This window comes from Lissotriton helveticus, chromosome 5_1, assembly GCF_964261635.1.
Source record: "Lissotriton helveticus chromosome 5_1, aLisHel1.1, whole genome shotgun sequence".
NCBI lineage: Eukaryota > Metazoa > Chordata > Amphibia > Caudata > Salamandridae > Lissotriton > Lissotriton helveticus.
In genome coordinates, this window is record NC_136065.1 from 2,035,941,636 (window position 1) to 2,036,518,351 (window position 576,716).

A 576,716-nucleotide genomic window follows, 5' to 3' on the forward strand; every position below is an offset into this window, starting at 1 on the left:
CGGGCAGCAATTGCCAAGGCTGCCAAGTGTCACACATCAGGCGTGACGCTAACGCATTTCAGTGTGGTGTTCCCGCAACACCGCACTGAAATGCATTGTCACGCATTTTGCCACTCACTGACCAGGCTGCCAACGCTAGCCTGCCTGGTGCTAGCGCGCACGCAGGCGCCTCTGCACCTTTGTGCAATGCCCCCGGGCCGCGGCAGACTTCAATTGCAGCTGCCAGCAACCTCAGTAACAATAAGATTGAAATTACCGCCCACTGCGCAGAGCCGCAGCTGACTGCTCAATACGAGAGACCAGGCGAGGCCTACCCTCATTGCGTTACAGGCTGTTGTAGCGCTGGGGGAGGAGGGGAAGGGGGCGGAGGGGGTGGAGTGTTGTGACCTCACGTCCTGAACAAGAAGGAAGTGAGGTCCCGGTGAGAAGCGCTGCCGCCGGGCCGGGGACTCGAGGAGTATTGTGCTCATCAGTAGGTCCCTCTCAGTGAGTCTGAAAGTCAAAGTGCGCGCTGCTGCCTGCTCAGGATGCAATACTTTATCAATATATATTACCCACGCCAGCGGGACGGCACTCGACCCATGACCTCATTTATTTATTTATTTATTTACGCAACTTTTATAGCGCGACAAATACCCGAAGGTGTCTCGGCGCTGTGGAGCAACTGAAATTCATCATCCTGCCGTCTTCTCACTGGTTAAACAGCCATGTTTTCAGAAGCCTGCGAAAACTCATCAGATTCGGAGCGGCTTTAATGGCCAGTGGCAAGAGGTTCCAAAGTTTTGGAGTGGCCACAAGAAAACGCCTGTCTCCCCAGGTGACCGATCTTGTGCGTGGCACCGGCAGGAGACTGGTATTGGCCGATCTTAATTGCCTTCTGGGGGCATACGGCTGAAAGGCTTCTATCAGGAACCTGGGTCCGATGCCATATATGGCCTTATAGGCGATACAGAGGGCCTTGAATTTAACGCAGCTCTCAACTCTCAGCCAGTGAAGCTGACGAATGCCAAAGGTGGTAGATTTGCGGCGAGGGATGTTGAGAAGAGTCCTAGCAGCCGCGTTCTGAATAGATTGCCGCTTCGTTATGACACGCTTCTGAGTATGGAGAAAGAGAGCGTTCCCATAATCTATTTTTGAGAAGACTAAGGTAGAAACCAGGGTCTTCCCAGCTGACGGAGGGAGATAAGGTAGCAGCTTCTTAATTCTTTTCAAAATGAAAAATGAAGATGACACGACCTTATTAATGTGGAGATCAAAAACCAGCTTGTTGTCAAAAATCACTCCCAGATTTCTGGCTTTTTCCACTGGGACAGGTGGATGGCCAAGCTTTTCTGTCCACCAACCGAGAGACCATTCAGGGGAAAGTCTTCCGAAGGTCATAATCTCGGTCTTGTCCGAGTTGAGCCTAAGGCAGTTCAAGGCCATCCAAGTACTGACCTCAAGCATAGCTTTCTGGAAGTTGGCTGCTACAGTAAGGCCATCCTTGTGGATGCCCAGCACCAGCTGGGTATCATCTGCATACGATGTTAACTGTATCCCAAAGGCCTTTATTATCCTCGCTAAGTCCGCTACATAGATGTTGAAAAGCATAGGACTTAGCGAGGAGCCTTGTGGGACTCCACAAGGGAGTGCAGAGATGGGAGAATAGAAATCTCCCAGCCTTACTGTCTGGGTACGGTTTGCCAGGAAAGATGAGATAAGATCCTTGGCCCGACCATTGATCCCCAGAGCTGTGACACGGTCGACAAGAGTGACATGGTCGACCGTGTCAAAGGCTGCTGACAAATCCAAAAGGATAAGAGCAGCCGCCCCTCCCTGATCCATGATCGCCCTGATCTCATCAGAGGCCTTTATCAAGGCAGTCTCTGTTCCATGCCCTTTCCTGAACCCAAACTGTGTTTCGTCGAGAAGTTGGTGAGTCTCGACGAACTCTGAGAGCTGCCTGTTCATCAGATATTCGCATACTTTGGCAGGAAAGGGCAGGCACGCAATCGGTCTATAACTTGCGACGGCTGTAGGATCTAAGGAAGGTTTTTTTAAGAGGGGTTTTATCACAGCCTTCTTCCATATACTAGGAAATTGGCCTGTCAGGAATGCATTATTGCAAATTTCCGTCAGAGGGAGGGAAATCACTTCTGTGAGTTTTAGCATCACAGACGGAGGGCAAGGGTCCAGGGGAGAGCCTGATTTAATAGTAGAGATGATTTTGATCACGTCCTCATGTAAGACAGGTGAAAAACATGGAAAAAAATCAGGATTGGGGTGAGACAGTACTTCTTTCCTACTGCCACCTCTGTGTTCAGTTGCAATATCATCTTCAAATGAAGCGTAAATATCTGCAACCTTTGTGGTAAAAAAGATGGCTAGTTCATTGCAGAAAGTCTGTGAAGGCTCCACTCCAAGCCCGGTGGAAGGGGTGGACAAGGTGGTAACAACGGAGAAAAGTTCTCTGGCAGAATTAGCAGCGGTCTTAATTTGTGCTGAGTAAAAAAACGTTTTTCGGGCCAGGATCGCCTTTTTGTAAATCATAAGGGCATCTTTGTAAGTTTGTCTAGCTATAGGACAATAGGCTTTCCTCCAGCGCCTTTCTAGATTCCTGCAGTGTTGGCGATGTAAACGAAGATCTTCATTATACCAGGGGGCCGAAGGAGATACTCTATTAGGTTTCGTGAATTTCTCTGGGGCCACTAGATCAGCGGCACTTCGGATCCAGTCCTGAAAATCCGAAGCCGATAGTGCCGAGATATTACCTCCCTGAGGACAAGAGGAGGCCAAGGAGTGTAACATCTGAGGGAGATCTGCAGTTTTCCAGGCCCGGGTACCCATCCTGGTTCGAGGCCTGGGAAGGGGAGGGGCAACAGATCGTGTATCTAATTGAAAGATAATAGCCCTATGGTCTGACCATGTAATTGGAATGATGTCTGACACAGTAATGTCAGGGTCATTAGTGAATAGCCGGTCAAGGGAATGTCCGGCTTGATGTGTACTACCCTTGACTAATTGATGCAGTCCTAAGTTGGCAAAGTCAGCCGTAAGTTGGGCGGTATCAGAGTTGTCCTGATCTTCCAAATTAAAATTAAAATCTCCCAATATAGTGTATTTATCTGAACAGATGACATTGTCACTCAGGTCAGAAAGGGTGGAGAGAAAAGAATTACGGGGGCCAGGGGGTCGATAAAGTATTATACCCTTTAGTGCCCGCTTGGGGTTGATACTAATAGCAAAAACCGCTGATTCACAATTAACCGAGTTTATAGGATCGAGTGTGGTGCGATGTTTATCCTTATAGATAATTGCAAGGCCCCCACCTCGTCCTGAAGGCCTATCATGTCTGGCGACACTATATCCAGCCGGAGTAGCATCGCAGAAATCCGGGCCTGACCCGGCATCTGCCCAGGTCTCAGTAACAAATAATAGATCCAGGTCATGGGTGACAATAAACTCATTAATGTGAAAGCTATGACATGGGAGCGAGCGCGCATTGATAAGCGCAGCTCGACAACCATGTGGAGAAGTAATCTCTCTGACATGTGGTGTGCCATAGTTTAAATCAGAGTGGGCTGGTAGACAAGGTTGGGGAAGTTGATAGCTACAGCCTGGGCACATAAAAGGGCGAGTGGCCGTCCCAACAGTCAGGACGGCGGTAGTACAGGCCTGACCAGTCTTACCGGGATTCAGCTCTTGTAAGTACCGGGAAGAGTACAGCAGTCGGGGACCAGGGGTTATGGCCCTGGGCCGTGTCCGGCCGCTGACGGGCGCAGACGGGCTTGGCTTTGGCGCGGCTTCGGCGCGTGCCCGCTGCGCCAGCCCGCTGCGCCGTCTGGACATGGTTCTCAATATATAGGGCGTGAGGAGGATGGGAGGCCGGCGCGACTAGAGCGCAGCCCCAGCCCACACCCAAGATGGCGCCCGCCACCGCCTTCCGCGAAGAACAAAAGCGGCAAGGCGAGGCAAGGAGAGGAAAATAGCAACGTGAAGAGGTGTCAGTGTGCCTAGCCTCAATTCCCTTTTAAACACTGTAATTAAAAGCCCCCAAGAAAAATTGGCACATGAAAGTTTAAAACGGGTTAAAACGCTATTTCCAGCTTAATATTACAACACAATTAATGAATGAACATAAGTTGGCTCGCAGCCCTAGTACTCCCGACTAGGGAGAGCTCTGAAGGCAGCGAGCGGCGGAAATTGCACGACTAAATAGTCAGGGAGGGCGGGAGGCCGGCGCGACTAGAGCGCAGCCCCAGCCCACACCCAAGATGGCGCCCGCCGCCGCCTTCCGCGAAGAACAAAAGCGGCAAGGCGAGGCAAGGAGAGGAAAATAGCAACGTGAAGAGGTGTCAGTGTGCCTAGCCTCAATTCCCTTTTAAACACTGTAATTAAAAGCCCCCAAGAAAAATTGGCACATGAAAGTTTAAAACGGGTTAAAACGCTATTTCCAGCTTAATATTACAACACAATTAATGAATGAACATAAGTTGGCTCGCAGCCCTAGTACTCCCGACTAGGGAGAGCTCTGAAGGCAGCGAGCGGCGGAAATTGCACGACTAAATAGTCAGGGAGGGCGGGAGGCCGGCGCGACTAGAGCGCAGCCCCAGACCACACCCAAGATGGCGCCCGCCGCCGCCTTCCGCGAAGAACAAAAACGGCAAGGCGAGGCAAGGAGAGGAAAATAGCAACGTGAAGAGGTGTCAGTGTGCCTAGCCTCAATTCCCTTTTAAACACTGTAATTAAAAGCCCCCAAGAAAAATTGGCACATGAAAGTTTAAAACGGGTTAAAACGCTATTTCCAGCTTAATATTACAACACAATTAATGAATGAACATAAGTTGGCTCGCAGCCCTAGTACTCCCGACTAGGGAGAGCTCTGAAGGCCTTCTGATTCACTGGCGAACCTGTGCAGCACTATAGGAGCAGAGCTACAGTGCTGGCATCTGACTTCACGGCACCGGGCTCAGCTGAGCTGCCACAAGAAGTAGTAATTAGTCATCATGATTAAGTAAACACCTGATTCAACAGTAACGGTATGTTTTATAGTATTACTAAACACTTCTGTGCCATTTGTGATGTGATTTTAGACTACTCTTACAGCCTGCACATGACACACACTGGTGCAAGTACGGACCCCGGACAGGGAGGCCGCTCAGCTATTTATGAATTATTACCGCTCACTGTATCTTTTCGCGATAATACTGCCAGACTGTGAACTACTTTAGTCAGCCTCTCCCTCCTCCTGAGGCTTGCCCTGACCCCCTGTCCCCCGATGCCTCATTGTGTCGTATGTTAATGGCCAAGATAGAATACCCACGTAACTTATTCTCTGCCTCAGGTTAATAATAAATGACGGGTGCACCCTTCTGTAATCAGCTAATTGATTTTTTATTAAACTGCTGTTTTTTAAATAAATTAGTCTGTGGCCGGGTTGTGACCCCTGGGCTACGTGTGTACCCTTCAATTTTTGGTGCATTACAGCTGTTTTAAGGTTTTCTTAGAGTTTCTCGATGCTCAAATGGGTGTGATTTTTGATATGTAAAAAGTGTCACTCATCGTTGTTGAAATGTCACTCATAATTACGCTGAAGTTATAAAAATGTCACACATAGCAATCTGTAACCTTGGCAGCTATGAATTGCTGGAACTTGGCTTTTTAATCAGTGATTTATTTCTATTACCTTCATCAGCTCTACCCAGGTCTCTATAGCGCCAAGATGCCTCTGGGAATTTGCGCACTTTATAAGTTACATCATTCATTCATTCATTCATTCATTCCTTCATTCAATAGCTGAAATTCAGAGAGAAATGAAAATACCGTCCGGGTTAGGGTGGCCACCTGACTTTTCTACCAGCACCTCCGATATGTTGATGCCCTTTCCGGCGCAAAAGTAAGCATGGGATTTTTAGCCCTTTTCTGCACATATTTCAAACAGCAAATATAAACAGAAAGCACTTTGAAATGTGTCTAAGAGCTTCGTTAATAATCCCTGAGTAATAATTAAAGGGAAAAAAAGCAGAGAAGTCATGTTCCTCTTAAATAAATGTGATACTGTTTAAATTCATATTTATCATGTGCAGGCCTTTTACATAATCTTAAACCTTCAACAGGAAGCAGGTATTTTTCATTTGGAAAGATGGCTACCCTAGACGGGAGACAACATGAATCACATGTTTAGTTTACATGTTTAAACCACACCCTTAAGAGACATTCCCCCCCTACTTTTTACATCCTGCTTGACCCTCTGAATCTGCTACAGTATTGCCGTAGTTTAACATTTTCTATTTAGTAAAATACCGCCCCGCTCGAATAGGCCACGCCCACTCATTAAAATAGCGCCGCAGATTATAAGGAACGTGAATGTATATAGCCTGTTAAAACCACTCGAAACCGGTTTAAAAGAGGAAAACCGTAATGTTTTGATTTGACCGTGGCACGTGCAGTCAATGGGCTCGTATTTTGGCCCCCGATTGCCCGCCCTTTTTTGCTCTTCCCACCCACTAGTTCCGCCGCTTCGAATCACTAGGTGTTACCTGTTACCCGTTCAAAGATGGCTGCCAAATAACCCTGACGTCAGGAACTTCCATCCAATGAACATTGCTCTGGAGTAGCAAATCATATTCCTTTGCGTTAACACTGAGCCGTCAGCCAATCAGCTTATAGCTGAGTCTGCTCTCGGAATCGAAAGAGAGACCCTAGGAGCCTGGACCTCTCGCTCTTTCGCTCCCCCCCTCATCGCCGGGGGAGATCAGAGGTTTCTCGGTTAAAGGTGAGTACCCCGTCAGAGACGGGCTATAACCCTCCCCACGCACGGGAGAATATTTTAGTGAACTTTTTTATGCACTTGTTTAGACATATACCGGCCATCTTTCCAGCAGTTGGGATTGATTTGTCCAGGCATGTATGTACATTGACCGTGTACAGACTTGCAGGCCATTTGGGTTAAAAGGACTAGAGTCACCATGTCGTCTGTTGTAGTCCTGGCTGCTGCTTCCGGGATATACAAGGTTCTTTTAGTTGTTGTGCGCGCTGGTCTATAGTGCTTTGCAGGCCCTGCAAAGGACTTTCAAAAGTGTAGGGGCTGTGGATTTGCTTATATCAGTTATAGTGTAACGCTGATGTACCACTCCTAATGATTTGTCCCTGGATATGTTTAAGATGTAGTCAATATTCTAGAATGAAAAGAGCGAGGAGGCTGGAGCAGGTTGCGTGTGCAAGGTTGTTGGAAATTAATACTTATAAAACATTCAGTTTTTAACGATTATTAAAAACATAGGAGTTTAGGTTTTTGTTTTTGTTTCTTGTGCTCCCTTGGTTCTTGCTTACCCTTAAGCTCACTTGCAAGGTATCAATTAAAGATTTGATTGGGGTCACATAAACAGGAGTGAATGGTTATATTAGCATATTCTCTATACTGACTGACACTGCAGTGGTAGCTTGTCAAAGGCTTAAACCACTACCAGGGGTGTGGAATTTATTAAAATATCTACTTGTCCATGGGGCAGGTTGCTTCATAAATCTACTTGTCCTGTTGGTGCCATGTAGTGCGGCGACAAATTATGGCCGCAAGCTCATTATATAAGAGCTCTTATATAGCCTCTCTGATTATGCCAGGGCTCCTACCATGGTAGTTTTTGAATACTAGCAATCCCTTTATGTTGCCACGTTTCTGCAGATCTACATACTGGGACTGAAGGTAGTGGTAAGCAATAGTTTCAGGGTTGGAATGCCCTTTTAAGTCTGTGCAAACCAATAACCTTCATGTTTAAGCGTTTTCAACAACTCTTCTTTAATCTTGTCCCATACTGAGAAATGTAGGAAATGTACTCCTGATAATGGCAGACACAAACCTTCTTCCAGAGTTAGGAAAAAAGTGGTTGGAGGGAAAATGATCTTGCAAACACTCAGGTTTTCGCATGAGCAAATCAACACATGCACATATTGCTCATGCTAAAATGCAGTTCACAAATATTTTCTAGGGCTACAATTTCTTGTCCTACTTCTGTAAATTCTTGTGAATTCACGAAACCATATAGCTAAACTTAATGCAAGTATATATACCAAGGGTGCACTTTTGAGACTTTCTTTAATAATTGGGCGCCTAATTTTGTCTGGCCTTAACCATGACGTTTTGGGTTTATTAAAATTCTCTCTCTCTCTGTATTGGCTGGCTTCACTGTGAGTGACAGCATTCTGCTCTTTCACAAGGAGCATATCGGCACACAACATAGTTTTGTTCAGTGCCAGTAACTAATTTGGCAGCGTGTGCTTTTTGAGACCAAAAACAATTTTTTCTTTTGGCAAGGTTTGTTGTAATGGTGAGGGCCCGGCAGCTCTCACATCAATAAGGTTTTACAAAAACAATGCCAAAACAAGTCACGTATATCTAAAACTAAAACACTGACCAGCAATTTCAGGCCTATTGGCTTTGCCAAAGCTTGTATTTTTATGTTTTCCATAATCTTATTGATACTGGTTACTCTGATTTTCCAATATGAATATCTTTGGGAATTACTAGCATGCATCAACACATTTTACTAAATGATGCTGCAAAGAAATGGTATCTGAAATTTTACAGTAGTTTAGCAAAATGTTGTTTTTCCCTACTTTCATTTAGGAGCATTTTATATTGAAAGCTAAGAATCATTAATCTTGCTTTCAAGCTTCTGCAAATATTTGCATCTAATCATAGAGCATTCTGGGAGCATTATGCATAACCTCATATTGCTAAACTTTAAAACCGTGTGTATACATTTTTATACTGGAACCACTGTCAGTAGTGCAGTCAGAATTTACATTTATTTAGAGCGTTCACCCTAATAATAAAGGCTTTAAATGAATACAAATTTGAACAGCATTAATATATGCATACAAATATTAACTTAACTGCAGGCAGTGCCCTTCCCTGAACTTTAATGTGGTACTGCAAACTGGCAGCCAACGGGTTTGTGCTGCAGGGGGTTGGACCTACTTGTCCCAAGGAAAAAATACACATTAAAACTTGCTGCCCTTGAGCCCAAACAATATGTCCTGGGCGTCGGGCTATAGGAATTCCACATCCCTGCACTACATAGGAAAGATTATACAAGTTTGTTTTAAAATGTAGTTGAGCAACACAGCACACATGCCAACAGAGCCCATTTGTGAGGTACCCTCCTGTTGGTTTTATTTTAGCTGTCTCCCGCATAGTATTGCTATTATTTTAGTCAATAGGGAAAATATGATATCCCGATTTTTGTTTGTTTGTTTGTTTTTAATCTCCCATTTTCACCTTTTAAAATGTTGGCATGTATGACGCAGTTATATTGTATTGCAATTTCTATAGCGTGTCCGAGGCCCACGGTGCTATTATAGCAGAAACAATATAAGAAGGATTTTACATTCTAATTAAAAGTAAAATACACCTTCATGACAAGAATATAAATATTATTTTTATTTTCGTAGTGCCTTGAAACCATTGATAACATAGCACACTGTTTAAACAGAATCTTGAGTGAAAAATAGTTATATTTTGACATCCAGTTCTATCAACAGGCCTCAAAAAATCATAAAAAGTGTACTGCGCCTGCAGGTCTAGTAACTTGAATAATCTAGCTGACCTAACTGTAATGTACCTAACCTGTAAACTGGTCTCACATTTTATGGTCCTAAGTCAATATTTTATTTCACAGAGCCACCTTTTTTTTATTATCACATTTGAGAGCACTTTCAAATATGTGAGTTCAGCATTTCTGCTGTACACAAAAAAACAACACTTTTGTTTGTTTAAATAAACTAGAGGTTTGCTCCGTGTATGATAAGAATCTACCCGCATATATTGCGCACATGTTCTCTGACTTGGCTCTAAGTTCAGTCATAGCATTGCCTTTAAGGCAGGGTCAGGAGTGTTCCCCAGTTCATGTTTAAAAACTCACTTTTAATAACTGTATTACTAAAGCATGATGTGGTAGCGCACAGTCATTTACAGGCTGTAACACCCCATGGATATGGCCAAAAAACGTTACCATTAACATACGGTATTCCTGATAAAACTATTTAGAGTATAAACAATAATCTGTAAAAATTCTGTTTCAGCAAACATATTTATCATTTGCACATCAACAAGTAAAGTGTTTGTTTTCATTGTATTACAATATTCTTTCATCTCACCGAATGGAAAAAAAATAGAGTATCATAACTACTGAAATATATTTTAAAATGTTTGTACAGTTCACTTATTAGCTATTTAAATGTTTTGTGTTCTGAAAAAACTGGCATCGTATAGCCTTTCAGTCCACACTCTTTGTACAGCACATCAGACAGTACACTTAACAAAATCCTGAAACTCTGCAGTCGGAGAAAGAAAAGTAATTGTAACAAGATGGAAACTGACTTCTGGCCTCTGTCTCTGTACAAAGAGCAAATGTGACAAAATAAAAACCAGATTTTAAGGCTTCTTTTATTTTTGAAGTTTTTAAAAATTTAGTTTTTGAAACAACATAGTGGTTACAGTGACAGTATATACAGCTGTGCTTTCAGTGAGTGTAATGTTGCATTACAGTGGAGTAGATATCGTTCCCCACACACCACTGGATGTAAAGGCTACTTTATTGCTCCTTCACATTCTGAGTGAACAGAAGACCTATTCTTTGTCAGCTTGCCAGTACAGGCAAGTATGCCCTAACTATAGCTCACCCTGATAAAATCTGACTCGCCATAGTGAGTGGTCGAGTAGATTTCTCGAGGCCTCATCAATGATTTTAAGTAATGTCCTAGACCTCCAAGTGTATCCACTCTTTTCATTCTAAGAGTTTGTTTCCTTTAACATGGTGTATTGTGGGTGCTGTTTGCTTTAGGCTCTGTTGTAGTATGGAGGCATATGACATTTTCTATCCTCAGAGGCTGCTTTTAGGGGTGATTTGGTGTACTTCCAGGCCCTTTGACTGCTTTGATCACTGGCTTTGCACCTCTGCACGATATATATTCCTACCTCTCGTACCACAATGCTCCAATCATAGTTAGCAGTAGACTCACACACTTTTATTCTTCCATACATCAGAACCGGTCGAGAGCACCTGTTTATTGCACACATGATGTACACAACGTTATAGTCATCATGACAAACACACTCCACCAATAGCACTGTCGCAGAGCAGCAAGCTTCTCATCCGTTAATAAGCTTCAGCATCTCGTAAGGAGTGCGAAGAGTTATAGAAATACAACAGTACAATATACTTGAACCATACAGCATTACTGGGCTAGAATAATAGCAACACAGAGCTAGACAAATCTCAGTTAATATAACTTATTCCTTTTTTTAGGTCTCTCTTGAGACAGCGCATGCGGTCTCTTCAAGACATTTAGTAAGTGTCTTTTAAAAGTGCCACCAGAGGCTTTTGCTGGCTTACAGCTTGCATTCACCAGCGTGTGCACGTGCACAGCTGCCATCTATGTTTTCTCCCCCTCCCTCTTCGTCAGTTTCATTTGAGTCTTCTATGGCTGTGAATGCTCCTCAGCTCGCACTCCCCCCTAGTCTTAGCATTTACATCTGTGTCCCGCTGGTGCACAGTTGGTATAACAAATGATAAGGCCTTGGGATGGCTTCAGGGTGCTCCCTGCTTGAGTGCTGAAGTTACTGACTCTGCCCTCAGCCCTACCATCTACTGGCTTCTCTCACGCACTGTGCTGTCACAGTTGTGCTGTTTAAAAATACAGGCACAATCGTTAAAATAAAATGCGTGTGTTTTTCTCGAAAACCTGTTCTCGCTCTATTTTTCTGTATCCCTGTCTATGCTTCCATATCTATCTACACCGCTTTCTGTCTTACTATGTCTACATTTTTTGTTTCTATACACTACTATCTATTACGCCTATTTCGGTTTTCTTTTTCGTACGTTTTTTCCTCTCCATGTCTTTTTATTTATGTGCAAGAGGTAATGCAATATTTTTTAAACATGAAAAACAATGTGTTTATCAAGAATTGTAGGCATTCCCAAACGTTTGCGCACTTCTTTCATTTCTAGACCCTGTTTAAATTATTAATGTTTAACGTGCTCCTCCTCAGGAAGTTTGCACATCAACATTTGGTTCCTCGGCTGCACAGTGGGTATAACAACAGATAAGTCCGTGGGATAGCTCCAAGACGCGCTCTGCTCACATTAACACTGCCAATGACGTGCGTTCAATAGAAAGGCCCTACTCCCCACCTCCACAATGCTACATTATGCCTGCTTTAATGTTAGCATATAGATTAAAGATTGGGTCTAAAAAGGAAGCAGGTATGGGAGAGAATTTCGTGACACTTTTTACAATCAAAACGGTTACCGCGCAAATGGAATGTTAATTTTCGTACATTTGTTTATGTTTAAGGCAATTGCCAGCCTGTAGTTTAAACAGCCCCCATATGTGCAAGTTGATAAAGCCACATTTACATCCCTTTCTATGATAACGATATTTAGAAGGAAGCAGCTTTTCTCTTGACTCTGCCACTCCAGACTCCCATTCAAATCCATTTACAAACTATTGGAACGCTTCACACCACTCCAGATTTCTTGGCGGCTTTAGTTGGTCGTCTTTTAGAAGCAAGGTGTTAATGCATTTCAAACACATGTGGGGGGCATGCTATACAAGCTGCCAACACACAAAAAAAACTGAGCTTCACTGGTAACCTATGTGGACATACCTAGGAAGGTGCAGTTTACTAATGTCCACAGTTACTAAAAAGTTAACATAACTTATGCTATAGAGTGGTGCTGCAGAGTGTTGGTTTAGATTGGTTCTGTAAAGGGGTACTGTAGAGTGGTGCTGCAGAGTGGTGGTTTAAATTGGTGCTGTAAAGGGGTACTGTAGAGTGGTGCTACAGAGTGGTACTGTACAGTGGTGCTGCAGAATGGTGGTTTAGATTGGTGCTGTAAAGTGGTGCTGCAGAGTGGTGGTTAATATTGGTGCTGTAAAGGGGTACTGTAGAGGGGTGCTGTACAGTGGTGCTACAGAGTGGTGGTTTAGATTAGTGCTGTAAAGGAGTACTGTAAATGTAAATGTCGGAATTTGTAAAGCGCACAGCTACCTGCACCGGAGGTGTCCCGGCGCTGTCCGTATACGCTTAGGAACCCTTCCTGGCTTTCCTGGGAAATGTCCACTCCTGGGCACCCCCCAGGTGCAGCCAGGCATCCCAGTGCTTTTGGGGGCGTGGTGGAGACTAAGCAAGCTATTGCCCAGAGTTGCAGCGTGGGACCCATGATCAGAACAGGCACTGAGGCGAGAATATCCAGTCAGGGGAATTAATGAGCCGGAGACCCGCCGAGGCGGGAATCGAACCCTGGTCCCTGGCCAGAGCTCTGCATCAAGGTCTGCCTGCTCTAACCATTGAGACACACTTCTCTACTGTAGAGTGGTGGTTTAGATTGGTGCTGCAGAGTGGTGTTTTAGATTGGTGCTGCAGAGTGGTGCTGTACAGTAGTGCTGCAGAGTGGTGTTTTAGATTGGTGCTGCAGAGTGGTGGTTTATATTGGTGCTGCAGAGTGGTGCTGTAAACGGGTACTGCAGAGTGGTCCTGCAGAGTGGTGCTGTACAGTGGTGCTGCAGAGTGGTGCTGTACAGTGGTGCTGCAGAGTGGTGCTGTACAGTGATGCCGCAGAGTGGTGGTTTAGATTGGTGCTGTAAAGGGGTACTGCAGAGTGCTGCTGCACAGTGGTACTGTACAGTGATGCTGCAGATTGGTGCTGCAGAGTGGTGGTTTATATTGGTGCTGCAGAGTGGTGGTGCAGATTGGTGCTGTAACGGGGTACTGCACAGTGGTGCTGCAGAGTGGAGGTTTAGGTTGGTGCTGCAGGGTGGTGGTTTAGATTGGTGCTGCAGAGTGGTGGTTTATATTAGTGCTGTAAAGGGGTACTGTAGAGTGGTGCTCCAGAGTGGTGCTGCAGAGTGGTGGTTTAAATTGGAGCTGTAAAAGGGTACTGTAGAGTGGTGCTGTACAGTGGTGCTGCGGAGTGGTGGTTTAGGTTGGTGCTGTAAAGGGGTACTGTAGAGTGGTGCTGCAGAGTGGTGGTTTAGATTGGTGCTCCAAAGGGGTACTGTAGAGTGGAGCTGTAGAGTGGTGCTGCAGAGTGGTTGTTTAGATTGGTGCTGTAAAAGGGTACTGTACAGTGGTGCGGTACAGTGGTGCTGCAGAGTGGTGGTTTAGATTGGTGCTCCAAAGGGGTACTGTACAGTGGTGCTGCAGAGTGGTGGTTTATATTGGTGCTGCAGAGTGGTGCTGCAGAGTGGTTTAGATTGGTGCTGCAGAGTGGTTTAGATTGGTGCTGCAGAGTGGTGGTATATATTGGTGCTTAAAGTGGTGATGCAGAGTGGTTGTTTAGACTGGTGCTGCAGAGTTTTGCTGTACAGTGGTGCTGCAGAGTGGTGCTGTACAGTGATGCCGCAGAGTGGTGTTGCAGAGTGGTGGTTTAGATCAGTGCTGCAGAGAAGTGCTGCAAGGTGGTGGTTTAGATTGGTACTGTAGAGTGGTGCTGTACAGTGGTGGTTAATATTGGTGCTGTAAAGGGGTACTGTAGAGTGGTGCTGTACAGTGGTGCTACATAGTGGTGGTTTAGATTAGTGCTGTAAAGGGGTACTGTAGAGTGGTGGTTTATATTGGTGCTGCAGAGTGGTGGTTTATATTAGTGATGTAAAGGGGTACTGTAGAGTGGTGCTCCAGAGTGGAGCTGCAGAGTGGTGGTTTAGATTGGTGCTGCAGAGTGGTGGTTTAGATTGGTGCTGCAGAGTGGTGCTTTACAGTGGTGCTGCAGAGTTTTGCTTTACAGTGGTGCTGCAGAGTTTTGCTTTACAGTGGTGCTGCAGAGTTTTGCTGTACAGTGGTGCTGCAGAGTGGTGCTGCACAGTGATGCCGCAGAGTGGTGGTTTAGATTGGTGCTGTAAAAGGGTACTGCAGAGTGCTGCTGCACAGTGGTACTGTACAGTGGTGCTGCAGAGTGGTGGTTTAGATTGGTGCTGCAGGGTGGTGGTTTAGATTGGTACTGTAGAGTGGTGCTGCATAGTGGTGGTTTAAATTGGAGCTGTAAAAGGGTACTGCAGAGTGGTGCTGTAAAGTGGTGCTGCAGAGCGGTGGTTTAGATTGGTGCTGTAAAGGGGCACTGTAGAGTGGTGGTTATATTGGTGCTGTAAAGGGGTACTGCAGAGTGGTGTTTTAGATTGGTGCTGCAGAGTGGTGCTGTACAGTAGTGCTGCAGAGTGGTGTTTTAGATTGGTGCTGCAGAGTGCTGGTTTATATTGGTGCTGCAGAGTGGTGGTTTATATTGGTGCTGCAGAGTGGTGCTTTACAGTGGTGCTGCAGAGTGGTGCTTTACAGTGGTGCTGCAGAGTTTTGCTTTACAGTGGTGCTGCAGAGTTTTGCTGTACAGTGGTGCTGCAGAGTGGTGCTGCACAGTGATGCCGCAGAGTGGTGGTTTAGATTGGTGCTGTAAAGGGGTACTGCAGAGTGCTGCTGCACAGTGGTACTGTACAGTGGTGCTGCAGAGTGGTGGTTTAGATTGGTGCTGCAGGGTGGTGGTTTAGATTGGTACTGTAGAGTGGTGCTGCATAGTGGTGGTTTAAATTGGAGCTGTAAAAGGGTACTGCAGAGTGGTGCTGTAAAGTGGTGCTGCAGAGCGGTGGTTTAGATTGGTGCTGTAAAGGGGCACTGTAGAGTGGTGGTTATATTGGTGCTGTAAAGGGGTACTGCAGAGTGGTGTTTTAGATTGGTGCTGCAGAGTGGTGCTGTACAGTAGTGCTGCAGAGTGGTGTTTTAGATTGGTGCTGCAGAGTGCTGGTTTATATTGGTGCTGCAGAGTGGTGGTTTATATTGGTGCTGCAGAGTGGTGCTTTACAGTGGTGCTGCAGAGTGGTGCTTTACAGTGGTGCTGCAGAGTTTTGCTTTACAGTGGTGCTGCAGAGTTTTGCTGTACAGTGGTGCTGCAGAGTGGTGCTGCACAGTGATGCCGCAGAGTGGTGGTTTAGATTGGTGCTGTAAAGGGGTACTGCAGAGTGCTGCTGCACAGTGGTACTGTACAGTGGTGCTGCAGAGTGGTGGTTTAGATTGGTGCTGCAGGGTGGTGGTTTAGATTGGTACTGTAGAGTGGTGCTGCATAGTGGTGGTTTAAATTGGAGCTGTAAAAGGGTACTGCAGAGTGGTGCTGTAAAGTGGTGCTGCAGAGCGGTGGTTTAGATTGGTGCTGTAAAGGGGCACTGTAGAGTGGTGGTTATATTGGTGCTGTAAAGGGTTACTGTAAAGTGGTGCTTCAGAGTGGTGGTTTAGATTAGTGCTGTAAAGGGGACTGTAGAGTGGTGCTGCAGAATGGTGGTTTAGAGTGGTGCTCCAAAGGGGTACTGTAGAATGGTGCTGCAGAGTAGTGGTTTAGATTGGTGCTGTAAAAGGGTACTGTAGAGTGGTGCTGTACAGTGGTGCTGCAGAGTGGTGGTTTAGAGTGGTGCTGTACCGTGGTGCTGCAGAGTGGTGGTTTAGATTGGTGCTGCAGAGTGGTGGTTTAGATTGGTGCTGCAGAGTGGTGGTTTAGATTGGTGCTGTAAAGGGGTACTGCAGAGTGCTGCTGCACAGTGGTACTGTACAGTGGTGCTGCAGAGTGGTGGTTTAGATTGGTGCTGCAGGGTGGTGGTTTAGATTGGTACTGTAGAGTGGTGCTGCATAGTGGTGGTTTAAATTGGAGCTGTAAAAGGGTACTGCAGAGTGGTGCTGTAAAGTGGTGCTGCAGAGCGGTGGTTTAGATTGGTGCTGTAAAGGGGCACTGTAGAGTGGTGGTTATATTGGTGCTGTAAAGGGTTACTGTAAAGTGGTGCTTCAGAGTGGTGGTTTAGATTAGTGCTGTAAAGGGGACTGTAGAGTGGTGCTGCAGAATGGTGGTTTAGAGTGGTGCTCCAAAGGGGTACTGTAGAATGGTGCTGCAGAGTAGTGGTTTAGATTGGTGCTGTAAAAGGGTACTGTAGAGTGGTGCTGTACAGTGGTGCTGCAGAGTGGTGGTTTAGAGTGGTGCTGTACCGTGGTGCTGCAGAGTGGTGGTTTAGATTGGTGCTGCAGAGTGGTGGTTTAGATTGGTGCTGCAGAGTGGTGGTTTAGATTGGTGCTGTAAAGGGGTACTGCAGAGTGGTGCTGCAGAGGGTTGCTGCCGAGGGGTGCTGCAGGGTGGTGGCTTAGATGGGTACTGTAGAGTGGTGCTGTACAGTGGTGCTACAGAGTGGTGGTTTAAATTGGTGCTGTAAAAGGGTACTGTAGAGTGGTGGTTTAGATTGGTGCTGTACAGTGGTGCTGCAGAGTGGTTTAGATTGGAGCTGCAGAGTGGTGGTTTATATTGGTGCTTAAAGTGGTGCTGCAGAGTGATTGTTTAGACTGGTGCTGCAGAGTTTTGCTGTACAGTGGTGCTGCAGAGTGGTGCTGTATAGTAGTGCTGCAGAGTGGTGGTTTAGATTGGTGCTGCAGAGGGGTGCTGCAAGACGGTGGTTTAGATTGGTACTGTATAGTGGTGGTGCTGCAGAGTGGTGGTTTAGATTGGTGCTGTAAAGGGGTACTGCATAGGGGTGCTGCAGAGTGGTGCTGTACAGTGGTGCTGCAGAGTGGTGGTTTATATTAGTGCTGTAAAGGGGTACTGCAGAGTGGTGCTGCAGAGTGGTGCTGCAGAGTAGTGATTTAGATTGGTGCTGTAAAGGGGTACTGTAGATTGGTGCTGCAGAGTGGTGGTTTAGATTGGTGCTCCAAAGGGGTGCTGCAGAGTGGTTTAGATTGGTGCTGCAGAGTGGTTTAGATTGGTGCTGCAGAGTGGTTTAGATTGGTGCTGCAGAGTGGTGGTATATATTGGTGCTTAAAGTGGTGATGCAGAGTGGTTGTTTAGACTGGTGCTGCAGAGTTTTGCTGTACAGTGGTGCTGCAGAGTGGTGCTGTACAGTGATGCCGCAGAGTGGTGTTGCAGAGTGGTGGTTTAGATCAGTGCTGCAGAGAAGTGCTGCAAGGTGGTGGTTTAGATTGGTACTGTAGAGTGGTGCTGTACAGTGGTGGTTAATATTGGTGCTGTAAAGGGGTACTGTAGAGTGGTGCTGTACAGTGGTGCTAGAGTGGTGGTTTAGATTAGTGCTCTAAAGGGGTACTGTAGAGTGGTGGTTTATATTGGTGCTGCAGAGTGGTGCTGCAGAGTGGTGGTTTAGATTGCTGCTGCAGAGTGGTGGTTTAGATTGGTGCTGCAGAGTGGGTCTGTACAGTGGTGCTGCAGAGTGGTTTAGATTGGTGCTGCAGAGTGGTGCTTTATATTGGTGCTTAAAGTGGTGCTGCAGAGTGGTGGTTTAGACTGGTGCTGCAGAGTGGTGCTGTACAGTGATGCCGCAGAGTGGTGCTGAAGAGTGGTGGTTTAGATCAGTGCTGCAAGGTGGTGGTTTAGATTGGTACTGTAGATTGGTGCTGTACAGTGGTGGTTAATATTGGTGCTGCAAAGGGGTACTGCAGAGTGGTGTTTTAGATTGGTGCTGCAGAGTGGTGCTGTACAGTAGTGCTGCAGAGTGGTGTTTTAGATTGGTGCTGCAGAGTGGTGTTTTAGATTGGTGCTGCAGAGTGGTGTTTTAGATTGGTGCTGCAGAGTGGTGCTTTACAGTGGTGCTGCAGAGTTTTGCTTTACAGTGGTGCTGAAGAGTTTTGCTTTACAGTGGTGCTGCAGAGTTTTGCTTTACAGTGGTGCTGCAGAGTTTTGCTGTACAGTGGTGCCGCAGAGTGGTGCTGCACAGTGATGCCGCAGAGTGGTGCTGCACAGTGATGCCGCAGAGTGGTGGTTTAGATTGGTGCTGTAAAGGGGTACTGCAGAGTGCTGCTGCACAGTACAGTGGTACTGTACAGTGGTGCTGCACAGTGGTGCTGCAGAGTGGTGGTTTAGATTGGTGCTGCAGGGTGGTCGTTTAGATTGGTACTGTAGAGTGGTGCTGCATAGTGGTGGTTTAAATTGGAGTTGTAAAAGGGTACTGTAGAGTGGTGCTTCAGAGTGGGGGTTTAGAGTGGTGCTCCAAAGGGGTGCTGTACAGTGGTGCTGCAGAGTGGTGGTTTAGAGTGGGCTGTACCGTGGTGCTGCAGAGTGGTGGTTTAGATTGGTGCTGCAGAGTGGTGGTTTAGATTGGTGCTGTAAAAGGGGTACTGTAGAGTGGTGCTGCAGAGTGGTGTTTTAAATTGGTGCTGTAAAAGGGTACTGTAGAGTGGTGGTTTAGATTGGTGCTGTAAAGGGGTACTGCAGAGTGGTGCTGCAGAGGGTTGCTGCCGAGGGGTGCTGCAGGGTGGTGGCTTAGATTGGTACTGTAAAAGGGGTACTGTAGAGTGGTGCTGCAGAGTGGTGGTTTAAATTGGTGCTGTAAAAGGGTACTGTAGAGTGGTGGTTTAGATTGGTGCTGTAAAGGGGTGCTGCAGAGTGGTGCTGCAGAGTGGTGCTGCAGAGTGGTGCTGCAGAGTGGTGGTTTAGATTGGTGCTGTAGAGTGGTGGTTTAGATTGGTGCTGTACAGTGGTGCTGCAGAGTGGTTTAGATTGGAGCTGCAGAGTGGTGGTTTATATTGGTGCTCAAAGTGGTGCTGCAGAGTGGTTGTTTAGACTGGTGCTGCAGAGGGGTGCTGCAAGACGGTGGTTTAGATTGGTACTGTAGAGTGGTGGTGCTGCAGAGTGGTGCTGCAGAGTGGTGCTGTAAAGGGGTACTGTAGAGTGGTGCTGTAGAGCTCTTCAACATAGCATAAAAATATTACAAAAGCCAATCGCTGTGGCCAAAAACTTATAAAGGTCCCAAAGGCAAGACCTATTGATTATGCCAATGCTTGTTTTTTTGGTCCTCATTCTGCCAACTCTCTTGCTATGGTGGCCCTTATCCCTTAAGTAACCAAGGGAGGGGAGATAAGAGCACTTCCACACAAGGATTTAGCTGTTTCCACTCCATCTACTTCGCCTTATCGATAGGGGACCCGCAAACGTGGAGAGGCCAAGATCAACAGCGTGTTTTGCTTAATCATGAGACCAGCTCACCTTTTCACTCCAATCAACCAATATTGTCCAGATCTTGACTCCTTGGGTCACCCGCCATATCTGACTGGCTCGTATATATAATACTTTTAATAAACTCAGCAAAGAATAGAGAACTTCCTGCTTTCCAAAGCCTACAAAACTCCCGCCTCGCCAACAAAACCACATAGAAGCAAATGAGTTTATCTGCACAGTCTCATCTTGATTTATCCCCAAAAATACAAGGCACAGGCTTACCTTGATCTGTTTACCAGTCACCTCTCCAAGAAAATCACATACAGAGGTCCAGTAAGAGGCAGTCTTCCGGCACTGCAAAAACAAATGTAGATAATATTCTGATGAGAGCATACACCTTGGGCAGTTGTAGATATTGCCTGTGATCTTTGATAACTTCGCCGGAGACCATTAGACCCTATGGGTGCTAAAAAGGTGATTACGTTTGAGTGAAGCTGGTTTTACAACTGTTCGTAAAATGGAAAAGGAATCAAACCAGATTTGCTTCACGTCTCTCTAGCCACAAGCTCATCTGTCCATAGGTTTGAGTTTTCATTGGCGATCTTCTCATCCGCCTCCAAGAAGACCCAAAACCAATATGAGACTAATTTTACCCATCGATCAGTTCTCATTATCTGGTCAAGCTCCGAATCATCTTCCTCGCCTACCCAGTCCTGTGTTGTACACCAAGAACTTAGTTGATAATACTTATATCTCATCAGCTTTCCCCTGGTGCAGTTGCTTAACAGTTCCTTAGGCTTGAACCAGTTTTAAGGACTGCCCAAAAGTATAGCCCCACCCCTTATTTTAAAGGCTGACTAAGTTGATCTCTCAAACATTCCGGGGTACCCGGGGATTCCCAAATTGAAGCCCGTGTTGAATAAATGGGACTCCCAGCCTTTTCCGCAGGTACACCCACGTTCTTAAGGCGAGCCTCAAAATCTTCAACCTCACTTTTTGGAAGAATTTCGATCTCCGTACTTAAAAAGGAAGTAATGCTGGCCTTGAGAAACATTAGCCAACATTGCTTCAAAAATCAAACCCAAAGATGATCCATCTACCTTATTTGCAAGCATACAAAAATTATTGAAGTGGAAAGCATAACAATACACCAGTAGATCGGGTAAAGCCAAACCTCCTGCCTCTAGCATACTCCTCAACTTTTTCCAGGCTATCCTCGGACCCTTTGAAGACCAAATAAAACTCCCAATTTTCCCCAGGAGCTTGGCTATATCCTCTTTCTGAAAAGTCAATGGGACTGAGTTGAAAAGAAAAGTGATTTTGGGGAGGGTAATCATTTTTATAAGATTCACCGACCATAGATGTTTAGAGGTAGGCTAGCCCATTTTAGCCGCAGGTTAGCTATCTCCTGACTGATTTTCTTCCAGTTTTATTTTTGGGGAACATCTTATAATTTCTGTGTTATCAGTACTCCTAAATAACTCATTCGAGTTTTAGCCCCTGGACTCCTCATGCTCTGATTACACTCAATTATTTCATTTTTTTCCGCATTCACTTTATATCCTGAGATTAGACCAAAACTCTCTGCCCTCTCCATCAGATTAGGGATTGCATCATGCGGATTGGTGGTATATAGGATCAAGTCATCTGCAAAAAGAGCTAATTTAGCCTTAAACCCACCGGACTTAAAGGGTATGATAGTATGATTTTCCCTGATCAAATTAGCAAAAGGCTCTATATACAAGTTAAAAAGGAGAGGGGAAAGGGGCTGCCTTATCAGGTGCCCCTTGAGATGGTAAACCAGTCTGACAATTCTCCATTAACCAGCACCTTAGCTCTAGGGAGGTAGTAAAGATTTTGCACAGCCCTCACCATATTCTGCGGGAAGCCAAAGCTACTTAAAGTTTCCCAGAGATAGGCCCAATGCACTTGGTCAAAAGCCTTGGCTGCATCCACTGCTACTATGGTCAAGGGTCAATTCTGGACCTCAGCCAGATCTATATTCCCATCATAAAAAAACGTAAGATCATTTAGCTGCCTTCCAGGAATAAAACCTTTTTGGTCAGAGTGAATAACTCCCTTAATAACCTTTGGCACTCTTGATGCGACAATCCCTGAGAAGATCTTATATTCCAGATTTAAGAGAGATATTGGTCTGTACGAATCCACTCTCTGTGGGTCTTAGTACTATTAGTACTACCTCCTCATCCGATAGAATAGTCCTGTCCACCTTCTCTGCCCCACTTTTTGATTTAACCTCCGAGATAGGGCCACACAAGAATGATCTGACAGCACCGCCGGCACATGAGATACCACCTCCACATCCTCATATAACTCCTGATCTACCAAAAATTAATCAATACGAGAATGGTGACAGTACTTTTTACAGTAAAAGGTAAAATCTCTTACAACCCCTATCTAATTGCGCCAGATATCTACCAGATTAAATCCTGCTATCATACTTTTCAATCAGGCGGATGTTTTAGGAGGACTGATATATTTAACTCTCGAAGTCCGATCTAACTCCTTATTCAGGACTAGGTTAAAATCTCCTCCTTACATGATCGGGGCTGATGTCTCCAGCAGACAGGATTCCAGCTTTATCAAGGCTTCAGGGTTATCATTATTTGGACAATAGTATACTGCACAAACTACTGGCCTACCGTGGATCGAAAGGTTGACCACTAACCAAATGCCAGAGAGATCTGATTCGTATTTAACTAATCTTATTCCCAAATTATTTCTAATAATAAGAGCCACTCCTCTGGTATTCCCTCTCTGGTCTGAGCACACTACCTCCTGGACCCACCGTAACTTATTAAAACATCAACCACACTCCCTCCGTTCCAGATGGGTCTCATGCAGCAATATAATTTGTGCCTTACTATATTTAGATGTTCTATCACCCGAGCCACTTTCCTCTTATTTCTCAAACCATTAACGTTCCATGTTAGAAGATTTACCTAGTTGAACCTTTCCAAGCTGAAACTCCCAAACTCTGTCCCTATTAGACTTCTTCACCTTCTTTCGCTTAAACCCTTGGTTGAACGTCCCAGCCAGAAGGTACCCATACACAACCTTGACCAAATTGGCGAATAGTTTTTTTTTTCCATTGCAGGACCTAACTTCAAAAAAGCTGCTCCCATCCAAACTACGTTAGAGCAAACGTGCTCTCTCAACCCACCTAATCCGCAGTCTGCACTACGGAGGCCTTATGGGCCCTATGGGGCATTAACTAGCTTCAAGGACCTCAAGTACCGTCCCATTCCCCCCGCCACACAATGCTCATGCAACTCCCGATAGTTCAGTCTTACTGCAGCCTGCTCAGGTGTCTATAGTGGCAAACCCCAGCCACCGCTGTTCGGGAGGAGTTCTTCATCCGACACTCAGCATTCAACTATTTCCCCCGACGTCTGCGGCGTGATCACCGGGCCTTTCGTGCTGCCAAGTTCCGATAGTTCCGTCTCCGAGCCCGTCCCTCGGTCCTCGGAGGCCGAGGCCCGCCCCGACTGGGCCAGCGCCGCTCCCGATAGGTCCATCACTGCTTGCAGCGCTGCTCGTCTCTCGTCCTCCGTCTGGGACTCCGTTGGCTTCCTGGACCTATGCCTGCGCCCTCGGAGCCTTTGTGATTTCCTCACCGTACGTTGTTGGAGTAGCTCCACTTCCGCCACGGCACGGGCCCCGTCCGTGCCTGCTTTGTAGGAGTCCCACCAGGTCCACGCCTCCGCTGCCGTGGGGAAGAACAATGATTTCTCATCCACCACTACTCTGAGTCTGGCTGGGAAGAGGAGTGAGTACTGTATGCCTTCAGTTCGAAGTTCCTTTTTGATGGATAGAAAGGAGGCTCGTGACCTCTGGGTCTCAAATGTGTAGTCAGGAAATAGCGTGACCTTGCTATTATCCACCTGAAAGGGGCCCGCATCCCTGGCCCTCTGTAGTAGCCAGTCCCTGTCTTTATAGTGGAGGAGTTTGATGACTACAGGGCGGGGCGGGAGGCCCGCCTTGGGGGGGTCTGGCCGGCACCCGGTGCGCCCGTTCCAGCGTGAAGAAGGATGAGAGACCTTCTGGTGCCACCACAGTTCTCAGCCAGTTGTTCAAGTATTCCACCATGTCAGGGCCCTCCTTTTTTTTTTTTTCCGGAAGGCCCACCAGGCGTACGTTGTTGCGCCTGCTGCGGTTTTCGGTGTCTTCAGCCCTCCTCTCCAGAGTTTGTATTCGCTCCAGCGCCTCCGTCAAACGACCCTCCATGGATTTGTGCTCCGGTACCAGCTCCTTCAAGGTGTCCTCCGTGGTCTTGACCCTGTCCGTCAGTTTCCCATGATCGGCTCGCAGAAGCCCCAGACCCGTTGCCACCTGCGCTATGTCCTGGCGCAGAGCGTCCTTCGTGGCCGCGATGGCCTCCAGGATGCGGTCTTGCATCTGCTGTAGTTCCGTCGGAGCCTGCGTCGCATCTTCGGGCGTCTCCAAGGTAGGGCCTCCGTCCCCCTTCATTCCTCTTGGCTTCCCCATCTTGAGTCGTGACGCCCGGTCTGGGCCCTCCCAGGTTCCAGAGGTGGTCGGTGCGTCCCCCCGCAGCTGGGTCGATACACGTCGAATGTGCCTCCAGGTGGTCCCGGCCCGACTGAGCCCTCCCGACTCCCTCCCCTCGCACTCTCAGCTCTCCAGGCCTCAGGGCCTACTCCCTCACCAGGGCCGCCTCGCTTCCACCTCTGTTCCGGCCCGCAGCACCGTGCCCTTACTCCCGCTTGTGGGGGGAGCCCCCTCCTGGGACCTCTGTTGCACTAGCCTTCAGACTGGATCAGCGCGGATAGCGGTGAGTGTCCGGGTGGTGTAGTTTCTTCGGGTGGCGCGGTAGACTGACGCTTGGAGCACTGCCTCGAGGATCCAGAGGTCAGACCCTACCAGGGGTGATCTTCGGTCGGGGGGGCAGAGCCACGTGCCGCGTCGTCCCTCTGGGCCACGATCGTCGCACCGAGCCAGTCCCCAGGCGGGAGGCGATGGAGGACTGCTCACCGGCAGCGCTATCGGGCGGCACTGGGAGCAAGTGGGGACCCCCCGCTGGTGTCTCCCCAGGGAGCCCGGAACCGTGGCGGGTACACGCCACTCCCCAGCCGAGATCGGCGTCAGGGAGGACTCCGAGTCTTTCAGGGTGTAGTAATTGCGGCCGGCCTCTCCTGGCCCAGAAGCCGGGGTGTCAGGCGCTCTTCTACTAGCGCCGGTACCCGATTAGAAGGCAGCGCGTGGTACCGTCCTGGGCCACAATTCAGTTGGAAGCGCCCCACGCGCCCCAGCGGGTGCCAACAAAAGGAGACTCTCCAGGTCTGCGGAGGATCCCGGGGGTGCACGGCCTCCCCAGTCCCAACAGCCGGGGTGTCGGGTGAATACGCACCGGACCCGAGGGAGTCAAAATGGCCGCCTCCCAGGCTCTCCTCGTCACTCCCAGAATCTCCGCTGGCGGCGCTCCAATCTAGCCGGGCACTGCAGATTCCTTCTCCGGGGACCACAGTTCGGATGGGGACAGGTGGGCCGGTCTCAGGCTCTCGTCTCAGCAGGGGCCCACAAAAGCCGGGGCCGGCGCCGCGGAGGGAGGGAGGAGCCACGCCTCGGTCAGCCCGAGCACAGCCACCAGCCCGCAATCTTCAGGCGTCAGGAATCTGTCCCTAGCGGGCTCCAATCCGTCCGTCCCGCTGCTCCTCTCCCACTGCAGCCCCCGCTGGTCGTCTGGGAGGTCGGAAGGCCGCTAGCGCCGTCTCAGCAGCTCAGGCTCCGCGGCGGTCGCCATCTTGGTCGCCAGGTCCCTCGAGCTGCGGCGTCGTCTTTCTCCCTCACCGGCGCGGCTGCCGGGGTAAAGCCTAGACCGGAGCAGGCCCAGGGGTATCCTTTGAGATCTCCCGGAGTTTCACGGGGATCTCAGGTCGATGAAAGGAGTATTATAGCGGATTACGGGCAGGGGGTCAGGAGCCTCGTTAGGCTGTGACCATCCTCGCCGGCTGCTAGCCATGCCCCCCCATTGAAATGATCTCAGGAGGGCAGTCTAACTCTTCTAATAAAAAAGATGGACACACGCGATCACACAGATTAATTTCGAATAATGTATTAATCTTCTTAAATTGTGGCCTGTGAGAATCCCCATAAGCACGCAATAGCGACGGCTCTGTAATCTTGAAAATTCTACTCTTTGACACCTTCAGTGCTTATTCTGCAACCTCGCGCTGTGCCTCGCGTGTGAGCTCACGCTTATGGATCTCTTGGCTTTGTTTATTTTCAAAACCTTCCTTCAACAGCCTTGCGCCACATCTCGCGGCCAATCAATTCGCGCTGTTAAGCAAAATTGAAGCTAATGGTGCTGCCCCCTTCATAAAAAACAAAGAAAATTAATATTACCCTTAATGGGCTGCCTCTCGAGGTGGTGGAGGATTTTGACTACCTGGGAATCAGAATCAACAACAGAATGAAGTGGGACTCCCATGTGGCCAAGATGCTGCTAAACCTCAAGAGAGTCTCGGTGCTATTCTGAGGAGTCAGCGTATGTCAGTTAGCAGGCCTATAGCGCCGGCTCTTGTTGTATATGAAGGGAGGGCGTTGCCCTCCGCAGTTTATGGGTCTGAACTGTGAAAACGTGGTTGATCTGGTCAGAGCTGAGAACAAGTTCATAAGGGATCTTGTTTCCCTCCCTATCTCAACTGAAGCCCCTCTTCCATGATATGGGCAAACACTCTATTTTAGATATAGTCCGCCTTCGCCCTTTGCTGTTTTGGGTGCGCCTGAGGAGGACCCCCGAGATAGCAAACTATGCACTGGTGATGGATGAATTGATCACCTTGAATAGCACAAATAAAATACAGTGGCTAAACAAATTGAAGCAAATGGTTATAAAGCTGGGATTGATCGACTCCTGGACCTCACAATACCTTCCCCCAAAGCAAGTGGTCAAGAAAATCTATTGGGAGTGGGTACATACAGAGGAACAGAAGAGCACAAAGTGGGGAGCATTAACCATGCAATGTTTTGAACATAAGCCCAGCAGAAGGTTTGAACCATTTATAGACCTCATTCAAATACCAAAAGACAGATCGATCTTCCTAAAAATGAGGTATGGGACACTACCCCTTAATAAATTTACTGAGGGATGGAAGGGATCACGGGTCTCATTTGGTACTTGCCCAAGCTGCCCATGCAAGATGGAATCTTTACCACACTTTCTGTTTGGTTTGCTAAGCATACAAGAGGGCGAGATCGAGATGGTTGAAACCAGTATGCAGGGTGTTGGGGGTCAGAGATTTCAGGGTCGCCCTCCGCATTCTTTCAACTGATACAACATCCTTCTTTGTTGTATGCGGAGTTGCAAAATATCTAGCAAGTGCATGGCTTACTCGTACCAGGTTGCTAAACATCATCAAAGTATAGTCTCGCATGTACTGAAACCCCATATGTACCCTACTGTTGTTGCACTTTAGTACTGCTATTAGATTGTTTTTTTAAAGTGTAAATAGTACTTTTAATGTCTTTTATCTTCTGAATGGGAAGTTTTATCATATGCCTTTTTAATTTGAACGTATGTACTTTTATGATATGCCAATATCGAATAAAGTATTACAAAACAAAATTGAAGTATCGCGGAATAGCTCGTGCAGTAAACATATTTAAAACTCAGTAAGCAGGACTCCCCGGTGAGCTACTTTTCCTGGGGTGGAGGTCACTCCGTATTCTGCCCCCTGCGCAGATCACTCGTCGACCAAAAATTTTAGTAACCACGCTCACAGTGGTTAGTAGGTAAAAGGTATTTATGCATAAGTACATCTAGTTTGTACAGCGACCTCCAGCTTCTTCCAACTAACTCTCTTTCCTAGAACTTCAGTGTTGTTATTCTATTACATCACCTAGTTCTATAATGGAAGAAAGAAATCTCCACAGCCTTCTTTCAAAGCACGACCCAACACCAACTCTTTCACAGCATATATAAGAAAATTGATCAGAATTTTCTTGGGCGTCTTCCTGGAGAGATTTAACTTTAAAAGGCCCCTTTGGACTCTTTGAATCTCTTCCTCAAGATCGAGGTCCTGTCTATCGTGAAAAATTCCTTCTCTCAATAACTTGCAGATAAAGGTCTTGATATCCCCATTTTCAGAACCCTCCGAGATATTGAGGACTCTCAAGTTATTGCGTCTGGGCTGTGTTTCGAGCCTCTCCAAGTCTTCCTGCAAAAACGTATTCTGTAATTTCAGATCCTCTCCGACAGCATCACAGACAGTGCCCTGACCTTCCCTTCCAAAATTCCAGTACGTTGCACAGTGTCATCTAATTTTTCTTCCAGGACCCCACACTTTTCTTGAATATCCCTCTGATTGCTCTCTGATATTTCAAATTCCGAAAAGATATCCTGCTGCAGGCTCAGGCTCATCTTTTCCAATTGATTCATAGTTCCTCTTGCAGCTTGAAGGCTGTTGTCTCTTAAACTTGGATCCTCCACAGGGAATACCTCACCATTATGCTGAGGGGGGGCCCCTGGCTAATGCTTGGAATAGGGTTTAAATCCAGGCTTGGACTTAAATTTGAACTACTCCCACACCCAGCTTGAAGGTCCCCAGCCAAGATGGAAAAGCGATTTTCCAGAGTGAGTGGTGCAGACTGAGTCGTCGGGGTTATCTTATCCCCCACCTTACTCGTCACCCACAGTGAAGTAGTTACCGGCTCCATTATCTTAAAATAGGAGCTGAGGGATGGTAAGGGTTTTTACTAATGATCGCACCTCCTTAGGGCCACAACGCTTGAGTTTCCCCCCGTCATCACACTTTGTTCTTGGGGGGGGGGGGAGGGGAATGCAAGGACCTGAGAGGCAACCAGCTCCACAGTTTTCCCGCCTTTACTTCTTTCCTCAAATGCTGACTGCAGTTGATACCGGCTCCTGACTGGGGCCTTTTTCCTGGTGGTGCACTGACTTGGATGTTCTCCCCAGAACCAGGTGTGAAAGCTCCACTTACTGCGCTCAGCCCTAATCCAATCTGCTCAATTACGCTCTCCACCCACCCTTCTCTCGTACACTCTTCCAGAGATACCTTAGGCGGGGGATCCCTTTCCCTCCGCCTCGATAAAGCCTGAGGACTTTCCCGTGGAAGTGGTCGATATGCCCACAAGCTCTCTTTAAATGTACATAGAACGCCAACTTCCTTGCTCCTCCTCTTAGTCTGCTTCTCCGCACTGCCGCGGCAGCGTCTATCCTCTGAAAGCTGCCAACTTGTGCTGCCACTGCCATGAGCAACCCAGGCCCAGAATGTTGGCTAGCACCATTGCTGCACGGGTTCTCAGCTAGGAAGCCGCAGCGTGCCTCCAGATCTCCTGCTGCTGTATCGCCTCGAATCCCATGTAGTCCAGTAATTCTCATCAATAAGTAAGCTTCTCCTCTTCCATAAGTTAATTCGCCATTACTTGTTGCATAAACTATTGTTTCAAACTGCCTTTCAAACTCCTTTCTTTCCTTGGTCCAGGAGCTCGCGCGACTGGCGTCAGCTTGCTGCCATGTTTCCCCCGTTCTCAACATCTAACATAACTTATTCCTGTTTACTATATATCCTTGCACACTTTACTTTGGCCTGATTCCAAATTGTATTTTTAGATTCTGTGAGGAAATAGTCTTTTTGCAGGGCCAGGATTTCCCCCCACTTTTTGCTAGGTTTAGTGCTGGGTTACTGACTCTAAGCGCACAGTGTATGTACTCTGACCCCTAAAGTATATGTGCTATTGGCTAATCCCTGAGTGGCATATTTAAGTTACCTATAAATCCCTAGTATAGTGTACCCTATGTACCCAGGGACTGTAAGTTAAATGTCACTAGTGGACTGCAGCACGCATTGCCGCACCACAAAAGGATAGTGCAAATCATATCTTCGGCCTTGAGTGTGTAGTTTTAGAACTGCAAATTCAAACTGGCTAAATAAACCTTTTGCCAGGCCAAATCTCGCTTTATTTATACTTGTACGTCAATCCTAAGGTAGGTCTTACATGCCCTTAGGGTAGGGTGCATGGTATTTTAAAAAAGTTAAGTATTTATGTTTTAAATGTCTTGACAGTGAAAAATCTCCAGCAGTGTTTTTCACTGTGGGAAGGATGGGTCTCCCAGAGAAAAGCTTTGGGTTACATTTTAACACGTTATCATATATAACTTCAGTTTGGGAATAGCTAAATCCACGGTTAAATGACTCAAATTAATAGTAATTTAAAATCCCAACTGATGGTAAAGTTGGATTTGAAATTACTATTTTGAAAACGGCACCTTTAGAAAGTTGGCACTTTTTTGCCTTTAGCTTCTAGTAGCACTTGCAAAGTTAATTCCCTGCTGTCGCCTGGCATCCTGCTAGGAGGTCTAAATTGCTCTTTTTAGTGGGAACAAAAGGGTCTTGGCTGAGAGGAGGTGAGACCTCCTCTTGACATGATGGCCTGGAGGATGTGGCCATCAACTGTGCAAACGGGCAGCCCCCGTCACAGTGGTGTACCTCACACCATTGTCTAAGTAGCCAGAGTTACATCAATGCGGGAAAACTCTGTTCCAGAACTTGTTTTGCAGGTGAAGTTCCTTATTTTCTTAGACATGCCTTATGAGTGTGGCCATAGGTTTGACCCAGGGATGGGAATTTCTGACATCTTAAATTTGGGCAGAGAGATGAACTGTGGGATTGTTCAGTGCCAAATGCTCCGGAAGTGATATAAGAGTGGATAAGGTTGCCAGTGGGAATTTTACTCTTATTGGTCAGGGAGTTAAAGTGCCAGGCATAAAAGTGGTACCCCTGACTACCTTCCTCAGAATACAGCTGCTGCAGTAATGAAAGTATAGCAGCCATCCCTCATGTGCAGAAGCCAGACCCACGTGTGCAGCTTTTACCAAACCCAGTCTGCAATCAGTGTTGGCTATTACTCTATCCCCCACTCTAGGAATGTGAGTATATGGTATGTTTCTATGTTTTGTGCATCTAACTTATAGGAGTACTTGAATGGAAAGCTTTTAGGCAGGTGGGTGCTGTCTTGTTCAGTGTTGACAGCCACTGTGATGTCTCTATCCTTGTGCTAGAGCGAGTAATTGCAGCGGTGTAGAGGGTTGCTTTAGTAGCTTCATCAGTCATGGAATTTCCTGCAACGTGAGTGCCAACATGTTGATGACTCAATGTGTGTGTATTATGAGTCCGTAGCAAGCAATCTTTCAGCTTTGCCACATGCTCCCAAAGCATCTTGTGCTCAACTGTACAACCCTTTGAATCTCTAAATCCATTCTGGCCCCAATAGTGTAGGAATTCAATATAGGACTGGACAGAGAAACACAAATCCCACAGTTCATCTCTCTGCCCAAATTCAAGATGTCAGAAATTTCCATCCCTGGGTCAAACCTACGGCCACACTCATAAGGCATGTCTAAGGAAATAAGGAACTTCCCCTGCAAAACAAGTTCTGGAACAGAGTTTTCCCGCATTGATGCAACTCTGGCTACTTAGACAATGGCAGGCCTAGGTGTAAGGCTGGACCTTGCATGTATTTCAGCCGTCTTATAGCTCTGAGATACTACCTCCGCAGCAGGGAGTGCCACAGGGTTCAGGACCAAACCCAACCTTATTTAGCCCCTATATTCACCCCCTTGCGGAAGTAATTGAGTACCATGGTGTTATATTACTATCATATGCCAATGACGCCCAATTGATTATAACTCTGGTGCAGGATATTGGTGAAACTGCAACCGATTTTTAAGGCATGTGTGATGGATCTGTCCCAACCGATGGACTCTAGCTGCCTTAAACTAAATGCAGGTAAAAGAGAAATTCTGGTAGTAGGAAAATAACCATCCTTATGGTTTACTGCCCAGTGGCCGAATGAATTAGGCCCTATGCCCACTCCCAAATCAAAGGTAAAAAACCTTGGCATCTGGTTTGATGCCACTTTGTCTCTTAACAAACAGATTTAGTCTATGCTGGAACCTGCTTTGGAATACTAAAAATGCTGCAAAAAATCCTAGGGCTCCTGTATGATTCTGCCAAAAAACTTTAATCCAGACACTGGTGGCGTCACGTATTGACTATTGCAATGTGCTTTATCTGGTGTCCTCTAAGGGAATGACTAAAAATGCTTCAGCGGGAACAAAATACTGCTGTCTGTATGATTTTGAACATTCCAAGGCGCTCGTTCATGTGCACCACTTTTGCTAAGCTCCATTGACTTCTGATTGAGGTCTTCACTACCTTTTCCCTCTGATTAAACCCTATCTTCAAGAAGATGCTTTAGGGTCAGATGTAGGTAGGATTGATTTACCGATTCTTTATTACCGAATTTTACCGATTCGGTAATTAAGAATCGGTAAATCAGAGGGGTGGGTATGTAGGTATTCCAGATGTGCTGGAATACTGAATCGGAGAAATTCGGTATTTACCGATTCGGTAAATACTGATGGGCTTTGAAGCCCATAGGAATGAATGGGCATTACCGATTCGGTATTTACCAAATCGGTAAATACCGAATTTCACAAGGGTGCAGGGGGTGTCACTTTGACACCCTCTGGCCCCCCCAAAAGAGGCTCGTGTGCCATGTGGCAGGCATACATGCCCTAAGGCTTAACTGCTGGTACCTCAGGGTTCCTCCCTGAACCCCATGCTTTTCAATATTTATGTCTGCCTTTTGGCGGAGATCATTCGGTCATTTGGCCTGGACCTAGTATCGTATGCAGACAAGCAAATTATTATAGCAATCAACCCCATACCTAATCATACCCATTCCCAGCTTGGCCAATGCGTAACAAAGGTCACTGAATGGATGGTGTGTTAATTCGCTTAAATTGAATGGCGGAAAGACTGAAGTCCTCCTTCTGGGAAACAACCCCTCAAAATGGTTAGAAATTGATTGGCCAGAGCAATTAGATCAAACCAACACATACCTTAAAGAGACTCTGGATTGAGGTCAGGCTTAATATTGAAACTCAGGCCTGCAAACTCTCAGGAGTCTGCTTTGGCATCCTTCGATCCTTGAAGAAATGTATTAAATGGCTTCCTCTGTCTACGAAGAGAGTAGTGGTGTAGAGTATTGTCTGTTATAGGCTAGACTATGCACACACCCTGTACATTGGAAGTCTATAGTATGTTATTAAAAGACTACAGGTAGTCAAGAATGCCGCCGCTAGAGTTTTATGCAAAATACCCAAATATCAGTCAGCAAGCCTGGCGTTGGTAGCCTTACATTGGCTGTCCGTACAAAAGAGGATTCAATTCAAAGCCCTGTGATTAACCCATAAGATAATTCATGGCAGCAGTCCTCCAATCATCTCAAATGTGATCTTCCCTTAAGCTCCCACACGAAAACTTCGGTCACTCTCTCCTGAACTTCTGAAAGTCCCTGTGATCAGAAGAGCAAGATACGGGCGCAGTTCTATTTATAATTGTGTACCGAAACATCCTCACCATATCCCTGAAATTTGAACAGTCCGAAGTAAAGTTCAGGAAACTATTGACAACATCTGTTCTAGATTGGTGCTGTCTTAATCCGAGTTGGTGAATTAGCTCTGGGAAGCTTTGACATGGCAGCCATGCGCTCCACAAAAACCAAGTAGAATAGAATATATTTTCTCTTCCAATTTATCCCTCTTCATGTATTTCTTCTACCATGAAAGTTTCTTGAAGCATCACTAGAGCAATATGGGCTGTATCTGTTTCCCACATCCCCTGACTCCATATGTGTCACTTACTAATCAAGGGACAGACGCTGATGTTCATGAAGTATGCTCCGTTTTTAAAAGCACCACAAAGGCATAACCAGCAGGTGCAGTGGTAACATTCACCCAGTCCATACCCCACCTGTTTCACAGACGATTTAAACCACCCTCACTCTGTTCTTAGCAGGACCCCAAACGGGAAGCATTCTAAGCTGACCTTCATGTCCTATGCTGTTTAGGGTAGTCACTGTTCAAAAGAAGCATAGTTGTTCACCTTCATCTAATCAATATAATCATCACTATTCGTGGCTATAATGTAGATGTATGAAAAATGCATTTTAGGTCTCAACTGTGTGCTCATTGGTAACCAGTTATGTTGTGGGGATGGGTCTGTTTTGGTACATTTATTCTTTTTATGACTATTGTGTGTGCTCAAGTTCACCTCTGTTTACACTCAACAGAAACATGGCTGCAGCAAACCACATACAAAGTCTGGAAGAAGAAGCCACCTGCTCAATATGTCTGGATTATTTTAAAGAGCCTGTGTCTGTGGAGTGCGGGCATGCATTCTGTAAGTCCTGTATTACTCGATGCTGGGAAAGATTGCATACAAACTTCCCCTGTCCGCAATGCAGAAAAACTTCTCCAAAAGTAACTCTCAGGCCTGTAAGGCAGCTGACGCGCATGGTTGAAATTGCAAAACAACTTCACAATCCCAGCACAACTTGCCAAGATGAAAATTTGTGCCGACTACATGAAGAGAAGCTGAAACTGTTCTGCCAAAATGACCAGAAACCCATCTGTGTGGTGTGCAGCATGTCGAAGGACCACAAGAGTCACAATGTGGTTCCAATCGGAGAGGCAACACAGGAGCATAAGGTATCTATTTTCAGTATCTCTTTTAGGGCAAAGTAATGATTTATAAAAAGGAAGTCTGAGATTTGACAAATTATTTAACTTTTCTAATGTTTAACTATTTTATTTTGCATGTTAGTTTTATGGTCTCTCAGGGGAGTGGGATTTTATAAGATATCTGCTTGTCCATGGGACAGAATGCGTCATAAATCTACTTGCTCTGTAAAAAGAAATTTACTTGTCGCTTTGGTCCCATGCGGGGGACAAATTAGCCCAGAGCTCTGATAACCTCTCTGATTATGCCATTAATCCTGTTATAGCAGGGTTTGTATTCTAACCATTTACTGATGGTGCAACCTTTCAGCAAATTTACATATGTGGCTAGATGTAGCAAGAATTGGTAGGTCCAGGTTTGGAATAACCTTAAGAATCTGTGCACACATACAAACTTGCATGTTGAAGGGTTTCCACCAGCTCTTCTCTAATCTCCTCCCACACTGGGAAAGGTTAGACATTTACTCCTGGGAAGAGCAGAAGTAAAACTTTTTCCTGGGTGGGGAAATAAGGTACTGTATTGTAGTAATAAATATAAAATGTTTGCTAGAAGTATAGTTATCAGGCCTACTTCGGTAAATTCCTGTGAATTAATTGAAGTTGTAGATCTGCAGTGACGCACAGATATATCCCATGGGTGCCTTTTTGTGACTTTCTTTAAAATTTGGGACCCTAATTACATCAACCGTTAACTGAGATCTTTTGTTTTTAATTAAAATTATTTAAATATATATCTGTACCTGCTAACTTTACTCTCAGTGACGGCATTATGCTCTTAAATAAAGGAGAAGGAGTATATAGCCACAGAAAGTAGTTTTCTTCAGTGGGACTATGTGAGGGGGTAGGAGCGGGGCCCACAGGGGAAGGTGAATCAGCAATGCTCTGATCGGGTTCAAAAGAGGCAGAGTCAGGAAATAGTGCACGTAGAGACGGCTTTATTTTAAGATATGCTTTTCTTCTCTTAGTAGTAGCTCTCAGTCTTGCGAAGTCAGAGGTCTCCGTTCTGACTCCTCTTGGAAATCCGGGACTAGCCAGAATGATGCAGGGCTGCTCAGGTCGGAAGTCGAGTAGGCGTCGATCTTGTGAGTGCCTCGTAACTCCGGTGAACTCCCCAAAAAGCAAGGAAAAGAAAGAACACAGTCACTGGGGTGTCCACACAGGACTGCAAAGGGCCCGGGGAGTGAGGGAAACCAAGTGCACAACAACACCCCGCCGTCCGTGGTGCTCGTGAGGGGAAGGGGTCTCAACTGTACAAAATTTACACTGGGTTTCGAGGGCGCCGCGGCTCACTCCGTCCCACCCAGCCCGCAACTGCACCCCGTACCTTGTCCAGCCACGCTCCTCCCGTGGGACCGTGGCAGGGCGAAGCGCCAAACCGGTGGCCTCCTGGCTTGTCGACCGCTGGGCTCTCTCCGTATTCTTCTCCTGGGATCTCCGACTGCACCGCTCTCCGCCTCCACGCCAACACACCATCCGCCTCCAGGGAAACGCCGTCCGTCTTCTCCGGCGCTCTTCCGGCTTTTGGATCTTCCGCGTTGACGGTGGGCGTGGCCTCGCCGTCCTGACTCCTCGGGTTAAAGGGACCGTGTCCATATTCCTCATTGTAGTCCCACACACCGTAGTCCTCCTGTGAACGCCAGTCCCCTAGTGCAGAGGCAGCAGTCTGTACAGGGACGACAGAAAGGGGGGTCAGAGGCATTGCGGACCACCAGTCCGAGGGCATGTCAGTATTGTGATCCTCGTGGCCCACCGCCCCATCACAGACTACTATGACAATGTGTGTTTTTTCAGACAAAAACATTTTCACACTTAGCCAATGTTTTCTTTACATTGAAGAGGGTGCAGCAGCTCCCACAACAATAACAACGGGGAGCTTTTGTCTGAGCCTATTTTAATCATTTTGTGTATTGCTGTGTATTTTAAAATCGGAAAACTTGCACTGCTGTAACTTTGCACTCACCCTGATTCCGCAGTACAGCTGACAACGAGCTGGTACTGCTTGGCCCCCACAACGCTGCTTTCTGGGCGCCATTGGGACGCCGAGGGAGAGTGTAGCCACGCCCACATCTGCTGGTCGCGCCCCCCGCCTTCGCATCATATAAAGCGCGCTGAAAACGAGCGTCGCGCTATTAACGTGCTACTCCTGAGGCGGAAAGCCGGGAGCTTTTGTCTGAGCCTATTTTAATCATTTTGTGTATTGCTGTATATTTTAAAATCGGAAAACTTGCACTGCTGTAACTTTGCACTCACCCTGATTCCGCAGTACAGCTGACAACGAGCTGGTACTGCTTGGCCCCCACAACGCTGCTTTCTGGGCGCCATTGGGACGCCGAGGGAGAGTGTAGCCACGCCCACATCTGCTGGCCACGCCCCCCGCCTTCGCATCATATAAAGCGCGCTGAAAACGAGCGTCGCGCTATTAACGTGCTACTCCTGAGGCGGAAAGCCGGGAGCTTTTGTCTGAGCCTATTTTAATCATTTTGTGTATTGCTGTGTATTTTAAAATCGGAAAACTTGCACTGCTGTAACTTTGCACTCACCCTGATTCCGCAGTACAGCTGACAACGAGCTGGTACTGCTTGGCCCCCACAACGCTGCTTTTTGGGCGCCATTGGGACGCCGAGGGAGAGTGTAGCCACGCCCACATCTGCTGGCCACGCCCCCGCCTTCGCATCATATAAAGCGCGCTGAAAACGAGCGTCGCGCTATTAACGTGCTACTCCTGAGGCGGAAAGCCGGGAGCTTTTGTCTGAGCCTATTTTAATCATTTTGTGTATTGCTGTGTATTTTAAAATCGGAAAACTTGCACTGCTGTAACTTTGCACTCACCCTGATTCCGCAGTACAGCTGACAACGAGCTGGTACTGCTTGGCCCCCACAACGCTGCTTTCTGGGCGCCATTGGGACGCCGAGGGAGAGTGTAGCCACGCCCACATCTGCTGGCCACGCCCCCCGCCTTCGCATCATATAAAGCGCGCTGAAAACGAGCGTCGCGCTATTAACGTGCTACTCCTGAGGCGGAAAGCCGGGAGCTTTTGTCTGAGCCTATTTTAATCATTTTGTGTATTGCTGTGTATTTTAAAATCGGAAAACTTGCACTGCTGTAACTTTGCACTCACCCTGATTCCGCAGTACAGCTGACAACGAGCTGGTACTGCTTGGCCCCCACAACGCTGCTTTTTGGGCGCCATTGGGACGCCGAGGGAGAGTGTAGCCACGCCCACATCTGCTGGCCACGCCCCCGCCTTCGCATCATATAAAGCGCGCTGAAAACGAGCGTCGCGCTATTAACGTGCTACTCCTGAGGCGGAAAGCCGGGAGCTTTTGTCTGAGCCTATTTTAATCATTTTGTGTATTGCTGTGTATTTTAAAATCGGAAAACTTGCACTGCTGTAACTTTGCACTCACCCTGATTCCGCAGTACAGCTGACAACGAGCTGGTACTGCTTGGCCCCCACAACGCTGCTTTCTGGGCGCCATTGGGACGCCGAGGGAGAGTGTAGCCACGCCCACATCTGCTGGCCACGCCCCCTCCAACGTCATCAGTTGCCACTATAAGCCATGTGTCAATATCGGAAGCGCAGCGGACGAGCGCAGCGGGCGCGCCGGCAGCGCGCTAAAGGCAAGCTCGTCTGCGCTCGTCCGCGACGAGATCGCGACCAGCGCCTCCACCTCTGGCCAAATCGACTCGCTGCCCCCACGCTATTCCCGAGACACACTGCTTGAATTACAAGGTTCCGCATCAGAAGGTACGCTCTCTTTTGAGGACACTGCGTTTCCCCTGACTGACTTCTCCCATACGGGCCTGATCACCGGAGGCTTACTGAACGTCCGATCTTTACCTAAACACGCGACGGAGATCAGTCTCCTTATAGAATCACACCATCTTGATGTCCTGTTTCTAACCGAGACTTGGACGCAGGCCGATTGTAATATTGATCTCGCATCCGCCTGCCCACCCAACTTTAACATCTTGCACCTCCCTAGACCTAAGGGCCGTGGGGGCGGAGTCGGTATTATATTCCGTGCCTCCTGGACGGTCGACACTATAAACATAGACCCTGTACCTGGGGTCGAGCTCCTTGGTCTGGCCATTAACTGCCACTTGGGAGATATTTTTACGGTCATAATCTGCTACCGGCCCCCCGGAGCCTTCTCCCTTTCGCAACAACAAGCACTACTTACAATTTTTACCAATATGGCAACCTCCCATAACAAACTAATCATTGCGGGAGATTTTAATCTTTGGCCTAATGGTAACCTTGACACTGCACTACATAACCTTTTGGTTTCTTGTGACAGTGTGGGGCTTCACCAACTAATCCGGCAACCAACCCACTCTGCTGGTAATCGACTAGACCTTATTTTCTCGAGTGCAGGCCTAACACAAGTGGGCAACATTCTGCCTATGAGTTGGACTGACCATGCACTCATCAAAATATATATCACTAGTACCCCCGCTTACAAGCCCAAAAACTGTCGTCCAGCCGAATTTACTTACCGGAACTGGAAAGCTCTTGGAAAGCCCGGCTCGGCCACCCCAGTCTTTAATGTAGATGACAGTGTCTCCCCCACTAGCTCGGTGGAAAACAACTATAGCACCTTCAGTAGCAGGATAACATCTATTACGGATTCCATCGTTCCTTTGAAACAAGGTACTTCTAAAGGACGAAGATCTGCTCCCTGGTTTACCGATTCCCTTAAAACCCTCAAGTCAGCTTGTAAACAGGCCGAGAGGAAGTGGAGACACGGCTACTGTGACACCAACAAAACCCTGTGGAAAAACAAACTTTTCGAATACAAAGCGGCCATTAGAGTGAGTAAATCGGACTATTACTGCTCTACTATTGTCAATGCAGCTAACAGTTCAAAAAACATATTTCAAATTTTAGAGAATCTCCTACATCCGGACTGTACGAAAAAAACTATTCCTCCATCCCAGACGCTCTGTGATAACCTCGCAGAGTTCTTTCTGGATAAAATTAGGACAATCATCAAAAACATGGGATCCTCTCTATCCCAACACCCGCCTACCTCTCATGCTACCAGCCCTGCACATTACACCCCCAGTCCAGTCGGCTTGGCCAGGGAAAGTCTTCTGGCTCTCCCCCAGATTCCCGAAGCAGACTTTGAACGACTGGCACTGAGCATCACCTCTGGGTCCCCTCTTGACCCACTCCCCCCAAAAATTTGGAAAGCCTATGGGCACGAGCTATTCCACACTCTGCGAAGGATCTGTAACCAATCTCTCCGCAGTGGAGTGGTTCCTAACCCCTGGATTCAAGCATTAATCACCCCGCTGCTGAAAAAACCATCCCTGAATCCAGAATGCCTTTCTAATTTTCGTCCCATATCGCTTCTGCCTTTTCCGGCGAAAGTGGTGGAGCAATGGGTCAGCACCTGCCTATCATCTTACCTCGAGCAGAATCACGTTCTGGACGCTTTCCAATTTGGATTTCGTCCAGCCCACGGCACGGAAACAGCTGTACTTACGGCCATGGAAGAACTTCGAGTGCGGGCAGACAGGGGCCAGGCGGCGGCCTTGATCCTGCTGGACCTGTCTGCCGCATTCGATACTGTCAACCACGTGATCCTGCTAGAAAGGCTGAGAGCGGCGGGTGTTGATGGCTCTGCCCTGCTCTGGTTCCACTCTTTTCTCAGCGACAGGAAACAGGCTGTATCCCTCCCCCCCTATCAATCTGCCTTTTCCCCAGTCCCTCACGGTGTACCCCAGGGTTCTTCTATCAGTCCGATTCTCTTCAACGTATATTTACTACCACTGGTTTCTCTCATTAAATCACATAACATGACCACAGTAAATTACGCAGACGACACCCAGCTTATTGTTTCCTGGGAGGGTGAAGACTCTATAACTTTAGAAGCATTCCACGACTGTCTGAGAGACACTGCCGGCTGGCTACACCACAACTCCCTCCAATTTAACTCCTCTAAGACCGAGGTTCTGTTCTGCCCAGCCAGCCGCATACCTCGCCCCCTGCCTGCGGATTTCTGGCTTCCGGAAAATTCGGACAACCCGTCACCTGTGGCCAGTGTGCGGAATTTGGGCGTCATGCTGAATAATAAGCTGAGCATGGAAACACAGGTCTCGAGAACAGTTGCCACCTGCTCTGCTCTTTTGAGATCACTGCGTAAAATTCTGCCACTACTTCCACTTTCCGCCAGAGCACAGATAGTCAGGTGCACCATCCTTAGTCGCATCGACTATTGCAATGCTCTCTTGCTTGACTCCCCCTTGGTACTGCTGGACCGTCTCCAACGGGTCCAATCAGCAGCAGCGAAACTGGCACTTGGATGGTCCAGGAGAGCCTCAACCACTGCTGCCCTAGCCGAGCTGCACTGGCTTCCCCTGAAGCAACGAATTGCCTTCAAGTCTCTCTGTCTGGTCTTTAAGGCACTACATGGGCTAGGACCTATCCCTTTACAACGGATGTTCAGCTGGTACACCCCTACCAGAGCTCTTCGATCCGCTACCGCTCGACTTGTAATAGTGCCCAGATTCAAGAGAGCCAGGATTGGAGGAAGATCATTCCGAGTGGCGGCTGCAAAGCTCTGGAACAGTCTGCCTGCTGACATTCGCCACACTTCACAGCTCCTTCCTTTTCGCAAACTAATAAAAACTTGGCTTTTTCCCTAGATTCCCCCCTCTCACCATTTATCTTTCTCCCACTGTTTTTTATCTTAGGAGTAAGCTACTCTAGCGCCAGGATGCCTGCCAGGCGACAGTTGCGCTCTATAAATGTTTTAAATAAATAAATAAATAACTTCTTATAAAAATTATGCCAAAGCAAAATATGCATTGACTAAACAAAAAGGCTGGCAATCACCACGAGACCGATTGTCTTTGTCAATCCTTGTTTATTTTCATGTTTAGCATTTTTGGGAAATATTTGTATGTATTAAATCGATTTTTCGAAACGATGCCTCAAAGAAATGGTACCTAAAATAGCCCAGTTAAGTACATTTTTTTCTTCAAGTTGCTTTGTTTTTTTGTGGAAGCAAAGACTCGTCAATCATGATTTCAGACTTTTTCAAACATTTGCATCTAATCAGATAGCTTTGTGGGAGCATTATAGGGATCTTCAAATTGTTAAACTTTGCAAATGTGGAAATACATTTTGTATGCACTGTCAATAGTGCAAGCCGAGCTCACAGCATTTTCTTGTTCACACCATTAGTAAAGCCTTTGCATTAATAAACTATGTGGTACTGGCAGTCAAAGGGTTTGAGCTGCAGGTGGCTGGGCCACAAGGACAAAATAAACATGAAAACCTGATGTCCTTGTCTACAAACAATATGTTCTGAGTGTCGAGTCACAGGAATTCCATACCCCTGTCTCCCATTCCTTTTTAATCTAAATTTTAGATCTGGCCTAGAGATGGCTTTAGTTGTTATACTAGTCTTGTGTAATAAAAAATATACATGTGGCTTTGGTTTTTGCCTCTTCATCCATTGGTCTCTCATACTTGGCTTTATTTGTTGTTTCCCTTCAATGCAATATACATCTTGAGGCAATGGGGCCAGTCCACTCCAGCTCTCTTCACTGTGAGTGAGCAAGTGCACATCTGCTTAAAAATAAAAAAAAATTAATAGCCGTGCTGGTGGGCCAATACTTCACCATACCAATGCGTTTTCTTTTCTTTCTTTGTCCCTTTTCCATTTTGTAGTCCTCAGTGTATGTTGAGGTTACAGTAATTCAAGGCCAATATTACCTTTGCACCAATAAGAATGATACATTACTAAAAATGGGTTCTGTATATTTCCAAATTATATATGCCCACTCTGAAGCACCTGTACTGTTTTATTAATATCATATGTAAGTACGTTTTTTAAAGATTTGTATTACAAGCATATTGGGGCCATATATACAAAGCAGCATGATTTCATTTTTAATTCGAAACATGCCAGACAGCAAAGCTGTCTGTCTGGTTGTAACTGCATATTGGGGACATGGTGAAAGCGACCTAGAAATGCATTCAGCCCTTCCCTTACCATTGGCTTTGTGCATTGCTATTCATAGTTGCTTGGTTTCTATTCATTGGCTCATCTTTTGTTTTAACCCACCAATCAGGTCTTTGTCCCGCCCATGATGCAGACCCTTGACCCGGTCACTCCACTACCGCACGGCCCCCCGTGTGCCCGGATTCTGCTTGGCCCTCTTGCTGCCGCCTCTCCTTAGGGTCCCTGCTCTACAGGCTTGCCCTCGCTCTCCAGGCTTGCCCCGATCTCCAGGCTTGCCCAGGCTTGCCCTCGCTCTCCCCCGCTCCACTTTCCCACTCTTTCCCCCCTCTGCTCCCCTCTGCTGCTCTCCTGTGACCCCGCCCCCCTCTCGTGTCTCCCGCTCCCAGCTGCTCCTCCCTCCCACTTGGCCATAAATGGCGGGGACCGTGCAGCAGTGAGCTGTGACCCTTGACCCGGTCACACCACTACCGCACCGACCCCGTGTGCCCGGATTCTGCTGCCGCTGCCTGCTTGGCCCTCTTGCTGCCACCTCTCCTTAGGGCCCCTGCTCTCCAGGCTTGCCCTGGCTTGCCCCGATCTCCAGGCTTGCCCTCGCTCTCCCCCACTCCGCTTTCCCGCTCTTCCCCCCCTCTGCTCCCTGTCGCTGCTCTCCTGCGGCACGCCCCCTCTCCTGTCTCCCACTCCCCATTCGCCGCCCCGCTCCCGCCTGCTCCTCCCTCCCACTTCGCCATAAATGGCGGGGACCGCGCGTACGGGCATCGGGCGCGCCGATTGCGGCAAGCCCGTCTACGCCTGGACCACGCCCAGCGCCAGGAACCCTGGTCCTCAACGATGCCAGCCCACCCGACGGACCTACGACTCCACCACCCTCCACGCACTCAACGCCGGCCGGAACCCCGCCTACTACCGAGCCACCCCGAAACGCACCCACGGACCCTTCACCTGCCAAGCCTGCCAATTCACCTGCCTCCGAACCTGCACCGCACCTGCCAAGCCGAGCACCAGCAACAACCACCTCAAGTGCATCCTGCTCAACACCTGCTCCGTCCACAGGCACGCCGTCGAACTCTGGAACCTCCTCGACACAACATCACCAGACGTCACCTTCCTCACAGAAACCTGGATGAACGCCTCCTCAGCCTCCGACATCGCCATAGCCATCCCGGATGGCTACAAGATCACCCGGAGGGACCGCGCCAACCAAACCGGAGGAGGCATCGCCATCGTTCACAGAAACACCATCTGCATCACGACCAACTCCGACACCCTCACCGCCGCCGAGCACCTTCACTTCCAGATACACACCGACCCCAAGACCACCCTCAGAGCCACTCTCATCTACAGACCTCATCTACAGACCCCCGGGACCACGCACACAATTCAGCGAAGCCATCGCAGACTTCATCAGACAACACGCCCTCCCCTCATCAGACTACATCCTCCTAGGTGACCTCAACTTTCACCTAGAGAACAACAAGGACTGCAACACCGCCGCCCTGCTGGACAACCTCGCCAACCTCGGACTCAAGCAACTGGTGAACACCCCCACCCACTACGCCGGCCACACGCTTGACCCCGTCTTCTCATCCAACAAGCACATCTCCTTCAGCCACTCCCCCGGACTACACTGGACAGATCACAGCTGCGTCCACTTCAACTTCAGGAGAACCACGACCCACCACCACCCGCAGCAGGCCCCCCCGCAGAAACTGGAGCAAGATCACCGCCAACCAGCTCACCACTGTCCTCAGCCAGAACCCACCCTCCAACACGACGGACCCCAGCGAAGCAGCCCGCAACCTCATACAGTGGCTCACCACCTGCGCCGACGACCTCGCACCACTGAAGAACCCTCCCAGCAAATCCGGCAGCAGGAAAGCCTCAAAAACTCCAAGAAAACCTGCCGCACCCTTGAGAAAGCCTGGCGCCATGACCAGACCACAGAAAACATGACAGCCCTCAAGAACGCCACCCGCAAACATCACTAGCTGATCCGCACCACCAAAAGGACAACCTTCAAAGAACGACTGGACAACAACACCCACAACAGCAAGGAACTCTTCAGCATCGTTAAAGAGCTCTCCAACCCCAGCGCCTGCAACAACGATATCACACCCTCGCAAGACCTCTGCGACTCACTCGCCTCGTTCTTCCACCGCAAGATCGCCGACATACACAACAGCTTCGGCTTACAGACCACGCACCCAACCACCGAACCAACGCCCTCCACCACCACCCTCTGCAACTGGACCCCTGTCAGCACCGAAGACACCACCCGCCTGATGAACACAATCCACTCCGGCTCCCCAACCGACCCCTGCCCACACCAGATCTTCAACAAAGCCGACTTCATCCTCGCACCCCAGCTCCGGAACATCATCAACAGCTCCTTCGCATCCGCCACCTTCCCGGAGAGTTGGAAACATGCCGAGCTGAGCGCCCTCCTGAAGAAACCCACCGCGGACCCAACGGACCCAACGGACCTCAAGAACTTCTGCCCCATCTCGCTCCTCCCCTTTCCAGCCAAAGTCATCGAGAAGACCGTCAACAGACAACTCTCCACCTTCCTCGAGACCAACGGATCCCTCGACCCATCACAGTCCGGTTTCCGAGCAAATCACAGCACGGGGACCGCTCTCATCGCAGCTACCGACAACATCAGATCCCGCCTCGACAACGGGGAAACTCATCCTCCTAGACCTCTCAGCAGCCTTCGACACCGTATGCCACTGCACCCTGATCCAGCGCCTCAGCAACACCGGAATCCAAAGAGTGGCCCTGGAGTGGATCATCTCGTTCCTCGCCGGAAGAACCCAGAGAGTCCGCCTCCCCCCGTTCCGATCCGCGGCCACCGAAGAGTCATCTGCGGCGTCCCACAAGGATCCTCACTCAGCCCCACCCTCTTCAACGTCTAAATGAGCCCTCTCGCTGCCATCGCACGCCAACACAACCTTAACATCATCTACTACGCCGACGACACCCAGCTGATCCTCTCCCTCACCAACGACCCCGCCACCGCCAAAGCCAGCCTCCAGGAAGGAATGAAAGACGTTGCGGAATGGATGAAGATCAGCAGTCTGAAACTAAACTCAGACAAGACGGAAGTCCTTATGCTCGGACCATCCCCTTCCGCCTGGGACGACTCCTGGTGGCCCCCTGCACTGGGCACCGCACCCAAGCCAACGGACTATGCACGCAACCTGGGCTTCATCCTGGACTCCTGCCTCACGATGACCTAGCAAGTCAACGCCGTCTCGTCTTCCTGCTTCAACACCCTGCGCATGCTCCGAAAGATCTTCCGGGGGATCCCCACCGAAACCAGAAAGACGGTCACCCAGGCCCTCGTCACCAGCCGTCTGGACTACGGGAACACCCTCTACGCCGGAACCACAGCCAAACTTCAGAAAAGACTCCAGCGCATACAGAACGCTTCTGCACGACTCATCCTGGACATCCCTCGCCACCGCCACATCTCTGCCCATCTGAAAGACCTGCACTGGCTCCCCGTCACCAAGAGGATCACGTTCAGACTCCTCACCCACGCACACAAGGCTCTCCACGACACTGGCCCGAAATACCTCAACAGCCGCCTCACATTCTACACACCCACCCGCCAGCTCCGATCCGCCAGCCTCGCCCTCGCCTCCGTCCCACGAATCTGCAAATCCACCGCCGTAGGAAGATCCTTCTCCTACCTGGCGGCCAATACATGGAACTCCCTCCCCACCCACCTTTGGATGACCCAGGACCATCTCTCCTTCAGAAAGCAACTCAAGACCTGGCTGTTCGAGCAGTAGCGACCCCCTCCCCCCCCCCCCTCCAAGCGCCTTGAGACCCTAGCGGGTGAGTAGCGCGCTCTACAAATTTGCTGATTGATTGATTGATTGATGATAGCCTCTTTAGAGCCTCTCTGATTGGCTCCTTCTGTTGCAGGGATTCTGTTTCGAAACAGAACTATGCCTGGGATCATAGAACGTTAGCATGTAGGGACTGGGTCACCATACTACATCAGTACTGATGGGCCCAACTCCTGAATAGCCCAGCCTTACCTGCCCTCCTAACCTTCCCAGAGTAACAGGTGAATTGGCGCCCCAGAACATAACACTCAAGCCCCTCCCAGGGAGCTGTGATAACAGATCATCACCTTTCGTTCTCTCACTCATGTATATCCACAACAAACTGAAAAGTCACTATTAAATTTCACTCAATTTTTGGAACTATTGTGCCCTATCATGAATCAACTATTCTGCAATTAGAAAACATATGCAAGTTAGCAGTGTGATTGGCATGACTGATAAACTGTATACAATGAAACCCCCTGTTATGGTGAGTAACAAATCTGCCTAAGCCTACCTTCACTATGTGAACACAGTGATCTATCAGATCTCTGGGATTAGAACCGATCCCCATACCTTGCATTTGTAGTTAGTTGGCCAACATCCTAGATTGGGCAGCACTGGCGTGCCCGTCTCGGGACCTTCTCTCTGCAAGAATTACTCCTCTCTATTTTCAAAGTGGCAAGTCTTGGTTTATATGTTAAGAAATGCCATGCAGAGGAAAACCGAGCTTGGTGGTGTTCGACCTTGTACGAAATGTTCTGACTGAGTCCCAGGAAGAAGCACTGAATAATAAATCCTTGTGCCAAATGTTTCTAGAATAATATCGTGGCAGGAAAACAAATGTGCTGTATGTACCATGTGCAAACAAAAGCTGCCTACAAAGTTTGCAGCTAGGCAATGTAGGGGCAAACTACAGTGGGCCTCACACGGAACTCGCAACACTTCTATTCTTCCATTCTTGATTTTCGGGCACTCTGTTTTTTTTAGGTCTCCTCTGTGAAAGCGCAGATGCACTATCAATAATGACGCACTTTTGTTTATTTAAAAAAGGGGCTTGTGCTTGCCCACTGATTGGATCATTACCACTCTCTTTTCATTGCTTCTCATTGGTCAGTGCGTGCATGCTTCACTTTCTCTTTATGTGTTTGCCCCTTTGATCAAGCATTGACCAGGTACTGATTAATGTATTTATTGGCGTCTGGCACCATTGGCGTGGGTCTCCCTTCCTTTATTTTTCACTGTTGCCTCCTATGTTTTGCTATTTTTTTGCTGGTCTAGATGCTTTGGGCACTTTGCCACTGCTATTCAGTGCAAAAGTGCAAGTGCTCCCTATTGTAAGTTGTTGTATTTGATTAGTGACTCCATGATTGGCTTATTTGATTTATTTGTCAGACCCTAGTATAGTGCACCATGTGTGCCGAGGGCCTGTAAATCAAATGCTGCTGGTGGACTTGCAGCACTGATGGTGCCACCCACAGAAGCAGCTTGTAAAATATGGCTCAGGGTTGCCATTGCAGAGCCTGTGTGCATTCTGGGACTGCCATGTCGACTTGGCAAGTACACACACTTGTCAGTCCCTAAACCTTCCCTTTTCTACATATTAGTCACCCCCAAGGTAGGCCCATGGGCAGGGCGCATTGTATGTTAAAGGGAGGACATGCGCAGATGTGTGTGGCATGTCCTGATAGTGAATTACAGCCAACTTCGTTTTTCACTATTGCAAGGCTACCTGTTCCAATAACATCTTATAATCCTAACTGACCTAGGGAACAAGGTAGAAATTCGAGTTTAGTATGCCTGAACTCAGAATGTTAAAATACATCTTGGAGTGTGGGTTATTTTTACATTCTGTGTTTGAAAATACCACTTTTAGAAAGTAGATATTTTCTTGCCTAACCATCCAGCATATCTCTGCTAGGGTTTTTAATTCAATGTCTGGTTTGAGAGTGACAGGGGGCTGGAGAGGGCCCTGGCTCCAGCAGTCTGATCGGTCAGGGCTGGGCTGAATAGGCCCTGCATTGAATAGAGAGTAGGGGGTGGGGATTTCCTTTCACTGACCTGAGCCCTCATAGAATAGAGAGAATGGAGAGGAGATTTCCTTTCAGCCACCTGGGCCAGGTCTGCTCTCAAACAATGCTGTCTCCACCTCCTGCCAGGAAGCTGCAGCCAGGATGGCAGAACTGGTTTTGGCAGGGCACAGTCACCCTCTGCATTCAGAGGATAAAGGATTTTGCAGTATAAATATTGGGGCCCAGACCCCAGAACTTTAGATCACTTCTGGGAATCCAGACGAACCCTTTGCCAAGGAGAAGATCCAAAGAAGCTGAAGGAGGAGACTGCCCCGGTGCTGTGCTATTTCTGGGGTTGGCTTGCAGTGATTACTTATTTGCCAAGGAAAGGAGAAAAGGAACTTTGTGAACTTTTATCTTGAAGAAGAATTTCCAAGGGCTTGAAGTGTGCTTGCCTCCTGCTTGAAGTCTCAGGGATACAAGACTTCACCACCAGCTCCCCAGAATTCCCTTGCTGGGAATTCTACCTGCAGAGAGGTGCCTGCTGTTGTTCTGGGTACCTCTAGTGTCTGCGTGTCTCTGGGAGGTGGAAGCGCGACACAACGAGGAAGCGTGTCGCCGCCATAGCAGTTGCCGTCGCATCGCTGAAGAAGCCTGCTGCAGCTGTTCGCAGTTGCATCGCAGACGAAGTGTGTCGCATAACCGTAGACGTGTGCCTCCATCGCATCACCGGAGAAGCGGGTCTCATGGCCTGTCGCGGCTCCAAAGATCATTGATTTTGCCGCACGGCCATCTGGGGTGCATGCATCGCATCTCCGTTGTCGCATCGCATCCAAAACGCCATTTTGTCGCATCGCACCGGATCGTCACATCGCATCGAGACATCATCTTGACGCATCATCACAGGGCCGCAGTAAGAACGATGCTTCAACTCCCCACACAGTAAGGAAGCGACGCATCACCTCGCCTGCGCTGCAGTAAGAAACCATCGCAACCACTCCCCTGAGTGTAAGAAATGGCGCATCAACTTCCCTGCGACCCTTTTGTCTGCATTGCGTGACGCATCCCAGGTACTTTGAGAGTAAAGTGTCGCATTTACCATCTACATTGAACTAAGCTATTATCTACCATTTTAAAAACTTCTTTTTGATTACAGTATTGTGGATTTTTAGGTCGAGCCTATGGCAGCGCGCGTGCGCTGGATAAGAAATCGGCCTCTTGGAATCACTTCAGCTTTTTTCAAATGGAGTGCATATTGTGTTCTCACGCTATTGGCCTTTGCGTCTGGCTTCAGTACGCAATTGGCCAAAGGCCTGTGGATGTCCCAGCTTCTTTTCAAAGGTTTACTCCCAGAGCGTTTTGCTATCGGGAGCCAGCAACGTCGCTCAGGGACCATCTGTTTTTATTCAGCATGGGCACGCTTGGTTCATATTCAGTCTTTCTCCCCCCTTTTGCAGGTCTTGGTTGCTATAAGACATAGCCTCTGGGTCCCGGAGTTAGGTTTTTACTAATGCGTATTACTTCTTGCTAACTCACTAACAGAGCAGAGGCTGCTTATATGTAACATGGTAGTGGACTGCATTGTATTAATTTGTGCAGTTGTAATCAAACGCGCATTACTTTTCACTCGAAACGTAGCCTTTGGGCCCCGTAGTCACAATCTTTTAAACAGGCTGGTTACGCCGAACTCTTACACGCTGTATTCACCCACACACATAGTGCTGCTTCACCCTCAATGTGGCATTCAAAGTGATCAGCATTACTTAAACTTACTTCATAGGTGAACTGACTGAGACAGGAGCACAACTCTGTTGCCAAAATGCGTGTGTGTCTGAGAGAGCGACGCATAGCTACACACCTTTGGCAGGCATGCCTGTGGGGCCCTCCCTCCCTACCATCCTGCGAGATGGGATAAGGAGGCACCCTTGAGTTGGGTAATATTGTTACAAGGACTGATTCAGAGCCTTTTAGTTTTAGCGATGTGCCTAAGATCACACACACCAAGTCTAGTTACAAGCAGTAGAGCTAGGACTTGGCTCGTTCAATTACACATATAATAACCGCTGGGCCACATTTTCAGAAGTCGGGAATGACATAAGATCCAGCAGTAAACGGCATGACATCTAGCACCAATCACCAGATTCGCGCCCGTTTCTAAGAGCTGCTGTTCCTTGGCAAAGGACGGAACCGAAGCGTTAAAAAATGTGTCCAGTATCACACAGTGTGCGGGGCACCATGCCGCGATTAGAGCTCAAGTTTCCCAATTCATCTGTCAAACAGTCTCTATGCGGCATCTGATTTCAGTGCCTACTGACAGCCAGGAAAAGCACCTAGTGAACCCCAGCCGCTTCCCACAAGCTCAGCACAGAAAAGGTGTCCAAACACCGCCCACCTCTCTTATACCTGCACTATTCACCGATAATCCACTATGTGTCTGCAAACTGCTCTTAACTTGAGGAAGCCGATTTCATGTCAATTGAAAGAAGTCCCATATACCATAATATAAACTCTTATACAGCCAAAAATAAACCTATTTTTCTCTAGCAGCTGCCATATTAAAGGGCCGCACAAAGCGCTAACTGGTTAATGCCCTCCGAGAAAGTATTAACTGATCACCTTGACATTAGGCCCACTCCACTCCATGCTGAGGAGGAGGACACATATTATGGGGAAGGGCAATTAACAGTGGTTAACACCCCACAGAATGTGAGCAATGAGGCCATCAATGCTGCCCCTCCTCTCACCCAAACACAGTTGTAGAAACAGGGAAACTGTCCCATCCCTTCGATACCCGACCTATATACTTTTATGGAACATAAAATCGCAGGCAAACGAGTAGTGAGCGCCATCAGCCCGACTGTCCTGACCAATCACAGCATTCGGTTCAGCGGCCGTGCCGAGGGATGTTGCTACCTAAATCCATGCTCGTGGCATCAACTTTTAAATAAAGAAAGACTAAGTCATCTGAGTGTGCTGATTATCATTACTAACCAGCTCAGTGGTCCTCCTTTCATAATCCGGTACTTATAGACATTCTGAATCTACTCGGACTGCTACGGAGTATTGCTACTCAACTCACTGGTGCTAATTTTAGCAACAGGTAAATAAAAAAATGCTGAGTTGATTCAGCATGCTGATAACTGTTATTAGCCAGCACAATGGTTCAACCTGTAAATGAAGATTGAGCCGGTTCTGTGTGCCAATGTGCTTTAAAACCCGGCTCAATGGTCCTCATTTCATCAACCTGTAAATGAAGATTGAGCCGGTTCAGTGTGCCAATGTGCTTTTTTTTTTTTTTAAAACACGTTCTTTTTCAGTTTTATATTGTACAGACACTAAACAACCCCCCAAATGGCATCAAAACAGCACGTATTCACATTGACTGACTCATTAAGGCACTTTCGTTGACTAGAGGCTTCACCGAGATACACGATCACCCAGAAGGCATATCAGAATAACGTACAAGAAATAAGCATCATTGTGAGTACATAACCAGTCCTACACTACATAGTATACTAGCTTTACCCTAGGGGACTTCCCCGCCTCCTCCTCAGAACCCGTTCCTGTGGCGAGAATAGCTCGCCACTCGTCCCTGCAGAGTCGCTGTGGGAAGTGTGTCCCCGTCCCCCCCCCAATCCTGTAACACACATGGCTCGCCAGGCCAGTAGGTCCTCTTGTAATTTCTCATCCCTCCTGCTGCTCTGCATATGTGTTTCTTCTGCTAGGGACCATTCCTGCACATCTCTGATCCACGTGGGTATCTCCGGGGCCTTCTGACCCATCCAAGTGATAGCCACCCTGCGTCTTGCCAGCACCAACATCAATTGCATTAATCTATAGGACAGCTTTCGTTTCTTCCCACTGGACATGTTCTGCGGGAGAGATCCGTTCTCGAAGGCCTCAGCAAAGACCTGTACGAGGAGACGAGACAATGTGTCTCCGAACTCGTGATAACACTCCGGTGGGAATCCATCACTCCCCAGAGACTTCGCGCGCGGCAGGCGGGCCAAAGCTGCCTGCACCTCACCCAACGTTAGTGCCAGATCCAGTTCCTCCTGGTCCGCTTTGGAGAGGGATGGCAGGGTCAGTCCCTGCAGATAAGGAGAATAAGAAGCCGCGTATATGTCTGGGTCCGCAGTGTATACCTGCTGGAGGTGGGATAAGGGCCTCGAGGATGGCACCCTCCGAATGTACCACGTCCCCATTGGTATCTCGCAGAGCTATATTGCGTTCCGGGGTATGCTCTTTCCGAAGGATCCAAGCCAGGAGCCGCCCCGACTTGTCCCCTTCCCTATGGAGACACTGTCTATATTGGCCAAGAGTATACTTGCCAAGGCGGTCCAGAATATCATGAACCTTACCAAGGACCGCGTGCTCCTCTTCCCTCTGCAGGTCGCCAGAAGCCGCAGCGACTTGGACATTTAATAGTGCGTCCTCTGCCGCCCGCAGATCCTGTAGAAGCTGCTTCCGGACTCCATATGTGAGTCCCATGCAGGATCCCCTCACCACCGCTTTTAGGGCCTTCCATTTGGTGGCCGGCGATAGGCCACTCTCCTCCCAATTAAGGTCTACATAGTCACCGACGGCCATCTCCACATGCGCCTTCCCCACCTGGTCACGGAGGATATCCACCGGAAACCTCCAAGTGCTTGGACGGGAAACCGGGGTTCCCCATCGTACCATGCATGCCACCGGGGAGCGATCGGATAAAAAGCGCGCCTGGTGTGTCACCTCTATGGACATGTTAATCTCCGCGTTAGCAACTAAAACCCTATCAAGGCGACTGTACATGTTATGAGTTGGGGAAAAACAGGTGTAAACTTGCTGCATCTGGTTTGTCTGATGCCAAATATCCATGGCCCCTATATTCTCCATGACCTCCTGAAGCTGGGCAGTCATTCGGGGTTTTGTGCACTCTCGTGGCGGGGACCTATCTAGGACCGGGTCCAAAACACAATTGAAATCCCCCATCCTAAGAATTGGAGCCCCCAAATCGTAAATCCGGACGTCCTGGAGAGCCCGAAAAAAGCCCGGATCATCCACGTTGGGTGCGTATGTATTCAAAAGGACGATGTTCCTACCATCTAATTTTGGCCTGAGAAGCAGGTATCTGCCATGAATTTCCGCTTCTACATCCTGGACTGCGAATGGGACCCCAGGCGCCACCCAAATCAACACCCCCCTAGCATACGTAGAATAAGAGGAGTGGAATACCTGACCTCGCCACTTTTTACCCCACTTCTGTGCCCCCTCGTCTGTAAGATGGGTCTCCTGGAGACATGCAATGGAGTCCCCGTGCCTACGAAGCAAAGAAAGGACTCTGTATCGTTTAGTGCATGTGCCTAGTCCTCACATTCCAGCTCATAAACGTGCACCCCATTTTCGACGATGTATCCCGCCGCCCCACAGACCGCTACCCTCAGTGTCCCTTCAACTCCGTGCCCGAAGTGTCATACATGCGATGCCTACAACATTCCCCTTCAACAACCCCTGCCCGACCCCCCCCCCACGAGCAAAATACTAGCAACAACACAACCAGCCGATATGCCCTTCCCATGATGGTGCCAGGACGTGCATAGCCCCCCCATCTGCCAAACCTGGCTGAACCTCCCAACAGAGAAAAGAAACACCTCCAGCGCCTCTGACGTGGCAGTAAGTTGCGAGACCCTTTTTTTTTAGGGACGCCACCTCCCCATGCAATTGCGTGATATTCCCCTCCGCATCCGTAACCTTGTCGGCCACTTTGCGCAGGTCAGTCCGTAATAAACTCACGTCGATTGATACCGTCTCAATTTGGCGCTCCAGGGCAGAATGGGACCCCTGAATCGCCTTTAACAGTTCTCCCCGAGAGGGCTCTTCAGGAGTCGGGTCCCCCTCATCCTGGCCAGACGGGCGCGTAATCCTCTGCGAGGGGAGCCGCTGCGTAGTATACTGCGTTGTAGTGTTGGGCTGCGAAGCCCGGGGCGTTTTATCTTTATGCATCGTGGACATCAGAAAAAAGTCCTCTCAAGGTTCCCCTGGCGGCAAAGGAAGTTCCTCGAGCCCCACGCAACAACCCGTGCAGATGAAGGTGACACATGGTCTATTTGCCAGGTTCCAACTCACCCACTGTCCGCTTCAACCCACCACTGCGATTCTCTCACATCGCCAAGGCCCTTCTCGGAGTGTCCACGATGGCAGGACTCAGTGCCAATGCCACGTCCAGGCAGTCCCACTCTGCGCACGCGGCAGTCTACCAGAGGGCCCCAGCAACCCCCCTGTAGTCCAGTTATCTGCAGTAGCTCCTGCTCTGTCCCTGCAGCTCTCCCGGTCTCTCTCCACGTTATGCCTGCTCCCAGGAACTCTCCCGCCGTATCAACCCTGGCAGCAGCTTCATACCAGGCCACTCAGGGTGACACTCCACAACGGACCGCAGCCTCACCTCAAGAAATTGCAGGCTCTCAGGAAATCCCGCCGCCACGGGGCGTCCCCTCCGTCCAACCACCACTCCACCAGTCCAGCACAGAAGGGTCAGAGGGCACACCTACTCTCCATCTACCGGGCTTACCTGTCTCGGTACACGGGCCCAACTTTCAGACCCCTCGCAGTCCGCAGATCTCTGAGGCCCCCTACAATAACGGGCGTCTCCCAAGATGTATCACCTCTTCAGGGGGCAGTCCCGCGGGGCTACGGACGCTTCCCTCGGGCCTTCCACGCCCCGTGCAGCCGTCTCCGACGACAGCCCCGAATCCTTGCGCAGAATTACGCGGCCTCAAGGGACTCCCTCCACACCGGTGCCCCAGCTGGCAGCGGGCCCTGTTCTGTCGCCGTCACTCCTTTCCCCTCTGGGAGCCCCGATGGCAGTGGGCCCCTCGGTGTCAGGCTATCCGCGTCCCGCAGGGGGAGGCCGCAGCCCCAAGCCACGGCCACTCCGCCTCTGCCCAGACTGGGCCTATCCTTCCTCCGAGGCGGCAGCCACAGGCGAATCTCTCTGCTTCGGGGCCCCAGTCAGCAGTGGGCCCGGTCCGTTCCCGGCACTTTCTGCGCCGCAGGATGCCCCGATGGCAGTGGGCCTCCCGGCCGTTTTAATCCCGCGGATGTAGGCCGCAGACCCCGGCCTCAATTTACTGCCGCCCCGTCTACGGACAGGCCGGGCCGCTCCCTCCGCAACAGACCAGGCGGCTGCAGGCTACACACTCCAATGTCCTCGTCCCTGCCGTTTCTCTCGCTGCGGGAGGTCCCGATGGCAGTGGGCCCCCCAGCGTCAAGTCGCCACCGTCTTACGGGGGTAGGCCGCAGTCCCTTGCCTCGATTTCTGACGGCCCCGGACAGTCCGGGCCATCTCCTCCGCCAACCAGTAGCCCCAAAGTGGGTCAGGATATAGCCCGCCGCAGCCCAGGCTCGCGGACACCTTTATTTCTTGTCTATGAGCCCTGTAAGGATATTATTTCAGGATTAAAGTGGTGGCATGCCGGGAGCCGACGGCGCTTACGTCCTGTCGGCCATGTTGCTTGGCCACGCCCCGCCAATGTGCTTTAACCCCTTAGATGCTGATGACGGAACCGTTCCGTCATCAGTCACGGCTGAGCTGTGCTGATGACGGAACGGTTCCGTCACGACCGCGCCCTGTTCTGGAATGTCCAGCACAGGGCGCGGAAACGGCGCCGCGGTCAAGGTGTTAAAACCCGGCTCGATGGTCCTCATTTCATCAACTTGTAAATGAAGATTGAGCCGGTTCAGCATGCTGACGGGTGTTACTAGCCAAATGAATGGCTCTCATTTCCAGAGTTGTCGGCATTGGAACTGGGGATCCAGACTGGAGTGCCGTCTTCGGCTCATGATCCCGTGATTCTGGGCAAATTATTTAATGTCATCATGCACAAAAACGTGTAAGGAATATGGTTCTCATGTAGTGTACACTAAAGCCATTGAGCAAAGTTTGAGCTATATAACACTGCAAAAAAACAAACATAATAATAATAATAAAAAGCAAATAGGGAAAGGCTGGGCCAGTTTAGGGTGCTAATGGGAAGTACCGCCCTCAGTGTTCAGTTTACGCTGCTGGAGGACATTACTACCGAGCTCTGTGTTATGAGTTGCAGGGAGGTTCGCCTGTAACATTCGGGTCGTCCGTAGCTCTTTAGTGGGAGCTCAGCACACTGAGCCTCTTACTGGCGCAACTACACCTGTTCATGAACACCAAAACACTGGGGGCTCCTTTACAAGCCCCTTGCGCTGCCGGTACGTCCCCTTTTTTCCATATTAATAGTGAGGCGCAATGGGCTTGAAAATAAGTCCCAGGGTCTTCAAAAATGACAAATGCCATTTTCCAAACTATCGATAAACATGCTGATGCAAACAGAGATTCATTACTTCCCTCCACTGCTTTACATTCCATACCTCAACAGAACAGAAACACTAGTTTACAAGCAGCACAGGCCCCCACCCAAATAAGGCCCGGAGGTGCAGCGCTGTGCCAACAATAACATTCGGACACTTGGAGAACCTGTGGTAAAAGAACCCAGCTCAGAGGTGCCCCGGGTCTGTGCGCGCGGCTTACACCGCAGGTTCGATTTACAGCCACAACAGCCTGGATTTAGGTGTGCAGTGCAAAGTCACAAACTAAAAGTGAGGACTTTCCAACCGCAAATTCACTTCCAACCTTGGAAAACCAGTCGGGAGGGATGCGGCAGTGGGGGGTTGGGGAATTTTAAGCTGCGGAAGGCCAGAGGGCGCAAGGGTTCTCTCAAGGGAGGGGCTGTGGCTGGCCACCGCTCCGTGGGTGTTCCCACACGTTCGCAATGAGTTCACACGCCACCATTGACAGTATGAATTCCAGGAAACATCTAGAAACACAAGTTTCGTTTCCATAGGAAAACCCACTGACTTATTTGTCCTCAGTACATACTATATGTATCCACATGAACATCTCAAAGAAGCATCTACCTGTTTAATTCTACATTCCAGTCCTAGTCAGTTTTGTTTGCTTTCGGTTGCGACTTGTAATTTACCAGTATCTGTAAATTAGCCGCAATGCCTCACGGCGAAGGAGCGTTTTTATAGAACTGATACGCATGCACAATAATGTTAGGTCACAAACGGTGAAGGAAGTGTGCGAAAAGAGTGTGGAAACTTCTCTGATATGGGATGGGTCGGTATGTTCCTAGGGAATGATATCTGCCAAACACAAACCAGCCTAGAGGGCAGAGTAAAGCTGAGCACGGCTGGGAGCCCAGGTACGCCGTTCAAAATGGTGTCCTAGGTCTCTGGGAGAGGGTTTTCCATCACATGGAAAAATATTTTTCACGCAAAGTTCAAAAGGGAGAGAAAAATGTAAATATGAAACCTCACCGGAGTGGAACGTTTACGCCATCAAACTCTTGTCAGTGCAGATAATCTGGGTGAATAAGTGAAAGGAAGTCACAATGAGCCAGGAAATAAAGTGGTTCATTTCGAAAGTGTGCTTTTAAGCTACTGCCGCTTCCTCCAAACATACAGGAATTATTGGTAAATCTGTGACGCAAAGATTTCATCTTTTTTTTCTGAAAAGGGCAGTGGATAAATTATAAATAATTTTACTGGGGTCAGAGATGCCTGCATCCTGAGCATATCAAATACCCAGAAGACAAATAAAAACACAAGGGAACATAATTGCAAGTATATCATTGAAGTGCCTGGTCGCACTGTGATGTACTCCTATAGGTTCTGTATCGATCCCCCCTATTCCTGACCCTATTCTGGTTAACAAACTAACAAGTTAACTAAGCAGCCATCCCATGAGGCAGAAAACCCCCATGATGCAGGAACCGTTATCTAATAAAGCCACACTACGGCACAGGAACGTGTTATCTGATTAGGTCATAACGCTTGCGATCTAATTAGACAAGCGATAGTCCTCCAGCCCCTGATAAGGCATACGGAGTTCTCTAAACAAATCAAACCTATGACAACCTGGAAAAAACCCTGCGGCCATTGTTTTGATTTCTTCGAGAACTTCAGCAAAAGAATGTGCTAACGACCAAGTCGTATGACATCCTTATTGACGTATCTATGTCCATCCTTACGTCAATCTCGGCACCTTAAAGGTATAAATATTACCGATATTGCCCTATGCAAACACACGCGGTGGTGACGAGATCGGAGCAGCCAGACTTGCCGAAGCCCAGAGCAGAGCAGACCCCGCTGGCGCAGCCCCGCCTTCTTGACGCGCTGAGATCGAGCAGCTGCCTATTTCTCCTGCCGAGAAATCCAGCTCCGGCGCTTCCGGGTAGCCCTCGCAGGCAGCCTGGAATATCGAGACGAGAGATACCATCACTCATTCATCCTAACTTCCAGGTACAGAACTGAATAACCCCTCACAGAGAATTCTTTAGTCAGTCACTTGGCAAAACAAACTTAACTTAAACTGTAACTTTCTATTCCCGCCCACGTATTAGGCTTAGGTCAGGTACACGGGGTAGGCGTAGCTAGAAACACCAGTTGAGTACGATTAGTCAAATGTATATGTGTATGTATATATTTTATTCATTTTAAACCTTCATATGGCTTAGAAACCATATCAATGTTTTTACAGTATTATTTTATACTTCTGCTTTTAATGTATGCACTTTACTTAACTATAAGTATTGCAATAATATCGATCCATTTCTCTTGTACGAGAAAAGAGACTGATCAATAAATAACATCTTTTATTGAACACGCCCGTCTCTTCCTTTTCTCTACAATCTGATGAGACTAAGAATGCACGTACTGACTGAGTAAAATAAATTGCCTTTTGTTCACACGACTCTCGAGATACACTCTTGATTAGGGGAGAGCAAAGTTGTCATGTTCTATGGTTGTCAGAAACTAAATCCCTTCTTGTCTAATCAGGGAAGTTAATTCCTTCCTGAACATTCGAGAAAGTTTCTAGTGAACTCTGAGCTAAGCTGGCAAACCCAAAACTTTAAGTCTAATATCGACAGTAGTAGACCTAGTTAACGTCTGGTCTAGGCCTATACTATTGAAGGTATTATTCCAATGCGCAGAGCCTATTGGGATAATAGGAACTACACTACAGCACTTCTTTCAGAGGCACTTTTGTGCACGGAGCAGCAGATGAATTACCCAGTACTGCTTTCTTTGACTTCAGAAACAAGCATTGCCATAGCAAATAGGTCTCGCTTTTGGGACCTTATAAGTATTTAGTTATACAGCACAATATCCTTGGCGCAACATCAACTGTTGCATGGCTAAACACTGATAAGTTCCCAAAAGGCGAGACCTATTGGCTATGCAAATGCTTGTTGTCATTTGGTCTTGTATTCCGTCTAGTAAAGATTACTTATTTTTCTAAACGGGTGTGGTGTCCATTTGTAGTTTTTTCACTTACATTATGTATTCACAAATGCTTTACACACTGCCTCTAAGATAAGCCTGTCTGCTCATGCAAAGCTACCGAGGGGGTGAGCAGGGGTTATCCAAGAGTGTACCCCCCTTTCCGTGACTAGCAGCAAGGGGCCCTACTTGGTCAAAGGTACCTATCTCTGCCAACTAGAGACCACCATTTCTAACAGTGTCCTTTCACTGCTCCAACTCCGATTGATGTTCCTTTTTGTTCTTCTTCTTCTTCCCCTATCGTCGATGCTTCCTACATTGGTAGTTTGCTCCGTTGTTGCTTGTCCCCCACAACTACCTCCCCAGCTCCTCATTCTTTGTTTTACTGTACTCCAGCAATCTGTCTTTTTGCCCTTGTGTGTTAGTGAGCTGCTATTTGGAAGAGGGAGAGAAGGTGTTAAGCCAAGGCTGGTTTATACAGCAAGACCAAGGCAGTTACAATAAAGCCTGGCGCTTCCCCCGGGAGCAGAATTTCGACCCATACAAGAAGAATGCGCATGCTTGGTTGTCCCGCCCATGCCACTGTCAGAGGGCCACAGGGCAAGCAGGAGTTATTTGGCCCGACTGCTTGGGTTTGGACCTTCCACTCCTGTTGTCCCGAGGCCCAACCTGTAATGGATCCTAAATAACTGGGCCAAGAAACCCTGCAGCACTTGACTCCCAGTCTTAGCATGACGCAAGCAGTCTAATGCTTCTTGGGAAGTGGAACTATAGGAGGAATTGGGTACGGGGAACTGAACACAGGCTCACAATTGAAAGTCGTTCAGCAGCAGTCATAAATCAAATTCTGCCTTTTATGACAAAAGTAGTATTTATGCACATTCACAAGGTGAAATAGAGGATACACAAATTATATACACAGCACCCTGAGGTCAGGGCTCTAGTGTTCAATAGGCAGGCCCACTTCCCTCTCATTAGCAGTAGTGGTTATTCCCCATTCACTGTAGCCATTCAGCTTCGGCCCCATTAGCAGTCCAAAGCTTTGGAGTCCCACTCCAACTCGGTTAGAACAATCAAAAGTGTTCCAGTACCAAAGCGCTATCTGGCAAACGAGTTCCCAAGGGGGCCTTGTCTTGCCTTTCGATCAGCCTTACCCGACCAGCAGGGATTGTCCACCAAAGTCACAGAGCTTCTTTCTTATGGGTGAAGTGCCTGCCTCCGGTGAACATCACAAATATGCCTCTGCAGGGAGCTCGGCTGGATCGCCTTAGCGCTCCTTTGATGCAACACGAAGTTTTCTTTGGTCTTCCGCAGCGTCTTCTCCACGTCACAGTGACATCCACCACTCTACTACCCTTGTTGTTTTCCTGTGGCACCCTATAGCTTACAGGGTCACCCACCTGCACCTCACTCTGCAACAGCCTGATCGGTATGACAGCAGGTTCCTCTTCACTGAAGCCCCCTCTGACATACGGGAGTCGCCGACTTGCACATCACACACGTGCAACAGCCTAATTGGCATTGTAAACTTCACAGCGGCCTCCTTAGGCTGCTGTGAAGATGATCACAGCTAACTTTGGCGGTCTCCTCAGGCATATAGTATTACCGACTTAAATCTGCACACTGGCAAAAACCCAATCAGTGAAGTAGTCCCCTTACACCTCGCTACAGGGATCTACTCGCCAAGATCTCCAACCGCACCTTGTCCCCCCAGAGCTTTCCTTTTCCTCACAGGGTTCGCTGGCCAACCAAATATGCTGCTCTGAGCTCATGGAGCAGGTGATTTTTGGATGTCCCTGGGTGATGCCCCCTCACCCTTGTGGGAGAATGGCAGCCCTTACTCTCCATCCATCGTGACAAGCAGAAGTGTTACAGAGCTTCCCCTCCTCACGCAGCCGTCTGACTGCCTGACAGTTCCCAATTTTGGGGATCATAAAGTCCCCTGTTTGTCTTTCCTGACACCACATGTGATTAAAGATTGAGCTTTTCAAGTTTGCATTGGGGAGTCTACTTAATTTTGAAGTACCCACTCCTCTGCCCCGTCCTTCCTCCAGAAAGTAGTCTGTTACAGCAAGAGCAGCTAAAAATCTGAAAGCAGACACAACACTGCCATGGAGTGACATCATTGCAGGTGGGGCACGCAGGTCAAGGGCGCATGTTCATCACCATGTAAGGGACTTTTCTGTCCCAACAGCCCTCATGTAAATCATTTGCGCTCGTGGCATGTCTGAAGCCATGGCAAGGCAGACCTAGCTCTGAAGCCGAGGGCTGCTACAATGCATGAAGGAGACGCTCCACCCCTACCTACGCACATGGTTCCATTCCATCACATGCTGAGACCCCAGCCCACTGCGCTGCAGCAGCCTTGTTCACAGCAGGAGCACCCTCGCCATGACATTGGCATCGGGGCATGGGAATGGCAGCCAAACTCGAAAATACTTTCTGTATGTGTTGCAAGTCTGTCTCCAGAGACAGTCCCAGTCATTCTTTTAATTCCCTCAGTTTTCCTGTATAACCCACGGCTCCCTCAGCATCACCCCCAACAAAAGAAGGCCGCTACAATCATTTGCCATGTGCAAATATCATCCTCGTATTCAGTCACTACAGCATCGCCCTCCCAATTGTTATTGTGATTACAAATGCAATAGCAGGCACACCAGCTCATCAGAAATATCTTTTAGTTAAACCCTGCTGAATCTTTGAGAACAATGGTATTAGAGCATTTGCTGGCAGCCCACAACAGACCCCTTTCTCTGCAGACACCTCGAAGCATCCACTTCATTTGCGTCTTTTGTAGTCAGAGGTGCATTGCTACAAGCAAGTGAGTTCTCTAAACGAGCAACCCATAAACGTATGGAAACCTGGTTAAGATGCCATAGTGGTTCTCAATTGGTATCTTTTAGTAAGATACTTTTTCAATAGAAGGACTAAATAGCCTATACGCTTCATAGTATGTAAAATAAAATCACACTAAACCATCTTAATTGAGATTAATAGCTATTTATATATTCACTTTTTAAACAAAGTCCATGAGAAGTCGCATTGCAAATTGCAACACAGTGCAGTATGTTCCATTGCTGAAGCCAAACGATACAACTATCAGAAAGTTAAAGTAGGTTAATGTATGAGTAACAAACAACTCCAAAAGTTCTCTAAACATTCCATTTTGCAGTTGGAAAGATTCTTCGTTTGTTACCAGGGGTGTCTGCAACATTTCGACCCGATACTGGTGTCTCCTCAGAACTTAGAAGGGACATCCTGTAAGTACGGATAGAAAGAATTGGTAAATTATGGTGGTTTAAGTGGTGTGGCTAGTAGGATATTTAATACAAGGAGTTATCGGAAAGTCCTTGGATTACAGGGATTAGAATTCAAAGTCATACAGAGTGGCACACATGCACACCCTGATGTGAAAGTTGAAAGGTAAGTAAGTACTCACTCACGGTGCAAGCCTGTAATCACAAAAACAAAGTACGTAGAGATAATAAGTCAACATTTCAAACAATTACACATAACGGGCCCCGGAAATTTTTACTACTCCTTTTACTCACCTCTGGGAGTCCGCTCCTATGCACAAACAGAACCACACTCGGCTGAAGGAATAAAGAGCGGCAACTGTAGTAAAGGTGCCATTACAACTGAGGACAGCGCAGAGGAACTGAACGGTCTGATGTAAGCGTGCACTTGAAGTGCGCTTGAAGGATTGAAAAGAAACCTAGCCTTAATTGTCAACTAAATTCCATGAAAATAACAGGATCCTGGAGTATCGAGTGCTCCAATGCCACAGCAGGCAGTGCGGTGTCCCAGTCACTGTCATTGGGAACACGAACACTCGCTCAAAATGCACTTTAAAGAAGGAATTGAAAGGGAGGGTTGAAAGCGGAATGCAATCCAAGCCTCATTAACAGATAAAGAGCAGGTTAGTTCACAATCGCGGGAACTCAGTCGAACAATGAACCATGCACAGTTACAGGTATAAATATATGTAGATCTACAACAATATAATAATGATCATAAAATGTCCTCAAAGGCTAAGATGCACATGTATTCAATCATTAAAAAGAACCAATAGTGCAATGATAACTAGATTCAAAGTTCAGAGACCAAGGTGCTCCTATCAGCAGCCCATTCAAATAGTAGGTTGAGCAGCACTCTGTTAGATCCATGCTTCATGGAGTGTATTAATCATGAAGTCCAGAAATAAAACCGCTCCATTCCTCAAGCAAGTTTATCCCTTTTGTAATGGAACTGCACATACTGATCCATTTGCATTCAAGTCGTTGTAGGACAGGAGAGATGTCCCCTCTTCTCATGGGCATCCTTGCTACATCCAGCCATTGCCATCTGATGTCCTTGGCCATATGTTGTTCTTTATAGTGTGATACCAGGGGGGCTGTGGTCACCCCCCAGCAGATCCTGCTTTGATGTTGTCCGATCCTGACTTTAATTTGTTGGGTCATCTTTCCATTGTAAATTCAGAGACCAGGGCACCATGTGCAATAAAGTTTGAAAATTCCTTTAGAACTACATTAATTGAATCATGTTCAATACCTTTTGTGTTGGATGCATATTGACACACAATGACAAAAAGTCAAAAATCAGCTTTATTCGATTTTTGTTATAAAATCATAAAAGCACATATAAAAACATTCAGTTAAAATATATTAAAAACAGTTAAGAATTTGCATCACAATTCATATTTCATAACATATATAAGGAGAACATATCGTGTACCACAAGAATTATACACCAAATTCAAACGATGCCCATATCACAGAGTTTTCCTCAAGGCAATGACAATCCTTAGATAAGAGATGACCGATTTCATTATAAAAACTGATTCTTGTGTTTTCAGTCTAGAAAAAGCGGCAGTGCACCCTCTCATGCCCCAGTTCCTTAGTATAGGTATCAAAAACTTTTTCCTGGGGATAACATACAATTTGCAAAAGAAGATACAGTGAATGTTACTCTGGGATGAAAGTTCATCACAGCAGCACTTCTCTAGGTGGGGGGACCAGTCATTACATTTGGGAAAAGAGACTATACGAAAGAAGGTATCCACCCGTAGCCTGCTCAGCAGCATTCTCGAATATGGGCTGGGCTCTAGCAATAAGTAGGATTGTATCCCAACATCGGTGATCAACAGCTGCTGGGCCATAGCAGATTTCTTTTGTTTTTCTTTATGGCACCTTTTCTTGTCTAGGTGTTCCATAATGGATCTTTTAAGAGTTTTTTTCGAGATTTTTTCTAACCAGGATGGGTTGTCAAAATATTCATTGTGGCCCAACTCAGCTGACAATTCCTTAATGTAGTTGAGCCATTTAATTTTTGTTACCCCGTCTAGAGATAGACAGTTTCGCACAACAGCTCTATTTAGTGATGTTTCTGTAGTCACCCAGATTTTTTCCCAGAGAAGAAGTGGGGACGATTTAATAGTGTCTTCTATATAGTTTAGGCCCACTTAAATAGGTGGACATTGAGTTTGGTGCCGCCAGTAAGTAACGAATAAATTTATTTTCAATACATTGATTTTGATCTGTTTTGGCCATTTCCCATAGACCAGCCCCGTATGTACCAATGGGAACGCACTTAGCTTTATAAATCTGAATAAGTTCCCGGACTGGTCTCCCGCCTAATTTTCTTGAGAAATTAATCAAGGCGCCATTTGCCCTACTAAGGGCCAATCTTCTTGTACATACTGCATCTTTCCCCAAGCCTCTGCTATCAAATGTAACTCATAAATAGGAGAAACAACTAGTATTTTCAATTCTTTTATTTCCCAGGTAAATAGCCCTACTTGTTTTCTTCAAAGAACTACACGTCATGGAATACGTTTTTGCGACATTTACTGTTAAGCCGCGGGCGACCATGTATTCAGAAAATTCCGTGACTGCCCTCTGTAGTCCGACAACGGTGCGTGATATTAAAGCGGCGTCGTCGGCATAGAGGAGGATAGGAATGGGCTTCCCCCCCACAGCCGGGTAGTCGAACTGAAACTTCTCAAGGTGAAGGCCCGCCGAATTAATAGTGTAAAGAGGAAGGGTGCAAGAATGCACCCTTGCCTCACACCTTTTGATGTTAAATTTGTCCGAGCACCATCCCCTCCCCCCCCGCCCCATAGCGTACTCTAGGACCTTCGTCTCTATACAGCTCCCTTATAAATGTCAAAATCCGTTGGTCGACACCCATATCACTTAAAATACTCCACAACATCGCATGGTCCACACAGTCGAACGCGGAACTCAAGTCCACGAATGTTATATACAGGCTTTCCTTCTTAGCCTCCGTGTAGTTTGCAGTTAAAAGGGCTAAGTTTAAACCTTGTTCGATTGTGCCCTTCCCCGTACGGAAGCCATATTGCAGGTCTGTGATAATATCCCTTTCATCCGTCCATTCCTGGAGCCTATTAAGAATTATCCTTCCCGCCACCTTCATTAGGGCATCCAGAAGGGCTATAAGGCGGTAGCAGGCGGGATTATTTCTATCACCCTTTTTGAAAATGGGTATTACCACTGCCTCTGACCAAGTTGCAATGAATCCCACCACATTTGCACGGTTTAAGACGTTAGTGATCAGCGGGGACCAGAGCGGTAGCACAGATTTGTACAAATCAATTGGCACCCCATCTGGTCCCGGGGCTTTCCCTGCAGAGCTGTCCTCGATTGCCTTAACCACTTCTGCATGTTCAAATGTAATCTCCAGGGGGAAAATTTCTGCTCCAACAGGCTCTGGCTGTAACATCGGTTGGTTGTTGCTAGAAATGGTTAGCCCGGGAGCGGGTTGGTTATTGTATAAGTTAGTGAAGTACTCAACCCAGGAGTCACCAGAAATGGCCATATCAATAGTGTCCCTCTCTTTATCCTTTAAAAACGGGGCATTCACCGCTCTCCAGAATGCTATATTATCGTTTACTAGGCATGCGTCATGGAGATTTTGCCATAATGCCACTTTTAACTCTTTTTTTTTTTTTCTTCTATCGATGGCTACCCGATAAGCTCTCCTGTTGCATCTTACACGTTCGATAGATCTAGGGTCTTCCTGTAAGGCAGATTTCAAATTTCGATGTGCCCTTGTGCAGTTTTTATCAAACCAACCCTTATGTTTCTTTATCTGGATTTTATATTGTCTAGACAACGCTTTTTTTATCTCATTTGTGATCTTATCAAATGCGTCTAGTACTTGGCAATTTCCCGCAGTTGTGGAAAGGCAGATAAGTAGTTGGTCGTGCATTTTCATGACTAGTTTTTGGCAAACAAGTTAGGATCTACCTTAGCCCATCTAATGGTGTAACCATTTGTGCTAGCTAGAGTGATGGGCGTAGGATATGAGGTTTCAGTAATTACATCCCGGCCGACTATTTTCAAACAAAAGGAGATAGTGTGGCCAGGAGTGACCATTACCCCAAGTGTCTCAGGATGCTACAAGTGATTGATGTCTGGAAGATAAGAGTAAAATCAATTAATGTATTGGCCCCTCTACCAATAAAAGTGGGCTTAAAGCTCTCTTCTGGTGAGCAGCATTCATTAATAAAGCACAGGTCAAACTCATACATTAGTGCATTCAGCAAGTCCCCCAGCTTGGAATGGACAAAGTGTGTTAGAGGTTCCTCCCTCTTACCTATCACAGGACACATGCCTGTAACGTATGAACTACAGAGCGAGCAATTAAAATCACCCATCCATAATAGTAATAAATCCCCCTCTCTTGAATTATCTAATTCTCTAAGTGAGTTTCTTAGGTTTATAGTAATTTCCTCCCAGGTAGAGGGGTGAGCATTGTTGTAAAAGTTTATAATTGCCCCTCTATACAGACCGGCCAACTCACTGCCAAAATCTGGTAGCAGTCTGCTGATATAAATTTATGAACTATTATGTCTGAGGTGGTTGCACTGTAAGTACATAAGCCCCCTTTATTTCGTCCGCGGTGGGTAGCAATGGCCGGAGTGTTAAAAGTTTGGTAGCCCAATAGGTTAAGCTCTTTCACTGACCGAGTTTCTTGAAAGCACACGATTTTATATTGTTTTACCAGATCTAACCAATCAGGAAGGTCCATTTTATCTTCTAGCCCAGCTAGGTTCTAGGACAAGAACCGATAACCAACGTGGATTGTATTATTACTAAAAGAAGGATCCCCTGTGTTTGGCAAGGGATCGAGTACTCCTGCTTCCTCACTTACGGGTAAAATAGTACCAGATACAGATTGAGCTTGATCCACCCCCAAGTCCTTTGATCCACTTGGGCGTCAATCTACTCCCTCCATTCCCTCAAGTGGGGCAAACCTGTTCAGGGTGGTAACATTGAAGGTGGAGTCTTGCATACTCCGGCTGGACTGATAGGGGGCTCTGGGGGTTGTCCCTATCAGGGCACGTGGGTAGAAGTAACTTAGGTCCCTGGTGGATATGCCGCCCCCATAACCATCGGGAAACCAGTCTCTGATGTAATTAGTTGCCCTTCGGTCTCTAAAATTGACAATGATACAGTCCCCTATGATGTCCTTTGGCCTCCTTCCTACCCACCCTTATCTTCTGACAAGCAATATCTCACCATCGATTTCGGGTGGTAGGGGCCTGTTTTTGCTTAGCCAGTATACTACCTTATTTTTCAGGTCCTGATGGGCCTCATATTTCCTTGCTGGCAGCTCCGGTACACCAGTAAGTACAATTACATACGGTTCTGCCTGCGGTGGTAGGTCAATATGCTGGTTAAGTCCTGAAGAATTATGTCCTACATGGGATGGATTTGGCATTTTAGTCTGTTCACCACCTTGGTTACATTTTAACCCTCTGTCACCAGATACCACATTTTTTGTTGGAACCCGAGCAGTGGTCACGGGCGGGTTAGAGGAGATGACATTTCTATTGGTAGGCAAGTGGTCGGAGCTTTGCACAGAATGAGGTTTAAACACTTCTGGGATTAAATCAACAGGTAAATGCTTGTTATTAGCTATTGTTTTAAGCAGTTCTAAATTAGCTAGATTCGCCTCTTGAAGGGACCCCAGTTGCTCCGCCAGCCTTTTAACCCTCTCAACAAGAGGTATAACCAGGGATTTAATAAATTTTTCTAGGTCACTCATTAGATCTTGTGAACAGAATGTTTTCGTGCATGAGTTACACTGCTTGCATTTACTTTCCCCTGGGGCTTTGGTGTTGGCTAGGTTCGTTACTAATTTAACTGTCTTGGTGCGTCTACCCTTGCGTCTATTTCTCCCAGCATTCCCTTTAGTTGGTAGGCCAGCACCAGAGGTGTTAGTTAGTGTTTGTGTTTCCCCTTCTCTAGGAGGATCAATGGTTGCTGGACTTGTCTCTTCTGCTGAGGAAATCAGTTTGAGAGCAGGAGCTGATGTCCACTTGATTAGATAGCCTAGTTTCTGTTGGTGTGTCTGGCAAATCTTGAAGCTGTAAGGGTATACCTATATCAGAGAAGCAGTTCATGGCCAAAATCTGATTGGGAGGAGTATTAGCTAGCTGTATGTGGCCCAGGGAGGAATGTTTCTTCTGCAGTTCAGAAGATAAGAGCCGCTCGGTAAGAGCGATTTCGCGCTCTAAAACCGACGCCACCCTCGTAATAAATTGATCTAGTGTTCCCTGTACAGACCCACCCACAAGAGATTTTCTGGCCATTGTTAGTAGAATAGCCCAAAAATAATTTTGTGACGTTAAAAAAAAAACGACACACACAAGTATACCCTATAAGAACTTTGTTAAGAAGGAGGAAAATATAAAGAAATGTCTTACTACTATGTTCAGTGAGTCCAGGATTTTACAAGGGAACAAACAGACAAGGGGGTTGCCCAGCCCAGCCAGCCCGGACGGCCACAGACGGGCCCGCCCTTGGCCCGCAGGGGCTACGCTTGTTTTTATCCTGCTCCAGGCGCGGGGCTGATGCTGAGAGCTTCCGGTGCTGGGAGGGCTTGGAGATGTAGTTCACGTCCCCCTCCACACTGCGGCCACGATAGGATGTTCACTGTGGCAGCAGGAGGGAGACTACCAGCGGGAATTGCAGCAGAGGAAGGGCAAAACCACACGAATCAAGCAGCAGGTCGGGAAATAAGGTAAGATAACTTCTCACTTACCACGGGAATCATTTCATGGTAAGGTATAGGTTAAACCTTAACAGAGGAATAAGTCACTAAGTCCAGCGATTCCTTCTTAAAAGATTGGGTATCAAATCAACAAAAAAAAGAGGTACCTCACCTTGAAGGCCTTGCCGCCAACTCCTGTTGTGCGCCTCTAGCAACTAAGACGTTTAAGGATAAAACAATGTGATGTTCCAACATTCACTTGTGGGTCTTGTCACGCATAACAGCATAGAAAACAAATGTGTTACGACTTCAGCCGTATTTTGGAGCTGCCTCGCGGCTCCTGGCGCTTTGGAAACACAGTCTGCGGCTTCTAGCCGCAAAGACGAAATGCAACGTGACTCCTGCCGCTTTGAAAACACAGTTCGCGGGGTCAGCTGCTTCGAAGAAAGGTTACGTGGCTCCTGCCGCTTTGGAAAAACTCTTTGCGGCTTCAGCCACAACGCCAAAATGCAACGCGGCTCCTGCTTCGGGATGTGTGTTGCGACTTCAGCTGTGGTGAGGAACTCCCTCGTGGCTCTTCTGCCCTTGACTGGCTCTCTGCTCTCGCCTCGCCAGCCTCTGACGTCTGTGATTTGTTTCCTGTTTGGTGTGGTTGACCGTAATGTACAGTTCGCGAATTCAGTCTAATGTCCGACACACAATGCAATTCCCACATTTATAATGTTCTCTCAAAGTGGGGCAACCCCACATTAATCTTCAAACCTAATGGGCCTACAGAATTAAGTAAATGGTCTAGATTTGTTTTTACCTCGTTTAAAGGAAAACAACGGTACATCAATTGAAAGGTCAAAACCCTGTAGAAAGTGGCGACATGTGTAAGTCTGTTACAATCTTCCTTTTTCTTGGTTTTTAAGTGATCTTCAATATGATTATACAGGCTGTTTTTAGTGCTTTTACAGTTTTGCGTGGGTAGCCTCTTTGCTGTAATCTTACTCAATACATATGCTACCCTAAAATTTTCTCTTTAGTGGGTACAGTTTTGTCCGAGTCTTAAAAATTGGCCATTAGGCAGGCCATTTCTAAGGGACTGTGTGTGAAGGCAGGCACACTGTTGGTAGTACTGATTCTCCTATTTAAAATAATGATTAGTCAAAGCAATTGTCAAAAGGTCAAGAATAAACTGAGTGGGCTCTTCATTGGGATTAGGATGTGCATTAAGCACTTGTTTGATGATTCGTATGATCTCTTGTTGTGCTATTTTAGTGTAAAGAGAAATTATGTCCAGAGTTACCAACAATTCCTTCTGTTGGTCGGCAGGAAGGCCTTCTACCAGGTTAATCATATATGTGCTGTCTCATGCATATGTTTCCAGTGTGGGAACTATCCGCTAGATTCATGAAGGGAAATTGCGCTCGCAAAGGGCCAGATTCTGAGAATCTGGCCCTTTGCGAGCGCAATTTTTACATTTGGGATTCATCATCCCAAATGCAAAAATCGCTATTTGCGAAATCGCATATTTGCGAGGAATTGCTTTTAAGGAATCTCTATTTGAGATTCCTTAAATGCAATTCATTAACCAATTTTAAATTGCGAATTCGCAATTGTTGGCCGCTATTTACCACGAAGTCTGACTTCGTGGTAAATAGCGAAAAATATAGAAAAAGCACTTTAGTGCATTTTTCTCAATTGCATGTTACACACACACATGTCCTTTGGACATGTGTGTGCGCAACACCCGTGTAAATTTGCATTTATGGGGTGCTACAGGGTGTCCTTTGGACACCCCTGCACCCTTGAAATCGCATCCTTATTTGCGATTAGCAAATTGCGAATTCGCAAATAAGGAATAACTACCAATTCATTCCTATGGGATGAATGGGGAGTTATTCCTTATTTGCGAATAGCAATTTGCTACTCGCAAATAAGGAAGATGTAGGAATCGCTATTTATTTTGCGATTCCTACATGAATCCCGTTTTGCAAGTCCTTAATAGCGATTCCTTATGAATCGCTTTTAAAGACTCGCAAAACGGGTCTTTGATGAATCTAGCCGCATATCTTTAATTGATTAGATTAATGTATTTGCCTAGAAGCTCTAAAATAGAACTGCAGCAGGATAGAATTGGTTTGTCTTGTGCTGCTTGGGAAGCGTATATAGGACTGGTGTTCTTGAATGTTTTTTGTTGAAAAATTCAAACTGTTTTGTGGAAAGGAAACCTTCCTCTTTTGATTTTGTAGTGAGATCCAAGATTTTAGGGCTTTTAATGGATTATGTGTTGATCTAAGTCGATTGTGATTAGACAATTGTCTTTGAATTTCGGCACTGTAGTTATCAACCGATTTTAATTACTATACCACCCTCTTAATGAGCGGGCTTCACAATGATGGTAGTATCTTTTTTGAGGTTCTGTAGTGCCCGTCTTTCTGCTAATGTTCTATTAAAGAGTATAAATGTTCTTTTCTCTTGGAGCAGATGCAAATCTGAGTAGTCATTTTTCACATGTAAGTACCTCTGTGCTCACCCTTATAGTAGGTGGAAAGAATGAGGAGAGTGGCCTGAGCCCTAATGCAGAGACTGAGATAGAACTTTGTAAAATAACTTTTGTACTTCAGTTTGTAAAGCGAAAAAAGTCTGTCCTCTCCATAATAATAAAAGATGAGCCTTAGCTAAGGAGTGAAATTTTAGCAGAGGATCAAAGACGTGACACGTTAAAGTTGAGTATGGGCTGTTTGTGGGGGCATAAGCTAACCACGGGGTAAGTGTTATCACTTTCAGCATAATTTAAAGGACCTCTGGTCCCCACCTGTAATATTTCTTTCTGGTTTGGTGATTCCCAGGAGTCTGCCATGGTTTCCCTCTGACTCCTTTTCCTCTTTGTGGTCCTCTCCCTAAAAAAAGTCTCTTGTACTGTGTTCAAGCTACTGCTGGGCCTTCCTGAGGATCGGAATCCTCTGAATCTACTGCTGAATTTGAAATGTCTGTTTCTTTTGATTTGACATCTGCCAAGGTTCGGTCTTTGTTGAAAGTGAAATTCTATTTGAAGAGATCTTCTATTAGATGGGGAAGGCTTTTTCTTTCGAAAAGATTTTTATATTCTTTGTCACATTGTCTACTTTTTTTTAAATTCAATGTTATGACATCAGCAAATGTTTTGTTCAGTTTATCAGGAGCTACTTGGTTTCCTGAGAAGGCATCATCCCCAACAAGTTCTTTAACAAAATCCAAAATGTTCATGTCTTCCCTCAAGTGTTTAAGTGCAGTATCAATAGCTTGCACTATCCAGTGGTGGGAACAGGTTGGTGCAAATTCTGCTGAAACACCCTCAGAATTTATTGTCCCCTCAAACAATAGCAAAGCGTTCCTTACTTGTAAGTCTAATGGGATTATCCCCAACTTTTAAGTAGTCTGTAAGCACGGGTGCATGTTCTGCGCGGACATGCTTTTTCTTGGTTTTTTTCTAGTTTATCAAGTGTATCCTGTTTAGGCCCTGTAGTTGAAAGTATTGAATTGAAAATAAGAGGGAGCATTTATACATTTTGCTATACGTTCCCCTGTGTAAATAGGCGCCTCCCAACCCGTCATAATGGTAATGCAAGAATTTACCAAACAAACCTCACTAGCAGATTAGGGTGGAGTTTTTTAATTTGTTTTATCTCTCTCTCTCTCTCTCTCCCCCCCCTACTCTTTTGTCTCTCTCTCTCTCTCTCTCTCTCTCTCTCTCTCTCTCTCTCTCTCTCTCTCTCTCTCTCTCTCTCTTCCCCTACTCTTTTGTCTCTCTTCCTAAATGATATCGTAGAGTTCCTACTTAAAGGTAACGTAGACGCTTCCAATTTAGACATGGTCTGGGTGCCAGCTCTGCTATTCGCAGACAATACCTTGTTAAACTCCCATAGGTCTGCAATAATTATTGAAGAACGTTTACGACTCCTGTTCATCCAAGGAGCTGGATATTAATATCAAAAACAAAATCTATGGTAGTCCGAACCCATAAGTCCTTTAGGGGTGATATGCACTTGGATAAGGAATAACGGAGCGAGTCTCAAGTGCTTAAGATTGGCTTTTGTTTCCGTCATAAAATAATGGTAGGCTGCAAATGGCTGACATTTGCAGCATGTCCCACCTTTTCTCTGTAGTTAACATCCATGGAGTGTTGGCTCAGGGACGAGCAGCCACGTGCACGCTGCTGCAGTGCATCTGAAGCCAGCCTTCATGACCCTTGTCTGGAAAGCAGCGCCAGACTAGCAGCCGCGGTGTGGTACTGTCCCATAATTTGTTATCCGTTATCCGTTATTGCACTCCTGTTCTCTTGTAAAGAGCTCTAGCGCCCCATGTCCACTTTGGCGCTATATAAAACCACGAACAGTTCAATAATATATCCAAGAACACAGCTAAGACAAAGAAATACGAACCAGACATTCATGGACCCTTTCTTTCTTTTTAGGTCTCGCCTGAGCCAGCGCGCATGCGCTGCTCTGCGAGGCTTCTAGTAAGGGCTTTTCAACTCGCACCACACGCGTGTGCGTGTGCTTTTTTTCATCACACCTATTGGCCTTTGTGTGCGTCTTTCTTAGAAAGACAGCATGCAATTGGCCTAAGGTGGGTGCATGTCCCGCCTTCTCTCCAAATGTTAACTCCCCTGTCCTAGGGAGCTCGGGAGCGAGCAGCAGCGCGGCAGCGCGGCCGGATGCCAGCTGCATTCCTGACATTCCTTTGCGGCCAGGCTTGTTTAATTACCAGCTTGTTGATTCTGGCAAGGAATTAACACATTCCCTTGTGAGAGAAAGCCGCCTTCTCACTTTATACTAGCTCAAACATTAAACCCACCTTGTTCGCATCTCAGATACTCATACCGTGACTGGTAATGTTATTAATGATGCCAAAAGTGGTGGTCTGCTTGAGGTAATACTTGCAGTGACGTCATCTTAATGCTTTTGTTTTGTTATCATACTGTGATGTTCCCAGTTGTGCCTCAATGAATATCTATGCATACAGAGTTGCGTTCTGAAGTTGGTGACCATTGGTCACCCCTCTCTGCAGAGAGGTGTTGATGATGCCAGAGTGCCTGGGTCCGTTTCCTTTCTGCTGTGTAAGTGGCTGTTAGTCAGTGCATGGCCTGGTGTTTTTCCCTGCCCGCTGTCCTTGGAGGCAAATATCCGGTCCCAGCATAGGACTAGGGGAGGGCAGACCTCATTCCCCAGGTAAAGCACTTGCAGACCATAGCTGTTTCAGGCAGCCCTCTAGGGCGTGCCCGAAGGGATCGGGAACTGCAGACCACCGGGGTGCCCCGAGGACCTCTCCAGCTGCTCTTCTTATCGCTGGGCTTGAAAGGACCCGTGGCTTCTTGGGAAGTAGCGCACACGCGAACTATAGTTTATTTTAAATTACTTGTTGGAACTGAGGCGAAAAGGAAGGCGCATGCTGCTTACTCACGAGAGGTGCAGAGGTTGGCCAAAGACACACATACCGTGCAAGAAGCTAGGAATGCATTGATACTTTTTTTCTTCTTATCTAGTGCAAAGTGCATGCTGTCCAGGCATTGTGTTATCCTGAAAGTGTTGTACCTGAAAGTGTTGTACCGCGGTTGGATCCTTTGACCATGCACATGCGTTGGGAAGGGCTGACCACACTGTACTGTAAACCCTCACTGCAAATCGCGCCCCATGACACCCGGGACCAACATTACACCAGTTATCAGATACCTTAGTGGTGTATTTTCCTTTGCTTTCCCATAAGGATGAAGATGGCCTGAGATTCCCGACCAATGAGAAGTAACATTGAGAGAAACTGCACCTCTCTAGTGAGTGGGTGAGAGCCAAGAGCCCGTAAAGTATCGTGCTTGCGAGTTACCAACTTTGTAATGCAATCCACTTGGTACTTCATATCAATTGCATAAGGAAGAAAAATAAAGTCAATCTGCAGATAACCGGGCTTCATGTTACATAGGGTAAGCCTTATGTCTTCATTTCAATAGTACACTATGTATTGAGTCCTAGGAGTTAATTTGGTGACAAAGTGTATTCTGGGAGATGCAGTCAAGCGTTGCTTTCGTTAAATCTAAGGAATGACAGACACACTTGATAACAATTATTTGAAAAAGAAAATGTTGGGACTGAAATATAACGTGAGACTGGATAGACACAGCTTGTGGTAGTCGGGCCAGCATCCGATATGAGGACTGAGGAGTAAATTAAATGTGACTATCTAAAGGTAGGTTGATCTGGCTCAAATCGAGGTCAGGGCCGGTCTGGAAACTAAAAACAGCTGTTCAAAGCAGCCCTGTATTCTCGTTATCTCTCTTTCTCTTCCCTGTAATTACCATGGAAAGCTGAAGTAAGTGATGGGGGTTCTAGGAACAGCCCCTGCTCAAAAAGACAGCCTCCAAAGGCGCCAGCCCTCCATGCAAATGGTAGCCTGGGCCCGCTCGAGGTCCTCTTGGACTACTGAGCCAAGAACAAGCCAATCCTTCATGAGACCTTCGTTGTTATGGCTCTTAACTCAGTCTCGAGCACCCTCGACCCTGCGAATGGGCTGGCAGTCAGGATGGTATGCTAATGGGTTTCATTGTGAAACCTACACTTGAAAACATGATTGACATTACACCAAGGGCTTTAATTGGAATAAAGAAACTAGGGGAGGGTGGTGTCTCAAAGGGGCGTGGCCAATGTAATTAAGGGCATGGCTTAAAACCATGAAAGCTAAAAATACGTACCTAGAATAGTGTGCCGCCCGACTTGTATTTGGCTGTTTCTGTCATTGCATCCAGATATGAGACAGCAAGTAACATCACTTATAAAAAGTCAGAACTATTGGCTTTGTCAAAGGTTGTTAGTTGCATAAGATAAATAAGCAGCAACTATGGTTCGAATATATATTGAAAAAGCTTCCACTTATAGCCCTGGTGACACAACGACAATGTTGATGCTCCAGATTTTCAAAAAGAGAAGGAAAATCAAGAGTGAAAATGACTCTCTTTAATGGATTTCCCTTCGCCTACAACGCTCACCTGGCATAAGGTCATGCCGTAACTTCTCCACTAGTGAAAAGTGGGCAGTTTGAGCAGCGCACATCGGTGTGCCTGCTGTCACTGCAGTCCGCCTGTGCCGGGGCACAAAATAGAGCCCGACAGAGACCTGCTTTGAGGCCCCCTTTAATAGTGCTCAGCACCGGTGAGGCCCGTCCCACTTAAAGCCCTGAGTAGAACCCTTTCCAAGCGCTTGCACAGCACTCTACAGAGCCTTGAATGTCAGCTCTCCAGACCTGCAGCCCCTGCCCCCTCGGGGTTAATTACAAACTAAAAAAGCTTCCTCACTGTGGACACAGATTCAAAGTCCCCCTTTGACTTGCCTTTAGATACTGGCATGTATTCAGTTACACAATCTCCTCAAACAATTCAACACAAACGGGAGAGAGAAAGACAGACTCAACTAATGGCTGAATTGCAGAAGATAAAACCAGGAAGCTTGGGTCAATCTCTGCCTCTCCACTTGACCAAATTGTGTAATCCTAAGCAATTACTTTACAAGTACGTTGGTGCAGTTCATTTCATTTTGGGATTTTCACCATACGTTTGTTATAGTAAATTAGAATATTGTGCCACTTAGCATAATAATTGCACCATTTATAGAAAAAATGTACCTCAAAATAAAAATATACCCAGAACTCTTGGGAACCACAGAACTCAAGCAGCTGTTGTTCACATTGCTTTTGTATTTGTACTTCTTTTTCAGAATATAATGTGCTGTTGTGTCGAAAATTGATGCAACAATGCATTCTGGCCCAAAACAGAGCGTTTAATAACATATTTGGTTTTCACATAAAGTTCGTAACATTTTTGCGCAATTACACAAATGGCGCAAATTTCGTGCACCCGCTTTATTTCATTGTGCCTCCTTTTTTGCTCTTCCCAAGTTCCAAAGTCAGCTGCTCAGGCGGTTAGACGACATCTCCCCCTTTTATTGCTCTAAAAGTGCACTTCACAGATCTCTGCAGCATTTACACTTCTAAGCGATTTCCTGCACTGCAAGACCCATCGCTTTGCTCCCTGCCGTCATTCTTAGAAAATATGCTGAACTGATTAAGCGAGCCAACATTTGCATAGAAGGACTAACAAGGCACAGAATGTGCTGACATTTTGAATTAAAAGTGTATTTGTAGAAGCTAATTAGGCACATTCGGCAAGCTTCCAGCCGAGCAGGGCACGTGCTGGGAACGTTAACTCTAACTGTTTATAAACCCGTTTGGTAAAATGTAATTGTGTCACGTGAGTGATTTCATACTCCATGGCAACATCTACTCCACAAGGTAATCTGCAGAGATAATAACTCACAACGCTCTAGCGTCAAACTATTTTGCACCACTCAATGCAACATAAATACTCTCCACATAACACTCAGTACCACATAATTGCACGTCACATAATTACACTCTACTGAATCCAACATAAACACACTCCACATAATACCACTGTGCCCCATAGTTAAACGTCACATAATTACACTCTACTCAATGCAACATAAATACACTCCACATAATACCTCTCAGTACCACATAATTACACGTCACATAATCACACTACTAAATGCAACATAAATACACCACATAATACCACTCAGTACCACATAATTACACGTCACATAATTACTCTATTAAATGCAACATAAACACACTCTACATAATACCACTGTGCTACATAATTACACGCCACATATTTACACTCTACTCAATGCAACATAAATACACTCAACATAATACGACTCAGTACCACATAATTACACGCCACATAATTGCACTCTACTCAATGCAACATAAATGCACTCTATGCCACATACCACCAATCAACATAAATGCACTCCACACCATGACACACTTTCACTAAGCATAATTTCACTAAACACCACAGTTCCAGGTCACACAATTCAACTCCACACATTTCCAATACACACCACATAATTACACAACAAACCACATATTTCAACTCCACAGTCCACAACGTATCTACAATCCACACCATATAGTGGCACCACCTGAGCACTAAACATCACCCACCATCATTTTGCATCCGTGCACCACCTAAGCATCACCTAAGCATCACGTCAGTCTGTCCTCGGAATCTGGCATCTGTTGATTCTCCCCTAGTATCTGTCCGCTGTTCGTGTTCTAATTAAATTACTGTTTTTTCAACCTCCACTCCGGTTATTTATGTCCCGCTCCCCCATAACAAAAAAAATTATAACAAACGAGCATGAAAACGCCATGAAGAAGTTGCCAGCAGTTCAAGTAGAAAAAAACTAGAAGACATTTTTTTATTTTAAAATCCTTGGTTAATCAGGTGGTTCAGTTGTATATAATGTCGTCTTGGTTTGTAAATGGTAACAAAAATGCTTATCACTTTTTATTATACGTTTTCAACATGATGCACAGCAGCCAAAATGCTCTACAACATAGGCAAAAGTTCTGGCTAAACACATAAGGTCCCAAAGGCGAGACCCGTTGACTATGCCAAATGCTTGTTTTGATTCTTCATTCTCTTTCATTTTAACTCTCCGTTGCTGTAGTTATCCTAAATTAACACACGAGGGCAGCAGTGCACTGTATACACTCACCCTTGTCCTATCCTATGTATTTCACAGTGCTAGCAGTGCTGCAGACCTAATGGAGCTCTTCCCTAACCTCCTGGAGGGAGACACGGTAATTAATAATTTTAGGGTAGCGGGTATGTCGTAAAACCTAAGAAGGCAGGGTTGTGTGTGTAGTTTTTTTTTACTTAAAATGAAAAAAGTAATAGTGTTTTTGAAGAGTTGTAAGTACCCCTTATTGCGAAACGTGGTAAGACCTTATCTTGAATGGGCAAGCTTCAGAAATGAACTAATACCAACTGTAGGTGTGCGAGGAAAGTGTTCCACTCCTCAAAATGATTTAGTGTGAGAATTCTTTTACAAAACTTTACCTCTAGTTTAAGATTTTTCCCACTAATTGTTTTAAAAAAGCAGCAAAATGTGTTATCCTCACAAATATTAACTTTTGGAGGGGTGGAAAACCTTCGAAGTTGAATACATTTAGCAAACGTGCCACATTTTGGGAACTGGTCGACGTTTGCCAACTTTGCTCAACCACAAGGGCGTAGTTTAAAACTTTGCCCACCCTTGTGGAAGGTAGTTTAGCTTTAGAAGTAATTTTCACAGTAACGCACTGGGTACTGGGTAGTTTGGGATAAGAGTCCATATATTTTCACACCTCTATTCTACATTAGCTGAATTTTGTATAAAACAGTCGCAAAGTATATCAAGAAGAGCCACAAATGGTGACCGCGCTTCTCCACTCATCACGTGACTCCATTCCAGATGCTGTGCTCCGAGCACACAGGGCGTAGGGAGGTGGGGCACTGTGATTATTTGTTATGAAAAGGGACATGACGGTAGGTGATGGGTGGTGTTACAAGGAGGTGAAGGGTAGACTGAACACACTCAACTCTGGGTTTCAAATGTTAGCGGGTGTTTTTACTGGGGTGAGGATCACTCTATCTACTAGTTTCTAATAAGAGCAGCCTCGCCTTACCAAGAATGTTTATAACAGGGGTTATGGCCGAGGATTTAGAGTGCCAGCTACAAGGATGTGAGGTCGGAGGTCAACTCAATCCGTTAATGAGAATATTGCATGCTTGTCATAACAGTGATAGAGAGCTGTGCAGAGGATGTATCACAGGAGTTTCAGATGTTCTGAGGACCGAGAGCTGCCCAGGGGATGTATCTCAGGAGCTGCAGATGTTCCGAGGACCGTGAGCTGTCCGGAAGATGCATCACAGGAGCTGCAGATGTTCCAAGGACCGACAGCTGTCCGGAGGATGCATCACAGAAGCTGCAGATGTTCCGAGGACCGAGAGCTGTCCGGAGGATGCATCACAGGAGCTGCAGATGTTCCAAGGACCGAGAGCTGTCCGGAGGATGCATCACAGAAGCTGCAGATGTTCCGAGAGCTGTCCAGAGGATGCATCACAGGAGCTGCAGATGTTCTGAGGACCGAGAGCTATCCAGAGGATGCATCACAGGAGCTGCAGATGTTCCGAGGACCGTGAGCTGTCCGGAAGATGCATCACAGGAGCTGCAGATGTTCCAAGGACCGACAGCTGTCCGGAGGATGCATCACAGAAGCTGCAGATGTTCTGAGGACCGAGAGCTGTCCGGAGGATGCATCACAGGAGCTGCAGATGTTCCAAGGACCGAGAGCTGTCCGGAGGATGCATCACAGAAGCTGCAGATGTTCCGAGAGCTGTCCAGAGGATGCATCACAGGAGCTGCAGATGTTCCGAGGACCGTGAGCTGTCCGGAGGATGCATCACAGGAGCTGCAGATGTTCCAAGGACCGAGAGCTGTCCGGAGGATGCATCACAGAAGCTGCAGATGTTCCGAGAGCTGTCCAGAGGATGCATCACAGGAGCTGCAGATGTTCAGAGGACCGAGAGCTGTCCAAAGGATGCATCACAGGAGCTGCAGATGTACCGAGGACCGTGAGCTGTCCAGGGGATGCATCACAGGAGCTGCAGATGTTCTCTGAGGACCGAGAGCTGTCCAGAGGATGACAAAGGCGGTCACAAGCACAGCAATGTGGACCTGCCTGTTCCAACGCAAAGAAACTAGCCTTTTTTTTCTAAAGACATTTAAATGTAACCAGTCAGTTCAGTTCATTTTCATATGTTTAATCTTGTTGCGCCCAGGGCAAAGAAATGCAATAGCACTAGGCAAATATCATCACTCGACTGCAAACAAAATAACAAAAGTAAAAAGCATTGCCATTTTCAACATCAATAGCTATAACTTTCACAAACGCGAGACTGATTGCATTGCAAATGCTTGTTACAAGGAGGATATCTGCACACAAAGAAGTTTTGTTCAGTGGCAAGAACGTCTATGACAATATGGGTGTCAGAAATGTGTGTTTGTTCCTCAGGCGCAGTACCCTCAAGAAGCCCACCTACGGGCATCTCTGACTCTGCTTAATAACTACCAGAGGATCAGAGTGGCCAGACGAGGGAAAGGGAATTGGGGAGGGTACTGCAGGAGGGGGATCAGAGAAGATTCCACAGGTAAGGGCTACTTCCTACTTGGATCACATTATGGAATAATGAATAACATGTAAAACAGTCTAACTGTGAAAGAAAAATAAAGAGCTGAGAAGCATGAGTGATTAACTGTTCCCAATTGGAGACACTCATAGGGAATAATATCTAACGTTGTTTATGTGCCCTTGAGTTTTGCGATTCTTGACTGTAAAATATATCACATTGCCTTTGGTTCATGTCTTGGGTTCTCAGATTCCTCAAAGAAGGTAATGTACAGAATGGTTCGAGTTAACCAAAAAATGCTCCTATCCTGAGCTTGGATCAATGTTCTTAATATGAATTAAACAGTTAGTTTTAATGTGTAGTCTCAAAACATGTCCTTTGTGAATATCCTTGTAAGTTTTCATATGCACAGTTCCAATGGACCGCACGTTTACTCGACGTTCATCTCAAAGTGGGCAAATTTTTCTAACCATGAAAATACACTGCATTAATATTAAAGACAGAAACTCCATCTAGAAAGCCGCTCTTCTTCCTAAAGAGAAGCGCTCTCTCCGACATCCACCAACCGACATGGAGCCGCAAGGAACGTAGGACCACTACTGCCAAGAATAATCCGCATTGAGCAGATTGGTGTGGTTGTTTTTGTTGCGGTTGAGCGTGATATGGTGGCCGCGATTTACCAGAATACAGAGAAGGATCGTGAACAAACTGTAACTAAAAAGAAAACAAAGGGCAAAGCATGTACATTCACCGCCTTCGGTGATTTCTCAATCGTTATATTGTTGTTTCCTGCAATATTGTATGTATTGGGCTTTCCTGCAGTTAGCCAAGGTAAATCCTGTTTCTTGGCCATAGTTGATCTGTGCATGTGATGATTGCAAGGCACCTCGTTGATTGGCCATCTGTGTCCAGTGCAGGGCACTAAATGACTGTAGTGCATCTTTTTATGCTCCTGCATTTTGTAGTACTGTCCTGCCTATACAGCACATAAGCATTGTCCATATACCTATTGTTCACATACATACAAGTGTCCACATACATACAAAGAGACCACTCCTGGTATTCTCAGTTTTAGGGACACTCCCATTCTTGGGGATCATCCTCAGGATTGGGGTCATAACAATGGGCTTTTTGAGACCACAAACTACTGGATGTCTAGTAAGATTGTGCTAGCAAACATCACCACACCCACCGGATAAGCCCCAGGTAGAGAAGGGAGCATAGTCCAGGCTGAGTGAGTTACCAGGAAATTAAAATACCCTCCACTTTGACCCAAAGCTCTTACGCCATCAAGCAAGCCAAGTAAGTCATTGCATCCCTCTCCAGAAGAGCTCTTTCATCTTTCATCCAAGCATCTATTCCTTAATCCTTTCATTCACCCACTGATATCTACCATTTCACCTTGACATTGTCATCCATTTATTCTTTCATCCATTGACCTTTCAACCTTCTGTTCGTCCGTCCATCCATCCTCCCTCCCATCCATATCCAAACCTACTCGTTCATCTCCAAACCTATCCATCCTTCCATTTCAGCCATCCACCCATCCATCCTTTCGGTCGCTCATCAACCCATCCTTTTACTCATCCATCAATCCACCCTCCTTTTCACTCATCCATCCTTTTTTCTCTAATCCGTCCATCCTGTAACCCCTCCAGCCATTCACCCCTTACTTCAACACATCCATCATCCGTCCATTATCCCTGTTCCTCATCCATCTTTTCACTCCTTCATCGATCCATCCATCTATCCAGCCACACTTCTACTTATTCATTCATCTGCCCTTTAACCCGCACATCCATCCATCCGTCCTTTCACCCACCTTTTTACATTTATTAACCGCCTTTGTCTGCCGAGCTGCAGACAGAAGAGGCCCATCAAGAGCTTCAACCCTCTGTAGCTGCTAAAGCAGTGGCTTCACAACGCCCCTGGACAAACTTATTTTTCCATCTCCAAATCTATCCATCAAGCTCATTCATCCCTCCTTTCTTTCTCTCATCAATCCACACTTTTACCCCATCCATTCCCCTTTTCAATTATATATCCATCCACCCTTTCACTCATCCCTCCATCCACCCTTTCGCTCATCCACCCTTTCACCCACCCATCCTCCTCTTCATTCATATATCCATCCACCCTTTCACTCGTGCCTCAGCCACCCTTTCACTCCTCCATTTATCATTTCACTCATCCCTCATCCATCCTTTCGGTCATCCATCCACACTTTCACCCCATCCATCCTCCCTTTCACTCCTACCTCCATTTACCTTTTGACTTAACTATTAAGAATTCCAGCCATCTACCCACCCACTCAGCCAGCCATCCATTCATCTACTCTTTCTCTCAGCCATCAATCCACCCTTTCATTCAGCCATTCAACCTTTCACTCATCTATCCACTTTCACCCCTACCACCCAGTCTTCAATCCTGTGAGAGTCATTCTTTTTGCCCTGTGCACTCTCAATTTTTGTTATTGATACTGGTGGTAACTGAATCTGTCCTGGCCTAGGGCCAAGTCTCTGATTGAAAAGGTATATGGTAATTGGGTATAATTACAATTGGCAATGACAGACCCCTGTAAGTCCCTAATATATAATAATTCCAGGGGGAATTCAAACTACCTATAAGTCTCTAGTATATAATAGGGCAGGGAGGTTTACAGGCCCAATAGATTTCCTGCGCTGGAGTGTGTACTTCTATGTTGCCTGCTGTCATTTTTAAAGGCAGCCCTGTTTTGCAGACTGTCTTTAAAAGTCAATTATATGCAAATTCAGCTTCGGTATTAAAGGCACTTCCAAAGTGGTAATTTACATATGTCTTCCCTAAGGTCTTCCCTAGGTGCCGCAGGGTTGGGCTGCTATGTAACTATAAGCAGGGGCATTATAGAAGGAGTTTTATATGCCCTGGTGAAGTAAAAACTGTCAGTTTTGTTTTCCCTATTGTAGCAGTTTAACTCCATAGTCTAATGTGGGAATACTTTAATATAGTGAACTATTGATAAGAGTGAGCTCAAATAAAAGATTGGTAATACATTGAACAACTTGCCAGTGTTTAATTTATCATAACTAGTACTGAAAAGAAGTTATAGAACTTTCTATTCTGTGAGCTAAATCCAGCTTTCTAGCAGTCTCTCCTGATTGATCAGCCTTAGACGGCTTAGTCAAACTGCTTTGATGAGGTGATAAATGGCCCGCATTGGACAGAGGTGATCTGATAGGGGGAGCTCTGCAGAGAACCAGAGAACAGACAGGATGGGTGTGGGGGAGGGTTGTGGGAGGGGAGGGAGGGTTGTGGGAGGGGAGGGAGGGTTGGGTAAATCAAACTAGACTTGAAAGAGAGCAGGACAGTAAGAAATGCCAGCCAGGCCTACCCCCTTTTCCTGTACCCCTCAGCCAGATGGCAGGCCCAAGCATGGAATTTGCATGAGGTCTGAAGGGGTAGTGTTAATAGAAATGAGCCACATCCAGAAGTTGGTTTAGCGAGTTCTTACTCCAAAGGAGAAAAATCCTCCATCTTGAATCTTGAATTTTAAAGTGAAGTGCTTTGTGTAACAAATATGTGCCATACTTTGGAGGAATCTGTCATGCTTTTGGATGGCACGGTGCACCTCATTAGACAGGGATGCACCCTTGCTTGTTGCCCCAGATCATTGAATAAATATGTGAAAGATGCATAGCAACTCTAATTTGCTTCCTGAAACTACAAGAAGAGGACTGCCCTGCTGGAACCCTGGTTTACACTCCAAAGGATTGTAATCTGAAGGACTGCTCCTGCACATGACAACAAATGGGTACCCCTATGATGCAATCCTAACTAGATGTACCTAGCATGTGTGTAGGTGTCAAACCAAGAATCCCTCTAGGATAAAGTCAATCCCATTACCTGAAGTGAGAGACTGTGGGACCCCGTCTTGTTCTCGAGTTGGACACCCCACAAGGGATGTTCAGACCACTGCGAGCTGGAATGTGTCCATTGAGAAACCTCAGCGTCTTCCATCAGTGTGTCGGCATGGAAGTCGTTATTTCTATCTCAGCAAGATGTGATGTTTATATACCCGAAGGTATCCCCAGGGGTTCTACTTTGCTGTGCCACTGTCAGACTTAGGATGACGTTGGGAATGAACCTTGTACATAGTTATTATGCAGGAGATGGTAGTCCTGCTGAGTGTCCAAGAATCATAGGATCCTCTTGCATAATGTATGAGGCTATTGCTCAGGGAAAACCCCACATTCTGTAAGGAGTACTGTAACTAGGTACATGGTCAGTCCTAGCAGCCCATTATGTATGTAATGTAGGGATGAATATATGTGAAAGGTTGGGATGTTACCAGGGCCGATATTGGGGTATCTATATGGAATATAACAAGGAGACGTGTTAACTCTCAGAACTGCAACAGCAAAGAAAATGCTCACTGTAGAGTGTTCAAATACATGTTTTGCAGAGTCATGCAGGAGCCTTTGTAATATTAGGGGAACTTAAATAACTGATAAGCTTGAGAAGGAATGCTGCCTTCTGTCCCTCACTCTTTGACTCCATCAGCCTAGAAACAACAGGCATATTGAAAAAAGGGCGCATTCTCCAAGATTACTCTCTATCTATAGATTAGTCCATCTTTCGATCTAAATATCAGTCTAATCTCTTTCTCTCCGTCTCCCTCGGCGTACATTATTCTGCAGTCCGCTTGAAACACATTTTACACACTTATGGCTACAGATATTTAACGAGATGCGTGGCTCTCTAGTCTATAACAAACGTTCAGAATAATACACATGCTTAGTTTACAGATGAATAAAGTATCTTTCATATTATTCTGCATGGGCATTACATTAAACAAGGCTGTCTACCAGGAGTACCTTTTTCATTACTGCTCATACTGAATCCAATTTTTTTTCACAGCATTTCTTTAATATATTAGTAATAATTACGCAGATGGCACACATACAAAATGACACCCGCAGCTACGTCAAAGGCTTTCTTTTGCCCTGCTGCACAGCATTGGCGGATGCAGTGCTGCACAGCATTGGCGGATGCAGTGCAGTGTGACTAAAAACAATTGGCAAAGCCAATAGGTTGCAAAGGCACGACCTATTGACTATTCCAATGTTTGATCTTTATATGGCATAACGTTCCATAAGACAAATAACAGAGCTTGCCAAGGCCAGATGTGCTGCTTGTGGGAATGGTTGTTGATTAATATCCTGAACTTTGTTTATTTTAGAGTTCAATTTATCATGGGCGTTGGTGATGGTACTCGCCTAGGAACATTAAGAGCTACTCGCCCAGAGAGAGCTATGCTAGAAGTAACTGCTTATCACTTGTGAACAAGATGCTCTCTTCTGAGTTCAAATTAAAAGGACTGTACCTAATGTGTCTGTGGACTACAAAAGCTCAGCATTGTTCTTTAAAATTGAGTGGCTTAAATACATGCTTTAAATATTATAAAATATATTTCTCACACAGAAAATGTGCTTTTGTTTTCAGAGCTACCTCCAGTCTAGAAAAAGGAAGATGGATGATACTGATCAGCTAAACTCCAATCAAAAAGCAAAAGTAGCAAAACGAGAGGTAAAAGAACAATGATTAAAAAATGTGTATGCATAATAAGGGACTCCATATGCATTTGGACCACTACTTTACTGTTTGCAGCATGCCCATGGTTTACCTAACAGAGACCAGTCTCCATACATTTTTATCATTCCACTAGGACACCATTCCTTGAGAGATCTAGCGTACTCAATGTAGACTTCGAACTAGGTATAAATACTTGTTTTTTTAAGTTCTCTTTTTTAAACCATACAAACATAAGTCTCAGACAGTCCCCCCAATATATTTATAATAGATATAATTTCATTTTTCATATCTATCAAAAAGTATGGGCATAAAAACATTTCAAATATGCACCCGCTTTCAATTTGTCTTTACATCATTTGAAACTAAGTAAATTATACCATTTTTCTTCATGAGATTCCATATTCTCGGCCAGTAACCAAGAGAATATTTACTTTAACCACTCCTCTGACTTAAATAGAATGATTCATACTCTAATGCAGAAATGGTGTGATCAAAAACATTTTGAGCAGTCCTCAAAAGAAAATTTCAATGTAAATTAGATGTGCTGCAATAGTGGAAGTTCTATAAGCAATTACTTCTTGAATAAAATGCATTTCGACCATCTTCAATCATACAAACCTTAATTGTAACTCCTACCCTCCACCTGACCCCATCAAACCCTAGTTTGTACATCATACCCTTTTAAACCCCCTTACTCCGGTTACTGACAGATTTCTTTTTTGCTATTAATAAGTATTTTTTTCTTTTGCACTCTTTATGAAATCTAACAGAGCTGAAATTTACAACTTTCTAAATTCAGTGAGTGTTGTAAAACAAGGGCATAGATCAGACAGGCTAAAGTTGGCAATTTGATCTGCCTATATTAGAGGGAATTAGGAGACAACTGGTAAGGTTTATTGCCCACATTCTGTGGGGTATTAACAGCTGTTAAGTGGATTTTCCTTCGTTCTTGACTTAAGCTCTACCCCGTGATTATGGAGTGATCTGCAGATGGCGTTAACTGCTGTTAACACCTCAAACAGTGGGCAATAGTGTTTAATGTTACTTTATTTTTATGTAACGGTAAGCAGAGTGCCATTTTTCCTAGTAGTAGGAGGTTATATCGCCATTTGGTGATGTATATGTCCTCCTAGTTATATAATCGTTAGTTCTAGAAGGTTCAACCTGTTTCGGTCAACTGGTCCCAGGGCTGGGTTTAGAAAAGGCGGTGCCCCACTTGTGTGGCTGGACCTAGTGCCCGCGACAGGGACGGGTCATAGCAAGGTCAATGAGAGCTGTTGCGTGGGGACACACAAGCGGCGATGCATTTTTATTGGCACAAGTGAAGCAGAAATGTAAAAAAAGATGTGTGAATTCAGGCAAATTTTGAGGTTTGCAGGGCATTGTGGGTAACACAACCTCATATGATTCACACAAGACACACCACCCTAGAATCCCCTGGTTGTCTCCTTTAAAAAAAAAGTCTGCCCTTGGTAGGTTTCCATAGGTGGCGGCCAAGCATGTCCCCAAATCTAAACCCCCTACTACTGATCTCTCCATTTAGCACTTTAGGGCCTTTAGTGTCAAGGTTTCTTGGCCCACCCACACAAGTGAGATACAATTTCTATTGGGTGATTTGGGGGAATGCTGTGTAGTAGGAAATGTGGGGCTTCCTGCACATTACAGATTTCTTCACCGAAATGTGAAGAAAATATGTATTTTGCCCCAGTATTGGAACTTTCATAGATTCCCATGCTTTTGTATCATTCCCCGTCGTCGGAATGGGAGCCTCTGTAACAAAAATAACATAGCAGTAGGTACAAAAAAGAAAGAAAAAAGGCCTAGGCCTCATTTCCTTTTGTAGCATATCACCCTCTTTTTGTAAAAGAGACCAAACTTAGGCATCAGCCAATCAGAAGAGCTTCACCCCATAGAACCCTCCTGAAGGAACCTCAGAGCCTCAGATTTTCTACCGCACGTTGTGCTTAGGGAGTCTCCTTTGAGCTCTGCTCATTTCTTCTCTATTCAAAGGATTTTCTTCAAACTTTCTTCAGGATTTCTCAACCGGATTGTTTTAGGATGGCTGACAAAGATAAGAAGAGGGCACTTTTCAAGCCCTGCTCCACCTGTGGCAAGAAAAGGTTGTTTGTGGAAGATCGGCATAAGGATTGTATCTATTGCCTTTACCCGGATCATAAAGCGGAGGACTATAAGATTTGCCGCACTTTCTCTACCAAGACGCTCCGGGATCGTGCTGGTAGACTTTTGACCTGGCTTCAGAAACAGAAGGAGAGGCAACATGGAGTTTCCAGTGACAGTGAGGGGTCATCATCAGCTGTGTCATCAAGAAGGTCAGTCAAAAGGGGTAGGGGTTCCCCATCTCCTTCTAAGGATCATCCCTCTAAGGCCTCAAAAGAGACCCCCAGTGAGTCTGAGAGCCGGGGTCCAAGCGAATCTCCTCACCACGGTGAAAAGGAGAGGGTAGGACCATCAACGCCTTCCAAGGGTGCGAAGACTGACCCAGCCTTCAAGAAACCCTCTTCCCAGTCTTCTGAGAGGAGTTCCAAGTCCTCGACGACGAATGCGTCGACGGCGGAGTTTCCGTAGACGAAGAAATTGAAAACTAAATTAAAATTGGTTTCGTCGACGTGGGATTCGTCGACGAAGGGATCGTCGTCGAAAAAGGCAGGTTCATCAGTGTCGACTGGAGGTTTGCCGTGGACGGTACTGTCGACGAAGGCGTCGACGACAAAGGCGTCAACAAGTACCACAGCATCGACGACGAGAGTGACAGCGCAGACGACGATAATGACGCCGCCGACGACGGTGTCGTCGACGAGAGCACCGACGACGACTTTAACAACGACTACAGCTGGATGTTCGACCGTTTCATTGTCGACGACATTGACGACACCAATCTCGTCGACGAGTGTGTAACCATCGTCGACGGAACCGTCGACCATTTTGTCATCTGAAAAAAGGATTACAATTTCAGTGACAAGAATAACGCCGGGAATGACATCTCCTAGGAGAGTGACCCCCTTGCCACCAGCTTTGCTCCTTGAGGAAGGGGAGTCGGTTGAGGATGACCAGGACTCATATGGCTATGCCAATAGTCCCTCTCAACTTCTGGTCAAATGTCAAGACACAGACTCTGAAGGGGCATATGACCAGGAAGATGGTGGCCATCATCAAGCGGCCCAGTCACAATATTATTCTGGGCAGGATATGGTTACGGTACCTTCTTCATTCATACAGGACCTGCATAAGATGCTGCAGGACTATAAATCTAAAGCTACTAAGCCAATTCTGGTTCCGGCAGCGCCTGCAACGCCTGTCTTGGCTTCTGCCTCAACGGCTACTCCTGGATTACCTGCTCAGGTGTCCCCTCAACTTCAGACATCCTTTCCGCAAGATCCTTCCAGGCCGGCAGATGCCCATGATGATTCCTCGAATGAGGATCAAAATTCGGATCATAACTTTTTACATACGACGGAATGGGATGAATACGTCATTCCGGATCCTGCATCTCCAGTCCCGGATCCAGTAGATTCCCCGCCAGCGGACATAGGAGGTTTCCATCGGCTGATGGAAAGAGCAGCTGGCAGGTTCAAATTGGCTATGCTTGTGGTGGCAGAGGATTGTTTCTTGTACGACTTCAAGGAACACTACAGGAAGACCACAAGATCCATACCTATAGTGGATCATCTGTGGAAGGAAGGCCTGAAGGCTATGAAGAACCCAGCGACGGTGGTCCCTGTGCTACCGCGTCTGGATAAGAAATACAGAGCACCTGACGATGGGCCGGCGGCCTTAACGGGCCATCCCAAACCAGACTCCGTTATTTCGCAGGCAGCGCAGAGGAAATCCTGCAACCCCTCTGCTCCCTTAACAAGTCCTCCGGACAAGGAAGGGCGGAGATTGGATAATGCGGGGAAAAGATTCTCGTCGATGGTGAGTCTTCTGGTGCGAGCTGCCAATGCCCTGGCGATATTGGGCAGATACGACCGCCAACTTTGGTGTGATGTTGCTCCGTTCCTGGACCAGCTACCCCCAGAAGCAACATCCGAGGCACCTGCGGCTCGAAGTCCAACAGATGCTCCGGAAGGGAGCGATAGAGCCGGTCCCCTCCAAACAAAAGAGACAAGGATTCTATTCCAGGTTCTTCCTGGTAAAGACGACGCTGGAGAAATGGCGCCCCATTTTAGATCTCAGGGAGCTCAACACCCATCTCATCTCCCTGTCCTTCCGGATGGTCTCTCTCCAGGACATCTTGCGGCTCATCAGCCCGGGGGATTTCATGGCCACGCTCGATCTCGAGGACGCGTACTTCCATGTCCCAATTCACCCAGCACACAGAAGGTTTCTACGATTCACAGTACCCAAGAGCCACTTTCAATTCACGGTTTTACCCTTTGGTCTTCGCTCAGCCCCGAGGATCTTCACAAAGGTGCTGGTGCCTGTAGCCGCATTCTTACGAAGAAACCATTTTCAGGTCTTTCCCTACCTGGACGATTGTTTGCTGAAGGCCCCGTCCAGGGACGCAGCGCGGGGCGCTGATTGGGTGCTGATCGAGCCTGTACAAACTTGTTTCGAAATCTGGGACTCACTTTAACCAAGGAAAAGTCATCCCTAGTCCCGTCCAGGAAAGCGTGTTTCTTGGGAGCCATCCTGGATTCAAAGCTCTCGAAAGCCTTTCCGACCCTGGAAAGAAATGAGAAGTTACAAACCTTGGCTCGGGACTTACAAGAAAGAAGGTGTCTTTCAGTACGCCGCTACAAATCTCTTCTGGGGGTAATTTCATCATGTATTCCCCTGATTCCTCACTGCAGACTGAGGATGCGTCCTCTACAGGAGCAACTAGACAACCAATGGAAACAGGTTCACGGCTCGTTCGAGGACAAGGTGACCGTCACTCCAATGATGAGGGAAGCGGCCTTATGGTGGGCAGATCAAAACAACTTGTCCCAAGGTCTATCCTTCGTAAACGACCTGTCTCCTCAAGTAGTAACAACGGACAAGTCATTGGAGGGTTGGGAGCAGTGATGCAAGACCTACATGTCAGCGGTCATTGGTCTCCTCAGGAGCAATGGCTCCACATCAACCTTTTGGAGCTAAGAGCAATAAGGCTGGCTCTGCAAGCTTTTCTTCCCCGCTTAGGAGGTTCGCAAGTGCTTATCAGGACGGACAACACCACGGCCATGCACTATGTGAACAAGGAAGGAGGAACCAGATCTCGTCCGTTGTCGCAGGAAGCTCAACAGATCTGGGAATGGGCCATACTTCACGGAATATCGCTAAAGGCGGAACACTTGCCAGGAGTTCTAAACGAGAAGGCCGACAGACTGAGCAGGTCATCCTCAGTCAGCCACGAGTGGGAATTGAACCAGCGAGTTCTGGAAGAGGTCTTCAGCCAGTGGGGCCAGACCGGAGGTGTATCTCTTTGCCACACCGACCAACAAGAAATGCCGGTCTTACGCAAGCAGATTTCACCACTGAGGGTCGCTGGGGAATGCGCTTTCGATAGCCTGGTCAAGGACATTTGTCTACGCTTTTCCCCCCATCCCTCTGATCCCGCGGCTCATCAGGAAGATCAAAGTGGAGCCGTGCAGGATGATCTTGATAGCCCCTGCTTGGCCGAGACAATTCTGGTACACGGAACTCCATCTGTTGTCGCAAGTTCCTCCTTCCTTTGAGGACTATACCAGATCTCCTCACAATGTCCGAAGGACAAGTTTGGCACCCAGATCCACAGTCATTACATCTGACAGCATGGCTCCTGAGAAGCAAGAGTTTATGAACCTCCCCATCTCATCCGAAATTAAGGAGGTCCTCTCCCAGGCAAGGGCTCCTTCAACGAACAGGACTTACCGTCTTAAATGGAAAAGATTTTGTTCCTGGTGTAGGAGAGAAAAAATGGACCCCTTTGCTTTCCAAGCCTTATCAGCTCCTACCTTATCTGCTATTCCTGGTTAAGTCGGGACTAGCCCATTCGTCAATTAAGGTGCATTTGGTGGCCATTTCGAGATACAGAATGTCTGGACCTGGACCTTCCTTATGGTCTTCCAGGATTGTCAAACAGTTTCTTAAGGGCTTGTTCAGAGTCTATCCACGAGTGAGGCCTCCACCTCCTACTTGGCATCTAAATCTAGTCCTTTCTCAGCTCATGAAAGGCCCATTCCACCAATGAATCGTTCTGACATAAAGTTCCTTTCATGGAAATTGGCCCTCCCCCTCGCTCTCACATCGGCTAGACGTGTTGGAGAGTTGCAGGCCCTTACTATCCAGGAGCCTATCCTGCAATTTAAAAGGAACACTGTAATCTTGAGAACTAACCCTAGGTTTATGCCCAAGGTACCCTCTGACTTCCACTTGAACGAGCCGGTTATTTTGAAAGCGTTCTTTCCTCAACCGGCTACACCAGCGGAAAAGACACTACATTCTTTGGATGTACAACGGTGCTTAAAATTCTACTTAGATCGCACCAAGGGATTTCGGAGGTCCTCTCAATTGTTTGTTGCCTTTGGTGGTTCAAGCAAAGTTCTCCCGCTATCCAAACAGGGGATATCAAGATGGATCACGAGTGCCATTCTGCATTGCCACACTGCGGCAGAGAAACCTCTGACTGGCAGGATTCGTCCACAAGATCAGTGGCACCGTCAGCGGCCCTCTTTGCGGGGGTACAGATTAAAGACATTTGCAGAGCTGCTACCTGGAGCAGCGTTCACACCTTTACTAAATTACTGCTTGGAGTCCTTACAGCAAGAGGATGCGGCAGTGGGCCAGGCTGTCCTGAGGAACCTTTTCCAATAATTGGTGAGCTTTCCTTTCCCATCCCACCTTCCGTTGTTATACATTTTGTATCTTTATGTCATGTTGGCTATTGCAATGTATTTTTGACACAAAATGTGTTTTTTTTATTGCTAACTGCTTGCTACTCTGATACAAAAGAATGGGAATCTATGAAAGTTCCAATACTGGGGCAAGAAAACAAGTTACTTACCTGTAAGTTTGATTCCCCAGTATTGGTAACTTTCATAGATTCCCATGCGCCCACCCACCTCCCCAGGGAAAGCTCAGCCTACAGCAGATGTGGTCACTGTTACACAACGGCTACGAAAATCTGAGGCTCTGAGGTTCCTTCAGGAGGGTTCTATGGGGTGAGGCTCTTCTGATTGGCTGATGCCTAAGTTTGGTCTCTTTTACAAAAAGAGGGTGATATGCTACAAAAGGAAATGAGGCCTAGGCCTTTTTTCTTTCTCTTTTGTACCTACTGCTATGGTATTTTTGTTTCCGAGACTCCCATTCCGACGACGGGGAATGATACAAAAGCATGGGAATCTATGAAAGTTACCAATACTGGGGAACCAAAGTTACAGATAAGTAACTTGTTTTCTTAGTCCACCCTTGAACATTGCATGGCATTGTGGGTAAGAAAATGGTGCAGATTCATGTGAAGCACACCACCCTGGACTCCCAAGATGTCTACTTTTCAGAACTGTCTGGGCCTGGTAGGTTTTTCCTGGTTGCAGCCTACCCAAGCCCAAAAAGTACAGATCTTCACCATTGCATGTGAAATGATATTGGGAGTTAGCCAAAATCTCCTGGCCCATATGTAAAAACAACATCCAAAAGAATCAAATGTGCTTTTGCTTGTCATTGGGATGGAATGCTTTAGTCTGCAGGAAAGCAGAACGACAGAGGTTTTTGGGCGAGAATGAGGCCTGATGATAGAATGGAAAAGACCCACCCCATGATTTTATCAAATAAAATACTTATTTAACATTTTAATTTTTAAAATATTTTAAATGTATCAATATGAATATATATAAATATATTTGCATAGTAATTCATTTAAAATATGAATACAATTAATATAATGTAGCATACATATTTGTATATTTGTTTTACACTATACATGTGTGCATATAAAATATATACACATTAAATCATATAAACAATATAAACAATTTAATAAGAAAAATGTATTAATTAATATCGACAATAAATAAAAGAATTGAAAAATCCCCAAAACACATTTACTAAAAATACTACAAACCTTAAAATAAGTGTAAAAATTAAAAACAAAAACTATAGATTATAATAAACATAAAATAATTAATGCTATAAAATCTATTTAACCAATATTATGAAAGCTATTGGAGTCTAAGGACATACTCTAGTTTTTGCAGCAGTAGGGAAAGTATTGATTAGATATACTATTATTACTTGCAGCAGTATGGAAAGCGTTTGATTTCGGAGGAGTGAAATTTACTATTCTTTCTCCAAACAGTACAAAAGTAGGGAAACCATTGAAGTTCGGAGGGTCCAAATTTACTATTCCCAGGGGTTACCCTTGGCAACACCACTCATCCCAATGTTCCGTGACCTAAATATAAAACTTATAAGGCAAATCACAGCACTACACCCGCTGCTTTCTTGGACCAGGTTATGGACAAAGCCAGAGTTGGCGGTTTACAGAGAAGGCATTAAAGAACTTCTAGCCATTGTTAGATGTCTAACGTTTCCTCGGCTTAGATTTGTTTAGAAATGGTTAATAGAACTTGGTCTCTTGTCTTATTGGACAGATCCACACAAGCTAGTGCAAAGTTCTATGAACACGCTGAAGCGAATATATTGGGGACATGCTGTAAATGTACATCATCGAGACCCTAATCTGGGCAGATTAACAATGCAATTTCTCAATGTTAAACCTAACCCATGCTTTAAAAAGTTCCTTGACCACATCCAGCCACATCCTATACCTGAAATTAATGTACAATACTCTCCAGATTAAAAGTTATACCACAAGTTGGGAAACCCAGGGAGAGCGAACCTGCACTTTTTGCATATCGAGCCGTAATGGAAATACTGTGCATATCCTCTTCTTCTACCCAGCATACGCCAGGGCAAGGAAGAAATGTATTCGCTCTTTGTGCAATAGACTGGGATTCAGGAAACCCCAAGAGCTAAGGGTGTTGAAATACAATACAGCACCCTATGTAATATTTGCTACATCTAAATACCTGCTAGCAGTAGGAATTATACGAAGGAAGATGGACTAAAGTTGTGATGTTGTACCGAATAATACGTACCCCCTCTCTGTATTTTGCACCATGAATGATGCTAGCTTTTATTGTAAATACTCTATATCGTTTTTAATATTGCTTCAACTGATTTTTATATGCACGAGCAAGATGGGGCTTTAATTGTGACTCTGTAGTGAACAGTACATTCTTCTCTCCACGTTGAAAATTTGCACTGAGATTGATGCTAGTTTTACTGTGAATATTGTATATATTGTTCTGATTGATTTTTAGACGGTATTGTATTTTAAAATGTATTTTTCTGCATCACAAAGTATGGCCTCCTCCAAGGATCTAACAATAGATTTAGGGACCGGCACTTTGTTTCTGGTCCGAACACTCGGGTTGAAATGTAAATTGAAATGCCATGTATGTCATTGCATTATGAACAATGTATAGATGGATGTGGAATACTTAAAAATGTGTTTTATTGTGAAATGCTTTGTGGCCTATGGCGGAAATAAAAGTAATTCATAATAATAATAATCCCATTCCAGACAGAAAAACAGTAGGAAAAGTGTTGAACATTAGAGTTGTAAAATTTACTATTAACACTCCAGTCTATGCAACAGTAGGAAAAGTGTTGGATTTCGGAGGGGTGAGATTTTCTATTCCCACTCCAAACATCGCAACAGTAGTGAATGTGTTGACCTATGAAAAAGTTCAATTTTACTATTCCTACTGCAGTCTAAGCAAGAGTAGGTAAAGTACTTCACTTCAAATACATTACATATATGAGTATCCTGATGAATGTAGAAAAATATTAACCTCTTAATATAAGAAGAATTTACAATGCAATGGTCTCGTCTTTGTTAAAGTTAGAGCTATTGGCATTGCTCATGACATTATTTTAGTTTTTAAAACATATAAATAAATGTAATTGTCATTTACAATGCCAATAGCTTAATCTCTTGCAAATGCGAGACATATTGCATTTGCACCCACACACACACATAGAGCCACACGCACCCACACACACACACAGCCACACGCACCCACCCACACAGAGCCACACACATAGAGCCACACTCACACACACAGAGCCACGCACACACAGAGCCACGCACACACAGAGCCACGCACACACAGAGCCACGCACACACAGAGCCACGCACACACAGAGCCACGCACACACAGAGCCACGCACACACAGAGCCACACACACACAGAGCCACACAGAGACAGAGGCACACACACACAGAGCCACACACACAGACACACACACAGACAGAGCCACACACACAGACAGAGCCACACACACACAGAGACACAGCCACACACAGAGCCTAACACACACAGAGCCTAACACACACAGCCCAACACACACAAAGCCCAACACACACTCACACACACACACACACACACACACACACACAGAGCCCAACACACACACACACACCAACACACACAGAGCCCAACACACACACACACACAGCCAAACACACACACAGCCAAACACACACACAGCCAAACACACACACAGCCACACACACACAGAGCCACACACACACAGAGCCACACACACACAGAGCCACACACACACAGAGCCACACACACACACAGAGACACACACTCACAGTGCCACACACACACACACAGAGCCACCCACAAACACAGAGAGCCACCCACACACACACACAGAGCCACCCACACACACACACAGAGCCACCCACACACACACAGAGAGCCACACACACAGAGAGCCACCCCCACACACACACAGAGAGCCACCCACACACACACACACAGAGCCACCCACACACACACACAGAGCCACCCACACACACACAGACAGCCACCCACCCACACACACAGAGAGCCACCCACACACAGAGAGCCACCCACACACACACAGAGCCAGATTGGCAGACCTGGTGGCCACCGGATATGTTCCCTCCGTCCTGCTCCTCTCAGGTTGCTAAGAATCTGGGGGTGAAGATGGATAACAGGCTTACCTTGAAAGCCCAGATCCTGGGGGTGTCGGGCATTTGCTTTGGCATCCTCAGGATGCTGCGGAGGTTCCTCCCCCTGTTATCCGTGGAACATAGGACGCTGACAGTTCAGGCTCTGATTGGGTCCAGGTTGGATTATTCCAACGTCCTCTACCTGGGCCTTCCAGAGTACTTGCTGCAGCGGCTCCAAGTGGCACAGAACGCCGCTGCCAGGGCAATCTTTGGCCTTGGTAGGCGCTCTAGGGCCTCGGGCCTGCTGGCAACTCTACATTGGCTTCCTATCCGCAAGAGGATCGCCTTTAAGGCGCTGACCTTGGCCTACAAGGCTCTTCACAAGGAGGGAGCCAAGTACCTCCAAAAGAGGCTGGCCTTTTACCATCCGACCAGGTCTCTGAGGTCGGAAGCCCTGTATCTTGCTGTTGTTCCCCGGGTAAAGAAAGCGCGTCTCGGAGGCCGCTCTTTTGGACTGTTGGCATCTCAGTTGTGGAATTCCTTACCACTGGCCCTGCGGGGAGCCACCAGTCTATTGGCTTTTAGGAAAGGCCTTAAGACTTGGTTGTTTATTCAGTAGCCGGTCTTTGTGAATTTCTGGCCCACTCTTTTTTTAGTCTTCTTATTAGCTGTTATGTTAGTATGTTGCACTTTTGTTTCCTTCTCCAATAAAGCGCCGGGACACTCTTTCTGAGTAGCCGTGCGCTATAGAAATAAACAATTAACATAACATAACATAACATAACACACACACACATACAGCCACACACACGCGCACAGAGCCACACACACAGAGCCACACACACAGAGCCACACACACAGAGCCACACACAGAGCCACGCACACACAGAGCCACACAGACACACACACACACAGAGACACACACACACACACACACACACACACACACACACACACACACACAGAGGCACACACACACAGAGGCACACACACAGAGCCACACACACACAGAGCCACACACACACAGAGCCACACACACACAGAGCCACACACACACACAGCCACACACACACACACAGCCACACACACACACACAGCCACACACACACACACAGCCACACACACACACAGCCACACACACACACAGCCACACACACACACACACAGCCACACACACACACAGCCACACACACACACAGCCACACACACACACAGCCACACACACACACAGCCATACACACACAGAGCCACACACACACAGCCACACACACAGCCACACACACACAGAGCCACACACAGAGCCACACACACACACAGAGCCACACACACAGAGCCACCCACACACACAGAGCCACCCACACACACAGAGCCACCCACACACACAGAGCCACACACACACAGAGCCACACACACACAGCCACACACACAGAGCCACACACACACAGAGCCACACACACACAGCCACACACACAGAGCCACACACACACACTCACACAGCCACACACACACACTCACACAGCCACACACACACACACTCACACAGCCACACACACTCACACAGCCACACACTCACACAGCCACACACACACACACACTCACACAGCCACACACACTCACACAGACACACACACAGAGACACACACACACACACAGAGCCCAACACACACACAGTGCCACACACACACACACACACACACAGCCACACACACAGAGCCACACACACACACAGAGCCACATACACACACACACAGAGCCACACACACACACACACACACACAGAGCCACACACACACACAGAGCCACACACAGAGCTACGCAGACACACACACAGAGCCACACACACACATACAGCCACACACACGCGCACAGAGCCACACACACACACACACACAGAGCCACACACACAGAGCCACACACACAGAGCCACACACAGAGCCACGCACACACAGAGCCACACAGACACACACACACACAGAGACACACACACACACAGAGACACACACACACACACAGAGCCACACACACACAGAGCCACACACACACAGAGCCACACACACACACAGCCACACACACACACACAGCCACACACACACACACAGCCACACACAGCCACACACACACACAGCCACACACACACACACAGCCACACACACACACAGCCACACACACACACAGCCATACACACACAGAGCCACACACACACAGCCACACACACAGCCACACACACACACAGAGCCACACACACACAGAGCCACACACACACACAGAGCCACACACACAGAGCCACCCACACACACAGAGCCACCCACACACACAGAGCCACCCACACACACAGAGCCACCCACGCACACAGAGCCACCCACACACACAGAGCCACACACACACAGAGCCACACACACACAGCCACACACACAGAGCCACACACACACACACACAGAGCCACACAAACAGAGACACACACACACACAGAGCCACACACACACACACAGAGCCACACACACACACACACACACACACACACACACACACACAGAGCCACACACACAGAGCCACACACACAGAGCCACACACACACAGAGCCACACACACACAGAGCCACACACACACAGAGCCACACACACACACACAGAGCCACACACACACACACAGAGCCACACACACACACAGAGCCACCCACCCACACACAGAGCCACCCACACACACAGAGCCACCCACACACACAGAGCCACCCACACACACAGAGCCACCCACACACACAGAGCCACCCACACACACAGAGCCACCCACCCACACACACAGAGCCACCCACACACACAGAGCCACCCACACACACAGCCACACACACAGCCACACACACAGAGCCACACACACAGAGCCACACACACACAGAGCCACACACACACACACACACAGAGCAACACACAGAGCCACACACACACAGAGCCACACACACACACACACACACAGCCACACACACACAGAGCCACACACACACACACCGAGCCACACACACACACAGAGCCACACACATACACAGAGCCACACACACACAGAGCCCCACACACACAGAGCCACACACACACACAGAGCCACACACACACACACAGAGCCACACACACACACACAGAGCCACACACACACACACAGAGCCACACACACACACACAGAGCCACACACACACACAGAGCCACACACACACACAGAGCCACACACACACAGAGCCACACACACACACACAGAGCCACACACACACACACACACACACAGAGCCACACACACAGAGCCACACACACACACACACACAGAGCGACACACACACACAGAGCGACACACACACACACACAGAGCGACACACACACACACAGAGCGCCACACACACACAGAGCGCCACGCACACACAGAGCCACACACACACAGAGCCACACACACACAGAGCCACACACACACAGAGCAACTTACACACGGAGCAACACAGACAGAGCCACACACACATAGCCACACACACATAGCCACACACACAGAGACACACACACACAAAGCCACAGAGACACAAACACACACACCCTCACCCAGGGGAGTCTCCTTGTTTACAAATGGATTATTCGAGGCCCCCACCAACTCCCAGACCTCACCCGTTGCTTCCCTCAGTCTACGTCAGCCACACGCCCATCTCTGCCCAGTAACGTCTCAGGGAACAGAGGCAAGAAAAAACGATCACAAGCAGGGAACAGAGGCAAGAAAAAAACGATCACAAGCAGGGAACAGAGGCAAGAAAAAACTATCACAAGCAGGGAACAGAGGCAAGAAAATCGAGCACAAGCAGTGAACAGAGGCAAGAAAAGCGAGCCCAAGCAGTGAACAGCGGCAAGAAAAAACAATCACAAGCAGGGAACAGAGGCAAGAAAAATCGATCACAAGCAGGGAACAGAGGCAAGAACAAGTGGTTTCTGAACATAAATAAACAGGAAAAGAATGATACTAACGTTTAGCTATTAATTCTGCAATTGACCAGAGGTAACCATGGCGAGTAAAAACACCCCCGTGATCCCCACCCATGCAGGTTCCCTTGCAGGGGGCTGCCCCATGGGGCCAGGGCATGCCGCCAGGCATCAATATCTGCCTCCCCAATGTGCGTTTGTCAAGCAGTCTGCAGTTCAGGCGTCACGCTGCAATTCTCGCTGGAACCCGGGTGATCGAATCACTCACCGGCAAGTCAGAAAACGATGTGTTCGCACTCCGCATCAGCACGCTCCCCTCACCTGGGGTATGTCTTCAATCCTGGGAGCCCCACACTCGAGCCCTGCGCGTCCTCACCCGGACACCGCACTTCAAGCTGGGCCCCTGGAGACGGCGCCGCCAGTGGGGTGGGCAGCCCACGGCCACTGCAGCCTCCCCGGCAGCACTGGATTCATCCGCAATCTGCACTGGCCTCCCTAAAGGTAATGCAATGCGTGGGCGCGCCAGCACTGTCCGAGGGAGCGCACCGGTGCGGGCCAGTCGCGTCAAAGGCTTGCCGCTGCCCTCCGGCGCTCTGACTCATCGCTAGGGAGACTCCCTGAAGTGGCAACACTCTGAGCAGCCCAGGGTCCCGGCTCAGCGCCGCGCCCTGTGTCCCAGCCACGGTTCGCTGCGTCGCGTCCATTTCGCTCCGGGGTGCATTTCTGCAGGATCCCCAAGGGATCAGGGGGTCTCAGCGTATGCAGGCGCTCCTCTGCTTAGTAAGCGTACTGGATATAGGCAAAAGCGGGTCCAGCTATCTTGTGGATGCTTTTTTCCAGCGCCACGGCGAGCGGAGCTCCGTAGAAATGCTGCTACTCCGCTCCGAGTCTGGAGGGAGACGGGTGTTTTGCCTTACCGTCCCGGTCACGCCGCTTCTTTTAATACGTAAACCAGCATCGGGCAGACGGGCAGCAGGAGTCCGTAAGCCCCATCCTTTTCAGACTGTGGGGCGTGTTTTTTGTTGAGTGACTGAAGACGTCACGGATAGAAAGGACCGCGAAAAACACGCCCCTCAATCCGAAATGGACGGGGCTTAAAGTGACAGACTAAGCTCTTCTCCAATGGCTGGCCGCCGTTTAGGAAGCCAGCCATTGGAGAAGAGCTAGCTCGTTTACCTCCGTACTAGAAAACATAAAATCTCGCCAGCGAGACTGCGCAAGCGCAGCCTACGCTAGCCGAGACCTAAAAAGTATAAATTAACATACAAAATCTATACTTGAAAAACTAAAAACAATCAATTTATAATTATTACTATTCAATAATTAAATACGTGTTTTTCAATTATTGAATAACTTTCCACCCCTGTACCTCTACAAACTGAACATCCTGCACCTAAAACATAACAAAAAAGCACTTCCATAACTTGCGTATTTAAAATAAATGTAATCATTAACAATTAAAACCCCTACAAACCTAGCATCCCCAACTAAAATAAAATGAAAATAAATCAGCCTACAATTTACATATTTTAAATTAATTTGCTAATAAATGAGTTAATTATTACTTATTTAACTTACCATCTTACACCCCTACAAATCTTACACCCCCTGCCAATCTAACATCCCACAACTAAAATATAAGTAAAATGAGTGTTCCATAGTTTACAAAATTAAACATCAATTAAATAATTAACAGTTCATAATAAATTGTTAATTATTACTTTCTATCCTACACCCCAACAAACCTAACAGCCAGCAAATAACATAGCAAAAATAAACCAGTATTACATAAATATCAATTATACAATCAATTGAAATTTATCGATCAATTCCAAGTAAATTATAACCAAATTAACATCACACCCTATCCCCCTGCAAAACCAACAACTCGCCATGACCCTAAAAATTACTATTACAAATTAAATAAATTCTTAATCGGTTAGAAATGCGAGCTCTTTTGAAAATAATTATTAAAGTTTATATAAACAATCTTAACACATACAAGTAATATATCAACTAAAACACATTGAGATAATTAATTAATTTTATTAAAAACATCAATATTATTAAAAAATATATTGCTCACTTTAAAAAAAAAAAAAGACAATACTCGATATTTGTGTGTCACAGTATTAAATTTCCAATATTTCTAGCTCTGATGTGGTCTGAAATGAGGGAGTATTTTTGTAATGTGTTTCCACAATTGAGGATGAGCTATCGGAGTAATTTAGTCCTTTCATGAAAAACAAAGATCTTCTTGCCACTGTAGCTCACAAAGGATTAAGCATGTACAATCTGATGCAGATAAAGGAGAGATGTGTGTTTCTAAAAAAGGCAGATTTTTACAGTAATTTCCATCCTAGTGGTTGTATCACAATTGAGGGGCGGCTACATACTTGTAGATGATTATGTAGCATTGTGTAAATTGGCAGTCTGCATGGTGGGCTAATTCATGATCAGATAATCATACACACTGAGTCAAGTGTTATGTTATGTTATGTTATGTTATGTTATATGGGACTTTTATAGCGCAACGGCTACTCCAAAGGAGTGTCCCGGCGCTTTGTGCTCCAGACCTTGAAAGAGACTGGAAAACATAACAGAAAAAGAGCATAAACCTAAAAGAGGAGGCACACTAGCCAGAGAACAGCCAAGTCTTTAGACCCTTCCTAAAGGCAAGCAAGTCAGATGTGGCCCGCAGAGACAGCGGTAGGGAATTCCATAGCTGAGGGGCAAGGAATCTAAAGGACCGACCGCCCAGTCGGGCCCTCTTTATACGTGGCACCACCGCCAGAGCCAATGATTCCGATCTTAGAGATCGTGCAGGCCGGTAAAAATCCAGCCTCTTCTGGAGGTACTTTGCACCATTGGCATGCAGGGCTTTATGTGCTAGGGTCATAGCCTTAAACATTATCCTCTTCCGAATAGGAAGCCAATGGAGGGATAAGAGTAGGTTTGAGGCACTAGTACGGCGATGCAGGCCAAAAATCGCTCGTGCTGCAGCGTTCTGGGTAACCTGCATACGCTGTAAGAGATATTCTGGCAGACCCAGATACAGAGCATTTGCATAATCCAATCTGGATCCTATAAGTGCCTGAACAGTTATCCTGCGATGTTCCTCAGAAAGTAAGGGAAAGAACTTTCGAAGCATCCTGAGGATCCCGAAGCACGTTCCTGTAAGAGTGGCTACCTGGGATTTGAGCGAGAGCTCATTATCAATTTTAACTCCCAGGTTCTTAGCCCATTTAGATGACTGAGCTGGGGGGAACATGTCAGCGGGCCACCAACCATGCCAATCTGGTTCCGATGGGCATCCGAAGAAAAGTATCTCGGATTTATCCGAGTTACACTTGAGGCTGTTACGTTGAAACCAACTAAAAACAGCCCCAAGGCACTCCCGGATACTTTCCCCATCGAAATCTTCACTCTTGTGGCAGGTAAACAGAAGCTGGGTGTCGTCAGCATAAGAGACGATCCGGGCCCCATAGGACTCCGCCAGTGCCGCCAGAGGGGTCATGAGGATGTTAAATAGAGTAGGGCTCAATACTGAGCCCTGAGGAACTCCAACTCCCAATGGCGGCATTTCGGCAGATCCAGGCGGGACCCAGATCGTCTGTCGGCGGTTGGCTAGGAAGGAACGAAACCAATTGAGCACCGTCCCCCCTAGACCGATGGCATGTAGCCTAGTGAGGAGATCCTCATGGGGGACGGTGTCAAACGCCGCCGACAGGTCTAACATGACTAACATCACCCTGCCTCCGGTGTCCAGCACCTCCTTCACAATCTCAGAGACTTCCAGGAGCACCGTCTCGGTGCTAAGGTTCGATCGAAAGCCCGATTGGGACTCATGGAGCAGCTCGTTCGACTCCAGGAAATTGGAGAGCACGCTGTGAGCGTGTTTCTCTAAGATTTTGGTAAGTGCTGGAAGGAGCGAGATCGGCCTGTAATTGGATGGTAGTGCTGGGTCCAGATTGGGCTTCTTAATCAGAGGAATAACCATAGCCTGTTTCCAAGGAAGAGGCAGAACTCCCTGACTCAGGGAGAGGTTAAGAATGGGATTGGCTAAGGGGTTGACAACATCTGCCATTCTCGCTAGAAATTTTGCTGGACACGGGTCGCGCGGAGAGCCCGATTTAAGGTTCCGCATCAAAGCTAGCGATGCGGGTACAGTAAGGGGCGGGAAGTCTAGCAGAACTGGGGCCGCAGTCGGCGGAAGAACTGTCTCGATCGGCAAAACCTGAGGAGCAGCCAGTGGTCTAGGAGGGAAGGAGTCCTGTATTAGTCTAATTTTGGTGGTGAAAAAATTAGCAATGGTGTTGGCCCAGGTCTCCGCCGGAGCGAAGTGTACAGTGAATGGTTATGGATCCCAAAAAAATCTAACTTTTACAAAGTTGTGATGGTTAAAGAGGCTGAACTGCCAAAGCTTCTTTATGCAATGCTATCAATCAATCAATCGAAGCATTTATACAGCGCACTACTCACCCGGAGGGTCTCAAGGCGCTAGAGAAGGGGGGTCCGCTACTGCTCGAACAGCCAGGTCTTGAGCTGCTTCCTGAAGGCAAGGTGGTCCTGGGTCAGGCGGAGGTGGGTCGGGAGGGAGTTCCAAGTCTTGGCGGCCAGGTAGGAGAAGGACCTTCCTCCTGTGGTGGCTCTTCGGATGCGGGGGACGGAGGCGAGGGCGTGGCCGGTCGATCGAAGCTGGCGTGTGGGGGCGTAGAAGTGGAGGCGGCTGTTGAGGTATCCTGGGCCTTGGTTGTGTAGGGCTTTGTGTGCGTGGGTTAGGAGACGGATGGTGATTCTCTTGTTGACCGGGAGCCAGTGCAGATCTCTCAGGTGTCCGGAGATGTGGCTGCGTCGGGGGATGTCCAGGATGAGTCGTGCAGAGGCGTTCTGAATCCGCTGGAGTCTCTTCTGGAGTTTGGCGGTGGTTCCGGCGTAGAGGGAGTTGCCGTAGTCCAGACGGCTGGTGACGAGGGCCTGGGTGACCATCTTCCTGGTCTCGGTGGGGATCCACCGGAAGATCTTACGTAGCATGCGCAGAATGTTGAAGCAGGAAGAGGAGACGGCGTTGACTTGTCTGGTCATGGAGAGGGAGGAGTCCAGGATGAAGCCCAGGTTGCGTGCGTGGTCTGTTGGTTTGGGTGCGCTGCCCAGGGTGGGGCCACCAGGAGTCGTCCCAGGCGGAGGATGAAGATCCCAGGATGAGGACTTCCGTCTTGTCCGAATTCAGTTTCAGGCGGCTGTTCATCATCCACTTGGCTACGTCGGTCATCCCTTCGTGTAGGTTGGCTGTGGCGGTGGTGGGGTCGTTGGTGAGGGAGAGAATCAGCTGGGTGTCGTCGGCGTAGGAGATGATGTTGAGGTTGTGTTGGCGTGTGATGGCTGCGAGGGGGCTCATGTATATGTAGACGTTGAAGAGGGTTGGGCTGAGCGAGGAGCCTTGGGGAACGCCGCAGATGACTTCGGTGGCTTCTGATCTGAACGGGGGGAGGCGGACTCTCTGTGTCCTTCCGGCGAGGAACGAGATGATCCATTCCAGTGCCTTCTCCTGGATTCCGACGTTGCTGAGGCGCCGCACTAGGGTACGGTGGCAGACAGTGTCGAAGGCCACGGAGAGGTCTAGGAGGATGAGGGCCGCTGTTTCTCCATTGTCGAGCAGGGCTCGGATGTCATCGGTGGCTGCGATCAGGGCGGTCTCGGTGCTGTGGTTGGCCCGGAAGCCAGACTGCGAGAGGTCGAGGGATCCGTTCGTCTCGAGGAAGGCGGCCAGCTGCTTGTTGAAGGTCTTCTCGATGACTTTTGCAGCGAGATGGGGCGGTAGTTCTTGAGGTCGGTGGGGTCGGCTGATGGCTTCTTTAGTAGAGCGCTGAGTTCGGCGTGCTTCCAGCTCTCCGGGAAGGTAGCGGTGTTGAAGGAGGTGTTGATGATGTCCCGCAGGTGGGGTGCGATGACAGCGTCGGCCTTGTTGAAGATGTGGTGAGGGCAGGGGTCGGTCGGAGATCCGGAGTGGATGGAGTTCATCGTGCGGATGGTGTCTTCGGTGCTGATCGGGGTCCAGGCGCGGAGGGTGGTGGTGGGGGGCGGTGGTTCCGTTGTGGCGTGTGTCGGTTGGGTGCTGAAGCTGTTGTGTATGTCCGCGATCTTGTTGTGGAAGTAGGAGGCTAGGGAGTTGCAGAGGTCTTGCGAAGAGGTGATGTCGTTGTTTCCGGCGTTGGGGTTGGAGAGCTCTTTAACGATGTTGAAGAGTTCCTTGCTGTTGTGTGCGTTGTTGTCCAGTCGTTCCTTGAATGCAGTTTTCTCGGTGGCGTGGATCAGTTGGTGGTGTGTTTGGGTGGCGAGCTTGAGGGCAGTCATGTTGTTCGGTGTTGGGTCTCTGCGCCAGGCTTTCTCGAGTGCTCGGCAGTTCTTCTTGGAGCTCTTGAGTTCGTCGGTGAACCATGGGGCTTTCTTGCTGCCGGGTCTGCTAGGCGGGGTCTTCAGAGGGGCGAGGTCGTCTGCGCAGTTGCTGATCCACGTCGTGAGGTTGGTGGCCGCCTGGCTTGGGTTAGTTGCGCTGGTGGGAGGGTTCATGCTCAGGGAGGTCGCGAGCTGGTCGGCTGTGATCTTGTTCCAGCTTCTGCGTGCAACCTGTTGTTGGTGGTGGTGGATCGTGGTCCTTCTGAAGCTGAAGTGGATGCAGCTGTGGTCCGTCCAGTGGAGTCCGGTGGCGTGGTTGAAGGTGATGTCCTTGCTGGATGAGAACACGTGGTCGAGTGTGTGTCCGGCGTAGTGGGTGGGGGTGGTCACCAGCTGCTTGAGACCGAGGCTGGCGAGGTTGTCCAGCAGGGTGGTGGTGTTGCGGTCGTTGTTGTTCTCCAGGTGGAAGTTGAGAGGAGGGCGTGCGGGCTTATGAAGTCGGCGATGTCTTCGCTGAATTGTGTACGTGGTCCTGGGGGTCTATAGATGAGGGTGCCTCTGAGGGTGGTCTTGGGGTTGATGTGGATCTGGAAGTGCAGGTGTTCGGTGGGTGCGAGGGTGTCGTCGGTGTTGGTCGTGATGCGGATGGTGTTCCTGTGGATGATGGCGATGCCTCCTCCTGTCTGGTTGACGCGGTCCCTCCGGATGATCTTGTAGCCGTCCGGGATGGCGATGGCGATGTCGGGCGCTGAGGAGGCGTTCATCCAGGTTTCCGTGAGGAAGGCGACATCTGGGGCTGTGGTGTCGAGCAGGTTCCAGAGCTCGACTGCGTGTCTGTGGATGGAGCGGGTGTTGAGCAGGATGCACTTGAGGTGGTTGCTGCTGGTGCTCGGCTTGGTCGGTGCTGGTGTAGTGCAGGTTCGGATGCAGGTGAACTTGCATGAGTGGCAGCAGAAGGGTCCGTGGGTGCGTCTCGGGGTGGCTCGATAGCAGCCCGGGATTCGGCCGGCGTTGAGTGCGTAGAGTTCGGTGGCGTCGTAGGTCCGGCGGGTGGGCTGGTGTCTGCGGGAGACAGGGGTCCTGGCACTGGGGCGGTCCAGGCGCGGACGGGCTCAGACGGGCTTACCTTTGGCGCACCTTCGGCGCTCCCGCTGCGCGGTCGCTCAGGGGGCGTCATAAGTAGGGGGACGGGAGGGCGGGTCAGCTGGGTTGGCGGGAGCGGGGCGGCCAATGGGCTGGTGGTGGGCGGGGCAGCAGGGGGTCAGCGGCGGGAAAAACTGGCGGCCGTGTGGCTCAGCTGTGGCTGGGTCGCTCGGGTGCAGGGAGGGCAGCGGCGGCAGGAGGGAGGGCAGCGGCGGCAGGAGCAGGCGGGCGGGAGTCCCAGCAGGATCGGCAGGAGCAGGTAGCGGCTGGAACAAGGGGGGTGACCCGGCCTACTGAAAGGCGCCGTGGTCACTGCTACTGCTACTGTTAGCAATATCTCTCAGACAGAACTAGGAAGAAAGACCAAAACTCTAGTAATGGATGTGAATTAAAACATTTTATAAGTTGAGGATCTACAACGGATCAATACAAACCGTTCTGTATGTTATTGTTGTGGGTTATTGTTGTGGGAGTAAAGAGCATTTTTCTCAGGATAAGGGGAGTCTAGCAGTTAAACACAAGTGTTCATGTTATGCATACAATATTCACCCCTCCTACATCCAAGAGTGAAGTGAGGTCTTGCCTAGGACTTTCTGAATTTTACTTATTTCCCATCAACACAAGAAGTGACATCACTGGTTCTTCCATCATCCACTTGCTCGGGAAGTAACTGAATTTCACATCATCCATCTGGATAGAAAGGGGCATTGCTGGTTTTCCCACCAACACCATTTTCAGAAGAAGAAGAAGCTAAGCAAGAGGAGTCCGTTTCCTTACAGCTGGTACACAAAAGACCTCGTAGACACCAAGCAACACTGTAACCAGTTAGAGAGGAAATCGAGATCCAGCAACAACACCACCGACAAAACTACCTACAAGAGTGCACTTCGACGCTAAAAAGAAAAAGCACTACTTCACTGCATTGATGGAAGCTCAGATAGCTGCAGGGAGATCTTCTCAATTGTAAAGGAGTACACCTCATCCACTGCCAACTTCGCTGCCTCCCAACAACTCTGTGACAACCTATCCAACAGTTCCACAGCAAGATCACAAAAATCTATAGCAATGGATAGATCTATAGCAACTTTGCAGACCAATCTGTCCTCTGAGAACTCATCGCTAACCTACCCACCATCAGTCAAGACTGCCACTTTACCAAATGGACACCCCTCACCGCAAATGACACATCCAAAATCATGCAGACCATCCACTTGTTGTCCCCAAAGGACCCATGTCTTCACCATATTTACAACCCAGGAACATAGCAGTCAGCACCATTCTAACCCACATCATCAACACCTCCATTATGTCCGCTATTGTTCTGAATGAATGTAACTTGCAGAAATCAACACCCTCCTCAAGCCCACAGGCAACCTTAATCAACTGACCCATCTCTTTGCTCCCCTTTCCAGCCAAAGTGATTGAGAAAGTCCTCAACAAGAACAACCCACCTCGAACTTCACCATCTTCTAGACAACACTCAGTCAGGATCCAGAAAAAAAACACAGCCCCAAAACCACTATTCGCGGCCACCAGTTACACTTGAAACATCCTGGTCCGAGGAGAGACTGTGTCCCTCATCCTGCTCACCTCTCCGCAGCCTTCAAAACAGTCTCCCACAACACACATCAGAAGACTGCTCAAGGTTGGTATACATGGACTAGACCAGAATTGAAATCTTGATCTCAGACGTATTTCGCGTGGAAGACCCACCCACAGGGAATTTGGTGTATAGAGTTAGGCCCAAGGAGTTTGGCTATGACCGACGAGGAGGATGCCATTGAATTGTGCTCAGTCTGCGCGGGACATGGCTGCAAGTAGTAAATTCAGAAGCAAACTGTTGCAAGGTTGAAGTATTCTATGATACGGCTGGGGTCCCTATCGTGTGACACTACCACAATACTCAAAAGTAGACCTCTGGTTCACCCCTAGCATTCTTAACTCTGTCCTGGTAGTGTAGCTTGAGCAGTCAGGCATTTGAAAATATGTGACACGACTAGAAAGAAAACCTTGAAATCAATTAAAAAAAATAGAATGAATTGTATAGAATGAATGCAGTTGAAGCTGCCGAACAATCACCATTAAAGTCAATTTGGGGGGGAAACACTTGACAATATGATACTTGCAGGTCGTGCTCAGCGGAACTTTCTTGTGGTTAAGGTTCTATGGGCCCCTAGACCAAGACGCAACAGTCCCTCTTCCCTTACCTTGCTCAGGGAGTCCGGGTGCAGAAGTTACTTGGCTGTCCTTGGTGTTGACATGATCCCCGGTAGCAACACTTGGCAAAACTACCCTTGTTGGTGAAGATACACTCTACCCTCAGTAAGTAGAGGCCTTTGGGGTCCTAGGACCCAGGTGAAATAGCTGGATCTCTTCTACCTTGCTCAGCGGCACCGGATGCATAGGATAGCTGGCAGGTGACACTCATCGGGGGGCAAGTCGCACCAAAGATGCTTTACTGTACACTCAACTGCGCCAACTTCAAGATGCAGGGACACTGCTGCGGGGTTGTTGCCGGGGTCAATCACCCGACTGGTGATCACCAAGACTTGGCTGCAGCAAATGTAGTCTTCGGATACTTCAGTGGCTGGAGGATGACAGGAGTGGTCGAGCGGCCAGAAACTTGGTAGGAGCTTGGTTACCACCCATGACAAAGGGTTGCAAAGCAAGGTAAGTGTTGGTGATATAATTTTAAGAGCGGTAGGTGAGGGATCACAAAAGCAATCTGAGCAGGGCAGATCAGCCTGCTCTGCCTTCTCCTGTTTGATCTAGTCCCACTGGGATTCTTCAGTGCTACTTACCATCCTGACAAGAATAGGAGATGATTCATTCTTTTTAGGGCTCGCCCCTTTCCTATTCCGCAGGAATAGGAAATAGAGCCCTAATGCAGCTAAACCACAACTTAAGGCCAAGGGCTCTCCCCAAAAGCGGATTTTGGGAAGTGCACGCCTCGTGCACGAGCTTGCCTGAGCCTTCTGCCTATCAGCCTGCCAGTTCTCCTCCCCTAATTATTCACTTCACTTATTCACGGCCGCAGGCCGTGACTCTGGCTCTTCAAAGGCTGCTTGCCTTCTGTCCCTTAATCTCCCCGTGACTCCCCCCTCACCTCTCCCACTCCACTGCTTCAGGCCCCCACCATTTGCTCAGGACATTGCTTGTTATTTGAAGCGCTTAGAAGCAGCAGATGTGTGTTATCAAGCACTGCCAACATTGTTATTATTTTAGGGCTACATATAAAAATATTTATGAGCTGGGTACATAAACGCAAGTTTCATATGTAACGTTTGAATGTCAAGATATAAGGCTGTTTGTTTAGCCGTAACTTAACATCCATCCATTTCCCCACCCACTTATCTAATCTGCATGCCTCCCCCCCCTCCCCCATCCATCAATCTGGCCTCTGTGTTTTAGATGGGCAGAGCTACCTGTACAAGAATTAACAGCAAATTTAAAGGGGGTGGGGCACAACACCGAGAAACAAATGGGTTATTTATATTGAGCGCATAACAAACCTGTGTGTGCCCAGACACAAAAAATATACAAACATATTTTAGATGGAATCTTAGAATATTCTGCCTCCAAAACGTTATTTGTTATCTGTCAGTCTTCTTGTCTCACGAGTGCAAGGGATGCTGGAAAGTTCAGGCTTCAAACAGTTTCTAGAATTAAGTCCCGGCGCAGACACAAACCCTGACACACGAAGCATTTGTCTGGGGTGACATGCATCGCTGCCTGGAGAAGCAAGCACTCTGTTAGCAGCTATCGCAATTGTACTCATTTTATCTAACTTTATTTTCTACTGCTAAACAACTCACTCGTGCGCACACGCTCCAGTTTAAATGGAGCAAGCCTTTCCCTGACTCTCTGCTGTGTATATAAAATAGCGTAAACATTTCTCAGTGCTAGCGTGCTTTAATTAAGCTTCTGCGTTTTATCATTACCGGATTTAAATTATAGTATAAGACCACGTACGCATTTACAATGCATGTTTAATTGCTCTATTGCAAAAATAAATACCGGTAAACTAGGGGGGTCAGCTTAACTAATGTTCTGCGCAACTCTCATTAAATTTAAATTAATTTTTATTTAAGGTCATTTTGTGGCTCCAGTGTGTGTTTGATAGGCGCTTTTTTTCCTCAATTAAACACAAAGCTTAACAAAATGCAAACGACACAGAGGGTTGTGGCCAGAGGATGAATTCCACAGCTCCATAAAAGGCAGCCATTTGTTTCTTTTAAGTACAGTATCTTGCAAACTGTTCACACCTCTTGAAAGCAGCTTTGAGTGCCCCAGGAAGGACACCTGCATGTTAAGTAGCATGCAGGAGACCGCCCTATAAGGATGAGGAGTGAAACACAGTCTCTGTTTGTTGACCTGCCTAGCAAGAAGGTTGAAAAAGTTGATATAAACCCGTACTTCCAAAACGTAAACTTTTCCGTTTCATATTTCTACAAGGAGTATTACATTTAGGAAATTAACTGTAGATATTGTTGGGACTGCTTTCAATGACCTTTGAATATGTAAGAGTACCAATGATTGTTTTACCTTTTCACAACTTTCATGTGCTAATTCCAAACCTATTAGCTTATACTACATAATATTTAGAACATCTTCACATTTGGTAAACGGTGCCACGGTTTGTGTCTTCCTTTTATTTTCAAAAGACACACAATTGATGGACGGAATGCTGAACAAATCAAAGCATTCACCCCAGTCAAGAGATCTGGGTTAAATCCATCATTCTTTTGCTCACCATGCCACCCTTTCTGCCCTCTGTTAGACTCGTTTTTTGTGCCTCTCTGGACCCTGTTAGACTCGTTTTTTGTGCCCTTCAGCCCGCTGCATCACCACATCACTCAGCGCTACCCCAGCATCACTCAGCACCACCCCAGCATCACTCAGCACCACCACAGCATCACTCAGCACCACCACAGCATCACTCGGCGCCACCACAGCATCACTCGGCGCCACCACAGCATCACTCGGCGCCACCACAGCATCACTCGGCGCCACCACAGCATCACTCGGGGCCCTCCACAGCATCACTCGGGGCCCTCCACAGCATCACTCGGGGCCTCCACAGCATCACTCGGGGCCTCCACAGCATCACTCGGGGCCTCCACAGCATCACTCGGGGCCTCCACAGCATCACTCGGGGCCTCCACAGCATCACTCGGGGCCTCCACAGCATCACTCGGGCCTCCACAGCATCACTCGGGCCCTCCACAGCATCACTCGGGGCCTCCACAGCATCACTCGGGGCCTCCACAGCATCACTCGGGGCCTCCACAGCATCACTCGGGGCCTCCACAGCATCACTCGGGGCCTCCACAGCATCACTCGGGGCCTCCACAGCATCACTCGGGGCCTCCACAGCATCACTCGGGGCCTCCACAGCATCACTCGGGGCCTCCACAGCATCACTCGGGGCCTCCACAGCATCACTCGGGGCCTCCACAGCATCACTCGGGGCCTCCACAGCATCACTCGGGCCCTCCACAGCATCCTCCACAGCATCACTCGGGGCCTCCACAGCGTCACTCGGGGCCTCCACAGCGTCACTCGGGGCCTCCACAGCGTCACTCGGGGCCTCCACAGCGTCACTCGGGGCCTCCACAGCGTCACTCGGGGCCTCCACAGCGTCACTCGGGGCCTCCACAGCGTCACTCGGGGCCTCCACAGCGTCACTCGGGGCCTCAACAGCGTCACTCGGGGCCTCAACAGCGTCACTCGGGGCCTCAACAACGTCACTCGGGGCCTCAACAGCATCACTCGGGGCCTCAACAGCATCACTCGGGGCCTCAACAGCATCACTCGGGGCCTCAACCGCATCACTCGGGGCCTCAACCGCATCACTCGGGGCCTCAACCGCATCACTCGGGGCCTCAACCGCATCACTCGGGGCCTCAACCGCATCACTCGGGGCCTCAACCGCATCACTCGGGGCCTCAACCGCATCACTCGGGGCCTCAACCGCATCACTCGGGGCCTCAACCGCATCACTCGGGGCCTCAACCGCATCACTCGGGGCCTCAACCGCATCACTCGGGGCCTCAACAGCATCACTCGGGGCCTCAACAGCATCACTCGGGGCCTCAACAGCATCACTCGGGGCCTCAACAGCATCACTCGGGGCCTCAACAGCATCCTCCACAGCATCACTCGGGGCCTCCACAGCATCACTCGGGGCCTCCACAGCGTCACTCGGGGCCTCCACAGCGTCACTCGGGGCCTCCACAGCGTCACTCGGGGCCTCCACAGCGTCACTCGGGGCCTCCACAGCGTCACTCGGGGCCTCCACAGCGTCACTCGGGGCCTCCACAGCGTCACTCGGGGCCTCCACAGCGTCACTCGGGGCCTCGGGGCCTCAACAGCATCACTCGGGGCCTCAACAGCATCACTCGGGGCCTCAACAGCATCACTCGGGGCCTCAACAGCATCACTCGGGGCCTCAACAGCATCACTCGGGGCCTCAACAGCATCACTCGGGGCCTCAACCGCATCACTCGGGGCCTCAACCGCATCACTCGGGGCCTCGGGGCCTCAACAGCATCACTCGGGGCCTCAACAGCATCACTCGGGGCCTCAACAGCATCACTCGGGGCCTCAACAGCATCACTCGGGGCCTCAACAGCATCACTCGGGGCCTCAACAGCATCACTCGGGGCCTCAACAGCATCACTCGGGGCCTCAACAGCATCACTCAGGGGCACCACAACACCATTATGCGCTACCACAGCATCACTCCACACCATCACAGCATCAATCTGTGCAACCATTCAACAACAACTGGTTCAAATATGTTCTCTCAATGTTTCAAGCTTTATTACAAATGTCACAAAAATATGTTAATATTTCACTTCTGTTCTTGGATTTTCGTCACAATAAAATACACTGAACATAATCTTCACAAAAGTTATTTACAAAAGTTTAAGCTATTGCCATTATAAATTACAATCACTTTTATTTAAGTATTTATTAATTAAAAAAATTAAAAGCCATTGTTATTTGTAATATCAATACATCCAAGTCACGTAAATACAAAACATGTTGCATTACAAATGCTATAGGTGTCACATTTGCGAAAGTTATAACTATTGGCATTGTAAATGACAAAGCTATTAATTTAGCTATTTTCAAAACCAACACATAACTAAAACAAATTGGCATTTACAAGACCAATAGCTCAAACTTTCCTAATGTGAGACCTATTGCATTGCAAATGCTTGTTTTTTTTTTAAATTCTTTTTATTGTTGTAATTAACATCATACTTTGGCCAACAAGGCCACATGATAGGGTTGCACAGGCGTACAGTGGGTCACACAAGGAACAAAAAATTACATTGATGTCATATCAGTGGGACTACAATCCTTCAGGCATTTAAACATCCACCTCATGCGTCGATCTTCGAGGCTGGGGGGGTTCGCATAAGAGGCCCCTGTATTCGTTCCATTCGTTCCATTTGTTCCATTTATCCCCCCATTTCTTAGGGCATCCACGTGCAACATACACAGTTCGTTCCTGTACCATGCACCAGTCCATGTCACGTTTCCAGTCCGCAAGTCGCGGATGCGTGGCTGCCCCCCAGAGTCTTGCTATGTTGCGCTTAGCCACCATCTGGCCGAGTGTCACCCAGAGCCTGCCTCTGGCTGATAGGTCCGTCTGCTCCCATATGTTCAAGATACATCTTTCAGCCTCAGGGCTGTTCAAAATACATCTTTCAGCCTCAGGGCGTAACTCAACTCCCCAAACGTCCTTCATACAACGCGTCACTTTTACCCAGTAGGCCTGCAATAGCGGACATTCCCACAACACGTGAAAGGAGCCAACCATTCCGCACCCCCTCCTGCAACTGTCCTCATCACTCCTGCCCATCCCTTTCAATCTAGTGATTGAAATGTAAACTCTGTGTAAAATTTTAAGTTGTATGAGCCGCAGTCTGGACGAAATAGCTACCTCCTTAGGGGAGGCCAGCGCACTCCTCCACTCCTCCTCGTCAATTTCTAAACCATCAGCCTCCCACCTTTCTTTGAGCCCTGAGAGCAGGTCAGGGAGGTTATTTATCAACTTCTTGTACAGGAGTGAGATTGCATGTTCCTGTATGGGGCCATCCAAAATCCTATCTTCCAGGGGGGAGGCCTGAGGGGGCAGCGTACCCTGAGGGAAATTCTTCTGCAGTGAATGGCGGACCTGGAGATATCTGAAGTACTCGGTGTCTGTGAGCTCATATGTAGTTTGTAGGGATGGAAAGGACTGGACCCCGCCGGAGTCCCAGAGATCCCCGACCCGAGAAATGCCAATGAGGTCCCAGTTATGGAACCCCTTTGCACGACCCAGAAGGCCAAGTCTTTCTGACACCCAGAGCGGGGTGGCTAATGTGAGCACGTTGTGCCAGCCCATTTTCCGCTGGACTATGTGCCATATCTGCACAGAGTGGAGGGTCGGTCCCGTGAGCGCGAACCTGGCAGGCCGTGAGTAAAGTGCTGCTTCATAGTTCCCTCCCGGTAGTAGCCACCTATCCATGCCATACCCTGGGTCGTTGCCGTCACCATAAGTACCTTGATTGATAGCGGAAAGGTGTGCTGCCCAATAATACCTGCGGATGTCAGGTAGGGCAATCCCTCCATCGAACCACCCCAGAGTCAATTTCTGCAGGGCTATTCTCGAGGTGCCCCAGACCACAGGAGGTCCCTCTGTGCTGCCTCGACAGCCGTGAAGTACGATGAGGGAACTAAATCGGGGTAATTTTGGTGGGCGTAAAGGAACCGGAGCAGCGCCATCATTTTAAAAAGGGCTGCCCGGCCCAGAAGGGAGACCGGGAGCTTCTGCCATGTGGCGGAGTCTCGTTTGAGTCTCTAAAGTGGCGGGAGTAAATTTCTGTCGTACATGGCCGCCTATCTTTGGACATAAAAATGCCCAAATACGTAAAGCCCTCGGTTACCACTTTCATGGGACAGTCCCGTGGAAGTATAGGGATGTGACGGTGGAGGACATAGAGGAGAGAATTGCTCCAGTTGATACTATACCCGGCGTTCTTACCAAAGTTGGTGAAGATATCCAGAGCTACGATCAGTGATCGCCGAGGCCGCGAGAGATAAAGAAGGATGTTGTCGGCGTATAAGGAGATCCTGTCCTCCCATCCGTCAGCCCATCGGAGCCCCTTCAGGGAGACGTCCTGTCTAATCCAGGTGGCCAGCGGCTCAAGGGAAAGGGCAAACAGAAGGGGCGAGAGCGGACACCCCTGGCGTGTCCCTCTACCCAGGGTGAATGCCTCTGAGACCTTATTGTTGACTACCACCCGGGCAAGCGGATCTGTATAGAGGAGGCGCACCCAGGATATGAAGCCAGGCCCAGCTTACGGAGGCCATTCGCGAGTATCGAAAGCCATTGTGGCATCGAGCGACACCACCACGGCGTCTTCACTGATCGTATGGCATCTCCCCAGCACCCCGTTCAGTCGGCGGAGATTAAGTGCCGTGTTGCGGCGGGGCATGAACCCTGATTGGTCCGGATGGACCAAAGTGGTGAGGACCGGCTGGAGCCTATTGGCCAAAACTTTTGCCAGTATCTTAGGTTCTGCGTTTAGCAGGGAGATAGGCCGATAGGAGGCACACATCTCCCTTGGGTTTCCCTCCTTAGAGATTGCTACTATAGTTGCTATTCTTTGGTCACGGGGTAGCGCCCCTTTGGACCTACTCTCTTCGAACATGCGCTTAAGATGAGGGCTGACTCCGTCCGGCTTGAGCTTGTATAGCTCAATCGGAAGGCCATTCGGGCCAAGTGCCATACCGGAACGGAGCTCTCCTATTGCTCGCTCCACTTCTGCCGTGGTGAGTGGCGCCTCAAGGAGGTCTCGCTCTGCCTCCGACAGGGCCGGCATTCGCAAATCTGCCAACAGTGCGACCGAGTCTTCCTCTGGGCGGTCAGACCCACTGCTGTAAACTGCCCTGAAATGGAGTGCAAATTCAGTAACTATGTTTTGTGGGTCGGTGACTGCCGTTTGAATCTCCGCCACCACCCTATTTGCCTCTCCCTCCGCCGCCCCGCGATCGCCGACAGGGCCTCCCCTCTGAGGACGTCTTAAAGGCCTCCCATAATTTTATCGCTGAGTCCACAGGTCCGTCGTTGTTATCAAAATACCGGGCGATGGAGAGGGTCAGTGCCTCACGGAAGTCCTCATTGCGGAGGTGCCAAGCCTGGATAGGCGCGATGCACCCCACCCTCCGATTTCCAACGGTAATGTGAACCAGCACAGGTGAGTGGTCCGAAATGCGTCGTGCCAGGTGCACTGCCGTGTGTACGATCGTGTCTGGGTGCAGGGGAGTGAGAATGTGATCAACGCGGGAGAAAGAGTGGTGAGGCCCCGAAAAGAAAGTGTACTGTGTGTCGGTAGGGTGCGCCAGGCGTCAAGCATCTGTGAGGCCGGAGGTCTCCAGGAAGTCTCCCAACCACCTCTGTCCCCGGGGTGTCTCCCTGGGCGGATGCCTATCGAGCATCCCAGAAACTACCAAGTGAAAGTCCCCACCTACGAAAAATTGACCTTCCGGGAGGGATAGGGGGAGTCTACCGAGGTCCATGTACGCCTGTGACTGAAGACCCGGCGGGACATAGGTGGAAACCAGAGTAAGCCTGCGACCTTCCCATTTATCTGAGACTGTGGCAAATCGGCCCTGTGGGTCCGTGGCGGTGTGATCTAGAAGGAAAGGGAATGTGCGTCGGAGAAGGTCCCCGGGACCCCGTGGTGAAGCCCAAGTGGACTGACAAAGTGTACCCATACCTATTTAAGGCCTGCCCTCCCCCCCCCCGGTCTCAAACAATCCCACAACTCCTCTTCCTTCCCAGCCCCATCGGACTCATACTCCCCCCCCCCCCTCCCCCCCTTTGAAACAGGACCCCCCCACCCTGCTCTGTAGGTTTCAAACTACCCACTGCCTTCATTAGCAGAGCGCCTTTTGCCCAGCCCCAACCCGGAGTGAGGGAACCTCTTCCCCCCCTCTCCCCCCCCCCCCCGAGAAAACTCTGTTTGGGAGAACGTGCCTCCCACAATGATCTTTAGCTTCGCAGGGAAGATCATCATGTACTTGATGCCCCGGTCCCGGAGCGCCGCCTTTACTCCCAAGAAGGAGCGTCGTTCTTGCTGGTCCTGCAGCGTGAAGTCGGGGAAGAATCGGATGGTGGCCCCCTCATATTGCAGGTCGCCCTGTTGTCTCGCCACCTGGAGGATGGCATCGCCATCCCTATAGTTCAATATTTTGGCGATTCGTTCTAGGCGGAGCCCCTGGCTTGGGTTTAGGGACCGGAGCGCGGTGTGCCCTTTCAATTGTAAAGATCTTGGAGAGTCTTTTTGGCTTCAAGTGGTGGAGGATCAGGTCCTCCAGAAACAGCTCTATGCTTTGCCCCTCCGTTCCCTCCGGCACACCTACCACGCGGATATTACTCCTTCGGGCCCTCCCTTCCTGGTCTTCAAGCCGTAGGGCCATTTTGCGGTGCTGGTGGACGAGCTCGTTGATCCGACCCTCGAGCCGTTTTTCCGAGGTCTGTAATGCGTTTTTTTTTTTTTTTTTTTTTTTTTTTTAATCCTCATTTGCCTGGCCCTCCTCTTAATTAGCCTCCAACTGCCATGCGCGTATTGGATCAGAGTGCAAAGTTGTCACTGCACCTGAGAACACTATTAGTGAGAATCGGCTGGAGATGGCCCGAAGAGGAAAAGGGGATGACTCCAAACTTGGTATTGAAACCTGTTGAACCAGCCATTGAACTGAGAGGAGGGGCCTAGTTCTTGGAGTTTTATGGCATAATCATAGGACCGGGGGGGGTGAGGGGGGGAGAACCCCGGTTACTGTCTCCACTGAACCAAAAAGTTCCAGAAAGCTAGGTTTCGTGAGCCGCATGATCTCAACATATATGCTTTAGAAGTTACGTACAGGGATGACAGCCAATTTGCATGAGGTGGTGCCGAGTTTTCTATCCAAACCTTGCTTATCTCTCTTCGTGCAAGCAATATTGCATAAAACAAAAATGTCCTTGCATGACCCTTTATACTGTTGTCCCATCCGAATATAATCAGGGGTAGTGTGATAGGAACCGAGATGTTAAGAATGGAATCCAAAGTCACTTTCACTTCATTCCAGAACTGTAATATACTAGGACATTCTTTAAACATATGGATGTCCGAAGCCGCACTATAATTGCATTTATTACATTTCTTCCCTGAGATGAATTTAGACAGTTTTAAAGGGGTAAAATAGGCTCGATGTATCGTAAAGAAATGGTTACGCCTAAGCCATGCAGGTTTAACGCACTTATATAACGAGGTACAGGATTTCTGCCAGATTTCGATTTCGAGGTCTGTAATGCTTTGATGTCCGTCGCGTTAGTTTTGGACCTCTCCGTGGTCTTGGCCAGGTCCGTGTGTAGTAGGTTCACCTCAATGGAGATCTTATCCATTTTTGTCTCGAGGTTAGTGCCTAGCGTCTGGATCGCGGCCATTATTGAAGTCCGGGATGGCTCCGCTTGGTCCGTCGCGTCTCCCGCTATCGCTCCTGACTGTACCTGACCCAGAGGCACCGCATATTTATCAAGTTTGTTAGTCTGGGTGGATGCTCCCCCCTTGGGCCGCGTGGCGAACAGCGGCGCTCCCACCGCCAAACCTCTGGGCCGCCGGCTTGCGGGATGTAGGCTGTGGTTTCCTGCTCGATCATCACCCCTGCGCCTGATCTGAATATCCACTCCGTGTGGCGTCCCACTCAGCCACAGCAAGTCTATATGTGTGCCACACCACTAGGCCTCAGCCCACCAACAGCAGCAAGGGGCGTCTCCACCCTGTCACCCACGGCCCGGCTCGCCAAAGGCGGCAAGAAGACCAGAGCGTTTCTTCTCCCGAGAGCTGGTCCTCAGGGGTACCAGCCCGCTCCGCCGCGCCAGTGTCGCCGCCACCAACGCCATGACCTTCCCGGGCTTTTGCGCCTTCTGTGGTGCCACCGCCTCCGGGCCTGGGGCCCACGTCTCAGGGACCCGCCCCTCCGGGGCGCTCCAGCGGGACCAGGCCGACGACACCCAGCTCCGCCACTCCGGTCACTGCGCCACCACCACTGGCCGGGACCGCCAAATACCGCTCTCTGGCCCCCCCCCCTCTGTGTCAGGGGTGTCTGCGTGGTCATGAGTGGCCGAATGTCTCTGTTCACCGTCTCCCTCCTCTTAGGCCCGGCTCCCACCAGTAGTTATCACCAAGCGCCAGCTGGATTCTAGGCGGCGCCCCCGGGGGCCCGCGCGCCCCCCCCCCCCTCCGGATCGATCTTCACCGGCCCACCGGCAGTGGCGCGGTCCGGCACCAAGTCAGCAGACCGCCCACAGGAGAGCCGGCCTCACTCCGGCCCAGCATTCGATGGTAGGCCGCAAACCGAGGCCTCTATTTCGCCACTCCCGGCTTCAGGGATCCAGGCCGCGTCTCCGGGCCCACCGCAGCACAGGCGATAGCGCGATCCGCCCCCGCTGGGTCCTCGGGCTCCGCTCCAAGCACAGGGAGCCGGTGCGCAGATGGGAAAGTGCCCTAGCCTGGATTTGCCGACAGATTGTAAGGGACAGCAGCGGTCCTGACGGAGCTCTAGCTCTAGGCAGCCATCGGAATCGGTGCCTGGCCACGCCCCCCAGCGAAGATTCATTCTTAAATGGAATACCAGGTTTTGTAAGCCAGGACTAACCCAAGCTCATTCTCTTTTGTGACCCCATATGATATGGCGACTGCCTAAGAGGCTAAGCAGTTCTATAATGGCAGACTCACGTTAGTTCATTTTTCTCAATAACTAATCAAAAAAACAATCTAAAACTCCCCTCACTTACGCTTCTCTGCTCTTATTATGGTACTCTAATACAGTGCAAAAATCACAGAACTCTTAGAAGTCTGTTAAGTTACTCGAGCATGATTCCATCCCCCCGCTTGAGTCTTGCTCAGCAGAGAGCATCATAAATGACTCCGTTGATGAACGTGGCCTAGTCTTGCAGCTTTGTCATATGGTGACACATCCTGTTTATGGTGCTAGTAAAAGGATTAACATTTCAAATGCCACTTTGAAACTGATAAACAGCAAACCACTAGTACACGGTGGTGAGACTATAATCATCAATGTTACAAGATAGGTCATTAATTATGTAGGAAGATAAATACTCAACATACACAGAAAAATAGGAATCATCTCTTCAATAGGAAATGTTTTTAGTAAATAGCAGTATGTAAAGAGAACAAAAATGCAGCTAGTCATTTAATTTCTCACTCCGCCAACTTTATAGCCGAATCCTTTTAAATGTTTTAAAGTGAGCGACATGCTCACTGTTTAATCGCCATAAGCTTGCCATATTTCACAGTGTGGGAATTAAGGTTAAATTACTGTTTTATCTGTTGTATATCCTTTATTTTGGGGTTTGTAGCCGGAAGCAATTGAAATTTGGGCCCATACAAAACTAAAGCTTACGGTCAGAAATGTAACCCGACCGTAAGGTTTTATCTTGTATAGGCCCAAACCCAGGCCCTGGTCCGTATTTCAGACTGGCCCAAGATGTGACATCATTGGCAAAGGCAATCAATAGTGACATCGAAATCCTTAACGTAAAAGTGCTTTTACTGTACTTTCCCAGGCCTAGGACTTAAAGTGATGGCGGTGGCTCACCCGCACGTTTCCCATGGGGAAGAGGGCGCACTTTGACCCCCTTCCATCTCCCACATTGAGGAAGGTGAAATGGTATTTTGTTACCCAAGAGAGGGACGTGTATCTATCTGGTGTTCCCATAACCTTGTCCAAGAGGGCTCTGACTCTAGAGGTGCTAATGCTGCCTACTAGTAACTAAATAAAAACAATCCTCTATATTTTTGCAGTGTTAATACATAAGTTATATAGTTCCAATAAAAACTGAAGAAAGTAGTCCACCTTGTGCATAAGTCGTGAAACTCAATGCTTCTAAAAGAAATCAGTATCTATACTTTGCACCATGCACCCCCTAAGGAACCTGTGTGACAGCGCCTTGTGGTGAAGCAATGAGCGATTTTGATGGGGCACTTTGGCTTTTGAAAGTGTCCCATTTCCCAACCTCCTCTGGTTTGTCAGAGCCCCATACAAGCACCGTACAGGCGTCTGCCACTCGGGTCCCAGGGCATGACATCAGAACCTCTTCACCAGTACATCAAGCCTGAGTGAGATGAGTGAATGAGGTGGCAAGGGGGGTTCTGCTGGGAGGGACAGAAGTAGGGAATAAAGGGACAGTCGAAACACATCCGTGCAAAATACTGTACCCCTCTGCAAAGACTTGTAATACAATTGTGCTTTATTTATTAAATCTGTTTGAAATTAATATACTTGTAATGGTTGCCACAGTATTTTATACTGTATTGACAAAGTAATAGTTTGTTTATAATTGTTCTATCAATTGCACCTCATTTGCTGAGTTGAATTCAGACTTCCTGTTTTTTCTTTTTCTTTATAGGGCACGCGGAGCACTGTAACCAGGTAAGATCCCCCTGTTGCCATTTGAAAGACATTACATTGCCTTACAGCTCGGCGCACAGTTTATGCTAAAGGACACATTTTCCACGGATTGCTACCCAGTCTTTCCCTTCTTACCCCTTGGGTGATCTTAATATCCTCTGATTATCGGTTATATGAATCTACTTTCTAATGGACTACTTTTTGTTACTTTGGACCACCTTTTGCCACTGATGCATTCTGCTTGGTAGGTCTCTTATGATTCATTCACTTCATGGTTGAGGGCTAAGGATCCCTTTAAGTTTCTCCTCCGTCTCATTAAGGCTCCCGTGCACCTTTCTTCCAGGGGGGGCTTCTTTTTCTCACTTACTTTAACAGTGGAGGCTCCTGCCACCCTTTCCATCGAGAGGGATCTAATTGTAGATTATTCCATTCATAATTTACTTCCAGTTGAGACCCCCTCCTCCATTAGCCCAGGAGGCGCGTCACTGATCATTCACCTTCTAGTCTGGACCCTCAATTCACCCTACCCCCCCGAGGTCCCTCATTCACCTCACAGTAAAGTCCCTCACTCATATATTGCCAAGTATCAAAATGTACTCCCTGGTAGGATAGCATGAATTGGTTACGCACTAATTAATTCCTATTGGAAAGATTTTCTGATGGTTTCATTATTTGTATACAGTACATAAATATAAATAACCTTGAACCTTAATAATGTTTTCTATTGTTCACATTCAGCCAGATGTGAAAACCTGCTACTCGCTGGTTTTTTTTCATGACCTCTTGCTAGTACACCTACCACGCTGCGGTGTGACCAGGACAATTACATGCCAGCATTTTGTTAGATGGCGCATTTACTATGTGTTTCATACTAATTGAGATGATTATGTATCAGAGCCTACTGCTGTTCCAAGGAATATTTAAGCGAAAATACAAATGATAAAGGATTTAAAATCTTATGCTTTTTCAGGGATCCCAAACTTTACTTGGGTTCAACGACTTGCAAATGAAGGCCACTGACTCGGCTAATAAGAACTTTGCCCCACACTGTATATCCTTAGGTTACCTTCATTCAGAAAAATATTTTATAATATTACTTGATCGAATGTTCTTGTTATAAAACATAGAGTTGACAATGACCTGCTTTTATTTCGGTCATGTAGCATTAGGTCATGCATGTTGAGATACTTTTGTCTCTTGTGGCACACATTTTGGCAGAGGAAGAATTCGGACACTTTTTATCTTGCACGTCTGTCCTCTTACGAATGTATATTTAAGGGCACTGTCTAGTAAAACTTCATGTTTGGGTTTTTCTACACTAGTAAATTGTGAAAGCACCATTAGTGCTATGGATTAATGTTTCTCATTTTCCAAACCAGTCGATGGAAAGGGTCCTCAGAGATTTGAAAGTGCTGGGAGTTCAGGAACTGGCTTAGGTAGTAATATTTCTTTAACAAAAGAGGGTTCAATGGCAAATGTCTTCCAAAGATACTGTAAACTGGTTCATCCTATTGATTAAATACCATACACGCTCTAAAGGAAAGGTTCTGGGTCCATTAGCAAACTGTCTAAAAAGGAAACATTTCTCTTGGGAAACGACTAACCAGGAAGTCAAATGCCACCACTTCATAATCAGACATGCAGCCGTAGTTTCAAAAATACACTTAATCCGGACCCGTAAATCAGTTGTAAACTATAAATGCACAAAAACCTTATCTGAAAGTTATCAAAAATTAATTTTATAAAAACATAATAAATAAAAAACCCAACCTTGGACACATATAAAGACAATTAAAAGAGAATTATCTGCACATATGTACATATGACACAAAAACTAATATCAAAATTTATGAGAGACAAGTGGCATATTAAAATTCATCATAATGGAGTTAATTTGATGGAATCAATTCCGGGGGAGTCTATTCAATCTGAAAATGACTAGGCTCAATTGTTCCTCAAATTTAACAAAGTGGGGTTGGGTCGACACATTTTGGTGGGTTATTATAGTTGTTCAGACCACCTTCTTCAAGACCTGTAATAATATTGTCTCTCCTAACAATGGCACAATATCATATATGCCTGTTTAAAAAACACAAAGAATTGATGTAAAACAACACAGCACAATATATTGTCAACAAGAATGCAACATATATGATAACGCATCTAGAACAAAAATACATATACACTAAAAATAGCAGTTTTAGTCCTAATCTACTATATACCACTACTCAACATTCACATCCTAAATTAACAAATCTCTGTACAGTTTATAACTGTTTTAGGGGCCCGACGGATTCATCATATTATTCTAAATTCATACAATCCATTCACGCCGTTTTCTTCTAAATAATGTTCTTTTAGGTGATGTACAATGTATCTTTCCTCTATTGAGATATACAATCTCGAAATGGAGTTTACAGGTACGTCCAGCCTACTGCCCATCTGGCCATATCAAGTACGATTAGGAGGTAGACTAATCACAATTACTCTAGTGGCCAATTTGCCCTTAACAGTGGGGAAGGACCCAATTTTCCCATTTAGTCCTAAATCAGAGGACTATTCAGTTCCCTAAGTGAAGATTGCCATATATTTTTAGGTGTGTATATAAATAGTTTTGCCTTGGGTATTTTCATCATCATTTTGTTCTCCTCTTTGTATGCTTGTGTATGCTTGGCACTATACAACTTTGGGTAGTAGAAAACCATTGAGATTACTTCTACCTACACCAGTTTTCAATATGTATTTTTTTAATTCGTGGCGAGTGATCATATTTGGTTTTCTTTTTTTTTAATCAGTTTTTTAATAGGCTGTACCCTTCAGTGTATTTGGAAACATTGTTTGTGGTTTCATCTGTTAGATACATTTAGTCTATGTTAAAATAATGAACTTATTTTATATTTTAGCTGTCTTGTAAATTTGCTATACTTGGTCATTAATGCTACTGCATTATCATTTGTCTTGCCGAAGATCTCACAATATAACACTTCTCTTCCAAGGTCTGGGACTATGACACCGAATCACCCACAGTCCAGTAATCGTGAAGAGAAGGAAGAGGACAATGATGATGACGATGATAATGAAGATGGCAGCATCTCTCATGATGGGAGCGTGTCGCTTGATGGCAGCGTTTCTCGCGATGGCAGTCTCTCTCACGGGCAGTCTAGTAGACAGAGTTTGTCCCCTGTTGACAGTGCTTCTCATGAAGACAGTGACCATGGCAATGAAGACGGTGACCATGGCATTGATGGCAGTGACCATGGCATTGATGGCAGTGACCATGGCAATGATGGGAGTGACCATGGCAATGATGGCAGTGACCATGGCAATGATGGCAGTGATCATGGCAATGATGGCAGTGACCATGGCAATGTTGACAGTGTCTATGGCAATAGTGATGGTAGTGAATATGGCAATGATTATGGCAGTTTGTTTGGCAACGATGAAGGCAGCCAGTATGGTAATGAAAATGGCAGTCCTTATGACAATGATAATGGTAGTCCTTCCGGCATTGCTAATGGCAGTGTCTATAGCAATGGCAGCTTCTATGGCAATGATAATGGCAGTGTCTACGGCAATGATAATGGCAGTGTCTATAGCAATGGCAGTGTCTATGGCGAAAACGAGGACTTTGGTATCGATAACTTTGACACTGTCTATGATCCGGACAATGAATATGATAATGGCACGATCTATGATTATGGCAGTGATCATTACAGTTTCTATAGCAATGAAGATGGCACTGCTGATAGCGATAATAGCAGTGATGATGGCTGGTGATGACCATGTCAATAATGATAAAGTGCCTGGTGGTAATAATGGCGGTCCTGTGGGCAGACAAGGTTGGGAGGTGATGATAGAGAGCGTATTTAAAGTATGAGAAGGGGTTGTAATTCAAGATAATAGATCCATTGTGTGAAAACAATAACCTGATATTGATTCATGCTCTGTACAAAAGATGTGGCGCAAACTCTAAGTTTCCAGATTTGACAGACCCACAAAATAATCAATTGTCTCATAAATATGCATTGTCTGTACACCACTTGCTGTCCAAGGTGTAAAGGTGTCTAAATAGAGCAGAATGCCAACATTCACCCACTGTGAAGCTTAGAAATGCCTAAATAGTAGGTGGTGCTATTGATATATAGTTTGCCCTTCCTCCTAATTTGTAGGATGTCCGTAACGCAGCATAAAGCAGATTGGTGAAGCTTCACACATTACAGCTGCCTCTGTATCCCTTGGTTTCTGGTGGTGCCATATGAAGGTGTGTTTTTAATACAGCCAAGAGTTTCTGTTCGGCCTCCTTCCATGGAACTTTATTACAATTGACAATTTTTTGTGCATAGCTTTGTAGGCTGCCTTCCTGCTGCATTTGAGGGTTTCTCCTTTACAGTTCAAGCTTTTTTGCAGTTCGGATGTCCTCTTTTGTCCCTGTATTTAATCTTTAACCCCTATATTTAATCCTTAACCAGTGATTTTTGATGTTCTTGAACCACTTTTGCAGCGTCTTTTCTCTAGTTCATGTAATAATTCTTTTCCCAAGATACAGCCACATGTTGACCTTAGTTGCAGCTCACATGGGTTCCTGTCTTTGACCATATCACTGGCCGTTCAGCAGGCCCTCATGTGCTTCTGGTCTTCCAGTGGGATTCATGCTGATGAACCATGTGAATTTTTCTGTGGGTTTCTGTACAGCCATTGCCACCCAGCACCGGGCACTTGCCGAAGCTGGCTCACTGGGTTGTCACCAGTCTGAATCCCTTCAGACATGCATGTAGTAGACCTATATTTCTTTAGAGACTGTGTGATATGCCTCACTGATGTGCTCTGGGCAACTAGCATGATGTGGTGCCTGCAGTGGCTGTAGTGAAAAAACCTTACTGATGGGACATCACTCATTTTTCACTGAATTGCTTATCCGAGGCTTCCTTAGTGATTGCCTGCTAAAGCCAAGGGGGTTACATTAATGCGCACCATAGGCAATATTGCACTAAAGGTCTTTCGTTACTGCCTGTTAGCATTTCACTTGTGGTTTTCTTACCATCCTAGCTCTGTCTATTGATTGAAGTGCAAGTAATATCTCTGTACGTTGATTGCAATGCATGTGATAAATGGCCAGCATTGTCATTCCCTGTGGGGCTGACACTGTCCGACATTAACCCCTTCAGTGCGGATGACAAAGCCAGCTCGTCATGGGCGTTACCTGCACTACGCGCATGACGAGCTGGCTTTGTCACGTAACGCGTTTTTTTTTTTAAATCCAGCGCGCAGCGGGAAAACCCGCTAGCGCGCATGCGGTTAAGTTCCATATCTTTCCAGTTGTGACTTGGTGTGTTTGGAGGATGAGATGGTTGCTCTAGAGCTCCAGACCCCCTTGAGGCGTGCATGGTCTCTAAGTAATTTACTTGACTGAGTAGCATTTAGCAACCACATATGTTACTTTGGGGTGTACCACAGAGAGTTCTGAGGTTTACGTTGCTTCCATCAGGCTGGTCCTTCATATACATCAGAAGAGCAGGTGAAGTGTACCTTGAATGGCAAAAATACTGGCCACTCAGATCATCTTAAAAGCACCTGTATGAGTGAAATGGTTTTGCAAACTGATGATACTCATGAAAAGGTGACCTAAGACCTCTGACTTTTACACCTTGTTCATGATGAGGACCAAGATTTTTCACAAAAATAGTGAAGTTTTGAGTTTTTCATGAAGAGATGCCTCCCCCTATTTAGTTCTTTTCACACTATCTCAAGAAAGATAATTCTTTGGGTCCTGTTTGGGTGGCTTTTAATTGGGGTCCGGGCAGTGGGTGGGGGGGGGGCTGGGGGTTGGTCCCCTCAGTAGGGGTGGGCCATCATGACTGAGTCAGCTTTCTGTGATTTCTCCTTTGTAGCTGCCTGATGGCTTGTACTGGGTACATACTACTGTGGATAAACTTCCTCCACAAATGTATCCTACAATTCTCTGGTTCTGACTACACTTTAGTTTCCATTCTTGTAAACCTTCTTGGCCAACTCTGCAATAATACCTCCACATACGAGGATATCTGCTACTCTTGGACCTCTTTTGTAAAGCTAGGGTGCTGCTAAAGGTGGCCCAGGATGACAAGGTATCATCCAGGGCCGAAGAGATCAGACCGCAGACTCTCACATAACAGCACTGGTCTTATTGAGTGTTAGCCAAGTCTTCCTCTAAGTTCTAACCGTTTCTTCCTTCCTCTGCCTCCCTAATCAAGAGCAAGGAACACATCTTCCATATTTCTTCTAAGAGGATGATGGGTAAGGTTCACAGACCACAGCCCTTATGGCATTCCATATACTTTTAAGAGCTTTACCAATTAGACTCGATTTATTCTCACCCTAGTCTCTCAAAGAAAGCTTGGACAGCTTACAACTACTTAAGGTGAAAAGACCAGGTTACAAGGCAACAGAATGACATTTTATGGTCTGAGTTTATGGGAACAGCTCTATAACCAAGACAGTGGGGCTTTATCATATCAACTACTTGGTGCACTGCATCCGCCACATTTTAGAAGAGGTTAAGAACGACTTGTCCCGGGATCCTACCCAGTTGCTTGGCAAAGTTCCGGATTTTCTCATTCCAGGAATGTTTACTTCTTGGACAGAGTTTCATATCTTCCCTGGGGTTGTCTTAAAGTTGACCAGCTGGTAGGCTACGAGCCTACCTGTGTTCCTCAAGATTGATCTCAAAGGTTCAGTGCTAGATTTTCTACCATCTCTTGTCTTGCTGGCCAGCTGGAAGTAGTTGTCCCATAGTGAAGCCACCTCTATTTTTTGGTTTGTTTTCTGGGACATGATGCTAAAGTGAGTCTCAGGCTTCCTTTTGTGGCCTCTTATGCTATATCTTTGTATTATTTCTCTGTTCGAATTCCTGCCATAGGCACTTTGGCTTTTTGGCATGGTTATAAGAAGGGGTAGGATGCATAGTTGTCATTGTTGAGATGTTAGTTGGTTCTGGCAGATCAATAGGAGGCAGAGTATGCGCGAGTCTGTTCTTCAACATATCTTTAAAAAAAAGTTTTATTACAGCTTGAGGCATACATTTACCTGGTTACTGCTCTGTGTGTTTGTTTTTGACACTTTGTGCCATATCATTCACCTATCTATCCCCTGTTGGTTCAAAGCATTTAAGATTTATGCTAATAATTTAGGGTGAAAGTTGTTTGAAGGAGAAGTTGTTTGAAGGATTCACTTGCTGGCTCCCTTATTATTACGAACTCTTGTTCTGGATACTTTTCTCATTTAAACAGTAAAGTGATTGTCCACCAATCGGGAATTTTCCTTTCAGTCGAATACAGCTTAGATTCTTCCTCAATCTGTCTACTCCTTTTTCTTTGGCTTCACAAACCAATTGCAATCTAACATTTTATTGTTACAGATAATGCATTCCACAGAATTGTTAATTCCGCTCTCATTACTGGTTTCCATCTTGATGTTCTGTAGTTTGTAATCAAATGGTTATTCAATTTGTCTATAATATAATTACATAGATCTGGTTATTCTCTGTAAATCACCTGGCTTTGCATCACCAGGACTCTGTTTTACAGTCCGGTGACAGCAGAACATTAGATGTGTAGAAAGGATGCTGCCGGGGCGGTGTAGCACAGGTGCCCCTTCGTTAGAGCTGCCCTCTGTTTGTGTGGTCTCTGGTGTCTCTCATGGTACTCCATCTCTGCAGCATACGCCTGGTGGCAGAATGACTACATCAGTCGTTCTCCGGAGGCCTTTTCTTTTACATTCCATTCTGATTGGTGCATCCAGTCAATCCATTTAAAGAAGTTTGTGAAAGGAAAATCATTGCGCATGCACCTGTGTTGCTTTTTCGTGGAGCCAAATGATAATGTTTAGGTACCCCTAAACACTCCACGTCACATCTAAGGCAGGCAGTCTGTTGCTGTGCGCTCATATTCAGCTACTTCTAGAAAGAGCATTTACTCTGGCATTTGCTCATATGCGGAGAGGATTCATGTAGTACCATCACACCTCACTGTAGCAAGCCTATTCTCTCACCTTACTTGCTGCGGTGCATACTTTTTTTACTTAACCCTCCCACCTTGTAACTCCCACTTGGCATTGTTCCTAGCAGAGATGTAAATATCAATTACAATGTATCAGTTTATTAAAAATGTTATTAGGCAATTGTTAAAGTAGCAAGAGGTTTACAGTCTACTCTACTTGTATATTTTTATTGAGTGTCTTTACTAACTACACCCACAAACCGTTTTAGTCTAAACTGTATTAAACCTACCAAACAATGACCTGCTGCTTCATTTATTCTTTCCTTGCGCCAAATTTGCTAGAATGTTTGCTGATCTTGTTGATGTATTTTAGTCCACGCTTCAATCAATGTGACAAATATTGGTTTTAAATCTCAACTTCCGCATGTTAGAGCACTGCTCATATTAGTTAAGTGAAGGCATTTTTTAGATCTGTTATGCTGATTCTCCTTCACCTTTTAAATTATAGGATATTATATTGTATGGCCTCAGCTGAGTTGCAGTGCATTACCTCCTCGTCCTGTCTCCCCGTCCCATTCCTGATGAAGTGAGCAGCTAGTCTGCTCTTCAGAACCCCTACCTAGCTGAGCTGTTGGCACTTCCCCCTAGGATGACGTCACCATCATATGACTACAAAGGGGGAAGTGCCGGAAGAATCATCCTGAAATACCAAAGACAACAGAACGAAACACATACAATCACCCACAGACACCCCAAACCAGGGAGGGAGGGAAGGGCTCAGGAATGGGACGGGGAGACCAGGACTCGGAGTAATGGTTATTACCGGTGAGTAACCGGGCATTTTGCAGCGTGAATCTTTCTGGATTCACTATGCTATGCATTATTCCGCGGTCTTGTGGTTGGGTCCGGATTCGTAGTCTTTTTTTTTTTTTTTTTTTTTTTTTGTAGCCCAGGTGGGCGTCGGCTTCACACCCCTTTGGGTGCATTTCCGGTGACGTCGGCATGCTTCCTGCGGAAGCTCCCACTCTTGGGCGCCATCTTAAGATTCTTTTTTTCCGCGTTTGGGTCTGGATCGTTCCCGTTTGGGCTCCAGACATTTTTGGAGAAAGAAGAAAGAAAAGGACAGAAAACACAAGGAGAAGTCATCTGAAGGCCCGAGAGAACTTCATCGACGAACTATCAGCAAGGAGAAGGCGTTTTTTCATCGAGATCCTCGACCACCGTCGACGAACACGCGACCAGGGAGGCCCTGGACGCTCGATGATGGACAACACGCCGTTCAAGTTCTGCCTTAACTGCCACCACCAGTACGCGCAGAAGGACCAGCACCCGGTATGCAACCTTTGCCTACCGGTGAATCACGAAAGCGAGGACTGCAACGCCTGCTCAGCCTTCACCCCGAAGACCCTTCGTGTGAGAGAGAGACGGAGGGTAGCGCACGCCACCCTGCAGGGGAAGGCCCCGACTCCATCCCTCTACGAGCTGGGGATGTCCTCCGAGGAAGAAGACAACACTGCCGCTGAAGACGACAGCTACACGGTCGTAGAGACCGATTACACGAAGACTTCTGATAAGGTAGGAGACTCTTCGGCACCCAAGAACCCGGGAGACTCTGAGTCTCAAAAAATCGAGGGCAAGACCCCGAAAGCGCCGACGCCAAGAAAGGCGGCGTCCGCGACTACTCACAGGCCCAGCGGATCCTCCGAGAAGGAGTCCCTGGCGCCGAGAGCTGCTGATCAGCAGAAAACGTCGAAAATCGTCCCCGAAAAGGATCGATCGACGCCGAGGGAGAAAGACCCTAAACTAACGACGACGACCAGAGACCCAAAATTCGGGTCGACGTCGAAAACTTCGACACCGAAAGGCACGGCACCGAGCCAACTGCCGAAAAGAACGGCTGATCCATCCGACGCGGAACACGCGGCTGAGATGGAGAAGAAGAGAAGGCGCCTCGAGGCCGAAATGGAGAACATCATGCAGCGGAAGAAGGATTTCGACGCTAAGATGAAAGCCTTCACGATCCCTCACAAGACCAGGCCACAGGCGGTGGAGGTGGTCGAGGAGGAAGACGAGATCGCCGAGGTCGTCGAGGAACAAGACCAGGACGTCGAGGTGGTCGACGACCAAGAAGAGTACGAGAATCCCTACGATAGTTACAACTATGGGGAGGAAGAGGACAGCAGGACGGACGCAGAGTCGGCACCCTCTGACCTACAGGAGGTAGATTACATAGATGTCGACACCGACAGCCCGGAGGAGTCGGTCGACACATACCCCTCGAGGCCCTCGCCGCCGGACGACATCGGGGCCTACAACTCGGTGATAAAGTCAGCCACAGCAGCATTCAAGCTCGACGAAGAGAAGCAGACTTCCTTCTAGAGACATTGCTCCCAACACAAACAAGGAGCCAGTACCTTCCAATGCTCGACAGCGTCTTGGCTCAGGGGAAGGAAGCATTCAGGGAACCCGCAACATGCAAGGCAGTAACTCCCAGAACAGGGAAAAAGTACAAACATTCCTCAAAGGACCCAGCCTACATTCAGGGCACGGTCTCGGCAGACTCCATTATCACGGCCACAGCAAGGAAGAGGGCTAACGTACCCACTACCTCGGCACCACCACCGGATAAGGAGAGCAAGAGGATGGATCTGGTGGGCAAAAGGATCGAACGGAATGCCGTGACCCACTGGCGCATGGCTAATTCCAACGCCCTGATAAACAGGCACATGTACCAGATCATGGAGGAGCTGGGGCAGTTGGTGAAAGACCTGCCCCAGGATGCCAGGCAGAAGGCCGAGAAACTGGTTGAAGAAGGGAAGAACGCGGCAAATTCTTGCCTTAAGACGGCCCTAGATGGGGCAGACACCGCCAGCAGGCTCATGATGATGGGTGTCACGGAAAGGAGACACGCCTGGCTCAGGATCTCAGGTTTCAAACCGGAGGTGCAACACAGCATCCTGAACACACCGTTCAACGGCAACACGCTTTTCGGAACAACAGTTGATGAAAAGCTCAGTCAACTGAAAAAAGATAACGAAACCGCAAGATCCTTGGGAGCATTGCAGTTCAGAGGCAACAAAAGGGGCACCCCGTCACGGAGGCCCGGCGGGAGAGGTGGGAACCAGCCAGGTACATCACACCAGGCTTTCCAACAAACGCACCAGGCAGACTCGCAGGCCCAACAGGGGCAGCAGAAGCAGTCCTGGCAGTACCAACAAAGAGGCCAGTCCTTTCGCGGGAGAGGAAATGGACGTGGACAGAACAGAAGAGGGGGACAGCAGCCCGCCTCTAAGTGACTTCAAAAAACTCTGTGTGCCCGCCCACAGAAAAGATCCCAGGGGGCAGCACGTACTGAGGGGTCAAGACAAGATACACACCTACGACCACATGACACCAGTGGGGGGAAGATTAAGATTTTACCTCCAAGAATGGAGAGAAATCACATCAGACAAATGGATCCTCAACATTATCCAATTCAGATACTGCATAGAGTTGGAGGGGAGACCAACAAGCAGAAAACCAAAAAGAAAACCACTAGCAGGCAAGTAGCTGCAGTGTCTTCAGGAGGAGGCAAAGGAACTCCTGCGGAAGCAGGCCCTAGAACGGGTACCCTTCAAGGAAAGAAACACAGGAATATACTCAACGTACTTCCTGGTACCAAAAGTAGACGAGACAATGAGACCCATTCTGGACTTACGGTTCCTGAACAAATTCATAAGAACGCAAAAATTCAAAATGACCTCCCTGCAAGAGGTGCTCCCACAATTGCAGATCGGGGACTTCATGGTCACAATAGACCTCAAAGACGTCTACCTGCACATCCCAATGAACAGAAAGCACAAACACATGCTCAGGTTCACCATCGGAGAAAGCCACTACCTGTTCACGACACTGGCCTTCGGAATAAAATCAGCACCAAGAGTGTTCACAAAGTGCCTTGCAGCAGTCGCAGCGCACCTACGAAGGCAAGGAATACACGTATACCCTTACCTGGACGACTGGCTGGTGAAAGCAAACTCATACCAGAAATGCAAGCAGCACACACATACACGCTCATAAACCTGGGGTTCTCCATCCATTGGAAGAAATCATCAATGGAGCCGGAACAAGTGAAGATCTTCCTGGGAGCACAGATCAACACCTTACAGGGCAAGGTGTTCCCCAGCGAGAAGAGGGCGAGGGCGCTGGTGAAGGAAACTCGCCTCTACCGGAAGGGACAAGCTCGGACAGTGAGGACTGCGAGCAAGATCATGGGCATGATGGCATCATGCATCCACCTGGTACCGAATGTACGACTCCACATGAGACCCATTCAAGAATGGCTACAGGAGCAATGGTCACAAGCTACAGGCAGTTGGGAGGATCTAGTGGTTGTAACGCATGCAGTGCAGAAGGAGATGACATGGTGGACCATGGAGAACATATCAAGGGGAAAGCCTCTAACGCCCCCAACGCCAACAGTGACCATCACCACAGACGCATCCCTGAAGGGATCGGGCGCTCACATGGAGGAGCTCAAGCTGAGGGGACTGTGGACACCAACAGAGGCGACAAAGCACATCAATTACCTAGAATTGAAGACAATCTTCCTTGCACTGAAAGCCTTTCAAACAAGACTGTACAAACACAAGGTGTTGATACAAACAGACAATACCACTGCGATGTTCTACATCAACAAGCAGGGGGCACACAGTCCGCCCCGCTTTCAACGCTGGCGCAGGAGATATGGAGATGGGCCAGCCCTCTCAAGATAGACCTGCTAGCCATACACCTACCAGGGAAGGACAACATACAAGCAGATTGGCTCAGCAGACAGACATCGGCATCCCACGAGTGGGAGCTCAATGCTCAGGAGACAAGGTGCCTGTTCGACAGATGGGGGACACCATCGGTGGACCTGTTTGCCACACGCCAGAATGCAAAATGCCAAAACTTCGCATCCAGGCAGCCCGAGGAAGGGTCACTGGGGAATGCCCTATGGATAGATTGGTCAAGGACATTTGCTTACGCCTTTCTCCCGATACCACTGATGCACAGAGTGCTGAGCAAGTGCAGAGCGAGCAACATGACACTGATACTGGTCGCACCACAGTGGGCGAGGCAGACATGGTACTCGCAGATCATGGAGATGACAGTGTGCACCCCACAGATTCAGCAGGAGGAAAGACCTACTCTCCATGCAGAACGGAGAGGTGCTACACCCAGAGCCAGAGAGCCTGAGCCTAGTAGCGTGGCTCCTGAGGACATAGAGTTCGCACATTTAAGATTGCCAGAAAGTACCCTGAGGGTCCTGCGGGAGGCAAGAAGGCCCAGCACTCGGAAGTGCTACGTTGCGAAATGGAAAAGATTCACAATATGGTGCAGACAAGAAAGACTTCACAATAAAATGAAGAAGGACTCCACAGTGCTAAAGTACCTGACGCACTTGCTGGAGAAGAACCTTAGCTCATCCTCTTTGAGGGTTCACTTGGCAGCGATAGTCGCCTACACAAGGGGAGAAACTTGCAGGAGTTTCTTCACATCGCAGGTGGTGAAGAGATTCCTAGAAGGAGCGAAAAGGATTGCACCACCCAAGCGGGTGCCGCCACCTGCATGGAACTTGAACATAGTCCTAACGGAACTCATGAAGGAGCCCTTTGAACCGCTTCACAAGGCCTCCCTAAAGATGCTAACTATGAAAACAGCTTTCCTGGTTGCAATAACGTCCTTACGCAGAGTAAGCGAGCTTCAAGCGCTGACGCTACAAGAACCATACTTACAAATACACAATGATAGGGTTGTGATGAGGACTGACCCACACTTCATGCCGAAGGTGGTATCCAAATTTCACATGAACCAGTCTATACAGATACCGAAGTTTTTTCCAAAAACCAACAATTAGCGCAGAGCGAGCCCTGCACACCCTGGACGCCAGAAGGGCAGTCATGCACTACATTGAGAGGACGAAGGGACACAGGAAAGCAAAACAGTTCTTTGTGTCATTCGCCAACAGTTTCATGGGAAAAGCAGTAACCAAAAAGACCATTGCACGATGGATCGCACAGACAATTCAACTCTGCCACAAGCGTGCAGGACAAGAGCTAGCAGAGGGGACATGTGCCCACTCCACTAGGAAGAAGGGCGCTACAATAGCCTTCCTGGCTAACACACCCATACAAGACATATGCCTGGCGGCAACATGGGCTTCGGTGCACACGTTCACGAAGCACTACTGTGTGGACATACAGATGAACAAGGAAGCTCAAGTTGGACAGAAGGTGCTACAGCACATATTCAATACCCAACGCTCATCTTCCACCCAGCCGCCACAGAGATGAGAAACCGCTACAAAATCTATGCACAGCATAGTGAATTCAGAAAGATTCACGCTGCAAAACGAATAGTTTTCTTACCTGTTGGTGTAGTTTTGCAGCTTGAAGATCTTTCTGGATTCACTAGCGAACCCACCCACCTCCGCCAGAAAGATGAGGCTGGAGAGAGAAGAGGTGGAAATAGAAAAATTGCAAAGGACTTTGAAAGTACAAAGCGGTAAAATATCACCTGAATAGAACATTGCCATTACTTCGGAAACGAAAGAAACACGGAAAAAAAGAACCCGAAGATGGCGCCCAAGAGTGGGAGCTTCCGCAGGAAGCATGCCGACGTCACCGGAAATGCACCCAAAGGGGTGTGACGCCGACGCCCACCTGGGCTACAAAAAAAAAAACCAAAGAAAAGACTACGAATCCGGACCCAACCACAAGACCGCGGAATAATGCACAGCATAGTGAATCCAGAAAGATCTTCAAGCTGCAAAACTACACCGACAGGTAAGAAAACTATTCGTTACCTCCTCGTCCTGTCTCCCCGTCCCATTCCTGATGAAGTAAGCCCATACCCAAGCACACGGTGATTGTAAGAAAAAAACAGACCAGAATAATGTAAGAAACAGGTCCATTTTAATCCACAAAAACAAGTACAGATCACAAATCATGTACAGCAGACAGGACAGAAGCCCCAAAAGCAGCAGAGGCCGCCATCCCCAACTCCAGACGATAATGGGCAACAAAAGTGTGGGGAGAAGCCCATGTGGCAGCATTGCAAATGTCCCTCAATGAGGCCTCTTTGAACATGGCCCAGGAGGAAGAAACACTCCGAGTCGACCGACCTTGAACAGAAGAAGGCAGGGGACAGTGGGCAGAATCGTAAGCAGAAACCACAGCGCCCTTGACCCAACGAGACAAGGTGGACCGAGAAGGGTGAAGCCCCATACCCGACAGGCCATAGGTGACGAACAGGAAATCCACTTTACGAAAACCAGCCGTACGCTCCAAGTAGATGCTGAGAGCACTCAGCGCATCCAACGAATGGAGGAGCACCTCTTCAGAAAGCCTCTGTACTCTCGCTGTAGGCCTCTCCAGGCTCCATTGCGGAAAGCCTCTGTCCTCTCGCTGTAGGCATCCGCAGGCTCCATTGTTGAAAGCGCCTCTGTACTCTTGCTGTAGGCCTCTGCAGTTTCCATTGCTGAAAGCCTCTGTACTCTCGCTGGAAGCCTCTACAGGCTCCTTTGCTGAAAGCCTCTGTGCTCTCGCCAGAGGCCTCCGTATGCTCCATTGCTGAAATCCTCTGTACTCTCGCTATCGGCCTTCCCAGGCTCCATTGATGAAAGCCTCTGTGCTCCCGCTGTAAGCCTCAGCAGGCTCCATTGCTGAAAGCCTCAGCAGGCTCCATTGCTGAAAGTCTCTGTGCTCTCGCTCTAGGCATCAGCAGGCTCCATTGCTGAAAGTCTCTGTACTCTCGCTGTCTGCCTCCGCAGACTCCATTGCTGAAAGCCTCTGTACGCTCGCTGTCGGCCTCCGCAGGCTCCATTGCCGAAAGCCTCTGTGGTCTCGCTGTAGGCCTCCGCAAGCCCAATTGCTGAAAGCCTCTGTGCTTTTGCCATTGACCTCCACAGGATCTATTGCTGAAAGCCTCTGTGCCCTCGCTGTAGGGCTCTGAAGGCTCCATTGCTGAAAGCCTCTGAGTCCTCGCTTTAGGACTCTGTAGGACTCATTGCTGAAAGCCTCTGTGCTCTCGCTGTAGCCCTCTTTATTTATTTGCAGGTTTATACCGCGCTGGCTTCGACTCCCAGAGGAGTATCTCCGCGCCTTTGGCATCTACAGCATATGTTTTTACAGAAGAGCTCGTTTGACAGCCATTCTAGTGTTTGAATAGGAAAGTCTTCAACATTTTTCTAAAGGGGAGGTGTTCTGCACATAGCCTAAGGGATATTGGGATACTATTCCAAAGGGAGGGTCCTGCTACAGATAGCGCTTTAGATCCATGTCTGGCTTTTTTTGCTCTGGGGACACACAGAAGGCCTTGATCACTCGATCACCTCTACAGGCTCCATTGCTGAAAACCTCTGTACTATTGCTGTAGGCATCCACAGGCTCCATTACTGAAAGCCTCTGTACTCGCTGTAAGCTTCAGCAGGCTCTATTGCTGAAAGCCTCTGTATTCTTGCTGTAGGCCTCCTTATGTTCAATTGCTGAAAGCCTCTGTGCTCTTGCTGTAGGCTTCCGCAGGCTCCATTGCTGAAAGCCTCTGTACTCTCGGTGTAGGCCTCTGCAGGCTTCATTGCTGAAAGCCTTGTACTCTCGCTGTCGGCCTCCCCTGGCTCCATTGCTGAAAGCCGCTGTACTCTTGTTGTAGGCCTTTGCAGGCTCCATTGCTGAAAGCTTCTGTACTCTCGCCGTAGGCCTCTGTACACTCCATTGCTGAAAACCTGTGTGCTCTCGCTGTAGGCATCAGCAGACTCCATTGCTGAAAGCCTCTGTACTCTCGCTATCGGCCTCCCCAGGCTCCATTGATGAATGCCTCTGTGCTCCCGCTGTAAGACTCTGCAGGCTCCATTGCTGAACGCCTCAGCAGGCTCCATTGCTGAAAGCCTCTGTCCTCTCGCTCTAGGCATCAGCAGGCTCCATTGCTGAAAGCCTCTGTACTCTCGCTGTCTGCCTCCGCAGGCTCCATTGCTGAAAGCCTCTGTACGCTCGCTGTCGGCCTCCGCAGGCTCCATTGCTGAAAGCCTCTGTGCTCTCGATGTAGGCCTCTGCAGGTGCCATTGCTGAAAGCCTCTGTGGTCTCGCTGTAGGCCTCCGCAAGCGCCATTGCTGAAAGCCTCTGTGCTCTTGCCATAGGCCTCCGCAGGATCTATTGCTGAAAGCCTCTGTGCCCTCACTGTAGGGCTCTGAAGGCTACATTGCTGAAAGCCTCTGATTCCTCGCTTTAGGCCTCTGTAGGCCTCATTGCTGAAAGCCTCTGTGCTCTCGCTGTAGCCCTCTGCAGGCTCCATTGCTGAAAACCTCTGTAATATTGCTGTAGGCATCCACAGGCTCCATTACTGAAAGCCTCTGTACTCTCGCTGTAAGCTTCAGCAGGCTCTATTTCTGAAAGCCTCTGTACTCTTGCTGCAGGCCTCCTTATGTTCAATTGCAGAAAGCCTCTGTGCTCTTGCTGTAGGCTTCCGCAGGCTCCATTTCTGAAAGCCTTTGTACTCTCGGTGTAGGCCTCTGCAGGCTTCATTGCTGAAAGCCTCTGTACTCTCGCTGTCTGCCTCCCCAGGCTCCATTGCTGAAAGCCTCTGTACTCTTGTAGGCCTCTGCAGGCTCCATTGCTGAAAGCCTCTGTACTCTTGTCGTAGGCCTCTGTACACACCATTGCTGAAAGCCTCTGTACTCTCGCTGCAGGCATCCGCAGGCACCATTGCTGAAAACGCCTCTGTACTCTCGTTGTAGGCCTCCACAGGCTCCATTGCTGATTTCTCTGTACTCTCGCTGTAGGCATCTGCAGGCTCCATTGCTGAAAATGCCTCTGTACTCTCGCTGTAGGGTTCTGCAGGCTCCATTACTGAAAGCCTCTGTACTCTCGCTGTAGGTTTCTGCAGGTTCCATTACTGAAAGCCTCTGTACTCAAGCAATAGACCTCTGCAGGCTCCATTTCTACCAACTTGTGCATTCTAGCTGCACATATTCTCACGAATAGCATCTGCGCTACATAATTGACATTTTCTGCACTCACTCTTCCTAACACTTCTACATGCTTTCTCACTGACAGCCTTTCCATTCATTCCTACTAATGGCCCCTGCATGATATCTCGGAAAATGTTTTTTTGGTCTGGCGCTACCCAAGACCTTTTGATTTTTACAAAATTACATGTATAAATATACTTACAGTGGTGTTCAACCAGATCTCTTCATCCATTGCCTGTTGCATCATTCACATTTTGCTTATGCCTACTACAGCATACAGAAAGGGGCATTGGATCAGCTTACTTCACCCACTGGCTAACTTCGTTTGAGTGACTGCATTTTACTCTTACACAAGGAGCACATCCACACAAAAGATAGTTTCCTTAAGTGCCAGTGTTTTTGTTTGTCCTTAATTATTACTGTACTATTAGCTTTGTGTCTAGAGTCTGATGTGATAGCAGGACACTTTCTACCAGCTCTCCATAGGACACATTCCAGCTTTTACTCGTTCCTGTCTCATGCTAATGATGATGTAAATTCCTTTTGGAGCTGCCTTTAACAGAAATTAACAGATTGTGCCCATTTTAATCTAATGTTTATAAATTATTCCTCTTGTTAGAATGCACACAATAGAATAAATGTATCAGTGAAATCCTGTCTATTGTAATTGAGGACTACAGCTAGCCTTGTAAACCAATTTAGTCTTGATGTCCTGCTTGTATGTCTTTCTAGTTTGCTTTCAGTGTACTTGTATTTTAACTGTTATATTAATAATTAATCTCTTCCACCTATCTACCTATCTATCTTTGCAACTCTACTTATCCGTCTGTCTGTGTCTATATACCTGTCTGTCTGTGTCTATCTACCTGTCCACGTAAATCTATCTCTGAAAGTCTATCTATCTTTACAAGTCTATCGATTTATCTGTCTGTCCTTTAATCCCTCTCTGCCGATCTATCTTTACAAAACTATCTATCTGGCCTATCTTTGCAAGTCTCTTTGTCTGTCTTTGTGAGTCTATCTATCGCTTTGCAAGCCTATCGAGCAATCTATTCATCTACTTATACTTTGCAACTCTTGATTGTTTTTGGAAGCCTCTGATTTTCTATAATTTCAAGCCTATCTATTTGTAATAAAGATTTACAAAAAACATTACCAGAAAACATTAGCAAAGGAAAGAGGCTGGTAGCCAACACTATATGGATTTTTTAAATTTATTTTTTTAGGTCAGGTGTGTATAACATTATTATACAGGTTATCATCCACTAGTGTATTGTCATTCATATTTTTCTTCCACTCGCAGCCTACTTCATCCATTAGGCACAGGGAGAAAAAGTGATATGCCCAGAACAGGATGTTCAGCGTCGTTACCGAGACTTGAACACAGTTCCCCAGATTCGAAGTTGACCGCCCTAGCCGGTAAGCCAACACCTCTCCTGTTTGACTTTGACAGCCTGTGCTCCAGCCCCACTGACTCGGCACATTATGAGGTATCAGAAATAAGGAGTCGTTTCTTACCTGTAACTCCAGTTCTGTAGTAGGAGTATCTCTGTTATAGTCATAATCTAGTGAATAGTCCCGCTCATGTGCGGGGATCCCGGAGCAATCAAAAATAATCTCTTAAACTGTCTTCTGTGCAGTCCGGCATAGACACTTAAGAGAGAATTAAAGACAAATAATGCAGCCTATACATGCAAGGCTACACTGTCCAGTACTTCAACTAGAAATGCAAAAGATATTCCACCAATATCATATTCAGCACAGTCTGCCAAGTTTCACCCATAGAGAAACTTCCCCCTTCACCAAATCCTTGGAATGATAGAGAGGAAGGGATGGACAGACAAGCCCCCCATAGGCTGCCATTATGTGGCTTAAAAAGGGATACCGTGCCTTTAAGGAAACTTTCCAGAACTCTCGGTATCCCAGAATGCACAGCAACTCCCTCCACTTTCAGTTCTTTTTGGAGGTGTATAAAGCTAGACCTGTAGCATTCAGTATTTCATCCTTTTCTCCACCGGGGAGGAGGGCGGGCGCTTATGACTATAACAGAGATACCCCTACTACAGAACTGGTGTTACAGGTAAGAAACTACTCCTTCTGTAGTAGGGGATCTCTGTGTATAGTCATAATCTAGTGAATAGAATGGCAAGTCCATCCCCACAACCAAAATGGCGGTGGAGGAAAAAGACAACACCACTACTGTGCAAACAGATTTCGTAACTAAGCCTGCCCAACCTGAGCATCTGCTTTGGCATCAGAGTCCAGACAGTAATGCTTCGCAAAGGTATGGACCTACTTCCACGTGGCAGCCCTGCAGATCTCTGCAATGGGAACATTACGTAGCAAAGCCGCTGTAGCCGCTTTGCCCCTGGTGGAATGAGTCTTAGGCTTACCTCCTAAGGTCTTATTAGCCTTTTGATAACACAACTGGATGCAGGACACAATCCACCTAGATGTGGACTGCTTCGAGGTAGCAAGACCAGTCCTGACCGACCCATAGTTGACAAACAGTTGGTCTGACCTACGAATATCCTTGGTCTTATCCAGATAGAATTTCAAAACCCTTCTGACATCCAGAGAATGAAGAGACCTTTCCGCTGGAGTGGAAGGATTCTGAAAAAACATAGGTAACGTTATAGTCTGGTTAACATGAAAATCAGAAATCACCTTAGGAAAGAACTTAGGGTGAGTACACATCACAACCATAGCAGCATGAAATACAGTAGAAAGGTTCCTGGCAACACAATGCCTGAATTTCACTCACCCTGTGGGCCGATGTAATGGCCACGCGGAACGCCGCCTTCCAGGACAGTTGCTGCAGCGAAGCCTTGTGAATGGGTTCCAAAGGCTCCTTCATCAACCTGGACAGCACCACATTCAGTTCCCGCGAAGGATGCCGAACAGGAGGAAACACTTTCTTCAAGCCTTCCAAAAAATCCTTTATCACAGGAATCTGGAAGAAGGATGTCTGTGAAGGGCATTTCCTGTAGGCAGTCAGCGCATCGAGATGAACCTTAAAAGAATGGAAATTAAGGCCAGACTGCCAAATGCAAGAGGTATGGAAGGATGACATCTTCCTTGCATGTCGTCGGATCATAGCTTTTGGACGTGCACCAGATGCAGAACCTCTTCCACTAGTAAGTATAGGAAGTCCTAGTGGAAGGATGCTTAGCCTCCTTCAGGATGTCCATACAATCTTCAGGAAGATTCAAATGGTCATATTGCACTATCTCAGGAGCCATGCCACCAAACTCAAAGACTAGAGGTTGGGGTGCATCATCTGCCCCCCAAACTTCGAGAGAAGGTCCGGCCGGCACGGCAGCTGCATGTGAGGAAGGAGAGACCGGTGAAGCAGGTCCGTAAACCACCACTGTCTGGGCCATTCCGGAGCAATGAGGATCATCCGCGCCCTGGACTGGGACAGCTTGATGAGCACCAGGGGAATGGGCGGAAAAGCGTACAGAAAGCTGTTCGACCAGTTGATCCATAACGCATTCCCCAGAGTCCCCTGCTGGTAATACCTGGATGCGAAGTCTCGGCATTTGCTGTTGTCGGCGGTGGCCAACAGATCCACGTCTGGAGTGCCCCACCTGGTGAAGACGTCTACGAGCACTTCGTCGTTTATGACGCACTCGTGGTTTTCCTGGATCAGTCTGCTGAGTGCGTCCGCCTGAGCATTCTGCACACCTGACAGACAGATAGCCGTTATCGTCAGTCCTCTGGCTAGCAGCCAGTGCCAGATCGCCTGTGCTTCCTGTGACAGTGTGCGCGATCTCGAGCCCCCCTGCTTGTTGAGGTAATACATCGTGGTCGTATTATCCTTCTGTACAAGCAGAGAGTTGGTCTGGAAGGACGGATGAAAGGCATTCAGTGCCAAGTGAACAGCTCTGAGTTCCAGGAAATTGATGTGGTACGTGGACTCAGTCGGGGACCACGTCTCTTGGATCTGTAACTGACCGGAATGCGCTCCCCAGCCCTGGAGAGAAGCATCCGTCACGGTAGTTTGAGTGGGAATGTCCTTGTGGAACGGAACCCCCTTGAGAAGGTTTTCTGCTGAACACCACCATCTCAGGGACTGCTGAGCGTGCAGAGACAGTCGTCCCAGTTCCCTCGCCTCTTGTCCCACTGATCCTCCAGACATTCCTGCAGCGGCCGCATGTGTAGGCGTGCATGTGAAGTGAGGAAGATACAAGAGGCCATCAACCCCAGTAGAGAAGACACCGTCCTCACTGTCGTAGATGGAACAGTAATGAGAGCCTGAGCCTTCCGAAGGATCGATAAGCGTCTCTCCTCCGAAGGAGACACGCTTGCTGACAGCGTATTGATGGAGGCTCCCAAGTACTGTAGGCACTGGACCGGAGATGGGACAGACTTGGACATGTTTATGTGCAACACCAGCTGGGTCAACAGAACGGCTGTCCTGTTGAAGTGCAACAGGACGTTCGTCTTGTGTCCTGTGCGTGTGGGCCAGCGGGGAAAAGCTGTCAGAGGATTACCCGACCCACAAGCAACCGGCGGACTTTGAGCCCCTCCCCCCTGCCATTGGGGGCTTCATGGGAGACGCTTCGTCTTGTGGCCTGTGCGTGTGGGCCAGCGGGGAAAAGCTTCCAGAGGACTACCCGACCCACAAACGACCGGCGGACTTCGAGCCCCTCCCCCCTGCCATTGGGGGCTTCATGGGAGACGCTTCGTCTTGTGGCCTGTGCGTGTGGGCCAGCGGGGAAAAGCTGCTAGAGGACTACCCGGCCCACAAGCGACCGGCGGACTTCGAGCCCCTCCCCCCTGCCACCAGGGGGGTGAGGGGGGTATACTCAGTAGACCTTTCCCGCCTCGCAGGACGCACGCGGGCGGGCGCCGGGCGAAGCCCGGGCCAAGGGCAGGCCCGTCCAAGCCAGGAAAAGCCAGGGCAGGGCCATCCCCCTGTCATTTGCCGCCTGCCACCCACAGGAACAAGCGGCTTTGGCCTGTGACTGTCTCTTAAGGTACTTCTCAAATCCTTACCATAATTTGATTTACTATGGGGCAGCGAAAAAATATGGAGGGGCCCGGAGGGGCCACGGGAACTAATTCTGTCCAGGGTCACAGGAAAGCTAAGAAAGCAAAAAAGAGTAGCAAGAAAATGTCTAGCTCACATGTTATGGATAGGATTGAATCTCTTATAGATGAATGCGAAGACATCTTAGTGGCGGACCCTGCCTTAGGCAGACGTCTTTCCTTTAGAGGTCAATAAAGCTGACGAAACCGACAAGCGCGCCCAGCCAGTAAGAATACCCGAAATGTTTTCTAAAATACCTCACCCAAAGTCATCTAGCACTAACATCGAGACATCAGTAAGTTGTCCTATTCCAGAATCAGAAAACTCTCTGTATACCCAGATGCCCCTGACACCCGTAGGACAGTCTAGCTCGTGTCCCCTAGAACCCTCTGTGGCAGTTTGCTCCAATTGCTTTTTACCTCTGAGTATTGAGCCAGACCCAGACTCACCGGCCGACTCACCCATTGTACTTTCACCAGCAGTACCATCCCAATTTCAGATGGAGGGGATAATTGTACTTGGCGCCAGTGGACCAATGTTAATATCATTGATAAATTCTCTAACAACACAGGTATCGGAGACTTGAAAACCTTCGTTCTGGACCTAACAGCAACCGTTAAAAAACTCACCTTGTAACAGTTACCATCTAACCTCCCTGATAGACCACTCCCCCCCGGAATTGCCATCATCTTGCACTATGCCTGCAGGCGCAATAGGCCACTTGAAGCCCTGTCACACACCTACTATTCCACCCCATACATTCACAGGCCCCTCCACGACATTGCCTTCGACCCATAATAGAAGGCAAGCAAGCACCCTGCTGGAAACCAGTCGCATCAAACCGATTTGCCTCCATAGCAAAGCCCCATTTGCATACATCCTTAGTACCTGCACAACACCCTTTAGGACTTCCCTCCCACCTTCAGAAGCAGACGGTGTACATAGTGAACGTTCCAAAATGCTTGGGCCATGAACCGGGAGATTAACTTACCAACAAGGTAACCCACTGGATCCGACAAGTTAGAGGGTGTCTATCACTAATAAGAGCAGACATCCTAAAAGCAAGGAGGATTACTGTCTGAGGGCCTGTTGGCTCTCGAGTTTAGGACTTGCCCTCCTAATTCATCGGATATTCAATTTAAGCCATTTGCTCCTGCCATAGGCACAAAACACGACAAACAAAATCTCAGGCCGTAATTCTCCATGGGGGTCCAATTTAAATGAAATCGATTGACTATTGGACGCCCCACAACCCACCACTATGAATATCCTAACTCAGGTCCGGGTTCCTACAGACACTGAATTTACCAATCCTCTGAGCATATATGCCCAGGCGACAACAACGAACTCGGAGCTTTTACATAACCTTAGTAGTGCCACTAATCCCGGAACTAGAACTATAAATTCTAATATACACACACACCGGCATGTAGAACATTGGGACCCAATCTTTCCCAGGTTACACTAGAACCCAACTTAAGAAGCTCTAGCGCTAAGATTCAAAGCCTTAACATCCTGTCTTGGAACATAGCTGGCCTCCTAAAGAATATAGCTGTTCCTGATTGGAATCATTTTGTTGAAACCCACGATATTTGCATCTTCCAGGAGACTTGGAGCTTGGTACCCCACCATAAAGTGGGATTTGCAACTCATCACATCCCTGCAGTACCAACAGCATCAGGAAAGGGACGGCCATCTGGCGGCCTTCTGATCTGGGTCAACATCTCATTGGATTGCACACTCCAAGAGATTGATTGCAAATGTCATGACCTTTTAAGGGTGTCCTTAAAGCATAACAAGAGTGGGAAGACATTAGAGATTTTTAACATCTATGTGCGCGGCACAAGAGGTGGCGCGTAATCCTCCATAATTGCGTGCCTGGAAGCCGAACTCTCCCGCTGCCCCTAAGACTCATACATCCTGGTAGCGGGAGACTTCAATTGCACATTTGAGCCCCTCGCCGTAGATGACATGTTAGGCCTAGATGGGGACGATGCAAATCAAGGAGTTCCTCCGTTGAATTTACCCCCTGTAAAAAAGTGGACCCAATTAGCGGTCCAGCTGAATTCCCTATACATAGAGCACTAAGGGCAACCAATATAAATGTCAAGGTATTTGTAGAGCGCACTGCCACCAAGCGGTTTCCTGGCGCTATTACCCATACCGCTGTGGAACCCTTCCTGGCTTTCCCTGTGAAGTGCTCACTCCTGGGCACCCCCAGAGTGAAGCCGGGCATCCTAGCGCTGTTGGGGCCGGTGTGGAGGTTAAGCAAACTATTGCCCTGAGTTGCAGCGTGGGGCCCATGATTAGAATAAGCACCGAGGCGAGAATTGTCAGGTCCGAGGAAATTGAGCCCAAGACCCGCCGAGGTGGGAATTGAACCCTGGTCCCGGGCCAGAACTCTGCATCAGGGTCTACCGCTCTAACCATTGAGCCACACTCCTCCAATGGGAGGTGTCAGTCCGACCTGTCAGGAGCGCACACATTTAATAGGGTGGGCCATTCCTCTAGGATTGATTATATCATTCTAGACTGCAGGCTCTGGAGCAACTTAATAGATATGGTGGTACTGCCAAATACTGACAGCGACCATAATCCGCTACGTCTTTTGCTCAAACCACCATGGCCTCCGAAGCATGGAAAATCAAACAAAACAATCCAATGCAGACAAGGGAATTAATTCCCTCGAACTCGGGTAGGCATCTCAAATGGAATAAAGTTGCCTTTGATGAGTCTAAACTATCAGGCATTAGAGCAACCTTAACATTGGCCTTAAGTGAGTTGCAAAACATTACCACCGATGCAGACGCCATACAGAACATACCCCCAATATACGAGAACACCATTAAAACTTTGGGTACTTTTTTCTATACAAACAGCAGGAGACACAATTTGCTTAGCAACACCACTGACACATGGTATACGGCATCCTGCAGGCATAAAAAATCTGCACTAATAACGGCTGTCAAAAGCAAGTGCCCTTCTGGGATTTCGACAGCAAGAAAGGAGTATAAGGTGGCAATTCTTAAAGCAAAAAAAGACTGGGAGGAGCAGCATTGGCAGGCTCCATCAGACGCTAGCCTGGAGAAGAATGCCAACCTCTTTTGGGATATCCTTAGGAAAAAAACGCACCCTGTAAGTGAGCTTATTACTAGCAATATTTCAAGCAAAACTTGGTAAGACCACTTCCAGAGCCTATACGCCGCTGATGGGGAAGTTACTTCAGATGGCCCACCAATTGACCCATGTGAGGTAACGGGTTTTTAGGAACCCGTTGGTGCCAGGGGATAACACCCGAAGACCTCTGAGTTCTCCCTTGTTCCGGACCACAGAAACACGGAGTCTTCTAGTCGCAGTCAAAGATCAAGTTTTATTGGTAGCTACCAAGTAACACGTGTCCCAGAAGTACACCACACGGATAGTAGGTTCTCGGGAGACTGTTCGTTTTTACAGAACCAGCCTTCTCCTTATATACAGAAATAATAGCTTCGAGCCAGAATTCTTGAGTTTATGATATGGCTATACACATATTTCTACAATAATACAAAGAGCGAAGTCATGTAAGCAAGCCCACATTTTAGATGTCCAGTTCGTTGATAGATTACCCAGTTAGGCCCGGAACTCCCATCAGATATCGATGAAACCTCAATAAAGAAGGGCACCTCCTAGTCATAAAACTGGCCATAAACAAGGAACGTGGACAGGTGCATGTTTGCAGAAAGCATGGTCTGTATGTAGTGAATGGTTTGTGGAATGTTATGCATTGATGCTATCGTATTCGGCCACTGGGCGAGGAGCTGCCCAAACAGGTCTGGCTGAAGGCAGTGGAGTCAGTTGGGACAGGTCAGGGGGAAGTCAGGGAAGGTGGACGTGTCCTTTTGGATCAAGCTCGACCTTTAATTGACTTATCATGAGGGCAAGGTACAAGATGGATGCTGCTTACAAAATGGAGTTTGAAGGGTCGGAACGGAAACTATGATTTAGGGGTGTTGGCAACCTCCGATCATGACGCAAATGCATAGGGATGATGTCCTAGTCATTATCGGTTCGTCGATACTAAATTCGTCATGGTATGTTGATGTTTTGTGACACGGGTATTGGACCTCGATATCGGGATAACAACAGGGTCCAGATTTTCAGAACCACAGACCCTCCTTTTGCCCTTATGTAAGGCAATAACTCACGTTAATCTGAGTCAAAATCGGTATGGAGAAATTCGTGGAGGTGCTGCTGTAGCATCATTCTGTTACTCCGTTCGTCCCTTGACACAGGCTTCCGTACACACGAAGTAGCACAGAGGCCACATAGTGCAGGAGCGCACTGTACACATAGGCAGAACATAAACAGAAGTGCTAAGATCATCCCATTGAAGATCAGTGTTTTCCATCCCCAGCCGGTGATCAGTTCCCAGAACCACCCCAGCAAGGACCAATCCCCTTTCTCAACGTGAAGGGAACCAGATATTTCATGTAGTTTAGAGATGGCCTGGTACACTGTCGGCACATTATCAGGGATGAATATACAACAACTGGATTGGATGACTCTACACACACCACCACGATCGGCGAGTATGATATCTAGGGCAACTCGGTTCTGAAGGGTCAAGTCGATCCGACTGAAGCTCGGTTGTCAAATTGCCAAGGGCTCCGGCCGTTGTAATCACGGCGGATTCAACTATCCTTGCTAACTGACGAATATTCCTGCTGTTCACCATAGGCCCCCAAAATGGCAGAAAACCTTTGGCGAAGTCAGCGAATTCCTGACTCGCGGTGTCGTCTTTACTCACGACACCCCTAGCTGTCCTTGTCCGATGGTAATCTGCTCTGGCCGTGTAGGTGGGAGGCAGCAGAAATGAGATGAAACATGTACCTGAGAAGTCAGGGGGCAACCACGTGTAGGCTTGGTCGTGGCAGACGAAATACATGCCTTTGGCTGCTAAGAGTATAGGGGAAGTTCGAGAAGCGAACACATATGTTTCTGTGCAAATGCTCTTTCCTAACTGTGCCGTGGGATCCCTACCAATACCCTGTAAACATAAATGACCTCGGTGGGGCACTACCCAAACTGGGCGGGATTTCTTTGCTGCCTGGCTCTTGATCAGGTAAACCCCATGTTTGGTCACGTTCCAACGGGTGTAGGGACTGAGTTCATCTTTGGGGATTGTCAGATATGTGTCGATATCCCTACTCATATTTCTTATCCCTGCAATTAGTGCCTTGTTACTGGAATCGCTCTCAGTGGAACGGGTCGGGTATGGTTCTAGGGCGAATAGGAACATGGTCTGGAAAGCCCACAGAGAGCCATAATAACTGAATGGCAGAATGAAGTATGGGATCCCCTTATCGGTTGTGTGTGGCATGAGTCCGCATATCCAACAGTTCGAGGTGTTCATTATGGACTGGTGTTGGTGTAGAAGTTGAATGAAAGAGTTATTTACAAATTCGAGTCTTCGGGCAGACTCGTGTTCAGGTAGAGGGTGAAAGTAGTGTGGAGAAATAGTAGGAGGAGGTGGTGGCTGGGTGTCATTCAAAAAGGTAACTTTAAATACGAATAGAGTATAACCAGTCAAAAACACAACTATGCTACATGACATTAAAACACATTATCAGGAATCTTCTTTTGGACAGTATCGTGCATAACTGTTTTTCAAAGTTCGTGAGTCTGATAGGTCTCTCTACCCTAGGAAACTCCATCCTCTAGTTGCTGCCCGCGGTGGTAGATTGATTCTGCCAGGGAGCGCGCTCTGTTCAGTCCGGGGTAACTCCCGTGGACCAACCAGAACCGTGGACCTAAAACTTCCCCAGTTGCACTCCCCTGACCTCAACCGCGACCCTAGCAGCAGAACCGGATGGCGGTTCGAAAATCAAAAATGAGCAAGTTCCCTGGGACGAGAGAGCTGAAAAATCAAAAATAGTTCTGAGGGGAAAAGAAATTCACATTTATTAGTCTCTTTGTCTAGACCTTAGGTTGTACCGTCGTTTCCCAGGTACGGTGTGGTCTTTAAACAATGTCTCGGGTTCGGTAGTGTCCAATTGCATAGACGGTGACACAAGTCCTTGCAAAATATGATCACTCTCCTTCTCGGTACTAGTTTCTTTCAAACGTGCATCGCTGAAAGGGATGAAGCGAGGTACGGATTCTGTCTCGGAGTCGGCAAGTCCTTTATTGACCCACCGGTCGTATGGAAGGGGTAGAGGGACCCGTTTACAATGGGTCCCATGTACCCAGTTCTTTTTGCCTTCCACCCGAACGGCAGATCTCGTGGAAAGAAGTACCAGGTGCGGTCCGGTCCACCTCGGTTGTTCGTTGTTGGTGCGCTGGAAGTTCTGCACCAGGACCCACGTGCCGGGTTCGATGAGGTGGCCTGGATCGTCAGAGGCTGGCGGAGAGGAACTGTGAACCTGTTGGTGTAAAACACGCAATTTAGTTGTCAATTCGCACAAATAGTCAAGCAGCACGGGGTGTTCTATTTCACTGAGTTTTTTTGGTCTTGGCACGCCCCAGACGTTGGCTGGGCGGCCAAACACTATCTCGTGGGGGCTAAGTCCTAATCTGGAAGGCACAGTCATTCTGGTTGACAAGAGTGCTAGAGGCAAGGCGTCGGGCCATTTAAGACCTGTACTGGCTTGGATCTTGGCTAGTTTGAGTTTTAAAGTGCCATTGTAGCACTCTACTAATCCAGCTGATTGGGGGTGATTTGCAGCGTGGAATTTTTGGTGTATGCCTAGACACTCACACACTCTCTTCATCACGCATCCTGCGAATTCACTTCCATTATCACTCCAGACAATTCTAGGCATACCAAACCTCGGGAAGAACTCTTTGACAAGGGCTTTGGCAGTTGACAAGGCGGTATTGTCCTTAAGGGGGTACGCTTCCACCCACCTGGAGAAGGCGCAAACAACGACGAGCACATACTTCAGATTGTTGCACCTCTCCATGTGGATGAAATCGAGCTGCAAAACCTCGAACGGGTACGTTGGAGGCGCAAAGTGATCAGCTGGAGTTGCGGTTCCCCTACTGGGATTGTACTTCAAACACACCATACAGTTTCTGACCACATTCTCTGCATATTTTGGGATATAACTATTCTGCCATACTGGGGCCAATAGTTTGCATATTCCTTTCGAACTGATGTGCGCAATTCCGTGAGCCATCGTTACTACTGCAAGTACGTATGCATTAGGCAATAGCCATCGCTGGTGTTCTGATAGTTCGACCCAACAACCATTCACATCTAATCTACCTGTACTTTCTCTCCATTCATTCACCTCGTTCTCAGTGGCCTCGGCTTGTATCGATTTCACGTTTTCAATGGTGTCCTCACACATTCCCACATCAGCAATCCATCTAGCGGGACCCACAACATACATCCGACTCATTGTGTTCCTTGCAGTTTCTTTCGCAACCTCGTCTGCAAATGCATTCCCACGGCCAACATCATCCTGAATCTTTTTGTGTGCACTGCATTTTATGATGGCAACTTGTAGTGGCAAGGTTAGTGACTCAAGGAGCTCATTAACTAGCTGACCATGTTGTATCTTTGCACCATGTGAAGTAAGGAACCCACGTTCACGCCACAATCTCCCAAAACTGTGAGCCACACCAAAGGCGTATTGGCTGTCAGTGTACACATTCACTCGCTTTCCTTTCGCCAACACACATGCTCTGGTAAGTGCAATAAGTTCTGCGGCTTGTGCAGAATTGTGGGAAATACGCGCGGTCTCTATAATGGTGTGTAATGTCGTTACGGCATATGCTGTAGTCGTATCACCATTCGGTAACTTGAAGCATGAACCATCAACCCATAAAGTATCATTGCATTCGGGAAGGGGAGTGTCCTGTAAGTCTACTCTCCCTTTTGTCTTTTCTTCTGTCCTAAAGCAGCAGTCATGGTTATCAATTTTGTCTGTGTCTGTTTCTGTCGGGATGGGAAGTAGCGTAGCGGGGTTGAGTGTATCACACCTCTTTATGTGGATGTGACTTGCTAGCAGTGTAAGTTCGTAATTGGATAGTCGAGCGCTAGTGAGGTGTAGTGTCTTTGTCCTATTTAGCAAAATGTCTACTGCATGCGGAACCATAACGATCAGAGTATTATTCATGACTAATCCAGCAGACTGTCGAAGGCAGACAGCTGCTGCGGCGGTTGCTCTCAGACAACTTGGAAGGGCTTTAGCCACAGGATCTAGAGTTGCCGAAAAATACGTGCATGGGCGCTGTTTGTCCCCAAAGTATTGCGTTAAGACTGATAATGCACAACCTTCTTTTTCGTGGACATATAATGTAAAAGGCTTACTGTAGTTGGGGTTTCCCAACACAGGAGCCGAACATAATGCATCACGCAACCCGTGGAAACTCGTCTGACAATCTTCAGACCAGGGCATAGGATTGGGCGCGTCTTTACAGAGTAGTGCCAGCAAGGGTTTAGCTAGTAGTGAGAAATTCGGTATCCATTGTCTACAGTACGATGTAATGCCCAAGAAGGCTCGAACCTCTCTCTGTGTCCTTGGGGCACTTAGTTCTGCGATTGCCTGTATTCTTTCTGGTGTCAGTCTCCTTCCCTCCTTCGATAAGATGTGACCTAAGTAGGTTACGTCTTGTCGACAAAATTGTAGTTTGGAAAGAGAGACTTTGTGCTTCATGTCACATAAATGATGCAATAATGACAACGTGGCTTGTTTGCAAATTTCTTCAGTGTCTGCAGCGATCAGCAGATCGTCTACGTACTGAATCAAAGTTGACCCATCTGGCAGCACAATTGTGTCTAGTTGTGTTTTCAGAGCCTGACTGAATATTGATGGGCTTTCGCAGTAGCCTTGAGGAGCGCACTTGAAGCGGAAGCTTCGTCCTCCTAAATTGAAGCCGAAAATGTCTCTACCCCCTTCAGCAATCGGGATGCTGAAGAAAGCGTTCTTCAGGTCAATCACCGAGAAACAAGCTGCTGAAGCTGGAACCATTGTCAATAAAGCAGTAATGTCGGGGACAACTGGAAACTGTGGGATAACTACCTTATTTACTTCTCTGAGGTCAATCACAAACCTGTACACAGGGGGCTGTGAAGGATCAGTACGTTTTAAGACTGGCAAAACCGGACTGTTACAAACGTTACCTGTTGTTTCTTCGATAACATCTTTATCGATCAGATCATAAACGATCGTTAACAACGCCTTTTCGCATTCGCTAGATATTTTGTATTGGGGAATACGTGGCAACCTAACGTTGGCTTTCAAAGTTATGACATACGGTGCTATCTCCAAACGACCGACATCATTAGAACCATTAGCCCAAAGTATATCTGGGAGTGATGACAATTCAGTTGGGATATTTTCCAAATACATTGGAGAAATGACTTTCTTACCTAAAGTAAGTTGTACTCCCAAGGGGGAACAGTATAGAGTCGCATATAACCTTTTTAGCAAATCCAAACCTAACAAATTTTCACCGCAACCTGTCGTAAGAATGAGGGGTGCTTCCAACTCGCATGGGCCAACAGAAAGGGATATAGGACTAGAGATCGGGTTTCTAACAGGGGCGCCAGAGAAACCTACTGCGACATTCATTTCGCCAGACAAAGGTGCGCCAGGAAGTTTCGAGTGCATAATAGAACTTTTTGTAGCACCAGTATCCAGCAGAAATGGCTCTAACACTCCTGATGTAATTACCTCGACATAAGGTCCATTCTGATCTACTGGAACTGAAACAACTCCCTCTCTTTGTCCATGGCTGTCCTAGCAATCGTTACCCTCATTTTCGTGTTCGGTGTAATAGTCGTCAGCATAGTACTGAGCTGACTTAGACGAGGCATTATTCTGTTGGTCAAAGCTATTCATGGAATTCTGAGGCGGAAAATAAGCTGTGTTCTGGGAGAAATTTCCACGGCCCCTACCTCTAGGGGCATGTTGAACACCTCTTCCCCTTACACCTGAAACACCGTTCAAGCGTCGCGCAAGAGCCGGACAATTACTTTTGAAGTGACCCTCTTCCTTGCAATACGCACATTGATTCGGGCCATACGGAACACGCTGATGGGAAAACTCGTTTCCTTGCGCGTTTCTCGAATACTGCTGTTGTTGCTGATAATTGGGCTGACTAGCCATACGAGGCGGATAGGCCTGCTGGAGAAGAACTTTAGTTTTCAAGTCTTTCGTCTTTTTGTCTGCCTTATCTAGCTCGTCTTTGCGCCTATTTTCATAGTACTGGGCTGTTGCTAAAATCTGCGCTGACGTAGAGACAGCCCAAGCACTTTCTGAATCTTTTAGTTTAGTACACAGTTCAGGAAGCAAATTATGTACAAATTTGTCTACGAACAATCTTTGGCCACCCTCGGTAGCCATATCCTGACCACTATGGTCGGTGAAAGTTTCCTCAAATCTCGTGAAAAAGTCAGACACATTCTCATCTTTCTTTTGCTTGCACGCAGAGAGTTTGTCCCAGTTTACGCGTACTTCAGGCATTATTGTCTTCATGTACGCTATAATTCTACCGGGAAGTTCAGCTATTAACGGCTCAGGTTTAAAACCACCAACTTGTCTAGCATCTGTAGTTGTAATATTCGCCCACGAGTCACCTAATTCTTGGTCATGATCCGTATGACGGATTTTAATCCATAAAGGATGTGGAACAACGTTCCCAAACAACATGTCTATATCCGCTAAATTCATTATACATGAGCTTGCAGTTTGCGACAACTCCTTTTAATACCCAGTCGGGTTTTTACGGGGATCGGGTAGTGTCTGCTTGAGTGCTAAAACTTCGGATCTTTTCCAGGGGACATGTACCCATACACGCTGGAAATGAGGCGGAATCGGCGGTACTGCATTTGCATCGCCTTCCCTCCAAACCGGAGGAACCTCTCTCATGGGGAACTGTCTCGCTCTTTTCCTACTAGATGTACCACATTCAGATGATGACCCAGAATTACCACCCGTACTTCGATATGATAATAATATCTCAACTGCTTTTTCAACATCGGGACCTCCGATTATACCCTCCCCAAATTTAAATCGTACACTACACAACTCTTGCTGGTTGCTCTTCTGACCATTATCTTCCAAATCCTCACACAGAAAAACACACATCTGCTCAAAGACGTATCTTTGCGTTGGTTCATCCCATTGACGGAAGACGTTCATGACAGACTCTACATCGTATCTCGATGTATCCATAGCCCAATTCCGTGCTAACTTAGTCAATGATTCCCTTTCCTGATAATCAGGCATTTGGCTTCGTAATTGTCTTCGTTCCGTATTAGGGGACGTTTTAGGCGACCGAAAAAGCGGTGAAGGAAAGTTAGTAACAATGCTGGCCATTTTATGCCAGACGGAAGGCGAAAGTGGAGGAATAACTGGTGGTAGAACAGAGTCACGCAGAGCAGAAACAGAAACATTCGTACAACGAGTATCAGAGAAAATAGAAGGTGCGCTAGGCGAAGTTGTAGAGGGAACAGTAGGAGAAGTAGATGTGATCGGTGAGCCTTGAGGAGGCTGCACCAGAGAAACAGGTGCCAGCTGAAGAACAGCTGGTGGGTGCTGTGAAAGAGCCGGTATAACAGCTACGAGAGGTGCAACTAAAGGTTGCGGAGGTGCTGTGGCATTTTGTGCATAGGGTGGTGGCGAATTTAATAAGTGGGACATTAATGGATCTTTCTCGGATGTTTCTTCTTGACCTTGTCCCTTATTTGGTAGCATCGGGTAACATTTATCTACTGCTAGTTTCTTTCTCCTAAGTGTTTGTTCACTTTCCTGCTCTTCCTCGTTATCTCTGTATGCAATGGCAGCTTGTACCATTGACATTACTCTTTTATTCTTTTTTTGCTAATTTTATTTCTTTCTGTTTGGCTTCTTTGCGCCATAAGCGAAAAGAGTCAAACATCGCCGGCCGGGCTTTTTTCTTGAACAATTTGACCTCTAGGTTGTCTAATATTTCTGGGTCAAAACTACCATATTGGGGCCATTTTAAAACGCCATCCTTGCGGGTGTATTTTATCCATGCTTCATTATATGTGATAGGACCTACGCCGTGCTTTACATAGAGCTCATATGTTGGAGTTCCAATTGGAGGAACCGGACAAGAATCCTCTAATCGGGAGTCCTTACTACAACCAAGACAAAACAAGTTTCCAAGTCTGCTAAAACCAGGCATCTTCGCTCACTAGTCTAGCTTCAAACTTCAAAGGATGATCTATTATGATACTTCTCGTGAATACACGCGTCCTTCGGCTTTGGGGCTTGCAAGTACCAAATCAAAGCGTATCTCAAGGATACCAAAAACTAAGGACAAACTAAGGACTGGGAGACGCTCCATTTATACTTAACTGAAGTATTTGAAGATCTGTGACGTCGCTAGAAGACTCGTCTATCGTTTCGCTCTACCAAGGATCACTGGGTCCAAAACAAGGCGATAGTCAGGGCAGCAGTCCTTCGTAGCCGTCGGGACGCGGGGAACCTCGCAGCAAAGACCTTCGGAACCACGTCGACATACAGGGGTCGCTGGAGTGGCTAGCCGTCCTCTGGAATTTTCACACGAAGCTCCTCACGAACATCTGGCTTGGACCGTCGCCGCTTGATATCGCCCGAGTTGGGCGCCAACTGAGGTAACGGGTTTTTAGGAACCCGTTGGTGCCAGGGGATAACACCCGAAGACCTCTGAGTTCTCCCTTGTTCCGGACCACAGAAACACGGAGTCTTCTAGTCGCAGTCAAAGATCAAGTTTTATTGGTAGCTACCAAGTAACACGTGTCCCAGAAGTACACCACACGGATAGTAGGTTCTCGGGAGACTGTTCGTTTTTACAGAACCAGCCTTCTCCTTATATACAGAAATAATAGCTTCGAGCAAGAATTCTTGAGTTTATGATATGGCTATACACATATTTCTACAATAATACAAAGAGCGAAGTCATGTAAGCAAGCCCACATTTTAGATGTCCAGTTCGTTGATAGATTACCCAGTTAGGCCCGGAACTCCCATCAGATATCGATGAAACCTCAATAAAGAAGGGCACCTCCTAGTCATAAAACTGGCCATAAACAAGGAACGTGGACAGGTGCATGTTTGCAGAAAACATGGTCTGTATGTAGTGAATGGTTTGTGGAATGTTATGCATTGATGCTATCGTATTCGGCCACTGGGCGAGGAGCTGCCCAAACAGGTCTGGCTGAAGGCAGTGGAGTCAGTTGGGACAGGTCAGGGGGAAGTCAGGGAAGGTGGACGTGTCCTTTTGGATCAAGCTCGACCTTTAATTGACTTATCATGAGGGCAAGGTACAAGATGGATGCTGCTTACAAAATGGAGTTTGAAGGGTCGGAACGGAAACTATGATTTAGGGGTGTTGGCAACCTCCGATCATGACGCAAATGCATAGGGATGATGTCCTAGTCATTATCGGTTCGTCGATACTAAATTCGTCATGGTATGTTGATGTTTTGTGACACGGGTATTGGACCTCGATATCGGGATAACAACAGGGTCCAGATTTTCAGAACCACAGACCCTCCTTTTGCCCTTATGTAAGGCAATAACTCACGTTAATCTGAGTCAAAATCGGTATGGAGAAATTCGTGGAGGTGCTGCTGTAGCATCATTCTGTTACTCCGTTCGTCCCTTGACACAGGCTTCCGTACACACGAAGTAGCACAGAGGCCACATAGTGCAGGAGCGCACTGTACACATAGGCAGAACATAAACAGAAGTGCTAAGATCATCCCATTGAAGATCAGTGTTTTCCATCCCCAGCCGGTGATCAGTTCCCAGAACCACCCCAGCAAGGACCAATCCCCTTTCTCAACGTGAAGGGAACCAGATATTTCATGTAGTTTAGAGATGGCCTGGTACACTGTCGGCACATTATCAGGGATGAATATACAACAACTGGATTGGATGACTCTACACACACCACCACGATCGGCGAGTATGATATCTAGGGCAACTCGGTTCTGAAGGGTCATAAGTCGATCCGACTGAAGCTCGGTTGTCAAATTGCCAAGGGCTCCGGCCGTTGTAATCACGGCGGATTCAACTATCCTTGCTAACTGACGAATATTCCTGCTGTTCACCATAGGCCCCCAAAATGGCAGAAAACCTTTGGCGAAGTCAGCGAATTCCTGACTCGCGGTGTCGTCTTTACTCACGACACCCCTAGCTGTCCTTGTCCGAACATGGGTGATTCCCGGGGACCCCATCACAGATTTGGAGGTAGAAATCGCCATTCGGCAAATAGTCCCGGCAAAAGCAGCAGGAGCCGATGGGGACAATTGAGCAGGAGTTCAGACTACTCCTCCTGTATTGGAAGGTGGTCAGGATAGGCAAGGGCAGTCTTCACCTCGCTTTTATCGACCTAAAGACTGCCTTTGACCTGGTCCCACGCGAGCGCCTGTGGCAGGTCTTGGCAGAACAGGGGGTTCCTAGGCACATCTTGAATATACTGATCCGCCTTCACTAGGGCAATTATACCCAAGTGAGATGGGGGTTACAAGGGGAAAAAGCAGCTCGGATACCGGTGAACATGGGAGTCCGCCAGGGATGTGTGCTAGCTCCCACCCAATTCTCCTTGAATGTGAATGGGGTGGTTGAATATTTACAACACACACCATCTGATGCCCCATCCCTGGCGGCCGTAAAAATTCCAACACTCCTGTTTGCCGATGACCCCCTCCTCATCTCAAAAAACCCTGAATGGCCTGCAGACCCTTCTGGACAGTTTCCATTAGTTTTGTACTAGCAGAGGGCTGTCCATTAACACCTTGAAGACTAAGATCCTTACACTCAACCCATCCCAAACCTTCAGAAACCCTCCACTGCTAAATTCTGACCAACTAGAAAGGCTCACCACTTTCGACTATCTGGGCATCCGTATCTCCGACTCTATGAATTGGTCACCGCACAAAATGCTTCTGTCACATAAAAGGGTGGTGGGGTTAATATTAAAAGAGCATCGCTATTCTACTAGCAGACCAATTGCCCCCGCCCTTACAATCTACAAGGCTAAGGCAGTAAGCTCGGCCCTCTACGATGCCGAACTGTGGGGTTTTTCTAACATAGACCAAATTGTAAAATTGGAGAATAAATTCTTAAAAGACCTAATGATGCTCCCGCAGAGGATACCCATTAAGCCCCTTTTATTCGATTTAGGCTGCCACTCGCTCAGAGACATAGCAAGACTTCGCCCACTCTTGCTATGGGTATGCTTGTGGCGTACCCCTGAACTATCAAAGTACACGCCGGACTGAGGGAGATAATGGACATGGACGGGTGGCTCAAGGTCCATTGGCTTAAAAGCGTAAAAACTTCTGCATGAGTTGGACCTTGGAGAAGAGTGGCAAAACAGATCCGCCCTGCCCAAAGTAAAAGTTGAGCGGCTCTACTGGCAGTGGGTTGCTAAAAACGATCTCCTTAACTCAAGAATTGGCAGGCTCACAGAAGAGTTTATGCAGCTCAAGTTTCTTATCCGTTATGAGCCCTATCTAGACTTAATTCAAAAACCACATGATAGAGCCCTCTACTTTGAGTTCAGGACAGGCATACTTCTCACGAGAGAGATGGCTGCTCAGTGGAAGCCTCCCCACCAAACCACAGCTCTTTGCCCAAGCTGCGAGGCTCCCACTGAGTCGATTGCACACCTTATGTTTGTTTGCCCAGCATACAAAGTGCCAAGGGGGTGTTGGTTGAAACCAATATGCAAAGAGTTGGGCACTGGCAGCTATCGAGTAGCACTGCTTATTCTAAAATCAGACACTCTGGGTCTCTATGCCTGTGGACTAGCTAAATATCTTAAATGGGCATGGACTATCAGAGCACAAAAAATGAAGGCCTGCTCCTGAAGCATGAATTCCGAGAATGGACGTAGCCTCCAATATCGCCCTCTTCCTTGTACCACTACGCAGTTGCCGAGATAACTTTTATAACCATGCATTGCTCATTGTCCTTTGAAATAACTATTTTAAAGTTTTTACTGTATATCTTGTTTTTAATGTGTGCCTCATGGCCTATTTTTTATACTTTTTATATTGGATTGTATAGCTTTTAAGATATTTACTTATCGAAATAAGGCTTTATGAACTATGAACTACTATGAACTATGAAGTGCAATTGCGCTTCCTGGAAGATGGAGGCTTTGATCAACCAATCGTCCAGGTAAGGGTAAACAAACACTTTTTTCTTTCTCAGGTGTGCTGCCACCGCTGCCATGCACTTTGAAAAAGTCCTGGGCGCAGACTTCAGTCCAAATGGGAGAACGGTGTATTGATAGTGATTGGTGCCGACTTGGAAGCGCAGGAACTTCCGGTGTTTCCGCGCAATGGGCACATGGAAGTACGCATCCTGCAGATCTATCGCGCAAAGCCAGTCTCCTCTTTGCAGATGAGGGTAAATCTGGTGCAAAGACAGCATGCAAAACTTTTCCCTGCGAATCCATTTGTTTGCTTGTCGCAAATCCAGAATGGCCTGAACTCGTTCCTGTCCTTCTTGCGTACCAGAAAGAAGCGGGAGTAAAGACCCTTTCCCCTTTGAGACAGAGGGACGTCTTCTATCGCCCTTTTTCGTAACAGGTTATCTGCCTCCGCCTGGAGCTCGCGCAGTTGGAACTGCGAGCAAACCGGTGGAATCGCTGGAGGCGGCTGAGAAAAAGAAAACGGTATCCATTGCAAACAATATTCAGCACCCACTTGTCCCGAGTAAATTTTCTCCACTCTGCCAAGTAATTTTGTATGCTTCCCCCACCGGAGCGGGTAACGGAATAGGGGGAAGTAGCACCTCAGGGGTTAGACCCTGCCGGGCCCTTGTTCGCGAAAGAGGACTGCTGACCACCTCTGCCCCTCTGGCGCTTTTGGAATGGCCGCCGCTGGTACTGCTGCTGCTGCTGCTGCTGCTGTTGCTGCTGCTGTTCAGCCTGCCGATCTTGCCCTCTGCCCTGCGCTCTGTAACGCCTTTGGAACCGGCGGAAGGTCTTCCTCTGGTCCTTCGGCTTCTCCAACCCGACAGCCGTCAGGGTTTCAGCCTCCGCCTTCATGCGGGCCATCTCCTCATCCGCATGTTTGCCGAACAGGGTTGCTCCTGAAAACGGTAGGTTGGCGACCCTCTGCTGCGCCTCTGGCTTCAGTGACGTTAGACGCAGCCAGGCGTGGCATCGCAGGTTGATCCCATGGCAGTACCCGTGGGCTGCCAAGAGCGAGGAATCCGCAGCCGAGCCTATCACCTGGTTGGAGACCATCATCCCCTCATTAATGATCTCTTGGAAATCCTCCCGTCTGTCCTTGGGAAGGTGTTCCAGGAACTGCTGCAGGGACTCCCATACGGCCCGGTCGTAACGGCCCAACAGAGCCGAGGCACTCGCGGCCTTCATAGAAGTGGAGGCCGTACCGCAGACTTTCCTGCCGGCCAAGTCCATCAAGCGGCTCTCCTTGTCAGGAGGCACCGTTGACCACGGGGCGGTGGAGTGCTGTTTTCTCGCTGCCGTCACTATCACCGAGTCCGGTACAGGGTCCGAGCAAAGGAACGCCGGGTCTGAGTCCGGGGCCCTGTATTTCTTTTGAAGCCTGGAAGGTGCCCATTTTGTAGAGGCAGGGGTGAGGAAGAGCTCCATGGCAGGTTCTTCCAGCCCTGGCACCAAGGGCAACAAGGGGCGAGACAGCTGTTTCTTAAGATTACTGAAGTCGATGGCGTGGGCACCTTGAGTGTAATGCCCAGTTTCGCCGCCCCACGTAACAACACCTCTTGGAAGGAGACGATGTCGTCTACTGGAGACACCCTCGTCCGAGGGGAGTCCGACAATGTGGGCGAATAGTCCCGGGCACTGGACAAGTCCGTGTGGCGGGACCTAAACCTGTCCCTCCTGTGGCACCGTCTGGACCGTATGGAAGAACGACGGTCACTTCTGGCTCTGTCCCTCCGTCTAGAGCGAGATCTCGACCTCCTTGGCCTCGGTTTATCCACTGGCCGTAAAGGAGGGAGCCTAGGACGTGGAAGCCCCGTAGGTGGTGTCGGGAGATGAGGCAAAGAGAGAGACCTTGGTGGAGGTGGCGGTGGAGGAGGAGGAGGTTTATGAGGAGGGGCGGAGGCGGTGGAGGCATAGGATTACGCGGTGGAGGGTCCTTGGGCAACGGGGGAGGCATAGGCGTCCTGGGCCGTGAGGGCGAAAATGTCTGCGCCGGCCTTGATGGGGGTTACCTAGAGGCCGCCTTCCTCGTGGACGAGCGACGGCGCCGCCACGACATTGGGCTCGTGGAAGCCGAGGAAAGGCGGACTACAGAGCCCTGGGACTCTGTCCTGGTCTTAGAACGCCCCCTAGGCGTCGATTTTCTCCTTCTCGACGCTGACCTTCTCTTCTTTTTTTGTTTTTTTTGTTTGGGGAGTTTTATATAGCGCGAACTAGAACCGAACCGAATCAGTTATCAGAGCGCTTTACATAGCACCAGTTACGTTACATGAGGACACACTTTCATTTTTTTTTTTTTTTTAGGCACGGAGAGATTAAGTGATTTGCCCAGAATCACAGGGGGTTTTTGGCGTCGTTACCGAGACTCGAACCCAGATCCCCAGGTCCGTGGTCGAGCGCCTTAGCCGTTAGGCCAACCCCTCTCCCCAACGCCCCTCTTCGACGTTGAGCGTCTCGGCGTAGATCGGCTTCATGACGTCGATGATCATCTTCGTCTCGACGCCGATGATCTTCGTCTCGAGTAGACGCCGAACGGAGGTGTCGCTTCGACGTCGAGCGCCGGGCCTTCCAGACCCTTCACTACGTCGATGGCGTCTCGATGACGAAGCTGTCCTCGACGTCGACCTCGTCCGAGGTCTCGACGTCATTCCCCTCGACGTCGAACGGCGATGTCGCTTCGAACCAGAGCCCTGGGGAGACGGGGAGCAGACGGTGGTCATCCCCCTCGACATCGAGGCTATCGACGTTTACGGAGACCTGGGTCGTTTTCTGGCTTTCTCCTTCCTGGGGAGCCCCCTAGAGGCCGATGTACGGGCAGAGGAAGAGGCCTCTCCATGCCCAGACACACCTTGATCTTGCTGTCTTCTTTGCTCCAGTCCTCGGAGCCGAGTCTTCTCTCTGTCCTTCAGGGTCCTGTTGGAGAACTGCTGGCAGATCTCACAATCCACAGAGACATGGAAAGAAGGGAGACAGAGGATACACACCCTGTGTGGATCAGATTTGGCCGTCTTCCTGGCACACTCAGGGCATTTGTCAAATAAGGAAGGCATATCTGACAAAAGAGTGGCAAACTCACCAGAAAACTCCAGCAAAGGGAAGAAGGAACAAAAACACGTCGAGTAAAACACTCTAAACACTTGGAAAGTGCAAAAAAGTTAGACAAAACACCCAAAAAGGGAGAGCTCAATGCTCCAGGGTCGTGCTAGCAGGAGCCGGAAAAAAGAACTGAAAGTGGAGGGAGTTGCTGTGCATTCTGGGAAACAGTGTTCTGGAAAGTTTCCTTAAAGGCACGGTATCCCTTTTTAAGCCACATAATGGCAGCCTATTGGGGGCTTGTCTGTCCATCCCTTCCTCTCTATCATTCCAAGGATTTGGTGAAGGGGGAAGTTTCTCTATGGGTGAAACTTGGCAGACTGTGCTGAATATGATATTGGTGGAATATCTTTTGCATTTCTAGTTGAAGTACTGGACAGTGTAGCCTTCCATGTATAGGCTGCATTATTTGTCTTTAATTCTCTCTTAAGTGTCTATGCAGGACAGAAGACAGTTTAAGAGATTATTTTTGATTGCTCCGGGGTCCCCGCACATGAGCGGGACTATTCACTAGATTATGACTATACACAGAGATCCCCTACTACAGAACTATTCATTCATACATCCGTTAGCCTCTAGTTTGTCTTCACCTCATCAGGAGTCCTCGTAAAGAAATATTCTTTCATCTCTCAGTAAGCAAAATAGATGATCAAAGGTAGGATTAGGATGAATTCTTTCCGATACCTTCAGACAACGGGGGGATGTGGAATTGAAACCTGTATCAATCTTAGGCTTGTGATTGCTATTTTCAGTACAATTTGTCCGATAAGCCTTGAAGAAACTCTTTGGCCCTATTTCACCTAGTGTGAAACTCGTGCGGTTTGCACTTGAATATGATTAGCTATGGAACCATAATGTGATGTCAGCATTGATGATTGATTAAATGTCATGGTGACTTTTTTTTACCATGTGATTTACCATTTAAAACCATGATTGTAAAGCTAACGATGATAAATACTGTGATACAATAACCCATTTGACCTTGGCATGATTCATTTTCTTTCTTCGTTGTTTTTTAAAAAAAATGTAAAGCCTTTCATTCACATATCTAATTGCTCAGTTTTGTCCACACAGACCATTCTATTGGACTATTTAGCACAAAAGACGTCAACTCCATGCTCTGGAGCAGGGTAGTAAGAAATCAATCGGCAACATCTTCACAGTGCCGCCATCTTTAATGGAGTGCAGCATCACAGCCAGTATGTTAGCCCCTGAGTCTAAGAGAGTCTAAGAGGAGGGCCCATTATCAATTTTGGGAGTTGGTACAAGCATGTTGGAGGTATTGGCAGGAGATGTGAGGAATTGTTAGGTAACACCCGAACAACAAGTTACCAGAAGCCAAGTGCGGGCAGTAGGAGTTGCCATACAAGCTGAAAATATAACTGTGTGAAGAAGTGCTAATTAACGCCCCAACTGACAAACTTCATTCCTACAGCAGTTGAAGATGTTCATGATTTCTCCAGTTCACAACATTTACAAATCATATAATTCTACGGATACTTCTAGCCGCAGATTGGTGGCGCTGTGGGGCTCTGCATTGACTTCTCCAGAAGTGGTGATGGAGCCACATATAAGCACATATCCTGCGCATTGCCATGTCCTTCCTTACTGCGCCTTCATACGCACTTGATACATTAAAAAAAAATATATATTTAAACAAAATTATGTGCAAGGGAACAATGCCACCCCCACCCATCCCTTTTTATAAACTGCAGGGTTTATGCCTTTTTGGGACTGTAGCAAACAAAATGTCTGTGATAGACCCCTACTAGATGTACCTCAGGTGTTTGGATTTGGTTCACAACTTCTGCGAGAAGTGTTCTTATGAACCCGAAGGCGATCAGGGAATGCATAGCTGTACATCAATAAACTTTAAAAGAATTCTCAGACGTCCAACGGAAGTCAAGAGCACAGACCCCTTCCCACGCGTGAGGCCTTTCATGCGACAGGTCCTTGTCGCTGTCCAAAGCTTCCAATCAGTCGAAGTAGACTCACAAAAAGGTCAAGTGGAATTCGACTAGTCTCTCCACTCTTAACCTGAGAAGTTGCAAGGATATCAAAGACAGTCTCACTTCTATTTCCCAGCTGAGGAGGCGATCCTGCACATGATCCTGATGCACACAGTGTTTGAGGGTCCATCAGCGAAATTGCAACAGATTGAAGCCTTTCGAGAGGCCACGTTGCAAATTTGATAGTCTTTGTTCTCTGACTTGCCTTCAGGCCCCAAGGATCCACTGAGGCCTCAAGTCAGGTTACCACTGGCAGGCCCACCTCCAACACTGTCTGTGCCTCCTAAACACACCTCTGGTTCTACCACAACACCTGAGCCAGTGTCCAGTTTGGCACCAAAATTTGTTCTGGTCCCTTTTAACATTGATGCATGCACCAATGCTGCTGGCTCTGGGGGGGAGGGGGAAACCCCTTTACTATAGTTTTGGCCAAATTCATCTCTGCCTGACCAAGGTCGCCCAGACCCCAGTTCAGTCCGACTTTGTCCCAATGAACTGGACACTACCCTGAACACTGGGATTTGTTCTCCCCCTGTTCCACAAATAGAAGAGAGTGCTTTAGTAGCCATGATAATGCGACCTGCTGCAGAGGTATTGGATTACCAGCTACCAACATGGAAGTCAAAACTAGTTCTGTAATCAGGATAAACTTCATCCGAACCTTTATTTCCCTTTAATGAAGCGATGACCTCCCCCCTGATGGGCACCTAGTCTAAGCCCTGTTTTTATCAGTGAACATGCAGGTTGCCAGGTGCATAGACTGGCTCCAGGTGACCCTCCCTCATTTCTTGATGTAGCAGGCTTCTTCCAATAGGGTGAACCCCAATTCTTTCCGTATAACTTCACCTGACAGAGTCAAAACAAATAGAGGTATTTGGGAAGTGGATGTATTCCTCCAGTTGGTCAATATCAGCTGTTTTCTTTGGGAGGTGGACCCATGTTTTATGAGACATGGTCCATGAGATCTTGCCAGCCGTCCCTGATGAATTCCAGGCCAAATTCGTTCAAACCATCCAGGATGGTCAAACTGCAGCAGTCTGGGCTGGACACTATCGACTGCTTTGGCACATCAATTGACATTAGTGTGCTACTTAAGCGCTACAGATGATTGAGATGCGCTTCTCAGGTGATGTGCAAGCCTCTTTATTGGACATGCTGTTCAAAGGGTTGTCTGTGTTTGGCGAAAAGGCAGATTCAGCACAGAAATGCTTCAAAGAAAGGCAGACCATGGCATGATCCTTAGGCCTTTCCACCCCCCAAGTAACGGTACTCTCAACAATTTTGCCCCTTTCAAGAGTACTCCAGAAGGGGTGGCATACTGGCAACGCCAAATCCCACTACCCACTCAACAGGTACCCCAGTCCGTTCGGTGTTGGGTGAGGATCAAGCAGACAACACCCTGGCCATGATGGGTAACTCGCTTCCTAGTTCTCCACCCCTATGGTATCAGCCTCCAAGCTTCTTTGGTTTGCCCTTAGTGGCGTACAACCACCGTGCGGGAGGCAGGATTAGATATTTCCTTTAAGAAACATCAGTTAGGTGGGTCTTGCAGATTGTTCAACGAAGCTATGCTCCGCAATTCATTTTGGAGTTGCCTGTGTACCTCCCACCTACATTGGAGCATCTTTTAGCGAGGGATATGTCCATCTTGCTCCAAAACGTGCATGCTCTTTTGGCCAAAGAGGCAATAGAGGGTCCCAGCCCTGAACATCTGGAATGGATTCTACTCCTGCTGTTTCCTTGTGCTGAAGAAGCATGAAGGTCTTCGTACTATTTTAATTCTCCATACAGAAGGAAAAGTTCAAGATTTTCACGATGTTCCAGGTTCTGAGTGTCTTTGTTGCAGGAGGCTGGATGGTGACTTAAGACCTGCATGTTCCTGTCTTGCAGTCTCAGACACTACTTGTGGTTCGAGGGAGAGCCAGGAGATTTGCTGTGGTCCCTGTTGGCCTCACCTGTGCCCGAGTGTTCCCAAAAGTAATAGCTGTTGTCGCAGCGCCAGGTAGGGGTTTCCAGTTATCCCGTACCTCGATGATTCGCTGTTGCAGAAGGGCTCGTAACATTCAGCCATAGACGACCTTCAGATGACAGCAAACATCTTGACATCACTGAAGTTCAGTGCAAACATGCTAAAGTCACAACTGACTCATTTGTAGAGGCTCGCCTTCATTGGAGCCATCCTGGATACAGTAAACATGGCAATAATGAGATCTCCCAAGAGTCTACATGGCAAAGATCCCTAATAGTTCTTAGCCCTTCTCCGTGTCCTATCCAATTTTGTATTCACTCAGAATCCAGAAATCATTTCTCAGTAAAAATAGAACTATGCAATGCTCATATGACCTTTGACCACATATTTCAGATTTGCTCAAAAAAACCTCGGTGTAGCAAGATCACATTTCATCTTTAAAATCTCAGATATGGAATATTATTCAAACATCTATGTGAGGCAAAAATAAATTGAAAGGGAAGCCCCACCTTCCAATAATAGGTAAAGGCAGAAGAGATGTTTATGGGTTGAAAAAATGTCTTAAGCAAGAACTATTACCTATAAATTGAGGGCATATATCAACACATAAATTTAAAGTGATAAACCTGATACAAACATAGACCTGGACAAAATCAAGAATATCAAAAATATTTATTTGATGTACAATTGATGAGCTAAAATATTCTTAAGAGACTATCCGTGCTACTGTTAAAAAATCATCTTTTGAGATTAATCAAGCAAAATTACATATAAACATTTAATAGGGTACTTTGATATAAATACAATCAATTTGACATGTTCTCAAATATTCCTGATATTGTCTGTGATTAAAAAATTTTAATTCATGAATTATAATCAATGATTGATGACAATATGACCCATCGTATTATGGAAGGCTTGAAAATGCCTTCATCAGCAAGCCGTCACATTAATATCTGTCAAAAAGCAAAGGAGTATACCGGTAGTCTTCATATAAAAAACACTGGTAAAAAGATCATTGATTTTTCATCAAGGTAGATGGAAAAGATATATTAAAGTACAGTTGATGTGTTTACCACCAGATTAACCACAGCAGTAGACGTGTTCATATAGCAAAAAGTGAGTTGTGAAAAAAAAGGATGCGAAGAACTGATGAGCCATTGATACCCAGTGCATAAAAAGCAGAATATATCCTGGAAAGGTGATTGATGAGCTTTAATCATGCAAACATTCATACCAAATTAGCGTTGGACCATGCCGTGCCTTAAGTTAGAGATGTATAAGGTAACCTAGAATGAGAGAAACGTACCTTAATATTGGCATGGGGGTTATGCTGGCCCACAGTTGTGGTGGCCAATGCCTCTGGCGAGCAAACTGCAATTGTAGGCAGGAAATGAGTGGGAGTGACCCACCGTTGCAAAAATGTCATACACTCAGAAAGCCCACTATCAAAAACACAAGGAGCAATAAAGAAATAACTTAATTGCTGAATGCTGAAGAGCATGATGGGCAAAGCCTATGCACTGTACCCCTTGCTGGGGCCTTTTACTGTACAAGATTTAGCATTAAGAGCGCATCCTAAAATAAAATTGAATTGTATGTTAGCCAAAGAGTATAAACGATATCTGTGCTCCCCAGACTATGTACTCAAGCTACACTAACTGGTTCTGTATGGAGATAGATTAACTTCTCAATCACTGCAGTAGCATGAAGAGTGTCCTCCGGGAAAGCGATTTAAATGGAACAAAAGTTTTCTTGCAGATTTATCTGGCTTCGATTCATAGTTTATAAAGACGATGACCAACCTTAATATGGGGTACATTTATAATACGGTGGTCTATAATGAAGAAGAATACAGAAGATGTAAACTCTTCCTGTGTATGTAGTAATACACTTAGATAAAGTGTCTATATAGCTTTCTACAGGGATATCTGTAACTGGGAGCACATGAAAAAGAAACCAGGGATACAATCGTATTGTATCTTAGTAGAGGGAAACAAAGGAGTTACTTGAGGTAAACTGAAACGAAAAGAAAAACGCCATTAGAGAGGTGGATTATAATGAAGTTAGAAACACTTACTTTCTTGTTGCTACATAAAGAAGAAAAACTGAAGGGAGAGAGCCCTCGGACTGCTGCAGACCGGAGTACCAACAAATAGACTGCGGAGTGAAAAGTGTACAACTATAGCAACCGCCTGTATGGATGGTGAACAACGCTATAATCACCTAAGCCTAACTTATTAGTGAGCAAGGTAGAGCCGGTTGTTTGGCCGTGCTTACACGTAGCCCGGCCCCGCGCGGCACTTAAAATATCCTCGCTATGGACATGACTCTGAATAAAAACCAGAACGGATTATTGGAAACCCCCACACCATCTTGGAATGGGCGCTGTTTGCCAAATCAATCAATCAGAGAACTTGTAAAGCGCGCTACTCACCCGTGAGGATCTCAAGGCGCTGAGGGGAGAGGGGTGCCGCTACTGCTCGAAGAGCCAGGTCTTGAGGAGTCTTCTGAAAGCGAGTAGGTCTTGGGTCTGCCGTAGGTGGGTAGGGAGGGTGTTCCAGGTCTTGGCGGCGAGGTAGGAGAAGGATCTGCTGCCTGAGGTCGTTCGCTGGATGTGGAGGACAGCGGCGAGGGCGAGGCTGGTGGAGCGGAACTGGCAGATGGGGGTGTAGAAGCGGAGTCTGCTGTTCAGGTTGGCTGGTCCGGCGTTGTGGAGTGCTTTGTGTGCGTGGGTGAGGAGCTTGAAGGTGATCCTCTTTCGACGGGGAGCCAGTGAAGGTCTCTCAGGTAGGGGGTGATGTGGCTGCGGCGGGGGACATTGATGATCAGTCGGGCAGAGGCGTTTTGGATGCCTTGTGGTTGTTTGGCTGGGATTCCTGCGTAGGGTGCGTTGCCGTAGTCCAGTCTGCTGCTGACGAGGGCCTGTGTCACCGTTCTTCTGGTCTCGGTCGGGATCCACTTGTAGATCCTGCGGAGCGTGTGGAGGGTGTTGTAGCAGGAGGAGGAGACGGCGTTGACCTGCTTAGACATGGAGAGGGAAGACTCGAGGATGAATCCTAGATTGCGTGCATGGTCGGTGCTGTTCCCAGTGTGGTCGGCCACCAGGAGTCGTCCCAGGCTGAGAGGGTGGGTCCGAGGATGAGGACCTCTGTCTTGTCCGAGTTCAGTTTCAGATCAGTATGTACAGACGAAAGAACGTAATGGACTAAAGATATAAGAAAAGTGTTTATTTAGAAATTAAGTAAAATGTTATATCCGCAAAAAGACATGTATATATGGATGTCATGGTGGTTAATACATGCAACCATGCAACAAAAAAAGATGCTGGACAGAATGTTGAACATTGTCAAACATTCACCCTCAGTCACATACCTGGGTTTAATCCATCATTATTTTGGTCGCCGCGCCATTCCAGTTTGGACCCCGCCATATGCAAATCAGCCTTGACCCTGTGCCCCATGGGTGCAGTCCAACCCGAACTGCCAGGCCAGGTCCTCCCTGGACCGGAAAACAAGCATCATGGATCCAGTATCGGGGCATTACCCATCATCAGTCAGGCTAGCTTGAAACTAGTGGCGTAGCGAGCACGAGACCCACGTCTGGGCATACCCTGCCCACATAGGGTGAAAATGCAACAAAAAAAGATGAAAGACCTGCAGTGATGGCTCAGTCACAGTTGACTTGTAGCAGATCCTTCTCTCTGCCCCACCCATAGCCGACAGTAATGACAGATGCATCACTGCTGCGATTGGTAAGGTCATATAGGAGCGGTGGAGATCAAAGGAATCTGGCTCCGGTAGAAACTTGTCTCCTCATCAACCTGTTCGAATTGTGGGCCATTCACCTGGTGCTGAAAGCCTTCCTACCATCCATCAAGGGGACGCTGGTTCAGTTTGTCATGGACAACACCACCACCATGTTATAATGCAGGGCTGGTGGGGTAATGTGCCTGGTTGTGAACCCCCTGGCGATGCCTGGCTGATCAAGAATGTCAGTTATACTGTATGGCGATACAGGGCATCAGTAATGGGGAGAACTCTGACCAGATCTTTTCGTCATCATTGAGAATGTGCAGTGTCAAAACTTTTTTGTGGTGGAGCATCCAAGAAGGCTCTCTCTTAGTCACACTCTGGATGGAGTGAACCACAGAACTCTCGTACACCTATCTACCACTGCCTCGAGTTCTGCGGACCATGAACAACTGTGCCCAAGTCATCCTAGTGGCTTCTGATTGGGCAAAAGAGTGTGGTAAACAGAAATTGGACATGAGTGTCTGCTCTCTGATCAGGCTACTGCTTCGGGGGGGACCTCCTGTCTCAGCAATAGGGCAGTGAGTGTCCTACACCCGAACGGCACAATCTGTACAACCATGCGTGGAGATTGAGCATAGCCAGTTGACTGCATTCAACCTTCCTCCGGAAGTTGTAGATGCTATCCTGGCTTCCAAGCATCCTTCTACAAAATCTGTTACGCCGGGTTCTGGGACAAATGTATAGTCTGGTGTGGCATCCGCAATACTGATCCATTAGAGGCCAAATTGTTGGATGTCCTATTGTTTGTTTTATCTCTGGCCAAGCGAGGACTTGCACTGTGCGCTGTTAAATGTTATCGGACGGCCCTTTCAGCCTTTTGACATTTACAGGGCTTGTTAAAACCAACCTTTGTGATGAGGTTTTTTAAAGATTTGACACCTTTGTTTCCTCAAAAATACTTTGTGATGCGACAGTGGGATCTTCATTTGGTCCTCCCATTCCTCATGTGCATGCTATTCAAACCCATACCTGGCTGTTCACTACACCTCCTTATGCTGGAGTCTGTCTACTTGGTCACTGGAAATTTGGCACGCTCGATTCAACTGCCTTACACCCCTTTCCCCCCCCCCCAGATAAAATGGTGTTGAGGACCAGGATGCCTTTTTTGCCAGTTCTTGTGGCTGCTTTTCAAATTGGGCAATCCATCACTCTCCAACCGTTCTTTGCTCTTGCTTACCCTTCCAAAGAGAAGAGACTCCATCAAGGATCCGGAAAGAGCTTTAAAATTTTACATTGATCGCACCAAAGACCGCAGGGAGGACAATTAGCTGAGTGTGTGGGGTTTACTGGGGTAAAGAAAGGCAAGGCAGGACAGACGAGTATTTTGTCCACATGGATGGTCCACTGCATTAATAGCTGGTACGAAGATGCAGCCTCCGGAGTGATTAAGGCTGTGGTGTGGGCTTTGGTATGTACGTTCATAAAGCAGGTGCGGACCTACTGCCTCGACAGCAAGGTCCGAAGGGATGCGCAATTTGCTGGTCTGCTTCTGCAGGACTTTTTGGTATGAACCATCCTAAAGATCCTCTACCTGTTGGAAGGCTCTTCTGTGGAATCTACTCTAAAGGTGAGAAATCAGAATAACGAGTTACTTACCTTCAGTAATGCTCTTTCTGGTGGATACTTTATCTAGTCAGCAGTTCCCCAATAACTTCCCACCTTCATGTTCTGTAGAGTGGATTCAATTTAGATTTTGGCACCTACAATTTGTTTAAGTGCTCCACCCCCAAGGGCATAAGAGGAGAAAGAAATGGAGTGTTCTGCACAGTAGATCACCCTGGAACAGTGAACATTCGGTGTTGTCACTTAGTAGCCAACCCGCCATTGCACCGCCTTGATCCCTCATCTACTGAACACTTACTTGTATTTCGCAATATTTAGCTACTGTTCTCTTTGATGATGTTGTGTGGTTAATGTGCCATGCACCCTTGCATCACCACTACGCATCAACAATGAGAACCTAAATCATCAAACTAATTGCATGTGCAAATTCAATTTACGTATGCAAATAGTTCAATATATGAGCACATTTGTAAATCAATTTACTCCTCTGCACCAATACCCACCAATTGTTTAATATTGTACTCAAATCCACTGCAGCGACTAGGAGAGGGTGTAAATCCTCGAAAATGAGAAAACATTCCAATGTTCAAACTACAGAGTTGTGGGGATTTCCACATTTTTCTGTACCCGTTACCATACTGGAAATAGTTAGAGGTTTACTTCTGACAAGGATAGAAGAAAATAACTTTCCAGGTTGTAAAGAAATGAGAACATCTTCAAAACTGATGGAGTACAGGAGAACATATAGCTCCAATAGGAAATATAATTCCCACCTGGAGAAACAAAAGAAAAAGAAGCACTGGCAAAGCCATTAGGTCTTACTTTAATGAGCTAATGCATTCACACACTGGCATGCACAAATATTACATGCTTGAATTTCATGCACAAATTTTGTTTTGCGCTTTAAGCCTACCATATTGGCTTTACCAATGCTATAGCAGTAGTAAACAATTATTGCTATGTATATAGAACATATATGGTATTTAAGGAACTGGAAATGACAAACAGCGGGATGATTGAGTGTGATTTTCAGAAATGAATAGTCCTTTGTGTATTCCAAGGAAAACACTTCCCAGAACTTCGAATGAGCACAGACAAAAGCTTGATGTGAGATTAATACTACTGGTTGGAGTTAAAGCCCATTCTATGTATTTGGCGACAACAGGTAATTAATTGGTAACAATATATCTTGCAAACAGCTGTGCTATCAAGCGAGACCTAAAATTACATTTCTCCGTACACATTTGTGCCTTCAGTTGCATAAATTAACATACAAATTAGGTTGTAATCCCTTTTTTGTCAATGATAAGACTGGCAGATTGTCACGGTTGTCCTTGGATAGGCATTTGCCTCCCTTGATTTAAGATTGACCTAAACAGACCATATTTAGCCACAAGCTCAAGTACAGAAGCGGAAGCAAAGCTGCATGCTGGTTTGTTGACTAGCCTATGTCCCTTTAAAAGCCGGAGTGCAAAAGCCGCAGAGGTTTAGCACTAGAATCAGCACTAGGGAAAAAGAATGGATGGAGCTTTGCGGTGAAAGATCCTGCAAGTGTGTGAAGATGTCTGGATGTCTCTGCATCGTAGAAAGAGAGTTGGTCCATCTCATAGTCTAGGTAGACACCCACCGTGCTGCAAGCCACATGCCCGAAGGTCCAGTAGCCATTTTCAGGGGTGATGATGATCCAGCCATCTCTGTTGGCAGACTGCTCTGCCACGCCCAGTTCCCAGTCCGGTCGGTCTCCTACATCCACTTCCCAGTAGTGGCGTCCTGAAGAGAAGCTCTCAGAGGCAAGCACGCTAGGGCAAAAATCAAAGTGCTCCAGGCTGTCAGGAGAAGGCTGTGAGGCATACGAGTATCTAGCACTGATCCGATCTTCTGAGATGACCAGGTAGGAGTTAGCAGACTGGGGGTCAAGGTACAGCGATTCAGGAACTGTTGGGAAAAACACAATGATTGTTTAATGTATAACAAATGATTTTGCTTTCATCCAGTTTGTTCCACCCTTTTGCTGGCTACCTAAATGAGATTGCTTCCCTTCTGCTGTATGGTCTCTATCTTTGTCGTTTTTTTTTCTTGACTATCCTAGTGAGGTTTGTTTCCGCTGCATTCTGCTGTGCATGGGCAAGGGCTGTGCGCTGTGGGATCAAGGACATGAATATTTTGAACAGAATGTGCTTGTTAGCCATGCCCAGCATCCGATGTCACTGCACACAGCAGAAGGTTGGTTACAGGGGTTCAGGGGAACAACAACTAAGTAACAAAGGCCACAACTCAAGCTGAGCGCAGTCAAAGGGCATGCTCAATGGGATCAGGCCATGGCATCTGGTAAAAGAAGACCAAGTTGAGTCGCGAGCACAAGAGATGGCTGGAGTCTAGTTCTGCCAGCGCCCAGTGACTGCTGCATATGACCAAAAGCTGAGAGTAGAGGTTTTTAGGCATTAAACATGGGAGCAGAGCATGACCACAGGCCACAGCCTATACTTAGTATTTACTGTGCACAGCCAAAGGTCATGAGCTATGCATGCCTGAGTTGGGAGTTTTGTTGCATAGATATCTTAAATTTTTTCACGCTTTGTGTCATGCATGTTTGCATGGCAACAGCTACGTTTTTGGTTAGTTAAGCCATTATGTGTACAAAGCAACCTTAGCTAAAGTCTACTCAAGGAACATCTATAAATGGTATATCAGTAGGTTCATTTTGAAATAAAACAGAAGGCTAAAAAGTACCTAGAGTGGAATAAAAGCAGACCGGTCAACTGTACTAGATTGCTTATTACTAGTGAATGAATTATCTGCTTGCCATGAATAGTTAGTTGTCTTAAAGAAAGGTTTGTGCTGATTGACACTCCATTTTGCTTAATAGAGGAGATTGCCTGGCCCAACCTCCCGTGGGTTGAGCCCCACCCCCTGCGCCCCCCCCATGCACAATGAGAGGGGGGGTGCAGGTATAGGCTGGGGTCAGGTGCTGCAGGCAACCCCTAACGGGCAGCCAATCCCCTGCTGTGCACGGCTGCAATCGGCCCAACCCACCCACAGGTGGCCAATCTCTTTCGGTGGCACAACTCCCCCTAAACACCCTCCCAACATTTGAAAAAAAAACCTGTGTTTTATTTGCTCATGCAGGACAACAGGATTTGGAATCGCTGAGTCCTACAGGCTTTTGGAGGAAGCCTTGAAGGATCCAGCTGGAGTACTGTAGGACCGGCAGTCTAAACAATACATGTTTTGGCTGCTGGGGGGGGGGGTCTTTACAAGGCCCAAAGATCAGGAAGCCCTACCCTGCCTCCTTTTACCAATTATCTGATATCGATAATTTTTTAACCTTAATTTCTCTAAAACTGTTGAATGTATTTACACCAAATTAAAAAAAAGAATGGTTTCTAAGAAAAGATCTAGCTTTCTGTTAAATTTGGTGTACTACCATTCAGCTATTTCTTCTGTACTGCTGTCTAAAATTTCCTAGGGGAAATTTCATGGGAAACCCCCCTACCTGACAGTTCACATGAAACTTACCAGGAAGGAGCTGAGGTGGATGAACTTTTCTTTTTTGTCAAAGGCACCAAAGTTATTAGCAAAGCAAAAAACGCTCTTCCTATGGAAAGTCTGACTTAACTATAACTACACAGTGAAGTTACATATTCACTGAAAAAAACGAAGGTTACAAGGACATGATAGTTGGCAAATAGAATTTAAAAAAAAACCTTAGAAATTCACCAAAAAAAACAAAGGTTACAGAGAAGTTATAGTTAGGGTCAGATTTGACTCCTACAAAACCAGAGAAATTCAGCCGTTCTAGTTACCCGAGTTAACTATAACTTGTGCCCCCCGTAATGCACTGCTTAGGACCTCACATATTACATCACCCATGACATGGTCAGTGACATGATTGATGACATCTCAAATGACATCACCGAAATGCAAAGTGCACTACTACCGCCATCCCATAGCAAACTGCAATGTCCCGGCAGTGGACACCCGGGGTCATTGCAGGAGCTGGCCCTGGGGGTGGGGGTCCCCAGGGCCATCTAAGGCTCCCTGGGGGGCCCACACTGCCCCCTCCCATCTTTGAAAGGAGGTGGTGGCCCCCAGGGCTGTGTGGGGAGGGGGCATGAGCCCCCCCATGCATCTTATTTGCATGTAGTCCCAAGGAGGTGGTGCTCCCGGGCGCCGCGTGGCCCCCAGCATGTCAGTGATTCAGCCCCAGGTAGGTGATAGTCCCCAGGGCTGCGGGGGCCCACATGGGAGCCCACCATCCTCATTATTATTTATTGCCTCAGGGACCTGGCCCACCCGGGGGCTTAATTAAACGAAGCGTGGCAAATTGCACGTATTTTTTTTTAAACATTTTAGCCGGATACGCAGAGCTACCGCGACTCCGGCTGAAAATTTAAAGCACGATATTGGGAGGGTTCGGGGATCCACCTCAGCCATAGTTGTATGTATGTGTGTATATATATATATATATATATATATATATATATATATATATATATATATTCCTGCTCCAAGGTCCACTTCGGTGCTTAATGCACTCTTTTGACGGGTGCATGCTAAAATGAAAGTGGGTCCATTTGTAAAATACAAGCTCCTGCCTTCATAAGAAAACTTGAAGCTCTCGGGGCACCAGTTCCTTATTTAGCGAGGACGCGCTCCGGCGTTCTGTCTTCTTCTGCTCGCTTTAAAACAAAATCAACAGCACATTCACATCGGTACTTTTCAACTGGTAGATCGATTCCCATTGGGTGCAGTCACTGAGAGAAGGAAACGGATTGCTCTATTTTGTGGCAGATGCCGCTATTCCACACAGTACCCCGACATGGGCACTTCTATGGCATTGCACAATTCCTCCCCTTAATGCTGCAAAATCCATGTGAAAATACCTCGTGCAGCTTCCGAGAAGATAGTCATTTGGGGGAACCCCCTCGTCAGCCACAAGATAATATATTAGCTTTAATGTTATTGGTATATATATATATATATATATATATATATATATATATATTCACTGAAAAAACCATAGGTTATAGACCATATATAGTTAGGAATTAGCATTTGCAAAACCTTATTTTACTCACACAAAACCATTGAAATTCGCATATATAGTTAGTTGCACTAACTATATATCGCGCACCCGCAATCCACTGCTGATCATGTCACATATTACATCATTCATGACATGGTCAGTGACATCACTGATGACATCTCAAATGATATCACTGATGACATCACTGATGACATCTCAAATGACATCACTGATGACATCTCAAATGACATCACTGATGACATCACTGATGACATCTCATTTGACATTACTGATCACATCACTGATGACATCATTGATGTGATAATACGATGAACCTCTTCAGACTCTAATATAACCTTAGATACACTCAGTGTAAACAGACACTCACAGACTGTCACTCATCCATGGAGTTACTCACACACCTAGTCAGTCATGCAAAGAATCAATCACACCTCCATTTCCTCAACTATACAGTTATACACACCTTACTTATTCAAACATATACTAACACATATTTACTCTCTTATACAATCCCTGATACAAGTTCACAATGATCCATACAGCCACTCACACATTCACTGGCTCTTATGCACAGTTATTTATATATGTCAACTCTCACATGTACTGTGTTGTACATATGTACTTACTTTGACATGTAGCACTGAGATATCCATTCACTCACCAATACACTCATGCACACAGTCAACCGCCCATACAGCTGTTTCCACATGCACTTTTGAACCCATACATCTAGTGAATCAACTGCTCACACATCTATGCACAGAGTCATACACCTCCCAGCCACCCACACACACACTCAGTCTCCCATACAAATACTTGGGCAACCAATCAATAACCCATATAGTTACTCATATAGCTACTGATCAACACATGCAGCAGTTTACAGAACAACAGACATAATGATGCACAAATTAAGACAGTTTAGTCGCTAACCCATGCACTCAGTGAGACACATTTAATCACTCACTCATACAGTCAGTCATGCACCTACTAAATCCTTCATCCAGACACTTATACATCCACTCATTCTTCAATATGTAAGACATATTTTAACTTTACAGAAACATACAGTCACTGGATGTTGTCATCAGTGATGTCATCAGTGATGTCATTTGAGATGTCATCAGTGATGTCATCAGTGATGTCACTGACCATGTCATGAATGATGTAATATGTGACATGATCAGCAGTGGATTGCGGGTGCGCGATATATAGTTAGTGCAACTAACTATATATGCGAATTTCAATGGTTTTGTGTGAGTAAAATAAGGTTTTGTAAATGCTAATTCCTAACTATATATGGTCTATAACCTATGGTTTTTTCAGTGAATTTTCAAGGTTTTGTAAATGCTAATTCCTAACTATATATGGTCTATAACCTATGGTTTATTCAGTGAATTTCAATGGTTTTTTAATAGCAAATATCAAAAGCTGTAAAATGTATTCTTCTTTTAAAGGAAAAATATATTTTATATGTATTTAATATAATTTTTTTATGTATATAAATTTTTTGAGGGAACGAATTTATCAACTATCATGCTGAAGAAGAGTGTGGGGAAAAAAAACCAAAGAGGAGGACTAAGAGGAAAGAACAATCAGTTCAAAAATACAATTGCTTTAAAGCATGAAGTGCTTTTCCACACATTTACATTTAAATAACCCATATTAGAACATACAAAATATCTACAGAGGAGACGGTGTACATTGAATTTTAGACTCTACATTGGTACCTACATGTTGGTACTTACATCACCCACACAACACAACAGCTCTATTCAGAGCTACCCTACCTCAAAGCACTCTAAAATATTATTTTACTATTTCCCTTGGTTTTCCCCTTGTTACGCTTTCCGGAACGCTACCCGGTGCGCGGACCGGGCTCTAACCGTGCGAAAATTTTAAAAAAAAAGTTTTTTGTTTTTTTTTACATATATGGGCCTCCTCAGCCACCCTCAGAAAACCTATGGGGTCAGGATATGTTTTCCATGCCCCCTTATACCCATTCCCAACATTGTTTATCCTCCATCTTGTGACTAAATTCATCCGAAACACAAGATGGCGGACTCCCGTTACGCTACCGGTGAGCTACCCGGTTCGCGTACCGGGTAGCGATTCCACCGCGAAAAATCGAAAAAAAATGTATTTTATTGTTTTTGCCCCGCGGGGCCCTTTAATAGCCCCCACATCAATCCTAGGGGGTCAGGAGGGGTCTACCTTGCCCCTTTCATTCATTTCCCCCTTCGTTTATTTCCACCTCTTGTCTCTCGATCCTACCGAGAGACAAGATGGCGGCCGCTCCGGACTGTTTAGAATGTTGAGAGTCACCAGAGAGCCAATCCGCTTCTCCTCGCGAAGTTCCGTTACGCGTCTGGTACGCGAACCGGGGCGCTAACCGGGACGCTAACCGGGACGCTGTCACAGATATATATATTTTTTTGAACGTTAATTTCTCAAAATCCACTGGAGCACATATCTTGAGACCTAGCAAAGGCACATCGGGCAAACAGTCTCTACAATTTTGCCAAGTTTCATAGAAATCCATTCAGCCGTTCGAGCTAAAAGTGAGTCCAACCGCCCTATGGAAAACTCAATGTTAAAAACACGTTTTGGGACCCCCCTTTTTTCTCGGCCCCCGCTTGACGAACCCCCCCCCCAAACTTTCAGGGGACGCTCAGAAACATAATGTGCCATTTTCCTGAAAATTTCAGCCAATTCCGTCCATCAACGCCAAAGTTATTCAACATAGAATTTTCAGAAATCCCTATTAAAAAAAATCCTAACTATATATACCTACTGGCGACCGCCAGTAGGTAATATATATATATATATACCAAAGACTAAGGCAGTAGCCGAAACGCGTCTGGTTCTCTGAGGGTAATAAAGATTTACACCCTCCTCCTGTGAGTGCTGTGCTTTCTTGGAAGGTGAGAAAGGGGAAGCCTGGATTATAGCGGGGTGTTGTCACCCGCACACAAGCACCCGTGGCAAGAGTGCACGACCTGGCAACATTGGGAAGCGAGGATATATATATATATATATATATATATATATATTACCTACTGGGTAGGTAATATATATATATATATATAAATATATATATATATATATATATATACATTACCTACTGGCGGTCGCCAGTAGGTATATATAGTTAGGATTTTTTCTCTATGGGATTTTTGAAAATTCTATGTCTAATAACTTTGGCGTTTGTGGACGGAATTGGCTGAAATTTTCAGGAAAATGGAACATTTTGTTTCTGAGCTGCCCCTGAAAATTTTGTGGGGGGTTCGTCAAGGGGGGGGCTGAGAAAAAAGGGGGGTCCCAAAACGCGTTTTTCCCATGTTAATTTCCATAGGGCGGTTGGCCTCACTTTTAGCCCGAACGGCTGAATGGATTTGCATGAAACTTGGCAAAATTGTAGGGACTGTGTAAGGATGAGGCGGAGGCAGGAACTGCTGAAAGGAGATTTATTGAAGAGAAGAGAGCCGTCCAGCATGAAGGAGAGACAGGGCAGCTGCAACTGCCAAACAGGGAACACTGGGGAAGAATGTAGAGTACAGGAAGAACCCACAGGTGACATCATGGAGTTCTAGGAGGTATTGCATAATACAGATCACCACACACCTCCCCCCTTTCTAAAAAAAAACAAAGAGTGAAAAATCATACATAGTCATGAAATCTGTTGGGTCTTACGATCAATCTAGAGTTTTTCCTTAAACCATTGTCGACTTGGACATTGGGGGTAGGAACAGTTGCACGAGTAGCACGAGAGGGATCTCTCGCAACACGAGAAGTGCTCCACCAATTTCCATTCGACAATTTGACAGCATTTTTGCGAACTTCTACAACTTGTTGGGAGTTGAGAAATTTGGAAAGACCCTTTTTAACTGTAACAGGATTCTTAATCTTGACCCAGTCACCAGCATGAATACCATGAAAAGACTTTTTAACTTGTCCCACGTCACAAGGGAGAGTACTGGAAGATTTCTTGTTGGCACTGTCCCATGCTACTTCCAAATCACAACCTTTGTGGAAACTCTTGACCATCCAGAAGGGAAAAGCTTGGGAAGATGCTTTCCTTCCCCTCATCAACTCAAAGGGGGAGAAGCCTGTAGCAACATGTGGGGAAATTCTATAAGACCATACAAGATCTTTCACAGCTTGGAAAATACAGTTACTGGAATTGAAGGCGGCCTGTATACATTCAACAATAACTCTGTTGAACCTCTCGGTTTTGCCATTGCTTTGAGGGTGGTATAAGGGAGTCCTAGTGTGTTTGATGCAACAATTGTTCAGAAAAACACTCATTTCCTTGGAGATAAACTGAACCCCATTGTCAGTGAGGATTTCTTCTGGACAACCTTCCCTCAGAAAAATTTTGGATAAGCAATCAATAACACTCTTTGAATTGGGAACATTGATAGGTTCAACCTCAACCCACCTTGAAAGATGATCGACAAGGACCAAGAAATACTTGGAGGTGTTGGGAAGAACATGGAATGGACCCAGAAAGTCCAGGCCAATTTTTTGCCAAGCTCTGTTGGGTGGAATAACAACAGAATCACAAACACCTTCCAAAACAAGAACTTTATCGCTAGTATTACAGCGTGTGCAAAGTTTGACAGCATCCACAATTTGACTATCCATTCTTGGCCACCAGAAATTTGACCTGACATTTCTTTTGGTGATGGTGGCACCCAGATGACCAGAATGGGCATCGGCAATAATTTTTTCCCGGTAAACAGAGGGAGGAATGAATTTATTGCCCCTAACAATTTTACCACCTTCTAAGGAAAGTTCGGAATTGATTTTCCAATAAATTTGGAGCTCAGGGGAAAGGGATTTTTCCTTGGGCCAACCTTTCTGTATGAAAGAGACAACATCCCTAAGTATAGTATCATTCTCAACAGCATTAACCCAATCATTTTCAGCAAAAGAGATGGAGATTTGTGAAATGTTGGCAACAAAACACTCTTCAATTTCTGTTTCCCACTCATTCTCGTTAGGTTCTTGTATGGGTAACCTGGAAAGACAGTCAGCACGTTTGTTTCTGCCTCCAGGAATGTAAACAACTTTGAAGTTGTATTCTAAAAGTTTAGTGGAGAGTCTAGCCAACCGTGCGGTTGTGCGTTTGGCATTTCTGCCGGAAAGAATGTCGACAAGAGGTCGGTGGTCGGTTTGAAGAACAAATGGTCTGCCCCATAAGTAAGATTTAAACTTTTCAACGCTCCAAGCGCAGGCCAGTAGTTCCTTTTCAATAACAGAATATTTGCGCTCAACAGGGCGAAGAGTCCTGGAAGCAAACCCCACAGTAAATTCTTTACCGAAGGCAAGTTGTGAGAGGACAGCTCCTAGGCCATATTCACAGGCATCAACGGTGACAAATGTCTCTCTGTTGCCATTGAAGGGTTGAAGAGCAGGAGCTTTGGTAATGTGTTCTTTGATGAGCTGGAAACCTTTCTCACACTCATCAGACCAGCTGAAGGTGGCACCTTTTTTGAGTAAAAGTCTGAAACACTCAGTGGTCTTGGCATAGTCTCTCATGAATTTGGAGTAGAACTCACAAAGACCGAGGAAGGACAGAAGTTGTTCTTTGTTAGAGGGAGCAGGGGCTTCAATGATGCTCTTGACTAGACCTGGCCTGGGTTTAATACCGCATTTAGAAATGGTATGACCGAGGTATTCTATTTCTCTAGTTTTGAACACACATTTACTCTTTTGTAGGGTTACACCTCTTTTTTCTAAGATGTTGAAAACTTGGTCGATGACTAAATTATGTTCGTGTTCAGTTTGGGTGAAGATAAGGATGTCATCCTGGAAGACGACAACATTGGAGAGGTTTTCGAACATTTCAGACATGATACGCTGAAAAACAGCGGCGGCAGATGCCAGACCAAAGGGAAGGCGACGAAATTGAAAAACTCCATCAGGAGTTACGAAAGCAGTGAGGTGTCGAGAGAGTGGATGTAACTCAATCTGGTGGTAAGCTGCCTTTAGGTCAAGTTTAGAAAACCAGGTGGAAGAGCCTACTTTAGCTATCAAATCCTCAATGCGAGGGAGGGGAAAACCATCGACCCAGATAGCTTCATTGAGACTGCGTAAATCCACACACATCCTGAGATCGCCAGACCTTTTTCTGGCGAGAACAATGGGAGACAACCATAATGTGGATTCCACTTTTTCAATGATTTCTTGCTCGCATAATGACTTAAGGTGTTTGGATAAATCTTCTCTGATACTGAGGGGAACGTTCCTCAGTTTATGTTTGATTGGGGAGACATCGTCTTTGACCTTGATGAAGTGTTGAAAATTGGTAATTTTGCCTAAACGATCTTCAAAAATTTTTTTGTACTTGTGCTCCCAAAATTCACTGTTAAAGATGTTGCAAACTGGAGTAGTAGATGCAAGAGAAGGGAGATTGCATCCTTCAATGAATACAGGGTTGGGTAAACCAGGTTTAATGGTGACACCAAATTCTGCCTGATGTATGAGTCCTAGAACATTGATACTATGTTTGGCAACATAGACTTTCCCCTTTATGGATTTGTTAAAAATGGAGATTTCGGCCAAGAAATAACCCAGAAGGTTGATTCTGCTTCCTTCAAAAGCCACTGAAAGGACATCAGGAGGAAGTAGGCATTTATTTTGCCAAAGGTGAGAATATTTCTCAAAGGAAACAATAGTGATGCGAGCTCCGGTGTCTACCAGTAGGAGGATATGGTGATTGTCAATGGTGGCATCAACTTCAGGATCAGGGACGAGAAGAGTACGGCTAGTAGTGTCATTGTCTTTCACTACAACGACATATTCCTGATTGGTCACATCACATTCAGAAAGTTCAGTAGAAAGTTCAAGGGAATTTGAAGTTTGAAAAGAATCATTTTCACACATGACACTACGTACATTGCCCCTTCTACCTCTCATGCATACTCTAGAAAAGTGACCATTTTTTCCACATTGAGTGCACTGCTGATTAGCAGCAGGACAATTTTTGAAATTGGAAGTATGGTAAGAAGAGCCACATCTATAACAGAAAGTACTTTGGCTGAATTGTCTATTAGGTGTGAAAGGTCTTCTAAAACTGGTGTTACCCATTCTTTTGAAATAGCCACGAGAGTCACGAGGAATGGAAATGGGAGATTTGGTGGGAAAAGCTACTTTGGTGGACACAGCACCAGAGATAGAGGTATTAGAAAGAGAAACTTCTAATTGTTTGGAATCTTCTAAGGATGTTTCAATACTTTTGGCTATATCAATAGCCTTGTCAAGAGAAGGATCTTTGCAAGATAGAAGTTTCCCTTGTATTTGTTTGCAAGAGCACCGAGCGACAAGCTGGTCTCTGATAAGTTGGGAGGTGAAATTGTCAAATTCACATTTAGATGCAAGTATTTTTAAGGCAGTGACAAAGGTATCGATGCTTTCTTCGGGTTTTTGAGCTCTAGTAAAGAATTTATAACGGTGTACAACCATGTTCTTGGTTTTAACAAAATACTTGTCTAATTTGGCTATGGCTATTTCAAATTCGTCAGGGGTTTCGCCAGTAGGTGGAACATAAACTGGTAAATGATCAAAAACGTTTTGTCCTTCTACACCAAGATGATAATACATAAGACTTTTTTTTCTTTCTGCACGGTATCTAAGACCATCAATCGCTCCTAGGTAGGCCATAAAGGATCTTAACCAGAGTTTCCATTCAAGAGGAGGGTCTCCAGGAGTTTGAAGAAAAGGAGCAGGAGGAGATACATTTTGCATTGTGAGATCTTCAATTTTTCTTTAAATAAAAGATATGTTGTAAATATGGTTCGGTCTTAATGTTGGAGGTAAAATGCGTGCAGATAAGCGTGTTAATAATAAAATAAATAAAAATATGTGCAACAGTTGTGCACATCAACGTGTAGAGGGATTGCGTGCAGTGGCTGTGCACATCAGCGTGTAGAAAAGTTCAATAGTTGTGCACGTCAACGTGTAGATAAATTGTGTGCAGTAGCTGTGCACATCAGCGCGTAGAAAAGAATGCGTGCAGCTGTTGTGCTCATCAACATGTAGAAAGAAATGTGTGCAGCAGCTGTGCACGTCAGCGTGAAGATACTGGATACTCTGGCGAGCTGGTGAAGAAAATTAAGTGGAGCTAAAGCTGTGCGCGTCAGCGCGAGATTTGCCTCCTTGTAGAATTGTTGACCGGTGTGATAGAACCATGTAGGTCAGTGTGTAAAGAAATTAAAGCTGTGCGCATCAGCGTAGAAAATTATTTAAAGCTGAGCGCGATAATGTGCATGGATTGAAAACGAGTAAATCCGACTGAAAACGAGTAAATCCGATGAAATGTTTGAAACTGTGCGCATCAGAGGGATTTGGAGTTGTGAGTTCACAGTGCGCATCGGTATTGACGGTAATGTCAGCTGTATGGTTGAGTCACGTAGGTTAAAGTCGACAGCTGGCAAAGTCAAGAAAGAGTAAATAGGAAAAGACACGAAGGCTTTATGACGTGGTAACAGGTACGTGTCTTGTTGGTTGCTAGGAAACCAAGTGCTGGCGCTGGGCGTCTGGTTAGTTGATAGGCAGACGAGAAGCGTGATGACGTTGAGTAGAGGGATTCCACTACGTCATCACTCTGTGGCGGAGCTCGGAGGTGGCGGAGCAAGGAGTGGAGAAATATGCGGCGCCGATGGGAACAGCGAAGACACAGACAGCACTCGGTAGGACTTGACTTTAGACGATGAAAAGATAGGGAGTGCAGGTGAGGTGTAGCGCTGGTAGGGGAAAAGAAAATATAGCGCGAGGCAAAGTAGTGGTTGACAAAGTGCTGGAGGTGAGAACTCGTTTGATTGATGCGCAAAGCGAGATAAATGGTGGAAAAAGAGTCTGTTGGCTGCGACGGCTCTCTAATATGAAACGTGGTATAAATGTTTGAAAAGAGAGTACTCACAGGGAAGTAGATCGTACTTCAGGGATATATTCAAAAGTCCAAACCGTTTGGTAGGAGTTGATTGGTGAGTAGATCCAACAGCTGAAGAACAGCTGACCATCCTCAGTCGCCAATGTAAGGATGAGGCGGAGGCAGGAACTGCTGAAAGGAGATTTATTGAAGAGAAGAGAGCCGTCCAGCATGAAGGAGAGACAGGGCAGCTGCAACTGCCAAACAGGGAACACTGGGGAAGAATGTAGAGTACAGGAAGAACCCACAGGTGACATCATGGAGTTCTAGGAGGTATTGCATAATACAGATCACCACAGACTGTTAGCCCGATGTGCCTTTGCTAGGTCTCAATATATGTGCTCCAGTGGATGTTGATAAATTAACGTTCAAAAAAATATATATATCTGTAACAGCGCTCCGGTTCGCGTACTTGACGCGTAACGGAACTTCGCGAAGCGAAGCTGATTGGCTCTCCGGTGTCTGTCAACATTCTAAACAGTCCGGAGCGGCCGCCATCTTGTCTCTCGGTAGGATCGAGAGACAAGAGGAGGCCAAAACAAAGGGGGAAATGACCATAAGGGGGCATAGTAGATCCTCCCTGACCCCCAGGTTTGATGTGGAGGCTTTAAAAGGGCCCCGCGGGGCAAAAAAAAAAAAAAAATCGTTTTTTTTGCGTGGGGAGCGCCCGGTACGCTTTTGTGCAATGGGCGGTGGTAATCTAAATGATGAGGGGGGGGGGGCAGCGTTCAAAGCACATCAGCGTGCATAAACACGAAAATGTTTTTATCTACCACGTACTTGACTTATCTCTCTGAGATGCATTCCCTTGTGTCTCGGTAATGGTAATCTGTTCATTACATAGATCGCTCGAGGGCGGTAGTACAGACCGCGCGTAGGAAAGGGTCAAAAGCCAGGGGTATAGGAGTATGTAACAAGCGAGCCATTTAATTGAAAAAACTAAACGTGACAAACGGTTGCAGGATCAGTGAAGGTTGATTTTATAATTGAAAGTATAACAGGATCAGTTACAATAAAATCGTCCATACGCACACCATGGGCGAGTATCATGGGTAACGTTACTTCGAAGCTTTAATAATACAATAATCAATAATGAAAAATCGACATCAATAGGGTTGTCCGTATGCCCAGTCAGTACCCTTCCCCGCACGCCATGTGCACAAAGACCGCATACATCCCCCATAACGTCAAGGCTAAGTAACTAGAACGTCATAAGGAGTTGCAAGTCGCTCCCATACTGGCGCCATTTTGGTCAAGGCCAGGCAGGTCCAGAGTATAGTTCAATGTCTCCAATAAGTAGCGGCAGGACCAGAATCCCTTTCGGCAGTTCAAAAAGTTCTTTAGCGCCAACAGAAAGAACAGGCAGCATGAACCATGACTCAAAGGCGAGGGAGGCAAAATCTTCCCTACCGGGTCACGCTGAGGTCCCACCAGAGCTGATCAAGTTGGCAGTCTACAGTGTCTCTTAGTAATTCGGACAAAAACTGGCGTCAGCATGAGAGCACTACCATCCTGTGACAATGTTGTGGCCACTTCCGGAGAGCGGGACAGCAGGCGTATCCCTCCGCCGATGCACTGAATCAGCCTCCCTCACGGCACCAGATGTGGATAAGGCGGCGGACACCCGTGGCAGCGGTATATCCATGGGGGATAGTCGAGCAACAGTGGCGGTTGCCCCCATCGGAAGCCCGCGGGAGTCGAGGGCCAACGACTCTCGTAGAACCTTTAAAACTGAGAGGACGTCTTCAAGAGTGGGGCTCATGTCCGAGCAGGCAAGCAGAATGAAATGCTTTGCATTTGTAGACTTCAGTTCGGCGAAGACCCAGCAGAATGTTATAAGTAAATGTCATGGCACGAAGTTCAGTGGGCGGTCTGTCATTGTGAAAGCTTCAATTAAGTTAAATGGCTGCAAGAGCCCCTATTACACCAGCAGCCCTGTTAATATGCCGATCTTGGAAAAAGTTCCTCTGTTGGATTGCAATGGCTGCAGTGATGGTCTTGGGAAACTGCTTCCGAAAACTCTAAAGGCCACGAAAGCTTGCTATGCTGTTCCTTTGGAAATGCGGTGCTGGGTGATGGAAGTTATTGAAGAGTTGGCAGTGGTGTTTTTTGTGGATTTTGGACGCTCTGCCACAGTCCATTCGAGTTCCAGGGTTGACCAGAGTCGTTCTAGTGGACCAGGCCCAAATCCGGGGAGTCGGACGCCATTTTGAGCGTTCCGCAGCAACAGCCGCTCTTCACCCCGGCCACCGGAGCGGGTCCCCGGCTATCCAACCGAGTGGAACGCCAATGGCAGTCATGGTGCAGCTGACCGGGGAGTGAAACGCTAAGGCTCGCCCTGCTGCAGCTGACCGCGGGGACGGGCCTTTGCGCGTGGTGTCGCCCCCGGGCTATTTGCACAACGGTCCTCCACCCCTAGGCCGCCACCTATGCTACCTCGACAGGAACAGAAACAGTTGGCTGGACAGGACTATTAACACAAAAATTATTTTGCAGGCACTTAATCAATTTGTACCACGTGGCCACTGGATTTATATTCCAAACACATTTATTTATCTTTTTAAACTAGAATTCCCAAAAGTTTCAAAAACAAGGGCACAGACAAGAAATCGTCAGAACAGTTGGTTCATGTACACAGTATCTACAAATATACAAATATACAACAGTGCAGCATATCCAGCGACGAATCAAACAAAGCTAATCATGACACACCAAAAAAATTATGAACAATATACAATGAAACAATTAAATTGCAGTTATGTACAATGCATAATTAGTGCATAAGCAAAGAAAAGACAACCAGTCCTTAGAACTCAAAAACCAGGGGACAGGCGGTATACAGATGGAAAGTGGTGCCTGCCTGTCTCCCAAAGCCTGTGGCAGAATGAGTCTGTGGGGTTGCACTGCTAGGGTCCAAAGTCAGGAAATAATTTATATCCTAGCGGCACCCTTTAAGAATTGCCACAGGGTGGAAGTGTCGACGCGTTTCGAACCTAGGTGTTGTAGGTTCTCTTCAGGACAGGGACTGGGGACGGTGATTCTGCACAGGGGCACAAAGGCTGCCGTAGTGTTGGTAAATCTCAACGCACAATTAATTCTGTTCTTAAGACTGAATCCTGCCTGGATTGACGGATTGATTCCCTTTACACGACCGGCCGCGGTGTCAACGATACCGCTGGTCTGACTTGAATTCGGTTCAGTTACCCGGCGCTCACGTGATATAACCTCCAACTCAGTCCACGAAATCTGCGCTAAAATTATGTGAGTCGCCCATCATTACGAGTGTGCACCGCGCGGCGGGCACTGCGGTTTCAGCTTGTGAACATGCCCTCCACAGAATTAATTGTGCGTTGAGATTTACCAACACTACGGCAGCCTTTGTGCCCCTGTGCAGAATCACCGTCCCCAGTCCCTGTCCTGAAGAGAACCTACAACACCTAGGTTCGAAACGCGTCGACACTTCCACCCTGTGGCAATTCTTAAAGGGTGCCGCTAGGATATAAATTATTTCCTGACTTTGGACCCTAGCAGTGCAACCTCACAGACTCATTCTGCCACAGGCTTTGGGAGACAGGCAGGCACCACTTTCCATCTGTATACCGCCTGTCCCCTGGTTTTTGAGTTCTAAGGACTGGTTGTCTTTTCTTTGCTTATGCACTAATTATGCATTGTACATAACTGCAATTTAATTGTTTCATTGTATATTGTTCATTATTTTTTTGGTGTGTCATGATTAGCTTTGTTTGATTCGTCGCTGGATATGCTGCACTGTTGTATATTTGTAGAGACTGTGTACATGAACCAACTGTTCTGACGATTTCTTGTCTGTGCCCTTGTTTTTGAAACTTTTGGGAATTCTAGTTTAAAAAGATAAATAAATGTATTTGGAATATAAATCCAGTGGCCACGTGGTACAAATTGATTACGTGCCTGCAAAATAATTTTTGTGTTAATAGTCCTGTCCAGCCAACTGTTTCTGTTTTTCATGTTGCCGAGATCCGGGCTGGGCAGATGTAGGATCTAAAACCTTCTCTGTTTCTCAACCTCGACAGGAACAGCGTCATGCATTTGGATCGATGTTGCAGCAGGCTGCCATGTAAATAGTTATTTAATAAAAAGTTTTACCGTGTTACTTTGCTGGTGTGTTGTATATATTTATAATATTTGCATAGGGTTTGTCGTTATTTTGGGCGGGGTGGGCGGCGGAGCCGAGCTAACTTCTCTTATTTAGTCAGCACATAAATTGACTTACTGGTGCGCATTATTTTGGGTGTACATTTGGGATATCGGTTGGGGTCGGGTTCGTCGTACTGAAATAACCCTTCAAGTTTCTGGTGTAGGCTACTCTCCCATTCACCAGCTCCAGAGAGAGTCGTTCCTAAGTAAGGAAAGTGCTATATTCTTTTTCGTCCTTCACATGCGGATACCATGTTCGGGCTTATTTTTCTCATTCCATTAACCGTTCGATCAACGCCTCAGTCATACAAAAAGCATTCTTTTATTGACCCAGTCGTGCGCAAAATATACGCATTCAAACCGTACAAATCAGGGCCCATGCGCACATTCATACCATACAATCTTTCACGCTCCCAGTGATGGTCTGCACTCCATGCAATATCTCACAGCGCTTGTCTATGTCTTTCCCTTCCCTACATGGAGCACGGTGCGGTCCATGTCCACTCCATTCTTCAGTCGGAACTCCGATGTAACCTACAGAGGAGAAAAGAAAGGGGGGGGGGATACAGCACTCAGAGCATGTCAGCGCGCGCAAACACGAAAAAGCTTCTACTTATCATGTATCAGACTAGCTGCAGGAACGTGTGATACAACAGATCTTGGCTATCCCTTTCGCATTATTTTTCTGTGTAACATATCCTCCCCTTCTTATGATGCAAAAAAATGTTTCATTTTGTTTGTCTCTAAATTCGAGTTCCCTCTTCGTGTATTTGTTTCTCAATTAGTCGTATTTTATGGGACAAAATACCACACCTTACATTCGGCAGATACCTTAAGCTACGGTCGACCATTTTCTAACAATTCTGGAAAAAGGGCAGGTGTGACGGATACAAATTTCAATCAATCCAAAATTCAGGCAAAGGGTCTGCATTATCTCTCTTCTATTGTTTGGGAATAACAGCCATTATTCAAAAACCCTACCAACCTAGACGATTGTTATGACGCTGATTCCATACTTCCTTCGAAAACTCTTTATTGCAAAAATGTCAGTATACATTATACAATATACATACGTGGGCCTACAACCACGTGGGCCGGCCACGGAGCAAACTGGAATCGTATATGATGAGGGGACATTTACACTGTAGAAAAACGTAACGGGCGGGCCATTAGGTTGCAGGAATTAAGGTGTCTAACAGTTGCGGAATCGGTGGACGTTAATTTTATAATCAAAGTACGACAGGACCAGTTACAATGAAATTATCTAGATATACATTTCCGGGCAAGTACCATGAGTAACGTTAATTCGAATTTTTAATAGTACAGTAATCAATAATACATCAGAACTTAATATCAATATGGATGTCCAAATGTTCAATCAGTACCCGTCCCCGCCCGCCATGTGCTCCAAAACTGCATACATATCTCGTGATATCAAGGCTGAGCAACCAGTACACATCAAGGAGTTGCCAACATGTTGGATACATATTATTCAAATAGAAGCAGTCACCTCGAGAATGTTTGTCTGTATGAGGTTCTACAAAATTACATATTCAAGAGGAACATCAAAGAAGATATTGATAAAGGAGTGTATGCTGTAATTGGAAGTGAGGGATGTCTGGTCATTTTGGGCGAGGCCGGGCAGGTCCAGAATATAGTCAAAATGTCTCCACCAAGCAGCGGTCGGACCAGAACCCCTTTGAGTAGTCCAAAAAGTTCCGTTAAATGACAACAGAAGGGACAGGCAACAAGAACCATCAGACAAAGAGGGGAGGGCAAGTTCTTCCCTACCGGGTCACGTTGGGGCTCCACCGGAACTGATTGAATTGGTAGTCTACAGTGTTTTTGGATGTTTCAGACTGAAGCTGGCGTCAGCATGAGAGCACCACCATTCCGTGGCTACGTCGTGGCTATTCCACGAGCAATCATGGCAGTCGCTCCCCACCGGAAGCCTGCGGGAGTAGGGGGCCCCGGTGACTCTTGTAGAATCTTCAAGGCTGAGGGGACGCTTTCGGGAATGGGGCCCATGCCCTAGCAGTCAAGCGTCCGAGTTCCAGGGTTGCCCAGAGCCATCCTTGCAGGCCAGGCCCAAGTCTGTGGAGCCGACCGCCATTTTGTGAGCTCCGTGGCAGCCGCCTGTCGCTGTACCGCAAGAGTGGGTGCAATTCAGCCGGATGTGGCGGGTGAGACGCTGTAGCCGCAAGAGCAGGCGAAACTCAACCGGCCGAGTGAGGCACTGTGCGACAAGAGCGGGCGTAACTCAGCTGGCCGAGCGAGGCACTGTGCCGCAAGAGCGGGCGTAACTCAGCTGGCCGAGCGAGGCACTGTGCCGCAAGAGCGGGCGTAACTCAGGTGGCCGAGTGAGGCACTGTACCGCAAGAGCGGGCGTAACTCAGCTGGCCGAGCGAGGCACTGTGCCACAAGAGCGGGCGTAACTCAGGTGGCCGAGCGAGGCACTGTGCCGCAAGAGCGGGCGCAACTCAGCTTGCCGAGTGAAGCGCTGGGGTGCAGCTGAGGAACCTCCACCTGGGGAGGTGGGGGAGGCTCGTTCGCGCCGCCTCTCCCTCCCAGTGCACCGCACGCCGTCTCCTGGCGCAGGTATATGTGATGGTCGGACCAGGCAATAAGAGGGGGGGGTCATCAGGAAGGCATTCACCCCCCCCCCCACCCGTGGCTCGCTGGATGCCACCTCAGGGTGCACAAATGGGAAGGCCAGTACAAAAACATCGTGGCCGTGGTGCTTCCGGGCCATCCACCCAACGACCTCTTTGGCCGATGGCTGCCAGCAAGGCCCCACCCTATACGTGCCGGGGGCCTCGTCTTCCGGATGGGCGTAGCCGCGGACCTGCTGCACTTCGGGACGACCCTCGGTTTGAGCTGGCCGGATCAGGCAACAAGAAGGTGGGGGGGGGGTGGCGGCATCAGCAAGGCATCCCCCCACACAACTTGTCGGACATCACCTCTGGATGTACTGGGGACGAGCCTTGGCGCGTGGTGTCGCCCCCGGGCTATTTGCACAACGGTCCTCCACCCCTAGGCCACCACCTATGCTACCTCGCCGGCTGATGGCCTTTGTAGACTTTCTAAAGCCCCAATCCTACTAAAAAATAGCCCAAAGTAGCCCAACATTGCTACTTTAAGGAAGGAGGGACAGGAACAGCGTCATGCATTTGGTTCGATGTTGCAGCAGGCTGCCATGTAAATAGTTATTTAATAAAACGTTTTACCCTGTTACTTTGCTGGTGTGTTGTATATATTTATAATATTTGCATAGGGTTTGTCGTTATTTTGGGCGGCGGAGCCGAGCTAACTTCTCTTATTTAGTCAGCACATAAATTGACTTACTGGTGCGCATTATTTTGGGTGTACATTTGGAATATCGGTCGGGGTCGTGTTCGTCGTACTGAAATAACCCTTCAAGTTTCTGGTGTAGGCTACTCTCCCATTCACTAGCTCCAGAGAGAGTCGTTCCTAAGTAAGGAAAGTGCTATATTCTTTTTCGTCCTTCACATGCGGATACCATGTTAGGGCTTATTTTTCTCATTCCATTAACCGTTCGATCAACGCCTCAGTCATACAATAAGCATTCTTTTATTGACCCAGTCGTGCGCCACACATACGCATTCATACCGTACAAATCAGGGCCCATGCGCACATTCATACCATACAATCTTTCACGCTCCCAGAGATAGCTCGTACATATAATGTACCGTCTCACAGAGCTAGCCTATTTTTCCTCGCGTGGAACACGGTGCGGTTTAGGTCTTCTCCATACTTTAGCTGAAATTCCAATGTAACCTGCAGAAAAAGAAAAGAGGGGGGGGGCAGTGTTCAAAGCACATCAGCGTGCATAAACACGAAAATGTTTTTATCTACCACGTACTTGACTTATCTCTCTGAGATGCATTCCCTTGTGTCTCGGCAATGGTAGTCTTTTCATTACATAGATCGCCCGAGGGCGGTAGTACAGACCGCGCGTAGGAAAGGGTCAAAAGCCAGGGGTATAGGAGTATGTAACAAGCGAGCCATTTAATTGAAAAAAATAAACGTGACAAACGGTTGCAGGATCAGTGAAGGTTGATTTTTTATTCGAAAGTATAACAGGGTCAGTTACAATAAAATCGTCCATACGCACACCAAGGGCGAGTATCATGGGTAACATTACTTCGAAGCTTTAATAATACAATAATCAATAATGAAAAACCGACATCAATAGGGTTGTCCGTATGCCCAGTCAGTACCCTTCCCCGCCCGCCATGTGCACAAAGACCGCATACATCCCCCATAACGTCAAGGCTAAGTAACTAGAACGTCATAAGGAGTTGCAAGTCGCTCCCATACTGGCGCCATTTTGGTCGAGGCTAGGCAGGTCCTTTCAAGTGGTGTGGGACCTGCCTGGCTTGGGGAATCTTTCAAGTGATGTGACTGAGGAGCAAATTGTGGACCTCTTTAAAGACTTCAACCCACTACATGTCAAGAAATGTCAAAGCGGAATGAAATGCTTTGCATTTGTAGACTTCAGTTCGGCGAAGACCCAGCAGAATGTTATAAGTAAATGTCATGGCACGAAGTTCAGTGGGCGTTCTGTCATTGTGAAAGCTTCAATTAAGTTGAATGGCTGCAAGAGTCCCGATTACACCAGCAGCCCTGTTAATATGCCGATCTTGGAAAAAGTTCCTATGTTGGATTGCAATGGCTGCAGTGATGGTCTTGGGAAACTGCTTCCGAAAACTCTAAAGGCCACGAAAGTTTGCTATGCTGTTTCTTTGGAAATGCGGTGATGGAAGTTATTGAAGAGTTGGCAGTGGTGTTATCCAGTATTGGGGTATCTTTCATAGATTCAGATGCCTGAATCATTCCCCGTCGTCGAGGCGGGAGTCCCACGGTAAAAAATATATACAATAGCAGTGCCTAAAAACCATTAGTAGTAGGCTGGAAAGGGATATAGGCCCAACTAGGCCCAAAACTTAGCAGCCTATCTACCTCATTATGTGAAAAGAACTGAAACTGTAGCCTCAGCCAATCAGCTGACCTCACCCTCTAGAACCTTCCTAGCTCAGGCAGTTCTCCTCAGATTTTCACCGCACTTCGAGTGTAAGGGAGTCTCCCTGAGTGCCTACTCAGTTTTTCTTCAAATTTCTTCAAAATGTCTGAAAAGAAGGCTCTTTTCAAGGCTTGTGGATCCTGCTTCAAGAAGAGGGTACATGTGGACGACCAGCACTCTGATTGCATTTATTGTTTGCATCCTTCACATGTTGTAAAGGACTGCAGGATTTGTCGAACCTTTCCTCCTAAGACCATCAGGGATAGAGAGGCAAGAGTTCTTTTGTGGTTAAAGTCGTCTTCCACAGATGACGAGGACAGAGCCTCTACCTCAAGTAAGAGAGCCAGTTCCAAAGAGAGGTGTTCTCCTGAGAGAAAGAAGAAACTTAATCTCTCTCACATAACCTCTGACTCCACAAAGAGTGCTGCGTCAACAGGGTCAACAGGGTCACCAACTGTGAGTACAGCCCGAATTAAAACTGTCTCTTTGGTGTCCTCTCATACTGTCACCTCCTCTTCCTCAACCTCTACATCTTCAAGCACAGTTTCCACTTCAGCAATCACTTCACCTGTGATGTCTGTCAGGATTTCTTCAGTACCTGTCACTTCACCTTCTTCTTCTGATAAAACCACCGCAAATATCTGAGATTCACAGTGGCTGGTGTCCATTTTCAATTCAAAGTGTTCCCTTTCGGCCTGAAATCTGCACCGAGGATCTTTACCAAGACTCTAGCTCCGGTGGCAGCGGCGTTGAGGTCACAGGGAATACAAGTGTTCCCGTACCTCGACGATTGGTTAATAAAAAGTCCAACAAGAAATTCAACGAGGCAATCGGTCAAGAGTGCTCTATCAATGTTCTCAAATCTGGGCCTGACCCTCAACGTGACCAAATCTCAACTACAACCCAAAAAAATTCTAACATTTTTGGGAGCAGTATTGGACACTTCTCAGTGCAAAGCTTTTTTGACCCAAATTCGTCAGGACAGGATCACAAAGCTGGCAAGCCAAATAAGGACAAGAAAGTCTCTTTCGGTCCGACAATTTGTTTCCCTGCTAGGGATGTGTTCCTCTGCACTCAATCTAGTCCCACTGGCTCGGCTCAGAATGAGGCCTCTCCAGGAGGAGTTACATCGGCAGTGGCGGCAGATAGACGGCTCATTCGAAGACCGCATCAAGGTCACACCCAAAATGAAACAGGCTCTTCTCTGGTGGGCGTCAAAGAACAATTTGTCTCCAGGATTAACATTTCTTCAGACCATACCGGAGTTTACTCTGACAACAGATGCCTCCATGGAGGGTTGGGGAGGCCATCTACAAGACCTTCAAGTACAGGGACGATGGTCTCATCAGTACAAACAAAAACACATCAACATCCTCGAGTTGAGGGCCATTTTTCTGTCCTTGCAAGCCTTCCTGCCAAGAATTGCAGGCTCTGCAGTGCTGGTGCGCACGGACAACACCACCAGCATGTTCTACGTAAACAAGCAAGGGGGCACAAGATCTCTGGCCCTGTCACTGCAAGCACAGGAAATGTGGGAATGGCTGATCCATCACAGAATTTCCCTCAGAGCGGAGCATGTACAGGGAATTCAGAACTCTCTGGCCGACGATCTCAGCAGGACTTTCACAGGATGTCACGAGTGGGAACTCGAACAACGCCAAGTAGACAGAATTTTTCGGATCTGGGGCACACCAATGCTGGATCTGTTCGCCACACAACAGCACAGCAAATGCCTGTATTTTGCCAGCAGGTTCCACCAACAAGGGTCAAGAGGAAATGCCCTGTTGATGAGGTGGTCCGGAATCTTTGCGTATGCCTTCCCACCGATCCCTCTCATCCCGAGGGTGCTACAGAAAATGAAGAGAGAGCGTTGCTCTCTAATCCTAATTGCTCCTCGCTGGCCGAGACAGTATTGGTTCCAAGAGCTCCTCCTGCTCTCTCATCAGCCTCCACTGCGCCTCAAGCCAACACTTTCAATGCTAACACGGGAGGAGGGTCAAAAACTACATCCGGACCCTCAATCGCTGCACTTGCACGGCTGGCTCCTGATTTCCTAGAGTTTAAGGACCTTGAGATCTCTCCAGATTGTAGAGCTGTTCTTTCTCAGGCTCGTGCCCAGAGTACCATCAGAACTTATCGCTTTAAATGGAAGAGATTCTGTTCGTGGTGCGGAGAACATGATGTCCATCCACTACAGGCTCCACCGGAGCAGATTCTACCTTATCTGCTGTCTCTTGCTAGTTCAGGTCTCGTTTTCTCTTCTATTAAGGTTCACCTAGCGGCTATATCAAGATTCAGAAAGGGTTATAGCAAACCATCGTTGTGCTCTTCCTCTTTAATAAAACAGTTCCTTAAAGGGTTATTTCGAGTTTTCCCTCCAGTACGACCTCCTCCTCCAGAGTGGGATCTCAATATTGTGTTATCTCAATTACTAAAAATACCCTTTGAACCCATTCATAAAGCAGAACTGAAGTTCTTGACTTGGAAGGTGGCTATTTTATTGGCTCTCACTTCAGCCCGTAGAGTAAGTGAGATACAGGCTTTCACAATCTCGGAACCTTTCCTACATTTTTCCAAGGATTGTGTGACACTTAGAACTCATCCTAAGTTCATTCCCAAAGTTCCGACTCAGTTTCACATCAATCAACCGGTAAAACTCAGAACTTTCTTTCCGGACCCCAAAACTCCAGCTGAAAGGGTGCTACATTCCTTGGATGTCCAAAGATGCCTCAAATTTTATTTGCAAAAGACAAAAGATTTGCGCAAATCTAACCAGCTGTTTGTGGCTTATGGCCAAGCTACCCGTGGTCATGCCATGACGAAGGCAACTATAGCCAGACGAGAAAGGTTAAGGCGCATTCCACCAGGATGATGTCAGCGTCAACAGCCCTCTTTGCAGGAGTGACCCTGGAGAACATTTGCCGTGCTGCTACATGGAAAAGTGTACACACTTTTACCAAGCACTACTGCCTGCAGTCGGTTGTAAATGAAGATACATCAGTTGGAGAAGCAGTGTTGCAGCATCTTCTTCACTGAGGTAAGAGTTTGATGGTGTTTTTTCACTGTTTATTACAATTTTAAAGATTCTTATTTTTCTATAGTGTTAAACTGGTTTTGCATACTGTTTTTAATACACTGTATATTATATGAAGGTATTGTCATGATTATGCATATGTTCTGAAACATGTTCTTGCTCTAGTACCTTCCAGGTTGTGTGGGGATATATGGTTTTGGATTGTCTCCCACCTTCCTCTACCGACAGACATGTTTATTACTGCTTGCTATTCTGATTCAGGCATGTGAATCTATGAAAGATACCCCAATACTGGATAAGAAAACAAGTTACTTACCTGTAACTACAGTTATCCAGTATTGGTATCTTTCATAGATTCACATGAACCCACCCTCCTCCCCGGCAGGGCAGTTCTTTATTATGGATACTACTTCTCACTTGTGCTGGGAAAATCTGAGGAGAACTGCCTGAGCTAGGAAGGTTCTAGAGGGTGAGGTCAGCTGATTGGCTGAGGCTACAGTTTCAGTTCTTTTCACATAATGAGGTAGATAGGCTGCTAAGTTTTGGGCCTAGTTGGGCCTATATCCCTTTCCAGCCTACTACTAATGGTTTTTAGGCACTGCTATTGTATATATTTTTTACCGTGGGACTCCCGCCTCGACGACGGGGAATGATTCAGGCATGTGAATTTAACACATTTAACATTCTCCTAGTGAGTCTCACATTCTTACATTTATGAAGAATGTTGAATAGTAGTATGTTGAAAATCTGAAGCCATCGTTCTACAAACTCTCAACCAGCCTTGGATGCAAAAATCCTGAAGAATGTACAAACTGAAAACCAGTTTTTGTCTGCATAGCATCAGCAGCAACACTTGAGTCAGCTTTGTGTGAATCCGCGCCATTTTGGGCGAGGCCGGGCAGGTCCAGAATATAGTCAAAATGTCTCCACCAACCAGCGGTCGGACCAGAACCCCTTTCAGCAGTCCAAAAAGTTCCGTTAAATGACAACAGAAGGGACAGGCAACAAGAACCATCAGTCAAAGAGGGGAGGGCAAGTTCTTCCCTTCCGGGTCACGTTGGGGCTGCACCGGAACTGATCGAATTGGTAGTCTACAGTGTTTCTGGATGTTTCAGACTGAAGCTGGCGTCAGCATGAGAGCACCACCATCCCATGGCTACGTCGTGGCCATTCCGCGAGCAATCATGGCAGTCGCTCCCCACTGGAAGCCTGCGGGAGTCGGGGGCCCCGGTGACTTTGTAGAATCTTCAAGGCTGAGGGGACGCTTTCGGGAATGGGGCCCATGCCCTAGCAGTCAAGCGTCCGAGTTCCAGGGTTGCCCAGAGCCATCCTTGCAGGCCAGGCCCAAGTCTGTGGAGCCAACCGCCATTTCGTGAGCTCCGTGGCAGCCGCCTGTCGCTGTACCGCAAGAGTGGGTGCAATTCAGCCGGATGGCGGGTGAGACGCTGTAGCCGCAAGAGCAGGCGAAACTCAACCGGCCGAGTGAGGCACTGTGCCGCAAGAGCGGGCGTAACTCAGCTGGCCGAGTGAGGCACTGTGCCGCAAGAGCGGGTGCAACTCAGCTGGCCGAGTGAAGCGCTGGGGTGCAGCTGAGGAACCTCCACCTGGGGAGGTGGGGGAGGCTTGTTCGCGCCGCCTCTCCCTCCCAGTGCACCCCACGCCGTCTCCTGGCGCAGGTATATGTGATGGTCGGACCAGGCAATAAGAGGGGGGGGGTCAACAGCAAGGCATTCACCCCCCCCACCCGTGGCTCGCTGGATGCCACCTCATGGTGCACGAATGGGAAGGACAGTACAACATCGTGGCCGTGGTGCTTCCGGGCCATCCACCCAACGACCTCTTCGGCCGATGGCTGCCAGCAAGGCCCCGCCCTATACGTGCCGGGGGCCTCGTTTTCCGGATGGGCGTAGCCACGGACCTGCTGCACAAGGAGGGACAGGAACAGCGTCATGCATTTGGTTCGATGTTGCAGCAGGCTGCCATGTAAATAGTTATTTAATAAAACATTTTACCCTGTTACTTTGCTGGTGTGTTGTATATATTTATAATATTTGCATAGGGTTTGTCGTTATTTTGGGCGGGGTGGGCGGCGGAGCCGAGCTGTCTTGCAGACATCATGGCGTCGAGCTTGGTTCCTCTCACTAGTTTCATATTTCTCATGAGGGGTTGTTCCTAATGTTTCTATTTTAGCGAGGTCAAAAAGTGATCCCATCAGTGGCCTACTGATTTTGCTCGATTCCTTTTGTTTTTTCTAACGATTTTTATGTTATAGTTTGCTAGCACGATACAGCGGCTAGTCCGCATTTTATATATATGTCCTTTTTATTAGGGGTGTCCTCCGGTGGAGTCGGATGATCTACCTCTAATAAACGGTCCGGGTTGAACCAACTACCAACAAACGGGGCAGAGATAGGCATGACGGGTTACAAAGGGGACAAAAGTCTGCACTACTTATCCTTCACTATCCGCAAAGACTAAACAGAGTATTGCGACTCTGTGCTTATTTGTGAATAGAGAATCACCCAAAGAGAACCAATTCCGAACGATCATAGGCTATTGGCAGTGGGCAGAGAGGCCATGACACACAAAATGGCTGTCACTTATGTGCATGATGGGGCCTAAAAGGGACTAGATGGCGTGGCCACTGTTTCGCGACTTTCACTTTACTTTCAACAGTGGCTGTGGTGAACATAAATGAACGCCGCTTATGTATACCTAATTTTAGTCATTTTCCACAAAAAAGCTTTTGATATTTGCTATTAAAAAACCATTGAAATTCACTGAAAAAACCATAGGTTATAGACTATATATAGTTAGGAATTAGCATTTACAAAACCTGATGTCATCAGTGATGTCACTGACCATGTCATGAATGATGTAATATGTGACATCATCAGCAGTGGATTGCGGGTGCGCGATATATAGTTAGTGCAACTAACTATATATGGAATTTCAATGGTTTTGTGTGAGTAAAATAAGGTTTTTTTAAATGCTAATTCCTAACTATATATGGTCTATAACCTATGGTTTTTTCAGTGAATATATGTATATATATATATATGGTATGTTTCTCCCTCCACAGATATATATATATATATATATATATATAACATTTCTATGGCAAAATGAAACCCCTCATTTTGTTCCTTTGCAAATTAAATGTTTTAAGTGTTAACACTTTATTCCAATCAAGATGACTTCAGGTGTGCCATACTTTTGTCATAAGTAAGACTGTTAGCGCTCTAGTTGTTCTTTAGACTCTGGGACATTCTGTCACTGGGCTATAGTTGGGCTACATCTGGCTGATATTTGGGCTACATTTGTTTTTTTTTGTCTCTGGTGGCCATCTTTGGGCTACATTGGGCTAAATTGGGCTACATTTGGGCTCTAACATATATATAGCCCAATGTAGCCCAATATATATTTTTCAAAGTTAATTTTCGTAAAAACCACTGGAGCATATATCTTGAGACATAGCAAAGGCACATTGGGCTACCAGTCCCTACAATTTTGCCAAGTTTTGTGGAAATCCATTCAGCCGTTCGAGCTAAAAGTGAGTCCAACCGCCCTATGGAAAACTCAATGTTAAAAACACGTTTTGGGACCCCCCTTTTTTCTCGGCCCCCGCTTGACGAAACTCCCCCAAACTTTCAGGGGACGCTCAGAAACAAAATGTGCCATTTTCCTGAAAATTTCAGCCAATTCCGTCCATCAACGCCAAAGTTATTCAACATAGAATTTTCAGAAATCCCTATTCAAAAAAATCCTAACTATATATACCTACTGGCGACCGCCAGTAGGTAATATATATATATATATATATATCAATAACATAAAAGCTAATAAAAAATATCTATTATAAATTAAAACATTACACTATTTAAAAATCTTTAAACTTACATTTCCCAGTGCAACAGTAGGGAAAGTGTCTGTGTGTGTGTATATGTATATATATATATATATATATATATATATATATATATATATATATATATATATATATATATATATATATTACCTACTGGCGGTCGCCAGTAGGTATATATAGTTAGGATTTTTTTCCTATGGGATTTTTGAAAATTCTATGTCTAATAACTTTGGCGTTTGTGGACGGAATTGGCTGATATTTTCAGGAAAATGGAACATTTTGTTTCTGAGCAGCCACTGATAATTTGGGGGGGGGGTTCGTCAAGGGGGGGCCGAGAAAAAAGGGGGGTCCCAAAACGCGTTTTTCCCATGTTAATTTCCATAGGGCGGTTGGCCTCACTTTTAGCCCGAACGGCTGAATGGATTTGCACTAAACTTGGCAAAATTGTAGGGACTGTTAGCCCGATGTGCCTTTGCTAGGTCTCAATATATGTGCTCCAGTGGATTTTGAGAAATTAAGGTTCAAAAAAATATATATATCTGTAACAGCGCTCCGGGCAGCGCCCCGGTTCGCGTACTTGACGCGTAACGGAACTTCGCGAAGCGAAGCTGATTGGCTCTCCGGTGTCTGTCAACATTCTAAACAGTCCGGAGCGGCCGCCATCTTGTCTCTCGGTAGGATCGAGAGACAAGAGGAGGCCAAAACAAAGGGGGAAATGACCATAAGGGGGCATAGTAGATCCTCCCTGACCCCCTAGGTTTGATGTGGAGGCTTTAAAAGGGCCCCGCGGGGCAAAAAAAGAAATACATTTTTTTTTTTTTTTTGCGTGGGGAGCGCCTGGTTCGCGAACCGGGAAGCGGCCCGGGGAGCGTACTATAAGGAAAAAAGAATGATAGACTTTTCAAATATTGTATGTTAATTGATTGTTTGTTTTGTTGATTTTTTTTTATTTTATTTTTTTTAAACAATTATTTATTATTGTGATTGTGTTTCAAAATTTAATAAAATGTCTACCATTTCACTGTCTGAAATGTCGTTATTTTCATTGAACATAGCTTGTAATGTTTGAGTGTGTAAAATGTCCTCATTTTCAAGGAGGACATCTACTGATTGCACACATTGCAGTAGTTCTTGGTCCCAAGTTTCATCCATAAATTCAATGTCATTTGGATCAATGATTTCTTGGTTGGTCTCTGCAAGGACAATTTCAAATGACACTTTCTGTTCGCCTTCCATTTTGCTTGAAATTTGCATTAAAAAAAAATATATTAGTAGAGATAGGGCACTGTTGGGATTAATTTTAGATAGGCAGTTTTTAACAGTGAATTTATCTTTGGGCAGTGTATAGTATCAGAGTGGAAGTAGGAATATAAAAAAGTGTATGTGATTTAACGTAAGTAAATTCATAATTATAAAAGACAAGCCTAACTCCATCCATAACTATAACGGAGAAGTCTATCTAAATCTATAACTACTACAGAGGGATAGTATATAACTATCAGAAAAAGTTTACCATATTAACTTAAAGTGCACAATATACTTCAGTTTTTAAAATAACAACTTACCTTTAAAAAGAAGTTGAAGTTATTAGTGAAAATCCTATTGAAATGTATACCAGGAAGTAGTAGTCAAAATGGCTGTGTTTCCTTCTCTTCCTTTATATTCAGGTACATAACCAATCAAATGTCAGGTAAAAAAAAATGGAAAAGAAAGTAACATTTTCATTGGTTGTCAATTCCAACACTTCAGATGTGTTTTGTGAAGTAATTTACCTCAGGGTATTTAGAGAGGTCTACAGGCTAAATGGCTAAATGGAATTCCAACCAAATTTGTGAAAATGGTAGGGATTGGTATGTAGTATGAGCAAATCTATATATTTGGTGAAAGTGTCTCCAGGGTTTCTTCTGTAAATTACTTTCCCACCTTTTTTAATGGAGCGCTTCCCGGGGAGCGCCCCGGTACGCGAACCTGCAGCGTTACGGGAGTCCACCATTTTGTGTTTCGGTCGAATTAAGATACAAGATGGAGGGCAAATAATGTTCAGAATGGGTAGAAGGGGACACGGTAGACGTATTTTGACCCCCTAGGTCGCGCGGTTAGCTTCCGGTTCGCGTACCGGGGAGCGTACTTTGTTGAAAATTAGTGAAAAAAGTTAGAGTAAAATAATAATTGTGAGTGATCAGATGTAGGGTAGCTCTGAGAAGAGCTTTTGGGTTTATGGTACATTTAGGTACTTATAAGTAGGTACCAATGCACAGTCTTAAATTCAGAATGAAAACTCTGTTCCCTTCATCTGAGAAGTGAACTCCATCTCCTCTGTAGATATCTTGCATGTAGTAACGCAAGTTATTGTTGTACATGGAGCCCATTCCATGGTCTCTCATGTAAGCTGAAACAGATTTGTTTACATGCTTCCTCGATTTCTCAATTTGTGGACAAAATTGGTTCGACCACCTCCATTTCTGTCTTTGGCATATATTTGAATATACCAAGGCAGTTTGAGGAAAAAGTGCCATCAATTGCTCAAAGGTGTCCTTTAAAAGCATTTCCAGACCTACACCAGTCAAAGTGCCCAAGTCATTACCTCCACAGTGCAAAATTAACAGGTCAGGTTTAGGCAAATGCATAAAGGTTTTCACCAATGGTATCAATTGGTGACATTTTAATCCTCTGTGGCCAAACCACTTAATTTCCACATCTTGTAAATTGAGGTTAGGTACATTTCTGTTCTCAGCATACCTTTGAGCCCAGTAGATGTAACTATGTCCAACAATCCAGACAGAAAACATGGTGAGAGAAGGTTCTGCTGCAGTGAGATGAAGTGTGGCAATGAAATGGCAGTTGAAAAAATAAGAGTTTAAAATGAAAAAAAACTGTGGAGTTTCTGTGTTAAGGAAGCAGTAGCAGTGATTGGTGGATTTTGATTGCTGAAAACAGAAAGTTAGGGTGCATGGATGAGTTCTTTGAAAGATGTAATTTGAATGGTCAAGAAAAAATCATTTAATGAAAGATTGCACTGGATATGCAGGTGCACTGAGAGTTCAGAGTTCAATTGAAACATTGTTGTGTGAACTTGCAAACATCAGAGGTCTTTCAGGAGGTGGTTGCTATGAAAAAAGGCAGAGAGGGCAGAGGGGGGAAGGGTGTTGATTTGAAAAAAGTGAGGGAAGAGTTTTGATTGGGTGACATGAGAGATATGTGTGATGAGTTACAGCATTTCTGTGCTTTTCATAGCTGCAGACTCTGGAGTGCATACCTTTTGCTCTGCTAAAGACAAATTGGTGTGTTTCTGAGACTGTTTTGGAACTCATAAAGTATTTTCTAAGGTGAGAAAAGATTCATTTAATTTAGATAGACAATAGTATGCTTTAGGGAGAAAATTATGAAGAAAGTTCTGTATTTAAAATGTTGCTTTGTGTCAAGTGTTTTACAAATAGATTTTGTTTCTTTGAGTTACATAGCCATGTTAAAAGTGACCCTTAAAAAAACGCTTTCATGTGTCTTAGGGCATTTTAAGTCATTTCCCGATGAATGTAGGTATATAATTGATTTAGATGATGTGTTTAAAAACGTTTTTAGGCCTTTGAGTCTCTCTGATATTATTTTTCCCATTTTAATTTAAGACCTTTCCCCGTGGTGCAAGGTCCTTGTAAATACGCCCCATGTGTGTTTAGCAAATTTAGATTTTAATTCTTTGAGTTACATAGCCATGTTAAAAGTAATGCAAAAATGGTGCAAAGGTTTTAAAAAAACGCTTTCATGTGTCTTAGGGCATTGTAAGTCATTTCCCGATGAATGTAGGTATATAATTGATTTATATGATGTGTTTAAAATCGTTTTTTGAAAACAATTAGGTTTCTTGATATGTACTGCTAGAGCTTCATAGGTTGCTTGGGGCATATTTATAAGGCATTTGAGTCTCTCTGATGTTATTTTTCCCATTTTAATTTAAGACCTTTCCCCGTGGAGCAAGGTCCTTGTAAACATGCCCCCATCTGTGCTTGGCAAATTTAGATTTTAATTCTTTGACTAACATAGCCATGTTAAAAGTGACCCAGAAATGGTGCAAGGGCCTTAAAAAAAGGCTTTCATGTGTCTTAGGCCATTTTAAGTCATTTCCGCTTGAATGTAGGTATATAATTGATTTAGATGATGTGTTTAAAAACGATTTTTGAAATCAATTAGTTTACTTGATATGTAGTGCTAGAGTTTCATAGGTTGCTTGGGGCATATTTATAAGGCATTTGAGTCTCTCTGATGTTATTTTTCCCATTTTAATTTAAGACCTTTCCCCGTGGAGCAAGGTCCTTGTAAATATGCCCCCATCTGTGCTTGGCAAATTTAGATTTTAATTCTTTGACTAACATAGCCATGTTAAAAGTGACCCAGAAATGGTGCAAGGGCCTTAAAAAAACGCTTTCATGTGTCTTAGGCCATTTTAAGTCATTTCCCCTTGAATGTAGGTATATAATTGATTTAGATGATGTGTTTAAAAACGATTTTTGAAATCAATTAGTTTACTTGATATGTAGTGCTAGAGTTTCATAGGTTGCTTGGGGTATATTTAAAAGGCATTTGAGTCTCTCTGATGTTATTTTTCTCATTTTAATTAAAGACCTTTCCCGTGGTGCAAGGTCCTTGTAAATACGCCCCCATCTGTGCTTGGCAAATTTAGATTTTAATTCTTTGACTAACATAGCCATGTTAAAAGTGACCCAGAAATGGTGCAAGGACCTTAAAAAAACGCTTTCATGTGTCTTAGGCCATTTTAAGTCATTTCCCCTTGAATGTAGGTATATCATTGATTTAGATGATGTGTTTAAAAACGATTTTTGAAATCAATTAGTTTACTTGATATGTAGTGCTAGAGTTTCATAGGTTGCTTGGGGTATATTTAAAAGGCATTTGAGTCTCTCTGATGTTATTTTTCTCATTTTAATTAAAGACCTTTCCCCGTGGTGCAAGGTCCTTGTAAATACGCCCCCATCTGTGCTTGGCAAATTTAGATTTTAATTCTTTGACTAACATAGCCATGTTAAAAGTGACCCAAAAATGGTGCAAGGACCTTAAAAAAACGCTTTCATGTGTCTTAGGCCATTTTAAGTCATTTCCCCTTGAATGTAGGTATATCATTGATTTAGATGATGTGTTTAAAAACGATTTCTGAAATCAATTAGTTTACTTGATATGTACTGCTAGAGTTTCATAGGTTGCTTGGGGTACATTTAAAAGGCATTTGAGTCCCTTTGATGTTATTTCTCCCATTTTAATTAAAGACATTTCCTCGTGGTGGAAGGTCCTTGTAAATACACACCCATGTGTGCTTGGCAAATTTAGATTTTGATTATTTAACTTACATAGCCATGTATGCCTCTTTTGCATCACTGTGCGTCACTTTTGTGACGCAGCGGCGGTGCAAAAGATTTGCTATGTGGCGACATATTTACAACTTGATGCATCTAGGCAGATGTGTCATGCTGTAAAGTCCCGTGCCACATGAAACCGATGCAGTAGTGATGCAAAACATGCACCATGTTGCAAGACAGGCCTCATTTCATCTCCAACAAGATAAGAAGCTGTATCTTCTGTAAATGTCAAAATTGTTGTATACACTGCTCAACTTATGTGTACTCTTTGATATGCTAGAGTCCATCTGCACTATGAGATACCTAAGCAAAGGAAACACAGGTGATGTGATTGTGAAATGAGGAAAAGAAACTCCACATTTTTCAATTACATCACCTGTGTTTCCTAAGTTTACGAATGACATTGTGCAGATGAGGTTTAGGTCTGTCCACGGACACAGAAGAGGTCTGGCCTTTGTTCAAGAGTGAAGTGGACATGACTTACTTCATTGGTAGGTCTTCACATGTATTATCTCCTCTCTACTCTTCAACAAGCGTAAATTTAATCTGCAACCCTGAGTAGGCCTCACCTTAAACAAACCTCTGGATAGGCCACACCTTAATGTCATCCTGAATCAATCATTTAACATGTTAGGGACAGATTTATGATAGGTGTATGACTCTTTTGCGTCACTGTGCGTCACTTTTGTGACGCAGCGGCGGTGCAAAAGATTTGCTATGTGGCGACATATTTACAACTTGATGCATCTAGGCAGATGTGTCATGCTGTAAAGTCCCGTGCCACATGAAACCGATGCAGCAGTGATGGAAAAGATGCACCATGTTGCAAGACAGGCCTCATTTCATCTCCAACAAGATAAGAAGCTGAATCTTCTGTAAATGTCAAAATTGTTGTATACACTGCTCAACTTATGTGTACTCTTTGATATGCTAGAGTCCATCTGCACTATGAGATACCTAAGCAAAGGAAACACAGGTGATGTGATTGTGAAATGAGGAAAAGAAACTCCACATTTTTCAATTACATCACCTGTGTTTCCTAAGTTTACGAATGACATTGTGCAGATGAGGTTTAGGTCTGTCCACAGACACAGAAGAGGTCTGGCCTTTGTTCAAGAGTGAAGTGGACATGACTTACTTCATTGGTAGGCCTTCACATATATTATCTCCTCTGTACTCTTCAACCAGTGTAAATCTCATCTGCAACCCTGAGTAGGCCTCACCTCAAACAAACCTCTGGATAGGCCACACCTTATCGTCATCCTGAATCAATCATTTAAAATGTTAGGGACAGATTTATGATAGGTGTGTGCCTCTTTTGCGCCGCTGTGCGTCACTTTTGTGACGCAGCGGCGGTGCAAAAGATTTGCTATGTGGCGACATATTTACAACTTGATGCATCTAGGCAGATGTGTCATGCTGTAAAGTCCCGTGCCACATGAAACCGATGCAGCAGTGATGCAAAACATGCACCATGTTGCAAGACAGGCCTCATTTCATCTCCAACAAGATAAGAAGCTGAATCTTCTGTAAATGTCAAAATTGTTGTATACACTGCTCAACTTATGTGTACTCTTTGATATGCTAGAGTCCATCTGCACTATGAGATACCAAAGCAAAGGAAACACAGGTGATGTGATTGTGAAATGAGGAAAAGAAACTCCACATTTTTCAATTACATCACCTGTGTTTCCTAAGTTTACGAATGACATTGTGCAGATGAGGTTTAGGTCTGTCCACGGACACAGAAGAGGTCTGGCCTTTGTTCAAGAGTGAAGTGGACATGACTTACTTCATTGGTAGGCCTTCACATGTATTATCTCCTCTGTACTCTTCAACAAGCGTACATTTAATCTGCAACCCTGAGTAGGCCTCATCTTAAACAAACCTCTGGATAGGCCACACCTTAATGTCATCCTGAATCAATCATTTAACATGTTAGGGACAGATTTATGATAGGTGTGTGCCTCTTTTGCGCCGCTGTGCGTCACTTTTGTGATGCAGCGGCGGAGCAAAAGATTTGCTATGTTGTGATATATTTACAACTTGATGCATCTAGGCAGATGTGTTATGCTGTAAAGTCCTGTGCCACATGAAACCTGCGTCAGGTTTCATATAGGTGTTTTGTTGCAGGGTGGGCATTCATTTGCATGAAAGCCCTGTAAAACTAACACAGTGAAATTTAGAAGATTTCACTGAGTCAGCTTTATAGCATTGCTGAATCAAATCCTTATGGCTGTTTGAAACAGGCATAAGGAGTGAAGCACCATGCAATGTGTGGCTTCCTCCTGTGCATTGCAGTAGACATGTCGTGTTTACGACGTGACTCGTGCAATGTGTTGCTTTTGCGGCACAGATGCGTGACGCATCTGTGCTGTTTTTACTCAATGGTGCTCCACATTGTAAATGCGGCACACCATGGGTGGCAGAGCAGCGGTGCACGTTAACTGGTGCATCCCTGGGGATGTGCCAGTTAACATAAATCTGCCCCTTTACATTTAAGTATGTGCAGGGGACACAGAGTCGGTGAGGCTTATCCAAGGTTAAGAAGAGATGAGTCCTGTTTACTGAAAACTTGGACATAGGCCTCACCTCTTCAGCATCGCTGGACATGGCTAAATAATAGCTGCAAAATGATACTCTTGTTAAACAATTTTACTATTATAGTCTCTGAGATTTGTGCCTTACTCTGCAACATCTCATTGTTGTTCTCTTTTTTTAAAGATAACGACAACATCAAGCATGAGTGATAATGAGCAATCAGTTGATGTCGATCTTATCATTGAATTTGTCATTGAAACGTCAGTGGAAGTAGATCCCTTGGATGATTTAAATCCTGAGGATGATGAAGAATATGATGAGGATGCCGATTTGTCAGAATTGTATGACATAGGGTGGGAAGCTGACCTGCTTGAGCCTATGGAACTATAAACATTTATTTTTAAAAATAACAAGAAATGAAAAGTAAAAATGTAAACCGTTTCATTTAAAATTAAACACACCTTCAAAAAAAGGTTATGTGTAGTGTCTTCAATAAAATATTAAAATATGCTCATAAAATTAGTTCAGATTCACATATAAAACAACACAGGTAAAATGTAGAAGCATTCAATTTCTTTGCTACTATTTGTGATTTCTAAATTTGACAATGCACTAAAAATTGTTCTATGTAAAAATAACAAGTAGTGTGTTAAGTTTTTGATGACTGTTATTGATTTACTGTTTGGTAATAGTGGTTAATAACATTTTTTATTATATTTTACCACAGATTCAACTGCAGATCATTTCAAAATTTGAGAATGCCAACTAAGGATAGAATTAGAAAGGCTACAAAACGTCAAAGACAGCAGGTCCATCAAATATTGCAGCAGTCCTCTACAAAAAAAACTTGTCAAGTCACCAAGAAAGCACCGGGTAAGACCACGAAAACATTCCTAAGAAACATTTGTAGAAAAAAAAGTAGTACTACAGAAAATGTTTTAGTCCAGAAAAAGAGAAGCAATTTAAACGGAAAGGAAAGGCCAATCAAAAATGTTACTGCTAGAGCAAGAGATAACTCTGTGCATGATAGTAGAAGGAAACAACAATTTAGGGACATTCGTAGACAAATGTTCCACAACAGGATAATTGGCAATTTGTTAAAAAATATTAAGAAAGGTCAACAGAAAGTGGTTTTTTATAAGAGAAAAAAAAAAGTTGAGAAAGTTATTGATCAGGCATTTGAAATAAAGCGAAAGTTATTTATTTTGATAATCAATAGAATTAGGAAGCTAAACAAGGCAATTTATGATTTCAAAAGAAATAGTAGATGGAAGAGAATAGTTAATCGTAGTAATTTTTGTGAAGTTTTTTTCCGGAGAATGGATGCATAGTTCAAGTTGTGAGGCATTTTTCAATGAGGAGAGTTATTTCCAGGATAATGATTTGGTGCATGCAGTTGACACCAGTGGTCGAGCTTATGAGGTGAAAGATGGTTGTCCAGTTGAAAAAGAAAAACTTGTGACAACAGAGACAGAAGAGGTGTTAGGTAATGAGGTTTTAGGAAGACGTCCTAAGGGTCCTGTGTACACCTGGAAGTGTAGTAGTATTTGCAGTGTACGACAGGATTCCATCAATTTGCTTTGTGATTTTGTACGGACATTTAATAAGAAAAGTTTGAAGCAGAAAATGATGTTGTTGCAAGAATTAGATCCTTGCAGAGTGAGAGAAGTGACAGGTTTGCATGGTCATTCACTGGCTTGTCTTTCCAGGAGAGTATGCCAGAGTGTTTTTCATCATGTCAGGATGCTAGCAGTGCATCATAATAAAGTGAGGAAATTAGTTAGAATGTTGTATTATGCTAAGAGTCCAGCAATTATGCTTAAACAATTATGCGCTGCTCTTTTGCATGGTTCTGAAATAGATGTGAAGAATATTTGTGAAGAAATTGAGTTTTGTTACTTTGGAAGTAAAGAGGAGAATGTTGAAATTGACCCAGAAGAAGAGGGTAATGTGGAAGACAGTGTACAGGTTTCCAGTACAGATAATTTTCAGAAGGAAATTGCCACGTTTCAGGTTAAATCAAGTGAGAGGCCTAATTTCACTTGTGTGTGTTGTCGACGCACTTATTATAAGAATCAGACTAAGTTAGTGGATTTATATGCAAAAAGTGAAAGGGAAAATAATAGTGAATGGAAGGATTTCGCAACATACTTGATGGTAGAAAATTGTTTTGATTTGGGATCGGATCAACGTGTGTGTACTTATTGTTGTAACAAATTAAATCAAAACCAGATGCCTGCTAGAGCGGTTCATAATAATCTGGATTTGGTTGAGATTCCTTCTGAATTGAAGGATTTAAATACTTATGAATCTATTTTGATTCAAAGTATCCATCCCTTTCAGGCTATTGTAAGAATGGAGCCAAAGACAGGGAAATTGCCTCCATCAGATTTACAGAGAGGATTAAAGGGAAGAGTTGTTTATTTGCCTCTAGATTTGAAGAAAAACATTAACACAATTGGAGTAGAAAAAGTGGAAGAGGAACCTCTGGTTATCTTAGTTAATGGGGTTCCGACAAAGAATAAGAAAATATGGCAAGATTTAGTGGATGTTAGGAAAGTCAAAAAGGCAACATTGTATTTGAAAAAAAATAATAAGTACTATAAGAATGTATATGTTGCAGAAGAGGGAGTAAGTGAGGAAGAGGATAGCGATTTGTGTGCTGGTCAAATTGAGAAAGTAGAACCCTCTAAAAGTGAAGAAATATATGAACATTATAGTGTTCATCCTTTGCATTCCAAGGAAGTCATGGGGAATGCTATTGAGTTGTTTCAAATGAAACAAGCCAAAGGGAGTCCCATTAGTGTTTGGGAGGAAAGTTTGGAAGCTCGGTGTTTCCCACAGCTATTTCCAACAGGTCAAGGAGGAAGATATGATGAGCGACCTCATCAAATTCCTGCTTCTGAATACCGGACTTTACGATTGTATGCAGAAGATGCTAGGTTTCGACAATGCATTCCCTATTTGTTTCATCTCCTGTTTGAAAGCGATCTGTCTGGACTGTCATATGCAGTGAACCACATCTTGAAAAGTGGTATACAGATGCAAAACATCTCGGCAAGTGACTTTATGGATAAAGTCAATGTCCAAGACAGTATTTTGGATTGTCACCTGATTAATCTCATGGCGTGTCAGCGTGGTACTAATGAGTACTGGTACCGTCGTCATGGTGATTTAAAATGTATGCTGAGGAACTTAGGAACTCCCACATGGTTCCTCACTCTGAGCTGTGCCCAGTATGGCTGGGAAGACTTACTTGAATTTCTACGAGAGGCAAATGGAAACATTGAAAACATCGAATTCAAGACACCCGGAGAACTGTGCTCTTTGGATCCAGTCAATGTATGCAGGTACTTCAATCATAGATTTGAAGCTATGATGTCTTTCATCATGAATAAGAAGAATCCACCTCTTGGAGAGGTGTTGGATTTCTTCTGGAGAAAGGAGTACCAAGCAAGAGGTGCTCCTCATATACATATGCTGCTGTGGATCAAGGATGCACCTAAATTTGGAACAGATCCAGAAGACTTAGTGATGAGTTTCATACAACAGTATTCTACGTGTGCTGTTCCAAACGCAAAGGAGAAGAAAAGCCTAAGAGAAAAAGTTCTACGTTTCCAAAGCCATCGTTGTGGAAAGTACTGTCGTCGTAAATTCAGAAACAAGGACAAGTTCTACACCAAATGTCGTTTCGGCTTTCCACGACCGGTGATTTCTAAAGGAAGAGTAAACAGTTTGATGTCTTCGCTGCGACATAATGTGATGAAGAAATCACCTAAAAACACATACAATTTGAAGAGGAACGAAGAGTCCAAGTACATCAACGACTACAACCCAGTGATTTTGTCCATGTGGAATGCTAACATGGATATACAGTTTGTGGCTGATAACTGTATGGCTGTGGCTCGGTATGTGACATCTTACATCACCAAAAAAGAAAAGACAGAATTGAAGGATATGTGGGAGGACATTTCCCATGAAAAGAGCCTCAGTAAGAAGTTGTACAGTTTCAGTCTGAAGATGTTGTCACATCGAGAAATCGGAGCTTACGAATGTTCTGACCGGTTGTCTTCAGCAAGTCTCTATGCCAAATCCAGGAGTATCGTTTGGGCGAGTCTTGGTCTTGCTGCAACGCGTAATCGAGTTCTGAAACCTGTGCGGGAAATTGAGTATTTGGCGGAAAAGGAGCCAAACAGTACCGATATTTTGAAGACCAACATGTTGGATACATATTATCCAAATCGAAGCAGTCACCTCGAGAATGTTTGTCTGTATGAGGTTCTACAAAATTACATATTCAAGAGGAACATCAAAGAAGATATTGAGAAAGGAGTGTATGCTGTAATTGGAAGTGAGGGATGTCTGGTCAAGCAAAGAAAATGCCACTTGGTAAACCATCGAAAATTGAGTGGCGAATCTCCTGAAAAAAAGGAGTTTTTCTATTTAGCACTTTTGCAACTTTTCAAGCCTTGGCGTGCAGAAGAGGAACTGCTTGGAGATTTCCTCTGTTATGAAGACTCTTTCACTGCCGCCAAGGAGACCATAGAATGTCCTGCTTTTCCCAAATATCTAGAAATGTTGAATGCGGAAATCGAGCAGGAAGCAACGATTGCAGCCGAGATTGCCAGAGACAGTTCTCAGGACAGTCAGAGTTCTGTTTCATTGAGTCAGGATCCACTAGGAGGACCTGTTATCGAAAATGAAGCTGCCACTGCCATGAATGAAGTGGAAAGAGCCATGGCACATGCTCAGGAGGATGCGGTTAACTTAGAAGACTTGGAAAGACAACTCAACGTTGAGCAGAGGAAAATATATGACGAAGTTACCAAGCAAATTGATCATGGATTAAGTCATGAGAAGAAAGAGTGCTCATGTACGTCGTTGAAGCCTGTTCGACTGTACGTGAGTGGAGAAGCCGGAACTGGAAAAAGTTTACTCATTAAAGCAATTTCATGTTATTTGCAGGAAAGGACTGAGTCATCGCTGTCTTGTGTTGTCACCGCTCCAACTGGACTGGCAGCACATAACATTAAAGGTATTACTTTGCATCGTCTACTGATGCTGCCAGTGGAGCATGACAACAAATTACAATACCACAAGTTATCTGGAGATGCTTGTTGTGAAGTTTCAAGAGTCTTGAGGAAAATGAAACTTCTTATCATTGACGAAGTAAGCATGGTTTCCAATGTCATGCTTGCCTTTGTGCATTTGAGAATGCAAGAAGTTCTCAAAACAGAGTATGATGTGTTATTTGGTGGCAAACACATCATTGTTTTTGGAGATCTTCTGCAGCTGACACCAGTGAAAGGACAACCTGTGTTCAAAATGCTCACGCATGAAGATACCAGGAAGTGCCTAGGGAGCATTGGCAACGTCAATATATGGTTAAACTTCAATTATGCTGAACTGCATGAAAATATGCGTCAGGCGAAGGATGAAGATTGCAAGAATATTCTACAAGATGTTAGAATTGGAAATGTGACCGAGCATGGGAAAGAAGCTTTACATGCACGATTACCGTCAAATTTATATCCAGAACAAGATGTTGTGCCTGAGAATATTTTTCAGAAAATTACTGAGAAGAAATCTGGAATATGTTTGATGCCAACTCTTGCAGAATGTGCCATCTTCAACAACAAAATGTTGCATTTAGAAAACCAAGAGATTGTGAAACTGGAAGCTATTGACAGAGTAGAGCATATGGGATCAACAATTATTTTGTCTGAGAATTTGAAAACAAAATTGGATTCATTAGAGAAGACTATATCTAAAACTGCAGGTTTTGAAAAGACTCTGAATGTGTGCTTAAACTGCCGTATAATTGTAAGAAGGAATTTACATGTTGAAAGAGGTCTGGTAAATGGATCAATGGGTAATGTTGTTGATTTTGTGAAATACAGAAATAGAGATGAATTGAATTTTTAAAAATTAAATTTGATGGCATTGATGAAGTACAGCTAATTGGTCGTTGTTCTGCTAGATTTTTGCTTGTAAAAGACTTATATGTTCGCCGTAAGCAGTTTCCTGTTTGCTTGGCATATGCGGTGACAATCCATAAATCGCAAGGTTTAAGTGTAGACAGTGCATTGGTGAATATTGGCAGTTCTGTGTTCAAGGAGGGTATGGCATATGTGGCATTGTCACGAGTTAGAACTTTATCGGGATTGTACTTGATTGAGTGTGATGTCACAAACATTTGTGCGGATCTAGATTGTGTTAAGGAATACAATAGGTTAAGAAGAGAGTATGCGCCACATTTGCCTCAATATCCTTTGTTTGAGAAACGTGTGGTAGGCCGGAAACGAAGAAATGTGACCAATACTAGGGAGGTTGTAGCAAAAAGACGAAAAGTCGATGAACCTGAAATTATAAGCAGAAACAAAAAGGATTCTGTTGAAGATGTTGTTGGTTTTCAATTTGAAAACAGTTCTGGTGTCAACTGCTATGCTAATGTAGTGGTTAATGTTTTGTTTTCTCTAGAAAATGTAAAAGAAGAGATTGTGGTCAATTCTGATCAAAGATTTTGCAGTTTGTTAAATTCTGTGTTAGAGAAATGTAGCACTGATAGAACAAAAATAGAAAGTGTGTCTGAAATTCGAAATCTGTTAGACAGATGTTCAGGTCAAACACAATTCTCTCAAAATATTCAGCAAGATTGTCAGGAGTTTTTAATGTATATGCTTGATGTATTGCATGCTGAAGGTGTAGATGTAGATCACCTGTTTGGGCTTTCTTATCAATGGCAGCATGACTGCGAGAACTGTAGGGTATCAAGTACTACTAGTGTAGACTCAGAAAGATTTATATATTTAACTTTGCCAGACAGTAAATCAGTCTCCTTTAATAAGCTAGTAAAAGCAGCTGATCACAACATGGAGTGTAGCCAATGTAAATCTGAAATGATGTCAACATTATTTATACGAACATATGGCCAGTATGTCATTTTAATGTTCCAACGATGTAGGCCTGATGGAACAAAATTGACAACTTTAATTAAAAATGTTGTTGCTTCGCAGTTGTCAATATCAGGAAGGACTTTTGTAACTGCAGCAATTATATATCATGATGGTCCTTCAATAACATCAGGACATTACACAGCTTATTTAAAGTCTAGAAATGGCTGGTCATTCTGCAACGATTCTGTTTTAATTTTCACAAAAAAATTACCTTTTGACCTTAAAAATTCTTACCTGGTGTTTTTAAAACCAAAATTTTAGAGAAGGAATCTCGGGATTTGCTCTGAGGAATTTCAAGAGGTTCTAATGGCTCCTACACGATTTGGCCTTGAGGATAAGTGTAGTACAGAGTCAAAAGTTATTTTTGAGTTTTAAATAGTTCCTGGAAAAAAAGAAGATTTTCTTATAGAAAGTGGTGGGCAGAGATTAGTTGAAGGACAACAGAGTATTTCCCAAAGCAAACGGTGTTCTTACCATAACACTTGACGTCATGGAAAAATAACTGCACTTTGAATGAGTTCAGAAAAACTGTTTCTTTTTATAAGCTAATTCAAGCAGCCAATCAAGACATGGAGTAGAGGGAATGTAAGTCTGCAATGCTGTCTAGATTATTTGTCCAAACTTTTGATTATAATGTCATTTTAAAAATCCAACTATATAAACCTGATGAAAGTAAGTCTTCAACTTTAATTACAAATGTTGTGGCTACACAGTCGTTGATTTTAGGAAGAACATTTGTAACTGCAGCTATTATATGGCATGATGGTCATTTGACAAGATCCGCTTATCACACAGCTTATTGAAAATGTAAAAAAATGTGCTGTTTCGGAAATTATTCCCATTTGACTACGATACAATGTTGCCTTTTTACTTAAAAATATTCTTACTTTCTGTTTTCAGAAAAGAGAATTTAGGGTAGGTAACTGGCGTATAATGATTCCAGGGGTTGATATAATTTTATCTACTGTTTTATATTGCTTTGTGATTAAAAGTGATGTAGAGAATTAAATAATTGTAGTAGTCATAGAGGTAGTGTAAGTCTGCTTCATAGTAAGCAGTATCAGTGTCATAGGAAATGTAGAACATGAGTGAGCAAGAAGGGTAAGATATTACTAGTCCAGGATTGTGAAAGTGATCTTGAACGTTTTCTTTCTGAAAGTTGCGGAAATAGAAAATGACGGGATTTGCTTACAAGAATTCCAAGAGTTATAAATGGCTCTTACATGATTTGGCCTGGTGGAAACGTGTGGTAGAGAGCGAGAAGTCATTTATTGTATGTAACATATTTTTCAAAACGATGGAGGTTTTCTTTCAGAAAGTGGCGGGCTGAAAATAAAAACAGCACAACCGAGTGTAAGCTGTTCATAGGACATCCTTCGACGTCATGGAAAGTAAGTTACTTTTGAGGAGTTCTGATTTCTGATTGGTTATGTTATATGGGTTTTTTAAACACAATCATTTTGATTGTGTTTTTTTTCCCCGCTGTTATATGATGAATACCTTCAAGTCACTGTTTTTAGTGAAATTTGATACATTCTGAGAACAGCAAAAATAAACCATTTAACATGTATAATTAATTCTGTACTGTTTGTATTTATGATGTACATTTAGAACTGTGTAGGAGGCATGGAGAAGGTGAGGCTTCTGTAAGTGTCAAAGTTGCTGCATACAGTGCTCACATTCTACGTAGTCTTTCATATGATAGACTACATTTCCACAATGAGATACCTAAGCAAAGGAAACACAGGTGATGTGATTGTGGAATGAGCAAAAAAAGTTGCACGTTTTTCAATTATATTACCTGTGTTTCCTAACATTACACATCACATTGTGTAGATGAGGTTTAGGCCTGTTCCAGGAGACAGAGGAGGTCTGACATTTGTTCAAGAGTGCAGTGGACATGACTCACTTCGTTAGTAGGCCTGCACATGTAATATCTCTTCTATACTCTTCAACAAGCCTAAATTTCATCTGCAACCCTGAGTAGGACTTACCTGAAACAAATCTGTGGATAGGTTACACCTTATCAGCATCTAGAAACAATTATTTAAAATGTTAAGGGCAGTTTTATGAAGGCTGTGTGCCTCTTTTACGCCGCTGTTCCGTCACTTTTGTGTAAAAGATGCACCATGTTGCAAGATAGGCCTCAGTTCATTTCCAGCAAGATACCGTCAGTTTAAAATGTATATAATTAGGACTGTGTAGGGGGTATGGAGAAGCTGAGGCTTCAGTAAGTGTCAAAGTTGTTGCATGCAGTGCGTACTCTTTCATATGCTGGACTACATCTGCACAATGAGATACATAACCAAAGGAAACACAAGTGATGTGATTGTGAAATGAGCAAAAGAAATTGCACGTTTTTGAAATACATTACCTGTGTTTCCTTACATTACGAATCACATTGTGCAGATGAAGTTTAGGCCTGTCCAGGGAAACAGAGGAAGTCTGAACTTTATTGGTTGGCCTGCACATGTATTATCTCCTCTGTACTCTTGAACAAGCCTAAATTTGATCTGCAACCCTGAGTAGGCCTCACCTGAAACAAACGTCTGGATAGGACACACCTTATTGCCATCCCGAAACAATCATTTAAAATGTTAGGAACAGTTTTATGATGATTGTGCACCTCTTTTGCGCTGCCATTGCGTCACTTTTGTGAGACAACAGCAGTGCAAAAGATGCACCATGTTCCAAGATAGGCCTTACTTTATCTGCATCAAGATACTGTTAGTTTAAAATGTATACCTTTAGGACTGTGTAGGGGGCCTGGAGAAGCAGAAGCTTCTGTAAGTGTCAAAGTTGTTGAAAAACTGTTTGTCCTTCAATCTTTTCCCTTGTCTTTTCGAATTTTTAAATATATGTTTTAATATTTTTCAAATGTTTGTTACCTCTTTCACAGATTGAAAGTATAAAAATAACAAGTGACTAAGTTAACGACAATTATAAGGTAAATGTTTTGTACTCTTTTCGTTTCATTTCTATCACATTTAACTACTATTAGTTCCACTGCTTCATTTCTTTAACCCTCACTTTCCTGCCTTTGCTACTTCCCTCATTCCTTTCTCTATTACTTACTTACTCTACTCCTTCCACTCCTTTTCTCAGTCTTTCTCTTCTCATAGTTCCTCACTCTTGTTCACTCACTCCGTCTCTATTACTCTTAGTGTCTCTGACTGATCACTGTTTCACTACTTGTTCATTATGCTTTCTCTGTGTAGTTGAAGCACACTAAGGGGCATATTATGAACACAGCCAATAAAATTATTGCTGTTTTTATCGGCAGAAAACTGCTGCAAAAGCGGTTTTAGCGGCAGTTTTCTGCCGCAAAAGCAGCTTTAGCGACACATTTCTGCCGATAAAAGCTGCAAAACTTTTATTGCCTATGTTGATAATATGCCCCTATGTAATTTAGATTTCTTTGCTGTTTCAATTATTCTTTTTCTGTTACTTCTTCTTTTCTGCTTTCTGTTTTTTCTCTCTGTTATTCCACATGTTTTAATCTTATTTTGAACATTCACTCATATTCTCTAAGAAACTCTTCTTTGTTATTCTTCTACTGTCCTTTTTTTCTTTCACTTCCTTATCTATTTTGTTTTTCACAATTATACCCTCTTCCATCTTTTCTTCGGTAAATAAATCTATTAAACAGTATCTCTGGTTTACTCCCTATAGCTGTCTTTCTTTTAACATTACTCTCTGTTTACTTCCCTTATACTTACTCTTCTTTTTTTTTTTAAACATTTTTTTTGGTTCACTCCCGGTTCGCGTACCGGGGAGCGAACGGGGAAGCGAACCAAAAGAAATAGAGGTTGCCAGAGTGCTAAACATTCTATACAGACTATCTTCATGTGGACAAAGTTTTCCTGAATGTTTGGCACTGTTTCCCGTGCCTCTGGCCCCGACAGAGATACCTGTGCCAATGTCCTGGCCACAGGAGTTGGTGGGTTGTCCTGGAGGTCACGCATCTCTGCCCGGCTGTAATTTAGTGGATGCCACCTCTGCATGTGACGGTGCATAGTATAGTTGCCGTAACTATACTTCTTATCTGTGCCTCTAGATAAGTCCTCTTTGCATATGAGGCACGTCACATACCGAGCATTAACTTTTTTCTGTCCTTCAGGAAAAGAAAAAACTGCCAAATGAAACTATTTTTATGATGAGATACCCGGGGCTCCTCTTGTAAAAAATGTGTTGCCTGTATTTCCTCTTCCTCTTCTTGATCCTCTTCCTCCTCTGTGTTGGGAAGGAACTGTGGAGGTGGTCCTCTCTTCCTATGAGGAGGTGGTGGTGGTGGTGGTGGGGGTGCACCAGCTGCAGCTACTAGTGAAGCCATTTTCCACTCAGCAAAATAGGTCTTCCTTTCACAAAGTTGAAAGTCAGAGTGAGAAAAAAGGTGGGGGCTTTCATCATTTTGGAAAAAAAATAGTTCTAAACCAATGAAAAGTGTTATTTTTAGGTCACCTGACCTAGCCTTACATCATTAGGAAACCAAAAGTGAAATGAACCAATGAAAAGTTTTATTAACAAGTCACATGACCTGTTACGCTTATGTTACGCGCTGCGGAACGCGCCCCGGATCGCTTCCGGTTCGCGCTCCGGAGCACTTCCGGGTGCGCTAACGCGGCGCGTCATAAGACGCATTACGCGATACGTCGCGCTTTCGCGACGCGCCCCGGATCGCTTCCGGGGAGCTGCGCTTCGCGTCTCAGTTCACGTACCGGAGCACTTCCGGGTGCGCTAACGCGGCGCGTCATAAGACGCATTACGCGACAACGTGATACGTCGCGCTTCCGCGACGCGTCACGATGTTGATTTCTAACGCGGCAGTTGCGCAAACGGAACGTTTATCGGTTCGCGGACCGGGTCGCGGCACCAAATTGAGCTAACGGGAAGCTTCCCGGTTCGCGAACCGGGAGCGAACAAAAAAAAATAATAATAAAAAAAATTATTAATAAACATATAAAATATATTTTTTGATTTAAAGAAGAATACATTTTACAGCTTTTGATATTTGCTATTAAAAAAACATTGAAATTCACTGAAAAAACCATAGGTTATAGACCATATATAGTTAGGAATTAGCATTTACAAAACCTTGAAAATTCACTGAAAAAACCATAGGTTATAGACCATATATAGTTAGGAATTAGCATTTACAAAACCTTATTTTACTCACACAAAACCATTGAAATTCCATATATAGTTAGTTGCACTAACTATATATCGCGCACCCGCAATCCACTGCTGATGATGTCACATATTACATCATTCATGACATGGTCAGTGACATCACTGATGACATCTCAAATGACATCACTGATGACATCACTGATAACAACATCCAGTGATTTTTTGTTTCTGTAAAGTTTAAATATGTCTTACATATTGAAGAATGAGTGGATGTATAAGTGTCTGGACGAAGGATTTAGTAGGTGCATGACTGACTGTATGAGTGAGTGATTAAATGTGTCTCACTGAGTGCATGGGTTAGTGACTAAACTGTCTTAATGTGTGCATCATTATGTCTGTTGTTCTGTAAACTGCTGCATGTGTTGATCAGTAGCTATATGAGTAACTATATGGGTTATTGATTGATTGTCCAAGTATTTGTATGGGAGACTGAGTGTGTGTGTGGCTGGCTGGGAGGTGTGTGACTCTGTGCAGATCAATGTGTACTTGTATCAATGATTGTATAAGAGAGTAAGTATGTGTTAGTATATGTTTGAAAATGTAAGGTGCTCTATGTTTAACTGTATAGATTAGAAAATGGAAGTGTGATTGATTCTTTACAGGACTGACTAGGTGTGTGAGTAACTCCATGGATGAGTGGCAGAGTGTGAGTGTCTGTATAGGTGTATGAGTGCGTATGATAGTGTTGTAAAGATGAGTGATTGTATGTATGAATGATTGTATGGGTGAATGAGTGAATGTGTGTGTAGACGTAAGAATCAGTGAGTGCGTATGTAGTAACTAGTATTGGTGTGTCAATGGTTTCAAAAATTATATTCTGTATTTAACACTCGGTGTAACAGAGGTTATATTAAAGTGTGAGGAGATGCATTGTATTGTCACATTAATGATATCATCATTGATGTGACCATTGATGTCAAATGAGATATCATCAGTGATGTCATCAGTGATGTCATTTGAGATGTCATCAGTGATGTCATCAGTGATGTCACTGACCATGTAATGAATGATGTAATATGTGACATCATCAGCAGTGGATTGCGGGTGCGCGATATATAGTTAGTGTAACTAACTATATATGGAATTTCAATGGTTTTGTGTGAGTAAAATAAGGTTTTGTAAATGGTAATTCCTAACTATATATGGTCTATAACCTATGGTTTTTTCAGTGAATATATATATATATATGTGTATATACACACACACACACTTTCCCTACTGTTGCACATGTGTTTTTTAACCTGGAAACTAAAATACGCGAACAAAAAAATTATATATATCTTTTTAACGATTGTTATACATGTATTTATTGCCATTTGCGTATTTTGCACATATTTATAATATTATATAAATTGTTGATATAAGATATTGTATTTTGCACTATACCTGATTCGATCAATATCGAGCTATAGTCTGTTTACAGTTTCCATGTTTCAATATCACTGGGAGTAATAGCGGTAGAAACAGTCCGTCTTTTGTGCCAACTATAAGTACCTCCTCTTGTTTAGACAAACACATCATGTGATCAAGCCTGTGGATACAGGCGAAACGCGTCATGGCGGGCATGCTGAGCGTTGAAAGGCACCAATAAAGCCCTTTTGTTTGGCACCAGAATTGGGTTTCCACTCTTCGTCATTTTGTACCGACAAGGACGTGTTGGTGGCGCCGCTGGCGTCTGGCGAGATCTTTTCGTATTAAGCACCAAGAAGGATTTTGGTGGTGCGAGTGGAACCCCTCCCCCAATGTGGGCTCGGCAGCAGGAAGCAGTTGGTCCCATGTCTCGTGTCCCGGAACTGATTTTACAAGACTCCGGCGAGGAGCTAGCTGCCTGGAGCCCCTGGATACTGAAAATTTGCCTGCCGCACAGATGGAGTTGGTGCCTTCCAAACCAGGAGAGTGGACGGTGAACCGGTAGCCCAGTGGAGGTAGGAGACAACAGATATTCCAGTGGGGAGTGTGCATAGATGGGAACGCGACTATTCAAAACGTTTGAGAACAGCGTTATTCCGTCTAACATTAGTGCAGTGCTTTCAAATTTATCAGCTACAGCAAAAAAATGTCCGTGGATGTGTTGCGGAGCAGGGAGGAGGCATCCGACCTGGTATTTGTAGATTCTCCGGCTGGCGGATCGGACACAGCAAGGCAGGCTATTAGCGCATCAACGAATCCAACTGCAAGGGATTTATTCAGAAAGCTAGAGAAGTTACTGATGAAAGAACAATCCAAATGGGGGCAAAAATAAATCGCCCACTAGATATCTGCAAGTGGGCCGTGTTCCCAGAGGTCTACGGATAAGCTTGGCCCCAAGTTACGAGACGCCCGATCCAGAAATGTTAACCATATGGGCGGAGACTAACCTAGAGTCATGAGCTAAACTAATGGCGATTCTCGTAAGATTTGCTGAAAGCGATTGCTGCAAACTTCAGGCAGAAATTGAAGAGCTTGAAGTGGAAATAGCCGGCATGGGTGCAAGCGAATCTATGGACAAAATTAGGGCGGATATGATGATCAGGTTGGGTAAAGAGGAAGAGATTATAAAAAAACATAAAGCCTTTAAATTTGAGCGGGATCGCTTAGATTACTTAAATGGACAGATCTTTACCCATGCCAAGAGATACGAAAATGTAAAAGCGCGAGCCAGGAAGACCCGCGTCATAACAGCCGACAATATCTCAACGAATGTATCATCCACTGACGCGAGCTCAGCAGCAGAGAGTGATTCTGAGAATGAGATAGCAAAAACAACAGCGGTGGGCTTTACAAAGCTGTCCCTGGCACAGGAAGTAAGTTGCATGTGCCAGGACCGCCGAGACACTTTGAGACCAAGAATAAAAGCAGGCGGACAGACAAAGGGCAAACAGGAAGCGCAGTGAAAGGCGCAAATGTAACGCAAGGAAAAACAAACAGCGAGAAAAGAACACAAAAAGGCCGTTGGAATAAGAAACAAGCACAGGGACTCCAGCTCCATAATAAACCTCACATCGCTCAAACTTACACCAAAAGACGAAAAGATTCTCAACTTAGGACTGTCATACTGTCCACCATGTGACTTCAACTATGCGGACATAAGAATGGACTCATTTAGATTCGTAAGGAAGCTAAAACTAAGAAAATATTTCAAGCTGCAACCCGGAAAAAAGAAAACTGGGGAAACACCGAGCAGCCCAACTCTATTGGAAGCAGGAGACCGCACAGGATTTGATGAAATTTGGTCTTTACAAGAGGAATCGGGTCCATCAAGGTTGGTTCCACTAGCAACATCAAGTGTAGACCGAGCCATTTGCAGTACCCCCTTCAAACCCAAATCCAGCTTTCTACCTACCATGACACATGACAACTTAGATGTATACCAAGAACTCATCACAAAAGATCTGAAAAGGTTGTACATACCCACAAATAGGAAACATGCTGCAATTAACAAAATGAATCAATGCTACAATAACTTGGTGAAGAAACTTGATTCCAATAAAAATATCATTGTCCGCCAAGCTGATAAAAGCGGAAATATTGAATTGTGGCCACGAAAAATGTACATTGATGAGGCGGAATTACAACTACAGGACTCGTCATGTTACAGGAAAAGCAACCTGGCCCAATTAGAACAGCATGGCAAGACCAGAATTCAAAACTGGTTGCTTGGAGAAGCGGCAACCTAATTTCAAAGGAGGAGTTTGGCTTTCTTAAAAAGGAACACCCGGTGATACTATCATTCTATTTGTTACCAAAAGTATGGACAAACCACCGGGACGTCCAATCATTTCCGGCCATAAATAGCTCTACTGAAAACATTGATTATTTTTTGCAGGACAGTGTTAAAAGTTTGAATTCATATGTACAGGACTCATCGGATTTTATACGTAAATTGCAAAATGTGATGTGGAATTCTGAGTGTTTGCTCATTACATTAGATGTATCCTCACTGTACACTTCTATAAGGCACAATGATGGAATCAAGGCAGTCAATCATTTAAACAAATGTGCCATCAATTTCTCTGCTCATAACAAAATGTTGTTATCTATGATCAGGGTCTGTTTAGAACAAAACTATTTTTTATTTAACAACCAAGTGTATCAACAGATCAGGGGGGTAGCTATGGGGGCCTGTTTTTCCCCCAGCCTAGCGTGCTTGCACATGGGCTGGTGGGAGGAACATGTCCTCATGGGACTACACTTAACAACCATGCAGAATCATGTCCCCCTATACCTAAGATACATTGATGATCTTTTTCTGATCTGGCAGGGATTCTATGCAGGAGGCACATTCTTTTGTGGAACAACTAAATATCAATGATCTGAATTTAGAGTTCACTTCTACACTTAGTAAAACATCAGTCTGCTTTCTGGATATAGAGGTGTATGTGGAGGATAGTGGGTTGGCTACAAGATTACATAGGAAGCCGACAGCGGGCAACACTGTCCTACATGCGGCGAGCCAGCACCCCCACCATTTGATACGCAGCATCCCCTTCGGGGAAATGCTGCTCATCAAAAGGATCTGTAGTACTGAATCAGAATGCTCCAAAGCCCAGGAGGCCAGTAAGCAGCGGTTCCTGGCTAGAGGCTACTCAAAGGGGACTTTACAGAAAGCAATAAATCGTTCGAGAGCCATCACTAGAACACAGGCCCTTACACCTAGGACATCGGATGATGCCGCTAGTGAGGAGAACATTTCAGGGCAACCAAGAGTTATTGTCACGTATAATAGACAATACAAAGAGATCAGAAAGATTTTCACCTGTAACTGGAATCTGGTGACAGGGGATATTTGTCATTGGAGGTCTAGTGGGGAAGAAACCCAACTTAACCTACAGAAAATCCACATCCATGTCTGACAAATTAGTTAAGAACTACCTGGAGCAGCCAATTTCGGCAACTTGGATGGCACTAAAGAAAGGTTTTAAAAAGTGCCCCAACTGCAAAGCGTGCAGATATGGTTGCAACAAAACTCAATACCAGGTCCCTTTCAAGGATGTTCCTGTACAAATAACAAAACAACTGACCTGCAAAACGGAATTTGCAGTTTGTGTTTCAATGCCCTTGTGAGCTACGGTATGTAGGGAGTACCAGACTGCCGGCTCACAAGCAGATTTTCCAACACATAAGGGCCATCACTACAAAAGACCAAGTATATCCGGTGGCCCGGCCTTTTGAGAGTACCCATGACAGTGACCCAAAGCATTTGCAGTATTACATCATCGATTGCGTGATGCCACTAAAGCGGGGTGGTAATAGAGATGCGCTACTACGGGTCCTTGAGACAGTAGAACCCCGGGGGCCTCAATGCAAGTGAGGATCTTTATACATGTTTATAGATCCTCGGGGAACATTCTTCTTGCAGAATCAGTTATATCAAGGTACTACCCAGATGACTGCGCCAAATAACATCGTGAGTGGGGGTCAATGTAAATAGAATAGCCTGCCCATAAAAGAACCAACAGGAACAAATACACTTTTTACGGGTCCTCCTTTCCAAAAATGAATTTTATCCTATATATTAGCACCAAGCACTTTATGATTATATTTGCAGTAGATTAGCACAACTGTTCTGCACTGCAAGAGGTACAAGTGGTTTACATGTTCCAATAACATTGTATAGGCACTTTATACTATCCCACTTGGGATATATTTTGCACATGTGTTTTTTAACCTGGAAACTAAAATACGCGAACAAAAAATTTATATATATATGTTATTAACGATTGTTATGCATGTATTTATTGCCATTTGCGTATTTTGCACATATTTATAATATTATATCAATTGTGTATAAGGTTTGATATAAGATATTGTATATTCCAAACCATGAACCAGCTGCGCCGTCACAGATTCACCCAAGGAATCTGTGACGGCGCAGCTGGTTCATAATTAATGGGAACAGGATTCTTGTTTCGAGGCCCACTGGAGGGCAATAATTGGTCCTGGAAATGGTTTGGAATGCACACAAAGCCACCGGAGGCTAAAGACTCTCTGAAATAACTACATGTTCCGGCATGCACTGCGCAAGGTAACTTATTGAAAGGCACACCTGAGGCTGAATCAAAGATTTAAAAGCACAGGGAACTATGGGTGCAGAGGAATGGTGGTGCAGGCAAACTGCCTCTGAAGAAAGAGCTTGTAATCTCTGAAACGCGTCAGGCAGCAGGACAGAAATAATCGGAGCAACAATGCCTGTTCCTTTGAATTGAAAGATTTTGTTAAATCACTAGCTGGAGGAGTGCGTGTCTAAATGCAGGGACGAGTATTTGGTGATATATATATATATATATATATATATATCTATATATATATATATATATATATATATATATATATATATATATATATATTTATATATATATATATATATATATATATATATTCACTGAAAAAAACCATAGGTTATAGACCATATATAGTTAGGAATTAGCATTTAGAAAACCTTATTTTACTCACACAAAACCATTGAAATTCCATATATAGTTAGTTGCACTAACTATATATCGCGCACCCGCAATCCACTGCTGATGATGTCACATATTACATCATTCATGACATGGTCAGTGACATCACTGATGACATCACTGATGACATCTCAAATGACATCACTGATGACATCATCTAGTGTCTGTGTGTTTTTGTAAAGTTTAAATACGTTTTACATATTGAAGAATGACTGGATGTATGGAAGACTGAGTGTGTGTGTGGCTGGCTGGGAGGTGTGTGACTCTGTGCATATCAATGTGTACTTGTATCAGTGATTGTATAAGAGAGTAAGTATGTGTTAGTATATGTGTGAAAAGTATGGTGTTCTGTGTTTAACTATAGATGAGGAAATCGAAGTGTGATTGATTCTTCACAGGACTGACTAGGTGTATGAGTGCATATGATAGTGTTCTAATAATAAGTGACTGTATGTATGAGTAATTGTATGGGTGAATGAGTGAATGTGTGTGTAGACGTACGAATCAGTGAGTGTGTATGTAGTAACTGGTATTGGTGTGTCATGATGTCATCAGTGATGTCATTTGAGATGTCATCAGTGATGTCATTTCAGATGTCATTAGTGATGTCATCAGTGATGTCACTGAAGTATGGTGTTCTGTGTTTAACTGTATAGATGAAGAAATGGAAGTGTGATTGATTCTTTACAGGACTGGCTTGGTGTGTGAGTAACTCCATGGATGAGTGGCAGTGTGTGACTGTCTGCATAGGTGTATGAGTGCATATGATAGTGTTGTAATAATAAGTGACTGTATGTATGAGTGATTGTATGGGTGAATGAGTGAATGTGTGTGTAGACGTAGGAATCAGTGAGTGCTTATGTAGTAACTGGTATTGGTGTGTCATGATGTCATCAGTGATGTCATTTGAGATGTCATCAGTGATGTCATCAGTGATGTCATTTGAGATGTCATCAGTGATGTCATCAGTGATGTCACTGACCATGTCATGAACGATGTAATATGTGACATCATCAGCAGTGGATTGCGGGTGCGCGATATATAGTTAGTGCAACTAACTATATATGGAATTTCAATGGTTTTGTGTGAGTAAAATAAGGTTTTCTAAATGCTAATTCCTAACTATATATATGGTCTATAACCTATGGTTTTTTCAGTGAATTTTCAAGGTTTTGTAAATGCTAATTCCTAACTATATATGGTCTATAACCTATGGTTTTTTCTGTGAATTTCATTGGTTTTTTAACAGCTAATATCTGTAGCTGTAAAATGTATTCTTCTTTAAATCCAAAAATATATTTTATATGTTTATGAATAATTTTTTTTTAAAATATTTTTTTTTCTTCGTTCCCGCTTCGCGAATCGGGAAGCTTCCCGTTAGCTGACCTTGATGCCGCGAAATAGACCGCGAGCCGGTAAACGTTTCTTTACCGCAAGTGCCGCGTTAGAAAACAACATCGTGACGCCTCCCGTCCGCATGACGTTTCACGTTGTCGCGTGATACGTCATATGACGTACAACGTTAGCGAACTGGTACGCGAAGCGAGTCGCAAAGCGCAGGTTTCTGGAAGCAAACCGGGAGGCCCTGCAAAGCGCTTAACGTAAACACAGCAAGTCATGTGACTTGGTAATAACACTTTTCATTGGTTCATTTCACTTTTTGTTTCCTAATGATGTAAGACTAGGTCATATAATCTAAAATGAACACTTTTGATTGGTTGAGAACTCTTGTTTTTCCCAAATGATGAAAATCCCTCCTTCTTTCCTCACTCTGACTTTCATCATTGTGAGAGAAAGACCCTTTGTGATCACTGAGCAATGGCTTCTTTAGTAGCTTCAGCTGGTGCTTCCCCACCACCTCCACCACATCCAAGGAAGAGTGGACCACCTGCTCAAGTTATAATTCAACAAGGAGAGGAAGAAGAGGAACAGGAGGACGAGCACGAAGAGAGGCAGTTTTTGCCTGAGCAGCCCAGGACGTCTCACCGGAAAGAAAACTTCATTTGGCAATTTTTTTAAATTCCCAAAGGTCAGAAAAAAGTAAATGCAAGATACGTAACTTGCCTTATATGTCAAGATAGACTGTCCAGAGGGACCGACAAAAAATACAGTTTCGGAAACTACACAATGCATCGCCATATGACTAGGTGGCATCCTAACAACTACAGTGCTGCACAGTTTCGGAACGACCTAGATAATCTCCCTATTATGGCCAGAAGATCTGTTGTACCGGAAGTAACGGGACCAGAGGGCAGGGAGATGGTGCCAAATATACAAATGAGATTTGGTGATGTAAAACACATCTGCGTATTTTGCGATGGATTCATTTCCTACGGAGAAAAAAGCATCACTCTGATCAACAGAGCTATTGACTATCATATGCAAGTTTGTACGAAACGCCCAAAATAATAAATACTTCTTTTTTTTGTTTTGTTGCTACTGTTGAGCCCTTTACAATGAATCGTTTTCATTGCCCCCTCCAAGAAAACCCCAAAAAAATATAAAACTGTTCAGAAAAATTCAAAAAAAGTAAAAAAATGTTCTGAAAAATAAAAAAAAAAGTTCTTTTCAGAACTACCTCCCCGTTATTAAAAAATTGGTACAATATTTGGAACTGTGCCAACCTCTATTTCTCTTAGTTCGCTTCCCAGTTCGCTCCCCGGTACGCGAACCGGAAGCGAACCAAAAACAGTAAGTATAAGGGAAGGAAACAGACACTTATGTTAAAAGAAAGACAGCTATAGGGGAGTAAACTAGAGATACTATTACCCGTAATCCACTGCTGATGATGTCACATATTACATCATTCATGACATGCTCAGTGACATCATCAGCAGAGGATTGCGGGTTTTTTGGCAACGTGCCTTATCCACGGTTTAATAACGCTGCCTTTTGCTTTATATAAGTTTTCAAATTGTATGAAATATATACCAATAGGTCGTTATGAACCTTTAGGTAGTGCTTTTCTTCATGAGGTCTGGTCGCTTCCATACACATACAGATGTTTCAAAGATGATCAAGAAGTTTATCTGAATGGAGAGGAATGCACTGAGACGCCAGATCATTCACTAATGTGTAGGCACATACAGTTACACGGTTCATGCAACAAACACCGACCAAATATGGCTTGCGTGTTGCAAGGCACGCCAGTTCCTGCTATCATCCCCACGTTCAAGTTGTTGGAAAATGGTAGTTATTTGATGCTCAATAATGAAGATTGTTCTGAGTTAATTAAAAGTATTCCTTTTATCGTAACAGTAAGTGAACGGGTTATTTGCTGCAGAAATGTTCTATTTCCTCCCACACATGAACATAGGGAGTTTTCAATCTGGCCACAAATACCAACCTTGGGACAGATTTCAACGGCATGGCAAGAATAAGAGCTCTTTTGTCTCAGAGAGAGGTGGCCTTGAGTTCGGCCCGTGAAACTTTCGTGCTTCACATAGCGAACACCCGTACAGAGGTGCACACACTTTTCAATTCAGATTTGCCTTTCAAATTCAGCAAGATGGTTCCGACTATCTTTAACGCATCATCCGCAAAGTCCCTGGCGCACTTTTTTAAAGTTGTTACCAGTGGTCTCGTGACTTCATTTGAGAAAATCTTTGGACTCATCCCTGCTTCCTTTCATTCTATTTTCTCCACTCTGGTTCGTGGATTGGCATTTTTACTTGCATTACCAGCGGACGCTCTTGTGCTTTTTTACATTTTTAAATATGGATGTCCCTCCTATGCAACCTCCCACCCTGCAGCTGCTGACACTGTTCCGCAATCGCATGCTAGAATATTATGGCACAATGCCGTTGGCGATATTAAGCACGGCATATGGATTATCTTTTCGATTCTCCTACTTCACCTGTGTCCAGCCTGTATTTCACTGCCTGACCTGTGATTTCGATTGGGCCATTGATTTGTGTCTCTGCGGACCGGTTTCTCCTGACGTCGACTTTAATCAGCTGATGACTCCTATCATTACTCACGAGTTGGTTTGTCCTGGCGAAAGGATTATGGCTGTGGCATTGATGCATGGACTACTTGGTCCCTGGAATTTACTGGCGGCAGCACAGTCTTTCTTGGAACAGAGCTTTCTTGAAAACCCACCGAGCTGTCCTCTGATGGTGATAGAGGATCCGGTGCTGGGAGAGCACGTATGTTCTTTTCCGCTTTTAAATTGGATGGCTGAACTGTTTTCGGATGAAGACGGTGACTTCCTATTGGAGGCTGTTGCAGCTTATTTTGCATACACAGTTATGTCATAGACCTTTTTCATGTTTGATATGCTGAGTACTAGCATTTCATTGACAATTCATTGACTTATTTGTCAAGTTTTTATTATTAACCTTGCCTATTGGCTTAAGACTCGATAAAGTACTTGGCTGTTTTATTTTTCTTTAGCATTAAATTTTCCTAGTTTTTAATGCTTTACCTTGCGGACCGTCCACATATAAACTTGCAATCTGCTCTCATGAGATGGCACTTCTATTATCTTATTCAGTTCGTTTCCGGATCATGGGGAGGTGTCATCTAGGTCCTGGATATCTTTACACCGTGTTAAGTTAGCATGGGCTCATTACCGGTTTAAACGCCATTTTTCCTTTTTTGCAACTTCTGCACACGACACTTAGTTGTTGCTTTAGCTTTCCACCTAGTAGTTCATCGTGGTTTACATGAGAATAATATGTTATTGCTCTACTATCTGCTTTGCTTGTTAAACTATATCTGTACAGCGAGTGCTAAAGTTTCAAGAACAACACGATACAGAATTGTTATGAGGTCTGATCTCCACGACTTCATACTCATAACATAAGTGCAACTTCTGCCAATTCTGGGCATGAGGCGGGTTTTATATTGCTTTGCCGAACACACATACACAACAGTTGATGCGGCTCACATGAAGAGAGAGCTGGTGTATGCTGATGTGATTCCTTCAAATCTAAGACACTAAAGTATGGGCACGCCCTAAACCAACACAAAGAGACCTTCTTAGCAAATAATATAATATGTGTATTAGGGAGGGTGAGATATAAGCAGCCGCGGGCCGTGGAGGGAGTTACGGTGAGGCAGGGAGGCGGGGAGGGGGAGAAGCAGGGTGGAGCCCTCTCTACCTTGCCCCTCCCCCTCCCCGCCTCCCTGCCCCACCGTAACTCCCTCCACGGCCCGCGGCTGCTTATAAGTGTTGCTAACTCTTATTCATTTACAGCATGTTAACATACTATCACCATTCGCTTTTTATGTACTAGTAACTATGCTGGTAATTTTGCTACTGATAATATGTGTACTTGTATTATCTAAGATACTACGCCTGTGAAGACGGCATTAGTAAATAAACATTTCAAATACACATGTGTTCTTCTTAACTCCATGTTCTGGTTTCTAAGAAATATATAACGACCGACTGTTCATGAGTTCCACGTATCCTGAGGTACTATAAGTTCATATTCTGGATTGTCTAAACATTGAGAGTTTGTTATATCCAATGTGACACTGTACCTAGCTTGCTAAGGAGTTTTTGATTACTAACGTGAGTTTTGGGACACCCTAATTCGCCGAGGTTCCAATCCTCTGTCCACAGTTCTGTGTGAGAACAGAAACCCTGCGACAGGGGCACCCCCGACCCTTGCTGGAGCTTCATCACACTTGCGATACAACTCCAGCAATGCGCCACCTTTACGGCACAGATACATCACGCATCTGTGCTGTTTTTGCCCCATGATGCGCCGCATTGTAAATGCAGCACACCATAGGTGACGGAACAGCGGCACAGAATGACTAACACATCCCTGGTGATGCGCCAGTCATCATAAATGTATCCCTATGCTTCTTATCTTGTTAGAGATGAACCGCCATATGTATCATCAAAGTTTTTTGCATTTCCTAAATAGCGAACTTTAAGGAATAAATAGCGATTCTTTACCATTCCTAGTTTGCGATGAGCTATTTGCTAATTACAAATTACCCATTCATTTCCTTCATTTCCATAGGGCGGTTGGACTCACTTTTAGCTCGAACGGCTCAATGGATTTCCACGAAACTTGGCAAAATTGTAGGGACTGGTAGCCCGATGTGCCTTTGCTATGTCTCAAGATATATGCTCCAGTGGTTTTTACGAAAATTAACTTTGAAAAATATATATTGGGCTACATTGGCCTATATATATGTTGGAGCCCAAATGTAGCCCAATGTAGCCCAATGTAGCCCAAAGATGGCCGCCAGACACACAAAAAAACAAATGTAGCCCAAATATCAGCCAGATGTAGCCCAACTATAGCCCAGTGACAGAATGACCAATCAGCTTCGCAAACCTCCGTTACGCGAAGCGGAGCGCTGTTACAGATATATATCTTTTTTTGAACGTTAATTTCTTAAAATCCACTGGAGCACATATATTGAGACCTAGCAAAGGCACATCGGGCTACCAGTCCCTAATATTTTGCCAAGTTTCGTGCAAATCCATTCAGCCGTTCGATTATTATTATTATTTTTTTTTTTTGCCCCGCGGGGCCCTTTTAAAACCTCCACATCAAACCTAGGGGGTCAGCGAGGATCTACTATGCCCCCTTATAGTTATTTCCCCCTTTGTTTTGACCTCCTCTTGTCTCTCGATCCTACCGAGAGACAAGATGGCGGCCGCTACGGACTGTTTGGAATGTTGACAGACGCCGGAGAACCAATCAGCTTCGCTTCACAAAGCTCCGTTGCGCGACAAGTACGCGTCCTGGGCCGCTGCCCAGTCCGCTGTTACAGATATATATCTTTTTTTAAACGTTAATTTCTCAAAATCCACTGGAGCACATATATTGAGACCTACAAAAGGCACATCGGGCTACCAGTCCCTACAATTTTGCCAAGTTTCGTGCAAATCCATTCAGCCGTTCGGGCTAAAAGTGAGGCCAACCGCCCTATGGAAATTAACATGGGAAAAACGCGTTTTGGGACCCCCCTTTTTTCTCGGCCCCCCCTTGACGAACCCCCCCAAAATTTTCAGGGGCTGCTCAGAAACAAAATGTGCCATTTTCCTGACAATTTCAGCCAATTCCGTCCACAAACGCCAAAGTTATTAGACATAGAATTTTCAAAAATCCCATAGGGAAAAAATCCTAACTATATATACCTACTGGCGACCGCCAGTAGGTAATATATATATATATATATATATATATATATATATATATATATATATATCCAACAGTCTGCCCCCACAGGGGATAACGTACTCTCAGTACACAAAAATAACGAGGAGCCAGTAAATATATCTTGAGCATCTATCCTGTGTGGCGTGTTGTGTCCTGAGAGTACGTTATCCCCTGTGGGGGCGGACTGTTGGATATTAAAAGCCAGTTTGCTTCGCCAGCATACGCACCACCTTCCTCAGGTCCGGGGTCTGGGAAGGAGAGCTTTGTGTATGGAGTGAGTCCCTTGCTCATTGCACCATCAGGATTCAAGCAAGCCGGGCCGAAGAAGGCTGTGATGCCAGAAACCGGTCCCCGGAAGCTTGTTTCCTTCCCAGTATAAGAATTGGCTTGGTATTTTGGTTTGCCCTGTGCCCATCATGCACTGGGACAGGAACAGACTAATTTGCATATAGCCAGGTTCTGAGCTGGGATGGTGCAGTGAGCTAAAAAACGGTGATGGATTAAAACCATGATCTCTTGACTTGGTAAGAGTATTCTGCATCATTCAGAAACTCTGTCCATCACCACCCCCCTTTTCCAAAATCGGTTTTATCCACACTATGTATGGGAGGGTATACTCAGACGTGAGTCCCTCGCTCATTGCACCATCAGGATTCAAGCGCAGCTGGTTCATAATTAATGGGAACAGGATTCTTGTTTCGAGGCCCACTGGAGGGCTGTATGGAGTGAGTCCCTTGCTCATTGCACCATCAGGATTCAAGCAAGCCGGGCCGAAGAAGGCTGTGATGCCAGAAACCGGTCCCCGGAAGCTTGTTTCCTTCCCAGTATAAGAATTGGCTTGGTAGTTTGGTTTGCCCTGTGCCCATCATGCACTGGGACAGGAACAGACTAATTTGCATATAGCCAGGTTCTGAGCTGGGATGGTGCAGTGAGCTAAAAAACGGTGATGGATTAAAACCATGATCTCTTGACTTGGTAAGAGTATTCTGCATCATTCAGAAACTCTGTCCATCACCACCCCCCTTTTCCAAAATCGTTTTTATCCACACTATGTATGGGAGGGTATACTCAGACGTGAGTCCCTCGCTCATTGCACCATCAGGATTCAAGCAAGCCGGGCCGAAGAAGGCTGTGATGCCAGAAACCGGTCCCCGGAAGCTTGTTTCCTTCCCAGAATAAGAATTGGCTTGGTAGTTTGGTTTGCCCTGTTCCCATCATGCACTGGGACAGGAACAGACTAATTTGCATATAGCCAGGTTCTGAGCTGGGATGGTGCAGTGAGCTAAAAAATGGCGATGGATTAAAACCATGATCTCTTGACTTGGTAAGAGTATTCTGCATCATTCAGAAACTCTGTCCATCACCAACCCCCTTTTCCAAAATCGGTTTTATCCACACTATGTGTGGGAGGGTATACTCAGACGTGAGTCCCTTGCTCATTGCACCATCAGGATTCAAGCAAGCCGGACCGAAGAAGGCTGTAATGCCAGAAACCGGTCCCCGGAAGCTTGTTTCCTTCCCAGTATAAGAATTGGCTTGGTAGCTTGGTTTGCCCTGTTCCCATCATGCACTGGGACAGGAACAGACTAATTTGCATATAGCCAGGTTCTGAGCTGGGATGGTGCAGTGAGCTAAAAAACTGTGATGGATTAAAACCATGATCTCTTGACTTGGTAAGAGTATTCTGCATCATTCAGAAACTCTGTCCATCACCACCCCCCTTTTCCAAAATCGGTTTTATCCACACTATGTGTGGGAGGGTATACTCAGACGTGAGTCCCTTGCTCATTGCACCATCAGGATTCAAGCAAGCCGGGCCGAAGAAGGCTGTGATGCCAGAAACCGGTCCCCGGAAGCTTGTTTCCTTCCCAGTATAAGAATTGGCTTGGTAGTTTGGTTTGCCCTGTTCCCATCATGCACTGGATCAGGAACAGACTAATTTGCATATAGCCAGGTTCTGAGCTGGGATGGTGCAGTGAGCTAAAAAACGGTGATGGATTAAAACCATGATCTCTTGACTTGGTAAGAGTATTCTGCATCATTCAGAAACTCTGTCCATCACCACCCCCCTTTTCCAAAATCGGTTTTATCCACACTATGTGTGGGAGGGTATACTCAGACGTGAGTCCCTTGCTCATTGCACCATCAGGATTCAAGCAAGCCGGGCCAAAGAAGGCTGTGATGCCAGAAACCGGTCCCCGGAAGCTTGTTTCCTTCCCAGTATAAGAATTGGCTTGGTAGTTTGGTTTGCCCTGTTCCCATCATGCACTGGGACAGGAACAGACTAATTTGCATATAGCCAGGTTCTGAGCTGGGATGGTGCAGTGAGCTAAAAAACGGTGATGGATTAAAACCATGATCTCTTGACTTGGTAAGAGTATTCTGCATCATTCAGAAACTCTGTCCATCACCACCCCCCTTTTCCAAAACCAGGAATCCTCCACGCCACAGAATTATGCAGACACGGACCAGTTGAAGTGCTATTTTTATTTATTCAGTGCAAATTAGCCGCATGACGTTTCGGCTCCGAGGAGCCTTGTTCACATTTTTATATAATTTTAAAACGATAAGGTTCACCCTCCAATGTACATGTAGTTCACAAAAAATTTGTAAATGTCAGATTAAAAAAACCTAATCAAGGGAATGGGGATTCGGCTAAATGCGCGAAAAAACAAGATCCCTGTCCAAAGAAAAGAAAATTCTTTTCTTGAGTCCCCTCACTCACCCAGGGTTGCCCCTAGGTGAAAGATAAAACTATTATGTGTATACAGTCCCTAATATTCGGTCAACATGTTTCGAGGTACCCCCTCGCCGTCCGCCCGGGTGCCAGTAGGTGTTATTAGACGGAGGTGTGCTTCGGTGTAGGTATGACTACAAGCCCCTCTACCCCGGCAGACCATGAGGCATAGGTTTTCCAAAGCATAAATACTTCGAGTCAAAGACTAAAACGTATGTATTTGGAATTGGGTGCTCACACATTTAGTGTGCATCCTCACTTTATTATAGGTTTTCATAAGGAGTGGTACGCATGGGGCTTGTCCCCGTGTGGTCGACCGAATATTAGGGCCTGTATACACATAACAGTTATATCTTTTACCTACCATTTAACCCCTTTTTATCCTTACAACTAGGAGCTAGAATAAAATATTAGCTCACTAGCGAGGTATTTTTAGCATCACTTTCACCACTCCACGAACACTGCACTACACATTTCATCACAAAAAAGTGCTCCTACGTAGTTCCGCAAGTTGCAGCATGCCCTAAGAAGCAGCTGTTTGGGATGGCCCCAATGATGAAGCATGTCACCTAGGGGCAACCCTGGATGAATGAGGGGACCCAAGAAAAGAATTTTCTTTTCTTAGGACAGGGGTCTTGTTTTTTCGCGCATTCAGCGGAATCCCTATTCCCTTTGTTAGGTTTTTTGAATCTGAAATTTACACAAATAATACACACCCTAAACCAACTACACTGCCAAGCATTCTCTCTTCCCCCACACCTAACACATATACAGCTACACCACAACTCTCATTTACCCGCCTCTTATCAATTAGACAAATTAAAACCTTACAACATGACCAAAATGCTACAACACCACCCCCAACTCATACACCTTCCACCCTAAACAGACGCAAACAAAATAAGCAACATGCCACTCTTCACAACTTAACGTCTCAATGTCAACTCCACATTCAACCTACTTTACAAAGACAACACAGCTCACCAATGCATTCCCAATCATCATCTCCACCACCTACACAAGTAGACCCATCAAAATGCTATCCTAGTCTGCTGCGAGGAATACAATACAGAACAACTACACTACTGTTATCATCATACATGTAATGCCAGCGCTAAGGACACACCTGCTATAGTCCCACTAAACACTGCTCAATCTTGTACAAAACAGTCATACAATCACCAAAGCATATTCTCTAAACTGCATACTAATAAATGCTTGATCACTCTAAAAAAATAAGCATCACATCTATGACCTTCTCACTGACATACAATCTGACTTACTCTTCATAGCTGAATCATGATTGGGAGATGACATGGCTCAGTGTTGCTTGAAGCAGTTCCTATAGGCTATCAAACTTTTACACAAAATCGTATAGGCAAAAGAGGAGGGGCCTAGCTGTTGTAATCAAACAAAATTAAATATCCCTAAAACTTACGATGTCTCCAGGCAAGGTAGTGAGGCCCTCTTAACCAGATGTAGCCCTACACCATCTTCCTCCTGTAACTTTCTGCTCCTTTACAGACCTCCACTTAGCAATGCAACATTCCCAAACACCCTCTAGACACAGTTTCAAACCGTATAACACTACACTTCAACCTATGCACTCTTGGTGACCTAAACATTTGGTTTGACAAACCCAATATGCCCCATCCAGAAACAATCATCACAGGCCTAGATACACTGAACCTACATCAGTTCGTCCACAACCCCACACACTTCACTGGATATCCTAGATGTCATTTTTGCAAATACAGAACTAGTTACCTTTCAAACATTTGCTCCAGGCACATGGTCAGACCACCATTTGCTTGCTTCCCAACATAAAACAACACACTTAAACCACGCAGCAGCCCTTCTAACCCATGGCCACTGCAAACTTTCAAGAACATTCTCTCTGCTGCCACACCAGTAAGAAGAATCATCAACAATTCCTTAACTACTGGAATATTTCCAGAAGATCTAAATAAGTCATACATACACCCATTACTAAAGAAAACAGACCTGGACCACTTAACCCTGACAACTACAGACCGATTACAAATGGATCTTTCCTAGCCAAACTGATAGAAAGAGCAGTATTCACCCAGATGTCACAATTCATTGAAGATAATTACATATTTTCAGACTTCAAAACAGGATTCGACCCAGGAAGAGATATATAATCTGTTCTCATTGCCATCTAGGATGACCTTAAGAACACAGTTGACCGGAATAGGGTTGCCGCCCTACTTCTCTTGGACCAGTCAGCTGCCATTGATGCGGTTGGCTATGACACTCAAATACTGAGACTTTACGAAGCCGGCATAGAGGGAATTGCTCTTGACTGCATCACATCCTACCGTCAAAACAGAACTAAATGTCATCCATTCCCCCCTCCCTCCCTTTCTCATCCAAACCGCACTTTACAAAATCAGGGGTCCCACAAGCCTCTATCATCTCACCCATGCTTTTTAACATTTACATGAAGTCATTACCAGCATTGATCAATTTCACCTCACATGTTATAACTATGCAGATGAAGCACAAATGCTCCTTAAAATGGAAAGCCCCAAAGACATTGGAAACTCACAAATTTTCAGTTGCCTTAGAGCCGTGTATCAGTGGATGACATGGAGCCATCTCAAATTGAATGCTTTCAAAACTGAAATACTCACATGTGGCAATTGGAAACATTATGACCCATTCACCGCATGGCCTGACGATATGGGAACACGGCCAAAAGTATCAAAGGAAGTAAAAAACCTCTGAATTACCATGGTCTCCAAGCTATGATGAATGCCCAAGTAGACAAACTAGCAAGATCAAGCTTTGTTACTATAAAAACTCTGCAATGCATCTTCCCCCACCTGGGATTTCCACACAAGGTCCAGGCTACTATCTCGCTTGTTCTGTCTAAACTCGATTACGCCAATAGCCTATACTACAGATCATCTTCAACAACTATGCAAAGACTATAATGGATTCAGAACTCTTCTGCCAGACTACTCTTACATATAAAGCCACAAGCCAACTACATTGGTTACCAGTTGCTACAAGATCCACTTTAAGCTGCTTTGTATCACCCACAGAGCGATACATGGAACAAGACCGCTCTTCATCAAGAATAAAATCACCAAATACATTCAACAAAGGAACTTTTACTCTAGATTTGCACCTCGCCTCAAAATACCACCATACAAGAAAGAAACCATATGTGGCACATGCTTCTCTGTACAAGCAGCAAAACTATGGAACTCTTTACCCCGAAACATGCGATCCACAGATAACCACCTTATCTTCAGAAGACTACGTAAGAATTGGCTCCTCCCCACATAACCACCATGCTCAAACATAAATATACAGCATATCCCTGTGTATATAAGCATTTATTTGAACCATATATCTGTACCTAGTTAAGTGTATCGCTTTGTATAAACGTGTATAAAAATTATGTTTATAAATATATAGGTATTCGTTAGTTTTGCTTCACAAATATACATGTTACTTATGGTTATATTATTCTATATATAACAAGTATATAGGTGACTGCATACATAATAAATCATCTTAACTATCTACAATTGCTTCACTATTGAACTATCAAAAAATAAATAAAAGAAAATAAATTGAAGTACAGTGACACTTGAAGTTTGAGTTTATTAAATACAACTTAAATCTACATATGTTACCTTCCTTATACATATATACCTTCAATGTACGTATGTATCTTTATAGTTATTACTTTACTTCTAATTCAGCATTACTATCCTATATCTCCCTCTCTTCCTCTGTCAATATATCCTCTACCTCCCCTTTCTGACTCATCCCAAACCCTATTCTACTACTATGATCCACAAAATATGCCTTTCTAGACTCTTCCCTCCTTGCATCATCTCATACCTCTTTTACTACTCATATATCCCAAACAAGCCTTTCTAAACCCCTCCCTCTGAGTCTTTCCCCGCCACCACCCCGGTACTCATCCCAAACCTCCTACTGCTAAGAGTTCCATAAAAAACAAAACACTTTCTAGACCCTTCCCTCTTCTATCCCTCCACTATCCTTTTCAATCCAACTAACAGACTAACATGTCCACCACTCAAATTAATGTAATATTTTCCTATACCAATTTCCCACTAATCCTGTTTGAGTTCCGGAGTAGCGTGCTATCTGTCGAAAAGTGATTCAACACCTCATCAGGGATAGCAAGCACTATATAAATGCAAACCCTTCCCTCCTCTTTCACTCCACTATCCTTTTTCAATCCACATAACAAGCTTGCATGTCCATCGCTCAAATTCATTTCATATCTCCCTTACTAAATCACCACTAATCCGCTTTGGGTTCTGGAGTAGCATGCTACTCGTGGAAAAAAGGCACTGACATCTCGTATGGAGTAGTAAGCGATATCTAAATACAATTACAATATGTACTGTGCTGTGCTTCTAGAAAGAGAAAGCATAAAAAATGCTCTCACTTGCTAGAAGTGGAGCACAATTGCTTTGACTGTGCGGGAGCTGCATGTTCCGAAGCTCCCTCTCTGTCAAAGCAATGCCGGCTGCCGATGTTATATTTTGCCTCCGATTTCACTCGTACAAAAGCAGTGAAATTCAGCAGTTATAGTTACCTGATCTAACTATAACTTACAGCCTGCAATACACTGCTTATGACCTCACATATTACATCACTCATGCCATTGTCAATGACATCAATCATGACTTGACTGATGACATCCCAAATGACATCACTGATGAAATTATCCACAAAGCCAATGAGTCCAAAGAATAGCAGGCAAATACCTCCCTTGAAGGTCAACAGCAGGAGGCAACACCAGGAGCACCCGAAAGCTGCAGCTGGACACGGTTGCGGGTGTAAGCAGGGGCAAGTGTGAGTGTGTGTGCAGAGAGCGTGGCTGCCATTAGTATCGATTGCTTAGTGCGAGCCCAGTGAGTCCGCGGAAGCAGCCCAACCAAGTTGGGTGTGGCTTGCGGCTCACCAGAGTGCCCTGCTCCCTGCCCATCTGTGCTCCTTCCCTCCCTATTCCACCAGCCTACTCAGCTCTACTCAGTTTTAGAGCCTAATTTCGAGCCGTGGGTAGGCTCTTCACTACTGAAGAGATCCATTCTGAAGTTTCTGGCGCACTCCCCTCACCTCGAGCCCAAGACCTCAGGTCTGAGGGTGATAATTGTGAGACACGGAAGTGCCTTCCAAAGAAAAAGAAGTATACAGGGTGTGAATGCTTCAGCTCTCTGTCAATCTCCATCAATCTCATCTGTGAACTTAAAATTCGTGACTCAGGTGTTTATGTATTCGAAGGAACTGCTGCAGCAGGGATTGAGCACTCATCTCAAACTTAACAAGCAGCAAGGCAGTGTCGGACAACAGCATCCCAGCGTTGGAGCTTAGTCGGCGCTTAGGGCAGGACAACTTGAAGAGCGGCCTGTTCCTTTAACTGGAAACCGCACGCACTGTGAAGGAGCTACAAAGCAACAGAAGGTAGCGAGAAGGTATGCCCAGGAACAGGCATCAAGGCCAGGCACAGGAGGCACTGAATTTCTCTGGTGACAGGTGGCGTGTGATCAAAGGTCTCAGGAAAAGGGGCGCAGAGCTGCAGACCGGCAGGCCAGCGTGGTAGGAATTTCCAAACTTCCAACTTTCCCTACTGAAGAGAGACCTCCAGAGACCACCTAGCCCGGCAAAGGACGGTAAGCCGGGTTAAAGCAGGCAAAAACAGGTGAAAGTATTTGGGAAGTAGGATCTGGCTTGGGGGCCGCCAATTTATACCAGTACATCAATACCTGCACCGGCTTCAGGTGAAGACCGGGGTGGTGTTCAGAACGCTCCACACCATGAGGTTCGGAAGGAAAAGGGGCCAGCCTTTGGCACCAATGCACAAAATCAAACGCAACGGGAACACAAGGCCAAGCAATATTGACCTGGCAGTGCCTTCGGAGGACACAGTGGGTCCCTCTGGCCCAGCCCAACAACTACCCGGACCGCCCATAGACAGGAGATCACCAGGGGGTGGAGGGTCTCCATCATACCTCTTCCAACCAAAAATCTATTAAAAATTCTACTTCGTAAAAGACGCAACATCATCTATATTCTCTTCCAGCGGCAAAATTCAAGGCCTACAAGATCCGCTTCTCACTCTACAATCAAGTTCAGCGCATGATGCCATAAACTAATCCCAACTGAATCAAACACCTACACAACACCTCCAAAAACCCTCTCAAGACCAGCCCTTGCAGTCAAAAGCCATCATGGTTGCGAAGGCCCTCCCGGAAGCCGCAATGGAGGGCACAGCAGAGATCTCAAAAGTGAACTCCGAAGCATCCCCAGAATCCACGGGTGGTGGGTACGACACCCTCTCTTACCTAGATCCCAGGAGTGGGCCGATCTAGTCGCCTCCTACACCTTGGACACTACTGAAAAACCTCCATCGCTTATGGCCAGTATCAACATCGAACAAGGCAGGGATCATAAAGTGGCAAAAAACACACCGATTTTACTCCATAGCCCCTTAAGCCTCTCCTTGGACTCAACAAGCCAAGCCGAAAGCCAAGCACAGAACACATGGGATACCCTACTAAACACTATGCAACAAACTGTTGATGTGCTACACTATCAGTACGATAAAATGGACCTGCAATTGACACTACTTGACACCCTGGTTCTCTTTGTAGGGGGGATAGAAAAACTGGGGCAATTACACCTATTAATCAGCAGAGCCCAGCAGGAGGCTATACTGAACTGCAGCTGCGGTACCATCATTGACAAACTGTTGTCACTTCCCTCAATTGTATCCACACTCATAGAGGGCTTGCCAAAGGGCCTAAATCAAGAAAAAGCCTCAGCGAATCAAGACAAAGCAGCGCCCAAGGGACTATTTAAAAAGGATCCTGCAGTAAAAAACATTACTGTCTCTAACCAATTGAGCTGCCCAGGAGGCAGCCTGGCCTCTGGGATACAACAGCCACAAAAGTAACAAACTACTGCTCAAAACGCCAAGAAACGTCATGAACTTCGGAGAAAAGACTGCAACATAACAACATTCCAGAGTCACACAAAAGTATATCCCTTCTTTGTCACAAAAATACAACAGCAGAAGATAACCACACATGATACTAAAGCACAAGATCCAACAGCTCATGAAAGAATAAGTCAGCCAAAGTCAAATTTGCCCACTGCAGACAAGAATGTGGTACAAGTGGCAACAGCTCCACTCAGGGCGGATTCGGCATTAGTAGGCTGTCCATCTGGCACTCCAGGTACCAGACAAATCGCAGTCATAGAGAATCAGGAAGACAGCAACAATAGCCATCTCTTATTATTAACAGAAGAAAGGGGGACCCCCCACACGCATGAACCAAATCAGGCGCGGGCACTAACAGAAACTCGGACTTCACACAGAGTCAAATCCCATAGACAAGGTTTCGTCAAACTCACCTCCGTAACAACTATAGGGCCAGCATCGTAATACAACTACCACGCCAAATTAGCTCTCAGTCCACAGTATTACCCACGTTCCAACTCCAGTGTCGGGAGCAGCGAAACGAGAAAACGCCAACAATAACAAAGCCCATATGGAGGTGCAGGGAGCACTGCACGGGTCAATAACAAAGACAACCGGGCACCTGGGCTTTCCTTTACTGCAAAATCAAAAGAAAAGCACAGACCATGGCTCAGAAGCCTCCCTAGGTCCCATGTGTCGAGAAACCCCAAAACACTACAACTCCAGTGGGCTAACCCCACAGCCCATTTGTACCTTGGAGAAAACCACCCGGGGGAAAACTCACTTAGAGCACCTTCAGTCAAACAAGCAACAAACTCTACCATCACACTTTTCACTTCAGAGTATGACTTGAAAGGGCTTTGTGACACCCTGAACAGAGGGAACATTCTCCAACTATTAGGAGCAATACCAACATTAAGAGGCATCAATACAACCGATCTTCTATCAATAGAATTTATAAAGTCAGACAAGGCTCTAGGCAGGGAATCCACCAAGGCCACCAGGGGCTCTACCCAAATTGCGTACAAAGTCTTGGAAGAATGGGAAACTTTTAAAGCATGGGTTGTACGAACCTCCGCACATTACAACATAGGATATCCGCTCTCACTACTCGCCAGTAAACCAGAAGGAACGACCAGCAACAGAGAAAAATATCCTCGGTGCTTAGGGGAGCTCGAGGACGGTCACTACATAAGTAGCAGGTGCTGAGTATACAAACAGGCACCGATTACCATCATCCCACTATTTCTGAACACACCCAGATTCTTAAAACCATCAACACAGTCAGACCTTCACAATGACAACCTAACCCATAAAATAACTGGGAAAACTACAATAAAACAACCCTGAGGCTATGCTCATGGAACATTAACAAGTTGAACAGTAAGGTACCAGATGTCGAATTTCTTGTTTACCTAAAAACCTTTGACATTGTCCTCCAGCAGGAAACATGGTTAGTGGGCCCTTTGCAACTAGAGGGGTATATCGGCTTCCACACCCCAGCAATAAGGAAATCCAAATATGGCCACCTATCAGGTGGTCTAGCCACCTACATTGACATAACTTAAATTAACAGCGCTCAGGAATCTCTTTTTTTTTTTTTGAAGTTCAAAAATCTTTATTAGCGACATATGTAAAGATACAGCAGTTCGCCTACAACCCTGGGGCCGGCGGCGTATGTTAGTCCAACAGTTTCTTAAATAACACAGTCTTTCAGCCGACAGCCCAAGGGCTCGGCGGCGAGTACAGGTTAAGCATAATGGCCACGCCTTCTGTGCAACAATTATCAAGTAGTAAGCAGTGGTTGAGAACTTCTGTTTCATAATATCAAACAACAGATTCGATAATGGAGGAAACACCAAAAAAATACAACAAAAAAAGTAACGCCAGTACATTTCTGCATTCTTCATCCATGAATGCGTGGCATGGTTAGTGAAACAATTGGTGTCATCGAGTCATATCGTTTAGTATATAACAGTGTGGGAATATGTCTAGATAGGAATGTCGATAGTTGGGGGAAGGGAAGCATTACCTCTTAGGACATCGTATCTACCTCAGTGGTTTGCAGGAAGTCAGTCAAATAGCTCCAATATTCTTTAGGGCGTGATTTGGCTGGTAGTTCTTCGTCGTAGGTGAGCAATCTATCTTTGCAATAAGCCATGTCTTTCAGCCATTGCTTAATATTCGGTGCCGTTTTGCCCCCCCAGCACTTAGAGACTTGTCGCTTGGCGACCAAAAGGGCCACTGCACAGAATTTATGCCTCCCAACCGTGACATTTGATAATAGACCCAGGAGGCACACCTTCATGGAGCAGCCAATGTCCACACCCACCATGGAACTTAGTGTATCTGTTACTTTCACCCAATAGTCATGTATTTTGACGCAGTGCCATGCTAAATGAGCAAAATCAGCCTCTGTGCCCTGCATCTTTTGCAGTTAGCATCGTCCCACAGCCCCTATTTATGCAGTCTAAGTGGAGTATGATACGTTTGGTGCAAATATTTTCAGTGCGTGATGCGCAAATTACCATTTGGTGTTAGGAATTTGAGGAGTGTGCACGCGGCAGACAATTCCTTCTCAGATAGCACGTCTGGCAGGATCTCATTCCATCGCTGCATCGCTTTGTGAGAATTGTATGGGATTTCACTCTGGGCTGTAATGTACAATCTTGATACCAGGTGTGATGTGTTTGATGACGTTAGAATTAATTGTAGTGTATGTAAGCTAGGTGGTTCTGTCGGGTAATCTGGGTATAAATCTCGGATTGCCCTTTGTAATCTATAATAAGTAAAGCGAAACATCATGGTGGGATTACTGATGTAAGAGAAGTCATCTGGTTGCCGAAAGGACCCGTCGCTATATAGGTCCCCAAATGTGTCTACCCCAATATGTCTCAGAAGATCCATACCAACTTTGTCAGCGGTCACTGAAATCTCAGGGTGATGATGAAGTGGGAGTGCCGGTGCATACAATGGTAGCTTATGAGCTAGTCTTCCTAGTGTGCGCCACACATGCGTTGTTGCGTCTATAGTATTGATATCCGCCGAGTGCAATGGGGGTCGCCTGTTGGTGATGATTGCCGTCAATGGTATTGGAAAGGCATCTCCCTCCTCAACCGCTGTATGTGTGAGGTAAGGGGTGGGATGGTACCAGTGCGCAGCATACTGTGCTTGTGCGCATATGTAGTAAAGGAAGAAGTCGGGGACACCGAAGCCTCCCTTTCCATAGGGCAACGTCAGTGTGCGTAGTTCTATGCGTGCTTGTTTACCCGCTCAGATTAGTTTCAATACTAAGGACGTTATGTGTTTGAATACCGCCTTCGGTGGTGGTATCGGTATGTTATTGAATAAATACAGGAATTTAGGGAGGATATTCATCTTTACGATTGCAATGCGATCCGCCAATGACAATGGGAGCTGTATCCATCTACTGACTTTCTCCTCCAATTTAGAGAGCACTTTGCCATAGTTGGTACGTATAACCTCCTCAGGGTCCCGGCTGTACCAAATCCCTAAATATCTGGTGGGGTCCGTTTGCCAATCTAGAGGAAAGTCCGGGACATGGGGTGTCGTAGAATCGGTAAGGGGAATAATTAAAGATTTGTCCCAATTAATCTGTAGTCCGGAATGTCGACCAAATTTGACATATTCCCTCAATAGTGGGCTTAGGTTTTGCTCGGGGTCGCGCACATATAAAAGCATATCGTCTGCATATAATGAGATGTGTAATGGGCGTCCGGGGAAGTGTAGCGCCGAGTGGTTGTGCTTCTGTCGAATGATGCACGCCAAAGGTTCAAGGGCAAGGGCAAATAGCAACGGGGATAACGGGCAACCCTACCTAGTGCCCCTTGCTATGTGGAAGGGTTCTAATATGTAGCCATTTGCACGGACCCTTGCCATCGGATTAGTGTATAATAATGTTATCCATGTTATGAACCTTATAGGAAATCCCATTCGGTGTTGTATCGTTTGTAGATAGGACCATTCAATGGTGTTGAATGCTTTGGCAGCATCAAGCTTCACCGCCGCCGCTTTGGTGTGTGGGTCGAGATAGTGAGAAAGTTCAAAAAGGGTTCTCGTGTTGTGTGATGTAGCTCTAGTTGGTATGAACCCTGCCTGGTCGGGCAGGATCAAATTCGTCATCAGTGTCTGCAATCGAGTCGCCAGAAGTTTGGCCAGTATCTTTGAGTCTACGTTAAGTAAGGATAAAGGCCTGTACGACTCGCACAGTTCCGGGTCTTTACCGGGTTTCAGGAGAGTGATCAGTACAGCTTCGAGCAATGAAGGGGGTATTGTTGTCTGATCGAATGCGGCTCCATACATTGCTACTAAATGAGGGGCTAAGAGGTCCGCATATGTCTTGTAGAATTCACAAGTGTACCCGTCAGGCCCCGGCGCTTTCCCGTTAGGGAGAGAGTGGATGATCTCAGTCACTTCCTCCACTGTTATAGGTTGTGATAGGTATTCCCTTTGGTTATCAGATAACCACGCAATGGCGGTGTCGTGTAGGTATTGGAAAGTTTCCTGCGGCGGCGCCGTGTGCTGGGATTGATAGAGGGTTGTGTAATTATGTACAAAACTGCGTAATATTCCCTCAGGCCGTGTGTGCAGTGTGCCTGTCTCGTCTTGCACTTGTATTATGGTTTGAGGACTTCTCCCTTCACATATTTTCCGTGCCAGTACCCTACCAGGCCTCCCATCTTCTCCAAACTGTCTAGCCATCGGCCTTTTAGTAACATATTTTAGCTCATCTGCCGCATATATCTGATGTTCAGTGTCTGCCTGATCTCACCCAACAGCTCAACATTGTTAGTTCGGTCATATTCGGTTTCCAGCTCCTTCATTCTGTTTTCAAGTCTAGTGATTTGAGCTCTAATATCCCTCAGGATCCCTATCGCTGTGCTCATGCATACACCTCTCAGTGTGACCTTGAACGCTTCCCAGAGTGTGCCTGGGTCTTCAACTGTGTCAACATTTCATTGGAAGAACTCTGCGATAGCAGTGGATATGGTGTCAGCATATAACAGATCTAAGAGGGCTTTTGCATTAAATCTCCAGCTGAAGGGGGGTGTGTAATGAGGTATTTGCAGTGTTAATAGCACCGGATTGTGGTCAGACAGAGTTCTGGGCAGCGTTTTCATCGTTGTGGTCCATAATACAGTATTGTCCGAACCTAACCAAAAATCTATTCTAGACCAACTTCCGTGTGCCATGTTAACGTGCGTTGCACCAGGTATAGTTGGATACTTTACCCTCCAAATGTCCTTGAGGGATAATTCCTCCATAATATCACTTACCTTCCCTCTCGCCCTCCTGTGTGGTTCTGAGGATGCTGAGGAACGATCTAGAGCCTTATTTAGTGCTATATTGAACCCCCCCCCCCCCAGATGATATTTGTGTCTGGGAATTCAAGCAGATGAGACCATATTTCTTGAAAGAATTCAGGGGAGTCGACATTTGGTCCATATACATTTACCAAGGTTATACTCTTTCCTCGAAGCTTACCAGACACAATCACATATCTACCTTGTGTGTCCATGATTGTACGGACAATTTTGTAGTTGACGCCCTTTCTAATCAATATCATAACACCTCTTGAGTAAGATGAGTAATCGGCAGAGTATCTGGATTCTGCCCATCTCGTCCCGATGTTCCTGCACAAGCGTGGGGCAATGTGTGTTTCCTGCAACAATGCTATATCTACATGATTCCTATCTAGACCAGCGAAAAATTTGTCTGATTTTTTGGAGATTTGTCAATCCCCTCACATTCCACATTAAACGGTTTAAACTATCTTTACGCGATGTACCTGTTCCCAGTCATCATATACAGTTGGCTACATTTCGACTTGGTTACTTGTAACATAGTTCAGTTTGATCTTGCGCTAGTAGACTTTGACCCATGTATACGCAGCACAACATGGAGGTCAGCAATGCATCTTAAGTGTCCTGGCAGGTTCATGAAACATAAATCCCAATTTACCCCAATCCCACCCACTCCAGTATCCCAAATTTGCCAAAGCCATATTTCCCTCTGAACAGCAACAAGGAACATACCTTATTTGTGGACCGCCCATGTAGAGGTCCGCCGAGAGTACACTTCACCGTCCTATGTAAAGGACGGGGGCAGATTGATAATGAAAAAGTGGGTATCTCTGACTCAGCCCTCGCATGTATTAAATCCTTCCTCGAGGGAAGATCTTTTCAGGTGTCAGACGGCTTTTCCACGTCCAAACCCCTTGCCATGCAGAGTGGGGTCCCCCAGGGCTCCTCCCTCAGCCCCACACTTTTTAATGTTTATATGTCTCCTCTCGAAGACATTATCACTCCCTTTGGGGTCAAGACAGTGATGTACGCTGATGACACCCAGCTGGTGGTGTCCATCAACCACTCAAACAGTAGCCTAGTAAACTTGGCCAGCTGCCTTGAAGGGATTTCAAAATGGATGTCGGACTCTAGACTTAAGCTCAACGGCGATAAATCCGAGATCCTCTTTCTGGGCAACCAAAACAAATTACCTGCAAACCTTTCCTGGCCACCATGTATGGGTATCTACCCCACTCCCAAAACCGAGGTTAAAAGTCTAGGTATCTGGCTCGACCAGGACCTTAACTTCAAAACCCAAGCCAGGAAAACATCAGGGACCTGCTACGGCCTAATCCGGACGGCCCGTAAGATCCTCCACCTGATCCCTTTCCATTCCAGAAAGCTACTGATGCAGGGACTGGTCAACTCAAGACTAGATTATGGTAACATCTTGTACCTGGGAGCCCCTGCATCAGTCATTCAAAAACTTCAGGTGGCCCAAAATGCCGCAGCTAGAGTCCTCATGGGAACCAAAGCACGGAGCTCGGCTAAACCTGCCCTCAAAAGCCTACACTGGCTCCCAGTGAAGGAGCGCATCACTTTCAAGACGCTCTGCACAGCGCACAAAATCCTGCATGACAAAGGCCCCCCGATACTCAGATCCCTGATTAAACCTCACCAATCTAACAAACACCTTAGATCGGATTCACTTGCCCTGGCCTCCGTCCCTAGAATAAAAAAGGCAAGATCTGGCGGCCGCAGGTTCGCCTACAACGCCCCAAAGCTCTGGAACTCCCTCCCACTAGTCATGAGGAATGATCATAACCTACTATCCTTCCGTAAAAAATTAAAAACTTGGCTCTTTCCTTAAAAACTTCCCTCCTGTACTGACCCCTTTTGGAATAAACTAGGTCCTCTTAGCGCTGGGATGCCCAAGGGTAGCTATGCGCTCTATAAATCCGCTTCCAATTCCAATTCCAATTCCAAAAATACAGATCACATATGGAACAATCTGGATTAGTGGCGTGACACATGAACAATAAAAAGTCTGTGATGCATTCAGAGTCCAAGAGACCAGTTTCAAATCAGAAGGGTTCAGGGCGCTCCCATATCGCTGTTTACCGTGCTTAGTCCCATCCCACCCAGGTTCGTTACCAATGTCAGCATGGTGTAACACCCGGCAAACGGTAGGCAGATCATGACTCCTCCCAGTCTGCGGCTCAGTAATACATCATGACAGCAGATAGAGTTCACTTTATAACTCTGGTAGTCATCATACGATGCATTTACTAGAGGCCAGTGAACAGTACGGGCTGGGAATGGAGTAGGGCCCCAGAGCTGACACCACGCTCAATATTAATGCACTTCGCGCTTCAATCTCTTACCTTTAGCCTGAGTCAGGAGGTTTATCTCTTCGTTCCCCTCTCTTACCCTTAGTTGCAACTTTCTTGATAAAATCCAGAGCGGCTTTAGGGGTTGCTAGGAACACCGGTTTATCCTCCCACATGATTTTCAGACGTGCTGGGTACAGCATGGCATAGGGAATGCGTAACTCACGAAGTTTTGCTTTGGCATTGTTAAATTCCCGCCTTGCCTGCTGCACTGCAACTGTGTAATGTGGGTAGAATTCCAGCTTGTTCCCTTGATGGTGAATTTCTCCTTTCTCACGTGCTTGCCGCAGAATAGCATCACGATCCCTGTAGTTTAGGACACGGGCCACTATCGGCCGAGGTGCAGCCCCAGGTGGTGGTCTCGGAGCCAGAGATCGATGTGCTCTCTCTATGATAAAGATGGGGGATAGTGCCTTTTCTCCAAAGATGTCCTTGCATAATTGCTCGATGTAAATCTCCATTCGACCAGTGTTGGTGGATTCTGGCAGGCTGGCTATGCGTATATTATTTTGTCGTGAGCGTCCCTCCAACTCCTCTTCCCTGGCCCCCACCGCAGCCAGAGCTTTCTCCATCCCTGCACATTTGGCCGTTGTTGTTTTCGACTCATCCTCTACGGTGGAAATTCGTGTTTCAGCCGTATCAAGTCTCTCACCCTGTTTGTCTAGTTTGGCAGCCATGGAGTCCATTCGCCCCGTTAGGTGGTCCAATTTGCCATTGATTTCTTGCAGATTTGCTTGTATGGCTGTGAGAATACTCTCCAACTTGCCACCTATCGCCGATTCCGCCTCCGGTTCTTCTTCTGTGGTCACGCTTTGGCCCTTTGGCTGTTTACGCGCAGTAAAGGTGATCGTGGGCTGCTGCTTATCCGGCTTACCCATTGCTAAGAATATAGTAGCTATTTCACTCCCAGATAATGCTGGCCGTGGCGCTGAAGTGGTTTGGTGCATTCACTGAATGCTGCAGTGCAACAGCAGCGACCCACGTGTTCTGGAAGAGCTGAAGCCAAGAGATCCGATGTCGCTGTCGTGGATCTTGGTCCCCCAGCGCGGCATCCGCGCAGTGTGGTGCGTGTGCCGGAGGGACCCTAATATATAACCTCGTTGTTATATGAGTTAGTGCCTGCACAGTTAGTCACCGCCTCTGTCAGCGTGGATCGTGTCAGCCCCTGTAAAGTCACCCAGAGTAAGCCTTCATCCCGCAGCTCCTCCTCCCTCGCGGTACATCGGTTTGTTTTGGCGTGTTGAAATTCAGACTGGGGGGGTGGCAACGGAGCAACTGGATGTATGAGTCGACCCTGCAGGCGAGTGTTTGAGCCTCGGGATCCGCAGTTGTCAGCCTTAAATGCACATCATTGGCAGTCGTGTACATCACCCATTTCCCGGGACTGACCTGTTGGGTGGGCCGTTGACGGCAACGCCACATGTCTGCATTCACGGTACATGGGCGCCGCCATGTTGGCTCACAATCTGTGGGCGCAGTGCAGGGTGATGCTGAGAATGGGTGAGACAGCACGAGAGATCAAAGGTCGCCTAACGCTCTTTTTGCCACAGGGTCTAAGGCGTGTAATGCGAGGATTTAGTTATAGCGGTCTTCATTTTGCCATGCAGATATGGAGGGTGTAATCAGTGTCCGTTACCGGTAGCTCGGTGAAGCTCGGTGAAGCGGGCACCGCCATTTTGGGCCATGTAGTTCTCCCACATCGGGGATGCCGCTCTCCGCTCCGTATGTAGCCACAAAACAGGCTCAGTGGTGAGAAATCACACGTACCTCTAGTGTGCCATAAAAACTCCGTCCGTCTCACCCCGAGTGCCTCCCACCAACATTAATAGTGCATTTTGCTTCTCTCGAGCCGATTGGGACACCTGCCGCCATGTGGTATCCCTGCAGCCGTTATGTTCTCGCAATCCGTGCAGGGCTCAGCACGTCTGTAATATCTCTGCTCTGCTCTCCCGGCACGCGGCACATCTTCCCATCATTAAAGATGTGTTTTGTTCCTGGCAGTGATCTGCTTAAGCCATTATATGTGCGATAGTTTCATCTGCCCGGCGGAGCCGCTTGCCTAAGCAGCCATCCCGCTGTGCGCCCCCTAGCGCCTCGCGCTCAGGAATCTCTTTACTCTTTGTCATCTGTAAACACTGTTAAGATCCACCTAAACCATAGCGGGTTTAAGGAGGAGGTGCTATTGATCAATACTTACCTAAACCCGAAATGGAAAAAACAAGTGTCAGAAACCCTAATCGAATACTTACTTCAATCAATGAGTTTGCACGGTCTCCTAACCTTATCCTGTCTGGTGATCTAAACCAGCAAATCTTAGGCACATCATAAAATGACGATATACAGGTCCAATCCTTTTATTGGAACATACCAGCTCAAACCAAAAGCAACCACGTAAGACCATCTAAGAGCGGTATAGAGCTGTTAGAAGACCTGGAGCATATCGGCATAAGGGCATTAAACTGAAGATTTGCCAACGCCTCTCCCCCCGGCTGCCTCATTTTACAAGGAATTTGCGAACTCTACCATAGACTACCCCCTAGTTTCTCTCTAATTATTTCGACATGTAACAGGCTTAGAGACAAATCAATTGTTCTATTTGAATTTGTCACCCCGAGTGGGACGGGTATGCCCAGACATGGGTCCTGTGCTCTCCATGCCACTGGAGTCAAGCTATCCTGGCTGATGAGGGCTGAAAGCCCGAAACCGGTCCTAGGATGCTTGTTTCCAGTCCAGAGAGGACTTGGCCTGGCAGTTCGGGCTGGACTGTTCCCATTGGGCGCAGGGCTCAAGACTGATTTGCATTTGGCTTGGTCCAAACTGGAGTGGCATGGTGAGCAAATAAAAGATGGATTTAGGTCCAGATCTCTGTACTGGGGTGAATGTAGGACATTGCTCTGCATTCTGTCCATCAATTGTTCTTTTTGCATTTGTCACCCCGAATGGGACGGGTATGCCCAGACGTGGGTCCTGTGTAACCCTGGGTGTAGGACTACGCTACGCTCGCGTAGTTTGCGCAACTACGCGCTACATGAATTATACGTAGCACAGTGCAAAAACGCATAGCGTGGCATAGCAGGCATTTTTTGCTTGCTTGCTTGCCACCCTTAACGTCAAGTTGGTGACCGCGAGCAAGCAAAATAACATCCCGGGGAGACTTTTTCCTTGTTCGCAATCAGCAACATCAAGTTGCTGATCGCGAGCTTGGAAAATAAACCTCCCGGAGAGATTCTCAATGCCGGGAGGTCAGGTTTCTCATTGAGAGTGGTCACGTATTCTCGCGACCGCTCGCGATGAGAAACTATCAGTCCACATAGAGAAAGCTGCCGCTCTTGTACAAATCTACTCAAGCGGCAGAAAACGACCACTTGCACTGTGCAAGATGCGGTTTGCAATGATTGCACAGTGCGGACAAGCATCCGGCACTGTGCAATCAGTGCAAACAGCATTTTGCACAGTGCACTAGGCAGTTAGCGTAGCTTGCGTAATGCGAAGTGCACTTCACGTAGGTACGCGTAGCGCTACTACGCGAACTACGCCCAGGGTTAGTCCTGTGCTCTCCATGCCACTGGAGTCAAGCTATCCTGGCTGATGAGGCTGAAAGCCCGAAACCAGTCCTAGGATGCTGGTTTCCAGTCCAGGGAGGACCTGGCCTGGCATGTCGGGCTGGACTGTTCCCATTGCTGAATCTATGACATTGCTCTGCATTATGTCCATCAATTGTAATTTTTTGCATTTGTCACCCTGAGTGGGATGGGTGTGCACAGACGTGGGTCCCATGCTCTCCATGCCACTGGTGTCAAGCTATCTTGGCTGATGAGGGCTGAAAGCCCGAAACCGGTTCTAGGATGCTTGTTTCCAGTGCAGGGAGGACCTGGTCTGGCAGTTCGGGTTGGACTGTTCTCATTGGGCGCAGGGTCAAGTCTGATTTGCATATGGCTGGGTCCAAACTGGAATGGCATGGTGAGCAAAAAAACGATGGATTTAGGCCCAGATCTCTGTACTGGGGTGAAGGTGTGACTTTACTCTGCATTCTGTCCATCAATTGTTCTTTTTGTAGGAGACAAAGGGGACAGTGACCATCGGCCCCAGGAAGTCTCAATTCAAACTCTCCCACATAAACCGACATTTAATCCAGCTGGTAGGCACGCATGCCATACAATAAACTTAAAAAGAATCAAGTTGTCTTTAGTAAACACCAGGGAGGTGCTTCTGGCAGCAAAATCACTGTTAAACAAGCATAATTATCCTACTGAAAACCCTACAAGTATATGGGAAAATCTCACAGCTTTGTTTGCAAATTCATTCTCAACCGTAGTTACATACTCCCCTCCCAATTATCCAGTGGTCACAGGGAGGGACACACGCACACAGAGGGCTGACTTGAAACTTTTCACAAAATCTGTAAACAAACTTTTAAGATCATTGAGGCTTTGCCCTGGGGATGAGAATCTAAACCACCAACTTCGTAATAGAAAGGCCAAAATTAAACCAGCATTGGCATAGCCAATAGGTCTCGCCTTTGGGACCTTATAAGTGTTTAGATAGAGGTTAAATCTGGTAGCCTCTCTGAGACATAGGCATCACGTGACTGACTTCCCAAGACATACTGACCTTTCAGGAGCCTGATAAGTGAGTGACTGTAGAGGCCCCACCGGTCAGAGAAAACACAGCCACAGACACGGCAAATTCACTAAAACGGAGAGAGGAAGAACACAGACAGGGAATATACTGCCACTGACATAGGGAGAGCACAGATACAGGGACTACACTGACACTGAGGCAGGGAAACACAAACACAAAGAATACACTTACGCTGAGACAGGAAAAACAAAGACAGAAGGAATACACTGACATTGAGATGGTACACACAGACACAAGGAATACACTGACACTGAGACAGGGAACACACAGACACAAGGCATGCACATACTGAGACAGGGAGAACACAGCCACAAGGAATATACGGATACTGAGACTGGGAACAGACAGACTGCAGGCCGACCGACACGTCCCCGCAGGGGACACGAATAAGAGGGCGGCCACCGTAGTGCCACAAGATGGCACACGGGGCAGCCCAGCTCTTTGAGACCCTGGTGGGTCCCGCGCGTCACTTCCTTCCTGTGGTGGGCAGGGGAGAGTATATATTCCTCCCCTGCCCACCGAGCGGCCTCTTTGTCCGCTGTCCCCTCTCCCTGACGCCGTTTGCTGACCTCTGGTCGCGTGAGCCAGTGGCCTGGTCGGGCGTCGGAGTGCCGTTTTTCGCTGTTTTCTTTCATTGCGGTGAGTCTGACAGTTGTAGGTTTGGTGTTAGTGATTCCTTGCCGTTCAGGTGAGGGGACAGTGGGGGTGCAGAGGCGGTGCCGTCGGTCTAGTGTGGGTGTTCGCGCCCTGGACCCCGGTGCACGGCCTCGGTATTGTGGGGTCGTTGTGTGGACTCGCGTAGCATTGGATCGTGCACCACCCAGAGAGGCCATGTATTTGTTACTTGCGGCTTGCTTCAGTGGAACGAGCACGTTATGTTTCCGTGTCGTGTGAAGGTGCAGACAGTATTTTTAGGACTTTGTGAGCAGAGGTTTCCACCGCGCTATTAGCACGGGTTTAGACGAGTCATTGTCCTTCGAGACGGGTGTGCTGAGGAAGCATCAGGAGCGGACCTAAAGTGTTTTTCATGTTGCGAGCGGCTTCCATCTCACAGTCAGAGTTGCCGGGGGCAGACCCAGGAGTTACGACTTCTGCCGAGCCTTGCTTTTAACCCTCAGCCCATTGCATCCAGGGGCTTGTAGTTGTGGGAGACTGTGATACCGTGCCTGGTTTAAACTAACCCGTGCCAGCGATGGGGCTCAGCGTAGGTTGTGTTGGTATTTACAAGGAGCTTTCCTCGCCCCCTTGAAAGTCTTGTGAATGTTTTGTGGTTCAAGCGCCTTCGCCCTCCGGCTAATCTCTGTGCGGTATCTTTAGCGGTGGGGGAATTGGCGCGAATGCTCGTCGGCCTTGTCCGCCCCCCCCCCTCCCTGGTGGCCATTTTGCTAAAGGGTCGGTGCCCCACCCCTTGTACCAGGCGGGCTTTCGCTTTCGTCATGTCTTTTGGCGCGATCGCTAAGTATTTATTTAATTTATTCATGGGTTATATAGCGTTATTATTATTATTATTATTATTATTAGCGTTATTATTATTTTTAAGGCCTTCTCCTGGGTGCGCGAATCTCGGCAGCATGGCTATTTTTCGGTCGAGCAGGCGAGATAGGTGGAGGTGTGCATCGTCAGGGGCACCTCGGCGCTGCCGTTTGCTTTCTGGTAGGACAGGCAGAATGAGGCGTTTTTGTGCCAGGAGAGGCCGTGGTCCGTCGGTGGGCCTGCCGACTCAGGGGCATGATGACAGGGTTTATGATTTCCTCTCACGAGATTCGGGGCAAATCTGCACCGGACCACCCGAAACACTAGGCTGATGCTGAGTGTCCTGGCATCACGTCGGGTCCCGGGTACCATGCTTGTCGGATAGGCACGCTAATGCGATGTAAGTATGTGGGACGCTCAAGCCTGGCGATCCCATGGGTCCCTTGCCCATCCCCCACATGCAGGCCTCTTTCTGTGGCAGGCCGCTCGTGTCCTGGACCTGGTCTACTCCAGCTGCTCAAATCTCAAGAGGCACGATGCCAGTGATTCTGGGCAGACACCTTTTTATCCCCGTGCCTACAGTAAGAGATTTGCTCGGGTCCATCGGTAATGCAATGGTCCCCTTGTAAGTGCCCCATAACTAGCGTTACGCTCAAGTAACGCTATATTTGTATATTCGGTCTGGCTTTACACGCGGTGGCAGCAGGTGTTAGGTCAAGTTTGACCTGGATTACTTCCCAGCTTGCTGCTATTCAGTTATTCTCGCTACTGATTGCTTTTACATTGGCGAATACCTTCTCCTATTGATTAGTTAGCAGTTAGCGTTATTTGTCTGATGGAGTATAGGGGTGGGGTTACTTTCATTCCCTTCTCTTTCGAGGGGCTTGGTTTGCTCGCACGGTCTTTTCCCCCCTCCCTTGTCTAGGTTCACTGCGGGTAGGGCAGCGCGACATCGGTCTCTTTGGCGGCTATCCAGAAAGTGACTAGGTACTTCCACTTCTGTGTTCCGTTGCCGGTGCCCCCACATGCACACTGGGACTCCCCCTTGGTGGAGGCTAGCTCTCGGATGGACTGTCGGTCGGGTAAGTCTTGGCGCTGGGAGTAAATGCGACTTCGGTCAGCCCAGGGCGGATTCTTAAGCCCCCCCCCACCCCAGTCTGAGTTGCTCGATGTGTATTAAGTACTCACAGGGGGATACTTGGTCAAAGCACGGGGATGGTGTTGGCCTCGGGGCTTGGGAATTATGTTTTACATTGTTCGGCGCACGTGTTTAATGGCGTTGGTGGGCGGCCATTTTCATGGTCAGTATGTGTTACTATTTCCGGTGCACGTGGGTAATGGCGTCGGTGGGCGGCCATTTTCATGGTCAGTATGTGTTACTATTTCCGGCGCACGTTGGTAATGGCGGCCATTTGCATGGGAAACGTTTTTTGCGAGATGTCTGGTGCATGTGGGTATTGGCGCCGGTTTCAGCCATCTGCTTCATTTCCTATTTATTTGTGGGGAATATGCCTGTCGGCATTCTAATTGGTATTTTGTGTGCTCCTTTTCAGGCTGCTGACTTGCGGTTTCGCTCCTTGCCACATTTTATGTATGATATAGGCCAGTTACTTATCGTGTGGCCCCCCTCAAGGACAATGCACACTGAGCTAGGAGGGCAAGGACCCGCTTTTGGGCCGCGCAATCAGGCAACACAGGAAGCAGATATGGATGCTGTCGCTCTCGAGGTTTCTTTACCGGCCTGCGGGACGGGGGTTCTGGTTTCGAGCCGTTTTCTTCAGCAGACGCCCTTCAGTCTACCCTTTCTGTGCCTTGTGTCGAAGCGTATGTCAGCCATTGCTCTCCTGGTTCACTTTCCCCTTGCTTTTGGCCTTCGTGCGGGGCTCGGGATCTGTCTTCCTTACGACAGCGACCTAGGCAGGCTCATTTTAGTAAGCCTTACCCTGGCTCTTTCAGTGATGAACTTAGTAAGATTCATACTGACAACATCACATCTCCTGTGTTTCCCATGGGTGGGCTGACACGGGTGACAGTGGGTGCTGGGCAGCTTGCGGAGAGCGGCTTGCCTTTGGGATCGCCGGTAAGATAACCCACCTTGTTGGCATTGTGTATATGCTAATAAACCGGCAGCTACTTTTCTCCAACAAAAAAGTTGTCTTGTCTGCTTATTTCTGCGAAATGCATGTTACTGCGAACTGGCTGGTGAGTGGGCCGATATTGGCACTAATCGGAATACACTAATGCTGAGACAGGCAACCCACTGACTCTGAGACAGGGAACACACAGACACAGGAAATAGACTGACACTGAGACAGGAAAAACACAGATACAGGGAACACACTGACACTGAGAAATAGAAAACACACAGGGACCACATTGACACTGGGACATGGGGGACAGTGAGACTGGGTCACCGAATTCAGTGACACATGGAATAGAAATACACTGGCACTGAGACAGAGAACACAAGGCGCACGAAGATCACCGATACTGAAACAGGGAGTGCAGTGACACTGGGGCAGTAAATACAGTGACACAGGAAATAGGAAAACACTGGCACTGGAGTACAGAATACATTGGCACAAGGTAAAAACTGACACAGAGTCAGGCAATACGAGGAGACGGGGAGTAAACCGACCCAGGGAATACATTGACACTGAGACAGCAGATACACTGACCCCAAGACAGGGAATACATTGACACCAAGTCAAGTTACAAATTGAATGTGAAAGACAATGTAGTGGTACATGGAATAAATTGACACTCAGACAGGGGGTACACTAACACGGGGAACACAGTGAGGCAGGGAATGCAGTGGAATACAGAGGGACAAGAAAACCAATGGCAATGAGAGAGGGATACAGTGAGACAAGGAGAACACTTACACTGAGACGGAATATAATGAGGCAGGAGACACATTGACACTGACACAGGGACTATGAGACAGAGAATACACCGACACTGAGTCAGGGAGTATAGTGGCACTGAGACAAGGAATACACGGAGACAGGGAATGCAGACAATGGCAATCGAAATAAACTGACTTGAGACAATGAATAAACTGACACTGAGACAGGGAATAAAGTGTGTTATAACATGGTTTGCCCCACTCCCCCTGCTTTCCCCTTCCTTCACATGGTCCCTCCCACCTGTAGAATGTTGGAGGAAGCTCGCCTCGGAATGTTGGTGAGCGGACTCGTGAGTTGGCACTGAAGAATCTGGTATGAATAAACTCCCTCTTCTTCATCCTAACCATTGTGGAGTTTATTACTTAACAAGTGACACAGAGAGGGAACACGCCAACACAGTGACAGGAGACATATCACCACTAACACCAGGAATACATTGATACTGAGGCAGTGAATACACTTGCACTGAGAGAGGGAATAAACTGAGAAAGGGAAGACAATGGAGCAGAGAAGACAGTGACACTGGAAGACGGACTACACTGACACAGAGGCAGGATAAACAATGACACCAAGACAGTGAATACAATGGCACAGAATACACTGAAGCTGGGAATGTAGTGACACCGAGAAACAGAGAAGTGATGGAGGGTCCGAGGGGAGAAAATATTATAGACCCACTAGTACCTAGTCCCCCAACTAGTCAATAAAACACATGGAAGGTACTACAGGTCTGTGGAACACAAATAGAGAGAAAAGTAAATAGCCAATCTCTCTTTGGGACCCAAAAGTGTCCTCTTTTCGTACCCAGATCACACAGTTGATCTAGAGAGTTAACATTGTTATACCCAAAAAACATAAGAGAAGAGAAGATACAGAACCAGAGAAAGAATACCCATCAGCCCACTCATAAGCGGAATCTCGTCATCTGGGTATGTGTTGGCAAATGGTGTCCTATAGGTTATGCCTCAGAGAGAATCCACGAGGCTACCTAGTGATGGACCCAGAACATTACACCAACAGATGGCAGTATATGAGCGGGAGGGGCTAAGTTTGCAGTGCTCAAAGAAACAGAAAAGGAAAAATGATCCAAGTGATTCTAAAAATACCTACTGTGATGTCATAGAAAACTTTATTGGGGCTGACCATCAAAGTGGTATGATTAAAAACAGGATGTTGATAGCATGTAAGGAATTGCTACCCACCAGTGATGTTATTCGGTCAACATGTTTCAGCCTAGAAACGGATTTCGTCAGGACCTCTATGGTGCTACTGCAACACTTACTTTAGTGATGTGATATGGAATCTACACCCGCTTTCCAAAATGAAAAAAGTGTATCTTCTCCCTTATTGTAGGGAGAGAAAACCTCACCTCACCTGGCCACTGCTCAGGGTAAAAGGAGGCCACGCACTCTCCGTCGTTGCCTCGGAGTAAAGACTGAGCCCTCGGCTCAACTGTGTGATCTGGGTATGAAAAGAGGACACTTTTGGGTCCCAAAGAGAGATTGGCTATTTACTTTTCTCTCTATTTGTGTTCCACAGACCTGTAGTACCTTCCATGTGTTTTAATGTAGTGACACCTACAGGATACCCTGTGACTGGCAAAACAGTGACGTAGACTACATCGAAACTGGGAATGCAATGCCATTTACAGAATAAGCTGAGACGGGGAATACCATGACAAAGTGACAAAGAGCACCCTATAGGCAATACAGGGACACAGAATTCACTGAGACTGGGAACATAGTGACACTTACAGGATAAGTAAAATACACCGAAAATTGGAATGCACTGCCACTTACAGAATACACTGAGACGGGGAATACTGTGACACTGAATACATTGAGACTAGGAACATAGTCACACTTACAGTATACACTGAAACTGGGAATACAATGACACAAAATAAACTAAAACTGGGGATACGTTGGCACTGTGACAAAGAGTACACTGACGCTGAGACTGGGAACACAATGCTATAAGCAAGACAATGACACAGACAGGGAACACAGTGAGTCAGGGAATGTACTGATACAGGGAATATAGATAGGGAATAAAGTAGCTCATAGACAGGAATTACACTGACATTGGTTGAAGGAATACCCCAGCATTGAGGTAAGGAAAACAACGAGACATGAAATTAAGATACTGAGAGTGGAAGTACATTGTCACTGAGACAAGGGACTCACTGAGACAGAAGGACACGCAGACACTGGGAACAGAAACATATCTGAAGAGGGAGAGGCATAGATAAGGAGAGTGAATACACTGATACTTGGACAACCAGGTAACCTGGGTTAGGGTATACACTGTCAGGAACACAGGAGATGTAATGAGCTAGGAAAAAGAACACACTGCTGCTGGTCAGAGAAAGCTGTACACTGAAATGTCACTATAGTCCTGAAACAGGCTGGAGGCAGGTTCGGTGGTGGGTAACTCTGTAGAGGAGGGGGAATGGGCACAGGTGGGAGGGTGGAGTAGTTTTACGCCTCAGATGACTGGAGCAGTTTCCGGGACTTTCCCCACAGGCCCCATGCTGGGCTACATGAGCCCAGTGTACAAGGATGGTAGGAGCATGGGGAGTAGAGTGGAGGGGGATGCCAGTGGGAGTTTACAGGCTGGGGGTGGGGGGGTGCCTGGGGAGGGGTTGGCTGTCTTTCCGGCATGATCAGAGGGGGTCTGGGACAGGAGCGTGAGTGATGGTGTGGGGCTCCCCCCCCACCCCACATCATAGGCCATCGGGGGTGGTTTTGGTGGACCTGGGGGAGGGCGGACTAGTCAGGGGGCAGTTGGCAGGTGCGGGGGATAGGGGACATGGGGGCCTGGTTCAGGGGCCAGCAGCGCTAGAATGGAGTAGTGAGGAGGAAGGTGAGGAAGTACACACAGCTTCTCGCAATGCAGAGGTCAGTGTGGTGAAGTTAGGACAGGGGGATCAGGGTAGGGCAAGATAGGTTGGGGAGGCAGCATTTGAAGGTCTAGGAGGCTGGGAGGCTAGCGGCGTTAAGGGTCCCAGCACATCAGTCCGATCTTTTTCTCCACAGGTCAGGGAGTTTTTTGGAACAGCAGACTCGGTAGGGCGGAGTGCGGACCAGTTGCGCCGAGGAGAAGGGAGGGTGGAGCCTCGCGTGACACATTCCATACCGTCGGGGGATCCCGGCGCAGTAGGTCAAGCGCGACCTCGCTGGCTCCAACTTTTGACAGGAATCGACGAATGGATTTTTCTACGGACGGAGAGGATAGGTGTGGTCAACGTTCGGGGGAGTATCGGCGCGTACAGTTGGCTCCACCAGCAGGTGTACAGGTTAAGGCCGGTGAGGCCAGTACAAGTGGTGAAGGGTCCGGTAAGGCCCGTGGTGGTGTGCTGTTTTCTGATCCTCTATTGACAGAGGAGCCAGTGGTACTGGACTATGATGAGGACAGTCCAGAGGAAGGTGACGTGAGGGATCATGAGGAAGGGGTGTCCTTCTCATGTGTATTGTAGAGTTTTACAGGCACCGGAGGTGGTGCAGCCCAAGAAAACAGTGGCGATTGGACCCAGAAGAGAGCGCGGCCCCTCGGTAAGGGCTCCTCGGATGGTGGACAACGCAGAGAATGTGGCATGGAGGTCGGTACCCGGTCGGGCCCCTTTGTTAGAAACAGGTGAGAGCGGTGAACCACGGGACAGGTGAAGTGGAGCGAGCTTTAGGTTCCAAAGTGGAGAGTGGGATGAATACTGAGGCGGTGGAGACAGGTAAAGCGGGTTTGCATAACAAGGAGTTGAAGATTAAGAAGCTCCCCTACATGGGTGTTACTAAACCGCTGGGGGCTCACCTGATGTTGGCCACGAAGGAGAGAATTTGGAAGGGTGAATACGTTGAAATTCTTAAACTTCTGCACAGGGAGGTTTGATCCAAATAGGAGTCTAAGGAGGAAGAGTATGAGCTGGCTAAGCGTCCAAAAGTGCCTTTAACAATCGGAAATTGGACGTCCGCATTCTTAATTTATGCCAGTGTATACTGTGAGAAGTTCCCGGAGCGCTGAGTTGCTATTTTTAAATATATGGACGTTATCAGAAAAGCGCAGCTCACGGGTGGTGGTTTCGCTTGGGCCCAATACGATGAGGAACTTAAGGCCCGTATGGCCTGGGAAACAGAGGCAAAGTGGGGGGAGTTAGATAATGATTTGTGGCAACACACAATGGGGGCATCAGCGGGGGGTAAGACCATCTTCACAGCTAGTGGTCCCCCTCTAGTTTACTGGCCATTTCAGGGGAAACCCACCCGGGGAGGGGTGGGGACGTCATCAGCCGTGCAAACAGGGTCTGGGACATGCTGGGACTTAAACAAAGGTTTGTGCACGAGGGAATACTGTAAGTTCAGGCATGAATGTTCATAATGTGGTAGGAAACATCCATTGGTCAGGTGTTGGGGAGTTAGGAATACAAACAACCAGCAGTGGCAGCAGCCATTTCCTAGCTCAGCGGGCCCCGCCCAGCAATCTCAGGGTGCTAGAGGAGGTAAACGTCCACAGGGGGCTGGGCCCAAAGGCTCATACGCCGGTTAAGTTAATACAGTTGGTAGCAGCCTTGGGGGACTACGGGGATGTGAGGGCAAAGAGGGTTTTGTTGGAAGGTTTTCAAGAACGGTTCCAGCTAGGCTACAAGGGGCCGCGGCTGCGGCGATCGTCCAAGAATTTGAAATCAGCAGATGAACACAAGGCGATTGTGCAGGAGAAATTGAATAAGGAAGTGCGTGAAGGGAGGATGGCGGGCCGTTTGATGATTGGCCAATGGAGGATTTGATCATCTCCCCAATTGGGGTGGTCCCCAAGAAAGAGGCAGGGCAGTACAGGCTAATCCAACACCTGTCATGGCTGAAGGGGTCTTCTGTCAATGATTTTATTGACGAGGAGGCAGCTTCTGTGTCATATTCCTCAGTTGACGTGGCTATGTCACTAGTGGTGACCGCGGGCGCAACTGCAGAGATGGCAAAATGCGATGTAAAATCAATCTGCATTTAGAATACTTCCAGTCCATCCAGATGGTTGGAATCTTCTGGGGATCCATTTTGCTGGTCAATGGTACGTGGACAAAGCATTGTCAATGGGTTATTCGATGTCTTGTGCCCTTTTTGAATGCTTTAGCACTTTTCTGCAATGGTATTTTACACATCGCACTGGCCATGAGTTGGTAACACACTATGTGGGCGATTTTTTCCTTGTTGGATCCCCGGGCTCCACGGAGTGCCAGGCAGCCCTGGACACATTCCAAGAGCTGATGGGCGATTTGGGGGTGCCGTTCGCTCCAGAGAAGACAATGGGTCCTTGCGCGACCATGTCTTTTCTGGGGATTGAGATTGATTCCAGGGCAATGCAGGCTCGATTGCCAGTGGACAAGAAGGTGAAGATGTTAGAGCTCATTGAAACAATGTTGGCCAGACAGAAAGTGGCAGTGAGGGATATTCAGGTTCTACTGGGCCATCTCAATTTTGCTTGTAGGGTGGTCAGGGCAGGGAGAACTTTTGAAGGCGTTTGGGTCGGGCATTGTCAGGTCAGCACTTGCCTCATCATCATGTCCGCCTGTCAGCTGGTGTTAAGGAGGATCTGCGTATGTGGGCGGTCTTTCTACACTCTTTCAATGGTGTTCCTTTAGCCAGGGAAGAGGATTTCCAATGGGATGTTCAGAGTTCAGATTTTTTCGGATGCAGCTGGCAGTGATGGTGTTGTCCTTTACTGGCAGGGTCGGTGGTGTGCGGAGAAGTGGCCCGCTCAATGGTTGAATGGAGGGAGAAGCATAGCCTTTTTGGAACTGTTTCCAGTTTTGGCAGCATTGAATTGTGGGGGCAGGATCTGGCACATAAAAAGGTTATTTTCAGGATTGACAACATGGCAGTGGTGGACATTCTCAATAGAAAATCGGCAAGGGATGAACAGATTCTGAAACTGCTGCGAGTCTTTGTGTTAGGTTGCCTTAGGTATGATATCGCCTTTAGGGCCTTGCACATCCCTGGTATGGACAATGACATTGCGGATGCTTGTCTCGTTCACAGTGGGAGAGATTCCATGGGCTGGCCGAGGAGGCAGACAGGACACCGACCCCCATGCCGGATCACTTGTGGTATGTAGGCAACACAGGGTTATACAATTGGTGGTAGGTTCATTGTCTGCATCCACCCGAGCTGCATATGCGCTGGCTTGGAAGGAATTTTTGGCATCAGGGGCTTGTAGGAGGGAGGTTGAATGGTGTCGAGCGAAGGATGAGATACAGTTTAGTTTAGTGGAGAAGCGTGGCTCAGTGGTTGGAGGCGACAGACCTGGAAGCTGAGATCGACCGTGGACCAGGGTTCGATTCCCCGCCTCGGCGGGTCTCGGGCTAAAATAATTCCACGGACTCGACAATTCTCGCTCCGGTGCCTACTCGACTCACGGGGTCACACTCTGCGACTCTGGGCAATAGCTTGCTTAATCTCCACTACGGCCCCTCGCGGCGGGATGCCTGGCTTTCACCTTGTGGACACCCTGCCGGGGTTTCTCACAGGGGAATACCAGGACGGGTTCCCTAAGCAAGCGCTTAGATACCGTGTCGGTGATTTGCGCTATATAAATACATGTACATTTACATTTACATTTACAGTTTATACTGGATTTAATGGACAAAGGCCTGTCTAGAGTTACTATAGCGGGCAAGTTGACGGGTATTTCATTCATGGGGAACTCCTTTGGGGCTACTCTCCTTCGGCAGGGGAGGTGGGGAGGAGAATGTTGGAAGGTTGGGCGAGGGAGCAGGGTGCAGAGCGATCGGTTCGTAATCTGTTGTCCTGGCAGACTTTATCAAGGTTGTTGGATGCGTTGCCATCTGTTTGCAGGGATGGCTCGGAGTCTTGTCTGTTTTCCACGCTCATGGTATGGATGTATTTTGGGGCCTTTAGAGTGTCGGAACTTTTGGGTTCTAAGTCTAGTCGGGGCATAGGGTGGCAGGTGGTAGGCTGGTCGGAGACAGGAGTCCACATTTGGCTGCCGAATTCCAAAACAGACCAGAGGAGTCGGGGAAAAGAGGTATGGTTGGAGGCCCCATCCCCGGCCGGGACATGCCCTCTGCAGTGGGCCAGGCGGTTGAAAAGCGGGGGAGTTGGTGTTCAAACATGCAGATGGGAGTAGGGTTCCTGAATATCAGTTTCGCATGGAGCTCCGTAAAGTTTTGCGGGCCATCGGGTTGGATGGGGCACCATATGGAACTCATTCCTTTAGAATCGGGGCGGCAACGGAGGCGCATAATAGGGGTTGGTCCAGGGAGGATATTAGGCGGTTGGGTCGATGGACATCAAACTGTTTTCAGTGCTATGTGAGGAATACTGTTGGGGAGGCGCATGCGTCATCCTCATTGCCATAAGTTTGATATTGCTTTTCTCGTTTCAGGTTTTGTGGCTGGGCCCCGCTCGACGGAACTGACTATATGGATTGTGGGGCATTCTTTTGCAAAATGGGCTCATGTTCATGCATGTCGCAGTTATTTTGGGGCCTGTTTGGGTTTTAATGAGCGTATTTTTCGAGTGGTGTAGAAGGAAAAGGGGGGAATGCTCTGGAAGGAGTTGATTCCTGCGCTGAATTCGTGGCTGGTTGGGGGACAATGCCCGGATGTGCTTTTAATCCATTTGGGGGGGGAAAACTATTTGTGTGGGGTCAAAGGAGTGGTTTTGCTGCGGGCCATGAAAAGGGATCCAGCGCTTATTAAGGAGCAGTGGGCAGATTGCCATGTTTTATGGACGGAGCTGATGCCGTGCAGGACTTGAAGAGGTGCGAACAAACCCAAGGCAATTGACGGGGGGCGTAAGAAGTTAAATCTAGAGGTTTCAAGGTTTGGCAGGAGTTTGGGTTTTGGGAGAATCACACATGGAGATATTCGTTTTGACACAGTTGAATTTTTCAGGAGTGATGGTGTAGACTTGTCCAGGTTTGGAATGGATCTGTATCTTTTGGAGCTGAGAGAAGTGCTGTCCAGGTGTTTGAAGGTCCAGAAATATGCCCGTTAGAATTTTTTCAGGTCATCAAAGATTGTGTTTTTGGTTGCAGAAAGGGGGGGGGGGGTAGTTCCCTCCCCCCGCCTTTCTGGGTGGCGGGGGGTTAGTGGTGTTTTTTGACAGGATTTGCAGAATTGTGGTTGTTCAGTTGAATAATTGGGTCATGGATAGGATAATTTGGGCAGACTACAGTTGCTGGGCTGGTTTACACAGGTTGGGGGATCAAAGTTGTTTGGGGCAGGCAGGGGGGTTGGTCTATTGGATTGTCTGGATTGTTGGGTTTTTAGTTGGGTAGGTAGGAATTGGCATTGTTTGAATTTTGTAATTGTAATGTTGGATGGGGTGGGGTCAAGGGAAATGTTAAGGGCAGTGATATGGGGTTAATGAAGTTCACTATTTAGTGAGGTTTAGTTTTGTAAGGCGTTGTCCGAGGTTTTATAATTGTTAATGTGTACCTGTTTCAATAAAGCAGCCTTTTTCACACAAAAGCTGGTTTGTGGGCTGCTGCCCCCCACCCCTCCTTCCAAAGGGGGTTTTCGGGGGGCAGACGACCGCAGGGAGGTCTCCCGCCCGGGCGGTTTGGGAGGGGCAGGGGGTCTAGTAGCTAGCAAGGCCGTTTTTTTTCTGTTTTGGGCTGGTTTTTGTAGCCCAAAAGGAGCCTGAGCATAAATGCTTTGGGCTCCTCCTCCCAGCCACCATTTTAGGTTCGATGACCTGGGGCTAGATGTATCAACATACCCTTTTGCGTTTCCAAATAGAGATTTTTAAGGAATCGCTATTTGGGAATTGCAAAATGGCATGTATGTAGAAATTCGATATTTTTTAGCGATTTCTTAAAATTACTTATTTGCGATTATCAAATTGCTAATCGCAAATAAGGAATAATTTCCCATTCATTTCTATGGGCCAGGAGGCCTATAGGAATGAATGTGAAATTATTCTCAATTTGCGATTTGCAATTTGCTAATCGCAAATTGAGAATAATTTCAAGGGTGCAGGGGTGTCTCAAGGACACCCTGCTGCACCCCTGAAGACGACATGTGTGCGCATATGGCACACATACATGCCCTAAGGGCATGTATGAGTGTCACATGGCACCTTTACAAATTTCATAAAGTGCATTTATAAAAGAATTTGCAAATTACCACCAACTACAAGTTGGTGGTAATGTGCGATTTCTTAGCCACAATTCGCTAAAATGAAATGTTTCATACATAGCATTTAAGAAATCGCAATTTGCGATTTCTTAAATGCTTGCGCAATGTAAAGGAATCGCAAAATTTACGATTCCTTAATATTGCAAACTTTTTGAATGATACATCTCATTTCCCGTTTTTTTGTCGCAAACGCTGCTATTTTGCGAATCGCAGCGTTTGCGACAAAAAAACCCTTGATACATCTGCCCCTCTTGGCTGGGAGTAGGTTAGGCATTTTTTCAATTTTTGTCCCTCCCTCCCTATTTTTTGGGTAGAGAATTTTTTCATTAATTTATCCCTGTTTTGGTTTTCTTCTCTATTTTTCGGAGGTTTTGGTTGGAAAAGGTGTACAGGGTTTATGCTTGTATTGTCGCTTGGAACCGGTGCTGTGCGGGGGTTACTGGTGTTTTTTGACAGGATTTGCAGAATTGTGGTTGTTCAGTTGAATAATTTGGTCTTGGATAGGATAATTTGGTCAGGCTACATTTGCTGGGGTGGTTTACACAGGTTGGGGGATCAAAGTTGTTTGGGGCAGGCAGGGGTGTTGGTCTATTGTATTGTTTGGATTGTTGGGTTTTTAGTCGGGTAGGCAGGAATTGGCATTGTTTGCGTTTTGTAATTGTAAAGTTGGGTGGGGCGGGGACAAGGGAAATGTCAGGGGCTGAGGCGATGATATGGGATTAAGGAAGTTCACTATTTAGTGAGGTTTAGTTTTGTAAGGCGTTGGCCGAAGTTTTATAATTGTTAATGTGCACCTGTTTCAATAAAGCAGCCTTTTTCACACAAAAGCTGGTTTGTGGTCTGCTCCCCCCCACCCCTCCTTCTCAAGATATGGTAGAGGCAGCAGGACCTGGATACCAAAGCACCGTGGAGGAGCGGGCACCGGCGCACCGCCCAGAGAGTAAGCACACCATACCTGAACCATCAGCAGTCACCAGATTTAACGAGGCAGGTCGTGGCTGAATGGGACAAGTGCTGGTAAGGCAACCGGCCGATGGAGGACTGCTCGATTCCACACGGCCGGTACCTGATCAAAGTGAGGAAGCAGCACCCCACCCACTGGAGTGCCTGGTACAGCGGAGGCAGCAGGAGTTGGGCACTACAGCAGGGCAAATGAGGGGCCACTGGTGCACAGCCTAGAAAGGATACGAGCAAGGGAATGATCTGCTTCGACACAGGCACAAGGCTTTAAAGGAGAAGGTTGCCGGGACGAGTGCTGAGAAGACAATCGGCCGGTGTAGGACTGCTCGAATCCACACAGCTTTCTACTCGCCAATATTATGTTATTTTTTAATTTTATTCTGATCTTACTTTTGGTTACCTTCATAAATTACCCGTATTGCTTCAAAGCACTGGCATGCTCAAATGACCCATTTGTGAGGTTAGAGCAATACAGGTCTAAATACATTTCCAATAAAAATACATCAATCATACAAGCTGGGTCCCCTGTTAGTGCTATACATTGTCGGAGTCCCAGCAAAAAGAAAACAGTTGTCAAAGTTTGCGTTAGGTGAGCGCTTTCTGGTCACAACACTCTAATAAGGGTGTGCAGAAAGTGCCGTATTGCTGATAAATGCTTGTCATGAAACCATAGATAGGAGTAAAGTGAAAAGACTTACTTCTCTTGATGGCTGCGCGGATGGACGACAGGACTCCCTGGCTGCAAACTTTCATGATAGTGAAAGCTAATAAGACAAGTGGCTGCAGCGTCCCGCGAGTTGTGCGCGCATGCTTGTGTGAAATCTGACACAACAGATGGCACTTTGCACGCCGCTGGTTCTAGATCAACTTGCACCACCCAAACCAAAAACTCTTAAAAATATCCCTGCCAAATTGTGGTTAAACTCAAACCTCAACAATGAAAGACGAGATGGAAGCCTGGAAGCCCTCCAAAAAAACGGTCTTCAGCCCACGCCCATTGGTTTATGAGAGGAGTACAACTACACTGACCACTCAGACTTCATCTGGCAACTCTGTCTATTCCCATGGTCCCTACGCTCTCCTGTAGGCACCTCGGGCCGGCAACCAGCTCAGCGACATAAAATTCTCATTCATTTTTTCACGTGGCGCAACGACCCAGGAGAGCAAGCGTCATGATGAACTACATTCCAGTACCGTCAAAAACTGGCTCTCAGCCGCCCAGTAACATTCCAAAACATCTTCAAGACCCAAGTTTTTAAAATTAACTTTAAAGGAATTGGGACCTCACAGGTGCCCCCTGTGAGAAGTTGGCCTGGTATATGATGTCAACCTTATAGACCAGCTATCCTAGTGGTAGCATGGACAAAAGCAGTCTTAGGCTAAACTCAAGAGGGCATGTGAAGCCAGCTGTTTTACCATATGCAATCCCTTTAATACCAAGGGAAAGGACACCACACAGGTTGTATATCAAAATATATATGTATTTATTCCTACCACAATCCTCTGAACTCTTTATGAGGTCAGAGGCACCAGCACAATACAAGATACTTAATTAAAATACAATAAGTTGCACAAAATACAGTAATGCCCTAGGGGCACTTCGAACCATATACTAAAATAGTGGTATAAGAACCACGTCACGAACAAAGGAAGGGCCTAGGGCCTAGAGAATCGCTGGGGCTACACTGTACTACCAATGGATAGAGAGCAGGAGGCCCACGGGATGCGTGTGCAGTGTCTTTACACGCACGCAAGTTGCCATAGAGTTAGAATGAGAACGAAAGAAATGGAAACTAGTTCTTTTAGGACACTTCCGGATGGACTAGGGAAAAGCTACTTGAAACTAGGACACTAGGATAGTCAACTAGGAAACTAGGAAACTAGGAAATAGGATAGTCAGAATTCTTCCCCCCGCTCCATCTAATCTGTCAGCAATCCTTGCTGACCGGCACTGTCCCTGCCCACTGGAAACGAGTTCTAGTCTCCCCTTTGCTGAAAAAACCTTCCCTGGACCCGGACTGCTCAAAAAGTTACAGGCCCATCTCATTGTTGCCGTTCCTTGCCAAGATAGTGAAACGGGTGATCAGCAACACCCTTTCCAACCACCTGGAACATCACCTACTACTGGATGGGAACCAATTCGGTTTCCGCCCTGCCCATGGAACCGAAACTGCCCTTATTACAGCCATGAACGAACTTCAAAGGCGAGCAGACAGAAGTCAGGCATCATTTTTGATTCTGCTCGATATGTCTGCCGCCTTTGACACGGTGAATCACAAGATCTTACTGAGACGCCTTTGGGAGGCAGGAGTGAGGGATACGGCACTGCACTGGTTCCGCTCTTTTTAGTTGGACAGGCAACAAGCAGTATCTCTACCCCCATTCCAATCTGTTTTCTCCCCGGTTACGCACGGAGTCCCACAGGGCTCTGCCATTAGCCCAATACTTTTTAATATTTACCTTAGGCCACTTATTCTCCTGATCAAAAGCTTCGGCATCAAAACCATTAATTACGCTGATGACACGCAGATGATCCTCTCCCTGGATGGAGAGGACTCTATCTCCATTGAGGTCCTACATAATTGCCTGCGGGAGACATCAAGGTGGCTGAAGAATAATTCACTCCAGTTCAATGCTGGGAAAACCAAGGTGCTTTTTAACAGTGGCTCGAGGATCCCCCGTCCATTCCCCAGCAACTTCTGGCCCCCGGAAACAGCGTCTATTGTACAGCCTGCAGTCTCTGTCCGCAACTTAGGGGTCATGCTCAACCACAAGCTCAGCATGGAGACCCATGTTCAGAAAACCTCTGCCTGCTGCTATGGCATTCTGCGCTCCTTAAGGAAGGTTCTGCCCCTCCTACCTACCCAGGCCCGCGCCCAAGTAGTTAGATGCACCATCCTGAGCAGGCTGGACTACTGCAATGCCCTCCTGCTCGGGGCCCCGGAGTATCTATTAGATAGGCTCCAAAGAGTTCAATCTGCGGCTGCAAAACTGGCCTTGGGGCTCCCGAGGCGTTCCCATGGCCCTTCCGCCCTGGCACAATTGCATTGGCTCCCTCTTAGACAGAGAGTGCAATTCAAGGCCCTCTGTATTGTTTTTAGGGCCCTCCACGGCTCAGGCCCAGCCCCTCTACAATCTAAGTTTCTGTGGTATACTCCTACCAGACAACTCCGCTCTTCTGATGTAAAGCTGGTAGTCACCCCCAGATTCAAGAAGGTCAGATCTGGAGGTAGATCTTTTGAGGTGACCGCCGCTAGACTCTGGAACTCCCTCCCCACCGAGATCAGACATATCGATGAACTCTTACCTTTCAGAAAAAAGGTTAAGACTTGGCTCTTCCCGGGCTAGCCCATGTTTTTCCCCTCTCAGACAACTCTCCCGCTGTTCCCTTCCACAATCCTCCTCAGACTCTGTCAGCGCCAGGATGCCTGCTATGGTGACAGTTGCGCTTTACAAATTCCTAAAATAAATAAATAATACCCACAGGAGTACCGAAATACTCGCGTTACCTCACCAACAGGAAGCGGGTGCATAGGTGTCAAAGTGTGTCGGGTTTCGTCGCTGATTCCCATGGAGCCTTGGTGAAAGATGCCGCAGGCGACCAGGAGAGAAGTGTCCGGGTGGATCCAAGGGCGATCGAGGATGAAGAGTACCTGAAAGCAGAGGGGACAGAGTCTGGGCCACTAGCCAGTGACCAGGATGGAACCAGGAAGGAACCAGGCGATGTCACGAAGCAATCAGGTGATGTCGTGAAGCTTGTCTCTGCAGCCATGTGGACCAGGAGGTGTCGACGACGACCAGGAGCTGGATACGGACTGTCCCACAAAGGATCTTGTGTCGGCGGTGTCGGCTTCCGGATTGGAGTCAACAAGCCTTGGCAAAGGCGAGCTGCTCCTTTTCAGGGGAGCAAGTGCCAGTCTGGAGCAACCAGACCAGCATTGGAAATTCAAAGGTTCGTCACAGAGGCCACTAGCCAATGGGCAAGTGACCGGACAGATGCGTTGAGCAGGAATATGCAGAAGGGCCCCACGCAGAACTCGTGGAGTGTGGAGGGCTGATCTTCGGTGCAGTTGGTGCTCGGGCTGGGGCTTCTCAATCCCCAATGCACAACTTCGAGGGTGCTTCAGAAGTTGCACGGAAAGCAATTCGCTGGCTTTCCAAAATGGCCGGTCCCACGTCTCGCGTCGCCTCCACGGGTCTCAGCTTTGCTGTGGCTGTGGATCGGGCTGAAGGAAGTCTGGAAGTCCGGGTCTTGTCAGGCTCTGTGCTCGGGCTCCAGCAGGAGCGTCGACAAAGCAAACCGTTGATGGTGCCTGCTTGTGCAGGGTGGTCACTCCTTGACCACAAGGGAGATTCTTCAGTCTTCTACGTCGAGTAGGATGTCGAACGTCCAGAGTTTCGTATCAGAGTTTCAGTCAGGAAAAATCTAAAGTCTTGGGACGCAGCTCCTACCTATATACCAAATTTAGGGGCTGGATTACCTGCTAGGTCCCTCCTATGGGTGGGACCCAGGAAGGGGGTGGTTACACCCCTTTCCCTTTGTCCAGTTTCGCGCCAGAGCTGGGGCTGGAGTGCCCCAGCACCGGTTTGAACTGGACTATGCATGGGACACCTTGTGTACCCCAGGCAGTGTCTCATTTCATTCAGCCCTCCCTGCCCAAATACACTATAGCCTGTCTGGGGTGGTGCTAGCACCTCCCTGTGACAGGAAACCTATTGTCCAAGCCTCCGTCGCTGGAAGGACTCCCAGCAGCAGGAGGTAAGACTTGTGTCTGTGGCAGCAGCATCCATTTTGTAATGCTGAGGCTCTGGTTAACTTTAACCGGGATTAATGGACGTAACATGTCTTCTCCCTCTAGAAGGGTGGAATGCTACCCCCGTTGCCAGAACTGGCGAGGGGGTAGTATTCCAAAGCATATGACACCTTACACAACATGTTTTGATAAAGCCAAACCAAAGTTAGCATTTACCGCAAGGTTCATAATGCAGTTAAGAGTATATGGTATGGCAATATCCTAGAACAGCTATAAGGACATGTTTCCGAAAGCTGGAGACAGGCTCAGCTCATGCTAGAGCACCATCTCACATAAAACCAAGCACACTGCCTCCAGGATTGTTAAGACCTGCCATAGGAGTGACTTATAGGCGTATATGTGTCTAGATATAAGGTTAGATATAGGAATACTATACCTAGGCAAGGGGTGATCACACGACCTTGCCCCAGCTGAGTGATCAGCCAGTTGTGTCAGTTTGGATGGCCAGCTAGGGGTGGCAAAAGATATGCTGCAGCCCCTGGTAGGCCTTGGGTGCACCTATGCCCTGGGTACCTATGGTACACTGTACAGGGACTCATAAGAGTGACCCAATTCCCAATTGGTGATGTACCTAAAGTACATGGTGTGAAATTTAGAGAGAGAACAGCAGGGCTGTGAGTCTGATTAGCAGGCCCACAGCCACATTAAGTCGAAAACCAGTGAAGCAAAAAGCAAAAAATGGGGTCACCATAGGAAATCAGACCCTACTCTCCTACACCCCCACTGTTTAGCACTCCGACAAATATTGTACTCCGCCCCATCTGATTCCCCGCACTGGCTGACTCGCGCATTAGTTTTTATTCCCTTGCAATTTTATGGAATTACTGTACATTTGCAATTTTTTGCATTATTTAATGAAGTTGTTTTTGAACTCACGTCTTACTTGTTTGCAAAGGTTTTAATTAATCATGCAATAAAGCGATTATTATTATTATTATTATTATTAATCGTATACCGCCAGGTGTACTAGAGGCCAAACTCCAAGCACAACTCAGTTGCTCACCTCCCTCTCTCAATGCAAGCGAACTCACTGAGCATTACAATAAAACTGTCTCGGAGGTTCTAGATCAACTTGCACCACCCGAACCAAAAACTCTTAAAAATATCCCTGCCAAATCGTGGTTTAACTCAGACCTCAACAATAAAAGACGACTGACAGAAAGAACCTGGAGACAAAACCCTTCCTCCTCCAATCTTGTCTTCCTTCGAACCGCTAGATCCGTGTACAAGAAGCACATCTTCTCTGAAAAGGCTTCCTTTTTCCGAACACAGCTCTCCCAGGCCAAAAATAGACCCAGAGAACTGTTCAACATTATTAGAAATCAAACCTCCCCCGCCCCCCCACGCCCCCCAACAGGTCCGCCACCACAAGCAAATGCGAAGAAATAGCTAACTTTTTCTCTGAAAAAACTGCCAAAATTGACCAATCTTTCACTCTAACTCAAATCCCCTCTAACCCCTTCTGTTCCCCTGATACCCTCCCTTCTGCTTGCACCCCCTGTGTCCTCCCCACACCCACTATCCTCAACCCCTCCTGAATTTCTCCCCGCCAACACTCAGCTAAAAAACAACAGCTCCTGGCAGAATTTTTACTCCGTCTTCGAACTTGAAGTCTTTAACATCCTGTCCAAATTAAAACCATCCTCCCACACTAAAGACCCTCACCCATCTTCCCTCTTCCAAGACCTAAAGCACATCATTGTCCCGTTTTGAACCAATATCATCAACTCCTCCCTTTCCTCAAGGTGCGTCCCGGTCTCCCTCCAACTCGGACAATTCACGCCCATTCCAAAAAACTCTAAGGCCGACCCGAACGACCCCAATAACCTCCACCCCATCTCAAACCTCCCCATATTCTCTAAAGTCCTTGAAAAGTATGCCCTTCAGCAACTGGATAAACATATTAACACTTACAACCTACTCGACCCCCTACAACCTGGCTTCCGTAAAGGCTGCAGCACTGAAACTGCATTGCTAAATATAGTTGATGACATCTACCTTGCCCTAGACAATGGCGAGACCTGCCTACTCATTCTCCTTGAGCTCTCTGCGACATTTGACACAGTTAACCTTTCAACCTTACTCTCTACACTTAAATCTCGGTATGGCCTTAATGGCACCGTTCTCAACTGGTTCAACTCCTATTTTCAACACAGAACCCAACAAGTAAAAATCCCAAACTGCCTATCTAGCCCCACTCCGGTCTCCCTCAGTGTCCCCCAAGGATCCATCCTCTCTCCTGCTCTCTTCAAGCTATTCATGGAGCCCCTTACCGTCATTCTCAAACAAGCCGATATTAACTATCACCTATATGCTGATCAAACCCAACTGTACTATAAAATGAAATCCCACTCTGATGTACTGCACCTTACCACCGCCCTTACCAATATCCAAACCTGGTTCCATACCAATCATCTCAAACTTAATCCTAATAAAACTGAAATCATTATTTTCTCTCCCAAAAACAACCCTCCCCCCAACCAAACATTGATCTCTGACCTTAATGCCCTAAACTGTCCACTCACCCTCTCCGAATCAGTAAAATCCCTCGGCATCTCCTTCAACAGTAAATGTATGCTCAACTCCCATATCAAAAATTCTGCAAAAGGTGCACTTTTTACGCTCCAACATCTCAAAAAAATAAAGCCCTTCATTCCAGTGGAAAATTTCAAATCAGTTATACAATCCCTAGTCCTCTCGAAAATCGACTATGGTAATGCCCTTCTCTCCAATTCTCCCAAAGCTCACCTGGCCCCCCTCAAATCTGTTCTAAATCTAGCGGCTTGGCGTACAACTGACTGCAACGTTCTGACCACATCTCTCCGGCTCTTAAGTCCCTTAAATGGCTTTCTATTGAAGGCAGATCCGCTTATAAATTAGCCTGCATTATGCACAAAGCCCTCCATTAAAAGACCCCGCTCTACCTTTAAAACAAACTCAAAAAAGCGGGCAGTGCCCGATCGTTGAGAAGCTCTAACTCTCTTCTCCTCGTCCCCCCTCTGCTAAAAAAGAAAGCCACGCAATCTCGCTCCATCTCTGGTAAGGCCTCCAGCATCTGGATTGCCCTCCCTAAAGACTTACGACTTAACCCTTCATACGTCAGTTTCAAAAAAAGATCTTAAAATGCACCTGCTCAACAAATATTGGGTTCCATAATCATTCTATTTCCATTCATGCCTCACAATCTCTTCCTTTTGAATCTCCTACCTTCCCCTCCTCTCTCCCACCTCTCCTGTACGCTACCAACACCTACTCACCTCCTACCATACCATCCTCGACTCCTGCGTCCCCCTCTTTTCACCTCTCTCCTATCTATTTGCCACCCCTCCTTCCACACTCGCCAAACCCCTCCCTAGCACCTTTTTACTATTTTATAATTTTTAATTATATCATTCATATGTTGTTTTGCAAATAGCTTCATCCTTTTGACATTGTATCATAAACAAGATATGTTATTCATTTTTGTTCTTTAAGTCTACCATATGTAAATGTTGCATGTTGTTACTATTTGTTTTGTAACCCATGTACTATCATCATTCCAATGTAAAAGCGCTCTAATACCAAAGGGTGAAGCCAGCGCAATATAAAACCTCTTAAGCAAAAATAAAATAAAGTGGTAATATTCCTGGAGCAGCACATGCACGCTGCACTTGGCTCGACCTAAAAACTCAAGTGGGACATCAACAGGTCCAACGAAAACGAATTCTGGGCAAAACTCAATCAGGACTGCAAAGGAATCAATAGCGCATGTTTTTTGCCCACCATAAACAAAATTATACAACCGGCACATGGAGGCTTAACATCACACATTACAGAGAACTCATGGACCATGTTTTTAGAATCTCACTCCAATCAACAAATACCTGGATCACAAGTGTTTTTAGACAATCAATTAGCTCCTTTCACTCAAACAGCAATGAATATAGAGGAAGAGGATAAAGGAACCAATGCTGTCTTGATTAGGAAGCAAATTTCAAAAGGGAGGAAAGAAGGAGCACCAGGGCCAAACAGGATTCCACCAGCCCTTTTCAAACAAGAACCGGAATACTGGTCAGACACACTAGCCCCCCTCTACTGTACTGTCAGGTAGGCCAGGCTCCTACCCACATCATGGAAGGGCTCAAATATTTCACCGATTTAGAAGGTCAGCGATAAAACCTTACCAAAAAACTATCGCCTGACAGCACTATTAGATGTAGAGGCAAAATACTTCGCAGGCATCCTACTCGCAGAGCTACAGGACAGGGCGAAAGAGAAAGAAATAATCCCCCCTTACCAAAAAGGGTTTTGCAAAGACACTGGTACAACAACTAACATACTAACTATATCACTACTTATTGACAAGGCAAAATTATCTAAACAAACTCTTCATTTCTGCTTTGTCGATTTTAAGACCGCATTTGACAATGTCACTCAAGCAATACTGTGGAGGAAACTGGCACTCTAGGGGTCCCTTCATCTCTTCTAAACCTCTTGATACATCTACACACCAACACATGGATACAGGTCAAACTAGGCAATGGCTCCCATCTTTCAAGGCGCATACCAACCACTAAAGGACTCAAACAGGGATGCATGCTTGCACCAACTCTGTTTAACATTTATACAGCAGACATGACATCATCCCTCATTACCTACAACGCGTATGCCCCCCTACTTGGTGGCAAAGCCATCTCCAGTATGTCATACGTGGATGATGTTGTCCTGGCAAGCCATACTCAAGTTCGTCTACAACGGTTACTCAATAAGATGCACGAATATGCAGTTGAAAACCACCTAGAAGTAAATAATAATAAAACAAAAACCCTGACAATTAACGGCAAACCACGGTCACACTCCTGGTCTATTAAAAAAAACAAAACACAATTGCGAACACCTTCAAGTATAAATATCTAGGGGTAATCATCGATAAAGGTGGCCAATTCACCAAACAATTTGAGGCTATCAAGAGGAAAGGGATGTCGATAGCCCATACAGCCTCTCAACACAGCCACTCACCCACACAAGCACTCACACACCCACAGAACCACTTGTGTTCCCATTCACACATCCATATAAGCACTCACACATGTGCTCACTCACCCGTACAGCCATTCACACTGACACTCTGTCCAATACAGCCACTCACACACCACCCACTGAAACAGCCACTCATTTGCCCAGTCACTCGCTCATACAGCCATTCAAACACCCACTTACTCACCCATACAGTCACTCACTCACCCATACAGCAACTCACTCACCCATACAGCCACTCACACACCGATTTATAAACTGATATAGCCACTCACACATCCATACACGCATGGATACATACAGTTACACAGCTACTCACATAATATATGCTCCCCACCTGCCGCACAGCTCCACCTGTGTTCAAGTGCCTCTCCCCCGCTGCTGCTCTGTGCGCGAGTTCTTGCCTGCTGTCCCCCTGACCGGCGCTGACTGCTGCTATTCCCCTGGTGTGAGTGATTCACTGTCTCTGTTTATGGTCCAATAAATTTGTGTCCTGTTTATTTTCATTGTGGTTGTTTTTTTAACCCGTTTTTTGCTACATTGCGTCGCGTTTTCTCCCGTCACTCCCTTTTTTCCTTCTGTATCCCCACCATTCTCGCCGCTGCTCCTCCCTCCCTCCACACCTTAAATGGCGGCCGCTGGCGCTCCCCCTGCACTCCAGAGGCAAGCCCGTCTGCGTCCGTCTGCCCCTGGACCGCGCCCAGCGGCAGAACCCCTGGACCCCGTACACGCCACGACGCCAGACTCTGATATTACGCCACCACCCTCCGCGCTCTCAACACCGGCCGAGACCACAACTGCTTCCAGGCCACCCCGAGACACACTCAAGGACCCTTCTCCTGCCACATCTGCAACTTCACCTGCGACAGATCCACCAAACACCTAAGGGCCGGACCCAACCACCTGCGCTGTATACTCCTCAACACCCGCTCCGCACGCAAACACACCGTCGAGCTCTGGGGCCTGCTTGACACCTCCACCCCAGACGTCGCCTTCCTAACCGAAACCTGGTGGAACAACTCCTCGGCACCCAACATCGCCATAGCCATCCCGGTGGGATCGCACCAACGGAACTGGAGGAGGCTTAGCCATCGTCCACAAGTCCACCCTCCAGGTCTACACCCACGCAGATGACACCCTCAACACTGCTGAACTCCTGCACTTCCGCATCCACACCGACCCCAACACCACCCTCAGAGGAACACTCGTCTACAGACCCCCAGACCCCGGTCCCTATTCAGCAACTCCATCGCCGACCTCGCCAGCACCCACTCACTCGACTCTACGGACTACATCCTCCTCGGGGACCTGAACTTCCACCTCGAGAACAACAACAACGCCAACTCCGCCACCCTGATCGACAACCTCGCCAACCTCGGCCTCAAACAACTCGTCACCAAACCCACCCACGCCACCGGCCACAAGCTTGAACCCATTTTCTCCAGAAGCACCCATGTCGCCTTCAACCACACCACCGAACTCCACTGGACCAACCACCGCTACATCCATTTCACCTTCAAGAAACCAACCACGCACCACCGCACCCAACAGCTACCCCGCTGCTGCTGGAGCAAAGACACCAAAGACCAACTGACCTCCACCCTCGCCTAGAACCCACCCACTGACCCCACCGACCCAAACGCCGCTGCCCGCAACCTCAGAGAGTGGATCGAAGACTGCGCCAACACCCTCGCCCCGCTCAAGAAACCCTCCTACAACCACACCACCAAGAAAGCCACCTGGTTCACCGAAGAGCTCCAGACCTCCAAACGTACTTGCCGGAAACTAGAGAAGATATGGATACACGACCGCACACCGGACAGCCACGCAGCCCACAAGGACGTCACCCGCAGGCACCACCAACTCATCAGAACAGCCAAGAGATCCTCCTCCAAAGCCCGCTTGGACAACGACGCACACAACAGCAAAGAGCTATTCAGCATAGTGAAGGAACTCGCCAACACCAACGACATGCCACCCTCGCAAGATCTGTGCGACTCACTGACCACCTTCTTCCATTGCAAGATCGCTGACATCCACAACAGCTTCAACACCCCGACCACGGCAGACTTCACCCTCCCCCATGAACAACACAGGCACCAACCGCCTGACCTCCTGATCCTACGTCAACGACGACGAGACACGCAAGGTCATGAACTCCATCCACTCAGGATCACCATCAGACCCCTGCCCACACCACGTATTCATCAAAGCAGACACAACCATCGCACCCAAACTATGGAAGATCATCAACATCTCCTTCGAGACAGCGACATTCCCGGAAAGCTGGAAGCACGCAGAAATCAACGCCCTCCTCAAGAAGCCCAAGGCAAACCCCCAGGGACCTCAAGAACTTCCGGCCCATCTCCCTGCTGCCTTTCCCGGTGAAGGTCATCGAGAAAATCGCCAACATGCAACTAGCCCGCCACCTCGAGGACAACAACATCCTAGACCCGTCCCAGTCCGGATTCAGACGAAACAGCTCTCATCGCCGCCACAGACGACATCAGGCACCAACTAGACAACGGCGGAACATCAACCCTCATCCTCCTGGATCTGTCAGCCGCCTTCGACACGGTCTGCCACCGCACACTAAGGACACGACTCCAAGAAACCGGAATACAGGGAAAGGTCCTGGACTGGACCACGTCCTTCCTCTCTGGCAGAACTGAAAGAGTCCGCCTCCCACCCTTCCGATCCGAAGCCACCGACATCATCTGTGGCGTACACCAGGGCTCATCCCTCAGCCCAACCCTGTTCAACGTCTACATGGGCCCCCCTCGCACAAGTGGCTCGCCAGCACGACCTGAACATCATCACCTATGCCGACGACACCCAGCTCATCCTCTCCCTCACCAAGGACCCTCACACCGCCAAAACCAAATTCCAAGATGGAATGAAGGCCCTCCTCGAGTGGATGAGGAGCAGCTGTCTGAAACTGAACTCGGACAAGACAGAGGTCCTCATCCTCAGCCCCACCTCCTCTGCCTGGGACAACTCCTGGTGGCCGACCACACTGGGAACAGCACCGACACCCGCGGACCACCCACGCAACCTAGGATTCATCCTCAAATCCTCCCTCTCCATGTTGAAACAGGTCAATGACATCTCCTCCTCTTGCTACAACACCCTCCGCATGCTCCGCAGGATCTTCAAGTGGATCCCGACCGAAACCAGAAGAACGGTGACCCAAGCCCTCGTCAGCAGAAGGCTGGACTACGGCAACGCACTCTATGCAGGAATCCCGACCAAACACCTACACCGATTGCAACGCATCCAAAACGCCTCCGCCCGCCTGATCCTCTAAATCCCTCGTCGCAGCCACATCACCCCCCCACCTAAGAAGCCTGCACTGGCTCCCCGTCCACAAGAAGATCACCTTCAAGCTCCTCACCCACGCACACAAAGCACTCCACAACACCGGACCAGCCTACCTGAATAGCAGACTCAGCTTCTACACCCCCACCTGCCAGCTCCGCTCCGCCAGCCTAGCCCTCGCCGCCGTCTCCCGCATCCAACGAACGACCTACGGTGGCAGATCCTTCTCCTTTCTGCCGCCAAGACCTGGAACATCCTCCTGACCCAGCTACGGCAGACCCAAGACCTGCTCACCTTCAGAAGACTCCTCAAGACTTGGCTCTTCGAGCAGTAGCAGCACCCCCTCCACCCCCTTCAGCTCCTTGAGACCCTCACGGGTAAGTAGTGCGCTTTACAAGTATGCTGATTGATTGATTGACTGAAATATGTTAGAAGCAGTATCACTCAATAGCAGTGCTCCTAGTATAATAATTTAACTTTTGTAGTATGTTAGTATATATGTTTCACACTCATAAACCTTAGAAAATACTTACTCACTGGATGATGTCATCAGTGATTTCCTTTGAGATGTCATCAGTGTATATATATATTACACTTACCTGCGAAATACCTACATTTTCGTTGTAAAAGCATTGTCGTAAAACTCTGCGTGGTAAAGATGCATGTGTTGAAAAGCCTGCATAGTAAAGGCATGCGTGGTTCAGGCCGCATTGTAAAGACTGTTTCCTATTTTAGATAACACCGATATTAGGGTGCTGACATGATCTTTGAAGTTTTTTTGGCGTAATACTAGTTTAAATTGTAGCAAGACAATGAAATAAGTGAGCCAGACCTCTTGTAACAGGGTTCGGGATCCTGCCCCAGAGAATATTGTTCTTAAATGGGGCTATATATTGCATTTTGAAGCACAACTTTCAAATTAATCCGTTAAAAAACCATAGGCTCTGAAGGGGTACTCCTTAAGTATTCAAGTCATTTCATGGTGTGCCAAGCCAAAGAAACCTGTCCATACCCATTTCCTCAAAATGTGACCCCCCTCCCCCTCCCCCCCCCCATACGTCCAAAATGACTTCTATTGTACCAGGGCCCATATTTTGTCATGGGAGCGCTTGTATTCCAAAAGGTACATACAATATGCTGAAAGTTGAATTTTGCATTATTCCCATCCATATCCTTATGTAAAAAAATTACCTCAATATGTCAGGACCAGCATTTTTTCAAGGTTGCAACCTCTCTCATGGCAATAATTGATAGAGCAAGATTTCGCATCGCGACTTGCTCGATTCAAGAACCTCGAATCTGTTGTAACTCTATAAAAATTGTATGTTTTACTAATCCCTTTATTATGATATGCATGTATATTAGTGAAGCTTGCCTATGTGTTCTACTAATATAAATAACCCTTGTACCTAAAATGGCCGCTGCTTGCATTTTTGTTTCTGCGCATTCGTTAGACATAATCACGTGACATGACGCAGTCACAGTTTGGAGGGAAAGGGTGCGCATGCGTAATAGCCATAAGATGGCTGCGCTTTGTGATAACGAGGTGAAGCTCGTGCTGTTGCTCATCGTGTCGTTATATGTAACACTTGCCCTTAATCGCATAGCATATTATTATAATGATAAAACTGAAGTACGAAATCACGATATGTAGTACATTCATTTATTTCTATGTTTTAATTTGTTTTCGCTTACTTTTCATGTATCCTCGGCACGGAGGGGTGATGGGGGTTTGTGCGTCCATCTTGGAGTGCAGTACTGCGCAGGACCAAAAGTGGCGAGGTGGCATTGAAACCAAGCCAAGAGAAGGTTGCTGCCAAGACGTGCCTGGGAAGATGCACCTTCACCCAGCCAGAGAAATCAAATTATGTTACATTATTAACAATGTATTCTTCCCCATTGTATTCCGTGCGACTTCTCATGGGAACCCCAATCTTGCTAGGCGGTACCCAAACATGTAAATAGGGCCTTAGAAAAGTCTGTTCTGATTGGTGTGTTAACCAAACCTACCTTAGGACCAATCGAAATTGGGGATTCTGACACTTTGCAACATTGGGGGGTGGTACACTGACCCGAAAACAGTATATCTAGCCTAGGTTCAGCTAGAGAATTTGTCCGACTTGTCTGAATTAGCTGACCTGTCACTGACCCAACGCACTCAATAGGTGACTGAAGATACAGAGCGCTGCGGAGCACTCTGTCCGAATTTGACCATAGTCTAAGGTTTTACTAAACCTTAAGTGCTGGCGGAGCACTTTGCTGGGTAGTTCGCTAACCCAATCGGGGTCCTGACTGATAGCTGCAGAGAGGGTGGAGCGCAGGCGTTTGCTTCCGAACTGCGGGTGCTGGTCTTGTCCTGGTGGTCCTGTCCTGATCCTAATCTGGTTTTCCTGTCCTGTCCTGGGGTGTCCATTCTGCACCTGCTGTCCCATTGAGGGTTATCCTTCCTTGAGGGTTTTTCCTGTCCGTAACTGACCCGTGGCCAGGGTTGGTTTTCACACCAGTCTAGGTAAATATCTTGCCGAAATCTCTAAATTGCACCTTTCTATTTTTCTGTCTTTGCTTCAATAAAGACATACCTTTGCATATGATAATTTTCCATGCTTTCCGCAACCATTGCATCTCATTAAAAGTCTTTTGCATTTTAATTTCATAGCGTGTTCCTATGTTACCCTACCTTTTAGAAATCATTTTCTCCATTGCAGTTTGCAATTTCCTGATGTGGTCTCTAATTTTCTCTTATAAAACTGACTGAAGAAATTTTCTAAGAGTTATAACGTGTTCTACCTTTCACCCTTATTATAGCTGTGTTAGGATTTCTAAATTCCCATTCCATAGTATAAATATATACTTGCATTAACCTGCCCTTAAAGATGTCTATTTTTTAGTAACTACTTTCGACTTACGCAGGTTTCCCTGTCGCACTAGCATTTTTGATAAACTAAATGTTTGCCCTGCCTTTGTTTCTTTATGGTTATATGATTTTTGTTATCTTGATTATTAACTGTCTTTTAACTATAAGTCTAATGCTTTATGAAAACGAATTCTAGATAAATCTTTTAAAACTTCCAGTTGTCCGTGGTCATTTTATGAAAATCAAAGTTATTTAAGGTTGGGTTTGTATTTCTCTGCCTTTCCTTTTACAGCTAGCTCCCTCAGCCATCGTGGTCATAGGTACCCGTAGCGGTGGATGGTAAGTCGGGTACACTGGAAATATTCGAAAGGGACTCACGATTATTGGTAGTAGATTGTGAGGTCATCCGATCAATGTATGTGGTGATTTGAAGTATATGGGCCCGAAACTGAAGTGGTGAAAATATTGGTCGGGTGACCCGCGATCTCTATCAGTAATTTTCTGGTAGGCAGAGGATGGTTAGGGAATAGTTAAAGGTTAGGTAGGACTAGTTAGTCTAGCTAAGTTGGATGCTGCTAACCAAAGTGGGCAATTTGGGTGAACTGATCACTCGCCTGAAGTGTTTACTTTGAAAAATTATGAAATGTTTTAAAATCGTTATTCTTGTTATTATACTGTTATATGTGTTAATCCATTCGTATGTAAAACGTTATATGTGTTGTCGGAAATCCCCGGGGAATTGAATAGCGAGTGGTGAATAGAATCCATTCGTTTTGAGGTCACTGGCTTTCAAGGAAAGTTGGTGCAGGTTAGGCAGAACTGGAAGCACTAACTAGGGTTTTTTTTTCTGAATGCATGTTTGAATAAATGTTAGCAACGAAGTTCATTGGCAAAATTCCCATTGTGGCATAACCTAGTAAGGGTCATACCGGAAGAGTAGCAGGTTCATCGGAGCTTGGGTGAAAGCAAAGGGGATCGCTGGTGAAACTTTAGACTCGGATATATCCCGGAAAGGTGGATGAGTCTAGGGAAGTAGCAGGTTCTCCAATGCTTGAGTGAAGGGTAGGCAGAGGAGACCTATCCGTAGTATGTGAAAAGTAAATGGAAGTAGTTTACTTGCAGTGAAAATTTTCTTTCCTGTCTAGACACTTGAGCACAGTGGCGAATGTGTATTCGTTGTGAAATAACCAAGCACTAAGCACTTTAGAAAGTAAGAAAGTTTCCGTTACCTTGTAAAGGAGGGAGTCAGTCGCGAAGCTGCTCTGACGTCACTCGGTGCCGCGCTGGGATTGGTAGACGCAGCGGGTGAGTAGCGGAGCTGGAATTGTGAAGGAGGGGTGAACGCCGGAGCGTGAGAACTGTCTCGCGAAAAAGGCCGCGCACCCATTGGTCGAGATTATTTAAATTCGCGCACTTCATTGGTTGCACGAAAATAAAAGACGCACTTAGATTGGGAGTGATTTTGTAAACAGAGGTCACTTGTAGGAATCGTATGTGGCATTCATATAGACCGCATACTCGACCTGATCCACGGTGTATGGGATTTGAGAACGATCAGTGGAAAGGTGTTAAAAACGACATTATGTACGGAAATAAGAGAAAATTGTCGCTTGTAAACAAAGTAAAGAATTATTTCAAAAAAGACAAACCGATTAAGACAAGGGAAGGTGTTGTCATTCCGCCACCGAATACTCCCGCATCTTTCATGATGTTCGATAAAGGGTACAACACATGTGTATGGTTGGAAAATTGGGCGGAATACACGAAAGATGACGGAGTATTGGCTTTTCCGTTAGAAGGGACCTTTAACAGCAGGATTCTATTTAATTTGAGAACACGAATGAATGATTTACATCCCAAACCTAGAGGAATGGGAGATCGAGGCTTTTGAGAGGGACAAGCCCCGAATGGATAAAGGGTTAACTACATTTTATCCAAAGTTGAAGCAGGTAGCCCGAGCCAAAAAGATGAAACAATGGAGACAGAATATGATTGTAGAAGGATTGTTTCCAATGCTGCCAGCATGTGGTCCTCCTGGGGGGGAGAAGAAGACAGAAAAATGCAAACACTGGGTGCCCCTTGGGGAATCAGATGATGAATTGTTAGATGACATGTTTATAAGGAGTCCACCACCTTATAATGAAGGGCACCGACCTTCTAGCGAAGGGGAAAATTCTCAAAGACCTCCACCCCAGGAAGAGGCCAGGTCCGCAAGTGTAGGAGGGGGTTACCACGTACCTCCCTATACTGAGAGTTTAGGACCCGTAGATACAAGAAACGTTTAACCCAGAATGACAGCTAGTGGGGAGATAGGATATTCACGTGAACGAGACTTTTGCTCTCGACCTCCCTACGGAGGTGAGGTGAGACCCTCAAGTTCAGGAATGCCGTTCCTACAACCTCAGTGTGAGGAAGAGCCAAGATCCCTAGGCACAGGAAGTTTGTTCCCAAGACCAAATTATGGTGAAGGACCGAGTGAGACACAGCCCACTGCCCCGAGTTATGCTCCCACTCTAACCCCGCAGGTGTTACATGACAAATCCTTGGACAGGTTATTAGAAGAAAAGGAGCGAGAGGCTCTAGCAAAGCAGAGAACTGAAATAATTCAGAAAATCTCTCAGTTAAATACAAGTCCTGAAGCCTTGACAATCCCAGTAACAATTGGACCGGTGGTTCCGTTGTATGGGGACCGTCAAGGGAGTCCGAAAACTCCAGTAATTACCCCTGTCATAGCACAGCCCACCCAGAACCCTTAATCATAGATGACCAGACAAGTGAGTGTGAGTCTGAGGTCTCGCTGTTAGATCTGCCAGTTGGAAATACCGGGAAAAGGATGCAGAAAAGACATAATCCTTTTAATACGAGGGAGATTCAAATGGAATCGACTTCGGGTACTAAGAGTGTCACGTTGGTGACTCCTGAAGAAATCGAAAGATGGAGTCAAGAATTAGATAAACAAACTCCACCAACGAAACCTTTAGATCTCTACAAATTGAGAGTAGAAATAGAAGAACTAATGGCAGGAAACGTAGGATTAGACAGGTTAAATACCTACTCTGAAGAAGAGCTGCTGTTCATTTGCAAGAGTCTCACCCGAAATACCCGAGTGCTTCATGAAAAATTGACCAACACTGCTGCTAGCATGGGAATAGATATTTCAAAATCAAAACCTTTGCAGAAACCGTACAGAGCAGATTTCTCAGACAAAGATTTGGAAAACCTGAATGTGTCAGGGAAAAAGGCACAGGTCAAAGAATTATTGACAGTATTACAGAAATGGGGAGATGTAGAAAGATGGAAAGCCAGATGGGCAAAGAAAAAAGATGAGGCCAGGTCCAAACAGGTAACTCCCGAATTCGTTCTAAGGGAAGCTGACAAGCCTGAACCGTTATACCCCATGCGCGAAGTGCCAGGTGGAAAGTATGTCCACGTCCCATGGTCCAGACAGGATATTGTGTCCTTTACCAATGATTTCCCGAAATTACGAGAAAAGCCTGTCGATTGGTACAGGCAGGTGGAAAGATTTGTAAAGGTGCAAAAATGCTTGTGGAAGGACCTGGATGGGTTCTTCGACATAGTGGTCCCTGTAGATCTGTGGACTGAGTGTAAGATTGCCATAGCTTGGCCTAGTGAAGAATACCCGAGGGACTCTATAACGGGAGAACCTTCTAAAGAAGTAATGAGAAAATATGAACAAGTAATTCAACATCTGAAAGAAAAGGTGCCCGCAAAGGAAACTGATTGGACCAAGATAGATAGAACCACACAGGAAAGGGACGAGACTGTGCACTCCTTTTATGAAAGGCTGTTGCAGGTATTCAAGACATACAGTGGTATAGATAACATCGAGATGAAGGACATGACCCACTTCATTTACAGGTTTGTAAACGGTTTAAGACCCGAAATTTGTCAGTGGATAAAGGATAATAAAATCTGTTGGCATACTAAAAAGATGGATGAGATCCTACGGTATGCAAAGTACTGTGAGGATGAGATGGCAGAAAAGAAAAAGGCTTTAAAGGAGAAGGTGATGTGGGCACAAGTAAAGCTCGCAGAACAACAAGAAAAGCAATTGAGTAAGTTAAATAAAACTACTCAGAACCAAGGCCCTGGGGGTGGGGGTGGAGGAAAGCCCCGAGCTAAAATGAGCAGAGAGGAAGCGAAAAAGAAATTTCCCTGCCACCAGTGCGGAGAAATTGGACATTGGAGAGACGAGTGTCCCTATTTACAGCCTGATAATGCCCAAACCCCTGATTTAATTCCACAGACGCAGAATGAAAAACCAAGAAAGACCCAGCAGCAGGTAAAAACGATTCAAGTGCCCCGAGCGCCAAAACCTATTTTTAAAGGGAAATCACCGCAGGGTGATGACGTAGAGATCTGGGGAGGCAATGAGAACAGAAATGCAGCAACTTCACAGTATTTACTAAATGACACCTTTTTCTGTGACGATCAGTACTGACGGGGCCTGAGAGGGGAGGACAAGGAGTGTGTACTTGGCGCCTCCTTGCCGGTAGACCAGTCAGGGCCATACATTGAAGGAAAGGTTGATGGAAATGATGTCACCTTTCTGTTGGACACTGGTGCTACTGTTCTACTGTGAGAACAGCGGACGTTCCAAACCTACCCCTCTCGGGAGAAGCAATCCAAGTAGTGGGTGTATCTAATCAATTGATTAGTACCCCTGTTACCGAGCCCATGGAGATCTCAATAGGAAACTTTAAAGAAATGCACAGATTTGTCGTTTGCGACAACAGTCCAGTGAACTTACTGGGACGTGATTTGCTGTGCAAAATGAACTGCACAATCTTTTGCACACCAAAGGGCGTCGAAATTCAGACCCCAGATGAAGATGGTATCTACAAATTAATGTTAGTCAGACCTGACTCAGAAATAAAGCGAATGACTATACAGGACTTACCTGAAGAACTTCAACAGACAGTGAAACCAGAAGTATGGGACTTTACTGGAAAGGATGTAGGATTGATGAAAAACGTAGACCCCATACAAATAACCATGAAAGAAAATGCAGTTTACCCCAACACTAAGCCTTACAAAATGAGTGCCGAAGTGAGAGCAGGTGTTGCCATTGAAATACAGAAATTGCTAGAAGCAAACATCATTAAGGAAGTAATGAGTAGCCCGTGTAATTCACCCATTATGGGCATCAAAAAGCCTAGTGGCAAATACAGAGTAGTGCAGGACCTGAGAAAGGTAAACAAAATTGTGGTTCCTTGCTGTCCTATTGTCCCGAACCCAGCAGTGATTCTGTATCCGATTCCCTGGGATGCTGAATGGTTCACCGTGATAGATCTATGTCACGCGTTCTTTTCGATCCCATTGCATCCAGACAGCAAATTTATTTTCTCATTTGCTTTCAACAGTCACGTGTATGTCTGGAATAGGGTCCCCCAAGGGTACACAGAAAGCCCCTCTATCTTTAATCAGATCTTGAAAAAATGTCTTGAATCTTTAGTCTTACCTGGAAAGTCTGTTTTGGTGCAGTACATTGACGACCTATTGGTGGCGTCCAAAAGTCATAGGGATTGTGTAATTGACACCATTGCCCTACTGAATCACCTAAGTGAAAAGGGACATAAAGTGGCCCCTGAAAAATTGCAATTCTGTTCAAAATCGGTAAAGTATCTGGGGCACCAGATACAAAAGGGCATCAGAAAAGTAACCTCAGATAGAGTCAGAATAATTCAAAATATGCAGTTACCCCGTACTCAGAAAGAAATCAGAATGTTCCTCGGAGTTGTAGGTTACTGCAGGCAATGGATTGTGGGATTCGCAGTTCTGGCAAAGCCTTTGATAAATATGACAAAGAAAGGAGGAAAGGACCCAGTGGAATGGAATGATGAGAGCTTAACAGCCTTCACACAGTTGCGAGATTGTCTGTGTACAGCCCCTGCTCTAGGGATGCCTGACTACTCCAAGGAGTTTGGCCTATTCTGTGACACTCGTGATAATTGTGCATTGTCAGTCCTGACTCAGGAGCATGGTTTGACCAGAAGGCCCGTGGCATATTTCTCTGCCACTTTGGATCCAGTGGCTGCTGGACCCAGTGGCTGCTGGATTACCTGGGTGTCTGAAAGCCGTAGCTGCAACTTGCACAAGTTTAGAACAGAGTGAGTCCATTGTCATGGGACATCCTGTAACTGTGTATGTTCCACATGCAGTTGTGATTCTATTGACCCGTACAAAAACTCAGTATCTCACCCCTAGTCGGCTGACTAAATATGAGAGAATTCTCATGGGTGCTGCAAATATAGTCATCACTCGATGTAATATTTTGAACCCAGCCACTCTACTCCCTGACTCAATGATAATGGAAGATAAGGGAGAGAATGAGCATGACTGCATTGACCTGACAGAATTCAGTACTAAACCCCGTCCAGACATTAAAGAAACACCTTTACCCAAACATGATAAGGAATGGTTTGTGGATGTTTCATGTATGAGACACGAACATGTAGGCCTAAGTGCTGCATACGCTGTGGTTAATTTAGACAGAGTTGAAGAAGCATCCTGTTTATTTGGAATAAAGTCTGCACAAGTAGCCAAATTGATTGCTCTGATAAGAGTTTGCAAATTGGGAAAAGACAAAAGAATAACAGTGTATATTGATAGCCAGTACTGTTACGGGGTTGTGCATGACTTTGGCCAGTTATGGCTACAAAGGGAATTCCTGACTTCATCAGATACCCCCATTCGAAATGGAAAAGTTGTTCAAGACCTTTTAGAGGCAATCCAATTACCAAAGGAATTGGCAGTGGTCAAATGTGTTGCTCATAAAAAGGGCATTGACCCTGTGTCATTGGGAAATGATTTTGCTGATCGGGTAGCAAAACAATGCGCTATGGATCGCATGTCAATAAATGTCAGACTGGGTGGGATTGGAAACAGCTGCCAACTTATGGTGTTTGAAGAAGTGCCTACCTGGGATGAAGTGAGAGAATGGCAGCATGCTGTGCCCTGGGAAGAGAAAGAGAAGTGGAAGGAACTTGGTTGTCGACCAAGACGTGAGGATGGTGTCATTGTGGGCCCAAATGGTATGCCTGTGTTACCTAGACACCTACTCGCTCCTATGGCCAGATTGATACATGAAGGATCACACATTGGTAGGGATGCCATGGTTCTGGTATTTCAACAGACCTGGTACAACAAGAAGTTCAGGAAGGTAGCTGAATCCCTTTGCCAGAGGTGCTTGACATGTCAACAGTTCAACGCTGGCAAGAGAACAGTAGTTGAATTGGGGAAAATTGGAAAATCAGGGGGTCCCTTTGTGAGAATACAGATTGATTTCATCACCATTCCTCGTTGTGAGGGAAAAAGATATGTCCTTGTCATTGTCTGCCTATTTTCAAAATGGGTGGACCCTACCCTACCTCACAGAGTGACGCCATAACCGTAGCTAAACTGTTGCTGAAAGAACTGATACCTAGGTTCGGGGTTCCAGTCACTATTGAATCAGATAGAGGCGGACATTTCCAGAATGAGGTGATGGCTCAGCTCTGTAATGCATTTGGAATAACACAAAAGCTGCACTGTGCCCATCGTCCAGAGGCTTCTGGAGTGGTGGAGCAAATAAATGGCACTATCAAATCAAGATTGGCAAAAATGTGTGACTCTACTGGCATGAACTGGATAACTGCCTTGCCTCTTGTTCTGATGGGACTCAGAAGTATTCCAGATCGGAAGACAGGCCTGAGCCCCCATGAAATCCTGATGGGAAGAGTGATGAGACAAGCGTGGGTACCAGGGTACAAACTGTTAAGCATTACTGATGATTTGGTACTTGAGTACTGCAAGCAACTGGGTGACCAAGTGCGTTCTATCTCTCGCCAGATTGGGGAAGACGCCGTCGCCAACCCGACAACTCCAGTTCACAAATTGGTTCCTGGTGACTGGGTTAGAATAAAGAAACACACTCGTTCAAATTGCCTTGCACCCAGGTGGGGAAAAAAGCGCCAAGTAATCCTGGTAACCACGACAGCGGTGAAGTGCGCAGGCGTTCCCAAGTGGATCCATGCCAGCCATACCCAGAAGGTGATACCAGACAAGGAGCCTGGAGCGGAAGGTTGTCCAGCTGAGGGGCCCGCAGATGTTGGTCCGGAAGTAGCTGATGACGAGCAACCGAGCACCAGCCAAGATGATTGGATACCCATAATTGATCTCATTGTAGACCCAATCAGAACAAGAGAGCGAATCTACGAAGATAGAGAGTGGAATAGAGAGGTCGAGACAGGCACAGGCGAAGACCCTCAGATCATTGAGATTCACGTCAAGTCTGAGGACGAAGAGGAAGGTCAGACAGGGACAGAGCAAGTGATTGACACACCTCCACTAACTCCTGAAATCGAAAAAGGACAGACTAGAACTAGTGTAAAAGTTCGAGCGGAAGAAAATCAAGGGATCGAAGTGCTTGAACAGGATCAGATAGACTTAGAAGAACTTGTTCAGGAAATAGAAACAGAGACATTTGAAAGCCAAAACAAAAATTTACCTGAACGAGGCCAGCTTAGTAACCAGGCAGAAGAAATAGATACAAGACCTGGGACTAGTCAGACAGGAAGGGAAGAGACAGAAGAAGAAGTGCCACAAACAAATGAAAATAAAAGAGCATTAGAAGAAAGTCAAATCACAGTGCCAGCTAAAAGACTCAAGAAAAAGAAACACATTGAGCCAAGATATATTAAGAGACTGAGACTGAGAATAAAAACTGTGGAGGAAAAACGTGCAGACAAAAGGAGAAGCCCACGAATTGCAGAGCAAGCTGGAGATAGCTCCAAAAGAAGGAGTGATCGAATAAAAAGACTGAATGAAAAATATCAAGATCCTGAATGGACATACTTGATTTTAGAAAATTTTGAGGATCTTGATATCTCTGACGAAAGCGACGAAGAACAGGTTGCTGATTTGTCTGCCGAAGAAGAAGAGCTCACCTGAAATTGCACAGAGTAAGCTACCTGTGTAAAGTTACAAAGAGGGGTTGAAAACTTCTCTTGAGCCAAAATGTCTGATTCAAGAGTGAGTGGTAGACCTAGTCGCAGTTGTTGCAAAACATGCTGCAAAGTATGTATATGTAGTATAGTTATAGTTATATTAGTTTGGATAGGCCTAACAGTTTTTATTCCTTTTATGGTAAGCAAAAATGCTAATATTGACCCTACACAGACTACCGACACTGAAGAACTGACAACACAAAGTGTAGAAAGACGTGAAAAAGCACTCAGACAAACAAAACGAGACTTAGAAGCATCAGATGAGGAAGGACTACATTACCACGGAGTTAAGAACCAGACTCATTTAAATGTTTTCGCAAACCTGTTAGTACATTATGTAGAGACTATGGAGATAGAAGATTGCTATGTCTGTATGAAGCTGCCTACTTCTGTAGCTGAAGGCGTGACTTACCATCACCTGCCCCTGACATATGGAATTTCCTGTAGCATTTTAGCAAGCTTATTTTACAAAAGAGGACCGTTACAGTACTATTACTCTAACAATGACGTGATCTTTTCTGAACTTCCTATACGTGGAAATCTGAATCCTGTACATACAAAAAGTGACGTTACACGTTATATGGGAGAATACTTTCTGACTATAGGTACTATAGACTTAAATGAAGCACACAGAGACAACTTGACCTGTTCATTACATGAACAAGAAAAAATATTTTTAAATATGGCAGAGAAAAGAAGGGAGAGTTTCCAAAGAAAGGCAAATGACAAACGACAGAAAACACCTAAATGGGCTGAGAACATGGAAAGCACCTCAAATGGCGGGGCGGGACCTGCTTTGTTGCTGGATTTCGAGAAGAAAGGGAAACTCTGTCTTCACCGCGAGAAGACTAGTTATTATAATAACATTTTCATTGGTTCCAGTCAATGTGAGCACAATTACAAGGTAATTGGAGGTTGGGGATTCAAAAATGGGTCAGAGCCTGTGTTTCCTGGAATTTATTATATATGTGGAGACAAGGCTTATTTCAAATTGCCGGATCACTGGTATGGAAGCTGCTACTTTGGCATTGTCTTCCCGAAAATATACCATGTGAATGAAATTTCTGGAAGCAATGAAAGCACTAATGGCTTAGTGCGTAGTAAAAGAGAAAGCGTAGGTGAAATAATGGGTAGTATTTTTAGTGCACTGATACCTGGAGTGGGAGTGGTTCTGAACACTCACAGAATTTGCAAATTGTCCACAATAGTGGATATGCTGTCTACTGACACAGCTCATGGATTTCTGCTGGTCAATACCGAAATGGTTGCGATCAGATCAATGGTTTTGCAGAACAGACTTGCTCTTGACACCTTATTGGCAAAAGAGGGCAGAGTCTGCCGGATGTTGAAGGCGCAACATTGTTGCACCTACATTCCGGCCAAAAGGGTGCAGCTCAAAAGATATGTGAAAAATATTACAAATTTGGAAAAGGAACTCAAACCACTCGAGGTTGACAGTGCCTGGAAGAGACTAGTTGATGGTCTCTCCAATGTAGGTCATTGGTTTGCTAGTTTAGGTAAAAGCTTATTGTTCAAGATACTGATGCCAATTGGAGTGATAGGTTTTATCCTATTCCTCATATTCGTCTGTTGCAAATGTCGCAAACACACAAAGAAGTACCAAGTGAATGCGAGAGGAGTGAAACGGAGTGCGGATGAGCTTGAGTTAGAAGAAATGAATAATCAGATTTACAAAAGGGTGAAAAATTCTCACCCTACCAAAAACGAGAAAGAGAAACTGAACCGGCTGTTGGAAGAGATAGAGTTGTACAAAGTGTGAAAGAAAGTTGGCATCTGGTTCCGTTATTTTGTGATGATAGTAAATATCATCAAAGAGGGGATTGATAGAGCAAGATTTCGCATCGCGACTTGCTCGATTCAAGAACCTCGAATCTGTTGTAACTCTATAAAAATTGTACGTTTTACTAATCCCTTTATTATGATATGCATGTATATTAGTGAAGCTTGCCTATGTGTTCTACTAATATAAATAACCCTTGTACCTAAAATGGCCGCTGCTTGCATTTTTGTTCCTGCGCATGCGTTAGACATAATCACGTGACATGACGCAGTCACAGTTTGGAGGGAAAGGGTGCGCATGCGTAATAGCCATAAGATGGCTGCGCTTTGTGATAACGAGGTGAAGCTCGTGCTGTTGCTCATCGTGTCGTTATATGTAACACTTGCCCTTAATCGCATAGCATATTATTATAATGATAAAACTGAAGTACGAAATCACGATATGTAGTACATTAATTTATTTCTATGTTTTAATTTGTTTTCGCTTACTTTTCATGTATCCTCGGCACGGAGGGGTGATGGGGGTTTGTGCGTCCATCTTGGAGTGCAGTACTGCGCAGGACCAAAAGTGGCGAGGTGGCATTGAAACCAAGCCAAGAGAAGGTTGCTGCCAAGACGTGCCTGGGAAGATGCACCTTCACCCATCCAGAGAAATCAAATTATGTTACATTATTAACAATGTATTCTTCCCCATTGTATTCCGTGCGACTTCTCACGGGAACCCCAATCTTGCTAGGCGGTACCCAAACATGTAAATAGGGCCTTAGAAAAGTCTGTTCTGATTGGTGTGTTAACCAAACCTACCTTAGGACCAATCGAAATTGGGGATTCTGACACTTTGCAACATTGGGGGGTGGTACACTGACCCGAAAACAGTATATCTAGCCTAGGTTCAGCTAGAGAATTTGTCCGACTTGTCTGAATTAGCTGACCTGTCACTGACCCAACGCACTCAATAGGTGACTGAAGATACAGAGCGCTGCGGAGCACTCTGTCCGAATTTGACCATAGACTAAGGTTTTACTAAACCTTAAGTGCTGGCGGAGCACTTTGCTGGGGAGTTCGCTAACCCAATCGGGGTCCTGACTGATAGCTGCAGAGAGGGTGAAGCGCAGGCGTTTGCTTCCGAACTGCGGGTGCTGGTCTTGTCCTGGTGGTCCTGTCCTGATCCTAATCTGGTTTTCCTGTCCTGTTCTGGGGTGTCCATTCTGCACATGCTGTCCCATTGAGGGTTATCCTACCTTTAGGGTTTTTCCTGTCCGTAACTGACCCGTGGCCAGGGTTGGTTTTCACACCAGTCTAGGTAAATATCTTGCCGAAATCTCTAAATTGCACCTTTCTATTTTTCTGTCTTTGCTTCAATAAAGACATACCTTTGCATATGATAATTTTCCATGCTTTCCGCAACCATTGCATCTCATTAAAAGTCTTTTGCATTTTAATTTCATAGCGTGTTCCTATGTTACCCTACCTTTTAGAAATCATTTTCTCCATTGCAGTTTGCAATTTCCTGATGTGGTCTCTAATTTTCTCTTATAAAACTGACTGAAGAAATTTTCTAAGAGTTATAACGTGTTCTACCTTTCACCCTTATTATAGCTGTGTTAAGATTTCTAAATTCCCATTCCATAGTATAAATATATACTTGCATTAACCTGCCCTTAAAGATGTCTATTTTTGAGTAACTACTTTCGACTTACGCAGGTTTCCCTGTCGCACTAGCATTTTTGATAAACTAAATGTTTGCCCTGCCTTTGTTTCTTTATGGTTATATGATTTTTGTTATCTTGATTATTGACTGTCTTTTAACTATAAGTCTAATGCTTTATGAAAACGAATTCTAGATAAATCTTTTAAAACTTCCAGTTGTCCGTGGTCATTTTATGAAAATCAAAGTTATTTAAGGTTGGGTTGTATTTCTCTGCCTTTCCTTTTACAGCTAGCTCCCTGACCCATCGTGGTCATAGGTACCCGTAGCGGTGGATGGTAAGTCGGGTACACTGGAAATATTCGAAAGGGACTCACGATTATTGGTAGTAGATTGTGAGGTCATCCGATCAATGTATGTGGTGATTTGAAGTATATGGGCCCGAAACTGAAGTGGTGAAAATATTGGTCGGGTGACCCGCGATCTCTATCATAATAACCTCCAATGTGCTAGTGCCATCATGTTGCCATTTGTGCCACCGGGCCAAGAATTTCCTCAAGGATACTGGCTACAGCATTTTTCCACATGTGCGCTATATGCCAAGAATGTCCTCTTGTATGCTAGTAGCAGTACTTTACCATTATGCCAAAAACTACCTCCAGTACTAATTACCTCCAGTATGCCAGTACAAATATTTTAACATGCCAAAAATGACCTCCAGTCTTCCATTATTTTGTCACAGGTGCTTGTCATGCTAAGGATTGCCAGGGCCAGTATTTTGCCATGGGTAACTCCATCAGACAAGATTTATCTTCACTTATGCCGAAGCACAAGGCAAATTCACAAGTATAATACTACATTCACATACATGCTCACTTACACTCACTCACACTCATTCTCACTCACTCAATTTTCAATAACTTGCCCTCATTCATGTTCGCTCACTCTTAATCTCGCTCTCTAATTCTCACTCATAGTCACTTATCACTCTCTGACTCACACATTCTCACTCAGATTCACTCTAACTCAATCATACGTATTCATTCAAATTGATTCTTACAATCTCTAACCCTCCTTCACACTTAATTCTCACTCACTCACTTGCAGTCACTCAACTCTCAAACTCATTCATACTCACTTACTGAGACTCAATCCCACACATTATCACTTACTACCCGTCACGTACTTTCACTAACATTTGCATACACATATACTTGCTTTCTCTCAAATAAACACACTCATCCACAAGCACGTATATACAACGTGCCTTTAAACACATTTTCTACTTACATCTGCTGCCACGAAAGGATCCTTCCAGCGAATTGCACAACATTTTTAATTACAGTCACAGTGAATACTACAATATTATTCACTATTATTGTACTAACATTTTCAGAAAACAGGGAGGGTAAAACCCCTACCGACGCCCATAAAGACAAGCTGCTCCTATGTTCCTATAGCACTGATTTTGTCATCTATGCGTCAAGGGGTCGCAAAGACAGTGGCAGATATCGCAAGGCACAGGCCAAGGGTCACAGTTGCGACCTAAATGGCGTCCATGCAGCCTCTCTGAAAATAATTTCAATGTATGTGTGCGCGCCAGGCGCTGTACACCCCAACCCAGGTATTTCACTTTTTAGGTCTCACTTACGCAACATGCATGCATTGCATAGGAGGGACCTCATGTAATCGACTTGCTTTGCGGGCCTAAAACTTGCACGTGTTGCATTGCCATCAATGGCAACGCGTGCACGTGAGGCGATCTACTTGCGGGAGCCACGCCAACAAATGGCAGCCGCTTCCGCAAGTGCAGGCTCGCCTCCTCCCCCCTGCTGCCGCACCTCCTCCTGCGCACAAGCTTGTTTTTGAAAGCAGATGATTGCTTTCACGGCCGGGCGGCTTTACTGCCGCGCTACCAATGCTTGTTTACTCTGGGATAAGTCAATCAAGGGCCCACTCTCTAGGGTTTTCAATATCCGGGCTCTAATTGCAGCGTAGGCGGTCTGCTGCTGCCAGCGTCTCTGTGACCTCTTGATGGTTCAAACTGCGCCAGGGGGCAGGTGGGTTTCCCGCAGCTCTCACTTCTCTCCTGTCGTAATCTGATGGCAGGATCAGGGTTTCGGTGCCGGGTCAGGGTCCGTACGGGCTTGGACGCAGCCACAGCTCCACCCTGACAAACACAAATCACACTGTGTGAGCCCCGGCCTCCTCGTTGCAGCACAATCATCTAAGGGGTCCAGAAATCGCGATATTGTGAAGGGCCATCTACTCCCAGTCACTGACTACCTCTGGGGTCTGGACCCAGCTGCCGCAATGAGCCTGCCTAGGTGATTACAGGCTGCTCCTCGCAGGTTCCAAGAGCCTTTTTGTCCTATGGGCCCAGTGTTCTGCGATAGGTCCTCCGATCAGCAACTACCCGCCTCCAGTTGCACCAGGCAGTAGTGCCTGGGCCAGAATACTCGGTCCCCAAAGGCTTGCCTTGGTGCAGCCGCTGCTGGGCACACTCGCTAACCCATGGCGGGTGTCAGTCTCCCTCCCACCCCGAGGCAGCTGCTCTGCTTACCGGCTGCCCTGCTCACCGCCACCAGGTCTGGGTTCACGGGCACCTGCTGTGTGTTCCATTGTTCCAGGCAGCTGGCCTCTCTCCCCCTGCTCCAGTCATTCACCTCAGCCCACTGCGGTGTGTTTTTCCATTCCTACAGAGGAATTTACGGGCTCATAGATTGGTGATGGGGACGCAGAGATGGGATCAACATGTCCTACTCTTCCACCATCTTGGCCAACCCTACAACACTTCTACTACTGTTACTGCTAGTCCCTATGTATACGAGGGAGTCATCAAATATTTCCACAATATTTATTTTGTGTTGCACTGTTGACTCATTACTATCATCTAGCTTTGTTATATTCATTTCTTCATTTGAAAAACAAGCACAAGGCAATAGAGAAGTTTCTAGGTTGAAAACTTATTTGGGTGCTCTTGCTCGCTGTTCCTCCCGTTTGTTTTTTGAGGTTGAGGGCTCCATTGTGTACTCCCATGGCTTGTGCTCAATCTCCCCTCCTTTCCGCCCCGGTCTGATGCGGCGATTAGCGCCGTTGCGCAGAGGGCGAGGAAGGGAGAGCCAAGGCACTTCCGATCGGCCGGTTAGCGGTCTAGTGGCTAAAGGAGACCAGGGATAAAGGTCGCATGCAAAAGCGGCCGCGTTGTGGTGAGTGGGCGGTGGCAGAGCCCATAAACTGCTGGCACACTGCATGCTATCTGATGTACTTATTATTTTAATCTGAGTTGTATTTTTAAAAAGAAAGGAAAACGTACTTGGGGGCTTTTTAAAACAAAGGAAAACGTACTTGGGGGTTGTTGCTCGCTGTTCCTCCTGTTTGTTTTTTGAGGTTGGGGGCTCCAATGTGTACTCCCGTGGCTTGTGCTCATTCTTCCCTCCTTCCCGCCCCGATTAGCGCCGTTGCGCAGAGAGTGAGGAAGGGAGAGCCAAGGCACTTCCGGTGGGCCGGTTAGCGGTCTAGTGGCTAAAGGAGACCAGGGATAAAGGTCACATGCAAAAGCGGACGCACGCAGCGGGCGCGCCGCTGGCGCGCCAAAGGCAACCCCGTCTGCGCCCATCCGCAGCCGTACCGGGGCCAGAACCCCTGGCCGCTCAGGTGTAAGAATCCAGCTGAATTCGGCACAACTACACGAGATGCGCCACATTATAGCTAGTGCATGTAGACACAGCATGATGGCTAACCAGGATGGTGGTTGTCAGTACTGATTGTTTAGCTATAATACTGTAAGAAAGTTGCAGCCAGGGAGCTTAGGGCTGCACTGCGGCCTGCTGAATTGCAGATCTCTGTGCAAGCACAAATTGGACATCTTTGACCTTCTCGCTGATGGGAAGTTCGATCTGTTGTTTCTCACGGAGACGTGGTTAGACTCTGACTCTGAGCCAGAAATCCTAGAGGCATTACCTTTTCGATACATGCTAACTAGGATTGATAGGGCGACGGGTAAAGGAGGAGGGATAGCCATCATTTTTAAATACCCGCTCCGTTGCTCTCTTGAACCTATCACTCTAGCTGACTGTGAGGTGGGGTCATTTACGATTAGGGTCAATCCTAACCTTACGGTGAGGGGGCTCTTGGTTTATAGACCACCTGGCTCACAAACACGGTTTGTGCCCAGTTTACTGGAGGGGATTACGCACCTAGCCGTACGAAATAACTAACGTCTACTGCTGGGTGACCTCAATTTCCATCTGGAAGATTCACTGAATAGGGGGGTTGCTGACCTTTGCCAGGAACTTCAGATGCTACAGCTAAGTCTGAAATCTCATGCGCCCACCTATCAGCATGGCCACTTATTGGATCCTGTCTTTGCCAACTGGGAGGGTGTAGAGGTTACCACCCCCCTTCCTGTCCCTTGGTCAGACCACTTTCTGGTCCCCTTTATGGTGAAGATCTCAGAACCTAGAGTCCATGAACAACCCGCGCTGAACCGCCCGTGTCGTAAATGGGCGGGTTTCTCACGAAACGTGTTCAACAATGCCCTGCCCCTAGGTGGGTCCCCGGGGGGCATTGACATTGAAAATGCTTGCCTCAATTTGGTGAGGCGTATAACAGAAGCGTTGAATAGTGTGGCCCCGATGCAGGCACAGAAATCAGCGCCTTGGTTTAACTCTGATCTGCGTCTGGCTGAAACAGAATGCAAGCGCCTTGAGAGGCAATGGAGAAAGGGTTTTTCAAGTCAATCCAAATTGGAATATCTTGAAAAACGTAAAAAGTATCATGGGCTTATTAGACGGGCCAAGGCCGCGCACTATGTGGACAGAATAGGAGCTGCAGGAAACTCCACCAAAGAATTATTTAAGATCTAAAAGGAGATCTCTTCCTTGGCAGCTTCAGTCGCTCCAATGGAGGGTTCGGTGGAATTATGTAACTGTATTGCAGTCTTTTTCTCAGAGAAGGTGGAGAAAATCTATTCTTCCTTCCCTGGGACTGTAAAGACGGGTGCAGAATTTGTGGAGCAGATTGGAGGAGCCGGAGAAAGTAGGAGGCTGAATAGTTTCACCATCCCTCCCCCCGAGCTGCTTAGTTGAATCTGTCTAGGCATTAAGTCTGGCTCGCCCAGAGACCATGCCTCACCCTCTGCTTGGCGAGAGTATTGCCATCCTTGAGCCATACATAAGATATCTCTTGGAGGTATCTTTTAGAACATATACGGTGCCTGATAGTTGGAAAAATGCTATTGTTCTTCCACTGCAGAAGAAACCTAATATCAGCCCCGATAAGCTTGGCAATTTACGACCTATCTCGCTGTTGCCGTATTTGGCTTAAGTGGCAGAAAAGGTGGTAAACCAACAGCTTATGGCTCATGTGGAAGCAGCTGGTCTCCTGCCTCCCTCTCAATTTGGATTCCGGGCTCTACATTCTACAGAGTCCGTTCTACTTATGGCCACGGAGGCCATTAGACAGGGAGCAGATGATGGGCAAACAATGGCTCTAGTTCTCTTGGACCTGAGTGCCGCTTTTGATACTGTGGCTCATTACACCTTGCTACAGTGTCTGAACAAGGGCGGTGTCTCAGGTCCAGCTCTAAAATGGCTGCAATCCTTTTTGGTGGAGCGCAGTTTACAGGTCAGACAGGGCGCCTACTATTCCAAGGCCATTAAATTGGAACAGGGTGTGCCACAGGGCTTGGTCCTGAGTCCCACCCTATTTAATCTTTACGTATCCCCTCTAGCGGAAATAGTGGAGGGCTTTGGAATTAGGGTTGTGACATACGCCGACGATACCCATCTGGTGATCTCCCTATCGCAGGTACCGGATTCAGCAGCTTCCAATTTCAGGGCATGCATGCAGGAGCTGGCCTCCTGGATGGCAAACAACTGCCTGAAACTTAATGGATCTAAAACCGAGGTGCTTGTGGTAGGAGATGGTCCGTCGGTGTGGTCGTCGGCGTGGTGGCCTTCAAGCCTGGGCCCCATTCCTATACTGTACACCCAGGCGAAGAACCTGGGTGTATGGTTGGATTCTAACCTGACCTTTGAACCGCACACTAGACGTATAGTGGGGGCGAGTTATGGGGTCCTTAAGGGCCTACGGGAAACCATGGATCTCCTCCTCATAGAGGACCGGAAGACGCTAGTGCATGCACTTGTTACTTCTCATTTGGACTATGGCTATATACTTTATCTGGGTGCCATTGCTAAATGCCTAAACAAACTTCAGGTGCTGCAGAATGCAGCAGCACGGCTGGTTCTCATGCAACCCAAGAGGGCTGCCTCCAAAAGTGCCTTACACATCCTACATTCGCTTCCTATTAGGAAGAGAGTGATGTTTAAGATTCTCTGCACGTGCCATCGCATTATCCAGGGCACTGGCCCTGTGTATTTGCGGAGTCTCCTTACCTCCTATACGAAGGTTACGAAGGCCAGGATGGGTGGTAGGTCCTTCTGGCTTTTGGCGGCCCAGAGTTGGAATAGACTCCCTCTGCACCTCCGGCTAGAGTCATCTGAGATGAAGTTTAGTAAGGATCTTAAAACTTACCTGTTCTCTCTTTAAAAGTTGTGCTCGGACGTTGTCCTAGGTTTTGTTGCTCTGACTCTCCCACTTATCCTAGCGCGGGGACACGCCGACTTGGCGTAACCAGGTGCTTTATAAAATTCCTTATTATTATTATTATTATTATTCTCCACTGGGGGGTACACATCCTACTTCCGAAAAAGAAAGGAAAGGTTTAATGGAGTAAGTCAGTCGAAGGCAAATGAGATTTTGCAGGAGATAATAGGTTTGTTTTTTTGCACCTATTTGAAGAAAACTTGGATCTGGGTGCAAAGCAGCGCTGTATGTAGTTTCTCACGATGTCAACATTGTGTGCCTTTTGCATCACTCGCTCAGCCATAGTGCATGTATACAACACGGAAGGGCTAGGACACCATTGTACTGTTCTGTGAGGACCTCTATAGCATAGTGCAACTAGCTTTCCATCTTCATTGCACTCTTTTCTGTGTGAGGACCTCTGCTGGTAGTATAAAGTAACTGCAACTTTCCATCTCTCTTGCACCCTCTTCTGTGAGATCCTCTGTCGGTAGTAAAGGGCAACTGTGGCTTTCCATCTCTGTTGTAGTCATTTATGTGGAGCTCTGTAGGTAGTAGCATGGAGCAAGTCTTCCATCTACATTGCCCTCTTATGTGAGGATCACTGTAGCAGTGAGGGGAACTGGAGCTTTCCATATTCATTGCACTCTTCCGTGAGGACCTCTATAGCATAGTGCAAATAGCTTTCCATCTTCATTGCACTCTTCAGTGAAGATCTCTGTGGTAGTGTTCTGCAAGTTCAGCTTTTTAGCACCCTTTTATTTGCCTCTTGAGAAAACTGTTTGCAGAACAATGCTTTCCATCTCCAGTGTACTCTCCTGTGAAGATATCTGTATGCTGCATTATAACAACAACTTTCAAGCACTTGTTGGAGACTGTGGAAAACCTGGAACCAGATGAAATGCCATGCTCAGTCCCTCTGGGCCGGTCACACCACCACGCCCCGCGCACACTCCCCGTGGGTGTGCCCAGGCTGCCCCGATCCCGCCGCTGCCCGCAGCTGTGCCCCTGACCACTGGTGTGGTCTCAGCCTCCATAGCGCAGCGCCGCTTCCTGCTGACTGTTCGGTTTTTCTCCCCTGTTGCCCGTTTGTAACCTGCCACTGTCTCCTGTGATTGCGGTACTGTTTCCCCTGTGTTCGTTGCTGTATCCCCTGTTGCCCTTCTGTGCCCAGCCTTTTCGCTTCTTTGTCTTAGTTTCGTTGCCCGCCGTTTTTTTCCCTGCTGTTCCCCCGCCGCGTTTCCCGCCACCTCCCCGCTCCCCGCCGCTGCTCCCCCGCCCCCTTCCACCTGGAACCCTTCCCATTTGCCGCCCCACTCCCGCCTCCCAGCTGTCCCTCCCTCGCTCCACCCCCCCCACTCTCCTCAAATGGCAGAGTGGCCAACGCGCAGCGTTGACGCGCAGAGGGCGCGCCGATTGTGCGCCGAAGGCGCACCAAAGGTAAGCCCGTCTGCGCCCGTCCGCGCCTGGCCCGTGCCCAGTGCCAGAACCGCTGGCTCCCGCAGACACCAGCCCACCCGCCGGACCTACGACGCCACCGAACTCTACGCACTCAACGCCGGCCGACTCCCGGGATGCTATCGAGCCACCCCGAGACGCACTCACGGACCCTTCGGCTGCCACTCCTGCAAGTTCACCTGCATCCGGACCTGCACCACTCCAGCACCGACTAAGACCAAGACGAGCAACAGCAGCAACCACCTGAAATGCATCCTGCTCAACACCGGCTCTGTCCACAGACACGCCGTGGAGCTCTGGAACCTGCTCGACACCACAGCCCCAGACGTCGCCTTCCTCACGGAAACCTGGATGAACGCCTCTTCAGCGCCCGACATCGCCATCGCCATCCCAGATGGCTACAAGATCATCCGGAGGGACCGCATCAACCAGACTGGAGGAGGCATCGCCATCATCCACAAGAACACCGTCCGCATCACGACCAACACCGACGACACCCTCGAACCCGACGAGCACCTGCACTTCCAGGTCCACATCAACCCCAAGACCACCCTCAGAGGCACCCTCATCTACAGACCCCCGGGACCACGCACACAATTCAGCGAGGACATTGCCGACTTCGTCAGCCCGCACGCCCTCCCCTCCGCCGACTACATCCTCCTCGGGGACCTCAACTTCCACCTGGAGAACAACAACGACCGCAACACCACCACCCTGCTGGACAACCTTGCAAACCTCGGACTCAAGCAGCTGGTGACCACCCCCACCCACTACGCCGGACACACACTCGACCCCGTCTTCTCATCCAGCAAGGACATCGCCTTCAGCCACGCCACCGGACTCCACTGGACGGACCACAGCTGTGTCCACTTCAGCTTCAGAAGGACCACGACCCACCACCACCAGCAACAGGTTGCACGCAGAAGCTGGAACAAGATCACAACCGACCAGCTCGCGACCTCCCTGAGCAAGAACCCACCTACCAGCACAACAAACCCCAGCCAAGCGGCCACCAACCTCACGAAGTGGATCAGCGACTGCGCAGACGACCTCGCCCCCCTGAGGACCCCGCCTAGCAAACCCTGCAGCAAGAGAGCCCCATGGTTCACCGACGAACTCAAGAGCTCCAAGAAGAACTGCCGAGTCCTCGAGAGAGCCTGGCGCAGAGACCCAACACCGGACAACATGACTGCCCTCAAGCTCGCCACCCGAAAACACCACCAACTGATCCACGCCACCAAGAAGACTGCATTCAAGGAACGACTGGACAACAACGCACACAACAGCAAGGAACTCTTCAACATCGTTAAAGAGCTCTCCAACCCCAACGCCGGAAACAACGACATCACCCCTTCACAAGACCTCTGCAACTCCCTCGCCGCCTACTTCCACAACAAGATCGCGGACATACACAACAGCTTCAGCACTCAACCGACGCACGCCACGACCGAACCACCGCCCCCCACCACCACCCTCCGCGCCTGGACCCCGATCAGCACCGAAGACACCGTCCACACGATGAACTCCATCCACTCCGGATCTCCGACCGACCCCTGCACTCACCACGTCTTCAACAAGGCCGACACTGTCATCGCACCCCACCTGCGGGACATCATCAACACCTCCTTCGACACCGCCACCTTCCCGGAGAGCTGGAAGCACGCCGAACTCAGCGCCCTACTAAAGAAGCCCTCAGTCGACCCCACCGACCTCAAGAACTACCGCCCCATCTCGCTGCTCCCGTTCCCTGCAAAAGTCATCGAGAAGACCGTCAACAAGCAGCTGGCCGCCTTCCTCGAGACGAACGGATCCCTCGACCTCTCGCAGTCTGGCTTCCGGGCCAACCACAGCACCGAGACCGCCCTGATCGCAGCCACCGATGACATCCGAGCCCTGCTCGACAACGGAGAAACGGCGGCCCTCATCCTCCTGGACCTCTCCTCGGCCTTCGACACTGTCTGCCACCGTACACTAGTGCAGCGCCTCAGCAACATCGGAATCCAGGAGAAGGCACTAGAGTGGATCCCTTCCTTCCTCGCCGAAGGACACAGAGAGTCCGCCTCCCCCCGTTCAGATCAGAAGCCACCGAAGTCATCTGCGGCGTTCCTCAAGGCTCCTCGCTCAGCCCAACCCTCTTCAACGTCTACATGAGCCCCCTCGCAAACATCGCACGCCAGCACAACCTCAACATCATCTCCTACGCCGACGACACCCAGCTGATCCTCTCCCTCACCAACGACCCCACCACCGCCAGAGCCAACCTTCACGATGGGATGAAAGAGGTAGCCGAATGGATGAAGAACAGCCGCCTGAAACTGAACTCGGACAAGACGGAAGTCCTCATCCTGGGATCCTCACCCTCCGCCTGGGACGACTCCTGGTGGCCCCCCGCCCTAGGCAGCGCACCCAAACCAACAGACCACACACGCAACCTGGGCTTCATCCTGGACTCCTCCCTCTCCATGACCAGACAAGTCAACGCCGTCTCCTCGTCGTGCTTCAACATCCTGCGCATGCTACATAAGATCTTCCGGTGGATTCCCACCGAGACCAGGAAGACGGTCACCCAGGCCCTCGTCACCAGCCGTCTGGACTACGGCAACTCCCTCTACGCCGGAACCACCGCCAAACTCCAGAAAAGACTCCAGCGGATCCAGAACGCCTCAGCACGACTCATCCTGGACATCCCCCGTCGCAGCCACATCTCCGGACACCTGAGAGACCTGCACTGGCTCCCGGTCAACAAGAGAATCACCTTCCGTCTCCTCACCCAAGCACACAAAGCCCTACACAACCAAGGCCCAGGATACCTCAACAGCCGCCTCAACTTCTACGCTCCCAAACGCCAGCTTCGATCGACCGGCCACGCCCTCGCCGCCGTCCCCCACATCCGAAGAGCCACCACAGGGGGACGGTCCTTCTCCTACCTTGCCGCCAAGACTTGGAACTCCCTCCCGACCCACCTCCGCCTGACCCAGGACCACCTCGCCTTCAGGAAGCAACTCAAGACCTGGCTGTTCGAGCAGTAGCGAACCCCCCTCTAGCGCCTTGAGACCCTCTGGGTGAGTAGCGCGCTATATAAATGCTTTGATTGATTGATTGATTGATGCTGGATGCATTTTGACAAGATTCAGTGTTGTAAGTGCACACTGATGCCTTTGTTTTGTATGGTGGGAATATGGTTCTACATTTACACAGAATAAATATGGTGGTTGAATAACTCACTCTTCCAAAGCCTATGTAGGAATAATGGAAGAACGCCAGATTTATTTACTTTTTAGTCTGGTGCTGCTGTTCCTTTGTATTGTTATTAATAAAAGATCCATTAAGTGCTCACCAAGGAAGAGCTGTGACAGTCAGAATGTGCTTATGAAAAAATTAGCCCGAAGTTTGGGTTCGTAGACCTCTCTCGTGTTGTGACCAAATGCAAAATAATATTTGATGTGGTCAGAAAAAAGGAAAAATATCTTTTTTAGAGTCCCCTCACTCACCGGAGTTTCCTCACGGTGACATGCTTCATAATTGGGGCCATCCCAGTTCTCTACGAAAAGGGGCGTGCTGCGACTTGCGAATTACGTAGGAGCACTGTAAAGTGAAGGACTATGTGTGGTGCAAAAAGGGTGTTGTGGAGTGGGTGAATGAGTGAATTAAAAATACCGTGCTAGTGGGCCTCAATGTTTTATTCTGCTCCTAGGTTGGTATATTAAAAATGGGGTTATACTGTGGACCGACCAATTATGGAGGCGGGCTCAGTCTCTGGTCAACATGTTTCACGCTACCCCTAGCGTTTCTTCAGGACCTTACAGGGTCCAGCCCTGTAATTTCCACTCCTAAATTCTAATTTAGGTTTTAAATATTAATAATTAAGTTCGTGCTGTCCGCTGTTCAATAATATAAACATGCGAGGTACAGACATTCATACGTGATACACTTACTGACGTATGTATATGTTCACTGGAGAACATATCAGGGTGCTGAATCGCACTTCATGGTCTCTGGGAGGGGCGGTGTTGCTTCGGTGGAAGCAATGTTCCTATCTGGCAACACCGTACGGGATTACCTGTCTGCTTCCCTCTCGGACCGTACGGTGTTGCCAGATAGGAATATAGCAAATATTATTTTGCATTTGGTCACAACACGAGAGAGGTCTACGAACCCAAACTTCGGGCTCATTTTTTCATAAGTTGCTTTAGGAGGACGACCTGCTCTCACGTACCTCCCTTTCCCTCTGATTTGTACAGTCAGAATGTGCTGCCATCTTCTGAATTTTATGGTACCTCCTACATTATTGTTTTATAAGAGACTGTTTAGCGCAGCTCCAGTTCGTTCACCGCATTACGGGGCATATTATCAAGCCTGTGCGATAAAATTATCGCCGCTTTATCGGCCGAAAACGGCCGATAAAGCGGCGATAATGGGCTTGATAATATGCTCTAAGGAATTCCAATCGAAGCCCATGTTAGATGTCTTCACATCTAACATGGGCTTCGATTGGAATTCCATTGAGCATATTATCCAGCCCATTATCGCCGCTAGCGGCGATAATTTTATCGCACAGGCTTGATAATATGCCCCTCCATTCTTTTTTTTTCTTTTTTTTTTTTTGGAAAACCTTTATTGTTACACCAAAAGAATACAGATATGGGCCTACAACCCTCCGGGCCGGCCGCTAGTTAGATTCAGAGCAATTCAAATCAATTATGACGAAACCCATCCGCCCGCATTCCGGAACCATAGCAAAAAGTCAGAATATGATAGTATCGTTGAGCATACCCAATGAAAAACAGGATTCGAAAGGATTCCATTTTATGATATAGAATTAGGATCAGACAACCAACAGTCGAACGAAGTCATACGTAAGGTTAGCCATGGAGCAGGATATCTACAGTTGAGCCAATTAATCAAAGGATGATATAAAACGACATGAATCAGGATAAACAAGCGTATACTCCCGCAGTACCACCTCGCCTCCCTCCCACAGAATCGAAGAATACTATTGGCATATATAGGCGTACAATATGGAAAAACCCCTCCTAACAGCACAAAATGTGACCCACCATATACTCTAAGGAGAGAAGAGGTTAAAAAAGGGCTACGAAAGGAAAAGAAAGAGAAAGGAAAATAAATAAAAAAGAGGCCATAGAAACAAGGAGATACAATAAGAAAATCCCCCAAACCCCCACCCCGCACACTTGAGAAGGCTACGGCCTTCCCCCCCCCAAACAGCGTGCCTGTCGCCCCATAAACAACTAAAACCCCTACAGATAGGAAAGTATGGAGGAGGACCTTCGAGACGGCCCCCGCCCCCCCCCCCCCGCCCCGTGCACGACAAACGGCCCCAGGTCCGATTCCAGTGAAACCCGGGGAACATCAGTAGCCAATGGCGCCTTTTATGACAATATAGCAGAATGCAATCGTCGCTATCACTGGCCGAGCATCCAACCCTTGACATCTAAACAGATTCACCCCTGACCTGCTCTATCCCACCTACCAACACATGTACGTTGAGCAAGCACCGCACTCTTCAATATAGCGCTCACTAACGATCCAGATAAACAAAGCAAAATTCTCCCTACGTGGGACCGGGGCAGCCAAAAGCCATACGAATACAGAGTCTGGAAGTCAAATCCTCTTGATACAGTCCAAACAAACAAATTCCAGTCAGGATACAGCCGAGCCAGCATGGGAGAGCGAGTCTCACCTCCGAGCCGCAAAAGAGATGGCGCCTGGGTAGTCAAAGGCACTGTTCGGCAGCGATGTTCCGTCCGCAGGGCCGACCTGAGTCCTGACAAATCATTTGCACAACTGATTGAGCTAAGCATAGCTATCGTAAAAGCCAGGTCTTCCAGCGTCGCCACGGTCCCTGATGTAGCCAAAACCTTCTGCTCGGATATAGAAACGGGTGTAGTAGCACATACGCGAGGGCAATCCAAGCTCATGGGTCCCGGTGCAACCAAGATGGCGTCCAGCTTCTTTCCCAGTTCCCGGGCTCCTACCTCCAAGGCAGTGCGGAGGGAGCCGAAAGCGACAAGGACAGCACGGATCGAGGGCTCTGCCCCGAGTGTCTGAGCCGCTGCGTCCCCCCATACAGCAACTTCAGTGCAGGGCAGAGGACCACACAACAGGATGTCACTCTCCAGACCAATCGATCCGGCCCCCCCCAGCACGGCGGTGCGACGAGTCCGAGCAGCACACAAAGGAGCACCGGGGTCCATGGTGCACCCCCGAAACGTAGTAGAGCGAGGACAAGAAGCACCAGGAGAACCGCACAGACTGGGGCCAAGGTGCACCAGCAAAGTCTTCACCACTTCACCGGGAATCACCCGCAAACATCGGGAAGACGCGTGCAATGGCCGAGCTGCGCACGTACGAGGGACTCAGATATGGTGGGGTCCCCACAAGCACACAATGCTCGGTACACACATCGAATCGTCCGCAGGGTGGGCTAGACAACGGCCGCCGAAAATTAGCACAGCCGGGTTTCCAATGCCGACCGGTCGGCTCCTCCCAGTCCCCAGTGTCCGATGTTGCAGCAGTAATGGCCGGCCGTCCTCTCACGCCGCTCCCCGGTCCCTAGACCACGGAGGCCGCAGACTGCAGTGGGAAGGTTCTATGGCTCCGAAGCTCGCTGGGACCACGGAAGCACACCGCCAGTGACAGCATCTCGTCGCATTCACGAATACACAGCGCCGGCTCAGGATAGAGGTCAGGATGTAGGCACAGGGCAAGGAGGTTCGCGGAGCCGGGAGCCTAAGCGGCCATCGCGGTCGCTGGCTTAGCTCCTCCCCCTCCATTCTTATATTAGTCTTCTCTTTCGTACAGCTGCAGTCCTCCTCCTTCTGTGAGGACATCTGTCAGTAATATATATGGCAGCTGCAGCTTTCCATCTATAATGTATTTATCTGTGAGGACATCTTTTGCCCATATAGTGCAACTTCAGCTTTGTATTCTCACCAGAGGACACCTGTTGGCTGTATAGTATAACTTGCAGGCTCTGTAAGTAGCAGGAGCCCAGCCTGGCGAGATCGATCACCTCGAAGGTGGAGTTGTATTATTTAAGGTCTACGTCCCTATTTTCAGGTTTTGTGGAATCAGTTGTACCTCATAGATGGCACATAGTACATAATTCAGCAAAGCACCAGTGTGTGCATTCAGGACAATTGATATCCGGATTTGAACAGCCGTTGGTTACTAGACACCTCTGTCCATGTGAACCCTGCTAGAGCACATGGGAGGAGAGTCATCCAGTAAAAGACAAAGACAGATTCAAAATTTTGATTTACCCTTATTGATTAATATAACATGTGTATTTGTAAAGCGCACGTTCACCCACTGGTCTCTTGGCGCTGAATAACATATGTTTATTGTTACTCGACTCAATGGTACTTAATTTATCAACCTCAGATGGATGAAAGGCTGAGTGTACCCGACAGGATTTGAACCTGTGACCATGAGGTCAAACACAGGCCCCTGCACTGGACGCATTAGTCCACTGAGCCACCAGACCTGGGTATTGATTCATCATAGGATATGGTGTTGATCATGTAGTCCTGATGAAAGTGGTTTGATTCCATCCCTTTCCACCGAAATGTGCGTTCACTTTATGTTTGGAAAACCCCAGTCCACAACACAACAAAAGAAATTGGAAATTTCTCACAGTTGTAATCTATGGTGTATGTGGTATGTGTAGGAGAGTAGGGTCTGCTTTCCTATGGTCACCCCACTTTTTGCTTTTTGCTTCACTGGTTTTCGACTTAGATGTGGCTGTGGGCCTGCTAATCAGACCCACAGCCCTTCTGTTCTCTCTCTAAATTCACACTATGTACTTTAGGTAAATCACCAATTGGGAATTGGGTCACTCTTGTGAGTCCCTGTACAGTGTACCATAGGCACCCTGGGCATAGGTGCACCAAAGGCCTACCAGGGGCTGCAGCATATCTTTTGCCACCCCTGGCTGGCCATCCAAACTGACACAACTGGCTGATCACTCAGCTGGGGCAAGGTCGTGAAATCACCCCTTGCTTAGGTATAGTATTCCTATATCTAACCTTATGTCTAGACACATATACACCTATAAGTCACTCCTATGGCAGGCCTTAACAATCTTGGAGGCAGAGTGCTTGGTTTTATGCGAGATGAGGCTCTAGCATGAGCTGAGCCTGTCTGCAGCTTTCAGAACCATGTCCTTATAGCTATTCTAGGATATAGCCATACCATATACTCTTAAGTGCATTATGAACCTCGCGGTTAAATGCTAACTTTGATTTGGCTTTATCAAAACATGTCGTGTAAGGTGTCATACGCTTTGGAATACTACCCCCTTGCCAGTTCTGGCGATGGGGGTAGCATTCCACCCTTCTAGAGGGAGAAGACATGTTGTTCCTACTAATCCCGGTTAAAGTTAACCAGAGCCTCAGCATCACAAAATGGATCCTGCTGCCACAGACACAAGTCTGACCTCCTGCTGCTGGGAGTCCTTCCAGCGAAGGAGGCTTGGACAATAGGTTTCCTGTCTTGGGAGGTGCTAGCACCACCCCAGACAGGCCATAGTGTATTGGGGCAGAGAGGGCTGAATGAAATGAGACACTGCCTGGGGCACACAAGGTGTCCCATGCATCGTCCAGTTCAAACCGGTGCTGGGGCACTCCAGCCCCAGCTCTGGCGTGAACTGGACAAAGGGAAAGGGGTGTAACCACCCCCTTCCCTGGTCCCACCCATAGGAGGGACCTAGCAGGTAATCCAGCCCCTAGGTTTGGTATATAGGTAGGAGCTGAGTCGCAAGACTTTAGATTTATCCTGACTGAAACTTGAAACGAAACTCTGGACCTTCGACATTCTACTCGACATAGAAGACTGAAGAATCTCCCTTGTGGTCAAGGAGTGACCACCCTGTGCAAGCAGGCACCACCAAGCGATCAATGGTTTGCTTTGTCGATGCTCCCGCCGGAGCCCGAGCACATAGCCTGACAAGACCCGAACTTCCAGACTTCAAACAGCACGATCCACAGTCACAGCAGAGCTCAGACCCGTGGAGGCGACGAGATATGTGGGACCGGCCATTTTGGAAAGCCAGCGAATTGCTTTCCGTGCAACTTCTGAGGCACCCTCGAAGTTGTGCATAGGGGATTGAGAAGCCCCAGCCCCGAGCACCAACTGCACCAAAGATCAGCCCTCCACACTCCACGAGTTCTGTGTGGGGCCCTTCTGCTTTTTCCTGCTTGACGCGTCTTTCTGGTCACTTGCACGTTGGCTAGTGGCCTCTGTGATGACGAACCCTTTGATTTGCACTGCTGGTCTGGTTGCTCCAGACTGGCCCCTGCTTTCCTGAAAAGGAGAAGCCCATCAGACCTTGCTGGTCTGATCCAGAATATGAGTAATGAAGGGGTGGGCCCTTATGTACTCGGAAACCTGGGTCCATGGAACAGTACAGAAACGGATGGGTCCGAGTGCTAGCGTCTCTATTATCAAGACTCACTTAAATATTGTTTTTAAGCAGACATGCACCACAAACTCTTAAATAATTGCGATTAGATTTTTGAGAGAGACATGGTAATACTGGAAACCTTTAGTGGCATTTATTTGAGCAAGGTTGTACTTTCATTATTTTGCAATCATTTCAATCATGTGCAATAAAGTTTTTCAATGTAATTATATAGTCATTACATACATGGTGCTCTCTGTGAGGAGGGGAAAGGGTGTGTGGAGATTGTGAGGGACAGGGTAAAGGTGCTGTGACTTTTAGGACATCGCGTTAAAATCAAAAACGCCTTTACAATCAAATGAATTGAAAAAAGTTCCCAAGTTGCATCACACATAGGCATAAATCAATTCCGTATTTTAATCCTATGGTGTGTTAGATTGGCGTAGTTCTACGTTTCGACCCCTGTGTACGCTAAAGGGTTATTTGCGCCTCATGTTGGGGTCTTCTTCAGGATGGTCTGATCCAGAAGCCATGTTCGATTCCTGCGGGGGTTGCCTTTGCCAAGGCTTGTTGACTCCAATCCGGAAGCCGACACCGCCGACAGCGAGAGCCTTCGTGGGACAGTCCGTATCCAGCCCCTGGTTGTCGTCGACACCTCCTGGTCCACGTGGCTGCAGCAACAAGCTTCACGACATCACCTGATTGCTTCGCAACATTGTCTGGTTCCTTCCTGGTTCCATCCTGGTCACTGGCTAGTGACCCAGACTCTGTCCCCTCTGCTTTCGGGTACTCTTCATCCTCGATCCGCCCTTGGATCCAACCGGACACTTCCCTCCTGGTCGCCTGCAGCATCTTTCTCCAAGGCTCCATAGGAATCAGCGACGAAACCCGACACACTTTGACACCTATGCACCCGCTTCCTGTGGGTGAGGTAACGCGAGTACTTCGGTGCTCCTGTGGGTATTGACTATCCTAGTGTCAGAAGTGACCTAAAAGAACTAATTTCCATTTCTTTCGTTCCCATTCTAACTCTATGGTAACTTGCGTGTGTGTAAAGACACTGCACGCGCATCCCATGGGCCTCCTGCTCCCTATCCTTTAGTAGTATAGTGTAGCCCTAGCGATTCTCCAGGGCCCACGCCTTTCCTTTGTTCGTGACGTGGTTCTTATACCACTATTTTAGTATATGGTTCGAAGTGCCCCTAGGGCATTACTGTATTTTGTGAACTTATTTTATGTTGATTAAGTATCTTGTTATGTGCTTGTGCCTCTGACCTCATAAAGAGTTCAGGGGATTAATTTAGTAATAAATACATATATATTTTATATATATCCTGTGTGGTGTCCTTTCATTTGGTATTAAAGGGATTGCATATGGTAAAACAGCTGGCTTCACATGCCCTCTTGAGTTTAGCCTAAGACTGCTTTGTCCATGCTACCACTAGGATAGCTGATCTATAAGGTTGACTTTACAACCATCACCATAAGGGTTGTTTGGACTGATACAGGGTGCCCTCTAGAATAGTGGACATCACATATCAGGCCACCTTCTCACATTGGTGTGCAGCGGTTGGGATTTGAGCTTGCTGTTGTTTTACCAATTGTAATCTATGAGATATCATTTAAAAGATCACATTAGGTACCATAGGTACATATAACAATACTTAGAATACTTAAGTTCTACTGAACTTAGTTGTTGTAGACCAAAGGGCCTAGCACACCCTGACTACAACTCCTAGGGAGGTTTAGTAGATAACACATAGTGTAGGTAGGTGCACACACCACACCTCACTAGACAATGTCAACCACAGGTGAACCTAGTGTGGCTTTACCAGTGGGAGGTGACCCTCCTAGGGCACCCTTCAGGTTTGACATACTCAACTTCAGAGAGCTGAGACACTTGTGTACCACAAGGAAGTTGAAACAGGGTTCCAACCCTACCCTTCAGCACCTGATAGAACTCTTAGAAGAGCCTGAGGTTCTCAAGGCCTCAGGCACAGGCCCTACAGGGAATGCAGAAGGACTGCCCTCCACAGAAGATGATGTCCTTGACCCTACTGTCATAGATGAAGATGAGGTAGAAGAGGAGGAGGATTCTGCGGATGAGGTAGGCAGCCAGGGCCAGGTTGAAGTTAGGAGACTCAGCCAGCCTAACCTAAGCTTACATGGGGCTGGAGAGGGGCAAGCCCAATTCAGGCCTTCAAGTGGGTTTAACCAGAGGTACAGGAGGGAAAGATCTAACTCAGGTAAATCTCTCCACTCCATTGCCTCTAGAGGTTCTCAGAGGGGAATGAATTCCTCTCAAAGGAGAGAACATGAGGCTAGGATGAGGGAAGTCCAAATCAGAATAGAGAGGGAAGAACTTGCCCTAGCCCAAGGAAAACTTGCTTTAGCAAGGGAGCAAAAGTTAAGTGGATTAGATTCCACTGGTGGCAGCAATATCCCTCAGGATAAAGACAGGTCCTATGACAATAGACACCTGAGTAAGATTGTGCCCCCTACAAAGTTGGGGATGACATCCACAAATGGATAGCTGCTTTGGAGAGGGCCTGCAAAGTACAGCAGGTACCCCAAAGTCAGTGGGCAGCAATCTTGTGGTTCTCCTTTTCAGAAAAAGGAAGAGACCAGCTCCTCACAGTTAGTGATGATGATGCTAACAATTACACTGTCCTGAAGAGTGCTCTGATTGATGGGTTTGGCCTAACCACTGAACAGTACAGGTTGATGTCCAGAGATACCCAGAAGACACAGACTCAGGACTGGACTGATTTTGTTGATTGTGCCACTAGGGCTCTGGAAGGATGGTTGCTAGGAAGTAAAGTTAAGGACCATACAGTATTGTATAATATGATCATGAGAGCGCAAATACTTAACAATTGTCAGAACCAGTTGTTGCACCAACACCTGATTGACTCAGATCTGACCTCTCCCCAAGAATTGGGAAAGAAGGCAGACAAATGGGTCAGAACCAGGGTTAAGCAGAAAAACCAGGTCCAAGGTGGTGATCAGAAAAAGGCAGACCTAAAAGGTGGGGATCAGAAACCAAAAGACCAGAAGTCTTCATCAGGCCCCCAAAATTCTAATGAAGGGGGGTCCCAAACTTCGAAGAAGAAGAAGAAAGAAGGTCCAAAGAAACCTTGGTGTAATTATTGTAAAACTGCCTCTCACTGGTTTAGTGAGTGCACCAAGAAAGGTACAGCCCATACCACTGTAACCCCTAAGGCATCTGCACCCCCTGGTACAGTGAACAGTGGTAGTTCCCAACCCAAGGCTATAGTGGGGTTAACCATGGGTACTGAGGTGGATTCTGGCTTAGTCAGGATACCAACCCAGGCTTTTCTTGTATGTAATTTGGACATGGTTATGTCATCTACTGTGAGTCCCAGTACTCTAGGCAAGTACAGGCAAACACCTTTAATCAATGACAAAGTGGCTCAGGCCTACAGGGACACATGTGCCAGTGTCACTATGGTGACAGCTAACTTTGTGGACCCTGGACAGATTGTACTGGGTGATAATTACCTGGTGACCAATGCAAGCAATGTCACTACTACCCATAGTGTGGCAGTTGTTAACTTCTCCGGGGGAGGGGTAACTGGCCGCAAAAGAGTTGTGGTAAGTGCAGACCTCCCAGTTGAATGTCTGTTGGGCAATGATCTTGAATCCTCAGTATGGTCAGAAGTGTAGTATAGGACTCATGCAGAGATGTTAGGCATATCAGCTCATGTCCTTGCTGTGACCAGGTCACAGGCCAAAAAGTGCCAATCTGAACAGGCCTTGGATCCTGAAACTATGGACCAAGTGCCATCCAAGAGAAAAGAGCAGTAGGGTTAAGGCAGTGCCTTCCCCCTGCCTACAAGTGAGGATCAACCTTCTCAGGAAGCTGATTCTGAGACCCCTGAAGGAACTGTCCTAGAAGAACTTGAACCTGACCAGGTTGAGTTTCTTGGGACAGGGGGGCCTTCAAGGGCAGACTTGAGGCAGGCACAGTTAGACTGCCCCTCTCTTGAACCCCTCAGACAGCAAGCTGCTTCTGAGGCTGCTGGAAATGCTACAGGTACCCATAGAGTTTATTGGGATGAAGGACTCCTTTATTCTAAGGGTAGAGACCCCAAGCCTGGTGCTTCCAGGAGGCTGGTCATACCTCAGGCCTTTAGGGGTTTCCTTCTTACCTTAGCACAGGATATTCCCTTAGCAGGACATCTAGGCCAGAACAAGACTTGGGACAGGCTTGTCCCTCACTTTCACTGGCCCAATATGTCAGAAGATACGAAGGAGTTTTGTCGCTCCTGTGTGACCTGCCAAGCCAGTGGCAAATCAGTTGGCACAACAAAGGCCCCCCTTATACCACTACCTGTGGTGGGGGTACCCTTTGAAAGAGTAGGGATTGACATTGTTGGACCAATGGATCCCCAAACAGCCTCTGGGTACAGATTTATACTGGTGGTAGTGGATCATGCCACCAGGTATCCAGAAGCTATTCCCCTAAGGACCACAACAGCACCTTGGGACTCCTGGGAGTTTTCTCAAGAGTGGACTTTCCAAATGAGGTTGTCTCAGACAGAGGTGCAAACCTCATGTCTGGGTACTTGACTGCTATGTGGAAGGAGTGTGGTGTTAATTACAAATTCACTACACCCTACCATCCACAGTGCAATGGGCTTGTTGAAAGATTTAACAAGACCCTTAAGGGTATGATCAAGGGTTTACCTGAAAAGCTTAGGCGAAGATGGGACATCCTTCTACCCTGCCTTCTGTTTGCTTACAGAGAGTTGGCTACAGCTCTTTTGAGCTCTTGTTTGGGCATCCGGGCTGACCTGTCTGGTTATTACAGAAAGTTTGTTAAGAATTATGGGTCCATTGTGACACCACTTAATGACTTGACTTCAAAGAAGATGCCAAAAAAGGTTCAGTGGACAGTTAGCTGTCAAAGGGCATTTGATGACCTGAAGAAGGCCATGTGCTCTGCACCTATCTTGAAGAATCCTGACTACTCCAAAGAGTTCCCTGTCCAAACAGATGCTTCTGAGTTGGGGGTGGGAGCTGTGCTTTCACAACTTAATCTAGATGGTCAAGACCAGCCCATTGCTTTTATTAGCAGAAGGCTGACCCCTAGAGAGAAACGTTAGTCAGCCATTGAGAGGGAGGCCTTTGCTGTGGTTTGGGCCCTGAAGAAGTTGAGACCATACTTGTTTGGCACTCACTTCAAAATTCAGACCGACCATAAGCCCCTCTGTGGCTAAATCAGATGAAGGGTGAGAATCCCAAACTGCTCAGGTGGTCCATTTCCCTATAGGGGATGGACTTTACAGTGGGACACAAACCAAGGACTGACCATGGCAATGCAGATGGTCTCTCCAGGTACTTCCACTTAGAACATGAAGACACAACTGGTTAAGGTTAGTCTAATGTCCCTGCATTTGGGGGTGGGGGGGGGGGGTTATGTAGGACAGTAGGGTCTGCTTTCCTATGGTCACCCCACTTTTTGCTTTTTGCTTCACTGGTTTTCGACATAGATGTGGCTGTGGGCCTGCTAATCAGACCCACAGCCCTGCTGTTCTCTCTCTAAATGCACACCATGTACTTTAGGTACATCACCAATTGGGAATTGGGTCACTCTTGGGAGTCCCTGTACAGTGTACCATAGGTACCCAGGGTATAGGTGCACCAAAGGCCTACCGTCCATCATCCCCTTTTGTATCGCTTTGTCCGCCCTAAGTGTGGCAGGGTATGCTCAGACGTGAGTCCCTTGCTCACTTGGCCACTGGATTCAAGATAGCCTGGCTGATGAGGATTATGAATCCGAAACCGGTCCCAGGATGCTTGTTTCCGGTCCAGGGAAGACATGGCATGGTAGTTCGGGCTGGACTGTTCCCATGAGGCACAGGGTCAGACTGATTTGCATATTGCCATGTCTGAACTGGGGTGGCCGAGTGAGCTAAAGAATGGTGATGGATTAAACCCAGATCAGTTGACTGGGGGTGAGTGTTTGATTTGCTCAAGCGCTCCGTCCATCATCCCCTTTTGTATCGCTTTGTCCGCCCTAAGTGTGGCAGGGTATGCTCAGACGTGAGTCCCTTGCTCACTTAGCCACTGGATTCAAGATAGCCTGGCTGATGAGGATTATGAATCCGAAACCGGTCCCAGGATGCTTGTTTCCGGTCCAGGGAAGACATGGCATGGCAGTTCGGGCTGGACTGTTCCCATGAGGCACAGGGTCAGACTGATTTGCATATTGCCATGTCTGAACTGGGGTGGCCGAGTGAGCTAAAGAATGGTGATGGATTAAACCCAGATCAGTTGACTGGGGGTGAGTGTTTGATTTGCTCAAGCGCTCCGTCCATCATCCCCTTTTGTATCGCTTTGTCCGCCCTAAGTGTGGCAGGGTATGCTCAGACGTGAGTCCCTTGCTCACTTGGCCACTGGATTCAAGATAGCCTGGCTGATGAGGATTATGAATCCGAAACCGGTCCCAGGATGCTTGTTTCCGGTCCAGGGAAGACATGGCATGGCAGTTCGGGCTGGACTGTTCCCATGAGGCACAGGGTCAGACTGATTTGCATATTGCCATGTCTGAACTGGGGTGGCCGAGTGAGCTAAAGAATGGTGATGGATTAAACCCAGATCAGTTGACTGGGGGTGAGTGTTTGATTTGCTCAAGCGTTCCGTCCATCATCCCCTTTTGTATCGCTTTGTCCGCCCTAAGTGTGGCAGGGTATGCTCAGACGTGAGTCCCTTGCTCACTTGGCCACTGGATTCAAGATAGCCTGGCTGATGAGGATTATGAATCCGAAACCGGTCCCAGGATGCTTGTTTCCGGTCCAGGGAAGACATGGCATGGCAGTTCGGGCTGGACTGTTCCCATGAGGCACAGGGTCAGACTGATTTGCATATTGCCATGTCTGAACTGGGGTGGCCGAGTGAGCTAAAGAATGGTGATGGATTAAACCCAGATCAGTTGACTGGGGGTGAGTGTTTGATTTGCTCAAGCGCTCCGTCCATCATCCCCTTTTGTATCGCTTTGTCCGCCCTAAGTGTGGCAGGGTATGCTCAGACGTGAGTCCCTTGCTCACTTGGCCACTGGATTCAAGATAGCCTGGCTGATGAGGATTATGAATACGAAAAAGGGTCCCAGGATGCTTGTTTCCGGTCCAGGGAAGACATGGCATGGCAGTTCGGGCTGGACTGTTCCCATGAGGCACAGGGTCAGACTGATTTGCATATTGCCATGTCTGAACTGGGGTGGCCGAGTGAGCTAAAAAATGGTGATGGATTAAACCCAGATCAGTTGACTGGGGGTGAGTGTTTGATTTGCTCAAGCGCTCCGTCCATCATCCCCTTTTGTATCGCTCTACCAGGGGCTGCAGCATATCTTTTGCCACCCCTGGCTGGCCATCCAAACTGACACAACTGGCTGATCGCTCAGCTGGGGCAAGGTCGTGTAATCACCCCTTGCTTAGGTATAGTATTCCTATATCTAACCTTATGTCTAGACAGATATACACCTATAAGTCACTCCTATGGCAGGCCTTAACAATCCTGGAGGCAGAGTGCTTGGTTTTATGTGAGATGAGGATCTAGCATGAGCTGAGCCTGTCTGCAGCTTTCGGAACCATGTCCTTATAGCTGTTCTAGGATATAGCCATACCATATACTCTTAAGTGCATTATGAACCTCGCGGTTAAATGCTAACTTTGGTTTGGCTTTATCAAAACATGTCGTGTAAGGTGTCATACGCTTTGGAATACTACCCGCTCGCCAGTTCTGGCAACGGGGGTAGCATTCCATCCTTCTAGAGGGAGAAGACATGTTGTTCCTACTAATCCCGGTTAAAGTTAACCAGACCCTCAGCATCACAAAATGGATGCTGCTGCCACAGACACAACCCTACACAACTCTGACCTCCTGCTGCTGGGAGTCCTTCCAGCGAGGGAGGCTTGGACAATAGGTTTCCTGTCTTGGGAGGTTCTAGCACCACCCCAGACAGGCCATAGTGTATTGGGGCAGGGAGGGCTGAATGAAATGAGACACTGCCTGGGGCACAGAAGGTGTCCCATGCATAGTCCAGTTCAAACCGGTGCTGGGGCACTCCAGCCCCAGCTCTGGCGCAAAACTGGACAAAGGGAAAGGGGTGTAACCACCCCCTTCCCTATACCCACCCATAGGAGGGACCTAGCAGGTAATCCAGCCCCTAGATTTGGTATATAGGTAGGAGCTGAGTCACAAGGCTTTAGATTTATCCTGACTGAAACTTGAAACGAAACTCTGGACCTTCGACATTCTACTCGACATAGAAGACTGAAAAATCTCCCCTGTGGTCAAGGAGTGACCACCCTGTGCAAGCAGGCACCATCAAGAGATCAACGGTTTGCTTTGTCGACGCTCCCGCCAGAGCCCGAGCACAGAGCCTGACAAGACCCAGACTTCCAGACTTCCATCAGCCTGATCCACAGTCACAGCAGAGCTGAGACCCGTGGAGGCGACGAGAGACGTGGGACCGGCCATCTTGGAAAGTCAGCGAATTGCTTTCCATGCAACTTCTGAGGCACCCTCGAAGTTGTGCATTGGGGATTGAGAAGCCCCAGCCCCGAGCACCAACTGCACCGAAGATTAGCCCTCCACACTCGAGTTCTGCGTGGGGCCCTTCTGCATTTTCCTGCTCGATGCGTCTGTCCAGTCACTTGCCCGTTGGCTAGTGGCCTCTGTGATGACGAACCCTTTGATTTGCACTGCTGGTCTGGTTGCTCCAGACTGGCCCCTGCTTCCCTGAAAAGGAGAAGCCCATCAGACCTTGCTGGTCTGATCCAGAAGCCATCTTCGATTCCTGCGTGGGTTGCCTTTGCCAAGGCTTGTTGACTCAAATCCGGAAGCCGACACCGCCGACAGAGAGAGCCTTTGTGAGACAGACGGTATCCAGCTCCTGGTCGTCGTTGACACCTCCTGGTCCACGTGGCTGCAGCGAAAAGCTTTACGACATCACCAGATTGCTTCGCGACATCGCCTGGTTCCTTCCTGGTTCCATCCTGGTCACTGGCTAGTGACCCAGACTCTGTCCCCTCTGCTTTCAGGTACTCTTCATCCTCGATCCACCCTTGGATCCAACCGGACACTTCCCTCCTGGTCGCCTGCAGCATCTTTCTCCAAGGCTCCATAGGAATCAGCGACGAAACCCGACACATTTTGACACCTATGCACCCGCTTCCTGTGGGTGAGGTAACGCGAGTACTTCGGTGCTCCTGTGGGTAATGACTATCATAGTGTCTAAGTTTTGAGTAGCTTTTCCCTAGTCCAGTCGGAAGTGACCTAAAAGAACTAGTTTCCATTTCTTTCGTTCCCATTCTAACTCTATGGTAACTCGCATGCGTGTAAAGACACTGCACGCGCATCCCGTGGGCCTCCCGCTCCCTATCCTTTGGTAGTACAGCGTAGCCCAAGCGATTCTCCAGGTCCTAGGCCTTTCCATTGTTCGTGACGTGGTTCTTATACCACTATTTTAGTATATTGTTCGAAGTGCCCCTAGGGCATTACTGTATTTTGTGCAACTTATTGTATGTTGATTAAGTATCTTGTTATGTGCTTGTGCCTCTAACCTCATAAAGAGTTCAGGGGATTAATTTAGTAATAAATACATACATATTTTATATATATCCTGTGTGGTGTCCTTTCATTTGGTATTAAAGGGATTGCATATGGTAAAACAGCTGGCTTCACATGCCCTCTTGAGTTTAGCCTAAGACTGCTTTGTCCATGCTACCACTAGGATAGCTGGTCTATAAGGTTGACTTTACAACCATCACCATAAGGGTTGTTTGGACTGATACAGGGTGCCCTCTAGAATAATGGACATCACATATCAGGCCAACTTCTTACAGTATGAGGCTGTGGCATGAATGTGTGGCTGGAGTGAGAATGTGTTTTCTGGGTGATTGAAGGAGTGAGTGAATTGGTATATAGGGCAGTGCACATAAATCATTGGTGCAGATCAAAATGAGATTAACAATGTAAAACAAGCATTGGCATAGCCAATAGGTCTTGCCTTTGGGACCTTATAAGTGTTAAGTGCAACAACATCAAGGGTTTCATGGCTCAACACTTATAAGGTCCCAAAGGCGAGACCTATTGGCTATGCCAATACTTGTTCAAAATGTTGAGGGCCACCGATCGAGGTGGGAGAGCCAACACATTATTCAGACCCTCCAGCTTATCGCGATTTCGCGATTTGCAAAAAAATCGCGAAATTTGCATCTTTGTGCAAATGCCGCGATTTTTGGCAAACCGGCCGCGAAATCCGCCGATTGGACTGGAGACGGGAGCCAATACGTCTCTCCTCTCCTCTCCTCTCGTCCCTCTCTCCCAGTTATATTGCGGCGGCGGCGGGCGGCGCTTCCAGGATTTCGCGGCGGACACAGGGGACACCAGAGAGAAGCAGCAAGGGAGCAGGCAGCAGAGACGACACCCACCCGAACCAGGAGGCAGAGGAGGGGAACAACTACCCGACCCGACCGGACATGACGACGAGGCGAGACCCGACCAGTGATCAGGTACGCTGGCTGCTACTGTGCTGTGGGGGCCCGCCGCAGAGCAGACGTGTCACGCGGCGGGCCCCGGGGGGGCAAAATCCCATATTTGTTTATTTATTTTGCTGCTGTGCGGGGCTGCCGCACACGGGGCACGCGGCGGGCCCCGGGGGGACAAAATTCCATCTGTTGCCTTCCCTGTGGGGGCCCGCCGCACAGGGGGCACGCGGCGGGCCCCGGGCGGCAAAAATTCTCTTTTTTTACTTGGTTGTGGGCACACTGGGCATGCGGCGGGCCCCGGGGGGGCCAGGGGGCCAAAATTCCATATCTTTTATTTATTTTGATGCTGTGGGGGCCCGCCGCACACGGGGCACGCGGCGGGCCCCGGGGGGGGGGCAAAATTCCATATTTTTTATTTATTTTGCTGCTGTGGGGGCCCGCCGCACACGGGGCACGCGGCGGGGCCGGGGGGGGGCAAAATTTTTTTTTTTTACTTTGTTGTGGGGGCCCGCTGCACACTGGGCACGCGGCGGGCCCCGGGGGGGCCAAAATTCCATATTTTGTATTTATTTTGCTGCTGTGGGGGCCCGCCGCACGCTGGGCACGCGGCGGGCCCGGGGGGGCCAAAATTCCATTTGTTGCCTTTCCGGTGGGGCCCGCACACAGGGCACGCGGCGGGCCCAGGGGGCCCACATTGCATTCCTTGGGGCCCAAAGTCCATTTTTCTTTCCAGTGCTTTTTGTCACAGGGTTGCCCACAGATTAATTCATGTTGTAGCTGTGTGTAGCTGTGCATTCGTTTCTACTGACTACAAACTTAAATTGTTTTGATATATATATTTCAATTGCTGTCCAAAATATCTGGGGCATGCAGTGAAAGGCTCAAACAATAAGATATCTGTGTTTGTTGTCGAAAAAACCCCAAAATAAAATGCCGCTAAATGCGCTAAATTTCTATTTTTGTGCCGCTAAATTTTCATTTTAGTGCCGCTAAATTTGCCAATCCATGCCGCTATAACCTGGGGGGTCTGATTATTAACAGGGAGAGCCGAGCCAGAGCCGAGCCAAGGGTCTGGCTTGGCTTTCAGAGCGCCATGCAACAAACACCAAGAAGAAATATCAAAGTCTCTTCAAACTTAGGAAAGGTATATTTCTTTAAGAAGTGGAAACGTTTGACCTTATACCACATTATATCAATACATTGAGAGATATTTATTAAAAGTTAAACATTCATGCCCCCGACCTTGACGACTAAAGACTAAAACCCTGAGAGCTGGGCTTGTTTGCTTGTAATGGTTCACTGCGCGCCTTTAACTTTAAATATGCTTTCAAAAGATAACCTTTTGGGGTTATCGGCTTTCGAAACCGTGTAAACATGGCCTAATTCGGAGGAAATGCAATCAGTTTCGTTTTCGCCTGTGCTGGGTTCAGTCCCCACCTCTGCCTTAAACCGCAGCACTTGCAGAAGCGTGAGAGGGCGGGCGCGAGCCGTGCACAGCAAGGAATAGAGGGCTGCGGTAAACCTGCGCGTGGGGCTGCAACTGTACACCACTTGTTGAGTGCACCGATAAATCACAGGCCCTACGCTGCACGTGCACCCACGCACACGTGCAAGCACAGGCGCGCGCTATCGAACACGGCTGATCCACTTGCCAGAAGAGTGGCAAGCGTGCGCAACCGACAACGTGCACACACAAACATGCTTGCACAAAAGGCACACAGAAATACTGCTCAGCTGCATATCGCTTCCAAATAAAACGTGTAGGTAGATTAATGTTCTCACACACACACACACACATCCTACGTCAACACAAACACCATACCTAAGAATACATATTAACATTTCACTGCTTCACTCAAAGGCCCACAAAAAGCTGACTGGACTACAAAGACAGCCTACTCAAATGCAAAATGCACACAAAAGGCACCAAGTTAATGCGACCCACCTGGCTTTCTTATGCGCTTTAACGTAATGCAGTGGGGTTTGAAGCGCTAGAAACATGCTATACATGTACTGTTTGCATACGTTGGAGTGGGGAATATTGGTGCGCTATTTTGAGGTAGCCAACCTGGAACCAAGTGGAAATTCCACACACCACTCACTTCAAGGCCGTACCAGGAACTCAAAGCAGCCCTGGCAATTTTGTCAGACCAGCCCTCCTCCTCCTAGCCCTCCGGGAGGGGGTGCTGCTAGTGATATGCTGCTTTTTACTGGGGGCCGATATTGCAGAAGGGCTGTAAGAAACCAGCTCCACCCTTACAACCTCCCGGGAAACTCCCTAGGCCGGCTATGGCCCTGCACCACTTGATAATAAATCAGCTGGTGCACAATTTGCATCCAAATTTTGTTTCCCAGTCAAGACGGGACACCCTCTCACCACCACAGTCTCACTCCCACACTCTTCACTACCCAAAGCATCACGATGTCCTACATCACTATAGATAAAAGACAATATTTTAATCAAACAAAATGTGGATCCAAAAAAGATAAGGTTCTACAAATGACCTAACTCCACACCAATGTGTATAAGAATGTATAGCTTGCACAGCAGTAGGGTACTGGCATGTAGTGTTGGTAAATATCAAGTACCTGGTGCGTAATTTACAACATGCAAAATGTATGTACTTTCATTGTTTGGAGAGGTGGCCGTAAATCACCTACTTTGTTGTAGTGTGATTACGTGAAATTTCAGTTAAGCGAGATTATGAGGAATTACGCAAGAGGGTACCCCAGCATTTAGCCCTATTTTCTTAGCACAAAATGCACCCCTGTGTCCAAAATAGACCAGAGGATGCTTTAAGCAGCAGCCGCTTGCTAAATTCATTCTTCCTGTGGTCGGATGATTGTGACAAATTATTCATAATTGTGTGAACGTGTCACAATCGCATACTTTTCGGTAATTTCATATCAAAAGAGTAAGAAGAAATTACCTAAATTACTCTAGCATACATTACATTTCACACAGGCCTAATGATTTGCTGTATTTCCTGTAAGTAATGTTGGAAAATCGGCAAGATACTTACAAACTGCTACCATAAATACATGTAAATTATGTATGTTTTTGCAAATCAAACCCATGATCTCCAGTCTGTTGGGGTTTATAAAAGACTGATTCTGTAACAATAAAAACTTTAGATCTTGCTTGTAACGTTGCATTGGGCTTCGTATTAGTGGGGAAAACCGGTGTAAGGTAAAAGTGTACAAAATCTACAACCGTACAGCACCTAGAAACACTGACTCACCAACGCTAAAACTATTGACCCACCGTCTCCTAGACGGTCCAGATAAATCACCAATTATATTAGCAGGCGATTTTATCACCACAGAGGAGCCCTTGGAAGAGTTATCTTGTATCACTGAAAGGAGGAGGGCGGGGGGGGGGGGGTGGAGATACGGGGCATTCGGAGGGTAGAGGCCAAGCCACTTAAAAACATGGCGGCCTCTGCTATTCAGTTACTGTCTCTTACCCTGACCCTTGGGTTGTGTGACTGCTACGGCACGTTCAGATAGGACTATTGACTCACCCAAACTTTCACAAGAGGAGTAGGCAAGAGCAGAATTTACCATATAATCCTGGATATTGTCCTGTGGCATGTTGCACTAGACTTTGAAATTATTATCCTCACAGATAGTGATGATAATGCCCAGAGGATGACATTGAAATATAATTTGTTTACAACGTAGATAAAACAGAAACATTACTATAACTTTCTAATAATAGACGGGCCATCAAATAAACTAGGATAAGCCTTAGTTATAGCACATTAACACAAATTTACAATGCATTTGATGAAGCAAAGCTTCGCATTTGCGACTTGCTTTAGTCATGAACCTCGCTCATGTGTAATCAATTAATAATTTGTACGTCTTACTAACCTTTATTTCATGTTTGAACGAGGTAGATGAAGCTTGCACATGTGTATTTCTAATACGATTAATTTGAGTCTATAAAATGGCCGCTGCTTTGAAATAGCTTCTGCGCATGCGTCAGTCACACTCACGTGTCCTGACGTGTTTGCAGGCTTGGAGGGAAAAGATGCGCATGCGTAATACATAGCTTTGGTAATAACGTGGTACTGCTCGTGCAGTTGCTCTTGTGCCTGTTTATATGTAGCTAACATTTAGACTGCATAGTATATTTTTATAGTGATAAGTTGAAAGTACAAAACCAATGATGTGTTTTCATATCGTTATTTCTATGTATTAATTTGTTCTCGCTTACTTTTCATGTACCGTGGGAAATGGGGGTCTGACTGAGCCGAAAGCCATCTTGGAGGTCCTTTCTGCGCAGGACCGTTCGTCTGGGGAAATGTCAACCTTGGCTGGTGGAACTCAGCCAGCTGGCAGGGATGGGCAAGATGCTCCTGAGAAACTGACCTGCGAACCCAGCAGGACGGAGTCATGTGTCCCTATTCTGAAACAATGTTATAATGTCATTGTATTTCCCTGGACTTTCTCATGAGAACCCCAATCTCGCTAGGCGGTACCCAGAGATGTAAATAAGGCATCCAAATAGTCTGTTCTGATTGGTGTGTTACCCAAACCCTACCTTAGGACCAATCCAAATTGAGGGATTCTGACACTTTGCAACATTTGGGGGTGGTACACTGCCCCAAAACAGTATATCTACCCTGGGTTCACCTAGGGAAATCGTCCGACTTGTCTGGTTTAGCTGACCTGTCACTGACCCAACGCACTCAATAGGTGACTGAAGATACAGAGAGCTGCGGAGCACTCTGTCCGAAATTGACCATAGACTAAGGTTTTACTAAACCTTAAAGTGCTGGCGGAGCACTTTGCTGGGAGTTCGCTGACCCAATCGGGGTCTTGATCGATAGCTGCAGAGAGGGTGGAGCGCAGGCGTTGCTTCCGAACTGCGGGTGCTGGTCCTGTCCTGAGGGTTTCCTGTCCTGATTCCTAATCTGAGGGTTTCCTGTCCTGTCCTGGGTGTCCATTCTGCACCTGCTGTCCATTGAAGGGTATCCTTCCTTGAGGGTTTCCTGTCCTTAACTGACCCGTGGCCAGGGTTTGGTTTCCACACCAGTCTAGGTAAATATTGCTCTGAAATCTTTAAACCTTGCACCTTTCTATTTTCTGTCTTTTGCTTCAATAAAGACACACCTTTGCTCATGTTAATTTTCCATGCTTTCCGCAACTATTGAAATGTAAAGTCATTTGCATTTATTTCATAACGTGTTCCCATGTTACCCTACCTGTTAGAAATTATATTTTGCATTGCGATTTGTCATTTCCTGATATGGTCTAGAACCTCCTTACTTAAACTGTCTAAAGAACTTTTGCCCTACTTGCATAGCATATTCTCGTTGCATCTCATATTAGTATTTCAATGATTACCCTGACTTTATTTCTCTATAGTTATGTACTTTTCATTATCTTGATTATCGATTGTCTTATTCTTGTAAATCTAATGCTTTCCGAGAACGAACTTTAGATAAACACTTTAAAACTTCCAGTTGTCCATGGTCATTTTACAGATAAATTGAATGTTATTGGTTGGGTTTGTATTTTGCTGCCTTTCCTTTTACAGCTAGCTCCCTGATCCATTGTGGTCATAGGTACCCGTGTCGGTGGATGGTAAGTCGGGTACGCTGAAGAATAACAGTAGGGAATTCACACAAATTGGTAGTAGAGCGTGAAGTCACCTGCTCAATGTATATGGTGAATTGAAATATATGGGCCCGAAGCCGGAAGCGGCGAAATTATTGGTCGGGTGACCTCGCGCGCTCTATCAGTTTTTCTGGTAAGCAGAGGATGGTTAGGGACTAGTTAAAGGATAGGTAGGACTAGTTAGGCTAGTCAAGTCGGTAGCTGCTAGTATATTGATGCTGCTATAAGAGCGGCCATTCCGAGGGACTTGATCACTCTCTTGAGAATACGCTGCTTTTGAAATTTATGAATTGGTTGGAAATTGTTATTCTTGTTCTTATACTGTTATATGTATTAATCCATGTGTGTGTAAACCGTCTCGTTAGGTGTTGTCAGAACTCCCCGGGGAATTGAATGGCAAAGTGGTGAATAGAATCCATTTGCCTTGAGGTCACAGGCTCAAGGAAAGTTAGGTGCAGGTTAGGTACAACCAGGAAGCACTAACTAGGGTTTTTTCTGAATACGTGTGTGAATAAATGTTAGTAACGAGGTTCATTGGCAAAATTCCAATAGTGGCGTAACCTAGTAAGGGTCACATCGGAAGAGTAGCAGGTTCATCGGAGCTTGGGTGAAAGCAAAAGGGTCCGCTGGGAAACCTTAGACTCGGATATATCCCGGAGAAGTGGATGAGTTTAGGGAAGTAACAGGTTCACTGATGCTAGAGTGAAGGGTAGGCGGAAGAGATCTACCCGCAGCGTGTGAAAAGTAGATGGAAGTAGTTTACTTGCAGTAAAATAACTCTTTCTCTGTCTAGACACTTGAGCACTGTGGCGAATGTGTATTCGTTGTAAAATAACCAAGCACTGAGCACTTTTAGAAAGAAAGAAAGAAAGTTTCCGTTACCTTGTGAAGGGAGGGAGTCAGCCGCGAAGCGTCTCTAACGTCACTCCGTGCCGCGCTGGGATTGGTAGAAACAGCGGGCGGGTAGCGGGGCTGGAATTGTGAAGGAGGGGTGAGCGCCGAAACGTGAGAACTGTCTCACGAAGGGGCCGCGCACCCATTGGTCGAAACTATTTGAACGCGTGCACCCCATTGGTCGCACGGAATTGCAAGGCGCATTCTGATTGGAGGTAACTTTGTAAACAAAGTTAAGCGTAGAAATCGTATGTGGCACTCGTACTGTCCAGAGACTAGACCCGATCCAAGAAACCAAGGGTTTGAAAGGGATCAGTGGAGAGCAAATAGATACGATATTATGTACGGAACTAAGAGAAAAATGTCCCTTGTAAATAAGGTGAAGAATTACTTCAAAACGGACAAACCGATTAAAACCAGAGAGGGCGTTATTGTTCCACCACCCAATACTCCCGCCTCTTTCATGATGTTTGATCGAGGGTACAATACCTGTGTGTGGTTGGAAAATTGGGTAAAGTACACAAAAGATGACGGAATATTGGCTTTTCCGTTAGACGGTACCTTCAATGGTAGGATTTTATTTAATTTGAGAACCCGAATGAATGAATTGCATCCCAGACCGAGACTAACGCAGTATGAGGCATTAGAGGAATGGGAGATTGAGGCTTTCGAAAGAGAGAAACCCCGAATGGACAAAGGTCTGACCAAGTGGTACCCAAGGCTGAAATAAGAGACCAGGGATAAAAAGATGAAACAGTGGAGACAGAGCATGATTGTTGAGGGTCTGTTTCCCATGATGCCAGCATGTAACCCTTCTGTGGGAGAGAAAAGGACAGAAAAGTGTAAGCATTGGGGGGCTCTTGGGGAGTCAGACGATGAATTATTAGATGACATTTTTACGCGAAGCCCGCCCCCTTATAATGAGGGAGTCCGACCTTCCAGTGCAGGAGAAAATCCCCAGCGTCCATCTATTAAGGAGGAGGACAGATCCCTAAGTAAGGGGGGAGGTTGTCAGATACCGCCCTATTTTGAGAATCCCGGACCCGCGGAGGTAAGAGATATATATCCTAGAGTGCCCGTGAGCCCGTGAGCCCGGAGGAAAAATATTCCCGCAAGAGAGTCTTTTACCCCAGACCTCTTTATGAAAACGAAGAAAAACCATCAAGTTCAGGAATGCCCTTTTTACAGCCTCCATATGAGGAAGAGCGCAGGTCATTTGTCACGGGAACTTTGTACCCAAAACCAAATTATGGTGGAGGACCAAGTGAAACGCATCCTACTGCCCCGAGCTTTACCCCTCACCTGACCCCACAGATAATACCTGACAGAACATTAGGAAGGGTACTAGATGAAAGGGAGCAAGAGGCCCTAGCTAAACAGAGAACAGAAATAATTCAGAAAATCTCCCAGTTAAATACCAGTCCTGAGGCTTTGACTATCCCGGTAACAATTGGACCAGTGGTTCCGTTATATGGGAATAATCAGGGAAGTCCAAACCCTCCAGTTATTACCCCAATCATGGCACCACCAAGACAGGAACCAATAATAGTAGATGACCAGTCCAGTGAGTGCGAGTCTGAAGTTGTGTTCTTGGACCTGCCAAACAAGCCGACCGGGAAGGGAGTGCAGAAGAGGCATAATCCTTTTAATGCGAAAGAAATTAAATTAGAATCAACGTCAGGTACTAGGAGTGTCTCTCTGGTAACTCCGGAAGAAATTGAAAATTGGAGTCGTGAATTAGAAAAACAGACTCCGCAAACGAAACCTTTAGACCTCTACAAACTGAGGATAGAAATAGAGGAATTAATGGCAGGAAATGTGGGATTAGACAGATTAAATACCTACTCTGAAGAAGAGTTGCTGTTTATGTGTAAAAGCCTTACCAGAAGTACCAGAGTGCTCCACGAAAAGCTGACAGACACTGCGGCCAGTATGGGGGTAGATATTTCAAGGTCCAAGCCCTTGCAAAAACCTTACAGAGCTGATTTCTCAGACAAAGATATAGAGAACCTGAATGTGTCAGGGAAAAAGTTGCAGATTAAAGAATTGTTAGCAATTCTGCAAAAATGGGGAGATGTGGAAAAATGGAAAAATAGGTGGGCACGAAAGAAAGATGAGGCTCGATCAAGACAAGCGACCCCTGAGTTCGCTTTGAGAGAAGTAGACAAACCTGAGCAGTTATGCCCCATGCGTGAAGTACCAGGTGGGAGGTATGTGCACGTTCCATGGTCCAGACAGGATATTGTGTCCTTTACTAACGATTTCCCTAAATTGCGCGAAAAGCCAGTTGATTGGTACCGGCAGGTGGAAAGGTTCGTGAAGGTGCAAAAATGCCTGTGGAAAGACCTGGATGGGTTTTTCGACATTGTGGTCCCGGTAGATCTATGGACCGAGTGTAAAATAGCCATAGCCTGGCCTAGTGAGGAGTACACGAGGGACTCTAACACAGGGGAACCGTCAATTGAAGTGATGAAAAAATATGAACAAGTAATTCAGCATTTGAAAAATAAGGTGCCCGCAAAGGAGACTGATTGGACCAGGATAGATAGAACCACGCAGGAAAGAGACGAGACAGTACACTCCTATTATGAAAGGCTGTTGCAGGCGTTTAAAACATACAGTGGTATAGATAACATCGAGATGAAGGATATGACGCATTTTATTTACAGGTTTGTAAATGGTTTAAGGCCCGAGATTTGTCAGTGGATAAAAGATAACAAAATTTGTTGGCAATCCAAAAAGATAGACGAGGTCCTACGGTATGCAAAATACTGTGAGGACGAGATGGCAGTAAAGAAAAAGGCTCTCAAAGAGAAGGTTATGTGGGCTCAAGTGAAGCTCGCAGAATAACAAGAAAAACAATTGAGTAACATGGCCAAAAACACTCATAACCAAGGTCCTGGGGGTGGGGGAGGAGGTAAGCCCCGGCCCAAAATGAGCAGAGAAGAGGCTATGAAGAAATTTCCCTGCCACCAGTGCGGAGAAATTGGACACTGGCGAAATGAGTGTCCTTATTTGCCAGATGATAACCCCAAAACACCTGATTTAACTCCACAGACGCAGAAAGAAAGACCAAGAAAGACTCAACCACAGGTAAAAACGATTCAGGTGCCCCGAGCTCCAAAGCAAGTATATAAGGGAAAATCCACCGAGGGTGATGAGGTAGAAGTCTGGGAAAGCAATGAGAACAGAAATGCAGCAACTTAAACGATACCTTCCTTTGTGATGACCAGTACTGACGGGGCCTGAGAGGGGAGGACGAGGAGTGCGCACTTGGCGCCTCCTTGCCGGTAGACCAGTCCGGACCATACATTGAAGGAAAGGTTGACGGAAATGATGTCACTTTTCTGTTGGACACTGGTGCTACCCGTTCTACTGTGAGAACAGTGGACGTTCCAAACCTACCCCTCTCGGGAGAAGCCATCCAAGTAGTGGGTGTATCTAATCAATTGATTAGTACTCCTGTTACCGAGCCCATGGAGATCTCAATTGGAAACTTTAAAGAAATGCATAGATTTGTCGTTTGTGACACCAGTCCAGTGAACTTACTGGGACGGGATTTGCTGTGCAAAATGAACTGTACCATCTTTTGCACACCAAAGGGTGTTGAAATTCAGACCCCAGATGAAGATGGCATTTATAAATTGATGTTAATCAGACCTGACTCAGAAATTAAACGAATGACTATGCAGGATTTGCCCAAAGAACTCCAAGAAGCAGTGAAGCCAGAGGTATGGGACTTTACTGGGAAAGATGTAGGGTTAATGAAAAACGTGGACCCCATACAGATAGCAATCAAGGACGATGCAGTATACCCCAATACTAAACCCTACAGAATGAATGCAGAAGTGAGAGCAGGTGTTACCCTGGAAATACAGAAATTGCTAGAAGGAAACATCATACAGGAAGTAATGAGTAGCCCATGTAACTCACCGATTATGGGCATCAAGAAGCCTAGTGGCAAGTACAGAGTAGTGCAGGACCTAAGAAAGGTAAACAAGATAGTGGTTCCCTGCTGCCCTGTTGTCCCGAACCCAGCAGTGATTCTGTATCAGATTCCCTGGGATGCTGAGTGGTTCACTGTGATAGATTTATGTCATGCATTCTTTTCCATTCCCTTGCATCCAGACAGCAAATTTCTTTTCTCATTTGCCTTCAATGGTCACGTGTATGTCTGGAATAGGGTCCCCCAGGGGTACACAGAGAGCCCCTCTATCTTTAATCAGATCTTGAAAAAATGTTTGGAAACTTTGGTCTTACCTGGAAACTCTGTCCTAGTGCAATACATTGACGACCTCTTGGTGGCGTCTAAAAGTCATAGGGATTGTGTGATTGACACCATTGCCCTACTGAATCACCTGAGTGAGAAGGGACATAAAGTGGCCCCATAGAAATTACAGTTCTGTGCAAATTCAGTGAAATATCTGGGGCACCAGATAGAGAAAGGTGTCAGGAAAGTAACATCAGAAAGGGTGAGAATAATTCAAAAGATGCAGTTACCCCGTACTCAGAAAGAGATCAGAATGTTCCTGGGAGTGATAGGATACTGCAGGCAATGGATTCTGGGATTTGCAGTCCTAGCTAGGCCCTTGATAAAAATGACCAAGAGAGGAACACCGGAAATTGTACAATGGGATGATGAAAGCTTAACAGCCTTCACGAAACTACGGGATTGTCTGTGTACAGCCCCTGCGTTGGGAATGCCAGACTATACCAAGGAATTTGCCCTGTTCTGCGACACTCGCAATAACTGTGCATTGTCAGTCCTGACACAAGAACATGGCACGACCAGAAGGCCTGTGGCATATTTCTCTGCCACCCTGGATCCAGTGGCTGCTGGATTACCAGGATGTCTGAAAGCAGTAGCTGCTACCTGCACAAGTTTAGAGCAGAGTGAGTCCATTGTCATGGGACATCCTGTAACTGTGTATGTTCCACATGGAGTGGTAATTTTACTGACCAGAACGAAAACTCAGTACCTCACCCCTAGTCGGCTGACTAAATACGAGAGGATTCTTGTGGGTGCTGCAAATGTAAACATTGTCAGGTGCAGTATTCTGAACCCCGCCACTTTGCTCCCCGACCCAATGGATATGGAAGATGGGGAGGATGATGAGCATAACTGCATTGATTTAACAGAATTCAGCACCAAACCACGCCCAGACATTAGAGAAACACCATTGCCTATACATGACAAGGAATTGTTTGTGGATGGTTCATGTCTAAGACATGAACAAGGAGGCCTGAGTGCTGCCTATGCGGTAGTCTCCTTAACCAAAATTGAAGAAGCAGGTTATCTATTTGACGTAAAGTCTGCACAAGTAGCCGAATTGATCGCTATGATAAAAGCTTGCAAAATTGGGAAAAACATACGCATAACAGTGTATACTGACAGTCAGTACTGTTATGGAGTTGTGCATGACTTTGGCCAGTTGTGGCTACAGAGGGAGTTCCTGACTTCATCAGGTACCCCTATTCGAAATGGAAAAGTTGTTCAAGACCTTTTAGAGGCAATCCAGTTACCAAAGGAACTGGCAGTGGTAAAATGTGTCGCTCATAAGAAGGGCATTGACACTGTATCACTGGGAAATGATTTTGCTGATCGAGTGGCCCAATGGTGCGCCAGAGATCGATATATCATAAATCCAAAATGAGGGGGGCCCGGAACCAGCTGCCAACTTCAAGTGTTTGAAGAAGTGCCTACATGGGATGAAGTGAGAGAGTGGCAGCAGGCGGCACCTTGGCAAGAGAGAGAGAAGTGGAAGCAAGACGGGTGTAGACCAAGACGTGTGGATGGTGTCATCTTGGGCCCAAGTGGTATGCCTGTGTTACCTAGACATTTACTTGGCACAATGGCGAGATTGATACATGAAGGATCACACATTGGTAGGGACGCCATGATTCTGGTGTTCCAACAGACTTGGTACAGTAACAAATTCAGGAAAGTAGCAGAGTCCCTCTGCCAGAGGTGCCTGCCATGTCAAAGGATGAACGCAGGCAAAAGAACGATGGTAGAACTGGGGAAAATTGGGAGGTCAGCGGGTCCCTTTGTCAGAATGCAGGTTGATTTCATCACCATGCCCCGTTGTGAAGGGAAGCGATATGTCCTTGTCATTGTCTGCCTATTTTCAAAATGGAAGGAAGCTTTCCCTACTCCCCAAAATGACGCGCTGACAGTAGCCAAGTGTTTACTGAAAGAACTGATACCTAGGTTCGGGGTTCCAGTCACTATTGAATCAGATAGAGGCCGACATTTTCAGAATGATGTAATCGACGAACTCTGTAAAGCCTTTGGAATCAAACAGAAGCTTCACTGTGCGTATCATCCAGAGGCCTCTGGAGTAGTGGAACAAGTAAACGGAACTATCAAAAACAGATTAGCAAAACTGTGTGATGCATCTGGCATGACCTGGGTGAAGGCCCTGCCCTTGGTCCTGATGGGACTCCGAAGTGTTCCTGACCGCAAGACAGGCCTGAGCCCCCATGAAATCCTGATGGGAAGAGTGATGAGACAAGCATGGGTACCAGGAAGCAAACTGTTGAGTATTACTGATGATTTGGTGCTTGAATACTGCAAGAGATTAGGTGACCAAGTGCGTTCTATCTCTCGCCAGATCGGAGAAGACGCCATCCTCAATCCAACGACTCCTCTCCACAAACTGGTCCCGGGGGACTGGGTCAAGATAAAGAAGCATACTCGGAAGAGCTGCCTGGAGCCAAGGTGGGGAGAGAAGCGTCAGGTGATCCTGGTAACAACCACAGCAGTAAAGAGTGCAGGGGTTCCACATTGGATACACGCCAGCCACACCCAGAAGGTATTACCAGACGAAGAGCCTGAAGAAGAAGGGCGTCCAGCAGAGGACTCTGCAGGAGCCAGACCGGAAGTAGCTGACGACGTACAGCCCAGTACCAGTCAAGCTGCGGGATCAGCAGACGTTGGCCCAGGAATAGTTGATGACGAACTACCAAGAGTCCAGCCTGCTGAAGGGGTCCAAGAAGCTGAGCCAGAAGTAGCTGAAGACGAGCTGCCGAGCATATGGCCAGAGGAGTGGATACCATTGATTGATCTCACCGAAGACCCCATCAGAACAAGAGAGCGACTTTTGGAAGGTAGAGAGTGGACTAGAGAGGAAAAGCAAGGCACAGGCGAAGAACCTCAGACTTTTGAGATTCACATCAAAACTGAGGAAGGAGAAGGTCAGACAGGGACAGAACAAGTGATTGATACTCCTCCACTGACTCCTGATGTCGAGAAGGGACAGACTAGATATAGCGTAATAGTTCGAGCAGAAGAAAATCCAGAGATCGAAGTGCTTGAACAGGATCAGATAGGATTAGAAGAACGTGTTCAGGAAACAGAAACAGAGACATTTGAAAAACAAACGCAAAACTGTCCTGAACAAGGCCAGATTAGTAACCAGGCAGAAGAAATAGATGCTAGCCCTGGAACTAGTCAGATAGAAGAGGAAGAAACTGAAACAGAATTGCCACAAACTAATGAAAACAAGAGGGCAAGAGAAGAAAACGAAGTCCAAGTGCCAACTAAAAGACTTAAGAAAAGAAAGCACATAGAGCCCGGCTTCGTAAAGAAATTGAGGTTAAGGATAAAAACGGTGGAAGAAAAACGTGCAGAAGAAAGGAGAAGTGCTCGCATAGCTGAACAACAAGAAGGAACCTCCAAAAGAAGGAGTGATCGAATAAAAAAACAAAACAAAAAGTACAAGTCCCCTGAATGGACGCTCGTTTTGGAAGAATTTGAAGATCTTGATATAACTGACGAAAGCGACGGGGAACCCGTCCCTGAGTACTCTGCCGAAGAAGAAGACGAGCCACCGTGAATTTGCACAAAGTAAGCTACTTGTGTAAAGACACAAAGAGGGGTCGAGAAACTTCTTCTGAGCCGAAATGTCTGATTCAAGCGTGAATGGTAGACCTAGTCCCAGTTGTTGCAAAACATGCTGCAAGGTATGTGTATGTAGTATAGTTATACTGATATTAGTTTGGATAGGACTAACAGTTTTCATTCCCTTTGCGGTGAGCAAAAATACTAATATTTACCCTACTGAAATTGTAAATACTGACAGTGAGGAGCTGACAACACAGAGTGTAGCAAGACATGAGAGAGCACTGAAACAAACAAAACGAGACCTAGAAGCATCAGATGAGGGAGGACTACATTATCATGGAGTTAAGAATAAGACACATTTAAATGTTTTCGCAAACTTGTTGATACACTATGTAGAGACTATGGAAATTGAAGATTGCTATGTCTGCATGAAGCTACCTACCTCTGTAGCTGAAGGCGTGACATACCATCACCTGCCCCTGACATATGGAATATCCTGTAGCATTTTAGCAAGTTTATTTTACAAAAGAGGACCGTTACAGTACTATTACTCTAACAATGATGTGATCTTTTCTGAACTTCCTATACGTGGGAACTTGAATCCTGTACATACCAAAAGTGACGTTACTCGCTATATGGGTGAATACTTTCTGACTATAGGTAATATCGACATAGGTGACGCACACAGAGATAACTTGACCTGTTCTTTGCGTGAGCAGGAAAAGATGTTCCTGAACATGGCAGAGAAAAGGAGAATAAAAATACAAAGAAAGGCAGATGACGAGAAACAGAAAAGGCCAAAATGGGCGGAAAACATGGAGGGCACCTCAAATGGTGGGGCGGGTCCTGCTCTGTTGCTGGATTTTGAAAGGAAAGGAAAGCTATGTCTTCACCGCGAGAAGACTAGCTACTATAATAACATTTTCATTGGTTCCAGTGAATGCGAACATAATTACAAGGTAATTGGAGGATGGGGTTTCAAAAATGGGTCAGAGCCTGTGTTTCCTGGAATTTATTATATATGTGGAGACAAGGCTTATTTCAAATTGCCGGATCACTGGTATGGAAGCTGCTACTTTGGCATTGTCTTCCCGAAAATATACCATGTGAATGAAGTTGCTGGAAGCAGTGAAAATACTAATGGCTTAGTGCGTAGTAAAAGAGAAAGCGTAGGTGAAATAATGGGTAGTATTTTCAGTGCACTGATACCTGGAGTGGGAGTGGTTCTGAATACTCACAGAATTTGCAAATTGTCCACTATAGTGGATGTGTTGTCTACTGACACAGCTCATGGATTTCTGCTGGTCAATACCGAAATGGTTGCGATCAGATCAATGGTTTTGCAGAACAGACTTGCTCTTGACACCTTATTAGCAAAGGAGGGCGGAGTCTGCCGGATGTTGAAGGCGCAACATTGTTGCACTTATATTCCGGACAAAAGTGTACAGCTCAAAAGATACGTGAAAAACATTACTAATTTGGAAAGGGAACTCAAACCACTCGAGGTTGACAGTGCCTGGAAGAGACTGGTAGATGGTCTCTCAAATGTAGGTCATTGGCTTGCTAGCTTAGGTAAAAGCTTATTGTTCAAGGTACTGATGCCAATTGGAATTATAGGTCTTATCCTATTCTTCATATTTGTCTGTTGCAAATGCCGTAAGCACACCAGAAAGCATCAAGTGAATGCGAGAGGAGTGAAACGAAGTGTGGATGAGCTTGAACTGGAAGAAATAAATAATCAGATATACAAAAGGGTGAAAAATTCTCACCCTACCAAAAATGAGAAAGAAAAGCTGAATCGCTTGTTGGAAGAGATAGAGCTGTATAAAATGTGAGAAGTTGGCATCTGGTTCCATTTATTTTGTGATGATAGTAAATATCATCAAAGAGGGGATTGATGAAGCAAAGCTTCGCATTTGCGACTTGCTTTAGTCATGAACCTCGCTCATGTGTAATCAATTAATAATTTGTACGTCTTACTAACCTTTATTTCATGTTTGAACGAGGTAGATGAAGCTTGCACATGTGTATTTCTAATACGATTATTTCGAGTCTATAAAATGGCCGCTGCTTTGAAATAGCTTCTGCGCATGCGTCAGTCACACTCACGTGTCCTGACGTGTTTGCAGGCTTGGAGGGAAAAGATGCGCATGCGTAATACATAGCTTTGGTAATAACGTGGTACTGCTCGTGCAGTTGCTCTTGTGCCTGTGTATATGTAGCTAACATTTAGACTGCATAGTATATTTTTATAGTGATAAGTTGAAAGTACAAAACCAATGATGTGTTTTCATATCGTTATTTCTATGTATTAATTTGTTCTCGCTTACTTTTCATGTACCGTGGGAAATGGGGATCTGACTGAGCCGAAAGCCATCTTGGAGGTCCTTTCTGCGCAGGACCGTCCGTCTGGGGAAATGTCAACCTTGGCTGGTGGAACTCAGCCAGCTGGCAGGGATGGGCAAGATGCTCCTGAGAAACTGACCTGCGAACCCAGCAGGACGGAGTCATGTGTCCCTATTCTGAAACAATGTTATAATGTCATTGTATTTCCCTGGACTTTCTCATGAGAACCCCAATCTCGCTAGGCGGTACCCAGAGATGTAAATAAGGCATCCAAATAGTCTGTTCTGATTGGTGTGTTACCCAAATCCTACCTTAGGACCAATCCAAATTGAGGGATTCTGACACTTTGCAACATTTGGGGGTGGTACACTGCCCCAAAACAGTATATCTACCCTGGGTTCACCTAGGGAAATCGTCCGACTTGTCTGGTTTAGCTGACCTGTCACTGACCCAACGCACTCAATAGGTGACTGAAGATACAGAGAGCTGCGGAGCACTCTGTCCGAAATTGACCATAGACTAAGGTTTTACTAAACCTTAAAGTGCTGGCGGAGCACTTTGCTGGGAGTTCGCTGACCCAATCGGGGTCTTGATCGATAGCTGCAGAGAGGGTGGAGCGCAGGCGTTGCTTCCGAACTGCGGGTGCTGGTCCTGTCCTGAGGGTTTCCTGTCCTGATTCCTAATCTGAGGGTTTCCTGTCCTGTCCTGGGTGTCCATTCTGCACCTGCTGTCCATTGAGGGGTATCCTTCCTTGAGGGTTTCCTGTCCTTAACTGACCCGTGGCCAGGGTTTGGTTTCCACACCAGTCTAGGTAAATATTGCTCTGAAATCTTTAAACCTTGCACCTTTCTATTTTCTGTCTTTTGCTTCAATAAAGACACACCTTTGCTCATGTTAATTTTCCATGCTTTCCGCAACTATTGAAATGTAAAGTCATTTGCATTTATTTCATAACGTGTTCCCATGTTACCCTACCTGTTAGAAATTATATTTTGCATTGCGATTTGTCATTTCCTGATATGGTCTAGAACCTCCTTACTTAAACTGTCTAAAGAACTTTTGCCCTACTTGCATAGCATATTCTCGTTGCATCTCATATTAGTATTTCAATGATTACCCTGACTTTATTTCTCTATAGTTATGTACTTTTCATTATCTTGATTATCGATTGTCTTATTCTTGTAAATCTAATGCTTTCCGAGAACGAACTTTAGATAAACACTTTAAAACTTCCAGTTGTCCGTGGTCATTTTACAGATAAATTGAATGTTATTGGTTGGGTTTGTATTTTGCTGCCTTTCCTTTTACAGCTAGCTCCCTGATCCATTGTGGTCATAGGTACCCGTGTCGGTGGATGGTAAGTCGGGTACGCTGAAGAATAACAGTAGGGAATTCACACAAATTGGTAGTAGAGCGTGAAGTCACCTGCTCAATGTATATGGTGAATTGAAATATATGGGCCCGAAGCCGGAAGCGGCGAAATTATTGGTCGGGTGACCTCGCGCGCTCTATCACATTCAATAACATCATGGGGCCTTATCCAACACTTACAACAAATGAGATTCCATTGGACAAACTACATATTGAATTGTTTAAGGCTCTATACACTCTTTGCAAAAGAGAGATGTCTGAAGGGAATGAGCAAATCTCCAATCTCCCTCCTGGTACTCGAGCAAGTGCCGGAAAGCGAAAGCACATCTAAATATGGCAATTAAATGGCGCAACCTCATAATAATCAGAAAAATAGAAAGTGTTCCCTGGGTTTAGATTCTTGTAAGTAGAAATAATATCTACCAATCGCCACTACTCATTCTCTCAGAACAACACTCAATCATGCCCATTAGTACCTATTTCTATTAGTAGAACCACAAAACAAATGAAAGTGGCACAGGATGATTTAATTGCACAAAATTTTTTTTCATAAATTTAACATAAATTAAAATACATTTAAAATTTGAACAAGGCGCATTTTTTTTATTTAATACAGTGCCTAATACTGCTAGTTCAATATATCAATGCACAATGTGGAAATTCATTTAAAAACAACACATATAGTGGAATAAAAAATATGTAATAAGGTTAAAAATGTCGACGCGTTTCGGTGGACACGGCGCTTAGCCCACCTTCCGAAAAAAGCAACCTCATAATAATCCAGTCATCGTGTGCAAACTATAAAACAGTTGTAGCTTAGCACAAGTAGGAGTGGATTGATTCTAACTGGCTAGTTTTAGTTGAAGCAACTAAAAGGAAGGACCAGAAATCCTTCTGGCAAATCCTATCACACGGCAATCTACTAACCCAAAGGGTTGTAGAATTTTCAGTTCGACCCCAGCAATGGGTAGAACATTTTACGAACCTGTATGCCACTCCCCGAAGACGACACTCCCTATGGCTGAGCAAGAACTTGTCTCCTACCATCAAGAAGTTCAGTAAAATTGAGCTTAGTTTCATTGACAGTAGAGGAAACTTACAATGCCATCTAATCACTACAGATTATGGGCAGAGTCTCAGGCCAGGATAAAGTCCTAGTGACCCCTTTTGCTCAGAGCCCGAGGTCTGGGACCCTTACATAAATCTGTTATATCACTCCATTTTGGCTGGTGGCAAAATACTATAATGGTGGCTGGGTGCGGAATGTATCCCAATCCTTAAAAAAAGTGATAGGACTTTCCCTGGTAATTATAGGCCAATCAGCTCGATTGACAATTTACAAAAAGTATTTTGCTGTCAAGTGATTGATCGCTTGCAAGACTGATTGGAAGAACATATCGTCCTTTGGATCACGTTTACACAGCATTTGTTGATCTGAGGGTCGCCTCTGATCTGGTTCCAAGAAATAAACTGTAGTCAACAATGGAGCGGCTGGAAGTAGTTCCTACTTTATAGGATGTCCTCACTAGGCTCAACGAAGGAAATTATGCCCAAGTAAGATGGGTAGCGGGGTGTTTTTTTTTCACAGATCGTATTCCTGTCACTCATGGTATGCGACAGGGGTGCGTTCTTGCTCCGACTTTCTACTCCCTCTACATAAATGATGTGGCTAACTTTCTCTCGCCTTGCACTCAAAATTGCCCTAACCTGGGGGGCTGCCCATTCCTGCACTACTATTTGTGGACAACACTGTGTTACAGAACCTATTTAAGAGTTTTGACAATCAATGCAACTCCCGTGACTTGGAAGTTAACTCCCCAAAACCAAAATAATGGTTTTGAAATCCCACAAATCTTTCAATTGGGGATTTGGGATGCGCAGGTCCAAACTCCAAGAGGTAGAGCATTTCGACTATCTGGGAGTAAGGACAGATAAATCCGCAAATGGAAAACACATATTTTAAATTCAGTGCTGACTCTTCTCCATGGCGCCTCTGCAATAGCCAATCGCTATAAAGCCACAACTCCTCGGCTACTGAGATTTACAGGGTTGAGGTGCAATCAGCCTTCTTATTTGGAGATTTCTGGTGGATAGGTAACGTGAGTTGGCTGATAACCAGGGAGAACCGTTTCATGAAATCTTTGTTTAAACTCCCAAAACGCCCTCCACAAGTACCTTTATATTATGGATGGGCCTTAAGAGGATTGGTGACATGGTCAGGCTGAAGCCACTATTATTCTGGCTGAGATTGTGGTCTATCCCGGAGCTGGCTACATATAGAACAGCCCCTGCGGACGTCTTATAAGGAATAGTAACTCCATTCCTTGGCTTCAATTCCGTAGTTTATTTATTTTATCAAAGAAAAAGTCTGAGAGTCCATCGCAAAGTGCCTGGCTAGGAGAGTTCTGCGTGGCCGTAGCGGGTGGGTTGATGAAGTCTCTGACAATATTGAAAAGGGTTTTTGAGGAGTTTTTGGCGTTAGCAATTTGTAGTGAGAAGTAGTCTCTCATGGTTATTTTTTTTTGTTTAAGAAATTTTTTTAACGCGGTTTTGTAAATGGCTTTGGCTTCAGGGTCGTAATTTTGTCGCCACTTGCGTTCGAGTGTTTTGCATCTGCTTTTTTCCTCTCGGAGGATGGTAGAGAACCAAGGGGCAGAAGGGCGGGATCTGGTGGAGGAGATGGATTTGAGGGGGGCGATGGAATCGATGGCCTGGAACAAAGCAGAGTTGAGTCTGGTGACATTTCCATCGATGTCGCTGGAGTGGGGTTCCGGCTGAAAGTGGAATGCTGAGTCAAAGGTGACCGAGGTAACATTATGCCATTTTCTTCTCAGCTCTTTGATGGGGGCCGCAAAGGTTTTTAGGTTTAGCACAAGGTTGAAGGGGATAAGAAAGTGGTCAGACCAGGTGAGAGGGAGGGAAGGGAAGACTGTGATGTTAGAGCAGTTAGCGAAAATTAGGTCAAGGGTGTGCCCAGCTATATGAGTGGGGCCATTGACTAATTGTAGTAGGTTTAAGCTCTGCATGGTTTCTATTAGATTGTTCGCTTTAGGGCATAAATGGTTGTCCACATGAAGGTTGAAGTCTCCTAACGCCAGAAAGAATTGGTGTTTGAGGGAGAGATCAGCCAGCTGGTGGGTGAGCGCAGTTAGTGAGGGAGTGGAGGAGGTAGGGGGATTGTATACTAATGTACCAGCCGGTTTAACTGCCGCGGAATCCGAAACAGTGAAGTACATAGCTATGTTAGTCAATTTGGTCGTGGACAAATTGAGATGTGACTTGAGGATGATGGCTAAACCGCCTCCAGTTTTGCCCCCTGCACGATTGATGCCCTTTAAGGTGTAGCCGGGCGGAATGGCAAGGTGGATGTCAGGGGTGGAGGAATCTGTAAGCCACGTTTCGGTGAAGAATAAGATATCCCAAGCTTCGGCGATAATTGACATCCAAATCTCGCTGGTATGGCGAGGCAGAGACCTGCAGTTGACCAGGCCAGCTTTCAGTGTAAGGGGGAGTGACTGGCGGGTAGGCATGATAGGACAGGGAGAGGAGCGGCGACTCCACGGCGGAAGCGTGAAATTGCATCGGGGGCAGTGGAAGGAGGCCTCTTCCAAGTGATCCGGGCTACATCGTGAAGTGGCCGGGCAAGTAGTGGGATTTAGGGAGAGAAGTTGAGATTTGGTCCAGCACGTGCGGTCGATGTTAGCCGGACGGGCAGGGGGACTGGCCCTAGGCACGGGCCAGGCGCGGACGGGCGCAGACGGGCTTGCCTTAGGCGCGCCTTCGGCGCGCAAACGGCGCGCCCGCTGCGCCCGTCCGCTGCGCGTACGGAAATGACACATACTTTTATCCAGGTGATGGGCGTGGCCTCCAAGGGGGCGTGGCCAAGTCGCACGCCGGCAATGGCGCCGTGGTTTGTAGGAGAGACCCGCTGTCAGCGCAGGGCAGCTGAGCGGTGGATTAAGAAGAGCGAGTCCTGTGTAGCCAGGTAAGGCGAGTTTTTAGCAGCAGAAGTAATCAAGAGTAACACACAAATCAGAATTACACCAAAGATTTTTAAAAAGATAAAAAGTACAAGTCTCTGTCTCCCGGCTATTTTGCCTCAGGAGGTTCTGGGTTCTGGCAGGTAGCGCTAGTAAGTCAGCTTATATACCTGCATGGAGTGGGCGTGGCCTCCAAGGGGGCGTGGCCAAGTCGCACGCCGGCAATGGCGCCGTGGTTTGTAGGAGAGACCCGCTGTCAGTGCAGGGCAGCTGAGCGGTGGATTAAGAAGAGCGAGTCCTGTGTAGCCAGGTAAGGCGAGTTTTTAGCAGCAGAAGTAATCAAGAGTAACACACAAATCAGAATTACACCAAAGATTTTTAAAAAGATAAAAAGTACAAGTCTCTGTCTCCCGGCTATTTTGCCTCAGGAGGTTCTGGGTTCTGGCAGGTAGCGCTAGTAAGTCAGCTTATATACCTGCATGGAGTGGGCGTGGCCTCCAAGGGGGCGTGGCCAAGTCGCACGCCGGCAATGGCGCCGTGGTTTGTAGGAGAGACCCGCTGTCAGCGCAGGGCAGCTGAGCGGTGGATTAAGAAGAGCGAGTCCTGTGTAGCCAGGTAAGGCGAGTTTTTAGCAGCAGAAGTAATCAAGAGTAACACACAAATCAGAATTACACCAAAGATTTTTAAAAAGATAAAAAGTACAAGTCTCTGTCTCCCGGCTATTTTGCCTCAGGAGGTTCTGGGTTGCCGCATTCCCCTCTGGGGTAGCCCCTTCGCTTCCACATATAAGGGCCCCAGAAGCCGTCTCCCTGCAGTCATATAATGAACTGACTCTTGAGACCGCACTCAGGCTACTCACCCAATGTAGATCTGGCGCTCCCTCTGATCCTATCCCTGCCAAAATCATGGGTGATCTGGCCCCCTCACTGGCAAGCTCCTTTCTCTCAGTCTGGAATGCCTCCCTCCATCATGGCATCTTCCCAACCATGTGGAAGGAAGCACTGGTTGTCCCCATCTTGAAAAAGCCTGATGCCGACCCTACCCAATTCTCTAACTATCGCCCCATTTCCCTCCTCCCCAAACCCGCTAAAATCTTGGAAAAGGCAGTGCAACTGCAACTTACAGAGTTTCTGGAGGACAACTCTCTTTTGCACGATTCTCAGTCCGGATTCAGAGCGGGTTTCAGCACTGAGACGGCCCTATTGGAAGTAGCAGAAACTATTCGCGGGTGTGCAGATAGGGGCGAGGAGGCCATGTTGGTCCTCCTCGACCTATCTGCCGCTTTTGATACGGTCTCCCACAAAATACTCCTGGATTGTCTCAAACAGGTCAGAATCAGCGGCATCGCTCTTACCTGGATTAAATCCTTCCTCACTGACAGAAGTCAGAGGGTGATGCTGAGACCATTTAAATCAGAAGGTAAACCCCTGCTGTGCGGTGTTCCGCAGGGCTCTGCCCTCAGCCCTCTGTTTTTCAACGTCTATCTCGCTCTCTTGGCCGCCGTGGTGGAATCCTGTGGAGTCAGAGTGGTCTCATACGCTGATGATACTCAGCTAATATTCTCCTTCACTGACCACTCTGACTACACGTTTGCCAACTTCCGCCAATGTCTAGACAACATCAATGTTTGGATGACTAATAATCACTTAAGACTTAACTCTGATAAAACAGAGGTTCTGTTTTTTAACCAGAAAAACCCTATTTCCCCTTCCCTATGGTGGCCTACAGCACTTGACCCCGCACCTATCCCAGTTCATTCTGTACGTAACCTGGGTTACCAGTTCGACGATTCACTTTCATGCAAAGCCCAAGTCAATAAGGTCACCTCTGCCTGCTTCATGAAGCTGCGCATGATTAAAAAGATACTTCCCTACCTCCCCTTGGCCGCCCGCCGTACGGTCACTCAGGCCCTCATCACCTCGCATATGGACTACGCTAACAGCCTGTACGCCGGCGCCCCTCAATATCTGATAGACCGGCTCCAGATCGTTCAGAATGCGGCGGCTAGACTGATTGGAAACATCCCCTACCGCCAGTCAGTCGCTGCCTATCGCAAGGAGCTACACTGGCTCCCTATTGCAAGCCGTGTCCAGTTCAAGATCCTCACCCTCGCCTTTCGAGGAATCAACGGCGTGGGTCCTATTTATCTTCAAAAGCGAGTATCAATTCCCACTCCGTTAGATCACTGCGATCTAACCACTTACGCCTCTTGACCGCTCCTCGCTTTCGACGTGCCAGAATGGGCGGCAGAGGGTTCAGCGTAATCTCAGCTAAACTGTGGAACTGCCTCCCAATCGACCTCAGATTCTGTTCGACCGAATCCATCTTCCGTGCCAGATTAAAAACATGGCTGTTCTCCGGACTCTGATCCCTTCTTCTGTCGTCCTTTTCCCCCTTTTTCCCCTCGCGGATCTGGTTCTAGCGCCGGGACACCCCCTCGGGGGTAGCTGTGCGCTTTATAAACTACATAAATAAAATAAATAAAATTATATTAAGCAACAATTGGGAGAACTGGGACTGATCAGCTATTGGTCAAACACATCTCTAATTAATAGCAGCACAAAGAGGGTTATTAGGGAGAAACATTGGACCTTCATACACAAAGCATATATCCAAAACGCAAAGGCTGGTGGGTAAACTGGTTGATCCGTTCCTGTCCTTCAAACCCACTCCCAAACTTGTATTAAATATGGAAGCTTTTGTCCCTCCCTTAGCACGCTTATAAAGCTTAGAGTGGGCATATTGCTGGCAAATAGTTTTACCTACGACTGGGACCACAGAACCCACAAAACACGAACCTGTTCCCTCTGCTCATACAGGCATGAAGATGTGTGTTACAATTTATGTTTTTGTCCAGCCTATGGGTGACCGAGGAGGGCTGGGATCAGACCTATCTGCATTACTTTGGGAGTAAAAAAAGATCGCGAAGCATATCGCATTTTACAGTTATACTATAATGCTGGTATTGCATTAGCTCTCGGTAGCTGTCTGGCGTATAGAAAGCAGTGGGATTGCAACTATAGTTTTCCAGTAATTAGCACATTGTACAGATTATTTGTATGCTAATAATGTGAAAGTATCTGATTTTACCCTTTGTAATGTTTTATTGTGCAAGATGGAAATCTCTTTTATGAATTAATGTAAATCATTATTTTTTTAATGATTTTTTTAGGATATGTTTCATGTGTTTTATGGGCTTGTGCCCGAAATAAACATTATTAAACATTATTGAATGAATGGTTCTAATTCTGTCTATCAGAATGTCTCCTTTTTTTTCCTTTTCTTTTCTTAGGGATTGTGGCACCCATCCCTGCACCCCTCGTGGGGCAGGAGGGGAGGCCCCTGTGCCGGAGGGCACGTGTTGGAGGCAGCCTCCCGACGGCCCGCGTTCCCCCTTCGGGTCCTTCCCGCCGTCCCAGCGGCAGAGGGACCCATCATGTATGGTGGAGGAGGGTGTCCGCGGGCGACCACAACCAGAATGTCTCCTTGATGGTACTCACTCAGTGCTATCTGCAGTAGCCGTAGCATCCTCCCTCTCTCTGTACATTTTGGTTCATCCCTCTGTTGAATCCATGACACTTTCTTGGAATTGATAGAAAAGGCATGTACAGTATCCTTGTGAGTTCCTTGTCCAATACCAATATCAGTGTCTGCTCTGAAGGGACCCCTGTCTGTCGTGGCATTTGAAAGGCCCCCCATCTGCCGTGGCATTTGAAAGGACCCCCTATTTACCCTGGCATTTGAAAGGACCCCTAACTGGCTTGGCATTTCAAAGGTCCCCTGTTCACTCTGGCATTTGAAAGGACCCCTAACTGGCCTGGCATTTCAAAGGTACCCTGTTTACTCTGGCATTTGAAAGGACCCCTTATCTGGCTTGGCATTTCAAAGGTACCCTGTTTACTCTGGCATTTGAAAGGACCCCTAACTGGCTTGGCATTTCAAAGGTACCCTGTTTACTCTGGTATTTGAAAGGACCCCTAACTGGCGGGGCATTTCAAAGGTACCCTGTTTACTCTGGCATTTGAAAGGACCCCTAACTGGCCCGGCATTTCAAAGGTACCCTGTTTACTCTGGCATTTGAAAGGACCCCTTATCTGGCTTGGCATTTCAAAGGTACCCTGTTTTCTCTGGCATTTGAAAGGACCCCTAACTGGCTTGGCATTTCAAAGGTCCCCTGTTCACTCTGGCATTTGAAAGGACCCCTAACTGGCCTGGCATTTCAAAGGTACCCTGTTTACTCTGGCATTTGAAAGGACCCATTATCTGGCTTGGCATTTCAAAGGTACCCTGTTTATTCTGGCATTTGAAAGGACCCCTAACTGGCTTGACATTTCAAAGGTACCCTGTTTACTCCGGTATTTGAAAGGACCCCTAACTGGCGGGGCATTTCAAAGTTACCCTGTTTACTCTGGCATTTGAAAGGACCCCTTATCTGGCTTGGCATTTCAAAGGTACCCTGTTTACTCTGGCATTTGAAAGGACCCCTAACTGGCTTGGCATTTCAAAGGTACCCTGTTTACTCTGGCATTTGAAAGGACCCCTTATCTGGCTTGGTATTTCAAAGGTACCCTGTTTACTCTGGCATTTGAAAGGACCCCTAACTGGCTTGGTCTTTCAAAGGTACCCTGTTTACCCAGGCATTTAAAAGGATCCCTATCTGACTTGGCTTTTCAAAGATACCCTGTTTACTCTGGCATTTGAAAGGACCCCTTATCTGGCTTGGCATTTCAAAGGTACCCTGTTTACTCTGGCATTTGAACGGACCCCTTATCTGGCTTGACATTTGAAATGTCAGCTGTCAACCCTGGCATTTGAAAGGTTCTTTGTCTGCTCTGCTAATGAAAGGATCCCTATCAGCCCTGGTATTTGGAAGGGCCCCTAACTTCCCTGATATTTCAAAGGACTCCTGTCTGTCCTGGCATTTGAAACATCTTCTGTCTGCACGTGTATCTGAAAGAACCCCAATCTGTCCTGGCATTTCAAGGGTCCCGTGTCTGCCCGAGTATATGAAGGAGCCCCTACCTGGCCTATATTATTTGAAATGTCCCCTGTGTGGCATGGCTAGACGGGGGGCCTATAAATGCACTCTAAATGCCAGGGCAGACAGAGGACCTTTCAATTACCTGGGCTAAAAGGGGATTCTTCACATACCAGCTCTGGATCATAAAAGAGCTACTCATTCAGAAACCTCTTGCCGGTGATTGTTGATGAAGAATAAGGTGGATTTTTATTTTCACTTGGCTCTTTATTCAGTAAGTGGCTCGTGTGCTGCTTACATTTGAGCTCATCTAGCGCCATAACACCGTAATCGCTAAATGCACATTTTTATAAATTCACAAAATAAATACATTTAAAGCTCTGTTTATCAAACAAGTTTGAAATATATACACATTGCCTTTGACCTCCATCACCATCTAGACTGTCCTGATCTTGACACCACAGACTCTCTCTGGTCTCAAACTTTGTTCTGCAGGGTCTTGAGGGGGATTCTACTCACCAGGGTCAATGAGGGTCCACATCTTCTTCCAGGCCATGTACTGGAGAGGGCCACGGTAGTTCCCCACGTCCAGCGACCGAGAGAACACGCCACACTCCTGAAGCCCCTTAGTCCACCTGGAGTGATACACATCATCGTCAAGGAGAATGACCACAGTTCAAGACAAAGAAACTCCTACCTTGACTAGTGACAGAGGATGGGGCAAAAGGAGATTTGTGGAAATTGAATTTGAGGGTTATTTTATATCCACCAAGTCCATCTGGCCTGTCATGGGTCCTGCGTCATCCAACGGGGAAACATTGCCACATCCAGCAGTCAACCAGTAGGCAGCGAGCCATGACCACCCAGGCACCAGCTAGATAAGCAGCTACCAGTGACACACCTTACTGTACCATTCGCTTCATCCTGGATATGGTGCCACACTGGCATGGTATGCAACGGTTAGCACGCATTTTTTACAACGCGGTGCTGTTACCACGCTACTTTTACCACGCAAGTTGTTACAACGACTTGCGCTGGGGGGCGCTCCAGGATAGTAAATAGTTTAATTTACTATCCAACTCCTTCCCTAGAGTCCACGGGGGCTGGAGTTGGAATAGTAAATAAAAAAATTTACTATCCAGCGCCCCTCCACGCAAGTCGTTGTAACGACTTGCGTGGTAAAAGTAGCGTTGTAACGGTACGCGTTGTAAAAGTATGCGTGGTACCGTCATACATCCCACTGGCATACATGTGGTGTGCTCCACGTTTTCACAGTTGAGGAAGACATTCGGCTAGAGATTGTGAGAGGAGACTCATACAGCGATAACAGGCGGTGATGGCGAAGAGTCGTCGGCCACATGCTACCGAGCAGCCAGTACAACCTCCCAGACCTGCTCACCCGTCAGTCACCTACGCCATGCAGAGTACATGGTGAGACCACCTAACATGTCTTTCATCAAAGAAAAAAAGGATACAAATGAACTGTGTATTTTCATTTGGAGTTAAAGATGGTGCAAGATGAAGTGGATTGTTAGTGTGTGTTAAAAGTATGGAGGAGGTAGGATAGAGGAGTTTGCTTACAGGATGTGGTGTGTTAAGGGAAAGGATACATCAGGTATTTTGTAGTGTTTTTTGGAATGGGCAGAATGAAGTTGATGTTTTTTTTTATGTGGTTAGGGAAGGAGTAGACAGGAGGGGATTTTTGTGTGGGTATGTAGAATTTATAGAGATAGTAGCCTGAATTAAGTTATTTTTGGCATGTGCCTGGTTAGAGAAGGAATGCGAAGAGGAACATTAGTTTGGAGTGATTTGTTAGGTGAGTAGGATAAGGAGAAGTTGTGGGTGTTTTAAAGCAAGAGACATGTTACAAGTAAGGATTGTTTTGGGGAATTTTCAATGTGCGAAATTACTGTCTGACAACATTCAACTGCAGTGCTGCAACTTTGCAGTACTTCTTGAACAATTATCCCTGATCATGGCACTGCACAATTTTGACATTACTGCAGCAGCGTATGTGAGGTTGGATGTGCTGTAGGATAGTTGAACATATCAATTTAGTCTTAGTAGGGGGTATGTTATAAGAATATAAAAAAATATGAAAACACTTTCAAAGAAACTTTTAACGTTTCATGAAAAAGAGGTTATGGTATGTTGGATACACATAAAACTCAAGGTAAATGCGAAATTCTACGTGATGCTGACACACACCACCCACCAAGCAGGCAGGTTAGTATAGTGCTGTTTTGCCATTAGTATGGCCTTGCAGCATTGTCCTGTCCAGGCACTTTCATGCTCAAGTCTTAAGGATTCCGGCGCAGTCTGGAATAGGTTTTTTCCTTCACTAGTATCACCAACTGGATAATACCAACTGGTCAGTATTAGCCGCACTAAGCAAGGATCCTTGGTAGAAAACCTACCATTAACTCCATCTGGTTACATGTTAATTTACTTTTCTCAAGTACAAGTTCTCGTTCTATAATAAATCTCGGTCCACTGTGGGCGAGTCTATGTAGATTGATTGTTTGCAAATTTATCAGAGATGGATATCCTAGAAATCTGGCAAAGCTCCAGCTCTCTAGGGCCAGTGTCTCATGAGAAGATCCTTAGGACACTGTATACAAATGGTTACAGTTATCTCCTTCCACTGTGTCCACTCCCTCTTGCAAAGAGTTGCACAGCACTTTTCACTTCTCTTGGTGGCCACGCCAGCAGTTAATAGGGCCACCTTCACAGTACAATTACATTTATACTCAGAAAGGTGGCAAGGTGACTGGCATAGACATCATGTTTGTGATACTTTGAAATAGACTGATGTTTGCTGCCCTAGTAAAATTGCTCACTTTGGGAACCTTCATGGCATTGACCCATACCATTACATATCTCTTCTAGATGTGAGTTGCCGCATGTGTTTTATTAACTTTTTTTTGTTAAAAGCTGTTCCTCGAGGAACTAATGCTCTTCCCTAATGCCAGCTAATATTGTAGACTATGGGGCGTGGCCAAGCAGCATGGCCGACAGGACGTAAGCTCCTTCGGCTCCCGGCAGGCCGGCACATAAATCCTGAATAATATCCTTCCCGAGGGTCCTCGGACAGAGTAAAAGAGGTCCACGAGTCCCGAGTTTCCAGGGGCCCATCCTGGCAAGAGCTGCAACTGCCTGCTGGATGGAGAGCGGGGGTGGCAGCCCAGGCTGAGTGGCGGCGAGGCCAGAATCACGCGAGGCCGGGGACTGTGGCCTACTCGAGCGTGACGGAGGCTGCCCACGCTTTGCGCGTCCACAGCCATCGGGCCCCCCGAGAGGAGGGTAACATAGCCGCAAGAGAGGGGCCCACTGCCATCCGGGGCCCCAGCGTGGAGAGGATCGCCTGTGGCCTGTGGGGGGGAGCCCGGCATAATCGCCGCAGCGGCCTTCGCACTGCTGGAGCTCCGTGGGCCTACACCATCAGAGAGGCGATCCGGTTTGGGGGGGTGCCCGCTGCCATCCGGGGGCCTCCCGTGTGAGCTGGAGCTTCGAGGCCATGTCAGGGCCTGGCGGCGGACTCGGGCGGCGTGGAGATGAGGCCTGCGGCTGACGTCATGGCAGTGGGAGCGCTCCCGGCCCTCCTGCGCTGACCCTGAGGAGAGGTTGACAGGCGGGGGAGGCATCCTCTGCCATCAGGGGCCTCCGGAGGACTGGGAAACCTGCGGGTGCTGCTGGGGCCTGCAGGTGATTGTCTCCGCAGACGGCCTGGGCCAGGACTGCGGCCTACACTGCAGGGGCGGGGGCGTCCCAAGACCCGGGCGCCCTGTGTGGCCAGCCCCGGGAGGGCTGGAGAGACGGCGGAGGGGCATTTGCTGCCATCTGTAGACCACCGGGGGATCTGCTGGGCCCCCGGCCAGTCGACACACCGCAAGACTGGGCCTGCCATGACCGGTGGAGCTGGACCTGAGGCCGTCTCTGGAGAGTCATAGGACCGGAGATGGGTCCCGGCGAGTGGGCACCAGAGAACATTTCCGACAAGGGCCCGGTGCTGTGGTGAGGGTCATCTCCTCATGGAATGGATCATTGGGCCCCCTTAATCACACGGCTACCCTGTTGAGCTGCGGGGGAGAGACGGCAACGCCTGGGGCTGGCAAGTGGTCCTGGCCTGCCTGCAGCATTGACGCAGTCCCCACTTACCTGCGGGGTCCACCACGATTGTGCTGGGACTGGACCCGGCTGAGCTTTGGACATTGTGGCCCGGGACCGAGGGAATACTTTGCATGGACTGCGACGTATGAGAATGACGCTGCGGTGACTTGGTGCGGACGTTGTGGGGAGCTGCGGCTGGGGAGTCGGTCGTGAATCACCTACATTCACACAGGCCTTTAAGTGGGGCTGTTGAAGTCTTCTTTGCTATCCGGACGCCCAGGGACGGGCCTTTTTGGATACCTGCAATGCGTAAGGACAGGATGCCCCATGCCTCGCAGCCAAACACCATAACGCAATACACCACACAGCGACAACCCTCACAGCGGATCACGTGCCAGGCGGGGCAGGGCGAGGGGGGTGAAGCTCCTGACGAACCTTCCCAGGCGGAGCTGCTGAGGTCGATCCAGGGGTCCCTTCTGCCCTAGAGCAACAAATCAAAATGGTGTCCATTGATGTGAACTTACTACGGACAAATCTGCGAAAGGTGGCAGATAAGGTTTCCGATGCGGAGGGGAATATCGTCCAGTTGCAAGGGAAGGTGGCGTCCCTCAAAAAACCAGTCTGACAGCTTACCGCCACGACGGGGGCACTGGAGCGGAGGGCAAAAGATGCGGAAGGGAGGGCACGCCACAGCAACATTAGGGTTCTCGGCATTCCGGAACGGGCAGAGGCGGGCAACGCGAAACGCTTTCTGGAGCAGTGGATTCGTACAACACTATGCCCCACGGGTCTGTGTGAGGTCTTTGTGATTGAGCGGGCCCATAGAGCGTTGGTTCCGCCGCCGAGACCGGGAGCCCCTCGGCGAGCCCCCATTGCCAAGATCCTCAATTATCGGGATAAGGACTGCATCCTGAGGGCGGCGAGGGAGACTGCAAACCTCACCTTTGAAAATGCCAGGGTCTCCATCTATCCGGATTACACCCAGCAGGTGCAGGAGCAGCGGAAGTCCTTCCTGGCAGTCAAACAGAAGCTCCCGGAGCTACACCTACAGTACATGTAAGGTTATATCCCAGGGAATGGTGCATTTTTTTGAAGCCCCGGAAGAAGTATGGGAGTGGCTAGAGATCAGAGGGGATGCCCTCCCCCCAGGCGAACGGGGGGAACCCGAAGTACTTGGGGACATGACCACCGAGGAGGCGCACTAGCAGATGAAGACGTCTCTCAGACACGGTTGACCACGAGGAGAGACAGCGTGTCACGGTGGCAAATGATGGGGCCCTCCGCCTAGAACCGACTGAGTCTGAAGGCTTGCCGGCGACATCGAGGACTCCCCTTTGGGAGGGGGTACTGGTCCCAGACACCCTGCAGCCCACCTCAGATACTCTCCCGCCTACCAATACCACGATTCCTGAGATAGTGGGGGACCAGTTGGTTACCTCGGCGGTACCGTCTTGAGGGGCGGGGATGGCTGTATATTGCTTGTTTGACACCGTGACTGGTGGCCGGCCTAACTAGGCCCTCTCCCAGGGGGAGAATGTACTCAGGTTATTTGCATTGGAGGGACGAAGCTGATCTTCGGGGAGCGGAGGGTCTGACAAATTGTGTGAATTTGAACTGTGACGGTCCGAGCCCTATATTAATGATGTGATAGCTGGCCTTGCCGGGAGCTGGGTGGGGGGAGGGGAGTTTTCCTTCTGATCTTTTGGGGGGTTGAGCCCTGTTGGGCGAATGGGGTGCTGTGCACGTCCTGGCACCAGCAGGGGATGGGCATATTGGCAAGTTTTATTGTTGCAAGAATATCGCTCGTGGGTGGGGGGGGGGGGCGTTTTGGAAAGGGTTGTTGAGGGGGAATGTTTCAGGCATCGTATGTATCACATTTCAGGCACAGGGTTGGAGTGACACCATGGGTAAGGCGCTATGGTTGGTTTGGCTACATCAACAGACATGGGGTATAAGTTTTTGAGCTGGAACGTGAGGGGGCTGGGCACATACACTAAAAGATATAGGGTCCTTTCTTTCCTTCGCAGACATAGGGTCTCCATTGCGTGCCTCCAGGAGACCCACCTTGTAGATGAGGGAGCTCAGAAATTGAGAAAAAAGTGGCGGGGTCAAGTATTTCACTCATCATTTTCTACATATGCTAGAAGGGACTGATTTGGGTGGCACCCGGTGTCCTGTTCCCTCTCCAATCTATGGAGGCGGATATCCACGGTAGATACCTGCTTCTGCGGGCGAAACTGGATGGGAGGGACGTCATTATACTAAACACATATGCACCCAACACGGATGACCCGGTCTTTTTCCAGACCCTCCAGGGGGTCCTGACCAATGACCTGGAGGCTCCAGTGCTTTGGTTCGGGGATTTTAATTGTGTCCTTGATCCTGTCCTGGATAGGTTTCCGCCCGAGAGGACACAAAGCCCCGTATGACTGTACAGCTTAGGGAGGTCATGGAGAATATAGGAGCTGTTGATGTTTGGCGCTTGAGAAACCCGACACAGAAAGTGTATACCTGTTTCCCCCCCCCCACAATACGCACAGTGCTTAGATAGGGTCTTAGTGGCGAACGCAGAGTCCTATATGTCCCTTGAGGTTACCCACCAGGCTCGTTTTTTATCTGATCATTCCCCGGTAGCATGCATGGTGCAATGGGGAGCCCCGGTTTCCCGCCCTCGGACTTGGAGGTTGCCGGTGGATATCCTTCAGGACCAGGTGGGGAAACCCATGTGGAGACAGCTCTCAGAGACTACGTGGACCTTAACTGGGAGGAGGGGGTACTTTCCCTGGCCACCAGGTGGGAGGCCCTGAAGGCAGTGGTGAGGGGGGCGTGCAGGGGTCTCACCTATGGAGTCCCGAAACAGCTCCATCAGGACCTTCTGAAGGCGGAGGATATTCTTTTGAATGTACAAACATCAACGGCCCCTGACGCCCAACAGCGGGAGGGGGAGCAGACTGCCCGGACTCGTGTGCATGACATCCTCGATCTGCTTGACAAATATACCCTCGGCCAATATAGGCAACGCCTTCACAGGGAGAGTGATAAGTCAGGGCGGCTTTTGGCTTTGATCCTTTGGAAGGAGCGGGCCCAGGAGCATATTGTGGCCCTGCAGGACCCAACCGGGGCGATGGTTCACTCGGAACAGGGCATCCTTGGGGTTCTCCAGTCCCATTCACAACGGGTATATGCCGCGGACCCCGCTATCACCGAGGCCTCTTATCTCCCTTACCCCCAAGGGCTGACCCTGCCGACCCTTCCCGAGGTGACACGGGAGGAACTGGATGAGACCCTGACGCTGGGGGAGGTGCGTACAACTATGGGCCGCCTGCCACGCTCTTAGTCACCCGGGAGCGATGGGTTCCCTCCAGAATTCTATCAGGAGTTCGGGGGTACACTTTCCAGCCTCCTCTTGCAGGTATTTCTCGAACTGTTTGAGAGCGGAACTCTCCCACTGAGTATGACACGGGGGAAATTTGTATGATCCTGAAACCGGGGGGTGACAAGCATGACCCTTCTTCGTATCGTCTGATCACTATGATTGATACTGACATGAAGATCTTGACCAAGCCGCTGGCCACCAGCCTGGCACCGTATATGGCCCATCTTGTCCACACGGACTAGTGTGGGTTTATTCCTGGGCGTAATACAGCCATGAACCTACGGCACTTGAATCACATTAAACATTTGGTACAGGGCAGCGAGGGGCAGATGGTTCTGGTATCCATCGACCTCGCCAAAGCGTTTGATACAGTTAATTGGGGGTATCTGCAGGAGGTCCTCCGAGTGGTGGGCTTGGGCCCCAACTTTTGCTGATGGATTCGCATCCTATATGAGCCCCCTCGTGCCAGGATACGACTTGGAGCTGCGCGATCGGTGGAGTATCTGCTGGGACGGGGTACTCGACAGGGGTGTCCCCTCTCGCCCTGGCCATAGAGCCCTTGTTAGAAAGGCGACCCGGGGGAGGCAGAAGATGTCTGACTGACCACCCCTAGGTCCGCCCCTCCGTCGAGAAGTAGCCGAGTGTTACCGAGAGGCCTCCTGAATGAGGGCCCTCTCCTAGGATCGTACAGCAGAGTAATCACAACACTACAAACGGACACCACACAGGAGGTCAAGTTCTCAAGCTTTTATAAGTAATAACGGTTGCGGGTTCTTGGCAGTATATACAGCTGGATCGAGGGATCCGTAAAGTCTCGGACAAGGAGGGTAAGGTAGCGGGACAGTCTTACTCTGGGCGGAGGAAGGGATACCCTACGCACAGCTCTCAATCCTCGAGCTGGGGGGTTCCGAGAGGTTCGAGCCGCGACGGCGCCAGCAGGCTAACAAGATGGTTCAGCAAGGTAGGCCGCGGCAGCGCCAGCAGGCTCTCAGATGGTTCAGCAAGGTAGGCCGCGGCAGCGCCAGCAGGCTCTCAGATGGTTCAGCAAGGTAGGCCGCGATGGTTCAGCAAGGTAGGATGGTTTTCTCCCCGCATCTGCATCAACCAACGCAGGGGCTGGTGGTCGGTCTGGACTCGGAAGTGGGTGCCGAAGAGGTAGGGCCGGAGCTTCTTGAGTGCCCACACCACGGCAAAGGCTTCCCTCTCGATGGTGCTCCACCGCTGTTCTCTTGCCAGGAGGCGTCGGCTGATGAAGGCCACAGGCCGGTCGATTCCTTCGGGGTTAACTTGGGACAGGACCGCCCCGATGCCGTGCTCCGAGGCGTCGGTTTGGACTACAAACTCTCTGCTGTAGTCGGGGGCCTGGAGCACAGGGGCGGTGCACATGGCAGTCTTTAAAGTCTCAAAGGCTGTCTGGCACGCAGGGGTCCAGTGCACCTTCTGGGGTAATTTCTTTGAGGTCAGTTCGGTGAGGGGCCCCACAATGCCCCCGTAGTCTTTTATAAATCGCCGATAGTATCCAGTGAGCCCCAGGAAGGCTCGGACGGCGGTCTGGGTGACCGGGGGCTCCCAGGACCGGATGGCGTCTACCTTTGGTTGGAGGGGAGCTACTTGACCGCTCCCTACTTGGTGTCCTAGATAGGTCACGGACCCTTGGCCTATCTGGCATTTGCTGGCTTTGATGGTTAGTCCGGCCCGCCGGAGGGCCGTCAGGACTTCCCAGAGGTGGGACAGGTGCTCATCCCAGTGAAGGTTGTACACCGCAATGTCATCTAGATAGGCGGCGCTGTATTCTTCTAGTCCGGCCAGCACCTGATTCACTAGCCTCTGGAAGGTGGCCGGCGCATTTTTCATGCCGAAGGGCATCACTTTGAAGTGATAGTGGCCATCTGGAGTCGAGAAGGCCGATCGCTCTTGTGCGCCAGGAGTAAGGCCGATCTGCCAATACCCCGCCGTGAGATCGAAGGTGCTGAGGTATCTGGCGGCCCCTAGGTGATCGATCAGTTCATCCGCCCTGGGGATGGGATGTGCGTCGGTCCTGGTGACTGCACTCAGTCCCCGGTAGTCAACACAGAACCGGAGCTCGGGCGCTGTTCCGGGGGAAGTGGCTTTCGGGACCAGGACAACGGGACTGGCCCAGGGACTGTTGGAGGGTTCGACTACCCCCAGGGCCAACATCTTGGCCACCTCAGATTGGATGCAGGCCCGAACCCGGTCGGGCACTCGAAAAGCTCGTTGTTTCACAGGGGGGCTGTCTCCGGTGTCCACATCGTGGACACACCACCGGGTGACCCCCGGCGTGAGGGAAAACAGATCCGCAAACTGCCCCAGCAGCTTCCGGCAGTCTTGTTGCTGCTCTGGGGTCAGGGTAGAGCCGGACCCCTTCGAAGGAGCCGTCTTTCTCGGTGGTGCTGAGGAGATCTGGTAGTGGCTCGGAGTCGTCTTCAGCTCCGTCATCGGTCGCCAGCAGCAGACTCAGTTCAGTGCGTGCAAAGTGCGGCTTGAGCCGGTTAGCGTGTAGAACCCGGAGGGGGTTCCTGGGGGACTCCATGTCTACCAGGTAGGTGACGGGGCTCTTGCGCTCCACCACCTTGAAGGGCCCCGTCCATTTGTCCTGGAGGGCACACGGTTCAACCGGGGACATGACCCAGACTTGCTGGCCCGGCTCGAACTCGATGGACGAGGCGTTCTGGTCATACCAGCGTTTCATCTCCTCCTGACTGGCCTCCAGGTTGGCCTCGGCAAGTTCCCTGAACTTCCGAGTCTGATTGCGGAGTGTCAGGAGGTATCAGTAGACATCCGGTGGGGCATCTCGAACTGCTGTCTCCCAGCCTTCCTTGACCAGGCTAAGGGGGCCTCGAACCGGGTGTCCGTACAAGAGTTCGAACGGGCTGAACCCCAGGGATTTCTGGGGTACCTCTCGGTAGGCGAACAGGAGGCAGGGCAGCAGGACATCCCATTTGCGCCGGAGAGGCTCTTCTAGGCCTTTGATCATTCCCTTCAGTGTCCTGTTAAAGCGTTCCACTAGTCCATTTCCCTGGGGATGATACGGGGTGGTGAACTTATATGCGACCCCGCACTGTTGCCATAGGGACCGCATATGCTTCGAGATGAAGTTGGACCCCCGATCACTCACGACTTCTCGGGGGAAGCCGACTCGGGAGAAGATGCTCATGAGGGCTCGGCCCACCACGGGGGCCGTGATGGTTCGGAGAGGGATGGCCTCAGGATAGCGGGTGGCATGGTCCACCAGGACGAGGATGAAGCGGTGCCCCTGCGAGGTGCGAGGGTCCAGGGGCCCTACGATGTCTATTCCCACTCGCTCGAAGGGGGTGGTTACCACAGGGAACGGCTGGAGCGGGGCTTTGACTTTCCCCCCGCTCTTCCCGCTGGCTTGACAGGTCGGGCAGGTCCTGCAGTGGTTCTGTACATCAGTGCGCATTTTTGGCCAGTAGAAATGGGTCACCAGGCGGCTGTAAGTTTTGTCCTGCCCCAGGTGCCCGGCGAGGGGCACATCATGTGCTAAGTTCAGGAGGAAGTCTCTGAACCGGAGGGGTACAACCAGCACCCGGCCGGCCCCTAGCTCGGCAATCTTCTGCTCACTGTAAAGGAGGTCGTTGTCCCAGTAGACCCAGTGGGACCCCGCGGGGTCTCCAGCGGCTTGCGTAGCGGCTTGCTGTCGCATCCCCTCGAGGGAGGGGCAGGTTTTATGTTCCTGCCGGAACTGTTCGCGGGTGGGGCCACCTTCTTGGCGCCATTGAGCGAGTTCTGGGAGGTGGTTGAGCTCGGTGAGATCTTCTTGGTCGGGCCCTTGGGGGCCGGGCTCGGTGTCGGCGTCCTCGGGGACGACGGGTGGCGGAGGTGCGGGCCATTCTGGCTCCTCTGTTGGACCTTCCCCCGCTGGGGCGGAGGCTCGGGCGGACATGGAGCGGGTGGTCGCACAGACCCACTCGGGAAGGCCTAGCATCCCCAGGTGCTCTCTTCGTTCGACGCCAGCCCATGGGGAACTTTCCAGGTCGTTCCCAAGGAGGCAGTCCACGGGGGCATCGTCGCGGACAGTCACTTTCAGCACGCCCGACACTCCCCCCCACTCGAAGGGGATGCGGGCCATCTGACACAAAGTTTCTGAGTTATCTGCGGATCGGACTGGGCACAGGACGTTAGGAAGGATCTGTTCCGGAGTCACCAGATGGCAGCGGACCGCTGTCACGCTGGCCCCAGTGTCACGGAGGGCTTCGGTCCGGCGACCATTGATGGTGACCCACTGGCGGTACTTCTGGGTGTTGCCGGGGATCGGCCCTCGGGGGATCATGTCGTGAGTACCCAGGCAGGCTAAGGTCATGGCGGCGGGCTCCCACTCGGCCTGCTCGTGGTCGTCGTCCTCTTCCTCACTTCTTTCTTCACCTAGGGCAGCTGCCGCGATCTGGCGGGCTGGGGGCCCGGTGGTGCCGGGTCGCTGGTTCATCGGGCAGAGGGGGTCATTCGCATAATGACCCTGTCGCTGGCATCTGTGGCACGTAACGTTCGGGCGGGGCCCCGGCCTGGCTGGGGGGCCCCCTCTCCGGCCCAGGGATGGCGACGTGGAGGTAGGGGATGACCCCTGGGGGGCGTCTCGACCCCGGCTCTGGCCTACTCCGCCACCTCGTGGTCGGTGGTTCCCCAGGGACCCCCGGCCGTAATCTCCCATCGTGTTCCGGGGAACTCGGGTGCTGGCCCATCGGTCTGCCTCGACAGCGAGTTTTCGTGGCTCAGTCAATTTGCTGTCGAGGAGGTGCTGCCGGAGTTCGACGAAACAGTTATTGGACAGGTGTTCCCATAGAATGAGGTCGACCAACTGCTGGTAGGTGGTGACCTGGCAGCCCCGAGTCCACCCCTCGAAGGCTCTACTGTAATAGTTCACGTATTCCACCCACGTGGTACCGGGGATTTTTTTGCAGTCTCGGAATCGCTGCCGGTACATCTCGGGGGTGAGTCCGAAGCGAGTGAGGAGGGCGGTCTTCATGTGCTCGTACGAGGTCCTCTCGGTATCAGGGAGCTCCAGCAGGGTGTCTCTCCCTTCGTTGATAAACTTCCCCCACAGGCCGGCACCCCAGTCCCTGAGGGGTACTCGATGGGCGGCCATGGCGACCTCGTAAGCTTTGAACCACTGCTGGATGTCGTCGTTCTTATAGTACTCTTTGACGACATCCTTGGGTATGTGCACCTTCGTGTCCACCGGGGGAGGTGAGGTCTTACCCCCGGAGGTGGCAGTCTCGCTTGCCTTGGCTTTAAATTCTAGTTCTTTGAGGACGCGCTCGTGCTCGAGCATGAGTTTCTTCTCCTCGAGGTCTCTTTGTCTTCGCTTTTCTTCTAGGTCTCCTTCTAGCCGTAGCTGCTCGAGGGCTAGCTTCCTTTCTGCCAGTTGGATCTCTCCTTCTTGTTTGAGTCGAGCAAGCTCCAACTCGTGGAGCCGGTTCCTCTCTCGTTCTCGGGCGTCTTCGTGGGAGAGGCCCGTGTTTGGGTTTGCGGGTCTCTCTCCCGCTGGGTTCAGCTGAGCCTCCGGGCCTCCGATCGGGCCCGGGTTATCTTCACTCGGAGGTGGCGCCTCCCCGGCGTCCACCCAGGCCTGCAGGGCCGATTTGAAATCTTCTTTGGTGCTTAAGCCAGTGGTAGTGATGCCTAGATCTTTGCAGAATTGCTTCATCTCCTTGTGACTGTAGTCTTCCATTTTCTCCTTCTGGAATTCTGTGGTCATGGTCGCAGTGGGTTTTTCTGGGTAGCGAGTGAATCACTCTCTGTACGATCTGCGTGGGCTCGGATCCCAGCGCTTGCCACCAATGTTAGAAAGGCGACCCGGGGGAGGCAGAAGATGTCTGACTGACCACCCCTAGGTCCGCCCCTCCGTCGAGAAGTAGCCGAGCGTTACTGAGAGGCCTCCTGAATGAGGGCCCTCTCCTAGGATCGTACAGCAGAGTAATCACAACACTACAAACGGACACCACACAGGAGGTCAAGTTCTCAAGCTTTTATAAGTAATAATGGTTGCGGGTTCTTGGCATTATATACAGCTGGATCGAGGGATCCGTAAAGTCTCGGACAAGGAGGGTAAGGTAGCGGGACAGTCTTACTCTGGGCGGAGGAAGGGATACCCTACGCACAGCTCTCAATCCTCGAGCTGGGGGGTTCCGAGAGGTTCGAGCCGCCGCGGCGCCAGCAGGCTAACAAGATGGTTCAGCAAGGTAGGCCGCGGCAGCGCCAGCAGGCTCTCAGATGGTTCAGCAAGGTAGGCCGCAGCAGCGCCAGCAGGCTCTCAGATGGTTCAGCAAGGTAGGCCGCGGCAGCACCAGCAGGCTCTCAGATGGTTCAGCAAGGTAGGCCGCGGCAGCGCCAGCAGGCTCTCAGATGGACGTCGGGTTACAGGAAGGATGAGTTCGTCTGGTGTCGGCCGTGACAGCGTCAGCAAGGCTTCCAGTCCAGGATACAACTGGCGTCCTACTCCGGGGCTGGCCCAGATATAGGACGGAGGTCCTTTGATGTCCGGACCCTCGCGCCTGGGGGCCAGAGGGGCCGGGATGACGGTGTCCAGACACCCAGCAGGGGGGTGGAGCCAGCGCCCAGGGAGGCCGGAGGGCGATAGATACCAGGCGTCCGGGGACGGCTGGAGGGCCATCGAAACTCCTCTCCCTCTGGGATCTGTCGAGTGGCCACTCGACCACCTGGGTGGATCTTGGTGCCTCGATGTCTGGGCTTCGCTGGGGCCGAGGCTGGGGCCGAGGCCACGTGGTCGTGACGTGGTGGGCCCAAGATGGAGTCGGGCACGGCCTCGTGCTTAGGTCGTGATGGGCCTACGCTGGGGCCAGGCCGATGATGGGGATCCGGGATGGTAGCCGGATCTGTGGTGTTGGGGCGTGCAGGGTCGGGCAGAAGGGGCCGCCCGAGGTCCGGAGGAGGGCTGATGTCGTCCTGGCCCCGCCATGCGGGAGGGGTAGGACCACGCCATGAGGCCGGGTCCAACAGCCCTTTGCTGTTCGGTCCACACGGAGATGTCACAATGGGGCATTCCGGTGGGAGACACATGCAATGTCATCTCTCTGTATGTAGATGACGCCTTGTTTTATTTGAAAACCCCAAGGGAGGCACTCCTGATATTGTTGTACCACCTGGATCGGTTCGGTGAGGCGTCGGTACTAAGGCTCAACCGCGACAGGTCTCTGATCTTCCCGCTGTCGGGCTTTGACTCGGTGCCCCTGGAGGACTTGCCGGAGCTTGGGCTGCGCTGGGAACGGGAGGGCTTCCGTTATCTCGGTATTCAAGTGGCCTTGACAGACGCACAATTGCTGGCCCGGAATATTGATCGGGTAATCCAGTCCCTGCAACAATCAGTGTCCTTTTGGAATACCCTGCCGCTATCGTTAATGGGTCGGCTGGCCGTCGCAAAGATGGTAATGCTGCCCAGGACGCTATACGTCCTCCAAAATACGCTGTGTCCTCTTCCCCCTAGAGACTTTCATACCCTAAACATGCTACTTACATCCCTGCTTTGGGCGGGCCGGCGTAGTAGAGTAGCTCTTCACACTGTCGTGCGCACCTACGAGGAGGGAGGCCTAGAGGCCCCCCGCTTTGACTTATATTATTACGCGGCACAACTGCAACCTGCGGCCAGATGGTTCGCAGATGCGGATGATTGGGAGACGCGACTCTTGATGGGCAGAGCGACTGTGCAGGAGCTACGGGTTCCATTGATGCAGGGAAGGGGGGCGAACAAAAATCTGCCCTACATTGTGCGTCACACAGCGGGCGTTTGGCAGCGATTTGTAGAGAGGGTCCTGAGGAAAGCGCCCTTCCATAGAGAACACCCGGTCTGGATACTGGTTCCCCTGGTGGCAATGGAACACAAATGTCCTTCCGTAACTGGCGGGAGGGGGGCTGTGAGGTTCTGACCGATCTATACCCCAACGAGACCTTCTTGACGTATGAACAGGCGGAAAAGACCTTCGGCCTTGGAAGAAGGCAGTATCTGCACTATCAGGGACTGCACGATGTGGTGCGGACGACCTGGCCTCAGTGTCCGGATGCACCCCCAATGACTCACACCTTACACATTCTTCTGTCCTGCGGCAGGGGGCAGAGGCTAATCTCCCTGCTATATGCAGCTATAAAACAGGACTCCGACCCACTTGGGCGGCCTGGGAGGCGGATCTGGGCGCTCCAGTGCAAATGGGCAGCGCAAGCGGATAGGGGCTCTCAAGCGTAGGGTCTCATGTAAATGCCGATTCAAATTGATACACGTTAACTTCTTACCTACACCGTACCTACCTCACCCCGATATCGTTGAGTCATTTATCTGAAGACAGGGGAGACAGATGCCCCAGATGCAGTGCAGAGGGGACGGGCTTCTTACATTTAGCTTGGGACTGTCCGTTGATCAAGAGGTTTTGGGCGGGCGTGGTAGAGCACATAGTTGCCACTACAGGCCTCCAGATTGCACTGAAACCCTTGCATTGCTTACTGGCGTTGGTCCCTAGGCCCAAGAAACAGAAACTCTCCTATAAACTACTGCAACTGATGTTGGTGCTTGCCAGGCGCAGGGTGGAGATTACTTGGATGGGACAGAGGGCCCCAGAGATACCCACATGTCTTAGAGATGTGAAAGAATGGTCCCTAGCCGTAGAAGCACATATGCGGCTCACCAGGAGAGATGAGAAACTGCAGGAGGACTTACTTGCCTGGCGAAGCATGTGTATTTCGGGCCTGGCAGAGAGAGGGCAGTCTTGCCAAAGCGACTCTGAAGGGGCAAGTGACGAATTATTCTCGCCACAGGGGTCGGGATCTGATGGAGGGGGTGGGGGGGTTTCCTAGGGCTTATTTATTGCGGGCGTGGTGCGAGGCCTGGTTGTTTCCTCATGATGCTATCTATTTATTTACCTGGTATTCTGTTATTCCTCATGTGTACGAGTATATCCAGGTGAAGCCTATTTCCACAAGTACCATAATGAGAAGGTCGATTTGTATACATGTGTTGTCACGAGGCCAATTGGGCGGGATCTTCATTTTGTAACTGTTGAAACTAAAAACTTGAAGAATAAAGTTTAAAAAATATATATATATTGTAGACTATAAAAAGAAAACACAATTAGTTTCAGCGTATGCCAAACATGCCTAAAATGCCATATAGCATTAATAACTTCTCTTCTCGGTGGCACTTTATTGCTCTGTATGTCCAATTAGTCGCTTCCCGCGTGTCTCCCAGGCCTATTGATGGGGCAAATAATGGCGATGCGAAGTTTTTACAGGCTTACATGTAGGGCTAGACTTTAAAAACCCATCAAATAATTAAATCTAGCTAGGCTTCCAGAACAACCAACAAATATGCAAATACGCTTCACTGTAAATCATTGCATGTAAATGCGTCTCATATACATTAATTTGGGGTATGTTGTCATCTTGATTTGGTTTTATTATTTGATGGGCCATCGAGCCCAGCCGTACTCTGAGGCTATACCAAAGGCTATGCGTTCTTTAATTTATGATGTCTTATTTTTTTATGAGGTCTTTGTGTTCTATTTTCAGAATGTCCTGCATTGCTTTTGAAATTCTTTTTATTATCCCCGCTGGAAGCTACGACCTTCTGACATTGTTTGCAATAAGTTGTAAAATATTTCATGTTAAATCGTTTTCCTCTTATTTTTACTGTTTTACATAAGATGGTGCAGTTTTAAATCCTTCCACTTCCTGGTAACCTCTCTGCCCGAGTTATCTAGTTGGGGTGCACAGCCCAAAGGTGCTACCACCTTACCTTGTTAATATTTGTAAGCTCAAAGACATAGGAGCATTCTGGCAATGTGGTAAACCCTAATATTTTATTTAATGCACCAACAAAAGCTTTAGGCGGGAACATTGGACCTGACAACTGGGTTTCTCAAGTCTCACGGAATTATTCCCTGTCTGATAATAAATTTGGCGATAAGGCTGCATACTTACCCCCTTAATATTTTTTTAAAGCTAAATTAGGTAGTGGATACGCTAATCAAAAGTCCCTAGAACAAAATTCGCAAGCGTGATGGGGTAACCTTGTACCTCTACAAGGATAATGTAGAGATTTGGGGACCACATTTGACTATCTCCATTATTGATCTGCAATTCCGGTCTCACTGAGTCCTGGTGGTCAGCAGTATTGTGCCAGTTTTCAGGGATGTCTTCTTATCCCCCTTTTGTTATATTTTAATGGTCTTGGAGCTGTTTTACTGGGAAGAGGACCGTATTTACTGTCAATCAAGAATACATTGGTTTCTGTTTTATTGTATGTGGTCGATGCTGTCCTCGTAGCCAGAACCCCTAAAGGCCTTAAAATCTTTTTGGACACCTTCTTGGAACATATGGAGAAATTAAACCTGGAAATCCCTTCAAAACATTCATCATGGCAGTTCGACTTAAAGGGCTAATGATACTTAGAGTAACCCAGTTTCCCATCCCTGCATTTGTCATAGGAAAACATACCTTTGCCAAGGAAATGCATCCCAGTCTTGACTATGATTTATGGTGCAGGTTTTTGGAGTTATAGGTACGTAAGTCCACTTCTACATGAGAAAAATAGGGTCTGTAGAAAGGCACTGGGGATCCTGGTGTCCATTCCCCATTTAGCCGCACATCAGGAATTGGGTCTGGAGTATGTCGAGGATCATATTAAACGTGTGCCTCTACTACTCTGTGTTTCAATATGCCAAAATGATCATGCCCAGCTCAGTAAAGAGGGTATTTAAGATTGCCTGGAGGAGAAATCCACTGGCGTAAATATATTAGGGATATCTCCCTTGGCGTAGGCTATTCAGCCCATTTCTCCTCTCCACGAGAATTACGAAAAACTTCAGGGCCTTAAGGCAACGCACTAGAGAACATATTCAGTTCTCAAATTCTTACATACAGAGCTATGTCATGATACAATCCTCTGAGGGCATTGAGCCCTATCTGGACTTGGACACCAACTCCTGGGAGTGTGCGCTCCTGACCAGGTTTAGATTAGGCTCAGTCAATTTGAAAATTCCTCTATCTGCTGCAGCGCCTGTGACGATTCGCCTCAGACACTTCTTCACTTTTGTTTCTTTTATAAGTATCATAAGCCATTGTGTCGTAGGTTTTTGGTATTTATTCTAAAAAGGTTACATTTACAAAGGTGTAGACCAATGTTGCCTTTTTTACTGTCTCTGAATTTCCCGGACGTTTTTTTTAGTGTGGTTTTGTTATTTGAAATGAGCTATTAGACATAGAAATAGTCTATTATTTTGAGTCTGTTAATAATGAAATCATTTAATTTTATTGTATTCTTTTCCCCTTTTTTAGGTCGAGCCTAGTGGCAGCGCGCATGCACTGCTCGCCTTGCGAGGCATGCTGTATTAGGATATGAACTAGCAGTTCCGCCCACTCTCCGCCCACATTTGTCATTGGTTTTGTGTCATTGTCCTTCTTAAATGGTGGCTTCTGATTCGCAATTAGGCTCGTTAGTCCCGCCTTGGTATCGCCTTGTCTGCATTTGTTATCGCCCATAACGACTGGACCTTTTACTTGGCTTGTTACACAGTCAGCTTTATCTAGTAGGTGAGCACTTTTTTGCTTTAGGACACTGATGGGGACAAGGGCAGCAGCTTTTTGTTTTGTATTTGCACTCTGAGGGCGGCACCCACTTTAAGGACGCCGCACTCAGTTTAAATGTTTTTTTAAAAAACTTTGATGTTGAACTTGGCGCCCGCTTCAGGGACACTGCGCTCTGTTTATTTTTATTTTTGTTTTAAATTTAATACTGAGCGCGGCGCCTGCTTCATGGACACCGTGCTTGGTTTCATTATTTTTTTCAAAACTTCAGTAATGAGCGCGATGCCCGCTTCAGGCACACCGCACTCTTTTTTTGTACTTTAATAATAGGCGCAGCGCCCGCTTCACGGACACTGTACTCTGCAATTCAATTGGCATTGCTTTTGGTATTGTAAATGACAATGCCTTTTACTTTCTTATAAAAAGTATTGCCATTTACAATGCCAATAGCTCAAAATCGCTCAATTGCAAGACCTTTTGCATTGTAAATGCTTGTTATCTATATTGATGATATATTTTGCTAGAGAAAGTTTACTATGTAATTTCAGTTTATCTATTTATTAGAATGTTTAAATGTCTTTGCTTGAGTATGTTTATATTGTCTGTTATGATTATTTTATATAATCAAAAAATGATTGTATTGATTGATTCATGCTTAAAATGTGAAGTTACCGGGTATTTTTCATCATCCTTCCTGATGGAGCAAAGATGTTTCATTATTTGTTGTTTTAATGGTGTATTTGTGCTTCCAGTATATTGCATGCCACAAGTAAAGCAATCATATACACAACATAAGTTATCTTATAATTGATCAAATATATTATACAAAGTTCCTTCCCATTTTTACCATTAACCTGATTCAATTTGTTTGTAATTTAACTCACAAATAATACAGTCTCCAAAACAATGGAAACCAGCATACATCAACCTATTAGTTTCCTTGGTATCTGATATTTCCCGCTCTCAAAAATGTAATGCAAGGTTTTGAAGGAAGGAGTTCAGAAGTACAGAGTCAACTTTTAATCAATGCCAGTACTTATTTATGATGATCTGTAGTGCAAGGCTTGGCTGTTAAGTCGTTCACCCTAACCCGCCAACGTTGAGTTATCTTAGCCCTAAGGTTATTCCTAGAGGATTGCTTATATCTGTGATGTCTGCACCCTATTGGGCCACGAGGAGGTAACCTGACTTTTTCTTGCACGTGCTCTGTTAACGATGCCATGTTTGGGGGGATTTGTTCTGTTGCTACATGTTCTAATGTGTCTATATTGGAAAACTTATCTGTACTGAAGGATGGGAGATGGGATCAATGGAAGACGTAGGGGGGGAATGAACGCAAAAAAGCGGATATTAGTGATACACGTGTTGTTTATGCAATAGATTCTGTTTCTCCCTGTGGCACTTTCCGACTTTACGCCGCTCGGCCTCCGGGATGTAGGCCTGGTGGCTGTGTATTATCCTGTGTGTTGACTATGGTCTTTTTTCATCTCTCAGTGCCTATGTGTAGTTATATTTGACTATGTCTTCTATGTTTCCCGCAATAAACATATTTTTCAAATCAAATCTTAGCCCTAAGGTTAGAGCCAGGTGAGGTTGATGCGATATGTAAATACAAATATCAAATCACAAGCAGATCAAGGACCAGAGGAGGACATAAGATTTCAGTAATGAAAAGTCAGCTTACCTGCTCTTCAGCTCTGCAGCAACCTGTACGGGAGTAGAGGTTAAAAAAATAACATTAATGACCATATTTATAAAACACGCTTGCTAGCTTCTAAGTGTTCACAATTTAAGCTTACCACATACATACTTGGAAAACTGAACTCACCAGAGCACCGCCACTTACTACACAGCGTCTCCCTGGTCTACAACACCCCTGCCCTACATCCCCCATTAGATCACATTCCCTCTAGCACAAACTACTTCCTCACCTCATATTCCCCTTATACACCCTTTACATATACGTCATTCCTGAAAGCACTACCTCCATGCCATACACCCTTAATAACACAACACCGGACACCTCCTTAATATACCACACATCCTTAAAATCCAACATCATTAGTCGAGCCTACCTTGCTAGGATACACAGCTTTGCCATCCCACACACCTCACCATCCAAAACAATGTATTAGAGCACTACCTCCATAATGCAAAAATATTTGCACAATACACCACCTCGCAAGACCTCTTTAGAAGATTATCTCCCTAGATGACAACCTCTGTAGATCACAACTTCCTTATTTCACACCCTTCCTCTTGTACAGCAGTGCAAAAACACAGGTTCTTCTTCAAGGAGGAACAATTGCCATGAATTCTCAAAGAAGGGTGGAACACAGCCTTATAAATTGCCCGTCCCAAGATGGTGGTCAATACATTGGAAGTTATTGAAGGATTCCGATCCAAGATGTTGCAGTTTATTCTTAATGATGCATGTTCCTGTTTCAAGCATAAGGCAGCACTTAGAAGTGCAGGATGAGTTAAAATGCATTTCCCCCCTAATTCTTCATTGTGTTCAACTCTCATTTGCTATTAATTTTTGGGCATGATTTTCCTTCCATCCTAATCAAAACCTAATTCATAGACGACTCCTAATCTATTCAACACATCCAAGCCACAGGCAAGGACAAGGTGGTACCTTATTTCCAGTACACCTCACATAACATTTTTTTGTTTGTCACTCTTCTGTGTTGTTTGGGAAGAGCAGCCCTTATGTTGTTGTTTTGGGCAGATCACAACACGGTTGTGAACTCAGGCTTCAGTGATCTGCCTCATTTCTTTTAAAGGGGTACTCCTCTACCCCACTTTTTTCTTTAATGGGAGGTGCATTCCTATATCCCCGCTTCTTGCCTCTGGCCCCTGACATTTCACCATCTGTAACTGCAGCGTTCTTTATTTATGTGATTGAGTGCATGTTGCCAAATGTATGCTGCACAACAGTGTATGCGTCAGGAAGGCTACATACCATTTAAGATTCATGTAGAGAAGAGATTGACCACCCATATAGGTTACCCTAACCCTTGGAATCTGCATAAATCATCCAGAGCTGCAGCACTGGGTATGTACACTATAGTATTTAAAAAAGAAATCTTTAAGACAGGACTTTCCAAACCCATAATAAATTAGCCCACAATAAAACATATGCAATAAACAATTTAAAACTCTGTTTGATAGGGGCTGCTTAAGAAGCTAGTTCTGGCCAGCTGTATTACCTTCAGCCATGTGGCAGAGTCCGGCGTTGCAAGGCTGTCCTGGACACGTTGGATCTCCTGCTCCAGAATTGTCTTTTCCTGGACCAGAGCTCCCAGATTCTCCTCCATCTCCTGTAGAATCCGCCACTCCTCAGATCTCAGTTTCTCCAACAGGGCCTCCTCCTCCTCTTGCAGGAACCTCTGCAGTTTCTGGTACTCAAACTGGACATTCTCTCTCAGACTGGCGGCTAGACTCTGCGGTAGCATAAAACAGCATTATTGGGCAAACCTCATGATCTCACTTCAGCAACAGTAGAGGTTCTGCAGATGCCTGTGCCTGATGTTTTCAGCTCCTGGAGAACTAATTATAAATGTAAGAAATTGGGAAAATGAATAATCTCAGATAGGCCAATAAGTTAAACTAGTACATTTTTTTGTTTAGGAGAAAAAAATACAATTGTAAAATGTAAGCAATCTCAGGCCTGATCTTTTTATTTAGTTTAACAAATGCAGCCAATGACCTTCCAATCAGCTGTCTTACATGTACATGAGTCTTGTGAGAAAGCTCAGCATGTGTCCCTCCTTTGTAAGAAGATACAGGCCTCCCTGTGAATAGGTTGCTAGTTCATTATAGTGATTAAACCCTTACACTTTCTTCAAGTGGCAGCTTCAGTTTGAATAAAGACGCATATTAGTGACTATTGCCACATCGGTGCAGCATAGTAGCACTATAAATCAAAATGTTATTGTTATCCAACTAAAAGGAACTTCAAAAGACCTTGAATATGATATTGATGACTTATGAACTCTGCGTCCATATTGATAGAGCATGTCAGAGAGCTGGGGCCTACAAGACAGGTAGCGTCAGGAGCATGGTAATTGAAAGATAAGAGAAACAGAAAATAGATGACTTGAAAAAATCTATGATGACTACGAGGACGCAGAAATGTACTTGAGAGATACAATTTGTCATAAAATAGTCACAAACACCTTTCCATTTGAGGATTTAAGTGAGGTTGTTTGGAGAGTGGGTGGAAAGGTGCATAGAAACATAGGAACACTTGTAAGGTCAAAGCTATCCTACATGGGGACACCCTTTATCCAAGGATGATATCAAGTGACTTGGTGGATGGCAAAATAATGTTAGGTGTCTAGAAATGTTGTGTATAATTCACTAATCATGTGGGGACCTTGTTGTGCAACTATTGTTGGTAGCTGCAAGATGTCCAGAAGATATACCTTGGCCTCCTTGTGATATTCTTTGAAATTGGGGCCATATGAATTTTCAGAATCGGCTCCAGCTCCTGAAGAAAACCAGAGAGATTTTGGTCAGCAAGTGTCAACTTTACGGTCCAGTGTGATCATTTTCCTTGTTTTGCAGCTGAACTCTACACCTTGGGGCCTATTAGATGAAGGTCGGAAAGCCTCCGACCCCCATCGTTGGTTTCAATTCCGACCGGCTGATTATGTATCAGCCGGTTGTAATTGAAACCGGCCGGTCATTCCAGCTGGCTTTCAACAGGCTCAATGAACCTGTCAGCCATTTCGAACCGGTTCGTAATGCTAAAGGGCGTGCCTTTCTGCCCTTGGGATTATGATGCACGGTGTCTGGCATGGTTTCCATGCCGGCCTGTCCGACATGGAAACCATGTCAGAAAGCATGTTTGGGGGCCCCCAGCAGGGCCCCCTTGTGTGCACGGCCTCCGGTTGGTGGCTGACGGGGCACCTCCCATTTCTCTATGGGAGCATGCACATCTGCCAGTTTACGGCCGTAAGACATGCTCCTATAGGGAAATGTCGGAATGCGACCGAACAGTGTTCGGTCACATTCTAATGAGGCAGGCGGGACTGCAGGCCGAAGGTTGGTTGGTCCCGTTTACATGACAGTGTCAGGCTGATGCAAGTCCGCCTGCCATCGTAATCGGCCCCTTATTGTATGGTGCGACACTGATGTGTTGCTGCCCTTAAGATACACGACACAAAGGTAAGATTTTTGTCAACTTTTCAGCCATTAGACAACTCAACTATAAAAAAAAAATGGAAACAAAACATCTAGCAATGCCAAAAGAGCACTATGCACCCGACAAGGCTGCTGGATATTTCTACCGCTGTTCTTCTTCCAGTTTTATGACAACACTTAATATTATCAATGATTCATTAATATTATTTTTAGGACCCGCCTACGCAGCGCGCAAGCGCTGCTTTCACGTGACCTCTTGAAATCAATCCAGGCTTTTGTTGAAAGTCGTGCATGTTTTGCACTGTTTCCTGTTAGTACTCATGCTTGTATGGCGTTTACCTTGCGGGACCGAGCAGCGGTGCCATCTGTTAGCAATTATAGTGCCTGCCGCTGCTCGCTCCCACAAGGTAAACGCTGTACATGCCCTCTGCTCGCTCCTGCGTCGCTTTAACTTTCGCGGCCGTGTACATACCCTCTGCTTGCTCCTGCGTCGCATTAACTTTTAAGGCCGCTGGGCCGTGGTTGTCTTTCAGAGCTTGTTCTTTATCTGGCTTTCCACATTTGGCAGGATGGATTGCCACTCATACCCACACAGAAACAATAGCAATCTCGCACAAAGACCAGAAAACCTATCAGCTATGAGAATATCAATATGTGATGCTGCTGCACTGCGTTAGAGTATTGCAAAAAATAAGAAATAAACAACTAGCATTGCTTGCTATTAAGCGGTATCACAAAGCTGAACTCCCTCTAGAAGCACTAGTGGTTTCTTTCTGCTACTATGTTTTCCTCCTGAAAGCCCTCCTCAACACACGCTCCGTCCACAAGCACGCCGTCGAACTCTGGGACCTCCTTGACTCAACGGCACCAGACGTCGCCTTTCTCACAGAGACCTGGATGAACGCATCCTCAGCCCCAGATATCGCCATAGCCATCCGGGATGGTTACAAGATCACCCGAAAGGACCGCACCAACCAAACCGGAGGAGGAATCGCCTTCATCTACAAAAACACCATCAACATCATGACCAACGCCGAAGACACACTCTCCGCCGCGGAACACCTACATTTCCAAATTCACACCGACCCCAAGACCACCCTAAGAGGAACACTCATCTACAGACCCCCAGGCCCGCGCACTCAATTCAGCGAAACCATCGCCGACTTCATCAGCCCGCACGCCCTAGCCTCACCAGAATACATCCTCCTGGGGGACCTGAACTTCCACCTGGAGAAAAACAACGACAACAACACCACCACCCTGCTCGACAACCTGGCGAACCTCGGAATCAGGCAACTGGTAGACACACCCACCCACCTCGCCGGCCACACGCTCGACCCCATCTTCTCCACCAGCAACCACGTCGCCTTCAGCCACTCCACAGAACTACACTGGACCGACCACAGATGCATTCACTTCACCTTCAAAAAGAATACACTCCACCGCCGCACACAACAAATCCCCCGCAGATGCTGGAGCAAAATCAACACAGACCAGCTCCTCTCATCGCTGAGCCAGAACCCGCCAGCCGACACCTCTGACCCCAATGACGCAGCCAACAACCTTGCTCAATGGATCACTAACTGCGCCGACGACCTCGCTCCACTGAAGAACCCGTCAGGCAAGACCGACAACAGAAAAACCTCATGGTTCACAGACGCCCTCAAAAAAATCAAAGAAATCCTGCCGGACCCTCGAAAAAACCTGGCGCCACGATCGGACCACAGGAAACATGACAACCCTCAAAAACGCCACCCGCAAACACCGCCAGCTGATCCGCACCACCAAAAAGACATCATTCAAAGAGCGACTAGATAACAACACCCACAACAGCAAGGAACACTTCAGCATCGTCAAAGAGCTCTCCAACCCCAGCGCCAACACCAACGACATCACACCGTCACAAGACCTCTGCAACTCCCTCGCCACATTCTTCCACTGTAAGATCGCAGATATACACGACAGCTTCGGACCCCACTCTCTGCCTCCAGCCACCGAACCAACGACCCCCACCACCACCATCAGCGCTTGGACCGCCATCAGCACTGAAGACACCACGCACGTCATGAACACCATCCACTCCGGATCCCCCTCGGACCCTTGCCCCATCACATCTTCAACAAAGCCGACAACATCATCGCACCCCACCTCCGGAACGTCATAAACAACTCCTTCACGTCAGCCACCTTCCCTGAAAGCTGGAAGCACGCCGAAATCAACGCCCATCTGAAAAAACCCACAGCGGACGCCAAAGACCTCAAGAACTTCCGCCCCATCTCCCTTCTTCCCTTCCCGGCTAAAGTCATCGAGAAAACTGTCAATAAACAGCTGACTGCCTTCCCCGAGACAAACAACTTACTCGACCCATCACAGTCCGGATTTCGAGCCAACCACAGCACCGAGACCGCCCTCATCGCAGCCACCGACGACATCAGAACCGTGATGGACAACGGAGAAACAACCGCCCTCATTCTCCTAGACCTCTCGGCAGCTTTTGACACCGTCTGCCACCACACCCTGATTACCCGCCTCTTCCACACCGGGATCCAAGGAAAAGCCCTGGAATGGATCACCTCCTTCCTCTCTGACAGAACCCAGAGAGTCCGCCTCCCTCCCTTCCGCTCAACGGCCACCAAGATCATCTGCGGCGTACCCCAAGGCTCCTCGCTCAGCCCAACACTCTTCAATATCTACATGAGTCCCCATCGCCCCCTCCGCCTGGGACGACTCCTGGTGGCCAACAGCACTGGGCTCCGCACCTTCTCCCACTGACCACGCACGTAACCTGGGATTGATCCTGGACTCCCCCCTCTCGATGACCAAGCAAGTCAACGCCGTCTCATCATCCTGCTTCAACACCCTACGCATGCTCCGAAAAATCTTCCGATGGATCCCCACCGAAACCAGAAAAACCGTCACCCAGGCCCTCGTCACCAGCCAACTGGACTACGGAAACGCCCTCTACACAGGAAACACAGCCAAACTTCAGAAACGACTCCAGCGCATACAGAACACTCACTGGTTAGAGGAGGCAGACCCAGACGCTGAGATCAGACCCGGGACCAGGGTTCAATTCCCGACGCGGCAGGGTCTTGAGCCCAAAATGTCCACGGACTTGGTAATTCTCTCTTCGGTGCCTACTCGAATCACAGGTTCACACTCTGCAACTCTGGGCAATAGCTTGCTTAATCTCCACTACGGCCCCCCGCGGCGGGATGCCTGGCTTTCACCTTGGGGATACCCAGTAGGGGCTATCTCACAGGGAAAAACCAGGACGGGTTCCCAATGCAAAGCGCTTTGAGACCTGGCGGTGATATTGCGCTATATAAAAACCCATCCATCCATCCATCCTCGACATCCCCCGCCACAGCCACATATCCACCCACCTGAGAAACCTGCACTGGTTCCCCGTTAGCACATCACATTCAGGCTCCTCACCCACGCACACAAAGCGCTCCATGACAAAGGACCCGAATACCTCAACAACAGCACCCCTCCCCTCAGCGCCTTGAGACCCTCACGGGTGAGTAGCGCGCTCTATAAATGTTTTGATTGATTGATTCTGAATTCCCCAGAAACTGGATACGCCTAATGACTCCACTTTAAACATACCCCTAACCCCCGCATTCAGAGCATCTCCATGACTCACCTAGAAAGCTCCCCTTAAAGTTTTGCATGTGCTCAGTGATGGTAAACTAAACAGAGCGCCCTGGGCGGCCATCATGGAATGGGCAGAAGTGAAGTTTTCAGCACATCTCTGCCGAGCCAGTCCATACTCATAGCAAGACGGAGAGTCTAGAGCAGTCAGAGGGCTACCCACTTACATTCATCAGTCATTAGCTATTGGCAGGTAGTGACTCCTTTTACACTCACCCCTGCCGCCCATTCCATGATGGCCACAGTTAAACATCCATATTCATTCTTCGTTCACATTAGAGTTTTTTCTGCGGTGGCAAGTATCCGGCGCTTCTATATAGAACCTCAGTGTTTACGTCTCCGTCCTGTGTTGGTTGCAGCCTGGATCACAGCCGGTAGCCTGTCTTCTGTTTCACTAACAGCAGAGCAGATGCCACCAAGATGGCGGATAATCTGCGCCCTGACGTTGAATCGATCGATAACGTAGTGTCATTAGAGTAGTCAGTAGGGCTTCAGCTGGGAGAGGCTGCAAGAGGGGCGGAAGGGGACACCTCTCGGAACATCACGGGTCCCGGCGCCAGCTGTACCATTTATTTAGTCTGACAGACTATCGGGGCGATCTGAAGCTAAACCCATACCTGGTATAATGTGACTTACCTCCAGATATCACCAACCTCCTGAAATGGCAATATAACAGTGCAAATGTTTATTATCTCTGAACACCTGTATGCTCCTGAGCTCTGCCTGTGCTCTCCCATTAAATGTGTTGCACATCTGATGACAAGTGCTACTCTAACACTTGAGTTAAAGTTGTACATCACCTGCCCATTTAAAGTACTGCAGTTGATAGCAAAACAACAGTAATCAGCAAAGCCCATAGGTATCGTTCTTTGGACGTATAGGATTTGCTAATCCTGTGTAGCACTGACAAAAAGAAATACAATTTTTGCATATGCTTCTTAGCATTGGCAAAAGAAAACAAGCATTGGCACAGCCAATAGGTCTTGCCTTTGGGACTGTATAAGTGTTTAGGCATGCAACAATTGATGTTGTTGCACCAGGGATAGTGTGCTGCATAACTAAATACTTATAATGTCCCAAAGGCGAGACCTATTGGCTATGCCAATGCTTGTTTTTATTATAGTGGATAAATTATGGGTAGATGATGAAGATGACCATATTGATAATGCTTATGAATGATGACCTATTATTTTAGTAATAATACTTATTAATATTAAATATTATTGTTGTTGTTGCTATTGTTATTATTATTAGGGCTGTGAAAGTAAAATACTTGTACATGTTTCTCCATCAGTGAATTTGGTTAGGCATTGGTTTTTCTTAACCTTTTTCTGTGTATGTGCACCACCAAACCTGTGTTCACCTGTAGAAAATTCCAGCCTGAAAACTACCACTAAATTAGCAACAAAGAAACAAATGTTGCCTTTTTATTAAAGTTAATTTTGCTTTAACTTTGTTTCTTCCACTGATGCTTTACGTCTCTCTCATTTAAGTGTCACTGCACATAATTAAAATTGTTTGTAACTAGACGTATAGGCCAAAAATGCAAGTTATTATTTTGACTGTTAAAATTAAGTATAATCCTATGTTAAAAAGTGTGTCTGGTTTTGACCAAATGAAGCATGAAACACCTTTTCTAAGATCTTGGAAAAACACGTGAACCAACAGCTTACACGGTTTGTGGAAGTTAATAATATCTTACACGGGTCCCAATCAGGCTTTAGAGCTGGATATTCCACAGAGTCTACTCCCTTAGGAGTTACAGAAACAATACGCCAGTATATGGATAAAGGGGAAACAGTGGCACTTATCCTATTAGACCCGAGTGCCGCGTTTGATACGGTGTCTCATCGTACCCTTTTAAAAGCACTCCAGTCCCTGGGAATTGTTGGTTCTGCTCTGGAATGGATCAAAAACCTTCTTACTGACAGATCGTTTCAGGTCTTCTCCCCATCGGCATGCTCCAAGTCCTATGCTTCTCCCTATGGAGTACCTCAGGGCTCGATACTTAGCCCTATGCTATTTAATCTTTATGTCAGCCCGTTAGCCACCATTATGGAAGAGGCTGGGTTGTTAATCTTCTCTTTTGCAGATGACACCCAGCTTCTCTTCTCACTATCCGCCAATAAAAACTCCGGAATTTCATCCCTTCAGGAAGGGCTGCATAAAATCGCTTGTTGGATGAATACTAACTGGTTAAAGCTTAAAGGAGGAAAGACAGAGGTTTTGATCCTGGGGAAAGATAAAAACCTCTGGGGCCTGCACCACTGGCCACCAGAAATGGGCGAACTTTCTAAACCTGTGCACACTGCATGTAATTTGGGCATAGTGATTGATGATCAGCTTACTGTGAAACAGCAAGTAGCTAAGACCACATCCATTTGCTTCACTATTCTCAAATGATGCTGCCTGAATCCACCCAAAGAATTGTTATTCAGGCCTTAATCATGTCAAGACTGGATTATGGCAACATCCTTTACCTAGGAGCGAATAGGGAGTTGGTACGCAAGTTGCAGGTAGTACAGAATTCTGCGGCCAGGTTACTTCGACACATACCCAAAACATCCCCCATCTCAGGCACTTTGCGTGACCTTCACTGGCTCAGGATTGAGCATCAAAAGAAACGTAAGGCCTTATGTTACATGCATAAGATTAAACTAGGCACAGCACCACATTACCCATTCGCTTAGCCCAGACATATCTTCCCACCCGTCCACTTGGTTCCTCATCCCAAGCCAACTTCCTAGTGCCCAGATTTAAACTTTCATGTATGGGTAGTCGCTCATTCTCGTATTTGGCCCCACTGCTGTGGAACTCTACCTTCCTTACTCCATCACGTAGTTAGCCACAAAAGCTTCCGCAAAGGTCTTAAGACCTGGCTATTTAACCAATAAGTTCTGTCTTTTCGGTTTGCATTGTGTCCTGGGCGCCGGGAAACCTCCGGGTACCTCTGAGGACAAGTAATGGAAAGATTCTCTCTGATCTTACACCTGAATACCAAAACATCAAATCATTTGATCATTTTCAGCGTTAACTAGCTACTGATACCCTTCAACCACCACCAAAACAAATTCATATGGAAATTTTAGTGATGGGCAGAAGAAGTATTCTTTGAAACTAGAAAAACAAAAAAAGACCATTTATTGAAAAGTGGAGTTCAGATATGTGAATGCAGGTAACCTTTGCGAAAAATATACATGAAAAAGAAAACACTGGTATCTGAAGCTTCATAAAAGAAATTTGCAGTTGTATGTAAACTAAATTTCAATTAAATAAAATGCATACAGTTTTTGTTTTCCCTATTTAGGTCCATTTTTCCTGTTTCAATCTTCTGTTATATCTGATCTTTGTAATATTACTTTATATCATGCACGTATTCAAGGTGTTTCTTCCCCTGGGTCATTAGAAGTCATTCTATTTTAGAGGATCCCTTTAACTATATTTTACACTGCGGATTATTTCTAATTGTTTACTTCTTCATAAGTAAATTCGTTTATTGTTATTGTTGATTAATGTACTGAGGAATGGAAACAAGTATTTAATTAAAAAAAAGAGGTAGTCTTAGGTTGTTAGCTGTCAATAGATACCCATGAGAAGGAGGTCTTTAGCTCAGGCCAAAATTTCATACAGTTCAAAAACGGAGTCGTTTCACCCCATAATCAGTGTTTCCTAGGTACTGTTCAGTGACAAAGAAACTGTAGGAAATTCATCTGTGCTTGTAAAATCCCCTGCGGTTTTCGATCTTACGGGTTTTAACTATGATGGAATATAAGGCCTGCTAAACAGGATGCAGCACAGAATATTTTACATAAAGTGACAACATCCCCAAGGGCCACTCCTACTTAGAGACTGGTCTGACCCAAGCCAAGCCATGCCTGGCACTGAGATGACTGCAAGTTAAAAGCAAATTCACGGCATCTTTCCAGTTACAGATAGGTTAGTTATATTGTTTGCATTTTCTATTTTTTAAAAGTGAAGTCCAGTGAGAGAGAGGTCAATGGAGTCACCTGGAGGTCCTCAGCTGTCTTCTGCTGCCGACGGTGGGCATCCAGTATACTCTCTCGCCGGGCCTCGAGCTGCTGCAGGTTTCTCTCCAGGGCTGCCTGGTAAAAGAAGGACATTTTATTCATTAGCCATACAGGGCAAAGTGTTGATATGAGGACTAGCCACAGAGACAGCTGGATACTTTCATTTGCACAAGCCTGCTCCCGATTAGGTTTCATCTCAGAAGAGGTGCCTCACCAGGGTAGGTGCATAGTCAGGGGAGGGGGTCAGACCTAGGCACTCAGATAGGAGAAGGCCAGATAGTTCTGCTTGGGTGTATACTCATTTTCGAAGCAAAGTGGCAAGCTCCTTTTCGCATCAACCTATAATATAGTCTGACATCTAATACTCTGAATGATCACCAGCATGCATGCCAACCAACCTGATTCAGTCGGGAGACTATGATTTTTAAAGAAACAATTTGCTTTATTTGAACCTTTTCTGGCCTAAAATGTCTTTCACCTTAATGAAAGCCATTAGGGAAAAAAAGTTTCCAAATGTTGACTTGTATACACTAGGCATCCCTGCTGCCTCAACACTGCCCATGTCCCCTGCTGACCTCTGTGAAGGATTTTTAAGAGAGTTTTGTGCACAGAAGGTGCTTGTAGACAGTATTTGAACTCACTGCCTTTGCCCTCTGGAACAGGCTGACCTATCCCAAGGGTTTTTAGGGACAGTATCCTGTACAGTAGGTGTTTGTAGACACAGTATTTGAACTCACTGCCTTGGCCCTCTGGAGCCATAGTTCTCAGCATACACTAGAGGGTGAACTACAGCACCATAATTGTAGTGGAAGACCGTGTAGGCACCAGAAGAAGATATTATAACAATGTAGTGATCTTACCTTGATCAGTGGTGCGGCCTCGTGTAGCGGTGTCACATGATGTCCTTTGTGGTCCTTGGAGACCCCGCACACCACACAGAGGGGCTCTTGGTCATCCTCGCAGTACAGCTTCAGTCTCTCCTCATGCTTGGGGCAGCATTGCATCTCCCCACCAGGCTGCACACGCAGGCTGCGCACCCTCTCCACGATGGTAGCCAGGAGGCGGTTGCTCTTGGGCTGTGTATGCGGTGGGAAGGTCTCCCTACACTGAGGGCAAGTGAAGTCCTTCTTGTCTACCTCTTCCTCCTCTACTCGCTGCTGTCGGTGCTGATCCAAGCATAGGCGGCAGAAGTTGTGCTCACAGTCTAGGCGCACTGGGTCGGTGTAAAACTCCAGGCAGATGGGGCAGGTCACCTCGCTGGTTAGGCTCTCTGCCAGCACTTGGGAGGACATTGGCAGGCCTACACCTGCAGAAAAAAACAGAGCGGTCACGAATGTAGCAGTATGGACATTATGGCAAAGCATTTTGCAATAATCATTTAGGTGGAAAAAAGGCCACCTCAAAGCATGGTCTACACATTAGCAACATCTCAAGACAATTTTCCCTAAATGCATAAAGGCGATCATTTAGAGTTGGCGATCATTCACAGTTGTGTTTGCAAGTTTTTTACCTTGGGGCAGTTCCATAGCTGGAACTGCCCTAGGATTGTGAATTTATCCTCACAAATGGCTTATGTTATTATGTTAAGTAATGCTATGATATGTTGATTTGTAGAGCGCACTATCACCCAGGAGAGTATCCTGGCACTGGGCAGGTGTGAGTCTACGCACACCTAGGGCCTAGTGGGACTACTCAACAAGTCAGATTTTCAGCTGCTTCCAGACTTTTAGAAGTGAGGACGAGGCTCTTACGTATAGCGGAAGATCGATTCACACTTTAGAAGTGATGTAGGAGAAAGCTCGACCGCCGCATCTGTTTTTCTGTATATGTGGTATTTGTGAAAGTAGGAGCCCAGACAAGCAGAGGGTTTGTGAAAGCTGATGCGATTGTTGAGGTATGTTGGGCAAGTGTTACGTAGTGACTTGAAAGCCAGAAGAGCTCCTTCTGGTGTAGTGTGATGTGAGTGCGGCATAGGAGGTTGAGAGAGATTCTGGCCTCAGATTTCATGTCGTGCATGAAGGTTTTACTGGTGCTGATTGGGAGCCCTTTTGAAAATCTTCCTCAGCATCTTCAGTCTATGGAAGCATGAGGCGAAGATAGCCTTGACTTGGGTTGTCATGTTGAGTTTGTTGTTAATGATGGTCCAGAGGGTCTTGACATTGTCGGTCCTAACTCTGTTGGCCAATAGGTGGAGCCCCATGGTGCTCTCCCGGAGATCACAGTTTCGGTCTTGTCGGTGTTCAGCTTTATACCGTTGGTCTTCAACCAGTGGGCGATTTCAGTCATGCAGGCATTGAACTTGATATGTATCCTGGGCGTCTTGTCCATGAGAGAGAATGAGTTGCATGTCATCAGCATAGGAAAATACGTTGATATAGTGAGAGCAGATGATTCTTGCTAGAAAGATCATGTCATGTATGCGCTGAAGAGTGTTAGACTCAGGGAGGATCCTTACAGAACTCTGCAGATGGGGTCCCATGTGTACAAGGTGTACGTTGACAAACTGGCTGACGGGGTCCTTCCAATCAGAAAAGAGGAGATTCCAATGTTGTTTAGGTGGTGTATGGGGTGGTGTACTGTGTCAAATGCTGCAAAGCGGTCCAGGAGAATGAGGGCGCTGTGTCTCCTCTGTGCAGAGTCAAGCAGAAGTTATCCTTGGCAGCGATGAGTGCAGTTTCCATGCTGTGCTGCTGAGGAGTTGGGGGTCATTGAGGTATTTGGTGAGGTGTCTGTTGATGATGTTCTCTAAGATCTTGTCCAGGAATGGTAGGAGGGGGATCAGTCTGTAGTTGGCTTGCGTTGAAGGGTCCCCACAGGGCTTCTTCAGCAAGAGGAGGAGAGTTGCAGGTTTCCACGCATCCAGGAAGGTCGTGGAAGAGGTACAGGCATTCAGAATGGGTGTGAGCAAGGCTATGATGGGATGCCATCCTCTGAAGTAGGCGTGGTGGGGCAGGTGGCCAATGGGGCCCCTGAGTTGATGGATATTGTGGCGGCAGTTTCTTCTGGGGTGATGACAGGCCATGTAGTTACCATTGGGTTTTTGGATAAAACTGAAAGGAGTTTAACGGGATCTGTCAGGTCCAGTTTCAGGCTGAGGTTGTAAATGATAGTAATTTTGTTGCTGAAGAAAGAGATTGTTGCAGAGGTCCTACGAGGGAGTGATCGAGTTGGAGGTGACCGATGGTGAGTTGAAGTCTTTCACAATGGCAATTCGGGCTGGACTGTTCCCATAAGTAGCAGGGTCTAGACTGATTTACATATGGCTGGGTCCAAACTATAATAGTGTTGTGGGCAAAAGAAGCATGGATTTAGGTCCAGATCTGTGACTGGAGGTGAATGTCTGACCATGCTCAGCATTCCATCCCTCATCTTTTTGTGTTGCAATTTTCATCCTAAGTGGAATGGGTATGCCCTGATGTGGGTCTCATGCTCGCTATGCTATTGTATTCAAGTTAGCCAGGCTGATGGGGTGATACCTCGAGACCAGTCCAAGGATCCTTGTTTTCCAGTCCGGGGAGGACCTGGCCTGGCAGTTCGGGCTGGAATATTTCCATCTGGGGGTAGGGTCAAGACTGATTTGCATATGCCTGGGTCCATACTGAAAAGGTGTGGCGAGCAAAAAAAAAATGGATTTAGGCCCAGATCTGTTATTGGGGTGAATGTTTGACAATGTTCAGCATTCCATCCATCATCCTTTTGTGTTGAAGATTTTGTGCATCTATTTATGTTGTCATCCATGTGGTCCGCTAGAGTGGCGCTTTTGGTGGTCTGGATCAATTGGTGATAGCTTCTCAGAGCAGATTTGAATAGGTTGGTGTCTGCATTATCCTGGCTCATTCTCCATTTGTGCTCAAGCTGTTTGCAGTGGTGTTTCATCAGTTGGAGTTCCTCCATGTACCACTGGCCTGGATGTTGTAGTATTGTTGTGTTTGAGGAGGCCTGGGAGTTGGCGCATTAGGTAATACAAGTATTTAAATTGTTGATGGCTTTGGGGAGGCTGTTGCTGCGATCAGGTCAATGGGTATTGAGAGTGGTGTTCCAGTCCTTGTCAGTGATGCTGTTTCTGTTTAGATGGGTTGGTCTGGTGGTGGTGCATGTGCAATGGCCTGGGTCAGGATGCTGTACTTGACACGGCGTGGTCTATCCAAAGGGCCTGATGTAGGCTTGTTGACTCAGATGTTGCAGAAGATGGTGCAAATAGGATCTAAGAGGTATCTGGCGATGTGCAGTAGGTTCTTTGCTCATTGGTGTGGCCCAGACTTCCAAGGTCTTCAATGAGTGCTCTTGAGATGGGTTTGCTGAGGTCTTCCAGGTGGAAGTTCAGCTCTCCGAGGAGGATGTAATCGCTTGCATCGGCCAAGTCATGCGATTATGTCAGTAATAGTTTAGGTGAATTTGGGTGTTCCATGTTGGAGGCTAATATGTCAGTGGATGTGATGCAGCTGATGATGTTCTTGTAGATGGTGTTGGTTCCACCTCCAAACTGGTGAAGTCTGTCTTGCTTGGAAATCTTGCAACTGGAGGGGATGGATGTGGTAAAGTCAGGTGCTGATGCAGGGTTCAACCAGGTTTCTGTGAGAAAAACTAGGTCAGGGTCTTTGTTATGCAGCAGGTCCCAAATCTCTACTGAGGAGCATCTATGCAAGATTAGATGTTGTCGGTGATTGTTGGGTGTGGGAAAGTGCACAAAATCTTGCAGGAAGTGCAGGAGAATGCTCTCTCTGTGTTGTGTGGCAGGCAGCAGCGTGTGGAGCAGTGGTTGGGGTTGACGGTGTGGAGAGTCGCTGCATGGTGGGGACAGGAGATGGGTGGACTAAAGTTCCTGGTGCTAGGCACACTCCTGATGCGGACAGGCGTGTCTGTGGCATGGCAGGAGCATGGTTACTGCACATTTCTGCTGCACGGTCATGCAGTGGTAGCCATTTGGTAAGTCCTGGGAGGGGAGGGGAGGGCAATCACTTCCTTTGCAAATGGATAATGGGAAATCCAGTGATGTCACTTTCTATGAAAATGGATGATGGGGCATCCAGTGATGTCACTTCCTTTGCAGATGGATTAAGAAACTTGAACTTACGTTCATATAATATTCTGGGATTGGGTCCATAATAGCGATAACCAGTGTTCTCTAATGAACCCCGACCTCTCGCGGTGCACTGCAACGCGATTTGTTTACTTCCATATATAGGTTGTCCTTGTCAATACCTGTGAATACTTCTGGTAACTAAAATTCGGCATGATTTTTGTGAAGACGCAGGTCATTAGTCTACACAGGATACAGTAAGTTTCAATTATTCTTATGAGATATTTCAATAGTCGTAGGGTATGTCACTACATCATGTTCCTAACATGCAGAATTAAACAAGAGGGGGGAAATAAAAGGATTCATGTAGGCATCTGAAATAAGATCTCCAGATGACTCTAAATCGCTACGGATACCATACTCCTGGCCTGTGATTCTAGTTTGCAAATCATTGTCTTCATGTGTGTACGTGAAAGTGAGTAAAATGGACGGACTACAAATCTCAAACCACAGTAGGCTGTTAAATGAACATCCAGGACTGAAGCACTTTATCCTTGATGACCTGGAGTCATGTAGTGACCTTAACCTTAAATTCACTGGAAATGCATTAGGTGATGGAAGCAGTACTGATTAATCAGCTACGATTCCAGAAAATACAAGCATCTGTGTCTCCTTTATAAGTAGATATTCAAAGTTCATCATTTTTAAAATAGAGATTTAAGTGAACACTAGCGAATCCTCAAAGCAGTGGATAAATAGTGTGAAATGCAGAAGTTAATTAGAGTGAATCGGAGGAAGTAAGAATTAGGGTGAACAAAGGCGGCAGAGCGGCACTAAACCTATTGGAGCTCTCTGCTGCCTTTTATACGGTCCACCATGCGCTATTTATTACACGTCTGTTTGCCTTAGGCTTCAGGGGCACTGCACTAACATTGCTGAGGTCCTTTCTGGCCAACAGGACACAGTGGGTGAAGTTGGGAGACGCGAAGTCCCATCATTTCTCACTCCCCTGTGGGATGCCACAGGGCTCGGCACTTAGTCCCACTCTTTTTAATGTGAATGGTACCCCCCTGGTGCAGCTCATCCACAGCTTTGGTCTGACTGTCTTGTCCTATGCGGAAGATACACTGATTGTCGTATCCATCTCATCTCAGGTTGAAAAAGATGCAGATAACTTTTGCAGATGTATGTCGGCAGTGGCAGGTTGGATGCAGAATAACTGCCTTAAGTTAAAGGCAGATAAAATGGAGGTATTACTCTTTGGGAAAGAGACCTCCTTCTGGAATGTGTCGTGGTGGCCGGCAGAACTGGGCAGCCTTCCGAAGCCCGTGGAGAAGGCAAAAAACGTAGGAGTCGTTTTCATCACTAAATTGTGCTTCTCCGCTCAAATCCATGCAATTACTTATGGGGGGTTCTTTATGCTACGAGTTCTCCAAAAATGTCTCCCATATATTCCATTTGACTTACAGAAGATTGTGTTGATGGCCCTCATCATTTCCAAAAAGAATTATTGTAATCAGTGCTTTAAATAGGAAAAAATAAGTGCAGGTACTCATTAAAATGCGCAAGAGGTGTAGTGAGTGGGTTGGGCTAGGGGTGGGGCTAAGGGCAGGACATGATGATACTTAACGACTTCTATAATAGTTGCAGCACACAGCAAAACACACGATGAATGTGTTTATATAAACAAAGCAGGTTAACTCATTACACAAAATGAAAGAGAAATGCAATAATATGTTAACATTTCCTTTTTTTTTTTTTGCAATAGTTGCACCTTCTTAATGCCATACTGTTAATTGCTGTTGTTTAGCACAATACTATATATTTTTGAGCAAGTGAGTAGGAAGAAACTGAAAATATCCCCACTTCGAACCAAAGCTCTTATAGCACCAAGCAAATCATCATGACCCTCCCCAGAAGATATCTCTTGTCTCTTCCATCGATCTATCCATTCATCCTTTCATCCAACCATTTACCTGCTGATGTTCACTATTTACCGTTTACATTCTGTTGTCTATTCAGTTTTTCATCCATCATTCAGTTGATTTTCACCATTCCGTCTGTCCACCCTTCATATCCAAACCTATCCATCCTTCCTTAAACCTATCCATTAATCTTTTCACTCATCCATCTCTTTATCCACCTTTTCACTCATCCATCAATCCTTTCGCTCATCTATCCACCAACCCTTTCACTCCTTAATATTATCCGCCCTTTCATTCCATCCACCCTTTCACTCAATCCCTCCTTTCACTCATCCATCATCCACCCTTTCATCCATCCTCTCTACCTTTCATTCATCCATCCAATATTTAACTTATCCACCCATCATCGGCCCTTATATTCAATCATCCACCCTCTTTCACCCATCCATTCACTCATCCATCCATTCATCTGCACATCCACCCTGGCTCACTCATCCACCCATCCACTCACTCACTCACCAACCCTCCCTACTACGTTATTTATGAACCTTTGTCGCCGAGCAGACATGTACACACAAAGGGCCACCCATTTTCTTTAAAATACCTCCTGAGAGTTTCTTGATTCTTTCTCTCTCACTTTTTTCTTTAAAAAAACAGGCTTACAAATGCAGGCAAACAGACAAACATAAGCAGACACACAAAAGATTTCGGTATGTTAAAAGCCATGTTATACTCTTCAGTATGGCTTTTTTAATTGCCACTGCCAGGGGATTGCCAGGATTTCTGTGTTTACGCAAATGCAGAGGACAGTGTGAATGTGTTGACAGCCCAGGGCCAGAATGGACCCCAGAGCTGCCAAGGTTTCAGATTGCTATGTGTGACATTTTCATATTTTCATTGTAATTATGAGTGACATTTCAACGACACTTTCTCACAAGCAAAATGAGGGAATCGTATAAATGTAAAAAAATGACACATTTGAGTCGAGCTGCTAATGTTTCAGATTACGTATGTGTGACATTTTCATAGATTCAGTGGATTTACGGGAGTCAGGCAACAACTAGATGTGTAACACTTAGAGGGGCACATTCTTGCGAGCATACCCATGGTATGAAGTCAATGGAAGTAGACAAATATCAGAAATTGCACTCAACTCGGCAGCAGGTGCTTTTGAAGCTATTATTTAATTTCAATAAAAATCAGCACCCTCCACCCCAACCTCAGCTTCAGGTGCGGCCAAACCACATATAACAAAGGGATCTCTGTGACAAAAACAGCAACTCACTGAGCTATCTACATACAATACAGTACAATACAATATGCCTTTTTGAAGGCACATTAACCATCTACGCTACTTAATGGTCATAGTGCAAACTGTCAGTAGAGAAAACTCTGACTTCTCGACAGCGGCAACAATAATCCCATGAGTTATCTCTGATTGATCAAGTCTAACTGTGCTGAGAAAATAAAGGGTGCTGTTTTGTAGTGTCACTGTCAAGCAGGGATGGTAAACACTTTGCACTACTAATAAATCAGCAAAACTGCTAGTTTAGACAGAACGTAGTGCATATTCAGCCCAGACAGACAACTCTAGTGTGCCCATTTGCAAGGCCCCCTGCCGTGCTGGAGCCCCATAATCATTTTCGTAACAAACATTTTAAATGTCAGCAGCAGGAGAATATTAAATTATCTCTTTACAGCTGTCAGAACGATCGACCGAGGAGCTGCTGGCCTGGCACCGCGTGGATCTCTAGCCTGTCTCTTCTTCAGGGAGTCCGACAGCGAGCCCTGCTGCAGTGTCTCTGCCTGTGCCCTCTGCTCCCACCATGAGACTCACAATGGCGTGGTGAGTCTGGGGCAGAGGTCAGGAGGAGGTGTGCAGGTGATGGATTCTCGAACACCGGCCTCCTCCTTCAACTCCATGCAGCAGGGGAATTTCATGGGTGCACTGGGGCCGGCTGGCTGGCAGGCAGGAAAGGCAACATCCTGCCACAGCCTGGGCATATAAGAAACAGACCTTGAGCAGACCCCCCAGGATATAGCGGCATGGATTAGCAAATTTAGCGGCACAAAAATGAAAATTTAGCGGCACAAATATGGAAATTTAGCGGCAATTTTGCGGCATTTTATTTGCCCATTTTTCTTACAACAAACACAGATATCTTAGTTTTTTTAGTTATTTAACAACATGAAGCTATGTATATTTGGTTTATTTACAATGTAGACACCTTGTTTCCCTCGAATTGCAAAAGACTGCCCACAAGATCGCAGACATCCACAGCAGCTTCAACGCCACGACCGCCCCAACAAACACTGAAACCTCTGCCCCCACGACCACCACCAGCACTAACCGCATACTCTCCTGGACCAACATCAACGACGACGACACCATCACGATCATGAACACCATCCACTCCGGATCTCCGTCAGACCCATGCCCACACCACATCTTCAAGAAAGCCAGCACAGTCATCACACCCCATCTCCGGAAAGTCATCAACATCTCCTACGAGACAGCAACCTTCCGGGAGAGCTGGAAGCACGCCGAGATCAACGCCTTACTCAAGAAACCCAAGGCGGACCCCAAGGACCTCAAGAACTTCCGGCCCATCTCCCTGCTCCCGTTCCCGGTGAAGGTCATCGAGAAGACGTCAACAAATAACTGACCTGCTACCTCGAGGAGAACAGCATCCTCGACCCTTCCCAGTCTGGGTTCCACAGCAACCACAGCACCGAAACTGCCCTCATCGCCGCCACGATGACATCAGGACCCTACTAGACAAAGGAGAAACAGCAGCCCTCATCCTCCTGGACCTGTCAGCCGCCTTCGACACGGTCTGCCACCACACACTACGAACACGCCTCCACGACGCTGGGATCCTCGAGAAGGCCCTGGCGTGAACCTCCTCCTTCCTCTCCGGCAGAACACAGAACGTCCGCCTTCCCCCCTTCCGCTCCGAAGCCACCAAGATCATCTGCGGCATACCCCAAGGCTCATCCCTCAGCCCTATGCTGTTTAACATCTACATGGCACCACTCGCCCACGTCGCCCGACTGCACGACCTCAACATCATCTCCTACGCCGATGACACCCAGCTGATCCTCTCCCTCGCCAAGGACCCCCACACCGCCAAAACCAGCCTACACGAAGGAATGAAGGCCGTCGCCGAATGGATGAGGAACAGCCGACTGAAGCTGAACTCGAAAAGACGGGGGTCCTCATGCTGGGATCCACCCCGTCGGCCTGGGACGACTCCTGGTGGTCGACCACACTGGGAACAGCTCCAACACCCACCGGCCACGCACGCCACCTGGGGTTCATCCTCGACTCCACCCTCTCCAGGACTATTCTAAATGATATGATGCAGCCCCTCCTTTCCCCCTGTGATGGCACTAAGTTTCACAACTTAGCGCCAATGCAGGCGGCCTTGCATCAGAGTGCAAGGGGGTCTGCAAGCAGGGAGGTTTGTTTATGTATAGGAAGGTGTCTCTTCCTGCACATAAGCAAACCTTAAATGCCAGTTTGTAACTTACATGTGTGCTGCTTCATGCAGCACACATGTAAGTTACAAAATGGCTTTTTTTTTAAAAGGTTTGTTTATGTATAGAAAGGGACTCCTTCCTGTACGTAAACAAACAATGGCATTTTGCATTTTCTATGTGTGCCACACAAGGCAGCACACATGGAAAAAGCAAAAACGAGAAGAAATAAAGCTTTTCTCCTCATTTCGCTACCTTAAGACCAGATTTTTCCTGGTTTTAAGATTAGCACTACCTCCTATTTACGCTGCCCTTGTGAATAGGAGGTAGCGCCAAACTTAATGGGTGTTGCGGTGGAACACCCACCGCAACACCCACCGCACGCCCCTTTCAGGCTAAATACAGCGTGAAGGGGTCCTATTCTAAAGGCAGAGTTAGGTATTGTTGGGCCACTTAACGTGGCTTAACGCTGCCTTGTGAATAGGGCTAAGCCCCTAGCGTCACAAAAACGTCACTGAAAGTGACGTTGTGGTGGCGATGGGGGCTTGAGAATATGCCCCTGAATTTTCAAGGGTAACTTGATCAGTTTGAAAAGATTGCTCAATTCAATTTGTTTATTTTCGGAAGATTGTTCCATAAAACATGCAAACATACACTACACACCATTATATTGTGGTTGCATAAGTAGAAAAGGCAAAAGGTTTTATCAATAAGATCAATCCGTTATTAAAATCTTCATAAAACATTTGTTAAAACTCCCTAGTCTAAAAACCTGTACAGCTTAAAACAAAGTACATCTTGTGCATGAAAAGTATAGGGGTCAGATGTTGTGGCTTATTTGCATATTCTGATATCACAGTCATTTTAAAAGTACACTGCTTGTCCTAGTTGCTGGGTTCCTGCAAAGCAAGGGCTTTGATGGAAAATCGGAGTTTTAAAAATTGATATTACTCAATCAATGTCACACAAGGGTGAATCTGTGTCAAATGAAAATACTTTTAACTTCAGGAAACTCTTTTGTGGTAGTCTATATGCCTGGCGGTCCGTGGATTCAATCCACAGTCCTATGTGTCCCCAAACACTACCATTTCTACTATTAAACATACGCAGAACAAAGAGAATTTGAAAAAGTCTCACTATTCAGGCATTCATTAAGCAAACTCACCATTATACAGCGATCATAGCAATGTTATCTGCTTACCCATACAATTCTACGTGCTGTAGGACCGGAATATCATGAATAGAAAATTAACCAACTTGTACCCGGCATGTACCTAAGGACCGAGGACTTTCTCTATTTGAAAACAACCTGCCCCTAAGAACATCCTCTAATTCTCATTCCCTTGGAATAAACTTGATACCTCATTGGCTTTCATTATATTAGATCTTTTTCTTCAGTTCCACCATAGCTAAATAACACCTAGAGATGGAAGCACTGTGCACTCTATAAGTGTATGAAAATGCTCAGTCACTAGATTTTTTAACATCAGAAATACTTTTCTTCGGGGGTCGAAAAGCATATGATAATGTTTTAGTGTGCTCGGTTTTTAAGGAAATCTGTTCTTGCAGGAGGAACAATGGACTTAATTTTTAGACTTTATTTTTTTCTTTCCTGCGGTGATAATAATAATATTTTCTATATAGCACTATAACAGCGTGCGAATAGTTTCGGCAATATATATATATATATTCATATCGCACACAATAAACAGTGAGATGGAACAGCGCGCACAGCTTTGTCAAAGTATAAAAAAACATATCACACATGAGTACAGTGACGTGGCACAACATGCACAATCTTCGTCAAGTTATATTCACGCACATCATACAGGATAAACAGTGACATGGCACGGGTGGCTATAAAATGGCGTGGAACAGCCTTCACTAAGGCATGGAACAGCATGGCTCAGTTCCATTCACTGCTGCTGCCTCCAAGCCACGGGAGGCCTCGCCCGGCGAGTGCCAAGGCCTAGCCACCGTGACTTAGAACCTCGACCGGAATGCAGCACTTTTAAAAGAATAATACTGGTACTTCTCAGAGGCAGCAAGTACTCCGAGACAGTGAAAACCAGCACTTTTATATTTCACTTTCCGCTCTGGGTACAGTGGGTGAAAATCTGCCCCATTCCTAGAGCTCTAAAATTACGACCACAGCTTTACACAGAGTTATGCAGAGGAAGCAGCTATTGTATGGCGACACCTAGTGACGTATGTGTCACAGCTTTACACCGAGTTATGCAGAGGAAGCAGCTATTGTATGGCTACACGGCGACACCTAGTGACGTATGTGTCACTTGCAACCAATAAAAAGCCTTCATTTTTTCCTTTTTTCAGGGAGACCCTTTTTAGCGGCCGAATCTGCAAATATCGCGGCCATTGCGCTAATCTGCCGATTTCGCGATTTTTTCGTGAATCGCGAAATCGCGAAATGCTGGAGGGTCTGCTTGAGGCATTTGGCGTTAGGAAGGTGGGCGCCTCAGTGCAGAAAACAGATTAGCGCTCCAGGGGCCTCTTCGATCGCATAAACAATGCCCCTGGAGCGTTAATCTAACTGTAGGGTTAATGCCCAGACAGGGCATTAACCCTCAGATCAAGAGAAAGGACGTGTGGAATTCCGCCGCCCTTTTGTCTGATAACATTTCTTATGTTCAAAGTGTTACCCCGCACTGACTTTTCACTTTTCACTACCTGAAGTGCTGCGCTTTGAAAAGCACACGCGCGCACACTAGCAGGTAAAATGAATCTCCACCCAGCTCTGTCAAGCACAGCATGACGGCGAGCATCGGACATTCTTTAAAACAGCCCTGCTGAATAGCTCAGCTGGGGCTCTGATGGGCGGGAGGGGGCTGCAGAAGCGGCGACTCGGCTGCCAGTGACATGTCCCACTCCGGTCCACCAGCACTGCCACGAGCAGACCTTTTCATGAGTACCGGTACTCTCCTCGAGCAGTAGAGAAGTGCCCATTCAAAGCACTGATTGTAATGCACTTTATCTCTGCACCTCCAAATACCTGGTTAAAAAAATTGTAGTCTCTTCAGAATGCCGCAGCACGCACACTTTTGAAAATTCCTGAGTTTAAACCGGTGGTTCACTGTATGTATTGCACTGGCTGCCGGTAGAGAAGAGGATCTCCTTTAAGCCATCTTACTTTCAATAACGGTGCTCATGGTACCGGCCAAGCAGAAGCCTTAGATCCAGTTTTGCCTTCATGGTCAAGGTTCCAAGAATCAACAGAGTAAAGTGGGGAGGCAGATCGCTAGCATATCATGGGGGAAAGCTATGGAACTCCCTTCCTCTGGCTCTCTGCTCCCAGCCAGCACTGCAGCTAATTAGAAAGCAGTTTAAGACTTGGCTGTTTCTACCTTCACTAGCGCCGGGTACAGACATATTGTCAGGTCTACCTACACTCATGGGCTATTTCCGGGGGTTAATGCCTCACATGGCGGTTCACAAATATTTCCCCGGAATTCATTCCATTTCCCCCATAATCTCGTCCATTTTTTGGGACATCCCCGATGGGTGTAAACTGCTTTTTCTGATACCAGAGCTGTGTCCATATCCTTTTCTCATTGTAGCAGCGTGGGCATCACCCCGGATCCCCAGTTCTTAGCTATATTTCGCTTCGCTGTCGCCATCCCCAGCGTTGCCCATGCTTTCATTGCAGTGTTTAGGTCTGTAGGTCGCCATATATTCAAGAGGCAGCATTTTGGGTCTGTTTGGATCTCTACCCCCCCAACTTCCGCGATCTCAATTAAAACCTGCTCCTAATAGGCCTGTATCTTTGGGCAGTCCCATATTATATGAAAGTACATTCCGGTTTGTCCGCAGCCCCTCAGGCAAAGTGGATCGTGCGCATGTCCCGGTTTGTGTAGTGTGGTGCGGGTGTAATATATACGATGCAGCACTTTGAGTTGCACTAGTTTCAGGCGAGACGGGATCGCCGCAACCATGGCCGATGCCAGCGCATCCATCCAGTCTGAGTCGTCTATGTCTCCTAGTTCTGCCTCCCATTTGCTACGTAGAACCACCGTGGGATCTGGGAGATTATTTAATACTTTACGATATGTCTGCGATATGGCTTTTTTGTCCATGTGATCTGTGAGGAGTCTGTCCTCTAGGGGTGACGCGTCAGCTTGTTTAGTACCCATAGGGATAGCGCTTCTAAGTGCGTGCCTTATTTGAGTGTAACGGTAGAGTTCCGAGTCAGCCAGTCCCTATTTTTCTTGGAGCGCTGGAAACTGTATGATTTCCCCTCTCACCCATAGTTCGCCGATGTTTGTGATGCCTATTAGGTCCCACTGTTTGAATCCTTTTGTGTTGACCAATGTGCCCAGCTTGCGTGTCGCACACAGGGGAGTGGCCAGTGTGAGCACCCCCTCCCACCCCAATGCTTTCTGTGCTGTATGCCAAATTTTGATCGTATGGGCCTTGGGACCTGCCAGGGTGTGCCGCTTCTTGTTTGTATAGAGGGCTTTCATCAAGCTATCTGCCGGCAACACATCCCTGTCCAATCGGTATGCTGGATCATCGTGTGGGGCATGCAGCCATTGATTGATGATCGCTAGCTGTGCAGCCCAGTAATATATCTTGACGCTAGGTAGGGCTATTCCCCCGTCATACCAGCTGCGTATCAATTTAGACTGCGCAATGCGGGCGGGCTTGCCATCCCATAATAAGGAGGAAAGTTCTGCTTCTATGGCTTTAAAACACGCCTGCGGGACCGGAAAGGGGGTATTCTGGAGTGCGTATAAGAATCTCGGGAGTGCCAGCATTTTAAAGAGTGCTGCCCTTCCCAGTAGCGTCAGCGGTAGGGACCGCCAGTGCGAAACATCTGCTGTCAGTCTCTGTAGGGGTCTCATTAGGTTTTCGTCTACAAATACCTTCTCTTGGGGAGTGATATATATGCCTAAGTATTTAAATCCCCCGGTTACAATTTGTAGGGGACATTCTAGGGAAAGCGTTGGTGTTTGGCCGCACAATAAATAGAGCAGTGACTTAGACCAATTTATCGTGTACCCAGACATTTCCCCATACACTGTGAGAATGTTGAATAGTGCCTCCAGGGACTCCGTCGGGGACGACATGTAAATTAACACATCGTCTACGTAAAGGGAGATTCGGTCCTCCCAGCCCGCCTCCCATGTCAGCCCTCTAAGCAGTTGTGTCGTGCGTATCCGTGTCGCTAGTGGTTCCAATATGATGGCAAAGAGGAGAGGGGAGAGCGAACAGCCCTGTCGCGTCCCTCTACCCAGTGTGAACTCCCTGGATATACGGGTATTTGCCACTACCTGAGCCAAAGGTGCTGTGTATAGCAAGCGAATCCACCCACAGAATTTGGGGCCGAAACCCATCCTCTGAAGCACCGTGAACAGGAACGGCCATTCCACTAAATCAAATGCCATCTTCGCATCTAAGGATAGAATGGCAGCATCTTCTTGCAGCATTGAAGTGCGAGCTAGAACCGCATTGAGGCGCCATAGATTCAGGGAGGTGCTACGTCCAGGCATGAAGCCTGATTGGTCTGGGTGGACCAGCGTCGTAAGATGGGTCTGCAGTCATAACGCTAGCGTTTTTGCCAATATCTTTGCTTCTGCGTTTATCAACGATATCGGTCTGTATGAAGAGGGCTGCTCCGGTGGTTTCCCGGGTTTACGTATTGTCACCATGGTTGCCAATCTTTGGTCCCTCGTAGTGTTCCCTGTGTGAAAGATTCATTATACATGTCTAACAGACGGGGGGTGATCTTATTTGCTACCTTTTTATATAGCTCCACTGGTAGACCATTGGGCCCCATTGCTTTGCCTGTGTGCAGTGCCGCCAGTGCCTTTCCAACCTCCTCCCCCGATAAGTCCGCCTCAAGCGTTTCCAATCCTCTTCCATCACCCCTCCCCGTGGCGTGTATACCTGTTCATAGTATGTTGCTAATTCCTATACAATTAACTGGGGCTCAGTCGTAAGTGTACTGTCCTCTAGCGTCATTTGGGCAATCCACCTATCTGCTCTTTCTTTTTTTCTAGCCATGCAAGCATTTTCCCCGTTTTGTCCCCCATTTCGTATATCCTGTGCTTGGTGTCTGTATGTCTCATCTTTGCCATGTCCTCGGCATATGCTCGGAATTCCTGGGCAGCTAATGTAAGGGTCTGTGCCGTGGCCTCGTTGGGGTCTGTGGCGTGTGTTCTTTCCGCCTCCATCACAGCTGCCTCTAGGACTCTACATAATGCCTGTGTTCTCGCTTGTGGCGAGTGATAGTCGAAATGGCTTGCCCCCGGATAACTGTTTTGTATGCCTCCCAAAGCGTGCATGGTGAATCTACAGACAACGCATTTTCGGTGAAGTAGTGGTCAGTGGCTGTTACTAGGGCCTTTGCTATTTCACGGTTCTGTAGGTAGCCCGGATATAGGGGGTAGATTCTCTGCCGTCTAGGGAGCTGTGTAGTATAGGTAAGGTGTATCGGGGAGTGGTCGGAGATACCCCTCGCTAAGTGTTTGACCGCTGTTACCTTCTCTGGGGCAACTGCTAGTGTTAGTATGTAGTCTATACGCAGAGACTATTGTGTGCTCCAGTGTAAAAAGTGTATTGCCGGTCGATGGGGTGCTTTAGTCTCCACATGTCAGTGAGGCCCATGGCTTCAAGAAAGTCCCTGAGGGCCTGATTGGATCTGTTGTCCTCCCTGGGTGGGTTTCGGTCGAGGGCCGCGTCCCATACTGCATTTAGACCCCCCCTATAATCAGTTCGCCCTCCGGTAAGTCTAACAATAGTTTCGCAAGATCGTGGAAAGCTGACTGGTAAAGTTTCGGTGGGATGTATACAGAGGCCATATTGTAGAGGCGCCGCTCCCACTGACAAGTAAGTGCGGCAAAGCGTCCCTGATGATCCGCCCAGGTTTTCGTGATCACCTGTGGGGAACTTTTATGAATGAGTATACCAACCCCCTGGATCCGGAGGAGATTTCTGCATGAGCGGCCGTCTTAAATCCCCAGCGGTTCAGTGCCTTACAGGCCAGCCCTGTCAAATGTGTTTCCTGAAGCAACACCACCATTGGGCCTTTTCTCTTTAGATATTGCAGCACAAGGCCCCTTTTAATTTTGTGACCCAACCCATTCACATTCCAGGACATAATGGACAGGAGAGGGGGGACCATTCTTGGTGTTTGGGGTTCAGGCCCCATTGCTTCGCTGCTTAACATGGTGGTCATGTGGTGGATGTTGCCGCGCGGTCCACTTGCCTGCGTATGGACCCAGCGTCCGTGTATTCATATGTGTTGTGATGAGGAGTGACTGTGGAACTGTAACCTGTAAACAAATTCGCATAAACTGTACTGTACATATAACCCCTGCCCCCCACCCTGCCTCCCTGCCCGGCGGATCCATAACTATCCACCTCCCCAACTGAGCAGAGTGCTTTTTTACCCTAGTGAGTTGCATAACAAGTGGGGGTAGTCCCTGTTGACCCTTATGAGGTCCCCTTACAGGAGGTTAGTCCCGTCCGTGCGTTTGGGTTCAATAGTTCCTACCTGCTGCAGTCTTCATATGCTGACCAGCAGATTCTGCCATATGTCTCCGCAGTGGTCAGGTACAACGTTCCCCCCTGCCTCCCTCCGTAGAGCCCACTTATGGGTCATATTCCTAGGGAACGACAGTTCCTCCATGACCCAGTTGCAATTTCTGTCCGTAACCTGTGCGGGATTTGACTGCGCCGTCCAGTCCTTAGTGTCCATTTTCAGCGCCGTACTCTCCGTCGTTCGAATCATTGCCAGCGTTCCCTCAACGCCTGGATCCTCGCGCCGGCCACCAGCCCTCTAGCCAGTTCTTTGCCTCCTCAGGGGACTCCAGAAACCATGCCTTTCCTTCGGATTCTACACGCAGCCTCGCTGGGAAAATCATGGAGTATTTGATTTCTCTGGCGCGGAGCCCCCTCTTCACCTCCGTGAAACTCCTCCGCTGTTGGGCCACCACCGCTGTGTAGTCTGGGTAAAATGTGACCTCCGAGTTCTCAATTTTGACCGGTGGGGTTATCCGTGCGGCCTGCAATATTGCGTCACGGTCCCGAAAGTTAAAAATGCATGCCAAAATCGGGCACGGTGGATTACCAGGGCACGGTTTGCCTCCCGGGACCCGATGTGCTCGCTCCATCAAAAAATACTTAGAGAGACCTCTTGGCTGAAGCTGGTTCTGGATTAAGTCCTCCACGAAGAGGTCAAGGGCTGGAACCCCGGCCGTCTCCGGCACGCCAACCAGGCGTACATTATTGCGTCGGGATCTACCTTCTTGATCGTCCAGCTTAGCCTTCAGCATGGTGTTATCCTGTTCCAGTGTGCGCACTCTGACCTGTAAGTCCGCCGTGTCCGCCGAGAGCCCCGTCGCTGTTTTCTCCACTTCTCCCAAGTGGTCCGATACTTTGGCGAGGTCGGCTCGCATGAAAGAAATGTCCGTGGAGATTGTGCCCATGGAGGATTACATCGTCAGTAATGTCGCCATTACATCTTTGAGGGTGATCTCATCGGTGGCGCCCGGGCTGTGGGGTGCTTGGGTGGACGGCTGCGGCGCATTCACTTTCGCCGAGTCCGCGCTGCCTTTGTTGTAGGCATATTTCTCCAGTTGGGGAGCCTGCTGCGTCCGTGACCCCCTGCCGCTCATTGTTGCCTGTCTTGGTGCACCTGAAGTTGGGCTACCTGGGGCTGAGGAGCAGTGGTGTGCCACTCGGTATCTTCGTCGTCCTCACCATTACGGCGCCTTCCTAGGACCAGAGCTGTGTGTTTCGCCCGGCACCCCCTTATCTGGCCTTCGCCTTTCACTTCGCCTCTTTGTTTGGGGCCCCTGGATGTCTATGCGTGTCCCTGGCCTATGCTCCACAAACGTTTGTACGCAGGCCTGATTTGCGCGTCCGTGATTACATGGAGGCCCGCGCCGGGGCCCCTCCCGGATTTTCCACTGGCGCCGAGGAATGCTTGGGTTTGCGAGTCTCCCCCTTCTTTAATAAAATAAAATCTTAAAAAACGGGATCGGGCCGGAGGTTACGCCCCCTAACCAGCATCACTCTGCAAACGCGCCCCCTGGCGCGTTTACAGAGGGGCAACGAATTCCCCTTGAATACTGGGGGTCCCTGGGGGCCAACTAGCCCACCAGGAACCCCCAGTATGTGCCAGGGGCTGCGTTGCAGAGAGATGTTTTGAGGCCACGCCCCTTTTTACACCTCTCGGCAATGCAGCTCCCTGGTGCTTAATGGAGGTACCTGGTGGGCTAGTTGGCCGCCAAGGGACCGCCGGATTCAAGGGGACTTAATCCCCCAACTTAAAACGTGCCACGGGGCGCGTTTGCACAATGGTGAAGGTAGGGGGCGGGGCCTAAGGTGATATGTGTGCAAACACGCCCTGTGGGGGGTTTTAAGTTGGGGAATTGATTCCTCTTCAATCCAGAGGTCCCCTAGGGGCCAACTAGCCCACCAGGTACCTTCAGTATGTGCCAGGAAGCTGCGGTGCAGAGTGGTGTTCTGAGGCCACGCCCCTTTTTACACCTCTCTGCAACGCAGCTCTGTGGCGCTTACTGGAGGTAGCAAGTTAGCTAGTTGCACCCCAGTGACCCTCAGTATTCAAGGGGAGTTAATCCCCCAACTTAAAACGCGCTATGGGCACGTTTGCACAGTGGTGAAGGGAGGGGGCGGGGTCTGAGTTCACATGTGTGCAAAAACGCCCTGTGGCGCGGTTTAAATTAGGGAATTAATTCCTTGTCAATACTGAGGGTCCCTGGAGGCCAACTAGCCGACCTGCTACCTCCAGTAAGCACCACGGCGCTGCGTTGCAGAGTGTTGTAAAAAGGGAAGTGGCCTATGAACACCTCTCTGCAACGCAGCCTCCTGGCGCATACTGGAGGTACCTGGTGGGTTAGTTGGCCCGCAGGGGACCTCAGGATTCAAGGGCACTTAATCATGCAACTTAAAACGCCCCACAGGGCGTGTTTGCACACATGTCACCCCAGGCCCCACCCCCTTCCTTCACCATTGTACAAATATTCCTCTAAAATCAGCTGAACTACGAATTCTGATTTACTCACCTGTTATCAGGCGAGAACCCAGTGTGGCATCTTTTAGCCCAGCACTGACCCTGAAAAGTAATTCTAACCATACTTACCAGTAACTTAAATTTCCTTCCTTAGGCTATCATTGACTGGTTTCACTGGGAAATTCTTCGAAGTGTGGAGTTTTTGAACTTTATAAAATTCCTAAAAAATCAGCAGAACTACGAATTCCGTTTTAATCACCTGTTATCAGGAGTGACCTCAGTGCTGCTTCTTTGAGCCCAGTACTGATCCTGAAAAATAATTCTAACCGTACTTACCAGCAACTTGTATTTCCTTCCATAGGAATCCATTGTCTAGTTTTCACCAGAAAAGTTTCGAAGTGTCTATTTTAACAAACTAAAAATATTCCTTAAAAATTGCCTGTATGACTTAAACGCAGTCTATCAACTGTTTACAGGAGATGCACCCGTGCTGGATCCAGGAGCCACCACTGAGTAAAAAAAAGTAACGTTAACACTACTTACCTGCCAAGTGAATTTCCTCCCATAGGATAACATTGGTGAATCTATGTGAAAAAGTGTCAACTTTTAAAATACAATAATATTCCTTAAAAATCACTACTGTAACCAAAACGCTTTGACTCAACTGTTTACAGGAGATGTCCCAGGACTGAATCTAGGATCCAGTCCTGTGGTTAGAAAAGTAATCCAAAAATTAACTAATTGCATTTAACTAGAAATTCACATTGACCCCAATGTAGCATTGTGTCTGAAATTGTGTTGCACATTACAACAACTGTAACTACTGTACTTAGAAGACTATTGCCTATTTTCAAAGTATTTGAACTAAAGTAATTCATTCTGAGAAAGTATATTTTGTAATGTATAATGTAATTATAATGTAATTAAAAAAATGTAATAACTTAAAATAAATTGTTTAAAAACATGTAGAAAATCAGTATAAAAAATAAAAATAACAATTAATACATTTAAAAATTGTCATTTAAAAAACCTTTGAAGTTCACTGAAAAAACCATAGGTTTCAGACATGTTATAGTTAGGAATTAGCATTTAAAAAAACCTTTGAAATTCACTGAAAAAACCGTATGGTTTCAGACAAGTTATAGTTAGGAATTGGCATTTAAAAAACCTTTGAAATTCACTGAAAAAACCATAGGTTTCAGACAAGTTATAGTTAGGAATTAGCATTTAAAAAACCTTAGAAATTCACTGAAAAAAACATTGGTTTTATGGGTGTTATAGTTAGCTAGACATTTCACTCGTATAAAACCATTGAAATTGCCCCATTATAGTTACTTGTACTAACTATAAATCGCGCGCCCGCAATCCACTGCTGATGATGTCACATATTACATCATTCATGACATGGTCAGTGACATCACTGATGACATCACTGATTACATCATCCAGTAAATGTAAAATGTAAAAATAACAAATAAGGCGGGCCCCGGGGGATGGGGTCCCCGGGACCAATAGAGGCATTAGTAGGGGGGGGCTTGAGGAAATTGAAACCCTTCCTCCCAGCCAACGACTTTAGAACTGCAGTCCAAGCGCTAGTTATCCCTCGGATTGACTATTGAAGTGCCGCCCTCTGCGGCCTCCCCCTATCAACAACCGCTTCATTAAGAGCCTCTATCAATGCTGCTGCAAGGCTCATAACTGGATCAAAGAAACGCTCACACATCTCTCCTGACTTAAAATCTCTGAATTCGCTACAGTTCGAAGCCAGAATACATCTGAAAATCGCTTGCATTACTCTACTCACAAGGCCTTACACCACAGTTCGCCCAGTTACATTGCGCAGAAATTGACAATCTCTGGAGGCTCAAGAACCACAAGAAGCGCAGAAACTCTCCTTTTGAAACCGCAAAGATTCCACAAGAAAAAAACATACACGCGCTCCTTCTCAGGGATGGCTCCCAGGATCTGGAATGCTCTCCCTCCAGAAACTAGACTTATCTCATCCACTGCATCCTTCAAAAAAGAAGTCAAATCGATCCTCCTGGCTAAATTCACTTGAACATAAACGCTGCAAATTCTGTTTGCCTGTTTGTCCCTCCCTGGTATTACTCTGCCTGAATCGACCACACAATCACATTTTATTACCTTGCACTGTTCGCTAAGTTTGCACAAATTGCCTTATGAAGTTTTCTTTCCTATTGTCCTCTTTTCATATGTATGTAAAGCGCTCTGATATCTGTTAACCGCTTCCGCGCTACCGCGAATTCCCGCCGTGCGCTGAAATTTGAAAAATGGCTTGATTGTGACAAAGCCAGCTCGTCATGCGCGCAGCGCAGGTAACGCCCATGACGAGCTGGCTTTGTCACCCGCGCTGAAGGGGTTAAGGATCCTGTTCGCACTATACAAAACTCTGAAAATAAATAAATAAAATAAATATAAGACTTTCTTGTTTGTAAGTCCAAATTCAGCCTTCCAGTGGTCTGCCCCAATTGGTCAGAGTTAAGTGGATTAGCCAGCCTGCCTTGAAGAGGTGATAAAGAGCCCCTGAGGTTAACCAGCACTGCTGACAGGGCAGTGTGCCATTCCATAGGAATGCCAGTGCAGGGGGAGGAGTTGTAAACGATGCTCTTCGAAGGGGAGAGTAGAGACCATTGTCATTTACAGCTCTGAACTTCCCACCTTAGGCAGATGGTAGGATTAAGGAAGGTATGAGCAGATGCAGGGGGGAGAGTCTAAGTAAATTACCCATCCTAGGGGTGTGTTTAGTCAGCTCTTACCTCCTTGCTGGAAAATCAGCCATTATGGATGTGGAAGATTTGATGCACTCTCGGACAAAATAATGCCACACTCTATAAGATGTAGTCATAACTTTGAGGAGTTACCCTGCTCTCATTGGTCAGAAGTGACCTCCTGCATGACACAGAGAACTTGGAATAAGTATCTGAGAGGGGCAGAGCCCTCCAGATCTGCTGCTTGAAACTTACTGAAGAAAGAAGTTCCCTGTTGAGAAGTTTTGCTGTGCAAAGATTTCTAAGGCCTGTCCTCTGAAGACTGCACCATCTGAAACTACAGTCCTGTGGATTATCTTGCTGAAAAAGAACTAGATTGGACTCCCTGAAAGCTACAGGTTAGAAGAGCTCATCTGGAACATCATCAACTAAATCTACACCTTGAAGACCCATCAGTGGATTTGTAGGGGTTTTGTACAAGTGGATTGTGGGAACTGAAGTCCTCAACTTTCAAGAACCAACTTGGAGCTTCCAGACCCTAGGAGTGAGTTTGAAACACTTTGGGACCTCATGAGGAACTTCAGAAAAAAGTTCAAGAAGTTTGGAGAACTTTGAAAAAAAAGCTACATAGAGGTACCGGCTCAACCTGGCCAGCCAGGCTGCCTGCCTTCAACCGTGAGCCGGCCAAGCCAACCAGGTTCATCCTGCTAAAAGCTCCATTGCTCCAACTTCCAGATATTGACCGGGACTAGAGAAAATCTGAAGCCGGTGAACCCTCACCGGATCCGGCTACATGAGGAGCATCGAGAGACCGCACAAGAAAAAGCTCCAGAAAAGTTTCTAAGTCTGCTCGTAGAAAAGGTGACCGGGAGCAACCGCGAGAGCCCAGCCTGCCTTCCCTCGCGTGCTGGCCTGGATTCCTGGGAAGAGATCTTGAGAAATGTTGTAAGTTCGCTCCAGGGAAATTGACTGGACTTCATCACAAGTCAAGCCGGCGAACCCTCACAGAATCCGGACTGGATGGGAGCTTCGAGGGGCGTCGAGGAGAAAAGCTCCAGAAAAGTTTCTAAGTGTGAAGGTAGAAACCGAGACCGGGACCTGCCACGAGCTGTAGCCGCTGATGGCTCCATCGCACCCGGCCTGAAAATTTCACTTTGGTCTGGTCTATCGCGAGCAGGTATCACAATATGGTGCTATAATCTTCTAAGTGCTATATTTGATTAAATATTTGAAAATTCATTTCTCCGGTTCCCTACATTGGATTTTTGTCGTTTTAGTGTCATTTGTTTTTGTTGATAATCAATGTTATTGATTTTTAATGAATACATATTCATCAATGAGAACATAACTAGCTTTGCACACAGTGAGCAGGACACAACAGTGACAGATAATACAGGGGGGAGGAAGCCCCCCACACAGAGGAGTCCGACAAGGAATACCAAGCGATAATGTCCACAACCATGTCTACAGTAAAAGTTCAAGTAGGTCAGTCTTCTACCACCCTGATCCATTTACCAAACACCCTACGAAACTTTTTAGGGCAACCGCGAGCAGCATACATTGGGCTCTCCTGCGCTGCACACCAATCTACCCCTCTGCGCCACCGTGTCATGGAAGGGGCCAACGGGTCCAGCCAAAGGGCTGCAATATCCCGTTTAGCCACCATCTGGGCCATGGTGAGACAAAACTTCTCAGCCCTGTTCCCGTCCAAACCATCAGTAGCTCCCAAGAGTATATTCATCAGGTTCAATGGGACCTTCCAGCCCTGGACCTCAGTAAGATCAGCGGTCACTAACTGCCAGTAATGCGTAATATGGGGACAGAGCCATACCATGTGATTAAAATCTGCCTGGGGTCACTGACATCAGGGACAGGAAGCAACAGGCCGGAGTCCAGAGCGATGAAGGCGCAATGGCGCGTGATAGGCCACGTGCAAATAGTATATTTGAACCAATCGGAGCTGCGCAGAAGCTGGAACTATTTTAGGGACCATCTGCGCATCCCTCCAATCAGCATCATCTAATTGACTAATCCAACCCTCCCATTTATCCTGGAGAGAGGAAAGGGAATTGGGGGTGTTATTTGTGGTCCGGTAAATGCGGGGAATCCCCCCTTTCTCAAAATTACCAGTCATAACTTGTGCTTCAGGCTGGCTATATTCGGCCAAGGAGGTCCCTTCCAAGATGTGCATATGGAGTGCATGGCACAGCTGAAGTTAGCGGTAGAACTGAGAGGCATGGAGGGAGAACCAGGTCTGTAGGTCTGAGAATTTGCAAATGTAGCTCCTGCTCCAGACCTGCCCCAGCTGGGAAATCCCAGTGAGGTCCCAGGTTCTAAACCCAGAGAGAGTGGCAAAATCCTTGATCTGTGTTCCGCACCACAAGGGGGATTGGGTTAACCTACCCGACCAGCGGGTGTGATGCAGGGTGGCTTGCCAGGCCAGAAACACCCCACGAGTAACTTCCGGCAAAGTGTGGGGGATAGCAGTTCTGTAGAGCATCCCTTGGATACCCGAGAAACCCAACGCATGCAGTTCCAGGTGGTAGGCCGGATCCGCCCAACCGCCATTGAACCAGTCATGTATGGTAAGAAGCCTAGTCGCCAGACAATAGAGATGAAGGTTCGTCATTCCTAACCCCCCATGAAAGGGCGGATTCCTGCAGTGATTGAGGGCCAATCTTGAACCCCCCCCCACAGGAATTTTTTGGCCAAGCCATCCATCTCACTGAACTAGGACCTCGAGAAGGCGAGGGGCATGTTTTGGAGTATATAAAGGAAACAGGGCAGGACCATCATCTTGAAGAGAGCAATCCTGCCCATAAGGTACAGTGGCAATGTCTGCCATCGAAGGAGATAAGCACAAACCCGCTTCACCAGAGGGCTGATGTTGAGAGACCAGGCGAGATCAGGAAGGAGTGTCCCCCAGATCCCCAAGTAGTTGAACGACTGCCGCCGGAGAGGGATCGAGGACTGCCAATCAAAACACTCTCTTGACAGATGGAGGGGGACCAAGACCGTCTTGGCCGCGTTCAATCTGAGACCAGAGACACGCTCAAAGAGGTGTAAGGCTCGGAGACACCGAAGCCCTGAGCAGACTGGGTCCGACAAAAAGATCAGGACGTCGTCAGCGTAGAGGGCAATCTTGTCTTCCGCCAGACCAGGCCAGTGCCACCCCATGAGGAGTGGGTCCGCGCGGATGAGAGAAGCAAAGGGCTCCATCGCTAATGCGAAAAGGAGGGGCGAGAGGGGGCAGCCTTGCCTCGTGCCCCTCCCAATGGTGAAGGGGCGCTTGAGGGCTCCATTAACCATCACCTGTGCTCGCGGCTTGCAGTATAGGGTCTTGACCAGATTGCGAAAGGGGGGCCCAAAGCCCATCTCCGACTGCACCGCCTCCAGATACCACCAATCCACGGAATCAAATGCTAACTCGAAATCCACAAGGAGCAACGAGAGATAGGGAGTTAGTTGTTGTCGGTGCGCCAGACTCGTCTGAGGCAGTGCCTGAAGCAAATATTTGGAGCTCCGAGTTGATAAGGGAAATAGGGTGATAATCAAAGCAGCGGGCAGAGGGGGGCTGAGACTTAGCAATCACCACAATGGTGGCCAGATCTGCTTCAGGACAGAAGAAGCCGCAGTCTGCCGCCTCTCGGTACAGTGCCAAGAGATGGCGGATCAGCGTGTCCCGGTAAGACGCATAGAACTCCTGTGGAAGGCCATCTGGCCCCGGCGTCTTACCCGCCGCCATGCGAGAGATAGCGTCACTGATTTCTTCCGGAGTAATCGGGAGATCAAGGCCCTCTGCTTCAGCGTCGGTGAGCCACGAGAGGGGAAATCTTACACTCCAGAGGAGCTCTGAGAGAGCGAGGTCTGGGGGTTGGGTAGAGTACAAGGAAGCATAGTATGAAACAAAACATTAGGATACCGCCGTGGGGGCCTGATGGGTCACCCACTGAGAATCCATCACCTTGAGAATAATACACTTAGCCATAGGATATGTGGCCAAGCGGTGGAGGAGCTTCACGTTTTTATCTCCGTACCCATACCGCCGCGCCACGGAGGACCTCCACAACAGCTTAGCGGACTCCATGGAGGCCTGTCTGAGCTCATCCCTAAGTAATGCAAGCTTCCGATCATGAGCCTCCGTTCGTTCTCCAGGCGGATGGACCTCCAGCTGGGCAGCTTGGGCCTCCAGGAGTGTGTTCCGGGCCTCCTGTTTCGTGCGTTGGAGTTTCAGTTGGCCCTTGACCAACCCGCAAATTGTTGCCTTAGAGGCCTCCTATAAGGTACCAGGGGACGAAACCGAGTCTTGATTAGCGGCACAGTAGTGACGCAGTTTGAGCCCTACGTGCTTCCGGAAATCCTTGTCCTGGAGAAACCAGGCGTAAAGCCGCCAGATCGGGCGTGAAGAGGGCGGGAGACTACATAGACGCATAGAAAATGGGGAGTGATCCGATATGCTTCTAGGAAGAATAACAATGTCCTGGATCGATCGACAGTCCAGGGCCCGAAGAAACAGGTAATCTAACCTGGCCTTTGTGTGATGGGTGGCCGATGTATGGGTGAACATCCATGTAGCCGGGTGCCAGAGCCGCCAAGCGTCTCCCAATCCCAGGGTCACAGCCCAGTTCGAAAGGAGTGTGGAGTGGGAAACCCGAGAGACAGAAGGGATTGTAGCAGAATCAAGATTCAGGTCCGTATCCACATTGAAGTCCTCTCCCACTACAGTGGTCTCCGGGGGTAGGGCGGCTACCAGTGGAGCAAGGCACCGGAGCGTGGAAGCCAGCAGAGAAGGGGGAGAGTACCCAGCCACCAGATTCAAGGGCTGGGTCCCAATGTCCCCCTCCAAAATACCAAAACAACCCCCCGGATCATGTATGACTTTACGCTCGACAAAAGGGAGAGCGCAGCGCAGGAGGACCGCCACCCCGCGAGATCCCCTGGTGAACCCAGAGTGCCAAACCTCGCCATAACCATAGCGTGCCAGTAAGGGGCAATGGTTGCTTACCAGGTGGGTCTCCTGAAGCAGCAATATGTCTACATTGTGTCACAGGACATATCGCAGGACTGCAGTCCGCTTAACCTTATCTAGGTGGCCATTAACATTCCATGACACAATATGAAGGGAGGTGAAACTGGTTCGGTCGTCAGACATGGAGAGGCTGAGGTAATGGTCGAGCGCCCGCGTGCGCAGAGAGCGTAGTGGTGCAAGCGCGTGGGGTATAAGACATAGAAGGACAATGTCGGTCACTGTGTGGATGTTGCAGGAAGCGGCAATATTGCTGGCATAGGAATAACAAAAAACAAACAATAAAACCCGGGACAACTGTCCCCCCACCCAAACCCAAGCCCCACCCTCCACCATATACTTCAGAAACGGAAGCATCTGTCACCCTAACAGTGGACACTAGCAGAAAAAACAAACGAAAACGCTCGGGACTGGGAAACGTGGAGGACCTCTCCTCCTTGCGGGATGTTCGTAGTTGAGCCCGTCTAGAGTTGGAGCAGTGATCAGATGAGCCGCCATCTCCGACCGCGGAGCCAGAGACAGGCTCAAGCGGGATCCCTGATGAGCGTCGGGCTGCGCGACAGGTCAGTGTCGGGGAGTTCCAGCAGTGAAGGCCGGGGCGAGGTGTTCCCAGGGTCCAGGCGACCCAAGGAGCCAGACCGCTGCACACTCGAAGGCTCTCCAGGAAGCTGGGCCGGCTGCCGAGAGGAACCCAGCGGAGAGTCTGGGCGGGCCTGCCCAAGGCCACGGCATCGCCGGGAGCGGTTGCGCTGGGGCTGGGGGCCAGGAACCCCCTGGATGCTCGACCCACCAGCCACTCCTCCGGATATTGGATGTCAGTCCCCGGCCCGCAGGGGACGTTCCTGAGTGGCCCAAGACCAAGCCTCTTTAGGGGTATCAAAGAATAGGGTCTTGTTGGAGAACACCACTCGCAGGTGAGCCGGAAAAAAGGATCCTGTACTGTATGTTTTCGTAGCGAAGACCTGCTGCTTGCAAGCCTCGGTCAAGATGGAATCGCGATCCTTGAAATTAAGAAATTGCATGATGATGGGCCTGGGGGCCACTCCCAGAGGCGGTCTAGGAGCAAGGGAGCGGTGTGCTTGCGCAATCGTGAACCACGGGGAGAGGGAGCCCTCGGTGATCCATGAGCGAAGCCACTTGTCTATGAAGTCCGCTGGGCGACCCTGCTCCACTCCCTCCGGAAACCCCACCAGGCGGACATTGTTGCGGCGGGACCTATTTTCCACGTCCTCCACCCTCCGATGAAGCTCTCGGGTGTGAAACTGAAGCCGAGTGACTTGATCCTTGAGCTGCTGGACATCATCCTCCACCATGGAGATGCACAACTCTGTCTCCGTGATCCGGGCCACCACATTCCTCAGGTCTTGCCGGATGAGGGTAATGTCCACTCGGACCATGGCAATCTTGCCCTCCACAGAGGACTGCAAGGCATGTATTGCCTGAAGGATAGTTGTCAAATCTGCAGCCGGTGTCTACGGTTCCCCCGATCGCCCCAGCATCCGTGGTGGTAAAGTGATCCGTTTTGGTCTGAATTGCCGGGGTGTTGGCCGCCTTGTCACGACCCATGGTCGTTATTCAATGATGTCAGAACCCTACAGATCCATTAGCAAGTCTCTGCGGCAGGGGCCACCAACCAAGGTCAAAGGATGCGCAGTCAAAGTGTGGGTCAGCTCGGCCACCTCCAAGGAGATCCCAGAGCTGATGCGAGGTCTCCGCGTCTGGGACCCCACACCGCGCCAGGCTCCTTCAGGGCAAAGCAAGACAGTGGGGTTTCACAGGGAATGGCCAGTTAGTCCCCACTCCGTGTGGTAGGTGCAGGCAAACAGATCCCCGCTGGGTCACGGGAGCAGCAGGAGGCAGCACAGTGGAGCACCTGCCCAGATCCAGCCTCCAGGGCCTTTGAGCGGAAGGATCGACAGACTCTAGCAGGTGCCCCCAACAAATCAAGAGGTGCCAAAGGGGGCCAGCCTACAGGGCCACCTACCACTCAATGCCTGCGGTCGAACACTCGCCTCATCAGCTTCGCAGCCCCTCAGAGGCGGGGCAGTGACAGCCGACGTGCCGGCTGTCAAGGGGAGCCCAGAATATCACAGGCCCAAGGAGAGCCCCAGGATGACAGGGCCAACCGGGGAACAAGGGTGGCGGAGGGCCCGCAAGGGGAGTCCAGAATACCTCAGGCCCCAGGACAGCTCCAGGAAGACAGGGCCAACCAGGGAACAAGGGCGGCAGAGGGACGGCAAGGGGAGTCCAGGAGACCACAGGCCCAAGGACAGCTCCAGGAAGACAGGGACAACCGGTGGAACAAATGCGGCCCACCCTAGGAGTCCAGCAGCAGATGCAGGCGGCACCCCCTCACCAGGTCCCAGCCAGACAGCAGTGGCGCAGTCCCAACATGTCAATAGGCAGAGTACCAGGGCCCAGGAGGACAGACTTGCAGCAGGAAAAGTAAGTGGAGCGACAGGCCCAACCTAACGCCCAGAGCAAACGAGCAGTCCAGGGGGAGGGGGCCACTCACCATAGTCCCAGGACCCTCCTCCGCCGCCAGGACTCACCACGCATAAAGTCCACCAAGGGCCGGGCCCGCGCCTCCTCCAGGCCGCCACACCGCATTCCGGTCCAATCATCGCCACCAGCACCAGCCCCCGCCACCTGATGTGGCGACCAGTACCGCGGCAGCGCAGCAGGGGAGCCAGAGTGTAGCAGTGAGTGTATGTCTCTGCTACAGGGGGCCGCAGGAACAGCCCCGTACTGCAGGCACGTCAGTTGCTGCGGACCACCACTGCAGACGAAGCGGACCTCCGCCAGGCAAAGAGGGGTAGGAGGGGGGCAGACAACATCAAGGCCGCAGGCCAACATCCAGGGCCCAAGCACCGCCGCACCGCCGCACCGCCGCACCTCCACACAGGAATCAGGCTCCCGCCGTCCGAGGTAACAGCGGAAATGGAGGCAACACCACAGGGAGGCCACAAATGTCCCAGCTGCGGGCGGAGGTCAGAAGGCAGCCTCCCGCCTGCTTCGCCAATCACAGCAGCAGGGGGTCAGAGGCAGCCAGAGCCCGCGCAGGAACACAGCTCAGGACAGAAAGACGAGGCACGCTGCTTCGAAACCGCCGCAGCACCACCAAGGTCTGTTGCTCCCCAAGGACCACTCGGGCCGGGGCAGCAGACGTAGTCGGAGCCCAGGCAGCTCAATCTCCGGTGACAGGCAGTAAGTGGCGAGTGGGAGCAACAGCCATTTTAAACCGAGCGCTGACCAGACCGTCATACGATCACCAGAAAGTGCCGGTGTCCGGAGTCCCCATGGGCAGGACCACCCTCAGGTATGTGGCAAGGGCGGGGGCGCAGATTTTTAAGGCTGGATGGCGACCAGGATGGGCAGATTGCGGGTGGATAGCGGAGGGGTCCAGGAGCACACTTAAGGTGCGACCGCCATCTTAGCCCGCTTGGCCACGCCCCAGTGTCATTTTAAATATAAAAATATTTCCTATTTTTATAAATTGGTGTTGGATTTTTGTGTCTTAATTTTTGTCTGAAATGGTGCTTTTAAATGCTTTACATACCTGTCTTTGAAGTTAAGCCTGTCTGCTCGCAGCCATGTTACCAAGGGTTGAGCATAGGAATAATTTTCTAAGGCCTATGCTGAGTCCTACCATGTGTTAGTGGCCTTATTGCCAGTGGCAGACATACATTTGCCCCTGCCAATAACCCACTTTCCAACACCAGTACATTGCAATTTTCCTTTGAAACCTGGGATGGAGAGTTATCAAAGGTCAGGGCGGTTAGGGATTTCACCACAATAAAAAGTTCTTTGGATGAGGTCTGAGCCTGGGTAATCTTTTTTCCAAGAACTTTGCCTGAGCCTTTTTGATGTGGTAAGTTCTGATGACCATCTTATATCTGGCTTTCAGTTAGGGGGGTCATAGTTTTTCCTCCATTCCCTTTTGGACTTTTTACAATTTTTCGTTAAAGATACTAACTGGGCATTGAACGATGGTGCCTTTTTGGTTTTCACTTTTGGTTTGAGAGTCATTGTAGGGACAACCTGAGATTTGGTAACAAAGAATACCTACCCATTCCTTTTTATGGGCTTGGAGGCCCATAGGAATGAATGTGAAGACATTCAGTATTAGCGATTCGGTATTACCGAATCTGTAATACCAGGAGGTATTTCAAGGGTGCCAGGGTGTCCAAAGGACACCCTGTTGCACTCCTGAAAATGTGCATGTGTGCCCATCTGGTGCACATTCATGCCCTAAGGGTATGGATGTGTGCCACATGGCACTTTAAAAAAAGCAAAAAAGTGTTTTTTTAAGGGAAATCGGTAATTACCATCAACTTGAAGTTGGTGGTAATTACCGATTTCTTAAGGCTCAAAAGCACTCTTTAATGTGCTACCTACAATGCATTAAAGGAATCGGTATTACCGATTCTTTAAATGCAAGAGCAATAAGGAATCGGTATTAAGGAATCGGTATTTACCAATTCTTTATTTACCGATTCCTTACCTACATTCGGAATGGCTAAATACCGGTCAGTAACGCTGAAATGTACTGAATTTCGGCGTTACCGACCGGTATTTGGCCCTTTGTCCTTTAATATGGGTGGCTGATGTTATTAATTGACTTAATGATAGCCCCTCCAGTTCCTGCCCCAACCTCTTAACGTTGGGAACATTCTGATCATCAAAGTGAAGGTTTAGGTCACCTAAAATGGTAATGTCGGCTTTTCTCATCATGAGATTGGTCAAAGTGTCTATAAAACTGTCTAATAACACAGCACCGGGACCCTGGGGCCTGTAAATTAACAGCCCTGAGAAGGTGTGGGTGGGTGAAAAGGTGATAGTGAATTGACAGCATTCGAAGTCCAAGACGGGGAGGGAATTGATGACACACTTATATTCATCTTTAATCGGAACCGCAAGACCGCCTCCCACCTTCCCAACATGATCCTGTCTGTGGATATGAAACCTGGGGGCAGGGCCATCATAATGTGCGGGATGGAATTATCATTGAGCCAGGTTTCCTTGACGAATAGAGCATCCAAACTACCCTCCTCCAATATCAGAGGAATTTGTATTTTATGCTTAGGGATAGAGCATCAGTTAGTTAGGCCTAGAGTTCAGGAGATGTTCTTGGCTAGCAGTCAATGACCAACTGCGTAAAGATACCCACGAATGTTTATCTCAAATTTATAATGTTTGCATACCTGTTACACTTCAGAGTTACAATCAAATAGCCCTCCCTTATTATCGCATGGTTTTGAGTTATGTCTAAGAGTCACCAGTTGATTCGTGGTGTACTGTATCCGCTGAGATTGGATAGGGTTCTTGGCCCCTGGACCCGATCAGGCGTGGATGGGTGAGATGGGCTTGCCTTTGGCGTGCCAGCCGCACGCCCGCTGCGCGCGCCACTGTGTGCCCACTTCCCTGCCGACATTCAAAGTGTCACAGGTCCGTAAGCTAGAACACTGACCCCTGGCACCAAATTCCACTCTATAGTAGAGAGGGGTAACACTACCTCTCTAATGCGCTCTATGGCTGCACTCTAAGACTCCTGGCCTGTCTGGCAGCAACTAGGAGCTCTTCTGAGGATCTCACTCTTGTTCCAAGTAAGTGCTGCAATATAAATATTCAATTTTGCCCTCCCAAATAAAATGAGTAAAATTCAATGATACACAAGAAAAATGGCACACTAAAAGGCACACTAAAAATGGTGGTGCAGATTTACAAGCCCCTTGCGCCACTTTTGCATCACTTTTAACATGGGAAAAGTGTAAATCTGCCCCGGTACCTCTTGCTTCCTGTAATGGTATTTATGTTATTAAATCTGTCCCATGCACTCAGAATATAACATGTGATATAGAGGTTGAGGTTGTCTATACTGATGAAAATGTATTATTATCCAAAGTAACATTTCGTAGCAACCTTAGAATAAATACGGCTCGTTGATGTTGGCGTATAACTCATTGTGTTGTATCAAAAGGATTATATAACTTAGGAACTATAAATAATAACAGAATCTCTGTGCAAAAAGCAGTAACCCACTAAGCTAGCTACAAACCTGGGATCAGCAAATTACACGCTGTGCTTTACAGCAGGAACATTAACCCTGTATAATACTTTATTTACGATGAGTCAAAACTGTGAATAGATAAAATCACAGATTTATCCATTAAGTGCATTAACCATAAGAGTTGTCTTATCACTATTTGTGGATCCCCTGAAAAATGCAGGGCACACAAACATGTGTGCAGGAGGCTCTTGTCTCATCTCGGAGACTGTCACATGAATGACGTCACCCTGTTTGCAACGAATGGTCCTGAAGACAGTATAGGACATCCTCAAATGTATTACAATTATATAATCCTGATGACTTAAAAATATTTTTAATGTTTCATATTTTGTTTATAGAATACAAGCTAGGCTTTTACCTGACATTTTTTATAAACTAAATAGAACCAAAATATATCTCACTGAAGTGCAAGTTCAATCACACTGGACAGGCCCAGCACAATCCAAACACACACAGATGTGCACACAAGCCTTTGCCAGCTACAACAGGGCCTTCAGCACTGCATCTTTGCAGCAGCCCGCGCCCCACGCAGGGGTCCACCATAAAAGTGCCATTTGGGCACTAACCCACCCCCTCTAATGCTGGGACCCAGGGGGAGTCCCCCTTGCCTGGCACGCTAGGCGCGTCGCTTCCGGCGTGCCGAGGAGGTGGGAAGGTATTTATGCCTCCCCGGCCATCCTGGTGTCCTATTTGCTATGGTTGCAGCAGGCCTTGAAATGGCAGGTTGCTGGTGAGAAAGGAGCTCTATTGGTGGGGGGGCTCTGGCGGTGTTGGGGGCCGCCTCCAGAGCTGTGGCTGGGTTGCAGGGGAACTGGAAGCATATGGGTACAGAGGCGTACCTCTGCAAGAGCACAATAGGGGTGCCAGAGCCAAAGCCCAGGAGCCTCATGAGAGGGTCCGGGAAGATTTACGTTGGTGCCCAGTTAGTCCTTCGGGCGGTTGTGGGCCTGAACAACCAGGGGCTTGCCTTGCTCCGCTCCGCCCTGAAAGGAGTATGAGTAATTAGGGACCAATGTGTCACATGATCCAGAAAGAGGATCACCCAATAAGTAGTAGCACTGATTGGGTTCTCCACAGTGCTTGCCTCACCTCACCTAAAATGGCGGCCCTTTAGTGGTATTTGCGCACTAACCCACCCCCTCTAATGCCAGGACTCTGGGGGAGTCCCCCTTGCCTGGCACGCTAGGCGCGTCACTTCCGGTGCGCCAAGGAGGTGGGGAGATATTTATGCCTCCCCCGGCCATCCTGGCGTACTTTTTGCACCGGACGCTCTGTCTCCCACCCTACCGCTTACCTGGCATGGGGTTGGCAGGCGAAGTACATAGAACATTGTAATGTTTTCTTTTGTTGTTGCAGGCTGAGTTACAGGATTATCTGGAAGCATATGGGGACAGAAGGGTACCTCTGCAAGAGCACAATAGGGGTGCCAGAGCTAAAGCCCAGGAGCCTCATGGGAGGGTCCTGGAAGATTTACGTTGGCGCTCCTTTGGGCGGTTGTGGGCCTGAACATCCGGGGGCTTGCCTTGCTACACTCCGCCCTGAAAGGGGCGTGAGAAATAAGGGACCAATGTGTCACGTGATCCGGAGAGAGGATCAGCCCATAAGGTGTAGCACTGATTGGGTTCTCCACAGTGCTTGGCTCATCAGGCAGGCAGGGCAGCATAGGTTGGTTACAGCTGCCTGCCCTTGGATTGCTCGTAAGATAACCCACCATATTGCATACTTTTGTATGGAATAAACCTGCAGCAATATTTTTCCCAAACAAAAGTTGTGTTGTGTATTTATTTATTCATGCATGCTCTGCTGTTGTGTGGGTGGGGTGTGTTGCCAATAATGGCACTATCCCTCACACACGGAACAGGCACAGCACAAACAGCGAAAGTGTACAGTTTAATCACACCCATTGGCAACTGGTACAAGCTTCCCCCACACCCATAAAATGTACAGCACGGGCACAGCACTGCAAGCCTCCTTCACACTGACAACGGGTACATCACGATCAGAAACACTATGAGCCTCCCTCACATACGCAACAGATACAGCATGGGCAGCAGCACTGCAAGCTTCCCTCACATCCAGAACAGGGCAATAGCCGAGGCAGCAGCACTGCAAGCTTCCCTCACATCCAGAACAGAGCAATAGCCCAGGCAGCAGAACTGCAAGCTTCCCTCACACCAACAACAGATACAACATGGGCATCAGCACTGCAAACTACCTTCACACCGACAACAGGAATAGCAAGGGCAGAGCTCTGTTTGCTTCCCTCACACCCATAACATGTGCAGCAGGGTCAACAGCACTGCAAACTTCCTTCACACCCAAAACAGGTAGAGCAGCTGCAGCACCACTGCAAGCTTCCCTCACACCCACAACAGGTAGAGCACAGACAGCAGCACTGCAAGCTTCCCTCACATCCAGAACAGGGACAACCCAGGCAGCAGCACTGCAATCTTCCCCCACACCAACAAACAGGTAATGCACTGGCAGCAGCGCTGCAAGATTCCCTCACATCCAGTACCGGGACAGCCCAGGCACCAGCACTGCAAGCTTCCCTCACCTCATACCAGCAACAGATACATTACTGGCAGCAGCACTGCAAGTTTTCCTCACACCAACAACAGATACAGCATGGGCAGCAGCACTGCAAGCTTCCCTCACACATACAACTGGTACAGCACAGATAGCAGCACTGAAACCTTTCCTCACACACACAACAGGTACAGCATGAGCAGCACTGCAGGGTGTGGTTACATGCGCACAGCAGAAGGTTAGGTAACCTCATCTGTGGCTCACAAGACAGTGCCCCAGTCATCCCCCTCGCCCCCGCCCCCAACACACATAGGCCACTAAACCTCTGTCTACCATGTCAGTGTTTATCCACCACAAGGACAGAAACAGTTGTCTCCCTATCAGTATTAATTTTCTCTAATACGTTAATATAGTACTCACTCAAAGACACATAACAGTACTGGTGGTATATGTGTCCTGGAACTGATTGATGGTGTGTGCCACATGCAGGGCCCATCATCACTTTCTCTCTTAATTTATCGTTAGTCCAAAAGAGAACAGAATACTCGGACCCCCATCACATCTCATACATGCAGGACACTGCCTCCCAATACTCCACCCTGAGCCTGTCAGGGCATCAGAGTGCGACAGTACTCACAGCACACATAACGCGTCACACACTCGTGCTGTTGGTCACTTACTTCATCAAGAGGTGGCCCCCAGTATTATCCTAACACTGCCCTCAGTCCACTGATATCTAGGATTGTAGAAAGGAGAGTCTATGCGAGCTCCCTCCTGCCATGTATCTTCCCCATAGCTGCTGCTTTCCTGCTGACTTTCGAGAGCATGTGCTTGTTTGGTAAAGCAGGTGTGTTTCTACTCTGGGTGAACAACCTGTTCACTGGTGCACAGTATGTTACTTCCTGTGTTTAACCGTGTGTGTGCAGGAAACATTTCTCGGTTTGACTATGAGTCAAAGATTCAAATCAATATTTCTGACCCTGAGGGTTACAGATGTGTGTTTATTCCAAGCTATTGTACAGCATGTAATATGTGGAAGAAAAAAGGGCACTTTTTTTATTGCAAGGATAGTTACATGCCCACAACTTGTTGTCTTGCAGTAAAGGAGCGACATAAGAAACAGTGATCAAAGGAAGAGGTGTGGCGCCGCGGCCAGGGCGACTGACGCTGGAATCTGGGGACCACGGTTCGATCCCCGGCTCCGGCGGCAGGTTAGCCCAGCACCATGTGACTCTGGGCAATAGCTCGCTTAATCTTCCCGACGGCCCCCAGCGCCTAGAGACCCTTACGGGTGATTGTGCGCCTTACAAATGTGGACTTTACTTTACTTTTATCAATAATTCAATTCAATTCAAAATCTTTATTCGGTCTCATTAGAAATAGACCAAAAAAGTACATACAATATAATACATATCCATGATCTCCTGAGAGTTTAAAAACAATTTTACATTAGATTAAAAACAATTAAAAATATATATGCATTAATGTGCTTTGAGACTCCACATTTCATCGTATAAACAAGTTTATAAAAGAACGTGAAGTCCGATTCGCAATCAAGATTTAAGGCATCAATGCACTCATATCACAGTTGGCCGAGGTTTAAGGAGAGGAAGGGAAAAAGAAGAACAAAAACCTCAAATAGGATCCACTAGGAGCTCCTACTAACAAAGGAGATTAGAGGGCCTCCTCAGCCTAACTCCTCTTATCGAAGGCAGGCTCAGCACGAGTCCCGACTATCTAAACGTGAGCGAAAAAGCAAAAAGAGAAAGGAGCTAATACAGAAAATCGCTTGCCGCCCATGGGGAAAACGTATATTGGTGTCTGCCTAATGAAGAATGTATGACGTTACAATGCATACATTTACAACGCATGCCTTTAAACGCAGGTTTTAGATCACAACATCCTTTACATCGCATACATTTACATTGCATACCACTACACCAATTTTTTCAAAACTACACTTACAACGCATTCCATTACATCTCATTATACCATTACAGAGCACACCATTACATTGCATTTAAGGTAAGTGTTGGAAAGAGTAGGGGTAACAATTACTATTCTAACTCCAGGGGGTGCAACGGTAGGGTAAGTGTTGGATAGTGTAGGGGTACTATGCGTTGTAATGGTATGCGTTGTAATGACATGCGATGTAATGCCTGCGTCGTAGTGACATGCGATGTAGTGTCATGCGTTGTAGTGACATGCAATGTAATGGATGCGTTGTAGTGATAGGCGTTGTAAAGGATGTTGCGATGTAATGACTGCGTTGTAAATGTAGTGCGATGTAAAGATTGCGTTGTAAAGGTTGTTACCCCCTAATAAACAATGACATGCATATAGTTCAGGAAGTTATCCTGTCATAGTTTTTCTAGCCCGAGTGGCTGCTTTAAAAAAAAAACTCACTTTAGATAGCACTGCGACCACTCTTCTAAGCACTGTAACTAACAGATGTTACTATTATCTAGCGTATGATATTCAATGTGATGTCTGCAAAGGGATAGAAGGCTGAGTTGGCCTTGCTGGGATTTAAGCCTGCTACTTTCGATGCATGCATCCGTAGATACATCCATTCCTGTGCGGATAGTGCCTCTCCTACCTGGCTGTCTGCTCCTGCTGTCTGGCCTAGCAGGGCCCGGGTCTTAGGCTCTTCTGAAGCCTGTGGCAGGGGGGCAATGGTCGCTGGAATGGAGTTGCTGCTGCTGCTGCTGCTATGGGTCGGTGATGACATCTGTAGGTATTTTAAGAGCTGGAGCAGGTGCTGTACTGACAGGAAGTCCTGAGCACTCTTGAGGGGCGGGGAGTTTGGCGGGTGGGGGGAGGGGGGGTCGAGGGTAATTCAGGGCCACCTGCGAGGAACTGCATGCTTGCCAACCCTATGATTTAGGAGATAGGCTACCACCCTTTCTAGCAACTCTAGAGCCCACATATTCCTTGGAGTCAGCCTACTGTGTATGGGGAATCTGTGGATAATTACAGCTAAACAGATATAAAAGCAGCTTCCTGAGCAGGAAGAGAATCAAAAACAAGTCTCTGAAAGTCATTTTTTTGCTCTTAACCACAAGCCTGCTGCTGCTGGAGCGCCTGCTGACAACAGTGCACTGTACAGCTGTGTCTGAGGTTGAATAGGTGAGGGAGAAGGGAGAGAGGGTAAAGCTGGCCACAGTGCACAGTGATCACGCATTTATGCTATTGCATTTATTTCTCAATACGCCTTGGGGCCAAATACCACATGACACTCCTCAGCGTCCCAGGTACCAGTCAGAATATCTTTATTCGACTTAATCAAAGTCATACAAAGAAACAAAAACAGTAAAACATGACATACAAAATATACTTAGAATTCCTAACTTATAAAAGGCTACAAGCCCAATATATATTATAAATACTATTTACACAAGTTAAAAAGGTACATTTGGGTATACATATAAAATTCATTTGGTTAATAATCTCTTAAGGCGGACATTGGCCAACAGCTTTCGTCCTTACTGCAGCGACTAAAAAATTGGCAAGACTAAATGCTGTACTTGGATTAGTCATGAGCTGTAGAAAGAGCAGCGCGGGGCGCACCTGTGTGAACCCTGCGTCTTTAAGTACGGGGAACAAATGTTTTTTCCTCTGCTCATGATATAAGCTACAGAACATGACGAAGTGCATTGTGTCCTGCACTGAGAAATGATCACAGCTGCAGGGAGCGGCTAGCTCTGGCTTCTGCCAGCCCTTAAAGGAACCTAGGTGAAAGTGAATTAAATTAAACCTAAGTTTGGTTAATAAAACCCTATGGTAAGGGATAGTTACAAAACGAAGGTAGGGCGCCAAATAAGGATCACTGACAAGTAGATAGTGGGCCCTTACTGCGGGTTTATGTAACTCAACTAACTCGCGGCATGCTTCCTTCCTTTCTTTAAAGGCTTTTTTTGTGTAGGCAATGTCCTGGGCCATAATTTTCTCTGGGGAACAGAAGAGTTCTGGTCGACCCAGTTCCATAAAGGATTTCCTTAAATAGGCCAGCCAGGGAATTTTACAGTGGTGGTCCAAGGATAAAACATCCCTCAAGATTTTGTGATTTAATGGTAGATCAGCATTTAACCACATTTTCAGCCACAGAATCAGTGGTGCGGCACTTAGAAGATCTGACAAATAAGGCAATCCCACCTCCTTGTGGATGGAGTAGGTTGGGGTTGATTGAGGGACAGAGAGGAGAGATCTTATAAATCTATTTTCTGCTCTCTGAATGGGGTCAAGGTTAACATAACCCCACAGAGGCGATCCATAGGAGGCGATGGCAACAGGTTTGCTCTTATAAATCTTCAACATCGCTTCCATGGGCCTGGCGCCTAGCTTACCTGCAAAGCCCAGAAGTGCAGAGGCGGATCTGGTGACGGCCAACCTCTTCGCGCTTAACTGTGGACCCCAGGTGCCTTTCTGATCAAACAACACTCCCAAGTAGGGAAAAGTGGTTACCTCAGTTACAGGGATCCCGCTACAAAAAAAAGATTTATGTCTTCTCTTCCCGCACTCTTTACCCATTATCATTGTGTGAGATTTAGACGCGTTGACCTTTAGGTCCAAATTTTCCATAAAGGAACCAAAAGAATTAAGAAGGACCTGCAGACCAACTCCCGTACGGGCCATCAACACGGCATCGTCCGCATACAGGAGTGCCGGGATATGTGTATCCCCTGCACGCGGAACATCCGCACCCATGCCCCGCAGGTGCGCACCCAGGCCGTTAATGTAAATGGTAAATAGCGTGGGGGCCAATATGCAGCCTTGCCTGACCCCTTTCAGGGATCTAAAAAAAGGGGTACACCTACCATTATTGGACACACGTACAGCTGCGAAAAGCTCCTGGTGCAGTGATGCCATGAACGCGACCAGGGCTTTGTCAATTCCCAGATCCAACAGTGTTAACCATAATTTGGACCTATTAACGAGGTCGAATGCGGACGAAAGGTCCATAAAAGCCAGAAACACCGAGCCCTCTTTAGCCACTGTGTATTTAGAGATGAGAAGGTACAGGTTGATACATTGCTCAATCGTGCCTTTCCTCTCTCTAAAGCCATATTGAAGTTCGCACAGCCCACCACAACCCTCAACATTCTCCCTCAACCTCGATAAAAGGACTCTCCCCAGAATTTTTACAGTGGAGTCCAAGAGGGATATAGGCCTGTAGAATGCTGGGTCGTCCCGCTGACCTTTATTTTTGTATATGGGAACGATGGTGGACTTGGCCCATGAGGCTGGTGCTGAATTATGGTTAACTGCATTGAACACGTTGGACAACACCCTCGACCACATTTTAGGAGAAAACATAAAAAAGTCGGCCGGAACTCCGTCCGGGCCAGGTGCCTTGTGTTTAGTAGTTTCCATGAGCGCCCTTTCTACCTCCTCGGGGTTGAAGACAATAGGGCTTACTGGCCCGCTGAGCGGTGGACACCTGCTACTGACCTCATCGGCTACATCCCCACCATATACGTTTTTAAAATAAGACAGCCATTTGTCCTCGGTGATCACACAGTCCATTGACGAGTTATTGTCCTCCGAAAAAAGGGGCTGCTTAATGATTGACCAAAATCTTCTACTATCCTTCAATACCGCCGCTGATAGAAGGTCGTCCCAAGTTTCGCGTTTAATGCAGTCTTTGCGGCTTTTTACTGCAGACTTGTAAATTTTCCTTAGTCTCACAATTTCCTCTTTAGCTCTAGGAACCATTTTTAAAGCCACCAGCAAGTCTCTGTGTGCCTTTGAGCATGCAGAGTTGAACCAACGCTTATGGCCTTGGGACCCCTGCAGAGGTTTAGCTAAAAGCTCTTTGGAGACTTGTGCGCATAAATCCTCATAAGATGACACCATGAGGCTCCCTTGGGTATCCGGGTTTTAGCACAGCTCGACTTGGATTTCTATTTTAGGGAGGCATTTTTTATAAAAAATTTCTGGGATCACCTTCGCCCAATTTAATCTTCTGTCTTGATCTTTGGTCCTTAGGGGGTGTGCTCGTTTTACAGAAGATGGCGCCACACCCATCGAGCTGCCCCACTCCACTTCAAGTTGAACAGGGTTGTGATCGCTGAAGTGGGTTACGACCGTACTGTAAGCAGTGGTAGAGGTTAAAATGCCAAGAGAAACAAAAATATAGTCTATCACTGACCCTTGCTGACCGCCTGTGAAAGTCGGCATCCTCGGCCCTAAGTTGGGTTCGTAAAGATTATAGTTTGCAAGTAGATCTTCGAGCTCCTGGCCCTCTGCTGAATGTTCAAAATGAGGCGCAACTGGGGCGACATCGTCGTCATCGCATGCTCCTCTTCCCTTACAGGCTAAATTACATGGATGTAAATTAAAATCACCTAATAAAATTGACTCGGATGCGAGTGAGATATTCTGTAAGACTGAGTTTAAAATGCAATCTAAATTGGCAACATTACGACCATCATAGACGGAATTGCCAGAGTTGTAGAAATTAACGAATAAGGTCCTACTAGTTTTATTAAAGGTTCTTTCGACAATCAATATGTTGTCAGATTCGGACCTAATCTGCCTGAGACTTCCTTTTAGGTCCAAGGCGAATAAGAGCACCAGGCCGCCTTTAGCCCTACCCATTCTACTAGGCACTGCAGGCATTATAAAGCTAGTGTACCCGTCCCACCAGAAATTGTTCGATGTGTCCCAAGTTTCTTGAAACGCAATGATGTGGAACTTTGAAATAAAACTGCACCATTCTGGATCCTGACGCTTAGTGTTAAGACCTGCCACGTTCCAGCTTAAAATCCTACATACCTCGCTACTGGGCATATGGTTGGTGCTACTCGCAGAATGTCCTTCCATTGTTGCATGAGCTACAAGGGCTCCGCTTGTGTTCGCGTGGCAACAACGCTGTACCGCCTCTTTGGACGTACCCAAGTTAGAGCCAGCCTCGGACCCAGGATTAAGAGTTTGCTGACTTAAATTAGTGGGCAGCTGGGGCTCGGTGACGACATTGATCAATTGAAAATTATGGGAGTCGTCAATACTAAGGTCCCTCCTACTCACGAATGAATTCGTCAAACCAGCATTATAGTAATCAGTTCTTGGTTCGAGTCAGTCGCAAGAGTTAAGGTCAGCTAAGGGACCAAACCTATTTCCTGTAGCAAGGCCCCATGCGGGCGGGGTGGCTAGATGAGCCTGACCGGCATGAGCTATATTCCACAAGGGGTGTGGAGTGATTGGGTGGGCCAAGGCCGGGTCCATACTCTGCCACCGTGTGGGCCTAAGGCCACGTGCCCTATGATCGTAACCTGGAGCCCCATTCCCCCACCAGTTTGTTCCCAACCCCTGTGGGTAGGCCGGCTGAATAACTCGGTCGAACGGGTGAGTTGGTCTTCCTGGCGCTTGCTGAGCTACCACCATGCACCGATCGTTTACATAACGTGGGCCTGTGACTCCTCCCCAGCTACTATTATTCCTGTGCATGTTAAACCTGTTGGTATTAGACAAGGTAAAGGATTGAGACTCATTGTTAAAGAATCTAAGAGTCAGTGGAACTATAGTGCCATTACGCTTCTGGGGTGGGAAAACATTGTTCAAAATCTCGGGAAGAACCTCGGCATTAGCGAAATTAGTGATAACGCAATCGCCTTGGAACTTTTTCCGCTTGCTGCCAATCCAGGGAACTCTCCTAGTCGAGATTATGTCTCCTGCCAGTTTGTCGAACCCATCCTGCGCCATGTACATATTATTAGAAAGCCAGTGTAGAACTTTATCTTTAAGATCCTGATTGGATTCTGACTTGTCTTGTGACAGGACTGGAACATTGGCTAATACCAAGACTACCGGTAAGGCCTCCGCTATGAATTGAACTGGGCACTCCTCTCGATGATTTGCCACAGTTGCGTCAATTGAAATAGTGTTAGTATGGAGGGCCCCAGTAGCGGCGTTCTGGTCCAGGGCGGGTAATAGTAAGGACGAAGGTGGGTGAGACAACCCTGAATCAATGGACTGCATGTTACTGTCAGTGGGAGGTGCCTCCTCGTCCGTGGATATTAAATCAGCGACGAGGGAAGATAAATTCTCTAACTCCTTGGTCAGGTTACTGTGAACTCCGCCCAACTTCCTAACTTCAGCAGTTAGTTTGTCCACTTTCCCGATAAGGGGCTTAATGATGGTCTTAATTTTAATATCCAACATGTCTTGGATCCTGTTGAAGAGATCATCATCAATGATGCGCTTTGACTCGAGGTCGACCTCATGGACTGTAAGTCTGCCTTGCCGCCTTGGGGGAGGGGTGGCAGGCTTCTTTCTCCCCATTTGTTTCCCCCCACGTTTTGCAGCTGTTTTCCTGCATGCTCTAACAGCGCGATTTGGAGGAGACTGATACTGCGGGCCATCGTCCATGGCTTCGGTCTGGATACTTGTCTCAGTAAAGGCTTCCTCATCGGCTAGATCGATGAGATCTTCTCTCTCCCTAACAGGATCAGAGTCTTCAGTATCTTCAGTACAATTGGCTAAAGAGATAGGGTCAGGGTTTGCTAGAGTAGGTTGTGTGCTCCCTGTCAGGGGATCGGACATGGCAGTGCTTGCAATGCTTATAGAAGGACTATCTGTAAGCAGCACAGGTGATTGACTTAGTCCCAGGGATTGCCTACGTTTGCTGTTAATACTGGATACGACTTGCACTAGATAAGAGTCAAGAGTGTTCGCGGCCTCAGTAGGGGGAAGAACCTGTTTTTTCCCCATGCTTTAAAATCGTAATGGGCGAGGTCACAAATACACACTCCCCACTGGGCTTAAGCCAGGTGACCAGATAGTTTCAACACGTATAAACTATGTAGATAATAACTGGTAGCTATATTAATGGCTAGTGAATCATGGGATGAGCTGCGGCACAAAAACAAATCAACAGGAAACAGTACCTCAGATCCGCGCAGTGGTTTTCAGGGAGGTGGCCTGCCTTGCCTCTCCGTGCCTCGGAGGGCCTCAGAGGGCCCGCCCTTTGCCCGGGCTTAGCCCCGGGCGTCCCGCTCGCGTCCCGCGTAGCTGAGGGCTTCCTGCTTTTACAAGCCCCTCCTGGCGCATTGATGACGCGACAGGGAACGCGCCTCCGCCGCAAAGGCTGCCGGGATCTGTAGTCCCGGAGCGGCGGTGGCGTGCCTGGTGTGCGCGTTGGTCCGCTCCCGCTGCGAGCCTGTCCCGCTGCTGTTCTCCGCTTGAAGGTGGGTGTCTGCGCTCTCTCTTGCTCCGCTTGCCTCAGAAAATAATGGTGCTCCCCAGGTACCACAGCATATGATGTTATTGTCATCAGTCAGATGTTGTGTGATGTAATTTCTAGAGATGCCATCAGTAGGCCAGTTAGTGGTCTTAACCCCTTCAGTGTGGGAGCCGGCCAGGGCCCTGTCTCCCCAGTGCAGCCATCTGCCGGTAGTGGGAGGCTTTCAAGGGAACCTTCAGTGGTTGCACCAGAGGTTTTCTTTTTTAAATCCTCAGGGTGGGGGCCAAGCAGGCTTGCTTCCGCTTCAGCCCGCGCCCCTCTTGACTATCTGCGACGTCAGTGCATCGCAGGCGCAAGGAGGTGAATGCTCTGCTCCTGTATCTGGTGGAGTTGTCTCATCCCAGGATACCTTCCCCAGTCCAACAATGCCTCCCTCAAACAGTTTCCGCAGATGGATCTTGGAGGCACCACAATGCAGTTGAGCCCCTGGCATATGGGCAACTCCCTTGGGGGGCACTTTTTAAAATTGACAATGGATGTATGGCTTCCCCTGGGGGTACAATTGCACATATTGTTAGTGGATTAACCCTTCTTGCATACAGATCAACCCCCCAGGGTCCTATAATTTATTTGAAGGTGTGTTTTCCCGTCGGGTTGCGATAACACCCCCAAAGAGGGGTCAAATATTTCCCCTACAATAAAACAAAATGGCACATACGTTCTGGTATCGGCCCACCTGCCATAGTTGCGGACCACCCAGCCAAATACTTTATCTGAACTAGACTTTCCTCTTTTGGTGGAGGGCTGACTGGTCTCCCTCTCTCCAGGTGTACAACAAAGTGGCCCACTGGACCACCAGGGAGTTATTTATTTAACAGTAACATTGCCTTCAGCAAACAGAAAGGAATGCAGTCTTCCATACTATGCAAAAAATACATACAGTGTGTTTCTCCTAGTTCAATACTCGTCCCGTGTTGGAATGTGGCTACTTTGTAGTTCTAGTATTGGCCATGGCCTTTTGACTGTACTGAAAATATATGTATTTTACTGAAAGGGGTTTGCAGACAGCCCTCATCTTCCATTGGTATGTTTTTCTTCTAACCACTACAGCATGGTGCAGTGGGTCAGGCCATTTCAGCCAGTGGCTAATATCATTGTGAGTGATGGTGATGGCGCGGGATTACCAGCCAAGTTAATCATACTCACCTAGGCCCATAAACATTCACACTTTGAACCGGTAATCCAGCTTAACTTCCTGCCTATCAGAATTTTATTCAATTTAGGACTTACACCTGTACACCATGATTTACCAAATCCTTGTCACTTGTGCTTGAAGTTCTAAATCTAAGGATCCAGGAGTTAGAATAATAGGTAGCGATTTGACATTTACCTTCATGGAAAATAACCACAGACTCAGGAGAAGTTTTAAAACACTTTATCTATGCAATATTTTATGAGTCAGGTGCCACAGTAGTGAAATTTGGGACTTTGTAAGTAAGAAAATAATTATTAAAACATAAATCTTGCAGGACTTTAAGAAAATGCCTTTAAACATTTGTACTTGGGAAGGATGAAAAAGGGAGACGGTACAAGGACATACCACACAGATTATATTTACCTAGAATGGTGCGAGGACCAACCCTGGCCACGGGTTGGGACAAGAGAAGGGCTCCGAACTAATCAGGTGCCAACAGGACAGGACAGGTGCAAGACAGGACAGGTAACCTCTGCTAAGTGAAATGCCAGCGTCACACCCCTCTCTACGGCTACTCTCGGACCCCGTCTGGGTAAATCGATTCTTCTCCCTCAGCAAATTCCCGATTTTTCTGTCAGAGTGCTTGACCAGCACCCTGCTCTCGATTCTCCTTCAGCATACGGTGGGTCAGTGACAGGTCTGTGACAAGTCGGACAAACTAACTGACTAAACCTACTTTAGTTATACCATTTCAGTGTGTGTACCACCACCTAAATGTTGCAAATTCTATGTGTTCCCTTCATTTGATTGGTCAGAAAGACGAGGAGAGGTTATCGCACCATACTAAGATGAGATCATTTCAATTCGATATAGTTGATCAATGTTCCTGCCTATATTTTACTTTCCCATGCTTTTTATTCCACCCAGCATTATTTGCTTCAAATCATATACAATGTATTAAACACAGTTCATATTTCTTCCTCTCCTGGGGTCACATGGTCAGGTTCCCATACACACCGTTGGTAAGACGGGAACTGGATGCTTGTCAATGAAAGCTTCAAGGTTTTCGGTGTTTATATGAGCATGCGCACAGAATTCATGATGGAGGTTTGCGTCACCCTTCCGGCCCAAATACGAGCTAATAATAAAGTCAAAGAAAGACAAGTTATAATACAAAAATAAATGAATGCACTGTATTCCTCTTATTTCTACTCTAACCCCCTTACCTTATTTTATGTAACGCATTCATGGTTTAAAAGAACACATGAGTTTTAGTTCAAGCAGGGCATATGCATTAGCATGTGAAGATTGAAGCGGCCATCTTTAGCACTACTGCGCAGCTGCAGGAAATTCCCACCAAAAGCGAAAAACGTCATACGACATAGATGCAGTAGACGCATGCGCAATAAGGGATCCCATGCTTTCGGCTGCCATTTTAGGACACTCGGATTACTGGTTAGTGAAACACATACGCAAGCTTCCTCTACATACTAGTAATGTCATGTTGTGTGGTTTTAGTAATCACAAAACATGTTGGTTAATTCGTTACGTGTTATTTTGAAAGGATTGAATACGAGCTAGTTTCTGTACTTATGAAACCTTGCTCCATCAATCCCCTCTTTAATGGTATTCTATACCATCACTAATTACGGAACCAGATGCCAACTTTAGCATTCTCCCAATTCAATTTCTTCTATTGCTTTTGGATTTTCCTTATCTATTTTCTTTTGGAAAGCCTACATTCTTTTGTAAATATCCCCTTTCATTTCCTCAAGTTAAATTTCATCGTATTTTCGCTTCTTTCTTTTCTCATTTACTGTATATCATTTTCTATTTCTGCAGCATTTGCACCAGATCATCATCACCAAAATCAGTAGTGATATTCCCATTATTGGCATCAGTACTTTACCTACAATACTTTTTCCTACATTAGAAAACCAACTACCTACAGAGGAGAGACCATCAGTCAGTCTCTTCCATCCACTATCATCCTCCAGTGGTTTTAATTCTTCTTCCAAATGAGTAATATTTCTGACATACCTTCCAATTTCAATACTTTTATCAGGTATGTAAGTGCAACAATGTTGCGCCTTCAGCATTCTACAGACTCCGCCCTCTTTTGACAATAATATATTAAGAGCAAGTCGACTGTGTAAAACCATTGAACTTATCACAACTAATTCAGTATTGATCAGTACAAATCCTCCAGCAGTGTCAGTCGATAAGCTATCCACCACTGTAGACAATTTACATATTCTTTGTGTATTCAGAATTACTCCCACTGAAGGTATCAATGCACTAAATATATCTCCTATGATTTCTGAAAAACTAGCTCTTTTATGTTGTTTTAGTTCATTATTGTCTTCATTGCTTCCAGTGATTCTTTTTACATGGTATACCTTCGGGAATACTATTCCGAAATGGCAACTCCCATACCAATGATCAGGCAGTTTAAAATAAGCTTTGTACCCACAAATATAATAGACTCCAGGAAATACTGGATCAGTTCCCCCTTTTAGTCCCCAATTCCCAATTATCAGGAAATTGTGTTCACATTCACTGGAACCGATGAATACATTGTTATACTCTGTTTTTAACCTATGGAGACAGATTTTTTCCTTCTTTTCAAGGTCCAGGGACATAGCAGCATGAGTCTTGCCAGTTGCAATACAATCTTCCCTCTCAGCCCTCTTAGGTATCTGAGGTTTCAGTTCAGTAGCCCTTCTATGGAAATCCTGTCTCCTTTTCTCTACTAAATTAAAACATATTTTCTCTTCTTCATGTAATTTACATGTTAAGTTGTCTTTATGTGCTTCAGCTATATCTATTGTTTTCATTGTTAGAAAATATTCACCCATAAACTGTGAGTCTCTACTGCTAAGGACAGGGTTCATGTTTTTGCATATAGGAATTTCAGAAAAAAATCACATCTATATTAGAATAATAATACTGTAACTTTCCAGTTCTATAAAACAAGCTAGCTAAAATACTACATGAAATGCCATATATCAGTGGTAAATGATGATATGTTACTCTTTCTGCTACTGATGTCGGTAATTTCATACAGACGTAGCAATCACTAACTTCCATAGTTTCTACATAATGTACTAACAAGTTAGCAAATACATTTACATCCGCCTCATTTCTACTTTTTACTATGGTGTTAATTCTATCTCATCTGGTGCTTCTATTTCTAATCTATCTTGCTTAAGGTTAGCTACCTTTCCATGTGTACTAGTGTCATTCTGTTTATCAGCAGCCATCAATTAAGGTATTGCTATTGTCAGTCCTAGTCATGCCATGAGCACTATCAATACACTACATATGCATATTCTACAGCATGTCTTTATTCAATTTCTTTTCGAGGTTACAGTAACTCTATTATCAGCCATTTCTGGCTAAGGAGACTTAGCCCCTCTTTGTAACTTTTACACAGAATATAAACTGTGAATTTATTTCAAGTTGGTCTCACTTCTTCATCAATTTGATCAGCAATCAATTCTTCATCACTTTCATCACTGATTTCCAGATTCTCAAAGTCCTCAAGAATTACATGGGTCCATTCAGGACCTTTGAATTTATTATTCAGTCTTTTCAAACGTGGACTTCTCCTTCTGAGTTTCTCTGTGGATGGTCCAGACTGACTTGTAATTTCATCTACTTGGTCTGGTTCTTCACTTATTGTGTTATGGCAATATTTCAATCTTTTGACAAATCTAGGCCAAGCATCACATTTTCTGAGTCTCTTAGTTGGCATTATGCTTTCAGATTCTTCAGATGTTCTTTTGTTTTCATTGAGGTGTTGCACACTTTGATTTTCGTCTTCTTCAGAATTCTTCTCTATCTGACCTTGTCCAGGGCTTATTACCTCTTCCGTTTCTGCCTGGATGTGTTCTTCTATACTAATCGGGCCTTGTTCAGGAGTTTGTTGGATTTGGCTTTGACTTTAGCTTTGTTCTCTTTCTTCTTCCTGAACACGTTTTTCTATACCTGTCTGGTCCTGCCAGGTCTTATAATTTCTTGATTGTCTTCTGCCTGAGCGTTTTCTCTAGTGCCTATCTGTCCCTCCTCAGACTCAGGAGTTCTGGTGGGGGTTTTGTCAATCTGAGTGTATTGCTCTTTCCTTGTCTGGTCCTCCTCAGAATTACTGTTAGCTTTGATTTCTGTAATCTGATTGCGTTCTTCTGTTCCTGTCTCATCCTCACTATCACTCTGGCTATCTAAATAGGTTTGGCTTCTTGTTCTTATTGTCACTTCAGGTATGTCGACTATTGGAATCCATTCGTCCTGACTGGTGCTCGGTTGTTCTTCATCAGCTACCTCAGGATCTATCACTTGAGATCCTTCAGCTGCACAACCTTCAGCCTCTATTTCGTCAGGTTCAGTTACTCTTTTAGTGTGACTGGCATGAATACAGTTTGGAATTCCTTTGCACTTCACAGCTGTGGTGGTAACCAATATTATTTCATGTGGTTTTCCCCACCTTGGTGCTAGGCATGATTCTCGGGTGTGATCTTTTATCACTATCCAATCTGCTGGATTCAGATCATGAGCTAGAGTTGATTGTCTGGCCACAGCGTCTTCTCCATCCTGGCGAGAGATAGAATGGACTTGGTCAGCCAACTCTTTGCAGTACTCCAATACTAAATCATCAGATATATTTAACAGCTTGTGTCCTGGCACACATGCTTGCCTCATTGCCCTTCCCATGAGTATCTCATGGGGACTCAAGCCTGTTTTCTTGTCTGGTATGCTTTCCATCAGGACAAGAGGTAAAGCATCAGGCCATCTCAATCGGGTAGATTTGCACAATTTTCCCAATCTTGATTTGATTGTGCCATTCAGTTGTTCTACCACTCCAGAAGCATCTGGGTGGTATGCACAGTGCAGCTTTTGCTCAATTTTGAATGCTTCACAAATTAATCGAATTATTTCATTATTAAAATGAGAACATCGGTCTGATTCAATCGTTACTGGAAAACCGGACCTAGGAATGAGCTCTCCTAAAAAGAGTTTGGCTACAGTTAGGCTGTCATTCCTCCTGGTCGGGTATGCTTCTACCCATTTGGAAAATAGACAAACAATGACAAGGACATATTTAAATCCTCAACAAGCAGGTAACTGAATGAAATCAAGTTGGAGTCTTATGAATGGACCTTTTGCCTTTCTAATTTTTCCAGGGCAAACTACAGTTTTCCTACCAGGATTCATTTGTTGGCAAATTAAGCATCTTTGGCAAAGACTCTCTGCTACGTTCCTGAACCTTGGGCTAAACCAATCCTGTCTAAACAATCTTATCATTGCATCTCTGCCTATGTGTGTATCCCCGTGATACATCCTGGCCATGGGTGCAAGCATACAGTCAGGTAACACTCGTCTCCCATCTAAGTAAATTATTACACCATCTTCAGTTCTTCTCTGACAACCTATTTTCTCCCATTCTTCCTTTTCTTAGGGTTCTGCTTCGTTTTGTAGATCTCTCACTTCTTCCCATGTACTTACACCCCCTAACAGCATGAGTGGGCAGCTGATTCCACATGCATCAATTTTCTTGTTTACTGCTATTTTGTATTTGGCACCATGTTGGGCCACCTGGTCAGCATAACGATTACCAGCTGTCACTTTGTCATTTCCAGATTGGTGAGCAGCACACTTGACTACGGCCACTTCTTTTGGCAATTGAATTGCTTCAAGTAACTCCTTTACAAAATATCCATTTTTTATAGGGGTTCCTGAAGAAGTCATGAACTCCCTTTGCATCCACAGCTGGCCAAAGTCATGCACAACCCTGTAACCATACTGACTATCAGTGTAAATGGGTAATTTCTAATTTTTCCCAATTTTGCACGCTTTTATTAAAGCAATCAATTCAGCTACTTGTGCAGACTTGACTCCTGGTAAATAGGATACTTCGACTACACCAGCCAATGTACATACAGCATAAGCAACACTCAATCCTCCTTCCTCATGACGCATGCGTAAAAATGTGAGTTTGGTAACAGGGTTGCAGGATTTAATACAGTACATTTGACTATTGTCACATTTCCAGCACCTAGAATAACTCTTTCATATTTTGTCAGCCGACTAGTTGTAAGGTACTGAGTGCGTGTTCTGGTTAACAGAATCCTGACTGCATGTGGGACATACACGGTTACAGGGTGTCCCATGACAATGGATTCACTTTGTTCAAGACTCATGCAAGTTGCAGCTACAGACTTTAGGCACCCTGGTAATGCTGATGCCACTGGGTCCAATGTGGCAGAGAAATATGCCACAGGACGTTGCATTAAGCCATGGGTCTGTGTTAGGACTGAGATAGCACAATTGTCTCTCGTATCACAGAATAGTGCAAATTCCCGTGAATAATCTGGCATGCCTAATGCTAGAGCTTCGAATAGACAGTTGCGTGATTTTAGGAAAGCAGTCATGCTTTCATCATCCCATTCAACTGGATCTTTTGCCCGCTTCTTTGTCATTTGAATCAATGGCTTAGCTAGCACTGCAAATCCCCCAATCCACTGCCTGCAGTAACCTACATCTCCGAGAAACATCCTAATTTCTTTCTGTGTCTGAGGTAGTTTCATGTTTCTAATTATTTTGATTCTTTCTGAAGTCACTCTTCTGACCCCTCTTTCTATCTGGGGTCCCAGATACTTGACTGATGTGGTGCAAAACTGCAGTTTTTCAGGTGACACCCTATGTTCTCCTTCAGCCAAATGATTTAGTAACGCAATTGTATCAACAATGCAGGCACTTTTAGTTTTAGACGCAATCAGTAGGTCATCTATGTACTGCACCAAAACGAACTGTCCTGGCAGCACCAAGGATTCAAGATATTTTTTCAAACTCTGATTGAAAATCAATGGACTTTCCGTGTACCCTTGAGGAAAACGATTCCAAACGTAAACATGCTCATCAAATCCAAACGAAAATTAAAATTAAAAAAAACAAAAAATGTAATGGAATGGAGAAGAAGGCATGGCATAAATCAATTACAGTGAACCATCCTGACTCCATGGTATCTGATACAGAATCACTACTAGGCAACATGGGACAACAATTTTATTTATTTTACGCAGATCTTGAACTACCCTATATTTTCCACTTGGTTTCTTTATGCCAATTATAGGTGAATTACATGGACTGCTCATTATTTCTTTTAGAATACCTCGCTCAACCAATTGCTCAATTGCAGCAGCGACACCTGCTTTTATTTCTGGACTCATTTTGTACTGAAAGGTATTTGGGAAGACTGCACCTTGCTTGACTGTCACCTTTACTGAATCAACAATTGCCATTAATGCTACTTCTTTTCCTGATAAATCCCACACATCAGGGTATACAGTATTTTGAAGTTCTTCTGGTAAATCTTTTAGGGTCCTCTTTTTAATTACAGTCTCTTGTTTAGCCAACATGATTTCATACACTCCATCTTCATCGGGAGTCTGAATATCAACACCATTTGGTGTGCAAAAGATTGTGCAATTCAATTTGTTTAATAAATCCCTTCCTTGCAAGTTTACAGGACTGGAGTCGCACCCAACACATTTGTGCATCTCCTTAAAATTACCAATACACACCTCCATTGGTTCTGTGATAGGGGTCCTAATCTGTTTATTAGAAACGCCCACTACTTGGATCGCTTCTCCCGAGAGGGGTAGGTTTGGGATGTCTGCTGTTCTCACAGTAGAACGGGTAGAACCAGTGTCCAACAAAAAAGTGATGTAATTCCCCTCAACTTTGCCATCTATGTAAGGATCTGACTGATCTACTGGTAAGGATGCGCCAAGTACGCATTCCTCTTCCCCCTCTCTCAGGCACCGTCAATATGACTCGCTTTCAAAAAAACTGTGTCCTGCAAAAGAAACTGTGGGTTTACCGTATTTTTCTTACCACTTCCCTCCCAGAATCCAGTGTCCACGCTGTATTTGGCTTGACTCACAAAATCTGGCATAGGGGCAGGTGGTAACTGATTTTGTATTACCTGTTGCAGTTGCCTCATTGACACTTCATTCTACATCTGCTGATTGCAATTTCGATTTTGGACATTATTATTCTGTATTAATTTACACTGGTCTTTCCAATGCCCCAGTTTTCCGCACCCGTGACAGGGAAACTTTCTCTTTGCCTCTTCTTTGCTCATTCTCCCTCTTGGCTTGCCCCCACTACCTTCACCCTGACATTCCCCTCTTCCTTGGTTATTTGCCTGTTGACTTTACTGGAGTTCCTGTTGTTCTGCCAATTTTTCCTTGAGCCCACATTACTTTTTCTTCTAATTTCTTTGGCCTGTTATCGATTTAATCTCCACAGTATTTTGCATACTTGAGAATTTCATCAATAGGCTTTGCCTGCCAACATAATTTATGCTCTTTAATCATTTGAGATATTTCTGGTTTTAGTCCGCACACAAAACGATATATAAAATGTGTCATGTCCTTATTATCAATATTTTCCAACCCACTATACTGCTTGAACACCTTTAAAAGACGCTCATATTAGGCATGTACTGATTCATCCTTGTTTTGGGTTGTTCTGTCTATTTTTGTCCAATCTGTCTCATTTGGGGGTACCTTTCCTTTTAGGAAGGTTATTACCTGATTATGCTTTTTCATTACATCATCTGATGGAGCTCCTGTCTTTGGATCTCTAGGGTATTCATCATTTAGCCAATCTACTATAATTTTGCATTCTGACCATAAATCTGCAGGGACAACTATATCAAACAAACCATCTAAACCTTTTAGCAGTACTTTTGAAACTTACACAAACCTTTCGACTTGCCTGTACCATTCTACTGTTTTTTCTCTGAGTTTTGGGAATTCATTTGTAAATGATCAAATATCCTACCGGGATCATGGGACATGTACATAACTTCCTCCTGGCACTTCTCTCTTCGGACACAACCTTTCAATTTTTTCTGTTTCTTTCATTAGATACTCAGATGTAGTTCGATTTGCCTGTGCTTCCTTCTTTTTCTTTGTCTATCTTGCTTTGCATCTGTCTACTAAGTCTCCCCATTTTTGTAACAATGACAATAATTCTTTTGTCTGTAGTTTTCGTCCTGACACATTCATGTTTTCCAAATCTTTGTCAGAAAATTCAGCTCTGTAAGGTTTCTGTAATATTTTAGATTTGCCTATATCAATTCCCATTTCTGAGTCCAAATTCATTAATTTCTCATGGAATATTTTTGTATTTCGAGTAATGCTTCTACATATGAACAATAACTCTTCTTCATTAAAAGAATTCAATCTTTCTAATCCTACATTTCCAGCTACAATTTCCTCCAATTCCACCCTTAATTTAAAAATGTCAAATACCTTTGACTGTGATGTTGGTTTTTCTATATCTCGTGTCCATCTTTCTATTTCTTCAGGAGTTACTACTGTAGCACTTCTCCTTCCAATGGAGGTTTCAATCTGTACTTCCTTTAAGCGTCCAGGAGTAATTTTCCTGATCGAGTTACCCACTGGTTTTCCTATAGGTAAATCCATCAAGGAAATTACTGACTCTCATTCACTTGCATTGTCATCAATTATTATATTTTCTTTCCTGGGCTGTACTATGGGGATAGTCAGAACGCAAGTTTTAGGATTAGGTATGCTTATCTCCATATAAGGGAATAACGGGACCAATAGTTACTGGTATCGTTAAGGCTTCAGGACTTGTATTCAATTGGGTTATTTTCTGAATCAATTCACTTCTTTGTTTGTTTATTGCTTCTCTTTCCTTCTCTTGAAGTACCTTTTCCATTGTGGTCTCATGTATAATCTGCGGAACCAAGGGTGGTTTTAAGAATGGAGCACTAGGGGTAACTCTATTTAACTCTTCCTGATAAGGCGGTGGATTTTTCATTAATAAATCCTCTATAGAATCATCTTTTGAATCACCACTACTAGTCATTAAATGTTTTGTTTTCTCTGTACTTTTACTTCCGGTCTGTTCTTCTGTGGTAAATACAGGATATAATCCTTCCACTAACATAGACTGTCTCCATTGTTTCACCTGCTTATCTCGTCTCTTTGGGAAATCTAGGGTAAAATGTACTAAAATTCCTGTCACACTGAGATCTGTCTCGTTCAAAAGCCTCAGTCTCCCACTCTTCTAAAGCTTCATACTGCATATAATCTTGGTCTAGGGTCTAATTAATTCATGCGGGTTTGTAAATTGTGCAAAATTCTACCATTAACTGTTCCATACTCTGGAAATGCCAATATACCATCCTCTTTTGTGTACTCTATCCAATTTTCTAGCCATACACAAGTGTGGTAGCCTCTTTCAATCATCAAATATGATGCAGGGCTTTTTGGTGGTGGAATAATAATTCCTTCTCTAGTCTTAATGGATTTATCCTTTTTAAAATAATTCTTAACTTTCTGCAAAATAATAATTTTTTCTCTTTTCTACGTACATGATATATGGTCTTCCTCTAATACTCTGTTCTCGGGCAAAACCTAAGTATTTTCTATCTGGGCGATTTCCTATAAATGCTGGATCTAGATGCCACATATAAAAACCGCTGTCTGGTAACACTCAAAATGTTCAATTATTGCGATTTTAATTAATTGTTTACTTCACTTCAATGCATTTCCAATACCAGCACGTCATTTATTTTCAGTGACCAATCAACAATTGGCTTACACATTTTGTTAACCAATGCTTACGCGGCTTTTCTATGTCGTGAGTTTCACTCTCTGCACTCACCCCTTCTTTACAATTTTCTCCTGACTACATACCCGCTGTTTCAACCAATCCCAGCGCAGCTCAAATGATGTCAGTGCAGCACCCGCGACTGACCCCTCCTTTGCAAGGAAATACAACAACTCAATTTCTTTTCAATTTAAATGCACATTTCATCAATTAACGACATATAAAACACATACATAAATAAATAAATAAAACATTTGCTACTGTGCCTGAATGATTCAATTCAAAGAAAAGATAATTCTCTCACAGCGAGTAAAACCCTTCCGTTTACCCTTCAAACACTACAAGTAAAACCTCTTCCGTCTACTCTTCAGGCAAGCAAAAGGAACCAGCTACTCCTTCAGACTTACCCTTTCTAGGTGATATAAGACCAACGTTTTACCAGCGAACTCCTTTGCTATCAATTACTCTCACTTATATACAAGAAAATTATTCCCAACTAGTGCTTCAAGTTTTACCTAACTATCTGCACTTACTTCATCAGGCCAGTAACCTCACTGCAGTGTGGCTTCCATTTGCCACCCGCTATTCAATATCCCCGGGGAATTCCAGACAACAAATAACAATACAAACGGGTTTGGTTAATACATAAAATCAATATTAAAAATCAATACACAACTAACTACCTATCTTAACTAAACCCTAACCATCCTCTGCTACCAAAGAAATACTGATGGCGCGGGATTACCAGTCCAGTTAATTATACTCACCTGGGCCCATGAACATTCACACTTTGAACCGGTAATCCAGCTTAACTTCCTGCCTATCAGAATTTTATTCAACTTAGGACTTACACCTGTACACCATGACTTACCAAATCCTTGTCACTTGTGCTTGAAGTTCTAAATCTAAGGATTCAGGAGTTAGAATAATAGGTAGCGATTTGACATTTACCTTCATGGAAAATAACCACAGACTCAGGAGAAGTTTTAAAACACTTTATCTATGCAATATTGTATGAGTCAGGTGCCACAGTAGTGAAATTTGGGACTTTGTAAGTAAGAAAATAATTATTAAAACATAAATCTTGCAGGACTTTAAGAAAATGCCTTTAAACATTTGTACTTGGGAAGGATGAAAAAGGGAGACGGTACAAGGACATACCACACAGATTATATTTACCTAGAATGGTGCGAGGACCAACCCTGGCCACGGGTTGGGACAAGAGAAGGGCTCCGAACTAATCAGGTGCCAACAGGACAGGACAGGACAGGTGTAAGACAGGACAGGTAACCTCTGCTAAACACTTTATCTATGCAATATTTTATGAGTCAGGTGCCACAGTAGAGAAGTTAGGGACTTTGGGCCAGATGTAGGTAGCCCAATACCGGTTGGTAATTGCCGAAATTCGGTAAATTAGCCATTACGATCCGGTATTTAGGCCATCTAGATGTAGGAGGGCAAAAAGCAAGGCTACGGTAAATATGAATCACCGATTCATCATTACCGAATTCATATTTACCGAATCGGTATTTACCGAATTCTTATTTACCGAATCGGTAAATAAGAAACGGTAAAACGAGAAAAGATATGTAGGTAAATTCTGAAATACCGAATTTCATGAAATTCGGTATTTAAGAGTCGGTAATTAACACCAACTGGAAGCAGGTGGTAATCATCCACATGGTATATAAGCAATCCCAAAATGCAACAGTGTGATCACCATGGCGGCTTTCTACGTCATAGCAAGGCGGCTACGTCTACAGGCAGCAGGAGAGAGGATCTGGAGACGGGAGGAGCAAGTCTACAGATAGCGGATCACACTCTTCCAACTAACTGAGGCAGAAATCTTGGCTACACCCCCACACCAGCCTGGACTTGATAAGGGACCTGCACCCACTCCTGGAGCACCCAACACCAAGGGCGCACGCCATACCCCCACATGTGCAGGTGCTCTGTAGCCTACATCTCCTTGCATCTGGCAGTTACCAGGGGGTGATAGCTGCGGTAGGCGGGTTGTCTCAGAGTTGCCTGTTCCGGTTCTTCAGAAAGTTCCTGGATGCCATGATGCAGAGAATGCACCACTACATCAGCTTCCCAAACACACAAGCGGAACTGCAGACAACCAAGACAGACTTTTACCGGATGGCACATTTCCCACACGTCATAGGCTGTATTGATGGGATACATATTCCAATCTGCCCTCCTGCAGCCACAGAATACATCTACAGGAACAGAAAATCCACACACTCAATAAATGTGCAGGTGAACTGCAACGCTGGCAACATAATTACTGACATTGTGGCCAAATCTCCTGGGAGCACCCACGACTCGTACATATTCCAGAACAGTGGGATCTACACACGCCTGGCTGCTGGAGAATTTGGGGAAGGATACCTGCTAGGTAAATCACTGTGACACACCCTGATAGATACTGCAGCTGAATGTTGTTTTATTATGTAACTAATGGCACTCTCTTTCCCACCTAGGCGATAGTGCTTATGCTGCCCGGTTCTTTGTTCTCACTCCCTACCTGAACCCATCAACCCAGAGTGAGAGACGGTACAATGTGGCACACAGATCAACACGCAACGCTGTGGGGGCTGCCGGGTTAACCATCTAATTCCCGCCAACCTTTTGCTTCCCCACCGAGGTTATCGTACCGGACTATTTTGAACGTCCCTATGTTCCCGATTGTAGTCCGCCTGACGTTCTTTGACTGGCCAAACCTTGGTAAGCGCCCTTGCGACAATTCTCCTGTGTCGCCCCTGATCCTAGTTCACTGCTGGTTTCACTTTGACACTCCTATTCATTCTTTCAGGCCCTTCTTCAGTCTTACACAAGCACATTGCTAACCTGAATCGAACCCAAGCTGACCCCTACAGGTCAGAGCAACAGCCCGCCCGGTAAGCCTCCTTTTACCCGTCCCACCCACCACCTTATCTGACACCTCGTCCGCAACGTACTGTAACCTGCTCGTTGTTTTTTGCAGGTAATTCCTGTGATCGAGTACACAATACGCCTTGAACCCCTTGGCTTCCCTCTTGGTGAGCTTTCTCCTATAGATATTGACACTCTCCAATGTCATCTTCACTAGCCTGGATAAACGCGTCGTCACCCGTTTTCCCCCCCTTTTAACCTGCCTCAGCACTTGCGCCAAATGCAATTATTTCACACCTTGCGCCGAATCTAATTTTCACGTCATGCACATGCACCGACCTCAAATTAGTTTTCTTGCATGTGTTTAGGTATCTTCTGTTCAGTACTTGATATCAGCCTGTCGCACTCGGACCTTCCTCCCACAGAGTACATGCTCAAAAGATTCATGCTATGTATACATGCGTCCTTTCCGATTTGTCCTTACGGATGTCTCTTGGTATTTTCCTTCCCTTCCTCCCATTAGGCCAGAGGTCTTCAAACTTTTGGATGCCGAGACCCCCCCTGTCGACATTTTCAGGTGCAAGGACCCCCTCATGACAAAAATGTCCAAACCTGTAGGCAGAATCTGCACATGCATCAAACTCCAGCTCTGGTCCAGGCAGCACATCAAGTTTTGGTCCCAGAGCAGGAGCGGGCAAAAAGCCTGGATTCATGGCTCTGCCAGCGCCGCAGGTTTACAAACGGTTTCCTAAGACTACATACTCAGGGACAGATTTACAAGCCCCCTGCGCCACCACTACATCACTTTTTGTGACGTATTGGTGGTGCAGGGGGCCCCTCCATATTTACAAGATAAAAAGCCACCCTGCGAGCCTTTTCCTCTCCTTGTAAATATTGCCCCTTCACATGCAGCACCGTGCGTGGAAGGGGAGTTCCATGGGTGTTGCTGTGGGTGTTCCCACACAACACCCATTGAACAAGACACATCTCCATATTTACGAGAAATAGTAAATCTGGAGATGCGTGTGAATGCTACGCCACACTAGAGGTGGCGTAGCGAGGCGCAACGAGGAGAAATGTTTTCATTTCTCCTCATTTTTTCCTCTTGCAATGCGTGCTGCATTCTACAGCACGCATTGAAAGAGGAAAATGCCTGTAGTGATTGTTTTTGTGCAGGAAGGTACCCCTTCCTGCACAAAAACAATCTCCCCACGACGCAGGCATCTTTGCACCATGGTGCAAGAGTGCCTGCATCGGCGCATTGGCTGAAGATTGTGCGCCAGCGTAGGGGAAGGACAGAGATGCGACATATTCTTGTGAATATGTCGCATCTCTGTGCTTTCCAAACTAACAGAGCACGGCGCAGCAAAATGACTTGCTGCACCGTGCTACGTTACTTGTAAATCTGCCCTAAAGTGCTTTAAAATTTTTACAACTCCAACACATCCATAGGACCAAATTCTCACGAGTGCCGAGAAGCAATGGGACTTGTATATAATGTTTGTATAAGATAAATTATTCTTATAATAGAAATTGGCAAAAGTGAAAAACATTTTGGGGCAGATTTACAAGCCCCTTGCGCCACTTTTGCGTCACTTTTAACATGGGAAAAGTGATGCAAAAGTGGTGCAAGTGGCTTGTAAATCCGCCCCTTGGTGTACAGAAAAAAACCTTTTAAGATGTATGAATGTCTTTTCTGTTCTTAGTTAATTTTATTTGTTGTTGACCTGTGACATTCTTAACTTCCTGGAGTTTTATACAAATGGTCTAACGACCTGTCAAAAACTCAGGTGTGCCGGAGATAAGACTCCAGACACTGCCCAGCCCACAGAAGCTCGAGCTGCACTGCAGCAGCCCGGGCTGAGACACAGATGAGGAGGAGGGGGGCTGAAGCCCTTGTAGTTTTCTACGGGCCTCGGCAGAAGTTTGCCTGGGAATGCGCGACCCCCTTTGTAACACTCCACGCCCCCCCTGGGGGTCGCGCCCCACAGTTTGAGGACCCCTGCATTAGGCAAATGAGGCTGCTTTACTATTAGGCATACATTAAATGTCCTGATGAGATTCGCAGAATGTGTTAAACGGATTGAAACACCGTCGACAACTATGAGCACCTTACACACATGGAATGATTTATTTGTCCTTTAAAAGTGTGAAGGTGTCAATATTGTTCTGTTTTACAATCAAAACTGTGCGATTAACAAGTTTACAGAACGTTAAGCTCTTGCCTAAGCCCTTTTGTTTGTTCCCTTTAATTGTTCCCTGTCCTGATATTTCTTGTGTGATTGACTGGGTACAGGCCTGTGCCCTGTCTTGTATATTGTGTGTTATTCATGTTTTACATTGACTGAAAAGTAAATACCTAGACTTCTGCCCGGCTGGGCATGTCGTTTTGAAATATAGCAACGACTTCGTCTATATTTATTGATTAAGCATTATTATTTGGAAGGCTGTGCTGTTGTGGCTGGCTCTGGTTGTAAAGCTGCCTGTGGTGTTGGTGCGGGTGGTTGTTCAATGCTGTGGCCTGCACTCCTGCTGGCTTCCTCAGTCCTTCCCTTACGGGGTGCCCTTCCCTCCTTCTCCAGCACTGTCCTACGCAATGACTCTCCTGTGGACAGATATGGACATTGGCTCAGTGGTGCTGCAACCCTGTATTTCAGTATTAAATTACAATCTTGTCACACTATTTCAAAGTCCTCAACTGCTTCTGCATGATGTGTGTGGCATGCCTTGTTGTTTTGTGTGATGACTGTCATGATGGGTGTTTCTATGACTACCTTTCCCATGATGCACTGCTGGTGTATCCCAAAACCTGTACTGGAGTGTGAGTCACACAGCCACATTGAGGAAGGGGAACAGGGAAGGGGGGGAGGATTGTTGGGCATGCTCCTTACCTTGTTTTGTGGCAGCTCTGGCTGAGCTGTCTGCATCCCTGATCCCAAATACACTCTCGGGCTCCAGGGTCGACTCCACCAGCTGCTCCAGGTCAGTGAGGGCAGGTGCCCTGCTCCCTCCTCCCCCTGTGACACTGGCCTCTTTCTTCTGTGCAGCCAGCTTCCTTTTGGTATGATCCTGAGATCATACCAGCATTTTTCAAGTCATGTATCTTGCGTGGGTTCACCCCTATGGCATTCACCTTCGCCTGGATTTCCAGCCAGGTCTTCCTTTTCACAGCCTCTGCTACCTGCAGGGACTGTTTCCCAAAAAGCTGGGTGTGGTGTTTGACCACCTCCTCCATGAGCACCTGAAGCTCACTTGTGCTGAACTTCATTTTTCATTTTCTGTCAGCTCCTTCCCTCTGTGATTGCTGGGATGCCATCCTGCAGTTCTGCTCAGCTCAGTACTGCCAGTGCCTCAGTTGCTCACAGCTCTCCAGAATGTTCTGATAGTCTGCACCTGCATGGGTGTGGCCACTTCCTGGTTGTGGGGTGGGTTAGATGCACAGGATTGGTTGGTTCCTCAGTTGCTTGGTTGTGGGGTGGGGTGGATGCACATGATTGGTTGAATCCTCAATTGCTTGTATTTTGAATCTCCAATTCGGTATTTACAGATTTGGTAAATACCGAATCGATGATACCGAATATTACCGATTCAGTAAAATTTACCGAATTATTATCTACATCCCATTTCCTGATTCTAAAATACCGAATCGGTAAAATTAGGTATTTTAGAATCGGTAAAAATGGATTACCTACATCTGGCCCCTAGTAAGTAAGAAAACAATTATTGAAACATAAATCTTGCAGGAATTTAAGAAAATGCCTTTAAACATTTGTACCTCGGAAGGGCGAAAAAGGGAAACGGTACAAGGACATACCACACAGATTATATTTACCTAGAATGGTACGAAGACCAACCCTGGCCACGGGCTGGGACAAGAGAAGGGCTCCCGACTATTCAGGTGCCAACAGGACAGGTGCGAGACAGGACAGGTAACCTCCGCTAAGTGCAACACCAGCGTCACACCCCTCTCTATGGCTACTCTCGGACCCCGACTGGGTAAATCAATTCTTCTCCCTCAGCAAATTTCCAATTCTTCTGTCAGAGTGCTCGACCAGCAATCTGCTCTCGATTCTCCTTCAGCATACGTTGGGTCAGTGACATGTCTGTGACAAGTCGGACAAACTAACTGACTATGCCTACTTTAGTTATACCATTTCAATGTGTGTACCACCCCCTAAATGTTGCAAATTCTATGTGTTCCCTTCATTTGATTGGTCAGAAAGACGAGGAGAGGTCATCACACCATACTAAGATGAGATCATTTCAATTCGATATAGTTTGATCAATGTTTCCGCCCATAATTTACTTCCCATGCTTTTTATTCCACCCAGCATTATTTGCTTAAAATCATATGCAATGTATTAAATACAGTTCATATTTCTTCTTCTCCTGGGGTCACACTGTCGAGTTCCCATACACATCGTGGGTAAGACGGGAATTGGCTGCTTGTCAATGACAGATTCAAGGTTTTCGGTGTTTATATGCGCACGCGCACGGAATTCAAGATGGAGGTTTGCGGCACTCTTCAGGCCCAAGTACGAGCTAATAATAAAGTCAAGGAAAGACATGTTAGAATACAAAAATAAATGAATGCACTGTATACCTCTTATGTCTACTTTAACCCCCTTACTTTATTTTATCTACAGCATTAATGGTTTAACAGAACACACAAGTTTTAGTTCAAGCAGGGCATATGCATTAGCATGTGAAGATTGAAGCTGCCATCTTTGGCACTACTGAGCAGCTGCAGGAAATTCCCACCAAAAGCGAAAGACGTCATACTACGTAGATGCAGTAGACACATGAGCAAAAAGGGTTCCCGTGTTTTCGGCGGCCATTTTAGGACACTCGGATTACTGGTTAGTGAAACACATACGCAAGCTTCCCCTACATACTACTAATGTCATGTTGTGTGGTTTTAGTAATCACAAAACATGTTGGTTAATTCGTTACGTGTTATTTCAAGAGGAATGAATACGAGCAAGTTTCTGTACTTATGAAACCATGCTCCATCAATGGCATTTTGATTTTACACAAGGAGCAAAGGAGGACTCGTCAGTTCCATGCACATACTATGAAAAGGTTTGCTTCTTGGAATCAAAGCCAGATTTTTGCTTTTATGCAGTTGTTTTTATACCGGTAATTTACTGCAGCACCCTCAATAATAACGTTTTTATAAAGTCATGACAAAAAAGCATTGACAGCCAAAAGGCTGGCAGCAAATGGCAGACCTGTTAGCCTAGGATCAGCCCAAATACAGCATTGCTGTTTCCCTATGTGATTACCTGTATAAGCATGGATTATCAAGGCCTCTGTATTTATGTGTTATTTTTGCTATGTAGTGATTGTTTATTGATTATTTATTGTTATTTTCTGCATAACTGACTTCTGAGCTTCTTCCTCACAGTATCTCCCTAAGTAAGCTTTGGACCTATCTGCCTGGCTACCCTGATGGTCAGGCTTTAAAGAGGTGTACCTGGCATTCAGTTTTGGGCTCAACCATAAGAAAAATCCCCAGCACACCAGTGATAAAAGGCTCTCTTTGTTATAGTCTGACACAAGTAATCCCTCGGTGTCCTGGGACTTCTGAGCAAGTATCCTACGCACACATCCATGTTGCATTTTAAGGCTGCAGGTTTATCTTGTGTTATAGATAAGCCAACCCTAATTCTATGCTTAGGTCACCTAGGCAGTTTCCTATGCATAGGGCAGCCACCTGGTCGGTTTTATTCTGGCATGACTGGCATTTTTATGTCCCAGACTTTGCAACGATTAGAAAAAACACCTAAGGTCAGTATTTTTCCTCCTATCAGTACATACTCTAAACAGTATGTGTACGAAGAAAACACTTTAAAATGTGTTCTAAAGTGGCTCTAGTCACCCCTGACTGATGATTAAAGTGAATAAAGACAGAAATGCCATGTTAAGGCATATGGACAATTTAAAATAAAGTTCTACTAAAGAATCAGGTCCGGGCCTTTGCAAAATGTTACAACGTGAAGAAATGGCCGTTATTTTTCCCATGAAAAGGTTGCAAGCTGGTAATCCCACCAATGAAGCACCTTGTTGGGTGGCACCATAGGCACCCCAGTGTGTACTCACTGGCGGCATTTTGCTCATGATGCATATGTCTGGAATCAGGGGTCAAGGCTGTGTTTAAGACAGTCCATGATGGATCCGCGTAATCCTCTCAAGAAACTCAGTACTGACACTGTCCCAGGGGGCATGACTCGCGTTGTCCCATTTATGGTGGCACTGACAGGGTAAATCTTAGCATGGGAACTGTGCTCATAAAAGTGAGTCTAAATAATTACATTTTTAAAAACTTAGGGTTGGCACCTGACCGCTTAGAGCCCCACCAGTATTTTGATGTGACGTAAGTAAGACCACCTAAAGCCAATATTTTTAGCCTTTCTCTTTTTACACTTCAAATAGCAAATATAAATAGAGTAGAAAGCATATTTAAAAGTGTGTTGTGGAACTGTATTAATGATCCACGACTTATAATTAAGTAAGCAAAGGCAAAAAGTAATGTGACAACTCAATAAATAGATTTTGTTTACAGACCTATTTAGTATCTCTCGCAGGACTTTGCATACTCTTAAAACAATAACAAAAGGCTAGTATTTTTCTCTTGTCAAGGTAACCCTACCTCGCTTCCTTCATCTTATTGTGTGGCATTTTATTACCTTGTGTGCCACTTGTGTTTTCTTAATAATTATAGCTAACACACAGGAGATATTTCTAGGCGGAGAAGAGAACACAAAAATCATAAACACATGGATGCACGCGCACTTGACGTTTCGCGAGACTTGAAGAATCTCGCACGACTTGAAAGAATTCTTGGCCGCCATTTTGATGGTGGTCCTAATAAATAAAATATGACGCACTTCAGCTTCTCGAAGGTTTGCTTCGAGCATAATGTGGAATTGTAGATGCCTGCAAGGATGACAGGACACTGATGTGGTTGCAGTTACTCTATTTATTAATAACTCTGCACCTAACAGAGAGCGCCGAGCTTGCTGCTGACTCTCCCAGCTCGGGCACCCGACTTGCGCGTTTCTCACGTGATCCAAGATGGCCGCCGTTCACGCTACATCACCGCGTAGCGTGAACACTAGAGCGCGACTCTACATATCTCCCTCTTTTCATATCAACCAATGACCAGGCAGTCTCAGGGTGGTTGATTACTTTCCTTCTCCTAGCTCAAAGTCTCGATACCTAGAAGGCCTCACAATCACTCTGCCCCCCCTGATCCGTCTTACCGGGGTGGAAGTCACTTCTCTTGCGCTGGTCATCGTAGACCCCTTCTCTCCACCTTCTTGAGTACACGGACTCTCTCTGCTGGGAGTCTCTCTTTCTTCTCGGGGTTGTACCTCTGCTCTTGGACTTCCACTGCCTCCTTGCTCCATCTCCATTTCTGCCAATTCTGTACTTCCATCTCCTTCCTGTATCATGCTGTCGTTCTCCAGTGTCCTTTGATCTGTTGCCGCTTGTTCCCAGTCTTCAGGGAACCATTGTAAGATCTTATTGCACCGGGCCATGCGGTCCTGGGACCACACGTTCCCATCACTGAGCAACGCAGCCCGGTCATACACCTCTTTTACTTGTAGGGGTCGGCTGTATTTGCTGTCACCTTTCTTCTGTAACACAGCCAACTTGACCCTGACCCATTCTCCTTCCTCCAGAGACGTTTCCTTTACATTCTTCCTTCTGTTATAATGTTCCGTGTAAATCGTCTGAGCTCTCAAAATTGTACTGCACCACCGCAGGAGACCATTTACCGGTTACAGTCTTCTCCTTCAACGCCAGGTTGTCCTTTTGTGAAGGGATCTCTGCCCCTTAGAATTTGGAAGGGGCCCTACCTCGTCGGGGTGATTCGATAGGGCCATATCATGTTAAAGATCTCCTTTTCCCAGTCCTTTCCCATCACAAAGGCTGCCTGAATGGACCCCATTAGCACTCTGTTGAAGCGATCCACTTGTCCATTTCCAGCCGCATGATATATGGAAGTATGTTTGGATGTGATCCCATTTCTCTCCATATATTTCAGCCATTTTTCTGAGGTGAACTGGGGACCATTGTCACTCAATATGGACTTGGGAATGTCTTCCCTGAGAAAGGTCGCAGTGAGGAACTTGAATATCGTCTCAGTGTCCATTTCCTCTTGAATGTGCACTTCAGGCCATTTAGAGTATCTGTCCACTACCGCACATAGATATTTAGGAGTCCCTTGGTCATCCAATATGGGTCCCAATATGTCTATAGATAGCTCCTCCCACGGATTCTTCGGGTTGGCGAATTTTCCTAGGGCTGGCCTCACTAGCGTCATCGTCTTGTCTGCTCGTTGGCATTGGTCACACTCCCTCACATGTCTTTCTGTTTGTATGTCCATGCCTGGCCACCAATATCCCTGTTTGGCCCTCATCTTAGTTTTTACGATACCTAGGTGACCCTCATGCAGTATCGCTAACAACCGAGGTATTAACACCACAGGGGGTACAACTTTATCTCCCCTGTACAGGAACACTCCTTTATCATCCAGGGACAATTCTTCTCTTACTTCATAGAATTTCCTGAGGTTCGTCCATAGGTGTCTTTTTTTGGGCCACCCACCAACTATGTCTTCCTTCACTTCTTGGATGTCCCGGTCCTCTCTATACGCTTCCATCCACTCTTGATTACTGATTACTTTCTCCGGATCTTCCATCGAAGCTACCATCTCCTCGCTCGCTTTCGTCCCGTCTATGACTCCTCCATCGCAGCGGCTCTACTAAGGTAGTCTGTTACCTTGTTCTTGCTTCCCGGAATGTACTCTATGTCATATCGGTACTCCAGTAATTTCAGAGTCATCTTGGCTATCCTTGGGGTGGCACTTGCATGTCCGCTGGACGTGAGTACTCTCACCTGGGGTTTGGGGTCAGTCTTCAGTTGGAATCTCGTGCCCCACAAGAACTGGCGAAACTTGCCCATGGCCCACACTACTGCCAGCATCTCCTTCTCAATGACACTGAGCTTCTTTTCTGTATCTGACAGTGCTCTGGGTGCAAAGCTTAGTGTTTCCGTTATTCCACTGCTCCTTACTTGCATGAGGACTGCTCCCAGTCCTTTGTCACTGGCGTCTGTCATCAACACCGTTTGCCCTTGTGGATCATATACTTGTAGGGGTATGGCCTGGCTGACATCCTTCTTGATGCCCTCAAATTCTTCCTGCATTTCTTCAGTCCATTTGAACGTCGTATTTTCTCTCGTGAGCTGCCTCAGGTGATGTGTCTTTGTAGCAAAGTGCTGTACGAATTTGCTGTAGTACTCAGCCATCCCTAGAATGGATCTAACTTCTTCCTTACTGGATGGAGGTGGGGCGTCGCAGATAGCCTTCACATTATCCCTTTTTGGTGTGATGCCTTGTTCTCCTATTTCATGTCCGAGGTAGGTGACTGTAGCCATCCCTAGACGGCACTTCTCCCACTCCACGGTCAGTCCTTTTTCTTCCAGCACATTCAGGACCTTGGCCAATTTGGTGTTGTGGTCTCTCCGGTCTCTCCCCATCACCAGGATGTCATCCTGGAAGTATTGTACTCCTTCCATGTCTTTGAAGAGACGGTGCATGAGTTTCTGGAAGACCGCCGCTGCCGAGGCAAGTCCAAATGGCATTCTGCAGAATTGATAACACCCAAAGGGTGTTATGAACGACGTTAACTTCCTACTTTCTGGATGTAGAGCTATTTGGTGATATGCCGAAGTTAAGTCGATGGTGGAATACCATTTTATTCCTTTGGTCTTGGCTAACATTTCCTCGATGCGGGGTAACGGGAACTTTTCCACCACGATACACTTGTTCAACTCTCGCAGGTCCACACACAGCCGCACCTTGCCGTTGGGTTTCAGTACCACCACCAGAGGCGCCAGCCATTCCGCGCAATTTATGGGTTCAATTATTCCATTCTTCTCCAGCCCGCGCAATTCCTGTTGCACTGCCTCTCTCACTGCAATGGGGACACAGCTGCAAGGGTTTTTTACGGAAAACTCAGATATAGCAGGGCGCTCTGCCTAGTGTATACGTCAGGAGGTTCTTAAATGCTAGGTGGAAGTATGGTGCGTTCAGAGCGAATGGAAAAGCCCTTAACCGCTCAATTAGAAAATCAGAAAAGACTTTCACAGTACATAAAAACAGCGATGCTCTCGCACACAAACACAAGGTGTAAAACTGGTGGTCAGGTAATTATCCACACAAAGTATATATAGCACAAAAATGGACAAATGCAGATTCTTGGGTATATTTCTTAAGGTGGGTTGTTTAATGTGTCCACAACCGGCCATAATCGGTCCACAACCAGCCGACACGTGTTTCGTCGTGTGGGAATAGGTCACAACGACTCTTCAGGGCTGGTAACAGAAAACAATGGAGTGTGTATAGAGTTTGTCAGAACATACAGCACATTTCTGTAAACAGAATTAGTGACTGAGGGTGACTTATTTATACACCTCTACAATGCCGTTCATCCCCATAAATCAAGGTTGTGATGGCAAAATTTATGTTGGCAGCACCATCAGGGCTCTGAAGGATAGACTAGCTGAACATATGAGAGCTATACAGAACAGAGACCCCAAATATCCAGTGGCCCTACATGTTGCAGAATGCCAACCTATGGAGGATGACATCAAAGTGCGTTTCTACGGCATTGATGTAGTTCCACTGAATATTAGAGGCGGTAACCAAGAACTAACACTAAGACGAAGGGAAGCCATGTGGATCATGCGCTTACAGTTCGTGGAACACGGGCTTAATTTCGACCCAGAAATGCAATTTTTCTTGGGCGATTGAGATTCCACATTTTACTTCTCAGGGATCCACATATTACTATACAGATTTTTGTTTCTAAGCATGCGACCTACACACAAGAACCTTATGCTTAAACATGGTTATCTTTAATATGAAGAGATATGAATGCGATCGAGATGTATTCTTCATTGTTTATTCTTAAATCCCAATGTGGTTATGACGCTTGTGTACATGTAATGCACTTAGTCACAAATTCTTTAAGAACATATTTTGTCCACCATATACACCACTATTGCAACGTTATAATGTATCAAGTCACGAATCCACATGGATATAGCGCACTTCACGTTATAATTACACCTTCTAAATATGTTAATCACAAGATGACTCACTGGATGACCGGGCACATCCCTGTATTAATGTTCTCTATCCTGACCTCAACATATTGGAGGATTATTTCCTTACATACATATTTCTTTTATTAGACTGAGCTTTATTTTCACCTTTCAGGTGTCTTGGAAAACTGACTTAATTTGCTTTATTCCAACGAATGTGGCAATTTAAGAATTCACGATTTTGCACACCCCGATCGGCATCCTATATTGATGCCTATTCTATACACACTTTTGGAGCGCTTTCATAATAATTCTATCGACCTTTCCGTTAGTATGAACACATACAATCGTCGTATATATTTGACTCATTTGACCGATAACATTATGAGGATAAAATTCCCCAATATGGTGGATAACTTGTTTACTTTTACGGTCTAGTTTATCTGGGACTAATTGCTTAAAAACACTTCCTGTTTCCGGTCACATGTCCTTTCCACGGAAAACGGCGACCGGGAAACACAGGAGGAGGGAGACCACGTATCTGGTGAGTAATATTAGTGAGGGAACGCGCTTTATATTATTTTTAAACTAGAGGATCGTTTTTACGATCTATCGAAGGACTAGACAGCTTTAATGTAGCTGATCTAATCTTCATAGTGATTTCCCTTTACCCCTTCCTCCTTTTAACAGAACTAAACGCCAAGACTGTGAGCGAATTCCTTTTACAGAACGTATGAGAAGTGGATCCCCTCCCGGTACCTGCCTAATACCTACACGTATTAAGGTACAGTGCTTCTTGAGTCGTTGAGAGTTAAGGTCTTTCTGAGACACAATGTTAATAATCTTGAACATAACCCGTAATACCATAATACTCGGTTCTCTCTACACAGCGCAAATTTTAAAGAACCGGCAACACGGTGGGCTCCAATTCGACAGAGGCACATATTCATGTTCTCTGGAATACATGACCCTGACTAACTTTACGCAAGAATTAATACCATCCAGCAAGTACTGGTAAGCTGGATTTTAATCTTCTCTCTCAGCGGCAATAATCATTGAATAAGGTCTTGCCCCTTTCTTATGCTTCTCTTTTACCCTACATAGAATCGTATCTACAGTGAATCTTTTTCTTCCAGACCTGCTTACGTGCAGGTTGTGCCACAAGGTAGGCACTTCCCCCTCTTTCGCTCCCCGAAATTTTCCTTTTTTCATCCTTTTTTCTCTGCATGCACCATGAACTTGCATGAAACCACAAACCAATTAATAAGCACCTCCACTCGGAGACTTTTTAATGACGGATTGTTGTCAGTTCGGCACATGTCACACTACTGTATTCAGAATTACAACCCTACGTTTCATATACCAACAATATTGACTGAATATGTCATATAAGAGAAACGAGATGTTTGTTAAGAAATGCTAAGTTTGAATTTTAATTTCTCTTGTAATAGTCACGCAAGTCACACATACCACCTCCATCACAACCTTGATTTATGGGGATGAACGGCACTGTAGAGGTGTATAAATAAGTCACCCTCAGTCACTAATTCTGTTTACAGAAATGTGCTGTATGTTCTGACAAACTCTATACACACTCCATTGTTTTCTGTTACCAGCCCTGAAGAGTCGTTGTGACCTATTCCCACACGACGAAACACGTGTCAGCTGGTTGTGGACCGATTAAGGCCGGCTGTGGACCCATTAAACAACCCACCTTAAGAAATATACCCAAGAATCTGCATTTGTCTATTTTTGTGCTATATATACTTTGTGTGGATAATTACCTGACCACCAGTTTTACACCTTGTGTTTGTGTGCGAGAGCATCGCTGTTTTTACTGCAATGGGGACATTTCGTACTTTATGCGATACAGGTGTGGCATTGTCCTTGAGCACTATCCTGTGCGTGAACTTTTCCAGCTTCCCAACTTTCCCGCCAAACACCTTTGGGAAGTCCCTCTTTAGTTTTTCTAAGTCCGGCCATTGTTCTGGCGCCGTCATCAACACTTGTATGGCGCCTCCTGGGTCTAGTTTTATGCCCAGATCGCCTTGATCATCCAACCTAGGACTGACGGGCCCTTTTCCGCTACATACAGTTTGCATTCCGCACTCCGTCCTCTGAATTCAAATTATTATTTTTTTTTTTTTAAACCTTTATTCGTATCAAAAGGATATACAAATCTGGGCCTACAACCAAATTGGCCGGCACAATACGGAAATCAGTCAAAAGATCCAGAGCGAGCATTACAGTACCAATCATTAAGGAGCATGAGCAATACAATCCCAGAAAGGGGGAAACACAGAAGATCTAGGCGGCCAGCGAACAGGAGCAGAGAAGGTTAATTTTATAATATGGGGAGAAGGAGTACGACAGGTTCAGTGTCAACGTAGAAGAATCCGAATTCCCAAAACAAACCCTCAGCAACAGTAAGGGGGTATGGGGCCGCAATACAGGAGAGGCAACACCGTATACATAGGTATAAAAACAGTTGCATTAAACACAATCAATATGCGATCACTATCGACTTTGCATGCCCACCACCCAATAGCACATCGGAACCAGAACGAAGGGATCGGATGGATATCTTACCAAAACTAACCCGTCATACTAACCTTGGGTGAAAAGGAAGGGGAGGAAAGAGTGGGGGGGGGGAGAGAAGAGGACAAGACGGGAGAAAAAGGGAAGAAAGGGAATTGAAAACAAAAAACGAAAGAGAAGAGCGCCACGCCGACACAGGCGTCCCGCGGCGGGGAACACAGGAGAGAGCAGGAGCGTTAGCAACGAGGAGGGTATGGCAGTCGCTATGGAAAACAGCAGAACTATAAGAAGAATATCAACGACGCTACAGACCCACCCCCAGTCATACCACGGAAGGCGAGGACAGACGCGGCACTCCTATAAAGAGATACAAAAGGGCCGTAGAACTGAGGAAAATGAACATCAAATAGGACCCAACCCACCCATCCCACCCTGCACCCCTGTAGAAGGCTACGGCCTACCCTTCAGACAGCGTGCCTGTCGCCCTAAACCAGAACCCGAAATGCAGTAGAGAGAAAAGAAAGGAAGAATAAATGAGACAAAAGGAAGACATGAACACAAAGGAAAAAATGGGAGGGAGGAGCAAGAGGGCGGAAACAAATACGGTCGGCCACAGCCCTCCGCCCAACCTTACACTCGTTTTACGAATGAACCAGAACGACACGATCTCGAGCGCCATAATACTTACAGGGGGGGACCTCCCACCGCGCTATGAATATAAGCAACTGCACCACAAGTTCGTACACCAAAAATCCACCGGAAGTTGTGCACATCACCCCAATCCTTTCTTAACCACAAACCCCACCCACCACATGACAATGTGAGGTGAGCTACTCGATGCGAGGCAAGCACACAATTGAAAGAAAGTACGATAAAGACGTAGACAAGGGGGGTCAATCAACCCGCAAGTGAGCAAAAGTTCAAATAGGTAGTTCAAATGTATCAGCAACAGCAGCACGGGCGATGAAAAACAGGAGTTCAGTTTCGCCGTTCGGAGACGCGGGAGTTTCCCCGCAATGTAGAAATACGAACTCGTAGATGCAGAGACAGGCAGCAGCCCACCATTCCTCCCAGGCACCCAAGTGGGACCGGGCTCCGGCACAACATCCGAGTCCCCGATCTCAATACTTCGAAGAGCAAGGAGTTCCAAAGCCACTGGCCCACTAAGTGGTCGATGAACAGCGGTAATAACCCTCGCAACAGCCGAGGGGGGCGAGGCAATGGAAGCACTGGGACAAGGGGGATGCATGAAGAAGCGTCCACCCAAGATGGCGGCGGACCGCGACGAGCGTATAGGGGCATTGGAGGCCAGGGACGCGTGCAAGGATCTCAGGGCATCAAGAACATCTCCAATTGTAGGCTCACGCACACATGTCCAGGCCCCCGTGCAGTCCGGCAACCCAAGTCCGCCGCCACGAGGTGATCCATATTCCAGATAGTCGGCAGCCATTTTGTGAAGTCAGCCCCTTCACCACCCTCCGTTACTCTCAAGACGGTTCAAAAATGTAGGACTTTACAGAGCTCCGGGGGATCCCAGCGATGGCGGCCTCGGTGCAGAAAGGGTACTCGCCCAATGCGGGGGTCCGCCTATATTAACGCCGGCGCTCCTCACAAGCAGAGTCCAGGCGCGAGGGTCCAGGGTCGCCGGACGCAGCAGCGGCGAAGGGGACCCCTTCACATGATCAGTCCCCGGAGCATCGCGCCCCGCATCAGCCTCAGGCCACCAGGACTGGCCCGGCTCATGATCACCGGGATGTTCGCACAACGGCTCTCACCAGTGGCTCACTCTCTCGGCCGGGGCCGACAGTCACAGCAACACCAGGCCGGATCCCATAGGCGAGGTCCCGGGCCAGGCTCCACGGAGGCCCCGGTCCATTCGGGGGGCACAACTTCGGAACCGCGGCACGTCGGAGCTTCCGGGAAAGACGGTGAGTATGAGCAAAGCGTTATGTTCCCAGTTCTTCGATAATGTGTCGTCTCCGGACAGGATATAAAGCAGGATATACGAGTCAGGCCGGAGGGCTGACGGAGCCGAGCTAAAAGGCGACCATTACGCTCGCGAGCTTGGCTCCTCCCCCCCTGAATTCAAATTTTAATGCTCGGTACCCTACCATGGGGATGCGCTCTCCCGTGTACGAGACAGGCCTTATATCCGGAGGTTCCAATCTTGGTCCCAAGTGGGGCTTGAACTTCTCATCCCATACTGCTCTTTGGACAATAGCATACGGGGATCCTAAGTCCGCGACAATGCTTATCTGTACTCCTCCTATCAGCATGTCGCACTGCGGTTTGTTCGATCTTCGGATGTCCACGCCCAGTACCTGGTCTTCTATGTATAGCACCGTGTCTTCTTCCTCTTGTCTTCCCTCCTCCGTTTCTTCCTGATCTTGATCTACGTACTTCACCGCGTTGCGGCCAGCTTTCCGACGACATACCTTTTCATAATGCCCGTTATGCCGCAGAACATGCACTTCGCACGCGACGCCGGGCATCTCTTGTCATAGGCTTCGTGGGCCGGTCTGCCACAACGATAGCATGAGTTTCTGGCTCCTCTGTTTTGCTTCCCTTGTTGTCCCGGTTTCCCCATCCATTTGTTGGGTCCTCTGCTGTTTGTCACTGTGCCTTTGTTCCTCCCCGTGGGTTCTTCGTCATCGACCTTGTTTACCATAGGCCTCCCGACCGGTTCTCTCTTGGCTGCGTCCGCACACCTCTTCGTCAACTCAGCCTTTTTCACGATCGCGATCACTTCCTTTAGTGTGGCATCACCGCTCGCCCACAACTTGTCTTGCACCGTTTTGTTTGTGGTGTGCATCACTATCTGGTCCTTAATGAAATCGTCATGAAGTACCCCAAATTTGCACGTCTTTGCTAATTTCTTCAACGCTGCCACGTACTCATCGATTGACTCTCCCATTTCTTGTTTTCGCTGCTGGAAATTATACCGATCTATTGACACACATACTGCTGGTCGGTAATGCTCATTGAGTTCTTCTATGCCATGCGCAAATACATCATCATCTGCATTTTGTCGGGGCTTGGGTACTAGGTTTTTGAATACCCTGACCCCTTCTGGGCCCAGGTTGTGCAGCAATATTCTTTTTTTCCTCTTACTCATGAATGCCTCTTCATTCTCGTCTTCCAGGACTTCTATATAATTGAGAATGTACTCTCTCCAGTCTTCCCATTTCATCAGGGGCTCTCCCGGTTTTGGCAGGAATGGGATTGGCGTTGTCACTGAAGAAGCTTGCGCGCTCATATCTTTGCGCCTTCTTGTTTGCGCCGTGTCCGGGCTCTTGGGACTGCCTGGTGCGCTGGTCTCCTCCCCCTGCTCTGGTTGGAATTGGGGACTCTCTGCACCTTCTGCTCCACTGCTCCTTGACTCTGCCAGGGCCCCTGTCCGGTTCGTGGCTCCCCCTTTGCCGTGCTTCTCCCCTCTGTGTGCATCTGGTTAGCTGGGAGGCTGTGGGCGTCTGTATTTCTGCTGTCCTTTGCCCCTTCCTTGCCCTGGGTGGTACTATTATGGGCTCAATCCTTCCTCTGTGCCCCAGGGGTGGTGGCTGCCCTCGTACCTGGTTGTACCGGTCTTCACCCCGCACTGGGGCGTCTCCTGTCGCTTCTGCCACGCTCTCTGTGGTGCTCCTGCCCCCCTCACGTAGGTCCTATCTAGCTTATCAGTGCTAGATCTTCTATTCTTGTCCTTTCCACATTTTCCTTTGTGTAGTAGTAGTAAAGCTTTATTCGATTTTAGAACTAGATAAAATCATAAAAGCGACCAACATATTATACAGTTTCATCATACAAACATAGAAATAAGCTAAAATTGATATTAAACAATTGAATTGCAATTACCGAATAGAGTCTTTTGTAACTACAAATAAAAAATGAAAAGTTTGGGTACAGCCAGTTATGTTATCAACACCAAGAGGAATTAGACAGTTCTGAGCTCCAAGGAAAAATATTATAATACAATATTGAAGCTATGAATGGTCGTATGTACATCGAATTTTAAAACAGTTTTTAAGAAACATAGCGATACTTTTGGCACTTGATACTGTTTCTAGGTGTTGTAAAACCAGAAAAGCGGGGCGGCATCTCCTTAGTCCTTGGGACAACAATATTGGCAATAACCAGCGTTTGCGTGGTAGGACGTAGAACTTACAGAACAATACTACATGGATGTTAGATAGTTCAGAGATACCATCGCATGGACACCGGATAATTGAGGAAGAACAATCTTGTCTCCTCGGAAATGTAATCAGACGAAAAAAAGTGTTAAATCTAAACCGTGTCAACAAATATTTTTCATAGTTGGTCAGGCAATACGTTAGATACGGTTGAATACCCTAATTACATTGAATACTTAACAAGTGTCGATTTGAGGCTTTATTAGATTCTTGGCCTAAACATAGCTCTCTTAAGTGTGACAGACATGATAGTTTCAGGGTCTTTCTTGTAATATCAGTTAAAAGTATGGGTTCGTTAAAATATATAGAAAGATTCAAATCCCTGAAAGTATCATGTACAAAGGACAGCCACGGAATGTTTGACCAATTGTCTAGACCCAAAATGTCTAAAATTAAAGCACGTGTTAAGTAACATTGTTCTGTTGTCCAAATGCGGTGCCACAATAATATTGGCTGAAGTTTTATATAATCAGCTATATAGTCCATTCCCAGTTCGATATGACAAGCATAAGTTGGAGAATGCGGTGAAACGGCCAGCAGATAACAGATCAAGGTATTCTCCACCCTCTGCAAAATGTCGGCCGGTACATAGCCCCATACCCCAGCGCCATAAACAGCTACGCTATGGCATTTTGCGTAGTATATTTGTAAAAGTTCTTTTGGGGGGGCTTCCCTACTTTGCGTGCAAACACGATTAGGGCGGATGTGGCTCTTAAAAATAGGAGATGCCTGCTAACAATTGCAGGTTTCCAAGAAGAAACACCATCAAATAAAATACCCAAGTAGGGGTATGTTTTAGTACACTCCAGCCTAGATTCTTCCATAAATATCGATTTATTTTTGGTCGTTTTTTTCCCAAGGTGCATGACAAATGTTTTTTAATATTAACCTTGAGATCCAATGAGGCCATAAAGTTACAATAGGAATTTAGCTGTATTTGGAGCTGCACTGGAGTTCGCGCCATAATCACCGCGTCATCCGCATAGAGTAACACGGGAATAGGGCGACGAACAATGGCAGGTAGGTCCTGGCTCCCTTCTAACATGGCCTTCTCAAGCCCATTATTATAGAGATTAAATAAGAAGGGAGCCAGTACGCATCCCTGTCTAACCCGCTTTGTAACTGGGAAGAGGTGACTAAGCTCCCCATTCACCCAGAATCTGACCCTGGCCGTTGCTCCCTGGTACAGCTCACGTAAAAATGTTTCCTTTTTCCTTGTTGCAGGTCCCAGCCTTCGTCGCCACTGTGGAATTGTAGATGCCTGCAAGGATGACAGGACATTGAGGTGGTTGCAGTTACTCTATTTATTAATAACTCTGCACCTAACAGAGAGCACCGAGCTTGCTGCTGACTCTCCCAGCTCGGGCACCCGACTCGCCCGTTTCTCGCGCGATCCATGATGGCCACTATTCACGCTACGTCACCGCGTAGCGTGAACACTAGAGCGCGACTCTACACATAAGACCATCTGAAGCCCGTTTCTTCGGAAAACTTGGGAACCTTCATTGATGAAGCTGCAGACATTCCCCGCACCGCAGCTAAGTGATCTGCAATAGCCCTCAGGACAATTTTGAGCCTAGAGTGATTGACGCTTATTGATATTGGACACGTGGTGTAAAACAATATTATTAAATTTTGGCAAATACTATATTCGGGAGCAGGGCGCCAGCAGACCTTTCGTTGGGAAGTTCTCATGGTTTCAGTAGTTCAGCTTTTTCAGTTCTAATGGGGCCTTATACTGTGCCGGGAAATACAGTTTTAATATTGTCTCATTCTTTTAAATGAGAGTAAATGTTTGCCCAGTGAGTTATTGCACTTTGATACGTACATGTACACTCTTCACTCTCAGCCCACTCCCTGCCTGCATTTCCTCTGAGAGAAAAGACAGAAAACCACAAACTAAAACCGTTCAGCATTTTACAAAGTGGTATGCCATTTTAAAACCGGACTTCGTTTGCATGCAAAACACAAACCCTGAGCTCCAAAGAAGCATTTTGTCATGTGGGACACCTTCAGCAGGATCTTTTTTTTTTTTAGCTAACGATGTATTGCGTTCTGGAGGTTGTGCATCCCTCCTCTTTCTGTAACTCGTGAGCAGAGTGAATACATGTCAACAGAGCCGATTCAGAAACCCCTGATTTTGTAAGGTAAAAATGGCTTTATTTTAGAAGCCTCCCGCCTAAAACTGCCTCTGCTTCGATGAAAGTCAATGGGGAATATCAATTCCTCTACTTTATTTTCATAATCTCCCTCTTTCCTGTTTTAAAGTGTAGGCATGTGAATGCTGCCACCGTAGTGCTCTTGATCAGCATCTGGTTTCACAATACTCGAAAGACCTTCCAGCTTCCAACTTGGGGCCTAGTTTAGAGTTTGGCAGAAGGGTTACTCCACCACAAATGTGCCGGATATGCCTTCCGCCTATCTAAAAGAGCATTATATCCTATGGCACTGAGGCTACAAGTCTTGAGAGAGAAGACTATTGCTCCTGCATAGGTGTATAGGCAATGGGAAACTGCAGACTATGTAAAGTATAGTAAACATGAAAAATGCAAACTATGCTTGTGCAGTAAAAACGAGCACATGCTTAGCGGTGTATATCAGCAGGGGCCAGAAGTAAGCCCAAAGGGGGGAGGCTCATCCAAGCTCTTGATGAACTCAGGCCTTTAAGGGGACCTTGTCCAGGTCTTGTGAATGAATTCCAGTTTAACTGAATTCTATGAAACCCACGCACTCTTTTCAGTGCCGAGGAGAGGTGGTCTGTATTGCTGGGACCACCTGAGAATCTTGCTGAAAATTAAATCAACATGGTTAGATATTCATTTGCCAGGGAGATGCTATAGTACATCATTGTTTGTTTTACCTAAGGATGATTCATTAGGATTGGGTAAATCCTCTTTACGCAAAGCAAAAGAGTAAACCAGATAAAACCATTGGATGGGATATATTGTCGGTTTAGCTGATGTCTCCTGATTTCTTGGGTGTATTTGTATGAAAGTAGGCCTTTTGGATTGTAATGGCGAATGAATTGCACAATAAAGTGATTTCTGAGTATTGGGGATTTCTAAAAGGAGACAGGCTCAGATTGTCATTGTAACACACATGAAAGGGAAAGTGGTGCAATCTGATGTCTGTAACGTACAAAGCAAATAATGTGTCTGACTGCACAACTCTAATCAAATAAACAGTTTTTACAAAAAGTCATGTGGTCATTTCCCGGCAAAGGGGTAATACTTGCCAGCGGAGAACCCAGTTTGTGCTCCTCCTCGTTCTTCACCACTCCCCACTGGAAAGGAGCCAGGAGGTGGGCCAGTCCAACAGACAACACGGCCTCCATCACTGTGGACCACAAGAACAGCAGCGCCGGGGAGATGGGCAGCTTTCATATCTCTTCCTTCTTGACGCTGTGGAGCACATGCAAATTGTAGATAAGCAGAAATGTGGGAGCAGGGTCCAACCTTTCCCCAGACCAGATCAATAGAACCAGGTCACTGGCCTCTTGGGCAACCTGACTAAGGCAGGGGGAGGATATTGTCTCTCTCAGTGTGATAAACTCAGTGCAAAAGAGTCGTGAGTAGAAAAGGTTTGTGAAACCAACGGCGCTAGTATTCAAACTCACTTTTACGGAAAGTACCATCATGTATATCTTTAGACGGGTCTTTGTCATGCTATGTTCATTTGAATGCATAATTAATCCTGGAATATTAAAATGTCATTTGACACAAATGAATCACCAGAAATTCTGAATAAAACTTTTAAACGTGATAGTTGTATTGGTAGAATGAAAACAAGCAGTCAAAAAGGGATACAAGGGGAAAAAAAGGCTATATAGGGCAGTCCCCCACTCAACAAATCTGAAACAAGAAGCCCTATTCAGCCTGCATGCTGTGAATCTCAGACTCCGTAACTCAAGGGGCCATACCTCATATTGGCTCACCAAGCGGCCAGATCAAGCCAGTGCTGCGTTACAGGTCCGGACATGCCTTAAGACATACAAACACTGATGTGCACAGGGTACAACACATAAAGAAAATATGTGTGAGAGCAAGGAAAGTACCTCACGGACGTGACACCCGGGGGGGTTTCCGGTCTGTAAATGACCGGTCTACCCACTTTTCATCATCGGTTACTTTCCTTGCTGGGAGGATGAAAAGAAGTGTGCAAGAAGCATGTGCACAAAACAGAATAGAGAGATAAAAGAGGGAGTGTACAAATACACTACATAGTAGGACAGAAAAAAGTGTTCAGGAAAAGATTGACAAGTACCTACACCCAACACCAACAAACAAAAATGTAAAATAGTGAGGTTTGGCTGGCTGAATCGATTTTATTCTGGTGCTGCCAAACTTCACTTGTTAAAAAATGGTTACATTGATACCATTCGATGTTGTAACTGGACCAACATGTTTCATTGCCTTTTCATTGGCAATTTCATCAGGGCAAATGGTTGGGTCTCTTATTCTTAATCCTCCATAGTTCATATGGGAACCTTGTGCTCGCAAATACTGGGTATACCGTCGAGCATCAAAAGGACGGCGTGTCAAAAGATCACGGATCCGTCTTGGAGACTCCTCAATGTGAGTCACCGCTGCCGAGTCCCTCCGGCGCTTCCGACGTCTCACTGACAGGGCCCGTTCACTCAGACCCCAGTGACCCCAAGTAATGCATGTCAGACTGAATAGTACCTTTCGCCCGAATGAGTGATTTTTGGAGCGCAAGGCTACTCCAAGGAGTGTCCCGGCGCTAACAGAAGGAGCCCATGGTACGCGCCCAAAAAACAAGACCTTACTACCCCAAAGAGAAGAACCAAGGGGCATATTATCAAGAACGGTGTTAAAATTATCCCGCTTTAGCGGCAGGAAACTGCCACTAAAGCGGCGATAATGGGCTTGATAACAATATGCCCTTGAGAATTCCAATAGGCCCCCAACCTACTCCCAACCACAGAAGGCTCCTCCTCACCTGATCTGGCCCCCCGACTCACAACACCGTTCCGCGTCCTAGGCCAGGGAGCAGGCAGGTAGCGGTGGGCCTAGCTCGTGCCACGCCTCCAGGGAGCTCCGGCGTTGGGTTTCTGGCTGACGGCCGGGTTTCAGCAGCGCCAGCCCAAAATATCGAGCAGGACGTTGCAGCTGTTTCCCCAGCATCTGATAGGCTGCAATGAGCAAGAAGATGGCAGATTTTACAGGATTATTAGGCTTAGGCACGCAGTGCTCGATTAAACCATGTCCGCCATGTTGGCTGTCCAAGCCACACCCCGACGTCCTGCTCGATATTTTGGGCTGGCGCTGCCGAAACCCGGCCGTCGGCCCGAAACCCCACGCCGGAGCTCCCTGGAAGTGTGGCGCTGGCCAGGCCCAGCGCCGCCTGCCAGCTCCCTGGCCTAGGACGCGGAACGGTGTTGTGAGTCGGGGGTGGGGGGGGCAGATCAGGCCCCGAGGTGAGGAGGAGCTTTCCGTGGTTGGTAGTAGGTTGGGGGCCATTGGCGGCGCTTGGCCCCAGGATTTCGTTGTTGGCCTGCGATGACTGAAGCTGAACCCCCGAGGCGCGAGGGCCTCCTGGCCGGCACTCACTTCCCCCCCACAGTGACTGCGCCCGCCTGAATCTCGGCACTGGCTGGGGGTTGCGTGTCCCTCACTGAATCTCATGGGGGCACGGGGTACTGCATGCTGGCCTCACGGGGCATTGTTTGAAGTTGACAGACGACCCGAGCCGGCACTCATAGTGGAGCTGGAGGCCCAGCTTCCCGCCTGGCCCGGAGCTGTGTGGCCCCTCGCCTTGGACTCTGAATTCACTTGCCTCATGTCATCTAGTCCGGGCTGTCAAGAATTCGGGCCACACGTCTAGTGGCCATGCGGACGTGCTGGGGCTGGTGGTGACCACCCCTCCCCCCTGGAAGGCTTGCTATATCCTGGTCTTTGCCTCCCTGGCTACCACTGGGCCTGATCGCTGTGGTTGGTAGAGGGAAAACTGCGCATAGTGACCTGAAACCGAGGACCGGTCTAGATGCTAGAGAGCGGGCCTGGGCAACGGCGGGTTGGTGGTCCTGCGAGTTTGGTCACAGTAGAGGGGCCTGCTTAGCTGACCGTCGCAGGCTGCGGAAGCGGATGATCTAGGCTCGGTGCGTCTTGCTGCTGGGGACGAGCCAGATTATGTGTTGATGGACTCACACACTACCCCCCCTGTGGGTTCCCCTGGAGCGGTGGACTTGTGGCGCCTAGCGGCCTGTGGCAATCCTCCTCCCGGCGTAAGCGCAACTTTCTGGCGGCGGACAACCCTAGCCCCGGGCCAGCCGCCCCAAAGTGTGTAATTATGGCACAGGACAAACCAGGCGGGGCACGAGCTAAACACGTTACCCTCGACCAGTACACTAAGACCTCCAGTGGGGGGGCCTCAAGTGGAGCGGTGCCCGGTAACGCATCGCTTCTAGCAACTATTACAGAGGTGAGGGACACCCTCAACGCCAAAATCAGTGCAGTAGGATCTGGGGTCTCCTTTCAATGCCAGGATCTCCGATAGATCGCATTACTGAGGCGGAGGCACGGGTCTCCTCCGTTGAGGACACTGTGACCACCCTGCAGAAGAAAGTCAGCAAGCTGCCAGTGGTATCCCAGGAGCTGGCATCTTGGCTGGAGGACGCGGAATGCCGCAAGACGCAACAACCTCCGTTTCGTGGGTTTCCTGGAGGGCTGTGAAGGCACCTCAATGAACAACTTTCTTACCCAGTGGCTCCGAGGTCATCTGCCGGAGGAAATGTTGTCCACTCGCTTCTTGGTAGAGAAGGCCAATTGGACATTGATGAAGAAACCGCCTTCCGGGGCAAGCTTGCGGCCTGTGATCGCAAAATGACTCAACTATGGCGAAAGTGTTGGAACTTGCCAGGTCGCACAAGGATAAACTCACCTTCGACTCCCGGCCGATAGTGATATTTCCGGACTATATCTGACTGGTGTAACAACAATGTAATACCTTCACAGCTGCAAAACTGCAGCTGCGTGACCTCAATGTCCAGTATATGCTCCTTTATCCTGCAAGGTTACGTGTTATCTATAATTCCAAGTCTTTCTTCTTCCACATGCCTGCGGCAGTTTTCGCCTGGACAGATAAACAGATCCACCTGAGGCCTCATACTCCGCTGCCGCTGGAGCCGACCTCCTCCTGCGGCTCGCAGCAAAATCGATCCAGAAGGACAAAATCAAAACGGCGACACAGATCTGGTTTGGTCTTCTGCTCCTCCAGTCCTGAGCGATCATCATGAATGCAACCGACTGCTGGGATTCCTTGACTTGAGTGTCTACTGGTAGCTCGACATCTGGAATACTTTATCCACATCATGCACTGAGTTGGCATGGGCAACTCGCACTGTAGCTGTCCAATCCGGACATTCAATCCCCATGTTGAAGTTCGTTGGGGTAGGAGCTCTGGGCTCTCCCGTTCGGGGCTTGGAGTGCTCTTCACCGCGACAGATGCTCCTTGTTCATGGCAGTATCCAGGGTGAGGAAGCGGGAGTGGGACTCAGGGGGCTCTTGGGTAGGTTTGTTTTAGTTCCCACACAAGCACTGACATGTAAACTAAATCCCGCTTCACTAGGTACTCCGCAGGTGTACATTCTACCTGATGGCCCACTCAGGGACCTTACGGTGGTGTCATGGAACATCAGAGGGTTACTCAACAAAGTCAAGCGGGTGCGCCCCTCCGCATGGCCAAATGATATGGGGCCGAGATCCTGCTTCTGCAGGAAACTCATTTACTGGGCACCAAGGCTCCATGCTTGGCCAGGTTTGGTTATCACCAGATATATCACGCAGGGTTTTTTTTAATTTTTTTTTTATTATTATTATTTTTTTTTTGAAAACCTTTATTGGTCATTAACACGTGGTACACAGCTCAATGCCTACAACCCACGTCCGTAGGCCGGCAACTATAATATTCCTTATAAAGATGTACATGTATTTCCAGTGGGGGTATATAGCTAACACAGCATGCCGCCTACAACCCAGTCGGGCCGGCCGCGATGTACCTAGACGTGGGCCATAGAGGAGATTGTATAATACCTACATGAACACAGTGTATTTTGTGAGCAACAAAGCAGTGAGGTTACTTTTAACATTTAAAACAACTTTACAACATATTATGTACTTTTCCTTCCCCAATTGAAGCCACCATGCTGGGTAAGTGGCGTGATGGAACTTGTAGTGTGGAGTGCGAGTTTGTCGTCCTATACCAGTGTGTAATGCCGGGCAGTTCCGGCAGTGCCGTTACACATTCTTCAAACATAACTCCATTTCGGGGAAGGTATATCTTTTTCTTGCCATGCAGAGAGTATGATATTGTGCCTTGCCATAGGTGAGTTGCAGTGAATATTTCTCTGAGTGAGACTAGCCGTACTGATACAAAACCAAAGGGGGGGTGCCAGCCGCCTCGCAATTCGTTCCCTCTATGCTCCTGGCGGTTCGTGCTTAGGGGCGTAACGGTCGGTGTAATGTGTGCCCGCTATTGCAGGTCCTAGGGTATGCAGTTTCCAGAAGGGGGAGGACATTTAGAGGGTGCGCGCGGGAATTATATCGTTTCGTTGTGAAGTTGAGTGAGGCCCAGGTGTGGGGGCGGTGGTGCGGCTACTACCATTTATCCCTCCGTTATCTCCCTCATCGGACTCCTCATCATTTTGTGTCTGAAGCAGGTATGAAGTGAGGGGGCCCCATAGATCTTTGGGACATGACTTATGTGGTAATAGGTCAGCATAATTGTGTAGTTGTTCCTGCCAGGTAGCCATAGTACTAAGCCAGTCCTTAAATTTAGGTGCCCGCCCCCTGCCCCATCTGCACGCCACCAGTCGTTTAGCCAAAAGGAGGCTTAGTGCAAAAAATTTGCAGTGTGTCTTTATCGCCGGGTTAGCGAGTCCGAGTAAGGCTATTTTAGGACAAGGGTCTATGAGTATTCCGATCATTACCGATATAGCATCAAACACCTCCAGCCAGTATGAGGCGACTGCTCGGCAGTTCCATGCTAGATGCATTAAATCTGCTCCCGAGTTGCCACATCGGAGACATCGATCGTCGTCCCTGAGACCCAGACGGTGTAATTTTGCAGGCGTGAAGTAGAGCCGGTGCAGGAATTTATAGTGTATTAATCTGAGGCGAGCGTTGCCTGTTACGGCGTGCGTGTGAGAACAGCTCATCTCCCATTGCTCGTCTGTCATAGGATCGTGTAGATCAGCGTCCCAGTCTTGCCTGGCTCTGAGGGAGGGAGGAGATGGAGCTACTTGAACATGTTTATACAACATAGAGACCACATGTCTCGGGGCATCTGCTTGTAGCAGGGAATGCAGTGGTGCCATAAGTTCCGGTTCATCCGGGAAATTGGGTGTGACGGATTTAATGTTTTGCCGGAGGCGAACATAAAGGAAAATATCCATCATTGTGGGGGAACTGTCTCCAAAAAGCTGCACTGCCGGGCGGAAAGTACCGTGGAGGTAAAGATCTCCCCAGGTGTAAATAGTGAGTTTGGCAAGGAATTTACGTCCTATTTCTTCTCGGGCGAAACTCACTCTGGGATCGTTTGCCAACACCGTCAAAGGTGAGTAAAAGAATTGCACTCCCATATGCTCTGCAATACGCTTCCAGGCCCTGACAGTACAGTCCACTGTAGTCGGGTCTCTGTCGGTCATACTGACTGTAGTGTAGAGATACCCCGAAGGTTTTTCTGGTCTCATGTACCCATCCTCAACTGCCAGGTGGGCCATGAATGGAGGGGGATGGAGCCAGTACGAGGCGAAATGTCCTTGGGCACAATCATAGTATTTTCGGAAGTCTGGGACTTCAAACCCTCCCTGGTGGTAAGGTAGCATCAGGGTCTTCAAACTGAGTCTGGCCTGTTTGCCTCCCCAGATAAGTCGCGACGTCTGAGAGTCGAGGGCGCGAAAGAAGCATGAACCAGGGCTATAAGGTATGTTAGTAAAAAGATATAATAGTTTGGGGAGGACCACCATTTTTATAAGGGAAATGCGACCTGCCATAGATAATGGAAGGTGTATCCACCTGGTTACGTTGTCCGTCAGTTTGTCTAGTGCCGTCCCATAATTTGCTCTGATAAGGGCCTCCCGATTTCTGGTGATTCTGATTCCTAAATATTTTATTTCATCAGATTCCCATACTAGGGGGTAGTCAAGAGGAAACTCCGTGGTTTTATCCGTCAAGGGGAACATAGCCGATTTTGCCCAGTTTATCTGTATCCCCGCTATTGCCCCGAATCTGGTAATCTCGCGTAGCAAGGGATTTAGATTTTCTTGTGGTTTGTCTACATAGAGGGCCATGTCATCTACATATAACGCGATCAGTAGTTGCCGTTCTGGGTAAATGAGGGCGCGATGTTTGTGGTGTTGTCGGAGTTTAGCGGCTAGGGGTTCGATGGCGATCGCGAATAGTATCGGGGACAGTGGGCAGCCCTGCCGGGTACCCCTTTGAATCTCAAATGGAGCAGAGCGGGCTCCGTTGAGCAGCACCGTAGCTTGGGGTTTACAATATAACAGCCGAATCCAGTCTAAAAAATTAAAGGGGACTCCCATCCTTTCGAGCAGTGTAAGAAGGTAATCCCATTCCAGGGAGTCGAACGCCTTTGTGGCGTCCAGGAACACAGCAGCCGCTTCACACTTGGGATTAATATCTTGCAGCACTGCTTGTAAAGTACGCAGATTATGAGATGTGGCGCGGTTCAGGACGAACCCTGCCTGATCTGGGAGAACGAGCCGCTCCATAAGGAGGTTGAGACGAGTAGCGAGAACTTTAGCTAAGATCTTGCTGTCTGTATTTAACAATGAGAGAGGCCGGAATGAGTCGTTTACCCGGCTTCAGCAGTGATGTTATTAGTGCTTCACGCATTGTGAGGGGGAGTGAGCCTTCCTCTAACGCGGCGTAAAAGACTTGCTTCAGTATGGGTGCTAGCACATGTATAAAGGATTTATAAAAGTCGATCGGTAGGCCATCCGATCCCGGCGCCTTCCCAGACTTCATGGACATGATGGCATCTTTGATCTCATCAAGTTCGAGCTCATGATGAAGGAATTTTTGCTGGGACGGTCCCAGCCAGGCAATAGCAGTGTCATCTAAGTATTCCTGCAGGTTGAGTGTGTCAGTTCTATGTGAGGTGTAAAGCGAGGTGTAGTGTTCAGTTAACACTTGGAGCTGTTTCGTGAGATCTCGTTGTGCTGTGCCGTGTTTGTCTAGTAAAGTAGGGACATGATTCTGGTACCTAGGGGTTCTGACTGCGGTGGCCAGTGCCTTACCAGGTCTGTCTCCCTCGCCATATACCCGAGCCTTGAAGGATTTACCCAGAAATTTGCATTCCTTTTCTGCCACTTCAGAGTATTCGTTCAGTTTTTCCCTAATCTGAGCATGAGACGCGCGGTCCCTGTCTCCTCGAGCTATCTCTCGCTCTAGCTGGCGGAGCTCTAATTCTAGCTTGCGTATGTCTGCTCGCAATGCCTTGAGAACTCCTCCTCCCTTGGCTATACAACTCCCCCTCATCGTCAGTTTGAAGGCCTCCCAAACCGTAGTGAGACTAGAAACTGAGTTAATATTCCGTTCAAAGAACTCTGTGATCTCTTGTTCCAATTCAGCAGTAAAGGCAGTATCAGTAAGATGTGCGGGGTTCAGGCGCCAGTTCAGGAAAGGGGGTATGGTAAGGGGAATGTGTAGGGAAAGAAGGACCGGAGAGTGATCCGAAAACGTACGCGCCAGGTGACTCGCCTTGGTTAACCATGGGGACAGTCCTGCTGAAACAAATATATAGTCTAGACGGGCCCATGTGGAGTGGAATGCAGAGTGATGGGTACCTTGCTTGGCAGTGGGATGTAGGTGTCGCCACGCATCCACCAGGCGGTGTTCATTCACTATTCCCAATAGTGAGCGTTGAGTATTCGCGTAGTGAGAGGCTTGCGGGCATGATCTGTCCTGTACGGGTATTAGAGCCGTGTTAAAGTCTCCCCCTAGTACCACGTGAGCTATCCCTAGGGCCTGTATTTTCCCCCACATGGTGAGAAGGGCAGTCGGGTCATCTGTGTTAGGGCCATAGTAACATGCAAACAGTATCGTGTGTGTGTGTAATTTCCCCCATATCATACAATAACTCCCCTCAGCGTCCACCTCAGTTCCAGCCGGAGTGAAATGTGTCCCTCGTCTCACAAGAATTGCCACCCCTCTAGCGTAATTAGAGTAGGATGAGAACACCTTGCACGTTGCCCATTTGGAAGCGAATGAGGGGGATCCGCTTGGCATCAGATGTGTCTCCTGCAACATAGCAATGGATATCCCATGTCTGTCCAGATACCCCAGAATCTGTCTCTTCTTCCTAGGGTCATTTAACCCACGTATATTCCAGGAGGTCACCCGGAACTGCGAGGCTGACTGCGGTTCAGCTAAGTCTCCCATATCTCTGACAGAAAAACTATGGAACAAAGGTCTACAACATCCATGTGTCTATAACTGTTGGCATCAAATATGTGACGTGATCCCCATCTACCCCCTTGGCATGCCCAACATCTGGAGTGAACGATAAACAGTTCTGTCATGCACGAATCATGTTGGAACATTTTCCCTCCCACTCCGGCAACCCCAACTCGCCGGGCATTCGGAACCCACCCAATCCCAACTATTCCACCCTCCCCCCAACTTAAAAACAAAAGTAATGTCACATATCCCTCCATTCTACGAACAGAAGGGAGGTTTTGGGGCTCGCCCATCGGGGGTCCGTTCTAGGGGCACCCAACCTGCCATCCACCTCCCTACTCGCACCCACTTGGAGCCAGGTATGTACCCGGTCTCTTTACGTGGGACGGAGGTGGGCGATCGAGCCTAACAAATATATATACCAGGTTAAGCAGCAGTGTTAAATTGTACCTCACCAGATTGTTGGTGTCTAGCTCATTACCGCCCATCGTTAATGCAACAGCCGTAGTGATTGTGTTCTATTCTTGCAGGTTCTTAGGCGAAGCGATGATTTTCAGCATCTTCTCTGGTTTTGTCTTTTCTGTGTTGTTTGAGGAAGTCCTCCACCTGTTGAGGATTTTGGAAGAAGTGTTGCTTGCCCCTGTGGGAAACTTTCAATTTTGCCGGATATAGCATGGCGTACGTAATTTCTTGATCTTGGAGCTTCTTTTTCACTCCTGAGAATTTCCTCCTGGCTTCTTGTACCGCCGGGGTGAAGTCTGGGAAAAATGAGAGTGTAGTATTGCAGTATCCCACCGTGCCAATCTCTCTTGCGCGACGTAGCACCGCGTCTCGGTCCCTATAATTGAGGAACCTCGCAATGATGGGACGTGGTTGGGCACCCGGTGGTGGACGTGCGGCCAAGGATCTGTGGGCTGTAAAAACAGGTCAGGGACAATCAATATTTGCCCGGCGGTATCGCCTCTTTAACCCACAAAATATTAATCAATGAAGAGGCAGGCGCTGGAGACTGGAAGGCAGGAAACAAGGTTTATTCTCTCCGGAGAACACATCAGTTCGGACAGCCAGTATCGTCACGAGGTGCTCTAACCGAATCTCTGAGGCCTGGCCTCTTATACACAGTTTACGAATTTTATTGCAGGTAACACATTCTTGCAATGCTTTGAAGTATGAAAGGGCATCCTCGGAATCTCCCCTTCAGGCCCGTTCCCACACACATTTACAGTTGAAGTCCCCACCCCGGTCACAACAGGTGATGATCATCGCGCAGCTGGACATTCCGCCGATTCACGGAATGTGGGGGGGTTGATCGGATCTCATAGGGTGGGGGCTTTGATCAACTCGAGGGTCTTTTAATGGGGGAAGCTTCCTACTGTACCGGGGGCAATAAACAGTATCCGCAGAGCTAGGTGGCGGCCTGGGAACGAGGAAGACAAACGGGCACACAGGAAAGGGGTTTGTATCAAAGGGCCTGGGACCATGAAAGGAATGAAGGGAGGTGTCGTGCTGGGAACAGGATGGGGTTCTGAGGCAGAGCTGCGCTGAAGAGGGGTTTATGACCCAAGGCATGTGAGAGTGGGGGGGGGGTGGCCCGTGCGTGGGGGGCTTGTGAGGGCGAAGGGCTGTGCTGGGGGCCAGTGGCGTACAGAGGGTGGTTCTGATCGAGGCACCTAAAATGGCGGGTGCGCACGACAAAAAGTGTGGCATCAGGGGAAAAGGCAAGATGGCGCAGATAATGTTTACCAAACCGTACTAATTTTCCACAGTCCTCCCTTTAACATTTCCAAGACATCTTGCTGGCCTATTTCCTATCCATGTCTACTGTGGCGGTCATAAGTAAAGAAGTAGGAACACAGGTGAAGGAGCTATAAACATTACATTTAAAATCTTTCGCCTTAGGAGGCGGGCCTATCGATAAGCTCGTTTGCAGGAAAGTCATAGTAATGCAATATCGGACAAAAACGATTCTGTAGTGAGAGCGTTGAGTACATTTCATAGATGCTTATAGTCATTCGGAATATGAACTGATAGGTTATTACATATGTAAGTTCTTTCCGCATTCGGTTGGAGCACAATCAATACAATGGTGGCTGGGAGAGAAAAGAGACGTAGTAAAAACGATAATCAGGGGTGTCATTGTTCGAAGGGGAAGTCCTATTTTCATGGACCATTATTAGTGAGTTCTCAGTATTCTTTGTCGTCTTCTGTTGGCACGGTGGAGCACCGGCGGTGGAGCTATGTGTCCAGCTCTATTCTAGGTCCCGCGTTGCAGGGCATGACCTTTTCCTCGCTTTCCTGGTCAAAAAGGTCCTTTTTCGCCCTGTGTCCTTTTGAGTCGATTGTCAAAGAGTTCAGGTGGAAGAAGGGGGGTGTGTGAGTAGTCCTTAGGGTAGGTCGGAGGAAAAGAGGATGGAGCAGGGCCAGATCGGGAACAGACCAGGGGGACGGAAAATTTTAGGTAAGCGGGCCCATGACCGAGTTCAGAGAGCGGGGACTTTTCGGCACACGTTGATCATCGAGCAGGGGCATCAGGTCAGCCCTTTCCTCTCATTTTGTCGGAAACAGTGCCTCGTCCTGCGACTCCTTACTGTTGCGGTCTCGCCTTGGCCAATGTCGCAGATGTTCCACGATCTGTAGTCAGGCCGCGTGCTCCCACATCCGGTCTCTCTCTCCTCCGACAGTGGTACCCTTAAATGAGTTTGAAAAGACAGTCTTTAGAGAATTGGCAGAGGAAGGTAATCACATAAGTCTATTTCTCTCCCAGCTCCAAGCAAATGAGAAACATTCGTTACATTGGGGTTCACAACCAACATATAAATAATTGATGATGGGCTTGTTGGATTTCCTATAACTTTCCTTCGTAACTATTTCTTTGGTGTTTGTTGGTGTTACATTCATTGTCGTGGTACGAGATCTGGTACCTATTCATTGCATTTTGTTTATTACAGTTACGTCAGTTCTTCTGGCAGAGACCCACTTTCCTAGTACGAGCCTTACGAAGCTATACCGTTCTCCAGGGCTTTATATTTTTCGAAAAAGTGCAACGTGCTATCACCATGGTCTGATAGGTATCTTTCTGAGGAACGAACATAGGCTAAACATTTTTCCATTCTATCAATGCATCCTACCTTTCAGCTAAACATTTTCTTTCAACAGGGTTCATTGCAACAATTTCTTCATTTCGGTCTAATCTTAACTTTGCAAACATCATTCTAATTCCTACATAGTCTCTTATAACCTGAGTACTTCATTAAAAACCGGGGTCTTATGGAAAATAACTAGGGACATAGCAAACTGTGGTGAGGGACTATCGTCTTGCTTTGTGTCATGAGGGCGTTATCTAGCAGAAGGCCACAGTTCAGTTGGTAAGCGTTCAGTGACATTTCTCGAATTCTAAACTCTGCAGCTTGCTCAACAACAAATCATTTCTAGGAACACGGCTGGCCTGTGTTAGTCGTAAGTCGACCCATCTCTTACGACCGGGGGTGAGGGACAGTTTTAAAACTCTCGTCCGAGGCAGCTGATACAAAACTGGGGGTGTTCTGGGAAGATGGGGATGTTTCGATCACTTTTACTGCTTGGGTATTGCGACAATTCGGGACAGGGAAGGTCGCGTTATCTGAGGCATTTTTTTATCATAGAAGCCACTGACATGTAGTTCCCTTATTACGGGTCAGATTAGGGAACCTCAGTCGTCTTACCTGTCCTTTCCCTTTTGGCCAATTCTAGGTTTCATCAATTTTTAGCAGAAAGGAGAGGTAGTGACACGGCATCAGGGTGATTTTATTTAAGACAAATTTGTGCAAATACTTGCGGTATTTGGAGCCAATTGGGTGGTGCACCAAGGGTGGCGGTTTGCCAACTAGGTGCTAGTCGTTCGGAAGAGTGAGAGTGTGGAGGAGAGAGAGAGAGAGAGAGAGAGAGAGAGAGAGAGAGAGAGAGAGAGAGAGAGAGAGAGAGAGAGAGAGATGTGCAACAATAGGCTAAATAGTACACGTGCGACATGGGGAGTGGCCGTGCATTAAGATAGGCTATTCAGCGCATTACACAACATGAGACATTACGGGTCTGTGTTAGAATTTTGAAAGCATGCAGTTTGGGACGGACGAGCATTAGGCCGGGTACAGGGGACATGCATTGAGTAAAAGGCACCATTGTGTCGCACTTCTCGCACTCTCGGTCCTTTGACTAGTTAAGTAAAACATTCTCTCATAGTTTCAGACATACGTGACATGTGCCCATTCACGCAACACGGATTAGGGGTGATCGTGTTTCATCATATCATACAACTTATTGGTTCTTTCGTTACAAGAGCAGTTTGTGGGTGTGCTTAGGTGCCACCTTGCAGCGTTAGTCCGCTTCATGTAACAGACATGGCGAGGCTTCAGATCTTCACCATACCTCAGTCGTGATTCCGATGTAACCTGTAGAGGGAGGAAAAGAGGGGAAGGGAGGGGGGACAACATTCTTCCTCACGGAGACCTGGATGAACGCCTCTTCAGCTCCCGACATCGCCATCGCCATCCCAGAGGGCTACAAGATCGTCCGCAGGGACCGCAACGCCAACCAGATGGGAGGAGGCATCGCCATCATCCACAGGAACACCATCCGTCTCACGACCAGCACCGACAACACCCTGACCACCGCCGAACACCTGCATTTCCAGATCCACACCGACCCGAAGACCACCCTCAGAGGCACCCTGATCTACCGACCCCCGGGACCACGCACACAATTCTGCGAGGACATCGCCGACTTCGTCAGCCCGCATGCCCTCCCCTCCGCCGACTACATCCTCCTGGGGGACCTCAACTTCCACCTGGAGAACAACAACGACCGCAACACCAGCACCCTGCTCGACAACCTCGCCAATCTTGGACTCAAGCAGCTGGTGTCCACCCCCACCCACCTCGCCGGACACACACTCGACGCAGTCTTCTCCTCCAGCACAGACATCGACTTCAGCCACGCCACAGAGCTGCAATGGACGGACCACAGCTGCGTCCACTTCACCTTCAAGAGAACAACGACCCACCACCACCAGCAACAGGCAGCCCGCAGAAGCTGGAACAAGATCACAGCAGACCAGCTCGCCACCTCCCTGAGCCAGCACCCTCCTGCCAGCTCAGCGAACCCCAGCCAGGCCGCCGACAACCTCACGAAGTGGATCAGCATCTGCGCGGACGAGCTCGCCCCGATGAGGACCCCGCCCAGCAGACCCGGCAGCAAGAAAGCCCCGTGGTTCACCGACGAACTCAAGAGCTCCAAGAAGAACTGCCGAGCCCTCGAGAAAGTCTGGAAAAGGGATCCTACACCAGACAACAGGACCACCTTCAAGCTGGCCACCCGGAAGCACCACCAGCTGATCCGCGCCGCCAAGAAAACTGCATTCAAGGACCGGCTGGACAACAACGCACACAACTGCAAGGAACTCTTCAACATCGTGAAAGAGCTATCCAACCCCAGCGCAGGAAACAACGACATCACCCCATCGCAAGACCTCTGCAACTCCCTCGCTTCATACTTCCACAACAAGATCAAGGACATACACAACAGCTTCAACACCCAAACAACGCACACCAAGACCGAACAACCACCCCCCCCCACCACCCTTCACGCCTGGACCCCGATAAGCACCGAAGACACCATCCGCACGATGAACTCCATCCACTCCGGATCACCGACCGACCCCTGCCCTCACCACGTCTTCAACAAGGCCGACGCCGTCATCGCACCCCACCTGCGAGACATCATCAACACATCCTTCGACACCGCCACCTTCCCCGAGAGCTGGAAGCACGCCGAACTCACGGCTCTACTCAAGAAACCCACAGCGGACCCCACCGAACTCAAGAATTACCGCCCCATCTCGCTCCTCCCGTTTCCCGCCAAAGTCATCGAGAAGACCGTCAACAAGCAGATGACCGCCTTCCTCGAGACGAATGGATCCCTCGACCCCTCACAGTCCGGCTTCCGAGCCAATCACAGCACCGAGACCGCCCTCCTCGCCGCCACCGATGACATCCGAGCCCTGATGGACAACGGAGAAACAGCGGCCCTCATCCTCCTAGACCTCTCCGCAGCATTCGACACTGTCTGCCACCGCACCCTAGTGCAACGCCTCAGGAACGTCGGAATCCAGGAGAAGGCACTGGAATGGATCATCTCCTTCCTCGCTGGAAGAACACAGAGAGTCCGCCTACCACCGTACAAGTCAGAGGCCTCCGAAGTCATCTGCGGCGTCCCCCAAGGATCCTCGCTGAGCCCCACCCTCTTCAACGTCTACATGAGCCCCCTCGCGGCCATCGCACGCCAACACAACCTCAGCATAATCTCCTACGCCGACGACACCCAGCTGATCCTCTCCCTGACCAACGACCCCGCCGCCGCCAGAGCCAACCTGCACGAAGGGATGGAAGAAGTAGCCGAGTGGATGACGACCAGCCGCCTGAAACTGAACTCTGACAAGACGGAGGTCCTCATCCTGGGCTCTTCACCCTCCGCCTGGGACGACTCCTGGTGGCCTCCCGCCCTGGGCACCGCACCCAAACCGACAGACCATGCACGCAACCTGGGCTTCATCCTGGACTCCTCCCTCTCCATGACCAGACAAGTCAACAACGTCTCCTCGGCTTGCTTCAACATCCTACGCATGCTACGGAAGATCTTCTGGTGGATCCCCACCGAGACCAGGAAGACCGTCACCCAGGCCCTCGTCACCAGCCGACTGGACTACGGCAACGCCCTCTACGCCGGTACCACCGCCAAGCTCCAGAAGAGACTCCAGCGGATCCAGAACGCCTCAGCCAGACTCATCCTCGACATCCCACGAACCAGCCACATCTCCGGACACCTGAGAGACCTTCACTGGCTCCCCGTCAACAAAAGAATCACCTTCCGCCTCCTCACCCACGCACACAAAGCCCTACACGACCAAGGCCCGAGCTACCTCAACAACCGGATCAACTTCTACGCTCCCAAACGCCACCTCCGATCAGCCAACCACGCCCTCGCCGCCGTCCCCCGCATCCGAAGAGCGACTACAGGAGGAAGGTCCTTCTCCTACCTGGCCGCCAAGACCTGGAACTCCCTCCCGACCGACCTGCGCCTGACCCGAGACCACCTCTCCTTCAGGAAGAAGCTGAAGACCTGGCTGTTCGAGCAGTAGCGGCACCCCCCCTCCCCCAGCGCCTTGAGACCCTACGGGTATGTAGCGCGCTATATAAATGTCATTGATTGATTGATTGACATTTGAGCATATCAAATGCATGGGCACGAAAGTCCTTTACTTACCTCATACTCGTCTTATCTCCTCGGGATAGAATCCCTGGGGTCTTGGTTTCTGAAGCCAGGGGGGGGGGGGCAGTGTGTCCTTATAGGCCGTGTGTAGGGAAACGTTAAAAAAATCAGAGGCACTGAGTGCGAGGTATCTAGTTGGTAGATGTATCTAGCTATCGGGGTCCTTAAATCTTTTCCAACGCTGTGATGTTCTAAGGCATATCAGCTCTTCGGCCAACTCTGTTCCCTAGTACCTTTGAGTGCCGTACCTTTATAACATTCTATCATTTACACCGCTTCACTTTACCCATCCTCAGAAGTCGAGGTCCTTCTCCATGCGTTAGTTCCTGAGCCAGTCGCATACTTGGAGGCAGAGTATCGTGTCTTAGATTCGATCCTCCATCCGGGGCTGAGCAACCATCTTCTAATAACCTAAAAAAGAGAACAAAGCAGGGTGCACAGAAAAACTCTCCCGCTGATCCCACATTTAAAAAAAGCATGTAATACCTGTTCATAGTTTGGAAAACCTTTATTTGCACAATCGTTCAGCATGTCGATATGAGGGTGCAATCGTATTTGGCCGGACACGGCGATGGCTGAAGCACGTACAGTAAGGGGGGGTATTTTGCAGCATTAAAAACATTTAAAAGGGTTTATTTAGTCATTTGCGGGAAACTAAAAAGGTCTATCAATAGGTGAGGGGTTAAGGGGCATTCATTTCATAATTGGAAGCACAGTCAGACTAGTTGCAATCAAATTTCCTAAATGCATACCGTGGGCGTGTGTCACAAGCGAGGTTATGTATCAGTTACAACAATATCATAATAAATCGTACATTGAAACCAATATTTTTAACGGGGTCCTTTTACATGTTCGTCGAGTGAACCCTCCCTCTTTTTCGTCAAGTGTACAAAGGATCATATACATATCTCAGAGCATCAAGTCTTATTAGCTAAAAACACCACGAGGTGTTCGTAAGTTCTCATTGACACCGGCGCCATTTTGGGCGGGGCCGGGTTAGTCCGGAAGTAGCATCAGGGACAAAATGTTTCCTACAACCGGCGGTTGGACCAGAGTCCTTTTCGGCAGTTCAAAAAAAACTCGTGCTAACAGAAGGGGTGGCTATGTCGTGGTTATTTCGTTAGCGATCAAGGCAGTTGTTCCTCATCGGAAGCCTGCAGGGGCCGAGGGCTCCGGGGACTTTTGTAGAATCTTCAAGGCCGTGGGGATGCTGTCGGAGGTGGGGGCTCGTGCCCCGGTGGGCAAGCGTCCGAGTTACATTGCTGGTCAAAGTTACTCTAGCGGCCTAGACCCGCCTTCCAGGGGGCCTAGACGCCATTTTGAGGCCCTGCAGCAGCCGCCCTTCGTCGAGTCTGCAAGAGTGGAAGAGACCTTTTGGGGTGAAAAAATGGAACACCGTGCCGTAGGAGCAGGACATTCGGCTAGGGTGCAGCTGTGGTGCCCCCACCTGGGGGGGCGAGGGAGACTCGTTTGCGCCGCCTCCCTCTCCCAGTGCACCCCACGCCGCCCCTTCTCATGGGCATACATGATGGCCACTCCACATCCCGTGCTCCACAAGTACACTTGAGGGCCATCGTATGTCTTGTGCTGCGCAAGTATGGCCGGCGCCATCCCATGTCCTGTGCTGCGGAAGTATGGCCGCCTGCGGTGCATGTCCTGTGCTGCGGAAGTATGGCCACCGCCGTTGCATGTTCTGTGCTGCGCAAGTATGGGCGCCGCCGTGCATGTTCTGTGCTGCGCAAGTATGGGCGCCGCCTGGCTGGAGGATTTCGGCGCCGGGCCGGGGCTGGGAAACCTCCTATCCGAGGAGGTGGGAGAGGCTCGTCCGCGTCGCCTCTCCCTCCCAGCCCAACCTGGACCAATTTCAGCGGAGGTATTTGTGATGGCCGGACCGGGGCTGGGAAACCTCCTATCCGAGGAGGTGGGAGAGGCTCGTTCGCGTCGCCTCTCCCTCCCAGCCCACCCCACGTAGAAGAGGATGGGACGGCCATTTCATGCCGGGCCCGTGGTGCCTCCTGGACATCCCACTGGCGATTCGATCGATGGCTGTCAGCAGGCCCCGCCCCACACGTGCTGTGTGTTTCACCTTCCGGATGGGCGTGACCGGTGACCTGCGGCATTTCGGGAACTTCCGGAGTGGGGGTAGGTATTTTGTTTGGACAGGCATGTCTGGGTAATGGGGGGGTTGTCTATGCAGGCCTGTAATTGCTCCTCTTTTTTTTTACAGAGTGGGGGGCAGCAGAGAGTAATCAGTCCCATTGCACTCGAAGTTTGTGTTCATTAATGGAATGTATACTAATCTGTCCGAGACTACTCTGTGTATTGTTTCTGTAGGTTATCCGAAAAGGGTGGCTTTTTGTGTTAGGGAACAGTAGTGGTAGTACGGGGTTCGTCACCGGGTAACTTAGAGCTAGACTGGGTTTCCCGTCTTAGCGTTGTTCGATCTATGAGGACTCAAACATGTCGCTGAAATCGGTCCGGCGAAATCTGTGCCATCGGGCATAATCAAACGTGGTGGTTCTATCTGGCCTGTCCGTGTCAGTCTGATTCTTCTTTGTCTCACGCCTTTTCCCTTTCTGCCGGCCTGTTATTTCTGTCGGCCCTCTGTTCTTACCCTCGTTCAGTAGAGTCGGGCATTGGGCTTTCCAGTGCCCGGAACATTTACAAAAAGCACATTGGTTTTGCCCTAAGTCTGGTCGTCCTGTGCGTAGTGTCGGGGGATTACTTTCGGGTCGTTGTGTCTTGGGGTTGTCCTGTCGATATATCCCTTTACCTACTCTGACTTCGTCTCTTTTCTTTCGTTGCATTGCTTCTTTGCGCCACATACCGAGACTGTCGAGCATAATAGGCGTTGTCTTATTACTACAAAGGGCTATTTCTAACGTTTCTATTTTATCAAGATCGAAGGATCCTATCAGTGGCCACTGTTTCTCTTGATTTTCTTTGGTACACTTGTGCCACAGCTTACTATAGGCTATGGTAACTAATCCATATTTTGTGAACATGTCTTTATTAGGGGTGCCTTCCAGCGGAGCTAGATGGTCCACCTCTAATAAACGGTCCGGGCTGAACCAACTACCAATCAGTGGGGAGAAGACAGACATGACGGCTCACAACGAGGACAAAAGTCAGCACTGCCTATCTTATCACTGCGTGCAAAGACTAGACAGAATATTTCTATTCTACGTTGTTTGCAGGCAGTGAATACCTCATGAACCAATATCAAAACAGTTAATAAACAATCAGTGGGGAGAATAAGTAGGCCCGCAAAAGGTCTGCGTCCTCTACCCTTTCACTATCTGCAAAGGGGAACCTGTTCTTTCCTGTTTGCAGACAGAGAATCTCCAGAAAACAATCCGCGAACAGTAGTTCGGGGTAAAAAAACAATTAATCAGTGTGGGAGAGGGAAATCTCCCGAAAACAATCCGCGAATAAATAATCAATCAGTGGGGGAGAAAGATAGGCACGCTGGCTGCGTTACCTATCCTTCACTGTTTGCAAAGAGAAAGAGCCTGTTGTTTCTCTGTTTGCAGACAGTGAATCTCCAAATAAGTCAACAAAGAGTAATACTAGTATTTTCCGAATCATTAAACAATCATCTCGCAATTCGTCGTGTTTACACGACCTTACCCGGACCGTATGGACAGTTTCTTATCTTCCGAATCCAGCGCCCGATCGTCCTCTTTTCCTCGTATTCCTCGCGGCACTCCTGATGGTTCCCAGTCAGGACCGTAGATCACTCGAGAGAGGTCTGTTCGGAACCAGTGAAGTTCGGATGATCGGCTGCCAGACGAGGGTCTATTGGGCAAGAGCTCTCCCGATCGTTGCAGTCGTTCACTCTGTCGTCAGGACCTCTCCCACTGGATCCACGTGTCGCTGATGGGCCCCACGCTTGGGACGCCAATTGTAAAAACAGGTCAGGGACAATCAATATTTGCCCGGCGGTATCGCCTCTTTAACCCACAAAATATTAATCAATGAAGAGGCAGGCGCTGGAGACTGGAAGGCAGGAAACAAGGTTTATTCTCTCCGGAGGAGAACACATCAGTTCAGACAGCCAGTATCGTCACGAGGTGCTCTAACCGCATCTCTGAGGCCTGGCCTCTTATACACAGTTTATGAATTTTATTGCAGGTAACACATTCTTGCAATGCTTTGAAGTACGAAAGGACATCCTCGGAATCTCCCCTTCAGGCCCGTTCCCACACACATTTACAGTTGAAGTCCCCACCCCGGTCACAACAGGTGATGATCATCGCGCAGCTGGACATTCCGCCGATTCACGGAATGTGGGGGGGGTTGATCGGATCTCATAGGGTGGGGGCTTTGATCAACTCGAGGGTCCTTTAATGGGGGAAGCTTCCTACTGTACGGGGGGGGCAATAAACAGTATCCGCAGAGCTAGGTGGCGGCCTGGGAACGAGGAAGACAAACGGGCACACAGGAAAGGGGTTTGTATCAAAGGGCCTGGGACCATGAAAGGAATGAAGGGAGGTGTCGCGCTGGGAACAGGATGGGGTTCTGAGGCAGAGCTGCGCTGAAGAGGGGTTTATGACCCAAGGCATGTGAGAGTGGGGGGGGTGGCCCGTGCGTGGGGGGCTTGTGAGGGCGAAGGGCTGTGCTGGGGGCCAGTGGCGTACAGAGGGTGGTTCTGATCGAGGCACCTAAAATGGCGGGTGCGCACGACAAAAAGTGTGGCATCAGGGGAAAAGGCAAGATGGCGCAGATAATAGTTACCAAACCGTACTAATTTTCCACAGGGCACGCTCTACTATTAAGTGCGAGGAGAACGATTCTTTACCAAAGAGTTCGATGACCAAATTTTTGATGAACACCTCCATTTTTCCCGTGTTGGTGGACTCCGCAAGGCCCAGGACGCGGATCTTGTTGCGCCTGGACCTTGCTTCTAAATCCTCGTTCTTCTCCGCAATGATTTTTAGGAGCCTGTCCATTTGGGTCACTTGTCTGCTATTAGAAGAGGCACCATCCTCCAGTTCAGAAATCCTATCCTCCGCGTCTTTAAGTCTGGTGTCGTGTTGTTCCAGCTTAGTGACCACACTGTTCATGCTAGTGTTTATCGTGTCAATTTTGGAGTCGATGTTTGTCAAACTCTGTTGCATGCTCAGCAGCAAGGCTTTCCAGTCCTCATCAGGAGGTCCTCGGGCGGTAGGGCTACCCTCGGGATCCTGTGCATTTCTGGGGTATTTCTTAGTTTCAAACGGTATTTTAGTTTGTTTGGCGTCATTTCGGCCCATGTCGCGTCTTGGCGTACGCGAAGCCGAAGTGGCAGCAGCAGCCAGAGTGTGGTGACGCGATTCAGTGTCCAGCCGTCCGGAAGCATACGGGGCAGAGTGGGAATGCGGATAGTACACCTCCTGGAAGTGGCACTAAGGGTACAGTTCAGGTCAGAGGTGACTCCTGTGGCGTGATTTATTTCGTCAGCCCACGATAAACAAATGAGTACAGCAGGACTGATTGTTCGTCCTCCCCAGCCTCAGTTTGAGCAGGAGATGACTGCAGGAACGCTTGCTCTGCGTGGCGTCGCTGTTGATGAGACTCTCCCGCCGATGCCCCAATGAGGTTCCCCCCTACCCGGACAGCAACAGGTGAGTGCACAGGGGAGTAGCACCACAAATGGAGGGGGCCAACTCATATGAGGGTGGCGTTATGTAGCAGATAGATGGAGCCGCCGGCAGTTGCCCACCTGCAGCTAATATGTCCCATGTGATTCCAGACGGCTTGAGTGGGTATTACTGGTGTTTCGCGGCCATGCAGCTGCACAGTTATCCGATGTGGCACGTCTTATCAGGTAGGTGATCTCTACAATGCAGGCGGGTGATCCGTTAGTTGTCCGCCGCTTCCCCCTGTCAATGCGATCTGGAGCCGATGACAACGCTGGGCCAGAGCGGCTCCAATACCCAGGTAGTGACCAGCGGGCAATGGGCGGCGGGAAGGTCGCTGCAGGAGAGCGGGCGGGCTCCGCTATCTCATTCGGAAATGCTCACCTGGCCTCACAAGCACTATGTTCGAGCCCTTCGGCCTCGGGGGCGGTCGCAGGCAGCTCCCGGCAATGTGCAGGCAGCGGGGAGGTTGTGGTTGGTGAGCGGACATGTGCGGCCGCTGTTCGCTGCAGTGCAGAATGTCCCTTAGCGCCCTGTGAAAATTGTGATCCAGGCTCCAAAGGCAACAACACAGCCTATAAGTCAGTGTGTAGTGTAGGCCAGTTCAGCTTGCCGACGGTTTCAAACTTTCGCGCTCTTTTTGTCGTTATCTGTTTTCCTCCCTTTCACTTAAGTCGCGTCTCAGTTAAGGAGGGCTCACCTTCATTACAGGGAGGTCCTCCCTCAGCAAAACACTGGCGCAGGGTTAATGGTGGCGTTGATATGTTCCATCGGTAGATGTTGCCGCAGTTCCGATGAGGCCGCAAAGCCCCGGAGTTTCCCAGCAGACCGGCCCCGGAACGGCAGGTCACGGGCAGACGTCCCGGTCCGCTTCCGGTCAAATCGATGAATATCTCCGCCTACAGTCGGGCGATTTCGACGTTCTTGGCACCGCTGTGTTCGGAGAAGCGTCACAGACACACTGGCGAGGAGACTGGGTAGCTTTTCCCGGTCTTGATGGTCAGGAGGATAGATCAAAGGCTCGATCTGGCGAGAGCCTCACTACGGTGCGGCCATCTTGGTTTGGCGCCACCTAGCGCCCCCATATATCACGCAGGGTTCACCAGGGATCCCGGGGGACAGCCATCCTTATTCATAATTGTGTCCCTTTCATCCACACAAAACACTGGGAGACACAATACACTTTGTGTATCCTAACCCCTCCCTCCAACGGAACTTATTGCAAACACAACAACAGCTACAACACCACCTTATGGACGAGGCTAAGGTGACCTGGCTGTTGTCGCAACACTGGATCTATCAATGGGGGTACAAGTTGAGCAAGATGTTGCATACGTTGTGTCAGGTGGGGAGGTCTCCACCATTCGAGGTGCAGAGGGTGTGTTGCATTCATCCCCTGGGGCAGTCGCCGTGAAATTTGCGTGTTATTTTTCCACGCTGTGTGCTCGACAGGAGCAACTCCCACCGGACATTATAGTGGCCCTTATAGTGGAGTTCCTTAGAGATATCCCTCTCCCGAAGCTTGGTGACCAGATGAGAAACCAACTTGATGCCCCCATTACAGCTGATAAACTAAGTGCGGTGCTTGTGGCGCTACGCCCCGGCTGGGCCCCCAGCAGCAACGGTTTCCCCGTGGAATTCCTCTGGTTCCACATGCCTATATTGAGCCCCCACCTGTTAGAGATGATACATGAGGCACTTGAGTAACATCAGGTGTCCCAGGACTGGCGGTAGGCCGAGATTGTCCTTTATCTGAAGCCCGGCCACCCCCCAGAAGAACCGTCTTCATACCGGCCTATCTCCCTTATTAACTTTGAGCCTAAACTTCTGGGCAAGGTCATACCCGATCGCTTGGACACATTGCATGCAGGACCTGATTCACAGAGATCAATCTGGCTTTATGCCACATCAGGCCACTAGACACAACATCTGTCGGGTTCACAATGCCATGACGATGGCCCCAGAGTTAGGGCGCCCCGCGGCCATACTACTTGCTATCATTGATAAGGCATTTGACTCCCGTAGCTGGGAGTACCTTTTCGAGCTCCTTGAAGCTATTGATTTCGTCCTGCGTTTCCTGGCGTATGTTCGAGAGTTATATATGGATCCCACTGCCTCTGAGTGTATTTCCAGTCCTACCTCGGCGCCATTCCCTATCGGTGGCGGTATGCGGCAGGGCTGCCCCCTATCCCCACTTTTATTTGCTCTAGCTGTAGAACCATTGGCGGCTTGGGTGCGCGGTGACCCAGTACTTCGGGGATGTGAGTGGCCGCGGTCACATCCTGACTGCATTGTCTTACATGAGGACAATGTTCTCTTCTTTATGACTGACCCACGGATCTCGGGACCACGTATCCTGCAGATCCTTCAAGTTTTTGGCCAGACCACCAGACTTCATACCAATCCCTCCAAATCGGTGTTATTCCTGGTGTGCCGCAACCAGGGTAGAGGCGCATGAGCGGCCCAATTGACCCACGCGATGGGGGCTTTAAATACTTAGGTATCTTCAAGTCATCCTGCCCAAAGACCTCATGGGCACATAACATTAATCCTCTTTTCACTAGTCTCCGAGATGAGACGAAAATATGGTCCTCTCTTCCACTCACATTGTACGGGCATTCAGCGATTTTTAGGATAGTCTCCCAACCTCGATTACTGTATCGGTTACAAAACTTCCCATACCACATACCGCAATCATTGTTCGCGAATATTAACGCCATCTGCAACAAATTCCTATGGAATGGGGAGGCAGTCCAGGTTGCGCTACAAACCTGTGCGCAATTGACATATTGTGTGGGTATCGCAGCGACTGAGATTTTTTCCTACTATGCCGCCTCCCATTCACTGATCATAAACAAATGGTGGTATAGTTCACCATTGGACCTGGCATATGCACAGGAACAGACCGCACTGGAGGGTGTCCCCCTCCTTCAGCTACTTTACATTGCACAGATCCTAGACTTCCTGCCCCATGCTTTAAATACAGTGATTTGGCTCTGGAGGTATGTTGTTTGGCAAATGGGGTGGCAGGGCCGATTGACGCAAGCAACCCTCCCTTGGTACGGAACCCAATTGCGCCAGGTTGCGGCCCTGATGGGATTCCGCAAATGGGACCTAGTGGGTATATCCACGTTGGGAGATGTTATGAAGGGGACGACTTTAAAGATTTTCCAACAGTTGCAGGCGGAATTCCAGCTGCACAAGTCACAGTTTTATAAATACCTTCAACTGACCTCCACGATCCTCACTCTGGATAGTTTGCCAGAGTTCCATCCCCTTGTAGACCGTCTCCTCATGGGAAACCTGGGTGCACATAAAATCAGACAGGTCTATCAGACGTTAACGACGCACTCAAAAACAACACTACACAAGACTAGAAGGGAGTGGCACAACGACATACCAGACTTAACGGACGATGACTGGGCCGAGGCCATTGCTAGCCCCCGGGGTGCAGGGTGGGCTCCCTATATCGCCTCATCTAATTCAAATATGTACACTGGGTATATGATAACAAGACTCCATCTCGGGAGGATGGGGGTTGTCCAATCTCCCCAATGTCTACGCTAACGCTGTGAAAGAGACAAGGGTACCTTTATACACACGGTATGGAGCTGCACAGCTATACAACCCTTCTGGCATAAAGTCTCTACATGTTTAGGCAGGGTGTCAGCCTGGGATCTCCCACACGAACCAAAACTGTTCCTATTACACAGCACTGACGGGATGGGGGGAATCTGTATAAACAGCACCTGCTCTTCCTGGTCCTCACTATTGCTAAACGGGACATCGCCCAATTATGGAAGGGGGTCTCCTGCCCCCCCCACCCCCCCGACGGTGGGGAAATGGAAAAAGGAACTTGACAGTTGTATGGGCGCCGAACTGGCGATATTCCAGGTGCGAGGCTGCCCCCGGTAACACAGGAAAATATGGTCCCAATGGGCAACATACCGGGGTATCAACCTTCCCACCTCCCTTCTCAGACCCCCTGATAGGTGAAATTACTGGCACTTCCCAGATCATTCCAGGCTGCACACTATGTACCATTGCTGCATGTTCGAGTACTCACCTACTCTTTCTTCAATGTATGGGTTTTGGGACTGTCTGCGCAAAGTTCTTGTTTCATATGTCAATTGCAGTTTATAGTGTACATCCGGACTATCTCGGTGTCAATGTATGTATGTAGGACTACAGCCCAGCTGGTATCCCAAAAAATCAATAAAATGTGTGCTCAAAAATAATAATAATTGTAAGTAAAGGGTGTGCACAGCGAGGGTTGGCCACCTGTGGGGTTTTGGGCACAGGGTCCTACTGGGTTTCAATGAGCTAATCATATGCTGGTGCCTCTATGTGCCCTCATAGTTAGAGAGGTGAAGTAGGAGCCCAAACTGCCTCACATCAGTCATAGACTGGTCCACTCTGTAGCTGTGCAACCTTTCCTCCTCCCCACACATGTGTATTGTCTATTTACTGGGCAGCTTCCAACACTTTACATTGGTGTACGTCCTATTATTTTATGGTCCCAAGCTTAGCAATCTAGTCAACATGTTTTCCGCATTCTATATTTCACTAAAAGATTGATCATTTAAAAGTCATCATCCTGTTATTCACCAGAAGACCTCCATCGTACTTTACTGTAATACCCCATGGGGTTTTAAACTATGGGCGTGAGAAACTCTGACTTGCGGGAAATAGAATTGCATCTAGATGTGGAATGAGCCATGTGCAAACGTGTTTAAAACAGAACCGAGCAAAAATCAGTACATTTAAAAGGGGCATCACCAGCAGAGATTTCACCCTGCACGTTGTTGTACCTGAGAATCTTGTTTGTTTTAATGTGTTTAGGCATGTGTATAGGTACATGGTATTTATATAGCATGAACCTAGCCAAAAGTCTGCAAAGTGTTGTATAATGTCAAAGACAAAGATAAATACAGTCAACAAAGTCAACAAGTGATTGGGTAGGTATCTGGGATCAGAGTGAAATATTAATCCATCATGATGTATTGTTCTTTAAAGAGGTACATACTTAACGCATCCCTAAATTAAAGAAAGGTCCTTAAGGATACAGTAATGTTGTTCCACATCCTGGGTACATAAATGTAGAAGACAGATTCTTTTGTTTTCCCTTTTTGCGTTTTTTTGCCTCCAGTCTGATGGTGTTTTGTCTGATGGGCCTGTCCACAAAGATACAGGGAGTGGTCGTGCGGGTCATAATAGCTGAGTAAATAATGCAGCTGGTTTGAAAGATGGTGCCAGCAAGGGGAGCCAGTGGGAGCTCCATAAGTAACAACATGATGTGTGGATACGATGTGCTGCAAAGTTCAGGACGCTCTTAAGAGGTATTATATTAGTATTGAATCTGGGAGGTCACAGACCAAGGAATTGTCACCATCCAGCTGCAAGAGTATGAGGACTTGAACAGCAGTTCTTAAATTACTTTCTGGGAATAATGGTTTCACCTTATTTAGTGTAGAAAGTCAATATCAGGTCATTTTTAGGTCTCGCCTGTCGATGCGCATGCGCATCGAGCAAGCGAGACTATAGGGGCTCATCTACTCTTTATCTAACTTGCAAGGAATCGTGGCGATTCCTTGCAGTGCCCGTGACTTTTAAGCTCAATGCGCATGTGCATTGAGCTTAAAAGCGCGTGCACAGCCGCCCGCATTCCTCCGACACCTTTGAAGTGAAGCTTAGCTTCACTTCAAAGGCCCGGCTTCTTCACACCCACATGCCGCTCTGCCCCGCTCCGCCCCCTCCCCTGAGTCATCCTGCCTGCCCCTTCCCGCCGTGTCGCATTTCTCCTCCCCCCTCCCCTCTCCCCTCTCTTCCCTCCGTCTTGTTTTCTTTGATGCTGGTATTTCCATATCTGGCAGCTTCCTGCCCTCACCCCACGCACGCTGTTTATTTATTTATATTTAATATGCAGGAGATCTCAGTTTATTTAATTTATAATTAATGATGCCGCCCACGCTGAGGCTCGAACCCTGTTCTCCTTCTCCAAAGTCGGCATCGTTATATGTTGAGCCACCTCTTCGCACCGTTTGTTTGTGCTGACTTTCTTGCTCTGCCGCTGCTGGCAGCGGCATTGCGCTTGGAGGGAACATGTAATTGACCCGTCTCGCTTCTTTTCATTTGAATTTTTTTTACATTGTCTCCTTCCTTCCGCCCCTCGCAGTTTGTTTTCCTTGCACCGTCCCTTCTTACAGTCCCTTTAACCATTTTGGTGTTGCTCAGCCCCAACTAGCATGTTATTGTCAAGCCTCCAAATATGCAGCACAAACACGACGTACAAAGAGATTAACGTGTTGCCTGGAGCACATTTCGGGAATAACATTAAATGAAAGCCCAAACCCGCTTTACCGCAACTTGCTTTCACTTGTTGTCTTTGTTTCCAGTGCTATTTTAGAGCTTTGTGCAAACTACACTCTCGTTATTTTGCTGGTAATAACTTTGAGGGAATAGCGTATTTTTGTTTTTTAAATAGCTGGCAGCTTCCTGCCCTCACCCCACGCACGCTGTTTATTTATTTATATTTAATATGCAGGAGATCTCAGTTTATTTAATTTATAATTAATGATGCCGCCCACGCTGAGGCTCGAACCCTGTTCTCCTTCTCCAAAGTCGGCATCGTTATATGTTGAGCCACCTCTTCGCACCGTTTGTTTGTGCTGACTTTCTTGCTCTGCCGCTGCTGGCAGCGGCATTGCGCTTGGAGGGAACATGTAATTGACCCGTCTCGCTTCTTTTCATTTGAATTTTTTTTACATTGTCTCCTTCCTTCCGCCCCTCGCAGTTTGTTTTCCTTGCACCGTCCCTTCTTACAGTCCCTTTAACCATTTTGGTGTTGCTCAGCCCCAACTAGCATGTTATTGTCAAGCCTCCAAATATGCAGCACAAACACGACGTACAAAGAGATTAACGTGTTGCCTGGAGCACATTTCGGGAATAACATTAAATGAAAGCCCAAACCCGCTTTACCGCAACTTGCTTTCACTTGTTGTCTTTGTTTCCAGTGCTATTTTAGAGCTTTGTGCAAACTACACTCTCGTTATTTTGCTGGTAATAACTTTGAGGGAATAGCGTATTTTTGTTTTTTAAATAGCATGCACGAAAACAGTATAATTTCAATTTGCACCACTTATTTCCCATGTTTGTGTCAATGTAAAAATCGACCCTGCACACCCAGCACCAGGGCCGTGTGCCTCAATGATGCAGTACACGCACCAGTAACTGAAATATGACGAAAGACTGAAAGGAGTAGCTACAAGCTGTGCTCTAGTTCTGCTCTCCAAAAAATCAGCAAAGAAACAAGCAATTAAGAACATTTCATTGAAGAAACCATTGAGCAGGAAACAGAAGGAAATCCTACAGAAAGAATCCTAGAGAAAGAAGCTTGAGGTATGTAAACACTTTTATTATGCAAAGGACGTCAATTTCAGGATGCTCAGATGCTCTCATTGGAGTGAAGCGATGGCTTACGTTGAATGAAGAAGCAGCTCTGAGCACTTCAAGAACAGCTGTAGTTTACCACAAGGCACAGAGGCTCTGGCAAGCTTGCATAATGTGGCGGTAGTCCACATCTCGTCATCTAGTGCCCCTCCCTCTGACCACATTATAACACGTTTGTGCCGAGTTGGCTCTATGGTTTATGCAGGAATGAAAAGAAACAAGTAAAATGCATCAGAGATGAGAAAATAAAAAACAGCGAATCTTTCGTACTAAAAAGATGTATGTGAAATAGTTACGAATCTGTTAAAATATGAGCGACAATCCTCAAGTCATCCACAACTTACACTGGTGCTGTTCACTGAAGGGTTCACACTCTGCTTATTCAATTGTTGGCCTCTTGCTGAGATGGTGAATAAAAAGCTATTTAGTGTTCATTTGTATTAGAGCATGAATTACAAGATCAGCGAGTAGTAGTGAGACCACCCAACAATTCTCCATCAGTTGGCAAGTAAGGGGCCATTCTAAAATGGCAACACCCAGATCCTGGACTGCCTAACTCTCGGCCCACCCATAGTATAGTCTGGTAAAGATGATGCTCACGAGTGCCTGTGCAGCAACAAAAAATATCAAAAATGCATAATCTCGCCGGCGCTGAACTATGGATCGATAATTATTTGTCAAATACATTTTTAAAACATAAATGTTCCTCTAAGGCACATGGCAGATGCTATCTGTAGCCTTGAAAGTCCATAGGCCCTGAGAAGTGAAAGGTGATTGGTGAGGGCAAGTTGTGCTAAGACATACTCCTAAGCTTGTGTGCTCACCCTCACCCTCAAACCTTCACCCTCAACCCCTCACTCACCCTCACTCTCACTCACCCTCACTCAGCCTCAACTACTCTCACTCACCCTCAACCCCTCACCCTAACTCACCCTCACCCTCACTCACCCTCAACACCTCACTCACCCTCACCCTCACTCACCCTCACCCTCACTCACCCTCAACACCTCACCCTCAACCTCAACCCCTCACCCTCACTCACCCTCACTCTCACTCACCCTCAACCCCTCACCCTCACTCACCCTCACTCACCCTCACTCACCCTCACTCTCACTCACCCTCAACCCCTCACCCTCACTCACCCTCAACCCCTCACCCTCACTCACCCTCACCCACTCTCACCCTCACCCTCACTCATCCTCAACCCCTCACCCTCACACAGTGCAATAGGTCTCAGACCATTTCAGTTAGAGCTTTAAGAAATGTTTATGGCTTTTTTTATTTGTAATTCTTTAGCATTGGCTACAGGAAACAAAAATGCTAAACATTTACAAAAAAAACCCATAAACAATTCTAAAAGCACTAACTCTAATGGTGCGAGACCTATTGCATTTCCAATGCTTGTTCTGCAATGTTTCCTTGAAGGTGAGATCGGTTATAAGAGTGAATCCAAGGGGCAGATGTATCAGAGCAATTTTTAGTCGCAAACGCTGCGATTCGCAAAAAAGCTGAGTTTGCAACTAAAAATTCGCAAAACGGTATGTATGATGCAAATCGCCTAGCAAAATTAGGGAATCGCAAAATTTGCGATTCCTTAAATGCTATGCATCAAACATTCAATTTTAGCGATTTCTCCTTATGAAATCGCAAATTACCACCAACTTCAAGTTGGTGGTAATTTGCGATTTCTTTCACAAATGCACTTTTTGGCATTTGTGAAGGTGCCATATGGTGCACATACATGCCCTTAGGGCATGTATGTGCTCCATATGCGCACACATGTAAATTTCAGGGGTGCATCAGGGTGTCCTTATGACACCCTTGCACCCTTGAAATTATTCTCAATTTGCAATTCTCAAATTGCAAATCGCAAATTGAGAATAACTTCACATTCATTCCTATGGGCCTCCTGGCCCATAGAAATTAATGGAAAATTATTCCTTAATTGCGATTCGCAATTTGCTAACCGCAATTAAGGAATTTTAAGAAATCGCAAAAAAAATTCGATTTTCTACATACATCTCTATTTGCAAACCTCAACTAGCGATTTCTAAAAAATTGCTATTTTAGATTCGTAAATCAGGATGTTGATACATCTGCCTGATAAGCGTGGCTCAAATCCACCTGAGTGACTTACCACACTCACCTATAGTTACCTAATAATAAGTCAGCCGGACAGTGGAGAAGAATAAACAAGCAATTTTATTAGGCCACAAACTCCCATATGAGAGGGCCCTGTCTGACCTCACTCTCTAAGAGTGTGCCGAGAGGACTGACTCATATCATCACAGTAACACATTATAATACAAAAAGGCAGAGTAAAACACGCCCATACTGGAAAAGTACTGGACCCCGGAGAGGATAAACAATGGCCTCATACAAGAGGCATCTGCACCTGGAATTGCAACATTCTCTCTTCTGACTCCAAGGACACGGAGCCAGGCCTTAGCATCTCCAGCACATGAGAACAGAGTGATAAGGGGTTTCGCTAGTAGTTTCAGTCACAGTGAGCTGAGAGACAAAACTGCTGACATGTGGAATATTCCTATTCCTACGGGAGGGGGATGAGCAAGTGCAACTCGCAAGCAAAGAGAAATGCTTCAAAAATGGTGGCACACAGGCCAAGCTAAGAAGACTGAAATAATGTCACACGCATAAATGAATAACTAATAGAAGAATATAAACGTAAATGCATAAATGAATATATCAGTAGTTAGACACATTCTGCTAACTCATAAGCATAATGTATGCAGTGGGCGGAGCATGGAGAAATGAAACCTATCATGCCCCAAGTGACTTGACGTTGGATGAAGAGTTGGTGTTTAAATCCATCTTGGTGATTCAGCCAGGTGTGCTTTAGTTTTTTATTTGTTGTTCTTGATTGGTATGATCATCAAGTAGGTCTTCCATGTCTGGGTGATTTGGAGGCAGAGTTTAAGACACAGGATCTCTGGAGTGCAGGACACCTTCATGTGGGGTTGTGTGTAATAAGGATATTGGTGAAATATGACGATGTAATGAGTGAGTGGCGCCCAAGGGTCTTCATGTAGGTCATAATTCCCAACTCTGACGCCGAGCCAGACAGGCATCGTCCAACACTGAGTCCAGCACTGACTGAGGACAGAGTGGAGCCAGTGCCTTATTTGATGGATAGACCTGGAGAGGGAGACATTTGGAAGGGGCCTGGCGACATTTTAATTGTCGGTGGCTTTGCAATGCCATGCCTGGCTGAGAACATCTGTTTTTTTAGGGGATGTCTATGCTTTCCTCATGGACATGCCCTTTAATGGCTCTCGCCTCTTTAGAGACACAGCAGATTCAGCGCTGGAGTGCTTCATGGATAGCAGGGATATGGCCAGGTCATTGGGCTGGTCTATGCCCCTTATTAACACCAATCCTCCTTCCGTCCCTTTCGTTGCTAAGGAAAGGGTCTCCAAACACTCCCATACCCTACCAGCCATCAAGGCCAGCAGGCTTCCCAGCCTTTTTGTGGCAGAGGTTGCGGGTCCCATAGACCCTGTGGGACAGGTGGGCAGTGGTCAGGTCAGACCACCACCCCAAACCAGCTGCTGCCTCCAGGCCTCTTTAGTCCACCCTTAGATTATAATTGGCACCCACTGGGAGGCAGGATACGCTATCACCTCCCCCACTGGTGGTCAGTAACATTTGGTACTCCAGATAGTCCAATGGGGCTACTCTCACCCCTTTGTCAAACACCCATACCACTCACTTACAATCGGCTGACAGAGGACCATCTCTTGTTGCTCCGTCAAGAAGTGCAGGCTATCTCGGCCTAGGGAGCTATATAGAGGGTGCCTGTATCAGAAGTAGGTTTTGGTTGTTATTCCTTCTACTATCTGGTGCCAAAGAAGGACAGGGACTTTGTCCTGTCCTCGATCTGCACCGTATCAATGTCTTCTTTAAGGGGAAGCTCAAAATGCTAACGCTTACTAAAGTTTTGTCTGCCCTATATCCGGGAGACGGAATAATAGCATTGGATTTGCAGGATGCATATTTCCACGTCCCTGCCATGCCATCTAACAGGTGCGACCTGTGGTTTATGGTGGGCTATAAGCAGTTTGTTTGCTGTGCTACCTTTTGGCCTTACAAGTGCCCTTCGGGTGTTCACCAAGAAGATGGCGATGGTAGCAGCTCATCTGCAGAGGTTGGGGAGTTTAGTCTTCCCCTACTTCAACGGCTTGTTGTTGATGGTGTGCTCGCCCAAGGCAGGTGTCATCCACCTTCAGACTACGGCAAACCTCGTGCACTTGATGGGGTTCACTGTCTAAAGGCTGAAGTCAAACCTGACTCCTTTTCAGACGCTTCCTTTCTTCTGAGCTGTTCTAGGCACAGTACAGTTGTGGTCCTATCCTTCCGATCGGCAAGTCCATGATATTCAGACTATGATACTGATGTTTCAGCCTCTATCTCAGATTTCTGTGAGGCTGACTCTGAGGCTGTTGGGCCTCATGACCTCCTGCATCCTGCTGGGGATTCCTGCTTGCTGGTATATGCAGGCTCTGGAGTGGGACCTGAAGGCCAAGTGGGCGCACCATCATGGTAATCTCTATGACTTGGTCCAGATTTTGCAGGGAACTGCAAAAGACCTGCAGTGGTGGCTAGCAAACCACAATTTGTCAGTGTCAGACCCCTCCCCTCCCCCAACCAGATCTAAAGGTAGTGACGGATGCTTCAGTCCAAAGGTTGTGGTGGCCATCTGGTGGAGATTGGAGCACAGTGGTCTCTGGCAGAGTCCCAGCTTCACAAAAACGTGTTGGAGCTTAAGGCAGTTCGATAGGCGTTAAAAGGGTATACAACCTTTACAACAAAACTTTTACAACGACCTACCATTACAACGCAACTTTTACAACGCAAACTATTACAATGCATTGCTCTGGGGGCGCTCTAGGATAGGGAATAGGTTAATTTACTATCCAATAACCTTCCCTACTATCCACGGGGACTGGAGTTGGAATAGTAAATTAAACTATTCACTATCCAGCGCCTAAAAGCACTATGCGTTGTAATGGTATGCGTGGTAAAAACCGCGTTGTAAAGGTAGGCGTTGTAAAAGTATGCGTTGTAACGTCATACATCCGTTAAAAGCCTTTCTTTCTTCTTTCAATGTAAGGTTACTGTAGGTTCTCATGGACATCACCATCATGTGTACTGCAACATTCAAGGTGGGGTGGGGTCCTGGACTTTATTTCAAGAGGCTCTGCTCCTCTAGACATGGATGGAACGTTATAGAATTTCCCTGGTGGTGCAGCATCTGGCGGGATCTATAAACACCAGAGCAGAAAACAAAGCCGAAGATGCCTAGCAGATCACAAATGGCATCTCCACCTAGAGGTGGTGCAAGGTCTTTTTCAGCAGTGCAAAGAGCCTTGGTTGTGATCTGTTCACCACCACCCAGAACGTTCAATTTTAGCAGTTCTGTGCACTGGAGTTTCCATGGTGAGGCTTGCTCTAAGATGCTTTTCATCTCAAGTGGAGCACCAGCCTTGGAAGCCTTTCTGCATATACCACTCCTGACGACAGTTCTCAAGAAGATCAGTAATGACCGAGTTCAAGTCATTCTTGTGGCTCCGGATTGGGCAAGGAGAGTCTGGTATCCCAAGCTGTTGAGCATGACCATTGGTCCTCCAGTCAGGCTGCTCTTTGGGAGGATCTTCTGTCACAGCAACAGGGCACGGTTCTGCACCAGAAACTGCACACCCTCCACTGACAGTTGACAGCTTTTGACCTACCTCCTGTAGTCTGTGATGCTATTCTGACAGCCAGGCATCCCTTCACCAATTCGGTATATGCCTGCTGCTGGGATATGTTTGTGCCTTTATGTGCTTCTCCCAAAATTAAACCCTTTTCTGCCAGTAAGCAGCGAGCATCATTCCATGACATATTTATAAATTCCGCTCCCTTCTCCCCACTCCTTGGTCACATTTGCACCCGCTGCATGAAACTATTTATTCTTCTGGGAGTGAGGTACACCCTATGTAGAACATAGAAATTAATGAGTTTAAAACTTGTGTTCCTAGTTATTTTGGGTGCTATTTCTAATATACCCACCCAGTCGTTCTCCGGTATGGGGTTCCCCAAATCTTTCTACCATTGGGTTCAGCGGGAGGTCAGGGGCAGCAACATGTCCTTTCTAATCATCTTATTTAAGCAGGTGACAGCTTTAAAAGTTCCCTACGAAGTGACTAGATAATGATAGCTCTTGTAGTGCGGTGGTTCTGACATACCCGCAACCCAGTGGATCCGCATCCATAGGATTGCAGCGGTCACGGCACAAGAGAGCAGAAAGTGGCCCGGAGATAGATCATGCCCCAATTGGACTTCCTCGAACAGGAGGAACACCTCGGCCTGAACAAGCCACCTAGTATTGAGGCTCCTGCTGCCACCCACTCATCTATTGCCTGCCAGACTCCCCCATGCAGTGAGACCTCTGGTATCTCCATGGGTATGTCCGGTGAGTACGGGATTCTCACATGAATTCTTTCCACACACATGGCCCAAAATTGCAGCTACACCCAAAATTCAGTAGTATCGCCTCCCCTAGGGCACTTTATCTTTATTAATACACTGATCAATTGGTGAAGATGAGGTACAAAAGGACCCATCTGCCACCCAGGTGTCAGTCTGCCCGCCAAGCCCTGAATAAGCCACTGGAGCTGCGTGGCAAGATAGTAAGATTCAAAGTTGGGAACTGCAGGGGGTCTTTCCTCCACAGGTATCTGCAATGTGGTCAGCACCACTCTTCTGCGGGCCAAGCCCCAGTTGAAAGCAGTAATAAGTGAATCACGATCTCGAAACATTGCTCGAGGAATCCACACCAGTAGCACCACAAAAAAATACAATAGTCAGGGAATCACAACCATTTTTAACAGTGTAATCTGTCCCAAAACCGAAAGGGAAAGTAGCTTCCAAAAGTCAATGATTGTTCTGAGAGCCCAGATCCCCTTCCCGACATTCCCTTCTAATAAACCACTTGGGTCATAATAGATCTTTACCCCCAAGTAATGCAAACATCAGGCCTCCGATTGCAATGCCATCAATCCTCCTGGGGGCCATGATTCTCCAGCGTAGGGAACAGTCGCAATTTTTGCAAATTGATTCTCCACCCGGTGATCAGTTCAAACTTCTCCAGTAGCCCTCGAGCTCCCGCTAGAGCTGCTGTTATAGTTTGAAAAGAAATATGGAGAACATCGGCATATAGGGGGATGTGATGGGGTTGTCCACCTACATCTATCCCAAGATAACTGTTCCCAGCTCTTGTTATGCAGACCAGTGGCTCTATTGCCAGAGCGAATTACAGGGCTTACAAAGGGTACCCTTGGGTAGTAATTTGCAGGATACAAATATTAATGTCTTGAGTAGATTTTACATGGAAAGAGAGCCAGTATAGCAATCAACTGGCTCTAACAGGCATTAACTCAAGAATGCCCACTGGACATTCTCAGGTAGCCAAGCACCAGTAGATACATTCCAATAACAGCATGACATGAATTAAAGTGACAGCTTACTACACCTTGTCTGGTCCCACGGCCCACTGATAGCTCTCCAATATAAATCACCCCATATGGCCTCAGGCAGTGGGGTCCACATACAAAAATCTGGTCCAGGTTACGCTCGCCCAGTTGGAAGTTAAAACTCCATTGCAGAGATAGCTGCCTCTGCTTGATCATAGGAATCAGCTTCAAATAGTGAGAAAAGTCTCTGAATATTCAGCTTGGGCACGTGAGGGAGGAGTCTAGTAGCAAAAACCCGGCTGAAAATGTTATACATCAATGTTTAGCATCTGCCAGTAGGTCTCCCTGGCTTTACCAGTGGCATTATGCAGGCCTTACGAGTGGAGGCTGGTAAGAAATCTGTATATTTCTAGCCACCTTATATAGGTCCACTAGTTTGGGGCCAGGCTTATCTGCATATGCAGCACAGAGCTAAGCATGCAGCTCATCTGTCCCTAGTGTTTTGCCCCGGGCCATAGTTTTTACAGCCACCCGGACCTCTTGCATGGTGATCTCCCCTCCCAGCTCCTCAGCTTCCTCAGGCGAAATAGTTGGCAAAGTCAAGGGTGCTAGGCAAACGTCAATGGCATTGTCGAATTGGTCAGAGACGCTCATGTATAGGTTAGAGTAATAATTGGAGAATACCTGATTATTATCTACTTGTCAGTAGTGTCTGGCTCCCTGGTCAGTTTCAAGCTCCACAATAACCGCGCCCATTTTTGCAGGGGTTCACAAGCCAGGCTAACAGTGAACCAGTGCGGTCCTGCACTACATGTGCCCGGGTCATGTAGGCTCCATATTCAAAACATCTCAGCATTTCTGCCTGTTCTACAACTTTCTTGTTGGCCTCTAATAGTTGTGGTTGTAAGTACGGGTGACATGGTCTATGCTGTTCAACAGTTCTCAAGGCCGCTTCTGAGGAGAAACCTTCACTTATGAAAGTGCGACTCAGCTATGCACATCCCTCTTAGTGTGATTTGTAATGCATCCAACTCCACCTGCGGGGACAACGCTGTACCAGCATTGTCCTCAAAGTATTGCCAAATGCTATTCCCCATGGTGTCCCGGAAAACGAGACCTCCCTGGACTACGGTTTCAGTCTCCACGCTGGGATGCAGGGTAGTGCTCTCCCACATCTCAAATACAGTAGGACTGGGTTATGGTCCGATATGTTCCTGGATGTGGTCCTGGATGGATATTCATTAGTACGTACCAACCCATGAATATCCTGGGTGCAGAGAAATGCATCCAAACGCCGTGGAGGTCATGGAGAGTTCTAGAGGGTGTGTCAAGCGCGAGGAGTTAATAAGTCCCCATTCCATCTGCCATTTGGAGAATATTCTTGCTATTCTGATAATTGGGGAGTCCCTCAGTGGGGGTGGGTGGGAGCGATCAACCATGGGGTTTATTACACAATTATAATTCCCACCCAAGATGACCGAGCCCAGAAGGTATTCGACCAATGATCTTTACACATCTGCAAACGACTCCCTTTGATCTATATTCAGAGAATAAATATTGACTATTGCTACTTCTCGACCATTAAGGTGACTAGTCACTGCTACAAATCTGCCCGCTGGGTCAATCAGGTCACCAGTATGTTGGAAGGGAACCCCACAGTGCAGCCACACCATTGTCCCTATCATACAGGGAGAGTAGGTAGTATAATAGGCCAGACGCCTTCAATGTCACTGTAGTTCTGCTTCCTTCTTAGCTGCTTGGTATGTTTCCTGTAGGAGTGTTGTCTGGATCCCCCACTAATTAAGATATGAAAATACTTTGTAACTCTCGGGCCATGGTGCGCATCCCCCTAATATTACAGGATTAGATTTTGTAGGTCAGGGGGGTCGCCATTGCATGGGACTATAGACATACTGCTGCCACCCACTGGACCTAGATCCTGCAATCACACTCTTTCATCCAACATCAGGATATTGAATACATCACCTTTGGGTCACGACTCATGAGACCGCACAACAGTCAAACAACAAATAACCCAATTCCCACACCGCATATTGGGCAGGTGGACACCCCTATTCAATCTTGCAGCCAAACCTCTTACACTCGCTGTTGGACCCATGTAAAGCACAAACATAGGGATTGTGACCATTCGGGATCACCTCACCAGGTTACCAACTACCCAGCCATAGCTAATAAGAAATAGCTTCAAATCCAATGGGCCAAAACAGCACAAGTCACTGATGGAGCCCTCTCAATCAAAAAGCTCAAGCGTTACATTACAGCGTCTGCTTCATATAAATTCAACAGCAGTTCTGGGCGTCACTTTAAGCAACTCAATGCACGAATCTTCAGATGAACTAGACCTATGGTCTAGATCCGGATCACAAGTGTTGTTTTCTCCCATGCAGGTAGCCGGGCTCACATCACCGCCACTCAGGCTGCTAAAACCTTCACCGTTCTCTGCTGCTCTCGTTGAACGTCAACTTCTGAAGGGGCTATCCCATGGGCACTCCTAGGACTGTTCTGTCTTAGGGATCTCAGGCTAGAACCAGCCTGTTTATGCAGAATACTCCACTCTCACACTTTCTGTGGGGTTCTGAAAAACTGTACCCCTTCTGGAGTTGTAACCTGCAATCGGGTTGGGAACAGCATGGCGTAAGTTGAACCCATCTGGTGAAGACTTCTTCTAGCGTCCAGGAATGTTGAGTGTTGTTTCTGTACTTCGATAGTGAAGTCTGGGTCTACCATGATGTTATAATTTTCCACTCTGATGTCTCCTCTCTTTCTGGCCAGATCCATGATTTGATCCCCGTCTCTATAGTACAATAGTCGGTCACCACTGGCTGCGGCAGTGCACACAGCAGCAGGGGCCATGCCAGAACTCTAGGTGCCCTCTCCAGATCACGGGAAGTGACCCTGCGGCATCACCACAAGGATCGCCTCCTCACGTAACCACTGTTCTAGGTAGTCCAGCATGTTGCTCCCTTTCACATGCTCTGGCAGCCCTATCGCATGGATGTTGTTCCTTCACTACCTGTTTTGAGCATCTTCCACTCTGAGCCCTAGTGTCTGGACTTTTCCCTCCATAATCGTGAGTCTTTCTCGCATTACTACTAAATCTAAGGGAATCTCCACCAGTGTTTTCTCTGCAATGTTGACCCGCTCCCCCAGATGTTGGAAGTCGTCCTTTATGCTTTCCAAATCCACTCTAAGCATATCAATCTTCCTCTCGGGTACTTCTCTGGAAGCTGTAATGGGCTGCAGAATATATTTCAAAGCCCTCCAGGGGGCCTCACTTGAAAGGCAAATGCTCCATCATTTTGGGCATTCTTAACAAAGCCACTCACAGTCAGGCCTCGTGTGTCTAGGTCCCCGTTCCAGGTCTCTTTGCCCATGACACAAGCCTAAGTATGGGAGATATGGCTGACTGGGAAACGCACTCAGCGCTACAGTTCCTGCCAGGGGTGTCTCAGTGTGGGAAAGGTGATTGGGAGTACACCTAGGTTATTATTCTCAGCTGCCAAAGTACAGAGTAAGAGAGTACAAGATGTCACCCAAGGCTCTCCCAGTAACACTTCCTGGGTCTCCCAGCCGAGTTTCAGAGTGCATCCACATAAGAATCCAGTGTAGCCAGAAGGTTCTACCCAACTGATGGGACTGAGCAGGTCTCCTCCCAGGGTCAGGTGGTACACCAGGTTCCTCAGGTAGGGTTCAGCAGTCTGGGAGGTACAGGACTTCCAGTGGCCTCCAGTCATCAGCACAATGGCCCACCAGTTATCGTTTGGATGTCAGGTGGCGCAGGGGGTTAGGCACACACTACCTCTGCCCCACAGCCATAGGGGGGTTCCAGGAGCGTCGGCACCCATGTTGCAGGCCATGACCTCTCCAAGGCCACAAGTACAGGTAACAGTCCTAGTAGGTAGCTCACCCTCCCCAACGGCTCAGCCAGCATCTCATCTTGGCTCTTCCTCTCCTTTCGCAGGGTACTAATGACAGAGTGTGTCACATCCAGCATCTCCACAGCAGTCTACCCAGTAATTTCACTCACTACTGTGTGGCAGGCCATCCAGATCTAGGGGGGATCAGCAGGCACCAAGTAAGAGCCCCCGGGAGTCACCGCATTCCGCCTACAGCCAGTGTCCACTGGGCAAGGTATTATCAGGTGCTCCGCCACCCACACCGTTCAGTCACTCCCGCTGCAAGCACTGGGGCCACTCACTTCAGCAGAGAGGGTGCAGTGCTCAGGACGGGTCTCCCCTAAGGGTATGCGGGGTTGTTGGCCTTGTTGCACACAGCTGTGCTCGAGAGGTCCACTGGCCCACCACTACTCACAGCTTCTTCCTCTCTGCAGTAGGTTAGTGATCGGCCAGGATGTGCGACTGGATAGGAGGGTCCTCTACTTAAATTGAGAGCCACCCAGCACTATAATTAAAGCAGGATGATGCCAGATGGGGGATTGCTCCAAGTTGTGTGACCTACTCCACCTCTGTGCACCCTCCTTATACCACCTTCTTCCTGGACAAGCTGATTCTCCAGCCTCCTTCCTTCCGAAGGTTGTCACTTCCTTCCATGTAGGTCAGAACTTTACCCAGACTACCTTCTTTGCTCCGCCTCACCTCCTCCAAAGAGAAGAGACTCCACAGCCTGAATGCAAAAAGTGTGTTATCATTCTACCTGTATAGCACAAAAGAGTTCAGGTGGAGGACCAAATCTTCGTGGGCTATGTCGGAGCCAAAAAAGTGAATGCTGAGGAGGAGCTACGCCAGCAACCAAGATGGCCGCATAAGCTCCCGGCTCCGCTGACCTCCGCCGGAGGCTCATACATCCTGCCTTCCATCCTGACTCCCCGCCGTACTCCCGTGTAGCTGAAGTGCTCCTGACTCTAAAGGTGCAATCCCTGAATTTCTGGCTGCTCACATGAGGAAGATACGCCGTGCGCCATTTTCCGCCTAATCCAGAGCTGAAGCCGGGGCCTCGAGTTTTAACTCTGCCGGGTTGGAGTTCAACAACATCAGCCGCGTGACTTGGGTGGTTCCGGTCTCCCGAAGTGGCGTTTTTTTCCTTTCCGTTTTGGATGGTTTCCGGTGGCAGCTCTATCCTGCAACTACGGCGGCTCGCCTTAAGAACTGTTCTTGTTGGGGATCCGCCGCCCGGAGACCCCGTGGAGCTCCCGGGGTTGATGGGCTTGGTTCCCCGCTCGTGGCGACGGTACTGAGACTGTGCTTTTGAAGTGCTAACAGTTGTCATCTGTATTGCCTTTGCCTGGTGCCCTGGAGTAGTCGACCTCCGGGGTTCGGATACCCGCCCGGTCGCTCATTGAGGGGCGATGGAGCGGGCTGACAGTACACCGTCGCTACGCACAATAATGGCCGCCCTTTGGGAGCTCCACGACAGTATCACTGCCACCGTCTAGAAGTTGGGGGTACCGGTTGATCACAATTGCCGGAGACCGGACTCCGACCCTTTGATGGTAATGAGCCGAGATGCCTCACCCGCGGTGAAAGAACCGATCGCTATCGAGGACTCTGTGTTGGAATCAAACTTGGAAATTTCTTGCTACCCTAAGATGGCGGCGAGCGAGCCCGAAAGTACTGGCTGTGTGCTCTGCCCCGTGTCGATATTGCCCGAGCTGGATGTGACTATCCCTGTACTTCAATGTGACTTCTTCAGTGAATATCAGATTAATGCCTCGCCTCTTTTCTTTCCGAGTGATCAAAAACGCTTTGCTGACTTATCGCTGGTGGGCAGTGAACTTGCTTTGACATTACGACTTTGTGACTGTCTATCCTCGTATCACTCCTTTCGTGTCGTCTTGGACACTATTCTATTGCTGGATATTCTTGCTTGGATGGCGGTTCGACTGGCCAGGGCTCGCATGACGAATCGTGGCGACCTGGTTATAATGGATAGGGTCTGTGTAATGGATCGTGTGGGCCAGGGCTGAATTTGAATTGACTTTGGCGCAATGTCTTTCTTTTAGCTCTGCTGGGTTGAGTCTGTGGGCTCGAGGGCCGGATGGGATTCTGATTGTCTGGGTTTGGTGCTACTTCCATGCTCGAAAAGGGATTTGCTGCCTCTATAGCGCCGGGGGCCGGGCAGGGTGGTCCCCTTTTTACCTGTCTGTGGCTCCCCTATTGATTTGTCTATTGGTCGTTCATAATTTGCTGAATACTACGGTAGGGGACGTCTGCTTTTGGCGGGGGGAAAGGAGTCCGGGAGCCCGTATAGTTTTGTAATATATCTCCTCCTCCAGCTTTTAGCTTCCTTGGGTGTAGTTTAGGGGGCGACAGACACGCTGCTAGTGGGGTTAGGTCGTAGCCATCTGCAGGGGTGTAGGGTAGGGGGTGTAGGTTTTTTTTTTTTCCTTTGTTTTGTTCTATGACCTTTCTATTTCCCTTTTCCCTCTTCACAAGAAATGTGGCATATTCTCCTGATCCTTTCCGTTTTCTCATATCTGGGTGTCGACTGCCTAATTCGCATATCCTCCATTCCTGGTGGGCGGGTACTGATGTGGTTTGTTTGTGGGCATCTGTATTGTATCGTTTTGCCTCAATTCTAAGCTGATATTGATATTTCACTGAGGATTTTATCGTAATGCAATTTTTTAACCCGTCTGCCCGCCCACGGCTGTATTTTATGTGTTAACTGGCACCTGATATGTACATTTTACTCTTGTGTTATAATTAATAAAAATATATATTTAAAAAAAAAGTGAATGCTGTGCAGAAGTGGACCATCTCACGATTGATCATCCTGTGCATTAAGATCTTTTAACTATGAATTGGCTTAAAAAAGGCTGATTCACTTTAATCAGAGCACTTTGGGGCATTTTAATTACGAATTGTTACTTATTCTGCAACAACTGATTCTTTTTAAAACAATCACTGTACCTTTATACTCCTGTCTCCAGCCGACTCCCCAGTCCACCGCAGAAGTTTCCGGTTGTGTGGAGGGAGGCGACTAGAGGAGGCGGAGCTCAGGCATGTAGGTGGAGTAACAGTCAACTACTTAGTCGCATGCCAGCATGGACGCGCCGCTGGCGCGCCAAAGGCAAGCCCATCTGAGCCTGTCCGCACCCTTCCATGATCAGGGGCCAGAACCCCTGGTCCTCTACCTAAAGACAATCTAAGGTATTTGTCTTCTCAACTGTATCAATTGCGGTCCCACCCCAAAGACCTATGCCTGTACTCCATCAGTTTCAATAACGGCCCTCACCCTGTACCAACTGCTCTTTTGACCTATGTAATATTCCACCACTGCATACTACAACTAAAACCCCTTCCGAAACATGTATTTGAAGTTAACTTACTCCTGAATGAAGAACAGCCCGATGTTCTCTTCCTAACAGAAACCGGCCTCCATAAAGACTCTGAGCCAGATCTGGTGCAAGCATTCCTCCCTGGCTATTACATCTTAAGGAAAGATAGGGAATTGAGGAAAGAAGGAGGCATTGCCATTTGAAAGAACACTTTAAGGGGCACATGGGGACGGATATTATTTTAGACTGCAAAAGTATGCCCTTCTCGATCTCCTTTGCACCAACCCTCATCCAATCAGGAATTGTTATCTACCGCCACCTGAACCTGTGCAGGGTGTTTGTCAAATCACTAACTGATACCGCCGCTAGACTAGCAAGCACCACACCTAATATTACCCTATTAGGCGACTTTAACCTGCACTTAGAGAATTCTAACTCAAAAGGTGCTTAGCCCAACACACGACAAGGGTCACATTCTGGACCCAGTCTTTTAAAAAAATTAACAACTCTTAGCAGGTTGCCCCATCCCGGTACCATGGTCAGACCACCTCCTAATTCCAATTCTTTGGAAGATCCCACATCAGACCGTAAGCATACAAACTGTCAAGAGCTCTGAACGCCCCTGGGCAAAACTCTTTCCAGAGGCATGGACCTCAGCCTTGTTGAACTCCAAACCGTTGGGGGACATCAATCCTAATATAGCGCCAGACAACTATAATCACTGGATCAAATCCTCTCTGGACACTATGATCCCACATAATGGAGCCAAAAAAATCCCAAGGAGAAACAGATGCCGTGGTAAACACCAAAACTGAGGAAGCTTAAACAATAATGTACAAAACTGGAGAGAGCCAAGAGGAAAGAAAACAACTCCTAAAACAAACAGATATACAGAGAGTCTATTGAATCCTATCAATCAGAAATAAAGAGAGCACAAGCTCTGTACTTCAAGGAAAAAATTACATCAGCCGCAAACGCGCCCAGGATAGCTTATAAAACGTCCTGCGCCCGAGCTACAATTAGACTCCTCTCAGTTGCGATGCAACGACCTCGCGGAGTTCTTCAACAAAAAAATCCTAGACATATATAATACTTTCCCTCAGGCCATATTTGTAGACAATTTGGCCAGGAAGTGGACACCCCAAAGGATAGCACTCCCCGACTGGAGGAACTTCCAACCATGGACCTGTCCGCCTTATCACAACATTTTGCCCAGGTCAAATCCGGATCCCCTCTTCACCTGGCCCCTCTCCAGGTAAGGTAGAGGAAGCCGTACTCCCTGTACTCCCTGTTCTTCTGAAGGTGCTAAACTTCTCTATAACTAGGTGTCAGGTGCCTCTACCTCAACCTCGACCCTGAGCTATGGGGTAATTATTGTCCAGTTTTCCTCCTCCTTGGGACCAGTAAAATTCTGGAGAAATATGTCAACAAGATCCTCTCAGAATACTTAGAAACCCACTCCCTACTGCATTTTTCTCAGGCTGGTTCTCAGGCTGGTTTCCGTCCTAACCATGGTACAAAAACAGCTCTATTAGTAGTAGTAGAGGAATCTAGGAAAATCCTCGACCAGGAAGGTGTAGTGGCGGTCATCCTGCTTGACCTGAGTTCCGCATTCGATACTGTCAATCACAATATCTTATTTGACAGACTTAGTATGATGGGAGTCTCAGGAAAGGCTTTGGCATGGATCAAGTCTTTCCTGAAGGTTAGAGCATTCCAGGTATTCAAGGGCAATTGCACCTCTAAGCTCGTGCCACTAATGAGCGAAGTCCTGCAGGGGTCATCATTAAGTCCGGAGTGAATCTAAATAGATTGAATGAAAATGAATGAAAAAGGAACTTGTTAGGTGTGCGGCTACTCAAGAGAGTGTCCTGGCGCTATACGGAGTGCAAGGAGAAATGGAATGCTGGAAGATTAATGTGTAAAAAGACAGGCTTAAGTTTCTTTCTAAAAGGTCCCTAGCCTTCAATTTGATGCAGTTCCAATAGAAACATATTCCCTACTTGTGGGTTCAGGAAGGCAAAAGATCAGCCTACAGCTTTGAAGAGACTTACCCTTGAAACTGTGGTCAGATGGCCACTCGAAGAACACAAGTTTCTTTTGGGGTTGTAGCGGAGTGTTCTGGAGGACAGATAGCCCGTACCAGAGTGATTTAGTGCTCTGTGCATCAAGAGTTGGGTTGTGAATAAGATACGTTTATTCACAGGTAGCCAATGCTGGTTCCTCAAATGCGGAGATACATGCACCTGTCTTGGTAGATTGAGCTCAAGATGAGCAGCCGCAAAGGTCATCTGTTTATAATCTTAACTCCCAAGGTTTTTAGAGCATCAACTTGCAAGTTGGGCAGAGAGGCCCCATCTGGCCAATGTACTTGCAGATTTAGATTGAAATTCTGTCCGAAATTGAGAACCTCTGTTTTTTTGGGATCACACTTAAGTTGGTTGGTATTAACCCACTGAAGAACTGCAGATAGAGAGGGTTTTACTCACATCCGGGCAATTAGCTCACCTTTCTTGAAGGAAAAGACAAGCTGTGTGTCATCAGCGTAAGAGATTATCTTGGCCCTGAAAGACTCATTGAATGCCGCTAGCAGGGGCATGTAGATATTGAACATTGTGGGGCTAAGATCCGAGCCCTGTTGCACTCCTACTGAGACACCTCTGCTGCCAGACGAATAAGGGGGCAGCCAGGCTTCTTGACCTTTATCTTCTAAGAAAGATTTCATTGACTTCATGCAGTACTTTTGATGCCTACATCACGAAAGCAAGCGAGCAGCCTGGAATGGGGTACCGTGTCAAAAGCTGCTAACAGGTCTATCAAAACCAGATCTGCCTTTCCTACTGTAGAGTGTATTAATCAGTTCAGAGACAACAAAAGATCAGTCTCTGTACTGAACTTTGGCCTGAACCCGGCCTGATGAGGGTGTAATAACTCATGTGTTTCAATGTAGTTAGCTGCCGATGAACAAACTTTTCCACAAGTTTTGATAGCACTAGTGTTGTACATGGACTTTGTCTCCTTTCCCAGGTTTGTATTTCCTTGTTGCTCTCTTGATGTCACTGTGAGTTTACCTGGTGACATCATAGAATGTTGGGGGGTTTTGCCGGAGCCTAGGGGCAGTTGGAGGCAGGCTGAGTGACAGGGCGGTCACTCCTGGTGGGGTCTCTTAATTACCATCATAAGAACTGAACCTGTAACTACCTTGAATAAAGCAACCATAAATATATCCATGACTCAAGAACATCTTTTATATACAACATTTTGGCGACGAGGGTGGGAAATAGACTGAGATATTGGGGCCCGCTTAGGGTAAAGTAAGGTTTTGGCTTGTTTCCAAAAGGAAGGAACTGTGGCAGTTGCAAATTACTTATTTAAAAGGGAATTCATCATTAGGTAAATGACGTCCACTCCCAGAGCTAAAAGAAAAATGGGATAGGGATCCGAAGGGGAGCCTGATTTACGGTTTAACATGGCTGCTCTGGTATCTTCCTAAGAGAGTGAATTAAAGGAGGATAGAGAGCAGGACACACTATTTCGGCTCATAGCTGGAATAAGAGAGCTAATTCCTGAAGACCCTGTTATGAAAAAGCTGTCTTGAATTTCCTGTATTTTATTATGAAAAAAAGAGGCCAGTTGTTTGCACCTCTTGGCCAAGGAAAATATTTCTCAGATCCGGTTGCCTGCCACAGAAGTGCAACCGGCTCTGAGAAATATTTCACAATTTGGAAAATTTCTCTTGATTTGTTTCCTGCCCTTTCAATTCTACCCTCATAGAATTCCCTTTAAATGGAATTGATCAGGTCCAAATAATTATTGAGCGCTTGCTTTATACTCAGTGCTGGGATTCATACACTAGGCTCTTTCTGCCTTTTTGCATAATTTTTTCTCCTGTTTCAAGGTATCATTGAACCAAGAGCTCCAAATCTTATTTCTATCTGGCATATGTCCTAAAAGGGGGGGTAATTTTTTCACAGAGGTACGAATACAATTATCAACCTCCTGAGTATCTGACTGATTTGGCACTGTATTTTCCAGGGCACTCAGCAGGATGTTCTGCGTTACCTTGAAATAAGCTTTAATTTGACATGGGGCAGTGTGATCGTCAAGGTTTTCATCTTCGGAAGTAGACCAATTGAAAAGAATCAAGTGGTCGTCTTTCCATGGTGGTAGAAGAGGGACAGACAGGCCCAAACTTTTATTAGAGAATACTAAATCGATTGTATGACCTCCCTTGTGAGTGGATTTGGAGACAAATTGTGAGAAATCAAGTGAGGACATAATGTCCTTTAGGGTGATCATTTACTTATAAGATGGGCAGTCTCAGTGAATGTTGAAATCACCTAATATAAGACAATGTGAGATATGCAAACATGCATGAGAGACTGTCTCATTGAGGGAGTTCAAGAGCATACCCACTGGTCCTGAGGATCAAGTTTCCACTCACGGATTGCCGTGCATTCAATGAAAGACAGAAGCCCAGCACTTCTGCTTCAACTTCTGCTTCAAGTTAGTCAGCTGCCGAAAAGTGTAACAGGGATAGGTGTGCTTGTATATCATTGTAATAGCCCCTCCTCTCTCATTGAAGTGGTCAAGGTTGTATATCTGGCCACTTTTATAACTGGTTTAGATGAAGCCAAGAACCAAGTTTCAGTAATAAATAGCAGATCCGGTCTGTCATCACTGAGGTCATTCACAAATACTGTGTGCTTTTGAAGGGAGCGAATGATAATAAGAAATGCTCTTATAGGTCCTTTATCTTTAGTTAAGAGGGGTCTCAAAGCCGCAAAGGTTGCACGTAGAGGCATTGCACACTTTGTGAGGAATAATTTTGGTGGGGCAGATAGCAGAAGTGTTGAGGGCCAGTAAATCTGCTTTTGCGTGAAACATTCTTACCCTTGTATCCTTCATATAATGGGCATAGTGGCTGGCACTGGCGCTGACAGGTGCAAACAGGCTTGCAAAAAGGAGGATATCTCAAGGAGGATATCGCATTGGGGGTCGGTCTACAGATACCCAAGTGATGTAACGTTCTGATGAGTGACTTGTGGGAGATCATATCAAAAGCTCTGGAAAGGTCAAGAAGGATGAATGCGACTATTTCTCCTCAGGGCCGGAGCCACGGGAGAACTGAAGGTGCCGTGCTCCTCTATATAAATGCCTTGCCCCCCAATGCAACTGCCAGCATGTCAGAGATTTATTTAAAAAAGAAAGCTTGCTCTACAGTGCTTGTGGGACTGGTGAGGTCCTTCCACAGGCAACAGTTCTAATGAAACAAGCATTTGCAATGCAACAGGTCTCGCATTAGTTAGAGTTAGAGAATTTGACATTGTTTATATTTAGCTGGATATGTTTGCTGGTTTGTGCACTGTGTGTGTTAGGGAATGGCAGGTTTGCATGTATCTGTTGAGCAAGTATGTGTATTAAAGCGTTCCCATGCCATGTTTACATTGCCCGTGAGGCTAACAGACAAATACACAGAGACAAACATACAGAGAGACACATGCACCGATACACACATAGAGACAAACACACACAAATGCACACAGAGACACACGCACATAGAAACATACACAGAGAAGCACAGTCACGCACACATAGAGACTGACACAAGTATAGAGACGCACATACAGAGGCACACATAGAAACAAAGATGCACACACAGAGAAGAGATGTACTTACAGAGACAAATGCACACATAGAGACGCACACACAGAAAAATACACGCAGATAGAGACACGCACACCGAGACAGAGATGTGCACCGAGACAGAAACACGCAAATAGAGATGCACACACAGACACAGATACAGAAACACGCACACAGCAAAAAACACACGCAGACAGAGATATGCACACAAGAGGGGATGTCACTGTTAGGGGATGCCATGACAGAGAGGTATGGGAGATGGGCTGGCATGTACAGCGAAGGTAACATACATTACAATTTTTTTTTTTAATTACAAGAGAACAATGGGAAAACACAGGGGGGTGAACAAATACAAAAAAGTAAGTGAGGGAGATAGATAAAAACTAGACCAATTGCCGATGCCAATGCTTGTTTTACTAGTAGGTGTTGTTTATTGGCACCCAGCAGTTAGGGTTTCTTAACTGAACTGCGCATGTCAGGGTGACTGGTATTTTGCTTATGGCCTGCCCGACATGTAGAGTTCAGGCTTCCCTAGTCATAGCTGTCAGGGAGGGGGGAAGCAAATACACAGCTTCATCGTTCTCAGATGGAGCACTGTGGTTGCCCGTCCCAGCCAATCCTCGCACTGCACTTATGCTGTTTACTATTATAAATACTATGAAAGCAGTGCTATCATTGCTCAGCTCTTCTATTCAGCGCGTGATGCGGGTGGATTTCAGAGTCGGCCCGCACGCATGCAAAGAAGGTCAACTGCTGAGGTAAGTTGAATGTTTATTTATTATGTTTATTTATTAATATTAATATTATTATTATATAACTTCTTGTGGTGTTTTTTATGTAATGTAATGGTGCTCATGCAAAGCGCTCCCATACTGTTGGGCGAGTTCGCATTATGTAAAAACTTCAAAAATAAATAAATAAACAATGTTAAGGTAGCAGCAGGAGAAAGTACCCTATAAACGCCACACTATTTTCGAGAGTCACCAGCCGCCACTGCCATGGAGGAATAGCCACATTTTCGAGAGCCACTGGATGCTGATTTTTGAAGGTCGGTCACCCCTACCTCATTCTTCAGGCCCACAGGTTTTATGGTAGCTGTCAACACAGATAACATATATAGGCCAAGTAAGATAAGATGTATACTTTGGGTTGAGAAGCAGAGTGGGGCCAAGGCTGCGTGTTTGCCATGAGGGTACAACGTCCTGGATGGAGCGGTTAGGGCAGAAGGAATGTAAAGTTTGAACACGGAATGGGTGAAAAGTGAGATGACTGTAAATCATGCTCGAAGAAGGGGGTGCTTTTGGATCGGAGTAAAGCGGTGTAATCATAGAAATAAAAGAGCCTTGGAACACGACAGGATTGATTAAAAGAACTGGACAGTTTGATAAGAGAGGGATACATGCAGAGGGTTCATCAATGAACTTACGAGTTCCGCGCGGCTGCCCTTTGACCCTTTCATTTTAATTAGTATAGATAAAATTGCGCAGTCAGATTCCGAGTGCCTCGACTCCCTGCTGTGATGTGCTCCCATCAGATAGAACTGCCCCTGCAGAAAGGCGCGTGCCCTTAATTACCATATTCAATTGGAGCACAATTGAATACAGAGCAAAGAGCAGTTGGCAGGCATTATTTGGTGACAGCAGCAATTAACCAAACCTGCTCCCGGGTGACAGTGGCACACTTACAGAGAGTGCATTGAGAGAATGTTTAAAGCACAGTCAGCCCTCGTCACTTTAAAGATTTTCACGTAAAAACTACGGTACACTCCCAATAAAATAGAAAGTAAAGCACTATTTGTAAAAAAAAATACGTGTAATTGGGATTACGAGTTTCATGAAACTTGTTGCCAGTTTTACCTTACCTGTACTGAAGCTGCACAAGTAAAGGTGCCAACACCTTTGGTCCCTCCTGGGTGCTCAGATGTAGCGCTGCACAGACAGCGGCAGATCAAAGCTCTTTAACAGGGTATCCTACTCCACCAGGATTAGACGTCACATAACCAGAACAGCAGAGATCAGCACTCCCCATCCTACCCCTGCATTCCTCACGCTCTACTGCTAACCTTTACGGTACTTTTTACATACTGGTGATAAATGAAGTAAACCTGAGATGTTTATGGTCGTTTTTTCACTGTGAGCAAAAGAAAATCATTGATTTTAAATGGGCCCTGCCTTATCACTTTTGTCGCTGGTGCATTATGGAATTGAGGGCAAGCTAGGCATATGTAAGACAAGCATTATAAAGGTCATTAGATCTGCTCTCCACAAAAAACAAAAAACAAGTGTGTGTTTGTGTGCGCCGGACTGCTGAAGCGGCGTGCAGGCTGTAGGAACAGAACCTGTGTTTGTTTACCTATTGTGGGCATTTCCCATTGTCTATGACAGGTTTCTCTGATATGTTTTCTTCATGATTCTCGAATATTTGCGTGTATAATGGTGAGGGGGCTGTCACCTGTGATTTGTTGACAGTGATGGTGGCTTCTGCGGCGAGGAGGAAAGAGAATTATTGCATCGGCAAAGCATTTACTATTGCACCATGGCGATGCCACCTCCCTGTGGTGCCCAAACACCGTTGCAAAGAGGGATGCAAGTACCTGACAGGTTAGCGATGGAGACCAACGGGGATATCGGGCACTGAGCGCAATATCCGTTCAATGGAGGGTGTAAATACCGTGCATCGAACACAACAACCTGTTTGCTGCCAGGGCACGATTTACTTTATATGGAGGAACGCGGTCCCTGCGTGCCCGTCTCCATGATTTCACGATCACTTATGACCTAAAAGGGTGATGCTGAGGTCACGAGCGGCCACATCATGAGTTATTCAGCTGACAGGGGCCTGCGAAGAAAGGGATCGTGAAATTAACGACTGCGCTAGGTGTTTCTTTCAGATAAAAAATGCCCCGAAATTCCCACGGGTTGGCACGGGTAGGGAGGCGGCTGGTGCCGGGAGAAATTACAGCTGTATTTATCAATAAATGATGCTAGAAAGGCAGGGCAATAATTGAGAAAAAAGACGGAAGATAATGGGAGAGGTCTTTTTAGCCTGCTGCTATTTTTGTAGTATTGATGAAAAAGGGTTCAGGCAGATCAGGTCGTTTTACCCCTTTTTCTAGGTTTGCCCGGCGTTAGCCGCTTCTCACCCAACTCACGATTACCAAATAAAGAGGCAGGCGCTGGCGACTGGAAGGCAGGAAACAGGAGTTTATTTCCGACGGAACAGAACACGTCAAATCAGACAACAGGTTATCTTCTCGAGGTGCTCTAACAAGTTTCTCTACGGCTCTGTCTTTTATACACAGGTTTATGATGTACAAACATTCCTAATTGTAATAAAGACACTTTGAAGTACGAAAAGGCATGCTTGGAATCCCAGCTTCAGGCCTATTCCCATACCGGTCGCTCTGATGTTGTTTTCCCCTCCCAAATGTAACATGTGATTGTAATCTGCAGCCGGACGTCCCAACAGGACACGAGGGCAAGGGGGGGGTGGTCAGATCTAAGGTTGGGCAGGCGATAAGATCACGTTTCGCTACGCGGGGCCGGGGGGGTAGTACATCCACGAGACCGAGGTTTATGACATGGGACTGGGTCGAGAGGCCAGGTGTAGCCGGGGGGGGTCGTCAGATGAGAGGAAGGGTGTTCCTGGGAGGAATGCAGGGGTGTTGGTCAGATCTAGGGGTGTGAAGGCCTTGATTAATCACCGCTCCTCTGATGTGAGGCGAGGTCCTACTGTAGGGAGCAATAAACTGCATCTGTTGGACTAGGTGATGGCCTGGGATCAGGCCGGGCAATCGGGCAGGGAGGAAGAGGTTACCGTAAGGGCCTGTTCTATGGGAAGGATGAGAGAGCGAGGGGCTGGCGTTCAGCACGGAGACAGGGTCGTGTTTAGTGGTGCGTTAATGGCCCGAACAGGAGAGACCGGGGGCTGTCGGGGCGCGAGGGGGAGAGAGAGAGATGCAGGCTATTGGCAGTGGGCAGAGAGGTCACGACACACAAAATGGCCACTATCTATGTTCGTAATGGGGCCTAAAAGGGGACCAGATGGCGGGGCCACTGCGCCGTGACTTTCGCTTTAACTTCAACAGTGGTGAGGGTGAACACAAATGAATGCCGATTATGTACATATACATTGTCATTTTCCACAGTCGCCGCTTTTTAACATAAGTTAAGTCATTTGTGTTTTTATCATAGCTGACGGGGTGTACATATAGTCGTGTGTTATCAATGGAATAGCATTTGTCAACACTGATGGATTTACATATAACCGTGTGCAGTTGGTGCGACATACGAGGTGGAATACATATAAATTTACATTTGCCGTATTTAAAAAGTGACCGATGAAACATTTTACAGGCAAAAAGTGGTTGAGGGAGGAATTTAGTCCAATGCAAGCAATTAGTCAAGGGGTGTAGAAAGTTCCGAAAAAGGGGGAGGGTCTTCGTCACAGTGTCTCTTTTGAGCCATCACTGGTAGGCTCTGGTAGGCTCTGGTAGTTCGTTTTCTTCCGTTGGCGCTGTTGAGCACCGGCGGTGGAGCTATAGGTCCAGCTCGGGTCCTTCTTTACACGTCGCAGGGTGTGATCTGTCCTCTGCTGTTAGACCACAGTCCTGTTTCCTAACTAATCTTTTTAAGGGTGCCTCATGCTGGGCACCTGCATTTCTTTCTCCTTTCGCGGCAAACCCTATTCTACCTAAATGCTGTTCTTTTTCTCTGAGTCAAAATCCATGTGAAAACGAAAAGAGGGGGGTTTTGTCGGATAATCGAGGGAAGAGAGGGCGGAGTGGGACCAGATCTTTGAGACAAACCAAGGGAGCAAAGGGTGATGTGCAGGCAGGTCCATCAATCGGGCTCAAAGGGGCGGGGACTTCTGGCACGCATGGGTCAACAAGTAGAGGGCTTCAAGGCAGCCCTCCATTCCTTCATTTTCTGCGTTTGAGAGTGGTGCGTTGTCCCGCGTCCCGTTGCTCTGCGGCTCCATCTTAGGACGAGGTTACACGTGCCTCATGATCTGTGGCCAGGCTGTGCGTCACGTCCGGCCCCTCTCCTCCGGTGACTGTGTATCCTTGAATGAGTACAAAACAGGTTTTAGAAAACTGGCAAGAGAAGGCTTTTATACATTTCAATTCCGTCCCAGTCTCTAGGTAGTTGGGGGTACGTTTCATCGGCCACGGTCAGGAGTTATCACTGTGGAGCAAGTATACAGGCATGTCTACTGAGTTTGTACCAAGTCTATTTGGCGTTCATTCATGACGTATGTGGCTTTCTGACCCTAGCCCTGGCGGTCTTCTATCAACATGAGAGAGGGGGATAGTGGCTAAACATTCTTTTCTCGGCGGGGGGGGGGCAACAGTTAATCGGGGTCATCAGTTATACTTCGTGTTATGGAGCTGGGGCCAATCAGGAGAAAACGGGGACGTTTGGACATCCGTACTTGGGTGCAGAGGGGTGGGGCAATATGGGCATTGGAGATTGCGTTTCTAACGAGCTGAGAACAGAAAGCCACTGACATATAGTCCTCCTGCAAGAAGGCCAGATTAGGGGACTTCAGCCGTCTAACCTGTCCTTTCCTTCATAGCCAATTCAAGTTCCATCATTTTACAGAAAGGAGAGGTAGTAATATGGCAAATTACAATTGTTTTAGTTCCTGTCAATTTGCCGAACACCTTTGTGTTCGAAAACCAATTAGGTTCGTGCCGGCAGGGCACAACGTTACCACACAAAGGAAGAGGGAACAGGGGGGAGGGGGGAGGACCCTCGGAGGGAGGGTCGTCCGCATTTTAAATGAACTATTCGGTACACGTACAACATGAAGAGAGAGAAAGAGAGAGAAACGTGTACAATAATAGGCAATTTAATGCGCACACAACACAAAACAGTAGGGGTCATGTTATATAGAAACACAGACTGAGGGACAACGTAAGTCCATATACTACGTGCACATGAATTCAGGCGGGGGGGGGTACATGTATTATATACAGAACTTAAGACAAAACATAGAACAGTACTTGGCCAAAGATATTTCCTCCTGCATGCTACGCATGCTTAGTATCCTATTTAATTCGCTTGGCTGTCTTTTGCTGTTGGCCTCTGTTGCAAATACTTACACTTTCATTAATTGTTCGGGAACTAACCTGGTCGGGCTAGTACTTACGGTGGAATCTTTGAATCGTCATTAGTGAATGGGTATCCAGGCTGAGGCAACGGAGGGTGTCAGTCGGGGGAACAATGGGCAGCTTCGAGTTTCATGTCTTATGAGGGTGCAAGAAGGAGGTGGTAACTCTTAAACATTTACAATATTCTTAGTCTTCCAGGAGGAGGGTACTTGGATAAACCTCACCCGGGAATAGCCCTGAACCTTCCCCTATTTTGTTATCGTATGAACCTACTCGTAGGTGCACGTCATTCTTGGTTGCATTATTCGGGGCCGGTTGGAGTCATATTTTTGTCATACTGCAATAACCCGTCAAGTTTCTGTTTCGGCCCCCTTCCAGTCATTGGGTTCAGAGAGAGAGAGATGGTAGTTTCTAAGTAAGGGAGTGTTATATCTATGTTTGCTCGTCGTGTATAGGCACCATGTTCAGACCCCCTTTCTCCCCATCACATCCGGTCATACACGCGTGCATTCATATCACCCAAAGTCGTCATGTCCTCAGGGGCAGTCCCCATGGATAATGTATCATTTTTCCCCGCGGAACCATGGCGCGTTGCTTAGGTCTTCTCCATACTTTAGTCGATGTTCCGATGTGACCTGCAGAAAGAAGGGGACAAAGAAGGGGCGGGGGCAGCGTTTTAAGGCACATCCGCGCGCATAAACCCAAAAGGCTTTTACTTACCACGTATTCGACCTATCTCCGCGGGGTGCAGTCCTTTTCATCTCGGCGTTTTAAGCCCAGAGGGACTGGTAGTGCGGGAGGCATAATCATTGATAGACTGTACATTGCATAGATCGCCCACGTGTGGTATTGCGGATCTTGTGGGGGGGTCTTCGAAACAAAAGGGCAGTCAGTGTAAGTTGGGGTTGAACTCGTGCTCTCCTTCGGGGAGGCGGGGTGGTTCACAGTGGTACCGGGTCTGGCTTAGGGGCATCTGAAACAATTTCCCTGAGATATGTGGCATATAAAGTAAAACAGAACACCGGGACCTTTATCGATTGCCTTAAGTTGCACAAAAGGAAAAAAAAACACACGCAACAAACTTGGACCATTCACATTTTCAATATTTCTGGGTACTTTGCTTTTTAACCTTTCAGTAATCGACTTGCTTTATTTCGCCTGTATTCTACGTAGATCGGAAACAATGGCTATGCATTCGAACTTACCAATCAAAGAGCTACGCCTATTTTTGTTTTTCACAAAATCTTTATTTAAAAAATGTTGACGTACAAATGCAGGCCTACAACTACGTGGGCCAGCCACGGAGCAGACTGGGATTGTACATGAGGGCATATTTATTTGGGGAAAACATAACTGAGTCGGTGGTCGTTCTGTTTCATCAAGGTACAATAAGTGCAATAAAATCATATCGAAAATTCATTGTGAGCAAGTACCATCAGTGTCAGAAAAATTCGAACTTTCAATAATACTGTAATTAATGATGCGTCAGAACTTAATATCAATTCATTGTCCGAATGTTCAAGCAATACTCATCCCCTCCCGCCATGTGCTTCAAAAACTGCATCCCTATCTCATGATCTCAAGTCTGAGCATCCGGAACACAACGGGGAATTGCGGGTTTCGTTTATACCGGCGCCATTTTGGGTGGGGTCAGGCGGGCCCAAGTATAGTCAAAATGTCTCCACCAACTCGGGGTTGGACCAGAATCTCTTTCGGCAGTCCAGAAGTTCCGTTAAGGGGCAACAGAAGGGACCGGTGAAATGAACCATCAATCAAAGAAAAGGGAGGGGCAACAATCTTTCCTACCGGGTCATACTGATGTTCCACCGGAACCGATCAAATCAGTAGTCTGCCGGATTTTTGGTCATTCAAACTGAGGCTGGCGTCAGCATGAGAGCGCCAACGTCTCGTAGCTACGTATTGGTCGTTCTGCGGGCAATCATGGCAGTCCTTTCCCATCGGGGGCGGTCGGGGGCCCGCGGAGGTCGAGGGCCCTCCGCAGTTCTCATAGAATCTTCAAAGCTGAGGAGAACGCTTCTGGACGGGGCCCATTTTCTGGTTGACAGGCGACCAGGCCAACTTCTCATGCCAGGCCCATTCCTGCAAAGTCGACCGCCATTTTTAGGAGATCTGCAGCCACCGGCAGTCACTGGGTTGCAAGAGCAGACGGACTCCAGCCTGTCGGGCGAAGCATCGTTGCACCGCCACAGTGGACGAGACCCTGCTGGGTGAGTGGAGCGTCGCTGCACTGCAAGAGTGGACGAGTCCTTTGCCGGGCGCGTGGAGCGTCCCTATACCGCCACAGTGGACGAACCCTTTGCCGGGTGCGTGGAGCGTTGGGGGTGCAGCTGAGGGGCCTCCACCTGGGGAGGCGGGAGAGGCTCGTCTGCGCCGCCTCTCCCTCCCAGTGCACCCCACGGCGTCTCGCTGACATTTGTTATGGCCGGACCAGGCGATGAAGGGGGGGGGGTCGGAGGCATATGCAAGACATCCCCCCTCGTGGCCTGCAAGGCGCCGAAAGAGGAAGGGAATGGGAAGACCAGTACATCTCGGGTCGGGCCCATGCCTTCTCCGGCCGATGGCGGCCGGCCGCTCTTTGCCACGGCCCCAGGAACGGGTCCCTTGGTTCATCCTGGGGACAGGCCTTGGCGCGTGGTGTCGCCTCCGGACTATTCGCGTCATGGTTCTCCACCCCAGGCCGTCGCCGACGGCTTTTGTAGACTTTCTGACGCCCAAAAACCCTACTAGAAAGCAGCCCAAAGTAGCCCAACATTGCTACTTTGGGGAAGGAGGGACAGGAACGGCATCAAGCAGACGGCGAAATGCATTGTGGGTTTGTTGCTGCAGCCGTTTGCCATGTGAATAGTTGTTTAACATATTTTTGTTCAAATAAAAACGTTTTAACCTGTTATTTTGCTATCGCATTGTATATTTCTAATATTTGCCTAGGGTTTGTCGTTAATTGGGCGGGGTGTTCGGCGGAGCCGAGTTGTCTCGCAGTCATCATGACGTTGAGTTCGGCTTACCTCACTAGTTTCATATTTTCCTGAGGGGTTGTTCCTAATGCTTCCATTTCAGTGAGGTTGAAAAGAGATCTCATCAGTGGCCTACTGATTTTACTCGATTCCTTTTGTTTTTCCTAACAATTTTTATGTCCTTTTATTTGCTAGCACGATACAGCGGCTAATCCGCATTTTTCTTTATATATGTCCTTTTTATTAGGGGTGTCCTCCGGTGGAGCCAGATGGTCTACCTCTAATAAATGGTCCGGGCTGAACCAACTACTGAGCAATGGGGAGAAGATAGGCATGACGGGTTACAACGGGGACAAAAGTCAGCACTACCTATCCTTCACTACTTTGCGGAGACTAGATAGAATATTTCTATTCTACAGTATTCGCAAATAGGGAATACCCAAAGAGAGAACCAATTCCAAACAGTCAAGTTCGGACAAACAATCAATCAATCAAATGAGGAATAAAATAGGCACGACAGGTTACAACGGGGGCAAAAGCCTGCGCTACCTACCCTTCACTATCTGCAAAGAGAGAGACCTTCCTGTTCCTCTCTGTTTGTAGGCAGAGAAGATCCTTTCCGAGAACCAATTCCGAACGATCAATGTTCGGTCAAACAATCAATCAGTGGGGGATAAAAATAGGCACGACGGATTACAACGGGGGCAAAGGCCTGCGTTACCTATCCTTCACTATCTGCAAAGACTAAACAGAGTATGGCGACTCTGTGCTTGTTTGCAAATAGGGAATGATCCAAAGAGAACCAATTCCAAAACAATAAATGCTTGGATAACAATCAATCAAATGGGGAGGGAAGTAGGCGCGACGGGTTACAACGGGGGCAAAAGCCTGCGCTACCCACCCTTCACTATCTGCAAAGGGAGAATACTCCTATCCTTCCCCGTTTGTAGACAGAGAATCTCTCAGGACAAAACAATCGAATGCGTAATACTAGTATTTTCCAATGACAATCAAACAATCAATTTGCAATTTGTCGTGTATACACGACCTTACCCGGACCGTATGGACAGTTTCTCATCTTCCGTTTCCAGCGCCCGATCGTCCTCTATTCTCCGTAGTTGCTGTGGCACTCCTGATGGCTCCCAGTCAGGACCGTAGATCACTCGAGAGAGGTCTGCTCGGAACCAGTGAAGTTCGGATGATCGGCTGCCAGACAAGGGTCTATCGGGCAGGAGCTCTTACCGATCGTTGCAGTCGTTCACTCTGTCGTTGGGACCTCTCTCACTGGATCCACGTGTCGCTGATGGGCCCCACGCTTGGGACGCCAATTGATGAAAAAGGGTTCAGGCAGATCAGGTCGTTTTACCCCTTTTTCTAGGTTTGCCCGGCGTTAGCTGCTTCTCACCCAACTCACGATTACCAAATAAAGAGGCAGGCGCTGGCGACTGGAAGGCAGGAAACAGGAGTTTATTTCCGACGGAACAGAACACGTCAAATCAGACAACAGGGTATCTTCTCGAGGTGCTCTAACAAGTTTCTCTACGGCTCCGTCTTTTATACACAGGTTTATGATGTACAAACATTCCTAATTGTAATAAAGACACTTTGAAGTACGAAAAGGCATGCTTGGAATCCCAGCTTCAGGCCTATTCCCATACCAGTCGCTCTGATGTTGTTTTCCCCTCCCAAATGTAACATGTGATTGTAATCTGCAGCCGGACGTCCCAACAGGACACGAGGGCAAGGGGGGGGTGGTCAGATCTAAGGTTGGGCAGGCGATAAGATCACGTTTCGCTACGCGGGGCCGGGGGGGTAGTACATCCACGAGACCGAGGTTTATGACATGGGACTGGGTCGAGAGGCCAGGTGTAGCCGGGGGGGGGGTCGTCAGATGAGAGGAAGGGTGTTCCTGGGAGGAATGCAGGGGTGTCGGTCAGATCTAGGGGTGTGAAGGCCTTGATTAATCACCGCTCCTCTGATGTGAGGCGAGGTCCTACTGTAGGGAGCAATAAACTGCATCTGTTGGACTAGGTGATGGCCTGGGATCAGGCCGGGCAATCGGGCAGGGAGGAAGAGGTTACCGAAAGGGCCTGTTCTATGGGAAGGATGAGAGAGCGAGGGGGCTGGGGTTCAGCACGGAGACAGGGTCGTGTTTAGTGGTGCGTTTATGGCCCGAACAGGAGAGACCGGGGGCTGTCGGGGCGCGAGGGGGAGAGAGAGAGATGCAGGCTATTGGCAGTGGGCAGAGAGGTCACGACACACAAAATGGCCACTATCTATGTTCGTAATGGGGCCTAAAAGGGGACCAGATGGCGGGGCCACTGCGCCGTGACTTTCGCTTTAACTTCAACAGTGGTGAGGGTGAACACAAATGAATGCCGCTTATGTACATATACATTGTCATTTTCCACAGTGAAGGCAAGTGCCGTTTCTCTAGTGGTTCTTTCTTATTTTTTAAAAGGTGCTGGCTAAACACAAAAATATGAAACTAGGAAAAAAAACAGGTGCTTAGAATAGAGTCAATTCTTGTTTGCAGGGCATACTATCTATCCGCAGCCTGCTGTCCCCATGTGTGAGCGCCTAGCAAAATCCATTCGAGTAGCTGAACTGACTGCCAATCCTTCGCTTTAATGTGCAGCATGCGTTACGCATTATATATTTAATTACCAGTCATGAAATCACCACCGAGCCGGCGTGCATTCATCTGGTGATATCGCATCCGCCTCGGGGATGCCGTCAGCTCCGTGAGTCAGCTGATGCTTTTGTCAGCGGGCTGTTTATAACTCAAATTACCTCTGTGATCGCTATAGTAAACAAGAACGTATGCCTTTTTGCACAACACGAGATATGCAGCCCTCCGTTTCACAAGGAAAAGAAACGACTTTTGTTGCTTCCGTGTGAAATGGATCCAAAAATAAAGAAGGAGCACGAGCGCGCGCCACTGCTAGCCATGTGTTTCTATTATCGCGCCCGTGTGTGGGCACGCTAATAGAAACCACGTGATGGCCTATTGGTGTCTATTACGCGCACCAAGCCGCGTAATAGACACCAATAGGCCGCGGGCGGAGCAACGCGCCCGCCTTTGGCCAATTGCATGCAGTCTTTTATAAAAAGACACACGCAAAGGCCAATGGGGTAGCACAAAAGGAATCGCACACGCACAAGCGTGTGCGATTCCTAGGTCAGTGCTAAAACCCCGTTTTTCGATTACAAAATGCCTCGTGCTGCAGATCGCGAGACCTAAAAAATCAGGAAACAGGCCTCACTTTTTGCACAGATGACTTTCGCTTTTGTTGAGTGTTTAGGAGAGAGAAAGAAACTACCTGCAGGGAAAGTCACTGCTAGAGCCAGGCTCTGGGACAGCAAAAGCAGCAACATTGTAATGGTTTTGCACAGGGCAGTAGGAGGAAGCAATGTGCTCCCGGGCCCTTTCCTCCACGCCCCCAAGTCTAACAGGAACATTATTTCTCTTCAGTCTGCAGCACCTACTAAGACTACAGCTCCATACATCAAATTTGGGGTCAGGTTTTGATTCTGTTTAAAGTTTAACACATCAAAATAAAGTGTATCCAGTCTTTGTGTTCAAAGCATCTTTAATTTGCTGAATTAACATTTACACTCAGCCCAAAGTGCCTGTTGCTTGTATAAGGGGGCTGAGCAGGGTAGGTCTGGCCTGTGGGGCACTCTACCAGTAGCAGAAGGACTGGTCTGAAAGGTCAGTGGGTTGGCTATTTTTGGGCTGTTTGTGGTCTGTTTTGTGGTTTGGAGAGCTGTTTTTTCACAGTTGATTTCAGTGATATTACCCCAAGCACAAATGCATGCAGTTTCCCATACTTTGCAAAGCAGTCATACAGGGTGTCTCTGTAAGCTCACAACTGCTCTGATTTGCAAATGATTTTTCTAGCTATTTAATTCCCTAATGGGGCCACATTTATTTTCATGTTTGACTCCATTTTCCGTCACAGTCCAACCCTGGGGCTGAGAAGGGAGACAGAAGTTCTGTCTTCAGTGATCCCTGACCGTGAGCTCAAAACTTTAAAAGAGGAAAGCAGGTCTTGGAAAGTGAGTGGGTGAAAGAGAAAATAAACTTCTACTGCATTATAATGAAAAAAGTGTTGGCTGGGATATGTTTCCTGTAGTGCTGCAGTGAATATGTTTCTAACCCTCTACCCATTTCAGTCCCTCTTTGTTTGTGCCTGCAGTGATGAAACTACCTGGCATGACTTCTTCTCTTTGAAGAAAGAATCCTCCACCCTCAGTCGTATTCCAACAGCTTATTGTAGTAGAGAAATATATGCTCTTACGTCTTTACAAGTGTGCTGAACTAAAGGTCGTGAACTCAATGAAAATACAACTTTTAGTGGGCAGCATTAAGAGTTTGTGGCTAGAGACAAGCAAGGCCGGATTATGGCCAAGTATTAGCACTAAGCAGAAGTAACGGTAGTGCCAATGTCTGTATATTATATTGTAGTGATATAAGGCTTCATATCCTTATCTGGATGCTAAACAATGTGCATTTTTGTGTCTGCATGTGTGTCCACTGATATGTATGCTGGGGGAAGGTGGGTGTGTATGTGTGTGTATCTCTGTGTGATGGATAGGGATGGGTAGGCTGTCTTTCTATTAACAACCTAAGGCAGACATAAATATGCAACTAGTTTTGTGAAATAAAATAAACCTCAAACTATTGCTTTCATTTTCAAATGATCACCGACACTGCTCCTGCATGGCTATTTAGAAATTTTGCCTGATGTGGGGATAATCATAATGCTGTATGCATACCTTTATGACATATAGTAATCAAATGCTTGTTTAATTTTTTCAACTCTCACTTTTTAAAAAGCTCCTCCTTCTTAAAATGCTATTTCAGATCTTTTTTTCAATTTATACTTCGCAGTACACTTTATCATCCCTGATCCACTTTTTATATTACCAAATCGCTTGTACATTTGTATCCCCTTGGTACTTTGAAGTGGACCTAGGATGTTATAGTTAGTTTATAAGTAAACAATGCCATCACATGAGTCACTAAGGCTAGTTCAGTGACACAGTGGGGCCTACACTGAAACTAGGGAACTGAAACAGGGACACCAAGAATTACATAGCGGCACTTACAATTTGCCTCCAACACGGTAACTAGCGCACTACCATCAATGACATGGAGGCATTGATGTGGCCACCGTGACAAATAGGCACAGGGCACTAGCAAATGGGCACTATCAGTAAGATAATAAAGCAGGCAAATCAGTACTGACACTAGGGCACTGGAACAGGGGTACCGAAAGAGGACCATCAATACTTGAAGTGAGGTCAGACCTCTGCTTGCGCACATTGTTATGTTAACATAAGCTTGTTAGACGTTTAAACGCCATTTTTTCTTTTTGCCACTTTTGCACATGACACTGCAGGTAGCTGTTATTGCAAGTTTAGAATTCATGAATATCTTCACAAGAGAAGGGCTTGTTTTCAACATCCCTAGACTTACATCGCGACCTTAGTCTGCACAGTGAGTTCTGAAGTCTCAAAGGTTATCATAACAATGTTTAGCTGTTGTTCAGGCTGATTGGCTCACAACTGGAACTCTGGTGCCTTTAATATGGCACTGCATACATGATTTTACACACTTGGAAGAATTCCGTTTCCAGAAAGACAGAGAGCTTTAGCAGATCCTGATGTGATACACTCCTGCTGATCTTAGAGGTATGGGGTCCCCCACACAAGCCTAAGAGACCTTCTATATTTTATAAAACTTAGTTCCTAGCTAGGGGGGGTGGCATACATGCCACTATTGGACCTGTTCCCATCATCATTATAATATGATTTCCCCTTTTGTGTTTTATGGAATTGTAACAATGCGGCTTGTATTATTTTTAATCATATGCCTGCTTATGCTCGCACAAATACTGCATCTTAGAACACGTTGCATGTTCTGTGTTGTCTAATCATTAGTTCCTTTGCTATAGGACGAAGAGCTAATGTGACGCTGATGCTAGTCGGTTAGGGTTTCTAGGTACTGAGGTGAGTTTTTTGGTACACCCAATTCACTGATGTCCTGGGTCTCTGTGCACAGTTCTGTGTCTGAGCAGAATCCCTGCAACATGGCCACCAACTTCGTGGTCTTATTTTGAGACTCTCGAGTAGTGCTTATATCAGTCCACGACACCCTCACTATTGTTTCCATTTGACAGTGGTTACGTATAAACCTACCTATAGTTACATAGGTTTTTTCAAGCTTGATACTTTAAAACGTTTTTTATTGAGTTACTATCCATTTACTGTTGTGCTACGTTTCTTTGTTTTTGCCTTTTATCTCTCCTGTGTCGTTATGGGTGATGTTTAAATACCCCAGCATAGTCGGATGGCGGTCCGTAATCATTTGCAGACCTATGTCGTCCCCTTAGAGGGCATGGCGGTTGTTTTTGTGGTGAGTGCTGACGCGGCGTACCCGTTTGAGCTTTTCTACTCATGGGTTACGTTTCCTGCAGTAAATGCAGATGCCAATTTGTTTCATGTTTATACTCACACTGCCGTGCCTATGGAGTACACTCCATATAGGACACTGGAGATTCCTATTTCAGCTTGGTAGCACCACATTTGGTTCAATGGCACCCTTCCCACTCTTTAACGGAGGTTTGATTAGGTCCTTTGTCCATTCCATGCGCTTCTTTACCTGTTTTAGCTGGATTTACCCCGCACCCCGGTGCCGGAGCGGTTCCCGTTGGGGAATTAAGGCCCCTTTATACTTTTGCTGAAGGGGTTATAAGGGCCTTAGTTCAATACATTTCCCGCACCATCCGTGGCGGGGCCCCTGGAGGTGCGGCGCGGCCCCTGGAGGTGCGGCGCATCCAGTCGGACCGGGCGGGATGAAGCTTAGTCCCAACATGGTTAATGCGGTTGTGGGAAAGCGTCCCCAAGATAAGGATGATGTTTCCTTTTTGACTTGCAGAGAAATTTGACCAATTGGAGGCAGTATTTCCTAATACGACTCCTGTGGAGAAGCACAGGATTCTTACAATTAGTTTGCAGAAAGACTTAGTGCCCGAACTGACTGATTGTGACACATGGGGTAGGATCTTTGCGGCCATCTATGTTGTGCTTTGGCACTCCATCCATGGCCGTCCTACCCTCCGTCATTAAGCGTGTTCAGGGTGAACACGACCGGAGGCATCTGTTTAATTGGGAATGAGACTCGTTGGAGTGTTTGAGGTAGATGCGGTAAACTTCCAGGTGTCTAATGCTTTGTGCGATGTCCCCAATGCCGAGAAACCCTGTCAGTTACTGAAAATTATTACGGCGGCTTATAAGACCATTGGCTGCAGTAGTTTGGGTGTTAAGCCTTTTGCTAAAGCAGGGCAAAATCAAACTCAGGAGCAGAACTGCTAAAGACGACCGATCTGATTTTCCAAAGCAGAATTGGAATAAGAATAAGATACAGGGGAAAAAGCAACAGAAACAGGGGTCCCATCCGGGTTCGCCAATACCTGTGTCTACTGAGCGCAATTATGATTTGTGTGACTGCACTACTAAAAGTCACCTGATCGTTCTCAGGTTCCTGAACAACGTTCTCCTCGCTCTTTGCAGGAAACATCGGTCTCACCAACCGCTGGAGGAGACAGCAGCCAAGGTCGAGGTGCCCAGCAAAGCCATGGGCAGCCTCGCAAGGCAGACGGTAAAGGCAAGCATTACGACTCTTCACGTCAACGACCCCAGTTGCAGAAAAAGAAAGTTGAAGCTTTGTCAGCGAGATATGCCACGGATAGTGAGAACACAGCTTCGGAACCTGACGTGGGCGCTGACGCTATTAGACAGCGCGGCAGAAATTACCATAGTGCGGGAAGCATTGCGCCCACTTCTGAAGGTGACAGCAACTGACACATTTGTTGTTGTTGAGACAGCTGATACTAGAGTGGCTCCCCTGAAAGACTTTTTGAAGTTGTTCTTTTAGTTGAAGGTGACATACAACGAACTATAAAAGGGGTATTTTGGGAAAATCTTACGACTACGTATGACATTTTGTTAGCGGAAGTAGATTGGCCCCTGTCTTTCATTTTAGCCGCACCGCAAAGGGAGGAGGTCATCCTCCCTGCTTTCACGCACACAGTGCTGAAGGAACAGGCCCTGCATTTTGCAGAAGAGTGGGCTAAGGTGCTTGCGCCAGCGGTGTACCGTATTCAATGTGGATGGGACACATTTTCTCCTTCACACGAGATACCATTGCGGTCTATGCCACAGGCTCAACCCCAATACCCCATTCGACGTAAAGCGAAAGCTCCCATAGCGGAAATCCATGAACAATTGGAATATCAAGGTGTGATTGAAACGTGTGTGTCTCCGATGAATAACATTCTGTTTACTGTGACAAAGCCTGATGGCTCGTACCATTTGGTATTGGATTACCTGCACTTAAATTCCCATTATCGGACCTGCGCAGTACAGAATACTCACAGTATAGCCCTTGTGGATAGTTCGTGCGTAAAAGGTTTAAGACCACACTTGACATGTCCAATGGCTTCTTTAGCCATAATCTGTCCTCGATTAGTAGTCAATGGACAGCATTTACCAGTGGCGGTAAACAAAAACAGTTCATAAGATTGGCTATGGGCTACAAGAATAGTCCTGGGAGGGAGGAGCCAGGTCGCAGACCAAGATGGCCGCTCGGGCTCTCGGCTCCGTCGGCCGCGGCCCCCCACCACCACAACCAGCTTCCTAACCAGCGCCCTTCCTTCGATCCCGCACGGCCGAGATGAAGCGGCGCAGATCCATGCGCGCCCGGGTGCTCTGACGGCTTTCCAGCCGGAGATATGTCGTCTCGATGTTTGCGGCCCGCCCCTGCCTGAAGCCGGGGTCTAGAGTGCTGAAGCGCCCGGCCCTGAATGCAACAACAACGGCTAGTAGTGCGGCGGAAGTGCCGGTCTGGGGAGATGGAGACTCTGATTTACTCGATTTTTGATGGCGACTCTCGCACGATGCCACAGCAATGGTGATGGTTTATCTGCTGCCTCTCTGCGGTCGTGAAATAACAAACCCCCCCCCCCCAGCGGGTGACTCTGTGCCTGTGTGCCCTGTGCAAACCGTAACGACCCCTATGGAGGTGAGTGTCTACAAAGACCCCTACTGAGATCATTTGCCTGCTTTTTCTACGAGTGGCCTCGGGACTCTCTTCACTTAATGGGGCGCGCTCCGTGCGGGAGCGCCTTGCACGCAATTGCGCCCGAAGGGAATGAGATATATCCTGTATTGTTCTGCGGGGGCCACGAAAATGATGCGATCAAACGCCTGGCGTGGGTCGGCCTGGTGTGACGGAGCTTCGCTGGATGCTGTGACTGCCACTACTGGGGGCGAGATAATGGAGTTGCGGCTGGGGGATGTCATGGCGGCCATAACGGACTTGCATCTCGCTTTGCAACACCAGATGCAGACCGTGGGGAGCGCCCTGGATGCTGTTGTGCGGGAGGGTCGTTCAGGTGGTGTGGCTCTTGGCCCGATTGACGGATCACTAGATGCTGCGGGACGTGGGGATGGTTGCAACTTGTGTGCCCACGTTCGACAGGGAGACAGTAATGCTGTGTGCAGTTCATCCACTACAGCGAAGGCGGAAGATCTTCTGATGGTGGGCTTTTCTCTGGGAGCATTACCATGTTCCAATGATCGACTCCTCAATAATGGCGGGCAGTGGTGGCGTCACGACATGTCCTTTTTACTTTGTTTGGGACTGATGCTGAAAAGCGAGCACAACCACTTGTTCTCCCTGATGGCCCTTAGACGCGTGGATGACCGCGTCCCTCGAGCGACCTCACTGTGTATTGCCGTGCCGCAGATGATAGCCTCTTCCCAGTCCGGTACCTTGACTCGACTACAACTGTACCAGAGGGTCTGGGCTACAATCGTACTTTGGACCGGGCGGGCCTGGGTTGAGTGTCGTAGTGTTACTTGCAGTATGGGGCCAACGCGGGACTCTCTACCTATGTCATGGTGGCGCTAACGAAGAGCTGGTTAGGATCGAACCCACTCAACATATGTTTATTGTATTGCATTCGGGTTCGATATGGAGCGGGTGTTTCCTGTGGTGGGGGAGGTGAAAGTGAGTGTGTGCTGGGGGTCTGCCCTGGTCTCCTCCTCCGTTCTCCTTCTCTTTCTTTTTTCCTTCCTTTAGTATTTCCTTTAACTTAGTTGAGCGATAGCTCTCTTCCGCTTTCTTCTAAATTTCGGGTTCTATATAATGGGCGACAGGCACGCTGCTGTGGGGGAGGCCGCAGCCGTAGGCAGGGGTGCAGGGTGGGGGGTTGGGGGAGGGGTTTCACTGTTTTTCTTTGTCTTTTTCTGTTTCTAGGGCCTCTTTTTCTCGCTTGTATCTCTTGGCTTTCCCTTTATTCTTCTTTCTTTCCCTTTCCTTCTTCAGTACCGAGCTATAGGTTACTCACCGTACGTTCTTATGGTTCGAATTCCGGGGGTGGATGCTTTTCTCAAAAGCTTTAAGTTGTAGCGGGCATGTACTGCGTTGGCATGTAAATTGCACTGTTTTTTGCTTATCCTGTTTAAGATGCGCTAGTGTTGCCGCCTTGCCTACATTAGACCTGAATGCGAAGTTCCTGATTACTGAAAACCCCTGTTATGATATTATTTGATTGTACGCTGACTGATCCTGTTTATTTTTCTTCTTCATTTAAAAAGAAACCTCTCTATTCCTGGTACTTATACGGTACGGACATTATCCTGTATTGTAATGGGGCATTTGGGAAGCGGACTATTGCATACATATGGCTTTTATTGATTTGCTGCCCGTGACTGTAACTGCTTTGTGTATCAATAAAGGTTTCAAAAAAAAAAAAAAAAGAATAGTCCTGGGGTCTTTAATGGCCGGATAGTCTCTCTTTTGGAGAGGCTCGCCCCGTGTTCGTATGTGGATGACATTTACCTCACAGACGACGAATTGTGGGCGCATCTGTGTCACATGACCGCTTAATTTGTGCTTTTCAGGACTTCGGTTACAAATTTACCTTTGCAAAATCACACATTGCAGAGTACACAGTGTTGTTTTTGGGCTATGAGCTCAACATCGAAGGTCGAGGTTTAGCACCTCACTTCCTGGAGAAATGCGCACAGCTGCGCGCTTCGACAACTCTGAAAAAACTACAATCTTTACTGGGTTTTTAAAATTTTGGGCATACTTACATTCCCGATTATGGCCAGCGTATCAAGCCACTATGTGCCTTGGTACAACCTACTTTTTCCAAATCTTGCTGGCTGCCTGAACATACTGCAATTTTGCGATCTTTGCAGTCTGATCTTCTTGAATCTAGATTCTTACTGACTCGTGACAACCACACCAACCTGGTCATAAGAATTGTGCCTGAGGCAGTGGGTTTCACGTACCTGACTTTTAATGAGGGTGACACAGTCACTATCGCTTATAAGTCACACTTGTACACATCGGCTGAAATGCGATTTTCCACTGTGGAGAAAGTTGTGAGTCCAGTGCAGATGGCGATTCTTAAGGAACTTGCGCTGTCACAGGGAAAACGCATGTTGGTTGTTTAATTTAATTTAATTTAATTGCGGGTTTATATAGCGCTAGGAATCGACTCCCGGAGGAGTATCTCCACGCTTCGACCGCTGGGGAACCCGTCTTGGCTCACCCTGAGAGATGGTCCCTGATGGGTATCTCTAAGGTGCGACCAAGCATCCCCGGCGGTCTGGGGGGGCCGTTGTGAAGATGAGGCAAGCTAATGCCCAGAGTTGCCGAGTGTGGTCCCTGACTAGAGTAGGCACCGAGGCGAGAATTATCGAGTCCGCCGACCCTGGTCCACGACCCTGCCGCGTCGGGAATCGAACCCTGGTCCCGGGCCGTTCTCTGCTTACGGGTCTGCCGCCTCTAACCAGTGAGCCACACTTCTCCACACTCCACACTCCACTCCGTATTCTGCCTTGGAGGCAGTGACGAAAGCCAGTGTACCTAATTCGAAAGTTTTACATCCCCGGTGGATACAATGGGCCACATTTTGACGTCTCCGGATGTCACTTTCATTTTTGATTCCTCTTTGCAGACTCAAGAGTACTTGCAGTATGAATTTGTTCATCCTGCTCCTCTGACCATGCGCCCAATGGAGGATATCCATTGTACCATTTACACTGACGGATCGGCGCAGCCGGCGACGGCGTCTAAGCATGTGTATTCGGCGGCCTGCGCAATAGTGGTTGGTACCATGGTGAATGGTGAATTCAAGTCCGATGTGGTGCATACACAAACATTAGGGGACTATGCCACCCAATTGGCAGAGCTCCATGCTCTGGCGCTTGCACTGGAGTACGCAGATCCTCGTGTGGCTACTCTTGTTGTGAGCGACTCTTACTACTGTGTACAGTCTTACAACGACAACTTGTTCTTTTGGACTCAGAATGACTATTGTGAATCCAAAGGAAGCACGATTAAACACAAAATGCTGGGGGGCATGGCCAAGATGGCGACCTGACCAGCCGCAAGATCGCGTGGCTCCCCGGCCCTGATCCCCAGTTAAGCCCCTAAAAGTTACTCTATACCCCCAACACAGTACCTTTGACCCGCGGAGTCCAGAACCGGGTCCTAGGTTCGCAGCTGTGAGGCGGCAGCGACGCCGACGTCAGAGGAGACTCGCTTCCCTCGAGACCAGCAGAGCGGGCTCGGGCCGTGGTGCCATGGCGGCCTGAGTCGGAGACGCCGGGACCCCTGGTGCGGCCACCAGTGAGGCCCGCGGGGGCAGGCGAGGGGGCAGGCGAGCTTGGGAACGCCATAATAACAGGACCAGCACCACCGCAGACGCCGGAGTGGCTTAGAGCAGGGCGGCGTGAGCCTGGTCCGGGCAGACAGCAGCAACGCACCAGGTGAGCGCCCTCGACGTGAGGCGCCAAAATCGAGCCCCTCTGCCCCGGACCAGTGTGCTGGCTTCCACCGAAGAGCCGACGAACCAGTGAAGCAGGCAAAGCGCCCCCGGCACATTAGAGACTAACGCTCCGCCAGTGGGATGAGGAGAGGGCAGCAGCACAGGCAGCGTCCGGCGTGGGAGAGGCTGCACGGTGTACCGCCTTGGGCATGAGGACCGCGGGGAGCGCGGGAATCGAGGCCCAGGTCCCAGCAGGGCCGGGAAAGCGCGGACGCCCGGCGGAACAAGCAAGGCACCCCAGCGCAGCAGAGCCCCGCCGCACTACAGGTGGATAGTAGGGTGTGCATCGACACTGGGGACCCCCAGCAGGAGAGAGGCCGTGTGGGGTCCCGCCTGGAAGAGTGAGGCACGCAGGGAGCGCAAAACTAGAGCTCCCCGCCCCAAGGCCGAGGAAGGCACCCCAGTGCAGCAGAGCCCCGCCGCACTACAGGCGGTCAGTAGGGTGTGCATCGTCACTGGGGACCCCCAGCAGGATAGAGGCCGAGTGAGGTCCCGCCTTGAAGAGTGAGACGAGCGGGGAGACTAGAGCTCACCACCCCAGGGCCTAAGTATATCGCGCTACCCCCACACAGCAGCCAGCACAGCGGCAGTGGCTCCCCAGCGCCTGGAGGACACCGCATTCTCACGCAGCACAGGTGAAGCGTACAGCGGCGGACATTAGCACACCCACATGGCCCAACCGTATAGCAGGCTCCACTGAGAGGAGTGCCCGGACCTCGCAGCCGGGACCTCGACCCGGCACTGGTGGGCAGGAGCCGGGGTGGTACGCACAAGGAGAGTACCACCGGTGGACATAGGGTCCTGTCCGGGCCCGCCCCGAGCAGCAGGGTGGAAGGCCAGGCCGGGTACAGAGAATTCGCGAAGCACTGGGCCAAGAGGGGGCACGGCCCAGAAGGCGAGCAGCGGCCTAGCCCACAGCAAACAGTCGGTGTCCCCACAAGGAGACCTACTGGACTATTATAAGGGGCAGCCACAGCACGGGACCCGGAATTGTAAGACCTGAGCACCACCACAGGCCCCCACGGTGGAGCGGCCTGCAGGGTACAAAGATTAGATCCCGGACTTGGGCATTGGCGCCCTGGAGTGGTGAACCCTGCCGAAGGCCCTGAGGAGCGTTGCCAGAGCCGCATCATGATCTGAAGGTATCCCAAGGGACAGCAATTAAAAGGGGACCCAATATCGGACAAGGACACGCAACCCGGCACTTGCGACTCCAGTGGGACACACAACATGACGTCCTCGAATCACAGAGGGGGCCGCACCATCACCAAAATGTTAACGAAAGGCACACCCATGGCGAGAAAGGCCCGCCACCACCCTCGACACCCACAGAGACACCACGACAGGAGGACAAAGAAGGCCCCATTACCAAAGTTTTTTTGGAGTCCTTATTCAACTCCCTGCGGTAAGACTTCCAAACCCTCAAACAGGACATGGCTGGAGAGCACAGGGAGTTGCGCCGAGAAGTGGATTGGCTGGGGGAACGAGTAGGAGCGATGGAGCAAGTGGACCACAACAGGAGTGAGGAGGTGGAGAGCTTACAACAGGAAGTCATCCGTCTCCGGGACCAGCAGGTGGACCTTCAGGCCCATGCAGAAGATCTTGAGAACCGGTCCCGGAGAAATAACATATGGGTACGAGGAGTGCCACTCAAATCGGAAGGAGACGATGTAACTGGCTACCTGCAGAAGCTGTTCCGGGAGGTACTGGGGGAATCCGAGGACTTTGAGGTCCGCATTGATAGGGCGCATAGAGTGCGCCTGGCGCGCCGGGCTCCTGCCCCGCCACCGGATATATTAGCCTTCCTGCCTGACTTCCCACTGAAGGAACGCATCTTAAAAGAGGCACGCCGGAAGCAGCCCCTTAAATTCCAAGATCGCCCAATAGCGCTGTTCCAAGACCTCTCAGCCATTACCCTCCAAAAACAGAAGAGCTTTAGAGCGGTTACCACCTTTCTAAGGGCATCCCTTCAGACTAATTTTCAAGTGGAAGGGGAAGTTACACCAGCTCCGATCAATGCGGGAGACCTGTGCGTTATTGGGAATCGACAATGTGGAGACTTCGCAAACGGAGGGATTGACGCTACGGTCATCACCACTGAAATCCACTCAGCCCCCCCAGGAGAAGTGGCAACGCGTGGGACGCCAACGTTCACCCAGGAACAACTTGAAACCAGACCCCAAGACGATACCGCAGGCGCAAGCGGCAGCTGTGATGGAAGTGTCTAAAGACACATCAATTGAAGAGTGAGGCAAGACGCAGGCGGGTTCACAGCACTGTCATTGCATAGGGTTGGGGGTCTGGGAGGCGGCCACTGGGGTCGCCACTGCCACACACTCCCTTCCTTCCTACTACTACAGGCCTGAACTTTGTGCAACTGGCCTGGGACCTTTTTTCTTCTCACCATAGGCCTGAATGAGGTTTGGACAGGCCTTGGACAATGGTTTGCAGTTGGGGTTACCATTTGGGGCTAGGGTGGGGAAAACGGGGGGGCGTGGGAATGGGAGTGGGGAGGAGGGTTGGTATTTGTTCAGGGGGTGTTTTCAGAAGGGGGGTAGTGGGGGGTGGGTCGTCCAGTGCTCCATTTTGGTCTTTTTAATCAAGGTTACAATCCAGCATCTCACCCCCCCAGGTTTGGGGGCTAGCATGTCTGATTCCGGTGTAATACATGCCACCTAAAACCTTTAAGATCCTGACCCTTAATGTAAGGGACGGCGTGCGATTTTGTCCCACTTAGAAAATACCCAAGCAGACATTTGCTTACTACAAGAGACCCACTTGCTGGCCCCTGACTGCCATAGGCTCCGCTCACGCAAATTCCCAATTCAATTCTTCTCTTCTGGCCCCAACAAGACTGCAGGGGTGGCGATCCTGGTAGCACGACATTTTAAAGGGGAGTTTCTACATAAGTGCGATGAACAGAAAGGGAGATTACTAGCGTACCGCTTTGCTTTAGGGGGCCTCACGTTTACGATTGGGTCCCTATATGGCCCTAACGAGAGCCAGGAACACTTTCTACACTCGGCCCTTACGGACATCACAGACACACCGGATAGGCATATTATACTAGGGGTGGGACTTCAACATGGTCTTTGACACGGTCCTGGATAGGTCCACCCAACGCACTCACCAAACTGGAGTGTTTTCCTCCAGTTGCACTGACCGGATGGCAGAGCTGGATCTTCATGATCTTTGGCACCGCGCACACCCACACGATAGGGAATACTCTTATTATTCCAACGCACGTAAAACCTACGCCAGGCTGGATCATCTCCTAGCCACTATCCCTGTTTGCGTCTTGTCCACCTTGACGGAGATAGGGATAATCTCCCTCTTGGACCATGCACCAGTCACTACCACACTCAAGTTGCCACCGTGTCATATCCCTCCAGGGTCTGGCGTCTTAGAGACACGTTACTGCATAGGAAAGAAATAGTGAAGCACATTCAGGACACTATCCAAGACTACCTGACCCACAACGCTAACTCCGACACGACTTTGGCGACACAATGGGCGGCCATGAAGGCAGTCATCCGGGGGGAATTTCTGTCTCTCTCCTCTGCGGAGAATAGGGACCGGCAACACAAACGGGACAAACTCACGCAACGTGTGAGAGGTGTGGCGCCGCGGCCAGGGCGACTGACGCTGCAATCTGGGGACCACGGTTCGATCCCCGGCTCCGGCGGCAGGTTAGCCCAGCACCATGTGACTCTGGGCAATAGCTCGCTTAATCTTCCCGACGGCCCCCAGCGCCTAGAGACCCTTACGGGTGATTGTGCGCTTTACAAATGTGGACTTTACTTTAATGTGGACTTTTAACTTGAGCAAATGCACCAACGAACTGGGGCACCCAGAATATGGAAGCAACTCAAAGTAGGAGTTTGCAGCCCTGCAGCTGCGGCATGCCTTTTACACCGGAGGGGACAGATGTGGCCGCCTCCTGGCGAATAGGCTTCGAGCTGCGCACTAACAACAGATAGTAAAAGAGCTCTCCCGTCCTGACGGGTCCATAGTCACAGAGGACGCCCAGAAAGCGGAAATTTTCCGCAACTTCTATGCGACTCTTTATACAAGCAGCCTTTTAGACGACTCGGCGGCGGCCGAATACCAGGACTCTCTTACACTCCCCTCTCTGGCACCTTCACAATCGGAATACCTTGAAAGGGATATCCGCATTGAAGAAGTGATCTCCGCCATTGCCAAACTCAAGCACGGGAAAGATGGCTTCACGGCCCTCTTTTACAAAACATACTGCACTACACTAGCACTGATTCTCACCCCCCTTTTTACCACCTTTTCTGAACCAGGCATCATCCCACCTGAACTCCTGCTAAATGCGGCTCCTACAGGCCGATATCGCTACTAAATGCGGACCTTAAATTATACACGGGAATCCTAGCGGCCCGGCTGGCCCCCCACTTGCCGGGCCTCATAGACCCAGACCAGGCGGGCTTCATCCCCGAACAGCAGACGGTAGATAACACCAAAAGGGTCGTCCACCTCATAGAAAAAGCCTCCCGAATCCCTGGAGAGAGAATGATGCTGGTGGTAGACGCTGAAAAGGCGTTTGACCGAGTTCCCTGGCCGTACCCAGAACAGATCATGGCGAAGGTCGGTATTGGAGAGAAATTCCGCACTCTCATTTTTAATTGTTACAAATCCCCCACGGCAGTGGTGCGGGTGAATGGTTATAGCTCGCAGAGTTTTGACATCGAGAGGGGCACGAGGCAGTGGTGCCAGCTATCATCCCTATTATTCGCCCTGTAAATGGAGCCATTCGCTCAGAGGATCCGCCAAAACAGTGCGGCAACAGGGATGGGGTTCGGTGGCTTCACCCACACCATCAGTCTCTACGCGGACAATGTCCTACTCTCGCTAGAAAATCCGCAGACGGCTCTTCCAGCTTGCATAGCGCAGTTGGAGACCTTTGCGGGCGTAGCCGGGTTTAAAATGAATACAGACAAGTCAATAGCTCTCGATTTGTCCCTCACCCCCTCCACAAACACTTACCTACAGAACCTCTTCCCCCTCCATTGGTCATCTGGCCTCGTGCCGTATCTAAGGATCCAGCTAGCTCCCACACTTACAACTATGACGACGGCCAACTATGCCGCACTCCCAGGGAAGATACGGGAGGAGTTTGGACGCTGGAAACACTTCCCCCTCTCTTGGTTGGGTAGAATCACAGCGGTCAAAATGACCGTCTTGCCCCAAATTCTCTACCTCTTTAGGGCTCTACCGCTACAGCCACCTACGGGTTGGCTCCAGCAAACGCAAGCAGACCTCGCTCACTTTATTTGGCAAGGCCGGAAGCCGAGAATGAAGAGGGCACTGACCACATTGGCTCCAGAGGCAGGGGGCTTGGGGATACCGGACTTGCGCAAATATTTTCAGGCGGCACAGTTGCGCTACTTAGTGGAATGGAGTAAGTGGGAGTCGGAGAAGCACTGGCTCTTCCAGGACCAGGCAGTTGCGGGGCGCCCACTCCAGGAAATCCCCTTTCTTCGTAAGGCCCATCGGCCCGCTAACCTTTATGCCTCGTTTGTCACACGGGTCCCCCTGAAAGTGTGGGATGCCACTAACACCATTCACAAACTTACCACTTTCCCTTCGCCACTCACGCCATCAGTCGACAACCCAGACTTCACTCCGGGACTAGATAAGGGAGCCTTCACTCACTGGCGGCCCGCGGGGTGCCGCTTCCTCTACCATGTCTACGGTCCAGACGGAGTAAACCCTTTCCCACTCTTTAAACAGGAATATACATTCCCTGAGACGGAGCGGATGCGCTACATGCAAGTCCGCCACTGGGCACTGCAACCACAAGGGAGGGAGATGGCCGATAGGAAATTCCAGCCGTATGAAAGGTGGCTTCTGTCCCGCATTTCTGACGCCAAATTAATATCCAATCTTTACAAATTTTTACAACCACAGACAACACATCTCCACAATCCAGGCAGGGAATGCTGGGAACGTGAACTGGGTAGGACCCTGAGCCATAAAGAATGCGACCAGATCTCTTATAGAGCGCGCCACTCTGCATACCACACTGGGCTTACGGAGACCCTAACTAAGATATTTACATATTGGTATTACACCCCAAAACGGATACATGAGATGGACCGCAGGAAAGACAAAAATTGTTGGAGGGAGTGTGGACACACATGCACCCTGTTGCACCTCTTGTGGGACTGTCCTCTTCTCCATTCATACTGGACGCAGGTAATAGACGACATTGACACTCATTTCCAGACAGAGCTGCCTCGATTCCCTGCCTACGTTTAGCTGGGGCTCCCTAATCCATTGACATACCCCTTGCACTCGCGCAGGGGACGCCAGATAGCCATCGCCCTAGGCTCCGCAGTACAGAACATCCTTATACACTGGCGCACTACTACGGTCCTGTCCACTATAGGGTGGTTACATAGGATGTGGCATGTATTGGGGATGGAGAAGCTGTCACTTACCTTAGCCGGAGTGAGGAAAATTGAATTTTGCCCTGTCATGTGTCCCTACGTGTTCCCCATTGTATGTTATATGTGCATGATCGATATGCATATTTTACCCCCTTGCCCGAATAAAGACGCAATTACAGTTGTGTCCAACGTTGGTATGCCAGTTATCCAGTCCTCCTGAAAGCAACAAGTATTAGGCCTATGTTGCCAACGTCTTTACATTATGCACGTTAATTCATCGAAGTTGTCCCCGTTTCTAGGCCTCAAAGGGCCCGGACACCAGATTCAAGCTCAAGTCTCCTGAAACCCACTCCGAGGAGCGATGCAGCCCCTCCCGCATCCCTGACCCTTCACTTACTTCCTGCCAAGCAGCGCGGTGCCCGGCCTGGCCTGGCCTGCCTGCCTGTCTGCCAAGAATATGTTATGCCTCTAGTTATCACTTCAGCTCCCCGGCTTCACATTCCTAGCTAACGAACCGCATAAACATCTTCAGCTATAAGTCTAGTCTTCCTGTCTCCATGCAAGAGAATTACTGAATTAGTATCCATAGAAGATTCATAGCACACGCAATACTTAAAGAAATATATGCATGCACCAGCCTTAGTGACAAGTAGCCATTACCCTGATGACTTTTAGATTCTATCAACATGTTCTCCAAACACGAGATATCAGATATGCTATAGGTACATGTCGTCCTGACATCCCAGACTTTAGTCTCCTCTTCTAGTGCCAGAAGTCAGAGCCCCCAGCTCTCCCCAGTTACACGTCATGGCCCGTTTGCGCGCACCAGTAGGTTAAAGGTTCCAGCTGCCCAGGTAGCCCCCTCCATGTATCCACCCATTCATGACACTTCTGTGACGTTTACATCACATGTCTTCGTGCACGCCCTGTGCACGCCTTCTTTTCACGCCCATATGTTCTTATCTTTCGTTTGTCACTTGTTACGCCTACTGTATTCAATGCAATTGTACTGTTTTACTATATATACTGTATGATGTAAATGAGACGTTGCAGCTGCCATTTCATGCCATTCCATGCCACTTCCTTTTCCTTGTGTCTGTCCCTTCCTGAACCCTTGCGGGTGATGGAACCCGATGGTCCATTGGCTCGAGCTATCTGATTAAAGCTCTTATGACTCAGACACCTCGGATTCTGCCTCTTATTTATTGAGCTATCCTTTTCAGTTAATGCATAGAAAAATAGTACCGGTAATTATTTATTTATTTACCACAGGAGATGTAGATCAATATGATGAACTCTGGCAACCATTCCGCTCCTTGTTGGTCACTGAATTTAAGGAATTCACCTGCCCGAGATACCTACGCCTGTTGCGGCTCACAGCACCCAAAGAGGTGGACTCCTAAGGGGGTTGCGAATAGAGAGTCCTTCAAGAGTTAAAGGGGGGAAGCGACGAGGGATAGACCTGAGCACTGTACAGTGGGGTGAGTGGGGGAGGGGATGGGGAGTAGGGAGAAAGGGGGTGGGGTTTCCTGTTGGAGGGTTTTTCGCAGCACTTCCTCTATATGTGTGCCTTTGCTGGTCAGATTGGTTTTTGAATACTATGCTCGCCCTTTTGAGGGCTTTACGTGCCTTGCAAACGTTCCATGCCAATGTTGAACCACACAGTATATGCAATGTCTGTTCTGTTTTATATGTGCTGCTTTCAATAAAAGATTTAAACCTAAACACAAAATGCTCTTGGTTCGAGTGGCTGAGCTTAAAGAACGGCTCCCACTCGTGTTTGTAATTCATACACTTGGTCACCAATGCGTGGGGGTATACGCTGTTGGTAACGGTCTCGCTGATGAAGCGGCGAAGACAGCAGTTACGACATACTTAGGAGGAGCAGTTACACGTTCCAAAAGTAAGATTGATGATGACATCTTGGCAGCTATTGCCGCAACAGAGAAGGGAGTTAATTACCCGAAAGGTTTCCCTTCTAAATACTCTTATCATTTAAGTCCTGATAAAGTTCCCTATGTGAGAATTAACGACGTTGGTACAGGTTGATTCCCAACGCGGACCGCAGGCAGGCTTTGATAACAGCGGCTCACAAGGGTATGGCCTCGGCTCATGCCGGCGTGTCAGCTACTGTTTCACTCCTACAACAGCGTTACTGGTGGAGTGGTTTGTACAAACAGACGAGTGATTATGTCCTTCATTGTGACATATGCCAGCAGATTAAGCCTTCAACTGCTGCGCGCCCGCCCCAGACACAGTTGTACATATCTAATAAACGACTTGGGTGTGTTTATTTAGATCACAGCGGTTCTTTCTCCTCGGATAATGCGTATAAGTACATCTTAGTTGCAGTTGACTTGTGCACATGCTTTGTTTGGGTGGAGCCGGAAAGGAGTGCTGATGCCCGCACTGTCATCAGGGATTTGCGTGCCTTTGTGGGAATTTTTGCATGTGGTACCTTTCATTCGGACCAGGGTCCAGCGTTCGCCTCTAACGCGTTCATTGAGGTTCCAAGTCAAATTTTCGTCTCCATATCGGCTTGAGGACAATAGTGTTGTGGAGCGGATGAACCGTGACTTAAAGCAATCCTTGACAGCTAAGGTTTTAGGTACAGGCCGGAACTGGCTAGCCCATCTCTATAGCGTGCAACGTGCACTTAATAATTTCCCTACAAGGTCTCTGGGTGGGCGGACCCCATATAAAATGCTCTTTGGCAACAAAATGTTTGTTCCGGACCTTGAGGGTCTAGACATGGCGGCGTCTGCTGCATCCTTTAACGTAGATGAACATTGTGATGTTTTACAGAATATACAAAAGACCAGAGACAGTCTTGCGAAGGAACATTTACCCTCCACATCTGATGCTGCGTTGCAGATTCCGGTAGTTGGTTGGCTACCCCGAGTTGGTGATCTGGTCCGTGAGAAGGTGGAGAACAAGAAGGAGTTTGGCCACTCATATCGAGCACCAGTTCCTGTACTTGGCGTGTGGGGCACAAGAACAGTCATTTTACCTCCTCTACCTGGTCGCAAAGAGAACAGGTACATCTCCATTGACAATCTTAAATTACAAAGAGTGGCCGATACTTCTTAGTGTGACACCTGCGGTCTCTTGTCCTGCAATGCTGAGAAATTCTGTTTTGGCTCCGGCAAGTGACACAGGACCTGACGTTGCCATTGAGATGCCTACAATTACAAATCCTTTATTGAATCCACCGGCTGGTGATCCCCTTGATGATACTGAGCACACTTATCCCACAGACTTATCGATGCCCGATTTACAGACCTCTGTGGCTAACCAGTCACGTTTTTCATTTGACTCTGACTCTACCACATCAAAGTTCTCTTCAAAAGTTTCGATTTTTGCTGCTTGGTTTAAAAAATATTTTTTGATAAGCCCATGGACTTACATTTGGCTGGTGCTATTCTCAATCTTTTTATTCATATCCATTGGATTTGTGGTTCATTTTTTCTGCCTTGTGAATGGACACTATGTTAAAGAAAGATCTACAATTAGACTTATTGATAGAACTTTGGCACCCCACTCCTGATCACACAGAATAAAGAGGGACCAGACATTTGTGAATATCACTGCTTGGCCTGTCTTAGATGGGATTGTATGGGATGCTGAGAAATTTCAAATCCATGGACCCACAGAGGTCATAAATGTCCCTAATGTACTTCGTGTTTCTATGGGGGATGTGGTTAAATAAAACATTTGCTCTGATGATTGGGATGTACAAGCCGTAGAGGCTCTGTTTTCTGATTTGAAATATTATGCTTCCTTTGATGTTGAAGATTTGTACTGATATTCTGCAAATTATGCCAACTTGTTTTGTTACCAACATTATGGCAATCATTTTCTGAACAAAGCAAACACATTTAGAAATTTGGTTAATTACACACAATGAGAACATTGTCCCACCCCTGTTCAAGGCAGCTCCAAAACTCTTTTGAAGAAGTTTACCTATTTTCCTGATTGTTATCAGTCCAACCCTGGTGCTTTTTATTTTAAGATGACTGAAAAGTCCTCCTCCAAAGTTAGACTTACCAATACAAAGCTATTATATTCCAAGCCCTTTATTGACCAATTGGCTATTGGGGGCTATGAGCTGTGGAAAGATACTATTGATCTTAAATCTGTTTGGGGTTCTAAAAGTTGGCAAGTGCAAGGCACTGAGGCTTTGCATCGTGCATATCTCATCCCGAACCATATTTTGTTTCTCAATTCGACTATTTCACAAACCACCTGCTTTGGATTGGCTAAGTCTAAAAAGTTAAATGCTCCTTCTGTTCCTGATTTGGGAAAATACACCAAATGGGATAATCACACCAGTAGGTCCCTTAGTGATTTGCAGATTCTGTTACAAAATTCGTGCTTTAACTATTCCGGTTTGGATCCACAAGGCTGGTTATTATGGCAAAGAAGTGCAGATTCATGCCAACATCCTTTTTTGGGTTTGGCCCCTGGCTATACACAGGTTCGGGTGGACCCCCGTTTTGAGAGTGACCATTCAGTCACTACCTATTCTGTAAGCAAGCTATGTCAGAACTGGCTCAAACACTCCACCTTAGCGTCGGTTAAGCTTCATTTGTCTAAATTGACTGACGATGTTGATTTGAATGACTCTGTGAAAGGTCCTGCAACAGGCAGATCCAAAAGATGGGTTTAGGCTATTTACAACGAAGTTTGGAAACTGTCACAAATTGAAGCTGTTTCCAGGTTAAGGGCTATTGATCAAGCTAATTTAGAAAAAGTGCTTGCAGTTGTAGATAATAGCATTAACACACTTTCTTCCCGTATTTACACATTAGACAATAATGTTTCTTCTGTTGTTGATATTGTGCAAGATGAAGTCTCTCTTTTATACCATGGTCAAAATCAATTGTGTTCTATTATGCATTTTGCATGGACTTTACAAACGTTGAAGGCTGGGAAAGTGCCTTGGGACTATATGAACACTTCTTCATTATTTTTACCATTTAATCTGACTGTTAAACAACAATTTATGTCAATGAAAGATGCGACGTTTTCTCTATTGCATATTAAAAAATTAGAACCTTTACTGTTTTCTGTGGCTGAAACAAAATCTGCAGTTTGGCTTGTTCATGGATTAATAACACTGCCTTTTCCGCTGTTTAAATTCGAAGCATGCATGAAAAATTATGCCATAGGCAGATATGAGCCATTAGGTAGCGCATATCTCCTGAAGTTTGGTCCCTACCGTTTACCTATAGGTGCCTAAGGGAAGGTAAAGAGCTTTACTTAAAAGGTGAAGATTGCACTTCCACATCCGATCACTCATTGGTCCGTAGGAATGTACCATTGCACGGCTCGTGTAATTCAGAAGCCCCGAATTTGGCCTGTATTTCAAAAGGTACACCCGCCCCGGCTATTACATCGACTTTCACGTTGTTAGTAAACTATAGTTATTTACTTTTAAATAATGAAGATTGCTGTGGTATGCTGGTAGGGATTCCGTACATAGTGACTGTCTCCCAACGTGTTGTCTGTTGTAAGAATGTCCTGTTTTCTCTTCCGCAAGGGAAGCTCGATGTATCCATCTGGACTTCCATTCTGACCTTGAAAGCAGAGTTCAACAAAATGAGTTGAATAAGGGCTCTTTTGTCTCAAAAAGAAGTCACTCTTACATCTGCACATGAAACATTCGTCCTTCACGTGGCTAATACGCGTACCGAGGTACATGCCTTATTAACTACTGATCTCCCCCTGCATTTTGGAGCGTTGATTCACACTATATTCAATGCCTCTCTGACCACAGGCTTGGTGCACTTTTTTAAAGTAATACGTTCTGGCCTTATGACCTCATTCCAAACTATTTTTGGTGTGATACCGGCATTTTTTTCATTCTATTTTTTTCTAGCATCTTCGGTGGTTTACTGCTAATTCTCCCCTTGGCTGCCGGTGTACTGCTGTTAATTTGCTTGCTCCAAAATGGTTGCACATTCTGTAACAAACGACAACCTGCTCTGGCTGCTCCAACTTCGTAACCGGATACTTGAATACTATGGATCGCTGCCTCTGGCTACATTAAGTGTGGCGTATGGATTATCATTCAGGTTTGCGTACTTTACATGCGTGCAGCCTGTCTTCCCTTGCCTGGATTGCGGTTTCGAATGGGCTCTGGATTTGTGGCTCTGCAACACAGTGTCTCCTAACCTGGATTATGATCTACTAATGAGTCCCTTAGTTGTTCATGAACTAGACTGGTCTGGTGTCGGGATTATGGCCTGCGCAGTGGCTCATGGAGTTCTAGGTTCTGCAGCCCATGACTTTCTGGCTCGCAGTTATCTCAAAGAACACCCGAGTTGTCCTATGATTGTGCTAGAGGCTCCGGCTGTTGAGGAACATGTGTGTTCTTTTCCATTATTGACTTGGATGGCTGAAATGTTCACTTAGATAACTACGACTTCCTATTGGAGGCGGTTGCAACGTACTGTGCCTATACGCTGTTGAGTTGAAGTGACAACTTTTTCTACTTCATAGACACGTACTGGACTCGTGATTTTTTCTCTTCATTCTTTCTTTCTATGCATTAGATGTTTTAAACGCTATGTACCCCTGTTGGGTTTTGAATTTTCTTTTGTGGTTGCTGTTTCAGAACTTTACTCCCAATTATCCAGTTTGACAACATTTTGAACTTGGTTCTGTCTCATTCGAACTTGAATTCTGCATTCTGAAATTGCCCCCTTTCTTGTGTGTTCTCCGATCAAGGGAGGGTGTAGTGAGGGCAGACCTCTGCTTGCTCACATTGTTATGTTAACATAAGCTTGTTAGACGTTTAAACGCCATTTTGCAGCTTTTGCACACGACACTGCAGGTAGCTGTTATTACAAGTTTAGAATTCATGAATATCCTCACATGAGAAGGGCTTGTTTTCAACATCCCTAGACCTACATCGCGGCCTTAGTCTGCATAGTGAGTTCTGAAGTCTCCAAGGTTATCATAACAATGTTTAGCTGTTGTTCGGGCTGATCGGCTCACACTTAGGCATAACATACACGCAGCTGCACTCAACTGGAATTCTGGCGCCTTTAATATGGCACTGCATACATGATTTTACACACTTAGAATAATTCAGTTTCCAGAAAGACAGAGAGCTTTTGCAGATCCTGATGTGATACCCTCCAGCTGATCTTAGAGGTATGGAGTCCCCCACACAAGCCTAAGAGACCTTCTATATTTTATAAAACATAGTTCCTAGCTAGGGGGGTGGCATACAAGGCACTATAGGACCTGTTCCCACCATCATTATAATATGATTTCCACTTTTGTGTTTTATGGAATTGTAACAATGCTGCTTGTATTATTTTTAATCATATGCCTGCTTATGCTAATGCATCTTAGAGCACGTCGTTGAAAATAAACATTTTAAACTTTATTGTGTCTCTTTTTTACCCATTTTGTGGACTGGTATGAGAATAACAAACATAAGAGTGTTCTTGCCTCCCACCATTCCTGAGTATAACCTAAGCTGCATGTTCTGGGTTGTCTAATCATTGGTTCCTTTGCTATAGGACGAAGAGCTAATGTGACCCTGATGCTAGTCGGTTATGGTTTCAAGGTACTGAGGTGAGTTTTTTGGTACACCACAATTCACTGATGTCCTGGGTCTCTGACTCCCTGCAACATACTAACATGGAAACAATGACATTGGGGCGCTGACATGGGACACAAACACTAATGCTGGGATACCGACACAGGACAGTTATGCTAGGACACTGACACAGGGATGCCAGGGCACAAGGTTATTGACACTAAACAGAGTAATATTAGGCTGTTAAATGATATACTGACACAGGGACACTGACTGAAAAACACATTAGTGAACCTGTGGATGCTGACAGAGGTTACTGATGCAAGGACACTGACATGAAGACACTGCCATAGGGACACGACACTAGAACACTGATCAGTGGCACCAACCATGGCATGGGGATATTGGCAATGTGGCACTGGAAGTCGTTCATTGACATGAGTCATAAATATTGACATGGGACACATTAGGATATTAACACACCTGCACCTCAGTGATGCTGACACAAGGGCATTTACACTGGGACAGTACCACTGGGAAAAAGATAATCAAGCCCCATCCTGGTGATATTGACTTGGGGACTGTTAGACTTAGCTTTTTCAGTGGGTTTACCCACAGACGTTTTGCTTTTTGACCTTCTTTTTTACCTTGTTTTTGTTGGTTTTAAGGACTATGTACACTTTACCACTGCCATTCAGTGCTAAAGTGCATATGCTCTCCATTTAAATTGTGTTTATGGATTTGTGTTTCCATGGTTGGCATATTTGGTTTACTACTAAGTCCCTAGTACAATGCACCGTGTCTGCCCAGGGCTTGTAAGTCAAATGCTGCTAGTGTGCCTGCAGCACTGATTTTGCCACCCACACATGCAGCCTTTCATAGGTGTCACAGACCTGCCTCTGCAATGTCAGTGTGCAGTTTTTACTGCCATGTCCACCTGGCAAGTGCGCCCACTTGCTAGGCCCAACCTCCCCTTTTCTTACATGTAAGGCACCCCTCAAGTAGGCCCAAGGTACCCCCATGGTCAGGGTGCAGTGTGTGAAAGGTAAGACATTTACTGGTGTGTTTTACATGTCCTGATAATGAAAGACTGTGTATTTTGTTTTTCACTATTGCAAGGCCATCTGTCCCATAGACTGACATGGGAGTTGCTTTGTAACATTTTACAAGCATAACTTTACACTGCGATAATATAGAGAAATGAAGCTTAGGCATCATGAACTCCGGATTTAAAAATACATCTTTTAGTAAAGATGATTTTGATATTGTGTGTTTGAAAATACCACATTTAAAAAGTGGGCATTTTCTTGTCTAACCATCTATGTGCCTCTGCCTGTTGTGTATTCGCTTTCTGGGTTTTAGACCGGCAGGGGCTGTTCTGTGCATTCACACTAGACATACACATGGGGGGTCGAGGTGTGTCCTGCCTTTCCTGGGTGACTTATAGCCAGGCTGAATAGACCTGGCTGCTTTTAGAGTAGTGGGAGAAGTTGTTGCTTTCACCTGAATGGACTGTGTCTGCCTTCCATAATGTTGTACCCACCTCCTGGAGTTATAATGGCGGGAGCCAGGGAGGACAGGATTATGTATGCTAGCGGAACTTTGTGCCAACTTCAAAGGGAAATGTGGTATAAATATTGGGGCCCTGACCTCAGAACCTTAGATTACTGCTGGACTAAGGAACATGTCAGGAAGAAGGGCTGGAAGAGCTGTTAGAAGAGACTACCACTTTGTTGTGTGTTTTGCTGGGTTGGCCTGCAGTTGCTGTTTCTGTCTTGGGCAGGAAAGGACTGGACTGTTCTTTCTACATTTTAAGTACTTCCAAGGGCTTAATGTACAGCTTGCCTCCAATTGGAAGTCTTCTTCTGGGTACTGGCTTCTGGAACTCGATGTTTCAGCTGCCACAGAGGAAAAGGTAAGCTGACGCTACTAATAACGCTGCTTCCAGTTCCGTGACCTAAATGGCTCTGCAGAGGGTACCGCCGCACTTCGCACCGCAGCCCTGGTCCCACTGATGACACCACCACCGAACCGCTGCTTGCACCGTGACCTGTGGGCACCGCACTCTGCCCCGCCTCACTTCACACAGCGACCCCGGTATCCCCGATGACGATGCAACACTGTCACTGATGTCACTGCCTGAACCATGCCCTGTGGACACTGCTCATGGAGAACACGAAGCCCGTCCTACTTCGCACCGCAGCCCTGGTCTCACCGCCGCCGCCGCTCCAAGCTGACATCAGCACCGCTGCTTGCACTGTGGTTTGGAGGCAACAATTGGAAATTACACGATGCACTGCCCCGTCCTACACCGCAGCCTTGGCCCACCAACACCAGCGCCATCGACTCCAGTTTGTCAACCAACACCAACATTTTTGTTCTTACTCTTGCAAGATCTTTTTTATCTGTGTGTTCTGCCTTTGCCATAATTTTCTGATATTTCTATTCCTCCTTCTTTTTTTTCTGCCCATCTTGCTTTTGGTTGGGGTCAAAATCCAATGATAAAAAATAAGTCTGGGTCTCAAAAGATATGTTCCAGTGTTCGCTACATGAAACAATCTACACAAATTAAGTACTGGGCACAAGGCTCTGAAACAATGACTGAACAGCTTCTGGGTAAGTTCCTGCTGCTTTAAGTAGTGCAAGTCCCTCTGACACTTGCTGCTGTTATGCACATCCTTGCTGCCGCTGGTTGCTCGTGGCGTTTCCCTAGTGGGACGAGGTCCCAGGGTTGAAGCTGCTGGATCGCCATATTTCCGCTGCCCCGCTGCACTCGGGAGGAGGAGGACTACATCTCCCAGAGTGCTACACTTTGCCTTCAGCTACCGCGAGTGAGGGGGAGGCGTGTCAACGCGCATATAGCGCTGCCTCTTCCCCCGTAGCCCGGATGAAGCCCGGACCAAGGGCGGGCCGGTCTGTGCCAGGACGAGGCAGGGCAGGGCCACCTCTCTAACATTGGGTCCATTTTGGACTGAAGAGAACTGTCTTTAGTACTAGAAGGGGCGGACGTTCACTGCAGGCCCCTACCATCGGAGTAAGTGTCACAATGAGTAAGCGTAAGTCTGTAGGCTATAGTACAGGAGGCAGCGCAGCAGGCACCCTGGACGCTTTCATTTTGAGAGCTGAATCTCTTTTAGTGCACAAAATTCAATTGACAGAAAAAAGATTATCTATGGACTCAATTCCTCCGTCAAGACGTTCTTCACTTGGCCCTATAGCATTATCTAAATCCCCGCTTGCGAGGCCCCTGGTGCAGGGCACGATTGCAGACGCAGAAGAGGATGACAAAGACGGTTATACGCAGGGCCCCATGAAAGCTGATTCAAGGGTGGATGTGCAGGTGGATATGGCCCGATCGTGCCCCATAAGGAAGATTTAGCCGCAGATGTGAGGGACACAGGTCGGGCCCGGGCTCGAGAAAAGCAGGTGAAGTTTTCATCCCGGACCCAGAATTTATTCCCATATTGCCGTGGACACACCAGAGTCAAATACTGGCCAAAATGATGTGTCTGTGATTACACGACCCAAAAAGAAGGCATTACTTGGAAACAGCTAAAGGAATATAGCGAAGGCCAGGCCCGTAACGAAATGTGCAAGGGGTGCGGTCTTATTGGTACTAAATCCAAATGTAAACAAAAGAATATTTTGGCCCCTCCCCATTAAGTCCATACCATCGAGGGCTGAGCCCAATAATAAGAGCAGCGCTGATTTGTTCCAATTTGGGAAGCCCAGCAGTGAGGCGGAGATGAAAGAAACGGGCAGTGACTGTGATATTTTGGCCAAATTACAGAGGCTAATAGACAGGGCCCTCAAACCTCTGCTGGAGAAATTAGAGACCATTGAGGACAAACTTAATGAACTGGGGATGCTGTCTGAGGAAAGGGTCATTTTTATGGATGGAGGAAAGAGTCGCCATGAGGTGAAAGGTCAATATCCTGACCCCGTTGGGACACTGCGCCCTGGCACTGAAGAGTCACTGGGAACAGGGGGGGGGGGGGTCGGGGAGATTCGCAGAAGATTGCTGGAATTAGCACAGGAGCTGGTGAGTCGGACAAACAGTGCGAAACGCAGAAGGGAGGAAGAAGCAGGGGTATGGAACAGAGGGGCGGAAATGGCGAAGTACCTGAGGGGAGGAGGGGTAGGGTTCGATCCCAAAATAACAAAGGGGGATGAGAGGAGGGCTTCTGTGAGCAATTTAGAGGTAAGCAAACACGGGGCGGGGCTGAAGGAACTGAAGGGCTGTTGAGCTTATATCTCCCACCTGCTTCTGGGCCATATACTTTAGTTATGTTTGGTGTGCCCACCCTGAAGGGGAACACTGTTGAATCCGCAAGAATGTTGATTAATAGGGTAGCCCATTGGCTATCTAGATATGCAGACTTTAGCATGGCAAACCATAGTCAGATCCTCATGGCCAGAAGAGTAGCCTGGAAAGGCAATGCAAGTAAGACTTTTGAGGGGGACTGCATAGTTGTGAATTTTGTGTTGTGACTTCCCTGGCTTGTACAGGAGGCACTTCACATTTTCAGAAGACGACCGTGGGCGAGGGACTGCTCAAGTATTGGCTTGTTACCATTGGGGTTCTTTTATAGACAGTGTCCTAACGGTCCAGGGGGAGGAGATTCACACGGCCGCCAGGTAGCCCCCCCGAGGGAGGGGGATGGGTTGGCACTCCCACTACTCAATAAATACACCCCACTTTACTTGGGAAGAAATCTTAGTGAAGTGGACTGACTACAGGGAGAGGAATCAAGCCAAGAAAACTTTGTCAAATGTGGCTTCCTCACATTTAATATCATAGATGGAGGAGCACTCAAGATGCGTTATTCCGAATGTGATCCAGCTCGCCTCCTGTAAAACAAGGCCACCTAGGACAGAGGTTCTTTAAAGTAGTGATAGGTCTATTACAGGCACTTGCCCCTCTCTAAATACCCTAGGGAGCTCTCTCGAATTAGTCTCCTGGAATATAGCTGGTTTGTCAGCTAAGTTCCGAAATCGGGAATGGTTGAAATGTATTAGTAAATGTAAAATAATCTGTGTACAGGAAACCTGGGAGGTAGATTGCACTCATTTCCACCTAGCTGGGTATAAATCGTTTGGGGTTCCGGCAAGTAAGTCCATGGCCAGAAGATCGAGGGGAGGTCTTCGAATATTTGTAGACTTGCGTTTGGAAGGGGTTTGGACCGATTTAAATTGGAATTCAGATCACATGATAGGCTTTCGGATACGAAACAGGGGCCTTAATATAATTTTGATTAATTGTTATAATGCAGGAGGCTCCAGAGTGAGAGAGCTAGACGAAAGATTAAGTTAGCTGATGGAGCAGAAGCAGGGTGCAACGGTACCCATGCTTTTAATAGCTGGGGACTTCAATTTTTATTTGTGCCCAAATTTGTCACCCATTAGAGAGGACTGGACCTCTTGCAGCTTGGAGGAGGGACCACACTTCGAGCACACGTTGGAGGGCAGGGAATTGAGTAGGGTGATGAAAGATCACACGCTTGATCATACCATGGATCTAATGACCTTTGAGCCTAACCAACCTCTTAACCCTACCTTTAAAGGAAGGGGGCTGTAGTTCCTTTATTGATTTCATATTAGTATCCCAATTGCTTAAAAAGTGGCTATTGGGATTCTCAATAGTGCTAAGTGGTTTTAGGGACCACAACCCCCTAATATTGTCGGTAGCAGTTACAAACACAAGTAGGGTTACAAAGAGGAGGGGTGGGATAAACTTAGAGAAGGTTACGGATCAGAGCAGGCGTCTGAAATGGTCAAGGATTAATGGTGAAAGTTTTTATAGGTCTTTGGCAAAAGAAGGGAAACAGTTTTTAGAGGAATGTTTAGATTTATTAGTGGAAGGACCATCCTTAGTGGAGGCATCTGAGGAAATAGGCCGCCCGATAGATGGTCGTTTGCAGACGACAGGGCAGGGCAAACCTAATAATGATCCCAGATGGTTCGATAGAGCGTGCTCCCTTGCACAGAGGAATTTAAGAGCTGCCCTAAGAATTAACCCAAGGGATAAAAACAAAAAACAAAGTTATGCTATGTAGGATAATTTATAAGCAGGCAGTAAAGCGTAGGAAGAGTGCACTCCAAACACCCACCTGGGAGGACCTGAGAGGAGCTGCCGAAAGGAAAGATATGACCACCTTTTGGAAGATAGTTAATAACCCCTGTTTTCAAGATGTAAATAGCCCGCTGATTGGATCCAATGTACCCAAACAGTGGATGGAGCACTTTAGAGGGCTTTACAATCGGGGTAATAGCGAGGTACAGGTTAATGAGGAGCGAGAGGGGAGGTGGAATGTCATACTAGAATTCACCCTGGAAGAGATTACTATTGGCATCCTGGGGCTTACTAGAAATAAGGCACCAGGACCGGATGGGATCCCCCCCGGACCTTTTCCTAAGTAAGGTGGATCTATGGGCACCAATTTTGACAAGAGAAATAAGTGCTGCTATAGCTACGGGGCTCCCCCGCTCGTGGTCATCTGCCATAATAGTCCCTATCTTTAAAAAGGAAAACAGAGATAGTCCACAGTGCTATCGCCCTATCTCCCTTATAGATGTAACTGCCAAAGTGCTGGGACGTGTCGTTTTAACTCGCCTGATGAACTGGGCTGAGGAACAACATATTATTACTGACGTCCAGTACGGTTTCAGGGCTAGAAGATCAACAACAAATCAATGCTTAATTCTATACTTATTGGTGGCTAAATACACCATTGCCAATAATGAAGCGGTTTACTTAACCTTCATGGACTTTACCGCAGCATTTGACTGTGTTAATAGGGAGAAGTTTTGGGTTCTAATGAGTAATTTAGGGGCAGATCAAGATCTTATTAAGATTCTGAGAGGCCTACATTGGAACACCTCGGCCAAAGTTAGGTATAATCTAGAGGGCGAAACCACTGAGTCTTTCCTTTGCACTAGCGGTGTGCGACAGGGGTGTATTTTGGCTTATTTTTTGTTTTCCCTGTATATAAATGGCCTAGATCAAGCCCTAAGAAGCTTAAATGTGGATTCACCCAGAGTAGGTCTTGTTGTCACGCACGCCACTGGGACTACAGCGCCTGATAGATGGTTTTGTGGATTTTAACGATAATCTAGATTTGTCTGCCAACTTGACTAAGTCGTATGTCATGGAGGCAGGGACTAAATCACAACATTTTAATTATAGAATAGGTGAACACAGTTCGAAGGTGCAGTCCTTCTCGTATCTGGGCATTTTATTTGATGGGCGTTTACATTTTAAAGCTTTAATTGAGAAGCGTTGCAATAAGTTAGTTTCCAGCACAGGGGCAATCATGAACCTCGGCCTCAGACTAGGACGGTGGTCCCCGGAGCAAATGATGAATTTGTATAATTCAATCTGCTGCTCCAAAGTTGTATATGGTGCGGAACTTTGGGGGTTCGTCGACAGGTTGAGGAGAATAAATACTTGAGAAGGCTGCTCAAAGTACCACCGTGCTTACGAAGAACTGAGTGGAGCATTTATAGGGGACAAGGTCCAGGTTAGGCCGTTGCTAGCATGGCTAAAGTTCTGGGTCAATCCCGAGGACAGCCTGGGTAGGGACAGGGGAATGAATATTCCATGGTTGAAGCATATAAAGGTCGTTTTTGAAAGCATTGGCTGTAAGGCTCTCTTCCTAAAGCCGACTGGAATTATAGGTCAGGATCAGGATAGAGTGAAGGAGATGTTTTTTAACTATAAAACCTCATGTAGAGAAGAGGGGGAATGGGGTAAACAATCAGTCAAAGCTTAGGGCTTAGCGAGGACCTGCGACGGAATGGAATCTTATCTTGCCCTTATACATAACACCCAGGACATATTTGTAATCACACGTTTTTACATCATCTACTGGCTGATCCGGTTGGTTTTACTAGTTCAGTTGAGCTTAAGGGTCCCTGTGGCTACGATCAACGATCTCCGCAGGACACATTTTGTATTATTATGCCCTTTTTATTCATTGCCTAGGCGCCGTTTTTTTAGTTAGTCTGCCGAAAAAAACGAAATTGAAGCACGCTAAGGTGGCCCTTTTATATTTACAAATGGCCCAAGACCCCTTGACCCTGCTTTGTATAATGAATTTTTTAAGGTTAGCAGTTAAATTGAGAGAGACAAGAGGGACCTGTTGAAGGAAGTCCCCCTAAACTATGTGTAACGTGGGGGCTGGATGGGGGCTTAATGAATTCTAACTGGAATAGTTTTTGTATTCTCTTTTAAAAAAATGTATATTATTGATATTTTAAATTGTACCTTTATGGTGTTCTTGTAAAATGCTGAATAAAGTAAATTGGAATTGAATTGAAAGTAGTGGAAGGAGGCCTATAACCACATTCACCTCCTTAGCTATGCCCATGCTCCCCCAACATCTTATGCTTACCATGTATATCTCTCCTACTGACTATTCCATTGAGTTCTCCCTTGCTGAAGATGATTTAGAGCTCCCTTAAAAATCCATTCAATTATTGTCAATTGTTGTTTAGAAAATATACCTAGAACCGTTGGATTTGCTTTACTTTTCCCTAAAGGCATCTTGAGGGAGAGTACACAGACCCACGCATAATTGCATTTATGCACTATTTAGTTTTGTTCAATTTTACTAGGTACAAGTGCGTGGAAAATACCCTTTAAAACAGACTTACTTAACAGTTGGCAGGGTTCTTGCTCAGTGTACTTACAAAGGTACCATTTCCTGTTTGTTATGACTAATAGTGGTAAATGTAGAATAATGGTAACACTTAAGAAAAACGGCAAAGTATGAAAGAATGCTTTAAAATGTAAACATACTGTGCCAATAATTACAAAATACTGCTGGGGGAACTTGAGAACCGAAACCCTCCTGTAGTTATTCCTGGGGGCCATGCCCCCAAAACATCTATCCCTGGCTACGGACCTGTTTCGCCTTGGTCGAGAATGCGTCTGATGTCATCGGTGGTCACAGTGGGGGCTGCCTCTGTGCTGTTGTTGAGAGGTGTCTAGGAGTTGATGGAGGTCTCCACATCTGGTATTGATGGCTTTCTCAATGACTTTAGCTTGAAAAGGCAGGAGCAAGATAGGTCTGTATCTTCTGAGGGTGTTGGGGTCTGCAGTTAGTTTCTTCAATATTGCATTGACTTCAGCATTTTTCCATCAAGACGGAAAGGTGGCGGTGGGTATAAAGGGGGAAGTTGTCTGAGGGTGCTACTGAGTTGATAGTATTCATCGGGGCGGTGGTTTCTTTGTTCAAGATGGGCTTCCTATTGCTTAGCTGCTGTTTGGCAATGAAGGCGGTGTCCAGCTGATAGGGGGAGCTTGTATCCTTATGCTGTGGGTCGAATGTGTTGTAGATCTTAGCTATCTTCTGTTTGAAGAAGTTTGAGAGGTCATTGCAGAGTGCTTGAGATGGAATGATGCTGTTGTTCGCAGCTGCAGGATTGGTGAACTCCTTCCAGCAGGAAAGTGTTGGAGGGTAAATCCCTGAGAGATTAATGTTTAGGAGAGTAATAGGCCGTACGTACCCAGCCTCCCTTGATACTCTCTGACCATCTCCCCTCACGGTTCATTCTGAAGGGTGGAGGGGTCCAGGTCACACCACTCCTGAGAGCACAGAACGTCACCGGGAAGAGGAACCCTCAAGACTCCGCTGCCAAGGAGCTCTTCGTGAGACTAGCATGGATATGTGCCCTAGTGAACCCCGAACGCCTGGCTCCAGCGTGAGTTTAAAAAGAGGGGAATTGGGGTTTGTGATCTTGTAATTTTCAGTGGAAGCCTGGCTGTTTCTAAGAGCTCCAGATTTGATTGTAGAAGAGAAGTGAGATTGTCACACAGCAGTCATGAACTCACAAATCATGCACTTCTTGTCAATGAGTGACGGTGTTTACTTATATAGTCAGGCCGCGACAAAATGCAAAACATTTTACCAGACCTGCGGGACTAGTCACATGAATAATCTGCTCGGCCTAATTATAATGCTCTTGACCCTTAAACTGGTTTCAAATTGTGTGATCCTAGGCAAGTATTTTAATTCACTGAGACGCCATTTTCTTCTTTATCACATGTGAGAGCACCATCAAATACACAAGTTCAGCATGTGTTCTCTACAGAAAACACTTGTTTAGTTTAATAGACTTAACTTTTGCTTCATATATAATACAAATCCAGCCACATATAGGATATACATGACAGCTGACCTGCCTCCAAAGTAGCAGCACACTGTCATTTGCAATCAGCAGATTTTACATTGAAATGCCAACAGAATTTCCCACTGACATGTGGTTTTATACATATATAGAGTATAATGTCTGGAAATCGAGTCTCTGCAAATATTTGTCATTTGCACATCACCAAGTAAAGCATAGTGATTTGTTTGCATTACACTTCTGAATTACAAAAAAAGTTCTTTCAGAATTCCTGATATATTATGAAATAATTGTACTATTCATTTACAAGCTGTTTAAATGTCCTATTTGGAGAAATAAAATGTCTTTTTACAGCTTTTTTATTTCACAATTATTGTTAGATAACTCCCTTGACAGACATCTGTGTCATGTATTTACACCACCACCAATGCTTCCCCCCACAGCCACCCCGGCCACAAGAGCTAGGGTCTCATACAACTCGCTAGTGTGACCACCTGACACTATCCATTATTGCCAGTGTTTTACCCTGACCACCAGTGCCAGGTTCTCTCTCTACACATCAATGCCAACTCCTTCCACTGCCAAATGTGTGGGCACCTCATACTGCTTACTGAGCTCAGCCCCTCACAGTACCTGTAGGTGTCAGTGTTTCACACTACCTGTCAGCCCCTCACTTCCTGCCAGGGTCAGCTCCTAACGTTGCTTGCCAGGATGAGCCCTCACACTACTTACGAGGCCAGCTCCTCACACTCCATGCCAGTGCAACCTCCTCAAACTACCCACCAGTGCTTCCTTCTCATAATGAATGCCTGGACACTATTTTGGATTTGGTTCGTGGTTGCTGTTGCTGGCGCACCTTAGCTCATATCTCCATACCTCGCGGAACCCGCTCCGCGGGTCCCGCAGCGCCGTGTGAGCCTTCCCTGAACCTGGGACTGTACCTGTGGGTGCGTGTGCGTGCGCAGGGCTGCGAGCGTCGGGACCGGGACTCCATATCCCAGGAGTCCTGGTAAACCCGCGCCGCCTGTCACCTGGCCGCTCTCCCTCCTCGCCCCGCCCCACCAACAGCTTCAAAAGACTCTGCCTGCCGAAACAGTCTTGGGACACTATTTTGGATTTGGTTCGTGGTTCCTGTTGCTGGCGCACCTTAGCTCATATCTCCATATCTCCATACCTCGCGGAACCCGCTCCGCGGGTCCAGCAGCGCCGTGTGAGCCTTCCCTGGACCTGGGACTGTACCTGTGGGTGCGTGTGCGTGCGCAGGGCTGCGAGCGTCGGGACCGGGACTCCGTATCCCAGGAGTCCTGGAAAACCCGCGCCGCCTGTCACCTGGCCGCTCTCCCTGCTCGCCCCGCCCCACCAACAGCTTCAAAAGACTCTGCCTGCCGAACGGTCTTGGGACAATATTTTGGATTTGGTTCGTGGTTCCTGTTGCTGGCGCACCTTAGCTCATATCTCCATACCTCGCGGAACCCGCTCCGCGGGTCCCGCAGCGCTGTGTGAGCCTTCCCTGAACCTGGGACTGTACCTGTGGGTGCGTGTGCGTGCGCAGGGCTGCGAGCGTCGGGACCGGGACTCCATATCCCTGGAGTCCTGGTAAACCCGCGCCGCCTGTCACCTGGCCGCTCTCCCTGCTCGCCCCGCCCCACCAACAGCTTAACTGCCTGCCTATAATTACAAGCACCACTTTCCGCGGCGCGGGAGCGTCCCGGGAGAAGCCCGGGACAAGGGCGGGACCGTCAGTGGCAGTCAGGGGCCGAAGGAGGCTGGGCTGGGCCCGGTCCCTAATATCCATACTCTGCATACTGTTGTGTTTAGGTTGTATTAGGTTAGTCGGTCTCTGGGGCACCCAACATACTAAGGTCTTCCATAGCTATGTCTAGTCCACTGCCCTCCTGTGTTGGGATCTCGATCCTTGGGCCTCTTGACAAATATTTTGAGAAGGCAAACAAGGAAATCGACAAAGAACTCTTACTAGCGGAGAAACGTGCTGAGCGACGTCGTTCTATAGCACAACTTAAAAAATAAACATCGACTTCCCCACTAGATCTAATTACTACACAAGATTCGGGCAGTACTGGTAGGTTGGACAGAGATGCCGATCTATTCAGTACTGACCATATCCCTAGTATTTTTCGCGACCACAACACAACTCCCGTCCATTCTGCCATCAATAGTGAGGATAATATAAACAGCCCTTCGATTGTCTCTAATAGCCTTATTGACCTAAATACCCTAGCTGCCCCGTCCATAGCCCCACAACTCCACTCAACCTTTTCTAATCACCCAATAGATATTGCAGCACCCACTGAGAAAATTCAGACACACACCAAAAGTGATACCGGAATCAAGCCCATGAACCTACGTAGGGTCTTTCGCTCCCCACCAAGGAAGAAAAGGAGAAAGTTAGGGTTAAAAGAAAAGGCCTTAATCACCTGGGCTCCCCACCCCTTCGAGTAAACTCCAAAACCAAACCAATTTTCCCTTCCGTGAGGGAGGTTACACCAGGTACCCATTCCCCTCCATCCCTCCTTGAAGAAATATCACCCATGTCCAAAAAAGAGTCTATAGAACTCTTCGACCAAATTCTAAAATCTTATATGCTCCCTCTTATGGAGAGAGTTAGGATTCTGGGGGGAAAAATGGATTGCCTTCTAGCAAATGCTGATCCGAACACAATCCCCCATTCAACGAACACCAAGGATCAGTCCCAACCGAAATGCAAGCCTAGTACCACCACTTTGATCCCAAGTAAACCGCACAAAACTAATGGAAACATAACCACTAATAAGACTAATGCCCTCCCTACATCAACTAAACCGACGTTAGTATTTAAGCCAGCAAAATAGAAGTCCTTGTCGGCTCCAAATAAGCCGATCCCTTCTATAAACAAGCCATCTATGCTCCTAGGGGTAGATAAAACCAAAACTATAACCCAAAGAGCATCCTCAAATCGTAAGAACATAGTGGACTTACCTCCAGAGTCGGCAAACTTTGTGATCCTTTTAACCGGTGTTCCCCCGATCACAAATGGAAATCCCGAACACAATGTAAACTTGAAAAACAAAGTCATCTTTTGGCTGAGAACAAATAGACCCCTCCCAGCCCACTTAAACGGTGATATCATCTCGGTAAGAAGATGCAATTGGGTGGGCCTTCGCCCGAAAGAAATGGATGGAGACATTGTGATCATTAATTTTAAGGATCACAGAGTTGTTTCACATATAAGTGATTGGTACCCAGGAAATAAGGAAGGAGGTGTTTCAACTCGAAACTTAAGCTATTTTTACCCAGAGGCCCTGCTTAGACCCCCGTCTACTCCAGTTCTAGTAGAAATATTCACTCCCTGAACATGGCAAATTATACACCCTTCTCTTCCCGCCCCGCCAATAATCCCAACATTTCCTTCCCCCTTCCTCCTTGCCGTCATCCTTCTAGCCACTTCCCCATACCAAATAATCATACTAATTACACCCGATACAACGAGTATTGGAACATCCCGTTGCAAAACCTGTACGAACCATATTCGGGGTTGGACTTTAATGACTGACTTGTTTTTCCTCTTTCAGATCTAGAGGCTAACCTAGATTGTACGGGTATCTTTTTTACCCCAGAAAAGGTTCCCCCTTATGGTGAAGCCTCAAACGATAAGTTAACGTACTTTGGAAATGGGAAGTATGATCTTTCTGGTGGGGTCCGGTTATGAAATTGGAAACAGAAGTTGTGTTTCAGGTTGTAGTGACTGCAGAGGCTGATGATATGGTGATTGGCCATAATGGAGGGTTGCCTAATGGTTGCCGGGAATCTGTGTTAGCAGTTTATGGTGCGGCTGTAACTGATAAAAGGAGTGACGCTGTACCCCTACAGGATCCACCAAACTTTAGGGGCACCTCTGATGATAATGTAGCTCCACTATCACAGGATGTAGTACCCTCCTATTTTAAGGCCAATACTACTGTCTTAGCGGTTTTTAGCGGCACCAAGCTTGGTAGTTGGAATATAGCCGGGCTTGAGTCTCGTATGTGTAACCCGGACTGGGTGAATTTTATACAACAAGGCGATGTTTGGTCATTCCAGGAAACCTGGGCACTCTCATCGGTGTTCCTTGTTGGATATTTAAATTTCAGTAAACCAGCAATTAAAGGTCATAGAGGGCGTGCAATGGGAGTTTTGACTACTTGGGTTCGCCAGTATGAGGGCGTAAGAGTGGAGGAGGTACCAATTGATAACCCTGATATATTAATGGTTAAAATAAGATCTCCTAAAGGCCTTAACATTCTTTTGATTAATATATATGTTAGGGGCATCCAGGGCGGAAGGGTCTCTCCAACCCTCCGCCTTTTTTCAATTCCTGTTTTGAACCCCTGAGTTTAGATGATGGCTTACTCACTGAGGTTGAAGATATGACCTGGGGGATTCCCCAGCTTGAGTTAGCTCCGATTGGGAAATGGACTCAATCTGCTATATTTATTAAAGGGTTGTGCCTGGACCAGGGTTTGCGAGCATTAAATGGTAGAGTGCGATCTGACAGGACGGGTAGACACACCTTTAGCAACGGCAGACATAGTAGCCGTATTGACTATATACTAGTCGATGTAAAGATGTGGGCTGCAGTTGAGGATATGGTGGTCATGACCCGCCCGGAAAGTGATCATGACCCGCTGGTGGTGGAATTAAGGGACCACAGTTTTCTTGGGTCTGAGAGCTGTAGGCTAAATGTCGTCCAGGATGAAGTCGTACTTAGTAACGATATAAGAAGGGTACTTTGGCCAAAAGTCTCTGTTAATGTTGAGGCACGTAAGGAGATTAGATCCTTGGTATCTAACTCTTTGGAAGAAATAACTAGTTATGGGACACAGGACGAAATTAATGCAAATATCACCAATATTCACACTAGTCTATTCTTGGAGTTGAAAAAGCTGTTTGTAAAGACCATCCCCAAGCAGGGTAGGAGGGGGAAACTGAAAACTATAACCTGGTTTGATGAAGAGTGTCGTCGGACTCACGGGGATCTGTTTAAATCAATAAAGCAAAAGAACCATAGCCAAATTAGGACTTGTAGGAAGGCATATAAAGATGCTAAGCATAAAGCAAAGTCCAACTGGGATGAGGAACGGTGGTTATCACTAACCGAAGCATGCAGCTTCCGGAATATGCGACAGTTCTGGCATCTATTAAAATGGGGTAAATCCCAGGAAGATCGCCCAAGCCCTGCCTCGGTTGGTCAACATCAGTGGGTATCCTATTTTGAGGAACAATTTAGGAACTATAGTAGTGCTCAGGTTGACATCCCCTGTCCTGTTCCGGTTGTTCCCCTTAAGTTCACGAGTTGCGAAGTTAAACATATCCTGCAATCTATTCCAAGGGGCAAGGCACCTGGCCCGGATTGTATTCCAGCTGATTTATTTCAGCAGGATCAGGATCTCTGGGTCCCCTATATAGTCCATCTGGCTAATGCTTTAGCCTCTGGTGCTAAGGTCCCCGAGTCCTGGTTTGGGGCAGAAATCCTGCCAATCTACAAGAAAGGCGATCGGTCGGTTCCCTCAAACTACCGGCCGATCAGCCTTATAGATGCGGTACAAAAAATCTCAGCCCGCCTTGTTCTTGGCAGGATTCAGGACTGGATTGGTGAGTTTAACATTCTTACACCACTCCAGGCTGGCTTTCGGTCCCATGTGAGCACCTTAGACCAGGCTTTTCGGTTCATTCTTCTTTATTGGAAGACTGTCATCCTAGGTAAAGGTATTCTCTACGCAGCCTTTGTGGACTTAAGGTCTGCATTTGCCCTTGTCCCAAGGGCAAAGTTGTGGGACTGTTTAGTGAAGCTGGGTATGCCAGCCCCTCTTGTAAGCCTCTTGGTGAATCTACACGCCCAAACTTTTGCCCAAGTACGTTGAGACAAACCAGGGGAGGTAACAGATAGATTTCCAGTTGCTAAAGGTGTAAGGCAAGGGTGTGTTTTAGCTCCAACTCTGTTTTCTTTATATATAAATGGGGTTACTAATTATTTTGCCAATCACCCTACTGATGCCCCGTCCCTGGCTGGAATGAAAATCCCTTTGCTCATGTTCGCAGACGACACTCTTTTAATTTCCAAGACCAGACAGGGTCTTCAACAGGCCCTAACAAGGTTTGAACTGTTTTGCTGCGAGCATGAGCTGGAGGTGAATGTGTCAAAAACAAAATTCATGGTACTAAGAGGACACTCCCCGATTACAGCTAGGGTCACCATGGGAGGCACATCCCTCGAACAGACCAAACTGTTCACCTACCTTGGAGTCACGTTCAGCGAGACCCTTAGTTGGTCTCAACAGGTTGACCTATTGGCATTAAAGCATGCGCAGTTAGGAGGAGCCTTGCTCAAAGAACATAAAGGCTCCTTTACCCGGCCCATGTCCCCTTTAATGAAGATTTATG

At 47.1% G+C, this 576,716-nt stretch overlaps 2 protein-coding genes across 3 annotated transcripts; one reads left to right on the top strand and one right to left on the bottom strand.

Moving 5' to 3' along the window:
• The first annotated feature begins 6,644 nt into the window (after positions 1 to 6,644).
• LOC144756222 (uncharacterized) lies at positions 6,645 to 133,495 on the top strand. Its single transcript, XM_078645837.1, has 5 exons — positions 6,645 to 6,754; positions 34,080 to 34,497; positions 87,210 to 87,293; positions 125,221 to 125,243; positions 128,219 to 133,495. The coding sequence occupies exons 2-5, from the start codon at positions 34,084 to 34,086 to the stop codon at positions 128,997 to 128,999; spliced, it is 1,302 nt and encodes a 433-aa protein (XP_078501963.1). The 5' UTR covers positions 6,645 to 6,754; positions 34,080 to 34,083; the 3' UTR covers positions 129,000 to 133,495.
• Positions 133,496 to 177,620: 44,125 nt separating this feature from the next.
• On the bottom strand, positions 177,621 to 432,211 carry LOC144756223 (nuclear factor 7, brain-like). Of its 2 annotated transcripts, none has more exons than XM_078645838.1 (7): positions 431,859 to 432,211; positions 393,344 to 393,789; positions 392,463 to 392,558; positions 382,860 to 383,093; positions 381,332 to 381,354; positions 361,116 to 361,231; positions 177,621 to 178,752 (listed from the first exon to the last, which is right to left on the bottom strand). In XM_078645838.1, exons 2-7 carry the CDS (start codon positions 393,773 to 393,775, stop codon positions 178,274 to 178,276), a joined length of 1,380 nt encoding a protein of 459 aa, XP_078501964.1. In that variant the 5' UTR covers positions 393,776 to 393,789; positions 431,859 to 432,211; the 3' UTR covers positions 177,621 to 178,273. The 2 variants fall into 2 exon arrangements, with proteins under 2 accessions (XP_078501964.1, XP_078501966.1); XM_078645840.1 differs by lacking the exon at positions 431,859 to 432,211 and adding an exon at positions 429,940 to 430,071.
• Positions 432,212 to 576,716: the final 144,505 nt, after the last annotated feature.

Excerpts from the sequence above, each read along its gene's own strand:
- LOC144756222 (XM_078645837.1), top strand. The coding sequence starts at position 34,084 with ATGGCTGCAGCAAACCACATACAAAGTCTGGAAGAAGAAGCCACCTGC. Across the intron at positions 34,498-87,209 it reads AGGCAACACAGGAGCATAAG|AGCTACCTCCAGTCTAGAAA; the intron begins GTATCTATTTTC and ends TTTTGTTTTCAG. Across the intron at positions 125,244-128,218 it reads ACGCGGAGCACTGTAACCAG|GTCTGGGACTATGACACCGA; the intron begins GTAAGATCCCCC and ends TTCTCTTCCAAG.
- LOC144756223 (XM_078645838.1), bottom strand. The coding sequence starts at position 393,775 with ATGTCCTCCCAAGTGCTGGCAGAGAGCCTAACCAGCGAGGTGACCTGC. Across the intron at positions 392,559-393,343 it reads AGGCCGCACCACTGATCAAG|GCAGCCCTGGAGAGAAACCT; the intron begins GTAAGATCACTA and ends TTCTTTTACCAG. Across the intron at positions 361,232-381,331 it reads GCTGCAGAGCTGAAGAGCAG|GTGGACTAAGGGGCTTCAGG; the intron begins GTAAGCTGACTT and ends GTATCACTCCAG.